Source organism: Talpa occidentalis, unplaced genomic scaffold, assembly GCF_014898055.3.
Source record: "Talpa occidentalis isolate TD23 unplaced genomic scaffold, MPIMG_talOcc4v2.1 talOcc4.6, whole genome shotgun sequence".
NCBI lineage: Eukaryota > Metazoa > Chordata > Mammalia > Eulipotyphla > Talpidae > Talpa > Talpa occidentalis.
The window spans coordinates 54,509,032-55,040,047 of record NW_023604972.1 but is presented as its reverse complement, the minus strand read 5'-3'; the positions used below and the strand labels follow the sequence as shown (position 1 = coordinate 55,040,047).

The 531,016-nt window shown below is 38.6% G+C and overlaps 6 protein-coding genes, 1 non-coding gene and 4 pseudogenes across 18 annotated transcripts; 4 read left to right on the top strand and 7 right to left on the bottom strand.

The window, feature by feature from the left end:
• Window positions 1-26,320: 26,320 nt before the first annotated feature.
• Window positions 26,321-27,217, bottom strand: LOC119260357 (splicing factor 3A subunit 2-like; annotated as a pseudogene).
• Window positions 27,218-79,567: 52,350 nt separating this feature from the next.
• PPM1K (protein phosphatase, Mg2+/Mn2+ dependent 1K) lies at window positions 79,568-105,019 on the top strand. Of its 3 annotated transcripts, XM_054688222.1 has the most exons (11): window positions 79,568-79,766; window positions 80,628-80,941; window positions 84,320-84,836; window positions 86,323-86,423; window positions 86,774-86,810; window positions 87,291-87,335; window positions 90,659-90,687; window positions 93,012-93,177; window positions 93,365-93,509; window positions 99,593-99,727; window positions 101,369-105,019. In XM_054688222.1, exons 3-11 carry the CDS (start codon window positions 84,397-84,399, stop codon window positions 101,498-101,500), a joined length of 1,230 nt encoding a protein of 409 aa, XP_054544197.1. In that variant the 5' UTR covers window positions 79,568-79,766; window positions 80,628-80,941; window positions 84,320-84,396; the 3' UTR covers window positions 101,501-105,019. The 3 variants fall into 3 exon arrangements, with proteins under 3 accessions (XP_054544197.1, XP_054544196.1, XP_037385294.1); XM_054688221.1 differs by lacking the exon at window positions 80,628-80,941; XM_037529397.2 differs by lacking the exons at window positions 80,628-80,941; window positions 86,774-86,810; window positions 87,291-87,335; window positions 90,659-90,687 and having other exon boundaries at window positions 101,369-105,016.
• Window positions 105,020-115,449: 10,430 nt separating this feature from the next.
• On the top strand, window positions 115,450-275,889 carry ABCG2 (ATP binding cassette subfamily G member 2 (Junior blood group)). Of its 10 annotated transcripts, none has more exons than XM_054688214.1 (18): window positions 137,780-137,937; window positions 152,021-152,090; window positions 153,712-153,829; window positions 220,184-220,405; window positions 232,069-232,128; window positions 233,660-233,774; window positions 234,331-234,483; window positions 238,485-238,642; window positions 242,761-242,912; window positions 243,455-243,559; window positions 245,888-246,138; window positions 249,155-249,237; window positions 254,620-254,709; window positions 254,933-255,057; window positions 255,922-256,076; window positions 263,233-263,322; window positions 264,160-264,242; window positions 271,971-272,275. In XM_054688214.1, the coding sequence occupies exons 3-18, from the start codon at window positions 153,819-153,821 to the stop codon at window positions 272,140-272,142; spliced, it is 2,025 nt and encodes a 674-aa protein (XP_054544189.1). In that variant the 5' UTR covers window positions 137,780-137,937; window positions 152,021-152,090; window positions 153,712-153,818; the 3' UTR covers window positions 272,143-272,275. The 10 variants fall into 10 exon arrangements, with proteins under 10 accessions (XP_054544192.1, XP_054544189.1, XP_054544190.1 ...); XM_037529852.2 differs by lacking the exons at window positions 137,780-137,937; window positions 271,971-272,275 and adding exons at window positions 150,967-151,012; window positions 275,605-275,889; XM_054688212.1 differs by lacking the exon at window positions 137,780-137,937 and adding an exon at window positions 150,967-151,012.
• LOC119260356 (hsc70-interacting protein-like) lies at window positions 117,433-119,066 on the bottom strand (annotated as a pseudogene).
• LOC119260355 (glutamate dehydrogenase 1, mitochondrial-like) lies at window positions 167,882-169,799 on the top strand (annotated as a pseudogene).
• Window positions 260,892-262,609, bottom strand: LOC119261251 (MOB kinase activator 1A-like; annotated as a pseudogene).
• A 13,556-nt stretch (window positions 275,890-289,445) lies between the features above and the next one.
• On the bottom strand, window positions 289,446-338,528 carry PKD2 (polycystin 2, transient receptor potential cation channel). The gene is made up of 15 exons (XM_037530616.1): window positions 337,847-338,528; window positions 330,413-330,526; window positions 319,267-319,400; window positions 317,486-317,736; window positions 313,649-313,873; window positions 311,029-311,257; window positions 306,796-306,963; window positions 302,263-302,444; window positions 301,078-301,198; window positions 298,699-298,797; window positions 295,812-295,933; window positions 295,460-295,577; window positions 293,899-294,062; window positions 290,213-290,360; window positions 289,446-289,853 (listed from the first exon to the last, which is right to left on the bottom strand). The coding sequence occupies exons 1-15, from the start codon at window positions 338,445-338,447 to the stop codon at window positions 289,617-289,619; spliced, it is 2,913 nt and encodes a 970-aa protein (XP_037386513.1). The 5' UTR covers window positions 338,448-338,528; the 3' UTR covers window positions 289,446-289,616.
• Window positions 338,529-356,593: 18,065 nt separating this feature from the next.
• Window positions 356,594-363,536, bottom strand: SPP1 (secreted phosphoprotein 1). The gene is made up of 5 exons (XM_037530293.2): window positions 363,428-363,536; window positions 362,277-362,344; window positions 362,134-362,172; window positions 358,119-358,421; window positions 356,594-357,412 (listed from the first exon to the last, which is right to left on the bottom strand). Exons 2-5 carry the CDS (start codon window positions 362,328-362,330, stop codon window positions 357,017-357,019), a joined length of 792 nt encoding a protein of 263 aa, XP_037386190.1. The 5' UTR covers window positions 362,331-362,344; window positions 363,428-363,536; the 3' UTR covers window positions 356,594-357,016.
• Window positions 363,537-464,181: 100,645 nt separating this feature from the next.
• LOC119230235 (U1 spliceosomal RNA) lies at window positions 464,182-464,344 on the top strand. The gene has a single exon (XR_005121697.1). It is a non-coding gene; the product is annotated as a U1 spliceosomal RNA (small nuclear RNA).
• Window positions 464,345-484,688: 20,344 nt separating this feature from the next.
• MEPE (matrix extracellular phosphoglycoprotein) lies at window positions 484,689-497,318 on the bottom strand. The gene is made up of 5 exons (XM_037529324.2): window positions 497,268-497,318; window positions 493,438-493,491; window positions 492,120-492,212; window positions 490,651-490,653; window positions 484,689-486,233 (listed from the first exon to the last, which is right to left on the bottom strand). Exons 1-5 carry the CDS (start codon window positions 497,316-497,318, stop codon window positions 484,779-484,781), a joined length of 1,656 nt encoding a protein of 551 aa, XP_037385221.1. The 3' UTR covers window positions 484,689-484,778.
• Window positions 497,319-511,337: 14,019 nt separating this feature from the next.
• Window positions 511,338-530,417, bottom strand: IBSP (integrin binding sialoprotein). Its single transcript, XM_037530374.1, has 7 exons — window positions 530,401-530,417; window positions 528,161-528,228; window positions 528,015-528,065; window positions 527,848-527,925; window positions 524,372-524,434; window positions 512,433-512,606; window positions 511,338-511,881 (listed from the first exon to the last, which is right to left on the bottom strand). Exons 2-7 carry the CDS (start codon window positions 528,212-528,214, stop codon window positions 511,345-511,347), a joined length of 957 nt encoding a protein of 318 aa, XP_037386271.1. The 5' UTR covers window positions 528,215-528,228; window positions 530,401-530,417; the 3' UTR covers window positions 511,338-511,344.
• Window positions 530,418-531,016: the final 599 nt, after the last annotated feature.

Genomic DNA, 531,016 nt, shown 5'->3' with positions numbered 1-531,016 from the left:
TATTTCGCTGAGCATGATCCCTTCCAGCACCATCCATGTTGCTGCAAATTGCATGAGTTTATCTTTTTTGAATGCTGAGTAATATTCCATGGTATATATGTACCACATCTTCTTGATCCAGTCATCTATTTTTGGGCATTTGGGCTGTTTCCAAAGCTTAGCTATTGTAAATAGTGCTGCTATAAACATAGGGGTGCAGGTGTTCTTTGGAATTGATGTTTCTGTGTCCTTTGGGTAAATACCTAGGAGTGGAATTGCTGGATCATATGGAAGCTCTATGTTTAGTAGGCCCAGAAATCTCCACACAGCTCTCCATAGTGGTTGGACCAGTTGCAAATGCAATATTAAAAGAAAAAGAAAAGACAAATTTTCTTGGTGTTCTACATTCCCCTATAAAGCTGATCAATAAATACTTAGTATAACAGTGCAACATGAAGAAGAATAAAACAGTACAGAAATACAAAACAGTGGGGGTCGAAAGAACTAGTATTTTTTTTTTCGACAAAATATCAGGGAAGACCTCTCTGAGGAAGTGGCAGAGAGTAGAGGGGACGTGGGAAGTGAGGAAATGCATCATGCTCATATCTAGGGGCAGAGAGCAACCAGGAGCAGTTGGAAGGTTCTGAGCAGAGAAGTGTCATGAGCTGACTTTAGTATGCGAAGAGTCATTCTGGTTGCCCCTGAAGAGTCTAAGCCCAAAGGAAGATGTGGAGACTTAAGTGATGAAGAAGAGGGAGGAGAGGACAACTTTGCCAGATTCAAGATGTTTTCAAGTGGAAACCACAGATTTGCATATGGACAGGAAGTGAAGGAAAGAAGAAAAAGGGAATAGGATTACTGCAAGGTTGGCCCAAGCACTGGTATTCACCAGTGATATGCTTCACCTGGATAGTGTTTTATTTTTGCAGGGGAAGCTCAAATTCTTGCTCAGCCACTGAGCAATGTAACTGTCTTTGTCAGTAATTTATGTGGCACAGGTCACTGTAGGATATGCAATGTATTGTAATGAAACAAGCCAATAGCACACAAAATAATCTCTCTTAACAAGTGAGTACAGGAATAACAGGCTCCATACCAATAATAGATCACTGATACAGGCAGCGCGCGCATGTGTGTGTGTGTGTGTGTGTGTAGGAAAAAATGTCCTAATTTAGTGGAGGTGTACTGAAAGATCTCAGAAGAGTCTACCTTAAGACTTGTCACTATGGCATGCAGATTATTTCAAGCTAAAGTCATTTGAGGCCTACAAGCTCAAGAGGAACAATAACCACTCCCTTAACTACCTAGATGGATGAAAATGGGAGGTTTACTCAGATTTAGGGTTAGCTCCAGAAATGACCACTCTACCAGAGAAAGCCCCCTATGGCAGGACCACAATGTAATTACACAGCATCCGGGTCTTTGGTCGTATCAGTTACCCTCTCCTCATCATGTGAGCCCTCTTCTTTCTTGCAGCCCAGGCCCCTGTTTATTCCCTAGCACAGGATATATGCCCTTTCCCCACTGAGAAATGAAATCCTCATAATCTATGTAGATTTCCCATAAGTAAATAATTAAACTGCTTTTTTCTCCTGCTAATCTGTCTGATGTTGCTTGGATTACTCAGCCAGTCCAAGAAGAACCTAGAAGGGAAGAAGGACATTTCCCTTCTCCCCTGGAGTGCCTGTCTGAGTTGGTACTCAGGCGTGTTACTCTGTTAGCCAGGGGCTGATGTCCAGTCACCAGGCCAAAGCACAAGACTTTTGCTGCTAGAGCTTTATGCTGAGAGAGGGGAGGCACTGTGTTTATAGGCGAGATCCTTCAGGGGCTGCTGCATAGTTCCTCCTACCAGCAACAGAGATTATTAGCCTTTGCTGCAACAGACTTTGCTGCAGGAACGGCTATTGCCCCAAGGTCTTTGAAGAAGTAAGTAGATGAGATGTGTAGCCTTGGCCAGGCCACACATTCATAAACTTCCAGTATTTATTTTTTAAGATTTAGTTATTTATATATGCAAGAACTGGGTGTAAGCCAGCGGTCCAGGGGATGAGAGGATTCACCAGAGAGAGTGGGGAGTAGAACAGGCAGATCCGAGCAGCAGGCAAGGCAGGAGAGGTCTGCTGGGCCATGTGGGTTGCTCCCTAGCTGATTGGGGATTGAACTCATGCTGCAGTGGCTGGTGATATCTTGATAGCGCTGTCTTTAACTCCTGTGCAACCAGGAAGCCCCACATTTATGTATTTAAAGTATCGATGTCCATTACAGCATGGACACCATTGTCATTATTATAGCATCAGTGACATATAGTCCTCTCTATGTTCACACTGATAAGTACTTGGTAGCATCATGAGGTTTGTTGACATTATTATGCATATGTTCCTGTCGATAAGCACTCAGGAGCATAACACCATTGCTGATATTACCCTGACATGCTCATACTGATAAGAAAGTCCTTATATCCATCTTTATTTTTTTTAAAGATTTATTTTATTTATGCATATAAGAACTGGGGTACACGCCAAAGGTGTGGGAGGTGGTGAAAGGATTCATCAGAGAAAGTGGGGAGCAGAAATGGCAGACTGACTGAAATACACTGCTGAGGGGAGTAGCTGGTGAGACAGGAGAGGTCTGCTGGGCCATGTGGGTTGCTCCCTGGCTGGCCAGGGATTGAACTTGCGCTGCAGTGGCTGCCAATAGCTTAATAGTGCTGTCTTTAACCCCTGTGCGACCAGGGAAACCCCCTATCCAACTTCAAAACATTTTCATTAGGACCTCCCTGGTGGCATAGGGTTAAGTCTCAGCTCTATCACCAGTACGGCCTGAGTTTGATCCCCAGCCAGAGTGGTAACCCACATAAGACACAGCAAACCTCTCTGACCTGTCCACAGTTACCATTAGCAATGTATTTCAGTAAATCTGCTCTGCTCCCCACTGTGTCTCTGATGAATCCTCTCACTCCCTCACTTCTGGCCTACATCCCAGTTCTACACAAAAATAAAATTATAAAAATGAATAAATAAATAAAACATTTTCATTAAAGCAATTTACTCATAACAAGTTCAAACCATTCAAAAGAAGCTTTTAAAATATGGCTTTGAAATCCTAAGTCAGTACACAATAGATGGGGAAAACTGAGGGAGGTGGTAGTTTGGGGCAATGAGTCAGGAGTCCAATCTGATAATAACAGTAAGATGTTTGTAAACAGTAAGATGTTTGAAAAGAGGGGCCTCCCTGGTGGCACAAGGGGTTAAGATGCAACTTATGAAGCTATTTGTATCCACTGATCCCTGGCCAGGGAGCTACCCACATGGCGCAGCAGACCTCTCCTGCTGCTTCCCTCAGCACTGTATTTCAGTCAATCTGCCTGTTCTGTTCCTCACTCTGTCTCTGGTGAATCCTCTCAAACCCCCCACCCCCGCCTCTGGCCTGTACCCCAGTTCTTGTATGTATAAATAAATAAAAATCTTTAAAAAAAAAAAGGAAAAGAGCATCAGCCATTTTGTAGTGGAAAGAAGTCACAACGGAGTCATAAACTTGGGACTTGATACTTGCTGAATGAGGTGACCCAGGGGGGTGAGTGTGGCTAAAACCTAACAGAGGGAATCCTAAGAGGAAATTTGGGAGGAGTGGTATGTCCAAGCCAGTGAATCACAAGAGACCAATCAACTCTGTCAATGGCTTATGGAGCAAGACAAGGATTGTGTGTTGGTCTTTAGATTTGGCAAAATGGAAGTCACTGATGACCGATAGAGTTAACCATCATCAGCATTGTTTTATTTATGATGCCAGACAGCAAGGGTCTTTAAAACTGGCCAAGGACACTGCCCAAATAGTTTACCAGTCACTGTCTGAGTTCTCACCTGTCTGCAAAATTGCAATACTACTCCAGCTCAGAGAACAACAATAATGGAACTTTTTTTTTTTAACAGGGAAAAGCAAGGAGTTACTGAGGCCAAAAAATGACCGTTTACCTTACCCGAAGCAGTATCCAGTGTTTTAAAGTACTAAACACGAAAGGTCCCAAAATGGCGCCTTCCTGCCACTGAGAAGGCAGAGCTCCTCTCCTGAACCAAAGGCCCAACTCCCAAGATGGCGTCTTCCAGCCACTGCGGACCTGAATCACATGGCAGCCAGAGTGTATGCCAGGTTCCAGCTCACAAAGACAACCAACAACACAATAGGAGATGCTCACCAGGGCTGCCGAGATGCCTCAGCACAACACCAAATAAGCGGCACTCGAAACAGCAGATGCAGTGGCCAAATGACCTGACAAAGGGCCATACTCACCGCTCAGCAGGGCACCCAGCTCTGGGTCTTTGCCTTCCCTGTCAGGCTGTACAGCAGCAAAACTGGGAACAGTTTCAGTCTCTTGGTTACTTGCAAAGCCTCCGGACTTTTCTTCTCTGAGGTTGGCTGCTGGAATCCTCTTAACGTCCTTCAGAGGCCTGCAACAGCATTCTGGAAGATCAGCATGGTGGGGACAATTGCTGACCCTGGAATTGCTGAAGATCTAAAAATCCTGAAATCCTGAATACTTTTTCACAGGAGCTGCCCCCACAATCCTCCACCCTCTCTGATACTTTGTTCACATTTTTCCTGGAGCTATCCCTCCTCACCAGCAGCCCCCTCCACAGGGCACCATCTGTAACAGTCTGTTGTCAGCACTGGTTACACTTAGATATAATTTTTTTCATCCATTTATATACTTTCAGCTTACTTCTCTTTATATTTACAAGTCAATGCTGTTCTGGTCAACCATGGGCTGCATATGCGATGGTGGTCCAATAGGCTACACCATATAGCCTGGGTGTACAGTAGGCTGAACTACCTGGGGATGGGTACTTACACCATATGATGTTTGCATAGTGACTAAATTGCTGAGGGACACATTTCTCAGAAGGTATCTGCTATAAGCAATGTGTGACTGTGCCATTATATTTTAAGTTCTCTAAAGATGAGACTACTTTTTAATTCTCAAAATAATAGTAATGACAAAACAACATTAGTATAGTAATATATAATAATGACAACCCAAAATATGTTTCCTATCTCAGCAGTCCCTGGCACATGGCAGATGTTAGTAAGTATGTATTGGGCAAATGAGTGGATGAATTGTGGAAGTAGCATACATACTGCTAGTTCCATTTCAGCATATGCCATATATAATATTTTTCTTTTTAAAAAGATTTTTAAAATTTATTTATGCATACAAGAACTGGGGTGGAGGCCAGAGGTGCAGGGGATGAGAGGATTCACCAGAGACAGAGTGAGAAGGAAAACAGGTGGAGCTACTGAAATATACACTGCTAATGGGGAGCAGCGAATGAGACAGGAGGGGTCTGCTGTGCCATGTGTGTTAGCTCCATGGCCAGGGAAGGAGCTGATGATGCATTGGCTGGCGATAGCTTGATAGCACTGAGACTTTTTAACTCCTGTACCACTAGGGAGGCCCAATAACATTTTTCTAAATATCAGTTTCCTAAATGTTTATTTTCCTCCTCAGTTATAAACATTCAGAGATTGATTTCTTCAGCATAAGACATTGAGCTCTCATGGTTATTTTGTTTATAAAAAAATCTACTGGTGGCCTCCCTGATGGCACAGAGGCTAAAGTCTCAGTGCTATCAAGCTATCTCCAGCTACTGCAGTAGTCGTTATATCCTGACCAGGGAGCTAATCCTCATGGCGCAGCAGACCTCTCCTGTCTGGCCCACTTCTCCCCTCAGCAGTGGATTTCAGTGGATCCATCTGTTCTGTTCCCCACTCTGGTGAATCCTCTCACCCTCTGCACCTCTGGCCTGAACCCTAGACTTTGTATGCATAAATAAATAAATCTTTAAACAAAAATCTATTGGAAAATTTAAATGAATGTACTCATTTTCTGTCCCTACCACCTAGCACCATGTCTCCCACCTAAAAAGAATTTAGTAAATATTAATGAGATAAGTGGATAACATTTACATTAAAGAAACTGAGTATACTTTTATTGTTTGAGATTTAATTCTCAATTCATCTGTGTTCATGCACTTGGAAATAACAGCACCCACTTATTAACTATTTAACATGTATTGACTATTTTATATAAAATACATAATTTAATTCTTGCACTTTGGTTGCAAGTGATAGGAAATATGACCTAAGCTTTTTTTTTTTTTTGTGGGACCCTCGACGGTGGCCGGGGATCGAACTGGCACTGCAGAGGCTGCAGGCAGCCTCACAACCCAGCGCTCAACTGCTGCACCACCAGGGGAGGCCCGACCTAAGCTTTTTGAGCAAAAAAGAAAATTTACTGGTAAGTTGCATTACTATACTCAAAGCTTTTGTGGTGTTCTTTGCACTTGGACATGGATCTTGAGTCTGTGAATTTGTTCTGTCCAATGATATGCAAAAGGGAAGCAAATGCTAGGTAGATGGTATAAAAGCCAGTGCTTATTTTACTTATTCTTTTTTCCTCTCTTAGAACAACTGGTCATTTTCCAGATGATGGCTCCATCATCCTAGGACTCAGATATAAAGCAACAATCAAAAATATTCCAGAAGAAAGAAACATTGAGTGATCAGAGCCACCTAGCCTTTACTCATGAGTGTCTTGACATGGATTGTTTCTAGACCAGTTTAAGTCATTGGTGATATTAGTTCATATGAAATAATGTTATCTTCACTTATTTATATATTATGAATAAATTAGAAAATAAAAAAATGAATAACTGAAATTAAAAAAAATCTAGTACAGTTTGTAGCTAATCCATATAGTGTGAGAAATAAATCTTTATTTTTATAAGCCCCTGAGTTTTGGCAGGAATTAGTTATTGCATAAATAGCATAACTTAGCCATTCCTGACAGTCACTTAAATGAAAAGTCCACAAGCATGGCTGATTTTAGGCACTGTCAACAAGGACTTAAAGTCCTAATGTCTCCCCTTCTCTGTAACTCTTCACTGTACCTCTTGTTATGAGGACTTCATCTAAAGCCTCCCTATAGTTCTCCACAGTTTCAGAATCTTCTGAGTTGGCAGGAGGAATACAGCAGCTCTAAACTATATCCAACGCTCAGCTTCACAGCCTATGGACAGAGAATCTGCGCACAAATAAAGATCCTGGTGTTTAGCTATCATGCTCTGGTTGACAAGATTGGTTCACAGGCCCAACCCTGAGCTTGTCATTGTAGATGTCAGGAGATAGAATAAATCACGTGGAAGATCTGTCTGTAGTGTGGGACAGAATCTCATCCAAACACATTGAAGTATAGGTCTCCCCAAGATGTTCAGATAGATCTAGCCAAGTTGTGTCACTTTGGCATGTGGATTATTTTTCTGAGCTTAACTGAAGCCCTGTAAGCTCATAAGAAATGCTCACATTCCTTTAACTACAATGATGAATAAAAATTTAGAATTTTTTTAAAGATTTATTTTATTTATGCATACAAGAACTGGGGTACAGGCCAGAAGTGTGGGGGGTGAGAAGATTCACCAGAGAGAGTAGGGAGCAGAACAGGCGGATTAACTGAAATACACTGCTGAGAGGAGCAGTGGGCGAGGCCTGATGTGCCATGTGGGTTGCTCCTTGGCCGGCCGGAGATAGAACTTGTGCTGTAGTGGCTGGCGGTAGCTTGATAACGCTATGTTTAACCTCTGTGCCACCAGGGGTACCCTCAAAATTTAGAATATTACCCAGATTTATGATTTTTACCAGAAATAAACTTTCAACTGGAGAAACCTATCAATATATTGTAATAAGCAAACCTCTAGTTACATAGAACATCTGGAGTTTATCATAAGAATTTCCTTCTTCTAATCATGTGAGCCCCTCCCTTTCTTCTTCATGTCCCAGGCCTGTTCCATTCCCTAGCTCAGGATATACGCCCCCCACTTTGCCCCATTTGCTTTAGAATCTATATCCATGTAGATTCTCCTTACACATATAATTAATTTTGTTCTTTTTTGCTACTAACCTATCTGATGTTAATTGGATTGCTCACCCAAACCGAGAAGAACCCAGAGGGCTGTAGGAGGAAATTTCCTCTGCCCCTACAACATGTACTGAAAGTGAAGAGTAGGTAGATCCCAAATGAAAATTAGATGTATAACTTGTTGCAAGAAGTGGCGAAAGGAAGCTAATGGGAGAAGTAACAAGTGTTCTTTGTTTAATTCATGGAAAATAAGTATTATTTCCATTTTGTGGGTAAGAAATCAAGACTTAGAGGGTTTTGGAACTTGCTTGAAGTTACATGTCATGTAAGTGGCAGGATTTCAATGTTGGTCAATTTGACTAGAAAACCTTTTTTTTAATTTTAAAGATTTATTTATTTATTTGTTTGATTGTTTATTTATTTATTTTTTACATAGAACTGGGGTGAGGCTGGGGTGAGAGGATTCACCAGAGACAGAGTGGGGAACAGAACAGGTAGACTTGCTGAAATGCACAGCTGAGAGGAGCAGTAGGCAAGACAGGAGAGGTCTGCTGCACCATCTGTGTGTTAGTTCCCTGGCTGGGGATCGAACTTAGGCCATAGCAGTGATAGCATGAGAATGCTGAGACTCATGATTTGTCTCAAAATACAGGTAAGTAAATGGTTTCATTCCACTGCACAACCAAGTGTAATGAGCTTCTACTTCTTTTTCTCTTACTCAGAAAACATCCAGGTGAAAAACAGAAAAGCAATTGAAATTGTCATCATTTCTTTAAAGTCAAATTTTGAAGATTATTTATATTTTTTACCTCATACTATTGGCTTATTTTTCTTTTTTACTAGTTTTTCCCTAAACAATTAATTGTGGTATATAAGAGAATGAAAGAAGGGAAAGAAAATCAAATCTCCTAACTATCAGTTTATGTTAATGTCGCTTTTACTGTACAGAAGATCTTTAATTTGATGTAGTCCCAGCTGTTTATCTTTCCCTTCACTTCCTTTGCTTTGGGTGATGTGTCTTTGAAAGATGTTACTGAGGTGTATGTCATGTAGTGTTTCACCTATATTTTCTTCTATATATTTTATGGTTTCAGGTCTTATGTCTAGTTCTTTAATCCATTTTGAATTATGAACCTCAGAAATTTTTAATGACTTGCTCAAGATAAATGGATGGCCCAAAATCAAAACACGGCTCCCTTTTATGCTCTTGAGACACAGGGCAAGCTAGAAATTAGGCAGTTTTAGGGACAGTGCATGAGGGGACCTCTGAAGAATTTAGGGAGGCTTCAGAGATAAGGACAACCAAGGGAAAGTAACCCATTCCACTAGGAAAAACAAACATCCCAGGACCAAGGACAACATTGTTAAAGCTGTCCTGGTTTCCTTCAGGTGGTAAAGGGAGGTGGAGATTGGAGAAATGGAGAGTGGTTTAATTTATGGACAACTTAGAAGGGCAGCTGTTTAACTTCAATGCAGGGATGTCCATCCAGAGGACTGGGCCATAAATTTAAAGATGCAACAAATGGGGAAAGAGAAAGCTGTTAGATAAGGAATGTGAACATCCCCCACTCAGTAGCAAATTGAGTGAGACAGATGAGAACTAACCAATCACAAAAAGACTGGTGGAGTTTTAGAATAATGAGGGAAAAAAGGTATATATTCCCTGAGACACGACTCCACTTTGGCTTCCTTGCCCCTCCCAGGCCTGGTTCCATAGCCTGGGAGTCCCACTTTATTTCTGCTCTTTTTCTCCTCAATAAACTTTTTCTTTCTATAAACAAATCTGCCTCTTCTCACTTGCTTGCCTGAGCATCTGCGAAGTTCCTGCTGTGGCTTCATGAGACACCAACCCATGGGGGTCTAGCGGCTGGGGCTCAGCGCTGCCCTGCAGCCTGGGATCCGTTCCTGGCTGGGAGACTAGGCCTGACAATTCCGGTATCACTCTCTTTCCATCAAAGAGCACTGACTCAAAGTGAGTTAGAAAAGGAGTAATAAGGTTGCACAATATTTGTTAAGTATTTACTGAATTCTAGACTCTGGTTCAGGTGCTAAGAATACAGCAGTGATCACAACAGGAAAATTACACAAGCTGTAGGGAGTTAAATTGTGACTACCAATGCTAAGTCTACTCTGAACCTCAGATTACAAGTTTATTTGGAGTAAGGGTTTTGCAGATGTTATTAATGTAAAGAACTCAATATGAAATTAGGGTGAGCTATAAATCCAGTAATTCATGAGACATAAAAGTAGAAGACACAGAGACACAGAGAGAAGACAATGGTAATGACTAGAGTAATGAAGCTACAAGCCAAAGAATATCAAAGGTTGCCTGCTGCCACCAGAAGCTATAAGGAAGACATGGAATCCATTATTCTTCAGAGCTTCCAGTGGAAACAACCCATGCTAGTACCTTGATATGGGACTTCTGACCTCCAGAACTATGACACAATAAATTCTGTTACTTAACCCTCCCCCCCCCCAAAAAAAAAGAAAAGGAGTAATAAGGGACCTTCCTGATGGTGCAAGGGGTTAAGCACAGCACTATGAAGCTATCTGCAGCCTCTACAGCACGAGTTCGATCCCCGGCCGGCCAGGGAGCTACACACATGGTGTAACAGACCTCTCCTATCTGGCCCACTCCTCCCCTCAGCAGTGTATTTCAGCCATTCTGCCTGTTCTGCTCCCTTCTCTGTCTCTGGTGAATCCTCTCACACATACCTCCCCAACATCTCTGGCCGGTACCCCAGTTCTTGTATGCATAAATAAATAAATCTTAAAAAAAAAAATGAAAAGGAGTAATAAGAGAGAGGTAGAGCCTACAGAAGGTCATCATGGAACACAAGGAACTAAAGAAAGGAAGAATAAACCAATTAGGAGGAGGGAAGAAGGCAGATCTGAGTTCAATTTTTAAGGGTCAGGTAGGACACACAAGAAGAAGCAGGGACATCACAATTGCATTGCCTTCCACCGCCATCTTCATTTAGACTTGCCTCTGTTTTAACCTTCAAACCTCTGAGTTCAAATCTCATCCTCTGTGCTATTTACCCAGAACTGCCCTTAGATTGAACAAATGAAAAACATTTCATAATTTTGCTTAGTTTATAATTGTGCTCCACACAAGCCCCTTGGTGTCCAAGTGGCTCCTGGCACTTGGTTCTTTACAAATGGACAAGAGCAATATAAGTCTGTGGGAGAAAGACAATCTATAATTTCATTAAGCATATGAAATGGTAGTTTTGGATTTTAACTTTAGATGGCAGTATTAGTCAACCAAATCTTTAAATTTATGAAGAAATGACCAGTTTTTCAATCTAGCCTACCAACCTCATTTAAAAATGGTTCTGAGGACCTTCCCCGTGGCGCAGTGGTTGAGCGCTGGGTTGCGAAGCTGCCCGCAGCCTCTGCAGCGCCGGTTCGATCCCCGGCTGCTCCCCGGCCACCGGAGGAGTGTCCCACATGGCGTGCAGACCTCTCCTGCTGCCCGCTGCTCCCCTCAGCAGTGCATTTCATCATTCTGCCTGTTCTGCTCCCTGCTCTGGCTCTGGTGAATTCTCTCCCCCTCCCACGCTTCTGACGGTACCCAGTGCTTTTATAAATAATAAATAAAGAAATCTTTAAAGAAAGAAAGAAAGAAAGAAAAATGGTTCTGAGTATTTATGTTGACAATTCCAAAGGTGATAATTAGTGAGATCTGAATATTAGTTATTTTTATATAGAGGAAATAACACATGCACTTATCAATGATATTAAATGCTTCCCCAAATTCCTTAGCTATTGATTTTTTTCTCTCCTACCCCAAAAAAAAGAAGATATTTTAATAGTTGTCCTTTCCATTTAAGTAGCATAAGAAAAATACATCAGTTTCTTAGGTAAGAGGCCAGTAAACTTTCTGTATACTGAAGGGTCAGATATAAGGCACAGAACAAATATTTTAGGCTTTGCAGATCACACATGATCTGTCACAATTAAATTCTGACATAGCAGCATGAAAATAACTTAGCCAATAAATAAATGTGGTGGCTGTGGTCCATTAAAACATCATTTATACACTGAAATTTGAATTTCACATAATTTTTATGTGTCACTAAAAGTTTTCTTTTTTTAATGTTTTTACAATTAAAAATACAAAATCCATTCTTAACTCACAGGTCATACAAAAACAGAAGAGAGGGCATTAGGCCACATTTGACTTGTGAGTTTTAATTTGCCAGAACTTGACCCAGGTTTAGAAGTCATGCATGATGGTAACTTTAGGGAATTTATTCCACAGAAGTAAAGGCATATTTATAAATAAGAATTGTTGTGGAAGGATATTGATTAAATGAAATTATCTTTTTTTTAAAGATATATTTATTTATACATACAAAAATTGGGGTACAGGCCAGAGTTGTGGGGATTGAGAAGATTCACCAGAGACAGAGTGGGGACCAGAACAGGTGGATTGACTGAAATACACTGCTGAGGCGAGCAGTGGGCAAGTCAGGAAAGGTCTGCTGTGCCATGTGGGTCACCTGGGGATCGAACTCGTGCCGTAGTGGCTGCGGATAGCTTCATAGGTTGCATCTTAACCCTTGTGCCACCAGAGAGGCCCCTAAAGGAAATTATCTTTACTAGAAGAATGTATGAATAAATTGTGACAAATTCATACAATTAATTATTATAGAGTCATTAAAAAGAGTGAATTAGATCTATCCTAGTGGTCATGGAGGAATTTTCATAACGTAATTATACACAAGAAGAACACTTATGAGAAAGGTGTCTTCTTTGTCCCATTATTTATTTATTTATTTATTAAGATGTATTATTTATGCATGTAAGAACCAGGGTACAGGTCAGATGTGCCAGAGGGTGAGAGGATTCATCAGAGATAGCGGGGAACAGAACAGGCAGACTGACTGAAATACACTGCTGAGAGGAGCAGCGGGCAAGACGGGGGGATCTTCCACACTATGTGGGTAGCTCCCTGGCTGGGGATCAAACCCGCGCTGCAGAGGCTGCGGACAGTTTCACTTAACCACCTGCACCACCAGGGAGGCCCCAGTCCCAATTTTTAAAATTGAAAAATCCCGGGACCTCCCTTGTGGTGCAAGGGGTTAAGTATGCATAAATAAATAAAATAAATCTTTTAAATAAAAGCCCATTAAAAAAAATAAGTAATGAATCTCCCATTTGATTCCACAAATAAGGCTTGTTGGAGGGGGAGTTGGGAAGAAAAAAGACATAAGATTACACTTAAGTAAAATTATTTTTTACAAGTATGATTGGATAAAAAAAGGCCATAAAATTATAATAATCAAAATGTTAATTAGTGATGGTTATTATGGGATGGTAGAATTTCAAATTGTGTTTACTTTTTTTCTATAAGTTCATTTATTCTTTGATTTTTATAGTAACTATTACTTACATGCTCTCAGAAAAATAATATAGCTAATTTTACTTTAAAGAAAATTTTTAATTTTAATGTTCATAGAAATGTTTTCTATAATATTTAAAAAGTTGGAAACAACCTAAATACCTAATACTAGGAAAGACCACTACTAAGTATTTTGGTGCATCTGTGCAAGAGAGTACTACTTTGATTTGGTCAAAGACTTCATGGTGGTGATGCTGGACTTTAGCAATGGGTAGGCCCTTTGCAATTCCAGACTTGTTTATCCCAACTGAGGATCATAAGAGAGACCTCATATAACTTTATGGATTTTCCTTATTTGTGAAAATTGGAATACCAGGGCCTCCTTGGTGGTGCAAGGGGTTAAGTATCAGCACTATGAAGCTATCAGTAGCCACTGCAGCATGAATTGGATGCCCAGCCAGGGAGTTAACCCACATGGCACAGCAGACCTCTCCTGTCTTGCCTGCTGCTTCCCTCAGCAGTGTATTTCAGTCAATCAGCCTGTTCTGTTCCCCACTCTGTCTCTGGTGAATCCTCTCACCCCCTCACATACACTTCTGGCCTACACTGCAGTTCTTATATGCATAAATAAATAAAATAAATCTTTTTAAAAATTTGGAGTATCAACTTTGTTATCTCAGTGCTTAACAGAGTATGAGCTCTTTAAACATTATCTACTTTAATTGTTATTTTAGAAGCTTATATGGAATTTTCAAATGTTTATGCAATGAATATATTTTTTCATAATGAAAGAACCATTTCTTTTCTCTACTTCAGAATTAATGAAGTAATATAGAGAGAATGTCTAGCATAGTTCCTGGAAGTAGTGTCTGTACACTAAGGTAATTACTATTATGCATCCTTGTGTAGCTCTATAATGAAGAAGCAATTGAAAATAGAGCAAACTAGAACCAGGCCTGAGAAGGACTGCAATTTGACTGACATCTATTGCTCAAGAGAAAACTTCAATGGTTTAACCTTCTTCAAATATTCTTCAAGGGGGCATTATTGCTTTGCAGGTTTAGACTTACTTTTATCAAGGGGTATGGATTGGGGTATATCCAGGAAATGGATATCTTAGGGATGATTACAGGAATAGCCATCAACAGTCTGGAGGAACTTATTAGGGGTCCACAGTGAGGCAGAGCTTCCTCAAGAAATTCCTACTCTTACTCACTCATACAAAGGCAGCTGTCCAGAGGAGGAGAAAGGCAGTGAGCATGCCCCACTGCCTCAGAAAGCCTCTTGGTATACAATGTGATTTATTTCCATTTATTCAACTTATGTGTATTTAATACCAGTTTGCTTCCAGGCAAGATGCTGCGGGTGGAGGACACAGTATTCAGGGGAGAAAATGATCCTACCCACCCTGTCCTCTTCTTGTCCTTGTAGATTTGGAAAAGAGAGAGAGTCAATAGAAAGATAGAACTGTGATAACTGCTGGTAAGGAAAGGTTGATTGTGCTACAAAATCATGTAATAGAAAGATTTGATTTGGTGAAAGACTTCATGAAGTTTTCCTGGAGGAAATAATGCCAGTTGATGATGGGAAGCATCAGCCCTCCAGACAGAGTGAACACATAGTCTAATGGGCCTACAGTGGGAATAAGAAATCTTGAGGAGATAACAGCAGAGTGACTGAAGAGGACTAAGATGAGCTAATAAGAGCTTGCATATCTACTAAGTAAGTTCTAAATGTGTCATGTGAGTCCTCACAACAAACTTAAGTGAAGATAACTATTATTATTTCCATTTTAACGATGAAGAAATCGAGGCACAGAGAAGTTAAGCAACTTATCTAAGGCCATACAATTAGGAGGTGGAAGAGCTGAAATACAATTAGTTTGGACAAGCAGGACGGGACCAAAACATGCAGTGATTCATAAGGCAGTATCAAAAATTTTGATCTTTATAATGAGAAAAAGGAAGTTGCTGAAGTATTAATGAAAGAGTAGAGCTGTGCACACATGTGGGAATGCAAGACTTATCGGAATACATTTGCATTTCAAAGAAATCACTTGAGCCTTAGTGTGAGAACTACTAGAAAGGAAGGAAAGAATGGATACTGGGGCCTCCCTGGTGGCACAAGGGGTTAAGTCTCAGCACTATGAAGCTATTGGCAGCCACTGCAGCATGAGTTTGATCCCTGGCCAGCGAGCTACCCACATGGTGCAGCAGACCTCTCCTGATTCACCTGTGGCTCCCTTCAGCAGTGTATTTCAGCCAATCTCCTGTTCTGCTCCCCACTCTGTCTCTGGTGAATCCTCCCCCTCCCCTCTGGCCCGTACCCCAGCTCTTGTATGCACAAATAAATAAATCTTAAAAAAAAAAAAGAATGGATACCGAGAAACCAATTAGGAGATGACTATAGCTGTCTGGTATGAGGTGATGGTAATAGGGTTAGCAAGTTGTTCCTGGAAAAGTATAGAGTGGATGTATTTGAAACATATTTTGGAAGGAGGTAGATTAGGAGTGGTAAGGGGCTGAAGAGAATGATGTGTCAGTCATGATCCCTACATGTCTGTAACTGGGTGGATATTCGTGTCACAGGACACTGAAAGAGAAAAAAACCTGGGCATGGAAGGAATGTCATGATTTTGAGGTGTCTTAAGATGCCTCCACTAGTCGATGTCAAGGCAAGAGTTGTTTTTGTGGATATGGAGCTCAGATAGGTCTGTATAAGAGGTTTTAATTTGGGAGTCATCTGTGATAAGTGGTGAACAGATGAGATGGCATAAGGAAAGTGACACATGAGAAGAGAAGATTGCTGAACACAGCGCGGAAGCCCAAGCTTCTCTTGGCCTCAGTTCAGTCCTTCCCAAGATTTTTGCTTACTAATCCACACCCTCTTCCCTGTAAGAGCAAAACAAGTCTAACTAGAAGTTAGGAACAATATATCAAAAAAAATAATAGATGATATTGAGTTTATGCTCGGGATGGCTTCATTTTCTTCCTTTTATTAAATTTGAAGCTTCCCTTCTAAAAGGAAATAATTAATCTAATAATTTTACTGTGTTTCAATCCACTTATATCTCCTTATTCTCAAAAAGCATTTTCCCGTAAAATGAAAACTTAGATTCGGCACACTCAGAAAGTAACTTGCCAATAATGCTCCCAAAGTCCTGGAAGAATTGTTTCAGCTTGTACAGGAACTGGTCTTACAGACATGGAATAATTTGAGCACTTGAATATGTTGGCTCTTTTTCTTAAGTTGTGATTACCAGAGTTAATATTTCATTCACAGCCCATCATTGAACAACAACTGGGGGAAATACACATCATGTTCTTACACTTTAGATCCATGCTATCATTCAAATAGCTTTGGCACAGATAGTTATCAGATATGAAATTAAATTTTCAAACTCTAAAGATAACAAAAGAAAACTCTTTTAGTTTAGAAACAATTGTAAGATGAGCTTTATCAGGCTCCCTGGTGGTGCAAGGGGTTAAGACGCAACCTATGAAGCTGTTGGCAGCCACTGCAGCATGAATTCGATCCCTGGCCAGGGAGCTACTCACATGGTACAGCAGACCTCTCCTGACTCGCCTGCTACTCCCCTCGGCAGTGTATTTTCATCAGTCTGCCTGACAGAGGATTCACCTCTGTCTCTGGTGAATCCTCTCCCCCCGCCACACCTCTGGCCTGTACCCCACTTCTTGTATGCATAAATAAATAAATCTTTGAAAAAAAATCAAGATGAGCTTTATCATCACAGTTCATCAGTGAAGTTTTTTTGTTGTTCTGATGGGGCATTGTAAAGTAACTGAACAATGCAGTGATTTACACTAGAGATGAGAGGATGAGATATGCGAGCGTATCAACAAAGAAATAGTTATAACTCCGGTTTTGTGTTAAACTATTTATCAAAAGTGCATGTACAGTGAGCCAGACACATTGAGTCATAGGGCAAGATAGGATAATCAGGTAACTTCAGGGACATCGTAGGTGGGGACTTCAGGAGAGTTAAGGAAGGCTCCAGAGGTAAGGACAAGAGGGATAAAGGAAAGGGCAGCTGATTCTGATGGGAGATAGTCAAACACCCCAGGGCTAAGGTCAACAGGACATTCCGATGGGGGACAATGAAGAAACAAAGATAAGGGCTGGGACACAGAGACTTAGTTCTGGCACAGAGACATTTAGGCAGTGAGTGAGACCACCGAGAACTAACCAGTCACAAAGAGACTGATGGGGCTTTAGAATAATTAGGGAAAGAAGGTCTATATTCCCTGAGACACAGCTCTACTTCGGCTTCCTCACCCCTCCCTGGCCTGGTTTCATGGCCTGGGAGTCCCACTTTATTTCTGTTCTTTTTCTCTTCAATAAACTTTTTCTTTCTCTAAACAAATTGGTCTCTTCTTATTTGCTTGACTGAGAGTCTGCGAAGTTCCTGCTGCGGCTTCGTGAGACATCAACCCTTGGGGGTCTAGTGGCTGGGGCTCAGCGCTGCCCCTGCAGCCTGAGATCCCTTCCTGGCTGGGAGACTAGGCCGGAAAACCTGCAATTTCGGTATCAATCTGCCAGCAGGAACCACAACACAGATGGCATACCCAATTAGGAGAGTCCAATAGGCTGGTAAACAGGATCATTTATAAAAGTGTGAAGGACAGAGGATTTGACAAGGATAAAGCAGTAATAGTCTGGAACTATTATCTCCAGGCCTAAAGGTGATAGTTAAGAAAAAGTAAAAAGCCTAGATAGAAAACTCAAATAGCGGGGGTGAGCTATGATCACTGGTGGAAGTATTGTCATTTTTGGGGCTGTTGGGTTTGGAAAGCGGGGTCCTTGGGTTCACTCTGGGAAAGTTTCACCAGAACTCCCCTTTGAGCGGCATGCGCTGAGTTTCTTCACAACACAGAGACATTATTTATAGACAAAAAGGCAAGTTTATTATAAAAGGGAGAGAAGACTAAATGACATTTGCATGGAAATAAGCTGGCAGAAAGATCTGACCCAAGAGGGACAGGTTTGCTAAGAGAGAGACCTGCATGGTTGCAGGAAGGCAGCCTTGAGGAGAGCTGCCTCTGCTGAGGGAGGTCAGTGAGAAGTCCCAGCATGACCCCAGCTGCCACCCTGTGGAGGGACAGAGAGTTGGCGGAAAGGAGCACCTGCATAGTCACAGGTGGGCAGAAGTGTTGTAGAGCAACCCCGATAAGGACTGCTGCCCTGTGCCAGCGCAGAGATTGCACTGATATAGTCTTCTCTTTGGGAGGGGCTCACCCCTTCTTGGAGTGGCTTGCTTGTTGTTGACTTTGGATAAACTATGTATAATTTGAAAGGGACCAGATTTCTACAGCGGCCCTCAGTCTCCATATCTTCACCTTCAGGTCTGTGCTCCTGACACCCGCTACAGCAGTCTGATACTAGCTTGGGTCTGGTGGATCTTAATTCCTATAGCTGGGTTAAAGGCTATATTAATCCCTTCTACCCCACTCCTTGTATGAGTCAGGTTCTAGTCTTGTGATGCCTCTTTTTTAAGTTTTCTTTTTTTTTTTTTCTCCATCGGAAGGACACAGCCATCTTTTAGTGAGGCAACCAGGAGAGTAAATAAGCTCACTTCACACTCCCTTCTGCTGGCTGGAGGGGAAGGGAGTAAGTCCAGTACAGATGTAATCAATTCAGGTCAGCCTCTGGGATAGACCAGCAGGGTGGGTGGAGAAGAGTAGGAAGGAACAGGAAAAACAGAAGATTTTGAGTACAAAGAGGACTGGCAAATAAATAACTAAAATCAGTGACTAAAATCTGCTGGAGTGGGTGTGGGTGGTTGCATTGATTTCATATAAGGAAATTTGAAAGGTTGACTTAAAAAGTTTTACCATAGTTTTATGTCTTTAATGAATAATAAGGTTAAAATTAAGACCCCACCCCTTGCCCAGCAGGAAGGTTTGGGAGGCTTGACTATGTAAAGGGACTTGATAAGGTTGCTATGGGAACCCAACCCTAAGACTGATCACTTTGACCATGAGTGTGAAAGCAGGACCTGGACACATTTTGTGTCAAAGGTCAGTGGCCAAGACCTGACATCCCAGCACTAAATGGCCTAAGTCAACTCCCCCAGTCACGAAAAGTCCATTAAAAGGGAACCGCCAATCCTTCCCCAGCAGACTTTCCTGACTCTACTGCTGCTTCTCTTAGCAAGGTATTTCAATAAATCCACCTTCTCTGTTCCTCACTCTGTCTCTGGTGATTTCTTTCACCCCTGTGCCTCTGACCTAACCACAGTATTAGCTGACCACAGTCATCATACTAAAATTGTATGAAAAATGAATTAAAATGAATTATTTTAAAAATGGAGCCTGGTAGCCATTACAGAGGAACTGCATAAACTGTCTTGTTTGAATTGGTCCAAAGGACTGGGTGAAAAGCAGTTGTTTCAAGAAACCAAACAATTGCTTGAGCAGTCATCTGTATCACGAGGTTTGCTGATTATGGACTTTTTACTAGGACAGAATCAGTAACCATTGCGTGTAACCAAAATAGTTTAAGACTTTAGCACTTTAACTCTTCTGTTTAACCACTTGATTCATCTTCCTTTTTTTTCCTTAAAAACAATCCAGATTTTTGCCCCTGTTGAGACACAATTTGGGTTTCTATCCAAGTCTCTGCCTCTGAATGTTCGATCTTTGACCTAAACTAAATGTGCTTTGTCTTTTTAATTGCCTCCTGGGTTCTTAGATTGATATTTGGATGACTTACTCTGGGAAATTTTATAGAAATTAGGCAGAATTGAGTCACTTCCAAAGTCCATTTCAAACTTGTGTACTGTGATCCTAGATTTGTGGACTAGAAAGTTAAGTAAGGATATGTCTTGGCAAAGATACCAGAGGGAAGATTGTGGGTTGTATTTGTTATTAGTAGAACAGACATATGAAAAAATATTTGCCTGACAAAAAAATCCTTATACACTAAAATACTCATCACAGAAAGGAGCAAAATGATGTAATAAACTTTATTTCTAATTTGGGGAATATCTAAGAAAATTATAGTATGTTAATTTAATTTAATATTATGGGGGATCATTTATGCATATATAAGGAATTATAAAATAACATGGAGAGTGAATATACTATATATAAAAAAGTGAATATATTATATATATTATATATATTTTCAAGTTTATATACATTATACTCATAATTTAAAAATACATATAAAGAGCTTTGAATGAAATTATCAGAAATCATAGTAGTTTTATTAAGGGGAAAAAACAATCAATGATTATTTTCTTGTCTATGACCACATTTTATTTAAATTTTAACATGTTTGATACCTACATATTTTTCGTTAATCTAAATTATAATTTAAACATATTGTTTACAGGATAGGAAGAGGGGCACCCCAGAACTCCCAACCTGCCTGCTCTAAATAGGTTCCGCCATCTGCTGCATCAACACAAAACATATAAGACCTTTAATGGAAAGGAACTTTAATACAATTAGTGTGCAACAAAGAGAAGACAAAAAATATAGCTTCCAAATCAAGCACCCAAAGTTACTCATCCCCTCGTCTGTAGATGCCCAGCCAAACAGGATTGGCCCAAAGCAGGGCCACTGAGGCCTGAAAGCCTGCCACAAGTCTAAGGGGTCCTAAGGACCCTCCTGGTGGGGTCCCATAGGAAAGGGGCAGAAGAGGCCCCCAGCACGTCTGGGACAAAAGGAGCAAAATCAAGATAAAAACTGTCGTTGTTAACCTCCCCATGGGTCTCTCACCCACATCTGTTTTAACCAGTCCAAGACCGAGAAGCAAACACAGCTTCTTCACATGTCTCTCTGCTCCACATGCCTCTTCCAGGTCTCCTGGTTCTCCATCCTGCTTCCTTCCTTCTTCAGTCACTCTCCCCTCTCCGCCCTGCTCAGCCATATTCTCTCTTGGGTGAGGCAGGGAACCTGGAACTGTACAAGAATAGGTCAGGCTGACGTGTTAATTAACTGAAGTTAAGTTGAGACAAAGCCTAAAGGTAGACTGAAAGTTCCAGGGAGTAACAGTTAAACGTTTTGAAGGCCAACATGATTGACTTGTGCACCCCAATAACCACTTAGGAATCTCCTGATTGTGTACTCAAGTGCAAATGTACCCCTGCTAAGGCAATAAATACTCTGTTGTTACCTAACTGTTCTGGGCTCAGACTTTGGAGAGAGATCTTCTCTGGGCCTTCCTGCGCAAATAAAGACCTTGCCTCCTCCTCTCTGAGTGCTGTCTAGTTCCCACAGGGAATTCTGCCATAACAGAATCTTTCCTTTTCCTGAACACCACCCTGTTACAATATTTTCTTTTTTTAAGATTTATTTATTTATACAAGAAGTGGGGCACTTGCCAGCTGTGCAGGAGGGTGAGAGGATTCACCAGAGGCAGAGCGGGGAACAGAACAGGCAGACTGATGAAACACACTGCTGAGGGGAGCAGCGGATGAGACAGGAGAGGTCTGCTGCACCATGTGGGTTTCTCCCCACATGGCTGGCTGGGATCAAACCTGCGCTGCAGAGCTATGGACAGTTTCACAGTGCGGCGCTCAACTGCCTGAGTCACCAGGGAGGCCCTCACCCTGTTACAATATTATAATTATTTTTATTTTTTAAATATGCCCATGGTAAGCTCTGAGGAGCTGGCATGAGATGGCTTACGCACATTATTGATTTTATTTTACAGGTTTTTTTTTTGTTGTTGTTTTTTGGGGTTTTTTTTTGCGTAGAAGAATTGGGGTGTAGGCCAGAGGTGTGGGAGTGAGAAGATTCATCAGAGACAGAGTGGGGAGCAGAACAGTCAGATTTGCTGAAGTACACTCCTAAGGGGAGCAGTGGGTGAGACAGAAGAGGTCTGCTTCACCATGTGGGGCATTGAACTCAGGCCATAGCAGTGATAGTGTTGAGACTTAATCCCTAGGCTTCCAGGGAGGCTCTACAATATTATTTTTAAATGTAAAAAAAGGAAAACTGAAAATGTCCTATATATTGATCTGGATGGAAGTTACTTGAATGTATGCATCATAAAAATTCATTGAACTGCATATTTATAATTAATGAAATTAATGCATTTATATATGTGTATATATTATGTCAGGGTACTATTTAATAAGGTTAAACTTCAAGCCTCTTCCCCAGCAGGAAAATTTGGAAGGCTTGAACAGATAAAAGGAATTGATAAGGTTGCTATGGGAACCAGGCCAGAAGACTGATCACTTTGATTCTGAATGCAGAAGCAGGGCCAGGACACATTCTGTGTCAAGGGTCAATGCCCAAGACCAGACCTGACAGTACTGACTGGCCTAAACTGACTCCTCAGTCATGAAAGGCCCTCAAACAGATTATAAAGGGAGCCCCAAACCCTTCTTCCTTCATAGACTTCTCCCACCTCACCTGCTGCTTCTCTTAGCAGTGTATTTAAATAAATCCACCTTTTCTGTTCCCACTCTGTCTATGGTGAATTCTCTCACCCCCGCACCTCCAGCCTAAACCCTGATTCTTCCCCACGACACATTATAATCCAATAAAAGTTTTTTAAGTTGTAAACCACAGCACATTATCTAAAGTGTAATGGATAAATGGACTTGATTATAATTCTTCATATATTTACCTATACATTTTATTAACATCTCACAGCATGGTCTTTCTTAATTTTTTTATTCCAAAGACAAAAATATCTTGTAGTGTTCTTATTTACCAGTGACTGCTTACCAGAAAAACCTCCTGTCCACATTCAGCACCATCCTATCTTGATCAACAACCTGGAAGTCAATAGCAACACACTGCAAATAAGCCTTTAGCCCTAAGAGTTCTAGTAATAGAACTAGAAATAGAGAAAATGTGAATTGAGACTGAGGACAATCTGCTACTTAAAAATACAAGAAAGGTGATCTCTATTCATATCACCACTTGTCAATTTTTTGTGCCTTTTATTTGTAAATCTCTTGTAGTGGGGACCTCTGGAACATAGTCTGAACACAATTGCTGTCATTTGATTCACAGGAATGGAGAAGCAGTGAGTTCAGGAATCAGCAATTCCGGATGGTCTCACTCATAGCAGGAATTTAGAAAACCTAAATAAGGGACCAGGAAAAAGACTAATTATAATAAAGTAAAAATCAAAATCAACAGGCAACTATAAACCAGAGACACAAGGGAATGGGGTGGGAAGGGGAAGAGGGATTAGGGTCAAAATAAGGGGGGTGGGAATTGTATGGGGAATATAACCAAGATGAAAATGCATACGTTGTGAAAAATGAAAAATGATGTAAAAATATATAAAATAAAATAAAATAAAATAAAGGAAAAAAAGAGAAATCAGCAATCACAGTTAGAACTAGAACAAAAGTGTTTTGGAAACACAATTCTGAGATTCACATGTTCTCATTACTCTGTTTCTTTAAAAGGCCAGTTTTCTGGAATATGTTTTCTCCATGCAACTTGTCTTTTTGTTGAAAGTTCCAGGCTTTTGATGTCCATTTTAAATTTTTAGTCATTACTGGACAGACTATATCTGGTATTTCAGGTTATATGCAGCAATCACTTTAAGAGCTACTTGACTGGGGACAGGTCCTGGTATTTCTAATTCAAACAAAATGTAAATCTCAGGGATTGTTTTCATGCAGAGCTGAGTTTACCTTCTGTAAACAGCTCAGTTTACTTTTTGGAGAAGTTTCCATTTGGAGATATGTGTCAGCGTAAAATGAGAGGTATTATATCATTTTTCCACTGTACTACCTTAGCCTTTGTTTTCACTGCAGATGTAAGACATATTACTGTGTGCTTATAAGAGAATAACTTGCTTTCTCATGCTTCTCATTCTTCATGATTATCACACAAGATAATTAAACTATTAATTAATAATTGCTTGAAACTTATACAACTCAACAGCAAAAAACCCGAGATAATCCAATTAAAATTGGGCAGAGAATCTGAAAAGATATTTTTTCAAAAACATACAAATGACTCACAGGCACATAAATAGGTAGTATACATCACTAATCATAAGGAAAATGCAAATCAAAAGCATAATGAGATAGTATCTCATACCTGTTAATATTAAAAATAAAAAAATAGTGCTGGGGTGGATGTGAAGAAAATAAAACCATTGTGTGCTGCAGATGAGATGTAGATTTCTCCAAACATGAGAGCAAAATCACCTATCCTACTCACACCAATGCACCATATGATGCAACAATTCCATTTCTGGCTATTTATGTGAAGAAAACAAAAACATGAACTCAGAAAGACCTCTGTGCCCCATTGTTCATTGAGGTATTCCTTACAATAGCCAAGGCAGAGAATCAAGCCAAGTGTCCATGAATGGATGAATAGATATAGAAAATATAATAAACATATGCACAATGGACTTTTATTTAACCATGAAAAAGAATGAAATCTTACAACTTGTGACAACATGATGGGCCTTGAGGGCATTATACTAAGTAATTCGCAGGAAGAAAGACAAATATCATATGATCTCATTTACATGTGGAATCTAAAATATAAGTTAAATAAAAACCACGCACACACAAAACCTGGAGCTGATAAAAAGAACAGATTGGTGCTTACCAGAGGCAGGGGACTGACTGGTGGGGAAAATGGGTGAGGGGGATCAAAAGTACAAAATTCCAGTTATAAAATAATCAAGACTTGGGGATGTAATATACAGCATGGTGACTATAGTTAATAACACTCTACTATATATTTGAAAGTTGCTAGAGTAACTTAAAAATTCATAAGAAGAAACTTGTAACTGTATGATGATGGATGCCATTTAGGCTTATTGTTCTCATTTTGCAATACCAACAGATATCAAATCATTTGTTGTATACCTGAAACTAATATAAGTCAATTATATCTCAATTAATATAATGTCTCCCCACCCCCCACCCCCGGGAGACTATTTAATGGGCTTTGAGGCATCAATCCTTGTTCAAGAAAAAAGAAACACAGCCTTGCTGGAGGAGGGGGCTGGAGGAGGGAGTGTTTCAGTTGGCAGTGGAAGGGGGAAGATTATTACCAGGGTGTTCGGAGGGCAGTGGGGGCCTCAGCATTGGAAGCATGGGGATTAGGAATGCACCCTAAATTCTTTTTTTTAAAGATTTATTTATGTACACAAGAACTGGGGTACAGGCCAGAGGTGCAGTGGCAGGGGGATGGTGAGAGCTGTCACCAGAGACAAAGTGGGGACAAGAACAGGCAGACTGACTGAAATACACAGCTGAGGGGAGCAGTGGGTGAGTCAGGAGAGGTCTGCGGTGCCATGTGGGTCAGCTCCCTGGTCAGGGATCAAACTCATGCTGCAGTGGCTGCAGATAGCTTCATAGTGTTGTGCTTAATCCCTTGAGCCACGAGAGAGGCCCCTGTACCCCAAATTTTTGCTGAACTCCAGGAGGCTGGAGTAACCCTGACCCTGAAGGATGGACCCAGGAGATAAGGGACTGACCCCTGGAGCAGAGAGGGAGAGGAAGGGGTGGATGGTGGTGGAGTTGGTTGGTGCAACTCTGGAATGGGAGGGTGAACCCCTGGAGCTGGGAGGTGGACCCCTGGGACTGGAGGATGAACCCTGGGAGTGGAGGGTGGGAGGGTGAGGGGACAAGGACATGGAGGCGGGGGGTGGGCTGTTACAGGCCCTGACATGAAAGAGTGGATACTTCACCCACTAGGCAAAGAATTCACTAGAAAGCACTAGCTGTAGTTAAACTAGACAGTTCTGTTAGAGAGACTCATGCATGAAGGGGCCAGTGAATGTGGCCTGGCTTTTGAAAAGGAGTTTGGATGGGATATTTAAAGGTGGGTCCATAAGGGTGGAGAAAGAGAGCAGGTTACAGCTTGTTCTGGTTTGGGCTCCACCAGGGGTTGCTCAGATGGTTACATTCCAACAGCACTTATGGACTAGGTCTTCTCCCTCGGTAACCTGTGAGATAATCATCAGTGAGAATCTAACGCTTTTGTTTAGTATGGTGCCCATGGTCATTGTGGAAGGCTGAATTATTTGAACGGCATTACCTGGCCATGATTCAGTCCACAGTTCAAACAGAACTTGGGAAACTCATCTTAACTGCTAACAATTTCTTTTACCTAGCATGTCTCAGGTGGAACCCCTGAAGTTGGTGGATGGACCAGGTTGCTGGAGGGTGGGGGCAAAACTAGGGAGACCTGGGGTCTTGGATGGGTTAGACTTACTGGGGGAAATGGGTCGGTGGCAGGTCTCCCTGTGGGGGTGGGCACAGAGACTCCCACAGCTGTGGAGTAGAGGGCAGGCCTTTCCTCAGTTGGGGGTGGGGAGTATTGGCTTTTTGCTCCAGGAGGCCGAACAGGCAGGGTTAGGGGGGCAGGGGCTTCTCCATTTGAAGTGGAACTGCAAGAAGTGCTTGGTTTCTGGGTTTCATTCAGTTCAAACTTTGCCTAGACCCTTGCCGATCTTCCTGCTAAGCATCTTGAAGGCAATGGTCCCATAGGGCTGGAGGCCATCAGCAGGTACTGCCACAGGGGCAGGTTGGGAGAGTGGGGGAAACAGGTGCTTCGATCCTTTGCTCAGAGGCAGGCATGAAGGGGCGATGGGGTATGATGTGCACTGTGATCTCAGGGTAGTGGCTCTGGAAGAGGAAACTGCTGGCACAGTATATGTCACTCTGCTTGGTGACTTCGTAGCCCAGGTGGCCAATCTCCATAAACTTCTCCACCTCCACCTGGATCTCACTGGTGTTTGCCTCCTGCCCTGCTTGCTGGGCCAAGTTGTTTTAATGCCTTTTTCCTCTCATTTGTACCAGGTAACTGCCCTTGCTGGCGGCGTCAGGACAGTTCGAATTCACAGGAGCCCACGTGGTTTTTCAGGAAGAATCGTTAAGGTTGATGGTCTCGAGGGCCAGCTGACAGAGCAGCTCCCGGAGGTCCATGTTACTCTCAGAGGGGGATGTCACAACTCACCCCTGACTCCTGGCCTTGCCCCCTAACCCCATCATGCTGGAAGTCCATGGTGAGGATCTTGGGGCTTTAATGGATGATGTGAGAAACTTGTATGGGGGCCAGTCTGCTGTCATTTTGTTTTTTTCTTTTTTTTCAGTTGCTACAAGGACTTCCTCAATAAAATATAAACTAAAATATTGAAAAAAATGAAAAAAAAATATTTTGAAAAAAATCTGAAGACTCTAAATGGGTCAAATGCCAATTTACTCCCCCTCCCCTCAAATTTATTTTTATTTCCATCTTTTTTGGAGACGTTATTGACATAAAACATATATAAATTTGAGATGGACAATGTGAGGATTTGATATAAGTAAAAATTGTAAAATGATTGCCAAAATAAGGTTAGTTAACACCTTCATATCCTCACATACTTACCTTTATTTTGGTGGTCTTGATTTCATTTTACCAGTCTCTGCTCTACCACCTGATTTCTTTTTAAACAAAGGCAGATAAAATTATACTTAAACTATATAATTATAACTTAAAATAGCTTTAGCATTTGTTGAAGTTAAAAATATAATTTGGTATCTGTCATTTTTTTCATTATTTGTTTTGTAGAAGAACTGGGGTGTAGGCCAGAGGAATGAAAGAGAGGGAGAGAGAGAGAGAGAGAGAGAGAGAGAGAGAGAGAGAGAGAGAGAGAGAGAGAGAGAGAGAGAGAGGATTCACCAGAGAGAGTGGGGAGCAGAACTGGTGGATCTACTGAAATATACTGCTAAGGGGAGCAGTGTGCAAGACAGGAGAGGTCTGCTGTTTCATGTGGGTTAGCTCCCTGGCCAGGGATTGAACTCAGGCCACAGTAGTGATAGCATGAAAGCACTGAGACTTAACCCTAGACCACCGAGGAGATGCTGGTCTATTATTTTAAATAAAGGCATTTTTTTAAAATTCAGAGTTAGCAAAGAAAAATATTCAGTTGATTTATTCCTTAAAGAAGCAATCTATTGTTTGACATTTCAGAACAGCCTGCAATTTTCCCCAAAGAGAAAACTTTGGTTTTCAGAAGAGGAAAACTTCTCTTACTGCTATCTTGTTACCTCCTAAAGTCATGAACTTCAAACTTTAGGATCAAAATTAGTATTTGGGGTTTCTTGTGAAATGTAGCAGAATTGCCACCCCAAAATATGAATGGAGGAGTTCAGGACACATTCCCTCAAACTATGCCACTTTGGCGTACTGATTATTTGAAGGTGTAGGCACTTTCAAGGAGAGGCTCTCTCTTACTCCACTTATTTGCCCAAAGACAGACCCTCCAAAGTGAACTCAATTGTCATAGATCCCCTCCCCAGGAATCTTGCTAACCAGGAAAGGTGGACTCATCAGAGGAAAGGGACAAAAATCACATCCTGACAAATGGTCACAAAATGTCCTTTCTCCCAACTGTCCTTCTACGGGCCTGCTCATCTTTCCTAAAAGTAACTTACACTCTGGTAAGAGATGTATATGCCCTCCTTCCCCTAACAAGATGGTTATTAAGCCTAACTGCTAAAGTTACTGATTTTTAATTTTTTTGAGTTACTGATTTTTCCCTGAGTTACTCTCATGTATACCTAAGGCATACATGTTAATAATTTGATATTCTTTGTTAATGTCTTGTTAATGTTCTTCATTACATGGGTCTCAGCCAAGAACTCAGAAGTGTACAGGGAATATTAGTTTTCATCCCCTGTAATTGCTATGATGCAGATTCTGGGACCCAATTTCTGAACAGTCTCATTTAGTAAGTCTGAGTGGGATCCAGGAACATGTATTATTGGAACACCTAGAGAGATTCTGACGCAGGAGCACCTTAGGTTCCAAACACAGCTTTGGTTCTCATATAAAGGATCTGTATCCTTACTTATTCAAGCTCCACCTAAGGATGACAAGCAAAAATTTCCCAAAGACATACACAGATATGGATGCATATTTGAGCAATAGTTATACTGATTAAAACCCTAAGTTTGGGTTTGAGCAAAGTGCAGGGCATATATTAGACAAATCCATGAGTCTGAGCCTTGTTCTGACTGAGTGCAGAACCATGCCTTTGCTTTTACATGGTGGCCTTGTTCATCAGCTAGCACTAGAACAAGTGCAGAGTAGAACTTTCATGCAAATGTTTCATTAAATAAGAGCAGAGGTTCTGTGGAATAAAAAAAAATCTTAAAATATTCTAGGATTCTTAGAATTCTTAAAAAGATTAAAAAATTAGTGTTCTCGAGGTAGTAGGAGACTGCTATAAAAACCAGGTATTTGAACCCCTGATCTAAATCATCTAATGCTCTACAAATTCCCCATCAAGTGGTGTTTGGGCTCTAATGGGGCATCACCAGGAATGGAAAGCTCAAGAAGTCCCAAGGTAGTTTGTTTTACTTTCATCCACCCTAATTTGTACAGTTGTCTGTGGAACTGAACTCAGTCTGAATTTATTAGCCTGATTTTTGCCCTATTTCTCACCCACTTCAAGCGTTTCAGGGAAGTTTTATTCTCCAACACAAACCTTCTTTTCCTAAGCTAAACTTTCCAGTTCCTTAATCCTCATTTATCATGTTTTCAACACTTCATACCTAATTGCCAGCTTTTAAGAATTTTATCAATATCCATCTCTAAGCTTGCTTCATAGAATAGAAGATAAAGTATTAAGATCATTGAGCAGAAGTCTTGAATGCAGTTATGATTTTCTCAAGACTTTTTAGAGAAATAATGGGAAAAAAGGAAAATTTTTCCTTATTTCTGAAAATTATCATTTATTGTTCACTTATTCACCCAATAATTATCAAGTATCTTTTCTGGCAAAACATTGGACCGTGCATGCAGATTAAAAAAAAAAAAAGACAAAGGGAACCCCATTTAGGAAAGTTAGTAAGGAATAATTATAATGTTTGATATAGAGTGAAGAGGGTTAGAATAAAGATAAGCACAGGAGATTATAAGAGATCAGTTTGACTTGGAGTATAAGGAAGTGTAGTAGTCAAGGAACTTTCCCAGGGAAGATGACATCTAGAATTGCATCCAAATTGTTGTGCAATCTTTTTACGCACAGAACTATATAAAGGTTCTGGCTGAAGGATTTAAATGACACTCATGCATAAGCCTCTGTGAAATAGGGCAGTCTGAACAGTCCTGAGCTGTTTAGCACAGGTAGCGTTGGCATAGGGAGATGGGGAAGCCCAAGACTCCAAGTTATTAGCTTACAGTGTCAAGTGGTAGAGGACAACATAAAATATACACGTGAGACACGTGAGAACTCTTGTTACACATAAAGGAAAGACAACTTGATTTAGTTTTTTTTTTTTTTAAAGATTTATTATTGATGCAAACAAGAGCTGAGGTATAAGACAGAGGTGTGGGTGGTGAGAGGATTTACCAGAGATAGTGGGGAACAGAACAGGCAGATCTACTGAAATACACTGCTGAGGGGAGCAGCAGGAGGCAGGAGAGGTCTGGGCCATGTGGGACCCTCACCGGCGGCCGGGGATCCAACGGGCGCTGAAGAGGCTGCGGGCAGCATCTCAGCCCAGTGTGCAACTGCTGCGCCATCAGGGGAGGCCCTTTATTCTATTTTTAAAAAATTATATTGAGGTAACATTTGTTTACAACACCATATGACATTCAGAGTAATAGAATCACACTTTTTCAGATGTGTGTCACCTCACAACACTCACCATCAAGTAACCCATAGTTCTCCACTATCCCTTTGATCTTCACCCTCCCTCCCTTTGATGTCTATCCTGCACATCTCTGATAGATATAATTCTGCAGACAAATTTCTGGAGTTTGTTACTGGTTTTATTTTGACTGACCCTTTGTGTTCTTTCTCTCGATTCTACAGATAAGTGGAACCATCCTATATTTGTCTTTCTCCTTCCAATTTGTTTCACTTAGCATTATCAAAGTTCATCCTTATTGTTGCAAATGGCAAGAGTTAATCCTTTTTTTAAATTGCTGAGTAGTATTTCATTGTGTATATAAAATAATACTCAGCAACTAAAAAAGATGTGAGGAGAGAGAGAGAATCTAGTTGTCTAGTTGTGTGACTTCTTTTTATATCTTGGATGTTAGTTCCTTGTCCGATGTATGATGTGTAAATATTTTCTCCCACTCGGTAGAGTGTCTTTTCATTTTAATGATAGTTTCCTTCACTGTGCATAGCTTTTAAGTTTGATGTAGTTCCACTTGTCTATATTCTCTTTTGCTTCTATTTCTGCTGAAGATGAATCCACAAAGACATCACTGAAACCAGCTGTGGAGTGTTTTGCCTGTTTTCTTCCACGTACTTTGTGGTTTCAGGTCTTAACATCATATCTTGAATCCACCTCCAGTTAATTTTGTGTAAGGTATGAGATGGTGGTCTAGTATCATCTAATATATGTGGCTGTTCAGTTCTCCTAGCACCACTTGATGAAAAGACTTTCCTTTCTTCAATGTGTTCTCTTGGACCCTTTGTCATAGACTAACTTCATATATGTGTGGGTTGATTTCTGGGCTTTCAATTATACTCCATTGTTTTTTTTTAAGATTTATTTATTTATGCATACAAAACTGGGGTACAGGCCAGAGGTGCAGGGGGTGCAAGAGACAAAGTGGGGAGCAAAACAGGCAGACCGACTGAAAGACACTGCTGAGGGGAGCAGCTGGTGAGTCAGGAGATGTCTGCTGCGCCATATGAGTAGCTCCCAAGCTGGCCAGGGATCGAACTCGTGCTGCAGAGGCTGCAGACAGCTTCACAGTGTTGTGCTTAACCCCTTGAGCCACCAGGGAGGCCCTCCGTTGGTTTTTGTGTTTGTTTCTATTATAGCACTGTACTTTTTTTGATTACTGAAGCTTTGTAATATAGTTTGAAGTCTAGGGGTGTGATACCACCATTCTTTCTCTTTTTTTTGTTAAGATTGCTTTGGCTACTCAGGGTCATTTGTAGTTCCATATGAATTTCAGCAATGTTTGTTCCATTTTTTCAAAGACTGGCATTGAAACTGTAATAGGGGTTGCACTGAATCTGTATATTGCTTTGAGTGAAATGGCTACTTTGATAATGACAATTCTTTCAATCCCTGAATAGGGAATATCTTTTCATCTCTTTGTGCCTTTTAAAAAAAGAAAGATTTTATTTTTGTTTAATTTATGCATACAAGATCTGGGGTGTAGGCTAGAGTTGTGGGGGAGCGGGGGCGGGTGTGAAAGAAATACCAGATAAAGTGGGGAGCAGAACAGGCAGATTAACTGAAAAACACTGCTGAGTGGAGCAGCAGGTGAGACAGGAGAGGTCTGCTGTGCCATGTGGGTTAGGTTCCTGGCTGGTGATTAAACTCATGCTGTAGTGGCTCATGCTGCAGTAGCTGCTAATAGCTTCATAGTACTGAGACTTAACCCTTTGCACCACCAGGGAGGCCCTGTGCCTTCTTTTTTAAACAATGTCTTATAATTTTCATTTTCTTTTTTAAAGATTTATTTATTTATTTATACAAGTACTGGGTACAGTCAGAAGCGTGGGAGGATGAGAGAATTCACCAGAGCCAGAGCAGGGAGCAGAACAGGCAGATTGAGGAAATACACTGTTGAGGGAAGCAGCAGGTGCAACAGGAGAGGACTGCTTCGACATGTGGGACCCTCGCCCAGCACCCCGGAATTGAACCGGCACTGCAGAGGCTGCAGGCAGCTTTGCAACCCAGCGTTCAACCACTGCGCCACCGGGGAGGCCCATAATTTTCATTTTTATAGGTCATCTTGCTCCTTTTTTTTTTCAGATTATAAACATTGTTTTATTGACTATTTCATGGACAAATTGAAGAAACAAAAACTAAAATAGGAAATATCACATGTAAATAAAGGTAGTATTTAAAAATTTTTGAAACTTTAAAAGCTGATGTGTTTTTTAATTTAATTTTTAATTGAGATAATACTTGGATATTCCTGTCAGGTTCTACCACCATGTGCACCCACCACCAAATCAGCCATAGGCCACCACCATGGCCCATTGTGCCTCTTTCCCTCTTAATTCTTACTCTTGCCTCACCACGCTCCGCTTGGTGCTCAGTTCTGTTGTCAGATTTCAAGGGTTAGTTTTTGAACATGTCTTCATCTGACTCTTAGTATAGTTACTTTTATTCCAGATATAAGTGACACTGCCTGGTATTTATTATTTCTTCTTCTGACTTATTGATGCCAAGAGGGAGGGCCCTGCCCTCTCTGACTACAGCAGGGAAGCATCACAGATCATCCTGGGTCTAGGCTATACCTCTCCTGATGCCCCAAGTTGGGGCGAAAGGTCCTGAGATCTCTAGCTCTGCTGATGGTCCTCACTGGGGTAGCTTACAGATTCTGTCTATACACACTGTGAGCAAACCTAGAGGCATGCCAGAGGGGAAGGGAGGTTGTCCACTAGAATTCCACAGCTAGTTTAGGAGCCCTTTGCGTAGAAGACAGAGCTGTATGCCTGGGATGCCTGCACTCTGGTTGCATCAGGGAAGGAAGCGCCTGAGATTGTGCTGGGTTTATCTTATTAATTTATTTTTTAAAGATTTAGTTATTTTACACATATAAAAGCTGGGGTATAGGCCAGAGGTGCAGGGGGTGAGAGGATTCACCAGAGACAGAGTGGGGAGCAGAACAGGCAGACTGACTGAAAGACACTGCTGACAGGAGCAGCAGGCAAGGCAGGAGAGGTCTGCTACACCATGTGGGTAGCTCCCTGGCAGACCGGGGATCGAACTCATGCTGCAGAGGCTGAGAGTAGATTCATAGCGCTTCATCTTAACCCCTTGTGCCACCAGGGAGGCCCCTGTGCTGGGTTCAGACTGGTACCTTTTTTTACACCCCAAGGACACAAAAGACCTGGGGGTCCCTTTGTCCTGCAGGCTGTACTCACTGGGGTTATTTGCAGTTTCTAGTACACACACTAGGAGCCCTTCCACAGGGGGAACAGTGGGGAGGAGCAGGTGGCTGGCTCCCCTAGTCTCTGCCGTTGAACCAGGAGCCCCTTGCAAAGACTTCTCTGAGCAACAGGTGAGGGGCCTGAACAATCTGGCTATAACAAGTTATAGAGGGCACCACTCCCAACTCCCCAGATCAGGCAGAGAAGACCCTGGGAGCCCCAAGATTGTGTGTGGAATAGGCAAGTGATTATTCTTCCCACTGCTAAAACCAGTTGTAGGCCACCTGGGTGCTCTTCATGGATCACTTCATGCTTCGACAAGAAAGTTGCACTCTCCTACCCAGGCTGGGGCCTTGGGAAGGCGGGGGCCCTGGTGGGGAAGGGCAGGTTCTCTCCAAGTGTACTGGCAGTTACTGATTTACTTTTTCTCCGTCTCTCCTACCCTTTCCAGTGGTTTCTTCTGCTCCGTCATTCCTCCAGCTCAGTTCCAGAACATGGCTGCTGCCTTCAGACACCAGTCCATTGTGCCACATGGAAGTGAAGACCCAAAACCAACTGTTTTAAGATACCATCAAGCAAACAAGTATTTGAGAAGTGGCCCAGATCACAGATGACTGTGGACTCGTACCTGGAGGACAGAATCAGTCATTCCCCTTTCACCCTTTCTAGAGAATCAACAATTTGTGTACAACTAAGTTACCTTGTTAACACTGGTAAACTGTTTTCTTTAGCCACTTACCCCACCTACCTCTTTCCTCCACAAAACATAACTTTTTCCATCCTAGGGGCACATTCTAGGTTTTCTACCTGAATCTATGCAAACCCAAGTTGCAACTCTTTGATCCCAATTAAGCCCAAGTTGACTTTTTAATTTCCTCCATATTTTATGTTAACAGATCTCTTAGGGAATGCTCAAAATGCAGATTCTGGACCCTCTTCCAGACTTATTAAATGAATTTGTTGTCCTGAGTTTTGAGAATTGTTTAAAGCAGGTGATAGCCACTGAGGCCAATGGTGCAAAAACCTGAGCAATCTTCATTTACCCTACGTGTATCAAATTTTATAGTAATATATCTCCCCTGCTAATGTTTCACTCTTTTTACCTGCCAGTACACACACCTCAGGCTCATTCCCACAACCTATGTTAGAGAGGCAATGCCAATGTAATTAAAAAGATGAAGTAACTTAGTATAATAAAGTACCCTGGAATGGAAAAAAAGATATTAGTGAGAAACTTATAAAATTCAAATAGAGTCTAAAGTTAATAGTATTGTAGCAATGTTAATTTCTTACTTTTGACAAATTTGACGCACCTATAGAAGATATTAACTAAGGGAATGTAGGTGAATTGTAGATAGGGATTCTATTATCTTTGTACTTTTCTGTAAATCTAAAATTATTGTATAATTAAAAGTTCATTTGTGGGCCTCTCTGGTGGCACGGGGGTTAAAGACAGCACTATCAAGCTATCACCTGCCACTGCAGCATGAGTTTGATCCCTGGCTGGCTCGGAGCAACCCACATGGCGCAATAGACCTCTCCTGTCTCGCCCCCTGCTCCCCTCAGCAGTATGTTTCCGTAGATCTGCCTGTTCTACCTCCTACTGGCTCTGGTGAATCCTCTCACCCCCGCACCTCTGGCTTACATCTCATTCTTGAATGCATAAATAAATAAATCTTTAAAAAAAATTTTCATTTGTAGGAAAGTTGCAGAAAAGAGAATCTAAGCCATAATTAACCTCTGTTCAAGTAATGACTGCATTTCAACACCACCACCTTGTAAAATCTTCTTCCAGCTTATTCAAAGCAAGGTGAGTATATTATTTTACCATGTATTTCAGTCAGTCTGCCTGTTCTGTTCCCCACTCTGTCTCTGGTGAATACGCTCACCACCACCCCCTTCCCCACACCTCTGGCCTGTACCCTAGCTCTTATATGGATAAATAAATAAATCTTAAAAAAAAAAAAACACAAAAAACAGCATTGCAGTCTTTTCTGCTTCAGTCCTATGGAGGCTCTTCATTCAAGCTTTGGTTCCATCTATAACCCACCACAGTGGCTTTGCTTTAGAGGAGCCCTAGAGTCAATACTCCTTTACCATAGGTGCTAAAGATCACCCTCTTCCACAATGGCCACCATGTGGAATTTTTGATGCTGTCAAAACCTTAGACAAAGCCCATGCTGTGTGCCCATGTCTGTTACAGGACAGCTCCACAGGGAAAGGGGTGACCTGGGTGTGAGTCATCACCCTGTGCTTAAGAACTCAGGACAAGACTCAAGAGCATGCATGCAGATAAAGGCATGCAGGCCTTTATTTACAAGGCAAATGAGAAGAGGGAGGAGAGGGAGGGATTAATTGGTAAATACATCTTTTTGGTAACCTTGTGTGAACTGAGATCCCAGGTACAAACTGAAAGCAGGAAAAGCCAGAGAAGCAAGTCCACGTGTATTGAGTTTTATAATAAATATGGCTGTTTAACTTCACTCTTTGTTCCCAGGAACCTCCCTTCCAGGAAGTCGAGTCATGGCCAATTCATGGTATGATGGGAGTTGTAATCCTTTGTGCCTGAGAACTCTTTGACATGACATGGGCGTGGAGTCCATAAAACATCAGTGGGTAGAATTCATTCAGGAGACACTGTTCCTCCAGCACATCCAAATGTGCTGAGTTTGTAAATGTCCATTTGCTGGAGGCCCTTTGAACACCAAACCAACTTAATTAAGGTTGATAACAAGAAAATGAGACAGGTAGACTGCTGTAAATTAACACAGAGGGAGAATGTCTGATAAAATCTCCTTTCTCTCCCTGAAATGGGTATTCTCTCCAACCTAATTCTTTGTGGGAAAAAAAGTCATATCTGGTGGGGATCTGACTTCCCCTAGGAGGGGTTTAGGCCAGGAGAGTCAGTCACATTTTCTGAGCTAAGTGAACCATAAACTGCTATAAGAAGAAGGAAATTCTCAGGTAGGGCAGTTTGGCAGCAATAACCCAAAGGATCAGAGCAGAGAGAAACTTGCAGTGAGTGGGAACTTTGGAAAGAGAGAGACATGTTTAAAGAGCATTGGTAGCAAAGTTGGCCTGTAACCTGCTGCATCCTCCAACCCCAGCATAGCAACCCGTCCTTATTCCCAGAGCATCAAAGCATATTAAAACAGACAGCCTGGGGGCCTCGTTGGTGGCGCAGAGGTTAAGTCTCAGCGCTATTAAGCTATCTGCAGCATGAGTTCAATCCCAGGCCAGGGAGCTGACCCACAAGCCTTAGCAGACCTCTTCTGTCTCACCCACTGCTGCCCCTCAGCAGTGTATTTCAGTGGATCTGCCTGTTCTGCTCTCCACTGTATCTTCTCTGGTGAATCCTCTCACTCCCCACATAACATGAGTTTGACCCCTGGCTGGCCAGGAAGCAATCCACTGGTGCAGTAGACCTCTGCTGCTCTGGCCTACACCACATGCATGTTCTTAGATGCATAGATAAAATAAATCTTTGGAAAAAAAAAAACCAAACCCAGACTGCCTGGGTTTGAAACCTGACTCCCTCCACTTACTGCTGTCTGGAGTTGAATGAATCAATATGTTAGCATACAAACAAGAGGAACCCAGGGACCCCCTAACTTGCATGTTCTAATGGGATCTGGCTATTCGTTTGCACAAAGGATACATAGTGTGAAAGAATTCACAAGAATTAATAAAATTTATGTGCATGGAGAGAAGAAAGGATAATATTGATAGTTTCCAAATAAAAGATCCTAAATTACTCATCCTTCATGGGTGAATGTCGAGCCAAAGAGGGTTTGCCTGAATCAGGGCAACTGAGGCCCAAAAGATTGCTGGCACTTTCTGGCTCAGACGCTTAGGAAAGGAGCAAAAGGGGCCAGGCAAATCTGGGACAAAAGGAGCTAAGTCAGAGTACAAATTAAGGTAAGGGCAGCCATTGTCAGCTTCCCCAAGTGCCTCTCACTTATGTGTCTCTTTTGAGTTTCTCTACAAGTCTCCTCTCCATGTGTCTCTTTCAAGTCCCTAAGTTACGGAGAAGTCCAAAGTCAAGAAGCAAATTAGCCCTCCTTTTCCATGTGTCAACCCATCTGTCTTTCATGTTACATAGCTTCACCTGGCTGCTCAATTCTGCCCCTAAGTTCCCTGTAGCTAATCCAAGGCTACTGCACATAAATGGAGGGAGAGAACATGGTACCTGCCTCTTTTATGGCGATGGCTCTGTTACAAAAGTACCTCTCTGTTTATTTATGTCCTCATCTGTAAAATTGGAATGGCTGTGTTGGGATTCAGATGATGGGTTCAGTGTGTGGGTTTCTTGGGTCCCTCTGAGAAAGCATTTAGCAGACATTCCCATTTATCAGCACAAGGCAGGTTTATTAAGGAAAAGAGAAAAAGGAAAGAGAGGCCTGCATAGACACAGGCAGGTGGTCTTAAGATAAGAACTGTATTTTGCCAGAGTAAAGGGTGTTCATTTATAGTGTTCTTTGTTGAAATTATTTTTTTTAGTCATTAAAATTTTTTCTTACATTGTTGTAGACCCAAAGTTCTCCCAGCACCATATCACCCGTGAACCATTACCATATTCCCCTGTATTCTTCCTTCCCCTGTTTAGAACTCCTTCCCTTGCTGTATGCCTCAGATCTATGGTCAGCTTGCTAATTTTGACTTTATCTTGACCTTTTTTTTATTTCTCTATATTCCACATATAAGTGAGACCATCTGATATTTATCTTTTTCCTTTTGGCTTATTTCTGCTAGCATAATCCTTTCCAGCTCCATCCATGTTGCCACAAATAGCATGAGCTTGTCTTTTTTGATCACTGAGTAATATTTCATTATACAAATATACCACAACTTTTTGATTCATTCGTCTATTTTGGGGATTTGGATTGTATCCATATCTTGGCTATTATAAATAGTGCTTCAGTGAATATAGGAGGGCAAGTTTCTTTTTGAATTAGTGTTTTTATGTCCTTTGTTGTTGGGATTATTATGGGAATTGTCATCTGGTGGTTAGGTTGAATTGGTCTTCTAAGATTGATAATTCTCTCTGCCCCTACCACTGGTTGACAACCTCAGATTCCAAGAAACTTCCATAACAAGTTTAGTTTAAGATGCATTAATTATCCCTACCCCCACCTCTGGTATTTGTTCTTATGAGTCCTTCTATCCTAAATTTTTCTATTTGAAGATTCCATCAGTTATACTTTATGGGGGTTGTGAAGTTTAATTGAATTAATTTTGTTCCACAACTGAAACAATGTTTAGACCATTGCAATAGCTATCTAGCTTGTTTTTCAGGATCTTTCAGCTTTGGCGTCCTTCAAAACAGTGCCAGAGATTCTCTAAAATGCAAATCTGTGTGCACTACGCAGATACACCCCCTTCAAGATAGTCAATAGTCACTCTGCTTCCAACTCAGCCTCTTATCCTGCTATTTCCCACTCACCTGCATCATCTTTTCCAATACAAACCCTGTGCTGGCAAGACTTCAGGATTTTCCATGTATTCTCTCCTTCCCTGATTGATCTTCCTATTATCCTTTAACTAATGAGTTGCTATTTTGCCTTCAAGACACTAATAAAAAATTTTTCTCTTTTGTGAAGTCTTTCGCAGCAACTCCTTGCAAAGTTAGTCATTTCTCTCTCTCTGTTTCCAAATGCTATCAATCTTTCATCACATTTTTCTAATTTTGGTTATTTTTATGATGACACATATTGCAGATTAACAACCCATAGAAAATATGTTAAAGGAAATAAAGAACTATCAGGATTGAAAAAAAAGGTTCTTTCTTTCTATAAAGTCTTTCTCAGCAACCACATGCAAATTTCCTGCTCTGATTCCATTTCACTGGGTACTAAGCTCTGCTTTGCACTGTAGGGGGGCAAAAATATGCCACCTCAAAATATGTCTTTTTGGCAAGAGATCTCATAGGAGGGGCCTCCGAAGCCAGGTGAAAGTTGTTTTTCTATATTTATCCACAAACTTCTGTCTGTTAAGAATATAATCTCCTTATTTGCATTCCTGTGTTTTCCCAATAAAGGCCCTAACTGAATTCCCTTCCTCCCCAGCTCCTCTTCTTTTAATTAAGCTATTTATGTTGTCAGCTGCAGCCACCAGGGTGTGTTACTCGGTCACCCTGGGTCTCTCCCAGGTATGCAGGAGGGATACCTGTTATTATTAAAGACAAACCCTTAGAATGGGCAACATGGGTTTTCCCCTTTAACAGTTGGGGTCCCTGGGCTCTCCTGTTTTGTCTGGTATCACTTTTCTCTACTCCCATGTCTCATTAACATTTTTTAGCTTGCTAATGAGACCTTGGTCACTCTACATCAGGTTCTTTCATCATCTGTGCCTGTGGGGTTCTTGGCCATGCCCCACCTCTTCCAGTATATTGAACAACAATCATTTATCAGGATATAGCGCATTTAAGTATGGCATCTGTAGTCACTCTAATGGGATAAGTTGTTTAAACAAGATGTTAGGTAGTGACTTCCCAGCTCAGTCTACCTGCTGAAGCAGTATATTGCACAACTCCATTCCCGTCAGCTTATAATTTAATTCCCATAACTATCTTATGATTATGTGTGAAATGATCTGTCATTCTCAATAGACGACAATGTACTCTTTGCTAGGGATTGGCCTAATTATTTGTCTGCACCGAACCATGCCCACGTGCCTGGAACATGAAAGATGTTTAATGACAGTGCAATAAGTGAACTAATAAATGAATGGTACAATTCATTTTGCACAAGTACAGTACTTGAGGTGACATCTATATTGGTAGGAGAGAAAAAATGCGTAGGCAAATAATCTACAGATACACCAATTAGCTGCATGACTTTGAGCAAATTCCTTGCTTTTTTTGGTATCAGTTTCCTCATTTGTAAAATGGCAACAATTAACTTTATGATTGTAGTGAACATTAAATTGAATTACTAAATGTAAAGTGCTTGGAGTGGCATTTAGTAATACTGTATGTATTAGTTCTTATTGTTCATGAGAGAGAATCACTGTAAACTCTGTGAGAGATGGAGACTTACAATTTAATTCCTAACATCTGCTGCTATTTCACACGGAGTAGTCACTTGATAAAGAATTTTAAAATTAATATAAAAATAACAACAAAGAACAAAAGGGAAGAGAATGAAAAAACCCACAAGGTGCAAAGGGGGTTGTATTTGTTACAAAGTAAAAAGATGCTGTTAAGTCACCTCACGTCTGGCACTGGGGGATGAGTAGCGAACATTTGGAGCTGCTGAAACTTTTATGTCATCCTCAGGGGCATTTTGACTCTGCCCACCTCAGTCAGTGTGTTCTCACTAAGGAGAGTGACGGGGAAAGGAATTCTGGATATGGGAGTGATTTAATGATACGATATTAAGAACCAGGAAATCTCATTTTTCCTTCTGTAGCCAGAGACTCACACCCGCTGAAGACACCATCTCTGGTCCTCACCTTGATCTGTAAAAATTAAACTCCATTTCCTTGTATGCCTATGTGCAAGCAGACAATAGATCATGGCTTCAACAAATGTCATCTGCATTGCAGGGTTAGGGTCAAAATGTGACATGAAAGGATGATGTCTGATGCTACAACAAATTATCATTGACTGGGTGATTTATCAACAACAAAATTTTTTTTCTCACAGTTCTGCTGGCTGCAAGTCAGAAATTAGGTGCCAGCATGGGTGGGTTCTGGTGGTAGCGCTCTCCCAGATTGTAGACTGCTGACTTCTCATTGTATCCTCATGTGGCAGAAACAGAGTCAGCTCTCTGACTCAAAAAGGGCACTAGGATCATCTTGAGAGTTCTACCCTCATCACCTAACTACCTCCTATACCATTACCTAACTACCACCTATACCATCACATTGTGACTAAGATTTCCACACACATTTGAGGGTGGGGTGCAAATGGCAGATATGGCATAAACATTGCAAGTGATCTGCTTCTTTGTACAGAGAAAGCAAAACTTGTGCCTCTCCCCACTCTGTAGCTTTTGCTGGGATTTTTGAACAAGAGATTAATAAAACTGTATTCACGCAATGTACTCATGAGGCAGAAACCTAAAAATGAAGAATAACTCAAAGTGGTGGCTTAGACTCTGTCTTATATAACATCTTGAACAAAACAATGCATTTATAGAGAATTTACAGGACAAAGAAAGTGGTTTTAGGCATTGAAGATGGCAAATTGTGGGAATGAAAACACATGGGAGGAAACTAAAAGCAAAGTTTCTTTGCAGAATTCACACGCCATCTTTGGGCCAATAGCTTGTTTCTGGGGAATTTATACTCTGTCAGTTGGCAGAAAAATTGGAGGAGCGGGGAGGGGGCAGATAGAACAAGTTTTTCCTATGTTTGCTGCTTCTTCATTTCTTTCAACTGAAAATAATTATTTCAAAAGCACATATTTTGGAATGACACATCCTGGTTTACTTCATTTACTACCCAAAAAGTTCTAGAGAAGGAGAAAAATGAACATACAGTGTTATTTTACCTCAGTCTGCTAATTGGAACACCAAACTAGAAAAAGAAAGTAAAGAGTGAAGGGATGTAACCAGATTTTAAGTTCTATAAAGACATTGTTGTCTTTATTGTCAAAATATAATTTTCAAAAAGCTAAAATTACGATTCTTATAAAATATGTAATGAACATATATTAAGAATATTTTCAACTAATTAATGAATAGGAACCCCAGCAACAAGCTAAGTCTGGCTCCAATTTAGTAAGGTACTTTCAGAGTAAGTTGGCTAGGTTAGATATAAAATAGGTTAATGTTCTATAAGGTAATTAATTATAATCTTTAGAGCTATCTTTTTTACTGCACGGAAATTATTTGCATCTTCATGGGAAAAAAACATGTAACGTCACTAAGATTGTTAACTTTGATCAAAAATAAACAGTGATTGGAACAAAGTGTATTCCTCCTAGACTATTAAATAATCTTTGAGAAATAAACAATGTTTTTGACCTTGATATGACACCTGTTTTTTTAAATTAATATTTTATTTTATATAATTCTTACATCATTTTTCATTTTTGCATTTTCATTTTGGTTATATTCCCCATACAATTGCACCCCCCCTTATTTTTTTTTTTTTTTTTTTTTAAATATTAAATTTTATTTTTATATTCCCCCATACAATTGCAAACGCCCCATTCTGACCCCAATCCTTCCCCTCCCCCCCCCCCCCCCCCCCAAAAAGTGTCTCTGGTTCATAGTTTTTTGTTGATTTTGATTTTCACTTTCTTATATTCATTTTCCTGGTCCCTTATTTAAGTTTTCTAGATTCCTGCTATGAGTGAGACCATCCGGTATTTTTCTTTTTCTTTTTGGCTTATTTCGCTGAGCATGATCCCTTCCAGTGCCATCCATGTTGCTGCAAATTGCATGTGTTTATCTTTTTTGAATGCTGAGTAATATTCCATGGTATATATGTACCACATCTTCTTGATCCAGTCATCTATTTTTGGGCATTTGGGTTGTTTCCAAAGCTTAGCTATTGTAAACAGTGCTGCTATAAACATAGGAGTGCAGGTGCTCTTTGGAATTGATGTTTCTGTGTCCTTTGGGTAAATACCTAGGAGTGGAATTGCTGGATCATATGGAAGCTCTATGTTTAGTAGGTCCAGAAATCTCCACACAGCTCTCCATAGTGGTTGGACCAGTTTGCACTCCCACCAACAGTGCACAAGAGTTCCCTTTTCTCCACATCCTCGCCAACATTTGTTGTGCTAGTTTTTTTAATATGTGTCATTCTCACTGGTGTGAGATGGATCTCATGGTAGTTTTGATTTGCATTTCCCTGATTACAAGTGATGTTGAACATTTTTTCATATGTCTGTTGGCCATTTGCATTCCTCTTCAGAGAAGTTTCTTTTTAGCTCTTCTGCCCATTTTTGACTGGATTATTTTCTTTGTTGTTGCTGAGTCTCATCAGCTCTTGCAGATTTTTGTGATCAGTCCTTTATCATTAGTGTTGGGTGCAAAAATGTTCTCAGTTGGTGGGGTTTCTCTTTGTTTTGTTATGTCTCTTTGCTGTGCAGAAGCTCTTTAATTTGATGTAGTCCCAGCTGTTTATCTTTCTCTTCACTATCACTGCTTTGGGTGATGTGTGTCTGTAAAGATGTCTTTGATGTGCAAATCCCGTAGTGTCGCCTATATTTCCTTCTATGTATTTTATGGTTTCAGGTCTTATGTCTAGTTCTTTAATCATTTTGAGTTGATTTTTGTGTATGGTGTGAGGGTAGTGGTCAAGCTTCATTCTTTTGCATGTAGACCCAGTTTTCCCAGCACCATTTATTGAACAAACTTTCTTTGCCCAATGCATAGTCTTTGCTCCTTTGTCAAAGATTAGTTGACCATAAATCTGTGGGTTTATTCTGGATTTCTACGATTCCATTGGTCTGTATGTCTGTTTCTGTTCCAATACCATGCAGTTTTGATGATTATGGCTTTGTAGTATAGTTGAAGTCTGGGAGTGTGATGCCTCCATTTCCTTTCTTTTTTTTTCAGTTGAGAGCTTTGGCTATTCGGGGTTTTTGGTGATTCCATATGAATTTCATCAATAATTGTTCTATTTCTTTGAAGAATGCCATTGAGATTTTGATTGGAAAGCATTGAATCTGTATATGCTTGGTAGGATGGCCATTAATAATGTTTATTCTTCCAATCCATGAGCAGGGGATGTCTTTCCATTTCTTTGTTGTCTTCTTCTATTTCTTAACAGTGTTATAGTTTTCTTTGTATAGGTCCTTTACCTCTTTTGTTAGATTTATTCCCAAATATTTGATTTTTTTTGTTTCGATATAAAAGGGGTGGTTTTTATTTCTTCTCTTCAGATTTATTGTTGTATAGAAGGCTACTGACTTTGGTTGATTTTGTATCCTGCCACTTTACTGAATTGATTGATGAGTTGAATTAGTTTTCTGTGGAGATTTTGGGGTTCTCTATGTATTATCATATCATCTGCAAATAGTGATAGTTTGACTTCTTCTTTCCTATTTGGATTCCTGGATGTCTTTCTCTTGTCTTATTGCTCTGGCTAGGACTTCCAGTATTATATTGAAAAGCAGTGGTGAGAGTGGACATCCTTGTCTTGTTCCAGATCTTAATGGATTGCTTTCAGCTTTTCACCATTGAGAATGTACTGGCTGTTGGCTTGTCATAGATGGCCTTTATGATGTTGAGGTATGTTCCTTGTATCCCAAGAATTTCAAGGGCTTTTATCATGAATGGGTGTTGCACTTTGTCGAAAGCTTTCTCAGCATCTATTGATATTATCATATGGTTTTATATTTCTTTTTGTTGATGTGTTGGATAACGTTGATTGATTTTCGGATGTTAAACCATCCTTGTGCCCCTGGAATGAATCCAACTTGGTCGTGGTGAATTATCTATGGATACATTGTTGGATTCTGATAGCTAAATTTTATTGAGGATTTGCATCAGTGTTCATAGGGAGATTGCCTATAGTTTTCCTTTTTTGTGTGTCCTTATTCGGTTTTGGTATTAGTGTAATATTGGCTTCATAGAACGTTTTGGTATTGTCCCTTCCTTCTCAATTTTTTGGAAGAGTTTGTGAAGGATAGGCACTATTCGTCTCTGAATGTTTGGTAGAATTCATTTGTAAATCCATCAGGTCCTGGCTTTTGTTTTGGGGAGGTTTTTAATTACCATTTCAATTTCGCTGCTTTAATTGGTCTGTTAGGTGTTCTATTTCTTCTTTATCTAGCTTTGGTGATGTAGAGTTGTAGGAATTTGTCCATCTCCTCTAGATTGTTGAACTTGTTTCCATATAACTGTTCATAGTAGTTGCGATGATTATTCTTTTGATTTCTGCTGTGTCCGTTGTGATTTCTCCTCTTCATTATGATTCTGTGTATTTGTGCTTTCTCCCTTTTTTCCTTTGTGAGCCTGGCTAGGGTTTGTCTATTTTATTTATTTTTTTCAAAGAACCAGCTCTTGGTTTCATTGATCTTGGATTGTTTTTTTAGTTTCAATTTCATTTATTTTGCTTTGGTTTTTTATTATTTCTTTTCTTCTACTGGTTCTGGGGTTTTTTTGTTGTTCTTTTTTCTAGATCTTTGGAGCTTCGAGATTAGGTTGTTTCTTTGAGTTCTTTCTTGTTTTTTTGATGTGAGCTTCTATTGCTATATATATTTCCTCTTATTACTGCTTTTGCTGCATCCCATACATTTAGGATATTGGTGTCCCCTTGTCATTCAATCAAAGAATTTTTAATTTCTTCTTTGATCTCCTCGTTAGTCCAGTGGTCTTCCAGTAGTGTGGCTTTTAATCTCCATGAGGTAGGATAGTTCCTTGCCTTCTTTTATGATTTATTTCTAGTTTGATTGCCTTCGTGGTCAGAAAAGATGGTTGGTATGATTTCAATCTTGGTGTATCTGTTGATGTTTGTCTTGTGCCCCAGTATGTGATCGATCCTGGAGAATGATCCGTGTGCGCTTGAGAAAAATGTGTACTCCGTTTTTTTTGGGTTTAGTGTTCTATAGACTGTCTGTTAAGCCCAAATGCTCTAGGTCCTTATTTAGAGCTTATGTTTCTTTACTTATTTTTTGTCTTGTTGATTATCCATTGTTGATAGTGGTTGTTGGAAGTCTCCACTACATATGTGTTTTCTCTGATGTCTGTTTTCAGAGAGGACAACAGTTGTCTGATATTTTGGTGCTTTCGTTTGGTGAGTATATGTTAATGAGTGTTATTTCTTCTTGAAGTATTGTCCCTTTAATCATATGTAAGTGACCATTGGGGTCTCTTTTTATTTTTTTGAGTTTGAAGTCTGTTTTATCTGATATAAGTATAGCTGTTCCTGCTTTCTTTTTTGGCCCATTTGCTTGCAGGATTGTTTTTCATCCTTTGACTTTGAGCTATTTTTATCTTTTGTAGCAAATGTGTTTCTGGAGACAGCAAAAGGTTGGGTTTTTGTTTCTTAATCCAGGCTGCAACTCTGTGTCTTTTTATTGAAGAGTTTAGTCCATTTACATTTAGGGTTAATATTGATATGTTAGCATCTGTATTTGCCATTATGTTTGTCTTTCCTTTGATTTTATTTATTTATTCTTTTAATAACTTTTTTTTTTTTTTTTTGGTCTTCTTTCGTTGTTATTCGTCCCTCTGAGGTTCTGGCTTTAGGATTCCTTGTAGTATTTTTTGGAGTGGGGGTTTAGTCGCAATGAAATTCCGGAGTTTCTCTTTGTCTGGGAAGGTCCATTTCTTTTCATGGAGGAAAGAGCTTTGCGGGATAGAGTATTCTTGGTTGGCATCTGTTTTCTTGGAGTTGTTGACTATGTCCTCCACTCTCTCCTTGCCCGTATGTTTCTTCAGAGAAGTCTGATGTCAGCCTGATTGGTTTTCCTTTGAATGTTATCTGTTTCTTCCTCTTGTCAGCTTCATTATTTTTTTCCTTGTCCTGGATTCTTGGGAGCTTTACTATTATGTGTCTTGCTGTGTTTTTCCTTTCGTCGTGGAAGTTTGGTGTTCTTCTTGCTTCTTTTTATCAATTTCAGCTCCTTCTTCTCATTTGGGAAGTTCTCTTCAATTATATCCATGATATTATTCTCTGTTCCTACATCTCTCTCCTCTCCTTCTGGAATTCCTATAACTCTTATTTTCCTTTCCTCATGGGTCAATAGTTCCCGAAGTCTTTCTTCATTCTTTTCCTTCGTCTCTTCTCTTTCCTTTTCTGTTTTGGTTCTTTTTATTTCTGTGTCTTCAAGATTACTTATTCGTTCTTCCATTTCATCTATTCTGCTTTCATTGCTTTTCCAGAGTTCTTTAGTTCCTCCATTAATTCTTTGATCTCCTGCATTTCTCTTACTTCCCTCTTTAGGGACTCAATTTCCTTCTTCTGATCTATCACTTTTTTAATCATGGCAATTTTAAATTCTCTTTCTGGAAGGCTCAGAAGTTCTTCCAAGTTGCTGTCGTTGCAATCTGGGGAGTGGTTTTCTTTTTGTGTGTGCTTCTTTCCTGAGGAGTTTTTAGGTTGCGTGTGGTTCTTCTACTCCCTACTGTCTGTTTTCTAATTTGTCGTATGCGTTGGGACACTGTGTTGCTCGGACTGACTGACATCTTGGGTGAACTTCTCCGCTCCCCTCTGGCTCTTCCAGGAGCCATCTCTGTCTTCTGGGGGAGCTTTCTGCTGGTTTTAGGCAGTTTTTACTGAAGAAATGTCCCTGTTCTCAAATGGCGAAGCGGGATGCAGTCCCTGCGCCTCCGGTTTCAGGCACACTCTTCTGCGCACCCGGTCTGCCCCGGACGTGGGTGCCTGCTCCCTCTGTGGGCTCAGACTGCTGGTCGGAAGGGGCCTGGCGTGGAATAACTTCCCGGCTGGCCACTGGGTCCTCCAGAAACCTTCTGCCCTTTTCAAGCAGTCTTAAGAAATGTCCTGTTTTATAGGGTGTTAGTGACTTTTTTTTTCCTGGTCGCTAGGTGCGCCAGAGATCTCTCTCTATTGTCCTTGGGGGCTGTTTTTTCGCCTCCCCCACCCGTGGGACAGAGAACAGAGCGGGAATGGTAGGGTACACCTCACAGCTTTGGGGTGCTGTGTCTGCCTTGTGCCCCACCGTCGTGGAGAACCCACGCCCCGAATTTTCGTGCCCCGGGTCTCAGTTCAAAGCCCTCAGTTCCAGGACGCGGGCTGTAGCCCAGTTCAGTGGCGCGGGAATGGCGCCTTTTGCACAGCTCCCGTGCCTGGGCGCCTGGTTCCTGCTCACTCAGGGAGGGACCTTCACCTCAGTGAGGACCTCCGTGCGTCTCCCCGCAAGCCTAGGTCGTCTCCCCGCAAGCCTAGGTCGCAGGCGCGGGGACCTGGGCAGCCGCGATCCCGGTCTGCACTTGCTTTTCAAGCTCCCCGAGCGCACGCGTTTCCGCGCAGCTTACCGGCAGCCCGGGCTGTGTGCGCGTCTCCCGGGGTCTTTGTTCTTCTCTAATGGCGCCCGGAGCCGTTCGCTCACCGCCGCGGCGGATCCTGCAGGGTTCGCCTCAGCTCCCGTTCACGGGGTGTGGTGGCTGCAATAGTTCCTTTCCACTCACAGTCCCGCTTGCTGCTTCGTTTGTTCTTGTGGGCCGTTTTGGTTTGTTGTTTCCTCCTCTCTGCCGGTCGGAGAGTGCCGCCTCTGTGGGCAGGGGAGGGGAGCAGGGTTCTGCGCTTCCCTCCCTTCTGGTCCTCTTTTATGGCCACTTTCTTCTTCGGGCAGTTCGCTGGCGTCACCTGTTTATCTTCCGTGTCCCACTTCTCACTGGGACCTGCCGCTTTTCCTCCCTATTCACTTTTTTTAATGGGAGATCTTACTCGCAGCGTCTCCTCGCCGCCATGTTGCTCCGCCCCCCTCACCCCCCTTATTTTGACCCTAGTCCTTCCTCTTCCCGCCCAACCCCCCCACCCGTGTAGTGTGCCTCTTGTTTATAGTTGCTTGTTGATTTTGATTTTTACTTTGTATTAATTAGTCTTTTTCCTGGTCCCTTATTTAGGTTTTCTAGATTCCTGCTATGAGTGAGACCATAAGTATTTTTCTGTTTCTTTCTGACTTATTTCTCTGAGCATGATCCCTTCTAGCTCCATCCATGTTGCTGCAAATTGTGTATATGTACCACATCTTCTTGATCCAGTCATCTATTTTGGGGCATTTCGGTTGTTTCCATAGCTTAGCTATTGTAAATAGTGCTGCTATAAACATAGGGAAGCAGGTGCCCTTTGGAATTAATGTTTCTGTGTCCTTTGGGTAAATACCTAGGAGTGGAATTGCTGGATCATGTGGAAGCTCTATCTTTAGTAGGTCAAGAAATCTCCACAGAGCTCTCCATAGTGGTTGGACCAGTTTGCACTCCCACCAGCAATGCAGGAGAGTTCCTTTTTCTCCACAACCTTGACAACATTTGTTGCTAGTTTTTTAATATGTGCCATTCCCACTGGTGTGAGATGGTATCTCATTGGAGTTTTGATTTGCATTTCCCTGATTACAAGTGATTTTGAACATTTTTTCATATGCCTGTTGGCCATTTGCATTTCCTCTTTGGAGAATTTTCTTTTTAGCTCTTCTTCCATTTTTTGACTGGATTATTTTCTTTGTTTTTGTTGAGTCTCATCAGCTCTTTGTAGATTTTTGTGATCAGTCCTTTTGTGATCAGTGTTGTGTGCAAAAATGTTCTCCCAGTCGGTGGGGTTTCTCTTTGTTTTGGTTATTGTCTCTTTTGCTGTGCAGAAGCTCTTTAATTTGACGCAGCTGTTAATCTTTGCCTTCACTATCACTGCTTTGGGTGATGTGTCTGTAAAGATGTCTTTGACGTGCATGTCATGTAGTGTTTCATCTATATTTTCTTCTATGTATTTTATGGTTTCAGGTCTTATGTCTAGTTCTTTAATCCATTTTGAGTTGATTTTTGTGTATGGTGTGAGGTAGTGGTCAAGCTTCATTCCTTTGCATGTAGCGACCCAGTTTTCCCAGCACCATTTATTGAACAAACTTTCTTTGCTCCAGTGCATATTCTTTCCTCCTTTGTCAAAGATTAGTTGACCATAAATCTAGGTTTATTTCTGGATTTTCTGTTCGGTTCCATTGGCCCATGTGACACCTATTTTTTTTTACCTTATTTCTAAATTTAAAATAACATTTCTTTTGAAATTTTTATTTCATTAATTATCATGGAGATTGGCCACAAGATATATATTGGTCCTTTGCTTATTTTATTTATCTATTTATTTATTTGTGTACTTCACTGTTCATTTTTGTATGTTTGATTTATCCCCTTATGTGTAATCTCCATAAAATTCCACCATCAAATCACCTGTGTACTGTCACCATAGTCTGATATGCCCTTCCCTTCCCTTTTTTGACTCCTTTCCCTTCCCTGCAGTATATCTCAGTTCTGTAGTTTGATGCTAGCTTTGTCTTTTTTTTTTTTCTGACCCCTTGTTCAGTTTCCTTATATTCTTCCTATAAGTAAAACCATCTGAGGGCCTCTCAGGTGATGCAAGGGATTAAGCACCACACTATGAAGCAACCTGCAGCCTCTGCAGCACGAGTTCAAACTCTGGCCGGCCAGGGAGCTACCCACATGGTGAGGCAGACCTCTCCTGTCTAGCCTGCTGCTCCCCTCAGCAGTGTATTTCAGTCAGTCTGCCTGTTCTGTTCCCCACTCTGTCTCTGGTGAATCCTCTCACCCCCACATCTTTGGCATGTACCCCAGCTCTTGTATGCATAAATAAATAAATCTTTAAAAAAATCCAATTTTTTTTCTTTTTTGTTCTGACTTAATTCACTGAGCATAATCCCTTCCAGCTCTATCCAGTTTCTGCAAATGACATAAGTTTATCTTTTTTGATTGCTAAGTAGTATTCCATTGTGTATATACACCACACCTTCTTGATCCAGTCATCTGTTTTGGGGGAGTTTAGGTTATTTTATATTTGTCCTTTGAGTTATTTTTTCTTTCATATACTTTTTTTTTAAAATATTTATTTTTATTTATTTATACAAGCACTGGGTACAGTCAGAAGTGCAGGAGGGTGAGAGAATTCAGCAGAGCCAGAGTGGGGAGCAGAGCAAGGACCGAAGTACACTGCTGAGGGGAGCAGGAGGCGGCAGGAGAGGTCTGCGCGCCATGTGGGACCCTCCGGGGGCCGGGGAGCAGCCGGGGATCAAACCGGCACTGCAGAGGCTGCAGGCAGCTTCGCAACCCAGCGCTCAACTGCTGCGCCACCAGGGAGGCCCTCTTTCATATGCTTTTTAAAGTTTAAACAAGATTTTTCACTGGAAAGATTTTATTGTTTTCTTCATTGCTGTATTACTAGCACCAAGAATAGTAGGTCCTCATAGTAAGTTAAAACTTGATGAATAGCTCTTGATGAATAGTTGTTGAATGAATGAATGTTTGAAGAAAATCTTTATTAGCTAATTGTTTATAATTAGGATTACATTGTTTTTAAAGGATTTTTATTTTTATTTATGCATACAAGAACTGGGGTACAGGCCAGAGGTCTGGGGGTGAGAGGATTCATCAGAGATGGAGTGGGGAGCAGAACAGGTGGGCCTACTGAGATACACTGCTGAGGGGAGCAGCAGGGAGGCAGGAGAGGTCTGCTGTGCCATGTGTGTTAGCGCCCTGGCCGGGATCTAACTCAGGCCACAGTAGCTGGTGATAGCTTTATAGTGCTGATACCTTAACCCCTGAGCCACCAGGGAAGCCCAGAATGCATTTTCTTTTGAAGTAATATTAGGAATTATGTTAATTATCTGGTTAGTCCATATTTTTTTCCAATTTGCGCTGGCACCAAGGGAGCCTGGCAGTAAACAGGATGAATGCTGAGAATTAGATACATCTATTCAAGGTGGAATTCCAGGGCCACATCATCTCTCCCACCTCTCCATTACATACACTAACTAACCCCCGTCCTAGGACTTCTCCCTCAAGATGCCCATTGCTGGGCTGGGTATCAAGAATCCCCTACAGCAATGTTGACTGCTTTGTGTCTGGACCTGCAACAGGATGTATCTGGAAGAAGAGATGGAGCAGGGAGTAGATAGACTTGGCTTGGAGGATGCGGTGTGGTGGTGCCTGGAAGTCTGTCAGGTGGTCTAACTCCAAGATTCTTCTCAGTCCACGGCTTTACCACTTTTCTTCTCTTTCATTGGTTCAAACGTGGAATTGTCTTCTTCCTTTCTATTAGCAACCACCTCATGTTCTCACTAGAATCTTGCTCCTCTATAAACCTGAAGGACAGAATGAAGTATCATACCTTTGCTTGTCCCAGAAACACAGTTGTGAAGGTCTTATAAAAGGGTGCAGTGTGGCAGTAACCATTCTGTGAATTTGCTGGAATCACAGGGGAAAACCAGATATTTTATAGTTATTTGAAGCAGTCTATCTGAATAACATGGTATTTATTTGCATTAAGTTTACCTGCAACAGAAAACCCAAAATGACAGTTATTTGAACTAGAAGAAAGTTAGTATAGGGTATTAGATAGTGGTCTGGGTTTATTCATTTGCATGTGGTTATTTAGTTTTCCCAGAAACATTTACTGATGAGATGTTTTCTTTCTCATTTGTATGTTCTTGCCTCATAAATATGAGATTTTATTTCTGGGTTCCCAAATCCATTAGATTGATCTGTGTGCCATTTTTATTCTAAAAGCATATTGGTTTTGATTGTTGTAACTTATAGCATGGTTTCAAGTCAAGGAGATTAATACTTCATTTTTAGGCCATTTGATTCTTTTGTGGTTTTATAGAAATTTTAGGATCTTTTTGTTTTATTTCAGTGAAGAATGCCTTTGCAATCTCATAAAGATGACTTTTTGTTTTGCTTTAGGTAAAAAGGCTGTTTTGACAATATTGAATCTTCCAACCCATTAGCACAGAATGTCCTATCATTTCCTTTTCTTCCATTTTTTGAATGGTGTTTTATAGTTTCCAGCGTATATGACCTTCACTTCTTTGGTTAAATTTATTCCCAGGTATTGATTTTTTTTTTTTTGCTGTGATTATAAATAGTACTGTTTTCATCATTTTCCTTTCTGCTAGTTCATTGTTTATGTATAGAAATGCAAAACTTTTTGTATTGGTTGATTTTATAGCCTGAAACTTTTTTGTATTTATTATTTCTCATAGTCTTTTTTAATGGATTCCTTCCTTAGGGTTTTCTATGTATAATATAATGTCATGTACATTTATTGATGACAATCTGGATATCTTTTCTCTTTCTTACCTAATTGCTCTAACCAGAAATTCCAATATTATGTTAAATAATATTGGGGGGAGTAGGCATCCACATCTTGTTCTTGATCTTAGAGGAAAAGCCTTCAGTTTTTTCTCATTGAGTATAATGTTGGCTATGGGCTTGTCATATAATTGCTTTATCATTAGGGTTGTTGTATCTATGCTTATTTTATTGATAGTTTTAAAAATCATAAATAGATGCTAAAAATTAGTCAATTTTTTTATATCTATTGAGATGATCACATAATTGTTCTTTAATTTTGTGATTAAATGAATCACTTGGTGGATTTAAATATATTGACTGATACTTACATCCCTGGAAAGAAATTTCAGTTTTTAATATATTATTGAATTTAATTTGCTAACACTTTGTAGAGGATTTTTCCATCTATGTCCATTAGAGAAAGTGGCCTGTAACTTTAATTTTTGTGTGTGTGTGCTGCCCTTCTCTGATTTTGGTATCAGAGTTATATTATATCATAAAAGGAGTTAGGAAGTGTTTCCTTCTTTTGGATTGTTTGGAAGAGTTTGAGAAGGATGGGTATTATTCAATAACACTCTTTCAATATTTGGTAGAATTGAAGCCATTTGATCTTGGAATTTTGGTTTTTTGTGAGGTTTTTGAATACTGCTTCAATTTTTTGTCATAGTTTTGTTCACATTTTCTGTTTTTTCTTCATTCATTCTCTCGTGTTTGTACAATTCAATGAATTTATCTATTTACTCTAGGTTGTCCAATTTGTTATCATGTAGATGTTCATAGCTATATTTTATGATCTTTTGTATTTCTGTGGTATCCATTGTAATGTCTGTCTTTTGGGTCTGATTTTATTTGAGTCTTATTTTCTTAACAAGTCTTGCCAAAAGTTGACCAATTTTATTGATTTTTTTCAAAAATCCAGCTCATTATTGTATTGATCTTTGGTATTTTTTTAAAATTTTGATTTATTTCAATTTTGATTGTAATTACATTATTTCTTCTACAGACTATGGATTTTTTCTTTTTTCTAGTTTATTTAGGTTTAGATTAAATTGTTCATTTGAGTTTTTTCTTCTTGTGGTTAGCTTATATTTCTACAACTTTCCCTCTTATTACTACTTTTATTAAATCCCAAATGTTTTGGTATGTGATATTTTGATTCATATTCATCTGCAGATGCATTTTGATTTCTCCCTTGATTTCTTCAGTAACCCAACAGTAACTCAGGAACATGTTTAATCTTCATGTATTTGTGGTCTTTCCACAAATGGTCTTTTTAAAAAAAGATTTTATTTGTTTATGCACACAAGAGCTGGGGTGCAGGCCAGAGGTGTGTGGGGTGAGAGGATTCACCAGAGACAGAGTGGGGAACAGAACAGGCAGATTGACGAAGTACATTGCTGAGGGGAGTAGCAGGCGAGTTAGGAGAGGTCTGCTGCACCATGTGGTTAGCTCCCTGGTCAGGGATCAAACTCGTGCTACAGTGGCTGCGAACAGCTCCATAGGTTGTATCTTAACCCCTTGCACAACAAAGGGAGGTGCTGTGGTCTTTCCATTTTTGTTCTTATAATTGATTTCTAATCTCATATTTGTATGGTGGGAAAAGATGCTTTATATTATTTTGATTTCCTCAAATTTCTTGAGATTTTTTTTCTGTCCCAACATATGATCTATCCTTGAGACTGTTCCAGGAGCAGTTGAGAAAAATGTCTACTCTGCTGCTTTTGGATGTTGTGGTCAGAAGAGGCGGAGGATGTGAAAGGGAGAGGGGGGTGATAGACACCCGTGGTGTCACTATGCAGAAATACATCATAATTTCTGTTTGTATGTTTTGCTTTTTTCATTTCTTTAAAAGTGCTTTATATAGTACATTATCTTCTTCCACCATTTGCATTAGTTTTAGTACCTATATTATAGAAGAATCCATGTCATAGAAGAAGTCAAAAGCAGTCTTGAATTATTGGAATCCTTCTGCCAGATTGTCTGATATCAATATTATTTTCTAGCACTGTTTTCTGTACATCTTCTTCCTCACTATCTGGCAGGAGTTAGAAAACACTTATCTCTACAGTTGTCTTCTGGTGCTCACTTCAGCATCACATATAATAAAATTGGGATAATACAGAGATTAGCATGGCCTGTGTGAACAAATTCATTAAGTATTCCATATTTTTAGAAGGAAAATGTATATATACCTGTATACATACACACACACTCACACACACACACACACACTCACACACACACACACACACACTCACACACACACACACAATGAAATGCTACTCAACTATAAAAAAACATGAAATCTTGTCATTTGCAACAACATGAGTGGAACTAGAGGATTTACACTTAGTGAAATAAGTTAGGTATAGAAAGACAAACACTAATATGATTTCTCTCATACTTGGTTTCTTATATGGAGACATAAAATAAATGATTGATTTAAATTAAACAAAGACAAACTCTTAGACTAGTGATCACTAGAAAAAAAGGGCATAGGTTAACTGGACAAAAGGGTCAACTGTATAGCAAAAAATGGAACTGGATTTTTATTTTATTTATCTATTTATCTATCTAGCTATCTACCTATTTATTTATTTATTTATTTATTTATTTATTTATTTATTTATTTATTTTTATGTATACAAGCACTGGGTACAGTCAGAAGTGCAGGAGGGTGAGAGAATTCACCAGAGCCAGAGCAGGGAGCAGAAGAGGCAGAAGGACCAAAGTACACTGCTGAGGGGAGCAGCGGGCACAGCAAGAGAGATCTGTGCGCCATGTGGGACCCTCGCCCGGTGGCCGGGGATCGAACTGGCCCTGCAGAGGCTGCAGGCAGCTTCGCTGCCCAGCGCTCAACCGCTGTGCCACCAGGGGAGGCCCGGAACTGGATTTTTAAAGGTGGACTTAATGTAGTACATCCAGCTATTGATTTTTAATGATGCCTACCTGAAATTTATATGTTATAATATAATGTTGCTGCTATGAAAAATAATATTAAAGAAATCATTTGTTGTTAATTCCTCTGATGTAGTGGCTATTAGCTATAGAATTTCTCCAAGATCCTTATCTTTAAACCCTCAGGCCCCCTTTTTTTAATTTATCTACAATCTCATAATTTCCTTGATAGGATTTATTGTAAGTCCTGTGAAATCATACACAACCCTGGACAGCTTTCTTTAATAGGAATTTTCTGTTTTGCATTTGATGACTTTCATAGATTTTCTACAACAGTTATGGCACTTTTATGGTGTCTGTCTGTTATAGGACAGGGAGAGGGGCAGCCCAAAACCCCGCAAAACTGCCTATTCTAAATGGGTTCTGCCATCTGCCACATCAACACAAAACATAGGAGACTTTAATGGGAAGGAATTTTAATAAAACTAGGAAACAATACAGGTAAGGCAAAGAGTCTAGTTTCTAAATCAAGAACCCAAAGTTACCCATCCCCTTGTGGGTAAAAGTCCATCCATATGGGATTGGCCCAGAACAAGGCCCCAAATCCTGCCACAAGTCTAAAGCATCTTCCAGTGGGGACCCACAGAAAAGGGTCAGAAACAACCAGACAAGCCCGGAAGGAAAAGAGCAAAATCAACATCAAGATAAAAGCTGCCATTTTGTCACCTCCCCATGGGTCTCATCCACATCTGTGTCACCCAGTCCACGACCAAAAGACAAGCGCAGTTTCTTCACGTGTCTCTAGGCTCCATGCGCCTCCTCCAGGTCTCCTGGCTCCATCCTGCTTCCTTCTTTCCTCAGTCTCTTCTGCCGCTTCTCCTCTTCCTGCTCAGCTCCACCCTCCTCCCTTGGGTGGGGCAGGGAACCTCCCCCTTTCCTGGGGACCACCCTGTTACAATCCCCCCTTCTAATTTTTATTCCACCATATCTATGGTGGCACAGATCTCATGGTGTAATCCTAGGAGACAGTCTTTTTTCAGGGATACAATGTGTGTAAGAGAAGCAACAATTAGTCAGCAGTATTGTCCATGAATGTCCAGTATGACAGTATCATTACTTAAAAATAGTCCATTATCCAAGCCAAAAGAAAAAAAAATCTGGAGGTATTAGCCAAAACAAGACAGCAGATATGTCAAAATCACAGGGAAAAAAAAAATCTTAAAATGATTCAACTGATGTAAAACACAAATTTTCTCAACCTTGATCCCAAACTTTTAACAGCATAGCAAAAGTTTGCAAACTAAATCTACTTTTAAACCATTTTTCCTATTTTTGCATAAAATCACAGGGCAGAAAATAACTAACAGCAATTTTTAGCTGGCTTTGTTGAAATACTCCACACAGGATCAGAGCGAACCATTGGCATCCGGTCGATGTATGCTTCAGGTATAAAGTTGGTTTCATCAGACTCCACCTGGGCTTTCCTCTTCTTGAAGGTACCAGGGCATTTTCGTTGGCCGGGGTTGTCCAGTCCTGCCAATGGAGGCAAGCTTCCTCACCTTCTTTGGAGGTCTCTGGAACCCTACAAACAAGGCAAACAGGTTCTCCTCTTCTTGGTTCAGCTCTTTTTCAACTTTGTGGAAGAACTCCACACAAAGCCACACAATCAAACTTATGTCCAATTTTTTTTTTTTTTAAGCAGACAAAATCCCTATGGAAGTTATGCAAAAACAGACTCTGAGATAAGTAGCAAAAATTACTTCCATGATGGGGTTCTTGCTCTATCTCTCTTTTTATTTTTTTTAAAGATTTATTTATTTATGCATACAAGAACTGGGGTGTAGGCCAGAGATGTGGAGGCTGAGAGGATTCACCAGAGAAAGAGTGGGGAGCAGAACAGAGGGATTTACTGAAACACACTGTTGAGGGAAGCAACAGGCAAGATAGGAGTGTCTCTATTTTATTTATTTATGCATAGAACTGGGGTGTAGACCAGAGGTTCAGGGAGTGAGAGGATTCACCAGAGACATAGTGGGGTGTGGAACACATAGAACTTCTGAAATACACTGCTGAGGGGAGCAGCAGGCGAGACAGGGGAGGTCTGCTGCACCATGAATGTAGCTCCCTGGCTGGGGATCGAACTTATACTGCAGTGTCTACTGATAGCTTGATAGTGCTGATACTTTAACACTTGTGCCACCAGGGAGGAACTCCACAAATTTCTTTTCCTTTATTTGCAATGGCCCTTGTGCTGAATCAGCTGTCTTGAAATGGTGGGCAACCACAGATGCAGACTTCAAACAATGTTTTTCAAGCGATTCAACTTCTTTCTATAACATCATGACTTTTCTCTCTTTTTTGAGGGAAGCACTTCAAACATCACTAGTGGTGTTACTGGGCAGGGAGAGGGGCACCCTAGACCCCTCAAACCTGCCTACTCTAAATGGGTTCTGCCATCTACCACATCGACACAAAACATATGAGATTTTAATGGGAAGGAACTTTAATACAATTAGGAAACACTACAGGAAAGGCAAAGAATATAGTTTCTAAATCAAGTACCCAAAGTTACCTATGCCCTCATGGGTAAAAGACCACCCAAGTAGGATTGGCCCAGAACAAGTCCTCAAAGCCTGCCACAAGTCTAAACAATCTTCCAGTGGGGATCCACAGAAAAGGATCAGAAACAACAAGACAAGTCTGGAAGGAAAAGAGCAAAATCAAAATCAAGACAAAAACCGTCATTGTCACCTCCCCACGGGTCTCTCTGTAACAGGGTGGTCCCCAGGAAAGGGGGAGGTTCCCTGCCCCACCCAAGGGAGGGTGGAGCTGAGCAGCAAGAGAAGAAGCTGCAGGAAGAGACTGAGGAAGGAAGCAGGATGGAGCCAGGAGACCTGAAGGAGGCGCATGGAGCCTAGAGACATGTGAAGAAACTGCGCTTGTCTTTTGGTCGTGGACTGGGTGACACAGATGTGGGTGAGACCCATGGGGAGGTGACAATGGCAGCTTTTATTTGGATGTTGATTTTGCTCTTTTCCTTCCGGGCTTGTCCGGTTGTTTGTGACCCTTTTCTGTGGGTCCCCACTGGAAGATGTTTTAGACTTGTGGCAGGCTTTGGGGCCTTGCTCTGGGCCGATCCCATATGGATGGACTTTTACCCACGAGGGGATGGGTAACTTTGGGTACTTCATTTAGAAACTAGACTCTTTGCCTTACCTGTATTGTTTCCTAGTTTAATTAAAGTTCCTTCCCATTAAAGTCTCCTATGTTTTGTGTTGATGCGGCGGATGGCAGAACCCATGTAGAATAGGCAGGTTTGTGGGGGTCTGGGGTGCCCCTCTCCCTGTCCTATAACATATTGTTTCCTAGTTTTATTAAAGTTCCTTCCCATTAAAGTGTCATATGTTTTGTGTTGATGCGGCGGATGGCAGAACCCATTTAGAATAGGCAGGTTTGCGGGGTTTGGGCTGCCCCTCTCCCTGTCCTATAACATCTCACCCACATCTGTTTCACCCAGTCCACAATCAAAAGGCAAGTGTAGTTTCTTCACGTGTCTCTCAGCTCCATGTGCCTCCTCCAGGTCTCCTTCTTGCTCTCCATCCTGCTTCCTTCCTTCCTCAGTCTCCTCTACAGCTTCTCTCTCTGCTCAGCTCCAGACTCCTTTCGGGTGGGGCAGGAAACCTGGAACCTCCCCTTTTCCTGGGGACCACCCTGTTACAGTGGCACTTCATGTAAGTACTATGATATTATTCGTAGCTTATGGTATTGCACTAAGCATGATGGAAAATAAGTGAAAGATCATTTTTTATGTGGAGATGATTAGCACTACTTGTATTTTTAAGTGGATACTTGCAACATGAGCTCACTACAATAGAAACAGGAGGTGGCTATGATGTTATTACACTCTTACAATATGCAGTACAGTTAGAATTTATGCAATTATTGATAGGGAGCTATGGTGGAAGGGAAGGGGACCTCACCTGGCATAGGAATCTGTACATACATATCTAGCATAGGCTGCACATACACACTATATGACTAAAACTTTGCTGAAACCCTGGGGGCTGAACATGACCAATACCAAGAGCATCAAATATGATGGGCTATTCTGAGCATCAAATATGATGGGCTATTTGCTTATGACTAACTTTTGGTTTTGTTTAACTCATTGTTAAAAAGCCAGCTCAAGATGAGTGGTAGAACAGTTTCTTCAGGGTGCTATGCCCACCATTCTCTCAGATCAATGACCAGCAATCTGAAAAATAAAAACACTTGTAGAGTCAATTCCTTTTTTTTCAAAAAGATTTTATTTATTTAGTTTTGCGTAGAAGAACTGAAATGTAAGTCAGAGGTACAGACGGTAAGAAGATTCACCAGAGACAAAGTGGGGAGCAGAAATAAAATTCTAGCCTTTTACCCTGGCAAGGGAAGAATAAGCGGTACTTCAGGAATGGTGAGGTCAGAAGAAGTTTTATTACTCATGCATGAATAATATTACTCAGACCTGGGTAGCCCCATAAGGTCTGAGCACAGGTCTAGAGACAAAGGGTCTCTTTTATACATAACCATCTTACATTGATAACATCACTCAGTGAGCACAAAAGTTCTTGACAAAAGTGTTGGGAAAATGCAGATATCTGAGGATGGCCTAGGAGATCAATCAGCCTGGCCAGTGGGAGATAACAGCCTGGCCGGTGGTCCAAGTGTGTTAGAATATCACCTCCTTTAGATATGCTTATTAAGGAAGTAAACTTGTTATTTACACTTACTTTGCATTATTTACTGCACCAGCCCTGTGGCTCTTTAGCAGGAAACAGGAAAGATTTTATTTGCTTAGCAGTTCCCTTTTAGGGACACACCAACAGCATTGTGGAGTCAATGGCTCAATTTCAGTTTAGAGCAAAAATAATCCTTTTCAATTTCAGAGAACCAAGGTTTAAAATTCTGTTTTGGAGAAAATACCCCTGGTCTTGGGCATCCCTGGTGGCGCAAGGGGTTAGGACGCAACCTATGAAGCTACCCGCAGCCACTGCAGTATGAGTTCCATCCCTGGCCACTGCAGCACAAGTTTGATCCCTGGCCAGGGAGCTGACCCACATGGTGCAGCAGACCTCTCCTGACTCGCCTACGGCTCCCCCCAGCAGTGTATTTCAGTCAGTCTGCCTGTTCTGCTCCCCACCGTCTCTGGTGAATCCTCTCACCCCCCACACCTCTAGCCTGTACCACAGTTCTTGTATGCATAAATAAATAAAATCTTTAAAAAAGAAAAGAAAAGAAAAGAAAATACCCCTGGTCTATTGACCTTCAAATAGTAAAGAAATAGTAAGTTATTTCAGGCTATCACCTGAATCTTGCAACATCTAATACAGTTTTTTTTTTTTTTTTTTTTGCCTTATCTAGCCCTAGGGGATCTGATACAATCCCCTACTCTTAAAGCTTGATTCTGTCAGGTAACCAGGCAGCACTAACAGAGGAAGAGGGAAGTTCTTTATTTTCGCCATTGGGTTTTACACCGGAGGGCTCAAAGGAGATCTCTCTCCAAAGTATGAGCACCCAACAATTAGGCAACAGAATATTTATTGTCTAAAGCAAGGGGTTCAGTCAGTTGGGTTGCATGAATCAGGGCATGTGGCCTTAAAAGCGTTTATCAGTTGTTCCATGAAATTTTCAGTCTACAGGCTATTTCCCAAATTCGGCAAAGCAACAGGTCAGCCTGACATTTTCCACTTCACTATGTGAACCTGAAATCTCTCCTATAGCCATACTAATGGATATTTCTTGGCTTTTTCTAGCTCTGTAAATTTTGACCCTTTATGACTCACAGAAGGAGACTGCAAGCTTTGGACTAATTGCCTCTTATTGAGTGGGCCATCTTTTCATTTGAATGTATTATTGCAAAGTGTATTGTTTTATGTGTGAGCATTCTTAATTTATGGAATGAGTATTGTATCATACTCGTTCTGGGCTTATATTTTTCAACTCATCTCTATGCATTTGGAAGGCATGCATGCAGCTTTGTCTATATCTAACCTTATGTTACTGATGGAGGAAAGAATAGAAAACCTAAAGGAGACATCACAAGAGTAGAACCTAACCCACACAAGGAGGTGGGGGTAGAAGTGATTAACCCAGTTACATAAACCAAGATCCTTAGGCGTCAGCACCAAGATCAGGAGGTGTAACACCCAGAAACTATCAGACTGCTATAGGGCATTTTAGGAGCACAGATCAGAAGGTGACTATGTGGAGACACTCAAACCATTCACCCACAAAAATGAGCCCCTTCCTACCAAAAGAAGATGATAAAACCTAACACTGCCCCACAACGGGGCAGCAATCCTGTAACAGGGTGGTACCCAGGAAAAGAGGAAGTTCCAGGTTCTCCGTCCCACCCAAAAGGAGGGTGAAGCTGAACAGGGAGGAAAAGAAGCTGGAGAGGACACTGAGGAAGGAAGGAAGCAGGATGGAGAACAAGGAGGAGACCTGAAGGAATTCACATGGAGCAGAGAGACAGGTGAAGAAGCTGCACTTGCCTCTTGGTCCTGGACCGATTGGAATAGCCAAGGGTGAGAGAGGGGAGGTTAACAATGGCAGCTTTTATCTTGATTTTGAGTTTGCTCTTTTCCTCCAGACTTGTCTGACTGTTTCTGACCCTTTTCTGTGGGGCCTTGTGGAAAGGTGCTTTAGACTTGTTGCAGCTTTCAGGCTGTGCTCTGGGCCAATCACATTTGGGTGGACTTTTCCCAATGAGGGAATGGGTAATTTTGGATGCTTGATTTAGAAACTGTATTCTTTGTTTTTTCTGTATTATTTATTAACTGTATGGAAGTTTCTTTCCACGAAAGTCTTATATGTTTTGTGTTGATGCGGCGGATGGCAGAACCTATTTAGAGCAGGCAGGTTTAGGTGCTCTGGGGTGCCCCTCTCCCTGCCCTGTAACACTTCTGCCCACCTGTGACTATGCAGGTGCTTCTTTTCACCAGCTCTCTCCCTCTGCAGGGCAGCAGCCTCCTGCCTGCCTGTCACCTGTACCTGCCAGGGCTTCTCTTCACTGACCTCCCTCAGCAGAGGCATCTCTCCTCAAGGCCGCCCACCTGAGACCATGCAGGCCTCTCTCAGAAGACCTGTTCCTTTCAGAGCAGCTTTTCCTGCCCACTTGTGTCTATGCAAGTTTCTTTTATTCTTCCGTCCCTTTCCCTAATAAACCTATTCTTTAAATATAACTGATGTCTGTCTCATGGAGAAACTCATCTGGGAAACTCGCCATGTGTGGCTGAAACGGGAGCTCTGTGAAACCTTCCCAAAGTGAACCCAAGGACCCTGCACTCCAAACCCACAGACTCCAAAAATGACATCGTTACCACCTGGGTGTTAGATCCAGTGTGCACACGTCACATTTTCACCTACCTACCCTCCCGGGGATGAAGTTCAACCCTCCCAGACAGTCCAACTTCCTTCCACCTTCATCTGTGATGCAAAGAACATCTTTGCACATGATCCCATACAAATGAGTATGAAAATTTCTTTTGAATGTATGCCAGGAGCAGAATTGTTGTGTCATACAGGATGTGTTTTCCTCACTAGGTTAAATTATGTCAGATTACTCTCCATAATGGCTGCAGATGATGTAGTTTTGGGAGTTCTTGGGTTTGGAGAGCGGAGTCCTTGGGTTCACTCTGGGAAACGTTTCACCAGAGCTCCCCTCTCAGCAGCATGGGGTGAGTTTCTCCATAACACAGACATATTAGTTAAATCCAAAAGGGCAAGTTTATTATAAAAGGGAGAGAAGAATAAAGGACACTTGCATAGATACAAGCAGGCAGAAAGGGCTGCTGCTAAAATGACATATTTGCTGAGAGACATATTTGCTGCCTGCATGGTTGCAGGTGGGTGGCCTTGAGAAGAGCTGCCTCTGCTGAGGGAGGTCAGTGAAGAGAAGTCCTGGCAGGTACAGGTCACCGGCAGGCAGGAGGCTGCTGCCCTATGGAGGGACAGAGAGTTGGCGAAAAGGAGGCACCTACATAGGCATGGGTGGACAGAAGGATTGCTGCCCCATGCCAGGGCAGAGATTGCTCTGATATAGACCTTTCTTTGGGAGGGGCTTATTCCGGTGGAGTGGTTTGTTTGTCCTTGATATTGAAGAACTATGTAGAATTTGAAAGGGACTGGAGGAGGTTCTACAATGGCCTTTAATCTCCATATCTTCACCTTTAGGTCTATGTTCCTGGAACACTCTACAGCAGTCTGACACCATTTTGGGTCTTGTGCTTTGTGATCTAGACCTCGGAGTCCAAGGATCTTAGTTCCTATAGCTGGGTTAATGGCTATGTTAATCCCTTCTACCCCACCTCCTTGTGTGAGTCAGGTTCTAGTCTTGTGGTGCCTCCTTTTCAACTTTTCTATTCTTTTCCTCCTCAACCCTTTAGATGCCCACCCAACACTAACAAATTCTACAACATTTTGGACACCAAAGAGGGGTCCTGCAAATCACTTCAACTCTGGTGCTAAGTACCTAGAGATAGAGCAGTCCCTAAATTCTGCCTCCACGTCAGTTTGTCACCTGTACTTGTGATCAGTCAACTACAAGTCAAGGTCCCCAGAACCCTTGGTAACTTGCTAGATTGCCTCATAGATTCAGGAAAACATTTAAGTTACTACTAGTGATTAATTAAAAGGATATAAGCCACTTATACCCAGACAGAAGAGATGCATAGATCTAGGGAGGGGAAACGGGTGCAGAGTTTCCGTGTCACCTTGCCAACATCTCCATGCACTCGCCAACCCCCGAATCTGCAGCCCTGTTGTTTAGGAGTTTTAATGGAATCTCTCGCCCTTCCCTCCTTGGAAGTTGGAATTGGGATTGAATATTCCAACACTTTTTTTTTTTTAATTTATTTATTTATACAAGCACTGGGTACAGTCAGAAGGGCGGGAGGGTGAGAGAATTCACCAGAGCCAGAGAGGGGAGCAGAACAGGCAGACAGAGGGAGGACACTGCTGAGGGAAGCAGCGGACGGCAGGAGAGGTCTGCACTCCACATGGGACCCTCGCCGGCAGCCATGTGGGACCCTCGCCTGGTGGCAGCAAGTCCGGGGATGGAACCGGCGCTGCAGAGGCTGCGAGCAATTTTGCAGCCCAGCGCTCAACCGCTGCGCCACCAGGGGAGGCCCAATATTCCAACTCTTTAATCATATCTTGGTCTTCTTGGCAGCCAACTCATCCTAAAGTGTTCTGGAGACTCGCCAAAATTGGCTTTATTAGAACCAAAGCTGCTGCTAAACCTATCATTCAGGAAACACTACCTATTATGCATGTAACTTAGGGCCATAAAGAAATCTCAAGAAAGCATATAATCATAATATAAATTAATGACACGGGGAAATGCTAAAATTGTAAAACTCTGGAATTGTTACAGGGCAAGAGGAGGAGGAGTACCTTTAGACCCCTCCAAACCTGCCTGTGCTAAACGGGTTCTGCCATCCACTGCATAAAAACATTCTCTAGTGTGTAATAACGTCAATGGAAAGGAACTATTATAATGAGTGTGTAATGGAGAGAAGAGAAAGAATACAGTTTCCAATTAAATACCTGACGTTACCCATCCCCTCAGGGTTGGCCCAAATGGTGAGAAGTTCTATGAAAAGTCCCTAACAACAGGGTACCAGGAGATTTGGGGGTTGGTGAACACATGGTACTTTTTTGGGAAGGTGCTTTTGGGAAACTGATGCCTGAGAGCTTGCCACAAGTCTAAGATACCTTCTGGTAGGGACCCATCGAAAAGGGGCAGAAAGGGCCAGGCAAGTCTGGAGGGAAAGGAGCAAAATCAAAACCTTCCTTAGGGTGGGGCGGGGAACCTGGAACTTTCTCTTTCCCTGGGGATTACCCTGTTACAGAATTAAATTTCTGTTTTATAATTTCAGTGTCTCCAAGATCTAGGAAGTATATACCACAGTAGTTAGGTCACAAACATTTGGTCAAAATGACTGAATTGAAATAAGAAAGTAACTAAGAGTTATGGCAGAAAATAGAAAGTTGGGGCCGTCCTGGTGGCCTAGGGTTTAAGTCTCAGCACTATCACCTCTATGGACTGAGTTCGATCCCCAGCCAGGGAGCTAATCCATATATGGCACAGCAGACCTCTTCTGTCTCACCCACTGCTCCCTCAGCAGTGTATTTCAGTAAGTTCACCTGTTCTGCTCCCCACTCTGTCTCTGGTGAATCCTCTCACCCCCGCACTTCTGGTCTAAACCCCAGTTCTTCTATGCAAAAACAAATAAAAATAAATCTTCAAAAAAATAGAAAGTGATATAACACAAAAGCACAGATATCGGCTACAGCTGTGACATCAGCCCTTCATTTTAATTGGATGGAAAACATGAGGGTACATGTGAAAGATATAAAGAGAAGTGAAAAGAAGGATTATAAAAACAGATCAAGAAAAATGGTAGAAGGTGAAGAAAACCTGGAGAGGAAAGCCCAGTAGAGAGTTGACTCAGGTATTTGGAATTTTTAAAAGCACTGATTATTCAGACTGAGCATCAACAATTAAAGGCTTCAGTGGAGTTGAGGTTTCTTATCAGCCCGCTGTTCTGAATTCACAGAGTGTGAAATTCTAACAACAAACATTAAAAAAGGATAAAAGGTCAAAATAACTGAAGAGGGAAGCAACAGAAACTATGCCACAAATTGAGAACAGAAGTATTCAGTTTCATTTCAAGTCCTATTATCTTTTTTGCTTCTGTGTCTCAAAGGTGGGCACGAATAGCCCTTGGAATTTTCTGAGAGCGGCCAGTTTTTTTGATATGACTTTGAAAGGAAACTAGAGATTTTTCATTCATTCATTCTCCCACTAATTTAACATATGTACATGTTAAATCATACGTATGTGTATATATATGTGTGTGTATATATATATATACACATACATACATAAATACATACACATATGTATGTTGGTGACTGGGCCCTGTTCTAGGTACTGGGGATATTGCAATTTATGAGATAAAATTTCACCTCTTGTGGTGCTGACAGTCTAGGGAATGACAGACATAAATAAATAAATGAGTGAACAAACACCTAAGTTCTGATAGGCCTCTGAAGATGGGACTGGGGAAGGAGCTAGCTGTAAGGGAAAGATAATTTAGGTTACTAATGCATAATCTGTCTTCCTTTTCTCCATCGCTTCTACTTATAAATTTCCTTCATTTTGTATAGCTCCTATCTCTCTGTTAGATCGTATGCTACCTGATTCATACAACATTTGATAAAGCCAATAAGATATTTGAAATTTGCTCAGTTAATTTTTTTTAAGTTAAGTTTACTAGGCATCGCAATATAACATGCCCAAAGTAAAACTTTTGATTCTTCCCCAACTTTCTACCTGATCCTCTTGTTGCTACTCTTGCCCCACTGAAGTCTATTTTCTGCACAGCCCCTCAAGTGATACTGTTCAATCACAGACCCATTCATGAAATTCACTGTTCTCCCCCACAGGTCTTCACAGCATTGAAAACAGAACAGATTTTTTTTTTTTATCTTGGCCTATATGCCTCATAAAATCTGATTCTCTCTGACTTCATTTCTCTTTAATTTCACTCATTAGCTGTGTTCCAGTCATTCTGGATTCCTTGAATCAGCCTCAGGGCCTTGCTGCTTGCTCTTTCCTGCTGCCTAGAATCCTCCAAACATACGTAGTCTGTTCCCTCTCTTCATTATGGTTTCTGTCCCCAACTCCAAGAGACTCTCCCTGACTTTCTCACCTGAAATAGCACATATTCCCTGCTCTATCTTATTAACCATTATTTTTCTACAGGCCCACCAAGCTCTTCCCTGGAAATACATTATATAGGCTGGATACATTTTATACACCATTTTAGTATATGCTGGTGTTATTTTAGCTTACATGATAGGTTATTTTTTGGATCTGAATATGTTCAAAAAATGTTTCCATATAAATAAATGGCAATATACTTCTTCTGTTTATACCATTTCAGTGCATGAAAGGTTTTATAGGAATGCTTTGCTTTCAGATAGTGGGGAAACCTAGATATAGCTCATCAATGATAAAGATTTTTCTATTCATCTCTGTTTTGAAAAGTTTAAGTAACTTGAACAAAATTGAATTTCAGCTTTGATGTGTTCCACAAATAAAATACACTGTACAATGAGCATAAATTTCTGATTATCCACACCAGGCAAGAACATAGATTGCATGGGCCTTCCTGGTGGCACAGGGGTTAAAGTCTCACCACTACCAAGCTATCGCCAGCCGCTGAGGCCTGAGTTCTATGCCCCAGCCAGAGAGCTAACCACATGGTGCAGCAAACCTCTCCTGTTTCTCCTGCTGTTCCCCGCAGCAGTGTATTTCAGTAGATCTGCCTGTTCTGCTCCCCACTCTATCTCTAGTGACCTCTCACCCTTAGCACCTCTGGCCTACACCCCAGTTCTTATATGCATAAATAAATAAATATAAATCTTTAAAAACAGAACATAGATTGTAGCTCAAGTAAATGGGAGGAGGGGAGCAGGTAAAGATTAGATAGCAGCATATATTGGGGGCCCATTATGTTTAGAGAAAGTGCAAGGGGACAGTACATCACTCCCTATGAAGCACCGAAGTGGGGTAAAATGAGCAATTATAGTAGAATATAAATTGAAGCTTAGGGCTGAATTTGCCTAAGACTAGCTTGGTGGCAAAGCTTCCATTGGGAAGGTAAACACAGACAAAAATCACCTATTTTGCAAAGTGGCTTGCTACGTTGGACTTATGTGAATTTACTTTTAATTTGCTTTTTTGTGCCAGATACAGAAAGCTTATGTGAAGGCAGAATACACTCTAGGTTTACTGCAGATGAGAATCATATAGAGTAGAGTTTACACCAGGGGACCTTTCACCTCCTCTTCAACTTGTTGACTGATCTTAGAGCTTGGAAGAGGAAAGGTCCAGAAGTCAAGATGATCAAATAATTTCAGATTTGGGAGGAAACTTTGAACTCATTTCCTCTTCTCCCTTACCTCTTCCTTGTGCAGAAAATTAAATGCAAATCCTGAGAAGGAAAGAGATTTGCCCAAGATCACAGTTGTAACTGCCAATAGGATTATAGACTAAATTTCTAGCATCTAGGCAAGCATCGATTTCCCCTTTTTACAACATATCAAGACTGATCTGTAGGTAAGACTGATTCTGACCCATAAGTAGGTAAAGCTTGAATTCAGTGACCTAGGACTTACCTCTTCTGAGACACCCAGCCTCTTTCAATCCTGGCTCTACTAATTTATAAACTGTGAGCTGGGGCCAGTTTCTTATCCTTCCTATGCCTAGTTTCCTCATGGTATGCTTTTGCAGAGTATTAAATAAGCTAATATGTTTAAGGAATTTAGAGTCATTCTTGGCTCTACACAACACAGGATATGTTAGGAATATTCATTATTGCCTGGTCATAAAGCAACCAGTAAATACGACGACCTTCACTTTAATCCTCCCAATTCTAAATTTTTTTTTTAAAGTTTCACTTTTTTTTGCCAGTGGTGATTTTTTTTTTTTTTAGATTTATTTATTTATACAAGCACTGGGTTAGTCAGAAGCATAGGAGGGTGGGAGAATTCACCAGAGCCAGAGCGGGGAACAGAACAAGCAGACTGACAAAATACACTGCTGAGGGGAGCAGCGGGCATGGAAGGTCTGCGTGCCATGTAGGACCCTCGCTGGTGGCCGGGGATAGAACTGGCACTGCAAAGGCTGCGGGCAGCTTTGCAGCCCAGCTCTCAACTGCTGTGCCACCAGGGGAGGCCCCCAATTCTAAAAATTTATGAAAAAAGGATAAAACTTTTGTCTTAAAAAGAGGCAAGCAAGCAAGAGCTAGGAAATGAGTTTAGGTGGAATGAAGGTCAATTTGGAGACATAGGTGGCCATAAGATTGGTGAAAGGGTGACCTCCCTGGTGGCCTAGGGGTTAAGTGTCAGATTACCATCACATGGCCCTCTGTGGCCTGAGTTCAATCCCCGGCCAGGGAGCAAACCCACACAGCACAGCAGATCTCTCTTGTCTTGCCCGCTGCTCCCCTCAGCAGTATATTTCAGTACATCTGCCTGTTCTGCTCCCCACTCTGCCTCTGGTGAATCCTGTCACCTCCCACCCCCACACCTCTCACCTACACCCCTACACCCCAGTTCTTCTATACAAAAATAAATAAAACCTTAAAAAAAAAAAAAAGATTGGTGAAGGGCAGGATCCATTTTTGAAAAGTTTGTATACCAGCTTAGAAGCTGAGGATTAGCCCTCACCCCCTGCATTAGAAGTGGGGAACTACTGTAAGATGAAAAAAAAAGTATCATTGGGTGTAGGATTAGTTAGAAAGGAGAAACCAGGGGAAAAAGAACAAGTAAAACATATTATGTAACTTTGAATTATGCAATTATATCACTAAGCATGCTTCCTTGTTTTCATAAGGTCACATTTCAGACCATATGATGGTCCCTTTTGGGGACAGGTTAATGCCCTTTTCTTCGTCACCTTTCCTTTTTCCCTCTGCTGTAACTCTGCCCTCTCCCATCCCCCTCTTGCTTTTGGTCTATTAGAAGTGGAGTGGGGAAAGGGAACACAATTTTTGTTGTTCCTTGTGACCCGAGGAAATTTTTCGTGGTTTTAGTCTGTGAGAATAGATGGATCCTTATTTTCTCTACCATAACACCTATTTAAGAAAACGGACCTCTCTCTTGCTTCCTTCCCCTCGCATAACCATTATGTGCTATTAGTTTGCTTGAATTTTTAAAAATTTTCTGGCATTTAAAAAAATTCTTTTTCTGGAGTATTTTTATGTATAAACTCTGGATCACCCAAAGCCAAAGAAACTTTTAAAAGGTAAGTCCTAACCTAGATTTTAAATTCTATATTTAACCCTGCTGGAGAAAGAAGCACTCTTGGGAACTTTCCCAGAGTATGCTAATGAGCTCAAAATGAACACTTTCCTTTCTGTCATTGGAGAGAAACTATCCAATAAAAAAGCAGTTCAGCACCTACACCCACTCTGTGTACAAAACAAGGAGGTGTGTTTGTGCATGCCAATAAGTCATGCTTCTGGTTGCTGGACAACCCGTGACAAATGTGCCTTTCATCATCTCTTACAACGTTACCTTATGATTATGAGCTCTACAATAAATGAGACTTAGAAAAGCAGGGTGTTTAGAAAGTTCAATTTTCTGATAGTGTACACATTTCTCACATATTTGGAAGACAAGGCAGTTTTTCTCACCACTATATGCATTTTTCTGTCGTTCATGCACTGCAGTTATAGGTATATTTACTTTATTCCACTGACAAGAAAACATTTGAATAGTCTTTAAGAAAACTACAAAGGAAGTTTTGGCTTGTTTCAAATATATCTTAATAGCAGTACTGTAGGAGATGTTGCTTGGCAATAAACTGAGTTTTAGCTTCTTGAAGGTATAATTTTCACCGTGTCATTCTGTAGCATTTCCCCAGCTACAGGAGTACAAGATTAATTTGTCTTTATGTTGCTTTATGGGCTGACCGAGTGTTTCATTATTTTCTTTAAACTGGCTATTTATAGGCTTCTCCAATGCACCATAAAATCTTCAAAGAATAATACTACTACTTATTTTTATGGGGCACTTATATTCTCTGCCTAATTTAATTCTGTGGCAATTAGGTAAGTTGTCCAGGGCAGGTTATATTTGGTGCTGTTTTACACATGACAAAACAGGGCAAAGCAAAGCTAGCTCTTATCTAAAGCTGTGCATTAGTTAAAACAATTACAGGGTCTCCAATTGGAGATCATAGGGCTTAAAGACAGCGCTATCAAGCTATTGCCACTGCAGCATGAGTTCTATCCCTGGCCAGGGAGCTACCCACATGGAGCAGCAGAACTCTCCTGTCTCGTCCGCTGCTCCCCTCAGCAGTGTATTTCAGTAGATCTGCTGTTCTGCTCCCCACTCTCTCTGGTGAATCCTCTCACTCCCTTGTGCCCCCCCCACCCCTACCGCCATGCCTCTGGCTTACACCCCAGTTATTGTATGCATAAATAAATAAAAAAAACCCAGTTGGAGTACAAGTTCTAGACTACAGTTAGGTACATATTCTATGATTCAAAGACACTTCTCAATAGTTAGAAACTCATTTTCTCTTTCTAGCTAGCTTTGAGTAATATGCAATAACTGAATAATTTCTAACTTATAAGAGAGATAGAGAAAGAAAAGGGATGATGAATTAGACTCTAGTATAATACTTAAAGAACATCATACTTAAATAATTGATGGGGTTTGATGTGGGAAGTTCTTGGATCCCTCTGAGAAAGAATTCAACAGACATTCCCATTTATTAGCATATAGCAAGTTTACTGAGGAAAGGAGAATAAGGAGCGAGAGATACCTGCATAGACATAGGTGAGCAGTCTTAAAGATAAGAACTGCACTTTTCCAGGGCAAGGAGTGTTGTTGTTTTTTTTTAAAGATTTATTTTTATTTATACAAGAGCCGGGGTACAGGCCAGATGCGCGGGAGGGTGAGAGGATTCACAAAAGACAAAGCCGGGAACAGAACAGGCAGACTGACGAAATACACTGCTGAGGGGAGCAGCGGGAAAGACAGAAGAGGTCTGCCACGCCATGTGGGACACTCGCCGGCTGGCTGGGATCGAACTGGCACTGCAGAGGCTGCGAACAGCTTCACAGCACTGTGCTCAACCGCCTGAGCCACCAGGGAGGCCCAAGGGGTGTTCTTGTATAATGTTGTTTGATGGAATTGTTGAGGAAATCATCTCCTTGGCATCTGATTAGCTTAATCTTCTAAAATCAATAATCCTCTCTGCCCCCATCCCAGCTGATAATCTTTTCTGACTTCACCTCAGATTCCTGGAAAATTCCAGAGCTAGGTTTAATCTAAGATTCTTTAATCACCCCTACCCCTGCCTCTGTTGTTTGTCCTTATGAGACCTTCATCCTAAATGTTTCTGCTTTGCATTTCCATCATAATAATAGCAGGCATTATTCTTGAATATGCACCTACAGTCTCCTCTGACCCCTCCCAATTCTTGAGAGTAGAGACTACATTTACATCCATTCATTAAGTGTGGGGTCATAAACTCCACACTTAGCATGTTTGTCTTGGGGGGGAAAGGGGTGTATGCTGGAGGCCCCGTCGGGGTGGTGGGATGAAAAAACTCACCAGAGACAGAGTGGAAAACAGAACAGGTGGATTTATTGAAATATACTGCTAAGGGAAGCAGCAGGTGAAACAGGAGGTCTGCTTCATGAAGATTGAGGTTCCTGCATCTCTCTTTACACTCCAGGCATCACTGATTGGTTAGGGAACTAGTCTTGGGGGTGTCCTGACTGATGGTCTGAATTAGCATAAAGCACCTTCAACTCTTAGGATCATCATCTTAATGTCATGGTACCCATGGCAGTCCCATTCACTCCTTTTATCTAGTCAAGCCTCCCAAACTTGCCTGCTGGGCAAAGAATGGGGGCTTGGTTTTTAAATTTCAGTAATGATACCAAGACAATGCTTAGTACATACACTGTAAGCTTCATGACAATTTATTGAAGGGCCTCCCTGGTGGCGCAAGGGGTTAAGCACAGCACTATGAAGCTATCCGCAGTCTCTGCAGCACAAGTTCAATCCCCAGCCAGCCAGGGAGCTACCTACATGGCATAGCAGACCTCTTCTGTCTCGCCCACTACTCATCTCAGCATTGTATTTCAGTCAATCTGCCTGTTCTGTTCCCCACTCTGTCTCTGGTGAATCTTCTCACCCTTGCCCCCATACCTCTGGCCTGTACCCCAGTTCTTGTAAGCATAAATAAATAAATCCTTAAAAAAGTAAAAAGAAAATTTATTGAAAAAAAAATGAATGAAAATATTTCTTTGATTAACACTGCCCCAAGAAAATCTCAAGTAAATGATTTTAAGTTAGAGCTACTTGACCCTACTGTATTTGTTGGGTCAAAATGCAGTAACAAACCAAATCAGTGACTTAAAACAGCAAAGATTTGTTTCTGATTCATGCTATATAGCTATCATGGATAGGCAACTGGATTCTGTTCTTCATTGCCACAAAGGGACCCAGATTGAAGAAGCAGTGATGATCTGGAGTAGGGTTCGTTGCAGTGACAGAGGGAAGTGAACCTTGGTGGACTTTGCAGAAAAACATTAAATGCTCTCATTAAATCCTGTCACATACACTTACAATTCATTGAGGTGAACTAGTCACAGGCACCTGTCCTTCAAAGAACCATCTATTTCACAGTCAGGAACTGCCAGGGTGGAGAATGAATATCCTGCCCAGGCTTCAGTGGTGCTGATCATCACATTTCATTTCCTTGATTAGGGTTTCTCTCTGACTCAAGCTCAAGATGCATTTTTGTTTATAACATTTCATACAATATATATTTTAAAAGTATAAATGTCCTCAAAGCAATCCTCCACGAAACATTGGGGCATAGTGAAATGAAATAATTAAGGTCAAATAGAAATTTAGAGATAGAAATAGAAAAATAATTCAAATCTCATACCACTGGTAATAAAGTTACTCAAGAATCCCACACACCAAACCCTAACAAAGATGTGGAGTAGTGCTGGATCCATTTGATTCTTTTGGTCATTATGCAATGATCCTTCATGTTGAGTGAATTCTGTGATAAATTCTTTTTATAGAATCTTTAGTTATACTTCAGTGAAGCAAATATATGCATATTCTTCAGGACAGCCTGACTGACCTTATCATATGACTGGATTACAGTCTATTATAGTAAAAGGATGTAGTGAAGTCATAATGTTCTCAAGGGCCAATTTACAAGTGCTTACAAAAGGTCAAAATGTAACAGGGTGGTCCCCAGGAAAGGGGGAGATTCCAGGTTTCCTGCCCCACCCAAAGGAGGGTGGTGCTGAGTAGAGAGAAGAAGCTGCAGAGGAGACTGAGGAAGGAAGGAAGCAGGATGGAGCCAGAAGGAGACCTGGAGGAGGCACATGGAGCTGAGAGACACGTGAAGAAACTGTACTTGCCTTTTGGTCGTGAACTGGGTGACACAGATGTGGGTGAGACCCGTGGGGAGGTGACAATGGCGGTTTTTGTCTTGATGTTGATTTTGCTCTTTCCCCTCCAGACTTGTCTTCTTGTTTCGGATCCTTTTCTGTGGGTCCCCACTGGAAGATGCTTTAGACTTGTGGCAGGTTTTAGGGTCTTGCTCTGGCCAATCCCATTTGGATGGACTTTTACCCATGAGGTAACTTTGGGTGCTTGATTTAGAAACTATATTCTTTGTCTTTTCTGTATTGTTTCCTAATTGTATTAAAGTTCCTTCCCATTAAAGTCTCCTATGTTTTGTGTTGATGCAATGTGGCAGATGGCAGAACCTGTCTAGAGCAGGCAGGTTTGCGGGGTCTGGAGTGCCCCTCTTCCTGCCCTGTAACAAAAACACCAAGCAAGCATAATTAAAAATGTTTTAGCTTTCCAAGCTTAAAATTTTCAGTGTCAAGAGCTCCTTGTTGCCCAATGTTTTCTCACATTTGTGAGAGCATAGTACTTTATTATATGCACCAAATTTTGGTTTGAGATATTGTAATACATGTGGCTGCATTATTGATGAACAAATTCTAAATTCAATATTAACCTGATTATATTTAAAATTTAGTCATCAAAAAGTTCCATTCAAAAAAGCCATCATCACAAGATGTATGCTAGAATGTCATAGCAGCAATATCTGGAATAGCTGCAAAATGAAAACTACCCTGACATCCATCACAAAAATGAATTCATGAATTGTAGTGTATTCATAGGGTGGGATAACATGAATGATCCATATATGCAGCAATATGGAATCTCAGAAATATAAAGTGGAGTAAAGAAGCCAAAAACAAAAGATGCAAACTTTATGATTCTATGCATACCATGTACAAAGAAAGACAAAACTCCTCTGTGTTGCTGAAAGCCAGACTAGGCAGCAATGGCAGGTGGTATGATGGGGGTCAGGGGTAGTAAATAATCTGGTTTTTGATCAGGATGGTAGATAGACATGTGTATTTCGACCGTAAAAATTCATGAAGCTGTATATACTTGAGACATATGGGTGCATACATGTACATGTTGCTTCTAAGTAGTTATAAAAACAAAGAAAATTCCAAGAATCCTATGGGTATTAAATTTCAAGCCAACATGATACTCCTCAATGTCATTCTGTAACTTGATCTCTACAGTGCCTAGAAAAGGTAGGGCAAGGTGGCTTTGTTGGGGCTAAGGTGTCCCTCCTCCACCAGCCCCAGGGAGCCCTGGAGCACATAGGTCCAACAACCTGCCCTGATCTGTGTGCAGGCTGGGCTGGGATTTTCCCTCTTTCATATCTGGTTCTAGGATTCTGAATGGATCTCTCAGTGAGCTAAATAGAACAATGAGATTCAAGCTCAGTTCATTAATTATTTGGTTTGAAAATGGGAAATGAGTTGATTGGTGCTAAATGATTCAATCAGATGCTTAGGATTGAAAATGATCCAATCAGGTTTGTAGGGTAGGGGACCTTGAAAGGTATATAAGATAGAGCAAGAGCCAGCCTGATTCATTCTGTGCCTAGCCTCTGAAGAAAAAATAATATCAAGCAGTCAACCTCCATGGGATTCAGTAGACCTTTGCTGACTTTTGAAAGTTTTCTAAATGCCCTCCAGATCTCCATAGATCTGCACCAAGACTAGGTGACTGCACCTGCCTCAGGCCCTGCCTCTGACATTGCCTGCAAGGAGCACCATCGGGGTTGGCCCAGTGTCTCAGAGCTTACCTCGACCTCTGGTTCTCTAGACCTGCCTCCTGATGCTGTTGTGTCTGTTGCTGTCTGGTCCAGCATCCCGCCCAGCCTCAGACTGCTGTTGTAGGCTGCTCCAGTGTCACCTCATCTACGAAAGGCCTTTTTGGGGCCTATCTGGGGACACTATCTGGGGTGTCTTTAGAAACGCTTTCCTTTTCCCCAATTTCCTGTTTATTAAATAAACCCCGTTACACTCTGAGCCAAGCAGTCATGCAATTGTGATGTTTGGGTAAGAATCCACTAATACATCTGTCCCCAACTTTGGCACTGTCTTTTTACCCTGTTTTGGCACGGTTTGAGCACTATTTTGCACTGTTTCAATTCCTAAAACCTGTGAGCAATTAAGTGAGAATCACTCTCTGAGCAGAATATTTAATGAACTGAATTCATAACAGAACAGTTGAATTCAGTTGAGTTCATAACATCCTTAGGATGAGGATACCTAAAATGTCTAAATAAGGTAATTTACCTTTAAAATCTCCAATCTCTCTGCCAGTTCCTGCCTTTAATGATATCACCATAGTTTAAGCGAGGTCATCTTCCACCTTCAGTCTCATTTGCAGTAGTCTCCTAGTCAGTTTCCCAACAGCCCCTTCTACCATTTCTCTACACATTAACTAAAGTGATTCAAACTGAAGTCTACAGCAGATTCCTTTCCTTGTTTACTTGAAATGCCTCAACTGAGTCTGAATAAATTTAGAATGTAAGACATTTTAAAGAATGTCTGATCCCTGTCTAGCCTACTTGCTGCAGGTCATGTGACTCTCCCCCTCCCTCTAAGCTCTGTTGCATTGGTTTGTTACAGGGCAACCCGGATATTGAAATGGGTTGCCTGTCTGTGGGTCCTCACCTGCGTGCTGAAAAGGGACTTATAATAAGACTCAGCTGCAGGCACACACAAAAAGGTTAATAAAGGGTTTATTTACAAAAGAAGGGGAAATGAAATGAGTAACTCAGGGAGAAAGAGAGGGAGATAAATTGGTGAATGTGTCCTGCCAGTTCTGCTGAGCTGGAGCCCCAATAGCATGCTGAGAGCTGGCAAAAAGCCAATAGAGCCCCCAAGGCGCACCTGTCTGGTTATATATGAAACTTGGCTTTTTAACTCCACCCTCAGTTCCCAGCAATCCTCCCTCTGGTGAGGATGACATTATGGGATTTGTAGTTCTTGGTGTCTTGGACCTCTTTTTGGTCTGGAGTGAGGGTGGAGTCCATAAAACCTGTGTTTGTGGAGTTTGTTCGGGGCATCCTTCCTCCCACAACATTCTCTCTTCTGTTCCAAAATGTTAAGTTGTTCTACTTCAGGATCTTTACTCTGCTGCCTGGAACAGTTATTGATGGCACAGCTGACTGACTTCCTTCTCACTCTTTAGTCTCAGCTTAAATGTGCTCTTACAGAGTTCTCATATAACAACCTTCCCTATCTAACTCCAACCTTCTGTTATTCTCTATAGCCACACCTTGTCTATTTGGCCCCCTTAACAAGATTTATTATTTTATTTGTTTACCTGTTTGTCTTCTCCCACTTCCGCCTCATATTGTATGCTTTATGAGGACAGTTATCATATTTATTGGTATTAGGACTGTATCCCCAGCACTTAGCACAGTGCCTCACAAAGGATCTTCCATAAAAATAGAAATACTCTCGAATGAATGACACATGGGATCACAAGACGCCTGTTCAGTAACAAAGAACGGCAGTGAAACCAGATTCTTTTCAAGTCTTTTGCCGAAAGTGTTGGCATTCCGTTCTTGGTTTCCTAGTTGTCACAACTACCGCCCTCTAGCTCCAAGTGACACCTCCCCGCCCCACCCGCTGGCTCCCCACCAAGTTTCCGAGCCCACTTACGGCCGAGGCACCCCCTCATTGGCCGGCGCCAAAGACCTTCGGCAGGGCGGGGATGTCCCCCGAGCCGCTAGTGGCCCAAGTCAACGTCACTCTGCAGAGAGCTGCGCAAAGTCAGCCAAGTCAATTGCAGTTGCGGGGAGGCTCGTTCCCATAGGAATCTGCGATTGGCTGAGAGGCCGCGAGCCGCACCGCCTTGCCAAGCGCGCATTGGTCGGAACTGCCGTCAGTCCCCGGGAACAGACTTTCTTTTCTCCATCTGGCTCACTGCTGGCCAAAATTCTCGAATATTTTCAGCAGACGAGCCAGCGGCCGTTCTGCCTGCTCCAGAGATCGGAAACATCAGTGAAGACAACCTTATTCACCGACATAGAAGGCCCTTCCCCAGCCCTCCGTTGGCTAATTTAAAACTTTTCCAGGGACATAACCACCAGGAGGTAAGCGCCTAGAAGATGCACTTCATTTATTTTTCTGTAAACTGTTAAGAATGTTATTTATAGGCAGCGTCGCATCCCACCGCCCCCGGGGCCGGCCAGGGAGAATAAGCGCAGGAGGGTACCCCAGGGAGAGAAAGGGAATGCTTGATTTTTCCAGCCTCCTCGGAGCCCCACCGTCAGTATCTGGGTTCCCTGTGCTCGGCTTTCTTCCCTTTCCTAGTCAGTGGCAAGGCCGGGCGGGGCCCACCTCGGCTGCGGAGCTGTCTCCGCGCATTTGCTGCCAAACCTCGGCGCCTGGCCTTGCACTTGCCCGCGCGCACTGGACGGCCGCCGGGCACAGGGAGGCGGGTCGGGGTCGGGAGGGCGAAGGAAGGGGCCTTGGACGCGAGGCTGGGGCTGCCAGTCCGCGTCCAGCCGTAGTCGGCCGCGTGGTTCTCTACCCCGAGCCCTGGACGCGAGGATGCTGTCGGGGTGTGGAGGGGGGGTGCCGCGCGCCACCCCAGCTGCGGCGGGGTGAAGGGAGATGAGGCGACACCCGGGATCTGAGCGCCGAGAGGGCTGTTGGAAGGCGGAGGCCGGCGGCGGAAGGTGCCGGGGGAGCCCAGCCAACTGCAGGGCTGCGCGCGGCGGCCGCGGGAGGGCAAAGCTTCCTGCCTTAGGTCGCTCCGGCCACTCGTCTGTCTCAGCTGCGAGGCGAGCCCAGGGTCCCTGGCTGTGCACGGGTGAGCTTTCTGGGGGATTCGAATAGAAAAGGATGCAGGGCTTTGGTTGGTAGGGATATGAGGACCTGACTTTTGCTTTGCTAGGAGAGTCTGAGATCTTAAGGCCTTGTGGTTGGTGATGTCTCTTTTTTTTTTTTAGCATCCGCTTTCTGTAGATTAGACATTTCACAGGAGGTGACAAAGACAGACTCCGGGTGGAAATAACCAAGAATATGGAATCTCTTAAGGCTCCATTGGCCTTTTTGAGCTTCAGATTGGAATTGTGCAGCAAGGCCTCTTAAATCCTTTGCACCCGCCGCCAATGCGGAGGAGAAAAGGAGGGTGTGTAGCAGTTTCAGAAGGAGCATCCAAACCGACGGATTATAATGGTCTAGAAAACCAGATACGGTGCAGTGGTATCCCAGCTATGCTGCCGCAGCTGGAAGAGAGCAGATAGCTTTTAATTCCTGAGAAGTGAGTCCTCGCTAATGATTTTTTTTAAGTGTCTTAGTCACTTTGTGTTTACCAACGACACAGCTACCTTTTTTGATTAGAATCTTAGAGATGATGAAAGAAGAGGGGAGAGGTGCTGGTGGTGTATTATAGAGGAAAGGAAAATTCTTAAATGAAAATTCTTGAATGAAGTCCACAGGCACAGGTTTGGAATATGGTCTGTGACTTGGATCCATATTAACTAAAATTTAAAAGATATCTATGGAATTAGAATAATAACTACTTTCCACTGCCCCCATTTTCTTTTCTCGATTGACAGGCTTAAACATATGTCCACATCAGACCGAAGGGGAGTCCTTTGGAGTTTTTGTTGTTTTTCCCCCAGATAATCTAGTATACTTTCTCTCCTACCCCCCCATTAGTTTATTGATAAAGAAGATAATAAAGTCCAAATTTCCTGAATTACATTCTACTTTTTAAAAAAGTCAGTGAAGGGCCTCCCCTGGTGGCGCAGCAGTTGAGCGCTGGGCTGCGAAGCTGCCCACAGCCTCTGCAGCGCCAGTTCGATCCCCGGCCACCGGTGAGGTCCCACATGGTGCTCAGACCTCTCCTGCCGCCCGCTGCTCCCCTCAGCAGTGTACTTCCTTAGTCAGTCTGCCTGTTCTGTTCCCCGCTCTGGTTCTGGTGAATTCTGTCACGCTCCCGCGCTTCTGACTGTACCCAGTGCTTGTATAAACAAACAAATAAATAAATATATCTTTAAAAAAATTAAAAAGTCAGTGAATACTTGGTTTAAAAATATTTAGATTGCCTTATGTTTCCATTGTGGAAGTTACTGATAGGAAGACACCTGCGTTCCACTTTCTAATTGGGAGATAAGGACACGTTTCTGAAAATATTTTTGCTGGAGGCATTAGCCCAAGCAGGTTTCAGTGGTACTGATCCTTACAACTACTGAATAATTTTGGCATGGGCTTAGAATGACAATAATAAACTGCCTTTCTGACCTGCTTTCAACAACCAAGAGCAAGTGTACCTTCCTGCCAGAGATAGTCTGTGCCTCCTTTTTCCAAAAATAAAGTTGGATAGCTCTGAGGTATTTAAACCATTGAGGGATTATAAAATGGGGCTAATATGAAAACATAAAATTGGCAGCACAATCTTTTAGTTGTGTATGTGGCTTTTTTTAATCCCTCCCTGCCTTTTATTTTTAAATCAAGTGTGATTTTCAAAAGTTTACTAAAAACCAATGCAGTTGTATTCCTTCCTGATGCTTTTACCTGAAACTTTCTACCCAGGATGTGGGTTTTCATTAGTGCTCTCTTGTAGAATTGCTATGCCAGCGTTGTGGTTTCCTCTTATTTCCAATTAACCCTCTTGCCAGGGGCCAAATTTTATCTCTAGTCAGAGTTTTATGTCAGGACTTTACAGCATTAGATTAATCAGCTTGATCATTGGGGAAGGAGAAAGATTTGTGGTTACACAATGCAAAACTGATGAAAAAGGAAAGTATTTTCAGGTGTTTATTTGATAATATGTAGAATATATGTGTCGATAATAATGTAGAATTGTATGTGTGTGCATGTACACACTTACATGTAAAAAAAAAGGTATGTGATTAAAGTCAATTTGTGTGCCATACAATTTTATTTTGAGTGGGAAATACAACAAATTTGGAAAACAGTCAAAGATTGTGTACTTTTTTCCTTCTGGTAAATATAGTGTAGGTTACTTATATAACTTGCTATGAAGCTTGGGTTCCAATCAAGTTATTTTTCTTGATTTTCTTTTTTTTTTTTTTAAAGATTTATTTATTTATTCATACAAGAGCTGGGGTACAGGCCAGAGATACAGGGGGTGAGAGGATTCACCAGACACAGAGTGGGGAACAGAACAGGCAGACTGACTGAAATACACTGCTGAGGGGAGTAGTGGGCAAGTCAGGAGAGGTCTGCTGCGCCATGTGGGTTGCTCCCTGGCCAGCCGGGGATCAAACTTGTGCTGCAAAGGCTGCGGATTGCTTCATAGTGCGGTGCTTAACCCCTTGTGCTACCAGGGAGGCCCTATATTTATTTTCTTACTTAGCATAGTTTTTGGGATTTAACTTTTACTAGTAGAATATGATGTGTGGCATAATTGTTCTTGTGCTCTGACAATTTTGTGTCTTCAAAGGGCTTTTCAAACAGAATTCTGCCCTTTGATTCTTTTGGATTGCTTTGACTTCCAAAGATTGGATATAATATTAAAATGGCTTGTATAAATAAGTTAGCTTTAATTTCCAGTTGAGAGGTTGACATAAAGGATTCTTGAATCACTTTTAAAGTTTGTAGGTAAACTCATACCAATTTATAATTGTTATATTGACAAATAATAAAAAAAATTCTCAGATGTTTGACAGCTGGTTTCTACTCTTTTTTTTTTTTTTTTTTTTTGAGGTTTGAGATCATGGAAACTCTTTATAGACTCTTGTTTGCTAATCATTTCCATGGGCATTTGGAGAGTTGGTGGACAATGATAGCTGATTCTTGTTTGAAGCATTGGTGGGATCTTTTCTTGATCTTGAGGTTTAGTTCAATGTTGTTATTCGGCTTTGGAAACACAGTTCCTCTTTGAGTTGTTTCCTGTGCCATATGAGGGGTTTAGCATGATGCGGTTATACTGTATGTAGAAAAGAAGAGCTGGAGCTGTTAATGTAAATGTATCAATCAATTGTTCATAAATTTGTTGACCAAGCATATCAATAAATTGCTTGTCTCAAGTCCATTGCCACTGAGTTCCTGAGATCAAACGCATCACAACTGGCTTATCCTTGTGCCTGTGAGGTGCTTGCATGAACCAGTTAGCATTAACCATGTGGAATATGTAAAGTTTAGTAAATTGAGAAATCTTACAACAAAACTCTGATCCCAGATTGTGTCTGTATTAAAATCTGGCCACTCTTTGGGTACAGAACCATCATATTTTTTTAGCTAGTTGTTTTTTTTCTTTTTTCTATCTTTCATGAGAGATTCTGTTATCATTAATACTTGCCCCTCCCTTTTCTTCAGAACAATGAAGTTAGTTGTATTCTATGTTCTTGCTACTCCAACTGTGGACTTGCTGGACCAGCAGTTCGCATCATCGGGAGCTGGTTAAAAATGCAAGCTCTCAGGCCCCACCGCAGATTGAATCAGAATTTCCATTTTAGCAAGATCCCCAGTGATTAATTTGAGACGCCATTGTTCTATATGATCTGTGCACGTTGTCAAATTTTTATAGAATTTAAGCACTGTGAATTGGATAGGTAATTGGATTCTTTTTTTTAATTTACTGTTCTTAAGGCCTTTTTGGTTAATATCTGTTGATGTATATTCATGATATTCAAATTGCTGATAACTCTCTCTCTTTCTCTCTATTCAGTTGCATCACTTTTGTTGAAGACATTCCATTGTTGTTCCATTGACCTTTCCCTCTACTGAGTCCTTTGGATTTGAGTTATGTCAACAGCTGCCTTAATTACTTTGGTTAGAAGTGGTGGGAACCAGGTGAGGAGGAGAGTGTTGCTTAACTCCCGCCTGCTGCAGGACGACAGGCGAGTGATCCCTATATGCTACAGCTCCACTTCAGAGCCCAGATGTTCTCGGTTTGACCCAGATGGTAGTGGGCGTCCAGCTACCTGGGATAAATTTGGGATTTGGGACAACCGCATCGATGAGCCAATTCTACTGCCTCCCAGCATTAAATATGGCAAGCCAATTCCCAAAATCAGCTTGGAAAATGTGGGCTCTGCCTCACAGATTGGCAAACGGAAAGAGAATGAAGACCGGTTTGACTTTTCTCAGCTAACAGATGAGGTCCTGTACTTTGCAGTGTATGATGGACATGGTGGACCTGCAGCTGCTGATTTCTGTCATACCCACATGGAGAAATGCATCATGTATGTACAATGACATTCACTCTGACTCTGCAGCTTGCCTTGTGCTTCATGTTTAAACTTTGGCCTTTTGACTGATATGTTTATTGCTAATGTAGTTATTTAAGTGGTTTCATGCCGTTTCATGAAGGAGTAGTGACTTATTTATTATCGATGATTACCATTTCAGAAACACATGTTTTAACAGCTCCCCTGGCAAGAGTATTGACCAGTGTCTACAGTACTTGATTGTGGTCATTTCAAGGGAATATGAAGGACATGATCTCATCTACTATGAGATTAATGAAAAACTTTATTCCAGGGGGAAGGTGGGGAAATTTCTTCTTATTCCCCTGGGTTTTGCTTGGACTGCTTGAACAATCAAATTAACAACAAACAGGTCAATAGGAGAAAAATCCAAATTTAATTAGTCATGCATCCCTTAACAGGGGAAATATTCTGAGAAAGTGTGTCCTTGTGCAGACCTCGTAGAGTATCATTACGTGATCCAGATGACGTAGTCTACCACTCAGGCTCTGCGATATTGGGACAACCATCCTACATATGGTTCATTTGTTGACTGAAAGTCAGTAAGTGACTACGTGATCTAACATAGACATACACATAGAGATGAGGCAAAAAATGCAATTATATATGAGATAGGAACCTGGGGGTTCAAGGAGAGAACGATGAGGATGATTGCGTGATGAGGAGAGGGTGATAGAGAACAGATGCTCTATAATGAATTACGTGTGCCCAGACACTTAGATTATTTAGACAGAGTGGTTGTTTCTGGTAATAACCTTAATTAATTCTAGGTAAGACCCCCAATTTTCATTCATTTTTTTTTCTTTCTGGTACTTGAAATAATCCCACTGTGACACTGGCAATCTAGGGGGGGGGCTGCCCTCATTCCTCAGTGCATGGCATATAGTGCTCTAACAAATGGTAATTCATTCAAGTGGTGTGTGTAGTTTTGAATACTTGCTGAAAATAGCTTTAGATCATTGACATAAATATGGGAAAAATATTGAGTGTGGGTTTTTAGTGCTCTTTAAAGAAATCTAGTGTTTATTGCAATTATTGATGTGTTTTGAGAATCACAATACTGCTAGTGGTAAAAAAATAGAGGGAGAACAGGAGCAGAGTATGGGACTACTTTTCTTCCTGTGTATAGTTATTCATTCTGGTTATCATTGAGTTATGCATGGTTTTCCCATATTCCACAAAGGAAATCAGTGGCTTGATTTAGTATGAAGGAACTCGACCTCTCACGTTGTGGTAGTGAGGATTCATCTTTAAAGATGGGGTCCCTGGAGTTGTGCTTAAGGGCTTATCTCTGGACCTGATTCCAGTTTGACTCCCTGATCTGTGGATTTTGAGCATCTTGAACATCAGACTAGGGGGGTCCATTGTATGGAAGTGACTGCTAGCTAGAGTGACCTAGAGGAGACTTGAAACTAATAGTAAAATGATTTCGGGGAACTCTTTTTTTTTTTTCCCCACGAAGGGACTTGCTTCCTAAGGAGAAGAACTTGGAAACTGTGTTGACCTTGGCTTTTCTAGAAATAGATAAAGCCTTTTCCAGGCATGCCAACCTCTCTGCTGATGGTAAGTAAAACAATCACAGTCCTTGGAGTCTTGGGAAATGTTGGAGAATGGAAACAATTTAAGCCCTTCAGGGGTGGGAATTGTAATGGAAGTTTATTTGCAAGGATGCTTATGTCGAAATGATTTTATGTAAAGAATCACTTTAAATGCTGTTTTTGGAATTCAAACTAATGTTAGTACCTCACTTTTAAGTGAAATATCAGAACTCAAAGCCACCAAATGGTCCTGATATTGAACTTCAATTTTAAAAAGATTTAAAAACTTTTTTTAAGTTTGTTTGATTGCTCATTTTATGGACAAGATGGCTGTACTATGAGAGGGTTTATTGCTTTTGTTTTTGTTTTTTTTAGATGAGTCTGATGAACAAGTACTGAAATACACTACAGGGTAATTGTATCTAGCCAGGGTGGTAATTGTACAGACTAGAAGAAATTACTAATTGGTCCTAGATAGGAAAGGACAATGGTTAATATTTGATAATTAGAAGGAAGATATTTTTTCCCTACTTCTGAAAAAAAGCTGATCTTGTAATTTTCCTGTAGTAACTAGTAATATTTTTGTTTTTATGTGTTAAATAGAAGCGAATAATAGCTTAATTTACAAATTAAAATTAATGTACTGTGTATCCTTAAATTTTGAAAGCAAAATGTTTCTGATTTTGATTATATTTATCAAAACCATTTTAGGAAAATATAGTGTATATTTTGTAGTTAGCTGGTTCTAAAATCTCTTACTCAAAATTTTGAGTTAATCTTAAAAACTTCTGCTGTGGCCATATAAATGTGCTTATAGACCTAGTAACTGATTTGGAATTGAATCATGCTCTAATATTGATCTGTGCTATAATATTCATCCTTTTGTTTGAAGGAGGTCAGAGTGCATCACAGATAAGGAACTGAAACTCAAAGAGAGGTAAAGGTCGGTTGCAGAATTAGTGTTGGGGTTTTCCTGGCACCCATCTTAGCCTCTCTCCTGGGCATATTTAATAATTAATGATGAGGATTAGAGAAGATGATTCTTAGGATAGCTCCATTTGCCATTTTAAGAGTTTTTTTCTTGCTCTTTTTTGAAAACCTTGCATCATATACCTGAGAAAATCACTAGAGCTCACTCACAGCAGGGATTCATTTTCTCATTTGTAGATCATTTAGGCCCATGTTCTCTTTTCCTTCATTCCTTTGCACTTTTCCCCATCCAGCTGTCTTCCTACTTATGAAAAAAGGTAAATTTTTGTGAGAGGTAAATTTTAAAAATAGTTCTATGACTAATGGGTAAGACAAATGAAGGGCAGAGGACAATAAAAGACACACTTTATTATAGTTGTATCTTTTTAACTCCAACATTGGTATGTTCTTTTTCATCCATAAGGAGGTCACTATTGGTGCTTAATGGTGTAAACAGGTGGGTGTGCCTAGTTCGGTAAACAGAGCTTATTTGGCAAGGTTTTCAGAAAAGAGCATGCAAAGGTATTAAAATGTGGTCAATAATCAATCATTCATCCTGTGTGGGTGCAGTCAGCCCTTTTGTAAAGGATTATAATAACTAACATGCTTAAAACAATGAAAGATTAAGTGTAAAACAGAGAACCCCTTCCATTTATTACAAAATAAGTTTTAATTAAAAAGAATTTTGAACTCAGGGGGAGAATTTATATAACTTGTATACCTTAAAAGATACTCTCTAAAGATGTCTTATGCAAAATCAATCATAAAAATGTAAATCTTTTCTAATGATGAAATTAAGATGTGTTCAATTTCATTCCTCTGTCATGTTCTTTGAGGTAATGATCCCAGAACGTTTGTAAAATAATCTAAGATTTATTTTTCATTAAATGGCCATTTGTTGTGAGTGTAATGTTGCAAGAAAATTATGCTTAGTGTGCTACTAAAAGAAAAAAGTGTCTATCACCTTGTTTTTAAGTTTTACTTTATATGTACTCTTAAATATTTTTGAGGACAATTTAAAAATTTATTCTTAATAAGTTATCAAGACTTACAAAAATGACAAAAATTGTCTCTTGCTATTTGGGGCCTATTTTTATCAAGTCTATTAAAATCACTAAGAATGGAATGTTGTGTGTTTTTAACTTTTAGATTTATAGGTTAAAAAATTCATAACATTTCAGATTTCAAAGTTATTAAATTTTTTTGGGGTAGTTTTTGGTAAGAACTGAAGCAGTATCAGTATTATAAGATTAGATAATATTCTCTTCGGCTTAGGGCTAAGTAGGATGGATCAGTGTTTCTTAATAAATTATGAAAGTAAGTGCAGTTTGCCCTCTCCAGTTTCTTTGAGCTTCACATTTAGCATCAGCCTTTTTTTTTCTTGAATCCTTCCTGTGGGCAGCTTGTGGGCAGGGAACAGGCCTTACTCAGTTTGAATCTCCATTGATCAGCACACTGCATAGACCTGGGAGACATTCAGTTATTTGTGCTGAATTGATCTCCACTGCTTGCTTTTTCTCCTCAAAGTCATTATAATTTATTCTTTGATTATCCTAGAGCAGATTTGACCAATTATTGACATTATGTACATATTTTAATGAATTATCACTTCCGGGTGGATTTGAATTTGAAGTAGGGAATATCAAAAGTGGTTAAAATATAAGGATGAATCGCTAATGATAGAATTTCATGTTCAGATGGGAGGAATGTCTCTCAGTCATACTCGAGTAGCTTTAGAGAAAGTGAAAATAAAACATTCTTATCTTTTCACCAGTTCAGATCATATCTACATAATTACAAAATCATCCCATTAGCATTTAAAATGTTCACTATTTCAGTGTAAACTAATGTTGAGGAGAATAAAATCAAAATATCATCAAGAAATGGCAAGAATCTTGCCTTAAGAAATTGCTGTTTCTTTCTATTGATTTGTTGGTAATGCATTTTGAATTTACCCTTATTTATGAATAATTTCATCATCTTTTGAATTTTTTTTGAAATTCAGTTTATCACTTAAATGAATCCAGCTTGTAAATTCAAATGATTTTTCCATTAGTCTGTTTATTAACAAATTTCCGCTTAAACTAAGAGAGTCAAAAACTTAAATTATATCCTATATAGCTTATAAACACTTCAAAGTGTTTCTAGATTGCTTAAGGTGTGAAAGCAGCAAAGTTTCTCAAGAGAAAAAAAAAGGTCAACAAGAGAAAACTTGCTTTGACATTGTGAGTTGGAAATAGGACAGGATTGTGAGTCTCCAGGAACTCCACATGCTGTGTGATCTCTTTAGGGAAGAATTAAATACTAAATAACCAATGCAACTGAGTATCCTTATGCTACTGGCAGCCTAAAAAAAAAAAAAAAAATAGGGATGCTTTGAAGAGATATTCTTATTGTGCTGTTACTGTTTCAGCTCATTACTTTGATTTTGGTGCTCATGTCCTGAGCACTCATATTTAATGAATATTGCAACTATATTGGCTTACGCATATTGTCTATACCAGTTGAATAAGTGACCAGGGGGTGTTATGTTTTGACAAGTATAGCTTTTACTTTTTATGTTGCCATTCAAAATCTTGATCATTTTTCTTTTGATATGTGGACCTGCAACACTGGGGGAAAGAGAGAGCTGCAGAAACATCATTTTATGAATTATATGCAATTATTAACATGTATTAGAACTCAAGAGCCTAGCTTTTATTTATAGACAATTAAGTAATCATTATATTCCAAAATGCCTTCTAGATACTAAATTCCTGCATTAAGCACTGTTAACAAATATATTACTTTATATATCTGGTGCTATAAGAGGTGCTTTCTATTCCTTATTGGCATATATTTAAATCCCAATAATTGGTGGTATAGTGTAGTTCCCATCTTCTCTCACAACATACTGCTTGTCAGATACAAATTAGTGTTATACCCATGAATTTTCCTTTTTGTTATTGGAATAATTCTGACATTGTTACCAAACAAATTTACAGTGCTTTTTTTTTCAACTCACTAAAAGTGCTGTTTTACTCTTCAAGATGGTTTGAGTGTATGTGAGTGCATATGTGAATGAGTATGTAGATGTTTCTGTAACCATGTGTCTTTTGGTACAGATGCATCTGGGAAGCCACCAAAATAAGAAAGAAGTATTAATTACTCTGTGAAAAAATATTCAACTACAAAATACCATCAACTTGGGTAACTGAGTTTTGGAATCGTTGATTTGGCATCTCCTGAAATATTATGTAATTTGCTAGTGACATTTTCATCAAAATAAAAACCCTTCCCCTTATTTTGCAGCTCTTTCTCTGCCCTCCCCTGTGTTGCAGGTTTGTAATGTTTGAGCACAATTCTTGGGTGAATTTCCTATTTGCCTCTGTGCGTGTTATTTGTGGCAGAGACTGTGCCTGGTCAGCAGCTCTAGACCTGGAGCCCGTGGACACTATATGCTGGGCTTCAGTGGAAAGAGAGATCTGCTTAATTTTGTCTCAGGTGAAGGAGTCCAGCGGTTCCTAGCCTGGACTACTGGAAGGTTCCCACATCCTCTTTGTCCCATTAGTTGAGATGACTTGCAGTAGAAAATGTCCAGTGAGTGTTAAGAACTTATTGAAAGATGTCTTAGTTGTATAGTTTGTTGTTAGGGCAAAAAAAAAAAAAAGAATTTTTATTTCTATGTTAAATGTTAAATGAAAATAAATGCTGAATTAAGATTTACATTCTTAGTTGCTTAACAAAACAGAATGAATAGTTAGTTTTGAGAGCTTTCCCATAAATCCTGGGATTTTGGAACTGTGAAGTTGGATTGGTGGCAGAGCAATGAATAAGAATCCTAATTTTGAAATTTCTCATGCATGACATTTTGACTCTTGATTTAGCCAATTAATAGCCACCTTAAAAAAGCCACGGCTGATCATTTAATCAGAAGAAAAAAAATAGTAAATTCCTTGGATGGGCAGCATCTGAGTAAATGCTTGTATTCTCTTACCTGGCTCTTCAAATCATTTGAAAATATTATAGTGGTTAGGTTGTAAAGACTCTTATGGTGTTTTGAGACACTCGAAAATTAACATTTGCAATATAAACTTTACAGATATGCTAAAAATATATGTCGTACAGTGATGAATATGTGTTATATTTTCACACTACAGAGATATTATTACTTTGGCACAACAGTTCCAAAATCAAGAGATAAGTGGGAAGATAGTGTCAGTATAAATGCTCTTTCTCAAAGTAAATTCAGCATGGATATAAAAGATTAAATAAGGCTTATTCATGTTTTTCCATTTTACTTTTCTGATTAAAGCAGGCATTTTAATGTATAGATTGTAGTAGTATATAGATATAGATTATCTATATCAATAGGTAGATAGATACATCTTTACAAAATGGAATACTGATGAGGTATTATGTAATTTTTAAATTGTCTGTTTTGGAAAAAATTGAACCTCAATCAGTCAAATCAATGGCACTTCATTTTCCCTAAATCTGTCTTTCAAGTCAAATCATCTTTAGAGGACGACTTGAATGTTTTATTTAGATGCTTTAAAAAATTAACCATGCTACTGAAGATAATACCTGCTTTAAATAAGTTCTCCTTTTCAATTTCTTCCGATTTGCTTTACTTTTTATAGCCCATAATTTCACAGTATTTTCTCTTTTGACAAGGCTCAATGCACCTTCAAAGTTTTTAACTTAGGGCAGACAATTCAGTTCGGGTTGGATGAAAGAAATAGTAGTACCCTCAAGCCAAGTAGCTGATTATATTTGTTACCCGTCAGAGAAAATTAATATTCTTGGGGTGCTCTGGGCCTAGGGCATGGTCACAGGAGTGGCACTTAGCAGTGCAGTCCTGCCTTTGGATCCGGACTGATTGTTTGGATCTTTCTAGAGCTGGGGAGTGTTAATGATACCACGCTTGTGGGAAACTATAATGAATTTCATTATCTCTACTGCCCAGTTTTCTGCTAAGGGTGGCTGTAACTTTGTTTCTTGTCTGGGGAGGACAAAGATAAACAGAAAAGAATGTGGACCTCTAACCATTTTAGAATATTTTTGTGTGTGAGCATTCGTAAAAGTAAGACAGTTGTAGAAGCAAAGACTATGAAGTAAGCACTTAACTCTTATTTAGCCTATCATTTAATAATACTTTCACAGCTTAGCAGTAAGAAATGTACAAGAAAATAGTAAGTGCTTACATGATAAAGAGTCAGCATGTCTGAGTAAACATAATAGATCTAATTCATCCTGTTATATTAGCCAATCTAATGAAAATTTAATAATTTTAATCCTGACACCTAAGGTAGTTATAATAAATTTAAGACAGCTCTACCTTATTTTTAAAATTGGGAGCCATTTGGGAACAGCAATGCTTCTTTTTTCTTTCTTTTCTTTTCTTTTTTTTTTTTTTACCAAATTAGGTCAGCAACTTTTTGTTTGCATGGAGCCTTGTTACTGAACTACATACTTCCTTCTCTGCATGCTCTTACTTACAAACTTCATTTGCATTTTATTTGCATAATGCTAGTTAAATTAGAATAATACATGTCAGCATTAATTAGAATAATTACATTTAGTTTAACATGCCTGTGTAATAAAAATTCCATACCCAATCATTTGACAATCACTGACTTATACTCTTTCATAATGTTTGCAGCAACTCTTCTGACCTCTGGGACTACTGCAACAGTAGCCCTGTTGCGAGATAGTATTGAACTGGTTGTTGCCAGTGTTGGGGACAGCCGGGCAATTTTGTGCCGGAAAGGAAAAGCCGTGAAGCTGACCATTGACCATACTCCGGAAAGAAAAGATGAAAAAGAAAGGTACTGCCTCCACTGATGAATGATGCTTATAGAACACTAGAAGTGTTTTATAAAATGCTTTATAAGATGCTTAAAAAACACACAGAAGTGAAGCATTGCATTTTTAAACAGATTTTATACTTAAGTTTAACTATGCTTTGGTCGTTCTGGGTATCACATCATAGTCTTGTAACTTTTTCTTGCCTAGAATAAAGAAATGTGGTGGTTTTGTAGCTTGGAATAGTTTGGGACAGCCTCACGTAAATGGCAGACTTGCAATGACAAGAAGTCTTGGAGATTTGGATCTTAAAGCCAGTGGTGTGATTGCAGAACCTGAAACAAAGAGGATTAAGGTACGAAGGACTTGCAAACACTTGGTACTCACGTGAAGAAAGAATGCAGGATTGTGACTAGCTATAGGCATTTACTAAAAGCCTTGACTTTTGCCAAAATGGCTTTTAAAAGGGAGTAATTTTTAGAAAACTAGATAAATTTCATGTAAAATAAGGACTTCCTAGCTGAATGTATGATGATGTGCTTGGTTTTCATTCTACTCTGCTATGGAATTCTCCTAATAGAATGGCCTTTTCTCACTTGCACCTGATCATCAGTGTCACCACCACTTGAAGCTGACCTTGACTTTCCTTATCCACCAAACTAATCATTCCACCTATTTCTGTGACGTCCTTTGCATGCTGTTAACTAGTGCCTGTTTACCTTACACTTCCCCCGATACACACTGGCATTCCCTTTCTTCAATGCCTGATCTTACTCCAATACCAAGTATGGTATAGGCTCTCAGTAATGGCTGCAGACATTTGTTAATTAATCGATTTCATGTTTTTTAGATGTTCTACTTAAATTCATCTTACTTAGCAAATATATATGGTTCACTGTGTTCCAGGCTCTGTTTAAAGTTTGTACCACTATTCTTATTTTTTTTTGGAAGATTTTTATTTATTTGTTCATGCATACAAGAGCTGGGGTACAGACCAGAGGTGCAGGGGGTGAGAGGATTCGTCAGAGACAGAGTGGGGAGCAGAACAGGTGGATTGACTGAAATACACTGCTGAGGGGAACAGCGGGTGAGACAGGAGAGGTCTGCTGCGCCATGTGGGTTACTCACTGGGCATGGCTTGAACTTGTGCTGCAGTGGCTGCGGATAGCTTCAGAGTGCTGAGACTTAACCCCTTGTGCCACAAGGGAGGCCCCACTATTCTTCTTTTACAGAGAAAACAAACCTAAAGCATGTAGAGATCAGCTGCAAAATACTTGCTCAGCTATAAAATAAAGGCAGAATCCATATCCTGGAAGCCCCTATGGAGACAGCACTCGCAGCTGTGACAGGAGAGGTGCCGATTCCTGCCCTCTGGCTTTTCATTTGTGGTGTTACTTAGTGCATGTTAGGTCTGTCCTCAGTGGTTGATATGAAAACCTATTTTTGTTTTCAATTTTCTATTCTTTTTCTTTTTCTTTTTTTATATTTAAAAGAGCAGGTTCATTAGGGAAAGGGACAGAAGGGCAAAAGACACTTGCATACACTGTACCAAAATGAAAAATGATGTAAAAATATATAGTTAAAAAATTAAAATAATTTCAAAGAGAAAAAAATAATAAACTCAAAAACACAATAAAATTACTCAAATTACAGGGCCTCCCCGGTGGCGCAGCAGTTGAGTGTTGGGCTGCGAAGCTGCCCACAGCCTCTGCAGTGCTGGTTCGATCCCCGGTCACCGCGAGGGTCCCACATGGTGCTCAGACCTCTCCTGCCACCCGCTGCTCCCCTCAGCAGTGTGCTTTCTCATTCTGCCTATTCTGCTCTATGCTCTGGCTCTGGTGAATTCTCTCACCCTCCTGTGCACTTCTGACTGTACCCAGTGCTTGTATAAATAAATAAACAAATAAATCTTTAAAAAAAATACTCAAATTACATTAAAAAAAAAAGACACTTGCTTAGACACAAGCAGGCAGGAAGAGCTGCCCTGAAAGGGACAGGTTTGCTGAGAGCATCTTTTTCTTTTCTGTTTGTTTTTTGTTAGGAAAATGATATAAAATCTTGAAATTGTTTTAATATCCAGGGTACCTGTCAGAGTATACAATTCTGTGTCAGGTATTCCTATCATTGTCTCCTATTGCTATTCTCTTTGCTTAATTTCCCCCCCCCCTTTTTTTCCCCATTACTATTCTTGGATTACCATTACTATTCTTATGTATTTGGAATCCTCTCCCAAATGTTTTTATATCTTAATATATAACTGTATATAAAGCCTAATTTATTTATTTTTAAGACCTATTTTGTTTTTTTGTTTTTTTTTAATAAATTTTATTTTTAAATTCCCCATACAATTGTGACCCCCTTATTTTGACCCCAATCCCTCCCCTCTCCACCCCCCAACCCCCATAGAGTGTCTCTGGTTCATAGTTGCTTGCTGATTTTGATTTTTGCTTTCTTATAGTTATTCTTTTTCCTGGTCACTTATTTAAGTTTTCTAGATTCCTGCTATGAGTGAGACCATCCGGTATTTTTCTTTTTCTTTCTGGCTTATTTCGCTGAGCATGATCCCTTCCAGCGCCATCCATGTTGCTGCAAATTGCATGTGTTTATCTTTTTTTGAATGCTGAGTAATATTCCATGGTGTATATGTACCACATCTTCTTGATCCAGTCATCTATTTTTGGGCATTTGGGTTGTTTCCAAAGCTTAGCTATTGTAAACAGTGCTGCTATAAACATAGGGGTGCAGGTGCTCTTTGGAATTGATGTTTCTGTGTCCTTTGGGTAAATACCTAGGAGTGGAATTGCTGGATCATATGGAAGCTCTATGTTTAGTAGGTCCAGAAATCTCCACACAGCTCTCCACAGTGGTTGGACCAGTTTGCACTCCCACCAACAGTGCAGGAGAGTTCCTTTTTCTCCACACCCTCACCAACATTTGTTGTTGCTAGTTTTTTAAATATGTGCCATTCTCACTGGTGTAAGATGGTATCTCATTGTAGTTCTGATTTGCATTTCCCTGATTATAAGTGATGTTGAACGTTTTTTCATATGCCTGTTGGCCATTTGCATTTCCTCTTCAGAGAAGTTTCTTTTTAGCTATTCTGCCCATTTTTTGACTGGATTATTTTTTCTTTGTTGTTGTTGAGTTTCATCAGCTCTTTGCAGATTTTTGTGATCAGTCCTTTATCATTAGTGTTGGGTGCAAAAATGTTCTCCCAGTTGGTGGGGTTTCTCTTTGTTTTTGTTATTGTCTCTTTTGCTGTGCAGAAGCTCTTTAATTTGATGTAGTCCCAGCTGTTGATCTTTGCCTTCACTATCACTGCTTTGGGTGATGTGTCTGTAAAGATGTCTTTGATGTGCATATCATGGAGTGTTTCACCTATTAAGACCTATTTTGAAAAAAAAAAAAGACCTATTTTGAGAAGAACAGATCCTCCTTAACAAATTTTTTCAAGAATGCCTTCCCCCTCCTCCCCATCTGTCCCCTTGTCTCTTTCCCTCCCCACTCCTACTTGACTCAGAGCCCTCAGGATGTTTGATGCCCAGTAGTTTTTAAAAGTGTTTTAAAAGTGTTGAACTGTTGTGTGAATGTCCAATATTTGTTTTTATTGTTCCAGCTTGTTTTGCTGCACATAATTTCCCAAATTCCCTCCATTTTGTTGAAAAGGTTGTGTGCACCCTTTACTGTGGCTATGTAATATTCCATGATATATAAATGTACCACATTTTGGTCCTTTTTTTTTTTTAAGTGTCTTTTCTAGCTCTTATGCCCTTTTTTTTTTAAGATTTATTTATTCATTCATACAAAAGCTGGGGTACAGGCCAGAGGTGTGGGGGCTGAGAGGATCCACCAGAGATGAAGTGGGGGACAGAATAGGCAGATCCACTGAAATACACTGCTGAAGGGAGCAACGGGCGAGTCAGGAGAGGTCTGCTGTACCATGTGGGTTGCTCCCTGGCTGGCCAGGGGATCGAACTCATGCTGCAGTGGCTGTGGACAGCCCCATAGGTTGGGTCTTAACCCCTTGTGCCACCAGGAAGGCCCGCATCATTTTGGTCTTTTGAAGGAGATTTAGTCTGCTTCCATGTCCTAGTCATTATAAATAATGCTACTGTGAATATTATGGAACAAGTGATTATTTTATTGATGGCTTTGTATTCTGTGGATATATGTCCAGATGGCATACAGTATTTCTACTTTTAATTTTTAAGGTAAATCCAGATTGCTTTCCATAATGGTTCCACCAGTTCACATTTCCATCTGCAGTGTAATAAGGCTGCTTTTCATTGACATCTTCTCCAGCATTTGTTGAGGATTTTTTTCATATGCGCTATTCTCATGTTTATGCGGTGGTATCTTATTTTAGTTTTAATCTGCGTGTCTCTCATTAGAAGTGACAATGAACATTTTTTTCTATTTGTCTTCTGGCTTTCTGAATATCTTCTTATGTGAATTATCTGTTCATATCTGCTGCCTATTTGTTAATTTTTGGTTTTGGTTCAATCGTATGAGTTTTTTAATATATCTTGGATGTTAATCCCTTGTCAGTTATATATTATGTGAATATTTTTTCCCCTTCAGTAGGGTATTTATTTAATCATCTTTATTTACTTTGGCTGTGTAGAAGCTTTTTAACTTGAGGTAATCCCTGTTGTTTATTTTTGTCTTTAATTCTCTTGACATAGGGATTGAGTCACCCAAAATATCTTTATTGTTAATTTTGCCAAATGTATTGCCAATTCTTTCTTCTGTATATTTTATTGTTGTAGGTATTATAGCTGAATTTTTTATTTATTTTTGTGTCTGGTGTTAATAAGTAAGCCAGCCTCATTCTTTTACATGTGGCTTTCCAATTTTCCCAGCCCCATTTATTTTTAATTTTTTAAATTTTTTAAAGATTTATTTATTTATACAAGAATTGGGGTACAGGCCAGATGCATGGGAAGGTGAGAGAATTCACCAGAAACAGAACATGGAACAGAACAGGCAGATATACTGAAATACACTGCTGAGGGGGGAGCAGTGGGCAAGACAGGAGGGGTCTGCTTCGCCCTGTGGGATTCTCCCTGGCAGGCCGGGATCGAAACCGCGATGCAGAAGCTGTGGACAGATTCACAGTGCGGCGCTCAATCACCTGCGCCATCAGGGAGGCCAGCAGCCCCATTTATTAAAGAGGTTGCCTTTTCTCCATTTTATGATTATGGATGTTTTATTATAGATTCAGTGTTGGTATATGTGTGGATTTATTACTGAAATTTTTATTCTGTTCCATTGTTTCATACACCTGTTTTTGTGCCAGTCCCATGATGCTTTTGATACTATTGCTTTGCATTAAAGTTTGAAGTTAGATAAAGTGATACCTCCATTTCTCTGCTTTTGTTTTGGGGTTGCTTTTGCAATTTAAGGCCTCTTGTGGTTCCATTTGAATTTGAATATTTTTTCTTCTGTTTCTTTGAAAATATTGGTGGAATTTTAATGAAGGTTGCGTTAAATTTGTATATAATTTTAGGCAAGAATTTAATTACTTTGATTCTCTCCATGAATAAGCATGGGGTATCCTTCCACCTCCTTATGTTGCTCTCCAGGTCCTTATTTATCTTGTAATTCTCCTTGTATAAGTCTTTTACCTCTTCTTAGGTTGGTTCTGAGATATATATAATCTTTTTCATCAATTATAAATAGTTATTTTCTTAATTTCTCTTAGTTTTTATTCATTATTTGTGTATAAAAAAGCTATGGGTTTTGTTTGTTTTGTAGCCTGCCACTTTGCTGTATTCATTTATGTTTCCAGTGACTTTTTGTTGGAATCTTTAGGCTCTCCTATATATAATATCATATTGCCTGTAAATAGTGATAGTTTCACTTCTTTTTTTTACTATTTGTATTTCCTTTTATTTTCTCTATTTGCCTGATAACTCTGACCAAAACCTCTAATACTAAGTTAAATAGAAGTGGTAAAAGTAGAATTCCTTGTCTTGTGCTAGAGAAAACTGTAGTGGAGAAAGTATTCAATTATTCACCATTGAGTATTTTATTGACTGTTGGTTTGTGATATATGACCTTTATTATGTTGAGGTAGGTTACTTCTATTCCCATCTTTTTACAGTTCTTATCATAAATGGGTGTGAATATTATCAAATGCTTTCTCTGCATCTAATATTTTCATGACTTTCATCTTTTGTTGATGTGGTGTATTACATTGATTGATTCATCTATATTTAGTCATCCTTGTATCCTTGACATGACTCCCACTTGATCATGGCATGTGATCCTTGTGATATACTTTGAATTTGATTTACTGCATTCAATTTTCACTTTGGTTGCTTACAACCTCTGAGATACAGATGATCACTCAACAAACAGATAAAAGCTTTGGATTATGATCTGTTGTAAAGCTTAGTCTGGTTTCTAATCCTACACCCTTGGTTCTGGTTGCAGCTACATCATGCTGATGACAGCTTCCTGGTCCTCACAACAGATGGAATTAACTTCATGGTGAATAGTCAAGAGATTTGTGACTTTGTCAATCAATGTCATGATCCCAATGAAGCAGCTCATGCAGTAACTGAACAGGTGACACAGTAGAGCTTCTGCTAGAAGGGTTGGGAGCGAGGGAGGGGGCTGCGTGAGACAAACTCAGGTGCAGGTTCTGGTGCAAGTGCCACCCCAGGCTTGAGATTTCTTTGAAATCTTGTGTTTTTGCTTCAGTATTACAGTGAATTTTATACTTGACTCCATTATATTTCCAATTAAAAAAAATTTTTTTTACAATTTCCCCAAGGAGATGAGTAAAATTAATAGGCCAAGGAAATATACTGTTATTTTTTTGGCTTTGTGCACATACTAAAATGATAGTAATAGTAAATTATAGTAATAACAAATACTAATATCACTTACTATGTGTCAGATACTCTCCTGTTCACTTATATTAACTCATGTAATCAACACAGCAAACCTCTGGAGTTGGAGCTATTATTATCGTCTCTTTCTCACAGATGAAGAAACTGAGGCACAGAGGTTGAGATGTTAGGTAACTTATTCAAAATCTGTCAGAATTATAAAATAATATATTAAATTTCTGAACTTAGCTTCAAGCCAGTAGTCAAGTATCCAAGTCTAACCACTTCACCATCAAGCAAGGCTACTCCAAGTAAATATCCAGCATAGGACCACTGTAGCATGGCCATCTTCTGGTTTTAAAAATATGGGTGTGTGAAAAAAAGCAAATACAAAAAAGGTGTGTGATGGGTTGTGTCAGTTAGAGGTAAAATTTAGAAGCTGCATAGTATTTTTCAGATAAATTGTAAAATGTCCAATTATTCAATATTCCGTTTGGATAGAAAGCTTTTTTAAGTTTTAGACATCACTGATTACTAGAAACACATTAATTCAACAGATGTTTTGGAATTTTTGTATTTTCAATTGGAGAGTTAAATTTGGTTTAATCTTTTAAGTGCTAATATTTGAAATTAATACATATGATCTTACTTGGAACACATTATTTGCTTGACAGTTGATAGGTAAACATAAATCATTCACTTGGCTGATAAGTGTGCTCATGAGATTAAGGAAATGTGCCCAATTCTATGAATAATTTCCTTATTTCCACTACCTGTCTTGAGATTTGTGTGTTCTAACTCATGAGGACAATGATATTTTTAATGAATGTGTAGTATTCCACTTATTTGCATACCATAATTTATTTAACAGTTCCTCTAAACAGTAAATTTAACTTACGTTCACTTTTCCATTTTATAAGGGGAGCACTATAACATTCTTTTATTCCCTTTAGAATATTTTCTTTGGTTACATTAGAAGTTGTTATGTATAACAACACAGTTTTCTTAAGTTTTTAATAAGTTTGTCAACTTGCCCTCCAGAAAAACTCTTCTAATTTATATACTTTTCACTAAAATGTCTCCCCAAATTCTTATAAGAAAATTCTTATAAGAATTTTTTGTACCAATTTGATTATTTACTGGACATTTGTATTTCTTGACTGTGTAGCTTCTTTCCCTCTTTGCTCCTTAATGTATGACATGTTTGTCTTTTTTAGATTGTTGTAATAACTAAAAAGTACATTAGTACTTTATGTTGTTATTTTTGGGGAAACATTTTATATCAGATTTATCAACCTTTACATCAGAATGATTTCTCTTTGTAGAGACTCTGATTTCCTGTATTTTTTCTCTTCCTTCCTGCAAAACCTCACAGGCAATACAGTATGGTACTGAAGATAACAGTACTGCAGTGGTAGTACCTTTTGGTGCTTGGGGAAAATACAAGAACTCTGAAATCAACTTCTCATTCAGCAGAAGCTTTGCCTCCAGTGGACGATGGGCCTGATCATGTGAGGGGACTTTGAGTTTCTGTGCAAATTTTTCACATCAAGAAGCTGATTATGTCAAACAAGTCATCAATGCCATAGTGACCCTGTGATTTAATAGATTAGTATACAAGTTGGTATAAACTTAGCCATTTACATAGCCATTTCTCATCTGTCATATTTTATGTAACTGTACATAAAAATATATGTATAATTCAGCTATTGTGAGTCTCTTAGATGAGCAAATGAAAAGTAATTTGATACACTCACTTGCTGAGTGTTAAATTTCATTTTTAAAACTCTTAGGCAGCTATGGTTTTTTTTCAGTCATTTTTGCTCTTTATTAAATTGAACAGATTTTTGTCTTCAAGCTCTTCAGAATTAGTCAGTATTTTGACAGCTACACAGTGTGTATCTGCAAGTGTTTATTTTTAATAACTAAACCAAGGACTAAGTATGAAAACGAGTTCTCTATTACCTGATTTTGTATTCTGTATTGCTTATTTGTAAATGTTACAACAGAAAAGAAGTTAATTTGAGTAACAGAACACTACTAAATTGTGAACATATTTACAAACAGTGCACTGTGTATTTTGACTGTGTCACCAGGCTCATCCTCTCTACCCCTTTTATTCCCATTTTCTGTAGCTAAGAGACTCTGTAGATGTGACTATTCCTTCATATTAAAAAAAATGCACAACCTAAGAGTCTTTTAGTCAGTTAAATACTAACATTGTCAGATGTTTTGTATAAAGTTTCTATTTGTTATCTCTAACACTGTTTTGTGTTATGTATATAGTATATTTATGTCACTTTGTATAGAGTAAGCAGATTGGATAATTTGTTAGTCAAATAACACTGTACTGATGTTGCTACAGATAGAGCTATAGACTTAAGTCTCCTTTTTGCTCATTTCTAAGACTCATAAGAAAGACTAAATCTAAAACATCCAAATTTCAGCTTGCTATGTAATTTAGGAGTATAAAACTACTTCATCTTATCTGCATGTACATTGACTGTTAAAATGTGAATCTATGAATGTGTATTTGGAATTATATTTGCAATTTATTTCTGAAGATAATGTAAATTTGTTACATGTTGGATGATGTACATATGTATATTTTGGAGTAATAGAAATTTAAAGGGAACAATAATGCATAGACCCTTCAACAGTTAGCTTAAAATTGTCGATATGTTTATCCCTAAGGATTCTTGCCAAACTGAGAGTTGTTTTCTTAAAGTAGAGAATGAATGGTTATTGGCAGATGAGGAAGTAGATTAAAAATAACTCTTGGAAATGTTTTATGATGGGTAACTTATGTGGAAAACCCAGGAGTAGAACCGGCATGTGAAGCTATGTTGCTATAGGCAATAATGCATACTAAAAATGTAGGATATGAGAAAAACATTGGTTGTCAAGAACATGGAATTTTATCATAGAAACAAAAGGAAAAGAAACCAAAAAGATAAAGTTGGTGTAGCATATGCCTTCAACTCTTACTTTTCAGGGTTGACTTTTGTTTTTACATTTTATTTAAAGGCTTATTAGAAGAGGGACCGGTATAAATATTCACATCTTCTTGCCTTTTGGGGAGTGGAGGAAAAGACACCTTGAGTTTTCCTGCTTGTATTAATCAAGAATTGTCCATTGAAAAAAAAGTAAATTAATATTTCAATCTTTTTCATGGAAGTTTGTTGAAAGAAAGAAAGTAACATTACAAGAAAGAATATAGTCTCCTATTTATTGTCTGAGAAGTGAGAAACCGAAGGTAGGCTAAAGAAGCTGGAAAATTTCCTTGCTGTTTGTGAGTTTAGTCTTGGAACATTAGTATGGAAACTACATTGAGTATATGGAGAATGTTTTAACAAGCAAGTGAAACTCTGAAGTACAAAATGACATTTTAAAGATATAATTTCCTTTTTTGTTTTGAATTGTTCACATTATTATTCCTTTGTCTTCTACTTTAAAAACAAAGGGTGGAAGTGATGTTGAGTTGTGATGTCTGTCATTGATGTACTGAGATGCAGTGCCATGTTTGACAAAGAGGAATTGTGTAGGGCATGGAGAGTGTTGTAAGCCTTGGTCTGGGATGGAGTTTGTTCTTTCTCACCTGTGAACTTTAAAACCCTAAACCACTCAATTTTGATGAAAGCATAAAATATACTGGTGTTTGTTCTTCCAGCCATAGAGGTAAAGTATGATATGTAGATTATTATAATCCAAAAAAGGTCTATTTACTGGGAAATTTTGGAATACACAAATAGTAGTGAAGAAAAGGACTGTTCTAAATAGTTTCTAAATTGCATCTCAATTTGCCAAGTGTCTATTACCATGTGGTATAGGTATGGTATAAAGTATATTAATATAAATAAATTTAAATCAATTGCAATTATGTCACCTTCACTTATATGTGGTATATAAATCACTTTCTAAAATGCATTGCCAAACTTTGCCAACATTGATTCGGTAAGAAGTTCTTCAAATCGTGACTTTTAGTAAGTGTAAGTCCCCAAGTCCCTTATATATTCAAAAGTAAATGCAAGCCTGTTCCCATCAACTCTTCATTTGTTACAGACTTTGTGCTTCACAGTCTCACATAATTATCCAGGGAAGAAAGCTCCGACCCCTCCAGAACTTTTTTCCCTTTATAATGTGAGCTCTTATCAAGTTCCAACATAGAAAAATATTATTTTGAAGAATTAGCATATGATCTAAATAGTGTTTTATCAAAGTGGAATTTGATTTTTTAGAATCTTGGCAGGGAATGGATAGGCCTACGCTAGGCTAACTCTTCAATGATCAGATAGGCCAGAGAAAACATTTAGTTACCTTTCTAAAATGAACAAGGATTTAATTTTGTGGTAATAATCATAGTAAGATGGGGTAGAGTGAGGAATAGTTACAAGTTCAGCATAAAACAGTTAAACATGTATTTTCCTTTAGCACCTCAATTGTTAACATACCCAGATCTGTGAAAATGGATAAAATTTTGGTGGAGTTACATTTTATTGTATCTATTAGATTAACTTATCTGGATGGCTTCAGGAGAAATGAAAGTTTTGTCTTTACAAACCAAATAGTGATGACCTGCCTATTGCTTTGGGCATCAGGATTAAGATTGGCTGGCTCTCTGGAAGCTCCCATTAGTTGCTATATGGTTGAAATGGTCCATTGATGTCATACTGAGTGGTCTGGTTTTGAAATCATGGAGTTCTTTCACCTCCAAGAATGGCTTATTGGCCATTGGATTCCAGTACAGTTTAGTAGCTTGGTGTGTATCAAGTTAATCTCTACCAAAGTGCTCTTGTGTACATGTGTTTTATAATTTGCCAAAGTACTACTTTGGTATATAGTACTTCCTGTAGTAAGCTGGTGTGATTGCTGCTTTGACCATTATTTTAAATATATATATTAGAATAACTGTGAATGGACTATGAGGACCTATCTCAGTGTTCAAAACATCATTTAATAAAATATATGAATTAAACAATTTAAAATCCATCTGTGTTTATCTGGCATTAAGTCTTTCCAACATCATGTGACCCTGTGAACATTGATATAAGATGGGTGGGGGTGAGAGATAGTTAAAAGTTCAGGGTCCAAAAGTTAAACACATATTTCCTTTCAAAGTACTTGGAACATCAGATAAAAGTTATGATGATTTCTATGTCACCTATGGTATATTTCTGTACAGCATCTTTATTAAAAATTAGAAATAGGTGGGCCTCCCCCGGTGGCACAGCAGTTGAGCGCTGGGCTGTGAAGCTGCCTGCAGCATCTGCAGCGCTGGTTCGATCCCCGGCCACCGGCGAGGGTCCCACATGGCAGGACAGACCTCTCTTGCCATACCTGCTGCTCCCCTCAGCGGTATATTTTGTTGTTCTGCCTGTTCTGTTCCCCCCTCTGGCTCTGATGAATTCTCTCACTCTCCCGCACTTCTGACTGTACCCAGTGCTTGTATAAATAAATAAATATTTAAAAATAAAATAAAATAAATTAGAAATAGGTATTTGGTAGTAATACTACAGAACTCAGTGTTAATACATTTAATATAACAATTTTTTTAAGACATAAGCAGTTTTTAATATCCTGCCATTGATTGCATAAGATGTAGTCATAATCCATTGGCACAAAGATCTAATCTGGATTTATCCCCTAAAGTTAACTTTATAAACTTCATGGTGACAGAGTCCCATTTTGTTCAATTCCATACCTCATACTTTTTATTTGTTTCACAATGAGGAGCAGGTGCTGGATCATTAATTTTTAAAGTTTGAACAAATAAGTTAATGCATCAAATTGCTTTAATTAATTTCATGTTAGAGAAGTGAACATTAGATAATATTAAATATTGAGGCAAGCATAGTATTTAATGATGAAGGAATGATAATCTCTTTTAACATTTCTTTAGACAATGATAATCTCTTGGTAAAGTATAGTTAGCATAAATGTGATTCAGAATTTTGTTCTGAACAAAATGTGAAAAAGCAGTGTTTGCTTCTTTAGAAGGTAGAGAGGAGAAAATGAATATTAAGGTTCTTTTTTTTTTTTTTTCATTTATTTATTTATACAAGTACTGGGTACAGTCAGAAGCGCGGGAGGGTGAGAGAATTCACCAGAGCCAGAGCTGGGAGCAGAGCAGGCAGAAGGACCGAAGTACACTGCTGAGGGGAGCAGCGGGCGGCAGGAGAGGTCTATGCGCCATGTGGGACCCTCCTCCGGTGGTGGCCGGGGAGCAGCCAGGGATCGAACCAGCGCTGCAGAGGCCGTGGGCAGCTTCGCAACCCAGCGCTCAACCGCTGCGCCACCAGGGAGGCCCGAATATTAAGGTTCTTATGTACTCTTTCCATATATTATCTTATTCTTCCCAGTAACCATGCAGTGAAATTTTTTTTTGTATATGATCAAATGGATTCTGTGAACAGTGAATAACATCAATATTTAACACAGAGTACTTTGACTTCAAAGTATATGTCCCTTCTAACATTCCTCTTATGTAAAAACAATTTACTAATCAAACATTAATATTCACGTGCAGAAATTTCTCTGGTGGGTGTGAGAAAGAATTACACAGACAGGATCCAGAGACTTAATAAACAGATGAAGATATTATAGGTATGTAAATAAACTAGGATAGAAAAATAAATTATGTCCAGGCCAAATGAGTATAACTTGGGAGCAATTATAGATGAATGAACATAATTCCTGCATTAAACAGTACAGAATTTAGATGATCATAGAGAAACCCAAAAAGTCAGGTTACCAGTGATAAACATTCATTAAGAACCTCAGTAGGGTCATATGTCTCTAAATGACACCAGTATGGATCTACCAGAATCTGGGGGAGGTAGTGATTATCTCCTTAGAAGAAATTTCTCAGGAGACAGAGATGTAAGGAAAGTGAGTTACACCAGAAAGACATCATTGTTCATCTGGAGAGGTGAAACACATTTGGAGGCAAGAGAGATCCATTGGTGAAGTCAAGAGTCTTTGATCACATGCCAAAGGCAGGGCCTTTCAAAGACCACAAGACTTATGTGTTGTCTTAGAAGAGAGGCGGCCCATGCAGGAAGTTACATATTTTCAAAACGAAATGCCAATTCTTTATTAAAAAATTACAAATTTCAAGACAGCAACTGTAGAAGCTTAGTGTGGGATCTTTCTAAGAACTGGGTCCTGTGTAGCTGCACAGGTTGTATTGCCATGAAACTGGCCCTGACAAAGGGAAGATACTCTGAGAACAAATGCTGCAAGTTAATATAGAACACCCAACAAAAGGAAACGGTGTAAACAAGCCAAGAATAGTGGTGTGTAGCGGAGAGGTGTACAGGTGCTAAGAGAGCACAAACCCTCAACTGAAAGTAATAGAAGAAAATTTTCCAACGTAAGAGCCAAGAGGACTAACAACCTTCAATAAATTTACCCTAGGAATTGTCCTAAGCATGATTACATATATTATCTTGTTTATTCCTTTCTTAATTATTGTAAGGTAGGGTAGGTTTTGTTGCAGGTCGAGTTCCTTGTAAAGCAGATTCTGAAACAGATTAAATTGAAAAATTGTTAAGGAATACTTTTGAGAACAACATATGTGAAGGGAAGGGAAATAGGTAGAAATGGGTAGAGGAAAATGTTGAGCTATGATGCAGAGTTCTATGTCCCCCAACTTAACAAAAACATAAGTGAGCTAATTAATAAATGGGAAGCAGATGGGAATAGACAATTTTCCAAAGAAGACATACAGAAGAACCATAGATATATGGGGAGAAAAAGGTCAAAATCATCTCTAAGAGAAATGAAATCAAAACCAGAATGAAATATCATTTCACACCTGTCAAAATAGCATACATCAAAAAAACTTCCAACAGGGCCTCCCCTGGTGGCACAGTGGTTGAGCACTGGGCTGTGAAGCTGCCCACAGTCTCTGCAGCACCGGTTTGATCCCCGGCTGCCAGTGAGGGTCCCACATGGCGCACAGACCTTTCCTGTCTCGCCCTCTGCTCCCTCAGCAGGGTATTTTGTCAGTCTGCCTGTTCTGTTCCCCACTCTGGCTCTGGTGAGTTCTCTTACCTTCCTGCGCTTCTGACTGTACCCAGTGCTTGTATAAATAAATAAATAAAATCTTAAAAAAAAAAAACTTCCAATAACTAGTATTGGAAAGGATGTAGAAAAAGAGGAAATTTAATGCATTATTGGTAGGAATGTAAATTGCTGCAGCCATTTTAGAGAATGGTCTTGTCTTAGTCATATCATCCAGCAATCCCACTTTTGGGTATCCAAAGAATGTTTAATTATAAACTCAAAAAATTGTTGTGTTCCATAATGTTTATTGTAGCATTATTTATAGGGGCTAGGATTTGGAAGCAACCCAGTACCCACTGATAGAGGACTGGATAAAGAAGATATGGTATATACACACAACAGAATATTATTCAGTTTTTAAGGAAGGATGAAATGTTACCATTTATAGCAAAATGGAAGAAACTCAAAGGAATTATCCAAAGTCAATTATACCAGAAAGATAAAGACAAATGTTGTACAATTTTACATATAGGAGGAATTTAAGGAAACAAAGCAGATAAGTACAGCAAAATAATTATAAATTAGTGGACAATGATAATAGAAGTGAGTTTTCTGAGGTTACTCTACAGCCATGCCCACAGATTAATATTTGATGGCCTAGCTAGGCAAGAAATGGACTACCGGAAATTTCTTTTCACTTTCTATTGAGTACTAAACTTAGAGGTTCAGGAAAGTCACCTTACTAATTTTTGTGAAACGCCATTCGGAAGCTCCAAGTGAGTTTTAAAGTAGATAGTGTAGACTAGCATCTACAGAATTTGGTTAGGTTTTTCACTGATTTTAGTTTACTTTTCACTATTAAAGGGAATTACTAGTAGCAGTAAACCAGAGACTGTCAGCTCTGGAAAGGGCCCATATTGGGGTCTTCCTCTGAGCAGATAGGGGGGTATCTGAAAGGTGACTAAATTGACAGATTTCTGTCTACATTTGTATAATCTCTTTAGACTGGAAAGACAATTCAGAAAAAGGATTCCTAGAATGAATACTCTAAGGAGGATAGAGAGAAAGAGTAGGGGGTTACAGTCTTTTGTGTTAGATATCTTTCATATATTAATTTTTCTTTGATGTTTTTGCAAGAGGTCTTTAAATAAGGCTATTTTTGGATCCTGAAGCTTTTATAGGCTTCTATATACCAATTAAAATAGGCATCCTTTGTTTAATCTGCCAACCCTCTTTCAAGTGCACATCTTAGATGAAAGATCTTATCTAACTGGAACCTTCCCCATAATGGCAATTGTAATTATAGATTGTTCTTAGATTTTGGCATTTTGTTAGGTTTAGAACTGTAGTTTTAGATATGAAATGAATAGGTATGCCACAAGGTGGTATGCTTGATTCTTTGGAATTTAAATATTTCATTTATTTTCAGTTGGGATTTATCTACATAAAAACAAACCAGTGCACCTTAAGATACCATCAGTAACTAAGAAGATGTTACTGTAGACTAGTTAAGAGAAGACCCTTAAGCACTAGCTATTTCCCAAAGTGGAACTGTTTATTGGGGAAAGGGTTAAACTAGTTAATCTCAACAGATGGGTACTATGGACTGATTCCAAACAAATGGGGGAATTGCAGACTGAACCAAGGACTAGAGATTCAGTTGCAGGTGGAGTTGCCTGCCAGTTCAAGCCTCTTCAGTAAGTCTTGCACTAGAAAGTCAGTTAGATCATATGCTCAAAACAAAGGGAATGGAGCTCAGAAGTCAGTGGAACTTACATACAGCCCTCAGAAACAGTGAGAAAGACAGTGAACTCAAAGTGTTTCTAGGCCACCAGGCATGTGTTTTTCATTGTTCCTGAATAGCATCAGAAGTTTGCTTTGACTACTGTTACTGCCAAAAGATCTGTAAAATGCCAAAACTCAAATCAGTTAATTTTGAAGATCTCATTGACTTTCTTAAGGGATTCATGAACTGGGCAGCAATCTATTTAGCAAATAGAAAGGTGCTCCAAAAACTACAAAATGAAAGCTTTTTATGGGCAGAAAGAAGACAAGACAAAGTAAGAGGGGAAGTATTTCAGAGGTAGGTAACCTAACTGTGGGGTATGCAATTGGGTCTAGTGGCAAATTATCTCATCTTTAAGAATGGAAAAGATATCTCCTTGATACAGACCAGAAAATTCCATTCTGATGAGTTAAGACTGCATTCCTGGGGAGGGTGAAATTGCAGTTAGTTTAGGTATTAAATCTCTATGGGCTTAGCATAAGTGCCTCCATTTGGGGACAGCTTTTCTGTTTAAAACATCTTTGTGAAGTTTCTGTCAGAACAAAACATTAACTTTCCCATTACTGCCACACATACGCAGCCTTTTGGTTTGGTGGCAAACTTTCTGCGGCCTAACCAGCTTAGAACTTCAGCTACAGGATTTTTCATATTTGTTGCATTTATGAAGGTTTTCTCCGATGTGAATTTTTTGGTGCAGTGCAAGTGGTGCGGTATGGCTCAGGAGCGCCCCGGATTCCCTACACTCATAAGGCTGTTTGTTGTCTAGTTCCAATGCTCTTGTCTATAAGACTGCAACTTTGGTCAAGAATTTCCCACCTTTGCTGCACTTCTAAGACAATTCTCTGGTGCTGAATGAACCTGGGGATGTGAGTGAAGAATTTGCCACCTAGTCGCATTTAGTAGGTCTTTTTTCAGAAGGGCCTTTCTGACGCTGACAGACTTTACACCTTGGAGGGAAGGCTTTCTCACAATCGCTTGCATTGTAAGGCCTTTCTTCAAAGCTCTGATGGTGCTTGGCTCTGGGGGCTGGTTGATACTCTGCTGCTAAGAGGGATCCATGGTTTCTACCTCCTTGCACCAGGTAGACAAGACCTCCCCTGCGGCGTCCCCGCTAGAGGAGCAAACTTGAGAGGTACAGGAAGAAGCTGCGGCGAAGGCAGCGGGAGGGAGGCAGGCGGACGAGAAGGCTTGGGGCGCTCCTCCTCCCGTGGGGGGCGGAGAGGGTAGGGAGGAGAAGGGAGCGCCGACTGCACAGATTCCTGGACCCTCCGTCCCGCATCCCTCCGCTGAGGCTGCTCTCTGAACCCCGCTGCCAGTGACTAGGATCTGAAACTGACAACTTCTCCCTATAGAAAGCCATACTGCTAGTTGCATTTCCACCCACTCCCTGCCCCCTTTCTTTTCTAGGTCCCTTCGTCCTCTGCTTCTTTGCCCCCACACCCTACCCGTCCCCCGCCGCCTGCCCCCTCCGCAGGCCGCAGTTGTGCGAGCGGAACCAGAAGCGCCCCTCAAGCGCCAAAACTCAAGTTGAGAGAGCCAAGCGGTCAGACTCCTCGGCTCTCCCTCCCTCCGCTCCAAGGCCTGGGGACACAGGCTTTTATACTCAACTCCGACCCATCTTAGGATACAGACTGTCTTTGGAAAGAGGAAGTGGATGTCGGCTGGAGGCTCTCTCGCCCAGGCCAAGACCGGGAGAGGGAGCGGTCGTCCCTGGCAGCGTTCCAGCAGCTGTGGGGGGGGGGGGGGGGTCCGTCTTTCCGTCCTGAAGGTAGGTTCGGGCAGCACATCACCGCATGTGCTAAATGTTAACTCCACTTTACAGATGAGATTTAAAAATAGAGAGATTTGTCCGAAGTCCCATAGGCGTTTCTGAGGAGCTCAAACCCTCATTCCTAGGAGATGGGCCCTGTTGGCAGCGCTTGCTTAAATGTTTGGCTTGAGAGCCATGTTCGTACTGCATCAACATAACAAAAATCCAACCAGTTAATTTTAAAAGCTCTGATTGGTTTTATTAACTGATTCATGAATTGGCAGCATCCCATCAGGCAAGTAGAAAAGAGCTCTGAAAAGCTGTGCAAAGTGAAAGGCTTCTATAGGCAGAAAGAACAAATAAGGGAAGAGGGAATTATTTCAGGCATAGGCCATCCACCTGTAGGAAATGGAAAAAGGTCTTGTGCTACATTATCTCATTTTCCTTTGGGGAATGGAAAAGGTAACCTTCCTGATATTTTCCTGACCAGAAAATTCCATACTGACAGTTAAGACTGAATTCCTGGGAGAGGTTGAAACTGCAGTTAGGTTAAGTATTGTCTTGGTAGGTTTAGCACAAGCACATATGTTTTGGGATTGTTATTTTCCAATTGTACCAACTGACACCTTGCTGTTTGGATAATGTGATCCTGGATAGACTCAGTCCTTAACTAGTGAACAGTCAATCAGATTCACTCTTAACAAGAATGCATGGGATCTCTAGCTGCGTAATGGGAGAAGCTAGGACTGAGAAAACATGTCAAACTGGCATGGCTATTTCTAGGTAGCTTGTACACTTTAAAGAATGCAGAGAGAAGGGCCTCTCTGGTGGCTCAAGGGGTTAAGCACCACACTGTGAAGCAATCCACAGCCTCTGTAGCACAAGTTCAATCCCCGGCAGGTCAGAGAGCAACCCACATGGCGCAGCAGACCTCTCCTGTCTCGCCCGCTGCTCCCCTCAGCAGTGTATTTCAGTCAGGCTGCCTGTTCTGTTCCTCACTCTGTCTCTGGTGAATCCTCTTGTCCCCCGCATCTCTAGCCTGTACCCCAGCTTTTGTATGCATAAATAAATAAATCTTTTTAAAAAAAATGCAGAGAGAAGATACTTTCCCAAAGAAGGACAGACATATGGAGAGAAGAGCAGCCTTCATCCCAGCAATCTGAATTTTAAGACTAACTAAATAATAAAGTAAAAATCAACAAGCAGCAAGCAACTATAAACAGAGACACACTGGGGTTGGGGGAGGGATTGTATGGGGACTATAACCAAGATGAAAATGCATACATTGTGCAAAAATGAAAAATAATGTAAAAATATATAAAATTTAAAAAATAATAAAAAAATTAACTAAAACATATATTAAAGGTAACTAACCATGATTCTAATGATCAGTTTACACCAGGTAAATAATGTTGTATAAAAAATGAATTGTAAGACATGGTCTTGTGCTCCAGGAGCTGACATCAAGGTCGGGCTGATAAGACTTATAGATATGACCAAACAGTGCTGGGTGAATATGATATTGGCTCAAGCTATAGGTGTGGGAGAGGAAATAGCCAGCATAGATGAAACAGATCGTGGGTATTGTATTCTCACTTCTTACTGATGCAGATACAATGGCTGACTTGATTAAGGTGACAGAGTAAACTCTTAGCAAACTCAGAGTATCTAGGAGTAAGCTCTCAGAAGTCCCATTTCTTCCAGAACAATAAATGTCAAGTAAGTCCTTACTCAAGAAGAATTGAAGCCTCTTTTCCATTGATTCCCATTTTGGAAAGACATACTACTTTTCTGCCAGAAGATAACAATTTTAACTCATGACTAGTCTGACAGAATTTCTGTATAGATCAAGTGCAGATAACAAAATACAAAGCATAACTACTTGAGGGCAGAGCCTAAGGATTCAAACTGAGCCCTATTTCATCTCAAAGTCAACGACTTTCTACTGCAGAAGTCAGATAAATACTTACACTTTAATAATGAGATGGAGAAAATTCTAGAAGGAATCTGAGAATGTTGCAGCAAAGTCACTGGAAACCATGCAGAATACAATTATTGGGAAAATGTGTCAAGAAAGAAGAGGCCATAGTCAGATCACACCATAACAAAGACAAGGCAAAACTTAACCAAACTCTTTAAAGTACATTGCTAGTGGTATGTAGTACTTAAAACTGCATGCCCTTGTGGTTCCCATTTTCCTCTCTTTCACTCCTTAGTTCACTACATTGTGCCATTTCATTCCACCATACTAAAGAAACATCAAAGGTACACATGAATCTCCTATTGTATAAATATAATGGTTCTTTCTTTTTTTAAGATTTATTTATTTATGCATATAAGAACTGGGGTACAGGTCAGAGGTGTGAGGAGTCACCAGAGACAGAATGGGGAACAGAACAGGCAGACTGACTGAAATACACAGCTAAGGGGAGCAGAAGGCAAGAGAGGAGAGGTCTGTTGCACCATGTGGGTAGCTCCCTGGTGGGCCAGGTTTAGAACCATGCTGCAGAGGCTGTGGATAGCTTCACAGTGTGCTTAACCTCTTGCGCCACTAGGGAGGCCCCTTAAACATGATTCTTTTAGTTTTAATCTTTCTTGACCTCTCTTATCATTCAATGCTTCTGGCTACTTCCCTCTTGTTGAAACTGTCTCCTCTCTGCTTTTCCATCTTTTCTGGTTTCTCTTGTAAACATCCAGTTGTTGCTTCTTAGTCTCCTACCCTTTGATTGCTGGTGTTGTCTGTGAAACCTGGTGTGACAGGGTGGTCTCCAGGAAAAGGGGAGGTTCCAGGTTCCCTGCCTTACCTAAAGGAGGGTGGAGCTGAGCAGGGAGGAAAAAGAAGCTGGAGAGGAGACTGAAGAAGGAAGGAAGCAGGAAGAAGAGCAAGAAGGAGACCTGGAGGAGGCACATGGAGCAGAGAGACATGTGAGGAAGCTGCACTTGCTTCTTGATCCCGGACTGGTTGAAACAGATGTGGGTGAGAGACCCGTGGGGAGGTTACCAAGGGCAGCTTTTATCTTGATTTTGATTTTGCTCTGATCCTCCCAGATTTCTTTGACTATTTTTCTGACCCTTTTCTATGTTCTCTTACTGGAAGGTGCTTTAGACTTGTGGCAGGCTTTCAGGCCTTGCTTTGGGCCAATCCTGTTTGGCTGGACATTTATTTACCCACGAGGGATGGGTAACCTTGGGTGCTTGATTTAGAAATTACGTTCTTTGTCTTTTCTGTATTGCACACTAATTGTATTAGAGTTCCTTTCCATTAAAGGTCTATATGTATTGTTTTGATGTGGCAGACAACAGAACCTATTTAGAGCAGGCAGATTTGGGGGTTCTGGGTGTGCCTCTCCCTGCCCTGTAACACTAGCACTGTTCTTATTTTTGTTTCTTTCACTTCCTTTCCAAATCTGGGTTATCTTCCTGCTCGTACTTTTTTTTTTTTTTTTTTTTTTTTTTTTTTTTTTTTGCTAGAAGGGACCCAGAGCTAGCAAAAGAGAGGAAGTTTACGCAGAGCAAAATATATTTGCTAGAATTGGTTTTGTTCCTTTTTCAAGTTTTTAGCTTCAGAAATGCAGTTATCAGAATTTTGTTGCACAAACAGAAGATAGAAAAATATCTCTGAAGCTCGAAATTTCCTACTTTCCCTATCTTGTTGCCAGAACTCCAGAAAAAGATTACAGGCTAACTGAAGGCATAAGATCATCAGTTTGAATCCCAGTGGTCAAGAAACAAATGTGGGTAATAACTAGCTAATGGTGATAAAAAAGGAAGTCAAGGAGAAGTGAGAACAGTTTATTTTACTGGACATTTTCTCAAGGGTGGTTTATTTGTAAGGCTCATGCTTTTTGGTAGTTGCAGGACCTAGCCTGAGGCTGCTAAGTTTCATTTTCAATTCTTATTCTAGCCCCTGAAAGTTGGCAGGAAGGGAAGCTCCTGGATTTTAAGGACATGAAACATGGTGGGAGACCATAGGAAAACCTGCAGTGCACACTTGTCCGTATTACCATTGCCTCTGAAATAAGCTTTGGGATACTTACCTTCTAACAACATACATCATATTTGAGGTGAGTTGTTTTTGTTTTTTCAAATGTTCACACTAAGTGGAGAGTCTTGATTCGTTTTGGTGTATGCTTTAACAAATGTGTCACTTAAATTACTACTTCTCATATTTTATTATTTTGAATTGTCAGTCGTTTACAGATCTGTATAACTTTGGGGGTACACTTTCACACCTCCGTATGTGCACATTCTTCACTCACCCTCTACCAAAACTCCCACGCCAATGTCCTATTCCTTTGCTTCCCTTATCCTCTCCTCCCTCCCACTCTTTCCTCTGGTAACCAGGATATTTTTCACAGTCTAAGAATTATTATTATTTTTAAAGATTTATTTATTTATGCATACAAGAACCGGGGTACAGGCCAGAGGTGTAGGGGGTGAGAGGATTCACCAGAGACAGAGTGGGGAGCAGAACAGGCAGACTGACTGAAATCCACTGCTGAGGGAAGCAGTGGCAGGTGAGACAGGAGAGGTCTGCTGCGCCATGTGGGCAGCTCCCTGGCCCGTTAGCCAAGCATGGAACTTGTGCTGCAGAGGCTGCGGATAGCTTCACAGTGCTGTGCTTAACCCCTTGCACCACCAGGGAGCCCCCCTAAGAATTATTTTTGTTGTGCTTTGCCAGAATATATTCTCTGCAAATTTGTATTCCATAAATAAGTAAAACCATTCAGTATCTGTCTTTCTCTTTCTGACTTATTTCACTTACTATAATCAGCTTTAGATCCGTCTTTTGTCCCAAAAGGCACTATTTCATCTTTTTTAATAGCTGAGTAGTAGTCCATTGAGTGTATAGTCCATAATTTCTTTAAGAGACAGGAGAGGTCTGCTGTACCATGTGTGGGTTCTCTCTCTGGGGATCGAATTCAGGCCATGGAGGTGATAGCATTGAGATTTAACCCCTAGGCCACCGGGGAGGCCCCTCCATTCTTTTAGATATAAGCCATTCTCACAGGAGTGAGGTGATAACTCATTGTGGTTGTCATTTTCACTTCCCTTATATAGTTGATGTTGAGCATTTTTCGTGTGCCTGTGGACCAGCTGAATGTCTTCTTTGTAAATATGTTTATTTAGATCTGAATCTTTTGCCCATTTTTTTATTGTTTTTTTTTTATTGCTGAATTTTATGAGCACTTTACATATTATGGAAATCAATCCCTTGTCAGATGTGTGATGGGCAAATATCTCCTCCCAGTCTGTGGGTTGCCTGTTTGTTTATTTGATGGCATTTAATTTTTTTTCCTTCTAATTCATTGTTTGAATATAGAAATGCATCTGATTCTTGTGTATTGATATTTATCCTGCCCCTTTATTGTATTCACTTATTATTTCTAGCAGTGTTTTAGTGGTCTTCTATACTTTCTTTTTTCATCTATTCTTTATTTTAAAAAATGAATGAAAAGTAAAAAAAGAAAGAAAAATCAATCTTTATTTCACTCAAATAGAACAATGAATCTTCTCTACTGAATTACGTTCCTTGACCAAGTAATTCAAAGAAAGAATCCCAAAATGATTAGTTAAAAAAAAATGTAGGCATGAACACATCCTTTTAATTGGTTTTAAATATGTTTGAAGTTTAAAAAGTATTTAAAGTTTGTAATTCCTAGTAGGAAAACATTATCTGAATGAATACCCTAATGGCAAACCACTGTAAAATGTTTCAGCTGCATTTGGGGATGAGGGGTAGGAATTACCGTCCAAGCATCCTAGCTTTCTTTATGAGGTCAGAGGTATAATGGTTTGTATTTTTGCAACATCCATGAGGTGATCTAGTTGCTTTTCCCTTCAGCAACAGTTTTGTCAGAAGGCATTAGGCTTGACCTCCATATTTGGGTGATAGCTAACAGATGAAATTCATAACCTTTGTGTTACTCTGATATTTTGACATATTTTCTGGATTCAAGGCCACATCCTGGAAGGCCACCCTAGCTTCTGGACCTGCAGGACGGCAATAACCTCTGGATCACTAAAAATTTCGTTGTGTCCGGGGCATTCCTGCCATTCCAGGCATTTCTTCAGGAAAATTACCAGGCGTGGGCCTCCCAGGCAGCGCAAGGGGTTAAGTCAGCATTATCAATCTATCACCAGCCACTGCAACATGAGTTCTATGCCCCACCAGGGAGGTGACCCACATGGAGCAGCAGACCTCTCCTGTCTCACCCGCTGCTCCCCCAGCAGTGTATTTTAGTAGATCCCCTTGTTCTGCTCCTACCTCTGTCTCTGGAAAATCCTCCCACCCCCCGTACCTCTAGCCTACACCCCAGTTTTTGTATGCATAAATACATAAAAATAAATCTTTAGAAAAAGAAAAAAGAAAATTACCAGGCATCCCCCAGGAAAGCCACATGGAAAGAAGCCATTCTGAGTTCCCATCTTCTGGCTTTTTCCTCCCTCTGGACTCTCATATTCTTCCTGAGCCTTCTAAACCCTTTATATTCTTTTTTCTATGATATCTCCCTCTTCATGCTTATGCTCATACTCAATGTTCTGCAGTTTTTCTGGGCAATGGGTTGAACTTCTTTCAGCATTACACCAGTATCATCATCATAATCCAGTTTACATGCAAGTCAAGATTCATGGACTCCATGTTCCCAATGGCCCAGAAGTCTGTGTACTTCCCCTTGCCACTTGTAAGGGTGAGCTGAATCAAGATTTATTTCAGTAGTTCTGATGCAATCTCTTATACAGCATTTGGTTTCTGTGATTTGATGAAGATGCTGGCTCACTTAGCATACAGAGTGGCCAAGCAAGGATCCAGCTTGATAACGTTTATGAACAAGTCAATGCTCTCTGTAGTTCATCGTCATTAAGGGCATCAATGGTACTCATTTTTTCTCATTTGCCTGATCCATCATGTTCGTTATCTATATTTTCTTCTCCCATTTCTTCTTAGTCTTGTTCTTTTTTTTAAGGATTTATATTTTATTTATTTATGCATACAAGAACTGGGGTGTAAGCCAGAGGTGCAGGGGTGTGAGAGGATTCACCAGAGACAGTGTGGAGCAGAGCAGGAGGATCTACTGGAATCACTGCTGAGTGGAGAAATGGGTGAGACAGGAGAGGTCTGCTGTGCCATGTGGGTAGCTCCCTGGTTGGAGATCGAACTCATGCCCCAGTGGTTCGCTATAGCTTGAAAGAGCTGAGACTTTACCCCTGCGCCGCCAGGAAGGCCCTTTTTCTCCCATTTCTTGAGGGGCAAAAGTATCTGGTTCAATCACACCTTCATTATCAGTTTCTAGATCACTTCCTCATTTGATTATTCCTCTGTCTTATGTTTTCCCCAACTTGTTACTATCTGTTTTTCTTCCCTGACATTTTCTTTTGATTTAGCTTTATGAGCTGCAGTTGGTATTTACCTGCCATGTTCTCCATCTACTCCCTCAGGAAGTACATTTCCTTGGTGTGAAGGAGGCTTGGGTACCGCTCACACATTTATACAAACGCCCGAAGTTTGCTCACGTTGCTGGGGTCCATGTTCTGAAAGCAACAGGTCTGCAGCTAAGAGACTGGTCAGATTCCAGGTCTAGGCACTAATGCTGTGTGACTGCAAATTCAGGTCTTTTATATTTTCATGTCATCTGCAAATAATGATTTCATTTCTTCTTTTCCAATTGAATTATTTATATCTTTTTCCTGCTTAATTGTTCCAGCTAGGATTTCTAATACTATGTTGAACAGTAGTGGTAAATCTGAACATCCCTATCTTGTTCATGATATTCGAGGAAATGCTTTTACTTTTTCACCACCAAGTATAATGTGGCCTCTGGGTTCATCATATATGGCCTTTATTAAGTTCAGGTAAGTTCTTTTTATTCTCATTTTATTCAGAGTTTTTATCATAAATCAGTGTTGAATGTATTTTCAGTGTCTATTTGAAATTTCATATGATTTTTATCTTCCTTTTTGTTGGTCTGGTAAATAACGTTGATTTGCATAGGTTGAACTAACTTTGCATCGCTGGAATGAAACCTCCTTGTCCATGATGGATGACTATCTTAAATTGCTGGATTCATTCTGCTAAGATAGTGCTGAGTATTTTTGCTTCGATGTTCATTAGAAATGTTGATCTATGGTTTTTTTTTTTTGTACTCTCCGTGCTTGGTTTTGAGATCAGGTTAGTGTTGGCGTCATAAAATATATTAGGGAGTTTTCCAGTCACTTCGATTTTTTGGAAGCGTTTGAGTAGGATAGGTATTAGGTCTTCTTTGAAGATTTGGTAGAATTCACTAGAGAATCCATCTGGTCCTGGGTTTTTGTTTTTAGATAGACTTTTAATAACCTTTTAAATTTCTGAACTTGTGATTGGTTTGTTTAAGCTGTCTGTTTCATCCTGGTTCAGTCACTGAAGGTTGTATGAGCTAAAAATTTGTCCATTTTGGGCCTCCCCGGTGGCGCAGCGGTTGAGCGCTGGATTGCGAAGCTGCCCGCAGCCTCTGCAGCACCGGTTCGATCCCCGGCTGCTCCCCGGTCACCACCCGAGGAGGGTCCCACATGGCGCGCGGACCTCTCCTGCTGCCCGCTGCTCCCCTCAGCAGTGTACTTCGGTCCTTCTGCCTGCTCTGCTCCCTGCTCTGGCTCTGGTGAATTCTCTCACCCTCCCGCGCTTCTGACTGTACTCAGTGCTTGTATAAATAAATAAATAAATCCCTAACAAACAAACAAACAAATAAATAAATCTTAAAAAAAAAATTGTCCATTTCTTTCAGATTGTCAAGTTTGTTTGCATAGAGGTGATCATAGTAGGTTCTTATGATCTTTTGTATCTCTGCAACATCTGCTGTAATTTTACCTCTTTCATTATCTGGTTCTCTTTATTTTCCATTTTTTTCTTAAAGTCTAGCTAAGGGTTTGCCAATTTTGTTTGCTCTTTCAAAGAACAAGCTCTTGGTTTTATCTTTTTTAAAAAAAATATTTATTTATTTATGCATACAGGAACTGGGGTACAGGCCAGAAGTGCGGGGGGTGAGAGGATTCACCAGAAACAGAGTGGGGAGCAGAAGAGGAGGACTGACTGAAATACACTGCTGAGGGAAGCAGCGGGTGAGTCAGGAGAGGTCTGCTGTGCCATGTGGGTTTCTCCCTGGCCGGGGATTGAACTCGTACTGCAGTGGCTAGGGTTAGCTTCATAGGTTGTGTCTCTACCCCTTGAGCAACCAGGGAGGCCCTGGTTTTATCTTTTTGTTTTCTTTTTAATTTATTTCATTTGTTCTAAATTTTATTATTTGTTCATCGTATTCATAATGGTTTTACATTTTCTTTTTTTCTAGTTCCATTAGTTGTAAAGCTAAATTATTTATCTGAGATTTTTCTTATTTCTAATGTGAACCATATTGTTGTATATTTGCCTTCTAATACAGTTTTTGAGCATCCCATAGGATCTGGTAACTTGTCTCTTCATTCTTGTTAATCTTCACATAGTTTATAATTTCTTCTTTGATTTTTTTCATTAACCCAGAAATTATTCAAAAGCATATTTTTTAGTCTCCTCATGATTTGGTTTATTCTAGGATTCATTCTGTGCTTAATTTCTAGCTTTATACCATTGTAGTCAGAGAAGATGCTTGATAAAATTTTTGTTTTCATGTAATTTTTGAGATATTATTTGTGTCCTAATATATAGCCTGCTCTTGAAGAAGTTCCATGTGCATTTGAGAAGAATATATATTTAGTTCTTTTAAGATGGAAGGCTCCGTCAATATCTATAAGCCCATCTACTCCAATACTTCATTTAAGGCCTTTCTCTCTTAACTTCTTGTCTGGATTATCTGTCCCTTTGTGTAAGTGGTGTGTTGAAGTCTCCCACTATGAATGTGTTTTTGTCAGTGTGTTGCGTTAGGTGTGTTAATCGTTGTTGGTTTTTAAAAAAAGATTTATTTTACTTATTTATGCATACAAGAGCTGGGGTGTAGGCCAGAAGTTGGAGTGGGGGCAGGGGTGGTGGTAGTGAGAGGATTCACCAGAGACAGAGTGGGAAGCAGAACAGATGGATTGACCGAAATACACTGCTGAGGGGAGCAGCAGGTCATGCAGGAGAGGTGAGCTGCGCCATGTGGGTAGCTCCCTGGCAGGGGTCAAACTCATGCTGCAGCAGCTGCCAATAGCTTCATAGTCCTGAGACTTAACCACTTGTGCCACCAGGGAGGCCCTGTTAATAGTTTTATGTCACGAGGTGCCCCTGTGTTGGAGGGATAATTTTTTTTTTTAAAGATTTATTTATTTATTTTATACAAGAACTGAGGTACAGGTCAGAAGCGCGGGAGGGTGAGATAATTCACCAGAGCCATAACAGGGTGCAGAACAGGCAGATGGAGCAAAGACACTGCTGAGGGGAGCAGCGGGCGAGGCAGGAGAGGTCTGCTGCGCCATGTGGTGTTCTCCCAGGCTGGCGGGGAATTGAATCAGCATTGCAGAGTATGAGGACAGCTTCACAGTGCGGCCATCGACCGCTGTGCGCCGGGTGGGGTGGGGGGGGGCCCTGGAGGGATAATTATTAATTATACTTAATCTTCTTGATGAATTACTCACTTGATCATTATGTAATACCATCTTTGACCCTCATTACCTTTTTGGCAGAAAGTGTAATTTATCCCATGTGAGAGCAGTAGTTCTTGCTTTTCTCTGTGTTATTGAAGTATTTTGTTCCAGTCTTTCACTTTAAGTTTGTGTTTTTCTTTAGTTTTTAAATGCATTTCTTGTAGGCAAAGCATAGATGACTGTTACTTTTTGACATAATTTGTCTATATGTGTCTTCTGATTGGTGATCCAGACCATTCACATTTGGAGTGATCCTGTCATTCTGTCTTTTGGTTTTTATTGTTTTGTCTTTCTGTTGTATCTTTTTCCATTTGTTTCTCTCTGCTTTTTTCACTTGCATGTCTTTTCCTGGTGGTTTTCTCAGTTTCTTCATTTGTGCTTCTATGTGTCTTTATTCTAAACATTTGCTGTGTAGTTACCACGAGAGTTTTATTGACCTTCTGTGTCTATAGAGTCCTTTGTGAGCTGGTCTTACTCATCTTCATGTAACTATACAGGATCTAACCTTTCCTTCTTCCCCGTTAGTGTTTTGTTGTTGTCTCTTATTATTCTTTTATACACTTCTGATTCTGTGTTCTTATTGTAACTTTGCTCAAGATTTTGTGTTTTGTTTTTTCTTTTCTTATGGAAGAACTCCTTTCAACATTTCTTGTAGGTCAGGTCTGGAGGTGATATATTTCATAAGCTTTTGCTTGGGAAAACCTATATTTTCACCATCATCTTTGAATAATTTTACAGGAGTAATCTTGGCTGGCAGGTTTTGTCCTTTAGGATTGTGTGTACTTAATTCCACCTTTTTTTAGCCTGGAGTAGTAACTTCTGAGAATCTGATGAGAGTCTGATTGGGATACCTTTTTATGTTTTGTTTTTTTTCTCTATCAGCCTTTGTTATTTTTCTTCATCTTTGACTTTTTGATCATTTAACAATGAAGTGTCTTAGTGAAGGTCATTCTGCATTTAGAAATTTGGGTGTTCTTTCTGTTTCTAGACATCCATGTTAATTTCTTTCCTCAGATTTGATAAGTTTTTTAGCCATTATTTCTTTGGACAGGGTCTCTGTTCCCTCTCTTTCTCTTCATCTTCTGGAATTCCCATTATCCTAAGTTCCCTCTTCTAATTCTAATTGAATCTGATATTTCTTATAGTTTTTTTTCCCCCCACTTTTCCTAAATCTTTTCTTTCTCTTATTCCATTTGGGTGATTTGTACATTTGTGCTTTCTACTTCTGAAATTCTTTCTTCTACCATCTTAATTCTCTATAAAATGCTTTCCATATTTATCTTCATTTTGCTAAGCATCTCTTTTGTGTTCTTTTAATATCATCACTACCTTTCCTCATTTGCCTTGGTGAAGAACTTTCTTTTTTTGGTTCCTGGATCCTCTTTTTAAGATCCTGAAACTTTAACTGTCCTTTCACTATCTCACTTAGCATTTTTTAAATTACGATTCTAAAATCTTTAAGTTTTTTATTTCTATCTCCTTTATCTATGTCTCTGGACTCTGTTTTCCTTCTGCTTTCCCGTCTTGTATTCAGATATTCCTTGCTGCCCAGCTTGTTTGTTCCTTGGGAAGCAAGGAACGAATTGTTTGCCGTTTGGGTGCTGTGGGTTTAGCTGTATTTGTTTGTTTTTCTGATTTGTTTACTTTGGTGGCAAGAAGTGTGGGGGAAAGAGAAAGCTGGGGCTCAAATACTCTGTCTCAGTTTTGGTAATATGTGAAGGCAGTTCTGTCCTCTCGCTTTCTAAACCAAGTTCAATTCAATGCTTCAGGGTTCATAAATTTCTGCCCTGCCGCTTTGCTACTTCCCTCTGTGGTGTGAGGCATATTCTACCAAGGTTGAGTTTCCATGCCAGGGGTGGCAGGCATGGTAGCAGAGCAGGAGTAACCAGACATAGGCTGTTCTGTGCTTCCAAGCAGGAGGTGCCAGGAGCAATCTGTTTCCCAGATTGCCCAGTGATGCTGCTGCCAGCAAGGGTCCTGGACTGCTCACTGTCTGACTCTCAGTGACTGAGCCTGATGACTGTGCAGCCCCATATCTTGCTGCAGCCACATTTCCCTTTGTGTGTGCTTTTCTGACATGTGGGTAGAGAGCTTTCCTTGCCTGGCTGCCAAACTCCTAGCACTGCACCCACTGTTCCTAGAGTGACACTGTCCACTCCCTCTCCATAAAGTTCCTTTCATAATAGTCACTGTGCTCATTTATAGACCAATCACCTGTCCCAAGTCTACTCCACTACCCTGGCCACCACCTTCTTTCCTCGTTTGTCTTTTCACGTAACGTCCCCACAGCAAGCCACAAACCTCAGCTCAAAACCTCCAGGAAAGTCTCTGTTGATGAACATTTGCATTTTCCTTTGAACTAATTTTAGTCTAGTTTTTTTTTTTCTGTTTAATTTAGATTTGGTGGGGGAAAATAATCCAAACCTCTGTCCCTTCATGTTGCAAGAGCTCTTATACTTTCATGTATGGATCACCTTGAAATCTTGTTAAAAAGGCAGCAGAAGTCAGTGGGGATGGATGGACTGACCTGAGATTTTACATTCCTGACACACTCCCAGGAGACCTCAGTGCTGCTGGTCCATGAACCACACTATAGTAACAACGACTTAACTCATCTAATTTTCTTACTTTTTTGGAAGGGATTGGGGGATAAAAGTAGAAAGAAGGTATTTGAGCCAGCACATAATTTGTGTGGGTTCCTGAGCAGAAAATGAGACACCACCCTTGCCATGATTGTACCTACTTTGAAGGACTATCTCTAAGTTTTGAGGCTTCTGTTTAACGGTTCCTTGAGGAGGTAAGCTAAGTCACCCCCTGTGAGAGAAGAGATTGGGACTGCATGGGCCACACTGAGCAGAACCAGAAGTCTTTTTGTAATTTGGAAATTAAGTGTCTGTATCACGCCTCACACAATGTGGTTAGTGGTCACTTTTGAATGTTTCAGCTTCAATTAAACAATATGCATGCTAGAAAAATAACTGGTGTCTTGTGATTTGTGAATGGAAATTATAAATATGAATCTATTATATTGTTTAAAGTCATTTCTAGTAAGAAATAGAATTAATATAGTTTATGTTTTTGTGACAGATCTGAGTATTCCCTGTCCTAACATACACATATTTATTTGAAAGTTGCTTTTAATTCAAAAGACATACGCCAAGAAGAAAATTAATAGATAAGCAGAAAGTATACCTATTTTGTCCCTCACTGAGGTGACAGAAATGCAGAGGGAGGGAAAAAAGTGAAAGAGAGTAGTGGTCAGGAAGTCAAAGCTTTGCAAAGCAAATAAAAGAAATTTCAGCCTAGAAATAGAGTTCTTTCCTGGATATGCACAGGTGTTCTTCTAGAGGAGTAGTTCGTATATTCCTTGACTGGAGAAATGTGCTTGAGATAGAATAAGGAAATTATAAATCATGTTATTTTAATGAACAGGCTGAAATCATTTGTTATTAAGTTGAGGGCTGTGTGGTGGATTCAAAGGTCAGAGGCATCAACAGCCTCTTGAGACCCAGTGTCCCTTCCAGACAGAGAGGAATTGCTTTTATTTGAAACAAGGTTCAAATACCATTCCTTTCTATTATGAGGCATCATTGGAGATGTTATTTAAAAATTTAACAACCTATATGTCATGAGCCACAGTAAAACCAGAAGCTACTATTACCAATGCATGTAATACAGAAGCTACTATTACCAACTCACTCAGCAAGCCTCTGGTAGGCAGTAAGAGTATGGTGCTGACCATCAGCCTAAGTTATCCAGATTTTTTAAAAAAGATTTATTTATTTATGCATATAAGAATTGGGGTGCAGACCAGAGGTGGGGGCGGGTGAGAGGATTCACCAGAGACAGAGTGGGGAACAGAACAGGCAGATTGACTGAAATACACTGCTGAGGGGAGCTGGGGATCGAACTCATGCTGCAGTGGTTGGCTATAGCTTGATAGCGCTGTCTTTAACCCCTGTGCCACCAGGGAGGCCCAGTTATCCAGACTTTGATGACATTTTTTGGGGGGTGAAATTGTAAAGCTACAGATGAGTTCAGAAACATAACAATGTTCCTACCACCATCTGCCAACATGTGGCTCCATTCTCTCAGGTAAGCCTATTTCCCTCTCTTTTCAAGAGCAGAACAGCCCTTTATTCTAGCCATTTATCTCCTGCAACCTATGCTATGGAGAGCACTCTTTTTTTTTTTTTTTAAAGATTTATTTTTTTTTATAGAGGCATGTTTTTATTTATTTGTTTATTTGTTTGTCTGTTTTGTTTATACATGCACTGGGTACAGTCAGAAGCGCGGGAGGGTGAGAGAATTCACCAGAGCCAGAGCAGGGAGCAGAGCAGGCAGAAGGACCGAAGTACACTGCTGAGGGGAGCAGCGGGCGGCAGGAGAGGTCTGCGCGCCATGTGGGACCCTCCTCCGGTGGCCGGGAGCAGCTGGGGATCGAACCAGCACTGCAGAGGCTGCAGGCAGCTTCGCAACCCAGTGCTCAACCACTGTGCCACCGGGGAGGCCCTATGGAGAGCACTCTTAAGTCACTGTGAGACTCGAATGCTATCCATTTTCTGAGGATATGTGAAAATGTGTAAGTTCTTTTCTAAAGTGTTACAGCAAAAAGTGAAAATCACACTACCCTTCCATACTATACTTTATCACATATATTATGTGCTATACTTTATCACATATGTTATTAGTATTTCACAACCATCATGGGGTCAAGGGAGTTATTATTTTAAACTTTAAAGAGGAAACTGAGACCCTGGTTGAGCAACTTGCTACAAGGCACACAGCTGGGTAGTGGGTGTGCTGGGTTACACTCTGACCTGTTTACTTTAAGTTCAGGTTCATCCTGTACTTCTCTACTCCTCTTCCTCTCAAGCCCTCTGACAATGTTTATTGTTCTGTAGGAGGGTTTGATTTCTTTTTATGTCATAATTTCAAAACTTTTTTGATTAAAAAGAATTGTTTTTACTTTTTGGTCAACATTAACCACTTGTTTGGCTTTAGTTTTGCCTTCATTCAGGCCTTTATTTTCCAGGAATACATTTTTTTTTTAAATAAGCATGTAGGCTTTTTTTTTTTTTTTTTAAAGATTTATCTATCTATACAAGAACTGGGGCACAGTCAGAACTGTGGGAGGGTGAGAAAATTCACCAGAGACAGAGCGGGGAGCAAAACAGGCAGATGGACCAAAGACACTGCTGAAGGGAGTAGCGGGTGAGACAGGAGAAGTCTGCGGCGCCATGTGGGTCTCTCCTTGGCCTGCCAGGAATTGAACCCGTGCCGCAGAGGCTGTGGACAGCTCCACAGTGTGGTGCTCAACCCATTGTGGCATCGGGGAGGCCAGGAATAAATGTTTTAAAGGAGTGTTTCTTAAACTTTATCATGCTTAAAAATCACCTGGAGATCTTGCTATAATTCAGATTCCTGAGCCCCAACTCCAAATATTCAGATTCAGTAGTTTGGGACCGAGCCTGAGAATTTTCTATTTCAGTTAAGCTCTTAAGAGATCTCAAGGCTTCCTTCCAGAGACCACACTTTTGGGCACAGCTTCCGCCAATACTTTTAAAATAGCATGTTTATGATTAGTGAAAGTGCTTAGTCTTCTTAATAACAGATTATGGATCTAGAATTCCTGGGTTTGAATAATGATGCTATCACATATGGACCATGTGATCTTGGGGAAGGTAACACATCTATGCCTCCACTTCTTAATCTGTAAATTAGGGACAACAAAACTATCTTACAAGGTAATTGTGAGAATTAAATAACTTAGTGCCAAGCACAGCTATCTCTGTATTTATTTGCTGTTTTTATTATCAAATTTGCTCAATTCATAATTATACCTTATGATAGAAATAGCAAAGAGAATTCACATAGATATCTGATGTCTTTCTTTGATATGGATGTTATCAGGGTTTATTCATGTGTCAGACATTTTCTTGTGTGTGTGCGTGAGTAGATATCATGGACTGTCAGCCAGCTCTTCCAAGCAGAGAGAAAACAGATGATGCTGAATTGTTTTTACTTTTTGGTCAAAATTAATCACTTGTTTGGCTTAAGTTTTGCCTTCATTCAGGTCTTTATTCTCCAGGAATAAATAAATACAAAAACTGTGCCCCAGTTCTTGTACAGATAGATAAATCTTAAAAAAAAAAAAAAAAAAAAACCTGCATGCTTATTTAAAAAAAAGAAATTATTCCTGGAGAATAAAGGCCTGAAACAAAACAAGTTGTCAAGGGCTTAATTTTGTAGGACCCGTCGTTTCATCCCACAAACTTGGACTTTACTGACAATAATGTAAGCCATCCACACAGTTTAAGCTGAGGAGGGTAATCAGAATTGCATTTTAGAAATGTCTCTTGCAGTAAGGAGACCAGTTGGGAAGAAGGTGAAGCTAGAGGCAGAGACCTATGGGAATAGACATTGCAGTCTTTCTAGAGCTAAATAGTAAAGGCTAGAACCAAAGCACAGAACAGGTGATAAAGTAGGGCTTATACCATGACTCAGAAAGAAAATATGATCCTGAGTAGAAGTGGGCAGAGGTCCCAGGCATGGAGGATGGCCTGGGCCACATGGTGTGTACAAACCCAAGTCTCCCATCGCTTTGATGGGGTGCTGGCTCTGGTGGGCCCCTGGCTCCATGTTGATCATAACAGCTCACAGCAAGGAGTCCCTGCAACAGTTGGAGGCCAACTGGCTGCTGGGTGCTGGACCTGCGCATGGTATGGATGCCTGCCGACCTGGTCACTGAGGTGGGACTGCAGCAGCTGCTCAGTGTCCTGCATGAGTCCCCTGGGTGGGAGGGGCTGCGATGATTGCTGCCCATCAAGAACGCGGGTACTCTTGCAGAAGTGTCTGGAGGATTCATGGACCTGACTGATCCAGATGTAGTGAATAATTACTGGACTCTGAACTTGAACTCTACGTTCTGCCTGACTTCCAGCATCTTGAAGGCCTCCCAATGTTGCAGCAACACCACACTGATGAACAGGAGTCGTAGAGCAGGCTGCACAATGCAGGATGCTGCCAAACAAGCAATACCCTGCCCTCTTTATTGATAGAATAATCATACAGCATCAGTCATGTGGGGTAGGAGGACAAGGAGAAAAAGATGGGTGCAACTAAAGAATGTGTTTTTATCATCTAGGGCTTCAGGGGGACCTGAGTCTGTTGACCAGATAATTCTTATCTGCTTGACAACCAAGTGTTGTAATCAAAACCATATCTCAGACCCCCGGCCATGTTTCTAATCTTATCAATAAGGCTTGCCACTGATCACCTTCTGGGGTCCCTTGTCATACATGGGTCCTCGGGCCCCCGGGCATTCCTGGTCATACCTCATGATGCACACCCTTCCCAGAACAATCAAGCTTTCTGCTTTTGATTGATTTGAAAGGCACCTTGTGAGATTTTGCTATGACTGATTGTCCAGGCAGTTCTGACCTTTGTATAGGAATGCAGAACTGCAGGTAACAAGAATGATGGCTGAACAGGCCACTTAAGTCTAGCAGGCCCACATTAAGTCTAGGACAGCCCTGGCCTCAGCAAGACTGTAATTAACATTTTGTCCCTCTGTGTCCTGCAGTCTTCAAGGGCTGGGCAAGAGCTGTGTGGGGAAGGTTGCCCATGACACGCTCAGCTCCTGGCCATAGAGGAACCTAGAGTGAGGGTTTGAGCCCTGGCTTCCCCACATAGATATGCAGCATACGCCCCGGGAGACCTCCAGGCATTCAGAATTACAGAAGTCTGCAAGAGCTTAAAACAAAGTGCGGAGCTGGTGAATTGCAGGATGTGAGCTCAGAAACTGCTGAGCTCATTTTAACATGATCTCTCCAGATGTGCCTCTCACAGAGAAGCACCCATGGGCCTGCCTTCACCCAGCCAACCACGAGCCCCTGGGTTGCTAGAGTTCCTAGTTGTCAAGAGTTTGTGTTGAGCACCCTGAATTAGGAGGAGTCTTGGGAGAGAGAAGTTGTGGGTATTGATTTCTGTCTCCCCAAGAACAGAATTTTAGAGATGGAAAAAGCAGGACAAGAAGCTGAAACACTGAAGAAAGCGAGATGTTGGTTCACCTGCCTGTGGCCACTCCGGAGGAAGAGGAGGGGTGAAATTGTGTCACCTAGGAGTGCCCATGTAGACTCACAGGGTGACCTGCAGAGGAGAGAGGATGCCTCAAGCTCTGTTTCACAGGCACGGCCCTTGCTCAGGACAGCAGGACTGTCTGTTGAACTTCAGGTCCTCACTCTAGTGCCTTCTTCCTTCACAATTTACCATCTGTTCCCCAGAGGGGTAGGGAAGAGCCTCTGAGCATCCAGGTATTTATCAACAGCGGAAACAAACAAAATTTTCTCTTCCTTAAAGAAAAAGAAAAGAAAATGTGATCCTGTATTGAAACTCCTTAGTTTATGCTTCTCTACATTGAAATTCCACTCCTTGGCAGATGGTAAGTGAGTGAAATGGTAAAGGAGAATAAATTAAATACTCTCATGGCCAACAAAGCTCCTTGTATTGTGGCCTCAGCTTATCTCTTTAACCACAACTCACTCTTTTTATCAAGTTTTCAAATGCTCAACTGTGACCTCTAGTCCAGGGGTTTCAAACTAATGCTTTTGGAGCAAATCTGTCCGGTCACTTATTTTTATAGATAAACTGTTATTCCTACACAGCTACACCATTTGATTATGTATTGTCTTTGACTATTTAGTGCCATAATAATAGGGTAGAGTGATTGCGACAGAGATTGCACTGTCCAAGAATCACCAGATATTTACTATCTGAATCTTCATAAAAACTTGTTGATTCACGTGAACTTGCTATGACCTTTAATTTAAAACTCTCCCTCAACAAGGCTACATTAATCAAAACTGTGTTACTGGAAAACAGACAGCTTTACAGACCAATGGAAGAGAACGGAACCCAGTAATAAACCCTTATACATTTGATCCTTATGGATCAAATGATTTTCAAAAAGGGTGCCAAGACCATTCAGTGGGGAAAAGTCAGTCTTTTAAGCAAACAGTGCCGAGGAAACAGGATATCTACATGCAAAAGAATTAAGTTAAATTCTTACCGTATGTCATATTAAAAAATTAAGACAAAATGGGCCAGAAACCTAAGTTTAAGAGCTGAATGTGTAAAACTTTTTGAGGAAAACACAGGATCTTTTTCTGATTCAAAGTTATATCACAACACAAAATTCTTGGCACATAATAGATGCTCAGAAAATATTTGTGGAATGAACTAACATACTGGGTGGGGGGTAGGATCAAAACAAGGGAGGTGGGAATTATATGGCGACTATAACCAAGATGAAAATGCATACATTGTGCGAAAATGAAAATGATGTAAAAAATATATAAAATTAAAAAAGAAAAGCAACTTGGTGAGAAAAAGGAAAGGGCGCCACCTGGAGGTTGTATTAGCAAATGCACTCTGGGAGTTTTATTTTTTTTATTTTTTTTTTAATTAATAAATTTTATTTTTATATTCCCCATACAATTGCAATCCCCCCATTCTGACCCCAATCCCTCCCCTCCCGCCCCCCACCCCCCAAAAAGTGTCTCTGGTTCATAGTTTTTGTTGATTTTGATTTTCACTTTCTTATAGTTATTCATTTAAATGTACGATATTCCGAAGTGAAAGTTTAACTGAAAATTTAACTTCAAAATTCCACCTGTGAAGGTGGAATGAGAGGTCATGAAAAAGAAATGTGTCAAATATATTTGTGTAAATATTTGTCTCCCCCAGCTTTCCATATAACTCCTTTCTTAACCTCCCCATTCCTATGACCTCAGCTATTCCTCTTTCCTCTCCATGTTTTGTGAATTCATTTACCTGCTACACCTGCTTTTAAGCTCCAATGCCAGAGTGGAGTGGTTGTGACAGAAAAATTTTATGTCCTGCAAGCCTATCTAGTCTTTTACAGAAGGAATTTGCCAACAAATCCTTAAGGTCGATACAGATAATAGACTAGAGAGATTTGTTTCACTCTTCTCCAGGAACTTTCATGAGAATTCATTTAAGCACATCTAGAAATATTGAGTGCTTACACTATGTTTCACACATTGTCTTAGGCACTGGGGATAGAGCAGCGAGTGGACTATAACTCTGCTTTTGTAAAGCTCACCTTATATAGTGGGAGAAGACAGATAATCAACAATAGGCAAAAAAGTAATACAGTATATTATGGAAGGGAGAAGTCCTAGAGAGAAAAGCACAGTGGAAAACTTGTTATTTTATTCGGGCTAACATACACCACATGATGGAGGCTGTAGAAATATAAATGATGTAGTAGACCTACTAAATTTATGGGCTTTAACTGCTACCCTTTTGCAGCCAAATATGTAAGTAAGGTATTTTTGATGCTTCATTGTTATTTTTGTTTACCAGATCCAATTGGCATAGTGATATTGATATACAGGATCAGCATAATGTCCTGTGGGTTATCAAAACAATAAAGGGTCCTCCTAACTGTACTGTGACGGCGGGAGAGAGGACGTAGCCCTGGTACATGAACATAATGGTAGTTTCTTAGCACATTGAAAAATGAGAAGCTCTGGCTTAGATTGGGGTTTTCAAATGGAATGATTTTTTCTCAGATGTTTTCCTGTCAGATAACATAAGATACCCAATTAAATCTGAATTTCAAATAAGCAACAAATAATTTTTTAGTATAAATATGCCCCATGTAGTAATTTGATTCTGAAATTAAAATTTAATCTGCATTTTTTGGGGGGAAGGGGCTAAATCTGGTAACCTATACCCAGAGGATATTTAGCAAGGTTTTGACAGTTTGGCAAATATTTGTTGTAACAAGTAGGGGAAAGAATGTGTTTGCATTCTACTGGCATCTACCCCATATATTTAAACATCCTGCAACATAAAGCTCAGCCCTGCAAAACAAAGAAATACCCAATCCAAAGTGCCAATAATGCCAGAGGTGAGATATACTGATTTGGAGGAAGGTTCATGGTATACACCTATGGCCATGTTGTAAGATTTGTTTTCAAAAATGCCCAGCTATCCCCTAGTGGGGCTCTCATCACTGAACTGACTTAGGTATGGGTTTTGGGACTGCGGCTCAATTTGGCAACTTGAATTAAGTTCTATTTAGCAGACTTCATATTTTTTTTTAAACTTATATCTGTCAGGCAGCCTATTAGTAAGCTATCCAGTTATGATTTTTCAGGACCTCATCATGTACAGCCATTGCTGTAAAGCACAGCAGGTCACAGCCCTGTCACTGTGGTTTGCAGTGGTAATTGCATCACACTGTCTCTAAAAACTCAGCACTGAACTTGGGATGTACTGTGATGGATCCCATTATGCCCATGGAGAAGAGCATTTTTTTTTTTTTGGTAATAACAGCCTATTCTGCAGTTATCTCTGACCTACGTAGCTCTTCCAGGATGCTGGAGCCTGCCTCACTGAAGCATTTCCTCATGTCTTGGTGAAAGGAGTGTCTTAGATGTGCCCAGAGTGGTGCTCAGCAGGTTGCACTTAATGTATCCATTCCTGTTTTCCTGAAACTTGCGGGGTTTTTTGCTGACACTGATAGCGAACGTCTGGCATTTCACCCTCATTAACTCTACTCTATCATTGACCCCAAGCTTTCAACTGATTGTTGAAATGTTTCCCCAGTATGCCCATCTACGTGGCATGTTCTAAAACTAGGGGACCTGTGGGACTTCTTTGACCTTCAAGTCAAAGAATTCAGCTTGATTGCTATATTTTTCTGCCATTGGTTTAATACCCTTAAAAATCTACACTCTCAGTTACTCCCTAGACTTCTGCAGACACAAGCTGTAAAAGGCACAGAATGGTCCATGAATAAGCTCTCTCCTCCTGCAGCAGACCTCCCGCTGCCCTCTGTGGGGTCTTGTTCCCCTTAGCTGTTGCCACATAACAAAACACTCTAAAATCAAGAGGCTTACAACAACAATTTATTATTATGTCTCATGGCTCTGATCGAGTGGATTTGAGAGATTGACTGGAGAAGTGAACTTCGAGGATTCTTTCTAAGTGTTTGCAGTAAAAAGAACAGAGCAGTAGCTCAATACAGTCATGCACCATGTAGCATTCTTCAGCGTGGGATGCACGTATGACGGTGGCGCTAACATCGCCATTGCCTGTGATGCCATCACATGCTAGCCCTTCACTCTGGCAGCAGCTTCTTGTGTTTATCACATCTCTCTCTCTCTCTTTTTAAACATTTTATTTTCTTTTTTAGGTTTATTTTTATTTATGTATGCATAAAGAGGTGCAGAGGGTGAGAAGATCCACCAGAGACAGAGTGGGGAGCAGAACAGGCAAATCCACTGAAACACACTTCTGAGGGGAAGAGCAGGTGAGACAGGAGAGGTCTGCTGAGCCATGTAGGCCAGCTCCCTGGCTGGGGAGTCGAACTCATGCTGCAGCGGCTGGTGACAGCTTGATAGCACTGAGACTTCAACCCTGAGCCACCAGGGAGGCATATCACATCTCTTGAAAACATCATTTCTGTTTATTCTGGTGTTTTGTTCATCGTAACCCCCAAGTGTCTCAATCTGCTAATTTTGCATTTGCACAATGATAAAATCACTGATTAACACATTTCTTAGATTTTTTTTTTCCATTGTGACTGTATGATTGTAGTTAGAAATGTGAGATGAAGAGAAATGTTAACTATGAAAGAATGACAGCATGTTTGTGTGCTGGGAAAATCATATAAGTGTATATTGAATTCACCAAAAAAATTAAGACAGAATTATTGATAGTGACAGTGTGTCAGGAGCTAAAGTTACTGATCAGCGGGCGAAAGGCTCTGGAGTCTGAGAGCAATATTAAAGGCTAGCCAGTGGTAAAGTCTGATAACTTGAAATTCAAAGCTGAGAACTTTGGGAGAAAGTTTGTAGCTCTGCTTTGAGATGTCTATCTATCTATCTATCTATCATCTATCTATACACACACACACACATTGGGGTGGGGGGACGTAGGGAGGGGATGATTCCTTTTCTCTGATAAGCAATATCAGGATGTGAAATGCCCCAATGTTTAACTTCAAGGAAAATTTTGTTTCCATAAAGACTTTTTATTCTTTAATCACAAGAGGGTGCCAAAGTTGAAAAAATGATTACTTTTTGTTTTTCATCTAAAACTAGACTGTGTTAACTTTAGGTACTGAAAGGGCACAAGTAATACTTACTTCGGACAATATTTTTAAATTGGGACTTTCCTACACAAACAGAAACATATGCTCACATCCTGCCCTGTATATGTGAACAATTTATTAATGAGCTAGCTCTATACAAAAAAGCTCATCCCTGGATATCACTAGAAACTTTTGACTTACAGGTTAGAAAGAAAAAGTGGATAACGTTGCTTTCATCTTAATAAGATCAAGAAAGACCCCCCCCCCCCCGTACTACCTCCTTAAATGCACTAATTACCTGACCTGTCTTTCCCTTTAATGCATTCCTAGCTTGATAACATCTTCCAATAGGAGGATTGCTGTATTTTCCAAAGTACCTTATTCATTTGGTAGCAGTAAAAATGTTCTTTAAATTTCATATTTTTTCTATATTATCTTTTATCTTCTATATCTTATGACAATTATTTCTGTACTTGTTTTATTTCTTCTTTTAGACACAGTAATGGGTTGAGGATATTAAAAAAAAATAGATGTTGAAAATGGCTTGTCTTGGGGCCTCCCCGTTGGCGCAGCGGGTTGAGTGCCGTGCTGCAGAAGCTGCCCTCAGCCTCTGCAGCTCGGGTTGGATTCCCGGCCAGTTAGGGAGAAACCCACATGGCGCAGCAGACCTCTCTTGCTTCGCCAGCTGCTCCCCCAAGCAGTGTCTTTGGTCCATCTGCCTGTTCTGCTCCCCGCTCTGTCTCTGGTGAGTTCTCTCACCCTCCCATGCCTCTGACCTATACCCCAGTTCTTGTATAAATAAATAAATAAATAAACCTTAAAAAAAAAAGAAAATGACTTTTCTTAAGCAATCTGTTTATTACATTCTCTCCTTTCTTGCGAAGTCTAACTGTCCTCTCTTAGCAAATAAAACCAACTCTTGATTATGTAATCTTTTTAAAATATTTACCTGTCGTTGTCACATGCACAGGCTTCAGCTTATGCTGCTTATCTACTTTTTTTTTTAATTTTTAGGCTTTATCTTCCATCACCACTGAATGGAGGGTAAAGTAAATAATAATTCAAGAAAATAAATGGGCAGGTGAGATTGCTGGGAAGAACATCCCAAAATCAACTATAAATGGGTTTCTCAATAGCTTTTGTTTCCCTCAAGTAATTCAGAAACATTGGCTTATTTACATTCTTTCACCTAATCAGGTATAATCAGCCTAAAAAATAGATCTTATATATCTTTTTTTTTTTTTAAAGATTTATTTATTTATTTATTTATTTATACAAGCACTGGGTACAGTCAGAAGCTCAGGAGGGTGAGAGAATTCACCAGAGCCAGAGCGGGGAGCAGAGCAGGCAGAAGGACTGAAGTACACTGCTGAGGGGAGCAGCGGGCGGCAGGAGAGGTCTGCGCGCCATGTGGGACCCTCCTCCGGTGGCCGGGGAGCAGCTGGGGATCGAACCGGCGCTGCAGAGGCTGTGGGCAGCTTCGCAACCCAGCACTCAACCGCTGCGCCACCGGGGAGGCCCGATCTTATATATCTTATGTCAGAAATATTGAATTATCAATTTATATGTGAATTAGAACTGTTCTAAAACTGGCTCACCCACAAATTATTACTCCTACACAAGGTGCTCTAATTTAAATAAAAAAGAAAGGCATATTTTCATATTTACATAAAGAGGGATCTACCACAGAGGCACATACATAAAAAACACAAGAAATAGGGGCCTCCTCAGTGGCACAGTGGTTGAGCGCTGGGTTGTGAAGCTGCCCTCAGCCTCCGCAGCGCCGACTCCATCCCTGGCTGGCACGCAGACCTCTCCTGCCGCCCGCTGCTCCCCTCAGCAGTGTACTTCATCAGCCTGCCTGTTCTGCTTCCCGCCCTGGCTCTGGTGAATTCTTTCCCCCTCCCGCACTTCTGACTGTACCCAGTACTTGTATAAATAAATAAATAAATAAATCTTTAAAATATTTATAAATAAATCTTTTAAAAAAAAAAAACCAACACAAGAAATAGCCTATTACAAGTAGGTCAAAAAGTCATTCACACTTGGAGGATATGGTGAACACCAGAAGAGATTTTTTTGTTCACTTACTTCTTTTGGTTTTTTAGGTTAGCTTAGGCCAAGAAAAAAAAGACAGTGTATTGCCATTACCGTATTCTCTTGTATCTAAAATTCATCATTATCTTACCATTTTACATGCCAACAACACAAATATCTCTAAATTAAACAAAAAAAGATTTCCTTTCATTTAGAATTTTCACTTACTACTTATTGAAAATGTACATGAACTCTGAGTCATATATCTATGTTACTTGGTACATACCTAGAAAGGTAAATAAAAGTAATATTAATTGGTTAAGTTATTCCTAAAATTTCTTCACCTTTAGAGGCTGACTCTTCTGAATCTCTTTTAACTCAGTAATGGACTTGAACGTGACTTCTGTGACTTCAACAATATTGCGTTCCAGCTACTTAAATCTATGAACGAGGTAAAAGCCATTCGCTGTCGGGTGCCGCAGGTAATCTGTCGTTGCAGTGACGTGGAACCGACCTACGTAAACACTCACGAGCAGGGCTACCGCTATTGTTTCGCCTTCTTCTAACAACTAATTCATTCCTGAAGGTGAAAAGCGGCTTACTATTGTTTCAACAGTTTCCATCCACGTCACTGACTTCCATTCTGTAAGTTTTGATGCACAGGTAAAATCAAGTGTGTCATAATTGCCACCTGGCCAACAATAATTGTAAGATGCCACTGATGAAAAACTCATCTTGATTTTAGTGATGTTAAGCAGCAAGGCACGCATCTTGGAATTGATGCAACATGATTTTTGTCAAGCCACAGTGGGTGTCTCCTTCTGTCTTTGCCAGAAATCATGAACATTCCTACCTATCAGAAGTAGAAGTCTTGTAATGAGCAAATGAAACCAAGGTAGGCGATGACAGAGTAAGAAAACAGTAAACGGAACTGTCGGTGACTCCCACCTGAATGTCACCTCCACCTTCGTGAAGCTTCCACTACCCTCCTCTTCTCACATGGGAAGAGAGGAGAAGGAGCACCAGGTTATGTTCTACGACTTCCGAGCACAAGTACTAGGGAATTTACTGAGCATCTCTGCACCTCAGTTTCCTTACCTGTAAAATAGAATTAACAGTCTTTGCCTTTCTGAGAGGTTGTGAAGGTTCAACTATTGGTTCCTGAGGCAGATAGCACTCCTGCTATCTTTGTGCACTCTTCATTTTTTCCTTTTTAATTACAAATGCCTTGAGAGAAAGAACTGCCTCAATCCACAATACCTTATGTATTGCTGGTACCCAGAACAGATTTTCTGAATTAATGAATTAAATATATCTCAGTGTGCAAAATAATTTTTATATGTAATTATAGAACATTGTGTATCAAGTTCTATCAAAAATTCAGCCTCAAGGACATGCCCCTCAGCAGGATGCCGGTGGCTTTAACTCACAGGTCTCTTTTGTGTTCTGGTTTGCCCCGTTCAGGCTGTCGATTCTGATACTTATTACTTGTCTCTGCCATCCACTGTCTGTTGGTGTACTCTCAGTTCAGCATTCTGCCCAGCTTAGTAGCCTTCTGTCTGAGTTCTGTTCTCAACTATCTACCTGCATCTTGTCTGAGTCCTGTGCTTTTATTGGACTAAGAAAGGTATTCTCAGTTATCTGGAAAGCAAAAGAAGCAGAAAACTGTTACAGGACAAGCGTCTTGGTGGCGCAACTGAGGCAAAACTGGAATTCAGATCTACTTCATACATTTGATGGGTTGGTGTGGCAGAGAGGAAGAAATAACTGGACTCACTGGGATCTCTTACGTTCGGTCTGAATCCTGGGCAGCAAGTCTACTTTCAAGAGTAATGTGTAAAAAAAAAAAGAAAGAAAAAAAAAGGGGCATGTGAGACTTGGAGTGTGAAGCTTAAGACACACACACACACCCCTACACATAGTGTCTGTCTTCAGTCCTAATACAACTCTGCAACCTAAAACTTGTACTCAGTGGGGACAATTTTGTGGGACCGAGCCTTTAACTGGTGTGAAGTTGGTACCCAGAACAGATTTTCTAAATTAATGAATTAAATATATCTCAGCGTGCAAAATAATTTTTATATATAATTATAGAACATTTTGTGTCAAGGTCTAAATCAAAAATTCAGCCTCAGGGACTCTGGGTAGTTTGTGTTAGAATTGAACTGTGGGACACACAACTGGTGTCTGGAGAGTTGGAGAATTGGTTGGTATGAGAAAAAAAAAAACCCTACATATTTTATTTTTTAATACTTTTTAATTTTTTAAAGATTTATTTTTATTTATTTATGCATTTAAGAACTGGGGTATTGGCCAGAGGCAGGGGGATTGAGAGGATTCATTAGAGACAGAGTGGGGAGCAGAACAGGCAGATCTACTGAAATACACTGCTGAGGGGAGCAGTGGGCAACACAGGAGAGGTCTCCTGTAACATATATGGGTTAGCTCCCTGGCTAGGGATCAAACTCATGATGCAACGGCTGGCCATAGCTTGACAGCACTGAGACTCAGCCACCAGGGAGGCTCAGGAAAAACCTGCATATCTGGTGTCAGTAGTATTGTGCACAAAATGTTCAAATGGGGCAACAAGCAAAGTATGACATGTCTCTCCACCTCTGTTTGGGGTACACAGAGGGTCTGACTCAGCAGACACAGAAGAGAATCAAGCGTTGTGCTGACACCGTTGGAGCTTTCCTAGATTTTAGAGTCCTGGAAGATAAGAAGCCCTGCTGAGGAATGTCAGTGTTCTCATGCCAGTCAGCTGCAGGAATGAAGCACCCCCACCATGTGCTTTATGGGCACCAGACATTAGACATTAAGGACCTTAGAAGATTTTTGTTGGAATGTGATCCCAGAGCCAAAGAGCACAGCCTAGGGCATTTTGACCTGGCTGATTTTCCCCACTGCAGGATTTTCCCCAGGCAGACTTTACTCACTGTTAGGGTGATAGGAAAAGTTTTATAATAATTTGTTTTAACTTATAATTTAAAACACTGTATCTGCTAGTAAATTTACAAGATAAGAGAAATGGCAAAATGAATAAATTATGTATTAAAATGTCTGTATGTTGACTACAATCAATATACACTACAATTACCAGGTCTAGACTATCCAGTTATAGGATGCAAATCAGTTAATTCTTTGAGTATGCCTAAAATAACAAATTTTAAACTTAGAATAATTCATATTAAGAATGCCTTCTTTTAACAAGTAATAGCAAATATATATTGAAGCCACTCAAAGCAGCAATGCTACCTTCTCTAAAAAAAAGACCTAATAAACAATATGAATAGACCTATATCCTAAAGAAATTTAATAAAAATAAATAACTTTCCCAAACAGAAAGCATTACCTCCAAATTAATAACCTTCTAAAACATAAGCATCTGGAGAATTCCATCAAATATTTAAGGAATAAAAATTCACCGATTTTCTTCAGTCTATTTCAGTAGATAAAAGCCAAGAAAATGCTTCCTAACTGATTTTATGAGGCTAGCATTACCCTAATATCAAAACCAATCAAAAACAGTACAGGAAAGAAAACTTAGGCCAACATCTCTCATAATATAGGTGCAAAAATCCTCTGCAAATTTTAGCAAATTGAAACCGAAAATTTATTAAATGATTATAAATAATGTGGGATTATAATAAAAAAATGTATACCAAGTGGAATTTATACTCAGGATGTAAGTCTGGTTTAATATTTCAAATAAGTTAATATAATCCATTATATCACATGATCATATCCATAGATGCAGAAAAAGTGTTTGACAAATCCAACACCTATTCTGATAAAAATTGTAACTGAACTAAGAATTTAGGAGAACTCCCTCTGTTTAAAATAAGAGGATCTATAAAATGCCTGTAACTGACATCATACTTAATGGTGAGAAGCTGGAAGCTTTCCCATAAGATCAAGAACAAAACAGGATGCTTTTCTCACTACTCCTTGTAAATCTCATACTGAGAGTCCTAACAATGCAATAAGACAAGGAAAGAGAATTAATGTTATACCAGGTAGTAAGGAAGAAACAAAACTCTCTTTGCACATATGACATTATTTTCTATGTAGACAATCCAAAAATATCAACAGCAATAAAATCTGGAACCAATAAATGATGATGGTAAGATTGAATGATACACGGTTAATTTACAAAGCTCCACTGATTTTCCTATATAACACAATAAACAAATGAAATTTGAAATTAAAACACAATACCATTCATATTAGCACCCCTCAAAATAAAATACTTATGCATAAATCAAACAAAATGTACACAAGATCTGTTAGAGGAAAACTACAGAACTTTGATAAAAGAAATCTAAGAGTAACTAAAAAAATATAAAGATATTCCATGTCAAGACTTTAGGTTTTCCCAACTTGCTGTCAAATGCTCTACTATTGAGCTATACCACTTCAGCTTTTCCCAACTTGATTTTTAGATTCAATGTGATCACAATCAAAATCCAAGCAAGTTAGTTTGTGGGTATCAACAAGCTAATTCTAAAATTTAAATGCAATGGCAAAGACCCAGAATAACCAGCACAGTATTGAAGGGGAAGAGCAAAGTTGAAGGACTGGTATTACCTGACTCCAAGACTTACTATAAGTCTGCAATAATCAAGACATGTATTGGTGAAGGAATAGACAGATAATTCATAGAACAGAATGGAGAGCCCCAAAATAAACCTACATAAATACTGACAACTGATCTTTGACAAAGGAGGACAGGCTATACAATGTTGCAAAGATAATCTCTTGAACAAATGGTGCTGGAACTACTGGACATTTACATGTAAAAAGTGAATATAGACACAGATTTTACACCTTTCACAAAAGTTAACTCAAAATGCATCATAGACCCAAGTGGAAAACACAAAGATCTAAAATTTGCAGGCTATAATCTAGGAGAAAATCTAGGTGATCTTGGGTATGGTGATAACTTTCTAGATACAATACCAAAGGCATCATCCATGAAAGAAGTCATTGATCAACTGGACTACATTAGTTTTCGAAGTTTTTTGAGAAAGATATTCTTAAGGGAAGGTGGACACAAGCTACAGGCTAGGAGAAAGTATTTGCAAAAGATATATGATAAAAAAAAAAACCCTGTTACCAAAATATGCAAAGAACTCTTAAAATTCAATAGTAAGGAAACAAACAATCTAATTGAAAACTAGGCTGAGAACTTTAACAGACACCTCACCAAAGAAGGTATGCAGATGGTAAATAGGCATATGAAAAGATGTTCCATATCTTATGTCATTTTGGAACTTCAAATTAAAACAAGAAAGAGAAATCAATATACATCTATTAGAAAGGTCAAAATTTAACCTTGATGAAATTCAAATGCTGCTCAAGATACTCAAGATATAAAGCAACAAGATGTCTCTTTAGAAGAGACTTTAGAGGACCTCCCTGGTGGCTCAGGGGTTAAGATGCAACCTATAAAGCTGTCCACATCCTCTGCAGCACGAGTTCGATCCCCAGCCAGGGAGCTACACACATGGTGCAGCAGACCTCTCCTGCCTGGCCCACTGCTCCCTTCAGCTGTGTACTTCAGTCAATCTGCCTATTCTGTTCCCCACTCTGTCTCTGGTGAATCCTCTCACCCTCCATACCTCTGGCCTATACCCCAGTTCTTGTATGCATAAATAAATAAATCTTTTTTTTTAAAAAAGATTTTAGAGTCACTTCAGAAGAAAATCTGACAGTTTTTTTTTTTTTTAATAGAACTGAAATACTTTTACCACAGGATCCAGCAATCACATTTTTCAGTATTTGCCCAAGTAAGTAAAAAACTTAGGTCCTCACAGAAACCTGAATATGGTAGTTTTAGCAGCTTTATTCATAACTGCAAAATTTTGGAAATAGCTAAGATGTCCTTCAGTAGGTGAGTGGATAAACAGACTGTGGTACATTCAGACAAAGAAATATTAGTGCTAAAAAGAAATGATCAAGTCATGAAACACATTAAATGTGTATTATCGGGCCTCCCCGGTGGCGCAGTGGTTGAGCGCTGGGTTGCGAAGCTGCCCACGGCCTCTGCGGCGCCGGTTTGATCCCCGGCTGCACCCCGGCCACCAGAGGAGGGTCCTACATGGCGCGCAGACCTCTCCTGCCGCCCGCTGCTCCCCTCAGCAGTGTACTTCGGTCCTTCTGCCTGCTCTGCTCCCAACTCTGGCTCTGGTGAATTCTCTCACCCTCCCGTGCTTCTGACGGTACCCAGTGCATGTATAAACAAAACAAACAAACAAACAAACAAACAAACAAACAAACAAACAAACAAACATGCCTCTATAAAAAAAATTAAAAAAAAAATGTGTATTATCAAGTGAAAGAAGTCAATTTGGACAGGCTATGTAGTTAATAATTGTAACTATATGACATTTAGAAAAAGGAAACATTATGCAGACAGTTAACTAAATCAGTGGTTGTCTGGAGGCATGGCGAAAGGAGAAAGTGTAAAGCCTAGAGAACATTTAGGGAAGAGACACTATTTTATGTGGTACTATAATGGTGGATACATGTGATAACACATTTTTCAAAAATAATAGAAAATACAACACCAATTACACCCCCTGGCTTCAAACTATACTACAAAGCCATAGTAACTAAAACATCATGGTATTGGAACAAAAAGAGACACACAGACCAATGGAAGTGAATTAAAAATCCAGAAATAATGTCACCTGCATATGGTCAACAAATCTCTGATAAAGAAGCAAAGAATGTGCACTAGAACAAGGATAGTCTCTTCAATAAATGGTGCTGGGAAAACTGGACTGCTACATGCAAAGGAATGAAACTAGATTACTACCTGACACCATAACAAAACTAAATCAAAAATGATAAGACTTGAATGTAAGACCTGGAACCATAAAATGCATAGAAGAAAACCTAGGCAAAACATTCCATGACATATATCTCAGAAACATCTTTAAGGGCTCATCCTCAGAAGTAAAGAAAATGAAGAAAAGATAAACAACTGGGACTACATCAAACTAAAAAAGCTTCTGTATGGCAAAAGAGACAATAACCTAAATGAAGAGACACCATACAGATTGGGAGAAAATATTTGCACTCCACAAAACTGATAAGGACTTAATCAAATATACCCAACTCAACAAAAACAAAGTAAAAAATCCAGTCAAAAAATGGAGACAAGAGCTAAAAAGACACTTCCCTAAAGAGAAAATGCAAATGACCAACAGATATATTAAACAATGCTCATCACTTATAATCAGAGAAATGCAAATTAAAACCACAATGAGATACCACCTCACACTGGTAAGAATGGTCCATATTAAGAAAACTGGCAACCACAAATGCTGGCGAGGATGTGGAGAAAAGTGAACATTCTTACACTGCTGGTGGGAATGCAAACTGGTCCAATTACAATGAAAAGCTCTGTAGAGTTTCCTCAAATTGCTAAAAATGGATCTACCTTATGACCCAGCAATTACACTCCTAGGAATCTACCCAAAGGACACAAAAACATTAATTTGAAAGAAAACCTGTACTCCGATGTTTATTATAGCACTATTTACAATAGCTAAGATATGGAAACAACCCAAATGCCCAAATACAGATGACTGGATCAAGAAGATGTGATATATATACACAATGGATTACTGTTCAATAATCAAAAAAGATAGGGGCCTCCCTGGTGGCGCAGGCAGTTGAGCACAGCACTGTGAAGCTGTCTGAAGCCTCTGCTGCGTGGGTTTGATCCCTGCTGGCCTGTGAGAATCCCACATAGTGCATCAGACCTCTCCTGTCTGGCCCACTACTCCCCTCAGCAGTGTATTTTGTCAGTCTGCCTGTTCTGTTCCTAACTCTGTCTCTGGTAAATCTTCTCACCCTCCCGCACATCTGGCCTGTACCCCAGTTCTTGTATAAATAAATAAAAAAAAATCTTTAAAAAAATCAAAAAAGATAAACTCATGCCATTCTCATATACATGGGTGGAGCTAGAAGGGATATGCTGAATGAAATAAGTCAGAAGAAAAAAGAAAAATATCAGATGGTTTCACTTACAGGAGGAATATAGGGAAGATAAACAAACGGTCAAAAAAAAAAAGACAAAACTTGCAGGCAAACCATAGATCTGAGGCAGACAGCAAGGGAGAGGAAAGGATGAGGGGTCAAAACCGGGGAGGGAAGAACACAAGGGACTATGGTGATTGTTCACAGGAGCTGTGGTGGTGGGAGATTAATGGGGACTATACCTAACGGGGAGAATCAAATATTGTACAAAAATGAACAAAAAAATGTAAGAAAATAAAAAAGTTTAATCAAAAAAAAAAAAAAAAAATCCCATAACCCAAGACAGAAAATAAAGTTACAGTAATAAGGAAACTAAGTGCTAGTTTTTCCAGTCAGTTCACATCTCATGTACTTGTATTATTTTTCAATAAGGTAACTTGTTAAATTAGAAAAAAAGAAAGAAAGAAAGAAAGAAAGAAAGAAACAGAAATACACAGATTAGAAAAAGAAAGGAAAATACAAGACTGAAAGTGAGCCCTAAAGTGAACTACGAACTTTGCGTGATAGTGATGTGTCAGTGTATGCCAACCAGCTATAAAAATGTGCCGCTTTGAAGGGTGTGTGTTGATAGTGGGGAAGGCTGTGTTTGGGGTGAAGGGCAGTAGGTATATATGGGAAATGTCTGTGCCTTCAATTCAGTTTTGATATGAACCTAAAAATGCTATAGAAAATAAAGATAGGGCCTTCCTGGTGGTGCAGCGGTTGAGTGCTGGGTTGCGAAGCTGCCCGCAGCCTCTGCAGCACTGATTCGATCCCTGGCAGCTGGGCAAGGGTCCAATATGGTGCACAGACCTCTCCTGCTGCCCACTGCTCCCCTCAGCAGTGTATTTCGTCACTCTGCCTGTTCTGCTCCCCACTCTGGCTGTGGTGAGTTCTCTCACCCTCCTGTGCTTCTGACTGTACCCAGTGCTTGTATAAATAAATAAATAATTTTAAAAATATTTAAAAAAAAAGAAAAGAAAGAATATATTATATAGAAGCAAAAGATAACTTTGAAAGGCTTTTGTGACCTAACACATGAAACCATAGGAACTTATCCAATATCCAACCTGATATGTTTATATCTAAAAATGTGTGGCCCTAAGAGATAGCAGTTATCTGAAAGAAGGAACTGTAACATTAAAGTTATGGTTGAGCACCATGCTGTGAAGCTGTCCACAGCCTCTGCAGTGCAGGTTCGATTCCCGGCCGGCCAGGGAGATAGCCACATGGCTCGACAGACCTCTCCTGCCCCATCTGCTGCTCCCCTCAGCAGTCTTTGGTCCGTCTGCCTGTTCTGTTCCCTGCTCTGTCTCTGGTGAATTCTCTCAGCCCCTTCGCCTCTGACCTGTACCCCAGTTCTTGTATAAATAAATAAATCTTAAAAAAAAAAAATCAAAGTTAAACAGTTTTAAACTTAGAAAAAATTACAATGACAGTAAGTCTCCCTCTGCTATTAAAAAAAAAGCAGCATCCTATCAATATGTAACCTTGATTAAATTGCGGACTTTGGTCAGTCCTTAAAAGAGTTAGCTAATATGTAAAGATAATTGCAGTGCTGTCACAATAAATTATCTTGGAGTTACATAATCACTGAAATCAGATGAGGTCCTCAGTCTCTGTAGAAATCTCCAAGTTCCAGATGAGGAGCCCTCAGTCACCTACTCATGTGCTGGAGGGGCCATGTAGTTCTTTAATATTAAATCATCTTTCATTCTAGGAAGATTAACCTAGGGAATAATCATCAAACTGTTTAGGATAATCAAAGCCATGTTGATGCTTTATATTAAAGAATTTTTACCTTTTTGCTATTTTGCCTATTTATATTTATTTATTTATGTATTTTTTTAAAGATTTATTTATTTTTATACAAGTATTGGGGTACAGACCAGAGATGCACGGGAGGGGGGGGGTGAGAGGATTCACCAGAGACAGAGTGGGGAATAGAACAGATGGATTGACCGAAATACACTGCTGAGGGGAGCAGCGGGCGAGACAGGAGAGATCTGTCCCACCATGTGGGTTTCTCTCTGGCTGGCCGGGAATCGAACTTGTGCTGCAGTGCTGCGGATTTCTTCATAGGTTGTGTCTTAACCCATGCGCCACCAGGGAGGCCTATTTATGTATTTTTTAAGATTGATTTATTTATGCATACAAGAGCTGGGGTACAGGCCAGAGATGTGGGGGGTGAGAGGATTCACCAGAGACAGAGTGGGGAACAGAACAGGCAGACTGATTGAAATACACTGCTGAGGAGAGCAGTGGACAAGTCAGGAGAGGTCATTGCCCCTTGTGGGTTGCTCCCTGGCCAGCCGGAAATCGAACATGTGCTGCAGAGACTGCAGATTGCTTCATAGTGCGGTGCTTTACCCCTTGCGCCACCAGGAAGACCCTATTTATATTTAATAAAATTTGATCCACTAGAATATGAGATCCATTTTTCAGTCTGCTTTCAATTGTGTAATTAAGTTATTTAGGCTTTTGATTCAAAACTGAAATCTTAGTTTGGAGAAAATAGCAGACATTTAAGAAAACTAAGGTTGATTATATTTGTGACTTGCATTATTTGTATCATATAGGTTATTTTTGAGAACTTGAGGAGTTTTAGTTTGTTAAATTAGAAAATGGGAGTAACTAAGTGTGCAGATAGGATTTAATACAGTAGGTCTGAGACTGCGGTCCTCAGAAAGGCCTGCTGTCAAGATTGGTCTTTGGTTGGCATCTGGAAGTCACTTCACAGAGTATTATTACCAGTTAAAAGTTACTTTATAAAGGCCCACCAGGCAAACAATATGGCTTCTGTTTAATGCTTCTACATACCTTTTAGGAGTGTGGAAATTTGGTGAATGCTAAGTAGGAACCAACCCTGATAAAAACCTTGAAATCTTTGTCTCTAGTGGACTTTTCCTGGATCAAAATATTATATTCATGTTGTTGAAATTTCTTTGCTGGGAGAAGAATGTGATATGTGTCACTCTGTGGGAGGAAGAGCACTGAAGGAACCTTGAAGCTGCCATGCTCTGCCTGTGTCTTCCCCTTGTGTTCCAGCTGTGCAACTATATTGTTATAATAAATTTTAACTATGGCTAGAACTCTATGCTGAGTTTTTTAAACCTTTCCAGTGAATCACTGCATGTGGGGGTAGTATAGGAAATCCCAGACACCCTAAAGAAATTGAATATTTTTCTTCCACATACAGCTTGCAGTATGATCAAACATAATTGAATGATCTTTTAGAAATAAATAATAAAATTTGCTAGACTTAGAAACAGTGCAGTAACATTTACAAACTGAATTTATAGTGTTAAGCAAAACTTTAACCTTGGCTTGGTAACTTTAATCATCAAATATTAATTTCTAAGTCCCAAGCAAATTTTGGTTAGGCTTATTAACCCTCAAAAATATTCCTCAAGTGGATCAAAAGAACTCAAATTTAATATATCTCAGTCTACAGCAGGTTGCTTGCCCTCCTAGACTTAGTGACTGTGGGCATTTGTTCAAATCAAACACAGTTCATTATCACTAAGAGTTCAGTTAACAAGAAGGATCCTAGGATCCAGCTCTGTTTATACTACGTGATAAATAGACCATATCACATCACCTTATAGGGGCTGCTTCTGCTGATTTTAGATTGTGTTCCTGTAAAAGCATCTATAGATAGGGCGTCCATTTAGAGCTGGTAACTCTAAAACGCTAGAGACTTAGGAAAAATTTAATAAAAATTAGCCTTTTAGGAAGTATGATCAAAACAAGGGCGGCAGGAATTTTACAGGGACTGTAACCAAGATGAAGATGCATACATTGTACAAAAATGAAAAATTATGTCAAAAATATATACAATAAAAAAATGGAAAGTAAAAAAAAAATAACCTTTTAATATTCACTAATGCCCTTGACAGATTTCTTTGTTGGATAAGTTAAGAGTATGGCAGAGATCTCTAGTACAGCAGTCACGCCTAAAACCTACCTATGATACATTTTTTCAAAAGATTTGTTTATTTATGCATATAAGAGCTGGGGTGTAGGCCAGAGGTGTGGACGGGTGAAAGGATTCACCAGAGACAGAGTGGGGAGCAGAACAGGCAGATCGACTGAGATACACTGCTGAGGGGAGCAGCGGGCGAGGCAGGAGAGGTCTGCTGTGCCATGTGGGTTATCTCCTTGCCTGGGGATTGAACTTGTGCTGCAGTGGCTGCTAATAGTCTCATAGTGCTGAGACTCAACCCCTTGTACCACCAGGGAATGATGCATTTAAAACAAAAGAAAACATTTCCTTGATTCTGTTTTCAGTGCTTTTCCAAGAGCTCTTTGTCTCCTCCAGCAAAGGACACGAAAACATTGATTCAAAAGAACACCTGTACACCTATGTTTATTGCAGCACTATATGCAATAGGTAAAACCTGGAAACAACCCAAATGCCCAAAAATAGATGACTGGATCAAGAAGATGTGGTACATATACACAGTGGACTATTATTCAGCAATCAAAAAAGATAAACTCTCGTGCCATTCCAGCAACATGGATGAAACTAGAAGGAATTATGCTCAGTGAAATAAACCAGAAGGAAAAAGAAAAATATCGCATGGTTTCACTTATAGCAGGAGTATAGGGAAACCAAATAAGACATCAGAGTAAAAAATAATAACAGTACAAAACACAACAAAGCAAAAACAGACAATTATAAATCAGAGACATCTTGCAGGGGAGGAGGAGGGAGAGGGATCAGAGGGAGGGAGGGAGGAGCACAGGGGACTGAGGTGATGGTGCAGGGGTGCCTTGGTGAAGGAAACTCTATGGGGACTACACCTGAGGGGGTGGGGGGAAGCAAATATTCTTAAAAAAATGAACAATGATGTAAAAAAATAAATAAAATGAAAAACAAAGCAAAACAAAACAAAACATTGCTTTGAGAACTAGCATAGTGCCTAGCACTTAGTAAACCTAATACATATTTGTTGAATGACTGCTGGAACTAATGATTCAGTTGAGAGAATAAGATGTAAATATTTCAAAGTGAAGTGATAATATGAGGTGGTTTGAGAAAAACAGTACATAATAAGTTGCCAAATGAATGAAAGGGAAACTAAGTGTTAAGAGCTCAGGGGAAACCATTGTAGCCTGGATGGTTTAAGAGAAAGTTGTTCTTAAAAAGTCTCGGTCTTAAAAAAAAATATGTTGGAATTGAAAATGTGAGAGTAGGGAAAGGCAAGAGAAGCAAGAGTGTGAGCAAAGGGATGGAAGTGAGAAAATAAGCATGATTTGAAATGCATGTTGACCCTCTAGCATTGCAGCCTGCTGTCTGACAGAAGAACAGGAAAAGGTCTCTTAGGACCAGGTTTTCAGGTTCAAGACCTAACATTTTTAGTAGGAAGATGAATGTGAAAGGTTTTTCAGTAGCAATGAGATGAAGAACTTGTTGGTTCTAAATGAAGATTATACTGGAGACAGGATGTAGGATGGTTTAAGTTAGACTAGAGTAAGTTTCGTTGGCAGAGAATAGTCAAAAGACAGCCCAGATATAAAGTAATAAGGGGCTAAACTAAGCTAAGGTCAAAGGTTATGGACAGAGACAGATAGCTTAAACATTGTGATGGAAGAAGTGATGGGACTGGTGACCACTTATGGAGGAAGGATAAGAGTGGTCATAGCAGTGAAAGAGGAAGGTACATTTTCAGAATGAAGTATGCACCTTGTAAGTTGTTTATATTTTTAATTTTTTTTTAAATTTACTGAATGAGTAGGAATAAGTTTTAACATAGCAAGGTCATGTAAGGAGAAAAGTTTAGATCCCTATGTTTGAAGAGAGAAAAGGACTTTTGCAAATTAAGGCATAATGGGAACATATACCCTAGTAGCAAAGTGGTAAAATGAGGTTTTTATCCCCACTAAAGTAGGAAATAAACCTGTCTTGCAAGGGCCAATTACACAGTCTAGAATAAAAAGAGAAAGGTGCAATCATAATGTTATAATGAAAAGTCACTTCAATTTAAAAAATTAAAGAATGGAAAAAAAAAGAGCAAGGTGGGCCAGGACCCCACTGCCTTCCCTCTACCAGGCAGCTGGAAGGGCAGGGGAAATCCTGTTCTATTGATATTTTGAAAAACCAGTTGTGCTTGTTATTTAGTTCTTTATTATTCAATATTACCAAGCAATAAAGCCAGGACAGCTACAGAATTTCTCTAAATTTGAAAAATTATGAGCTTTTTGAGTTTGTTTTTGCCTTCTGCTAAAGTTATACCACACCTTTTACTGTTTCCATTGTTTTATAATAAAATAGATACAAAACTATATAATATCTATCTGACTTTTTCTTGAAGGAAACCAACTCTAATACTAAGTAAATTGACATTAGTATGTATTGTAAGAAAGGTCTCAAAAAAAAGAAGGTCTCAATTTTGATTGGAGAAACTGCACAGAAAGTTCAGCTGCTAGTACTGCTGCCCTAATGCTGCTTATCTGTGAACTCTAGGCTGGATTTGAGGAGGACATCTGGAGGGTGTCTTAAAAAAATAACTGCTAAACTGACCTGAAGGAGGAAGGTTAGCCAAGGAAAGGATATAGGAGAATGATAACAAAGAGAGGGAATTGATTGTAGAGGGAAATCAAGTGATAATGTTACCCTGGGTTCTGCTGACTGTCACTATGAAAAAGCCAAAAAGCAGAGACAGGAGTTGAATCTAAAAATGCTCTTATTTTTCAGATCACCGTCCATTAATCTGCAAGAATGGAGGGACCATTTGGCTATCTCATCTTGAACTGACTGTTTTATAGTGAGTTTAACAAAAACAGTCACAAGTGAATTGGTTTATGGAACAGCCCATCATAGCTGAATTGGTTTGTCAGGACAACCTGTCATAGCTGATGGTCTTGGTGTTCATCCTGTTCAGCCTTCAGAGTTTATTAGCTTCCCAATTATCTTGACCGTGGTACATCTTGGCTTGCTTGGCTAATTTCTCATGGTGTCAGTGTCCAACACTCATTGAGACATCATTGAGGCAGGAATCTCAGTTCAAAAGAAAACATTTAGGGCCTTCCTTGTGGCACAGGGGTTAAAGTCTCAGCGCTCTCAAGCTATTGCCAACTGCTGCAGCATGAGTTTGATCCCTGGCCAGGGAGCTACCCACATGGCACAGCAGACCTCTCCTATCTCACCCGCTGCTCCCCTCAGCAGTGTATTTCAGTCAGTCTGCCTGTTCTGTTCCCTGCTCTGTCTCTGGTGACTCCTCTCACCTCCGCACCTCTGGCCTGTACTCCAGTTCCTGTATGCATAAATAAATAAAAATAAATAAATATTAAAAAATAACAAGAGTTTTAGATTGAAGAAAACCGATCATTAGTATATATTGTGTACAAGCAGCCTGTGCTCTGTGTGTATGTGCAGATTCCTGTGCTAGGCCTGGTGGTGCCCTTCCGTTCCTCCATAGAAGTATGTCAGTATGTATAACTAAAAATGATTCAAAGAGTTTGAGGCATAGAGCTAAAGGTCAACCCACACAGGTAAGTGGAAACAGCTTCCAAGTGCTAACTCGTTAATAGGACTTGACTTCATGGGAAGAACCATTAAAGTGAAACAACTCATTAACATTCCTGTTGTCAAATGAACTCAGCAAAGAGGCTGCTAACTGAGGTAGTTCCAATGACATGCAGCCTAGATAAGCAAACCCAAATCAGAGACTGTAAATGCCTCACACACAGTCAAGTAGGCTTTATAAAGAGAAAGTGGGAAAACAAAGAAGGAAATTATTTCATTGATTATGGATTGGAATCTTGGCTGTACCCAATATGCTTGGGGAATAAGCAGCCCTTAGTTTGTGAGTATAACACGCATGTGGATGAATTAGTACGTTGCTGGCATCTCTGGAAGTCTCTTCAACTAGAATTGCCCAAGATACAGCTTTGGTAGGTATACTTCAGGAAAAAGGACAGGATGTTAAGTTCTCTGCCAGTTGAAGTCAAAGGAAACAGGACTTTAGGAATTTGGGGGCAACTTCCTAATGTGCCCCTGCTGGTAGACGTGCTGCAAGAAAGGGTGAATAGCTCCTGGCCAAGAAAGCAAAGCCAAAACAAAGAATTGGCAGTACTTTTAAGAAATTGTGTAGCATTGTTCAGAGCAACCCGACCTTCCTTTTTGTGCAATTCACAAACATATTTTGTATTTAACTGATAAAAACTATAATATGACCTGTATTTCAAGCCCATTTCCATGCAGAACGCACGCTCAAACTAGGAAGTCAGTTATTACTATAAATGCCCTACTTCCCATAACTAGAGACTTCAAAACAATCACCTAATCCTTCTCTTATTGAGAGAATAACAGATCCCCTTTCACTGAAAGTAGTCAAAGTCCCCTATTTTTTCAAAGCACTGCCAACTATCTCCCTTTCTTTATAGACGACAGAACAAATACAATAAAGTGGAACTTTCTAGATCTGCCAAGTGAGGCCCACTGATCCAGAACCTAAATTCCAAACCTGAAGGTGTGCAAGACTTTTACACACATGGCAACTAGGTGAGCAACTTTATGCCCATTTGTTAGTTATTGACCATCCACAGCAAAGCCATTCTCTGTGCCCAAATGGTACACTGAGCAAATATAATCAATATTTACTGACTGTTATTCTTGCAACAGGGTATTGTCTTATTCAAGTTCTTTCCAGATGGAGCATGTTAGCTTTTTTAGTTGAAACAGTCTTTTCCTACTTGAAGAGAACTAGAGAGAAAGAATTTTGCCTACTGATTAAAAGTGAATAATTCTATCTAGAGGTTTACCTTCTCTTTCAACCTTTGGTTCAGCTGCTGCTACTTTAAGATTATCTGGTACAGAAAATAATAGAATCTCTGTGTAATCTGTGAAAATTAATCTTGTGCCACTGGGCTCAAAATGGATCACAATTTTATTTTGACATCATTGTTAACATTTAGTTGCTCTTTTCTTTCTCAAGTGTAAAGAAAACCTAGCTTTTAGGTATAGCTTTCAAGTTGTTTTGGAGTGCCAATATTGGAACACTCTAATGAAGTCATTTTGAAGAATTAACCCTACCTACAAGTGCTAACTGTGATTTTCTTAGGAAACCGGTCAGATTGCCCAGTTATCTGCATCATGGATGCCAGTTGCTAGGATCTGATTGTCATTAACAGTTTATAAAACCAAAAAAAGTACAGGCGAGTACTTCCTTTCTCTGGTTTTCCCATCTTTTTACCTCCTCCTCAATTCCATCCCACATTCTGTTCTCACCTCTCCATTTACTGCATAACCTGTAACACAATCTTTTGACTCACCCTCAGTGTTTTTATTGCCTGTGAATGTGATCTTGTTCTATTTGTTCTTTGCTGAACACCAGTTTCATTAAAGTTACATTTAAATGGAAACCGACCTTCGTAGGGTTGGGAATTTGGATGGGAATAGAACAGAGAAGGGGAACTAAGGAGTGTTTTTGGTTACTAAACTATTGAAACACATTCATGTACAAATATAATCTCTTAAATTTGTTGGTAAGTCATGAAGACATTTTCCTGTTAGTACCATCAGGACAGCCCATTGGCAGCTGTTGTTGATAAAACTTTTTGAGCTAAACATGATAGTACTATATCTGTGTTCATGCTATGTTTTTGCTTCTACGATCTGTTTTCAAACTGCTAAATTTTAAAGCGTCTGAGGAGCCTTTATAAGCCCCAAAGTCCACTGTTTCTTAACCTTAATGTGCCTATGAATCACCTGAAGATGTTGATAGAAATGCAGATTTTGACGTGGATCTGGGATAGAACACAAGACTCTGCATATCTACCCTACTCCCAGGTTAAATGTGCTGTGTCTCACTCTTCCTTGAGAAGCAAGGGGGAGATTAGATAAAAGGTGTATTGGTAGATCAAACTCAGGTCCCTATCACAGCCAACTGGGGAACTTGTTGAAAACAAAGACCCAAACCCATTCTTGTGTTAAGGAACGGGCTTCTATGTTTCTTGCTGGCTTCCAGGCGATTCTGGTGTACGTCAAGACGAAAGGGCCACTGGGCTAAACTATGGATCCTCCCCGTCTAATCAGTCTGCCCTGCCCATTGCGGCTTTCTTGTCTCTCTTATTTCCTTTTCTGTATCTTTTGAAATCCTAGAATACACATACAGAAAAGAAGTGAACAAATTAAAAGAATGGAGTCTTAATGTAGTCTAATACTCGGTGTACAGAAAAAAAAAAAATGGAGAAGTCTGAATAGTCTGTATGACAGATATTTCCTACCTTGCAACTCAGCCCAGGGTTTTGGGACTAATATGAGGATGGCTGACATTTCATTCACAAAGATCTCACTTTGTCACATTGTGCAATAATCTTTACGTCCTTCAGTTTTCATAGCCTTGCACCTCCTCAACCTGAACCATGAATATGTTATTTCTGCACATTTTAAGATGATTCCGCTTAAACTATAACAGTGCCACCAACTAGCATTATTTAAATATGTCAAAAGAGATTATCCTATTGTCATAATATCCCATGTTCTACCCTATTTTAGACCCCATACTTGTGAAATATTAAGAAACTCTATTTCCCCTCATTCTCTGGGCATAATGGATTTTATAAACTGTGCTGATTTCTTTTTTTTTTAATAGTAATAGTAATCACTATCATTTATTGTGTACTTACCAAATACTGGACACTTGTCTAAATTCTAACATGGCTTGTTTTGTCCTCCCAGTAATGTAGGTAATATATGTCTCTTTTTTTGCCAAACGAGGAAACCGAGCATTTGGTGACGGTGACCAACTCAGAGGGAGGAGACCTGGGATGTAGAGCAGGGCATGCGTAGCTGCTTGATTACTATGTAAAACAGCTCCTCGTGTTGGTGTCTACGAGTACGTGTCTCTTCAAGAAATGATTATACACTTTCTCTTTTAACAGATTTTTTGGAGCAGTTTTAGGTTCACAGCAACATTGACAGAGAGTTCCCACGTACCCTCTACCCCCACACAGGCAAAGCTTCCTCCATCATCACTGTGCATACATCTTCAGAGGGGTACATTTCTTAGTATTTGATAAACATACTTGGACACATTGCCATCCATAGCACATAGTTTACTTGAAGTGAACTCACTCTTGGTGCTGCACTTTCTATGGATTTTAACAAATGTATAATGATGGAGCCACCATTATGGTATCGTGTAGAACAGTCACACTGCCCTGAATTCCTCTGAGCTTCAACTATTCATCCTCTCCTTGCTTCCTCACATCCTCCTTCCTGGAAACTACTGATTTTTCAACTGTGTGATTTTATTTTCCCGAAAGTCATGTCGGCAGAATCATAGTGTATGTGGCTTGTCCACATTGACTTCTTTCCTTTGGTAATATGAATTAGGTTTCCTTCATTTCGTCTCATGGCTTGATAACTCATTTTTTTTTTTAAACTGACTAGGGTTGCAATGTTTGGAAGTGTCACTGTTTATTCATTCACCTACTAATAAACACCTACTGATGGACAATGTGGCTTTGTAGTTCATTTCTTTTTAGTACTAATATCCCATTGTCTGAATGTCCCACCATCTGCTTATCCATTCACCTACTGAAGGACACCTGGTTATTTCCAAATTTTGGCAATTATGCGTAAAGCTACTGTAAGCATCCATGTTCAGGTTTTTGTGAGGAGTTAAGTTTTTGACTCACTTGGGCAAATACTGAGAAATGCGATTCTGGATTTGGTGGTAAAATATTTCAGTTTTATCAGAAACTGCCATATTGTCTTCTAAAGTGACTATACCAATGTGCATCCCCACCAGCAATGTGTGAGACTTCCTGCTGCTCTGTATCTGGCCCAGCATTTGATGACATCAGCGTTTTGGGTTGGGGCCTAATAGGTATGTAGTGGTTTCTTCTTTTTTGGGAAAACCTGACATGGTGACTATTGAGTCCTCCTGTTCCTAAATATGGAATATCTCTCCATTTATTTGGTTATTCTTAGATCTCTTTCATCAGCATTTAGTCGTTTTCCTCATACAGATCTTGCTCATAGTTTGGTAGATTTATATCTAATTATTTCACTTTTGAGGAATTTTAATGTATATGGTATTGTCTTTTCATTTCAAATTCCACCTAATTATTTCTGTTACAAAGGAAAGCAGATGACTTTTCCAGATTAGCCTTGTGTTAAGACATTTTGATGATAATAATCTCATGTTGGTTCCAGGAATTTTTGTTGTTGGCTCTTTAGGATTTTCTACATAGAAAATCATGTAAACTGCAAACAACGATAGTTTTATTTCTTCCTTTACATTGAGATGACTTTTCTTTCTTTCTTTTTTCCCCCTTGCTTTAGTGTATTGCTAGGATATCCAATATGAAGCTGAAAAGGAGTGGTGAGGAAGGGCATACTTGTCTTGCTCCTGATCTTAGTGGGAAAAGCTTCTAGTTTCCCTCCACAGTACAGTGTTAGCCACAAGCACTTTGTGGGTGCTTTTCATCAAGTTGAATGAGTTCCCCTCTTTCCCTATCTTACTGAGAGTTATTAAAAATATTTTACTTATTTATTTTTTATATCCTTGTGTATTTTTTCACAGTATAGGATTTCTCCCTTTAGGTGTGGTCACCATAGTTTTTCCACCACCAAAGCACCCATAGTCCACTGTGCTCTCCTTCCCTCATGCTTTCTACTTGACTCCTCTTCTTTCTCCCATGTTTACATTTTTTTAAAAATATTTTATGTATTTATTTTTACATAGAAGAACTGGGGTATAGGTTAGAGTTGTGGGGGTGAGAGGATTCACCAGAGACAGAGTGGAGGACAGAACAGGCACATCTATTGAAATACACTGCTGAGGGGAGCAGTAGGTGAGACGGGAAAGGTTTGTTACACACTGTGGGTTAGCTCCTTGGCTGGGGATCGAACTCAGGCCTCAGTGGGCCAGGTGGGTGGTAGCCTGAGACTTAACCTCTAGCTACCAGGGAGGCCCATATGTTTACTTTTTTTTTTTAATTTAAATTTTATTTTTATATTCCCCATACAATTACAACCCCCTTATTTTGACCCCAATCCCTCCTTTCCCTGCCCCCCACCCCCCCATAGAGTGTCTCTGGTTCATAGTTGTTTGTTGATTTTGATATTTTTTTTCTTATAGTTATTCTTTTTCCTGGTCCCTTATTTTTCCTGGTCCCTTATTTCTAGATTCCTGCTATGAGTAAGACCATCCGGTATTTTTCTTCTTCTTTCTGGCTTATTTCGCTGAGCATGATCCCTTCCAGCGCCATCCATGTTGCTGCAAATTGCATGTGTTTATCTTTTTTGAATGCTGAGTAATATTCCATGGTGTATATGTACCACATCTTCTTGATCCAGTCATCTATTTTTGGGCATTTGGGTTGTTTCCAAAGCTTAGCTATTGTAAACAGTGCTGCTATAAACATATGTTTACATTTTTAAGAAAGTACAAATTTGCAAAATGATAGTATGGCTTTATATTCCCATGTGTGATGTTAAAAATTCTAGTTACCCCCAATCTTGCAAACATTTGTTATTACTTTTTAATCTTAGCCTTTCTAGCCATTGTATAATGCCTCTTTTTTTGTTGTTGCTCTAACTTGTATTTACCTGGTGCCTCATAGTGTAAAATATCTTTGTCAAAAATTTTTAAATGTAGTACTTTTTTCCTTATATCGATGTTAATTTTTGAACAATGTATAATTTTTCTCCCCTCAGGTGTGATCACTGTAGTTCTCTGACAACCAAAGCACCCATACTCCATCACCATAGCCTCTGTTCTCCCCACCTCCATTTTCAAGCCTCCCCATCTTCTCCCCTTCAACTCCCCTCCTGGATGCCTCATATCTGTGATCACTTTCAAGGTTTGTTTTTGCCTGATCCTTTGGTTTCTCTACATTCCACATATAAGTGAAACCATCTGATATGTATCTTTTTTTTTCTAACTTATTTTGTTTACCATCAAACCTTCCAGCTCCATCCATGTTGCTGCAAATGGCATGCATTTATCTTTTTTGACTCCTGAATAGTAGTGCATTGTGTAGATTACTAAGAGTTTTTATCATAAGTAGGTATTAGATTTTGTCATTTTTTTTTCTGCATCTATTGATATAATCCTGTGGTGTTAATGTGCTACACCTTGTTGAAAACTGACCCTTTCATCATTATGTAATGTCCCTCTTTATCCCTGACAGTTTTCCTTTTTTGGAAGTCTACTCTATCTCAAATATAGGTACATCTTTCTTTTAATTAATACTGCCATAGTATATCTTCATCCATTTATATTTAATGCATATATCTTGTATTTAACTTTTTTTGTAGACAACATGTAGTTGGGTCTTATTTTTTGATTCACTTTGACTATTTCTTTTATTTGTTATATTTAGACCGATGATGTTTAAAATGTTTATTGACATACTTGTATTAATATTTACCATAATAATAATTTTTTTCTATTCATTGCCATGTTCTTTGTTCCTTGTTTTTGTCTTACACTTTCTTCTGCCACTTGTGGTTTTTATTGAGATTTTTATGTGATTTTTTTGATAGTATATCAAAATAACATCCTCCTTAAAAACCTTTTGCCCTCAAATTTGCAATATACATCAGAATTATATAACTGCTCAAGTTCACTTTCTATTAATACTATACTGGGAGTTGGAAAAAATGAATGACAGGAGAGTGAAGACATGGGACTTGCCTCCTTCACATATTCACAACTAAACCATAGCAAAGCAAAGCAAATGGGCTGTGAAAGAAAAGCCGATAAGCACAGCACATACCAGGAGCAATGATCTGCTGCAAAAGGGTAGGAAAAACAATAACTGAACTGTCTATAATTGAACTGTGTTTATAGTGATACTGGGCCAGTACAACTTTCCAGAGTGAGGGGCAGCTGCTATATGGAGCCCCTATGATTTTTGTCCCAGGAGCACATACCCATATCAAGGAGTTTGGGGACCTGGCACTGTGCTGGATAAGGGCGTGCACAGAATTGTCATTCATGATAGAGGGTATACTATTGGAGAACTAAAGGAGTATGGGTAAAAAGTGATGATTGCTGGTTTGACTGTGAGGCTCCCATATAGAACATCTGGAGCCCAAACAAGTGGGATAGCTGGGTCTCTGTCACCCGTGTCTCCACATCCTCGTTGACAAGGCTGTTATTTACAGCAGAGACTGTGATATTTGAAACACTATCTTATTCCCACCCAGAGCTAAAATGCAGACAATTGAATGCTTTCACTAATCAGAGTTTAAGCACCAGGATATTAACAACAGCAGCAAGCATCCTAGGGTAAAGTTCTGTACTTAAAAAACAAAGAGATCAGCTCTCACCTAAAGCCCTTGAGTTTGAATAAAATAGTTATAGTTTATTTTGCCTTTACCTGCCTAATGTCCTGTGAGCTGCCTGTGCTTTTGTGGTGTTATGGACTGAATGTTTGTGTCCCCCACCCAAATTCATATGTTGAAATCTTCATTCATTTGTGATGGTATTAAGAGTGTGACCTTTTGGGCTCCCTGGTGGTGCAAGGGGTTAAGGCACAACCTATGAAGCTATCCGCAGCCACTGTAGCACGAGTTCCATCCCCGGCCAGGGAGCTACCCACATGGTGCAGCAGACCTCTCCTGACTCTCCCACTGCTCCCCTCAGCAGCGTATTTCAATAAATCTGCCTGTTGTGCTCTCCACTCTGTCTCTGGTGAATCCTCTCACCTCACACCTCTGGCCTGTACCCCAGTTCTTGTACGTTTAAATAAGTAAATCTTTTAAAAAAAAAAAAGAGTGTGTCCTTTTGTAGGTCACCGGGTCATGAGGGTGGAGTGCTCATGAATGAGGTTAGTCCGAGACAGTGGGAGTTTGCAAGCTCTCCCTGTCTCTGCTCTCTGCCCTGTGAGCACACAGCACAAACCAGGATGCAAGTCCCCTCCAGAACCCAATCTGCTGGTCCTTTGATCTTGTACTTCACAGTCTTCAGAATTTTTAAGAAATAAATGACTGTTGGGCCTCCCTAGTGGTGCAAGGGGTTAAGCACAGCACTGTGAAGCTAGCCGCAGTCACTGCAGCATGAGTTCGATCGCTGACCAGGGAGCTGCTCAGATGGCACAGCGGACCTCTCCTGTCTTGCCCGCTGCTCCCCTCAGCAGTATTCTTCGGTTGATTTGCCTGTTCTGCTCCCTGCCCTGTCTCTGGTGAATCCTCTTACCCCCCTGCTCCTCTGGCCTGTACCCCAGTTATTGTATGCACAAATAAATAAATTTTTTTAAAAAAAGAAATGTCTGTTGTTTAAGTCACCCAGTCTACAGTAAGTTGTCATAACGTCCCCAAGTGACTGACATATAGATTGGTGTCTAACCTTAATTTAGGGAAAAGTCTCAGTCATTGTTATTTCAAACATGGTCTTGTATAGCTTATCAATGGAGATAGGTTCTAAGAAACACATCGTTGGGAAGCTTTGTCATGACAGCACCATAGAGTATATTACACAAACCTAGGTGCTGTAGCCTACTAGACACCTAGGTTATGTGGCTTAGCTTATTGGAAACCCTATTGAATATGAGGTCTGTTCTTGACTAAAACATTACCTTGGAACACATGACTATTGCTGTGTTCCTTTATCTTTTTCTTCTCTGTGATGCACATTCTACCTTTTGTGGTGGTACCATGATTCTTGTGTAGTCCATTCCCTTTTCTTTATTCTTTTTTCTCTTGAGTTCAATTTTTCTTGACACAGCCTCAAACCTAGAGATTCTTTCCTCTGTTGTATTCAATCTACCGATAAACCCATGAAAGGCATTCTTCATTATGTCATAGTCTTTCTGTTCTCTAGCATTTCTCTCTGAGTTTTAGAATTTCCATCTCTGCATGCATTACCTATCTGTTCATGCATATTGTTGCAAGAAACTTCATTAATCATAGTTGTGTTAAATTCATGGAATCAAAATTCCAACCTCCCTAGCACATTTGAGTCTGTTTCTGATGTTTATAATTTTTTCCTTTTTGTATGCCTGGTAATTTTGGTTGAAATCCAGGCGTTATGAATCAGGTAAAAGGAACTCTAGTAAGGAGGCCTTCGGTATGTTGGTAATATGTAAAGAAAAGGGAAGCATTCCATAGTCTTATTACTAGGTCTTAATTCTTTAGTGTGCCTCTGCCCATGGGCTGGAATTTCGTGTTTCACGTAATTCCTCCCAGACCCCCATTTTGTGTAAGACAGGACAGCTGTAGGGATTATAGTTGGGTATTTCATGTCCCCCACTCCGGCCTGGTCATTTAGGCTTTGATAAATCCCCAAAAGTTTAGACTCTGTTAAAACAGTTTCTTTTGAAGGCAAATTTTGGTAAGAACTATACTCTGGTGTTTTTTAAAATATGGTTTCTTTTCCTGATGCATGCCCAGGGGGGGTTTTCTCTGATCTTTCCTGTGGAAACCTAGTAGAACTCCAGCAAGTAAAACTCACAAAATTGAGGAGAACTCCTTGAAAATTTTAACTCACAGACCTGTCCACTCTGAGCCTCCAGTAATTAATCAATTATAATTCGGGTTTTCCTGAACACTAGTTTCCCTCAGGTTTTTGTTTATGGATTTCTGCTTCACTAAACTGTGATTCTGTTTGCCTAATTATTGGGAAAAGAGTTTGCCCTGTGTTCTTACTGCTCTGACATATCTAACAAAAACCATTGACTTTTCAGTTTGTTCAGGTGTTATTTGTTATTTCACTGTGATGATTTCTAATGTCCTATGTGCCTGACTGCAAACTGGGAGTCTGCTTGAATGGTTTAAAATGCCAATTTGTGTCCTTAATCACATGGCAAATCCATTCTGTGTTTTTATTTTATTTTATTTTTTAAGATTTATTTATTTAAGCACACAAGAACTGGGGTACAGGCCAGAGGTGCGGTGTGTGAGAGGATTCACCAGAGACAGAGTGGGGAACAGAACAGGCAAATTTGACTAAAATACACTGCTGAGGGGAGCAGTGGGTGAGTCAGGAGAGGTCTGCTGTGCCATGTGGGTAGCTCCCTGGCCAGGGATTGAACTCCAGCTGCAGAGGCTGCAGATAGTTTCATAGGTTGCATCTTAACCTCTTGCACCACCAAGGAGGTCCTCCATTTTGTATTTTTATGTCAGACTTACTTGTTAAATAGTTTCTGCTCAAGGTGCAGAACTAGGTACTGAGGCGAGATAAAACTAGTTAAGAGATGAATCCTCACCTATGAGAGTCCAGAAACTGGATCTTTTCAGTGTAATTGTGCTGATGGGACTCATAGTTGCTAGGTCAAGATAATTAAATTCTGGAGAAACTACAGTATGAATTAGAATGATAATTAATTGATTTTCTTATGGGACATTTCTTCTATTCCTGAAATTCTCAAACCTCCTACAGATATCAGAGTAAAGAAAAGAGGATACAGTTAGGAACTTTTTTCAAAAAAGATTTATTTTATTTATACATACAAGAACTGGGGTACAGATCAGAGGTTCAAGGGGTGAGAGGATTTACCAGAGAAAGTGGGGAGCAGAACAGGGGATCTACTGAAATATACTTCTGAGGGGAGCAGCAAACGAGGGAGGGGAGGTCTGCTGTGCCATGTGGATTGTCCCCCAGTCAGGGATCGAACGCGAACTTGTGCTACTGTGGCTGGTGACAGCTTGATAGTGCTGTCTTTAACCCCTGCACCACCAGGGAGGCCCTAGTTAGAAACTTTTTCATCCATGTAATGGAAAATGCTTGTGTGAGTTGTCTTCACCCATAACAATGAAAAATTTGTTTAGAGACTAGAAATTTCATACTTCCCTGATCCAATGTTACAAGTGTGGTTAAATATCCTCAAACAATAATAATTTTGACTAATAATAAAGATACCATTTATAAGATGACTTTTTTTTTCCATGCAAGGAATTATCCGAAGCATTTAATCCTTACAAAATCTGCAAAGATAAAGTTAATTAAACTTTATTAGGTTAGGAGGGTTAAATAATTTAGTCAAGATCACCCACTCCATAAAACCCAGAGACAGGATTTAAATGCAGAGCTCTGAGCCAACCTATGTGGACTCTTAACAATTCTTGGACTATCTTCCTTTTAAATTTCAATATAGACCAAATCCTTTGTGTTAATACATTTTTTTCCAAAGATTTATTTATTTATGCATACAAGAACTGGGGTACAGGCCAGAGGCACAGGGGGTGAGAGGATCCACCAGAGACAGAGTGGGGAACAGAACAGGCAGACTGAATGAAATACACTGCTGAGGGGAGCAGCGGGCTAGTCAGGAGAGGTCTGTTGCCCCTTGTGGGTTGCTCCCTGGCCAGCCGGGATCGAACTCATGCTGCAGAGGCTGTGGATTGCTTCACAGTGCGTTGTTTAACCCCTTGTGCCACTAGGGAGTCCCTGTTAACACATTCTTTATTCTGATAGGTTATCATGAACTTAGTTATGACTAATTCCATTTTAACTTTGACCAGTTAATAAAGGCCACTATGAATTTTTTTACATGAGATTTTATAACCTAGAAGATTTTAAACATAGTCAAGAAGTGTAAAGAGGGCCCCCCTGGTGGCACAAGGGGTTAAGATGCAAGCTATGAAGTTATCTACAGCCACTGCAGCAGGAGTTCGATCCCCGGCCAGGGAGCTACCTACATGGTGCAGCAGACCTCTCCTGACTTGCCCGCTGCTCCCCTCAGCAGTGTATTTCAGTCAGTCTGCCTGTTCTGTTCCCCACTCTGTCTCAGGTGAATCCTCTTACCCCCCATGCCTCTGGCCTGTACCCCAGTTCTTGTATGCATAAATAAATAAATTTAAAAAAAAGGAGTATAAAGAATATTGAGATAGATACTTAAGATACCTACCATTAGAATTTTAAAACATTAACATCAGTTTATTCTCTACAAAGAGATTTTTTAATTTTTCAATGATTTTTATCAATGCCCTGATGTCAGGCTTCACCGAGTATTTCTGCGGTGAGCACAGTCTTTCCTTCCACTGCTGCTTCTTGGGCTTCAGATTATCTACTAGCTTGTTGAGCTGGTGCATCACATACTTTTTCTTAGGCCACAGATCCAGTGGCATGTAGTTCTTGTCCTTCTAAGGTTGTCTTGTCCTTGTGAGGTTCTTTTTTAGAGTCTGGGTACTTACTGATGGAGACAACAGGAGCTCTGGGAGCTGGGACAGTCCTACTTTCAGATCCTCCGACTACTTCAGCAGCAGCTCTCTCTTCCCACAAAGGCCTGGGCCCTTAATATTGGCCCCTGGCTATACGAGCTGCCTGTGCTGAGGGAAAGAGCAAAATTCTCTTAAAATATGAATCAGTCAATTTTCTTCTCAAAATCCTCCATGACTTCTCACATCTAAATAAAAGCAAAAGTGTGAGTGAACCTCTAAGCCGGATGTTCTGCTTCCCATCATCATTTCCCCTGTCTTCTCCCATTCGCCTTTGCATGACCCCTGCCCTCACTGCATTCAACTTGCTGTGCCTGGAAGGTGCCGAACACTTCCCATCTCAGAGCTTTTTTGTCTATCACTATCTCAGTCCACACCACTCAGATCTCAGTATGCTAATTAGGATTAGGTTTAGTTTAGATATTTAGTATAGATGTTTATTTATCTCTCACCTTCAAGATATACAGAGTTAAGCATTCCGGAGATAGTCAGACAATCCCATGGTTTCCGGAACCTACATTGCTCTATCTTTTCATTCCCAAAGTAGCTAACAAGAACTCATCATGTGGATGCCAGCCAGCAGGAAAGAGGAAGAGGGAAAGGAACAGTTTCTGTGAAATGTTGGCTAATGGGGGAAATGGAATACCTGATTTTTAAAATGTCTTTTGAAGTTAGATTTTTGCTATCCAAAATCTCATCTACCTCCATGAGAGTCTTAGAGGATAATAAGTAGGTGTTCTTTTAAACTGAACTTGTTGCTAGTCACCCAACTTGTGAAAATATAATTAAACTTGATCTTTTTATGCCACCTGTGGCCCCCCAAATTTGAGATTATTTGATTTAGCAGCAGAAGTCATTTTTACAAATTAAAAATAAATGTACAACTCCAATATATAGCATATGTATGTATTTACTATAGTTTATATGTTAAAATTTATAACACTATTTATTAGGAAGTTCACCAATGAAAACAATGTTCTTAATGAGCACAAAAATGTTGTAAAAAAGGTTTATCATTTATTTCTCAGTGGCTTAATTTACAGTACTCAGAAAAAATCTGGAAGTGGTTTCAGGTTTCAGGTTTTTGTACTGTTTTGTTCATCTTACAGTTTTATGATTTTTTTTTCTGATTATTTAGCTGACAAGAGATTTATTCTGAGATACATGTAAAAATAACTTGTTAATCCATACACTTGCAATATATATTAAACCTTGGTATATTCAATATAATACAGGAGAGGACATGATATTCTTTTGTATACTTTCTTATATATACATATATGTATATATTGTTTATTGGCTTTTTTAAAAATGGCTATTGAAATTCAATATAATCCAGTGAATTTTAGTAAATTATTTATAGAGTTGTGTAAACATTATTATCTAATTTTAGAATCTTTCTATGATTTCTACAAATTTCCTGAAAACCTGTTTGTACTAGTGCCAGTTGCACCCCTGTTCTTCCTTCCCCTTCTTTCCTGACCTTCCAGCTGAACTTCCTGACCTCACCTGAAAGCTGATTAGGGTTTGTGTAAAAGCATTCATGGTCTGTGTTTCTGTAAAAAACATCTGAAGCAGCTATATAAAACTTGTGTGGAAAGATAAATATGGAAAGTGATTTTGTGATTAAGATACTTGTAAGGTGATTGATTTATGCACTGTGTAATAACATATAAGGTATTGAAGTGTGTTACGTGTTGAACTGGATTTTCCTGTGGTGTCACAGGACAATTCTAATGTTACAGGTTTTCACCACATAATAATATCTTATTGACTGGCAAGATGTGAATTCATTCTCCATGGCCTCAGATGCCAGCACAATTCCCAACAAAACTAAGAACATATTTGCCCCTTAGGATACTTAAAATCTGCATTAATGGATTCATACACAGAATCCTGTGTGTAGTGAAACAACCGCTCTCTTACACAAACTCTAATATTGTCTGTTTTTGCAAAATCACTGTTGCTTACAAACTGCTGCAAAAGTTGGACTGTTTGTCTCTCAGTACAAGAGGCAAAACTATACAGAATTTTCCCATAGTTGTTTTCAGTAGATTGACTCCATGTGGTCTAAAACTTCCCTTTTCTGCAACTGACAAGATGATCATGGTCTTTTGAAAAAATACTCGTGAGACTCACTGAATCAACTAAGAAGTATGGAAAAGGCCTTGGGGAGAATAACAGATCTCACTGATGAAGGTGTTTGCTTACAAGGGACAGCTCGTTACCATTGTCAGGATATGTTAAAGTCCACTCCTATGGTGATTTGTAAGGAAGCAATAAAAAAAGAATGGATTTGGGCAAAGGCCCAATGAGCTATAGAGCTCCTTCCATGACTGGCAAATGAGGACATCCTGCGAGCTGTGCAGAGTGACCAGGAATAGAGACCACATATGCCTGGGCTGGCCTCTGCCCCACAGCCAGTATCTAATGCTCCCTGCCCCTGATGACATAGTATGGTGGTAGCTAACTACAAGGATGACCCCAACTTCTTCAAGATGGTGGAGGGAGTTTTAATCTGCAGTGCCAGCATCGTGGAAGACAACCTCAAGACTTGGGACATCAAGGAGCAGAAACAGAACTGGTGTGGCTCATCCAGTGGTTTATCAAGACCTGAAACTACATTCTGTGCCTGTCCTTCCCAATCCAGAGTGATGACAGGGAGGTCATTGTGGGCTGTCAGGCCCAGCACAGCCAGCACCACATGCCCTTCAAGGGAGGTATCCATTACAACACTGAAGTGAGAGTAGATGAAGTAAAGTTTTGGCTTCTCTGATGACATGTAAGTGTGCAGTGGTGGTTATGTTGCTTGGGTGTGCCAAAGCAGGTGTTAATATCAACCCCAAGAACTATACTGTCAGTGAATTGAAAAAGATCACAAGGAGGTTCACATGGAGCTGGCAAAGCAGGACTTTATTGGTCCTGGCATTGATAAGTCTTTCCCAGCTATGAGCACTGGAGAGTGGGAGATATTCTGATATGGTGTTGTTAGCTCCATAGAACACTATGATATTAATGCCTGACAAGCCCATCAGCTAGGGTGGAATTCATAGACAGATTTCTTCTACAACCAAGAAGTTTTCCATGGAATTGAAACGTCTTCAATGAAACTTCTTATGTAACATTTTAGGTATACACCAGGGTTTGGAGAAAAAAAGTTTGTGGTTCAGGGATTTGGTAATGTGGCCCTGCCCTCTATGAGGTATGCTGGTACTAGTGTGTTGGTGTGGGTGAATCTAATGGGAACATATGGAATTCAGAAGGTATTGAGGGGAGACTTCAAGTTGCAACATGGACTGATCCTGAGCTCCACCAAGGCAAAGCCCAATGAACGGTGTATCTTGGAGGCTGCCTGTGGTATACTGATTCCTGCTGCTAGCAAGGCAGATGACCAAGTACAGTGCACCCTCAGCCAAAGTCTTTAAATAAAATGGCCTTTAAATAAAATGTCTCGGGGCCTCCTTGGGGGCTCAAGGAGTTAAGTCTCAGCAGCCACTGCAGCATGAAGTTATCAGCAGCCACTGCAGCATGAGATCAATCCCCGGCCGGGGAGCTGACCCACATGGCGCAGCGGACCTCTCCTGTCTCGCCCACTGCTCTCATCAGCAGTGTATTTCGGTGGATCCACCTGTTCTGCTCCCCACTCTGTCTCTGGTGAATTCTCTCACCCACCCACACCTCTGGCCTACACCCCAGCTCTTGTATACATAAATTAATAAATCTTAAAATAAATAAACAAACAAACAAACAAAGAAACAAACAAATAAATAAAATGTCCTTTTCATCTGTCTGTGCTCCATGGCTGTTTCCCAAAATTATTGCTGAAGATTTCAACTAACCAACAACTCCGGAAGCTGATAACATTTTCCTGGAAAGGAAATTTATATTTGTTCTGAATCTGTACTTGAATGCTGGAGGAGTGACAATATCTTACTTTGAATGACTAAAGAACCTAACTCATGTCAGCTGTGGCCAATTAGCCTTCAAATATAGAAGAGATTCTAACTACCACTCGCTTATGTCTGTTCAAGAGAATTTAGAAAGAAAATTTGGAAAGCATTTTGCAACTCTCCCTGTCATACCCACTACAGAGTTCCAAGACAGGGTATCAGGTGCCTGTGAGAAAGACATTGTGCACTCTGGCTTAACTTGCACTATGGAAAATTCTGCCAGGCAAATCATGCACATAGCAATGACGTGTAGCCTGGGATTGTACCTGAGAATGACTGCCTATGTCCACGCCATTGAGAAAGTCCTCGACTTGTACAATGAAGCTGATATTGCCTTCATTCACTTAGACAGATTATGGCTTGACTTTGTCAGTACCCTTTTCACATCTTCATCTACAGACCTGTAATGAATTAACAAGTAACCACAGAAATCTCTTTTTCTCATGATTTATTAGATATTGGAAACCATTCTCAATAACCCAGTGCAAAGCAGCTCCTCAAGGATTAAGAAATTAAGTTTAGTGGATCACATGTAAAGTGATGATTGTGAAAATAGAAATTACCTACTCTAGAGAGCCGCTTGGGTATTTGACCTTTAATTAAAATGTCACTTCCATCTGGCTGTGCTGCCTTGCTCGCTCCCTGGTTGTTTCCCAACATGGTCAAAGCTGTGATCCCAGAATTGTCCCAGAATAGTCAGTTGCTTGTTGCTTTAGCTCTGGGCAAGTCTGAGATGTGCTGCTGTGACTTTGATATATTTAAGAAGCAGGTAGATGGTGTTTTCAGAAGATGGCATATTCCTCAAGTGAGTTATTGGTATTTTACATCAACAAAATAACTCAATTTTATAAATTGCAAACATAAATAAAAGTTGATTCTCTTTATGTGTTTTATTCTCCTGAATAAAATAAGTACATGCTGTGCTGCAGTAGTAAAATCACTTTTAATCACTAAAAAAAGAAATGGCACATGCAATCACTTAAAAAAGAAATAGCACATGTATTTATTATACAGAATGAAACCAAAATATGTAACTTATTTTTAGGGTAAACTTTATGCTATAAATACATCCTCTTTATCAGATATGTATATGATTTGCAAATATTTTCCTCAGTCTGTGGTTTGTCTTTCCATTCTCCTGATGATTAAAATATATTTAAAAACCAATATTGACCTAGCATGTTTGTGAACTTTCTGAAGCATCTCCTTAGTTTCCTGTGATTTTTCAAAGGAGTTTGAAGCTTGCAACTACTGATAATATCAGTGGCACTTATGCTCAAACTGTTTAACTCATCTTCAGCAAAATCATGGACTGGTGGAGTTGGTAGGGAGTTTAACACTAATCAAATGACCTTCTAATTTTGTGCAAATAAACTCGGAAAGATTTGAAAGACTTAATTGCTATTACTTTTTTGCAAAGTGTTGTGGAGCATTGGAGGCACAGTTGGATTTGAAGACAAACAAAAGCAACAGGAGTCATGAGTTCAGTTAGGCAAGATTACCAAGAAAAAGTCAGTATTTCTTGATAAGCTAGTGATATATTTGTTGGCTCAAGATAAAGCAAGTTTTAGGTATCAAAGAGAAGTGAGGAAGAAGTCTGAACTCTGTAGAATCCGGACTGTAATAAGAAATCCATCCCAATGACTTTTTCTTTTTTTAAAGATTTATTTATTTATTTATACAAGCACTGGGTACAGTCAGAAGCAGGGGAGGGTGAGAGAATTCACCAGAGCCAGAGCAGGGAACAGAACAGGCAGACCGACGAAATACACTGCTGAGGGGAGCAGCAGGCGCAGCAGGAGAGGTCTGTCACGCCTTGTGGGACACTCGCCGGTGGCTGGGGATCAAACCAGCGCTGCAGAGGCTGCGGGCAACTTCGCAGCCCAGCGCTCAACCACTGGGCCACCAGGGGAGGTCCATCCCAATGACTTCTAAGTAATAACAAAAACTAAGACTCATGCTGTTGAGAGAACTGCATTGTGTGCAGTATTTAAAGGCCAATTTTGCACATTTACCTGAAGCCATCTCATGCCTCCTTTGCATTTATAATTTTTATTTTTTTCTCTGTCCCTTTAAACTGATTGTTATATTCATTTAACAATGAATTTATTCAGCACCTGCTTCACACTAAAAATTGACCTTAACAATAAGAATTCACACTCTAGTAAAATACATTTGTAAGCAGTTAAAATTATGGACTAAGAGGGCCTCCCTGGTGGCGCAAGGGGTGAGGATGCAGCCTATGAAGCCGTCTATAGCCACTGCACCACGAGTTCGATTCCTGGCCCGGAAGTTACACACATGGCACAGCAGACCTCTTCTGACTTGCCCTCTGCTCCCCTCAGCAGTGTATTTCAGTCAGTCTGCCTGTTCTGTTCCCCACTCTGTCTCTAGTGCATCCTCTCACCCCCACACCTCTGGCCTGTACCCCAGTTCTTGTATGCATAAATAAATCTTAAAAAAATTTAAAAAAATTATGGACTAAGAAATAAAACATTTTATGAGTAGGTATATTAATAAGTAATAAGTAAAATAAAGCCAAAAATTGTTTCTTTGAATACATTTTTAAAATTGGCAAACTTTAGCTGGATTGACTAAGGGAAAATAGAGAAGACCCGAACTACTAAAATGAGAATGAAAGTGGGGACATTATTATTACTGATTTTATAAAATACATTATAAGATAATACTATGAACATGTTTTCATCAATAAATTGGATAATCTAGAAACATATAAAACATATAAACATATAAAACTACCAAAACCAACTCATGCAGAAATAGAAAATAGACCTATAATGAGCAAGGAGATTGAATCAGTAATCAAATCCTTCCCAACAAAGAAAATCCACAAACCAAATGACTTCACAAGTAGATTCTACAAAATATTTTTAAAAACAACTAACACCAACTCTTCTCAAACTCTGAAAAATTAAAGAGGAGAAAATACTTCCTAACTTATACTGTTAAGTCAGCATTCTTCTGATACCAAAGTCACTCAAAGACAATACAAGAAAAGTTTTACGAATAAGTAAAAATTATCAACATAATACTAGCAACATAATACTAGCAACTTTAATTCAGCAAGATAGTTAAAAGATTTTGCACCATAACCAGATAGGATTTAACCATGGCATCTGAGGAACATTCAACATATGAAAACCATTTACTGTAATATACCACATTAATATAGTGAAGGAAAAAATAACTTCATGACCATCTCAGTTGGTGTAGAAAAAACATTTCACAAAGATCAATACTCTTTTATAATAAGAAAAAAACCCCACTCAATAAACTAAGAATAAAAGTAAACTCATCAGTGTGATAAAGACTGTATATGAAAAACCCATATTGAACATTATATTCAGTGGTGAAAGACTCTGATTTTCCCCTAAAATCAGAAATGAGACAAAGATGTCTGATTTTACCACTTCTGCTTAACATGGTTTGGAAGTTTTTTTTTGTTTTTTTTTTTTTAAGATTTATTTATTTATGTATACAAGAGCCAGAGGTGGCCAGAGGTGTGTGTGTGGGGCGGGGGGGGGGGGAGAGGATTCACCAGAGACAGAGTGGGGAAAAGAACAGGCAGAGTGACTGAAATACACTGCTGAGGAGAGCAGCAGGTGAGTCAGGAGCGGTCTGTTGCATCATGTGGGTTGCTCCCTGGCAGGGGATTGAACTCGTGCTGCAGTGGCTGTGGATAGCTTCATAGGTTGCATCTTAGCCCCTTGTGCCACCAGGGAGGCCCTGGTTTGGAAGTTCTAACCAGAACAAATAGGCAAGAAAAAGAAAAGCATTCAGACAGAAATGAAGAAGCAAAGTTATTTCTGTTCACAGATTATGTGATCTTTTGATAGAAGACCCTAAAGATTCCATACACAGACAATCTGTTGTATCTAATTAATGCATTCAGGAAAGCTGTAGGATATGAAATCAAGAGACACAAATTAGTTATTTTTCTATATTCTAGCAATGGATAGTATGAAAGGGATTTTAAAAAATCATTTATAATAGCATCAAAAATAATAAAATATTTACAAATAAATTGAAAGTAAATAACTTGAACACTGAACACTACAAAACATTAATGAAAGAAGTTCAACATAGGGCCTCCCCGGTGGCGCAGTGGTTGAGCACTGGCTTGCAAAGATGCCCACAGCCTCTGCAGGGCTGGTTCTATCCCCGGCCACCGGGCGAGGGTCCCACATGGCGTGCAGACCTCTCCTGCTGCCCGCTGCTCCCCTCAGCTGTGTACTTCGTCAGTCTGCCTGCTCTGCTCTCCCTTCTGGCTCCGGTAAATTCTCTCACCCTCCTGCACTTCTAACTGTACCCAGTGCTTGTATAAATAAATAAATAAATAAATAAAAGTTCAACATAAATAAATGTGAACACATCTTGTGTTCATGAATTGAAGGATAGATACTGTTAAGATGACACTACTAGCCTCAACTGATTTATAGTGAGTGTAATCACTATAAAATCCCAGTGGAATTTTTTTTGTAGAAATAGAAAAATCCCTCATAAAATCCAGATAAAATCCATCATAAAATTCAGATGAACCTCAAGAAATCCCAAATAGCCAAAATGATTTTGAAAGTAAAGAACAAAGTTGAAGAGCTCACATTCCTGATTTAAACTTACTACAAAGCTACCATAATCAAAACAGTGTGGCATAAGGACAGAATATGGACCATTGGAATGGAAGAGTCCAGAAATAAACCCTTGAACATTTGGTGAACTGATTTGACCAATACCATTCAAGGGGAAAGGAAAGTCTTCAAGTACTGGTGCTGGGAAAACTGTATATCCACAATGCAAAAGAATGACTCTGGATCCTTTCCATACACTGTATCTAAAAAATAATTCAAAATAAATCAAAGACTTAAAACTAGAAGCACAACATATAAAAATCTTAGAAGTAAACAGGGGAAACTCATTATGACACTGGATTTGGCAGTGTCTTGGATATGACACTGTTGCTTATTTTACAAGATGCTTTCCATTCGTGGCCAATGATCACTACCTTCCAACAGTAACCCTTAAACATTATGATCACAAAAAGAATAGTGACATTGCAAGATGTCCTGTGTGCAGAGAATGCACTTTCTCCAGTTGAAACTACTGCAAGATTGAAATTTGTGTGTGTAAATAGGATATTTTTTAGAGATGGGGGAAAAATATCTATCAGCTGGGGTACCATTTTTGCCCTCTATCCTTCGCATTGGTAAGTAGTTAATTGATAAGTTATCACTTTAGAAACCAGTTATTTAAATATTCATCTTAAAAAATAAGAGCAATACATCTCATTTTAAACTAATCAACAATGAGAAAAAATTTAAAAGTGGGTGATAAAAACAATTCACATTTTAAGTGTCTCTTGACAAAAAAACCCATTTGATTTCATTTAAGGCCATAATAAATTTTGGAGGTTGTGCATAATAGCTTTTAAATTTTATCAATAGAATCACTACCAGGAAAGATGAGAATGATTCACATTTCTTTCTACCTCCTTTTACCTCCCTCTTATTTTATTATTTGTAATTTTTATGTTTATGATATTTCTATTTTATAAATATTTTCACTCTGGTTATTTTCAATAGAAATATGTTAATGCTACTGTCAGTCTTTCTGCTTTTTCCCAGAGTTCTTCTTCTCTTTCTGTTAATTAGCTGGGTTGTGTTGTTAGCAGTATTTTTCCATATAGTGTTCAATTGGTTTTCAACGAGATACCAATATCATTCAAAGGGAAAAGGACCATCTTCAAGGAGATGGATATCACTGATGAACTTCTTTCATAGTCAAGAATATTTGTTATCACTTGGTATAATTTATAAGTGAGATAGAGAAATATTATGACTAAGGAAATTTTGGATAGGATGGGTATATTTAGTAATTAATGACAGTGTGGCTTTTAAAAAAAAAAGATTTATTTATTTATTTATTTATGCAAGCACTGGGTATAGTCAGAAGCGCGGGAAGGTGAGAGAATTCACCAGAGCCAGAGCGGGGAGCAGAACAGGCAGACTGACGAAGCACACTGCTGAGGGGAGCAGTGGGCTCAGCAGGAGAGGTCTGCGTGCCATGTGGGACCCTCACCTGGTGGCCGGGGATCGAACTGGCGCTGCAGAGGCTGCGGGCAGCTTCGTAGCCCAATGCTCAACCGCTGTGCCATCAGGGGAGGCCCGACAGTGTGGCTTTTAAAATTAAATTTGTTATAGTTATTCTTTTTCCTGGTCTCTTATTTAAGTTTTCTAGATTTCTGCTATGAGTGAGACCATCTGGTATTTTTCTTTTTCTTTCTGGCTTATTTCGCTGAGCATGATCCCTTCCAGCTCCATCCATGTTGCTGCAATTATAACTATAAGAAAGTAAAAATCAAAATCAACAAACAACTATGAAACAGAGACACTCTATGGGGGGTGGGGGGCGGGGAAAGGAGGGATTGGGGTCAAAATAAAGGGGTTGCAATTGTATGGGGAATATAAAAATAAAATTTAAATTTAAAAAAATAAAAAGAATAAAATTAAATTTGCTTTAAAAATTTAGAGTACCTTTAAACTATTATATTTATGGTGTCCTAAGAAAAGAAATTGGTAAATAGCTTACAAAAATTATCTTTTACCAATGACATGAGATAAATTGGAGGAGGAAAGGAGAAACGGATACTGAAAAGTACTTTTTAAAGAATAATTATAAATGACAACAAAAGCACAGGTTAAAAAGAAAAGAAAATGAACCAGTTGGGCTTCATGAAAATTCAAAAATTTTCCACCATGGAAAGTTGTGCGGAGGAGCCTCAAAACACTAAAAATGGATCTACCATATGATCCAGCTATCCCACTCCTAGGAATCTACCCAAAGAACACAAAACACTGATGTGAAAGGAAACCTGTGTTTATTGCAGCACTATTTACTCCATAATCAAGATGTGGAAACAACCTAAATGCCTCGAACAGATAATTGGATCAAGATGTGGTATATATACACAATAGAAAACCACTCAGTATCAAGAAAGGTTTGGTACAAATGCCATTTGTAGCAATATGGATGGAACTGGAAGGAATTATGCTAAGCGAAATAAGTCAGAAGGAAAAATACAAATATTGAATGATTTCACTTACATCTAGAATATAGAAAAAACAAAGTGCCAAAGACAAAACTTGCAAACTAACCCCCATATATCTGAGGCATACAGCGGTGGTGGGGTGGGGAGGGAGTGGGTCAAAACAGGGGAGGGAAGAACACAAGGGACTATGGTAATAGACTGCACTTTTTGGTCATGGGAGAACTATGGTGATCACAACTGAAGGGAGAAATCATACATTGTTCAAAAATTAACGTTGATGTAAGGAAAACATACTAAAATAAAAATACAGTTACGGGTATATATAATGACCTATCAGAAAAAATTTGTAGGATGGTTTAATCACAACTGAGACAACCAGTCAAAATATTTACTACAGGTATATATGCTTTTGCATTTTTTTTTAAATATAAGAAATCATGTACAGCAACTCTAAAATGTCATTTTTTTTCTGGCCACTTTTGATTTTCATTTACATGAGATTTCCCTGAATTTTTTTTTTAAGATTTATTTATTTTTATACAAGAGCTGGGGTACAGGCCAGATGCACAGGAGGGTGAGAGGATTCACCAGAGACAGAGTAGGGAGCAAAACAGGCAGACAACAGAAATACATTGCTGCGGGGAGCAGAGGGCATGACAGGAGAGGTCTGCTGCACCATGTGGATTCTAGTCAGCCAGATGGCAGGGATCAAACCCGCACTGCAGAGGCTGCGGACAGCTTCACAGCGCTGTGCTCAACCCACTGTGCCACCAGGGGAGGCCCATTAAATAAATCTTTAAAAAAAAAAAAAGAGTTACAGATATGAGTGTTGGTAACAGCTGTCGGCAGTGAGAGCACATTTAACACAACTGAGCTGTAAGTTAAATAGGGTTAAAATGGTAAATGTTCTGTGCATTTTTATAACAAAAAAAAAGACAATAGCAATTAAACACAAAAATTAGCTGTGTTTCTTGGTAGCTGTGTAACCAGGACATGAAAGAATTAATGCATTTTCTCATCATATTTAGCATTGATATATCAGGAGAAACAAAATTTGTCTGTTAAAGAACCTCACAGGGAATTTTCACAAGGCACAGTACATGGGAACAGTAGAGCCTCGAGCATCACACAACAGGGGGATAACACAGCTAATGCCTCTAGTATCTCCATAACCATTATCCAGTTACAACACGATGCTGTGTTCGCCTCAGAGACTTAAGAAATAATGTACAAAAATCCAAATTAAGCTTCCTAAGTCCTATTTCCCTCTAAAAGGAGTCAGGATCCCTGAGGCAGGAACCAAAAGATGAGTCAGTAACATTTTATCAAATTCTTAATCAAGGATGAACCTGGAGAATACCAACTTGAAAAGACTCCTGTGGCCCAGGAAGCAATAATATTAAGTGCAATGGGGTAAATATATTACATCTGTTTAAATCCATGAATACGTTAGGACCCATAACTCTTTAGTTGGTGACCACTGGAGAATGATATGGAACTTACTCTTTTTGAAAACTGATAAACGAAAGAAAAAAATCTGGCAGTTATTCTACCTGTTCAGTGCATGAACAAATTGTACCTTAAGGTAACATTTTTAACTAAGGAAGAAATTTTCTAGCTAATTTATAAAAAGGGAATTATAAACTAAGACTATCACAAGTTCGTAACCCACAATGAAATAATTAGCCGACCTACCTATAATCATCCCAAGAAAATAGATAATCAGATATCTGGGACTTCCCGATGCAAGTACACAATACCTATGAAATATTCTTGAAGCTACATAACAAAGACTGAGTGGCTTAAACGACAGAAATTTATTGCTTCAGTCTTAAAGCAGAAAGGTCCTGCATAAGGGTTTGTGCAGGGCTCTTTCACCTTTGCTTGTAATTGCCTTTCTTCACTTAACCTCCCCTTGTGTGTCTGTGCTCTAATCTGTTTTTATAAGGACACTAATTCTTATCAGATCAAGGCCCAGCCCAGCCATAGAACCTTCTTTAACTTTCGTCACCTCTTTTAAGACACTATCTCAAAACACAATCCTTCTCTGAGGTCCTGGGCTGAGGAATTCAACAACATGACATTTGGAGGGGACACAGTTCCGTTCATATTATATCATAGGACCTGAGATAGAATTGAGTTAAACGCAGATTATACAGGCATTTGTAGGCCGATGAAAGTACTCTGACTTTTGTTATCTCCAGATGATTTAGAACATTTTAAAAATAGAGTAGTGCTATGTAGAGAAGACACTGTATAATTGGGCATGTGTGAATTCAAGGAAACTAGTTAAGGGACAGGTTTGGTTTCTCCTTGAGGGCGCTCTCAGCTTCACATGGGATCCTTCTTACCGAGTCCACCACCAACTCAGCAGTCTTTCTGTGTGCATCGCTGGCATGTCTTTGTATGCCCAAATTTCCTGTTGTAAGATACCAGTTAGGTTGGATTAATTCCCACCTAAGGATCTCAGTTGAACTTACTCACCTCTTTAAAGACATTCTCTCCAACTACAACCGTATTCTGATGTACTGGGTGTTAAGGACTTTAACATGAATTCAGAGGGCAGTGGGTTGGATGAAATTCACCTTAAGGGAAAAGAGTATGAGAGAGAATCTATGTATTAATTGATTCTAATAGTTATATCAACCAAATGTAATAGTACGTTGGTTGGAATCTTGCTATGAAAATGATAGAAATCAGGCCTCCCTGGTGGTACAAGGGGTTAAGTCTCAGCACTATGAAGATAACCACAGCCACTGCAGCATGAGTTCGATCCTGGCTAGGGATAGAACACACATGGTGCAGCAGACCTCTCCTGTCTTGCCTGCTGCTCTCCTCAGCAGTGCATTTCAGTCAATCTGCCAGTTCTGTTCCCCACTCTGTCTCTGGTGAATCCTCTCAACCTCCCCCACCTCTGGCCTGTACCCCAGTTCTTGTATGCATAAATGAATAAATCTTTTTTTAAAAAAAGATAAAAATCTTAAAAATTATGAAAAGCCAAGGAAATATGGACATTAATTAGCTACTTGATGATACTAAGAAATTGCCAAAATTTGGGGCCTCCCTGGTGGTGCAAAGGGTTAAATCTCAGCATTATCAAGCTATCAGTAGGCACTGCAGCATGAGTTCCATCTCTGGCCAGGGAGCAATCCCACATGGCACAGCAGACCTCTCCTGTCTCGCCTGCTACTCCCCTTAGCAGTATATTTCATTCACCCCCTTCACCTCTGGCCTGCATACCTGTTCTTGTATGAATAAATAAATAAATAAAAATAAATCTTTTTAAAAAAATAAATTGTCAAAATTTAGTTTCACATCATTGCAATGAAGAAAGTAAAAGTAAAATAAATCAAATCTGTATTATCCAAAAAATATAAGAAGGGATCTGTCAATTGTTTAGATATGATAACAGTATCAGGTGTTTTGCTCAAAAAAGTAGAATGTCATATGCTCAAAGATACCTTTGGACATATGAAAATACTTAGGAATAAAATTATTTGCTCTCTGAAATTTGTTTCGAAATAATCTGAGGGAAAGAAGGAGAAAAGAGAATTATAAGCATAATAAAGATTGGCCTAGCTCATAATCAGTGCATAGGGGTTTATCATATTGTTCTTTCTACTTTTGAAATGGTTGAAAATTTCCATGATCACAAGAAAAAGTGAAAAAAGATGACAGCTCGATCCGAGGACTTATATTTTCACCAAAATTGCACTGTTAGAGATCGAAACTACCCTACCAAATATCTGATAAAATATTAAAATGCACTTTTTAACAAGTCTATTAAGATCAGTGGGGGAGCAGAGACCAGGCAGGTAGGCTACATCTTAGGGGTTCTGAATACCCTGAAGCTCTCCATCGACTTACAACCTAAACTGCAGTGCCCACAGGGGATGGGCAGAGGCCTTAGTTCACCTGAACTGTAATATCAAATATATATGTTTAGTATATCATGCCTGGACCTAGGAGCAGTACAACCTCAGCAAGGGTAAAACCAGAAAGGCAACCCATCCTGAAAAGGAGCCCCACAAGAAAACATTTCTGTCTTGGACTTGGCTATGAATAGAAGTTTAAAATAGGAAGAAAAAAATCTCCCCTGAGAAACTGAAGCCTCTCCCAGATGGTTCATGGTTTGGCACCTGAGTCAACATTCTTTGCATGATTCTAAAACACAAACCCATAATTTAAAGGATGAGTAATATCTCCAGGTATCTGAGAGAAGTAAACAGACTTTCTTAGATGAGCATACTCTCAACCAGCCTAGAAGTTCTATAGATATATAGTTAACAAAAAATTATAATAAGAAATGATAAGAGAAATCATGCAGAACCAGAACCACAACCTTCAGATAGCACTTAATTGAATTAAAATAAATAATAATGGTGCTTGAAATGTTTTAAAATGTGAAAGGGGGCATTGAAAACATGAGCGAGAATGGGAGACTATCAAATAATCAGCTGATTTGAAAAAGAACAAAAGACTTTTAGAAAAACAAACCCATGGTCATTGAAATTAGGGTTTCAAATCAATAGAAGATTTAACAGAAGATGAATACAACTTTACAGAGAATTAGTGACCTGGAAGGAAATTATTTGAGATTCCATCACACAGAGAGATAAAGATGTGAAAAATATGTAAGGAGGATTAAGAGACCTGGAGTATTAGTAAAAAGACCAATCAAGGCCTCCCAAATATCAAGCTATCATCAGTCACTGCCATAAATTCAATCCCTGGCAAGGAAGCAGACTCTCCTGTCTTGCCCGCTGCTCCCCTCAGCATTGTATTTCAGTAGATTTGCCTGCTCTGCTCCCCATTCTGTCTCCGGTGAATCATCTCAATCCCTCCCCCCCCCACACACGAACCCCAGTTCGTGTATACATAAATAAATAATAAGTAAATAAATAAGTAAATAAATAAATAAATAAATAAATGCTGTCACACTGTATATGTAAGTTCCTGCTCCTCTAACTGCAACAATACATAGACTACTTACCTAGTAAGAATTTAGCAGTTTTTTTTTTTTAAACTTTTCAGGATTAACATTTATTTCATTAATAATGTTACAAAGTGCTGAGGCTGGGCAGGCTGAGATAGCAGCTTAGCTCTCACACCCTTTTGTTGAAGAACAGTCTAATTGAAGAAGCCCCTTAGGAGCAGAGAGCACTGTGGATCCCCAGCTTATCCAGCAAGTCAGAGACACTTCTCAGAAGTCATGCTGAGACACCCCCCACTTCCGAAGTCAGAGCCACCTCAGTACCCTCTGCTCCTCCCCATAGAGGCACAGAGGCCTGGAGAGCCACCAAGGAGGCATGATGGGGTAGGGGAAGAACAATAACAGAACTTCTGCCATTTTATTTTGCCCCCATGTCCCCTTCAACACATCTGGAGGTGGAGTTTGACAGCATATTCCCCTGTCACCTTTGCCCTTTTCGGGGCTTTGAGCTGTGAGCTCCACTCCAATTCCCTGCTTCCTGTAGTTATGTTACAGGGCAGCCCTGATATAAAATGGGTTGCCTAATTGTGGGTCCTCACCCGTCCACTTAAAAAGGACTTATTAATACTCTACTGCAGGCACACATAAAAGGTTAATAAAAGGTTTATTTACCAGGGAAGGGGAAATGAGGAAATGTACAACTCAGGGAGAAAAGAGGGAAATAAAGTCTTTAATGTGTCCTACCCTTTCCGCTGCCCTAGAATCCCAATGGCACTCTGAGAGCTGGCCGCCAGCCACGACCCATGAAGCCAAGAGGAGAGAGACCCCCAAGGCCCACGTGTCTGGTTTTATACCAAACCTGGCTGCTTAGCTCCACACTCAGGTCCCAGCCACCTTCCCTTTGGTGATGACGGGATTTGTCTTTCCCAATGTCTTGATGGCTTTGGTCTGGAGTGGGGGTGGAGTCCACAAAGCCCGTATGGAATTAGCTCAGGACATTCTTTCCCCCTAACGATTGGAGTTTCCCTTATTTAGTCAAACTCCTTACCAAAGTTACCTGTTAGACTCAAGGCCTTCAACCCCAAATTTTCATAATTCTTATCACTTGGAGTTCGTCTTCTTTCATAGAGATTTTTGTCTTGGATTTGCAGCTTATGAGGCTTTCTTGTTTTTGTCTCTCATATGGATCCATTGTTGCTGAGGGGGATTTTGAAGCATGAACAAATTCATTCTTACCCCTCTCTCTGAATTTTCTACTTTTAAAGCAGTTTTTACAAGAAATAATGGTGTCATTATTTCTTATACCAGAACTAATATAGAGAGCCAATCTGAACACAATTTGTTGACTCATTGTCCAACCTTGGGCAAATTGCTTTATCTTGCTGCTTCATTTGTAGTGATGTTAATAGAAGCTGCCTTAGGGGATTCTTGTGAAGATTAAATGTGCTTAAAAAAAAAAAAAACAACCAATAAAGAGTAAAGGCACTTTGAAAACTGCCTAGCAAGTAGCTGGTAACATTAGTGGTAACTATTGGTATTAGCTAACCTTATATCTTCCAAATACACATTATCTTATTTTTATCTTTATTCCACCTTGTGATATTGGTATTTATCACCCTAATGTGAGGTTAGGAATCGAGGCATAGAAGGCAAAAAGTTAAACTGTAGGTGAGATGAAACTTGTAGATTGGCTTGTGGCTTTATCACACATGGGATAATTGATACGTTTCTTGGTCTGATATGGGTAATGGCAAAGAAAGCCTAAGTCTGGAAGAGGCAAGAAGCTTTTGGCTTTGTTGATGTCATCTATTAAGCACGGTGACCAAATGTGAAACAGAATTGTGTACAATGAATGTGTACAATTAATGTACAATTAATTATGTGTCATTGAATGTTCATTACACTTTAACTTCAGTTGAACCCACAAATAAACTCTTATCTCTATGGGCAATAAAATGTTTAGCCATCAATAATGTATCAAGTCAGTCTTGCAGGAAATCTTCCATTTTTGCGACATGGAGGATTCAGGTGAGGGTGTCATAAACCCCTGAATAACTGAAGATAAGTGCTTTGTAGCTAGGAGTCTGTTTCTGTGACTCTCAGTACTCACTGCCCTTTATTATTCAGTCAATAGATATTTATCACATGTCTGTTATATTCAAGGCACTGACTGAAGCAGTATTTAGGAAATACTCATAATTTCCATGAACAACACTGAGCAGTTTTTAGTTTCTCAGGTTTTAAATCTTGAAATCAGTTCTAACTTTTTTGTCTCTCACCTTCCATGTCCTGTCACTTACCAAATACTGTAAATTCTTGCTTTACAGTATCTTTCTTATCTCTTGTCCCCTGAATTTTTCCACCATTGCTGTGGTTTAACCTTTCCTCCCATTTACAGGCTTATCTCTTCCTTCCCACACCATCTCATCCATTCTAAGCATGAATAGATTAATCTTTCTAGAACTTGACTTTGACAGTGTCCTCCCTCTATAATAAATGTTAGTTTCTCGGGGCCTCCCTGGTGGCTCAAGAGGGTAAGCACAGCACTATGAAGCTGTCCACAGCCTCTGCAGCACAAGTTCCATCCCTGGCTGGCCAGGGAGCTACCCACATGGCTCAGCATACCTCTCCTGTCTCATCCACTGCTCCCCTCAGTAGTGTATTTCAGTCGATCTGCCTATTCTGATCCCCACTCTGTCTCTGGTGAATCCTCTCACCCCCCGCACCTCTGGCCTGTACCCCAGTTCTTGAATGCATAAATATATCTTTTAAAAAAAATGTTAGTTTCTCACTCTACTGACCTCTGTGACCCTCATCATCAGATAGACAGACTCACACCATCCATACTGTCCCTATTATGGTTTTCATACCATTTTCATTGTGATTTATCCACTTAGTTCTCTTTCTCTCTTATTTTATATGTTACTTGTCTTCCTCATTGTCAATCATGGAACCTAAATGTTGCTTAGAGGAGGAGTACCTGGAATCCACCGGAAGGAGAAAGAGAACCATGGCTTAAGTGTCCACTCTCTTCTGCAACTCTGATCCTTTAATTTTCTTTCCTGTATGCTATTATAAGTATAATTAAAGGGAAAAGATGGCACAAATTTCAGGTTTCCATTCTGTACCATGTTAGTGGATTAATGGAGTTAGCTGATCATTAAAATTCATTCTTAGAATTCCTTCTCAAACCCTTCAGGGTGTATCAAAACTAGAAACAACACAAAAACCCATCAATAGTATAATGAATAAATTGCAGTATATTAATACAATGGAATCCTATGTAGAGATTAAAATGAAAATACTTGGACGTATCTTACAAAAATATTATTGAATTAAAGGATCCAGGCTCACAAAAGTAATTACTTTATATACAGTATAAAGATAGACAAAACTCATGTATAATGATAAAAGTCAGAAGAGTGGTTACTTTGGAAGGGGCCATCACTAGGATGGAACATAAGGGAGGCTCCTGGAGCCCTGATAATAAATCAGGAGTGTTTATTTTGTAAATATGCACCAAACTGTTGACTTAGATTTTCTACCTGTTCTCTATGTATATTATACTTCAATAAAACAGTTTACTTAGACAAGAGACTTTACGTATACCTGAAATGTAGTTTGGTGAAGTCTCAACATTTAACCTTTCAGCCTATTTTTGCAAGGATGAGTGTGATAGCCTCCACCCTACTTTCTGACTTTACAGGTCAAATATCAGATGGTGCCCCTCCTCCAACTACTGCCCCAGGATGGTACTCATGTTTAGGGCTTGACAACCTCTGTGAACTTTATAACCAAATAAATTACTTCTTAATTAGTCTCTTGCCTGCTATCTAATAGTCTGGCTGTATTATATTGCTATATTGCTATATTATAATATAGCAAATTATGATTTGGCTCCACACTCTTCTGGACTGTTAATGCCCCCTCTTACTGCCCCACCCCTGCATCCACACATTATGCTGTCTCTCTGTTTTGGTGCCACCTTCTTCATATCTATAAAGGACTTAGCATTTCTTTTCTCTCCAAGATGCGCACTATCTTAGCAAAGTCTGTGTTTATTTGGAAGATCAACCCAATATCACCCGTTTCTTTCTCTCTTTTTTTTAGAGTTTTTTATTTATATATTTTTATATTGTTGTTCATTTTTGTACAATGTTTGATTTCTCCTCTAAGACCAGTATCACCCAGTTTCTGTGATTTTTGTCCTTCTCAACTTTACCTCCAGGGAAGATAGAATTACAAAGCTCTTCCTGTCTCTCTACATCCAAGACTCCAGTTCACCTACTGATTATTTAAGCAAACATCCATCCATGCACTGCTCTGAGGAAGTTGCAGTTGAATGAAAATATCATGTGGGTTGATCTTAAGATAGTGAGACAGTCAAGGTGGACCTTATTAGTTACACTAACCCTGCAAAAACAGAAGGCGGAAGTCCGAAATTTGAGTTTCAGAAGGTCCTGCTTTAAAGATTGAGGGAATCAAATGAAAAGAAATATTTGAGCTTGGAGGAATGGATTGAAAGTCAGCAAGAAAATAGGGAATTCCATCCTAAAACTGCAAGGAATTGGCTTTTGCCAGAAACCTGACCTTAGAAGCAGATTCTTCAGTTAAGAGGCCCCAGGTAAGAGTCCAGCTGGCTGAACTTTGATTTGACCCCTGATACCCTGATGAAAGTTTAGCTATAGTCCATCTACATTCCTAGAACAGTGAGATAAGGAATGAGTCTTGTTTTAAGATGCCGAATTGCTAATTTGCCATTTAGCAATAAAAGGCAAACACATCCCCCTCTCTTCCATAATCCTGTCCTTGAGTTCAGACATTGGACCTTGGCAAAGCCCAGAATGCCAGTAGGAAATGGCAATATCCTATTCAGTGACCTCATTTTCCACTTTCAGCACTGAGTGACCCTTCCACAGACCCCTTCCCACTCTTCCCGGCTTCACTTTTCTATGATATATCCCTCCATCCACTTAAGGCTCCAGGTTTAATTGCTCAGCAAAACTACATCCTAGAACTTATTCACCCATCTAGCTACCTTTTCTGCTTCTGCATGGGAAAGCCATGCTTTATCTGTGGCATTGATGGTGGTACAGAGAGAGAATCCAATCTCCAGAGTCCTTGGTGTTGCTTGCAATCTCTCTCTAGGCCTCTCAGTATTGGTAGGAAAAACTTTTCCTCTAGTAGTTTTGGTGGGAAGGAATTGGTTGAAAGTTAACTGAGAACAGATAGATTCAAGATAAGGTTTGTGGAGTTTATATACCGAATTAATAGGGGAAGGCATGTGGGGAGAAAGGGCTTCTATAGGAAAAAGAAGGACTTTCAGGAAAGACAAACAGGCTTTTAAGGAAACAAATGGAAGACATGACAATGTATAATGTTTGCTTATGTAATATATTTTCCAGGCATTGGTCTTCTATCTTGCAGGGAAGCTCCCCTGAGAAGGTATTTATGACAGCTTCATTCTCTGGAGGCTCTTTTTTTTTTTTTTTTTAAGATTTATTTATTTGTACATACAAGAACTGGGGTACAGGCCAGAGTTGCAGGGCGGGGGTGAGAGGATTCACCAGAGACAGAGCGGGAAACAGAACAGGAGGAATGACTAAAATACACTGTTGAGGGGAGAGGTCTGCTGCACCATGTGGGTAGCTCCCTGGCCGGGGATCAAACTCTTGCTGCAGTGGCTACGGCAAGCTTCATAGATTACGTCTTAACCCCTTGCGCCACCCGGGAAGCCCCCTGGAGGCTCTGTCTTTAGTTAGAAAAGGGAAGTTCTAAAAAAGACTTCTTCTGCATCAGCTGTCTCTCAAACCTCTTCTCAAAATAATCTTCATGCCAGTTCTGTGGGTCCCAGAGAGTTCACACATTTGCATTCTCTTTGTTTTTGTGGGGTCTTATGGTAGGTGGCAGAATAAGGTCTCTCAGAGATGTCTATGTGTATATGTTTGGTGACCTGGCAAAGGAGAATTAGGCTGCCTATCAGATGATATAAAAAGCAGATTATTCTGAAGTATCTGGTAGGTCTAATGTCATCACTAAGGGCCTTAAAAATAAAAGAGGAAGGTAGAAGACAGTAAGAGTCAGGGGAAAAGTTGTGATGACAGAAGCAAGGTCAGAGAGATGCTTTGCTGTTGATTTGGAAGAGGGAGGAATGGGACCATGTGTTGAGGAATGCAGGTGAACACTAGAACTAGGAAAACATTCCAGAAAAAATCAAGACTCACAGGGGATCTTTGATTGTAGCCCAGTGAGGTCCATGTCAGACTTCTGACCTAAAGAAGTGTAAGATAATACATGTTTGTGTTTTATTTGTTTATTTTTTTAAAGATTTATTTATTTATTTATACAAGAACCGGGGTACAGGCCAGATGTGCGGGAGGGTGAGGGGATTCGCCAGAGACAGAGTGGGGAGCAGAACAGGCAGATTGATTGAAATACACTGCTGAGGGGAGTAGCGGGTGCGGCAGGAGAGGTCTGCCTCTCCATGTGAGACCCTTGCCAGCCTGCCAGGATCAAACCGGCTCTGCAGAGGCTGCGGACAGCTTCACAGCGCAGTGCTCAACCGCCTGCACCACCAGGGAAGGCCCTACATTTTCGTGTTTTAAAACTGCTAAGGTTGTGGTAATTTGTTACAGCAGCTGTAGGAAACTAATGCAGGCTTATTCCAGTATTCATCATTTTCTCAAATCTGTCATCTTTCCATTCATACCCATCCCTTCAGGGAAGCCTCTGAGTTCAGCGAGAAAGTGTAGTTAGGCTAAACATTTCTTTCAATTTTCTCTTTTCCTTAATTAACACATTTATCTATATGAGGATTATCCCAACTCCCTTCCCTTTTGTCACAATTTTAAAAAAATTCCCCTTTTCTGAATTTAACTGCTCTGGATTCCACTTCCCTCTGCTCCTGAAGAAACCTGATTACACCAGTAGCCACCTTTTCTTCATTGTGAGTTAGTTCCTGGCTTACACCCATATTTGACCTCTCTAATTTAACCCAAATAAATATTTTCTCTGAACCACAAAATAGCCTCTCTTTCACCTTCTTTTTACAGTGAAACCCTTTGGGAGGAGTTGTCTGTTCTGTTTCCTTTCTTCCACTTAGTTATCATTTAGACTGAACTTTTCTCATCAATTTCATTAGAGGGAAAGGTGCACCTTATTTGCTTTAACTTGGAGTGATAATGGAAACAAACATTTCCCAACCCATTACCAGTGTCATACATAGAACCCTGTGATGAGCCCAGAACCTTGACTTTTCAGGGGAAAATTGACCTGATGTCCTCCCTAGTGGCACAGGGGTTAAAGTCTCAGTGTTATCAAGATATAGCTAGCCACTGGGGCATGAGTTCAATCCCCAGCAGGCCAGGGAGCTAACACACATGGCGCAGCAGAGCTCTTCTGTCTCACCCACTGCTCTCCACAGCAGTGTATTTTAGTAGATCCGCCTGTTCTGCTCCCCCCTCTGACTCTGGTGAATCCTCTCACCCCCTGCACCTGTGGCCTACACCCCAGTTCTTGTATGCATAAATAAAAATAAATGTTTTTAAAAAATGACCTGAGAAGTTCATCACATGGAATAAGGAATATTCTGCTTCCTTACCAGGTCCTTGCACTTGGTCACTAGCACTAACTTGATTGAGACCTCAGAGCAACTGGGAGACTCCAATAACATATTGAAAGTCTTATGAGAAAGATAAACAGAGCATCTCATATGTCCGTAGAGGCTTTGATTCTAGGGCACCTGATTTGTAGAGTTATAGTTCCAAGCAGTTTGTTCCTTCAATGAGAAAACTTTTTGACTACTTGCCATGCAGTATAATAAGGCACCTCCTTCATCAACATTAAATGAATCTGTGTCTTCTGTGTCTGTGGCTGCCATGCTGTCGTGCACTGATCCCCTTGTGGAAACCATGCAAGCAAGCCCCTCACTGGTGTGATTATGGGAAAGGTGATTACCACTCTTCCACCATCCCCAAATCTCCCAGTTACTTGTGGAGTATTTTTTTTTAAAGATTTATTTATTTTTATACAAGAGCTGGGGTACAGGCTAGATGTGTAGGAGGGTGAGAGGATTCACCAGAGACAGAGCAGGGAACAGAACAGGCAGACTGACACCTCACTGCTGCCAGTGCCCATTCAAGATCTCCAATATTTATGTCAAGGGTGGACCCCAGATGGCCCCAAACATTCACTAAGGCTTGTAAAGAAATCCCAATTTTGATAATTCTGTAGTTTGATTTCAAGTTACAGAAAACATGACTTGAGGAGCTTGGAAGACAGTTCACCTTTCAATGATATCATCAGAGATCCAGGTTCTTTCTGTTTTATCTCTTTTGTCATCTAAAATATTAATAAAAAGTGGGAAAAGTCCTTACATTGACATCAAAATGTTTATTCTTACACAGTGAATCAAAGACATACATATTAAAACACTGACATGCCATGTGTCACTATCAAATTTAAAAAGACTAACATTATTCTATCTCATATTTCTGAGAGTTCAGGGGAATAAGCGACCTTTTAAATTGCTGGGTGACTATGCATTTGGCACAAATATTTTGTGGGAAATGTGGGTTTATGCATTAAACTTAGAATAAGTATAACATCTCCCCCAATAATTCTCCTTCTGAAATTTATCTGCATGTGTGGAATGACATAACTAGGAGGATGGTTGTGAATAGAAAGATTGGTTAAATTAATTATGAAACATGACACAATCGTGGTTACCATTTAGTGAGTCTAACCAGTGACACAGACTCTGTTCAATGCTTTATACATAGTCTCATTTAATCATTGTAACTACTCTGAGAGATTGTTTTCCCCTAATTACCAATAACCACTTAAAGACTAAATAACTAATTCAAGCTGAAGTTTCCAGGACTTGAGAGAACCATGATTCAGAGACAAGCTGTCTGACTGGAGATGATGCCATTTATTCCTGTACTTTGTATATAAACCTCTTTTTGTTTTCTTAAAAAAATAAAAAATAATGAAAGATGAGGTTACGTTGCTGATGGGTTACAGGTGATTTTTATTTTTGGCAAGTAACGAGAAAAGAATATTTAGTTAAATGGGAAAGAAAAAGCACTAGATAGAGAATACATCCACAGGGAGTCCCATTAGCAGGCTTTGTAAATATTTGGCAGTTACTCTCTTTCCAGATAAAGTGACAAAGAGGTCTTGAGGTGGAGGGCAGGGGGCAGCAGTCTAAGATGTGTGAGCCATGCACTTATCCTCGTAACTTTTGACCTCGTACAAATGTGTCTCCTTTAGACCAGGTGACTTATCTGTAAAATTAGGAAGGTAATCTACATATTTTTTGCTAATATTATGTGATCTAAAATATCCAAACACTAAATGGGAAAACAGTGCATGTCAAAATATTTAGCCCCAAAACTAAATGTCAACTTATGTCACGATAATTCATTTCTTTACAATGCAATTATGAAATACATTGGAAATGCATTTATAAAATGCTGGCTTTAATATGAATTTGTGAAACAGAACTTAATGGCTCGAGGAAGTATTGGGTTAGGACCTATAAATTTGACTAGCAAATATACTCATATCAATATGAAAAATCACAAATGAAAATAGTTTTAAAACAAGACAAACTTTTATTGTTTGTTTTAGTGGTTGTTAACTCTATTTGGGGGGAGGATGTGACTTTCCATTGTGAAAATTAATCTACAGAAACCCTATTTGAATGAAGTCAGGAGGTTAGAAGAGTTTGAGCTCATGTGCAATCACAAACGACAGCATCCAATAGGCCTTACATCTCCCAACTGAAAGTGAGATTGTTTCTCCATCCCAGGGAAGGAGAAAGGAGGTCCTCTTTCTCCAACAGTATCACTCCAAAAGTTCTACAAAAGGATGGTGGTTTTGGTTCCAGATCAGTGTCTTTGTGTCTGACCTCTAAACTACTTTTCAAATTGCCTTTTTGTTATTGTTGCTGAATAAACCTATTTTGGCAGTGAAATAACTACTTGCTCTTGGAAGTCAACAAATTAATGTCCAGGGTCTCCCTGGTGGTTCAAGGGGTTAAGTCTTAGCACTATGAGCTATCAGTGGTCACTGCAGCACAAGTTCAGTCCCAGGTCAGGGAGCTAATCCACATGGCACAGCAGACCTCTCCTGTCTTGCCTGCTGCTTCCCTCAGCAGTGTATTTCAGTGGCTCCTCCTGTTCTGTGCCTCACTCTATTTCTGGTGAATCCTCTCACATCCTTATCCCCCCTATCCCTCCATCTCTGGCCTATACCCCAGCTCATGCATGCATAAATAAACAAGTCTTTTAAAAAAAAAATAATTTTCAGGGTCTTTATATTTTAGTGATTAAAAACAAACACTCAGGGCCTCCCCTGGTGGTGCAGCGGTTGAGCGCTGGGCTGCGGGGCTGCCCGTGGTCTCTGCAGCACCAGTTAGATCCCCGGCCCCCCTGCCACCGGCGAGGGTCTCACATGGCGAAGCAGACCTCTCCTGCTGCCCGCTGCTCCCCTCAGCAGTGTGTTTCGTCAGTCTGCCTGTTCTGTTCCCCGCTCTGGCACTGGTGAACCCTCTCACCTTCCTGCACTTCTGACTATGCCCAGCGATTGTATAAATAAATAAATAGATAAATCTTAAAAAAAAAAACAAACACTGATATTTTATTAAATCACTACTTTTAAATAAAATTCATTTTTCAATATGAAATTTATATCTCTATTATTCAAATATAGGAGATCATACTAAAATAGAAGGGGGAAAAAGATCCATAATGTTAATACTCAGAAAATGAACATTATTTTTGTATTGCCAACTATTTCTATATTTCTATATTTTTATTTTAGATCATTGTAAACTATAACATACAACTTAGTATCCTGTTTTATTTTTAAAATTTTTAAATCAAATTCGTGTATTTCTCCATTTTATAAGCCCTACCTTCAAATTTGCTGGAAATCTTTTCATCTTTATTGGTATCAATAATCTTATTCTTTAGAGAATGTTTTTCAAAATACACACAGTTATTAAGAGTCAACTCTGAAGAATTTTAAGCTTTGGTTTAAAATTAAGTATGGGAAATGTATTTGTATATGAGTCTTTAAGGGCCTTTAAGCGGACACAGAAATTAATACAAAAGAAAACCCCTAAATATTTGTGTATATCATGGACAGCTATTTTTAAGTTCTTTAATAGTATACAGTAGATATTTTTACTATTCTAAAAAGTATGTGCAATTAATTTCTTTTTAAAAATTTTTTCTGCAATGAATTTCTTATCCAGTCTTCTCTCCTGAAACTTTCTGCATTGTGTAAAGAATTAACAGCAATCCCTAGTGTAGCTTTGAAAAATTTGATATTATGATTTTTGTTTGTAAATATAAACCAAAAAATATCTAAATACAAGTACTCTTTTTAGAGGGTAGATGCAGCAGGTAAATTTTAGGATAGTCATACACTCATAAAGCTTGATAAACAAATCTTTTCCTTAATCTGCACACTTTCTAGCTCAGTGTTTTGCAGAATATTCATTACCTTGTAAAGAATACATTTTGATTGTTTACAGTAAAATTTTCCTTCAAAACATCTTATAGCCCCCTCTTCTTCCCCTTCCTGATTTTATTGACCCAGGGGGGCAGGCATCTAATTTCTCAGAAACTCCTTCAGTGGAGATCACCTCCTTGCTCTCAGGATGGGCAAAATGTGACAGGAAAAAAAAAAAAAAATTAGCAACCGCAAGTAAAACAACCGTGTCAGCGTCCTTAGAGGCAAGGGTCACTAGCCGTGACCAAATTGATCCGAGCCAGGCGAGACGTCGATCAGCTGGGATAGTGTACAGTAAATGGCAGGGTTAATCAGCACTCCAAGAGTCGAAGGGCTCTTGGGAATTTTTGGTTTGTCCTAGTGTGTCCCGCACCCCGCGCGAGAGTGGGGGCGTTCAGGATCCTGGCTGGAGTCCCACACAGTAGTTGCGTGGTTTCCCCACCCCTCCGCCTCCCGGCGCCGGTCGCTTATCGCCGCGAGGCAGGCAGCCACGCCTTGCCCGGGTCCCGGGGCAGCCACCCGGAGGGAGCCGGGCTGCGAGGGAGGGGCCGGAGCCCCGCGCTCTCCCTCGCCTGCAGCTGGAGGCGTGCGCTGGGGAGCTGGCGCGCATCTACGCTGTCCGCTCTCGCCCGCTCCTGGCGCGGGGGCGCCGCGGCTTGAAGCGCTGCCCCTGACCGTGACCTTGACCCGGGGCCGCTGCCTTCCCGGGCCCGCCTAGGCGCGTGTGAGTGTCAGGCCCTCCCGGGCGCGCGCGGGCGCGGTGGGTGAGCTGAGGGCTGGGCTGCGGGCGTCGGTCGGAAAGTCAGTCCCGGCCGCGGTTGGCTGCGCGAGCGGGGTGTGTCCTGTGCCTTCAGGAGTTGGGGACAGAGGCCCGAGCGCGCGGGAGGAAACGCGAGCCCCTGACCTTCCGATTGAGATTGGGGAGACGCTGCAGGGAGGCTGCCTGGAAAGAAGTCAGGGATATTTTGGAAAAGCTCTTCACGATTTAGAAAGCACAGTTTGGATGCTTGAAGTCATTAAGTAGAAGCTGCTTCCTCAGGGTATGTTCGGAAGGGCGGGCTGACTCATCTCAGCGTTTACATAAATGATTGTGTTGTTAGGGCTGGGCCTCAGAGCGCACGCATCCTGAGACCCGAGCCCTCCGTCCGTCGGAATCGCTGTTAAACGAGTGAGTAAATGGTGAAAGCCATTTGACATAGGCGTGATTTGGAAGGTCTGTGGGTATTGTGAGTACGTTTGGTAGAAAATAGCCGTTCCACTGAGATGACAAGGTTTGTTTGAGCCCTTCGTAGTTTCTTCTGAAAGTAACTTTGAAATAATACAAAGAGAAAATTTTGATTGGCTTTTTAGAAAATGATGCGTTTGCGCTACGGATTCGGTTTGCTAATGTGTCTTGCCTTTTTCCAAAAGTGTGAGTTGATACTGGATGGAGAAAAACTTACTAAGCATGACATTTCTCCAAGGTGTGGGAGAAATTTGTTAACATTAGTGCTTTTAATGGGATTTACTAATGTAGTTTTGTCCAAACTTTGGATGATTTGCTAAAGTGTTAACTGAGCATCCTGTCTCTGGATAGTTGACCTTTAATGATTAACGTTAAAACACTTATCACCCTATTATAATACTTATTAAAAAATACTGAGGGCCTCCCCTGTGGCGCAGCTGGTTGAGCGCCGCACTGTGAAGCTTTCCGCAGTCTTTGCTGCGTGGATTCGATCCTGGCCGGCCGGCGAGAATCCCACATGGAGAAGCAGACCTCTCCTGGCTTGCCTGCTGCTCTCCTCAGCAGTGTATTTCGTCAGTCTGCCTGTTCTGTTCCCAGCTCTGTCTCTGGTGAATCCTCTTACCCTCCCACACATCTGGCCTATACCCCGGTTCTTGTATAAAAATAAATAAATATTTTTAAAAATACTGAATAAGTTAGAACTATGTGGAAAATTAAGACCCCCCCCAAAGATTAGATTGTTAATCTAGCGAACAGTTAAAAAAGTATTTGTAATGTTACTTAGTTTTATTTTCCTGCCTAATAGTAGAATTGTAAAGCTCATTCTGCTTCCAGAAAACAAATTGATTCTTCATTGTAACTAATGTTTTTTGGTCATCTTTGTTCCAGATGCTGGGCAGGAATTCATTAGGTAAAATATTCTTTTTGTATCAAGATGACATTAAAACTCATATACAACTAAATTTTATTTCTGCATTTATAAGCATTCACAAAGTATTTGAGGTGAGGATGGTATTTTATTTTTTAAAAAGATTTATTTTATTTATTTATGCATACAAGAACTGGGGTAAGCGAAAGGTGGGTGGAGAGTCGAGGTTATATGTGTGAGAGGATTCATCAGAGACAGAATGGGGAGCAGAATAGGCATATCTACTGAAATACACTACTAAAGGGACCAATACACTGCTGAGGGGAGCAGCAGGCAAGACAGAAGAGGTCTGCTGTGCCATGTGGGTAGCTCCCTGGCTATAGTGGCTGCTGATAACTTCATAGTGCTGAGACTTAACCCCTTGTGCCATCAGGGAGGCCCTGATGATAAGTATTATAAATGGAAAATAAAATAGAACTAAGTAGAATACCCATGGGTGTTCTATGTTAGAATGGACAGGGACCCACTAGGACCCTATGCAAATTAAGTTACATTCTAGAGACCATAATAAACAGCAAATCATAAGTCAAACATAAAAGAGGAAACACATTAACTCTTCAGAGAAGACTTTCTTGACCTTTACTTTTGAGGAAATTATCTTGTGTCACAGGAGAATTCAGAGAAAATTGATGAATAGCAGTGCGAGCACATCCCCAAGTATACACAGGAGTGTGCTTGCTGCACTTGTAATTTTCCGTACCCTGAAGTCTTAGGAGAAACATTTGTTGTATGCTAAGACACATGCTTTTTGATGTTTGGAGCTTCTTATGGCACAGATTGAGATTTATGGAAGGATAGGCACACTTGGTGTTTTCCAAATAAGGATCTATGTGAAGAGTTTTTGATGAAAGTTTGGCAGCAGTTGTTTATATCAAGTGGGGAGGTTTATTCTGCATTCCTTTGTTCTGTTACAGTTTTGGATTGAGCTCTTTTAGTAAAAATTTAAACACCCATTGTGTGTATGTATACCACATCTTCTTGATCCAGTCATCTATTTTTGGGCATTTGGGTTGTTTCCATAGCTTAGCTATTGTAAACAGTGCTGCTATAAACATAGGGTTGTAGGTGCCCTTTTGAATTAATGTTTCTGTGTCCTTTGGGGTAAATACCTAGGAGTGGAGTTGCTGGATCATATGGAAGCTCTATCTTTGGTAGGTCAAGAAATCTCTGCACAGCTTTCCATAGTGGTTGGACCATTTTGCATGTGGTGTATATACACAATGGAATATTACTTAGCAATCAAAAAAGATAAACTCATGCAATTTGCAGCAACATGAATGGAGTTGGAAGGGATCATACTCAACGAAATAAGCCAGAAAGAAAAAGAAAAATACTGAATGGTCTCACTCATAGCAGGAATTTAGAAAACCTAAATAAGGGACCAGGAAAAAAGACTAATTGCAATAAAGTAAAAATCAAAATCAACAAGCAACTGTAGACCAGAGACATACTACAGTGGGGGGCAGGGGGAGCAGAAGAGGATTAGGGCCAAAAAAGGGGGGTGGGAATTATATGGGGAATATAACCAAAATGAAAATGCATACATTATGCAAAAATGAAAAAAGATGTAAGAATTATGTAAAATAAAATAATTCATAAAAAAATAATAAATAAAAAAAAGAAAATAATGACAGGAGCCCCAGGAGGCTTCCTGGTTTCCACTTAAAACAATCCTTTCCAATTCAATAAAAGAAACTTTTCATCTAAAAAAAAACAAAACACCCAAATGATCATCCTCTATGGGTTATAAGGTCTATAGGTCTAGAGGAAGTTAATGTTTGTCCTTTAAAAAGTGAGTTCCTGGGCCTCCCTGGTGGTGCAGCGGGTTAAACACCGTGCTGTGAAGTGGGTTCCATCCACCCCCGCCCCCCCCCTAGCGAGAATCCCATATGGTGTGGCAGACCAGCCACTCCTGTTGCACCTGCTGCTCCCCTCAGCAGTGTATTTCTGTTGTCTGCCTGTTCTGCTCCCTGCTCTGTCTCTGGTGAATCCTGTCACCCTCCTGTGCCTCTGGCCTGTACCCCAGCTCTTGTATAAAAATAAAATAAATCTTTAAAAAAAAAAAAAAGAGCCAATAGGCTCCTTAAAACACAACTTAAAAGGGTGGAAAAGTAGAGGAACAGCAGATACTGAGAAAGGAAGAAGGGTAAAACATGTATTTTACCTCTATTCTTCAAATAGCACATATTGATTTGGAATACCTTAAGACAATATCAGTAGACCCTCAGAATAATAAGTTAGTCACAGTGAAGAGAGGGGTGTTGAATGCTTACCTGTGCAGGAATTTTCTTTATGACTTCTCATTTTATGCTCATAATAAGCCTCCAAGGAGATCTTTTAATCCCATTTTCATAACAGAGGAAGCTGAGTGTGACAAAAAACCCATATTGAACTTTATTTTTTCACTGATTTTTTTAATGTTTTAAATTTTTTTTTTTGCAGAGAGGAACTGGGGTATAGGCCAGAGATGCAGGGGTGAGAGGCTTCACCAGAGACAGAATGGAGAGTGGAACAGGCGGATTGACTGAAATACACTCCTGAGGGGAGCAGTGGGAGAGACAGGAGAAGTCTGCTGCTCTATAAGTGGATTAGCTCCCTGGTTGGGGATCAAACTCAGGCTTAGTGATAATAGTGCTGATACCTAAGCCCTAAGCCACCAGGGAGGCCCATATTGAACTTTATTGAAGTGCACCATCACCATGATTTACTCTTTTTTTATTTAACCTGGTATGGGTTTTATGTTTTTCTTACATACTCATATAGCAGCTCATTGTAAAATTGTGCAGAGACAGGGAAAGAGTGTATGACTTGCTAGAGATAGTGAATTCCCATCCTACCTTTGGTCTAACAAACTACATCATTCCTTCATTTTCTGCCTTTGATGAAGTCATTTCATCTCTCTGGATTATCATGGTATCATTGCTAAGATTAAAAACCCAAGCTCCCATTCCTTGTCAAGCAAGCAAGTTTGGGGGGTTTGAATCGATAAAGGGAGTAGATGAAACTGCCATAGGAACCTGGTCATTGAGCTGATGATCCTTTGATCATTTTTATGCTAATTCAGATCATCACTCAGGACACACCCAAGACTAGTTACCCTAACTAGTCACTGATGTCTGGAATAGAAATAGAACCTCGGGACCCTCACTCTCTGTGCAGCAAACCCCTCCTGTCCCACCTGATGTTTCTCTTAGCAGTGTATTTCAATAAATCCACCTGTTCTGTTCTCCTTGGTGTCTGGTGAAGTCTTTTACCCCACCCCTCCCACACCCTTGTGCCTTGGCCTATATTCAGTTCTCCCCCACAACGTGGATCACAATTTCTTCATAGATCAGACAACATTTGAGTTTGAATGGAGAAATCTGTATTTTATTAAGGCCTCAGAAATGAAGCATGGATCCGAGTGCTGGGATAGTAATACAGCGCTTTAGGTGTGCTGAGAACACTGAGTGTTCTCTGACCCAACACTGGGGGGGGTAAGGGGGGTTAGCTAAAGGGTAACTATTATTAATAAGAATAAATACTGTTTAAGCTACTTCATTACATGAGTGTTCTGTCAATGCATCATCACCCTTGATTGTAAAGATATTGAACCTGGTATGTCAATAACAAGCTCATAACCTCTTCAGTAAAATGGGAAAAATTCTGCCCAAGTTGTACAGATTCAGTGAGACCATAACTTAAAATTGTATGGACACTGTAAAACATTTACAAATATCTATCTATAAACAATATATTGAGGATATTATAATATCAGTGTTGTGATAATTATGAAATTTTTTTTTAGGGTGAACCCCTACCTCATTATGAAATTAAAATATAATAATGAGATTTTATATTTTTTTACACTGTCTTTAAAATATATTGTGTATACTATATGTGTGGAATATCTCAATTTAGATTATCCACAATGCAGGTGCTCAGTAGCCGCTGTATTGGGTAGCATAGGTCTAGGGTCGCTTATTGATAAACTGATAGAAGTTGGTTTGAAAGAGACCTTTTTTGACCAGAAGTAATGTGTTTGTAGATAGGCCTTTTGTTTTTAACAACGAATAACTGGTTTATAATACCTACATGTCCTTAATAATCACAGCAGGAAAAACATGGCTGGAAATATGGAAATCCAGGAAATAGTATTTGTCCAGTATTTTAAAACATATATAGACCTGAGTCTTGGTTCTTCCTGCTGGCTTTGATTTATAATTTTTCTCTTCCATTCCATGGGAAACCATCTTTCCTGAATGTCTCATGTGACAGTTACCTGTACCCTAGAAACCATAAAATAGTACATAAATTTTAGTTAAAAATCTAATGGTATCATTTCAGTCATACCTTAATTTAATAGTGCTATTGTTATCATGCTAGGATCACTCCCCCACTGCTCTCTAAGCTAGAGCTGAATTCGTTTGCATGTGCAATGTTGATTTATGCCCAGATATAACCGGCAACCTGGACGAGTTAACCCATTCCAGTTGTTGGGTGTAGATCTATCCTTACTACTTACCTGTTATCTGGGCCTAAAAACCATTCATTGTGTTCTGATTTATCATGCTAGGGTGTGTGTGTGTGTGTGTGTATCTCAACCCCCATCCACACACCCTTAGGGAGTGTAGAGGGATATATGTTCCATGTTGGCTAAACCAGAGGTAAATGTATTTATTTTTTACATAGTTATTTATTTTTGTATAGTGTTTGATTTCTCCCCTTACTTGTAGTCCCCATAAAATTCCAGCCACCAAATCACCCATGAACCATCACCATAGTTTCTTGTGCTCTCTTGTCTCTTGTCCTCCCTTGTTTTGATTCCTCTCTTTCCCCCTCCCCTGCTGTATGTCTCTAATTTATAGTTTGCCTGCTGGTTTTGTCCTTTTTTTTCTTTTTAAAGATTAATTTATTTATGCATACAAGAGGTGGGGTACAGGCCAGAGTTGTGGGGCATGAGAGGATTCACCAGAGACAGAGTGGGGAACAGAACAGGCAGATTGACTGAAATACACTGCTGAGGGGAGCAGGGGGCAAGTCAGGAGAGGTCTCTTGAGCCATGTGAGTAGCTCTCTGGCTGGGAATCAAACTGGTGCTGCAGTGGGTGTAGATAGCTTCACAGGTTGCATCTTAACCCATTGCACCACCACGGTGGCCCCATCCTTTTTTTTCCTGACCCCTTGTTTAATTTCCCTATATTCCTCCTATAAGGGAAACCATCTGAGAGTTTTCATTTTCCTTCTGGATTATTTCACTGAGCGTAATCCCTTTGAGCTCCCTCCATGTTGCTGAGAATGGCATGAGTTTATCTTTTTTGATTGCTGAATAATATTCCATTGTGTATATATACCATATCTTCTTGACCAGTAGTCTGTTTTGGGGCTTAAAAAAAAAAACCTGGTTTTTTGGGTATCCCTGGTGGCGCAAGGGTTAAGACTCAACCTATGAAGCAATCCACAGCCACTGCAGCATGAGTTCGATTCCCTGCTGGCCAGGGAGCAACCCACATGGCACAGCAGACCTCTCCTGACTCGCCTGCTGCTCCCCTCAGCAGTGTATTTCAGTCAATCTGCCTGTTCTGTTCCCCACTCTGTCTCTGGTGAATCCTCTCAACCCCCACACCTCTGACCTGTACCCAAGCTCTTGTATGCATAAATAAATAAATCTTTAATATATATATGAAAATTTAAAAAAAAAAACTGTTTTAGTAGATATTTTCCATACCTAAGCTATTGTAAATAGTGCTGCTATAAACATAGGAGTGCTGGTTTTCTTTCAAATTAATGTTTCTCTGTCCTTTGGGTAGATTCCTAAGAGTGGAATTGCTAGGTCATATGGTAGCCCCATTTAGTTTGAGGGTCTTCCACTCAGCTTCCCATTTGTAGTTGAACAGTATAAGAAAGTTCCTTTTTCTCCACACCCTCGCCAGTATTTGTTGCTGCCAGTTTTGTTTTGTTTTTTTAAAAAATACAGGCCATAGTCACTGTTGTGAAGTGGTATCTCATTGTGGTTTTGACTTGCATTTCCATGACTATAAGTGATATTGAACATTTTTTCATATACCTCCTGGCCATTTGCATTTCCTCTTTGGAGGAGTGTCTCTTTAGCTCCCCTGCCCACTTTTGACTGGGTTGTTTGCTTTGCTTTTGTTGGGTCCTGTGAGCTCTCTATAGTAGATCTTTGAACTCAGTCCCTTATCAATTGTGTGGACCAAATATTTTCTTTCAATCAGTAGAGTGTCTCTGTTGTGGTTATTGTCTCTTTTTCTATACAAAATCTTTGTAGTTTAATGTAGTCCCAGTCATTTATCTTTTCTTTCATTTTCTTTGCTTCTGGGAATGAGTTCTCAAAGATGTTTCTGAGATGTATGTCATGTAGTGTTTTTGTTGTAGAGCAACCCCGATACAAAACGGGGTGCCTGACTGTGGGTCCTCACTCGCGCGCTTAAAAGGACTTATCAATGCTCTACTGCAGGCACACGGGAAAGGTTAATAAAAGGTTTATTTACAAGGGAAGGGGAAATGAGGAAATGTACAGCTCTGGGAGAAAAGTGGGAGACAAAGTTTTAAATGAGTCCTACCCGATCCGCCGATTAGGAATCCCAAAATGGCGCTCTGAGAGCTGGCCGCCAGCCAGGAGCGGTGAAGCCAGGAGGCGAGCGATCGCGAGCCAGAGAGCCCAAGGCCCACGTGTTTGGTTTTTTATATCCAACCTGGCTGCCCAACTCCACCCTCAGGTCCCAGCCACCCTCCCTTGGTGGTGATGGGATTTGTCTTTCCCAGAGTCTTGATGGCTTTAGTCTGGAGTGGGGGTGGAGTCCACAAAGCCTGTATGGGATTAACTCAGGACATCACTTCCCCCTAACAATTCCCCCCTTTCACTTTTTGCCACCATTTCCATGGTGATGAAGATCAAACATATGGATGCTGGGATACAGTCTAGGGGTAAATTTAATTGGTTTGAATTTTTCAACAGAATGGAAATTTCTGTTTTCTTCCTCCATAATTTTCACCTGAGAAGAGGTGAGATCACTTCTAAAGAACAGTTTACACAGTGAAATTACTTCTGGGAAACACTTTCATCTCAGTGTGACAGAGAACCTCTAGGCTTAGTTTGGTGGAGATCTTGCAACTCTCAGATCATTTGCATTGCAGATAAACAAGGAAGACTTGAAATGACTTATGGACAACAGTTTACAAAATGGAAACTTCCTGCCCTATTTCCCAATCACTGAGCTAGAGATAGCTCCTACAGCCTGGTTTTTTGGAGGATCTCATAATTCTCTTGCCATTTGAATTTCAGCTATTTTAAATATGTAAGAGGAACAAGGAAAAGATGTCCTTGATGTGTTAGCCTATAAAGCAATACCTTTCAGAGTACATGCAACTGTGACTGAGTTGTATAGCTGTTGATGAGGAAGTTAAGTCTAACATTAAGCTTCTGGCATAAACATTGAAAAATATTGGGGCTCTGTTATTGTTATTGATTCATTTTAATTTTTTATTTTGAAAAAAATTTATATAGTTACTGAAAAGTTGCCTCAAAAATGGTATAGAGGATTTCCTAACTGTAATTGTCAAAAGTAATAGGTTAACGAATATTGGTACAATACTATAGTGCTACCAATTAAACTATATATTTATCTTTTCACTCTCTTTTTTTCTGCTTAGGATTCAGTCTAACATTTGATTCAAATTGTTAGGGGAAAATAATGTCCTGAGTTAATCCCATACAGGCTTTGTGGACCCCACCCCCACTCCAGACTAAAGCCATCAAGACATTGGGAAAGACAAATCCCATCACCACCAAAGGGAGGGTGGCTGGGACCTGAGGGTGGAGTTGGGCAGCCAGGTTGGATATAAAAACCAAACACGTGGGCCTTGGGGTCTCGCTGGCTCACTATCGCTCGCCTCCTGGCTTCACCGCTCCTGGCTGGCGGCCAACTCTGAGAGCGCCATTTTAAAATTCCTAATTGGCGAATCGGGTAGGACTCATTTAAAACTTTGTCTCCCACTTTTCTCCCAGAGCTGTACATTTCCTCATTTCCCCTTCCCTTGTAAATAAACCTTTTATTAACCTTTCCCGTGTGCCTGCAGTAGAGCATTAATAAGTCCTTTTAAGTGCGGGTGAGGACCCACAGTCAGGCACCCCGTTTTGTATCGGGGTTGCTCTACAACAAGATCTCACATTTGATTGTTAGATATATCATGTTTCCTTCAATCTGTGATAATTTCTCAACCTTCTGGGTTTTTTGGTTTTTGTGGTTTTTTTGCTACCTTGATGCTTGTAAACAATACCAGTCAGTTATTTGTAGGATGTCCCTCAATTTATACTTGATGTTTTCTCACCATTAGATTGATGCTATGCATTTTGGGAATAAATGCCAGAAGTAATCCCCATGCAACATATGGGGGCATGTGGCCTCTTATTATTGATATTAACCTCGGCTACAGAGCTATCTGCCAGGTTCCCAATGGAAAGTGCTTATTTCCCCCTTTGTGTTTAATAGACATTTAGAAGAGAGACTGGAAGTATCCAGTTTCCCTTTAAACTTTCATTCACTTACTTTGTCATCAGTGGAGTTTGCTGTATATTGTGCTATTACAGAGTTTGCTGCCCTCTAAATAAATTCTGCCATCTGCCACATCAAGGCAAAACATACTCTAGTGAGCAAAACCATCAATGGAAAGGAACTTTATAATACAATTAGTGTGCAACAAAGAAAGGGGGAAAAAAAGTTTCCAAATCAAGCACCCAAAGTTATCCATCCCCTTGTGGGTAAATGTAAATGTCCAGCCAAAAAGGGGTGGCCCAAAGCAGGGCCACTGAGGCCCAAAAGTCTGCCACAAGTCTAAGGCACCTTCTGTTGTGTACCCATAGAGAAGGGTCAGAAACAGCCAGAAAAGTCTGGAAGGAGAAGAGCAAAATCAAGATAAAGGCTGCCGTTGTTAACCTCCCCCACAGGAATCTTACCCACATCTGTATAAACCAGTCCAAGGCCTGGAAGCAAGTACAATTTCTTTCCAGGTTTCTCTGCTCCATATGCCTCCTCCATTTCTCTTCATTACTTCTTCAGTCTCCTCTCCAGCTTCCTCTTCTCCCTGCTAAGCTCCATCCTCCTTGGGTGGGGCAGGGAACCTGGAATCTCCCCTTTTCCTGGGGACCACCCTATTACAGTGCTATGTTCTAATGATTAGAAAGAAATTTATGTTTATTAATTGGAATTCTGTAATAAAGAGCTCTCTCTTCTTCCTGTTCGTTTATTCAACTATTTCTATCAGTCCTGACTCCTGGATATTTGTTTTACTGTATTTACTGTAACCCAATATTGTCATTGAAGAGATCAGGCATATTCAAGGTGGTATGGCTGTCCACCCAAGGCTATTGTTGAATTTGGGAGGTTTTCCAGGTTAATCCATGTGCCCTTTGACATACTTCCTTTCCCTTTATTAAAGTAGCTTCTTACTTTCTGCTATCAGAAATTGCTCCATGTTCATTTTATGTTAGTCATGCCCTAACCTGGAATTAAGCATTTCTTCTCTCTTCCTAACTCTGGGCACTTGGAGTTACTTTGACCTCTGTTTAGTTGATTTGTGATCTAGCAAATGTGCCTTTGCTTGTAAGAAGGAGTAATGCCTTAACATTCAAATAGCATAGAGGACCCCATTGTAGTTGCCAGTTTGGGTTCAGTCATTAACTAGGATAAAATCTCAATGAGAGTTAGACAGATTTTATTAGATAATCAAAGTGAGGATTTGAACCCCAGTCAGACACATTTATTTTACTCTGTGAGAACTGTTCCGATTTTACTCTGTGAGAACTGTTCCGATTTTACTCTGTGAAAACTGTTCTGACAGTCAACAAATTTTGGTTTATAGAGATAGGACTGGTGAGTCATTGAAGTCCAAAAATGTAATTATTCTTGAGGAGGAGGAGGAACTTTAGGTTCCTAAGTTGCTTTGACCTAAAGATATGTTGATGTTATCTGAGAGAAAGGCAACTGCTGAGAGTTAATCACGTCCCTGATTTCTTAAGGTGGAGCTACAGAAGCTGGGTATTTGTTCAATCTTCTTTATTCAATTTTTTGATCTTTAGTGATCTTTAGTGAAAAGACTGGTTTACTGGCATGGAGTCAGTAGATATTTTTGTAGCTACCTCAGAAACTTCAAGTCTATGTAGATGACTGCACTCCTATCTGCTAGATCCCTAAGTGCTAACAGGTAGAATGCACACATCAAGTTTTATAAAGGCACTGAAATAATAGCAGGATTTTTTTCTTAGCTTAATAGCTTAGTTGCTTAGGGGCCTCCCTGGTGGAGCAAGGGGTAAAGTCTCAGAATTATGGAGCTGTCAACAGCCACTGCAGCCTGAGTTGGATCCCTGGTCAGAGAGCTACCCACATGGCATGGAAGACCTCTCTTGTCTCACCCCATACACCCCTCAGCAGTGTATTTCAGTCAATCCACCTGTTTTGCTCCACACTCTGTCTCTGGTGAATCTTCTCACCCCCAACACCTCTGGCCTACACCCCAGCTCTTGTATGCATAAATAAATCTTACAAAAAATAGCTTAGTTGCTTAAACTATATTCTGAGTAATGGCTGAATGCGTGAAGGGGAAGATATGCATAGGACATATCTTTGAGATGTGTGAAATGTCTTTGAACAAATTATGAAAGTCTTGGTCTCCCCAGCCCCTACACCTTGGAGCAAGTCTTTGAGTCTACACCTACATCAACTCATACCTTTTTGTAAACATAGAGAACCTCTCAGCACACAGATAATTTGGGCTACTCCCCCTTTATTTTAGTTATAACTGCAGTATTTTTTGAATTCACAATGATAAAAATACCCAGCTATATTTCAGTTTCAAATTTATGCCATACTAACAATGGCATATAGTGCTACATGTATAATGAGACATTATTTTTCTGTGATTGTCAGTGATGTCTGAGGGGTACCCAGAGACTCCCAAACTTACATGCTCTCAAGGGTTTCTGCCCACCCTACTCACAAAGAAAAAGGAGATTCTTTGTGAGAAAATGCCCAGAAAAACTGTGAGTTGAGCATTATGTAGGAAGAAATGCTATACCTACATGTGTACCTTATATATCTCGGGGGATAATCTATACCTTTTTTTTACATAAGTCCTTGATTTCCTATAGAGTCCTCACTGGCCTCCCCAGTGCTGTCCTTGGTGCTGGAAACAAGGGTATGTGCTGGGTGAGTGAGAGAGTGATGAGAAGGGACCTCAGAACCCCCAGGGTTACACCTGAGCTCCACACCTCACTAGGCATATGGCCTTTGCCTACCTTCCACAAAGCTAAAAGCTCTAGCAAAATGAATGACATGCATTTCCCCAAAGTTTCTTTCAGTTGAAGGATTTTATGTTCCTTTACCAAAGCACCTTTCCTTCTTTCTTTCACCTACCTGCTTCGTCTCCTCTAGGAAGCCACTTCTGACCATTCCCTTTCTTCTAAGTCTTGTGCTCCCCGTGCAATGAAACTGTCTTAATCTCTGAATTTTCAAATGAATGTGAGGTTAAAGGCAAAGTGGTTAAAGGACACTCCTGACTGCAAAAATATCTTGTTTTGTAATGAGGTAATTATAATTTAGGTGAACTTCAGCTGTGCTAATATACTGAGTTTGTATGTGATAATGCCTAACATTTGTCCCTACCTTTCAAAGAATTCCAAGCTAAATAATTTGTGTGATTATGGTCTTTTGAAATTTTATATGAAGCTTAGTAATCCTACTGGAATCTAACTTCTCTTAACTTCTGCAAATATCTGCTAAACATGGTGGTTAGTGATTTCCTCTTGTGAGTGCTTATAATATCTTTTATTAAATTATTTTGCAACTGGGTTATGGCACATTGTCATTCAGTCTTTTATCCAATAGTAAGAATTGGGAAGAGTTTATTTTAGGAATTTTGAAAGATCAAAAAATAATGGGTATTAGGTTCCTCCTTTTACAATAAAGAGTGAAGGCAAATTTTCAGTTTCATGTGCTAATGTGGCATTTAGAAATAGCTAATTTGCAGTAAAGAAGAGGTTTTTAAAAATACCATTTTCTTTTACTTATGACATGAAGCAAGTGGGGGCAAAGAACCAAAAAGCTCCTGCACTAGGAGATGGGCTGGAAAAACTTTAATGATAGTTTCTTTGGGGAATTGTAATCTGAATACCAACTGTATATTGTTGAGATCTGTGACATTTATGGGTGTCTGAAAGGGTTATATTTATTTAAATTGATTATTTTTTTTTCTTTACCTATTACTGGTATTTGAAATTCTGGATCAAGTAGTATGAAATTCACTCTGAATATGTTATGAAATTTGTGTTATGGCCAAGTATGTTTTGGTAAACTATGAATTACATTTGTAGATCAGATTAATTCTGTAAGAATACACTTCATTAGCTTTACTTGGGCAAAGTGAATTCAACTTAGCGGTTGTTCAGAAGATAGGTCTTAAAAAACCCCAAAGCACTGTCGTTATCAATCATTGCCACATTTGTTCATTTTATAGATTTATTATTCTCAACCTGAATTACTTAGCTGTCTTATTTTTGAAATACTATAATGCTATATTTTTGTTATTTTGAAACTCTGGAATGGATTCATTTAACACAGGATATAACAAGTATATGTTTCTTTTATAGGGTTATAAAACTGATTTTTTTATAAACTAACTCAGGAATGAGGAAAGCATACTTAAAAAATAAAAAGTTTAGATCCACATTATCCGTTGTGGGGAAGAAGTGGGGTATATGCTGGAAGTGTGGGGTGAAAGAATTCACCAGACAGAATAGAGAACAAGAAAAGGTGTAGAAGCAGCAGGTAAGACAGGAGGTTAGAGAAGCAGCAGGTAAGACAGGAGAGGTCTGCTACAAAAGGTCACAAGGTTCTATTTATACACCAGGCATCACTGATTGGTTAGGGTGACTAGTCTTGGGTGTGGCCTGATGGGTGATCTGAATCAGCATAACAGATCACCAGCTTAACTGCCCAGTCCCTTGGCAGTCACATCCATTCCCTTTATCCATTCAAACCTCCCAAACTTCCTTACTGGGCAAGGAGTGGGGACCCAGTTTTTAAATTTAATAATGATACTAGACATTGTCCAGTATGGTAATCATTAACTATCTGTGGCTTTTAAAATTAAATGAATTGAGGGCCTTCCTGGTGGCACAAGGTGTTAAAGTCTCAGTGCTATCAAGGTATTGCCAGCCACTGCAGCATGACTTGGATCCCCGGCCAGGGACCTACATGGCACAGCAGATCTCTCCTGACTCACCCACTGTTCCCCTCAGCAGTGTATTTCAGTAGATTCCCCCATTCTGCTCCCTACTCTGTCTCTGGTGAATCCTCTCAACACCTCTGCCCCCCGCACCTGTGGCCTACACCCCAGTTCTTGTATGCATAAATAAATAAAAAATAAAGTGAATTAAAGTGAAATAGCATTAAAAATGCACTATTTTTCACATTAAGTGCCAAATAGCAGTCGCGTGTGCCCCCCGAAACACCATTTTATATCCACACACACCCCCGCCACACTGCATGTTGCCAAAAATGTGGAGATGTTAATGGTTAGACTGAGGAGTACCCAATGATAAGTAATTTCTTGTTTTCAGGCCTAGTCTCCCAGCCAGGAATGGATCCCAGGCTGCAGTGACAGCACTGAGTCCCAGCCACTAGACCACCACAGGTTGGTGTCTCACCAAGTCGCAGCAGAAACTTCACTCACACTCAGGCAAGCAATCGAGAAGAGGCAGATTTGTTCAGAGAAAGAAAAAAATTATTAAGGAGAAAGGGAACAGAAATAAAGTGGGAGTCCCAGGGCCATAGAACCAGGCCAGGGAGGGACAAGAAAGCCAAGTGGAGCTGTGCCTCAGGGAATATATACATATACAAGGAATATATACACATATAATATACATATATATAAGAAATATATAATTCCTTCCCTAATTATTCTAAAGCCCCATCAGTCTCTTTGTGATTGGTTAGTTCTTGGTGGTCTCACTCACTGCCTAAATGTCTCTGTGCCCAGAACTAAGTCTCTGTGTCCCTGCCCTTATCTTAGCATACTTTTCTTTATAATCCTTGTTCTGGAATGTCCTGTTGCCCCAGTCCTGGGGTGTTTGATTCCCTTTGGAATTTGTTGCCCTTATCTCTGGAACCTTCCTTAACTCTCCTGAAGTCCCTGCCTGCACTGCCCCTGAAGCTGCCTAATTATCCCTAGGACTCACCAGGACCCCCAAACTTACATTCTCCAAATAGGTTCTGCCATCCACTGCATAGAGACAAAGCATACTCTGAAGTGTGACAGATCTTTAAAAGGATTAGTGTGCATAGAAAAAGAAAAGAAGGATGATCATTTTCCAGTAAAACAAACTAAAGTTACCATTCCCTCATGGTAAATGCACTCGGCCCAAAGTGGGGCCACTGAGACCCAAAAACTTGCCACAAGTTTATGGCACCTCCTGGCAAGGAATCATAGGAAAGAGGCAGATGGCTCCAGGCAAGTCTGGCATGAAAGGAGCAAATCCAAAGGACAAATTAAGGTAAAACCTGCCATGTCAGCCTCCTCACGTACCTCTCACCAGAGGACTCTTCCAAGTGCCTCTACATGTCTCGACTCCATGCGTCTTTGTGTAAGTCCCCAAGTCCCTGGTGCAAATGCAAAGCTGAGAAGCTAGCAGGATGTCTTCGCATGTCTCTCTGCTTCATGTGTCTTCTCCTATCTTCCTCCAAGTCTCCTAGCTTCTCCCTGCTCAGCTCCACCTTTCATTAGGTGGGGCAGGGACATGGAACCCTCCATTTTATGGAGCTTTCACTCTAATGCAAAGAAGCAAAGGTAATTTTCAGTCTGACTCCAGTTATGTTAAACTGTGAGACATAAGAGAATCACTTTCTTGGACCTTTTAATAAACTTTGTACACACCAGGAACCAGATTGTAATTGTCAGCATGAGGGAAATCACTCGTATCTACTCCTTTGGGATCTTCTAGACAGACAAATGGTCAAACAAACATCAGACAGATTGGTAAAAGAAAAAGTCAAAAGAAGCTTAGTAATAACACGCATTCACCCTGTATAAATGGACCACACCAGCATGACTGAATAACTCTCTCACAAGGCTCCAGACACCATTTTACAAAGAGCTTCCCTAAGACAAGGGAGATCTGGGGAAAAGAAGAATGTCCCCTGGGAAGTTCACCATTTAGTGGATAGACAAGGATAGGCAGATTTAAGTTCCACCTTCTTCATTGAAAAGAGATAAGAAGGGCCTCCCTAGTGGCACAAGGGGTTAAGACACAGCACTATGAAGCTATTCGCAGCCACTCTAGCACGAGTTTGATTCCCAGCCAGGGAGGTGGCCCACATGGCACAGCAGACCTCACCTGTCCTGCCCGCTGCTCAGCAGTGTATTTCAGTCAGTCCACCTGTTCTGTTCCCCACTCTGTCTCTGGTGAATCCTCTTACCCCTTGCACCTCTGACCTGTACCTTGTATGCATAAATAAATAAATCTTAAAAAAATAAATTAATGAATTAATTTAAAAAAAGAGATAAGGAGATTGTCTTCCCACACATGACCTTACAGAAGTTCATATATAAATACTTTTCTAAAAAGCAGCATTCACCTAGCCTTCAGAGGTCCACCTATGAGACCAACCTTTTGTCAAAAGACATTTTGGCATGGCAGATATTTCCTCCTTTATATTATAAAGCGAATGGTGTGTAATTTTGGGGAATGAAGAAAGTTAACATTTTTTAAAGATTTATTTATTTATTCATTCATTCATTCACTCATTCATGCATAGAAGAACTATGGTATAGACCAGAGGTGCAGGAGGTGAGAGGATTCACCAGAGACAGAGTGGGGAACAGAACAGGCAGACTGACTGAAATACACTGCTGAGGGAACAACAAGCAAAACAGGAGAGATCTGCTGCACCATATGTGGGTAGCTCCCTGACCAGAGTCGAACTCAGGCTGTTGTGGTGATAGCACTAAGAGTTAACTCCTGCCCCTTTGCCACAAGGGAGGTGCCAGAAAGTCCTTAATTTTTAACTTTGGCAAGTTACATATCTCCAATTGATGAGTCCTAATCTTCGCAAGCTTAATCATAGCCTCAGGGCTTACTCCTTGAATTTCTTCTAACTATGATGTAAGAGAGACAACTTTTCCTCTAAGGTTCCATTTTTGGAGGCCTGCAAATGAAAGCCACAAGAGATTGGCAAGAGAAAAAAACATTAATCATATGAGAAGGGAGATCAGAGAAAAATGTGCATGAAAGGGACCCTTAGAAGCAGGGTTTAAGTGTCTCTTTAGTAGGACATGGGAAGGGGAGAAGGTAAAAGAATTACAATTTTTTAAAAAATTAATTTATTTATGCATACAAGAGCTTGGGTGTAGGCCAGAGGTGCAGGAGGGTGAGAGGATTCACAGAGACAGAGTGGGGAACAGAACAGGCAGATTGACACACTGCTGAGGGGAGCAGTGGGTGAGACAGGAGAGGTCTGCTACACCATGTGGGTAGCTCTCTGGCCAGGGATCGAACTTGTGCTGAAGTGGCTGCAGATTGCTTCATAGTGCTGAGACTTAACCCCCTGCACCACTAGGGAGGCCCAGAAGTAACAAAATTTTATAACCATTAGGGAAGATTAAAACAGTATAGTGGAGAAAATGGAAGGCGTGGTGAAAATTACTGGAGATATGTTCTTATGTAGGCAAGAGGGAATGTGAGACAGTATGTAAATCGAGGGTCAACCTTAGCTAGAAACAGAGGCAGTTTGCTTCTGATAAATAATGAGTGTGAAGCCCTCTCTGGTGGAGTAGGTGTTAAGTCTCAGCGCTATCACCACTGCTGCCTGAGTTTGATCCCCTCGCCAGGGAGCTAACCCACATATGGCACAGCAGACCTCTCCTTTCTCACCCCCTGCTTCCTTCAGCAGTGTATTTCAGTAGATCTACCTATTCTGCATCCCACTCTGAATCTTCCCCCCCCCCACACACACACCTCTGGCCTACACCCCAGTTCTTCTATGCATAAATAAATAAAAATAAATCTTTAAAAAATGATGAGTGTGGGCCTCCCCTGGTTGCGCAGCGGTTGAGCACCACACTTTGAAGCTGTCCGCAGCCTATGCAGCGTGGGTTCGATCCTGGCCAGCCAGCGAGGGTCCCACATGGTGAAGCAGTCCTCTCCTGTTGTGCCTGCTCTTCCCCTCAGCATTGTGTTTCATCAGTCTGCCTGTTCTGTTCCCTGCTTTGTCTCTGGTGAATCCTCTCACCCTCCTGCGATTCTGGCCTATACTCCAGTTCTTGTATAAATAAATAAATAAATAAATAAATAAATAAATCTTTAAAAAAATGATGAGTGTGAGCTAGAGAGATAGGAGATATATAAAATTGGAAAGATAGTTGGGGGAGAAGATAAGGTCTTTATTCACTATGCCAACAAAGGAGCATACATGGCTGAGGTAATGGGGAGAACAACGTCAATAAAGGAGCCAGGTCAAGTGGCTGGGGAAGCCAAGGACAAAGAACTATGTAGATTTTGAAATTCACTGTAGCTGCCATGGTCCTAAATTTCAGTGTTGTGTATGATCCTATGTATTCTTCAGTGTGTCTTGGAAAACAGTGTATGCTGGGATGCTCACTTGAAGGCAGGTCTGTGGCTTTTTTTTAATGGTAGAAGAACATTCATGGCATAATGAAGACCCCAAGAATGTGGGGTGTTTGGTCATCTTCAGTGTTGGTGAAATACGTTCAGGACATCCTTTCTGCCCAACAATGCACCCCGAGATCTGTACCACCATAGATATGGTGGAATAAAAATTAAGAGGGGGAGATTGTAATAGGGTCATCTCCAGGACAAAGGGAGGTGCCAGTCTCCCTGCCCCATCAAGGAGGAAAGGAGCCTGCAGCTGAGCAGGGAGCAGGAGAAGCTGGAGAGGAGACTGGGGAAAAGGAAGGAAAAAGGATGGAGAGCAAGAAGGAGACCTGGAGGAGGCACATGGAGTAGAGAGACACGTGAAGAAGCTGCACTAGCTTCTTAGTCCTGGACTGGTTGAAACAAGTGTGGGTGAGAGACCCGTGGGGAGGTTAATAATGGCAGCTTTTATTTTGATTTTTATTTTGCTCTTTTCCTCCCAGACTTGTCTAGTTGTTTCTGATCCTTTTCTGTGGGTCCCCAGCAGAAAGTGCCTTAGACTTGTGGCAGTCTCTCAGGCCTCAGAGGTCTTGCTTTGGGCCAACCCTGTTTAGGTGGACTTCTACTCATGAGGGGTTGGGTAATTTTTGGGTGCTTGTCTTGGAAACTTCTTTTCTGTATTGCACACTAATTGTATTAAAGTTCCTTTCCTAATGGCCTTATATGTTTTGTCTTGATGCAGTGGATTGCAAAACCTATTTGGAGCAGGCAGATTTGGGGGTTTTGTGGTGCCCCTCTCCCTGTCCTGTAACATTAGGAATCAAATTTATGATTCTCAGTTTTTAACACATTATCCCTCCCTCTCTGGTGTCTCACAAGCATCTGAAAGTTCCCATGTTGGAATTGAGCCCTTGAACTTTTGGCATGCCCTCTGTGATTCTAGCCCTTCCCCTCGTTCAAGCTGTCTTACCTAATTTTCTGCAGTAGACTCCTTACAGACCCTTGGCTTTCATACTTGCTATACAAGAGTCAGTGTTATTTATTTATTAGATTTATTTATTCATGCATAGAAGAACTGGGGTGTAGACCAGAGGCTTGGGGAGTGAGAGGATTCACCAGAGACAGAGTGAGGAGCAGAACAGGCAGACTGACTGAAATACACTGCTGAGGGGAGCAGTGGGTGAGACAGGAGAGGTCTGCTGTACCATGTGGGTTGCTCCCTGGCTGGTGGGGATTGAAGTTGTGCTGCAGTGGCTGGTGAGTGCCTCACAGTGCTGCAGAGTGTCTTTTAAAAACATAACTAGGGTCATGACCATTTCTTGTTTAAAAGGCCTCAGTGGCTCCTCACTGACTACAGACTTCCGCAGTGTGGGCTCTTCCTTTCTGTCTGGCTGACCTTCTCTTTTGTGCCACATTGCTCAGCTCAGCCTGCTGCAATGCTTTGAGTTTGATAGGTGGATTCGTTCAGGATGCTCCTTTGCCTGGAACACTTCAGTGGTCTGACCTGAATATAGTGTCGACCCTGGATGCCTCCATGTGGATCTGTCAAATGAGATACTTTGATTGATAGAGGACATTAAAAAGCAAGGGATAATGTATGAAATTTAAAATTCAGATGTTCTTTTTTACAGTATTCAATACTATCCTGTTTTTATTTCTGCCCATTCACAAATCACCCAACAGAGATCTGAGAATTTCTCGCTCCATGTCAGGATTGTATTTTCTTGGCATTAAATAGCTGAAGTGGGTTTATGCTTACATAGATGCCCTTATGACTCTGAAGCAGAGTGCAAATCTCATTAGTATTATTCCTGGGAAGAGAGCCCAGAACTCTTGAGCTGAGGTTTCTCTGGCTTCTAGTAGCATGTGTGATGGCTGTAATTGAGGGCAGGTATCTGGTTGAGGACTTTAGAATTAGCCTGTGGACTTTCCTTGCATCTGTGTGGTCTCCATTGTTATGTGCTTAGTATACAGTGGACTATCAGATTAAGAGTATCTTAAAAATGGTATCTTTTTAAGAATTTTTTTTTTTTTTTTTTTTTGGTGGGACCCTCGCTGGCAGCCAGGTTACAAACTGGAGCTGCAGAGGCTGCGGGCAGCCTCGCAGCCCAGCACTCTACCGCAGCGCCAACAGGGGAGGCCCAAGATTTGTTTTTATTTATTTATGCATTCAAGAATTGGGGTGTAGGACAGAGGTGTGGGGGGTTGGTGAGAGGATTCACCCGAGACAAAATGGAGAGCAGGCAGATCTTCTGAAAAATAGTATTTTTAATGTAGGTTATCATTCTTTTAATAGATAAACCAGCATCTGTGGAAGAAAAAAATGTTCTGACTCTTCAAAACAGAACATGGTCTCACTAGTCAGAAAGGAAAAAGAATTGGAAAGTGATTTAGGTAGATGCCTGAAAAGGGACAGCTGGAAAGACAAAAAATCTATGCAAATTCCTTGATCTTCTTTGAAAGTACTTTTCTGCTAGACTGAGAGATATAATCAGCCCACATTACATGAGTTAGCTGGGTTCAGATGAGCTATGAAAACATTTAGATGCTTCTCTTATCAAAGGACTTCATGGTCTACATGATGTGCATCTAGGTCCCAAAAGTGATAAAACCCCAATTAAGACTAGCAGGGACTCTGGAAGCAAGAAAGATTTTTGTCATAGGGAAACCTAGATATGACTTGGAGGTTTTTTGCTTGGCTTAGATAACAAATTCTTTTTTCTTAATTGAGGTATAGTTGACATGCATTATTTTAGTTTCAGGTGTTCAACATAATGATGCAACATTTGTGTATATTGTGAATGATCATCACAATAAGTCTTTCTTAGCAGCTTTCAAATTTCATAGTTTTGATTATAGTCCCTGTGCTGTTGTACATTTATATCACTTTGAGTTTTCTTGTATAAGGTTTCTTTTTAATATACAAAGACTATATGCTAAGCCCCTCAGCCCGACACATATGCCCAGAAAACTTCCGTCTATTGGGAAAGAGTAACATTTTCCTGAAGGCAATTATTGTAGTGAATCATCTAAACCCATTATAGTGCATTAGTAAAAAAATTGAGTTCTTTGCTATTATTGAGGAGTTGCCTTTATTTTGTTGCTACTATTATGTATTTTTCTGTTTCATCTTAGAGGAATGCTTTACTCATATTTTTTATACATGGTCAGAAATGTTTACAAAGTTGTGTTTGTTGAAGGGGTATAATGTGCTTCAGCTGATGGGGGTGCTTCTTCTGTACCCATGTACTCACTTGACTTGTGGCTCATGAATTATTAAGAACCTGCTCTCTCTTGAGGAGGCTATTAGAATCCTAGTGAAGAACCAAGCAACTCCTAGGCAGTAAGGGTTACAGTGTCTGTCACAGCGAAAGCAAACTCATTGCATGTACACGTTTCTAATGTTATTAAGATATTTGAACATTTTAGATATGTATCTTGTATGGGTATGGATGATCTTTATTGACTACTTTAGTTCCAGTTGGTGTTTTGTACTGGCAAGAAATATCACAAAAAAAACATAGATTTTCATCTTGAGCCAATGACCCACTTCTCTTAATGAGTCTTGAGAGAGTTAGAATGTGTCCTTTTGTCATATAACACCAAATGGGGATGGCAGCTGGGGAAGTGATTGAGTTCGCTGGAGTATTTTGGTTTCTAATACATGGAGAGACAGCTGAAGAAGTTAGAAAGTCCAGATGTAAGGTTCAGAGGTTACATATGCCTTGTCTTTCAGTAGTTTGAGGGCTTGGGTTCATTATTACCATTCATTGTCTTCATAGATTAAAATTTAATCTATTTACCTTTAGTTTCCTGGCTGCTAATCTTTAAATGGTTTCTACTCTTTCAGTTTCCAAAAGTGGAAATAGTTGCCAGACCTTTTTCTTCGTATCACATATGTTTCGTAATCTCTTGTATGTGGTTTCCATGCTTTTCAGTGTGGAGTGTTTTGTTTTGTTTTGTTTTGTTTTAAATCTATTTCCAATGTGATAATTTTCTCTTTTTTAAAAAAAAAAAGATTTATTTATTTATGCATACAAGATCTGGGGTACAGGCCAGAGGTGTGGGGGTGGTGAGAGGATTCACCAGAGTCAGAGTGGGGAGCAGAACAGGCAGATTGACCAAAATACACTGCTAAGGGAGCAGCGGGTGAGTCAGGAGAGGTCTGCTGCACCATGTGGGTATCTCCCTGGCCAGGGATCAAACTTGTGCTGCAGTGGCTGAGGATAGCTTCATATGTTGTGTCTTAACCCCTTGCTCCACTAGGGAGGTCCTCAATGTGATAATTTTCATCAACATCTCAGGCTGGAGGTTTTTTTACATACCAATTGTCCAATTTACTATTTCTTTTTTGTAATCTGCATTTAAACAACTGTTCAACTCATCTATTGATTTAAAAAAAAAAAAAAAACAGACTTTGCAACTTTGGTAATAGTCTACCTTTTTATTTATTTTCTTAAACATTGCCAGCTATTTGAAAGTCAGTGTTTGATGATTTCTGTCTATTTTATTGAAAATTTGGATGGTGATAACTTCTTTGAAAATAGGTTGGCCTCCCCTGGGGGTGCAGGTGGTTGAGCGCAGCACTGTGGAGCTGTCTGCAGCCTCTGCAGTGCTGGTTTGATCCACACCGCCTCGGAGCTACCCAATGGCAAGCAGACCTCTCCTATCTCACCGGCTGCTCCCCTCAGCAGTGCATTTCAGTCAGTCTGCCTGTTCTGTTCCCTGCTCTGGTGAATCCTTTCACCCTCCCTCACATCTGGCCTGTACCCTGGTTCTTGTATGCATGAATAAATAAAATCTTTGGGGAAAAAAAAAAAGAAAATAGGTTTTACTTTAGTAGGCAAAGGATGAGCAGATCAGTTTGATGGCATAATGGTTGGTCTATTTCTGTTTTTTCCTTATTCCCAGAGCATAGCCCATCTGGGATCTCAACAGCTTGGTTCTCTAGGGTACCTTCTCTTTGGAAGGCTTGCAGCTCCAAATTTTGTCTCCTTAGCACTGACAGACTGCTGAAATATTTGCTTAGTTTTTTAGCTTCTAGCAACTTCTTTCTGCTTATTTTGTCTGAGTTTTGACCCACAAGATTGCAATTTGCGTTCAGGGAAGGACACAGCATGCTGGGTTGCCTTCACATTCTTTCCTTTCTAGGATTTTGGCTCCTCAAGTCTTGATTGCTTTGGATCCCCTATTAGAGAGCAACTTAAGAGGGTGGTTGCTTTAGAGAAGTTATTTCATCATAGCCAGTTCTTCACGGATTACTTTGATTTTTAAAAGTTAAAACTAGGTTTATTGAAGTTTCACATTTCAGACTTGTTCACAAGCTGTTAAGTTACCTTAAAGTCTTACACTAATTAAATATTTTAAAGCATTTTTTAAAACTTGCTTAGTGAAACACTTTAAACTTCATTTATAAACTTAATACTCTTTGTTCTAATTTTTTTAACTGCTTAACTATTGACTTGACTTTACTAATCATTTTTATATATAATTCTAAATCTTGCTAAATGTGTTCACTCTTTAAGGAAATCATGTCATCCTAAACAATTTTGTAATTTATCTTCTAAGGTGATTGAAGGAACATAACAACCAGGGATGTAAAATTGGGAGCTATAAGTTCAGAGAAATTTTGCTTACCCCGACTCCTTTTCTAAGCCCCTTTTTGTAATAACAATGTCAAACTACAAAATTAAAGAACCAAGAAGCAACAGGTGATGGTGATGATGTAGTCTGACCTGGATCTTGAATTGTATCTTAATATGCTTTTCAAGGCAGGCTACTCAAATAAAGGTGCCAGGGTTGTTCTTATTGAGTCATAGGGCAAGTTAGGGTAATCAGGTAGTTTTAAGGACATTGCAGGTGGGGACCTCTGGAGAGTTAAGGAAGTCTCCAGAGATAAGGACATCAAGAGGAATGTAACTAATTCCAGTGGGAATAACAAACTTCCCAGGACTAAGGTCAACAAGACATTCACTAAGGAGTACCATGAAAGATAAGGAATGTGAAGATCCCCTCTCAGTAGCAGATTAAGTGAGACCACCTGAGAACTAACCAATCAGGGTGAGACCACTGGAATTTTAAGATAATGAGGGAAAGAAAGTGTATATTCCTGAAGCAAGACCCCATACGGGCTCATCTTGGCCCCTCCCAGGTACCTTATACCTGGGAGTCTTTGTTCTTTGTCCTTTATATATATATAATTATATATAAAATAATAATAAAAATTATATATATAAAATTTTATGTAATTATATATATTTATATTATATAATAATTATATATAAAAAATAATTATACATATAAAATGATAATAATTATATATATAAAAATGATTAGTATAGTCAAGTCAATAGTTAAGCAGTTAAAAAATTTAGAACAGAGAGTATTAAGTTTATTAATGAAGTTAAAAGTGTTTCACTAAGCAAGTTTTAAAAAACGCTTTAAAATATTTAATTAGTGTAAGACTTTAAGGTAACTTAACAGCTTGTGAACAAGTCTGAAATGTGAAAATAAACTTTTCTTTCTAAGACAAGATTTGCTTCTCTCTGCTTACTTATTTGAAAAGTCTGTGAATTCTTTTTTACGGCTTCATGAGACAAGAACTCTGGTAAAGCGGCAGCAACAGCTGTATAGTAACTACACACACACTGGCATCATTATTACTGTGACGCAGCCTATTTATTGAAAGCAGAGCTATTTATTGAAATTTAAATTAAATGAAATTAATTTTTTAAATTTATTTTATTGAACCCAATATATTAAAAATATTTTTGCTTAAATAAGAATCAAATAACTAATGGGATATTTTACATTAAAAAATTTGGATTCTATTTTTATTTCATTGAGTTGTAATTGACATATAGCATTATTACTTTCAGTTCTGCACTACAGTGATTGATTATTTGCATATAATATAAAGTGATTACTACAATAATTCTATTAACCACATATAATAAGAAAATTTTTTTTCTTCGGAAGAGTACTTTTTTCTACTCAACAATTTAAAAATACATCATAAAGTCTTATTAACTGCAGTCACCGTGCCGTATATTACATATCTGGGACATACTTATTTTATTTTTTAAAAGATTTATTTCTATTTGTTTACGCATACAAGAACTGGGGTGTCAGCCAGAGGTGTGGGGGGAGAGGATTCACCAGAGACAGAGTAGGGAGCAGAACAGGCGGATCTACCAAATACACTACTGAAGGAGCAGAGGGCGAGACAGAAGAGGTCTGCTGCCCCATGTGGGTCAGCTCCTTGGTCGGAAATTTTATTCATGCTGCAGTGGCTGGCGCTGGCTGTAGCTTGATAACACTGAAATTTTAACTCCTGCGCCACTAGGGAGGCCCTGGGACATACTTATTTTATAACTCAAGGTTGTACCAAAATGAACTTAAGTGCACTGTTATCTAGTGTTTACAATCTCATTTATTTGAATTATGAACTCACTGTTGCTTCTCCCACTGCAGAAAAGCAGAAGAAACTTTCCAGATGTCTTCCAGTAAAGACCCGGTTTTAATTACAATGTCACAAAGAAACACCAATGGCCTCCCTGGGACCACCTCCAACGACATGAAGGCCTGCAGTGAAGGAGCGGTGTTAAGTTTTCATAACATCTGCTATCGAGTAAAAGTGAAGAGTGGCTTTCTTGGTCGAAAAACATTTGAGAAAGAAATACTGAAGAATGTTAAGTATGTGCATGAACTTTTATTTAAATTGCTTTCTTGACAGACAATAACTTCACAGGTTTTGCCTGTTGCAAATGCAGTGGTTACAGACCATTGTGTGCAAGTCTGTATAAATATACAAACACATGCTTTCATTTCTTTGGGCTAAACTAGAAGTGAAATCATCATTGCTAGAGTTCATGTTTTTTATATGTTTACATTTTAAAGGAATTCCCAGACTGTTTTTAAAATGGTTGTGTGTATGTGTCAATTCTTGTTGGAGAAACCAAGTAATTAATGTGTCATTTAGGGGTTTTTTTTGGGTTAGTGTGCGGCTTAGTGGAAAGAGACTTGACTGTCTGATTTACAACTCCTTGGCCTTGGAGGTATGATCACAATCTCTGACTTCCAATTTTGTTAATCCTTTTTTAAAGATTTATTTATTTATTTATGCATACAAGAATTGGGGCACAGGCAAGAGGTATGGGGGGGGGCGGGCTGAGAGGACTCACCAGAGATAGAGTGGGGAACAGAACAGGCAGACTGACTGAAATACACTGCTGAGGGGAGCAGTGAGCGGGACAGGAGAGGTCTGCTGCACCATGTGGATTGCTCCCTGGCTGGCTGGGAATCGAACTTGTGCTGCAGTGGCTGTGGACAGCTTCATAGTGCTGTGCTTAACCCCTTGCACCACCAGGGAGGCCCAGTTTTTTTAATCTTGAAAGGGAGATCTTCTGTTGTACGAGTCAGATAATTTTAGATACTTACATACTTTATGTTCTGAAAGCAAGATTTTGTTCCAGAGAGGTTGAAGTGATCATACGCTATGAAAGTGCTTTGGATTTTAAATAAACTTGTTTTAAATGAGTGGCCTGTTTAGGTAGTAGTAGTTTATAACAAGTTACTTAATATTTTCTTCCATTATATAAACTATTTAAATGTAAGACAAATGTAACTTAGCTTAAGATATGCAGTTGACTCCTAAGTGACAAGAGAACTTGTAAGTCTGCTCAGTGCATTTTGTCTATCTTAATAGCCACATCAACAAAAATGGTATGGTTTTTATTCTGTTCAACTAGCAATGAATTCATGTGGTAGTGGAATGGTCTGTAGAGTGGGAGGGAAATGAGCAATTATAGAGAATCTACTTGGTTTCAGGTGTCTGAATTCTTTAGTATCAAATATTCTTTAGTAGAATATTTGAATATAGGCAGGATGACTAGATTTAAAATGCAAAGGACACTAGGTTACATTTATCTTTTGTTTTAAAACTAGTAGAAAAAAATAAAACTAGTAGACTAGTAATTTGATACACAAATGTCACCTGCTCAACATTTTTAACAGTTCAATGTTATGCATTTCAGCAATAAATTAGTTCTACCTTAGGTTTATTCCTATGTTCATAAAAATTCAGTGCAACCTTGCAATTCTTTCTTTACAGCTTAAAGAACACCAGAACACCAGGGATTGTTTTGCTTGCTAACTCACATTTCTGGTTTAGGCATCCTTGAAAAAGGTCATCCTTTTGTTGGTGTGGTGTTTCCAGTCTTTCTCCTATGGGCTGGCTTCCACTCAGTAAAGTTTCTGAGTGGAAGGTTGTTTTTTTTTTTTTAACTTAGTTTTGGTTTGTGATTGGTAATAAAACCACCATTTAAAGTAGTAATTATATTTTCCAAAAATTGATTTTTATTTTTCTTTGGACATTAAGTATATAAGACAAAATCTGAGTATGAGAATTCCAAATGGTGAGATTTCTCTACCTTATGAAAAATGCCCTTTTTCTCTTATTATTTAGGTAAGCTTCTGGTGTGCATCATTATAAATCAACATATGTTTCCACTACATTAAGTTCACTCTTTTTTTATGGAGGATGGTACTGATAAAGCAAAATCTGGGTGTCAGGACTGTTGATTGCTGCTGGGATGCCATAGTTTTTAGGCTACACTCAAGAAAGACTTAGGAAGTGATGTATGGATATATGTACACAGATGTAAAAACACATCAAAAAATTTCTGTATCTTTATGTTTGTCAGTTAAAACCCATGACTTCTCATGAATACCTCCAATTCCAATCTATACCTCAGGGTTCTTTTTATGTCCCTATGTGTGTGAAATATCTTCTCAGAAAGTGAAAAACTTGGTTCATGTTCTTCTTGGTTTGCTCAATCAATTTCCTTATTCCTTAATAGCAGCAATCTTAATTTCCTGCTGTGTCCCCTCTATCTCCCTCCGCTTTTACAGCCTGGGTTCTCAGGTGCTGCACCTTCACCCTCATTTCCATCACCTTGGCCTAAGAAGACAAGGGAATGTCTAATAGAAATGATTGATGTATTATGTGAACATGAAATGAGTAGGGAATGTAACCATTTTTTTTTCCTACTTCTAAATATTGATTTTATTGAAAACACACTTTTTGTTTTTCTATAGTTGTCATTTATAAAAATATAGAGGTTTATTTATTCAACAAAGTTTGAATACCTACTAGATATCTAATATTGTGCAAGATAGTAGTGACACAGGTAAGTTCTCTGTTATCAGAAACCTTACAGTCTAATGTGGGATTCAGATGATTCTTGCACCTCAGTCTTTTGTTCTGTTGTGACAGGGATTAGAAGACATTATGGAACCCCCATGCCTAAAATGGGTGGCCAAGGGTCTGGGAAGATAAAAAGTGAGAGTGTATTTCTCTGTGTGTGTGTGTATGTAGTGGGAAGGAATGCTTCAAGCAGTGGGAATGGCTTTGACCTCTTATCCATAAAATTATTAGTCCAAAGGATTGATCACTTTCCACTAACATGTACTAGATGAGACACAAGTTCTTTAACTAATTTAATTTCATGCTGTGGGCATTGATGGTAAAAAAAATATGACACAATTCTTGTTAGCAAGGTTTTACAGTAAATGAGGGAGACCTTCTTGCATGTGAATGTTGTAAAAGCAATAAATAAGGGTGAGGAATGTGTTTTGGGGGGATGATAGAAGGGTGGAGGATCGGGATAGGAAGACAAGTGACTTGTATACCGAAGCCTGGAACAGGGCCTAATAGTAAGTATTTCTAGTTTCATGGCTCCTACATCTGTATTATAGCTACTTTACTCTCTTTGTAGCAGGAAAGGAGCCACAGCCAATACCTAAAGGGATGAGTGAGAAGCATGGCTCTGTATGAATAATAACTGGTTTCTGAAAACAGAAAACATAGGCAACCAGCTGTGGTTTGCCAATTCCTGAACTAGAATGAAAAATAAACTGCAGGAGGGCTGGGTCTTTATTTTATTCTTAGCCCTGCCCCATGTCCTAGAAGAATGTCTTGCACATACCTCACAGACAGTGAATGAATGGAGGCAGAATTAGTCTCTGTTCAGATCGAAACTCTTGCTTTTGTGATTGTGCATTATTGTTGCTTTATGTGAAACTAATTTAGTGCCAGAGTAAACCCAAATTGGGGACCTGCAAAAATTATTTTTCTTAGAACATTCATGTTTATTATTTAGAATTGCTTGATCTTTAAGTTGATATTTAAAAAACTTACTTTTCCAAAATGGTAGCAGTGATGGGTGTGGATACTCCAGTGGCAGTAGCTCTGGCAAGAAGAGCTTTGAAGTGAAAAAGTCAAATGCAGTGGCTCTTGGGCCTGGGACATTGTGGTTGACCCCTGTGCCATATGAATCTTTACATATAAGTGTCTGCTGCTTATGAAGAGTGTGCCATTGCATAGGGTGTCTATAACTATGCTTTTCTTTTTTTTTAAATTTATTTTAAGCTTATTTATTTATACAAGAGCTGGGGTACAGGCCAGATGTGCGGGAGGGTGAGAGGATTCACCAGAGACAGAGCAGGGAACAGAACAAGCAGACTGACGAAACACACTACTAAGGGGAGCAGCGGGTAAAACAGGAGAGGTCTGCCACTCCATGTGGGCATCTCCCTAGCTGGCCGGGAATTGAACAGGCACTGCAGAGGCTGTGGACAGCTTCACAGTGCTGCACTCAACCTGCTGTGCCACTGGGGAGGCCCACTACACTTTTCATCTGTACTCATCTGTCTGGCTCAAAACTAGGCAGGTGTGTCACTGGGCAGCAGAGAATGACAGTTCTACAGCATGGGCACTAGAAAAAGAATTCTGAAATTAAGCTTAGCTGTTTTTTTCTTTAGTTGTAATTTTAATTATTTTTAAAGATTTATTTATTTATGCATACAAGACCCGGAGTGTAGGCCAGAGGTGGGGGGAGGGGGGTGACAGATTACCAGAGACAGAAAGGGGAGAAAAACAGGCAGATCTACTGAAATTCACCAGAGCAGTGGGCAAGACAGGAGAGGTCTGCTACACCATGTGGGTTGGCTCCCTGGCTGGGAAACAAACTCATGCTGAAGAGGCTGGGGATAGCTTGATAGCACTTAAACTTTAACCCCTGTGCCACCAAGGGGGCCCCAAACTTAGCTCCTTTGTTATTCATTTAATGATCATCCTCTTACTTATAAATTTAATTTATAATGTTTTTTATAAATTTATCTAATTTGTAAATGTTTTTATCTAAAACATTTTGAAAATGAAGCCTTAGCGAATAATAAACTTATTTTCATCATGATCGAAGCTGTTCCTAGGTAAACTATTAATAAAAAAAGAGGCATCAAGAATTACAGATAAGTGCATCTTGGAAATTTATCCATTCATTAACATGTAGTTTTTTGGGTTTTATTTTTAGGGAAAGATCAGAGGTTTTTCAGCTTGTTCCTGGTTTTCCTAACTCATTGTGTTTGTCCAGTATTTCAGTGAGGGGCACTTTAGTTAATAAGAAAAGTGAAAGGTAAATTTCACCTTAGCATCCACCAGCCACTTCATATTGTGACAATTCAAGGGCTATAGGTAGAAATGCTGATGTGCTCCTGGATGTAAGCAATGTGGTATAGTTGCATTGTGAGGTTTATTGCTCATGTCAGTTGGATTATCAGAGAACCAGGAAACTGTGAAAATAATTATTTGGGAATGAAATATCCTGCAGCTTTGGACCTTCCACTTGGAGTAGCTACTATTTTCTCTGTGGGATAAATTTTGACTTACGTACCTATTCCAAAGAGAGATGGGGCTCAGACACTAGAGTTTTGGAAGTGCTAAGTCAAGCCTCTGTTTCATCCTTCCCATATAACCATGGTAGGCCTACCCTTAATTCTACTTTCTGTTAGTCCACTTTCCTTACCACTTTACCCATTACATTCAATAAAATTCAAACTATGTGTCTCTTCTGTGGGTCTTAGCACAGTTACCATTGCCTTAATTTTTTCTAACTTATTACACTCAATTTGAATATCAATATCATAAAAACATCTACTTTGTTTGGAAAATGCTATGTTTTACACTGTGTCTATATCTGTAAAGATAATCCTTTGTAAAAAGTGGTTTCTGTACTTTGTAAACAGAATTTCCAGTTCACTTAGCAGACACTTTGCAAGGAAGAAAATCATACCTCTGAAATAGCATACATTTTAATTTTCTAAATGGATTAAGAATTTTGAGGGCCTCCCTGGTGGTGCAAGGGGTTAAGCACCGCACTATGAAGCAATCCGAAGCCTCTGCAGCACGAATTCAATCCCCTACCAGCCAGGGAGCAACCCACATGGCACAGCAGACCTCTCTTGTCTTGCCTGCTGCTCCCCTCAGCAGTGTATTTCAGTCAATCTGCCTGTTCTTCTCCCCACTCTGTCTCTGGTGAATCCTCTCACCCCCCCCCCCGCATCTCTGGCCTGTACCCCAGTTCTTGTATGCATAAATAAATAATTAAAAAAAAAGAATTAAGAGGCATTAAGAAATGGTTATGTATTTGTTTATTTTAAGCCCTGAAAGGGGTTCTTTATTTCAGTCTTTGAATTTCTTCTTCAGATATGGTAATTCTAGAATTCCATTGATTTATTAATTGTGTAGAACTTGATTAGGTAGTAAATGAGGTAACCTAAAGATAATTATCAAATGTTACCCAAAACCTTTTATGCATTTTACATCACATTGAGAGGAATGGGCATTAGAGACATCAGTGTTTCTATATGCAAACAATGAGGTAGAAGAGAAGGAAATCAAGAAAACAATTCCACTCACAATCACATTTAAAAAATTAAGTAACTAGGAGTAAATTTAAGAAAGAAGAAGGACCTGTATGATGAAAACCATAAGGCATTGTTGAAAGAATAGAAGATGCCCACAAAAAGAAAAGATATTCCCTGCTCATGCATTGGAAGAATTACAATGGTTAAAATGGCCATCTTACCCAAAACAATATACAAATTTGATGGAATCCCTATCAAATGGCATTCTTCAAAGAAATAGAACAAACATTACTGAAATGGACCACAAAAGACCCTGAAATAGCCAAAACAGCCCTGACAAAAAAGAGGAATAATGGTGGTATTACTCTCCCAGACATCAAACTATACCACAAAGCTATAGTCACAAAATAGTATGATTCTGGAACAAAAACACATAAATCAGTGGATTAGAATTGAGAGCCAGAAACAAACCCATGCATGAATGGACAGTTAGTATATGACAAAGAAACCAAGAGTATACAATGTCGTCCAGAATTAAATTTGATCACCATCTCACACCTTCCACAAACCATAACATATGTTGATGAAAAACAGCCAAACCACCCAACAACATTGACTTCAGTGATCTCTTTGTGATTCATCTCTACTGGCAAGAGAAAACAAAAGTGAATTTAAATGAATGGATCTTCATCAAATTTAAAAAGCTTCTTCCCAGTGACAGAAACTCTCAGTAAAACAAAAAGACACTCTACCAAATAGAAGAAAATATTTGTACATCATACATCTGATAATGAATTGATATTCAGAACTCATGCACTCACAAAAAGAAAACAAACAACTTAATCAAAAAATGGGCAGAAGAGGTAAATAAGCACTTTCCCAAAGAAGACATACAGATGGGCAACAGCCACATGAAAAAAAATTCTCATCATCACTTATTAGGGGATTGTAAATCAAAACCACTATAAGGTACCATCTCACATCAGTGAGAATGGCCCATATCAAGAAGACCCGAAATAAGACTCTACCCACAACATGGCAGAATAAAAAGGGCAGGATTTTTATTCTCTCCTTTGAAAACAACTATAAAAAATGACTGAGCTTGCTCCTAGGAAAATTCAGATGCTTTGGAACAGCTATACAGTCTCAGGACTTTCCGCGAGAGTTCAAGAACTAAGGTTGGTGGCTGCTGAGGGGAAACAATAGGAGGAACTGAGGGTGTGTGCCTGGGCTGGGGATGGACTTCCCAGCCCAGGCTGAGGGAACCCAGGACTTTGCAAAATTCCTTGGAGGTATTTTCCTGATACAAGAGTGGGCTTGGAAATTCTCTGGACTGAAAACTGGGAGATCCAGGAACAAAGAGTTTTTCACTAAAGTGATTGCATATATAACACATACAAAATATTCTGAATGAAATGCAGATAAATTTAATGCTTTAAATAGACAAAATGGAAGAAAGAATTTCAGCTGTGAAGACTCAAATAAATAAACTGCACATTCAGAAGAAAAGATAACACCAAGACAAAGGAAAAATGAGGAAACTCTATGTCAGACTTAATTAGAAGAGGGAACCTATGAATGATTGGACTCCCATAGGGGGAAGAAAATAGAAGAAGCAAATAAATTGATAGTACTACTAAGGAAAGCCATTCAGAAAGAATAGAGAGAAACAAGGGGAAAAAGAAAAAAATGCAAAATAAAACAATCAAAAACAAAATGACTGAAAATAAATAGTTCATATCAATAATCACCCTAAATGTGAATTGTCTGTATTACCAATAAAGGACATAGGCTAACAATGTACTTGAAAAAATTATACCCGTCAATACTTTGTTTACAAGAGAGCCATTTAAAAACAAAAGACAGGGGGCCTCCCCTGGTGGCGCAGTGGTTGAGCACTGGGCTGCCAAGCTGCCGAAGCCTGGTCCCACATGGCGCGCAGACCTCTCCTGCCACACCCTCTGCTCCCCTCAGCAGTGTATTTCGTCTGTCTGCCTGTTCTGTTCCCCACTCTGACTCTGGTGAATTCTCTCACCCTCCTGTGCTTCTGACTGTGCCCAGTGTTTGTATAAATAAATGAATAAATAAATCTTTAAAAAAAATAAAAACAAAAGACAAAAACAAACTAAAAATAATAGCTTTGAATAAGGCCATACTTGCTAATATTTTGGATAGTAAATCAGGAACTGCAGTTCTCATATCCAGTAAGCTAGACTTTCAACTAAAAAAGATAAATCAGGGACAATGATGGACATATATAATGGTCAAAGGAACAATTCACCAAGAAGATAGAACTCTTACTAATGTTTATGCTCTAAATATAGGAGCATGTAGTTATAGAAAGCAACGACTAATAGACCCCAAAAAATATGTCAACAAAATCATAATTATGTGAGGCACTTCAAGACACCATTGACACAAAGGGATCCAATCATCCAATCAGAAAATTAACAAATAAAGGTCTTAAATGAAGTATTAAATCAGATGGATTTATTGGATATGTGCAGAGTTTCCCATCCTAAAAACAATAAATCTTTCTAATCCAGGATACATGGAACATTTTCAAGAATATGTCATGTAGTTGGATATAAAATAAGCCTCAGAAAATATCCAAAAGCAGAAATTATATCAGCTATCTTCACAAACCACAATTCAATAAAGCTAAAAATTAACCATAAAAAGGAATCCTGGAACAACCCAAAATATGTGGAATCTAAACAAAATCTTTTGACCAACTGTTGGTCCAATGAAGAAATCAAATGTCAAAACCTATCTAGAGACTAATGAAAATAGACAAACTACCAAACCATATGGGATGCTTTAAAAGCAGTGATAAGTTAGAAGTTCAATACAGGCCCACATTAAAAAAAAAACAAAAGCAAAACCAAAGGCTTCCTTGGTGGTGCAGGCAGTTGAGTGCCCTGCTGTGAAGCTGTCAGCAGTGAGGGTTGGATCCTGACCTGCCTCGGGGCAACTCACATGGCAAGCAGACCTCTCCTGTCTCGCCCGCTGCTCCCTTCAGTAGTGTATTTCATCAGTCTGCCTATTCTGTTTCCTGCTCTGTCTCTGGTGAATCCTCTCACCCTCCCACACATCTTGTCTGTACCCCGGTTCTTGTATGCATGAATAAATAGATCTCTAAAAAAAAATTAAAAAATAAAAAAGAACAATCTCGATTTAACAATGTAAGATTGCAGTTGAAGAAACTAGGAAAAGAAAAACAAAAGTACCTGAAAACCAGTAGAAGGTAAGATATAATAAAAATTAAAGCAGAAATAAATAAAATAGAAAAAAAAAGATAGTCCAAAAGATCAGTGAAACCAAGAGTTTTTTCTTTGTTCTAGGTGAAGCAATTAGGCAAGAAAAAGACATAAAAGGGATCCAAATTAGAGACGTGAAACTGTCACTGTTTGCAGATGACATGCTAACATGCTTAGAATAATCAAAAAGTTCTACCAACAAAGCTTCTAGAAAAAAATAAATGAATACAGTAAGGTGGCAGGATACAAAATTAATACACAAAAATCAGTGGCATTTCTATGTCCAACCAGTGTATAAGAAGGAAGGGAAATAAGGAATACAGTCTCATTTACAATCATGCCAAACAGAGTGAAATGCCTGGGCATAAACTTAACAAAGGACCTGTACAATGAAAACTATAAATTTTATTACAGGAAGTAGAAAAAGTCACAAAGAAATGGAACAGTATCCCATGTTCAAGGGTCAGAAAAATCAACATCTTTGAAGTGGTTCTATTACCCAAAACAATTTACAGATTTAGTGAAATACTTATCAAAATACCAATGACATTTTTTAAGGAAATAGGATAATTATCAAATTTATATGGAACCACAAAATGCCAGAAATAGCTAAAACAATCAAAATAAAGAAGAAAAATGGAGGCATCATGCTTCTTGGCTTCAAACGATATTACACAGCAAAGTAATGAAAACATTATGGCACTGGATCAAACTCAGGCCAATGGAACAGAATTAAAAGCCCAGAGATAAATCCATGTAAAGTATGGACAGATAATTTTCAACAAGGAATTACAGACACACAGTGGAGAAACGACAACCTGGTTAATTAAGGGTGGTGGGAATCATGGATAGCCACATGCAAAAAAAATAAAGCAATGCCCATATTTTAAACAACACTCATAAAAATTCACTCAGAATGGGTTAAAGATGTGGATATAAGAACTTAACCCATAAAGTACTTGAAAGAAAATATAGGGGACACACTACATGACATCTACCATAAAGATGTATTGGGGATACAACCTCAATGACAAGGGAATCAAAAGCAAAAATAAAAAAGTTGGACTATATCAACCTTAAAAACTTTTGTACCTCAAAAGAAACCATCACAAAACAGCAGTCTACAGAATATAATAAAAATATCTGCATACCATATATCTGACAAGGGGTAAATCTCCAAAACTTAAAAAGTGCTTACACAACCCAACAACAAAGAAACAAATGACCCAATTAAAAAAATGGGCAAGGGACCTCAATAGACACTTTAAAGAAGGCATTCAGGTAGGGCCTCCCTGGTGGCTCAAGGCGTTAAGCACAGCACTGTGAAGCGATCTCACAGCCTTTGCAGCATGAATAAATAAAACTTAAAAAAAAATACTATTTAAAAAAATGACATTTAGATAGACATGAAGAGATGTTCTATATCGCTGAGGTATCACATCATGACCCTGTGAGAATGGCCCACATAAAAAGGAATGGTATTAACAAAGAAAAGAGTCAGACAAAAACCAAACCAAAACAAACCCTAGAAATCTGACTGTGGAATTGAGGGAGTGGGAGGGGGGAAGACAGAGAGGGGGTAAAGGACTGTATATTCCTCGGTGGTGGTGGTGGTGGTGGTGGCGGTGGTGGGTGTGGTGTGGTGACATGCATCTGAAGAAGTGTGATCCTGTGACTTAGAATGATCTACAGTATTGCAAACCAGTTATCTAATTTTTTTTTTTAAAATCTAAATTTCAAAAGAAAGCAAAACATTAAAAAAAAAAAAGGAGTAGGTGCAACAGATGCTTCACCAGAATCTGTTTTTTTTTTTTAAAGATTTATTTATTTATGCATACAATCACTGGGTTACAGGCCAGAGGTGTCAGGGGTGAGAGGATTCACCAGAGACAGAGTGGAGAGCAGAACAGGCAGACTGACTGAAATATACTGCTGAGGGGAGAAGCAGGCAAGTCAGGAGAGGTCTGCTGTGCCATGTGGGTAGCTGCCTGGCCAGCGGGGGATGGAACTTGTGCTGCAGTGGCTGTGAATTGCTTCAAAGTGCAGTGCTTAACCCCTTGCACCACCAGGGAGGCCCACCAGAATCTGTTACTTCAGAAAAAGATGAAAGTTTATGTTTCATTTTACAAAAATTATAAATGGTTTAGAGATTAAGTGAAAGGAATTTATAGAGCACTCAGCCGTTTTTCTTACAAGTTCTGACTAGTGATTTATATCCTTTATATGACTTCTATTAATCAGAAATTCTGTTTCTTTTTCCTCTAAGAGTTGGTTTGCACTGTGTTCTTTATAATTTCACCAGTTATTATTGTGTATAATAAATGCAGACCCAAAATTAATAGAACCGGTTTTAAAGTACACCAGTAAATTCATATACTTCTGCATTTACAGTGGGATCATGAGACCCGGCCTCAACGCTATTCTGGGACCCACAGGTGGAGGCAAATCTTCGTGAGTATGATAGAGTATAATAAGCATTTTTTTTGTTGTTGCTATTGTTGCAGTTTTAATATACTTTTGAAGATTCTTGTACATAAGTAGGTATTTGTTGAGCATTTGCTGTGTGTTCAATCTGGTACTAGGTGCTGTGGATAACATGTAGTTGAGCTTGCTTGTGGTTGTCCCTAGTCCAGGAAGTCTTATTAGGTCAGCTTTGCACACCAGGCATTAAAAGGTTATTGGTATAGAAATCTCCACACAGCTCTCCATAGTGGTTGGACCAGTTTGCACTCCCACCAGCAGTTCAGGAGAAATTCTTTTTTTCCATAACCTCGCCAACATTTGTTGTTGCTAGTTTTTTTAATATGTGCCATTCTCACTGGTGTAAGATGGTATCTCATTGTAGTTTTGATTTGAATTTCCCTGATTACAAGTGGTGTTGAACATTTTTTCATATGCCTGTTGGACATTTGCATTTCCTCTTCAGAGAAGTTTCTTTTTAGCTCTTCTGCCCATTTTTTGACTGGATTATTTTCTTTGTTTTTGTTGAGTCTCATCAGCTCTTAAACATAGAACTTCCATATGATCCAGCAATTCTACTCCTAGGTATTTACCCAAATAACACAGAAACATTAATTCAAAGGGCACCTGCTTCCCTATGTTTATAGCAGCACTGTTTACAATAGCTAAACTATGGAAACAACCCAAATGCCCAAAAATAGATGACTGGATCAAGAAGATGTGGTACATATACACCATGGAATATTACTCAGCAATCAAAAAAGGTAAACACATGCAATTCGCAGCAACATGGATGGAGCTAGAAGGGATCATGCTCAGCGAAATAAGTCAGAAATAAAAGAAAAATACTGGATAGTCTCACTCATAGCAGGGATTTAGAATACCTAAATAAGAGACCAGGAAAAAAGACTAATCAATACAAAGTAATAATCAAAATCAACAAGCAACTATAAACCAGAGACACACTAAGGGGGGAGGGGGAGGAGGGAGGGGCAGGGAGAGGAAGAACTAGAGTCAAAATAAGGGGGAGGGTGCAATTGTGTGGGGAATATAACCAAAATGAAAATGTATACATTGTGCAAAGATGAAAAATGATGTAAGAATTATATAAAATAAAATATTAAAAAAAGTTATTGGTATACAGGTGTAGCCTATGATTTGAACTAAGGGAAAAAAAAAGGAAGGGGATAATATGTAAAGTGGGGAGATGCAGTGGAAGTTATAAGGAAGGTTTGTGTCTTAGGTAAAGGAGCACCTGCTGGTCTTGGGACCCCCAAAGTCAGAGCAAGCAGGGCTGATTTGAAAGGTCTATGCTGATCAGCCAACAGCCCCATACTTTAATATTTTATTGTAGTATATAGTTTAAAAAAAAAGGAGAGGAATTTCAAAAACATAAAATTTAAATTAACTCATGGAATTTCTTGATCAGTTAATTTTCTAAGTTGAGAAGAATTTGGATTCATAGTAGCTGAGAGATAAGTCTGAGTAGGAGAAATAAAATAACATATATGTCCTTTTATAGGTTGTTAGATGTTCTAGCTGCAAGGAAAGATCCACAGGGATTATCTGGAGATGTTTTGATTAATGGAGGCCCTCGACCTGCCAATTTCAAATGTAATTCAGGTTATGTGGTACAAGTAAGTATTCTTGGAATTGCACTTTAAATTTCTTTTTCTATATGAGCAAGTCTCCTGGCTGATAATGCAGTGTGCTTCCAATTTATTATATGACATACCTGTAGAACCGATTTCTTTACACCAGCTTTTCATAATTTCTTGTAATGAAAAGCAAGAAGAATCTGGAATATAACCCTTTTAAGAGCAGGGATATCAATTCTATTCCATTATTCCAAAAGGTAGAACTGTTGTACTTTTTTTGCCTTGATGTCATCTCTCTTCCTTTAGCTTAGTAAGATACCTTGGCAATCCTTGTATAATGCAATCTAGAAATACCTGCTAGTAGTAACCATATTTCCTGGGCTCTCTTTAGTTATACAGATAATGAGAAAATTATTCCCTCAGATTTTATAACTGTCTGTATGTGTAGTTATTGTAATTTGTATAATTGCAAATTCATCATTAACTAGAACTCTACCTTGGGGATGTTATTTCTGTAGATTAAGCACATGTACCAAAGAGTGATGACACTAGAAAAGACCTGATAAGTTTTATGAAAACATTGTTTTGTCTTCAGGATGATGTTGTGATGGGAACTCTGACAGTGAGAGAAAATTTGCATTTCTCAGCAGCTCTTCGGCTTCCAACCACTATGAAGAATTATGAAAAAAATGAACGGATTAACAAGGTTATTCAAGAGTTAGGTCTGGATAAAGTGGCAGATTCCAAGGTAACATGGGAAAAAAATGATTGTATGATAGCCAGCAAATAAGACCTCACCTATGCTGTAACTGCTATTCAGATGAATTTTCTAAAATGTGCATTGAAGAAGTGACTAGATATGTAATATGGAAGTAGAAATTAACCAGGAAAATAACCTAAAAATGACTGAATCTTAGAAATAAAGCAGCCAGTGTTGTCTAGTAGATAAGTGTTCTTTGCAAAGGACGTGTTGCCTTGTCCTCGTGATTATAGCTCATCCTTCCCTCTCTTATTTGCATTCACCATCTTTACACTAATTTTTCCTTCTTCCTGTTTTCTTTCCTCTTTTAGCTCTTCTTCCTCCAGGGGACTTTGTTCTACTGCTTTTAAGGTATATTTCTGGAATTGATAAATGAAGAAATTCAAGTGTTCTCGTTCTCTGTCTTACTCTGCAGTCATTTGACTTCCAAAATGACATTCAGTCAAATTAGGGCTTATTTTTAATTCATGTAGCATCCAAGTTGTTTTACTGTAATCTTTGTTTTAGCACTTTGTCTCCCCCCCCCATACTCCTCCTCTGTCTTCCTCACCCCCTCTCTTCAGCTAGTATTTACTCAAGACTGTTACGTGCTGAGCTCCCAGAAGTTTGTATTTTTTTAATTTTTAAAAATTTCTTTCTTTTTTTTTGGGCCTCCCTGGTGGCGCAAGGTGTTAAGCACCACACTGTGAAACAATCCACAGCCTCTGCAGCATGAATTTGATCCCCAGTCGGCCAGGGAGCAACCCAATTGGAGCAGCAGATCTCTTCTGACTTGCCAGTTTCTCCCCTCAGCAGTGTACTTCGGTCAATCTGCCTGTTCTGTTCCCCACTTTGTTTCTGGTGAATCCTCTCACCCCCGCATCTCTGGCCTGCACCCCAGCTCTTGTATGCATAAATAAATCTTTAAAAAAATTATTTATTTTTACATCATTGTTCATTTTTAAACAATATTTGCTTCCCCACTCCCCCCCCCCCGCCGCCCTAGGTGTAGTCCCCATAGAATTTCCTTTACCAAGGCACCCGTGCACCATCACCTCAGTCCCCTGTGCTCCTCCCTCCCTCCTTCTGATCCCTCTCCCTCCTCCCCTGCAGGATGTCTCTGATTTATAATTGTCTGTTTTTATTTTGTTGTGTTTTGTACTGTTACTGTTTTTTTTTTACACTGATGTCTTCTTTGGTTTCCCTGTATTCCTCCTGTAAGTGAAACCGTCCGATAATTTTCTTTTTCCTTCTGACTTATTTCACTGAGCATAATTCCTTCTAGCTCCACATTGCTATGAATGGCATGAGTTTACTTTTTTTGATTGCTGAGTAATATTCCATTGTGTATATACACCACACCTTCTTGATCCAGTCATCTATTAACAATCCAGTCAAGAAATAGGCAGAACTTAGACGTTTCTCCAAAAAGGAAATGCAAATGGCCAACAAGCATAGGAAAATATGTTCAACATCCCTTATAATCAGGGAAATGCAAATCAAAACCACACTGATACCACCTTACACCAGTGAGAATGGCACATACCAAAAAAACAAGCAACAACAAATGTTGGCGAGGATGCGGTGAAAAAGGAACTCTCCCACATTGCTGGTGGGAGTGCAAACTGGTCCAACCACTTTGGAAAGTTGTCTGGAGGTTCCTCAGTCTACTGAAAATGGAGCTACCATATGACCCAGTAATTCCACTCCTAGAGATCTACCCAAAGGACACAAAAACAATGATTCAAAATATAGAAGTTTTAGAGTTAAAGGAGTAGGCAAGAGAGACAAAAGGAACTTCTCCTTCTGTGGGTTGTGCAGGAGCAGGAAGAAGAAATGAGATAAGTGAGTGAACTTTATAGGTGACAAAGAGGTATAAAAAATTTACGGGGGAGACATTTGAAGTTTTGGGTGAGGATGAGCTTTTTCAGTTTGAATGCCTCCTGTGATATTTTAATTCCCCTGTGATAATCATTTATTTAGAGGTAATGAGGGATGGTTTTTTGTTGGTTCCTGCTTCTTTTGATACTTTCTGACTTTCTTTTGAGTATTTTGCTGATTTTGTTTGGAAGAGTAACTCCAAGATGCTGCTATTTACTACTTATTTCCAGTTTAAGAGTGATTCAATTTCCTTTGCTTTTGGCTCTGTATTTGATTTTATCTTTACAGTAAGATATTTTCATTTTTTACTTTTAGTTAAAAAATCTTCATATTGGACAGTTACTATCCTACCTTCCTCCCTTGAATATCCAGGGAAAATGAGCTGAAGGCATAGTTGTTGACATCTCCAAATTTCTTTATCTGATTGAAAGCTTTTGTATAAATTTGCCCTAACAGAGATGTAGAAAGAATAGTCTGATTGCTATAGAAATGATAGGATTATAATCTGATAAATATATTCGTATGATTACTAATTATATTCACCTACATTTCCTAGTTGTTAGCATTTTATCCTATAATTGATTCACTTTTTTCTTTCTGAAGTATTATATTTTGTTTTTAAAGATTTATTTATGCATACAAGAACTGGGGTACAGGCCAGAGGTGTGTGGTGGGGGTGGTGAGAGGATTCACCAGAGACAGAGTGGGGAACAGAACAGGCAGACTGTCTGAAATATACGCTGAGGGGAGCAGCAGAAGAGACAGAAAATGTCTGCTGTGCCAGGTGGATAGCTCCCTGGATGGGAATCGAACTCGTGCTGCAGTGTCTGTGGATAGCTTCATAGGTTATGTCTTAACCCCTTGTGCCACCAGGGAGGCCCCTTTCTTCTTTCTAAAGTTTTTTTTTAAGATTTATTTATTTACGCATACAAGAACCAGGGTACAGGCCAGAGGTGTGTGTGGGGGTGGTGAGAGGATTCACCAGAGACAGAGTGGGGAACAGAACAGGCAGACTGACTGAAACACTCTACTGAGGGGACCAGTGGGCAAGACAGGAGAGGTCTGCTGCGCCAAGTGGGTTTCTTCCTGGCTGCCCGGGGATGGACCTCATGCTGCAGAGGCTGTGGATTGCTTCATAGTGCAGTGCTTAATCCCTTGTGGCACCAGGGAGGCCCTCGTTCTGAAGTATTTTAAAGAAAGTTATAAAAAAAATATTTTACCACTGAATATACATCCTTAGGAAAAAATACATTTGACTACCTTATGGCAATACAACCATCAGCTCAAAGTTAACAGTATCTTAATGTCAACTAAGTCAATCCCATAGTTTCACTTTTCCTTTTTGTGGTCCAACTGACCTCCAACTGTCTGGTCAATTGTTACAGGAGCCAAACAAGGACACAAGTACCACTTGATTAGCATCTCTTTGAAGGCTCTTGTATATGAATTGTTTCCCACCTCCTGAGTCCCAAAAAGCCTTCTTGTTTCCTCAACCCCACACACTGACCTTGAGCTGGTTGAAAAAACTGAGCTGCCTGCCTTGTAGAATATTCTACTTTCTGAACTTGTCTGTAAGAATCAGCCAGGACTTCTGCAGTGAATTAGTGTATAGATAGGGCCAATTTGGAAAACTTCATGTGGATTTACAAACTGTTAATGTGGTATGTCAGAAAGTGAACTTTTCTAGCTGCCAAGCCCAATCTGATGATTTTGTGGGGGTGGAAGAGAGAAAGGGGTGTCAGAAAACTAATGAATTATAGAATCTTTCACCTTTCCGCCTCCTGTCTTTATCTCCTTTTTGTATTTTGATTTCACTATGTGAAAGCCTTATCTTTTTATATTCTGACTTAACTATCTTAAAACCAAATATCTCTATGATAAAGACCATCCAAAATTTTCAACAGTAGGTTTCATATCAAGCTAAACCACTTACCAGCTTTGACCTGAGACTTCGTTTACTCATCTAATAAAGGGAAACCTGTCTGTCCCAGGTATTGATCCTTTGCTATTTAGAATAAATGAGGATAATGAAGTTAAACACCTCTTTGGGGATTGGCACAGGTTAAGAGCTCAACAAATAATAGCAGCTGTGGTTGTTGTTACTAATAATGATAATATTGATGTTTTAGGTTGGTACTCAGTTTATTCGTGGGGTGTCTGGAGGAGAAAGAAAAAGGACCAGTATTGGCATGGAACTTATTACTGACCCTTCCATCTTGTTCCTGGATGAGCCCACAACTGGTTTAGACTCAAGCACAGCAAGTGCTGTTCTTTTGCTACTGAAGAGGTAAATGCTTTGGGAACATTATTCTTTCATTCATCCAATAAATATTTGGTCAACTGCTATGTACCAGGCATTATTCCTGGGGCAGCGTACTCAGCAGTGAGAATAAGGACAGAAATGTCTTCCTTCTTTGTTGGAGGGAGAGAGTCAATTAACAAATAGAGGTGTTTCAAGGAAAATAGGGCAGGGAAGGACAGACATGATGGGAGTGTTATGTTATAGAGCAAAATGGTCAGGGAAGACCTCAATTACAATGCAACATTTGACCTGGAGGCAGGTGGATAGGGGAGGAGAGTTCTAGTTGGAGGGAATAGCCAGTGGCCCAAAGCAGAGCACACCTGATGTGTTTGGAATATCAAAGGGGCCACAGGGACTGGCACCCAAGGCTGGGCTTGCTTACTGGTTGGTTTGCTCAGGCTGCCATCACAGAATACCACAGACTGAGTGATGTTAACAATAGCAATTTATTGTTTCAGTCTTAAATGCTGTAAGTCAGTCCTATCTCCTGAGGCCTCTCTCTTTGGCTTATACGTGCCTGTCTTCACGTCATTTTCCCCCTTTGTGTCTGTGCTCTAATCATCTTTGTATAAGGACACTACTATAGATATATAATTTATATATATAATATATAAGTATATATTATTTATAAATATAATATATATACAATTATATATACAATATATATAATCCACTATGTAATGGATTAAGGCCCAGCCCAGTCATAGAAACTTCCTTAACCATAATCACCTCTTTCAAGACCCGATCTCTCTAAGTACAGTCTCACTCTGAGGTCCTGGGCTGAGGAATTCAGCAACATGACTTTTGGAGGGGACACAGTTCCATTCATAACAGTTAAAAGAAGACATGAGATAGAATTAAGTGGATGCGGATTATGCAGGCTTTGCAGGCCCTGACTTGTACCCCCCTCGGTGAGGTGGGGAGATTTTATAGAATATTAGAAAAGAGGAGTAGACAAAAGATTGTGTATCTGGGCTAGTGCAAGTGCAAGGAAAGCTGTTCACTATAGCTCAGTTGATGCTGGCTTTGATGAGGGTGTAATGAGAATGATGGGAAGTGTGTAGATTCTGATTTGATTTTGAAGGTAGAATCAACGAGATTGGTTCATGAGGTGGATGTGGGGTATAATTATTGAGAGAATGCCTTCTAAGATTTGGGGCTTAAAAAAATGGGAGAATGGAGTGAAAGGAAGGGTATTTCCTTTTATCAAAGGACGGCTTAGAAGAACACGTTTATTGGAGAAATTTCAATGATTACATTTTGGTCTGGCCAGGTTGGCTTTTGCTCACCCTTTTTGGACATCATTTTTTTGTCAATTATTTTTTTAAAGTCATAGTTATATGTTTTTAAGTTATAAGACTAGTGCAAAGAAATCCCCATGTCCCCTTGCCTAGATTTTCCCACTGTTAACTTCAGCTGCATTTGCTCTTGCTCCATCTTACCACCCCTAACATGGGCTTTTCCGACATCATTCCTATCATTTTAAATAGTCTGGTGGGTAACTACCAAAAGCAAGGATGCTCCTATATCACCACCTGACACACTCCCAGCCTGGAGGTCACCACCTGCAATCAATAGGCTCCTGCAACCTCCTTCAATTCATAGGCTGCAGTCAGACTCACCAGCTGTCCTGCCATGTCTTATTTTCTTTGTGTCTCAGGGTCTTCTCCAGAAATACTTCTTTTCAATCTTTAGTGGTCCGAGCAGATCTTCTGTCTGTTCCTGCCTTCTGTGTCCTTACCCATCCGTGAGAGTACATCTCAGAGGGTGGCCTGAAATCTGGGTCCATGCAGCTTCCTTATGACCAGATTTGGTCATAAGGAATTCCTGGTGGGGGCACTACAGAAATGATGCTGTGTTCTTGGTGCAGAACATCAGAACTGTGTAATTTTGACTCCCCCCACCAGAGGTGATGTTTGCCTTCATCCCTGGTCATGTTGGTGGCTGCTGGGTGTCTCTGCTATGACATAGTATATTTTTACCCTTTTTAAAAAAAGATTTATTTATTTATGTATACAAGAACTGGGATATAAGCCAGAGGTGTGTGTGTGGGGGGGGGGGTTTGGTAAGAGGATTCACCAGAGACAGAGTGGGGAGCAAAACAGGCAGATCTATTGAAATACACTGCTGAGGGCAGCAGTGGACAAGTCAGGAGTGGTCTGCTGTGCCATGTGGGTCATCTCCCTGGCTGGGGATTGAACTCGTGCTGCAGTGGCTGGCCATAGCTTGATAGCGCTGAGACTTAAACCCCTGCACCACCAGGGAGGCCCCATCATAATTTTTAAGGTATATATTATACAATAGTACTTAATTGTTGAATGTAACTAGTCTCCCAATCATGCTCACTATTCTCTCTGCTCACCACTTCTAGGGTCTCCCCACTTCTCCCTCCTCAACCTTTGTAAAAAAGCTGCCCAAAAAACTGCCTTCTTGTTATCGTGACCTTGCTTCCTCTGATGCTCAGACCCTCATAAATAAGTCTCTATAGTAAGATGAGAAGAAACATGAAAATGGGAAGATACCTAAGATTTTAGACATCTTAACTTTGAGATGGCCACAGGACATATGGTGAAGATGCCAGGTAATAGGTTCAGCTTCTGTTAGGAATACATCCATGATACTTCTATTATCTATATCTGTTAACAGTGTTCATGAGAGAAAGATGACTTGATGCATTATGCTGTAAGTGTTTTCATTATGTTTCAGACTTGGCACACAAGCATCTCTCCTCATGCCAGAGCTTTAACCCAGTCTTCTCAAAGTCTACTCTTCCCACTGATCACTTGGGTGCTTGTTAAAATGCAGAATCCACTTCTAGAGATCTGAGATGAAGCCAGGAGTCTCCATTTTTAATAGGAGATACTGAACACTGGTGCCCTTCACTTCAGACAGAATAGCAGTGAAGTTCTCACATAAATCCCCTTTTTTTTCCTACCAGTCTTACTGGCTCCCTAGTGCTTATTGACTAAAAAATTCCTATTTCTGATTGAAGAGCTTGTTTGTGAAGAGCTTGTTTTGTGATGCAGTGTCATTCCTTAGATGCTCCCTCACCCCCCACCCCCACCTCCCTGCCGTGACACTGAACTACTTGTAGTTTCCCGTATAGAGTTTGTTGTCACACATCTTAGTCTGCCATGTTCTCCACCTTGACTACGCTTTCTCTTTCTTGGCTTGCTCCTGTTGGCACCTTTGATATTCTACTTCCATCATCTTCAGATGGATGAGGGTCTTTTTTATACTGAAAAGGAACCCTTTGTTACTTCTGTTCCACGTTGTGGTGAAATGCTCCATCTAGTTGCCTGATCCTCTGAGGCAGAACAATCTTGAATACTCTGGTAGCATATGGTAGGTGCTTACATTGAAGGGACTGTGTCAGAAATCACAGTTTTTGTTAGTCATTCTGGCCTTTGTTTCTTATATCCATAAGTAGTAACTCCTGTGTAAACACAGTTTAGCACTGTTTTGGCTTCAGGCCATCAAATCCTAGCCCTGCCCTTCCTAAGACCCTTGACCACAGTGGCTTAATCCTCTAAGCTTAATCTGAAAAAGGAAGATAATAATACCGGTGCTGCCTTGTAGCAATATTGTGAAAATTTAGAGAAGGGTGTCTATAAAATATTTAACAGAGACATAGTTAATACTGAATAAAGTTAATAGTTATTAAAACAAAAATGAATATTAATTCCTAAAAGAACCAGAAGACTCAAATGATCAATAAGCGTGGGGCAAATGTCTGTTGCTCTAATATTTAGCCTACAATAAGCTCCCCAGCTTAAGTGTACTTAGAGGTTACTTGGGTGTTTGTTAAAAATATGTATTTCCCAGACCCAACAGGTCTGGGGACACTGTCCAGGAATCTGCATTTTTAATCAGTGTTCAGTTGATTTTAGACTGTCCATGAGACACATTTTAGGAAACCTTAATTTTTAATAAGGGCATTAAATTAGGTACCTCATCAGGTAAATAAATATGAGATGAGGCGTTAGTAAAAAAAAATCCAGGTGAACTAAGAACATATGATCTAAATATAAGAATAAAGTTTTTTGCCAAGAAGTATAAGTTTTAGACTTGTAATGACTTGTTATTTTTCACATTTAACTTAGGATGTCTAAACAGGGACGGACAATCATCTTCTCCATTCATCAGCCACGCTATTCCATCTTCAAGTTGTTTGATAGCCTCACCTTATTGGCTTCAGGAAAACTGATGTTCCACGGGCCTGCTCAGGAAGCCTTGGGGTACTTTGCATCAGCTGGTATGGTTGACTTTTTCATGCAGTAAGGTTATCATTAGTAGACTCCCAAGAGAACAAAGGGGATTCGGTAGGAGTGCTGTTTGGTCTTTGAGCTAACAGACCAAAACATCTTGGGTCAGTTTGGTGCTGGAATTTTTCTTCCTTTTCTAGCACTAGCATTTGTTCTAGATTTTTTTTTTCAACTTATATATATTTTTTGACCAATTTTAGATTTTTGTAGAGGTTCTGATAAGCAACAGAGAACATTGGTAGTTGTTTCAGTTTTCATGAATTATGATGGGTAAGCACCAAGCACTAAAATAAGTATTTCTGAGTGTTTAAGGTTGGTTTGGGATATGGTGTTTTACTTACAGATAGAATTGTTGCAATATTGTATGGTTGGACATATGAAAAGAAAGTATGAATTAGTAAGGGGAAAGAGAAAGATGAGAGAGAAGGCTGTCTCCCTCAGCCTCCTCCCCCAACCCCACACCAGTAAAAGTGAGTCCTTATTATCTTTCAGGACTATCAGGTTTGTGTATTTCAGTTGTTCTCTTTTGTAGGATACCACTGTGAGTCCTATAATAACCCTGCAGACTTCTTCCTGGATGTCATTAATGGAGACTCCTCTGCTGTGGTGTTAAACAGAGAGGATGAAGACGGTGAAGGTATGTGAATTTGCCAAGAGTCACAGATTAACCAATTGAATTAAATGAATTTTAGCAATATGGCAGCTCATTAAAATGTTCTTTGTGAATTTATACTAATACCGTCCTCTTTCTTGGATGTACGAATGCATAGATTGCCAAGTTTCTTATTTCAAAACACTAGATAAATGATGAGAAATTTTTATTTATTTATTTATTTATTTTTTAAAGATTTATTTATGCATACAAGAACTGGGGTACAGGCCAGAGGTGTGGGGGTGTGTGTGAGAAGATTCAGCAGAGACAAAGGGGAGAGCAGAACAGGCAGATCTACTGAAATACACTGCTGAGGGGAGCAGCAAATGAGACAGGAGAGGTCTGCTGTGTCATGTGGGTTAGCTCCCTGGCCGGGGATCGAACTTGGCTGCAGTGGCTGTCAATAGCTTCAGGTGCTGAAACTTAACCTCTTGCACCACCAGAAAGGCCCCAGAGTGTCAATTCTAAGATTAATTTCCATTTAAAAAAATGCTCATTAAAGAGACATTAACCAAAACAAAGAGACACCCTATTGAATGGGAAAAAATTTTTTGCACACAATACAACTGATAAGGGACTGATCACAAAGATCTAAAAAGAGCTCACACAACCCAACAAAAACAAAGTAAGCAATCCAGTCAAGAAGAGCTGAAAAGAAACATCTCCAAAGAGGAAATGCAAATGACCAACAGGTATATGAGAGAATGTTCAACATCACTTGTAATCAGGGAAATGCAAATCAAAACCACAATGAAATACCACCTTCACCAGTGAGATTGGCACATATTAAAAAAACAGGTTGGCTCATATAACAACAAATGTTAGCGAGGATGTGGAGAAAAAGAAACTCTCCTAACTACTGGTGGAAATGCAAACTGGTCCAACCACTATGGAAATGTGTGTGGAGGTTCCACAAACTACTAAAAATGGAACTTCCATATGAATCAGCAATTCCACTCCTAGGAATCTACCCAAACCAGCAATTCCACTCCTAGAAATCTACAAAAAACGTTAACTCAAAAGGATACCTGCACCTCTATATTCATTGCAGCACAATTTCCAATAGGTAAATTATGGAAACTACCCAAATGCCCAAAAATGGATGATTGGATCAAGAAGATGTGGTATATATACACAATGGAATATTATTCAGCAATCAAAAAAGATAAATTCATGCTCCAACATGAATTTAATCTAGCTCCAACATGGATGGAGCTAGAAGGGATTATGCTCAATGAATTAAGCAAGAAGGAGAAAGAAAAATATCAGATGGTTTCACTTATAGGAGGAATCTAGGGGAACCAAATAAGGAGCCAGGAAAAAAAATTATAATAAATCAAAAAAAAAAATTAACAGGCAGCTATTAATCAGAGACACTCTGCAGGGCAGGGAGAGGGAGAGGAATCACAGGGGAGGGATTGTGGTCTTACACAACGGACTGTGGTGATGGTGCATGGATGAATTAATGATGGGAATTTTGCAGAGACTACACCTGAACAGAAAAAGCATGCAGTGTACAAAAAGGAAGAATGATGTAAAATATAGATAAAATAAAAATAAATAAAGATCTACATTTACAAAAAAAAAAAAAAAAAAAAAACAACTGCATCAGAGAGAGAGAGAGTGAAAAAAAATTAAAAAAACTGCCCATTGTTTACTTAGCATTGGAAATAAGAAACTTGACAATCTGTGTGTTTTTATATAGAAAAAAGCCAGGAATAAGTTCTTACAGTAGGAATTTTAATTCTCTGTGGTAAGAAGTATATTATATCTCACATCATTGTTCATTTTTGTACAATGTTTTCTTTCTCCTTTCAGGTGTAGAACCTGTAAAATTCCCACCACCAATTCACCCATGAACCACCACTATAGTCCCTTGTTTTGATTCCTTCCCCTTCCCTCTACCCCTCCCCTGCAGAATGTCTCTGATTTATACTTGCCTGCTAATTTTATCTATTTATTTATTTATTTATTTATTTATTTGTTTGTTTGTTCTTGACCCCTTATTTACTTCCCCTATTTTTCTCCTATAAGTGAAACCATGCGATATTTTTCTTTTTCCAAGAAGTTTATTTTAAAAAGAATTAGAGTCCAACTATTATAATTAGAAAAAGAACAGTGAGTTTCTGTATCCATAAGTTTCTAGATGTAGGCCAAATTAACTGTATTTTTCTAATGTGTGAAGCAATGATAGAATTGATATTTTGATAATCAATCTTTATTAATATGTTATTGATAAGGAGTTTCAGAAAAATGTTTGAATCAATTGTTATCTTGTTAATAATGTTTCTTTTCTTTATTTTTATCCCAAAGCTAAGGACATTGAAGAAGCTTCCAAGGGAGAGACTCCTCTCATAGAAAGATTAGCTGAGTTTTATACCAACTCCACCTTCTTTAGAGAAACACAGGTTGAGTTAGATCAACTTTCAGGAGTTGAAAAAAAGAAGAAGAACATAGGCTTCAAGGAAATCACCTATTCCACCTCCTTCTTTCATCAACTCAAATGGATTTCCAAACGTTCATTCAAAAACTTACTGGGTAACCCCCAGGCTTCTATAGCTCAGGTAACCTGAGAGTGTCTTCTAATTGTGCTGTGGGGGTACTTTCCTTCTGCTATGATCTCTTGATACTTTAGGATAATGTTTCTCTTCTGCCCACCCTCCCATTTCTGTAACTCTGCTCACCAGGGAAAACACATTAAGTTATTTATGGAAAACATTTTTTAAAGACTTATTTATTTATATATACAAGAATTGGGGTACAGGCCAGAGGTGTGGGGGGTTAGAGGATTCACCAGAGACAGAGTGGGAACAGAAAGGGTAGATTGTCTGAAATACACTGCTGAGGGGAGCAGCAGGTGAGTCAGGAGAGGTCTGCAGCGCCATGTGGGTAGCTTCCTGGCGGGGGATTGAACTTGGGGATCAAACTCATGCTGTGTTGGGCATATAAGCATGACTGTGTTCCAATAAAAGTTTATGCACAGATACTGAAATTTGAATTTCATGTGGCAAAAAATATTATTCCCTTTTTTTCCAACCATAAAGGAAATATTAAAAAAAGTATTCTCATGATCTGAGGACATCACTTGTTGATCTCTGGCTTAGGATTTTTAATCTTGCATATGTTCACTTCTTTAAGTACATGCATTGGACCTATTGAGATGTTTAATTACTTCCTATTGACAAATCTCCTATCTGTAATCATAGAGTCATAATTAGATTTGAACTTTTTGTTTATATGATTCAGACTTTGCTTATGATATGCATTTAACTAAAGCTTTTATTTGGAAGATCTTGGAATGAATGGATCATCTGTATAACATTTAGTGTGCCGAGGGCTTCCTGATCAAATCAATTTGGAAGGCACTATCCTATCTTTTGGAGATTTAACGTTGCTATTGGCATATTTAACATTTGAATGTAGATTAATTTTTTTAGTGGCTGCCATAAGCATCCCTCTTACCTGGAGAAATGTTGGTAAACACATTTGATTTGATCAAAGGTAGAATAACATTTAGGGACTTTGTCCCCCTCCCCCACTCCTGTTCAAAACAGAGGCCAGATACCCAGAACTCATAATGTCTCTGCTTTGTTGTGCAATGTTTATCTTCCTGTTTATTTTCTTTTCTTTGATTCAACAAAGAATAACATAGACACACCTTGTAAAAAAGCAAGACAAAATAACAGGATCAATCATTTTTTGTAAGCTTGAATGCTGACTTTGAAAGTCCTTTTGGAATTTTGAAACCAAGAAACATCCTAATGATAATATTGACAGTTTGTTAGTATATCAGATTAGTAGACAAAAATGCGTAGTGTTGCAAAATCTGAATGTTCTTAAAGTTATATTGTGTGGAAATATAAATTCTGGTGTATATATATACATGTGTGCATGTTGGTGTGATCATTATGATTTATTTTGGATATTATATCTTTTGACATAAAATACAGTATATTCTGGGGACAATTAAAATATGCCAGGATACGAGTTGGTTCAAATTTTGATCTTTTTTTAATAAGCAAGGGAACTTTTAAGGACCTCAAATCATATTCTTTCCAGACTATGGTTTCACAAACTAGTCTTCACAGGTCAAGGTTCTGTGTTCTACTTTGGCTTGTTTTATGCCCAAATTGTCCTTGACAATTTACTTCCAGTCTTGTTACCTTTGGATTGTTATAATAGTAAGATACTTTAGGTTTTAACTGTGAGAATTCCATGATATATAGTGATATATATAATTTTTGAAGTCATCTCTTATATTTTTATATTTAATACAACATAAAAGTACAATAAAAATTTTCTCAACTAATCAAAAAAGATAAACTCTTGCCATTTGTGGCAACACAGATGGAGCTAGAAGGGATTATGCTAAATGAAATAAGTCAGAAGGAAAAAGATAAATATGTGGAATTTAGAGAAACCAAAAAAGACAAAACTTACAAGCTGACCATAGATCTGAGGCATGCAACAAGGGAGGGGAATTAGATGGGTCAAACCATGGGAGGGAGGAGCACAAGAGACTATAGTGAGGGGTTACAGGTGATGTGGTGGGAGAACTACGGGGACTACATCTGAGGTGAGAAAATCAAATACAGCACAAAAATGAACAATGATGTAGGGAAATAAATAAATTTAATTTAAAATGTAAATTTTTAAATATAAAAAAAAAAATTCCTCAACTGATATAGTGTAGACCTGTCCTTAATGGATTTGGTCAATCTTTGAAACAAAAATGATATTTATCAGTCTTCTCAGAAGCCATCAAATGCACCGAGAAGATAAAGGTAGATCAGCATGCCCCACACTTGGCAACTTGTTCTCACTGTTGGCTGTGGGCCTCCTGGCTGCGTTGCTAAATACTTGGGCAGGAGGATGAGGAGTGGAAGCACTTGGTGCCCTCAGGAAAGCTGGCTGAATGCTTTGGTGACAGTGACAGTGCACTTTTCCAGGGCAAGCCTGGACTCCTCCCAGGTCATGTAGGTGGGCCCCAGCTCACCCCTACTTCCTCACTGTGCAAAATTTCATTGTTAGAATTTTTCTTTGTGTTCTTTTAAAATTGTATTTATTTTTATTGTTAAGAGTAAAAGATATCCTGTTTTTACTTTTGCCTCTTGAAATATAAAACCACACGTATTCGTTCAGGTTGAGTTCAGGTCAAAGGGTGAGTTTAGGGCAAAACTTTTAACAACTTGGACTTTATTTTATTGTCCAAACTATTTTGCTGGGAATTACTTGCTCTGTCTCTCATTATGAATTCCCAGGCCTTGATCCCTGAACTGGGTCCTGAACCAGCAGTGCCTGTTAAAGTCCTGGGGAGAATCTTAGCTTTTCCAGCTATGTTCTTTGGTCTGTCAGTCACCCCTACATGCAGATGAACATTTTTTTTTTAATTTTAATTTATAAAGCAGTCTAATGACACATCTGTTTTATATTCTTCCATGGACTTTGGTCAATCCCTTTCTCCTATCTCAATGGAGAAATGTGATTATGTAGCTACATATGTTATGAAAATATTAGACGGTGTGTAAATTTCTACCCCTAATTCAAGCTCTTTTTTATTTTTGTTTTTGTTTTGAAAAGATAATTGTAACAATCATCTTGGGCCTTGTTGTTGGTGCCATTTTCTATGATCTAAAAAATGATCCTACAGGAATCCAGAATAGGTAAGTAAATTTGGATCTTAATTTTTGAGAAAGTGCTTTTGCTTTATTTAAGCTTATGGAAATCCATTAAGAATTTAAATTTCAGACAAGAACAGGGTAAACTGAGGAGTAGCTGAATGTAAGAGTTAATCTCTCTCTATATATATTTATACACACATACATATATGCATATATCAATACACATATGCATATAGTGGTAAAATACACAGAACATAGTACTTACCCTCTTAACATTTATATTTACATTGTTGTGCAATCATCACTATCATCCAACTGTAGAACTTTTTTCATCTTGCCAAACTGAATCTCCGTACCCATTTAATGATAATTCCTCATCCTCCCTTTTCCCAGTCCCTGAAAACCACAATTACACTTTCTCTGGATTTTACTACATTAGGTACCTCATATGGGTGAAATCAGACAGTATTTGTCCTTTGGTGACCAGCTTATTTCCCTTAGCATATTATCTTCAGTGTTTATCCATGTGATAGCCTATGTCAGAATTTCCTTCCTTTTGGGCCTCCCCTGTGGCTCAGCGGTTGAGCGCTGGGTTGCGAAGCTGCCTGCGGCCTCTGCAGCACCGGTTCGATCCCCGGCTGCTCCCCGGCCACCGGAGGAGGGTCCCACATGGTGCGCAGACCTCTCCTGCCGCCCGCTGCTCCCCTCAGCAGTGTGCTTCGGTCCTTCTGCCTGCTCTGCTCCCCGCTCTGTCTCTGGTGAATTCTCTCACCCTCCCGCGCTTCTGACTGTACCCAGTGCTTGTATAAATAAATAAATAAATAAAACAAAACAAAACAAAAAAAAAAACAAATCTTTAAAAAAAAAAAAAAGAATTTCCTTCCTTTTGAAGGCTGAATAAGTTTTCATTGTATGGATACCACATTACATTGTATGGATATACCATTTATTTGTCCATGGACACTTAGGTTATTTCTACTTTTTAGCTATATTGAATAATGCTGCTATAAACACAAATATACTGATTTGGATCTCTGCTTAAATTCTTTTTGGTATCTATCCAGAATTCTATTTTATTTTGAGGAATTTCCATCCTGCCTTTTAGAGTAGCTACACCATTTTGCATTCCTACTAGCAGTATACAATTTCTCTACAACCTTGTCAACACTTGTTATTTCCTGTTCCAGCCCCCCTTATTTTTTTTATTTAAATTTTATTTTTTATATTCCCCACACAATTACAACCCCCTTGTTTTGACCTCAAGCCCTCCTTTCCCCCTCCCCCCCCCCATAGAGTGTCTCTGGTTCATAGTTGTTTGTTGATTTTGATATTTTCTTTCTTATAGTTATTCTTTTTCCTGGTCCCTTATTTAAGTTTTCTAGATTCCTGCTATGAGTGAGACCATCCGGTATTTTTCTTTTTCTTTCTGGCTTATTTCGTCCAGCCCCCCTTATACTAGTTATATTAGTGACCACTGATGTTAAGCATCTTTTCATGTGCTTATTGACCATTTGTTTATCTTCTGTGCAGAAATGTCTAGTCAAGCCTTTTGCCCATTTTTTTTTAAGTCACATTTTGTTTTGGGGTTATTATTTCTCACTCAGGAGTTTATTTTATTTTTTTAAAGATTTATTTATTTATACACACAAGAACTTGGGTACAGGCCAGAGATGTGGGGAGTGAGAGGATTCACCAGAGACAGAGTGGGGAACAGAACAGGCAGTCCGACTGAAATAGCTGTTGAGGGGAGCAGCGGGAGAGGCAGGAGAGGTCTGCTGTATCATGTAGGTAGCTCCCTGGCTGGCTGGGGATCAAACTCATGCTGCAGAGGCTGTGGATAGCTTCACAGTGCTGTGCTTAACCCCTTGCGCCATCAGGGAGGGCCCATTTGCCCATTTTAAAATTGTATCTTTTGTTGTTGAACTGTGAAGTTTGCTATGTGTTTCTGGTATTAACCTCATATATGATTTGCAAATATTTTCTGCCACTCTGTGGGTTGTCTTTTCACTTGGCTGATAGTTTCCTTTGATGCACAAAAGTTTTAAATTTTGACATAGTCCAGAAGATCTATGTCTTTTATTGCCTATCAGTTAATTTCCTTACTATTTTTTAATTTATTTAATATGAAGAGGTGGGTGGAACTCAGTTTTTTCTGTTATATAGTGGGTGCTTAGTTTACCCTTCCCAGTTATGTACCCATAAAAATATTCTTTTATCAAATGAATGAGCTAAATAGAACAAAATAAATTTTAGACTCTAAGACCAAATTAGTGGTTACTAGAAGGGGCAGAGGAAGAGGGATTGTTTAATCAGGTATAAGAGGTCAATTGTATGGTGTATAGAAATGAACTTTTTTTTTTTTTTTTTTTTTTTAAGATTTATTTATTTATTTATACAAGCACTGGGTACAGTCAGAAGCGCGGGAGGGTGAGAGAATTCACCAGAGCCAGAGCGGGGAGCAGAGCAGGCAGAAGGACCGAAGGACACTGCTGAGGGGAGCAGCGGGCGGCAGGAGAGGTCTGCGCGCCATGTGGGATCCTCCGCCGGTGGCCGGGGAGCAGCCGGGGATCGAACCGGCGCTGCAGAGGCTGCGGGCAGCTTCGCAACCCAGCGCTCAACCACTGCGCCACCGGGGAGGCCCTAGAAATGAACTTTTAGTGGCGAACTTTATGTACTATATACATCGATTTAAAGTGATGCACACCTAAAACGAATATGATGTTATAATACAATTTACTTTAATAAAAAAATTTTCAAAATAATGTTTAATGATGAGACTCAGTTTGGTGCCTAGCAAGCTCTCATCATAGGAGCTTAGCAGTAGTGAAGACTACAGAGTCTCCTTGAACTTTGTGTGCTGAGAACAGCTCTGAGCCACACATCAGGCCCATTACACCCACAATCTCAGGTCAGTTCCCAGAGCAGAGGGGTGGATGGTATTGTTATCCCTATGTTACTATCAAAGTAAGTTGCAGTATCTTAACTCAACTTTATTTTGATGTCTGGAAAAGACTGATGAAAGAATAAGCATAAGTTCAGCTCTTCATTAAGATAAAGTATCTCCTGTATGGAATCATGTAGTGTTAACTATATGATGAAACAATGGTTGCTGCTCTTTTCCAGAACTATGCCATTTTTCTTTTCACATTTCCTGAGGGGTATATTCTTCTAGATTATTTCCAAATGAGCTAGTAATTGTGATACATACTGCTTGTAGAGGTCTTATTTTCATCCAGCACAGATCATTTACACAGAGATCTAGAGGCTTTGGGCCTTTTGAGTTTTATAAAGGAAATATTTGGAAAAAATCTGTTGGGAAACCTGACCTCAACTGGAATTTTTAAAGTGCAACTGAAAATATACCATTAAAGCTCTTGGTAGAATCCAGAAAAATATAGAAGAGCTTTAGTTTTTTCTAAAATGTTTTCTGGAGAAAGTGGATTGGATTTGGGCCTACCTGGTGGCATAGGGGTTAAGTCTCAGTGCTATCAATGCTTTGGCCTGAGTTCAATCCCCTGCCAATGAGCTAATTCACATGGCACAGCAGACTCTCCTACCTCGCCCGCTGCTCCCTTCAGCAGAGTATGGTTGTATATCTACCTGTTCTGCTCCCCTCTGTCTCTGGTGAATCCTCTCCCCCTCCCTGAGCCTCTGTCCTATACCCCAGTTCTTCTATGCAAAAATAAAAAAATAAATAAATAATCAAAGGAAGTGCATTGGATTTATTTTGATCTGAATTTTTGACTTAATGCTTGCTTCCACTTATTTGTCCTTTGAAGTTGCTGGGGAAGCCGATGGTTTGTTTGTCTACTTTGGGACTGATTTATGCCAGAGTGGTACCTCTGCTTTTCTCTAACCATGTAACTGACAAGCTGGATTTTATGAGCTTCTTTGACATAAAGTTAGCTCTATTTAACTTAATAGTTTTTGTATAGGGTTGTGGTGATAGCTAAACAAATTAGCATATATTGGAAGAAAAGATATTTAAAAAAATATAAGGGGTTTGCAATTGTATGGGGAATATAAAAATAAAATTTATTAATAAAAAAATTCAATTATAAAAAAATATTTAGATCACTAAGTAGATACTACAGACATGGATAACTACCTTGAAAAGTCTTCACAATAAAAACTGCTTTTACTATAAAATAAATTATCTTACGATTTAGAAGGAATTTCACTATCTTCTAGCTTAAACTCATTATGAACATCATTGTGCCGTTAGATGTAAGACTTAACAAATTGAGCTGAATTGTTGCCATGTTCCGTGTTTCTGAAGTTGGCTTTTCCTTTGATTTTAAATTTGTATGCAGAAACTTGCATAACTGTTTTTGTACTGGGTCTGGCTATTTCCCATTAATTATCGTATAAACATTTACTTTTATGATAACCAGCTCCCTAATGTTTGTGTGTATGTTTTTGTTTATTTGTGAAAAATTTACTATGTATCTATGGACATTTTCTTTTTTGGGGTCTATGCACTTGTGTTTAATTTTTTATGTTTTCTTTTTGTGTGTATCATATTATGTGCCACTTCATCTCTTTTTCAGTTTCAACTCACACCCTCAGTTTCCATTAAATTGTTTGGTTATGAAGGACAGCCCAGCACTGTTGTAAGGATTGGGCTTTCACAAAATCTATCTTTGTATCAAGGTATAGATTAACTGAGTATTTCCCTTTTTAAGCCTAAATTATTTTACCGAGAACCATTCATAGTCTACCTTTATTTTTTACAGGTGCATATATTAATTTGCCCTTTATAAACATCATTTCATTTTCTATTTTGAGCACTATGGAAGCTGTATTGGCAATGGGTTGTCAAGGATACTATCAAAACCCTGCTGATGGTTGTGTGGTAGAAGAATACCATAAGCTGCCAAAAGAGATTTCCATCTACTGTCTTTCAATTTGCCTCTGGAAATCAGGGTGCCAGTGTGATTGGGGTTTGATGAGGGATCATTTGATGGCTTGCAATGGCCACCTTGTCTTGGCAGGGGCAGAGAGAGTTCTGCTGTCTCTTCCTTTTCCTCTAAGAGCACTAATTCCATCATGACAACCCTATCTTGATAACCTCACACAAACCTAATTACCTCCTAAAGACACCAAAATCCAAGGACTCCAAAAATCATCACATTGAGAGTTAGGGTTTCATCAGAGGAATTTGGGGGGTGTAGGGGAAGAAGCACAATTCAGACCATATAGCAACCCTAGACTGTGAATTTCAAACAGTGCTTCATGGGCCCTTAGGGTACCTTAGAATCAGGAATAATGGGTAGAACCCTGATAGGGTCCATACTTCCTCTCTATTTTAACCAGAATGTTGTGTGTTTAATGTTATATCATTTGAGGAAAGAGTTTTTCAGATGGAAAATTGATCTAGGAATATTTAATCGACTGTGGTGCTTTTGTTCCCTTTTATCACAGAGCTGGAGTGCTCTTCTACCTGACGACCAATCAGTGTTTCACCAGTGTGTCAGCTGTGGAGCTCTTCGTAGTGGAGAAGAAGCTCTTTATGTAAGTGTGTTTGTCCTAGCAGGCGGCTGTCCGGCATCTAGGGCTATTGGTCAAACTGGTTGCCCCAGAATTAGACCATAGATGGGATCTTGGGGGTGACTGATATTAATTGAGAAAAGACAACCAGAGGCTGGAAAGAAAATAATGAGTATGGTAGACCTGATGCCCCTTAAAACTAATGTAGGATGTATGGTATGTGTTTTTTTTTTTTTTTTTTTTTCAGACATGAATATATCAGTGGATACTACAGAGTGTCATCTTACTTCTTTGGGAAACTGTTATCAGATTTATTACCCATGAGGATGTTACCAAGTATTATATTTACTTGTATAACATACTTCTTGTTAGGTAAGCAAACAAAGAGACAAAAGTGTGTGTTTTTAATCTTGGGTACAAAGGGAAGCCAGTTCCTCTTTTGCAAGCATGTTTTCATTTCTCCAAACTAAGCCAAGCTGTGACACCAAGCCATTGTGCCCTTTCTCAAATAACTGTTCACTGAGGATACTTTTGTTAGTACTTTTTCCAACCTAATTTTTATGTAAAACATTATTTTAACTTAGAAGTGCTATGCGTCACATATACGCATGGAAAGAATTCACAAAACTAAGACCTGATACAGGAGAGGAATTTATTACCTTCTTATACTACCATGTGTAGCTTAACGAAGGGGATACATTCTGATAAATGTGTCATTAAGTGATCCTTTGTGCAAACATCAGCAACTGTAATTACACAAGCCTCGCTGTTATAGCCTGCCATAAACCTGGGTCATGTCGTGTAGCCTATAGGGACCCTATCTATATGTGGTCTGTCAAGCCACACATGACTCTGTGTGTATGTGTGTATGTGCGTGTGTGTATGGAGATAGAGAAAGATAGTGACATTTGGAAGCTTATTGGTTTAATAAAAACACATGTTAGGTAGGCAGTAGAAGTCTGGCCAGTTGTTTGCCGGCAGGCTTCTGTCTCAGGAACTCAGAAAATCATTAACAATTACACATAAAGGAGCACAGGAATTATATGGAAAAGTACTTATGTAGTAAATATAGAAAACTGTATAAAAGATCACTATTACATCATGGAGTGGTAATGACACTGATGACCCAGGGTGGTTGGGTAGTAGGTAAATTTTTAAATTATTGTTATTGGTTTCTCAACATACAGATCGTGGTGACCTGAGGTAGTTGGATTAACCTCTTCTTTTCTTCCTAAGGACTGAAACCAGAAGTAGAGGCCTTCTTCATTATGATGTTCAGCCTTATGATGGTGGCATATTCATCCAGCTCTATGTCACTGGCCATAGCGGCAGGTCAAAGTGTGGTCTCCATAGCAACTCTGCTTATGACTATCTCTTTTGTGGTCATGATGGTGAGTAGGAATCATGCTTCTCTGAGAGGTGGTTGTTTCCCCCTCCTTGCTTGCTAAAAATTCTCCTTTCATGTAATACCTGCTTTGAGAATTCTGTAAATGGGGCTCTGCTTTAAGGAGCCCTTATAGTCAAGTATAACTTCTATTAGAGAATGTCAGATTTTTCTTGAACTTATCCAGTCTTTTTTTCTTGCTACTATTGTAATATAGTTTCTATAACATTTAGTTAACAGAATGTTACAAATGAACTTTTAAAAGAGGCTTCTTGAGTGGTATCCACCTATTCCCTTAAATAATATACAGTATTGTTAGCTAATATTACCTCAATTAAAATAAAGAGTTAAAAAAAGAAAAGGTTTCATCTAGTGAAACCTTGGTAGATTTATTTATTTATTTATTTTTAAATATCCAGTTTTGTTACTCAGAGTTTCATTTTGGAGTGTTTTTTTTTTGTGTGTGTGTGTGTGGGTGGGATCCTCGCCGGTGGCCGGGGATTGAACTGGCGCTGCAGAGGCTGCGGGCAGCCTCGCAACCCAGCGCTCAACCAGCTGTGCCACCAGGGGAGGCCCGGAGCTTTTTTTTAAAAATAAAGATTTATTTATTTATGCATACAAGAATTGGGGTACAGGCCAGAGTTGTGGAGGGTGAGAGGATTCACCAGAGACAGAGTGGGGCACAGAACAGGCAGATTGACTAAAATACTCTGCTGAGGGGAGCAGCCGGTGAGACAGGAGAGGTCTGCTGTGCCAAGTGGGTAGCTCCCTGGCTGGGGATCAAACTCATGCTGCAGTGGCTGGGGATAGCTTCATAGGTTGTGTCTTAACCCCTTGCACTACCAAGAAGGCCCCAATCTTGGTATATTGATATTATACTTGGTATATATACTTGGTAACCTCAAAAACCAACCTTTTTAAAAATTTTTTTAATATAATTCTTACATCATTTTTCATTTTTGCACAATGTATGCATTTTCATTTTGGTTCTATTCCCCATACAATTGCACCCCCCCCCCTTATTTTGACCCTAATACTTCCTCTCACCGCCCCTTCTCCCCCACCTGTAGTGTATCTCTGGTTTATAGTATCTTGTTGATTTTGATTTTTACTTTGTATTAATTAGTATTTTTCCTGGTCCCTTATTTAGGTTTTCTAAATTCCTGCTATGAGTGAGGCCATCCAGTATTTTCCTTTTTCTTTCTGACTTATTTCACTGAGCATGATCCCTTCTAGCTCCATCCATGTTGTTGCAAACTGCATGTGTTTACCTTTTTTGATTGCTGAGTAATATTCCTTTGTGTATATGTACCACATCTTCTTGATCCAGTCATCTATTTTTGGGCATTTGGGTTGTTTCCATAGCTTAGCTATTGTAAATAGTGCTGCTATAAACATAGGGAAGCAGGTGCCCTTTGGAATTAATGTTTCTGTCTCATTTGGGTAAATACCTAGGAGTGGAATTGCTGGATCATATGGAAGCTCTCTCTTTAGTAGGTTGAGGAATCTCCACAGAGCTCTCCATAGTGTTTGGACCATTTTGCACTCCCATAGTGCAGGAGAGTTTTGCACTCCCGCAGTGCAAGAGAGTTCCTTTTTCTCCACAACCTCGCCAACATTTGTTGTTGCTAGTTTTTTTAATATGTGCCATTCTCACTGGTGTAAGATGGTATCTCACTGTAGTTTTGATTTGCGTTTCCCTGATTACAAGTGATGTTGAACATTTTTTCATATGCCTTTTGGACATTTGCATTTCCTCTTCAGAGAAGTTTCTTTTTAGCTCTTCTGCCCATTTTTTGACTGGATTATTTTCTTTGTTTTTGTTGAGTCTCATCAGCTCTTTGTAAATTTTTGTGATCAGTCCTTTATCATTGGTGTTGTGTGCAAAAATTTTCTCCCAGTCAGTGGCATTTCTCTTTGTTTTGGTTATTGTCTCTTTTGCAGTGCAGAAGCTCTTTAATTTGATGTAGTCCCAGCTGTTTATCTTTGCCTTCACTATCACTGCTTTGGGTGATGTGTCTGTAAAGATGTCTTTGAGGTGCATGTCATGTAGTGTTTCACCTATATTTCCTTCTATATATTTTATGAAAAACCAACCATTTTGAATGGACGGTTCCCTCATAAAAATGACAGGTTAGTTGCCCGACTTCTGCACTGACCTTAAAAACTGCCAGCTGCTTACCCAGTGGCTGAAGTGGTTAGGGTGGCAGCTACTCTTCAAAGGGAAGAGCTAAGCTCTATGAGAAATAGAACAATTAGCATGTGGCCTAGGTAGTCGACCTAAGGTTCCTCCTGCATTTTTTTTTTTGCTTTTATTTTCCTTTTTTAATTTAAATTTTATTTTTTATATTCCCCATACAATTACAACCCCCTTATTTTTGACCCCAAGCCCTCCTTTCCCCGCCCCCCACCCCCCATATAGTGTCTCTGGTTCATAGTTGTTTGTTGATTTTGATATTTTCTTTCTTATAGTTATTCTTTTTCCTGGTCCCTTATTTAAGTTTTCTAGATTCCTGCTATGAGTGAGACCATCTGGTATTTTTCTTTTTCTTTCTGGCTTATTTCGCTGAGCATGATCCCTTCCAGCTCCATCCATGTTGCTGCAAATTGCATGTGTTTATCTTTTTTGAATGCTGAGTAATATTCCATGGTGTATATGTACCACATCTTCTTGATCCAGTCATCTATTTTTGGGCATTTACCCAAAGGACACAGAAACATCAATTCCAAAGAGCACCTGCACCCCTATGTTTATAGCAGCACTATTTACAATAGCTAAGCTTTGGAAACAACCCAAATGCCCAATCCTCCTGTATTTTGAAGAGGAGTTTTATTTTTTTTTTTTTTTTTTTTTTTTTGGATTTAAATTTTTTATTTAAAAAAAAAATGCACCCAACTAGGTCCAGCTATTTTTGAATATGATGTTGTTAATCTGAGTGAGACATCCCACAAACTGCTCCAAAAAGCTGCTGCATCCCTCAGGTGCTTCAACTCAGGCCCCCTGCCCCCACAATCACCACCCTACCCCTTTTCCCCACGCCCTCCTTGGGCATGGATATTCTGCAGTCTCAGCTTTGGGTGGGGTTTGGAACACGTGGCTTTGAGCTGTGAAACTGAGCCACAAACAACTGGGATTTGCTACTGAGCAACACAATGTTGATTTATTTCTTTTTTTTTTTTTTTTTTAAATATTAAATTTTATTTTTATATTCCCCCATACAATTGCAAACGCCCCATTCTGACCCCAATCCTTCCCCTCCCGCCCCCCACCCCCCAAAAAGTGTCTCTGGTTCATAGTTTTTTGTTGATTTTGATTTTCACTTTCTTATATTCATTTTCCTGGTCCCTTATTTAAGTTTTCTAGATTCCTGCTATGAGTGAGACCATCCGGTATTTTTCTTTTTCTTTTTGGCTTATTTCGCTGAGCATGATCCCTTCCAGTGCCATCCATGTTGCTGCAAATTGCATGTGTTTATCTTTTTTGAATGCTGAGTAATATTCCATGGTATATATGTACCACATCTTCTTGATCCAGTCATCTATTTTTGGGCATTTGGGTTGTTTCCAAAGCTTAGCTATTGTAAACAGTGCTGCTATAAACATAGGAGTGCAGGTGCTCTTTGGAATTGATGTTTCTGTGTCCTTTGGGTAAATACCTAGGAGTGGAATTGCTGGATCATATGGAAGCTCTATGTTTAGTAGGTCCAGAAATCTCCACACAGCTCTCCATAGTGGTTGGACCAATTTGCACTCCCACCAACAGTGCACAAGAGTTCCTTTTTCTCCACATCCTCGCCAACATTTGTTGTTGCTAGTTTTTTTAATATGTGCCATTCTCACTGGTGTGAGATGGTATCTCATGGTAGTTTTAATTTGCATTTCCCTGATGACAAGTGATGTTGAACATTTTTTCATATGTCTGTTGGCCATTTGCATTTCCTTGAAGAGGAGTTTTAAAATGTCAGAATCATTCCAAAGTCCACACAGTACTAGGTCCCTCCTTGCTGGGTTCCTGAACTTCCCTTATGTCAGTAAATATCCGCATAGTTTTTTTTTTTTTTTAAATTCAGGAAAGTTTATGTGAATAAAATCCCAAGTTAAGATTTAAAAAATAAAGTCATTAGAAATAACTCGTTAATTCCATACCACAGCAGCTCTCCTGCCTGTGACTACACAGGCATCTCTTTTAACAAACCTGCCCTTTCAGAGACAGATTTTCCTTGTGTCTGTGCAAGTGTCTCTTCCTTTTCTTTCCTTTATAAATAACAAACCTGCCCTCTTGGCTTAAAAGAAAAAATACCATACCACATAAGAGGGAATTGTATGGAGACTATAACCAAGATGAAAATGCATACATTGTGCAAAAATGAAAAATGATGTAAAAAATATATAAAATTAAAACATTTTAAAAAATGAACAATGATGTAAAAAATAGATTAAAAATTAATTGATTTTAAAAAAATGCAATCATGGATTTTAGAAAAGAAAATATATGTATATCTTCTTAACTATAAAAGTACTAACAGACTTCAAATTAAAGGTTATCCAAAGTGGTACAAATGTTCAAAATCCTAAGGAAACTTTAAGAATCATTTTTATTCATAAAATAAAAGTAGAATGAAACTGATTTGATAGTATTATTAAGAAATTTGTATGGAAGCTTGTTAATAAATTTTGGTGGGAATTCTTAATATTTTGTTGCTGTCACCTGAAAAGACTTATTTTCTTCAGTAAAAGGATAATGTGTAAACTAATAAACTACAATTTAGTTATCACATTACAACCAAATGTGACTGAAGATACAGGAGTAGTTGACAGTGCCTCAGGTTTGACTGTGTCCTGAACTCCTCACTCTGAAGAGATTAGGCCAAACTGTTTTTCGGACAACTTGATCAGTAGACACAGACAATAGTTGTGTTTTCATTTCTCTTTTTGTAAAACTTGCTATTACCATAACAGATAGCAATGACTGTTCTAGTAATAGAGGAAGCAAAAGATAACTATTTTTGAAGAAATATTTATCTTTCTACCCAAGCTTCTCAATTAGTCCTTGAAGACTTGCCAGCTCATACCTGTCAATGATATCAAACACCTGAACAAAAAAATAAAGTGCTTCAGGGAGACATTGAGATGGGCCTCTGGCTGCATCACAGAATCAAAGTGCTGGTGATCAATATGGGCATCAACCCTGAGCAGATGCTTTAGATGGTCTTTGCCACATCATAGTTTTGGGGGAGTGGAACATCAGTCTTAGAAAGAAAAAGAGTTTCATCACCAAGTGGATTCTGAACCCAAGTCATCAAATAGTTAATGTACTTTGGTGCAGAACATTTGACTAACTTTTTAGTAATGGCACTGTTTGCCCAATTATACTTGTATGATGGCCTTGCAGACATGAATAGACAGCTTGCTTTAGTGCAGAATTCTGTAATAGTTACATACCATGTGCTTTGCAAAGAAATCTACAGAATAAATTCAGATTAACAGTAATCCATTAAGATCCTCTCCCTCTGATAACTGGTCTCAGATTTCTACTTCCTAGAGTTGCATCTGTATGATTTCAAAGATTATGCTAGTGAAACCCTTCAGGGATAGTCTTCTTTGATTTGATTGCTTTAAAACAAGAACAGCTGCTGAATTGGAAGCTAATCTTCTACACTCAGAAAAAAGGGGAACTGAGTCAATGACCCCCACCCCAGGTCAGAATTGGAACCCTATTGGAAACTGAGAGGGAATGGGTAATTCTCAGCCCCCACCCCATCCAGAGCAGAAGCCCAGGCCACTCCTCTCAGTTGGGGTTAAGCTCTGATGTAAATTACCCACCTCCTCCACTATGCCAACCCTAAACCCTATTTTTTAAAGAATTACTTAATTCTGATCTTATATGCCCCTAAACTTTGCAAGCACATATTTAAATCAACAGGTGAATGGGAACCAGTTACCATATCCCTTTACTGATCAAGAGAAATGGGAAGCATGTCCTTTCTGCTAGACTAGGATTAGGAGTAGATCTGTTTAAGAGTATCATTAATTAGTACACACTCTTGCTAAAATTTGATTCTCCCATTTCTAAGCTTGAAAACTACCAATCTAAATATTATTGTAAGAGTTTAAACCTTGCTTATGTAGTCTATGTCATCCAATAAATAAAATGTCCCCAACATATAAAACTGTTTTGTTTGATATATTTGTTTTGACTTATTTTACTTAAAATTTTTTTACATAGAACTTTTATTTTTTTAATTATTTTTATTATTTTTTTTATTTTTTACATCATTGTTCATTTTTAAATAATATTTGCTTTCCCCCACCCCCTCAGGTGTAGTTCCCATAGAATTTCCTTCACCAATGCACCTGTGCTCCATCACCTCAGTCCCCTGTGCTCCTCCCTCCCTCCCTCTGATCCCTTTCCCTCTTTTAAAGTGAGTGATAAAACCAGCTTTTTCTCAGTTGCTGTGTTACCAGTTGCTATATGTTATATACGAAGCACTTGGTTAGGTCAAGTTTAAAAATAAGTAGTCATACCAGCAATGTAGGCATGCCTATTCCTGAATAGCTGGTACCAGGTAGGAGGAGATTTATACAACCTCCTTCCATATGGTATCTCTGGCTGAAGTGTTCCTTCCGGGGATTTCCACTGCAATACTGCTTTTAGGTAGCTTTAAGTAAATGTAGTGGCCATGTTTTATGTTGTGCTTCCCCATATTGCACTATGTACCAATACCAGGCTTTGGGTTATTTTAAGCATGCATTATGAACGCTGAATTATTCCTGAAGTCATATGGTGACAGAATGCAAACCCCTGTAATAAAAAATACTTCTGTTTTATGGAAGCATGGAAGAGAGGAGATACTCAGAAGGTATTCTGGTGTTCTTATTGCCTGTATCATTAGAACAGTATCATTGACCTTCCAGTTTGTGCAGTTAGAGAAGGAAAAGTCATGAGAGTTAAGGATTTCCAGTTAAATGAAATATACATTATAGATACATGGTCTTTCTTTAAAACCACAAATAACCGTAGCTATAGCGCTATATACATATGAAGAGGGTATGACAAGTCTTTGGGGATAGTGGAAGGAATTTCAAGAAAGAGTTGGCCTTAACATGTGCTTCCGACGTTTTAGGGGACTTTAAGTTCTCATTCCTGGTATTTGCTCTTTTAGATATTTTCAGGGCTGTTGGTAAATCTCAGAACTGTGGTGCCTTGGCTTTCATGGATTCAATACATCAGCATTCCTCGTTATGGCTATTCGGTAAGTTTTCTGTCACTGTGACTGTTTTATTGTTTCCAAGCTAGGAAACAACTAAAATAAAGCCTAACCTAACCATCTCACAGCTATGACAGTCTCACAGGAATTTCCTTTTAGAAGGAATAAATGAGAATTTTCCTATTAAGGCTTGGGGTTAATAATTACCTGGGGTTTCCCCAGGCCCCTGTTATGTGAGGAAGGTGAAGGGTGTGGAGATAACTCATAGCGAAGGACTATCGATGGGATTGACTAATGGATGCTAAAAAAATAATAACTGTGCTTCAGTTCAATCAGGAGGTAAATGAGATGATGGGAGTCTAGAATACATATTTTATGTAGGAGGAATTTATAATTAAAATAAAGACCATATAATAGAGCCACTATTGGCTTTAGAAAGCTAATCATCTCCAAAGTAACTTGTTTTATTATACTGTAATTGAATTTCTAACTCCCAGAAATTATAACTAGTTTTGATGACAACAAACAGCAAGAATTGTCATTGTATGCCACTGTAGCTTTTTAATTATAGTGTTTATGAAGCTCTAAAATTGCAGAAAGAAGAAGAAGCCGCTGTGGGGTAATATAGCCGGAGTTCTCACCTCTTGGCCAGAATACTTATTTCCTCTGTGTTAAAAACTAAAACCCCAACCACAGTCTTTTTGATTGCCAGGGAAAACACTTTTAGTTGAGCTTTGGGGTGACAAGACTGTGAATATGAAGCGTGGTTTGTTTTTAGAGACAACAATGAAGATTAAACTAGGAAGCTGTGATTGTGATAATTCTCTTAAAAGTTTTTGAAATTTTAAGCATTTTCCATCCCCCACCCCCTTTGTGTTACAGGCTTTGCTGTATAATGAATTTTTGGGACAAAACTTCTGCCCAGGCCTTAATGGAACAACAAACAGTACCTGTGAATTTGCAATGTAAGTTTGCATTCAGTGCCTGTGTTTTTTTGTATGATTGCTTGTGAGTAATGGGTTCTTTGAAGAGCTTTGATCATTTTAGTAAGGGTCATGAGATGTTCTCTGTTAAAGTTAACGTTTGCCACATTGGGAGTGAGTGAAAAATTGCTTGGTAAATGTTTCTGGCTTTGAAGAGAACAGCTTCATAGATTTGGAAACAAGTACTCTGGGAATGTTAGAAGCTACCAAGTGTGAATCTGTGAACTTGGCCAACATACTTAAATCTTTCAAGGAGCCCATCTTTTAAGTGTGTATCATATCTACCCCATTGGGTGATTGTAGGGATTAACTGAACTATTATATGTGAGTATCCATTGTATCCAGTGGAGTTGTAAGGATTCACTATTAGTTATTATAAATGAAAGGATAATTAATTAAGACTTGATAGTCTATAGATTTCTTTAAGGAGCATGGAAGATTCTGAATAAAATATGTCAGATGCTGAGAATGATTATATTATTTTTTTCTTAAATTTCAGATGTACTGGCAATGAATATTTGATAAGCCAGGGCATCGATCTCTCACCTTGGGGCCTGTGGATGAATCACGTAGCCTTGGCATGCATGATCGTTATCTTCCTCACAATTGCCTATCTAAAACTACTGTTTCTTAAGAAATATTCTTGAGTTCCTCTTTAATGTACATGATAGAGCCACCCATTAAAAAGGGAGCACCCTGATTTATTTTAAATATTCAATGAAGTTTTTTGTCTTCTTCTCCTTTGCTGTTTTACTGTTGTTTGGAAAGATTTTCAGCACAAACAATCAGAAATCACAATGAACTGAATCGTACATGAAGGCTCCTAAGTCATAAACTAATGACGTAGGCAGACAATAGCCATAAAGGGCAATGCCAGTTTATTGGCCTAAAAAGGGAAAGTTGAATTCTAAAAATTTCTGACAAGTTACTAATTCTTTGGTATCAGTTTCCTCATCTTCAAAATCAGTAAATAAAAATGTACTAATGCTGTAAGTAACAAATGTATTAATGCTATGAAATCTCAAATAGATTAGAAAAATCAGTATTATTTATAGGATAAAAAAGCATTATGGTAGGAAAAGTTTTAATGTTTTTAAAGTTAAGAGAACTTACAGACATTTCTCTATAATGGAATTATCCCATCTCAGGTCTTGGCTGAGCCTTTGGACTTAGAACAAATGATGGGGAGTCTGGTGACAAGGTTGTTAGGACATTCTGGTTCAAGAAAATCACTTTTCCTTACCCTTTGGCCACCTTCCCTTAGTATTAAATTTTATATAATCAGGTACATTCATCAAAACTAAGAAGGTATTGTAACATTGGTACATTACTGCTAAATTATACATTATTTAGGTTTCACTACTTTTCCACTAATATTTATTTCTTGTTCTAAGATCCAACTCAGTGGTTCATTTGTATGCAATATATATATCCACACACACATATTTAAATTTATTTTTATGAGGAAACCAGAGAAAATTTAAGAGAGGCTAAAGTTTCGTGGATACAATCTTTAAAAGATCATTCCTTCTCTACCATTTTCCATCTCCTTTTGCTTCTCTGATATTGATAACAAAAGGTTGTCAAGATAACATACTACAAACAACTTTGGTCTTAGGAAACCCAATTTAAATGAACAAGTTACCTTAAGTTTCATATTTTCTTTTATAAATTGAAGTACACTATGTGATTTAGAGGTATAGGCTCACATCTCTTTAGATAAATGTTACCGAACCTTACCCACCACCAAGACACCCACAGTCCTTTCACCATAATCCATTGGGACTATTCCCACTTTGATCTCCACCCTCCTTTTGCTCCTGGGGTAGCCTTAATCTTACAGTCAGAAATCTGGGCTATTTTTGGTTTGGTTTTGTCTGACACTTTGTTTTACCTTTCTATATTCCACATTGAGTGAAAAAATCTGGTATTTGTCTTTCTTCTAGCTTATTTTGTGTAACGTAATCCATCCAGTTCCACACATGTTGTTGCAATTAGCAAAAATTCATCTATTTTATAGCTGCATAATATTCCATTGTGCATATATTACCACATGTTCGTAATCCACACATCTGATGTTGGGCACTTAGGTTGGTTTCATAACTTGACTATTTAAATAGTGCTGCACTGAACATAGGAATGCATATAGCTATCTGAATTAGTGCTATTGCATTTGTTCAGTATGATACCTAGGAGTGGGATTACTATGTTGTCCCTCTAAATCTCCCCCAAAATATCTATTTTTGATATTTTGAGAATCAATACTGTTTTTTAGTCTACATTCCTTAGCTCCTTTGTCATAGATAAACTGTACATGTAAATGTACAACAGTGTGAGAGGATTCCTTTTTCTCCGCATCCTTGCCAACACAGATTGCTTCTGATCTGTATGATAATAGGCCATTCTCATTATAGCTTTGATTTCCATTTCCCGTATAATAAGTGATGTCGAGCATTTTTTTCATGTGCCTGTTGCCCATCTCTATATCTTCTTTAGAGAAAGATCCATTTAGCTCTTCTACCTATTTGTTTCTTGTTGAGTTGTATGGCTTTTTGGATTTTAGTCCTTGTCAGATATATGATCCACACATATTTTCTCCCATTCAGTAAAGTTTCTTTTTGTTTTAATGATAGCTCTTCATTGTGCAGAGGCTTTTTAATTTGATATAGTCCCATTTGTTTAATTTTGCCTTTGTTTCCCTTGTTTTTGCAGTAGAGTCCCTGAAGACAGAGTCGTGACGTGTTTGCCTATGTTTTCTTCTATTTGTTTTGTGGTCTAAAGTCTTAGATCCAAATTTAAATTCATTGCACATTACTTTTATATATAGTAAGGCAGTGGTCAACTTTCATTCTTTTGTATGTGATTGTCCAGTTTTCCCAACACTATTTTTCGAAGAAATTTTCCTTTCTCTATTGGATACACTTAGCTCCTTTGTCATAGATTAACTGTACATATAAATGTGAGTTATTTCTGAGTTCTGAATTATATTCCATTGTTTGGTATATATTTTTATTACAATGCCATACAGTTTTGGTTACCTTAGTGTTGTAGCATAACATGAAGTGTGAAAGTATGATGCTGCCATTTTTTTCTTTGTTGTTAGGATTGCTTTGGGTATTCAATGATCTTTTGTGGTTCCAGATGCATTTCAGCTGTTTGTTCTATTTCTTTAAAGTATGCCATTGAAACTGTGACAGGGATTGCAACAAATCTGTATATTGTTTTGGACAAGGTGTCTATTTTAACAATGTTAATTCTTCTAACCCATGAGCAGGGGTTACCTATCCATTTCTTTGTGTCCTCCATTTCTTTTTCTTTTATTTCTTTTTCTTTGTAGCTTTTGTATAGGTGTTCCACCTAATTTCTTAGGTCTATTCCTAGGCATTTACTTATTTTTGATATGATAGTAACTGGGATTGTTACTCTTTCTTGTAATTTTTGTTTGCATATAGGTGTGCAATTGGTTTTTGTAAATTGATTGTGTAGTATGACACTTTACTGTCTTATTATTTCTAATAGCTTTTTTTTTAGTGGAATCTTTAATTATATAATCATGTCATATGCAAATAGTGATAGTTTTACTTCTTTTCCAATTTGGATTCTTTTTCTTTCCCTTGCTCTAGCTAGGACTTCCAACATTATGTTGAATAGTAGTGGTGAAAGTGAACATCTTTATTGTACTTGATTTTATTTTTTTTAAAGATTTATTTTTTTATACATACAAGAACTGGGGTACAGGCCAGAGGTGCAAGGGCTGAGAGGATTCACCAGAGACAGAGTGAGGAACTGAACAGGCAGATTGACTGAAATACACTGCTGAGGGGAGCAGTAGGTGAGACAGGAGAGGTCTGCTGAGCCTTGTGGGTTAGCTCCTTGACCAGGGATTGAACTCATGCTGCAGTGGCTGTGGATAGCTTTATAGTGCTGCAACTTAATTCCTTGTGCCACCAGGGAGGCCCTGTACCTAATTTTACAGGAACAGATTTTATTTCTCACCATTTAGTATGATGTTAGGTTTGTCATAGATGGTTTTTATTATGTTTAGATATGTTACTATTATTCCTATTTTGGGAGGTTTTACTCATAAATTGATACTGAATTTTATGCTTTGTCTGCATCAGTTGATTGATCATATGAATTGTATCTTTCTTTTGTTGATGTGAGTTGCATTGACTGATTTTCTGACTTGAACAATCCTTGTATCCAACTTGGCCATGATGTATGATTCATTTATATTGTTGAATTTGGTTTTATAAGATTTTATTGAGAATTTTTCATAAATATTGATCTTGGAGATTGGTCTGTAGTTTTCTTTTTTTGTGATGTCCTCATCTGTTTTTGGTAAAAGACTAATTTTGGTCTCACAAAGTATATTGAAAGCATCCTTTTTCCTTAATTTTTAGGAAGAATTTTAGAAAGGTAAGTATTAGTTCATCTTTGAAGCTTTGGTAGAACTTACTATTAAAACTGTCTGGTTCCTTTTTTATTTAGAAGAATTTTGATTACGGTTTCATTTCCTTGCTTGAGTCAGTCACGGAAGTTTGTATACTAAGAACATTCATTTTTTTCTTGGTCATTTGATTTATTGGCATGTAGATGCTCATAGTAGTCTCCTATGATTCTTGGTATTTCTGAGGTGTCTCTTTCATTTCTGATTCTATTTATTAGAGTTTTCTCCCATTTTTACATAGTGAATTTAGCTGGAGATATGTCTATCTTGTTAATTTTTTCAAAGAACAAGGTTTTGTGGTCATTGATTTTCTGGATTGTCTTTCTATTTCTGTATCACTTATATCTGTTTTAATTTGCTATATTTTCTCCCTTCTATGGAATTTGGTTTTATTGTTTTCTTATTTTCTTAAAGTGTAAAGTTAGATCATTTATGTAATTTATTTCTTTATTTCTTGATGTGGGCTTGTTTGCTATATACGTCCCTCTTAGTACTGCTTTTCCTACATTCCTCCATAGGTTTTAGTAGCTCACGTCTTATTTTTCACTTATCTCCAATTTAATTTGTTTTTTATTTCCTATTAACATAATAGTCATTCACTAGAATATTAGAGATGTTTCCTGCTTTCATTTTATGCTTCCTTTCTAGTATGATAATTTTCTTATCAGAGAAGATAATGATATGATTTCAATTTTCATGAGTTTATTGACACTTGGTTTGTGACCCAATGTGTGGTATTCTGTAGAATGTTCCATATGCACTTGAGAAGATTGTGAACTCAGCTTTTTTTTTTTTATTTTTTTATTTTTTGGTGGGAGAGAGCATTGTCCTATAAATGTTTATTAAGTCCATGTTGTCTATTTCCCTATTGACTGTTGTTTCCTTGTTGATTTTCTATTTAGTCCTTCTGGCCACTTGTGAAAGTGGGGTGTTGTAGTCCCCAACCATTGTAATGTTGTCACTGTTTTAAGATTTGACATAATTGCCTCATATATTTTGATGCTCCTTTCTCTGGTATATATTTTGGGTTGTCAGAAAAGTCATGACACATATTTGCATAGATATCAGAAAAAAATACATTATGACTTTTCCGACAATCCAATATATTGATGAGTTTCACATCTTCCTGATGTATTGATCTTTTAACTATTATATAATGTCCAGCCCTGTCTCTCATTATCTTTTTCTAAAGATTTATTTATTTATGCATACAAGAACTGGGGTACAGGCCAGAGGTGTGGAGGGTGAGAGGATTCAACAGGAGCAGAACCTCCGGTTGACTGAAATACACTGCTGAGGGGCGCAGTGGGTGAGTCAGGAGAGGTCTGCTGAGCCATGTGGGTATTACCTTGGCCAGGGATAGAATTCATGCTGCTGTGGCTGTGAAAAGCTTCATAGGTTACGTCTTAACCCCTTGCACCACCAGGGAGGCCCCTCTCATTATCTTTTTTTAATCTGGAACTGTATTTTATCTGATATAACTATCCCTGCCTTTTGGGGGTCCTATCTGCTTGTAAGATTGTTCTTCAACCATTTGCTTTATGCCTCTGTTTATCTTCAGAGCACAGGTTGGTCTCCTGGATATAGTGGTAAGTTGGGTTTTGTTTTGTGTTTCTCCAGTCACCATGTGTCTTCTTATTGGTGCTTTTAGCCCATTTAAATTATTGATACCTCAAGGTGATGCTTGATACATAAAGCTTTGCTGCTGTCATTTTGTTTTTAGTTTTCTGGTTCTATCTATTGTTCAATTTTTTTTTGTGGATATCTTTTCGCTTTTGTAAGTAGGAATGCTCCTTTCAACATTTCCTATAGGGAAGTTTAGTGTTTGCAAATTCCTTCAGCTTCTGTATATCCCAGAAGGCATTTATCTCCCTAATATCTGAAGGGAAATATCTGAAATCTTACTGTCAATTTTTATCACTAAGGTAGTTTAAATATGCTATTTCATTTTCTCCTTGTGTGTAGGGTTTCCTCAGAGAATTCTGATGAAAGTCTGAATACCTTTATAGGTTATCTGCTATTTCCCCCTAATCATCTTCAAATTCTTTCTTTGTCTTGAACTCTTGGAAGTTTTATAACTATTTGTCTTGTTCTAGGTCTCATTACAGTTAGATAACCTGGTATTCTTTTAACTTCTTTGTCCTGTATATTTACTTTCTTTGCTCAGTTTGGGAAGTTTTCTTCTATTTTTTCTTTGGATAAGTTCTCTTTCCCTCTCTTTCTTCTTCTTTGGAATACCAGTTATTTTTATCTTGTCTTTTCTATTGAAGTTGGATAGTTCCCAAAGTGTTTCTTCATTTTTCTTTTCATTGTGTTTCTGTTCTTCTATCAGGGTTTTTTGTGCATTATTATCTTAAAGGACATGGTGATCCTCCATTTGCTTCTACTTTGCTTCCATATCATCTCCACAATATTTTATCTCCTCTATTGACCTTTTCACTTCTGCATCTGTTATTTTCTCATTTAAATCTTCAATTTCTATTTCCTATTCAATAATTTTGTTTCTCAGGTCATTCATTAGGTTTTTGTTGGGTTTTTTTTTTTTTTCAGTTTTCTCATATTTTTGATCACCTGTGTTTTCTTTTATTTCTTTGAATTTCTTGATCATTATAAATCTCTGTCTGCTAGGAAGATAAAATCTTCCATGTATTTATAGTTGGACTCTGGATTGTTATTCTCTCCTTTTGTAACTTATTGTTTTGAGATTTCAAGATTCCATGTGTTATATCTTTCTTTGTATGCATATTTTGCTGCCTTATATTTCACTGTTTTTTTTTTTTTTTTTTTTTTAAAGTACCATAATCTGTAACAGTCACCTGGAGATTTGCATTACTTGCACTTTTCAGCAGTTTGCAGTGTGGTTTTATGTGATTTTCTGGAGGGTTTTTTTTTTTTTTCCCTTTTGTGGATTATTTAGGTTTCTGGATGCATGTTCTTGCAGTCACTGTGTCAGTGTGTGTAATACAAGTGTGTAGGAATCCAGCTATTGGTGTGAATGCTTTATGGGGAATGTATTTGTGGCACCAGTGATCCAATCTCTCTGGGGTTTCAGACCCCAGCCTCTATAATCTGTGTGCCATCAGTGTGCTTCATGAGGTCAATTCCATATCTTTGGTGTGGGGGTAGGTGGTGTGCAGTGTAGAAGAGTGTCCTTGTTCTTTTCATTGGTACCTGACCTGTGGGGAGCACACCAGCTCCTTACACATTTTCCCCCTCAGCCAATGGTGTATGCATCCACATAATTCAATTTTCTCCTCCAGGGTGTTGGCACAGTGGCAGGACTGCAATATGTATGGCAGCCTTCCCACCCCAGACCATAAAGCTTTCAGGTATTTCCCTCCAACCACCTGTTATTTAATGAAGCATAAATCCCTGAGAGTCTTTTCTGGTGTAGACCATTCTGACCCTAAAGCAAAATATTTTGATCTTTGAACTTTATGGAACATTTTAATGATTTTTGCTTAATGCAGCAGCATTACCATCCTATTTTTACTGGTTGATATATGACTGTCAGGGCTAATCATTACTTTTTTTTATTTCAGTACATTTCCTTTTTTTCACATAACTCAGGTTTACTTTTCCTATATTGTTCTGTATACTCTTTTCCTTCATTATACAAATAAATATAGACCTAGTCATGTTACATAAAACATACTTAACATAAGAAACAAAACAGCCAAAAATATTAATAGCTTTAAAAGATTACTAAGAATCAAAATATATCCTATTACATTTGTTCTCCCGTTTTATTACAATCATTGAGAGCTCTTTTTTATTACTGTGATAAGAAACACGTTAAATTTGTCATCTTAAATATTTTCAAGTGAAAGAACATTTTTTAAAGTATAAGTCTTAAGGCATAAAATAAAATATAGAGATTTTCTTCAGAATGTGAATTTTTTTTTGAATTTGGTTATTTTGGATGTCAGAAGAATGCATATGTCAGAGAGAATAAATTAGTTACTATTTTTGAAATCAAAGAATTCTTAGGAATAAGTGAATTTTAATTATAATTTATGTCCTTCAGTTCCTGAACTTTGAAAGAAAAGTGCAAGAAAACTGTTATAGATTGTTCCTTGACTTGTTGGGTGAAGCAGTAAGAGAGAAAAAGATAATGGGTTAAAAAAAAAGACAGAATCAATATGGAGGCATTTGCGGTAACATCACTGAGACCTATTACCTAATCTGACTGCAGTTTCAACCTCCCCCAAGAATATAGTCTTAACTGGTCATTATGGAAATTCTGGTCACCACCAAAGAAGTAACCTTTCCATTCACCAAGGGAAATTGACATCACAAGACATTTTTCCATTTCTTATAGGTAGTTACCTAAGTCTGAAATAATTCCCTCTTTCTTACCTCACCCGTTTTCTACCTAAAAAAAATTCATTTCCTACAACTTTTTGCAGCGCTTTTTTACATTACATGATATGCTGCCTGATAAATGAATTATTTGATAAAGTCAATTAGAATGTTAAAATTAACTTGTTGGATTTTGTCATGTAACAGTAGGTTGAAGAGAGAGTTTTTGAATAGGGAGTGTACATATTTATCTGTTTGTTTTTGATGTGTTCTCCCTCCTTTATGGTTGTTAAATAGGAATTTTATTAACCTCAATACTATCTACATGTTTGAAAAGTCGAATTACTCATATTTTTAAGTACATAGTTTGGACACCCCAGGGCTTGCTCAGTGGGTCCCAGAACAGATTAGATTGCAGATATGGAGACTACATGCATTTAAAAGCATGGGCTCCTACCAACACTGATGTACTGACAGTCACTACTGATGTCTGCACTTTCAGCAGTAGGGGTTGGTTGAACTCTGTGCATGTTGTACTGTCCTTTGAGAAGAACAACCTGTCACATGTTGGTAAGTCGATGACATGCAAGGTCTTTATGATGCCTGAAGTCTGTGAGGATTGCTGTTGGGCTATGGGTCTTACTGGAGATACTACCTTTATAGAAAGTCTATGCTTTTTGTTTTATTTTGTTATTTTGTTTTACATTCTTTTGTGACAGAACTATATGTGTTTTATGATACCTCTTGTACCGTGTCTAAATAATTTTTCTTTTGGATGTAGCAGAAGGTTGTGAATATCGTTGGTTTCAGAGCATCTCTTAGTCATTGCGTTATTAAATATTTTGGCTGGTATTCATGGTAAAAAATACATTTCAAAATAAATCCCATTATTTTTGTACACATAAACATATAATCCAAACAAGTTTCATGTGGTGTATTATGAAAGTTATTTTGAAAATAGAGTTTGAGTAAAATTTTTATTGGTCCACCAATGTAATAAAGTGCATATACAATTAAAAATATTTTCAAAAAGTTACATAGTTTAACATGCCCTTCAATTATTTTTAATGTCCTGGTTTAAAAAATTAAATGGTTGCTTTACCTACCTCACATGGAAATCATAAAGATTAAATAAAGTTCTTTGTACTTACATTGCATTTCATGTTCTTTGTTTTATATACCCTTACAGTCTTTGAATTCTCTTTGTATGTGGGAATGGGAATTTCTTTTAGCTTTAAAATTTTATGAATCATGATTGTTTGTATTTCACTGTCCATTTTTCAACTACCTTCAAGAAGAGCCAAGTTCACTTTTAACATCCTTGGTATGATTCTATAACTTCTTTAACTTGTATTAGTATAAAAATACTTTGAATCGTCTAATATGCAGATTTGAACTCAAAGCTGCTAAGATCAAGGAAAATGTATTTTGAAAGAAGGAAGGTCAGCCTTTGACTTGTCTACCTGGTTGGTTTTGTCTATTTTACATTTTGTTTTGGTTCGTGAGAGTGGGACAGAGAGGATTTCTTTATTCCATAGACCAGAAGGTGACAGACAATCTCTGTGAAGGCTTCTTTAATAAATACTTTGCAGTCTTTGCGTCCTTTAAAAATTTTTTTTATCATTCTATTTTTTATTTTATTTTATTTTTTAAATATTTTATTTTATATAATTCTCACATCATTTTTCATCTTTGTACAATGTATGCATTTTCATTTTGGTTATATTCCTCATACAATTTTTAATGATTTTCAAGAATGTAAAGGAATTTAAAATCGTTCTTGAAAATCGTTAAAACTGGTTCTTAGCTCAATGGCTATGTGACACAGGCAGGGGAACCAGATCTGTCCTGCAGGCCAGAGTTTGTAGAGAGATCTCTGCCAAACAGTTATTCTGCTTCCTGTGAAATCATAATTAAAATGATAAACCGGATTTCTAAGAAATTGCTGCTAATTTTATTAAAATATTTGATCTTCAAGATAGTATATTGAAACTCTCTCAGCCTAATAGAATAAATATATTGCTTCTTTATTTATTTATTTATTTTTTATAGAGGCATGGTTTTTATTTATTTATTTGTTTGTTTGTTTGTTTTGTTTATACATGCACTGGGTACAGTCAGAAGCCGGGAGGGTGAGAGAATTCACCAGAGCCAGAGCGGGGAGCAGAGCAGGCAGAAGGACCTAAGTACACTGCTGAGGGGAGCAGCAGGCGGCAGGAGAGGTCTGCGCGCCATGTGGGCCCCTCCTCCGGTGGTCGGGGAGCAGCTGGGGATCGAACCGGCGCCGCAGAGGCTGTGGGCAGCTTCGCAACCCAGCGCTCAACCGCTGCGCCACGGGGGAGGCCCAATATATTGCTTCTTAATACGTGACTCATCCCTTTAACTACTACTCCCTACTCTCCTTCTCCTATTCCAATCTTTTGTCAGAAGATACAAAAGTAAGCAGGTTTCTATATCTGGAATTAATTTTGAAGTTGCTCTGTCTGCACAGTCTCTGTGATAACATTAAGTATCGCTGAGAGGGGTTAGAGTGCAAGCTACCAGTTGCGATCAGGCCATGTTCAGGAGTTGGATTTCACTTTTATTTTTCAGGGCTTCTAAGGGGATTGCTATGATCTGAGGAATGAATTCATACTAGCCATCCTCGAAAGAGATCCATCAGCCAAAGCACCAGTTTACTAATTTAAATAGTAAAATGTTATGAAGACATTCACATGTGACATTCTTCTCTCAAGTATGAAACAGATCAGAGGATTCCCTGGTAAAGACAGAATTAGGATTTAAGGATAATTCAAAGTATTAAGTTCCATAGGAATTTGTGTGTCAAGCTATCCTGAATAGTTGTAACAATTCATTTTACCAAGACAGTGCAGGTGATTATCAGCATCCTCACTTCATTCTCAGAACTTAGTGTTTATCCTCAGTGGGAAAAAGATTCTAAAGAAAAAAATCAGGAAGTTTACCAAACATAGCTTCCATCTTGACCTTCTGCCTCTAAACTAAACAATAACTAAACTAAAAAGTGATTGCCTCATGCTGACTGATTGCCTTTTCATCTCCACATATCAACATATTACAGATTAAGATATATTCTAAATTGAAATAACTTTTATTTTCTATCCCATACACTTGTACTTACCTTTGCTGTTACCTAAGGTGGGGTTTCCCAAGCTAGTCATTAAGCATCCCTTAATCTGGGATGCTTATGTAAGAAAGCAAGGAGTGAAGGAAAGACTATGGTTCCCCGCCCCCACCCCTGCTGAGTTAAAATCTTCAAGGGGTGATCTGGTAATTCCATTTGAGTTGGGTTGTAATAAGCAATTAAAGCTAATTAACTTAGGGCCTCTCCTGGTGGCACAGGCGGTTGAGTGCAGCACTGTGAAGGTGTTCACAGCCTCTGCAGCGCAGGTTCAATCCCGGCCGGCCTGCGAGGGTCCCACGTGGCGCGGCAGACCTCTCCTGTCGCACCTGCTGCTCCCCTCAACAGTGTATTTCGTCAGTCTGCCTATTCTGTTCCCCACTCTGTCTCTGGTGAATCCTCTCACCCTCCCGCATCTCTGGCCTGTACCCCGGTTCTTATAAAAATAAATAAATCTTCAAAAAAAATTTTTTTAAAAGCTAATTAACCTATATTCAATATAATTTGATCTCTTTGAATCAATCACCAGGTAACAATTGTGTTCAAAGCCATATATTTTGTATAGTGTAGTGGCAGGAATGACCACTGAGCAGGTTTTCTGATATCCAGCAGACCAGGTAAAGGAGGAGTCAGGGTTCTCAGTGGTTTTTGCAGGTCTTTTATTGGGATTACCAGGCACACGGCAGGCAGGGGTGCTGGGGGTTCGGGAGGCTGGCAGTCCTCCCAGCCCCCAGCAAGTCTTCACTCTATCTGGGCTCTCCGGCCTTCTCTGCTTCTCTCTTGGCTTCTGTTCGTTCTCGACTTCTTGGCTTCTGCTGGCATCCCCGTGACGCTGACCTTAAAAGCCCTGTTTTAGCCCAGGTGAATCCCATCTACCTATGCCCACACCCTACTCCAGGTGCCCGCCATCAGGCATGCATTCAGGACCGCAAGGATCTGTCATCTATCCTGATGGCGAGAGGGCAGAAAAGCCTGACATTTTTCCTTACCCTACAATAGACATAAATGACAGGAATTACATTTAGAACCAAATGAGCTCATTAACACCACTTACTATTCAAACCTTTTTTTTGTTTATTCATAGTTTTATTTCTGTTCTCTTGTAGGGACATTTCACCATGTTACATATGTATTTATTATTTTCCAAAGTAGTGATTTCTTTTATGATTTATAATGTTGTCTTGATGGTTGGAAAGATATGAGGTCAACTGACTTCTTTGCAGTATTTTTTTTTTTTTAATTTTTTTTTTTATAGAGGCATGTTATTTATTTATTTATTTGTTTGTTTGTTTGTTTTGTTTATACATGCACTGGGTACAGTCAGAAGCGCGGGAGGGTGAGAGAATTCACCAGAGCCAGAGCAGGGAGCAGAACAGGCAGAAGGACCGAAGTACACTGCTGAGGGGAGCAGCGGGCGGCAGGAGAGGTCTGCGCGCCATGTGGGACCCTCCTCCGGTGGCCGGGGAGCAGCCGGGGATCGAACCGGCGCCGCAGAGGCTGTGGGCAGCTTTGCTACCCAGCGCTCAACCGCTGCGCCACCGGGGAGGCCCTTTGCAGTATTTTTTAAGGTTAATATGAATTGCAGTCTAAAGTCACATTTAAATTACTGTTATTGGAATTGAAGGAAAAATAAGACATTTGGGGATTATAAATCAAATTAGAGATGATAGGAATGTGAAGCAAATATTTAGATTATCATTTCATACATTTTCAGTCATTGCTTTTATTAAATTCAATTTTATTTTATTTTTTATATTTTTTTATTTTTTTACATCATTTTTTCATGTTTAAACAATATTTGCATCCCCCCACCCCCTCAGGTGTAGTCCCCATAGAGTTTCCTTCACTAATGTACCCGTGCACCATCACCTCAGTCCCCTGTTGTAAGGTCAGGAACGGACACAGTGCAGGTTTTCTATGATCCAGCAGACCGGGTAAAGGAGGAGTCAGAGTCCTCAGTGGCTTTTGCAGGTTTTTTATTGGGGTTCACCAGGCATATGGCAGGCAGGGGTGCTGGGGGACAGGGAGGCTGGCAGTCCTCCCAGCCCCCAGCAAATCCCTGGGCTCTCTGGGCTCTCTGCTTCTGCTTCTTTGCTTCTCTCTCGGCTTCTCCTTCAGCTTCTGCTGCTTCTTGGCTTCTTCTACTGCCATCCCCGTGAAGCTGCCCTTAAAAAGCACAGTCTTAGCGCAGGTGTACCCACTTCAGGTGCCCGCCATCAGGCATTCAGGGTCACAGGTTTCCCTCATCTATCCTGATGGCGGGAGGGCAGAAAAGCCTGATACCTTTTACCTTACCCTACACCTGTGCTCCTCCCTCCATCCCTCTGATCACTCTCCCTCCTCCTCCCCTGCAGTATGATTCTGATTTATAATTGTCCATTTTTGCTGTGTTGTGTTTTGTACTGTTACTATTTTTTTACACTGATGTCTTATTTGGTTCCACTATATTCCTGCTATAAGTGAATCAAACCTTTTTAACCAGCAGCATCATTTTATTACCCATAACTGCACAGAAGAGCATATATGTCTTTGATCAATGACAGCTGAAATTGTTGCTGCTTTGATGCAAGTGATGGCTAGCCCCTCAGTTTGACCTCTTTTCTTTGCCAACCAGCATGGACTTGACAGTACACTGTTTCAAGAATCCCAAATTACTCCATATTTTTCATTTTACAGAGGCGTAAACCTCAGTTTGAGAGACCTAGTCAAACAGTCACATAGCTTACTTCCTACCTAAGATTTGACTCTAATCCTGCAGTATTACCTGGGTGACTGACAAATAACCTTGGTGGGTCACTTTTGCAAAAGCCAGCATGTGGACAGTGGGCTTCAAATAGAAGTTATGATACCAGGTAAAACTGAGGGGTGTCCAGGGACTCCAGACTGTTAATAGAAAAGTTCCTTGTTACTCTTTCTAAGGGTTCATGCCCACCTGTAGGGTAAGGTAAAAAATCAGGCTTTTCTGCCCTCCCGCCATCAGGATAGATGAGGGAACCCTGTGGTCCTGAATGCATGCCTGATGGCGGGCACCTGAAGTGGGTACACCTGTGCCAAGACTGTGCTTTTGGGGGCAGCGTCATGGGGACGCCAGTAGAAGCCGAAAGAGAAGCCGAGAAAGAAATAGCAGAAGCCGAGAGAGAAGCAGAGAACGCCGGAGAGCCCAGATATAGTGAAGACTTGCTGGGGGCTGGGAGGCCTGTCAGCCTCCCGGCCCCCCAGCACCCCTGCCTGCCATATGTCTGGTGAACCCCAATAAAGGACCTGCAAAAAACCGCTGAGGACTCTGACTCCTCCTTTACCTGGTCTGCATGGGATCAGAAAACCTGCCCCGTGGCCATTCTTGTCCTTACACCACCCTATACATAAAAGTCAAACTTTAGTGTGCACAAAGATTTTTAATCAGTGAGAGGTTCAAAAGGAATAGAAGAGAAGAAAAGTTCAAGATACAGTCACCTGATCAAATTTGGAAATCAACCATCCCCTTATGGGCAAATGTTCAGCCAAACAGGCAGAGTCTAAAGCTGAGCTCCAAGGCCCCCCCAAAAAGAGGCACCTGACAAATCCAAGGCACCCTACCTGCAGAAATCAAAAGCAGGGGCTTGTTCAGGGACCAAAGGGCTGGGAGAGGAGGAAAGAATTAGGATTACCCACGCTGACTCCACCACCAGGTCAAAATGGTAGCTGCCGTAGGCTGTCAAGGGAGTGGAATTATATTGCTTGCCACAGCACTAAAGTGGGAAAAGCTCCAAGGCTGCGCTGCATCCCTTGGTTCCAGTGATCCCTTGGTTCCAGCCATGCTTTTTCATATTTGCAATGTCAAAAATTCACATGGTGAGCTCTTTGACAGCTAGAGAGATGTACTTAAAAGAAGTGTTTCGGAGGCTGTGAGGATAACACAGGGCTTCTAATCTCTGTGGTTACCCAGGCAAGTTTCCCTCTCCTCTTGTCATCTTCCACTCACCAGATGTGGCCTTGATTGGCTTCACTTACTCTGTATTTCTCATCCATGGAATAGGGATTCTAATATATCTACCTCCATAGGAGCATGAAAATTAATTACGGTAATGCATGTAAAGTGCCTAGAGATACTTGGCTCATAGGATGAGCTCAATACATTTTAGCCACTATGGTTACATCTCAGAGGGCACCACACTGGTTATTAGCTTCATGCTAGTGCTAGTTCCTGGCTGACACTGTTTGCAAGGCTGGAGCACCATCTCCAGATGTGTTCTATGCTTTAAACCAGAGGAGGACAAATTATAATTTGCATCTACTCCTTGTTTTTATAAATAAAACTTTATTGAAATACAGTCATGCTCATTCACATTTGCAATGTCTGTGGGGCTAGTTTTGCACTACTGATGGCAAAGCAGATGTGACATAGAACATTTTGGCCCATAAAGCCCAAAATTTATTAGTTGATCTTCTATGGGAAGTTTGTAGACCTTTGCCATTACCCAAGAGTGCCTGCTCCCAACAGAATTCATATGCTTGTATACCAAGTGATAATGGCTTCTCTATAAAATTCCCATTAGCCTACTCCTAGAATCTATGCTTCCTGTCTCTGCAGCTTTAAGTTCTGCTGCATTGGAGCTCCCAAATCCTCAAGAATGGGGGTGGGGCATTTTCCACTGGAAATACAGGCTGTGTTCCACTGAATCTGCAATGATGTTTGCTACATAGTCACTGAGATTCTCACAAAATGGTAGAACAGCAGGAAAAGAAAGGAATGATCACATTCGTTGTCCCTGTTACAAGAGACTGGGCTTAGATGCTACATAACAGGGCAGAAAATTCACAGAGGTAAGTCAGTGGTTGCAGTGAACAGGCAATCCACAAACAACTCACGGTCTGATAGAGGATAAGGGAACTGAGGGCTTTGAAACCTCAGCAGTGAAGTTGTTGATGATTGCACCTGGAAAGGAGGCTAAGAGAGCGAGGAAAAGATGCTTCTGGTACTCTGTCATGTCTTCTCTGTGCACCTGCTATGTGCACAGCCGTGGGGACATTTTCCTCATATTGACAGCCTCCCTGCTCAAGCCCGAACCATAAATCTTTTCACTTGTCTGCCGCAAGACTTCTCCAAAGCTGAAAGAAACTGCTCAGTCCAAAGTACAAGTGTAACCTTTAAAGTGCAGGGGTATTAATGACCGCAGCACACCCCTTTCACCAATAGAAATCATGGTCAGTGGACAAATAACCTAGCATGTGCTCCCCAGCCTGGGGATTATGGGAGGTATTCTGCGGTGTTCTCAGAGGTGGAGCTGAGCTCTGGCCCCTTACAGAGACAACTTCAATGACACACATAGCCTCGACATTTCCTCCTTTCCTAGCTCACTCTCTGTTTCTACTCCAGTTTCCTAAAATGACCTTCCAAATAAATTATCTGAACCAAAATCCTTGTCTTGGTTTTTCTTTGAGAGGAATACAAACTAAAACTCATTCCCTTTAAGACCAGAAATAAGACAAGTATGCCTACTATCACTGCTACTCTCCAACATCATACTACGCTCATTTACAAATGAGATTGTTTTCTACATTGAAAACCCAACGATTAACCAACACAATCTATTGGCATTGGTAAAGGAGTGTGATGATCCAAGTTTCATTTATAAAAGATTAATAATTTTTCACTATATCAACAATAGGAAATGTAATGGAAAGCACAATTCTGTGTGTAATAGTAATAAAAACAAATTAAGGAAGTTCTAAATCAATGTAGAGTTATGTTCTGACATTATAAAGATGCCTGTTCTCCCTAAGCTCATTAATTCAATACAATTACAACTGAGTTTCAACAGGAAAATAAACATAAGCACAGAAATAGCCTAGTCAATTAAAAAGGCAAAAGAGTAGATCCCATATGAAGAACTTACTGCATATGAAGACATAGTGTACAAAGTCATAGTAATAAAAACCATTGTGCAGAAATACTTACAGATTGGTGTAAAAGGCTAAAGAATTAAAAAAAAAAGACACACATACACTAAACCTGAACTATATTAACACATCAGGGGTTATTATGAAAAATGGCTTTTTAGAAAGTGTTGAAAAAACTGGTTCATTATATGGGAAAAATTGCATATAGACTTTTATGCAAAGTTGATCTTAAGATGTATTAAATGTGAAAGGTGAAACTACAAGTTTAATAAATAAAAGGTTTATGTGTCATGAAAGTCTTTTTAAAACCCTCCAAACACAAATAATAAAGCAAAAAGAAAAAGAAAAAAAGAAAAGATGGATTTTACTACATGAAACTAGATAGACATAGACAAAGTTATCAGTTGGATAGGAGATTATTAACAAGGTCCCAAACTGATAAGGATTGATACTTAAACCATACTAGTAACTTTTGCAAAACAACAACAAAAAGACCTTGACACTGTGGTAAAATCAACAATGAACAAAAACATACTGGTTTCCCATTAGCTCAAACTGTAATACAGGTTTATGGGTTTGAATGGGAAATTTATGAAAAGAGAAACCCAAACGATAACCAACGATATGATGGATGTTCAACCTTATTAGGAACAGAGAAAGGAAAAATAAAATGCCACCTACCTTTAAAGCCATTCATTAACAAAGAGTAGAAAGCTGGATGGCACAGAACCTGCAAAGACATGGATACTTGCGTGCCGAGTGGAATTATAGGGGGGCAGTCTCACTGAAGGCCAAGTCAGCAGTTCTGAGTAAAGTTAAATATTTATGTATTTGAGACTCAGCACTCTGGTTCCTGTTACATACTTGTGCAGGAGCTCATGAAGAATCAATAAAGGAATTATTCACGAAGATTTTGAAACAGCATCGAAGCCTTCACTAGAGGGATGGATAAACAAAATACGACTGACTGCGCCCTAGGAAAATATTACATAATCATCATAACTGCAGAAGAAATACATCTTAATAACACAGTGTAGTAAGAAAAAAAGAACAAGATCTAGAATTTAGATGCACATAAACAACATACAGAATTTATTTTTCTAAATGAACTTCTCATAAAGGATCTCTATGGAGGAAATGGCAGAAATGGGTACAGTGTGGAGCTGAAGGAGAAAATGTAATAGGGATGAAGGATTTTGAAATGCTTCCGTTTATTGGATTGATGTAAGAAGCATATGGCACAACATATATAAAATCAACTTCAAAAATTATGCATATAGAGGGCTCTCTGGTGGCACAAGTTGTTAAGGCGCAACCTATGAAAGTATCCGCAGTCACTGCAGTACGAGTTCAATCCCCAACCAGGGAGCATCCCACATTCCCACATGGTGCAGCAGACCTCTCCTGACTCGCCTGTTGCTCCCCTCAGCAGTGTATTTCAGTCAGTCTGCCTGTTCTGTTCCCCACTCTGTCTCTGGTGAATCCTCTCACCCCCCACACCTCTGGCCTGTACCCCAGTTCTTGTATGCATAAATCATTTAATCTTTAAAAGATTATGCATATAGAAGGCATTGTATATTAGAAATCTTTTTTTGGGGGGGGTTAAAGATTTATTTATTTATTTACACAAGAGCTGGGGTACAGGCCATATGCACAGGAGGATGAGAGAATTCACCAGAGACAGAGTGGGGAACAGAACAGGCAGACTGGTGAAATACACTGCTGAGGGAAGCAGTGGGTGAGACAGGAGAGGTCTGCTGCACCGTGTGGGACCCTCGCAGGCGGCCAGGATAGAACCAGTGCTGCAGAGGCTGCCGACAGTGTCACAGCTCTGTGCTCAATCACCTGCACCACCAGTGGAGGACCTGACTCTCAATTTTTCCACACAGATATATTAGAAATCTTAATGGTGGAAAAAATTGACCGAAAAACCATTCTGCTTTATATGGAGACTTTGGAAAGATTTCTGCTTGGATTTATTCAAAAGAGGAGATTTCAGGGTAAAATAGAGAATGCATAATCATCTCTACAAAAATATTTTTATTTTAAACTCATAACATGGAGGACTTCTTTTCAAACCTTTAAAATATGCTTTGCTCCAATGTAAAAACAAGTATGTTTTGTTGACTTAAACAACAGACTTGAATAAAATAAGGCATTGGAAAATTTCATCTCATATGTGTTTCTGGTTTGCATGTTTTAAGTTCAAATTCTGGACCCAGGGTCTCCCCAGTGGCGCAGACGGTTGAACACAGTGCTGTGAAGCTCTCCACGGGCTCCTCAGCGCTGGTTCTATTCCAGGCTGGCCAGGGAAAATCCCGCATGGCAAGGCAGACCTCTCCTGCCTCGCCCACTGCTCCCCACAGCAGTGCTTTCGGTGTCTGCCTGTTCTGCTCCCCACTCTGTCTCTGGTGAATCCTCTCACCCTTCCACGACTCTGGTCTGTACCCCAGCTCTTGTATGAATAAATAAAATAAAATAAATAAAAATAAATCTTTTAAAAAAAAAAGCTGGACCCAGAGAAATAGATAAAAATTGCTAACACCTTTTTCTACATTTGCAAACTGTGCATTCCGTTCAGTGGCATGCCGATTTGTATGATATATTAAGAGTTTGATCGGTATAAAAATTACATTTGTGCTAACAGCATTCTAGTAACATTCAATATAACTCTTAGGGGTGAGTTTCATAGCATTTAGATTTTCTGGTAGTACTTGGAGCCTCCAAAGATTACTGAGTATTGCACTTATCAAAGATACTTTGTTTTCAAAACTTCTGAGTTTTTTTTTTTAAGATTTATTTATTTATTTATACAAGAACTGGGGTACAGGCAAGAGGCGCGAGAGGGTGAGAGGATTCACCAGAGACATAGCGGGGATCAGAACAGGTAGACTGATGAAATACACTGCTGAGGGGAGCAGCGGGCGAGACAGGAGAGGTCTGCTTCGCCATGTGGGACCCTCGCAGGCCGGCCGGGATCGAACCGGTGCTGCAGAGGTTGCGGACAGCTTCACAGCCCTGTGCTCAACTGCCTGTGCCACCAGGGGAGGCGCAAAAATTCTGAGAGTTTTTAACTTAGGTCATAATTGACATTTTCAAGATAGATCTTAATATGATCCTTCTATTTTGTAGATGACCAAACATTTCTGAATGTGTTTACTCCATGTGGTAGGTGCAAGTTAAAGATGCTCTATGTATACAATTTTTTCATTCCTCTGGGTGCAGTAAAGTCAGCTACCACCACCACCTCAATTGGATGCCCTAGTCGCCTTACTATTTATGTTGGGTGTTAAAGGATAATCTATCATTTTTACTACATCTTTGGGCCAACCCTATCTACAAGGGCATAAAATATTTCCTTCACTCAGTAGAAGAATCAGAAACACGTGAGAAAACACAGGTGAGTCATATGAACAAATGAAAACTGTAAGGAATTTTAAAATTGATTGCACTTTTTACTTATTGAATTGGCAAAAATTAATCTTTTCCAGTTTTATTCTGTGATCTTTGTTTTATACCCTTGAAACTGAAAACTACACCCATTAATATATCCCTTTTTTTCCTTTATTGTGGTAACATTGGTTTACAACATTGTATGTGATTTAGGGGAATAGGTTCTCATGTCCTCATACCCATCATCAAGCACACATAGTACTTTATCATCTGCCACTGGGCCCCGCCCTCCCTGTTCCCACCTCCCACCTCCAGTAGCCTCCATTCTGCAGTCAAAAATATCCCCATTTTTGGGCCTCCCCTGGTGGCGCAGGCGGTTGAGCGCAGTGCTGTGAAGCTGTCTGCAGTCTCTGCAGCGCCAGTTCGATCCTGGCCAGCTGGCAAGGATCCCACATGGCGCAGCAGACCTCTCCTGTCATGCCCGCTGCTCCCCTCAGCAGTGTGTTTCAGTCAGTCTGCCTGTTCTGATCCCCGCTCTGTCTCTGGTGAATCCTCTCACCCTCCCGCAAATCTGGCCTGTACCCTGGTTCTTGTGTAAATAAATAAATAAAAATCTTAAAAAAAAAACAAAAAACATTTTCTAAGGCTTTGAATGTATTTCTTTTTAAGCACTAGAAAAAATCACTAAAAAATCCTGTCTTTGGGGGAGACATTTGCAGTTCAGTATTTGTTCATTTTTGTGCTTTTCTTCTTTTTAAATTCAATTAAAACAATTTTGCTTAAAAAAAGAATTTCTTACGTGGACAGTTCAGCAAATCGACATTCATAATTTTGGCTCTTGTATAAATTGGTGCCAATTTTCTAAGGAATTGTTTGACAATTACATTTCTGGGAAGTTTTTTTATAAAGAATTCTGTAAGAAAATAATCTGAAATGTGAAAAATATTTATGCCTAAGTATGTGAGTCATAGTATTATCAGTTTTAATGAAAACCTGAAGCAATCAAATGTCCAATATCAGGGGAGGGGTGAATAAGTTTGGTTAATTCATAGAATGCACCACTCTGTAGTTATTAAAAAAATCAGGACACATGTCATGTTTGTGATAGAATATGAAAGAGCAGTACACAAAACTACACATAATATAGCTCCCATCACAACATACACACATACACTAGTTTATAGAAAAGACTTTTAGGTGATTTCAAATGAACATTTGGCAACATCAATCTCCTTTACTTACCTTTCAAAATTGACATCAGCAGGAATTCCTTTCCTTTTCGTTGATTCAACAGATCAGTTTTGTTGAGCAAGTTTCTGAACTAGCTATTTATATTACATTTTTCTATTTGTAATGGAAATTTTAGTTTTACCTTACTTTCACACAGATCTTATTTTTCAAAAAAATACTGCGAGGGAGACACAATATTAATTCCAAATTCCAAATGAGGAACTGAAGTTTTCAGCAAAACCAGATGTCTTGTCATGGTGACATGCCCCATAAGTAGAGAGAGAGGAAAAAAAAATCTTAGCTCATTGGTATTTTCCCTCTACTTTAAACCTCTCCCTGTTTGATGGGTGAGTCACTGAGTAGAACAACTCCGTCGGATGCCATTTGTATGGAATGCTCAGGGACTGGAAATCATAGTTGGTTCATGCATGATAACATGAAGTGGGCACTGTGTGTGCCTTGCCCATGACCTTTGTGTGTCTACTGACTTCTAACTACCAGTGCGTAGTTCTCTCTCTGGGGTTGCTCAGAAGCCAGGAAGGGTTGTTCTGTCTACTGGAAATGCTAGGGAATTACTACCATTCTCCCAAAGATGCCTTCCAACTCAAGTCTTACTTCCTGAGTTGTGTGTTCTATACTGTTAATCACAGTTTCACTACAGGAATTAAACTTTGACATTCTCCACTGTTAGCAAATCCGATGATATATCCTTTATTAACTGTCTACCCTTCCCTGCTTTCCCCATTCCACTATCCATGTTGTCTATGCTACCCAAGTAAACCACCTGCCAGAAAATCCTTGTTTCAGGATCTATTTCTGAAAGAGACTAAACCACCTTGCATGATAGCTCTGTGTTTAAAGGTTAATTAGTAACCTGAAATGTGCATGTAATGTAGTAAACACAGAAGAATAATATGTCGGTCATGATACTTTTGGACATATAGAGAGTAGATGACTTTTCCAAAGTCTAAAGTTTCACTAGTAGTCTCACTAGGCAAATGACCCAACTGCTTCTACTTAGACAACGCTTAGAGAACAAACAATTCTTACACCTGCTATGATATCAAGTCTTTATTAATAAGTAAAGTGCTCAATATTACATATTAATGAATCTCAATTGTTGAGAAAGATTGCATATGTAACATCTTTTTAATAATATCATTATAGAGGGGAGATGAAAGGGAAGGGATGAGTAGGGAATTCTATATGACTACAGAGGAAAGAAATATGTAATTTATAGGTAAAAAGAAAGAATTTAGCAAAATTTTATAGGGGACATGAAAAAACAGTATAAGTATTATAAAAAGACTTTATAGTGGCCAATATTAATATATGGCACACAGTCAATATACATGGATACCACATAAAGGCTGCACTTCAAATTGAAGTTTGTTTACATGTAACACAATGGTACACATACATAAATACATACACTCAATATCCCTGGAATGCAAACTTTAGTACCTAGTAATAAAGAACTTTGTGTAGCATATTCACAAAAAGTAAAAATGGAGATGAAGCTGTGGGAAATATTAAAGAGATTCAATGTGTAGCACTTCCATAGAAGTGGGTTTGTCTGCTCATGTTTCCACTGAACATTTGACTGACATACTCTACCAATTAAATGAATACTATGTGAGTATGAAACATAACATTTAAAAACAGGCCTCACTTCTATCTTTTCCAAGTAAGAGTCCAGCATCTGGCTTATCCCATTAGCTCTTAGAAAGTCATCTTACTCAAACTTCTGAAAAATATGATTTTTGCTTTTTATTGAGAAATAGATTTCTTCCCATAAATTTTGTAAGACCCTCTATAGTGGGGGAAAAAAGCTGCAAATTCAAACTGGCAGATAACTTTATATAATGGGTGGCCTTTCAATATCAAAACCTCCTTTTCATGAAATTGAACTCCACTTAGATTACAAATTCTAGTTTTGAAGCACCGGTCAAGAGTTTTTGAGTTACATATTTTTTAAAAAAAGTATAAAATTCAAACTTAAGTTTTACAATATTTTTATATGAATTTCAAAATTGAAATTTTATTTAAAATGATCATATTCACTGAGTTAAAATTTTCTGTATATACTAAAAAATTTGAGTAAATTGCTCTTCCTAGATTAAAACTTTAAATCAGTTTCAAATAAATTCAATCAAATGATGCATTTTCATTCTAAACCAATTTTTAGAGAAAGTCAAATGTGGTGATTGAACTTCTTTTAATTCTCGTAAGATATGGTTAGAAATGAGATTTTTGCCCATAATGGATCTTTGGTGGTTTCATGCAGCATATGAGAATGAAAATAAGTGTAAAAATTATGGTCAGTCCCAAAGACATTAGTTATGGTAAAATAACAAAAAAGCATAATATTCAATATCTTAATCAGTCATACAAATTCTAGCATAATGACTACATACACATTCTATGATTGGAGTTCTTTTCCAGCTCATATTTTAGAAAAGTTTACCCCAGGAAGGTAGTTGAAATAAGTTTCCTTTCTTAAAAGAAAGCTGTGTATTACACCCATGAGCTAAGCCTGAGTGAAAAGGAAGGCCCCTACTTTCCTTTCACATGGTGGGCCAAAATGACAATACTGATTTATGTAATTGGAAATAAAACTCAGAAGCCTTTTGATAGTTCTCTTCTAGCTTAAAAAGGCTACTTCATTGTCAACTGAGAGGGCTCAGGCATGGTAGCAAGTGGGCATACCACTTAATATAATTATACAATGATATTTTTCCTCAATATTTACACCTACATTTCCTATATGAGAATAAGAAAAAAAATCTCCTTTGATCCATGGACAAAATTTCCCTAAAATAAATTAAAGTGCAGAAGAATTAATAACTGGTCACAAAGACCAGCATCGTATGGTAGTCAGGGCACAAAAATAGTGTACTTGTTATGGCAACTCAGGACAGCCGTCTTCTTGCTATTAGGAACTCATATACAAATACACATCCTAAACATGGATATTGGAACTACCATTTCCACTTCCACCTTCTAGTCCCTCTGTAGACTGAGAGGAAGAAGGGCGGGAGCTTCTGGGGCGAGGTTGACCAGTTGGTCCCACTGGTGTGCCTAAACCATGATTTATTTGGGAAGCTGCATCATCGGATTCCCAGCGTTCCAACTCTTCCCGCACTAAGCGCTCCATTTGCTCCCTGTGGATTTCACTGTCACGACCTAGTCTTTCGTCCTAATAAAGAAAAAAGAAACCAGGATGTTGGGGGCAGGGTGATGCATACTCTTGTACTTCAAAACTGCCTTAGGAAATCTGGGAGCCAAAGAATCTGTTATTAGGGAAAGTTGGAGATTTGCAGCATATAATAGCAATTCTCAGTCACTGAGTAAATTTTTTGCCTAATTGTATAGTCCAATGAAGCCAGGACCACGGGTGTGTGGAATACTAAGAAAGTGGAACCTCCAGATTATCATCGGGATCTGCAATGATTTGCAGTTATGGAGAAATAGAAATTTCTCTGATTATGGGTTACAAATATGACTTCCCCAGTGTTTTATAGAATCAGAGCATTTCTGTTTCCCATGACCACTTACCTCGGCCACTCCATCCAACAACCTTCCCAGCACCTCTCGCCTCTTCAGTTTGGCTCGCTCCATAATCTCCAGCTTCACGATCACCGCATCGATCTTGGACACAATGCTGCCGATGGAGTGCTCCATCCGGTCCACTCTTCTCACCAGACTGTGGAAACCACAATTAAGAGGGGCAAAGTCATCTTGTGTTCTCCTTTCAGCTCATCTGGCTTTTCACAGGACTATGTAATTTTTCTTCAACAATGTGATGATCTGACAAAAAAGTGGTGGGTATCAGGGGGAAAGAATACGGTGAGTGGGAGAGGGAGGATGAACAGGTGGAAGGGATCAGTTGGATAGTGATGACAGGTATTAGAACTTTGGTAGCGGTTGTGGTGATACATACATTTATGGAGGTGTGTAGCTGGACTCCTGAGACTCTGTATTATTATAAAACAATGGCATATTAAAAAAAAGTCTCAATATTACAATTGAAATTGACTTTTAGCATAGCGTTCTTTCAGTAAATGGAAGATGGGGGAAGACGGGGGAGAAAACCCTTTCTAAATAGCCTCAGACTTTACAGGCAAACTCTGATACGCTGCTGTGGGAGTGCTCAGTGGTACAACTTTTTTTGCAAGTCAACATCATATCAGAAAGACATCTTAAAAACATATGCCTATCTGGGCCTCCCAGGTGGCGCAGCGGTTGAGCGCTGGGTTGCGAAGCTGCCCGCGGCCTCTGCGGCACCGGTTCGATCCCCGGCTGCTCCCCGGCCACCGGAGGAGGGTCCCACATGGCGCGCAGACCTCTCCTGCCGCCCGCTGCTCCCCTCAGCAGTGTACTTCGGTCCTTCTGCCTGCTCTGCTCCCCGCTCTGGCTCTGGTGAATTCTCTCGCCCTCCCGGCTTCTGACTGTACCCAGTGCATGTATAAACCAAACAAACAAACAAATAGATAAATAAGACATGCCTCTAGAAAATTAAAAAAAAAAAAACAAAACATATGCCTATCCTTTTATTTAAATATTTCATTTTATTGGAAAATTTTCTAAAGGAAACAAGTATATGTGTAATTTCTGGCTACAAAGGTATTAATTAGAGCTCTGCATACTATTAGGGGGTCACTGAAAAATGTTTACAATAAAATTAGTGAGATTATTTAAATATTTTTTATTTATTTATACAATGGAATTCTAAGGAGATGCCAATATTACTTTGCAACAAAATAGTGAAATAAAACTATGCTCATAAATATTGACAAAGCAATCAGATAATAGTATACTAATGGTTATGTTTTTATTATTTTGAATAAACAGAATGCTATGCAAACATTTAAAAAACTATAAATTGGAGACAACCTCTAGAATGATGGCTCAAGGAAGGTCTCTGTAGGTATTATTCCCAGTGAAACAACTATAACAATTGAAAATTATTTAAAAATATTATTTTTAAAAGTTTTCTTAAGGGCATTAAGTACATACATGTATTTATTTAAAATAAGTGACTGAATTTCAGTCAGAGTAGTAAGAATCTATGACATTTGAGGCCTAATTGGTTCCCCCTTGCCTGTATTCCAGCTTGATGTGATGTAAATGACACTGTGGAGAGAGAGTGTGTGTGTGTATGTGTGTAGCAAAGAACACAGGGCTTCCTCTGCCCTCAGCTCCCTGTCAAGGAAAGGCAGGGTGCCAGCATTTCCCTTTCCTATGCCTCCACTCTCAACCACATTGTAGAGGTTCAAATCCAGGCAACAATGGCTAAGAGGTATGAGGCTCACTTTCTCTATTCCAATTGTAGGGTGGAGCTGTCATTTCAGCAGAGCTGAAAGAGCAGGCTGCCAGCCCAAGCTTGCTCAAGAATCAGGAGTGTGTCATTTTGAGAGGCCAGAGCCATTTGTCCCTGCCCCTAGATCTAGAGCAATGGAACAGAGATTTTGCCTCCAGGAAGAAGCAGGTGGGTGGACAGAGAGTGCCAAAGCTTTCATCTGGCTTTATTTGGAACAAAGTGTGGGGAAATGCAAGCACAAGAGTGCTCTTGAAAACTATGGAGATTGTGATTTTGTGATGACGAGCACTTAAGAGGAGGCTAGTTGTTGCAGGAGATCAACTACTCGTTGGTTTATTGGAATATAGGGGGACCACATAAGACATCAGTGTGAAAAAATACTAACAGTACAAAACACAACAAAGCAAAAATGGACAATTATAAATCAGAGACATCCTGCAGGGGAGGAGGAGGGAGAGGGATCAGAGGGAGGGAGGGAGAAGCACAGGGGACTGAGGTGATGGTGCACGGGTGCACTGGTGAAGGAAACTCTATGGGGACTACTCCTGAGGGGGTGGGGGGAAGCAAATATTGTTTAAACATGAACAGTTATGTAAAAAAATAATATTATAAAAAAATAAAAATAAACAAAGTAGTCATTATAAATATATTCAGAAAACTATAAGAACTCATGCTTCAAAAAAATAATGGTATGATGACATTTATCAAATAGGTAATATCAATAAGGAGAGTGAGACTGCTAAAAGGAAGCAAAAACAGATTTGGAGATAAAAATTACAATAAATGAAATGAAAAATTCATTGCACCATTGAACTGGCAGAAGAAAAGCACAAAAGCACACACAGTCTATACAATTTGAATGGAGAAAAAAAAGAATAAAGAAAAATGAACAGAAAATTAGAGAATGTCAGGTACTATTCTATGAAGGATCCCAACATATGCATAATGGAAGTCCCAGGAGAGAAGAGACGGGAGATAAAAAATTCTTCTAATAGAAATAATGGCGGAAACTTCCCAGACTTGATGAAAACAGTGCACATTCAAGATACTTAATGAAACCAGGCAGGAAAAATTCAAAGAGGTCTATACTGAGACACATTAGAGTGAAAATATTGAAAGGTAATGAAAAAGACAAATCTTGGAAGTAGCAAGGTAAAAATGACTCATCACATACCTCAGCAAGGTTAAGCTGTCCTTTTACCAGGAAGCATGGAGATGAGAAAGAAATGAAGGTGAAATAGAGTCCCAGATAAATAGAAACTGAGAAAAATCATCGCAAGCAGACCTGCTTAGATGAAATACTAAGGAAGTTCTCCAGGGTGAAAGCAAGAGATCCCAGACAGAAAAGAAAGGATACATTGATAATTTAATTAAAATAGTGGGGACTTGAATACCCCACTTTTCAAACAGTAGATAGAACTAGGCAGGAAAATAAACAGGAGAATTGAATAGCACAATAAACCAACCAGACATAACAAACATCTACAGACCACTCAACAGCAAAACATACTCTCTTTCCAAGTGCATGTAAAACATTCTTCAGGATATACCATGTAAGTACTAGGCCACAAAAACAAAGAAAAAATAAACACATGCAAATGGAGACAGAAACACCAAAATGTTCATTGGCATTTTTGGTTGGTGTGAATATGAGATTTTCATGTTTCCTTTTACTTGTCTTTATTTGCCATTTTTTTCTATAATGAACACATTATTTTATAAAGAGAAAAGAGCAAGAAAAGTTATTTTACACTTGATCTTAGCCAAAAGGCCGAGAAGCGATAAAAGTTATTTTAAAAAAACTATATTTTGCTACTAATGAACTGAAAGGATTGAGTTGGAAGAGCTAGGAGAAATTGCTTGGTCTCCTAAGGACTCTTGTCAACCCAGATCCTGATCCTGCCAGCTCATTTATACTCACACTTGAAACTCTTCGTAAGAAACCCCGCTGGAGATGCTGCCCCTCCTTCTGGAGCTATGACCACTGTCTTCATCGTCATCCTCCTCAGAGTCATCCAGACTTCGCGGGAAACTTCGGCTGCTCATGGGACGTGGTAAAGAGCTGTGATCGAAGTCCAGGTCATCCTGAAGAACATAGGGTCAATAAGTGGGAGACAGGAACACCCAGATCCCACAGGCTTGAGCAAAAAAGGAAAAAGATGTGTGCTCTTTACTAGGACATTTTTGTGGTTAATATCAAACTGTGATTCCCATGCTTTTCCATATCACAGCTTAGCAAATTTTCAATACAGATTTTAATGAGTTGTTAACTTTTTGTTTCCATGAAAAAGAATATTAAAAACACAACAAAGCAAAAAAAAAAAAGTAAATGAAGAAATATATATTATCACATTTTCATAGGATCACACATTTAATAGTTCCAAAGTAGGAAGGATTTAATAGTAAAGAATTTTAACTAACCATAATCTGATAATAATTTTGCTCATTGTCTTCTTTTTGCATTTTACTATCACCAGTGAAGTGTTTCATTTACTGCCATGTTCTGTGGGGAGAGCTTAGGAGCAACTGGGGTTCTCTCATTTTCCAGTAGGGAAATGATTATTGTGTGTAATACTTACCAGTATTTTCTGTATCTCAATGATAATGAATTTGTTTGTTTAACCATTTATGTTTTAAATTTATATTAAAGCTTTTAATTATTTCTGATTATAAAAACCCATAAAAGTGTACCTTTTTTTTGTTAAGGATTTATTTATTTATGCATACAAGAACTGGGGTACAGGCTAGAGGTGTGTGTATTGAGACAGAGTGGGGAACAGAACAGATAGATTGAAATACACTGCTCAGGGGAGCAGTGGGAGAGACAGAAGAGGTTGGCTACACTACTGCACCACGTGGGTAGCTCCCTGGCCAGAGGGGGATGGAACTTAGTGGCTGCTGATGGCTTGATAGTGCTGAGACTTAACCCTTGTGCGCCACCACGGAGGCCCTGAAAGTTTACTCTTAATCGCTTCATAAGTTTTCAAATGGAAGGCAATTCTTAATTTTATTGTATAATAAATGTTGAAGATCAATTAACTTTTAATCTTCTGAGAAATTTTTTCCCATTCTTATGGACACTGTATATTATGCAACTACTCAGATTTCTCTTACATCGATTACCAGAAAGCTTAAAGCCAAATCTGTAGCCCAGTCTTAATAAGCACATATCGCTTTACGGAATACATATTTTAGTTTCATTCATAGTTTAAGTTTTGTTTCACTTTGTTCTTCATTTTGATATTTTTACATTTAAGGTAAATTATAGTACATCTTTATACATCGCTGTGCAATATATATCCTTTCAGAAAAATACACAAATAAACACACACACACACACACACAGAGAACGAAAGAGTGTGAGCTAGTGCAAACATCAATAACCCACTAGTTAGTATGGTGTCTGAAACACTGTAGGTGTTTTCACCTACAGTGCTAAATGCTAAATCAAATTTAATCATGTTCTTCAAAACTGCACCCACCCTCTCTTTTTCCAAGTCGTCTCTCATCTGCTGATGTTCATGTTCAGTCAGTTCTTGGTCTCCATCCTGATCATACTTTGTGAATATTGCCTCGATCTCTGCATCAGTGTGGCCCTTCCTGAAATTATTGAGAGGTTATAGATGAACTCATTCATGCCCAAACACAAAGTCATCAAAATGCTGAGAGGAGGAACTATTGCACCAGGACCAGTGCTCTTGTTACAATACGGCCCCCAAAGAGTCCACCTCTGAAAAAAATGTGTCCCTGAGTACTTGGACCAGAAATACCCTGTCACCATGAATTTATCTTTACATGAGGACTTTTCCAGGGCTCAGGAAGTACAATTCTTACCCTTTGAGATCTTGTCGAAGTTCGTCAAAATTTAATTTGCCTCCCCCTTGCCGCAGACTCTCTGAAATATCATCCACCGTATTTTTTTTCAGTTTTAGTTTGACCAAGGCTTTATGGTAGGCCTGTCAAAAAGAAAAGACTAGGTTTAATGAATTCTCCTTTCACATCTGCTTTATGTTCCATTTATCGAAACAACTAATGTAAACCCTGTGACCAGAACAGTGTCTGACATAAGTTGATCACTCAAATATGATTTGAGTGAATGAATAATATATCCTCTTGGATATATTATATATATGGAAAGTGTCAGCCCTTTAATAAATCAAGGACTAAGGGCCCTTTGCTCATATACGTGTTTAAGTTCAGGTTATAAAAATGGTATTATTACATTCCATAGCTCTCTGCCACCTGAATGTGGAACAGTTCTTCTGAATATTGAGAAACCTGCATTATGGATTAATTTTTATTAATGTTATAAATTTATTCATTAATTTTTATTTTCTGTATTAGCTCATGCTCGGTAATTTCCTTTTTTTTTTTTTAAGATTTATTTATTTATTTATTTATTTACACAAGCACTGGGTACAGTCAGAAGCGCGAGAGGGTGAGAGAATTCACCAGAGCCAGAGCGGGGAGCAGAGCAGGCAGAAGGACTGAAGTACACTGCTGAGGGGAGCAGCGGGCAGCAGGAGAGGTCTGTGCACCATGTGGGACCCTCCTCCGGTGGCCGGGGAGCAGCTGGGGATCGAACTGGCACTGCAGAGGCTGCGGGCAGCTTCGCAACCCAGCGCTCAACCCAGCGCTCAACTGCTGCGCCACCGGGGAGGCCCTCAGTAATTTCCTTACACATGCTAAGTATGTTAAAAATTCCAATGAAATGCAGATGAAGATTTTTTTGCTAATAAACTATAGGCAGTTGTTTTACATGGGCTGTAAATATGGTGATGCAAGTTCACACTGTGCAAAGTGATGCTATTGATCAGTGGGGAAAATTATGATTGCTAGCGAACTTCAAAACTTTCTGTCAAATCACTGAAAGCTTCCTTAATATTCAATACAACTATATAGGGAAATAAAAAATATTCCAGCATATATTTAGTACTTCAAACTTCAAAACTTTCTGTCAAATCACTGAAAGCTTCCTTAATATTCAATACAACTATATAGGGAAATAAAAAATATTCCAGCATATATTTAGTACACTGATATTTAACACATTAGAAACATTGCAAATTAAGGTGTTCTATTTCTCTGTCAAAAACTTTATCCATAGAAGCTTGATGCCTTCTTGTTGAGTAAGATATGACAGACAATGAGCAATTTTTCTATCTCTTTATGAATTATCATAGTTCTTTCCTAATATGGATTAGCTTTCAATATTTTATTCTTTGCACGTTCAATATTATGAAATATCTACAAGATTTCCTTTAGTGGGAAGTTTTTGGTTGGCATCAGATTCTCTGAGATTGGCATCCTTTTCATCACAATCACTTGCTCATTTATGTTGATAAATTTGCCTTCACTACGTTCTAGCTGCATCTCCAGAGCTATAGCGGCAGCAGGATCAACAGCCTTGAACTTGCTGTTTCTTCTATAACGCCATTCCACCGCTTTCAATATCACTTCCAGCATGACATTCTTTATTTCTTTGATGTATTTTCATCTTTGACCTATTCATCTTTGGGCTATTCTTTCAATTGTGCATTTTTGTAAAATGTTACATGGGTTTATCACTGGGAAACAACAAGGCAATGCTAAAGCTTTGTGCATGAACTGAATAGAAGATGCTCAGTAACCAATCACATTAGATTTTGACAGTATTAGTTACTGGTTATAATGTACATCCACTATTTATATAGTGCTTTATAGACTTCAGGCCAGTAGTTAAGTTTGCCCTGTACGTTCACAATTAATACTCAGTTAACATACACATGTTAACAGAAATTTGAACTGTGTTGAGAAGCTGATGTTAACTCCAATTTGTGGAAGAGGACTGCTTGTCTATGCACAAGAGATTTCCTAATACATAGTCAACTGTATAAAATTCAGGATAGCACAAATCTTAGGTCTTCATCCAAGAGACTTTGTTCTCTGTTACAATATGATTCACAGACAACATAGTACAGACAAGGAGTCACTGACGCTTAGCTAAGTGATGTTACGGAACAAACAAATTGTGCCCTTTAGATGTAATTATTTGTTGCTTCAAACCAAATAAAGAAGTCACATTGAGAACAAAGCTGCCCAACTTTCCTGTCCTGCCCTTCCATTGAACAATGAAACATTTCCTGAGAAGGTACAAAGTGAAAGTTCTCAGGCCCTTAGACTGGTCTTAATCCAGGTACCTTTTCCTCTGGCTATTTTAAAACTTCCATGGAAGGTCAAGGGTCAGTAAAGTATGAACTACAAAATATTTGCCTCTACAGTTTTTGCTCTTTTAAAATTATTGTTTTATTATTGAAGTAATGTTTATATTGTTTATAACACAGTCTTTTCTTTTTCAAAATAGTAATTAAGATAGAAGTAGAAATGAACTCACAATATTCCCTTTTAATTTATTCTGAAGTCTGGAGTAGGAAGTGAAAGCCAAGCAGAGGAGATGTCAAAATGAAAAAAAGGAAGCAGACCAGCAGCTCAAATATTAAGAGTTTAGAGATTATTGAGAATTCTGGTGTATTAAAGTAGTCCCAGTATTTAAATTCAAGAGAGCAGTATATTTATCTTTAGCTCCAAGATAGAGAACATTCAAATTATTCCTGAAATATAGCAACCTACTATTTATTTTAATCATTGTCAAGGTATCAATGTTGATTTGGGAATATGGCTAAAAAAAGGTTAATTTTATGTAAAAAAATGAAATAAATCTGAGAACTAGAACTTGTCATACCTTTCTGATAAGATCTGAGAGTTCCATTTCAGCTTTCTGCTGGGCCAGATCAGATTTAACTTCAGAGTAAGTGTCATTGATGATGGCCAAAAACATATTCTGTTATAAATCAAAGAAAGACAGAGGTTGAGGAAGAAATCTAAATATAATTTATAAACATCAATCAATATTTAACACATGACTTTTAGCTTAATTTTTTTTGTTTGCAATCTGCGTGTTTAAGAAGTCTAACATAACATATTCTTTGGGAAAATTATTTTTTCCATTAAGTCACAGCAAAGGAAAATGCAATACATAGATTTGCTAATAAAATCATACATTGTCATATATTTGCAAAAAGAGATAAGAATGAAATACAACAAATCTGTGACTAGTGGGATTATTTTATTATTTTTACTTACCTATATTCTCTACTTTTTTTTCATTTGACATAAATCACTTACGGGTATAGAACACTAAACACCTCTTCAAATTTCAATACTCAATTGGTCAAATTTCATACTTTCATTAAATTTATTTCTATGAATCAGCACCTGGCAGTCATCAAAGCCAGAGTGGCCAACCCTGTACCTTGCTGTCATTTTGTAAAAAGAAGGTTGGTATTGCCAGTAGTCTCCCCTTTTTTTCTTAGGGATGTGGGAAGAATAATTCTTTTTTTGTACAGTAATACAAAAATTACTTCATTGTAAAGATAAAAATGAAGATCTCATTATGATCTAGTGAGTGAGTCGATGACTGAATAACTTAGTAGGTGCTGCCAGCTACAGAACACCAGGGCAAGGCCACACCAGGGCATTTTGGATTGATACAGTTACACCCCTATTTGACAGACTGACATGCTAAGAAAATTTAGGTGGTCCGAAGTCCACTGAGGGGCCCACTACAGAACTCTCAAGTCCTGGTTTTTGTATTTTGAATAGGGATACAGCTGCTTCAGAATCCAAAACACTGCTCATGTCAGAGAGGAACAAGGCTTACTCTTCTCTCTGTTGTTTATTTTTTCCCCTTTAATACATGACAGGATGAATAAACTTCAGAGATTTAAGTTTAAAATTAATCATAACATATTCGTTCAGCAAGATACAAACATATTTCATGGTACGCCTGACTCTTTCAATGCTATTAAAGTACATCGGGTACTCAATGCCATAGGCTTAACCACCACATACCTGGACCAACTTGAGAGATAATTACACTGATTTACTAAACCTTAGCAAAGGATCTTTATGAAACTTATTGAAAATGGAAACCATTTTGTCGCTTTCTTAAGATGATGGCTGATATAAGGAATGTCTTTAATGCTAGTCAAAAGGGTGTTTAAAGTTAAGATCTTAAGTATAGATGTAAAATACCCTCTGCATTGGGCCTCCCTAGTGGCGCTGGAGATTAAGTTGCAGAACTATGAAGCTATTCCCAGCCACTTAAGCATGAGTTCAATCCAGGGCCAGGGAGCTACCTACATGGCACAGACCTCAGACCTCTCCTGCCTTGCCCACTGCTCCCCTCAGCAGTGTATTTCAGTAGGTCTGCCTGTTCTGCTCCCCACTCTGTCTCTGATGAATCCTCTCACCCTCCTCCCCCACACCACTGGCCTGTACCCCAGTTCTTGTATACATAAATAAATAAATTAAAAAAAAAAACACTGCCTAGGTTAAACTAATTTAACAGCTTCTCAGTGGAAAATAAGTGTATTAATGTTAAGGTGAAGAACAAAATGCCTTAAAAGATTCTTAATTGCATGCCAAATGTTAAAAATGATAATTTGTACCAAATCAAGAGAATTTAAAAAAATATTTTTGAAAATAATTTCCAAAGAAATTTCCATTCATTGTTAGATTTAATTTTATGATAAAACTTTGAGTGTTCTTTGTAGGTAGTTTCTAGGTATGTTAAATATGAATAAGTTAAAATATAGTTTCTAAATCCTAAGAAGCCATAATTAACTCAAATATTACTCTTGTTATCCTGGACCTGGTTTGCTTTGTCACTTCCTATATTTTAAAAGGAAGAGAGAAATGTAAAGTCATGCTAGCAAGTGATCACAAGAGTGCTGACATTTTTCTTAAAAAAATGTGTAAGCATATTTTATTCTTTAGGTAGAGTACTCTTTTAGCTGACTTTATACATTTACACTTGATCTATGTTTTTATATAAACAGACACATAAATATGGATAAATGGTACACAATGGAAAAGATAATGGTAAAAGCTTAACACTGTGAATAGATGAAAAGTAAAAGAAAATATGTTTTCTAATGTCTACATTTTCCCTACTTCCTTGGTCCTTAAAAAAATGATAGGGAGTACAGTGGGAGAGAAAAGAACAGATGGTGATCACTGACATTCAAGTCACCTTCACTATAAACAAAAGTGTACATACCAAAAGGATGAAGAACATAAAGAACACAAATGTAGTGAAATAAATTGGTCCCAAAACTCGATTAGCTTCCTCAATCTCTGCGAAGTTGATATCACCCAAAATGATACGGAATTGAGTGAAGCTATAAAAACAAAACAAAACAAAACACAACACCACAATACAAAACCAAAAAATGTCTGTCATTGATAAAACATTTCCTAAACAAGATTTCACACTTTCAAACCTTTTCATCAATATCGAGAGGTGCCAAATAATTGGAAATTGTCAGTCCCTATGGAAAACTCTTGCTACTTCTATAAGTGGTTGGAGCTTTCTGAATAAAAAATAATATGCTTTCATGCTAAATGTTATTTTCATTTGATTAAAATATAAAATTTGATTTATACTATATAAAATGCAATAATTATTATTAGATGACATAATGAAATCAGCTATAAGAATGTAATAGATAATCTGATTAAAAGATGGTAAATCTAAACCTTCACAATGATCACCCTGGATGTGAATTTAAAAATCTGGTAAAAATAATTTCTGCAGGACAGCCAAATTTTGATTGTCAAAGACCCAGTATCCTCCAAGTGGTGCATGTATGTTGTCAAAGGTGAAGCTTAATCAGAAAAATCATTTCCATTCCTGACTTTTATCACTCAGCAACATTAATTAGGGATCACCATTATCCTGATCTTCTTTCCCACCAAACTAATTTCTAAATGGCTTGGAAATCTAACACCATTTACTTACTGTTTGTTTTTAATATCATGTTTGAGAACTTTGGAAAAAGACTGAATATTTCTGTCCTGGTTTGAGTTTTTGGTGCTATTTTAGAGAGTTTTTTTTCCTCTTAGAAAATAACTTGAAGTTTATAATACATGACAATGATATTTAATCAGATTAAAAAAAAAACAGTCCAATGGTCACTTAAAATCTAACATCTGCATTTGGAGCCAAGACCTCGGTTTTTGAAACAGTGTTGGTTTACTACAGTTCTCCTACTTTAGAGCTGGCTTAAGCAGCATATTTCCATCTTTTCATTGGTGGATCAATGCTTTTGGGAAAGTGAGTGAATTTTCATTTTAAATAACTATTTTTAAACACTTGGTCATTAAAAATAAACCATTTCTTTATTCTTGAGAAGGCAGTGACCTCCCTGATAAAATTTTCCTTCTTAATTTCATCTATACTTACATACACTCTTGGAAGGTACTGAAGTCATCAATCTGAGTCCCAAAGACAAGGTATGCCAGCTGAGCATATGCTAGGAAAATAATGAAGAACATAATAGCAAAGCCAAAGAGGTCTTTGGCACACCGAGACATGGTTGTGGAGAGCTGACTCATGGTCCTGTTAAAGTTGATGAACTTGAAAAGCTATAGAGAGAGGGGAGAAATCAACAGATATCTGAGTAAACAAAATATGGCTTAGACATACTGTGAAATATGGGATATGATATAGCCTTGGAAAGAATGATATTTTGATACATTCTACTATACAGAAGATCCTTGAAAACATGCTAAGACAAAAAAAAAAAGATAACTATTGTGTAATTCTGCCTCTTGAGGATCCTAGAATAGGGAAATTCATATAAACAGAAAGAAAGACAGAGGTAATCAAGGACTAAGGTGACAGAGAAATTGGGAGTTAGTGGTTACTGGATACAGTTTCAGTTGAGATGATGGAAAAGTTCTGGAAATGCATAGAGATGATGGTTGCACAACCTGTAAATGTACTTAATGTCACTAAATTGTACTTAGAGATAATGCTAAGTGGAACAAGTCAGAAGGAGAAAGATGGATACTGATGTCACTAATATGTGGAATATAAAGTATCTAAACTAAGAGATAAAGACAAGCTCAAAAACTAGCCCTTGAAGATGAACTACAGAACTGAAGCACCAACGGGGGAGTTGGAGGAGGGGTAAGAACAAGAGGGAAGGAAGCACAATGGACTATGTTGGTGGAATATAGGTGATTAGGTGGTGGATGCTCTAAGGTGGTAATAACCTAATGGGGGTATCCAAATAGTAACGCCAATAAAAATAAATTTAAAAATTTAATTAAAAAATAAAGGGAAATATTTTAAAATATCAAATGGTAAATTTTATTTTATATATATATTTTAATTTTTTTTAAAGATTTATTTTATTTATACAAGAGCTGGGGTACAGGCCAGATGTGCGGGAGGGTGAGAGGATTCACCAGAGCCAGAGCGGGGAACAGAACATTCAGACTGACAAAATACACTGCTGAGGGGAGCAGTGGGCGAGACAGGAGAGGTTGCTTGCCATGTGGGTTGCTCTGAAGCCGGCGGGGATCGAACTGGCACTGCAGATGCTGCAGACAGCTTCACAGCACTGCACTCAACTGCCCGAGCCACCAGAGAGGCCCTTATGTTATATATATTTTATAACAATTTAAATAAGAGGAGAAAATGATTTGTTTAAGATTTTCCCCAAATCAGCAACTTCTAATTCTTAATTCAAAAAGTACTTGCTGAGTGCCTAGCCTTTGCCAATTCCTGTGCCTACCCTGTGCTAATTCTAGGGCTCTCCATTACACTTACACAACAGTGTTCAGGAAAGTCACCCACACAAATGGCAAGTGTTGAGCATGGCGATAAAACAGGGAAGACAATACATTGCTTGCACTTCCTTAGAAACAGGAATCCAATGAGTGCCTACCTGCACGCACACAAAGAAATAACAGTACTAAGGGGAGAAATCATGGAGAGGGTGTAACTGGGGGCTGAAGCCAAAGGTTGCTACGGGTGGCGCCCCCTGGAGGGGGGTGCAGGTAAGGATAATGCCAGGTGAAATACTGGCAGAATCAGTGGGGATGGAGGCTCTGATAAGAAATATAAGAGACTGCAGAAGCAGCCCCTAGGACTCAGTGTTCTCGAGGATCCAGCAATTGCAGTCAGCCATTCTTGCCCCTATCTCACTGAATTTCCAGAAGGCTATTGTGGGCCTCTGAAGGACATGGACAGGCTTACAGCAGCCAACCTCAGAGGAGAAAAGAGAGGCTTTGCAGACAGCTGAGTGACTGAAACTGTTCCCAGCTTTGGTATTGTTACAGCCTGGAAGGAAAGGTGAAGACCCAGAACTGGGCACCTCGCTGAGCTGCGTGAGTGTGGGCTCGTTGACCACTCGGCTATTGCAGCTGCTACAGCTGCTGTTTTCAGTGTCACTGTCTGGTGGTGCTGTGCTGGGGCATCTCGGCAGCTCTAGTGAGCATCTCCTGTTGCGTCTACTGCTGTCTTCATGTGTGGGATCCCCATCTATTTTCTGGCTGCCATGTGTTCCAGGCCCTCAGTGGCTGGAGGATGCCATCTTAGATGCCTTTTGTTTAGGACTTCAAAATACTTCAAAATACTCACTGCTTTGGGTGAGGTAACAGGCTACTTATGGCCTCAGTGACTCTTTGTTTCCCCTTGTTTGTTAAATAAACCCCATTATTATTGTTCTCTGAACCTGAGTGGCCTTGCAATTGTGTGCACGGGTGAAGAACTCAGACAGTGACTGGTATAACCATCTGAGCACTATCCTTGGCCAGTTTCAGTGCCTCTTATTGCCTGTATCACTGGTACTAAGCATGAACAGAACAAAGCTCCTGCCTTCATGCTGCGTTCACTTCACATGATGGTTAAAATATAATGAAAACAGGTTTAATAATAATTAAAATGACTAGTAGTATAAGAAAGATTAACATAAAATGAGAAAAACCCCACAAATGGACACTAATTTAAAAAAAAAACCTCCAGGAAATACTAATTACATCAATAATCATTAATTATCAAGCATGTGAGGAGGGTTCAGTTAAATGGCCTTGAAACTTCAAAATGACCAAAATAGTGGAGTTCTACTCAGGGGCCAGGCAGGGCTTGGAGTCAGCATTTGAACCCAGCTCTGTCTGACTACAAAGCCATATTGAACATATTTGTAGATGAGACACAGAGGACAACTGCCCTGGTTGTGCAGTTCGCAGCCCAGAAGGCATGCCATTTCAGTAGCTTAATTAGAAGCCTTGGTGGAAGAACATTAGGGCAATGCATTAGATAGAAATTGAGTCTCAATCCCTAGTTTTGCAACAGGTCCCCTTTTCCTGGGGACCACTCTGTTACATTTTGAGGAACTTAATGGTTCTTAAAGTTTTGGGGGCAAGATGTTTACAAGCAAAGCATTAAATCAAACACCCAGCCTGAGGTATACATGAAAAAGGAAATTTCTAGATTTTCACTTAAAGACGGCTTACAATTTGTTTCTGGCCACAACAAAAGTATTTTTTCAGTTGTTATCACATTACTTAAAATAATTCTTATTATTCCTATGAGAACTTATTATAATTATTGTTTTGTGACAAAGGTTTGGTTGTTTTAGTGATGGTTTCTTCTAAGTAAGCATGCAATTGAAAAAAACAGTATGAGAGAGATAGCATAAGCTCTGATAACTCTCACGCTTTCCAGGTGTGAATACCAATCCAGGAAGATAAAACAATTATTGGTCTGTATTTTCTAGAACAGTGATGTTCAATAAGACTTTCTGTGATGATGGATATGTTTGGTATTTCCAGTGTCCAGTACAGTAGCTGCTAACTACATAGAGACAATAAACACTTAAAACTGGCTAGAATGACAGAGGAACTGTTAATTGTAATTTTAATTAGCTTAAATTTAAATTTCAAGGCCACTTAGGCCTAGCTACTGTGTGGATAGCACAAAGGAAGAACCAGAGGTCCTGACAGGTATGCAGCTGTCTCACAATGACTGAAATTTCCTGCTCTCCAGAACTGAGGTTCATTGACTATGAAACGCCCTAATGTTTCACACACAGAAATGCAAATTATGCCTTGGGAAAAGAAGGAAATGAATGATTAAGGAAGTACTTGGAAGAGTCATCTGTCCCCAGCCCAATCATTTCTAGGTAAAACCTCCCTATGGTCTCTACCTGGTAAAGAGGAAATCCTTCTAGAGAACATTTCCCAAAGCATCTCCTCTCCTACTCCTCCCTGCCAACCTTCCCACTAATTTTCATAGTTCCTTTTCCTTTACCAGGTCACCCCATAGCAGTGGAAACTTTGATGTGTCCTGGTGTCAGAATAATCAGGCCCGGGTTCAGCTAAATATTGAAAAGCCCTCTTACTGGATTTATAAAATAAAACTTATAGGGACAGGTCTTTTTATCTAATTAATTAATTTTTAATTGAGGTAACACTGGGGTACCCCATCAAGTATTGCCACTATAGGGCACCACCACCAAATCACTCATAGTCCATCATCACAGTCCATTGTGCTTCCTTCCCTGTTTGTTCTTACCCTCCTCTCCCCCAACCCCCCCACTCCTTTCAACTTAGTACTTTATTTCAGGAGTCAGTTCTCAGGGGTTTGTTTTTAAATTTGTCTTTATCTGACTCTTAGTTTAATGTTTCTGTATTCCACATATTAGTGACACCATCTGGCTTTTATCTTTCTCTTTCTGACTTGTTTCACTTAGCATCATCCCTTCTAGCTAACAGGGGTGGTCTTACAAGAGCACAGGTAGCAAGAGAAGCAGCAGGGTCACAGGGTCCTGCTGGTTTACTTGGCTTGTAAAAGGTGGCGCAGCTTTGACTGGTTATTTGAATCTGGCTTCAAAACCAAATTCAAGTTGTCTTACATTTTGTGTCTCATGTTAATATTAAGAAGGAAATAGTTGTAAAATTTTAAAATATGAAATTTATAAATTACCTTAATCCACACAAAAAATACTATGACAGCAGCTATATTGTTGAACTGTATTTGCCAGTATGCCAGATGCTCAAAGTTGGGGAAAGTATTTTGATCTTCCAGAAACTGTAGTAATACCTCCACATTTGATGTTCTGTATATGTTGATTCCTATAGCTATCACTGATAGCTGGAGAACAAATAATTGAAATGTTATTACAGAGTTTTGGAAATATACAATACCTTAAAATGACTATTTTATTTTTTTTACCACTGTTTTAATGTTGGGGCCCACCATTACACTTATTCAAAGTCATTCATAGAAGACACTCATATAAATGGGGAGTGTGACCACTGTCACATAGCAAGCACAACCATATATTGCTTGCACTTCCTTAGTTACGGATAGAAATTCAATGAGCTCTGTGTGCAGATACACACAAACACAAGCCAGAGGCCACTATGTAACACAATCAAAAACAACAGGGAAAATGTCTGTTTTTTCCTGCCAATTTCATTTAAACTACTGTCCACCCTTCTGCTTTCTTGGCCTCATCTTGCTCTCTGATTTTTGTGGGATTTTTTTAAATCAGTTTCTAGCTATACAAGTCTTTCCTCTATCCAACATATGCATAGTGGATGTTTATGTACATAGTGGTGTACTAGGGGCCAAAAAGAACAAATGGAAATAAAATACATAAACTCTATCTTCAAGAAACTTACGGCTGGTTCAGACCAGATAAACACACATGGATAAATAAGACAAAGACTACTACAGAGTTGGCATCGCACAACATAAGGGGAAAGGTAAAATAAGACACACTATAAAGGAGCGTCCAGGAGAAAATGAGATGGTGGGGATGAGAAGGACTACAGCGTGAAAACATGAGTCAAATGTTTCCCACTTGCTTATTTCTGAACTTTAACGACAAAAAACTTTCACATCTGCTTTGTTGCTGGCCTATAAAAACAGATCTGAGGGGATATGGGGGCTGCTCACAGCCATTACCATGGACTGAGGTATATGAGTGAAAAATGTCAGTGGTTAACCATAACCACCTTGCCCTCTCCCAGGGGCTGAATCCAAGCAGGTGGGTGTGGCAGTGGCTGTGATCTTTGCTGCCCACTCTCTCTTCTCATGGACGGCCAGTCACTGCATTATCCCTTCCTGAGATGACCATCCAGACCGCGGCTTGAGAGCTTTATCATAGTAGACTTGCTTGGCTGCCTATTAGAGTGGAAAAAGCAACTTCACCAGCTTCCTTCCTTCTTTGAGGAAAATTTCCAGAGCTAATCATGCATTTGTGCTGGTGGTAGAAATATTTTTCTTTGAGCTCTCTGGAATACATTGAAAATGTTTCTCTACATTTTAGTTGAGAGGGAAGGGCTGACTAACTGAATCCAACAATAATGCTTTACCCAACTCTCAGTAGGCACAGTCATTTTTTGCCCTGCCCAGGACAAATATTTATAAAAATATATGGTTATTTATACAACATCAATATCGTATTAATAACTAAATTTCTTTGAGACTTTTTTAGGAAAAAAAAAAACAGGGAATAAGAGAAAAAAGATGAGGAAAGAGATTTTGTGAGAATCTGGGTGGTTATGTCAGTCCTCAGTTTTTTTCAGGATTCTCATTTTTAACTATGAAAGAATTACCTCCTTAACATAAGATTCTTGAGGGCAGGGATTTTGGTTGTTTCGTTCATTCCTATAACCCCCAAAGCCTAGAACAGTGCCAGGCACATAGCAAATGGTCAGAAACACTGCTGAATAAACAAATGAGTCATTTATAGCTGTGACACCTACTAATCAACATTATTTGCATTTAGAATTCTTAAAAGCCTTCTCTTTTCATTAATTGTAAGATTTTTGAAGATTATTGCTTAGGACAAATAGGTGACTGAAGTAAGTCTGTAGACTTCAGAGTCAATGAGAAAATAAAGTCAAAGTGATTCCAAGATTTCAAGATATAAATATTGGTATTTAGGATAACATTTCTTTTTAAGTTTTAGGTGGACTTCAGCAAATTTGGACCCAATAATACAAAAAAACCTCAACTCTTTCATAGGGCAGAAGGCCCAATGGGGTATGCTGAGTCAGTGAAGGTTTCGAAGGAGAAGTTTGATCCTTATACCCCTTCCTTGTTCCTTATAAAGACACAGTGTCTGAATTGTTGTCTTGGCAGTACTAAGAGTTAAAAAAAAACAAGACTAGCACAGTAAAGCAAGTTTTCAAGGAAACACTTGCAAAATTCTGTGGGTGCTGAGCCAAAGAAACTATTTTCAATTTCCGTGATATCATCAGCTATTTCTTCCAATGGTCTCCAAAGTGGCAGCACAGCAATTCATTAGGGTGCAGGGAGAAAATATTACAATGTCTAGGTTGGTGATAAGAAAGCACCAAAATTCTATTTGCATTTATATTTATCTCACTATTTCAAATTCTTTGCTATGTGTGTTTTTACAAATGTACCTATTATACTAGTATTCCCACACAATTTATAAAAAAATACATTAAGGTGCATTGTCAGTTTTCACTAATAGGTGTACATAATCAAAAAAGCTTGAATGCTACTCACTAGCTTTTGTGGACATTGAAGATATTTGGTTAAAAAAAAGAAGGCTGTTATTAATTAACATAATATCACCCTCACACTTTTACCATTATTCTCAATGACCTAAATATAAATAAATCCATATAAGCCAAAAAGGCTGTTTGCTCAATTGAGTTTCAAACAATGATTGCTTTCTTGGAATAATTTTCAAAGTATATGGACTGCCCTCTGCCATTATGCAGTACAAAAGTATTTTGAAAATTTATTTCTAGTATCATCATCCTTCCTGCCTCCTTAAACACTTAAGTTCTTTTGTAATTGTATGCATTAGTGATACACTGAGAATTAGGGGACCAAGAGTTTCCCAAGAGGAATTGTGTTCATGATGTTGCATGGTCATCGTAAAAGAAGAATGCATCTGTTACTGCATCAGGGTTGGATGAGTTCCACACTCTATTCTAAAGGAATTTTTACTTTAAGTAAACGTGTTTTCTGAAGTATGTGGCCTGCAAGGAGGTGACAGAGTGGTTCCGAAGCTTATTATGAACATTAAAGAAAGTTCTGCATATGAAAAGCGCTTGGAACAGTGCCTAGAACAGAGATTTCTGGAGTGGTAGTGATTATCATTTTCATTATTGCTCCCACTATTATTGTAATTGCCATACAGCATATATGGGTAGAGTTCTTTTTATGTCTCAAATATTCTTTTACTCACATACAAACAACATTTTCTATATTTAATAACGTATTACTGTTAACATAGTAATAAAATATTTAATAGCATTTTCTACATTTCCCAAACTATTTGAGTGATGATTTGGCAGTGACTTGATGTAAATGCTTCACATATCTCAAATGAATTTTTTTGAAAGAAGAAAAATCCTAAGTAGGATAATAGAAGAGAGAACACTAATAGGATAAAGCATTATGAGTACCCTTATGAGTATCACCATCTTAGGCTGCGGAATGGATGGATTTTTAGCATGTAATAGCTAAGTATGTCGTTGTAGGCTGAAATGTGCAACAGGAATTAGCAAAAGATTAGGTGTTATCGTTGGAGGGAGAAAAAGCTTGTAAAATGACATTTCTACATGGAAGCTTCTGGAAGGAAGTGATTAAGATGATGCTGCAGGGACAGCATCTTGAACAAGCATTAGAAGTTATGACAGAGTCAGGGCCCTCAGGGGATCTATGAGGTGTCATGATCTTGTCTCTATCATAACTCTGCCTTATTATTTCTTGGCACCTCAAACAGAAAGTCTTTATGGCCATAACTTGTATCTTCTATTCTGTGCACTATTTGTAGGGAATGATAAACTGCAGGGAGGTTTTCTCTGCCACTGCAAATATTTTCAGTATGTTTCTTCTTGCCCTAAGCTTACATATGTGCAGAAAAATATAAATTAATTTTTACTAGCAGTTGAAGAAACTATCATTATCTCCCCCCCCATATCACATGGCTTCACTAAGTTATTCTTGTTATTAATGTAGTTGAGGTTTTACTATATGTGTCTCTCCATTTCGAAAGAGTCAATCATGCAAAATGTTTGTAATTAGTAACATTGAGATTGGTAGAAAAAAGGGAGAACTTCTAAATGCTCCTTCAGGCGTATCAAGATCTGCAAAGCTATAATCAAAGACGCTAGTTAACATGCTTTTATGAGAAGAAGAATTTGGTGTCAATCTCAAACCTACCACAATGATCACAACATCCAGACAATTCCAGAAACTCCTGAAATAATGTAGCTTGTGAATGCGGATTTCCAGTATCTCTTCCACCACATAGTAAAGGATAAAGAGACAAAAGATAATCTCACAGGCTGCCAGGAAGAAATCAAAAGTTGTGACATATCGGATCAGCTTTACAGGCTGAAATTGCCAAGATGGAATCACACCGCCTGTTGCTGGGAATTCAACCAATAACCTGCATTGCAATGAGAACAATTAAAACAATAACAACAACACATCGATGCAGCCAGGGAAGGACGTCCATCTGCTCTGTCCCTGCATTGCAAGGTAGTAAAACTGCTACTACCCATCACCCATTCTAGTGGCAAAGCCTTTCTACCATAGCTAGTAACTCACTGCTTGCAGAATTTTGTGCTACAAAAGGAATAGGACTTCCTGAGGCCTCCTGGATTAAAGAGTTTACTTCCTCCTCAGTTTTTCCCCTTTATTTTTCTGCTATCTATTCTGCTCAAAAATGCTGTAACTATTTTTAATGCAGAAGCTATTCAACAAACTAGCTTATATTAAATTTCCATTAAATGACAAGTCACTAGGCAATGGAGAATATAAGAAATATATCAGGCATTTAAAACATGCATGATCTGGTTGAGAAGCAGACTATATATTTTGTACATGTATAAAGATAGGGACTGAGTTCCTCATTCATTCGTTTGCTAACAAGCAAGAAATAGTTTGCCTTGGGGGTACTTCTGACTACCTATGAAACCAGTTATATATAGTTTTATAGGTGTTCAATTATAGTTAATAGGTATCCTATAGATGTCTGATTGTCTCAAACAGTAATGTATTTTTTTTTATTTTATACTGATGACATTTATCTTTAGTGCTTTAGCATAATTTCTCACAAAATTGATTTTCTCAGTGTTGCTCTAAAAAAATTGGATGATTCATTTCATGGTAGTCTCCCTACTATGCAGAATCTCTAACACCCTTACTTTTAAGACTTTTAAAAGACTTTAATCAGCCACTAAGCATAACCATCGCTCACATTACAGGATGGGGAGCCACACCTAGAATCTGAGAATCTAGGACTGATGCATGAGCAACAATCAAGTATGGGCAGGAACTGTGGCAAATTGGCCAAAGAAGCGAGGAAATTTCTCTTTCCTTTTCACTGTAAATTCTCCTGATATTTTTTTCCCTAACTTGTGCTGGAGAGCAGGGGTGAGAACCAAAAACTCAGGAAAGCAACGCTGAAACTGTATCTTGTGACTAAGAGTCTTGCTGAAAGCTCACAAGGAAAGGAAGTGGCCTCTGTGTGCAAAGTCACTGCTCTCTGGCCTGTTTTGAGCATGCATTTGTCACCCATTGCAGAAACTTAGACAACGCTGCAGAGAAATGAAGTAATTGCCTTAATAACATTTACTCCTAAAGTATGGGGAGGAAGTAAAAGACACAACCTACATCGTCTATGAATTGATGCTTCCTAAACAGTTAATTTGAGTTGCCTGCTTGTTTTTTTCTGTTCCTTTCATCACTGGAATCATTGGAAAGGTTCTATAATAATTGCAACATATTTTCATTCATTTCTAGTTATAAATTACTGGTCTTAATGTGATGTTCTTTTCTGTGAAAGTTGCTAAATAAAAGGACTGAGAAAACACAACTGGCCTCATAAAAGAGAGTTGAACTTAGACTCAAAAATGATCACAAAATAAGGATATTATGAAAATTAATCCTTTTTAATTGGTGAATAATTATGTGTGTAAGTAATCCCAGCTGGCTATATTTGGGTGTTGCTGACGTGTACCAGGAGGATTAAAGTGGCTGAACTCCAGATTTCTCTTGCCTTGCTCCACTTCTTTTTTTATAGCATTGATTACCTGCTAACATACTATTTGATTAATTTCTTTTTTATTGCTTTATTGCTATTATCTATTTCCTCCATAATTCATCAAAAGCAGGAATTTTTATTCCTCCCACTGATGTGTCCCAAGAGCTTAGAGCAGTGCTTGACATCTATTAAGTAGCCAATAAAATTTTGCTGAGGCCCCTGAGAAGCCATGGAACCTCTGTCAGTTTCCTCACTGTCACTTAAGTGGTTATGACAGCATCATCACACGACCTGTAGAAGGAACTTTAGGTGACTTTGGAGGGTCTTGAACATGGACAAGCACCTGGTATCCTACTGAACCCAAATGTAGCCACTGACTGCTGTGTTATTTTCTCAAGCATGGGTATTACGTCACCCCAAAGCGGGAAACTCAGGGAACTGAGTCAACATTTGATGGCCACAGGCCTCAGTCATGGAACATGTAGGTCTGATCATCCTCATCTTAGATAAGGACAAAGATTAGAAAACAATGAGCTTTTTCCGAGAAGGTTCAGATGAACTTGGATCATACTTTAGGTTCTTCCCAATACGGAATATTCTAGAATCGTAGTTCTCTTCTCCCAGATATCCTTAACTTGATAAGCCTTCAAATTTCATCCCTCCTTTGCTCTCAAGCTCTAATTCTGGATGCTCACAAATAGTGAGCTCACAAATAGTGTCTATCTCCAGACAGCTGTAAGATGTACATACAAATATACAGGGAGGGTAGGGATAAGCACCCTCAGTACACACCTGATCACGCAGAACAGGTTAACATTGGCGTTGTACACGGAGAAGTCAATAAAAGTTGCCCTGGTTCCTCGGTCCAGCCAGACATTTTTCTTGAGGTTAGCAACTTGAGCAGCTGCTTCCTCTCTTGTTCTTGACAAGTCCAAGTAATAGCCAGCTCCACTGTAGGTTGCAATCATTCCCCAGTGGCTACTCCCATTCAAGTCTTTTTCACTTGTGTAGATCCAACTAATTCAAAAAGCAATGAAAAGGAAACAAGCAGGTAAAGTCAGTGGCACATAGAGGTGGCGATGATGAGACTGTTGGTCTTGGTAAGAGAGAATGTGCAGTCAATAAGTTTAAGTCTTATCAAGCAGGGTAATGGGCTTGACATGGTGCTTCACAAGTGTTTTATTTCATTCTTAGGCAATTATCATCCCCATTTTAGGAATGAAGGCCCTGAAGCTTTGTAAAGTCAATTATATCTCAAAGCTTTTAAAGATATAGATCCTACACCAGCATTGTTTGCCTAGGATGTTAGCACGCAGTTTAAATGGCTGCCTTTCCTAATTATGGTACTCAGGGACTAGATGAATATAGGCTCCAAAGAAAGCTGCAACCAAAAGAGGAACAAGTTCAATAAGTGCCCCTGTTGGTAATGGAATTGATGACTACTCCATGGAGCATATGGGCATTTAATGCACAAATATTTACAGAGGCTCTCTTAGGAACCAGATGCTTTTTTGGGGGTATAAAGAGGACCCAAGATCCTTATCTACACATTCATAACAAGTAGGGAAAGAACAGCTGTAATTAATTAAAAGAGGAGGTAGATGGTTATGAGTACCCAAAGAGAAATATCGCTTAGGCAGAGAAAGTGATCCTTATTTGATAGTCCAGCGATGGGAAAGGTGGATCATAGGTGGCTTTGGGACAAAGCCTTGTTGGACCCGGGCATGGACTATAAAATGGATTCAGCTTTGCACAGGTAGATGGGGAGGCAAGGCTACAGAGGTACAAGTAACCCAGCTAGAAGTTTAGTTTGGTTCCCATATGATGAAGAAAAGAAGGTTGAAATTCTGTGGCCAGACCACAGGGCAAGCATGGCGGGTGATGAAAAGCAGAGAACAGGGCTGATCTGGTGGCAGGGGAACAGCCAGAGTGAACAGAAAAGATTTAATTTTGAGACACCTTATCTTAGTAAGGCCTGCTGTAAGCTTGACTGACACCTGGAACGTGGCTGACCAACAGCTCTCTGAACTGATATAAATCTTGTTGAATGATAACAGTGGTTCACTGTGCCTGAGCTGTCTAGAAGGAAAAGGTGGTTTATGCTGAAGGTGGTTTACAGCTTTCCTGCCAGAGTCTGGGATTTTGGTTTGTGCCCAGCAGAGGGTGCCCATGTGACCGGCACTCAGGAGCACTTAGTGATGAAATTTCAAATAGATGTCCCTGGCAGACAACATTTCACAATGGAGGAATTCAGCAATTCCTGTGCAACACCACAAGTGGAGGACTTTGGTATCGTTATGCTTCTTTTTACCAGACTGTGTCCCACTTGCCTGTTTCTATCATTGCTTTTGCTTTACAACCTTTCACTGCAATCAACTCAGACAGTGAATATGACTATTACCTGAGTCCTACGGAGCCTTCCAGTGAATCACTGAACCCAAGTGTGGCCTTGAGAAGCCTGGCACAGTCAGGCAGCATTCCTTACAATAGCCAAGGACAGGAGGCCTGAACCAGAGCGATGATAGTGGGAAGGAAAGAGAAGGATGGAGAGATGACACTACAGTGGCTGTCATCAGAATTTTGCAACTGATTTGGAAGCTGAAGCAAGGAAGAAGGGAGTCCTTTGGGGTCACTTTGTGAGTAAAGCGAAGATGGTAGTACCATCAACAGCAGAAGCAAATCCAATAAGAAAGTGATAGATTCAGTTTGAGGCACGTTGAATTATAAGAGCTAGTGGGACGAATAGGTAGAACTGAGCTCTCTGTAGACAGAAGTTTGTTTCTGCTTTGTTTTCTGCTGTTTTGTTACCTCAGTCAGAGCCAAGGGCACTGCCAGGAAAGGGACCCCTCCTGGGGAACATGCCTGCATGTTGACACTCAGTGCATTTGCTGAAGAAATGAATCATCAAATAGAGATGGGAGTGGAAAGGTTCTGCATGTCAAGGGAAAGGACAGAAAGGCAGAGATCTAAAAATGCAGCCTAGCAGTGAGAGTAGGGGAGACAGGTGAAGGGGGTACAGGATTCAGAGAAACCAAAGTTTACTGTCATTCACAGAAGTCAAATGAACTAGCAGTCAACACTGCTGCTTTCTGCCTAGACGTTGAACAGGATGAAGACTGAGAATCTGTCGGTGGATCTCCTAACTAGTGGTCACCAGTGACTGATGACCAGTCCAAGCGATGTCAGAGGCAAGAGTTTAAGTTTTAGGGGTGAACCAATGGTGAGGAAGTACAGGTGGCAAGTGAAGTCTAGTTTTTCAAAAAGTCTGCAGTTGGAGAAGGAGAAATGGAAGTAACTTGAGAATATAGCTGGATCCAGGGAGCTGAGATATCATACATACAGGGTACATTTCCTCCAGTCATCCACTCTGTAGTGGGAATCACATGATCATCTACGCATCATACAGGTACTGAGGGTGTGAGTATCTTCACACAGCAGCCACCGCTTAATGTGCTGAGCATACAGCAGTGACTAGAGCCCCTTCCCTCAGGAAGTACGGATGTTGATGGCGAGCTGAGGGCAACAACAAGGCACTCTAACAACCTAATGAAATGGAAGAAGTAACAGGATGCAGTACAAGAAACATGGGTTTTGGAGTCAGTGTAAATTACTGCTTTGCTCCATTTAGTAGCTGGGGGTTAGGAGAGCCTCCATTTTTTCATCTATAAAATTGGGATGATACCCATTTCAGTACTGTTTTGTGAAGAGTAGATGAAATAATGCATGAAACCACTTCTTAGATAGTGCATGGCATGGACCAGTGACTATATAAATTTATGTCAGATAAACAGACTATTAGCAAATTAAAACCACCATTTTAGGTAAACTTACACTTTGCAGGAAAGAGAAAAAGGAACATTAGAAAGCAAAATTACTATGCTAACCTGGAAAAGATGTCCTTTGATATTACTTAATCCTTTTACTCTAATTTTTACTCTTCAGTTTTTACTAAATCTGTTTTTTATGCACCCTGGCACCACATAGGGTTTGCAGAGTTGGACCATGGACAAGATGTTTGCCTCCCATTTTACATCAACAAATCTGGATTCTGGATTCTCAGTTCCCAGGAAAAGAACCTAGATGAACTGACAGAAATAGTTTCATAAGACAATTCTAATCAAAGTGACTTCCCCAAGGATAGTGTCCCCTAGCGGCACAACTTGAGAGTGTTGAGAGCACTTCTTGTTACTTTAGAATGCTATTGCCATTCTAAAAACAACTGTCCTCCCTAACACAAAAGATTTTTAAGTATGGTTACGAAAGGGGACAAAAATCCTCAAATACACAGATTACAAATACACACTTAAATAACAAACACACAGTTGAGAAGACAGGCTTAAATCTGACAGAAAAGTTGTTTCACAAACACTTACTGCTACGAGCTAATAAAAAAAATTCTGTACCAGAAGATTTTTTAGTTAACAACGTAGTAAATGAAGTCACTGGATCTGTAAGAACAGAATCCAATCATCTTAAATGAAACCTCTGTGAAAGGGGTAAAAACCAGAGAAAAACTATAGAAACCGAATTTCCTTTTAATCATGGGCTTTGGTATAAACACTGAAAACTCACAGAAGGAGCCAGAGAACAAATGAATGAGGCCAGGGTATGGCCGTGAGCCATACTTACGCGGTTCCATTTCGAGGACCGAACGGAGCCCTGTCTTCACTGCTGACAGAGTAGACGTCGTAGCACTCTTTAATCTCCTCTCTCAAGTCCTGGGGGATAGAACAGGATCCATTCCTGACTTTGAGTTGCCGTATGCGTGGTACCCCCAGCAGGAGGTTTTCATAGTAGATGAAGCTTCGGTTGTCGGCTTCCGTTCCATTGCTGGGCTGCGTCTTCCAGTACAGCCCATCCAACAAGGCACCCCCTGTGAACTGACAGGAAAGGGCACATTTTGAACAGCTGCCAGTCGGCGTCTGCCTTGCTCATTCCTGCAATGTGTGCCTGACCCACCGTCTGGCAGCTTTGTGAGCGCAGTAGAGGGACAAGGGTGAGTTTGCAGCCAGAGATTCAGGGGAGATCTTGCTCCATCCCTTGCTAGCTGTGAGGTCATGGGTAGGATTCCCCTTTGAGCCAGGGTCCCCACATCTATAAAAGTCCATCTTTTGCACAGCTGTTACACTGGGCGCAGAGTGTGTGCTCAATAAATCGTAACCCTGATTTTAGCTCTAGGCTAATGGGCGGTGGGGGAGAGAGGGCAATGCACAAATCCCCAGCCAGTCAGCTTCATTACTGCTTGCGAAAACAGCATCCCGTATGACCACCATTCTAAACGTGTTTGGAGAGGAAGAGATTATAGTTTGAAGTACCCGTCTGCCACCTGGTGGATCTTTTAGTTGTCTGTACCCTTATGCCATGTGGTAAATTTTCCAACCCCACAGCTGTGGCTTCTATGGTTTGGCATTTCTTATCATGGAATTGTGGATATGTGACAAGTCTCTTGTTAGTTTGCCAATAGGGAAGACAGAGCTAGCCATTTCTCAGTGTCTTATGAGATGATCAGTTGAGATATACTGGTCAGCCCAGCTGAGGTGGGGAAAAATGTACATTATACAGGCATGGTTTCAGGTGCCAAGTGTTTTACGCATTAGTATTAATAGATTCCTGTGATCCAGTTGTCTATCTTTAACATCAACAGCTTTGAGTCCAAGGTTTAGTAAGAACCCAAAAAGAAACAATCATTTCCTTTCCAGTTTTCCTCCCAAGTTTCTTAGATTCCAAGAACCCTATCTTCCCCATCAGTTTAATATACTGTCTCTCCTATGGTGTCACTCACTGCTTCTCCTCTGTCATTGCTTCTCCTCTGTTAGAATTTGAGACAATCTCTGAAGGGGCTGGGTGGGAATTCACACCAGAGATCTTTGACACAACATGCTTGCCTTGTACATGCCAGCAGGGACAGAAACAAAAGACAAACAGAGCAAGACAAAAGAGCCAGCTTCTGCCCCGAGGGGACTTATGTCCTACTGCTCAACAGATATTTGACTTGTGAATGACTAAACGAAGCATAAAGTAGCATAAGACGTGTCTAAGCTGGAAAAATGTGTGAGGCTAGAAAAAATTCCATGCTTCTTACTCCCTAGTTGTCCGTAAGCAACTTTAAATCTTAATTTCTCCATTTACAGCTTAGAGCATAAGATTAGCATTTAGCTTAGTACTTAGATTAATACTGTGGAGATGGACCGAGAAAGGTATGAAAAGCAGAGCCAGGTACATGCACAGTTCCTGGTAAATGTTAGCTTACCCCTCTTTGACGGTAGGAACCCTAACTCTGAACAACTCACCAGAAGTTACAATTTCTCCCATAGCATTAAATGCAAAGCAGACACCACTGAATTGAATCTAGGAAGCCAAATGCATCATTTCCAGTGAAAAGAGTTACTTTCAAAGTTATTTGCAAATACCTTCCAGAAGTCCTCCATTGAAGAAAGAGTTTTAAAGTTAGTTTTCTCCGTTTTGGACACTGGGGTGTCTAGAAAGAGCTGTGACATTACCCGGGTGTAGTAGTAGACGCTGGAGCTCATCATCCCGTAGGTCACTGGAACATAGAGAGAGCCAAATTGGAAGGGATCGTGAACATGTGCACGCACACACATTCCTGGGGGATGAGCAGACACCCACAAAGTTCTGTCCTTCCTTTCCCCAACCATTCTTCTGTGATATCTCTCTAGATCTCTGGCTTAGAAAATAATTAAATTAACTATAGCTTATGTGCAACAATATTGGCTTATGATTGAATGTCAAATTAAGATCAGCTGCCTTTCCCTGACACTTGGGGCTTCCAACTGCCTATCACTTTCATGTCCTACCACTTCCCGGATCAGACCCCCCAGGACATTGAGGCTGATGGGCACAGGCCCCTCAGGGGGACCAAGCTCCTCAGCTAGGGTTGCACACATGTTGCCTGCTCTCCCTATAACAAAGTGGCCACCACTCTCACTCTGTGCCCACAGCGATTCTCCAAGGTTTCTGCCCAGCTCTGTGCCCCAAGGCTCACATCTACAGACACACCACATGGGCTCCTTGTCCTTTGGCTTCTAATGCATTTGGCCAACAGGAGATCAAACAGGAGACGTAGGGCCATAGGAGACAAAGCTGGGACCATTCACTTCACTCCTGCTCTCCATTCCCTCGCCTCCTGGATTCAATATGGCTGGGGATCCTCTAAGCCCAGCCACAGCTGTTGGGGGAATCTCCTTTCCCAAACTATACTGGATTTATGCCATGCCATTCTCCCCCCTTGCCCACAGGCCTGGAGATGGTGACCTTTCCTGAGCATTTCATCTCCCTTTGCTGGTCTGTGACCCTGCTCTCCTGCTGTAAATATACTCTTCCTTTAACTTTAATTGCCACTTTGGGTTTTCTATTTCTTTCCTCCCAGAATGCTGACAGGTACAGATGCACCTGTTTCCCACCTACCTATTCAATCTTTTTTTGAACCTCTAAACTCAAACCCCTGTTGTGAAGACCACTGCACCAGTCCATCCTGAATGGTCCTGGAGGGAGGTGGCAAGATAACTTATAGGTTCAATAAGTTATAGGAGACAAGGGTTGAATCTTGGCCATGCTTCCCACTTGGTATATGACCTGTACATTGCTTAAAATTTCAGTTTCCTCTTCTGGAAGATGGGGATACTTAGCGATTTCATAGGATTTGGGGTTGCGTAAATAAAAGTAACTAAAAGTTATCCAATACAGTGACTGACATTTAAATGTCAATAACAGTGGCTCTTCCTCAGTAATCAGATTGCATTATGTATTAGTTACAAATTTCAGCACTTTCACACATACTGTCTCATGCTATGAATTCTATAGTTAGTTGACAAAGGCTTCAAGAGAAAGGAAACATGTTTACACTTCTTTTGGAATACAGTTCTCAACACCCAGCAGGTGATTAGTACTTAATACTTAGCTGACTCTTTAATGCTCTTCAAACATCTTAAAATACCTTCTAAAACCTAGTAGTGATTTTAAGACAAACTGTTATCTAGTAAAATCTCTACCCCCACATCACAGAAAATTAAAATTACTAAAAGGGAGGAGTAAATAATACTGACTCAAATACAAGTGTGTTCGAGAGGCCATCTCAAGCAAGCAATGCAGCAATAAAGATACATCATCCATGTGGCTTGTGTGCCATGTCTAGAGGAAAAGGGATGTTTTCCGGTCCCTTAATTATGGTCCCTAACCTGTCACTTCTCAAAACTGTGCTGAACCAGAATTAAAGGCATAGATTTAATCCATTCATATTTATGGGACAGGGGCTAGTCGTGAACATAGACCAGATGCAATCTCTGCCCCTAAGAGAAGGAGCTCATAGTGTCCCCTGGGAGAGTGCTGCCCACCCTCTGAATGGCCAAGGCACAAGCAGATATGATACTAAAGGATAGTAGTGAACAATCTGCAAGGCCGACAAAATGATTATTAAGTTGAGTTTTGCAATTAACTTGAATTTAGAATTTGGTTTGGATTGACTGATTCATATACATCATTCTGGATTTTTTTACCTGTGGGATTTTTGATGTTAAAAACAAATTTTGACAAATTATTGAAATTTTTAATACATAAATGTATATGTAAATATAAGTGTGTTAGCCACTGATTTAAGAGTATCTCCTTTATTTTTCTACATTTTCAATATTGATTTTTCCTTTTGAAAGTCAGGACCTGTATGGATTTTGATGACTTCACGCAAAGTGATGTGACACTTCCCCTTGACTATGTAGCGCCACCTTCTGGACATCCAGAGAAATACTGCCATCTCCTTTGAAGCCATGATTATTCTAACATAATCAATCAGCAGACATTAACTCAGTCTCTCCCATGTGCCAAGTCTAGGCTGGTCCAAGGGATGTCTGTGAGTGGTAAGTCCACATGCTCCTGGCGGCAGCTAGGCTGTGAGTCCATTTGGCTATAACTAAGCGATTTGCAGTCAGAATAATTTGTTTCACTTTGCTTCATCATCAGTGTCTGTCCGTGTTCATATCTGTGGATCTCAGTGTCTTGGGAACTTGGACAAGTACCAAAGTTTTCTGAAACTGAATTTCATTATCTAAAAAATTGGAATAATAACATATAGGGTTTTTGTGCAGCGAAACTAGATAACTGTACGTAAACTGTATGTAAAAACATTTTCTGTGCTATTAATAAATCCAACATCAAAATAACACTTTATGTCATTTCTACTTTTAGTCCCTGGTGTAGGAAGACCACTTGGAAGTTCCAGTGTAACAAAGTAAAAAAGGAAAATAATAAGAAAGCAAATAAATAAATAAATAAATGAGAGGAAAAGATGATAAATATTTGGCAAAATTTATGTCTTAAAGATTAGTTAAAAATAAAAATCCATCTCTAGAATTTTTATGAGAATCACTCAAAATAGAGTTAAAGATAAAGAACTGAGAATATATTAAATATATTACAGATAAAATATTTTTAAAGATGTTAACTACTATTATAATCAAAGGAAATTATAAATTGAATAATGAGTTAAATAAAAATGCTGTCTTGAGCCTCCCTGGTGGCACAAGGGATTAAGCACTGCACTATGAAGCAATCCACAGCCTCTGCAGCACAAGTTTGATCCCCGGCTGGCCAGGGAGAAACCCACATGGCGCAGCAGACCTCTCCTGACTTGCCCACTGCTCCCCTCAGCAGTGTAATTCAGTCAATCTGCCTATTCTGTTCCCTGCTCTGTCTCTGGTGGATCCTCTCACCCTCCGCATCTCTGGCCTGTACCCCAGCTCTTGAATGCATAAATAAATACATAAATAAATAAATCTTTTAAAAAAATGCTGTCTTATATTGATACATGATATATCATATACATTGATTTAACTATGAGCTCTTATTTATTGAATAACAGGACTTCAAGAAGATATAAAGCAATACCTTCTAGTAACATAAGGAGAACTAACAAAACCACCATTGTGTATAGAAACTTAAATGTACATCTCTTAATCTGGACAGAGAAAGCTGACCAAAATTATCTAGTGATATTAGGATTTTTAGTTGTATATATGACTTGATGCATATACATTGAACTTTATAATCATACCAAAAGACATCACTCATGTTCTTTTTCAAATACACATGGAATATTTACAAAAAATATTAATATGGTAGGCCATAAGGGAACATTAGTAAATCCCTAAAATTAAGACTGAGCCAGGGAACAGTCCTTATAAGGAGATGGCCTTATGAAGAACATGAGACACAGGGAAAATGGAGGATCAAGTCAAGGATGCCAAAGATTAACAGAAACCAGGACGGGGGCAAGGAATGATCCCCCTTAGACTTCAGATGCAGCATGGCCCTGCTGACACATTCATTTCAGACTTTCAGCCTCCAAACTGGGAGACTAAGAATTTCTGTTGTTTTAAGCCAACAAACAAAACAAAAAGATCCCAATACAAACAACTCCCCTCCCCCAAACCTAAAACACCAATCAGGAAACATTTATTCCAGAAATCTAAATTTAAAAGAAAAATAGGCACAGATGAAAAATTCAGTCAGCTTCCAGAATGTTCTCAGCTCTTTTCTGCCAATTAAAAATTAAATTTTTTTCTTTCTTGAATAACCCCTGACCAAAGAGGAAATCAAAACCTCCACACAATTAAAAATGTACCAGGCTTAAAGACAGCAGACCAAGAGGCCTTTGCCCCAGAGTCCCAGTTCACCCGGCACAAAGTGAAGCCAGTACCCACAAGGAGACCTGACTTCTTCACCAGCCCTGCATTACCGTGCACGTCCTCATAGGGACGTAGTGGTGGTCAAGGAACAGGTGTTTGAAGCATCTCTATAAACTAAAAGTGTGATAGATAAATGCAAAATACCATACAGATATCAAAGAATGATTAGGCTGGAGCTGCTTTAATTGTCATGTTAGTAAAACTTTGTGTATTAATGAAGTACTAGTGACTAGAGAGCAAGAAAGCAGGCCAAGTTATTAACATATAGTGAGCCCTGCTATGTCCAGTCCCTGAGATGCCCTGTTGCACCCCCTACTCCCTCTCTGTGCTGATGAAGACAGACACACAAACTAGCTGGCAATCTGGGTGACAAGTGACATAACATTCCTTGCATTGTCCTGTCACTTCAGCTTGGGGAAGAGGATGGTTAATAACAGGTTCTCTGGAGATCTGGTTCTTGAGCTGATCTTTGATGGACAAAGAGAAATTACATGGATGGGGAGGGAGCAGCATAGACAACATCTTTTAAGACTCACAAGTGATTTGAAGAACCAGGTGTTGAAGTCCAAGGTGACCACAAGGCGTGGAAGTTAGGAAGAAGTAAACAAGAGCATATAGTGAAATGCTAGTCTATTAGGTAAATATTTAAACTTTATCTTCAAGGTAGGGTAAATATAATTGGTTAAATGGAAGAGTGATCAGGTTTAGTCTGGCATCAGAGACAGCACTCTGGAGTCAGTGCTTGGGAGTCCAGACATTGGATTCTATCCAGTCTGTGGTCCGGTGGCATTCAAATTCATCTTTGTAAAATTTAAAATGTCTTGTCACTCCCCAAATTAAAACCCTGGCTTCCCACTGTAAACCTACCAGACCGGCAGGGTCTGGCCCCTGACTCTTTCCATCTTCATCTTATCACAATTTCTCTAGTAACTGTCTTCACTCAGCTTCCAGAATGTTCTGAGCTCTTTTCTGCTTTAGAGCCTTTACTCTGTATTTAGCTGACTGACCCCAACTCTTGCTATAGATCCTAGAGAGGTCTTTCTTTTAGGGGACTTCTCCCCAGTTGTCTTCTTTTGTACTGAATGCATTTAAGAGCAGGGGCTAAATATGATTTTAATTAATTACTGAAGAGTCAAATGAATGAGTAAATGAGTAATCCAGGAATGAGACAATGAAGGTTAAACTAGGAAAACATTAAAATATGAAAGAAGAGAGACTTGCGAGGCACCAGAAAGGAAGTCTTTGGTGGAGTAGGAGGGTGCGGAAAAGCACGAGAATGGCCCCAGGCTGGACGAGGCAGTCGTATGGGTGATGAAGGACGTGAGTGAGGCAAACTCGGAGGGGTTTAGGATTGTTAAGGATGAAGTGCCTAAGCGACGCATCACTGGAGATGTGGCAGAAATTGTCTGAAGCTTTGTTCTTAATGGCAGAGATCTGGAGGAGCTTGGAAGTCCCCAGTAGACAAGGAGTAGCTGAAGTGTGTCTGTGGAAAGGAGCTAAAGAATAAGCCAAAGATCCGATCATGTTTTCCGGAACAATTTTCGGAAAGAAGAAAACTAAGAAGTGTATAGAGCATAAGGAACATGGAAAGAGAGAGAGACACAGAAGCCAAAGAAGGTAGTTTCTAGAATGCTAAATGCCAGGAAATTCAAAAGAAAGGCTGCAAAAAAGAGCCCACAGAAGCTGACAAGTAAGAGGGAAGGAGGTACTGGAGGAAGGTAGGCAAAAGGCACAAATTTACAATTATAAGATAAATAAATACTAGGGATGTAATGTATGATGTGCTGACTATGGATAACACAATTATATGGCATATAGGGATATTGTTAAGAAAGTACATGCAAAGAGATGGGGAATTTATTTTCCTTTTTTCTTTTCTTTTTATTGTATCCATGCGAGAAGCTGATGTTAGTTGTACCTGTCATGGTAAGCATTTTGCAAGACATGTAAAGCAAGCCACCATGCTGTGTGCCCTAACTTACACACTGGAGTGTGGATTATTTCTCAATGAAACAGAAAAAAAAATGAATTTAGCAATTAAGAGATTCCTAGTGCTCTGGGTAGGGGCCCTTCAGGAGGCAGAAGTGAGACCATGGAATAAATAAGAGAGATGAACTAAAGTTGTCTACAAAAACCCAATTATTTTAATTCAGTTTTGGTTAAGATTCAAAAAAAAATTGTAAGGAACAAGCTGGATGAAAATTTTTAAGGAACAATGGTTGTCAATCCAAGTCTTTTTTGCAAATGCCTATATTGATCCAACATTTCTTTTGGTGTTAAAAGGAAAGGATGATCAGTAATAATGAATAATAATTAGATGTTACCATGAAGACATAAAGAAAACTATGTACATGGAGTAAAGAGCCTGTTCAAAATTGTATTTATACATGAGTATGCATTCCTTGTCCTTATAGTTTCTGTCCACTTCATCAGAGGACAAAGCTCTTTTCAGCCATAGTCAATCTTTCCTTACTTGCATGGGTCACAACCTGTTGTTGTAGGAAGCTACAGAGCTGTCAGATGCTTGCCCCTGGGAACTGAATGAACTCTCCCCAGTGTTAGGAATGACCTACTATTTCTGACTTCCCTGACTATTAACAACTGGATCTGTATAGACTCCCTTGCAAATAATGAAAACTGCTTTTGGGCTATCACTTGTGCGGGCTTTTTATAAATAAACCAAAGTATTCATGTCTGTTTTACAAAATTGAGATATAATTGACATATAACATTATGTAAGCTTATGGTGTATAACGTGATTTGTACTATTTTTTCCTTACTTTAGAATATAAGGCAGTCTCCTTCTTCCAGAGGCAAAGATATGTCCTGTCCTAGGACATATAATACTGTATTATACTCATTCTATCCCCCTCTTCATTTCTTCCTGGGATGTAGTGAGCTTACAGTTAAAGACTATACCACATCAATCAATTATATTTTCTACTTCATGAAATATGTATTCTATTCTGTAAGACATTTACTGAGATTTTAGTGTTTTTCTCAGTGATCTGTGGGTTCAAATATGTTTATATACTTATCTTTTATGATATTTCTCCTAAGTATTCTTATAATTGTGTTCTGCCTTTCAATTTCAGCTATTTTTTTGATATATAGAAAATTTCTATGATGTTGACTCAATTAACTTTTCTTTGTGGTTTCTATTACCATGTTTAAACAGGGGGAAAAAGAGGCAAGTGCATTTTTTCATAGATTCACCAAAGACCTTTCTTAATCTTCTTCAAAGTTCTTCTATAATGCTATGCATTCCTTTCTTTAAATTCAAAGCATGAACAAACACAACAGAAATACCATTACTATCTGTAATAGAAATACCATTACTATCAGTAATAGTAATAGTAATCTGTAATATTACTATCTTAATAGTGGTGGTGCATTCACAGCAACCTTAGGTTTGAAAGTAAGAATAAATCCTAATTTACAGAGAAGTGGGATTACGCAACCCACATTATTTTTGTTCTCTTGGTTCAACAGACTTACATATACTATGTTTAGAAACATAGGGGGGCAGAGCGAATCATGGTTAGATGAAAAATAAACTTCTTGATGTGTACTTAGCGGCTCCATATAAATATCAGTTAGGACCTGCAGTCCTTAGAATACACTGATGAAATAATTTAGCCACAGTCAACAATATTTTACCCTTATAATATATGACAGACAGCATCTTAGAAGCTTTTCCTAAGAATGCATTATTAAGTGCATCCTTACAAAGTCCTTCAAAGTAAGTATTCGCAGATGAGGAAACCAAGTCTCAGAAGGTTAAAGGTTAAATAATTTGCTCAAGCTTACCTAGGGTGTAAGTGGTGGAGCTGGGATTTGAACCCAGGTGTCTGTGATGTAAAATATCTATACTTTTCCTAATTTTGTCACAATGCCTTTCAGAATCTTACCTACTTCCTAGCAGAAGTTTCCAATATGCAAGACAGAGGGCTGAAGACATTATCTCACCCACAAAGTAATAATTTGATACTATTGTTTATTTGATATTAATATTTCCAGCAAACTTTTAAAACTAATAATTAAAAAGATAATTTTTGAGTAACATGGAAAGGATTAATCTCTGGGAGCCGATAGGTTTTACTAGGAGGAAATCATGGCTGCTTATGCTCACTGCCTTGTTAATGTGTTCAACAGCTGATGGAGCAGAAGAATGGTGGAGTTATTCAGATAGGCATTTGAAAACGTCTTTCTTATTATCCTATTTTATGAACAGTCCAAGTTAGAGGATACTATAATTCAGTGAACTCCACCCAAAGAGCTTTGCTTAATGGACTGATTTCCTAGACCAATCCTTTTTGATTTATTAATTTACCAGGAATAAGGACATGGATGAAACCATTTCTGATGCTATTGTGAAGTTGATATGAATAGCTAATATATGAGATGAATGAATCTAGATCCGAGATAATAATATAATCAGCAGACCCTAATGATATGAAATTTAAGGACTTTACTATGCTCTAGAACAAAGTGCTCAAATATTAGCTGGGGGACACAGTCCTTTACAGTTAGGGTGTTTTTCTTTTCATTATCAAAAAAAGCTACATGACTCTTTATTGACCACCAGCACCAGCACCAAGAGCTTTAGTTTTTGATAAAGAGACCAAGTAAATCACTTAAATTGGAACTCCTGCTCTGTCAAAGGCAGACTTTGATAATCTGAGAGGCTGCTGCAAGGGAAATTTTAGCATGTGTTGGAGGTTTGACCTTATGACTGCTAAGATCCCTTCTTATCCAGAGATTCTGAAAATAACACTACTATATAAAATATGTAGCTACTGATATAAGAAAAAAAATCACTGTGAAAAAGAGCAAAAACATAAAAATTCCAAAATAAACAAGAAAACACTAATTTGTCATATGATCTAAGAGCAGGTCTGCTAAAACTCCCATATTCAGTTTACTGCTTGTCCTGGTTATCAAATTTCTCAGTGCATCTGAATATTCAGTTTCCTGGGTCACATCTTGGAGTCTCTTGATTTGGTAAATCCGGGTAAACTATAATTAAAAAAAACATTCTTGGGCCTGCCTGGTGGTGCAAGGGGTTAAATCTCAGCACTATCAAGCTACTGGCAGCCAAAGCAATTCCCTGCCCCCACTCCCAGGGAGCTAACACATAGCACTGGCAGACCTCTCCTGACTGGCCTGCTGCTCCCGTCCATAGTGTATTTCAGTAGGTCTGCCTGTTCTGCTCCCCACTCCATCTCTGGTGAATCCTCTCACCTCCCGCACCTTTGGCCTGTGCCCCAGCTCTTGTATGCATAAATAAATAAAAAAAAATCTTTGAAACAAACACAACAACAACAAAAAGTTCTTGGTGATTCTGTCGTCAGGCAGTGTTGGGGTCCACCAAAATTCTAGGCTTGCTTATGGGGTACCTACATGTTGCATAAGAAACCTGTATGAATGCAATGGATTACTAGTAAGCAATCAAAAAAGATAAACTGTGCCATTTTGTCAACATGGATGGAGCTGAAAGGGATTATGCTAAGTGAAATAAGTCAGAAGGAAAAAGATAAAGATCAGATGGCTTCATTTATATGCAGAATATAGGGAAAGCAAACACTAGCAAGCTGACCATAGCTCTGAGGCATACAACAGGGGAAGGACAAGAGGGGTCAAAATAGGGGAGGGAAGAGCACAGGGACATGGTGATGGGTCACAGGTGCAGTGGTAGTGGGAGAACTACCTGAACTACACCTGAGGGGAGAAATCAAATACTGTATAAAAATTAACAATGATGTAAGAAAATAAATAAATAAATTTAATAATGCGAAGTGCTTGAAACAACAAAAATAATGATGATTCCAATCATTCTGCTAATGTATAAGGACACTGTAGTTTAATGTCTAAGCACTATTTCTATGCAGGGGACAAACTATACTTGGGTATTCTAAGCTCTAACAGTTTAGGAAATAAGAGATAAAAATATCATATCTCTTTTGCTTTGTGACTTTTCACAAAGTGAGGAGATCATTTTTAGCTTTTCAGCATTTCTGTCTAATTAACATATTTAAAAAAGCATAAGATATTCCTTCCGAAACAAGTAACAGAAAATTGTGGAAAATCAGTAAGGAAAAAAAAAATCAAGAAAATAAATGTGGCTCATACACACAGAATTTTTAGCTTAAACAACTTTTTTTTTTTCTTATTTCCACTTGGTTTTGCTTTCCAGCATCCAAAACCCTTGGATTCATCCAAGGAATAAATCTATTGCCTGTGACTTCCAGGACTCTGCGACCACGTTCCTACGACTTGTTTCTAGTTAAAACCTCCCTTCCCTCCCAGAGGATGCAGGGAAGAAGAGATAAATTTCCTGTAGAGTAAAAGTCAGCTATTATTTAAGATTTGGAAGACATTATGACTTAGAATAAAGGCATATACTCAACATACTCCAATCCAAAAAAAGGGGAAATATACACCCATAAAACCAACAGTAGGTAACATTATTTGCATTTCCTGAAAGTTAAACTTGGAAATAATTTTTGCTGAAAATAATTCTTATGTAATCTTTACATTAGTTGATATAATAGTGACACTATATTTGTAAGAAATCTAATGCAAAAATCCTACATGCTTTCCTGGTATCTGGCAGGTTGCCACATGCATCTCAGTGGAAATGATTGTAAATGGTAGTGAACTTACTAATTAGATAATGCTGAGTTTTAATTAACATTTACCAGAGAAGAGAGTTTCACTGAATTCTAAGCTGGAATTGAAGAGTAAAGAGAACTGGATTAATCCTCCTGGTACATATACAATTCCTTTCAATTATGACTTTGACAGGTCCAATATTTTTCAAAACTTCACTGTTAGTAGAAGGAAATGGTCTACTTACAGATGCACAATACTATGAGAAAAAGGAGGTATGTGACCAGTTCCCGCAAAACACTTTGAAGGTATTTCTCCCGGTTAGTGCTGCTTTCCTGCATGAGCCTTGTTCCCCATAGACCTTTAAAATAAAATTGAAAAAGGAAGTCATTTTATTTAAAAAATCTTACAAATGGCAGAGACAACACATAATAATACAACCTTTGAGGGAGACTGCCCCATTGTTTTAAAGCACACTCTGAATGCAATTAAGAAATTGTTTTAGCAGGAATTCCTCTTATTAAAGAATACAGTGGGCTCTGATGGACCCCCAGATGTGCAAAACACAGGGTGATTATTGACCATTGTCTAAATCCCCAATCTCATTAGAAACATCTACCAAGTGAAAACTGAGAGACAACAGGAAATGAGAACAGCCTAAAGGAGATTAAGCGATCCTGTAGACATATCACCTCCTCCCACATGGAGGACACAACTATAATTAGCCTATTCCTAAGCCCAAAGTACATGACATGACTGCATCATAAAGGATACCTTTAAAGCCACCCCTGATAAAAAGTACTGGTCTGAGCATCTTTTCAATATGGAAACATCTACCAACCTTCTAAGACATTGGCATAAACGTCTCTGCTCTATACATTCTTGTCTGTTGAGAAAAAGAATGTGACTGACTACGTGAACAAACTTAGCTTACCAAGTTTTTAAAATGTCAATTAGCGTATAATCTTTAAAACAACAATCAACTAACTTCTTCCTGAGAAAGAGTAAAATCAGCAACTATGTTCCTGTTCTGTATTTTAGCAGATGGAAAAAGTGCTGGGCCAGTGAAGATGACATAACCCTCTGTAAGCTTTCGGAAGAGCTCCTGCCCTTTTGGAGTTGCCAGTAGACAGACATGGTGGCGGTCCAAACCCCCATTATGAACAATGAGGTAAGATTACATTGTTACCTGGAAGAACCTTAACACATGCCAGGAGACCAATTTCTCGATCCTTCTGGGGGGTAGGTCAGGTCCTGTATCGGTGGCAGCCAGCCTGCCCCATGAGCTGCCTAACTTTTATGCCACAGATTTAACTCTTTTCATCACTGGAACTCAAACAGCCACTAAGCCATAATCAAGTCACGCAGAGAAAAAGGAAAAAATGGTATATGTATTTTCAAAGCCTGATGATAACACATTAGTTGTATGCCTGAATTGGGGACTTCATTTCCTTTTCTTTTTCTCCCAAATTTCTTTTAGGAAAATCAGCATCTGAATTCAAAGACACTGTGTTACGCATCATGGGCTTCACCACACTGAAAGTGGAGCATAACTTATGACTAGGTTTGCTTCTGCCAAGATCTGGTAGTTGTCAGGGAATTACTCACGCAGAAGAAATGCAGCAGGCAGAATGTTTGTTCGCTGAAACTCTATCATATTAAAGAATTATTACAAATTTAGATGACATGGAAAATTACAACTCGGAATAACACAGAGGCAGCCAAATATTAGGCTCAGTAGCTTTGGACACAACCGCACCATTTCTTTGCACATATTACTTTTGGAGGCCAGGCCTAAAATATACACATAAGTAGAGATTGCTAGTCTTTACCATCTGGAAAGATTGCTGCCTTGCCTCATGTGGTCAGTGATTTCTCTCTTTGCCATGGTTTATAAACAATTACGCTCTCAGGAATAGTCACGGTTCCCAATATTTACAAAGGACAGTACTTGACCTATATGTAGAAAAAACAAACTCCTATCAGATTTTATGCAGGCCCAGCTTGCCATGGACTACGGCAATTTAATTCTAGCCCCTGAATGAAACAGTTCAAATGGAAAGAAACAAGTTCTTATTTATATGTTTGCATACTATGCCTTTATTCAATTGTTTTCTAAATTATTCTATCTCTTCAAATATTTATCCCTTTAAAAATTTCATCGAATTTTCCCACTGGCTATATAGATAAGGTTTTAGGATACTGGGACTTCTTTACATTCTGACTGTAAGAAATAGCTTCCTCCATAAATAGAACATTCTCCCCATGTTCAGCAGAGCTGACAGTGCAAGAATAGTTCAGGACTGAGCTCACAAGAATGTCCCAGAGTGGCAGCATTCTTTAAAATCAACTTTTGTCTTTGCCACAGTTGTCCCCATCGTGCAAGGAGCACCTTTCTAGAAATCTGTGCATGTTCAATACTAAGGTCTCTCTCGCTGTTTGGGAGAATTTTGGGAGAATGTGGTCTGAGGGGAACACCCAACAATTATCCAACTTCCTTTGTGTTTAAGAGGGTGCTTAGTCAATGCCATAGACAAAATCAAATGCATCGTCAGAGTATTTGTCTGCACAGTGTTACTTATTAATGTGATACAGGAGACCCTGAGATGGCGAACACAACAGCAAAACACAAACAAAAATAACTGACTTTGAAGAAACCCAACTATTTTATGACAAATGATTCAAAATGTTTTTATAATAGGTTTATAATAAAATAAGCTATTCTGCCACCATGCTTTTACTTTGGAAAATATTTTAAAAATCACAGAGAATGGTATAATGGTTTCCTATGTACCTATCACTCGGCTTCTATAATTATCAACTCTCTGTCAGCCTCAGTTCATCTAAACCTATACCCCCCTTCCTTCCCAATTATTTTGAAACAAATCTCAGCTGTGAAATATTATATCATTTCACCTATAAAAATTTTAGTTCCATGGTAAAAAGGTTAGGTGGATCTTGGGCCTCACCCTAACCCTGTCCTATCAGATACACCCCATTCCTGTGACTTACTGATGGTGACATGGTGCCATGTGGTGTTTGGAACAAAAGATCTATCTTGGTAGGTATACAGGCTCTGACGTCTCACCTAATGTCACAAGGCTCTATTCCCTCACCTGAAAATGGGATACCAGTACTTCTTTGTGGGGCAGCTCTGAGTATTAGCAATGTTACATTAAAGCACTTCAGAGTGGCTGGAAGGTCCTATCTACAGCTTCAGAAACAAGTTCAAGTCTGTAAAATGTTCCACATCTGAAAGTCCATATGGATTTTGGTCTTTATACCTAGTTGGTCCAGGTTTCAGAATGAAGTAAAGACCCAAATCCACGTGGACTTTCAGTTGGCTGGGAACAGCCTGACCCATTTCTCTGTGCATTTCTGTCATGAAAGAACCTGGTTTTTTGCTCAGACATAGGTGGGCCTTTTAAGAAGATGAATACAATCTTTCCTAATATTTATTTGAATTGTAGGGACACCTTTAGAAAGGGAAGTGACTTTTTACAACTACTGGTTCACCTTCTGCAGAATATGGTCACCACCTGATATGGTATTGACTCCTGAATCTCGAATGCACAGTCAGCCCTCTCCTGAGGTGTAGACAAGCAAATGCCAGCTAACAGCCAGCCCACTTGCACACTCCACATGCAGTTCACATCCACATGCCCCCAGGTCAGATTTTTTCTTTTTCTTTCTTTCTCTAAAACCCATTCCCCTCTTTGGGTTGATGGTATCAAGCCATTGGGGTTTCATCCCAGAACAGCATGTCCACATGTTTGCCACTTTATCTCCCTGCTACTGCAGCTCTCAGGCCTTGCTGGCAGCCCTGTCACTGCTCCCTCTTCGGTTAGCCCTCTCCTGACTCAGTCTCCCAGAAACCAGATTAACCCTCTTCACCCATTCTCTAAATTCCTCCTCAGATTGATCTGTGATCATATCAGCCCCCCCACTGCGGACCCCACAGGCTTTGTCTACAGTACGAAGTACCAATAGGTTACAGGTTTGCTTACTCCTCTGCTGTTTTCCTTCCTCAAATTCCCTCCTCCTCCATCAAAATTTTACTCAGGTTTCACTGCCACTGGCCTCTCCAGGTAGGACTTTTACCTTCCTTTGTTCCATTCTTCCCATACTTTGGACCTAGCATTGAATTATTTACTAACACTTCCGTTTACCCTACTAAACTGAGTTCCTTGAGAGCCAGAACGCTGTATTATCTATCTCTGCGTCCCTAGGACTGACCACAAAGAAGACTCTGAATAAACGTTTGTTGACTGCACAATATCTGTTATTAGCATGTTCTTATCACAAACCAGAACACCAATCACTTATCAAAAAAATACCCACAACAGTGAAAATACAAAATCTCACTGGTTCAAATTATAGTGTAATTTGATGTAATTGAGTGAGGGAAAGTTACAATAGTCAAAGGTGGAAACAAGCCAAGTGTTCATGAGCAGATGAGCTGATGAATAATACATACAATGGAATGTCACTTAGTTATTGAAAGAAATGAGGGTCAGATGCATGCCACCACATGGATAAACCTTGAAAACATTATACTAAGTGAAATAAGCCAGACATGAAAGGACAAATACACATGATTCCACTAATAAAAAGTCCCCAGAAATTCAGAAAGTAGAATGCAGGTGACCAGGGAAGGGGGAAGGAACAATGGGAGTTACTGTTTAGTAGAAGGAGTTTCTATTTGGTATGATGAAAATGTTCTAGAAACACACAGTGATGGTACTACAGAGTGAATGGGAAGGAAGGAGTTTAATTTTTTATAGCAGTTTTGTTCAACCTCATCAATATATTCAGTATTTTATGATTTTTACAGGGGAAAAAAAAGCGCACCTGTCTAAAATAACAAACACAAAATGACTTCAAGCTGATATATCCATAAACACATTTAACTTTTGAAAATTTAGAAAATATGATGACTCATTTAAAGGGTCAGATTTTATCTTTGCATTACAAAGATTTGCTATAAAAAAAAAAAGTAAATAGGAGTGTTGCTGTAACCTCTAAGTTTGGGGCAGTCTTTACATCTTTTAGCCTCCTTTGCTTCCTTTGGTCCAGGCCTTCATTACCTCTTCACTGTCTGCCTCCTCCCTGGTCCTCCTGCCTCCTTGTCTCCCCTGCAAGCTCTCCTGTGTGCTGACATTGCCTGCCTCATCATTTCTTTCAGCATCTTCTGCTGTTGCTCAAATACTTTCAACTGTTTACTCATAGTTAGGGATAAATTCTTTTTGGGGGAGCAAGAGGGCAAATTCTTAACTCCATGATTATACACAGTGCTTTCCACAACCAGATCTCCAATATTTCTTTTTTATGTCTTTCTTTTTTTTTTTTAAGATTTATTTATTTATTTGTTTGTTTATTTATTTATTTTTATTTATACATGCACTGGGTACAGTCAGAAGTGCGGGAGGGTGAGAGAATTCACCAGAGCCAGAGCGGGGAGCAGAGCAGGCAGAAGGAAGGAAGTACACTGCTGAGGGGAGCAGCGGGCGGCCCTTTATGTCTTACTTCTGCTAAGAAGAGAGACCTACCTACTGGCCAAGGAGCAAAAAAAAAAATGATCATTTGTTATTCATCTTGCATTCATGTCATTAAACAACAGCATAGAGCCATGGAAGCTTTGGGGATTAGGTTCAACTCTTCCATTTCATAAAGGAACGGAGGAAATTTGAGTGACTATAAAGTGACCAAAGTGGGACACCTCCAGGGAAGTTCTTGACTACTCCAAACTTCATTCACCTTGCCTGTCTTTAGAAATTGCAAGTTTCTTTCTGTCCTAATCCCAGGTCTCCACAAATATAATACATATAAAATTTTTGTCATTGTTATCCCAGGAGAGAAAAGTAATCAAAACTCATGTATAGCTTTTATTTTGTTTTTCTGGAGTTCTGTCCATAGGAGAATGATGTGTTATTTATTTCCTTTTGTAGTACCTAGCAGAGTGCTACATTAATAGTTGGTGCTAAGTATTTAATAAGTGTCACATATCAATTATATTTCTTCATAAAAATATAACTGAAATTAATTGAAATTTATTCTGAAATTTTCCATAATAAAGATTTTCCTGAGTCTGCTCTCCTGTTAAAATTATTCCCTGCAAATTTTCTTTCAAAGACATAAACTTGCATATACTCACATATTAAAATGAATAGTTCATTATAATTCAGAGTTTATTCAAAGGTTAAGTGCTATAAAAAGCTTATACTGAGTTGAAAGGGTCACGTGACTTACCATTATTAACTTATAAGCAACTTCTCTCTCACTTCAGTGAATATTTTTAAAAACACATTTGAAACAATGTAAAATAATGAATAATCTGCTTTAATTAATTTCTGAGTGTGCAAAGTATTACTGTTTTACTAATCTACTTACATAGGTCATTCTTTGTACCTTACCATGCCCTGAATTAAATTAACTATAGAAACTCCTTACCTAAGAATACCAAAATGGATACTTTTTAAATAATCGACTTAATTTATATTTATGAAGCCCTCACATCAAGCAGACTTGTTGTACATCTTACATATCTTATTTAATTTTCCCCAGTCAAGGACTAGTTATCATTATTACCTCTTTTAAAATATAAGTGCAAAAATTGGGAATCAAAGAGATTAAATTGCTGAAGGTCATATGGCCAATGTGTGATAGGACTGGGATTTGAGTATAGGCCTAAGTCTTATGCAAAGACTAAACACACCTGGGTTTTGTGTGCAAGATTTTCAAACCTGTCAGAAAAGAGAAAGGAAGGGAAACTTTCAGAACTGAGAATGGAAACTGTTAAATGTGAGATTAAACTAATTAGGATGCTAAGAGCAATGCAACACTTTTCAAAGGATGCTGTTGACCAAACTTTACAAAAATAGGAACCCATCTGCTCTTGGGAAATTCGTATCCTCTTAAGAAACAGTGGCAAATTGGAAAATTCCTTTCCTGCCATTTGGAGAGTTAGGTGCACTGAACTCTGACACATTCGGTGACTTCACTGTGTTGTTGAAATTTCAAAAAACATTCATTTAGTTACTTAAAAACATACTTCTAATTTTTAAAAACAATGTTCTTTTTCCTTACAAGTATTTCAGAAAAATGCCTCTAATTAGAAACGGCCAAGTAACTATTTCCAAAGATATGATTTTATTCTACTCGTGCATTCTCAACATCTGCCTTCCCCAAACAACCACACACACCAAAACATCAATGACAACCCAATGATACTCCTCCCCAAACTGGGATGCCCCGTACTGTTCCCTTTGACAAGGGAACTAGAACTGAATTCCCGTTTTGATTCAGTGAAATTATCAAATAGGCAGTTACAACCAACATTAGCTATATGAAAACATTCTCCCACCCCCCCCTTACAGGGAAAAAAAAAAAATCCAGATGTTCCCCTTTTGCGCTAACACGGCTTTCAGTTATTTCCAGAAGTAAAAGCACTGGGGGCCGTACCTTCTTTCAGAAGGTCTAAAACTAATTTGCACCCACCAGGGCGTAGTGAGTACCGGAACTAGAGCCGAATTAGCAGAGCGGGGAACACTCCTGCAGGGGAGGCGGGACGCGCAGGCAGATGCGAGGCGGACCCCGGAAAGCAGCCCGCTGGGGGCGAGGGCTCCGGGGGGTGCCCGCCCGTCTGCGTTTGAGCCGCAGCCGGGGCGACGCGCGCTCTTACCTCGCAGCCCGCGAACCAGCCTCTCCGCCCAGGCCACCCGGGGCGGCTGCCCGTCCAGGGAGAGGTGGCGATGCAGCGGGTCCCCGCCGCCCGCCGGGCTGGGGCTCGCGTGGCCCTGGTCCTCGCGCCGGCGCCGCCTCCCGCTCGGGTGGCCCGTGCCGGGGTAGCCCCCCAGACCCCGGCTCCGGGCGCCCGCGGAGCTCACGGCCGAGGAGGCGGCCGACCTCCGGCTGCCAGGGCGCCACTCCACGTCCATCTCCACCACCATCCCCCCTTCTTCGCCCTCCACCTCCTCTTCATCCTCCTCCTCCTCGGCCTCGAAGCCGGGGTTGTCCCGGCTCCACGCCTGCCGCGAGCACGACGAGAGCGGGGGCGAGGGGGAGGCCGAGGCTCCGGCCGGAGGGTCCCGCGCGGCCGCCTGCCGGATTCGCTCCATCTCGATCTCCAGGCCCCTCGGCTCGCGGAGGCCGCCCGGGGCGGCGACGCCGGCGCCCAGCGCCGCGCCGCCCGCCATCAGCCGGCCGGGGCCCGCCGCTCGGGGCGCCGGCAGCCGCGTCGCGTCCCCGGGCTGCTGCGGCTGCACCCGGCTCGAGTGGACCATCGCGGTCACTGGCGCCCGGCGCGCCCTCGCCCCGCGCCGCGCTCGGCGCTGCCCGCCGCAGGAGCCATGTTCTTTTCTTCCCGGGGCCCGCCGCCTCCTGCTCCCCGCCCCCGACCTCCCCGCAGCCCCGCGTCCCTCGCCCGCCCCCTCAGCCCGCCTCCCCCTCGCCGCGCCGCGCCCAGCGCTCGGGGCGCGCAGCCGGGGGAGGCGCGAGGAAGTCGCCCCGCGGCCGGCGCGCTCGTACGCGGCGCCCGGGCCGGCGTTCCAAGCCGAGCCGGAGCCCGGGCGCGGGCGCCCACATTCCATTCGGGTGGAAGGGCCGGGACAGGCGGGGAGTCGCTGACCCGCCCGTCGGCCCGCGGAGAAAGGGCTCCCGGAGGAGTCCCCGCGTGCGACCCTGCGGTAACCGCGCGGCTGGGGGCTGTGTGGAGCGCCGCTGCTTCTGCCTCGGTTTATCCAAGTGCCGGAGAGGGAGAAAGATCGACACAGTCAGCTAGAAACTCTTTTGTGGGATGATGTGAAGTAGCGAAATCCAGCCCGAGCTGGCCGCTAGCAGGAGCAAAGAAATCTTTCTTATATTTGAAAAACCACTAACAAACTACTAACGCAGCTTGGCCTTTGACAACACTCCTTTCCCTGATTCTGCTCTTTTGGGATGGTGTCCTCAGTGTTTGGTTGGCTCTTCTTCTCAAACATTGTGGCGACCCCAAAGATTTGGCCCGGGAACTCTTAGACCGCGGGCACTCCCTGCATGAGCACGTGCCCTCCTCTCCATGTCCCTGCCAGGGCCAGCTCTGGCTTCAAGAGTAGTAGAGTTCTACGTCAGTCTCCACATCTCTCACCTTTATTCCCACTCCTTGGAAGACATCTAACTGCAATGGTCTCAAAGGAAACCTATCCAAATTAAATTCTTTATCTTTCCCCCATGCCTTTTAAGTCCCTGCACCTCCTGTAGACCAACCCCCCATCAAGATTTGCAGCTTCCCTGTCCTCCTAACTCCACAAGCTGCACTTCTTTACCATACTCTTCTCTACCTCGCCTTCTCAAACCTTTTTACTTCTTCTCCGCAGATGTCTCTGATAGGACTTCTGTCTCTCATTCGAGTTGCCAATGATTTAGTCCCTCCTTTTGTAAGGACACCAGTCCTATGGGATTACTGCTTGCACTGATGGCATCTTTTTAACCGAATTACACCCGGAAAGCCCCTATTTCTAAATACAGTCACAGTCTGAGGTACTGCGGGTTAGGACTAAACTCCGAGGGGAACACAATCCAGCCATAAAAACTCCTAATCTAGTTTTCTAGCCTGGTCTCCCATCCTGCACATCCACCTGAGCAGCACCCTTTGTTAGTTCACTTTGCTCTCGGCATTGTTGCTTGTATTTAGATGAGTGGCTACCAGTGACCTAATCCTTCAGTGTCTTAGGGATCCCTGTCCTTCACTTTACTGTGGGTTTCTCAAAGGAAGAAGGGCTGGTGGGTCTGAAGCACAGGCCCTGGCTCATGCTAAATATCAATTCATTCAGAAGATTCACTAAATTAAGAGCTGGATATGTGGAGCAAAGGATGACACACAGCCCATGCCCTCAAGATAGACAGACAAATAAATTAGGAATAACTGTTTTGGGTCAAGTTTGTGATACCAGTTGCCAGAGGAACTTCTAAAGATGCCCATGTCCTCTGTAGCAGTAGCAGCCTGCATCCTCAAAAAATTCTTAATAGACACACACCAGTGGAGAGCCAGACCTGAAAAGAAAGCACAGAACCTGAACCAAAGACTCTGCTGGAGAACTCTAGTGTCGTGTTTTAAAAACATCAAACAACTAGTGGTATCACTTGTACTTAAAATACAGACCCAAGGTCCTCACTCCAATCTCATCCATTCAGAAACTCCTGGGATTTAGCCCCAATATTATGAATTCTGAGGTTGCTGTGCACTTTCTAAGTTTCAGAAGATCAGTATGTTGCATATGGAAGGGATTTTGTGAAAGCTTTGCCTCATATTTTGATTGCCTCATTATCACTGGTGATGCCATTATCTGGAATCCCAAATAATGAGTTAGAAGAAACACCAGTGGCCCTTGAATCAGACTTACTCTTTGACGTTTTCAGTAGTTTGCTAATTCTGAACCCTAAGTTTTACTCTTCCCAGCTGTGTGACCTTGGGCAAGTCTCTTTACTACATTGTGTCTATAAAAATCGGACTAATTACTGTTCATCTCATAGCATGGTTCTGAGAATTAGGTGAATTAATGCATGCAGGACCTTTGGAACATTCTCTGCATGTGGTAATACTCCATGCTAGCATAGAGGATTCCATGACCAACACTTGAGTGCTTACCATGTTCTGGGGACAACACTAGGAGAGGGAATAATCATGCATGGATGAAAAGCCTGCCTATTATAGAGCTTGCATGTCCCTAGCATATATTAAGGGAATGAACAAATCTAGTAGGTTGTCATCATTTTAATCAGTTAGACCTTGACTGAGACTGGTCTTTCTTAACTATTTTAACTTTTACATGCCACTATTTCTCCTCTGGCGTACATCCACATGAAACCATAATACTTACTGTTCAAAATGCTGTTTTCAGTTTGTGATATCTATTACCCAAAGATGTTTTGGTGTTTCATAGCTCAAGGTTTAAAAGACAAATTACTCTTTAGGTTTTTTTTTTTTTTTTTTCATTTCTTGTTGTTGTTTTTCTTTCTTTGTTAATATGTCTCCAGCCCAGAGACTTAAGGAAGATTCTATTGAATGAAAAAGCAATAATAAGATCAAGGAATAACAGAATAAACACATTTATTTAGTTGCTGTTTGTAGAGTTTAAATTTTGTGTTTTTACTATTTATAGTAACATTGCCATTTTTAGTTATAATATACAAAACAAAACACTATTTTTTTCTTTTTTTTAAAAGATTTGTTTATGTATGCATACAAGAACTGGGGTACAGGCCAGAGGTGCGGGAGGTGAGAGGATTCACCAGAGACAGAGTGGGGAACAGACCAGGCAGATTGACTGAAATAAACTGCTGAGGGGAGCAGCGGGCAAGTCAGGAGAGTTCTGCTGTACCATGTGGGTTGCTCCCTGGCCAGAGATCCAACTTGCGCTGCAGTAGCTGCGTATTTCTTCATAGGTTGCATCTCAACCCCTTGCCCCACCAGGAAGGCCCACAAAACACTATTTAGATGATCCTTCAGGGGGTTATAATTTGTTGAAGAGATACATACTCTGATTCTAAATAACAGTAGAAAGGAGAATGCAATTTAATATCGATCGAGTCAGTAAGGAAGACTCTCAGTGCAAGAGAGGATACAGAAGAGATGTTACTCTGGCTAGTGTGGGAGGAAAGAAGGCAGAGTCAGACCTTGGAAGGCCTCAAATGCATGCTAAGCTTTATAGACTTTAGAACATAGACTTGAGGGTGGGCAAGGTGGTAGCAGAATGAAACAACTAAGCTCACCTCTACTTCTTTCACATACTCATAGCTAGATTTCAATAGAACAAATCCCATAACTCCTGAAGGGAAAACAGACAATTATAACACATGCTAGGAGTAACCTCTGAAAGAGGGGGACCCCAGTGAGTAGTGGAATGGACCAAGCAGGTAGTCTGCCCAGGAGGGTAAGGGGATCCCCACTGGTCTGGTGGGAAGGCCCTAGCACAGTAACTCTCAGCAGACCTCAGAGAACCCTGAGCCCTGGGACAGGACCTGCAAGTAGACCTGCCACATTATGTTCCTGCAGACCTTGCTGCAAATTTCTGGGTCGGGTCCTGGAAGCTGACTGACCATAGCAGACCTCTGCAGACATTGGTGCATCCTCATAGACCCCAGTGAGCTCAGGTGAGTGTCCTGGAAGCAACCCAGATCTGATAGGTTCTGACAAGCAGCAGAGCAGACCCTGAAGGTCCCAGAAGAGGCAACTACATGGTCTGGTGCCCATGGGCTGTAGCTCTGGAGCCATGAGCCAGAGGGATATTGTTTGTACAGATAGTCTCTCAGATAGGAATGGGATTGATTATCCCTTGGTCAGTAGAGATCAGGGTAGACTTCAATAGGACTGATACCCAGGAGATTCATGCTACACTGAACAGAAGGTGGGTAGAGAGAGGAACCTTGGAGGGTGTGGTATGGAATAGAGCAGTCTGGTGGTGTGGCAATCAGATTAGCCAGAGGCCTTAGAAAGGAGAGCAAAGATTGTGTGAAGGCATATTCCCTTGAAAGTGGGGAAAACTTTGTGGAGGAGCTGAGGTATATCCCAGCTGAATCCCTGTAAACATAATAGAGAGTGGGGATTCTGATCTGCACTCCTCCTTCCTACCTCTTGGTACTGCTGAATATCTCATCCCAAAACCCAGAAAGGGAGGTTATTGGGAAGCCATAAATTAAAGCAAGCCTTACCTCAACCCATCAATGCCAACATCTGATTTCCTCTGAGTCCCTCCACAAACTTCACAATCAGCCACTACAAACAGATCTAAATATATACAGAAGCCAGTAAAGGCATAAGTAAGTAAATAATCAAGTAAGTAAATAAATAAAATGCTTTAGCATTTTATTGAAGAAAATCATTATTGAAGAAAATCATAAAATATGGAGACCTCTAGTAGCAAAATGGACTGAGAGAAAAATATACCACATAGAAATTCATGACCTCAAGAAAGTATGACACCACAAGGTAAAAACAACTCTCTAGACTACAAACATAAAATGATAGAAGATTGTATTTTCCTATTAGACATAGACAGAGTTTGCAAATATTATAATAAAGATACTCAAAGAAAAAGTAGAAAACTCAGAAAAGCAAGTCAAAGAAAACACTGGAGAACTTAGGAAAGCTAATCAAGTTGCCACAACAAAATTCAGAACAAAATCAAGTTAAAAAAATTGGAAATGAGGGCCTCCCAGGTGGTGCAGTGGTTGAGCACTGGCTTGTGAAGCTGCCCGCAGCCTCTGCAGTGCCAGTTCGATCCCCGGCTGCTCCCCAGCCACAGGAGGAGGGTCCCACATGGCGCGCAGACCTCTCCTGCCGCCCGCTGCTCCCCTCAGCAGTGTACTTCCGTCTTTCTGCCTGCTCTGCTCCCCGCTCTGGCTCTGGTGAATTCTCTCACCCTCCCATGCTTCTGACTGTACCCAGTGCTTGTGTAAATAAATAAATAAATAAATAAATAAATAAATAAACAAACAACAACAAAAGAAATTGGAAATGAAATCTAGAAGATAGAAATAGAAGTTTTAGATTAGAAAATCACAGAAATACAGGAAGTAAAGTACTCAATAAGTGAGATTAAGGATGCCAGGGAAAGCTATGCAAGTGGAATAGATCAATCAGACAGAATCAGTGACTTCAAAGATAGTAATGTACTAAGGGCCCATGTGGAAGGAGGGAGAGAAGCGAGGGGAGAAACAAGATGTACAAAAAATGAAGAGGCATTCAAGAAATATTTGACACCATTAAGAAAGTCAAGAGAAGAATAATGGTATCCCAGAATGGGAAGGGAGAATAGAAAGGTGGGGGATGTTGAATCTATTTAAGGAAATAACAGAGGAAAACTTCACACAACTTGGGAAAGATTACATTTACCACTCCATGAAGCTAATAGTAACTGGGTTACCTAAATGAAATAAGACCTACACCAAGACACATGGAATCGAAACTTTCTAGAGTTCAAGACAATGTAATTTACCATATCACAAAAAGAAAGGCAAAAAATCATGTGATCCTATGAACAGATGCAAAGTAGTTCTTTGAAAAGACCTTGATAACATGGGGCTAGAAAGAACTCATCTCAGCACAATAAAGGCTATATATACCAAATCAACAGTTAGCATCATGCTTAATGATAAGAAACTGAAAGCTTTTCTTCTAAGATTAGGTACATGACAAGGATATCCACTCTGCCACTGCTGTTCAACATGGTACTAGAAGTCCTAACTAAGGCATTAAGCAGAGTAAGATATAAAAAAGAATCCAAATTTCAAAAGAAAAAGTGAAAGTATAATAATTTTCAGATGATGACAATATACATAAAAAATTCTTAAGTTTCCACTAAAAAACTATTAGAAATAATGAAGAATATAGTAAAGTGGCAGGATACAAAGTCAACATACAAAAGTCTGTTGTATTCCTATGTGCAAATAATGAACCAGAGAGATAGAAATCAAGAAAACAATCCATTTACACTAGCATCAAACAGTATTAAATAGATAGCAATAAACTTAACAAAGAAGGTAAGAGGGCTATTCAGTGAAAACTATTGGATATTGTTAAAAGAAATAGAAGACACAAGGTAATGGAAAGATAATCCAAGTTTATGGATTGGAAGAATTTACCTTATTAAAATGTCTATCTTACCCAAAGTAATGTATACAATCAATAAAATCCTTATCAAAGTTTCAATGGACTTCCTCAAAGAAATAGAGCAAATATTATTGAAATTTTTATGGAATCATAAAAAACCCCAAACAACTGAAACAATCTTGGTAAAACAGACAAGAAATGCAGGTATCACACTATTAGACATCAAACTTTATTGCAAGGATATGATAATAAAAACACTATTGTATTGGAAGAAAAATAGACACAGAATAATGGAATAGAGTTGAGAGCCTAGAAATCAAACCACACTGATGTGGACAGTTAATCCAGGGCAAAGGAGTCAAGAGTCTACAATGAAGAAAGAAAAGTCTCTTCAATATATGGCACTGGGAAACTAGACAATCACATGCACACATCATACAAAAAATTAACTCAAAAGAATCAAAGACATGAATGTAAGACCTGAAACCACAAAACAAGAAAATGTAGGCAAAACACTCCACAAAAAGAACTCTAGGGATATCTTTGGGAAACTTGACTCCAACAGGCGGGAAGACAAAGGAAAAAATAAATAATGGAACTGCATCAAACTAGAAAGCATCTGTACAGCAAAAGAAACTGTCATGAAAACAAAAAGATGACCTACTGAATGGGCAAAAAAATTTTCACATCATGCCTTTCACAAGGGACTGATGTACAAGATCTACAAAGAACTCATACAACTCAACAAAAAGAAAACAAAGAATCCAATAAAAATGGGCAGAATAGCTAAATGGACATCTTTCCAAAGAAGACATACCAATGACCAATAAACATAAAAATATTTCATCACTTATCATCAGGGAATTGTGAAACAAAACCATAGTAAGTTACCACGTCATTCCAGTGAGTATGGAAAATATTGAAAAACCTAGAAACAACAAATGTTTATGAGGATGTGGAGAAAAAGGAACCCTGGTACACTGATGGTGGGGATGTAGACTGGTTCAGCCCTCATGGGAAACAGTATGGAGGGTCCACAAAATATTCAAAATAGATCTACCATATGATTTAGCAATCCAATTCCTAGGTATCTACCTGAAAACTACAAAATCACTAATTTGAAGGGATGGATGCACTCCTTTGTTCATTGCATTATTCTTTTTTTATTTTTTTAATTTTTAATTTTTTTAAAGATTTATTTATTTATGTATTTATGTATTTATGTATTTATTTATTTATTTATACAAGCACCTGGTATATTTAGAAGTGCGGGAGGGTGAGAGAATTCACCAGAGCCAGAGCGGAGAACAGAACAGGCAGACTAACGAAGTACACTGCTGAGGGGAGCAGCGGGAGGCAGGAGAGGTCTGCGCACCATGTGGGACCCTCACCAGCAGCAGAGGGGTGGGGGGGTCGCTGGGGGCCTGGGATCGAACTGTCATCGCTGCAGAGGCTGCGGGCAACTTTGCAACGCAGCGCTCAACCGCTGCGCCACTGGGAGGCCTCATTGCATTATTCTTTACATTAGCAAAGTAATTGAAACAAACTAAATAACCCATAAACAGAGCAGTGGATTAAGAAGATGTGGCATACACACACTGTGGAATAGTACTCAGCTATAAAAAATATAAATTCTTGCCATTTGCAATGACATGGGTGGAACTGGAGGGAATTGTGCTAAGTGAAATAAGTTAGAAGGAGAAAGATAAATACTGGATGATTCCACTCATATGTAGAATATAGAGAAAAATAAAACAAAGGAACAAAATAAAGGAGAAAATGAAACCAAAACAAACCCCTAGCAATCTGATTGAATAATTAAGGCTGGTATAGTGAAAATAATAGTGGGAGTGGGGACAAAGAGGGAGGAACCCAACCACTTGGGGTAAAGGACTACGTGTGCTTTGATGGTGGGCATAGTTTGGAGATACACATCTGAGGCAATGTGAACCTATTCCCTTAAATCAAGTGCAGTGTTGTAAACCAATGTGACCTCTATAAAGAAAAAATATCCTTCCTTTAAGTCCCTCTATCTTAAAACCCTATTTTCATGCAGTTTTCCCTTGTAAGTAAGTGAGATACACACACTATTACTTATTTCATCTGCTTGCCACATTTCCCTTGCCATACTACAAAACTCAGTAATCTAAACTGAAATGCTGTGCGGGCATAGATCACCCTGCCTGCATGCTATTGGTTTTATTTAAGCTGTTTGATAGGTTCTTTGTGGGGCATGCTATGCAGATCCATCTCTTAGTCCATTGCCACCGTGGACTCAAAGAAGCCTTAAACGGCTTCTTAAAAAAGGCAACTCTAAAAATAGTGCAGTCTTACTTAATATTTAGTTTTGTCTGCATCTCTGACTTCTGTGTTATTAAAATCATTTCTGTTTTACTTTTATTTTCCAGTGGGAACCAATGAAACACGCACAAGCTTAAGTACCCGTTGATCCTGCAGATTCCACCTTCAAAAGGAAATCCAAAAGAAGTCTCTGGCTTGTGTGATGTTGCTTAGCAACTTGCCCAAACAAACATGTTTCTCTGTCAAGTTTTTCCCAGTTCTTATTTATTCAAGAACATTGTAACATAAATTTTTAGCACTTGACATCTGAAATCATTAGAAGAAGAGTTGGTGTTTTGGCTAAAAATTTTACTTTATTTATTTCTCACTTTACTGTTCTAATAATGTGAGGCTAAGGTTTTGTGTTATTCTTTTCCATGCCTGGAGTTTGTTTGGATATGTCTCTGCTTTTGTGGAGATTCCTTGGCTTGTTTTTTGGCCTGCACTATAATTTTGATTACAATTTTTATCTCTATCTCAGTTTTTTTCTCTGAATCCTGAAGTCAAATATTGGCTGGACAAATTCCCATACAACTAAAGATACAATAAGGAATATTAATTAATTCATCAAATACTTGTAGAGTGTCCCACCAGATGCCAGGAACATGTTGGAATCCTGGGAGGCAAAGATAACATATAATTCCTATCTTCATCTCTTTCTAGAAACTTCCTTAGTGATAATCTTGGTACCCAGCTGAATTTATTTGTCCCTTTACTCTGTAAACATTTATCACAAAATTTACCACCTCATTTAAAAAATATCTGTCATATAGTTGTCTTTCTGAATAGAATATAAGCTTATAGAGAGCAGAGACTGGCTTATTTTTGTTGTTGATGTTTAGCAATTCAGCAACCATTTCCCTTCTTAAAAGTAATCAGATTTTCTTGGAGAACCATGTTCCCCTGGCTGAGTCCCTATATGTCTCAGATGTGGCTGATACCACCTCTAGCTCTCAAGTAGTAAGCATGGAAACCAGGTATGGCCAACAAGAGCCTCATAGACCCTGAGCCCCAGTGAATGTTATTTAACAACAGGCATGGGACCTATTTCTGTTCAATGGAAATCAACACAGAACTTTTTATTTTTTAGTTATTGAAAAAGGAAGGTTGTTCTTCCCACTAGACTTGGAGATTATGGATGTAGGCCTACACAATGCTATTTGGGGTATAATGGATATATATATATATATATATATATATATATATATATATTAGAAGAATACCAAAATTGAACTAGTGGTAATGTTTTGGTGGCCATACTAGTCAAGAACTTGGTGAAATACATTTTTATCACTTAGTATTTCTTAGTTTAGTCAGATGCAGCTATAATATTTAACCACTTTTTGATGCCAACATGAATGAAACTTACAGTTTTCCCAGATCTTCCAGACTTTACAGAATACCTGCTTTTATATCCATGTAGCACTATCCTACATATGATCAGGGTGTAAAATAAAATGTCTTTGCCAGCAAGAAATGTGTAATTAGCTTGCAAACTATGTACGCATAAAATTATTGCCCAATAAGCATTGTAAGGCATTCACGTGGAAAGGGTTTTGTTGCCTTTGGTATGATTTTGGAGTCTAACTCATAGAGATTCTGGTTCATTGTGTCAGAGATACCACCTATCATCTGTGAGAATGGCCCATATAAAAAAGACCAGAAATAACAAGTGCTGCCGAGATTGTAGAGAAGAAGCAACAATTTTGTACTGTTGGTGGGAATGTAAACTGGTCCAATCCCTATGGAAAGCAGTATGAAGATTTCTCAAAAGATCAATAATATATCTGCCATATGAACTAGAAATTCCACTTATAGCGATTTACCTAATAATACAAACAAATTTGAAGTGATATGTGCACGCCTATATTCATTGCAGCATTATTTACAACATCCAAACTATGGAAATCACTTATGTGCCCCCAAACAAATGAGTGGATCAAGAGGATGTGGTATTTAGTACTCATTGTTAGTATTTTAAAAATATGAAATCGCTTTCCCTGAGTTCTTTCTCTTGATTCAATTCTTTTGGGATAGATTTGTTATAAAGTAGTTCTTTAAAGGATTTATTAATGCTTCATTATTCTCCAAATCTGTACAAAATTGAGAATGCGTTTTTGTTGCCATAAATATAAAACAAATGGACTGGGCATAATATTCTTGGCTTGGTCTTTTCCCCCTCTCTTTAAGGTTCTGGAAACATTCCTCCACCTTCCTGTCATTAAATGTTGCTATGGAGAAGTAGGAGATCTGATTAAACCCACACTTTTCTTTCTGCCTTAGCAGATGACTTGATTTTTCTACTCCAAATTTACCTGCTTGGTGATTTTTTTTTTTTTTTTTGGTTATTTTCCTGCTTCAGGATAATGTTTGTGTTGATTATTTTGTGCAATTATTTTTCTGAAGAAGGTTGAATGGGTTTAATTAGCAAATTCAATTTTCCATTTCTTTTAGTAAGAAAATTTTCTTCTTTCATAATTTTGAAATATTGTTTCATTTCTTTTGTTTCTTAATTCAGAAATATCAATTGTGCATATTTTGGAGCCATGGTTTGGTTTCTGTATTATTTTCTTTCTTATGCTTTCTCTTTTTGTCAACTTATAATTTTATTTTTATAGGATGTTTATTAATCCCACCCTCCATGTTAAAAATTTTTTAATTAATTTTATTTATTTGTATTTTATTGGAATTTTGTGTATTTTTAGTTTAAAAATATTTGAAGTACGTTGGTAGTTAAAATTAGCAGTGTGGGGGCCTCCCTGGTGGCACAGGACTAAAGACAGCACTATCAAGCTATCACCGGCCACTGCGGCACAAATTTGATCCCTGCCAGCCAGGGAACAACCCTCATGGCGCAGCAGATCTCTCCTGTCTCGCCCACTGCTCCCCTCGGCAGTGTATTTCAGTAGCTCTGCCTGTTCTGCTTCCCACTCTGCCTCTGGTGAATCCTCTCACACACACACACCTCCCCCCAACCCGCAACTCTGTCTTACACCCCAGTTCTTGTATGCATAAATAAATATATCTTTAAAAAAAACTTTAAAAAATTATCAGTGTGTATTAATCAAGTGACAACACATAAGTAAGGAATGGCAATAATCAAGGAATGGATTGCTCATAGATCATGCCCATCACAATCAAAGAACAGTAATTTTTAAAAATTAGATCTTGGTTATTTGTCATTTTTCTATTGCATTATTATTCTTTTTTTAATTGAAGTATCATTGGTTTATAACATTGTATATGTTGCAGAGGTAGAGGTGCCCACCTCCTCTGATGTGTATTATCACACCACGTCTACCGCCAAGACACTCTTTGTCCTCCACATAGACCACTGGCCTCCTATGCCCTTTGTTTCCTATGCCGATCCTCGCCTGCAGATAGCCTCAATTCCACAGTCAAGATTTTAGTATTTGTTTTGGTTTAGTTTTATCTGTTTCTTTGTTTTGTTTCTTTTTATTCCACATCAGTATTTGTTTTTCTCCTTCTAACTTATTTTATTTATTTATTTATTTATTTATTTTTTTGCAAGAGCCGAGGTACAGGCCAGATGAGGGAGGGTGAGAGAATTCACCAGAGACAGAACGGGGGAAGAGAACAGGCAGACTGACGAAATACAATGCTGAGGGGAGCAGCAGGTGAGACAGGAGAGGTCTGCTCGTCATGTGGGCTGCTCTGAGGCCGGCGGGGATCGAACCGACACTGCAGAGGCTGTGGACAGCTTCACAGCGCTTTGCTCAACCGCCTGCGCCACCACGGAGGCCCGGCTTCTAATTTACTTTGCTTTGCATAATCCCCTCTAGATCCATCTGTGTTGTTGCATATGACAAGATTTCACCCCCTTCTATAGAGGAGTGTTACTCCATTGTGACTATCTACATCTTTTTAATCCACTCATCTGTTTTGGTGGATGTAGGTTATTCCCATACATTGGTTATTGTAAATCATGTTGCAATGAACATAGCAGTGCATACATATGTCACTTTGAATTAGTGTTTTTGCATTCTTTGGGTAGATACCTAGGAGTAGAATTGCGAGATTGTGGGTAGATTTATTCTTAATATTTTGGGAAGCCACGGTGTTTTCTAATCTATCTCCCCAACAACTGTATGAAATCATTGCCTAGCCCTGTTTTGTGATACTGGAATTGACCCAGTGAACGAACTTGCTTTGCCAGTTGGCACAATGCAAGCTTTGTCAGTAGAGGGCGCTGCTGGGACACAGGAAACAGTCTCCTTGCTGCTATGGAGCGATTGCTAGAGATGTGCATACACAACACCCAGTGGCATTCACTCTCCAGTTGTTTTGCTGGCACCTTGGCGGGTAGTTTCCTGCCCTGCAGTCGTGGTCCATGGTTTCTTTCTTGCTAGCTTTGGTATCCTGGCCCTTCACTAGAAAGTGTTCTGTTTGCCGATTTCAGCCTACCATATAGTGGACCAGCTCTGGCCCAGGATAACACACACACAAAAAAACTTTTCTGGCATTCCTTGGATTACAGTTACATTCTCTCTAATAATGTCTGACTCTCAGATTGGGGGAGAGGACACTTCTTTCCAAATTGGTCCTGTTTGGGACAGCCCTTCTCTTGTTAATTTCCTATTTCTAGTTAATAATTCTTTATTGTAAGTACTCCCTGTTCAAATAATTGGTGTGTTTCAAAATTTCTAACTGAATACTGACTGATAAATTGTAGGATGTGATTTCAGGATTAACTTTTTCATGCCCCTGAAATTGATGGCAGTGCTGAGCAACTTGCCAGTGGGATATGTGATGTTCTTCTTCTGTGGAATGCGGGGGCACTGGTGATAAGGCCATCCCTTGTGATTGGTTGTGATGAAGTGCAACGAGCAAGGATATTGAGAATCCAAGAATCTGTTACATTTGACCAATGATGACTGGAAGGATGGTGGTGTTTCAGTCTGTTCAGACTATAGTACCTTATAAACAATAGACATTTGCTTCTCATCATTCTCAAAGAAGTAGTATATTTGTTGTCTTGTAAGGAGAGCCTACTAGAAGGTCATCTTCTAGAAAGACATTTCCTCTTGTACAGGAAGGGGCCATGAACTGGTTACATTAATGAGGATTCTACCCATATAACCTAAGCCCCTCTGAGAGGCTTTGCCTTCAGATGCCCTTACTTTGGGAACTTGGTTTCAACATGTGAATTTTGAGAGGGGACAAACATTTAGTCTATAGCAGGTGATACAGCATTGTCTCCTCATCGTTAGGAAAATCTTTTCCACACCCAGATTACAAAGTAATTACCTAAAGTATTTGTCCAATATTTTTATAGTTCCATTTAAATTTATGCTTCTGGTACATTTGGACTTGACTATTACATTTGTCTCTTTTGTTGGGTGGGGAGAGAAATAGATACATCTTTATCTTTTTTCAAATGGAATTCAGTCACTCATCATTTATTTGAAAGTCCATATTTTCCCAAGTGATCTCAGATGTTCTACAGTTATTCCCAGATGTACATGGGTCTGTTTCTGGATTTATCATTCTCTTTTACTCTGTCCATTTGTCAGTCCCACAGTGTTGTTATTAGACTTTATAGATTGTTTTAATATTTCATCTGACTAGTCCTGTCTAATTGCTTTTATTTTTCAGGATTTTCCTTCAAATTGTACATTTATTTTTTCATATAAATATTAGAATTAGCTTTCATAACTCTAGGGGAAAAGAACTTTTGATTTAATTAGAATCACATTATACTTACATAATAATTAGGCAAATTGACATCCTTATTGTATTGAATTGTCCTACTTGAGAACAAATTATATTTTTCCATTTATTCAAGCCATTTTTAAAAATTTAAAGCAGTATTTCATAGTTTTCTTAATATAGTTTTGGTACAGTTCCTGTTAAATATTTAATTTTTTTTTTGTTTCTGTATTAAATGACATTATGTCACTTAAATACAAAATACTGTTTGTATTTTTTGTATATATGTTTACCTTACAGAACTTGCTAGTTATGGTTTTGTGCTGATTATCTGTCTCCTAGGTGTGGTATGATAGAATAAATACAAAAATGTATAATTGGGGCCTCCCTGGTGGCACAGTGGTTGATCGCTGGGCTGCGAAGCTGCCCGCAGTCTCTGCAGCACCAGTTGGATCCCCTGCCACTGGTGAGGATCCCACATGGCGCGACAGACCTCTCCTGCTGTGCCTGCTGCTCCCCTCAGCAGTGTATTTTGTCAGTCTGCCTGTTCTGTTCCCCGCTCTGGCTCTGGTGAATTCTCTCACCCACCCGTGCTTCAGACTGTACCCACTGCTTGTATAAATAAATAAATTAAAAAAAAGTGTAATTGATTTTCAGTGCTTATATATACAGATCTTACTAGTCTATATCTCCAAATGCTATGCTAACTAGTAATGTCTTTGTCCTAATGTATTTGTTTCTATTGCTTCTTCTTTATATATGATACTGCTTTTTGGATTGAGGTATAAAATATTTCATCATTTAAGGATATAGTCATAATTTTAATGAAATTAGGAATGAGTGTAAAATTTGCCAAAGTTTGTGTTACATTTTATTATGTAAAATTATGTAAAATCATAATACGTAAATTTTATTATGTAAAAGCATTTTATTACATGCTCTCACGACTTTTTTTTTATTAAAGATTTATTTATTTATTTATTTATACAAGCTCTGGGTACAGTCGGAAGTATGGGTGGGTGAGAGAATTTACCAGAGCCAGAGCAGGGAACAGAACAGGCAGACAGACGAAATACACTGCTGTGGGGAGCAGCGGGCACAGCAGGAGAGGTCTGCTGCGCCAAGTGGGACCCTCGCTGGCAGCCAGGGATCGAACCGGCGCAGCAGAGGCTGTGGGCGGCTTCGAAGGCCAGTGCTCGACTGCTGCACCACCAGGGGAAGCCCTCAAGTCTTTCTTAATTCCACTTTTGCTATCATGATTCAGTGTGAGTAGAATGTACTTCATCCACACGTTGATATTGGGTTTGGCAATTTGATTTTCTTTGAACAATGGAATTTGATCAAAAGGGTAATGTGTCGGTCCTGAGCCCAGAGTATCATGTGCTTCTGCTCATCCCGCTTATATTTTTGCCTCTGGCATCAGAAAGACATGCCTAGGTTTTTTGTGATCCCAGATTGAGGAACATACAGAACAGATTTGAATCTGTCTATCCTGCACATTTGCAAACCCACAAACTAGAGAGAGAGAAGAGAAATATTTGATATTGTAAACTATTGAGATATTGGGGGTGTTATTCATTTTTGTAGCAATAGCTGACTAATACAAAGTACTTTTTAACATTTATAGATCTAATCATATGACATCTGTCTGCTTAGACCTAGATATATGGTGAATTATTGGAATGGATCCACAAATATGAAGCATTGCCTTATAATAAATCTTCCTAGATTATGATACATACTTTAAATTTGATTTGAGTTTCATGTGTTGGCATTTTACTTAGGATTTTCCCATTGTAAGTCATGAGTGAGGTTAATAGTTTGATGTGTGTGCATATGTGTGTGTGTGTGTTATCTTCATCAAGTTTGAGCATCAAAGTTATACTTGTTTCATAAAAATCACTGGAGGGGGCCTCCCCAGTGGCGCAGCGGTTGAGCGCTGGCTTGCGAAGCTGCCCGTGGCCTCTGCAGCGCTGGTTTGATCCCCAGCTGCTCCCTGGCCACCGGAGGAGGGTCCCACATGGCGCGCAGACCTCTCCTGCCGCCCGCTGCTCCCCTCAGCAGTGTACTTCGCTCCTTCTGCCTGCTCTGCTCCCCGCTCTGGTTCTGGTGAATTCTCTCACCCTCCTGTGCTTCTGACTGTACACAGTGCTTGTATAAATAAATAAAAAATAAATCTTAAAAAAAAAAAAATCATTGGAGGGCCTCCCTGGTGGTGCAGGCAGTTGAGTGCCGCACTGTGAAGCTGTCTGCAGCCTCTGCAGCGCAGGTTCGATCCCAGCTGGATGGCGAGAATCCCACATGGCGAAGCAGACGGCTCCTGTTTTGTTCGCTGCTCCCCTCAGCAGTGTATTTCAGTCAGTCTGCCTGTTCTGTTCCCTGCTCTGTCTCTGGTGGTGAATCCTCTCACCCTCCCATGCATCTGGCCTGTACCCCGGTTCTTATATAAATTAATAAATCTTTAAAAAGAATCATTGGAGAATTTTTCTTCTCTGTTCCAATTTAAACAGTATTGGGATTATACGGTATTTGAAGATTTGATAGGATTTACCTATGAAATCATTTGGGTCCAGATTTTATACTTAGTTCTTTAATAACGTTTTTCTTTTTCCTCCCGAGAAGTTTGTCTATTTATGCTTTCTATGTACAGCAAGGTGAATTTTGTTAAACTGTATTTTCCTAGAAATTAATCCAATTCATCTAGGTCTTCTGCTTTGATTGTATTTAGTTGTGCAAAGTAGTTACATATCATTCTTTAAATTTTCTGTTTCACTGGTTGTTTACTTGTTTTTATTTTTTATTTGTGCTTTCTACCTTCTTTTATTGATAGCTAAAGAAGTCTATTATGCTACATTTTTACAGAGAATCAGAATTTTAAATATTTCTTCCAATTTTCTGCTTGCTACCTCATTTCTTTTGCTTTATCTTTTCCTTCTTCATGCTTTATTTTTTCTTAATGTGTTACTTTTCTTCTAATTTTAAAAATGGGAACCTAAGTTGTTTATTTTCATTCTTTATTTTTTGTTGTAAGAATTTAAGGCTGGGTTTTCTGTGATCACAGATTTAACTATCCCCTATTGTTTTTGTGTTCTTATTAAATTTCCTTTCTTAGGAAATCTTCTTTTTAAAAAATTACATCTTTTGTTCCAAGAGTTGTTCAACAGAGAATCTTTAAGTCTCCAAATGGAATTTCTATGTTAAAAAGAACAGAGCAAGACATGGAAATAAATATACTTGCTCTATTTCAGGCTTCCAGAAATTATAGCTTTTAGTAAAATTGAAAATTTTAATTATTATCTAAAACTGCATTTTAAAACTTTCAATACATCAACAAAGAATAAAAATAAAAGCATTCAACGCCAAACATATTTGTTCTCCATCCATCCATCCATCCATCCATCCATCCATCCATCCATCCATTCATCTAATAGCTATGACATCTATCTACATTTTCATCCCAGGGCAAGAAAGCATTGTTTACTAAGGAAATTAATAGAAAGTGATCAGAAATGAAAAAGTTGATTTGTAATTTGCATCCAGGCATACATTAGCTTTTATATAAACTTTGCTGAAATTAGTTTCTCTGATTGGAAGTGGTCTATAGAACACTGCATGGTGGAAAACTTCTGGCTGAAAATCACTGCCCATATGACCCTGTTTCCTTGACAAGGAAATTCAGCTCAGCCAGAAACTGTATAGCTGATATAGTGGGCTTAGCTTGCTTTCTATTATGTCCCATATATATTCATTAACATGATTGTATTTTATAAATTGTTGGTTAACTGTGGGAAATCAAACAAGAAAAGCAACTAATACCACCAAACTCTCAGTAGATTTAAGATGTTAGATTTATTTGCAGAAACAAAGTATGATCACAACAAAATATACACTAATTTAAAAAAGTGACATAAACTTTTAAGTGACATAAAATCTTATAAGTTTGTAAAACTATTTGTGTCTACATGAATTTCTATTCATAGAAGAACAGCAAACAAAATGCAGTGATAGTTTGCATTTGTTATCTAGAAAGAACACAGACCAAACCTGGAGATTTTGGTTGACTAGGGTGTTACTTTTGGTTTACAAAGCCATACAAGTGAACTCATCATCAAAAATATCATCTACTTTTAGATCCACATACATAGACATTTACTGCTAATCTGAGAAATAAGTACTTCATAGTCTCTCCCACCCCACTATAATGCATTTTTAATTTTAACTAAAAGCATAGTAAGGAATTGTATTTTTATTTTTTTAATTGACCTCAGAAGATGTACTATCTAATTCATGAGAAATGCGAAATTTTAGGTGTTGATCTTCTTCTACACTCTTAGGGTCTAGGTCTAGCTTTTCTTCATGGCCCTGGAATTCTTGACTGTGGGAACTATGACTGTCTTCTGGAATTTTCTGACTGTTGATCACATTGGAATGATCACTGCTCTCATCATCTGCTTTCAGCTTATGTTCCTTGGAATGCTCAAAGCCATTGTTTTCCAGACTACTATCTCTTTTTTCAAAGCTGTCTCCCCCACGGCTATCCAAATCAGAAGTTGACTGCAGGTTTAGGGCAACCAGGGTCGCCTTGGGAGCATCACCCATCTCTCTGCTTTCCATTTGTGAAGCGAGGTCCTCCTTTGTGGCATCAGGATACTGAGTAACAGCACAAGTGGAAAAAGAATTAAATGAGCAGTCAGGGATGGAAATGGTTTTAATTCTTTTCTGCTCTCTAACTTTTAGGCCAGTTTGCATTTAAAATCATCTAAATTTTGCTGAAGTAAAAAATAACACTTGTATGCTACTTTCTATTTCACCAAGCCCTTTTATATAGGTCATCTTCTTTAGTTCAATAGGTACATCAGTGACGCATGTGATGAAACCTATGAAGTGTGTCTATCATCTCTTTTTACATAAAGAGAAAGTGAATTGAATGATGAAAAGTAAAGTGAATAGTAAATGGCAAGGTTATGTGTTAAATTTAGATCCTTTGAGTATTGATTCAGTGGCATTTGCAGCTCTACAACTGCTTTTAGATATTTAATTTCAAAATGCGATCTTTATATTATGAAAATAATCACTTTTCTGAAGTTATTTGAATCTACAAAAAGTGAATAGATCAAATGTTTTATAGGCAGGATTTAGAAAAACAGCATTGTGATTGAGAGAGAAAAATAGGGAGAGGTTACATCGACTTAAATATAAAACCACCATGCAGAAGAAGGTCTTAAATTGACTGGTCATAAGGTAATAATGCTTGCTGAGTGAATGAATGAATGAATGAATGAATGATACCTAGACTCTGGTTTCCTAAAACTGGGTTCTAATCATAACCACCTGCTGTATCTATTAGAGGACTTACCTGGTCTTCAGCACTGTAGAACTTTATAGATTTTGATTTCAGCCCATAAGCCACGCTGTCACCTCGGCCATCATATATGCCTCTGGTGAGGACAACTGGAGTGTAATCTATGGTTGCTGGAAGGTCAGTGGGAGAATCAGTGACCATTTCATCAGATTCATCAGAATGCTGGGACTCATCGGAGTCATGACTTTGATCGTCGTCATCCGAGTCGGTGGAGTCCCGGCTCTCCGCATGGTCTCCGTCATCGACATCGTCCACATCGTCCACGTCATTGCTTTCATTGGACACACTTGGAAGACTCTAAAACCAGCATGATTGGAAATATTAGTTTAAGAGTTTTTTGATTTCTTTGAACCTTTACAGTATAGACAGCTTTTACCATCTTTTACCTATTTCTTTTCAAATCTCCGCATTCACAACAATGTACTCGTTGACTTTTGGGACCTTAAAGTGAACATTTTCTAATTTCTCTTTTAACACAAGAGATTCATAATCTAAGGGTTTTCCTTGTTTTACTACAAAAATATTTTCAAGCCAAATATGTGAAATATAATATTCATATTGATAGTTTTTCTTTGTTTATATTAGGCATTATTTAACTAACTTCAATGATGCAATACATGCAGATGCGTAACTGTGAGATTTTTTTTTTTTTTACTTGAAATGAAAATTCTCGGGAGACCAAAGCTCCATATGTTGATGCGCGCACCAATACCTAAAACCACTCTCCTATCATGGATAATATAAAGGCGACTCTATTATATTTGTGTATAAACTGCAACTCAAATCCTTCCATTGGCCAGTTAATGTTTATTCATTAAACTTCTAATTAACAAATACACTGAGTCTATTATATAACTCTACTTATTAGAGATTCTTGGCATATTCAGACAGAATCTTAAGGAATGCAAATTTTATTAATCTCCTGCTTAGCAAAAAATAATAACAGTCCTAGCAAAAAGACTAGTTATCAAATAAACCATTATGTTCTTAGAAACAAAGTTTTGATTTTGGTATTCATTAATTAGATACTTAGCAGATACTTGGTAAGGCATCTATAAGATACTTTGAATAATTGCAAGAGGCTTAATATTTCAAATAACAGACATTGGTAAATATTTTCTGCCACCTTAAACTTCTCTGCAGAATCCTGGTATTTCTGACATTTTGTGAATAAATGTTTTCTTTCTGAGCAATATTTCAATGGGAAATTTACTGGAAAACTTTCTCATGGATTTTTGTCAGTATTGAACCCCTGCAATGTCATTAGGAGAAAGAATGACTTTTTCCATTTCTCTAAGTCATGGTGAGTCTCTGATTCAAAATAAAACTTCTTGTTTGAAGTTGTCGTTTTTTTTTTTTTTTTAGTGAACACAGTATTATGAAGAAAGGACACATAAGTGTACATTATACATGTTCGATTTTTTAGTGAAAGTTAACCTTTTCCATTCAAATCAGCTCTGACTTTTTAGCTTATTGATTGATGATTGGTGGAAAGAAGCCAACATGGCAGACAATTTGTATCCTAAACTCTCATTTACCAAAAGTCAGGGAGTATATATGTAACCAGACTGAATGGCTTACTTGGTGGTTATTTATTGTTATTGCTCTTTAACTGAGAGAAATTTATTTTTTAATTAATTAAAACTGATGTCCTAGGAGAACTTGCTTTGAAGTAGGTCAGTCTTTGGTCATTGCGACCACAGCATCTGGGTATTTGTTGTTAAGTATCTTTGTTAGCATTAAAAAAAAAAAAGATATACGGGACCTCTGAGATCAACTAAAAAAACCTATATTTGAGTAATATTTATGGATAAGCATAATATACATGTGTATAGTCAATTAGAGTCAAAGATACCCCTTTTATAACATTTTTCTTGCATATTCATTTGATAAACTCTTACATAACACTTACTGTGGGCCAAGCACACTTTCAAAGTGGTTTACAATATTAACACTTTCAATCTTATCCACCTTGATGAAATAACTAATATTATTATTCCCATTTTACACATCAGCTGAAACTAAATTGCAATGAATTTGTTAGTAAATGGTAGGGCCAGGGTTCAAATCCAGGTAACTGATCTTAACACTGTACTTTTCTGTTCTGTGTTTGCTAGCTGAAATAAAAAGGCACAACTCTCAGAAAAAGCAAATTCAAAGCAGAGGTGCCTTTAATCAGTGTTGTTAATTTTTTCCTTTCTCTGTGGAACAAGGTGAAACTCTCTATGTGCTGTGATATCCTCTAGCCACAAAACACGTGGCCATTTAAATTTCAGTTAATTAAAATAAAATAAAATAAAATAAAATAAATCAGCTCCTCATTTGCACTAGCTCTAGCAGTATAGTGTTCGATAACCGCTGTGTTTAGTGGTTAGCATAGTGGACAGTGCAGAAATGTAATATTAAAATGATGGCACTTTAAGTTCTATGGCTAAGGCGCCAAAGATATGAGTGAAATGGCCTTTCCTTTAGGCAAGTGACTTCTCTGGAAAATGATTTTAATATGCAAATGTGTGGAAATTACTCTGAATCAGTGTCATCTGATGGACTGTAGGGTCAGATCTGACGAGTTCATATCCCTGTCATTGAGAACTAGAGTTTTCTCCACAGGAAAGGGAAGGGGCTAGTCAATAGCACTTTGGGTTTCCCCAGGGCTGGCTCTAAGCACATAGTAGGTATAGTAGGCTTCTTTGAAAGTTCTTGATGAAAGATAAGATTCCTTGCCTAAAAAAGATGTGAAAACTGTTGGTCCAGATCAGTCTAATGTTTCCCTCTTTATTTTCTTTACAAATATGAATATATTTGATATAAAATATATTAATATATTTGATAATAAATATATTCAATATGATATAAAATATATATTAAATAAAATATATAACATCTGCAGAAATATTATATGTAAGTTGGTATTATATATATTTCCTACTTATAGATATAAAACACACTCAGGGAGAATATATTTCTAAGTAAATTTATAATTAAAAATGTAACTTAAAATATAAACAAAATAAACAAACTAAAACATACTCAGTAATCATAACACTCACAGACAGCCAGTGTCCTTTTTCAAGGGTGTCTAGACTTTCCCCTATTTCCTACTAGCTCTAAATACTAGAATGTTGAGCTTCTCATCTATCTCCTAAATATAATTGAATTACTTACCCTGCCTTGATTTCATGTGCCATATCTATTCTACTAAAAAGGCACTAATTTTTGCCACACATAGTGTGACGTCTATCTCTCTATAAATGCTACTTTTTCTAGCTCGTTATTGTGATTTGCATTACATAAATCACCCCCACATGCACACCCAAATGCAGGCAGCAATAATTCTCTTAATGCCTTCATTAAACAAGCTAAATGAATTGAACTCTGTATGCCTTTTTGTCCAAGCTCCTCAGGACAATGCTCATTTGTTATACAACTGGCACAATTTCACCTATTGTGGAGGGCAGGTGTTTATGGTGTGGGTCAAATAATATAAAGAGTTTGATTTGGTCTTATGTTTGGCTGAAAAAATGTGATCTAAAGTCAGCTGACAAGCACGATAGATCTAAATAGCATAAATTGCTTTCTTTTTACAATGAGTTTCTTTGCAAACATCTTAGGGGATATTGTGAATATTACAGTCATAGGAACTATCCAATATGTGAGTTGAATTTTAAACTCAACTTTCCAGTAAGCAAAGCAAAGAATGGAATTTTCTACTTCAAGAGAAGACTGTATTGACTCCTGGAAACAGAAAGTCACTTAACTTCATAGAACTCACTTAACATGACAATGGACAAGAGCATTATCTTGTTACATAAAAATATCTCATTTAAAGAGCATATATTTAAAAAAACAATATTGTGCTTCGTACTGGCTAGATTCATAACAAGCAGCCAACTTATAAAATAACAGTCAACTATGAAAATGAGCACAGATTGCACAAATATGTTTGTAGTGCACCTTATAGCAGTTATATAAGTAATCGAACTGCATGAAAAACCTCAAAAATGCTTACCTGTTCTTTCTCAGAACTTCCAGAATCACTCTGCTTAACCTTTGAAACAGAAAGTTTGAGAAAAGGTTACAAGGTGAAGTGTTTCTAGCACATAGGAGCACTGAATTCATTTATTTTGATGAATTTCATTCAGCTATACTCACTGGAAGGGCAGAGATGATGCCTAAGAGGCAAAAGCAAATCACTGCAATTCTCATGGTAGTGATTTTTCCTGCAAAATATTTTGTAAGGAATATTGCAGGTTAAAACAATGATATCTTTTTATGCTACTACATTACAAAATAATCAGTCAAAATATATTTTCTGTAGATTATTCCACTTCTTAAAGAAACCTTTCTTTTTAATATTATGATCTTTTGAGTTATTATTTGTAATAACACCTCTATTCTCCACCTCTCACTTAAGCAAAGGAGAGAAGAATTTTACAAGTCTATATTTGTTCAACTTTAAAATTTGGAGTTCCACAGATGACACCATTACTACCTGATATCTGATACCCCCAGCTAGCTAAACCTAAAAACAAATAAATTTAACTGAAATAACAAGCAATGTGGGAGTACTGATTTTTCAGAGAAGGAAAACACAAGAGAAAGAGAAAATAAGACTTAAAGAAAATTTGCTTTCTCCTTTTCCAGCATGCATTTCAGATGTGGCTTTTAACATAAATTATTAAGGAGGTGATATTTAGATAAAAGGAAGCAATCTATAAAGTTAATTATTTAAGAAAGGTGTTCTAGAAATTTGAAACTGAAAACAGTCAATAGCTTTTCAATTTGTAATAAATCTATAAAGTGACATACAAATATTTTTAGTGAAATTTTTAATAGCTAAATATAGAAGTAAACTATTCATAAAGTATTTCCCCTTGAATATGAAATAAATCAAATCATTAAAAATAGAATTATCATTGACTTACATTAGCACTAGAGAAACTTCCTTTTAAATGTCTCCACAATCATCTATCCATTTAAAATGACATAAATATAATTATTCAAAAGGGGCATGAAACTTGACTTTTTTTTTCTAATTAGAAGAAGTAATTTCAATTCTTTGGAGGATTCAGAAAGTATTTGTAAGTCTTATATTAGACTGTCATTCCAAAAGCCTGGCATGGTCGTATTTCTTCCATAAGCCTGCAAGATATCTGGCATGCTTATTCAGAAAACTAGAACAACTTAAATCTGATTAACAGCATTATGGTTAAATCTTTTTTTTTTCTTTTTCTTACAGCTTAACCTCTCTGTGAAATGAAACTGAAATCACAGGACAACAATGGAGCAAACAGCAGACTTACCTTGGTCTGCAGCTGGCAGAGAAGAACCCAGTCTCAGATGATGCTGTACTCCTGGTCTCCTCTTCTTGCTGCTGACAAGCAGGACCTCCCAGAATTTAAATACTGCTCCAGACTTCTCCACCAACACAAGGAGGCGGAGGGATGTGTCATGAGGTTTCTTGCCACTGCCCAACCCACTTGCTCCCACAGTTCCCCCTCTGGTTTTGTGGTTAAAAAACAAACAAACACACTACTCTACAGTTAAAATATGACTTATGTACAATATCATTAACTAGCTTTTTATTTATGGATTAACATTCAGCATCATGGAAGGGCACCTAAAAGTTCCACACTAAAGAGGAAATGACTAGTTTTAAACAGTATATGATTTTTGAATAAGAAGAAAACGTTAATAGAAATCAGTTCCAACTAAAACGAAATAGAATGGACTTTTTGTTTTAGTTTAACAAAGAAGAAAACATAATACAAATCAGTTCTAACTAAAATTAAATAGAATGGACTTTTTGTTTTAGTTTAACAAACTAGGGTAAAAGATGCAACTACATTTGATTCACAATGACATTTATTTATTTATTTATTTATTTATTTATTTATTTATTTATTTATTATATCATTGTTCATTTTTAAACAATATTTGCTTCCCCTCCCCAGGTGCAGTCCCCCATAGAATTTCCTTCACCAATGCACCCGTGCACCATCACTACAATGACATCGCACACAATGACATTTATTTAAGAGCTAAGGGGCGATTGTCTAGCCAGACAGAGTTCAGAGATCCTCCCTGCTTCCTTTACTACTCAAAATCGCTTTTTTGATTTCAAGTAAGTAGCAGTTTGCCATTTAGACAAATGGTACCAGCAACAGTGGTGACTGTTCATGCCCGCTACATTGGATAAGTGACCTTACAAGGACACAGATTGTTGATGTGCTGTGTGAACTGTTCATCAGAGATGGAACTGATCATTTGCAACATAAAGTAGAATTGTAATCTCTGCTAGATGCTGCTGAAGTAAAGCCTTTCCTCACTGACAGCTGGTTACAGCCTGAGGGTGCTGCTGCTGAGGGAGCCAGCTTGTAGCTCAGTCTTTGGCACTTAGTAGCTGTGTGACCTTGGACAAATCACTCATCTAGCAGATGCACATACTTTCACCTAGTATGCAGAGTTTTTGAGAACTCCACGGTCTAAATTAGTTTGTGCAAAACTAGCAATGTTTGGCACAATTTTATGCATATTTTAAAAACTGCTTATGTGCATTAACTTATTAAAATTCTTAGGAGGAATGGGCAATAATGATTCACAATGTCTTTAAATGGAAAAGATAATTAGAATGAGACTAGATGTAAGATCTTTAAGCGGGGTACCTCAATAGGGCAATTTGCATATCTCTAAAGAAATGGATTAGAGTTCTGAATCACCTTTTATCCTAGATTTTCTCCCATAATATAACTTAGTTAATTAATAAAAACATTATAAAATTTGATATTAAAAATACCTTACTGGGAATTTAAAATGTGTTTGAATGAAAGAAAACTACAAATGAAGTTTGACTGTTAGAATAGAAATTACTGGGAGCAGATTTCTGAGTCCATTTCAAATATTTAACATTGTCTTGAGTAAGATTAAAGATAAATGACCCTATTTATTATTAGTTTTAAGATAACAACTCCTTTTTATCAAATGTTGATTCTAATACAAATATGGGTTAAATAATTTCTTACAGTTTTAGTAAGTAGTATGATCAATCTGTAGGTTTTAGGACATTTGGTAGAGGAATACATAAGTTTTAAATTGGATACATTCCAAATGTATTGATATTGATTTCTGGATTCTATGCACACATTTTAATAATTCATACGACAGCCATCTCTATAAAATAGAGAGCAGACAGGTCATATTGAAAAATGGACTTATTTCTGCTTTTCAAAACTGATTTTTCCTGTTTTAAACACATTACCCACATAACTTTGTCATCTTGTCAATTTAGTGGAGGGAAGTTCACAATTTCTAAAAACAACATGATTTCCACAGGATTCACTAGTTTACTCTGTGCCCACGCAAATGATTTAATATGAGTTTAGAGAGTTATAGGAATAGATTTTGCTGGAGCTCAGCCATTTTGGAATGAACCATACTACCCACAAAAGAAGTCTCCAGAATGGCTCCAAAGTGCCACACGATGGCAGCGTTTCTGAAAAAGATTTCAGCCCCACTCTGGTCCTATCAGTTTCTTACTGCAGGACAGAACATTCATGTATTTAATGACAGAAATATAAAACATACTTGTGACCCTCCGATGGAATGCCAGATGAGGAAATATTCCCAGCAATGACCCACTACATAACAACAAAGAACACAGAAGCCAATGGCACCAGAACATTCTTGTTTGGCTGTGTAGTTGCCTGCAGCAATCCCAGGTGAACCCCATTGTCTCCTTCCCGACTTCCCACACTCACTCAAAAGGTGACTGATCTGAGGTCTCAGTGTACAGGCTTGTGAATTCATAGTCGAAGAATGTGTCTGGGATGCATCAGAGATGAGAAAATAAGGGGCTTGTAATGGAGGCAGTTTTATAAGATATGAAATGGGCAGTGTTTTCTAATGTTTGAAGAAGCTGTTACTTTTTCTTTTTAATAATCAAACATGCTGCTGTGAATTGAGGCTGATAACGGGGGAATAAAGGTTTGGGTGGGAAAGTGGAGAGGAGGCTGTATGGTGTGAATAAAGGACTCTGGGTGCTTCAGTGGTGAGTGTGTGTGGTGATGTGTTCTGAGGAGGTGTGAATCCTATCCTCTTGTCGTATGCAGCCTTCTTAACCAATGTCACAGAAATTAAAACAAAAACCAAAATTAAACTGCTGCAACTTGTTTTTCCTAAGATGTCCCAAAATTAAATATTATATGATTTAAGTCAGAGAGACTAATTGATCTGTAGCATTTCCACACTGTTTCCATTCTTGACTAGGCTAATACTTGGTTGTTAATATCAAAAGGTTCAAGTGATCAAAGTCCTTGGAGGGGGTGGGAGGGAGGGATGAGGAGATAGAGGGGATTATGTGATTGTGTTGTGTAGGGGAGCTTTGGTGAGGTGGGAGTGAAGTAAGTGCATTGTGGAGGTGTCTACCTGTGCACCTGAAATGATATAGTTGTGTAAATAAAAGTTCAATTAATAAAATTTGATTTAAAAAGTAAATCTTGTATTTGGAAAGGAAACATTTTAGTCATTAAACTGTAAAATAAAAAGTGTCTTGAGATAGTAAAATATATACGCTCTTGGGCCTCCTTAGTGGCGCAGGAGGTTCAGTGCAGTGCTGTGAAGCTGTCCTCAGCCTCTGCAGCGTGGGTTCGATTCCCGACCGGCCAGGGAGAAACCCACATGGAGCAGCAGACCTCTCCTGTCTCGCCCCCTGCTCCCCTCAGCAGTGTTTTCGGTCTGTCTGCCTGTTCTGCTCCCTGTTCTGTCTCTGGTGAATTCTCTCACCCTCCCATGCCTCTGGTCTGTACCCCAGTTCTTGTATAAATAAATAAATCTTAAATAAAATGAAATATATACACTCTTAAAAGGTAACATATAAAGAACACATTATTCTTGAATGACATAAAAATTCTCAAATAATATGAAAATTTAACTGTCCAGATATTATAGCTTTAGTGGAATTTACAACTTCTAGCTTATTTGAAAATTTCTAATTGTGTTCTAGTTCTCATTCTATTCTATATATATCTTTTTTTCCCTGAGTGAAAGTTAAAGTAGATATCTGGGATCTTAGCATCATCATCAACCCATCATATAGGAGTTGGGAATTATTGCTAATCAGAAGCCTACCATAATATTCATCATTTGTAGTTTAGGGAAAAGAGACATTGTTTACCAGAGGGAAGGATATAACAGTGGCGGATAATATTATTTTTAAGTTAGGACATGAAATTTGATTAATTTAGAAATACAAAAAAAACCACAAACCCACAATTAAGCCTTTCATTCCATCGCTCAATAACTTAGATAAAATTCAGTTCCTGAAAAAGTGGTCTTGCTATTGATAAACATTAATTTTACTTAAAAGAAAAAAATTTAGTTTGGGCCTATAGATCTATTATAGAGAGAATAAGTAGTCAATAAGTTGTTAGTGATTAACCACTCAATTCTTCATCTGTGACAATTATTGCTGAGAATATGGTTTGTGCTATGAATACAATGTATGACACTAAGCCTGATTATATATGGATACATAATATCTGCAGTTCTCAAGAATAACAGTATTTCTTTATTAAAGTATAATCACTAACTCTGAGTCTGCTGTCTGAGGGGTCATGGCCTGGTCCTTGAGGGTCATCTCCTCCTTGTAAGATCTTGTCCCAGAGCTCCCTGACCTTGTCCCCCTGCTGTGCTCCTGCAGTGTCTTTAGCTCATCTCGTAGCTCCTGGACATTGGTCACCTCTTGTGCTGCCAAGGCACCTCCAGCACTGTCCTGGACTCTATTTGCAGAGCTGTGAGGGGACACTCAGCCCCCAGCCCTGCCTTCAAGCAGGCGCCATGTCCTTCCCCACCATGTGCGGAGTCCTTTCTACCTGTACCAGGGTCTTGGGAGTCACCCACAGAGGACACTGGCCACGGAGAACTCTCAGCCTGCCATCTCTCAGCCCCTCCCAAGTTCTTTGGAGGGCTCCATACCCACCTGTGTTGAATCATCCTGCTGACTACGCCATTGTATTGCCAGCAAGGCACAGAGCAGGTTTTCTATGATCTGGGCAGACAGGTAAAGGAGAGTCCTGGAGCCCTTGGTGGCTTTTCAGGCTTTTAATGATCTTTTTACACCATTTGTAGTTAGGCAACCAGGTACAGGGCAGCCAGGGAGATGAGAGGGGGTGGACAGGATGCTTGCTGGCCTCCTAGCCCCTGAGGAATCTTCATTGTTTCTGGGCCCTCTGGTGTTCTTTCATGGTCTCTTTGCTGGTCTCTACTGCACTCTGCCTGCCCCATCCTCTGTTGCTGCCCTTATATGCTCAGTTTCTGGGTAAGGTGTGCCCACTCATGCATGCCCATATCACACTCCAGGTGCCGCCATCAGGCACGCGTGTAAGACCACGGGTGTTGATCATCAGTTCTAATGGTGGGAGAGCAGGAAAATCCTGATCACTTCCATTTACTCTACAATGTACCATGCAATATTTATGCTTGCATGAAAAAGTTTAACTCTGTTATAAAATGCATGTAATTATATAAGTTGAATCATCCTGATGACTACCTTTGTTACTTTTGTAAAGCCCTAAATAAATCATCTACTACAGATCCAATTGGAAGTTGCTGTTTGGCACAATGGATTGCACCTGAGAACTTTTAGTCACCATTTAAAGAACATAAGGTCCTCTGAGGTCTGGCATCCTCTCATACCAACCTTATCTTTCGTTAACTACTCTCCTTGAATTACATGAAACAAGTGCACAGAGCCACTTGGAGTGCCCCAATATGGGATACTATTTCAAATCTGCATAGTTTTTCACTCTCATTGTATCCCCCCCACCCCCAATTCTAGAGTATCCTGCCAGTCCTTATTTTAACATTCCCAACTTAGTTTACATCAAGCATCAAGGCATTCCCTACAGGATCTTTTTTGACCCAAATAGAAATAATAGCCCCCACCTTTGTGCCCTGATTGCACTCTGCACAAGATCTAGGATAGTATCTGTGATACTTAAGTGCTTTCATGTGCTTATTTTATTTTATTTTTTTATTTTAATATTTATCAATTTTTTTTACATTTTTAGACAATATTTGCTTCCCCCACCCCCTCAGATTGAGTCCCCATAGAATTTCCTTCCCCAAGGCACCCATGCATCATCACCTCAGTCCCCTGTGCTCCTCGCTCCCTCCCTCTGATCCCTCTCCCTCCTCCTCCTCTGCAGTATGTCTCTGGCTTACCATTGTCTGTTTATGCTTTGTTGTGGTTTGTACTGTAATTATTATTTTTTACACTGATGTCCTATTTGGTTCCTATATTCCTGTTATAAGTGAAACTATCTGATATTATTCTTTTTCCTTCTGGCTTATTTCACTGAGCATAATTCCTTCTAGTTCCATCCACATTGCTGGGAATGGCATGAGTTTATCTTTTTTGATTGCTGAATAATATTCCATTGTGTATATATACCACATCTTCTTGATACAGCCAAAGAGACATTAACCAAAATAGAGAGACACCCCACTGATTGGGAAAAAATCTTTGCACTCAATTCAACTGATAAGGGACAGATCACAAAGATATACAAAGAACTCACAGGGCTCAACAAAAACAAAATAAACAATCTAGTCAAGAAATGGGGAGAAGTAGTCAAAAGACATTTCTCCAAAGAGGAAATGCAAATACCCAACAGACATATGAAAAAATGTTCAACACCCCTTATCATCAGGGAAATGCAAATCAAAACCACACTGAGATACCACCTTACACCAGTAAGAATGGCACATATTAAAAAAAAAAAAAAACAAGCAACAACAAATATTGGTGAGGATGTGGTGAAAAAGGAACTCTCCTACATTGCTGTTGGGAGTGCAAACTGGTCCAGCCACTGTGGAAAGCTGTCTGGAGGTTCCTCAGTCTACTAAAAATGGAGCTACCATATGATCTGGCAATGCCACTACTAGGGATCTACCCAAAGGACACAAAAACAGTGATTCAAAAGAGCACCTGTACACCTATATTTATTTCAACACTATTTAAAATACGTAAAACCTGGAAACAACCCAAATGCCCAAAAATATATGACTGGATCATGTGCTTATTTTAAACTAACAGGAAGCTTCCCTGAGGCAGGGATTGAGTCTTAGTCATGTTTGCATCCAGTTTCTTAATAGGCACTAAATAAGGAATGAAGGGGCTGCTTTGGTAGTGCTGACACTGATGGGTGTAATACTTGTATTTAGTCACAGCTCCTGGGAGCTGGGGCAACTGATGGGTAATTTATTTTATTTATTTGTAACTATGATTGGAGAATTTGAAGAGCTGGGCTCTTCTTCCCTTCTCTTCTTCATTTATTTTTGGGGGTTCTGGCAAGCCCGCTAACTTATATGAGTTAATCTGGAATCTTACATTATTTTTGTTGTTGCTGAAGTAACACTGCAATATAATATTATATAAGTTTCAGATGTGCACAACTGAAAATCAACGTTATTACTCCATTCAGCTCTCCACTAAAAGTCTAAATCTATCCTTAGCATACATTTGACCCTTTTAGTTGACTCACCTATCTCCCCTTAACCCTCCCTTTTTGATAACCATTAAGTGGACTTATAATATATAAGTTTATTTTTCTATTTACTTCATCTGTAAATTTGTATTTAGTTCTATTTAGTTTATAGTTAAGGTCAGTTTCAGCTATGAAATTCTGTGAACTTATTTTATTCTTTAATTCATGAAGAATAAAATGTTGACATAACAATAGGAAGAGCAAAAAATTGTAGAAATAGAGATGCTATTGAGAAGTTCAGATTGAAAACCAGAAAGGGCAGATTGTGATTTGAAGATTCTCTATGGATTGGCAGACAGGTGAAAGTTGAAGAGTCAGTAGTTTTACAGTAAAATACATATATTTTGAAAAATTTTAAAAACAGGTAAAGTTAGTGGAAATTATAATAATATTAGTAAAAATAAAACTTTTCTTTAAAGGAGAGAAACTGCTCCTAACATGACTCTAGTCTGTCTTCAATGGTCTGATAATATCTTTGTCTTTGCTCAGCAGACCATGGGTTTTTTAGAGGTGGCTTCTCAGTATAGGTCACATGAATTTCTTTCAGCTTCTGTTACACCAAGGGTGTGAGGCTGAGAAGTTGGTTCATTTCTTTTCTGGAAAATGCTGTGGGTCTGTGGTTTAAGGGGGCAATTTTGTTGCCTCTCCATAATCAGGGGATTTTTTTTATATTTGTCTTTCCCATACTCACATGCTCTTCATTTCCAAGCATCTGTGGATCTTACTGGTCTAGACAATCTATAAATTTCACTTAACATGTTACGAAATTGTTCAAGTAATATCTAGAATCAAGATTTACAGCCAAATTCTGGCTTCTTTTCGCCCATTTAATGTTTAGCAGATTTCTGCTGCTATTTTTTTCCTTAATAAATGCTTCCTTGTAATTATTATGCCATCAACATTTACCTTTTTTGTGGTAACAAAGAGTAAGCATGGAAATTTGCTTTGCTGTTAAAAGAGATTCTAATTAACAATAATAATAATAACAATATGATAGCTGTCTTACATAATTTACTGGATTAAAAAATATGTGCTAGATTTAAGAATGTACATATGTAAGTCTATAGTCTACTAGATTTAAAAAATATTCATATGTCTAATATTCCTGATAACTATATGAAAATGATCTCAATTTTTCAGATAATTATAATAGAAGTTATGTACTGTGCAGTCAATTCTAAACAGATGACTTTATTCACTCCTGTAGGATAAATGGAATGAATCAGGTTTTTTACACCCTTAGTCTATGTTGCTATCACCTGTGGCCATGATCGTGTTGATGTGGAAGGCCCTTGGGAGTGTGGGCGTGAGATGCAAGTACCTGATGGTGGACACCTGAAGCATGGTGGCGTGCATGTGTAAGTGAGCACACCTGAGTCTGAAGGTAAGGGATAGAAGGGAGGAGTCACTCAAAGACGAGGGGATGGCTATGGGAGGAGGAGCAGCATGACTACAAAAGAGGCGAGACCACGAGAGAATGCCAGAGAGGGACCAGAGAGAGTAAAGATTTGTGGGTGAGTGGGAGTCTCAATTGCCTGCCTGCCTCACGGCACCACCCCCACTCCCGAAACCCATGCGTGCCTTCTTGCATATTAGCCTCCCTGCCTGGTGCCTGTGTGCCTGGTTCCATGAGTGAGCATTAAAGCCTATAAGATCCACTGAGGACTTTGTGACTCCTTCATCCATCTACCCTCTGATGCTTGCACACCCCATACAGAAACATTCAAGTTCATATTTACAGGGTCAGTAGAGGCACAGAGGAGTGCTTAATTCTATCTTTCTGGGTATGAAAAACTTCATTAGAGGATGGTGAGATACAATCCAGTGGAGGAACTGGTATTTAAATATTAACTTGTAAGGTGTGAACAAAATTATAAGCATTCAGACTTGGTTGAAATTTTTAAAAAAGCATGCAATAAAAGCTATTGCATGGATTAAAATGATATTGATGGAGTATTCTCATAAAGAGAGTAAATAATCTTATCTTGAACAATATAATCAAAATGTAAAGGTTCATTTTTCAATATATGACAACTAGCTAATATCATGTTATGGACTTGAGTCATCCAGCGTGAGAGAACGTTAATACCTCTCTGCTAATTTCGCATTCACATTTCACCAACTCAAAATACATAATTACTGGTTGTAAGTTAATATCATTACCTTCATATTTAATACACACAATGATGCTAAATATTGTCTTGATTTACTAAAATTTGAGTAAATTCCTTAACATTATTTAGCAGGTTCCACATATCTAAATAAAGGCGCATTTCATAGTTAGCCTTTACTACATTTGAATTCTTTACAAGACAAACTATAATAACCATGCAGGTACTTCTGTATATACCAAAGTTTCATCTTCAGAATAGTTGCTGGAAAGTTGAAACTATACTTCCAAGATATCCTTGATCTGGGTGTGACCATGTCACCAGATTTTGCCAATGGAATGTATATTAAAGTGCTGTGTTTTACTTTTAAGCTGAAGTGCCTAAAATATACTGTACTTCTATTTTCTTCTTCCTCATTCTTTGGATAATGGAGAGGATTCTGAGGCATTTTTGGAAGCAGAGACCTGAGGAAGAAGTAGTTTTGAGTTGGCTGTTCACTAGGAATCCTGATATTGGATATGGGCTCTATTACTTTAAGTCCCTGATATCTGTTATAATAGGGCTATCTTAATTAATACAACCCCTACACATAATATTCAACCCATAGTTTTTGAGTGTTAGCATCTGTGTTTCATATCATTAGACTCATGAGACTAGATTTAAAATATGATGCCATAGCTTTATATATAAAATTTCCACGTTGTCACATCTATTTATTTTACTATTCTTTTGGCTTCTCCATTCCTACAATCCTTAATTAGTCCGGTGAAATTACTAATATGTTAAAATTGAAGTTGATTATTTTCTATAATCATGTGACTCATCTAATACCAAAAGGAATGGTGTATTTTCTCATTTAAGTTTCCAAAAGGAGTATGAGTAAATATTTTAAGTGATTAGCAGGTTTTGCTTCATTGTATATTTTCGTTTTTCCCACTTTTTTAAAAAAAAGATTTATGTATTTATACATACAAGGACTGGGGTACAGGCCAGATATATGGGGGGGGTGAGAAGATTCACAATAGACAGAGTGGGGAGCAGGCAGATCTACTAAAATACACTGCTGAGGGGAGTAGCAGGCAAGACAGGAGAGATCTGCAGCGCCATGTGGGTAGCTCCCTGGCTGGCCAGGGGAGGGGTGGGGGGGGGAATTGAACTTGTGCTGCAGTGGCTGTGGACAGCTTTGTAGGTTGCTTCTTAACCTCTTGCACCCCCATGGAGGCCCTGTTTTTCCCACTTTTTAATAGAAGAGAGTCTGCTGTAGCATAGATATTAGTGAATTGTGTCCAATATAAGAAACCACAGCTATCTTTCAATAAATAATAAACTCATCTTGCAACTTCTTATTGTTTACATGCATTATTTGCTTTTACTTCTTAATTAGAACACTTGGTCTGTGGTACTTTTTGCCTTTTGGTCTGTTCATTAAGGAACAGACAGGACCAGGTAGATATGAAGTTAAACTCAACCTACCTAGTTGTTTTGAGAACTGAAAGTCATGTTCTCTGAAGGGTTTAAATAACTTCTATTCCCTGGTAATAATATATTTACAGATGATTGTTAGTTTTAGTTGCCTTTTAGCAGATCAAATATTGTGTGGGTGGTAAGTTCTAGGAAATGTGAAGAATTTTAAAATACTTGACCATGGTTAGTAATATGGAAATGCCCATAATTAGAGGAAACAGTAGATTATGGCAGAAACTGTTTATGACTGGGAGCAGGGGTTTTGACCCTTTCCTGTATGTTTCACCCCAACTGGTGATAGTCTTTTGGTCTGTGGGTTGGCCAGGGGCTTGGCCAGGGCCTGAGCCAGAGTTCTTAGCGAAGCAGGAAAAAAGGTCATGTGTGGCATATCAGCAAAGCTGGGACACCCACTTGTCTGGATTGGAGAGGATGTGGAGGCTGGGGTCAGAAAAGTGGCTTTTCCTTGTGTTTAGACAGTGCAGAAGCATCTCAGACTGGGGTTTTACTTTATTTTTTTATATGCAGTTGATTCAGACACAAGTAAAATTGTGGTGTCATAACCTCTAGTAAGATTTCAAGGATGTCTCATTTCATCAAGCTTAGTCTCTTAAGAATCAAGTTTTTATTTTAGATATGGCATTTTGTGCTTTGAAGGATAAAAAGATAATATAAGTTCATTTAAATCTTGTGTCTTTGGGATGTATATTTATTAAAAATAAGTATATGCCTTCTTTTTAAGATGGATAAGAATCCTACATAAACAAGATCTATTTTTCTAAAATATTTTACTTTCATGGTATTTATTTTTTGTAGTTGGCCAACTAATTTACTTCTTGTGGTCCTGTCTTCTATCTTGAGCATTACCCATGTGGGTAAGGACACTAGAACCAAGGGGGAAAAAATCAGTTAAACCTTTATCCCACTGTATCAAGTGTGTGTGAACACATGGTTATATGTGTGTAGATCTTTTTCTCTTTCATAGGGGTATTTTTTCCCCATGAAACATAAAAACATATAATAAATAGTTGAGGGATCTGGGGAACAAATGCTAAGAAATCAGTTTTATGAGTGTTGGGACAAATTTAGCACAAAATTATAAAATATCTAGGTCTATACTTTGGCTTGTAAATATTAATTTTAGTTACTTGAAAAAACAGCTTAGTGTCAAATGATTAAAAACATTAATTCTAGTAAATATAATTTTGAAATATGGTCTTTATGTATCTGGCAAATCAAAAAACATCTGGGAAAAAATGTAGTAGGAAAGAGGAGGCCTCCATTAAAGATTGCATTTCTCAATCTAGTATGTTCATCCTAGCACCTTGAAAACAGCTAGAAAAATCAGTAAAAAAGCAGGAAATTGAGAAAATAAAGGGACTTTTTTTTAATAGTTATTTTTTTAATTGAAGTGCGATTGGTTTACATCATTGTTAGAGTTTTGAAAGTATAGGACCTCGCCCTTCAGATGTAGTCATTGTAGCACACCCACCACCAAGACACCCCTACTCTTCCGCACAGACCACTGTGCTCGCTCCCCAGTCTGTTCCCTCCCCCTCTCCCTCTGGATGCTTCAGTTCTGTGATCAGCTTTTAAGGGTTGCTTTTAAAGCTTGTCTTTGCCTAAGCTAAAGGGTAATTCTTGACTCGTGGCTCTGTTTTAACTCTAAGACAACTCAGGTTCCAGATGGACAGAACATTATTAAGGATGGAGATCAGAACAAAAGTTTTGGTTTCCAAAAAAAAGAAAGATGTTTTATTTATTTATTTATTTTTTCTATATAGTATCACCTTTATTTTCAAGTATTTGCGTTGCTAGTTCCATGCTCAATTGATTATTTAAAACAACAAACAGGGCCTCCCCGGTGGCGCAGTGGTTGAGCGCTGGGTTGCGAAGCTGCCGGCGACCTCTGCGGCGCCGGTTCGATCCCCGGCTGCTCCCCGGCCACCTGAGGAGGGTCCCACATGGCGGGCAGACCTCTCCTGCCACCCGCTGCTCCCCTCAGCAGTGTACTTCGGTCCTTCTGCCTGCTCTGCTCCCCGCTCTGGCTCTGGTGAATTCTCTCACCCTCCCGCGCTTCTGACTGTACCCAGTGCATGTATAAACAAAACAAACAAACAAACAAATAAATAAATAAAAACATGCCTCTATTAAAAAAAAAAATAAAACAACAAACATTCATGCGCGCGCATGTGCACACAACCACATAAATGAAAATCACTGACAAACAATAAGGAGATCCAGAGAGATATTATAGAGTTACTATTTGAACTGTTTTCATAATGATTAGTTATACATTGTTTTTGTCAATAATATTACAGTCACAGAATCACAGAATATTGTGGTGTCCTTTTATGACAGAAAAGCAATTTATTCTATGACCAATATCTAAAAGTCCGAATAAACTATTCACGCCTAAGGGAATCTGTATGGTCTTCTTTCCCCTTTTCCCTGCTGTTATAATACAAAGGAATATTGTTTACCTGTATATTGAACTTAAATTAAGCAGGCACGGAGCAGAATTAGGAAAAAGCTTAGGAAGGAGAAAGGATCTAGTGTGCTTTCTTTTTCTTATTTAACCATTAAAACTCAAATGTATTATTTCTACCTTGATTCATCTAAAATACTGAGATGCTCTACTGACCTCTAGGGTATGACTAAAATGTGTTGCCTTTATTTGACATTTAAGGCAGCAATACAGGTTAGTATTATTTCATAGCCCTAAGGAACAAAGAAGTTATCCTAGGTTTAAAGAATTTCCATGGAAAAAAGAAAGATGTTTTAAATGGCAGTCAAGTCAGTGTATTCAGAAAGAAGCAGCTGAAATTGATATTATGAGCTTGGGAATTTCTTCTTGACATTGAAGTCTTAATTCCAGCACCAAACTGAAAGACTTAAACTGCATCCAGGCTTTGTTTTACTTTTCCAGATCAGGAGTCAGGAAACTCTTGAACCAAATTCACCCACAGTTTCTTTTTATGAATAAAGTTTTATTGGAATATGGCCATGTTCATTTATTTATGTATTTTGTATGGTACAGTCATGATACAATATTAGAGTTGAGTGGTTGGAACAGAGACCATAAGACATGCAGAACTTAAAATATTTACAAATTGGTCCTTTAAAGAAAAGGATTTATGCTGTTCCAGGTGATAGATATTTTTAATTTTTGTTTATTCTTTTATTCCAACATATCAGTCAGCCCCTCACCCTCATGGTTATCTTGACATTGCCAGCTCTATCAAAATATTTTTGAGGTGTAATCAAAGTTTTCATGTGCAGTATCAGATGTATAGACTAGCTTTGAACCATGCAATGCCATGCTTTCCATTTTGTTTTCATTCACTCTGATAGGGTCCTGTCTTATAGTCAACATAGAACACTGAATCAATGATATTATGGGTGTGTTTTATGATCCTTGGATTTCTTTCTGGTCATAAGCAATAACTCACTAGACACACTTTTCAAAATGCATTTGAAATTTCTGCTAGGTGTAAATAATCCTGCCTTTTCTGTATGGACATTTTTAGATAATTCTGTAATTATCCCTTTTGTTTAATATAAATAATAATATCAATACTTTATTTTTAAATGATTTATTTATTTATGCATATAAGAACCAGGGTATAGGCCAGATGTGCAGGAGGGTGAGAGGATTCACCAGAGACAGAGCGGGGGATAGAACAGGCAGACTGATGAAATGCACTGCTGAGGGGAGCAGCGGGCACGGCAGGAGAGGTCTGCTGCACCATGTGGATATCTCCCTGGCCAGCAAGGAATCGAACTCATGGTGTAGTGGCTGCGGACAGATTCACAGAGCAGCACTCAACCACCTGTGCCACCAGGGAGGCCCCAATACCTTTAATTCTTACATTAAAAAAATATTTTCAGATTGACAATATGAATTGATGTTTGCAACAGTTTGATGGTTGCCTCTTGGAAAAGGATCTAATTGGCTAGAGGTAAGGAGGAGAGGAAAACTTAAATTTTTAAAAGAAATGCCTTTCAGTATCTCCCCGGTAGTGCAGCAGGTTGAGCATAGCGCTGTGAAGCTGTCCACAGCCTCTACAGCACAGGTTCAATTCCCGGCCAGGCAGGGAGCTACCCACATGGCACAGCAGATCTCTCTTGATTCACCCGCTGCTCCCCTCAGCAGTGTAGTTCAGTCTATCTGCCTGTTCTGCTCCCCACTCTCTCTCTGGTGAATCCTCTCACCCTCCCGCACCTCTGGCCTGTACCCCAGCTCTTGTATAAATAAAAAATAAATCTTAAAAAAAAAAGAAATACCTTTCATAGCTTTGAAACTTTGCATCATAAGTGCATTAATTTTCTATCACTACTTAACAAACTACCACAACCTTAGTAGCTCAAAACAACATACATTTGTTATCTGAGAGTTTCTGTGAGTTAGGAACTCAGGAATGGCTTAGCTGGATTCTCTGCATTACAGTATTAAAGCTGTGACTAAAGAGTTGGCCAAGGTTGGAGTCTCATCTGAAGACTTGATTGTGGAAGAATCTGCTGCCAATCCTTTTATGGTGGTTGACAGGATTCAGTTCCCTGAGAACTATTTGACTGAGGGTCTCAGTTTCATGTTGATTTCAGTGAGCTAGAGCTCTACCTGGTTTTTCTTCAACAGCTCTTTTCATTAAAGCATGAAAATTGAGATGGTAACAGATGTCTGCTAGCAAATGGAAGTCAAATTTTATGCCCAAACATGGAAGAGGAGATACCCATCATTTTTACCATAGTCTATTAGAAAAAGGCATTAGGCCATGCCTCACTCAAAGGGAAGGAATTACAGAGAGGCATGGATATCAGGATTTGGGGATCATTTTATATTCTACTTACACAACATGTGTGAAATATCTATTTTGCAAAATAAAAGTGTCTTCAGAGATACAAGACCTTCAAATGAAAATGAAAGTCTCAGCATAAGGTATGAAATGTGATTCTATTTTTGTGAACAAAAAATAACATGTGCCTATATACATATGAATATATACAAGTACATACAAAATGACAGGGACGCCCTCCCTGGTGACACAGGGGTTAAAGACAGCGCTATCAAGCTATTATCAGTCACTGCCAGCCAGGGAGCTGACCCACATGGCAGCAGACCTCTCCTGTCTTTCCTGCTGCTCCCCTCAGCAGTGTATTTCAGAAGATCTGTTTGTTCTACTCCCCAACTTTGTCTCTGGTGAATTCTCTCACCCCCCTCACCCCACACCTCTGCCTGTACTCTAGTTTCTTGTATGCATAAATAAATAAATCTTTAAAAAAATGATGGGGATGATACAGGTCTAATTTTTAGTGTGTTTATCTGTTCAGGTTGCTATAAGAGAATGCCATAGACTGGATGGCTTATAAACAACAAATATTTAATTCTCACAATTCTGGAGTCTGAAGAGACCAACACTAAAGTATTAGCAAACTTAGTGTCTAGGGAGAGCCCACTTTTCCTGTTTCACAGATGGCATTCTACTTATTGTGAACTCACATGGCAGACAGGGCAAAGGGAGTCATTGTGGTGGCTTTTACATGGGTATAAATCCCATTCATGATGATTCCAACCTCATGAAAAAAGCACATCCCAGTATATCCACCTCCAAGTTCTATCACCTTGGAATTAAATTTCAACATATGAATATTGAGGGGACACAAATATTCAGACTATAGCAGTTCATGATGATTACTTCTATTGATGAGAGTGATAGAAATGGATAGAAAGAAACTTGCATAGTTTAATTTAGCTTTTTGTTTTCTTCTCTAAACTAAGAGAAAGAAATTATGATCATTTTTAATGTTATAGAGGGTAAAGAGTTTCTAATGTATATGGTCACTTAATAACAGGATCAGGTCTCAAATCACAATTGTGAACATGAAGTATTTTTCTTTTCTATTTATTTATTGGGTTATTTTTCTAAACTAAATAGTTTTATTTAAATAACTTGTTTAAAAATTAAAAATCTGTGTATAAGAATGATTAATATTAAGTCTTCCAATGATGACTGGCTAACTTCATTAAGTGACTATCTCCAACAAATATGTCTGGTTATTAAGCCATGATAAAATGGAAGGTTGTATTTAATCCTATGGAAGTGTTGCCCTACTTAGCAAATGAAAATATTAGATGTCCAGTTTATTTTGAATTTCAGATACATGATGCATAATGTTTTGGTATAATTATGTGTCAATACTGTGCAACTGTTTTTGCAGATACAATGTTTGGAATATCTATATACTACAAAATTATTGCCTATCAGAAACTTACAGGTAATTGAATGTCCTATATTCTATTTGGTAACTCTATCTGATGGACAATAAAAAATGCAGTGTAAGTTCTTCAGCAGAAGGATTAATAATAAAATGGAGTTAACAAAGGATCAGCCTCTATTTCAATAGTATTGATGATACCCCTCGATCCTCTTTATTCTCTTTCCAATGCAGGCAATGATCCATTCAATAAACATTTATGAATGCCTTCTTGGGGTAAGGCACTGAGTTTCTTTGCCCTCAAGAAACTCAATGTCTTCTTTGCTGGTTTTTTTTTTTATCCAGTTGTGGGGAAGATGGCAGAAAGTAAGAACTGCCAAATTAGATAACATACACACAAACTCAGACTTCAGTGACTTTTATTTATTTTTTTTAAAGATTATTTTTTTATACAAGCACTGGGTATAGTCAGAAGCGCGGGAGGGTGAGAGGATTCACCAGAGCCAGAGTAGGGAACAGAACAGGCAGACTGACGAAGTACACTCCTGAGGGGAGCAGCGGGCGGCAGGAGAGGTCTGTCGCACCATGTGGGACCCTCGCCGGTGGCAGGGGGATTGAACCGGCACTGCAGAGGCTGCGGGCAGCTTCACAGCCCAGTGCTCAACCACTGCACCACCAGGGGAGTCCCTTCAGTGACTTTTAAATACACTTCAAGGTTTTAAGAAATAATAACGTCATGGATATTTAAGAAAATAATTGTTGAAAATTGTGAAATTTAAAAAAAATTCAATTTGAACATTGCATTATTTTCTTTGATTGTCATCATCTTTCCTATTCTTCTGAAACATCTCTATGTAAGTATCAAAAAGTAATATAATTTGCAGAATGCAATTTCCAGAGTAGGTTTGCCAAATTTGACTTTATGACTCTATTCCAGGAAAAGAGAAAAGCAAAACTCAATAAGGAAATGGTCTGCAACTAAATTTCAATAAATGTCCTAGAGCATGGAGCAAGAGACTTTGTACATTGTTTTAGTAGATTTTCTTTTGCAGTTTTAAGAACATTATTCCTTGCAACTTATCCTGATGATGTGACATCAATGGATGAATGATCATTTACTGCATGAGTTCTAAGGTTCCATATTTTCAGATTGAGTAATAACTGTCTGATGAGGAAAAAATGACTTTGTAGACACAGAAAAGTGGAAGAGAGATGAGTGTGCTGCTCAGGACCTGATTGCTGTCAGAGCCAGTCATCCCCTCCTCCCTGCTCAGCTCTGGATCAGAGGAACTGGCCTTGTAGTTTGCATGGCCCAAGCACCCATGCCATCTCACTTTTGGCTAGTTTTATCAATGGCAGATAAACTGGCAGGAAGAAAGGAGTGGTCTTTCTTTTTCTGCCTCTGGCAGCAGCTCTGATACTGCTCGTTGTGTCCTCATGGTCTTAGCACCCTGGGCTCTAGCTCTGTCCCTTTCATTCCTCAGATTAGGAGGGGCAGTGACTACCTGATATTGTTGCCTCACGGAGTCTATTTGGCATTTTCAGATCTTCCATCTTTCATAGCATCAACTTCCTAAGTGAAATTCTTTCCTTAGAATGTGCTTGAAGTGGTTTCTAATTTACTGCATAGACTTTGTTCAATACAGGAAACATGAGAATTTGGGGGAGATGATGAGGAAAGCAAAGATCCATATTCCTTCTCTTTGACATTGTCTTCAGGGAGATTGAAAAAAAAATTAACAACTTTTCCTTTAGCACTAATGCTTTATCTGTTTCAAAGTTCAGAGTCTACTCACAGACTTTCAGAACAACGGAATTCGATGGATGTTTGACTCATTTTTAGTCAAATTAAAATGAAATTTTCTTTAAGTTCTCAGTGAACAGTCCTTTTCTTAGTGGAGGGAAGGTGTTGTCATTTCTAGATGAATAATTTTATTTATTTATTTATTTATTAAAGATTTATTTATTTTTATACAAGAGCTGGGGTATAGGCCAGAGGCATAGGAGGGTAAGAGGATTCACCAGAGACAGCTGGGAGCAGAACAGGCAGATGACTGAAATACACTGCTGAGGGGAGCAGTGGGTGCAACAGGAGAGGTCTGCTGCGCCATGTGGGAATCTCCCTGGCCCATTGGGAATCGAACCCGCGCTGCAGAGGCTGCAGATAGCTTCACAGAGCTGCGCTCAACCCGCTCGCCACTGGGGAGGCCCCTAGATGAATAATTTTAAATTGACTATATGAGGGAGAAGAGAACAAAGAATTTCGTAATGGAATGGAAAAAAAGGACTTTTGAGATAAGGGTAAGAAAAAAGGACAATGAGAATCAAATGACTGTTCTTTATGAGAAGAGCAATAACTTTGAATAAAAAGGAAGTAAAAAATCTATTTTCACAAATATGTTACTTGTAAGTCTAAAGTTTAACACCTTTCAGATAAAAAACATAGTAAATATAGGAAATGATATTTAGTATATGTGTTTCAAATATTAATAACCACAATTGTTCACTAGCAAAGGAAAGCATTTCAAATTAAAACAGCAAGTTTCACAAATGGGCAGCAATAGTGTAAACCTGATGGAGGAAAGGAGGCAAATCACATGAACTTGGTTTATGTCACTGTAAAATGCCTTATTTCAGAATGTTTACTTATTACCTTGTGAGCTAAGGGCCTTGTTAATTGACATGTTAGGCAAGGTCAAACCTTGAATTAGAAGTTATCTAAGTCACATATCTGTTCACAGCTTTCTGGAATCAAATAAAAAGAGGACAGAGCCTTTCTTAAATGTCCTAAGGCGTTATTGCAATACACATTACATTACCCTTGAGAGCAAGGACTCTGCTGTTAAACCACCTCAGTCCAAATGCTACTTAGGTCACTTCCCATGGAGCAGCATGAGTGGGTTAGTTAACTTCTCTGAGCCTCCTTGCAAAATAGGACAGAAATAGCATCTCTGTCAGACTGTTGTGAGAATTAAATGTGTTCCTAATGTACGCCTTAGACCAGTAACTGGAACTTACTAAGCATTCAACTATCATTTACATGAAATAGTGGTATTTGGGACAAAATGGATGTTCCTCAAGGTGATTATATAAGGGAAATAAGTGAAAGACAGATATCAGATGGTTTCATTCATCTGTGGAATATAATAACCAAAACATGCACAGGCAAATTATAGTAGGAATAAATCTTGAACTCAGTGAAGAATATAATGGTTAGCAGAGGGCACAGGGGGGTAGGGGGCAGTTGGGGTAAAGAAACAGAGAGTGAATGGAACTTGTGCACATATGGAAGAACAAAAATGTAACTGCAAAAAAATGAAACTTAAAATTTAAAAAAGATATTAAAAATTCTATCATTTAGAAATGATGCCTACGATTTTAAAATTTGCATTAAATTCAAAGCATGAGAAGGAAATATACTTCAGATAGATATATAAAATCCTATACCATATTAAATGTAAGAAATCAAGTTTCTTACGTGATGGCTTATAACTTGCCCTATCTTACAAGCAAAGGAAAAGAAAAAAAAAAAACAAAAACCAAAAACCAAAAACACCTGTAGTGAAAACTTAGAGATTTGACAAAATGGCAGCAATAGAAAAACATTTAAAAATAAAATCCCTTTCTTTGAGGACTTTCTGCTCTACACGATAAAGAGAAATGTGAACGTTTGCTACAGCAGTAAAGAAAGAAAAATAACAGGGATTTTGAATCTGCAGCACAATTAAGTCACAGCATTTAGATGGACAATATATTGAAATTTGTTCTGTGATTTATATTTAGCTTATGTCTCTGCTATTTCCTGAGAGTTTTTAGCTTACTGTAGTCAAATTATGATTTTTGCAGATGGAAAATTGTGAGCCGTTTCCGGAAATAAGTGAATGCCCTAATTGGGTAACATCACCTTTTCCATGAGAAGTATAAATGAAACTTAAAAAAATAGTTGTATAGAAACTCTGTTTTTCTCCCTCCTCCAGCTACTTTTTCACAATGGATGGTAGTCTCAGTCTTCATATTAACCCAAGCTCTAATTCTGAGGACAGCTCTAATTTTGAGGACAACCATTCTGTCATGTCATGGTTGGGACACCAATTTAGTAGCAGGTTCTGACTAAGACCTGTTATAATTACTTAGACAGTTGATAACAGCCATGCAGGATCTCCTATATGAGAATTCTGGAAACAAAAGAAAATTGAAAATAGCTACCTGGCACTATTTACAAATGCAATTCAGCATTAGGAAAGTGTAAATAATCATGCACATACTTTCAGGGAATTTACAATCATACTTTCCCCCCTCCAGGACAAAGTTAAACTTGTTGACTCAGTCAGTTCTTTCCATGCCTGACTCATCTGGCTGGAAAGTTTACATGCCTGTGTGGGCATGGTGCATGATTCTTCTAGGAAAAGCAAGGAAGCATATCAGTGTGATTATGAGCTCATAAACATTGAGCTCACATTGGCACATTTTCCTTTTACTGTTTCTTCATAGTAAATCAGTTGATGTACCTGTGGCACTTTTGGACAAACACAAGTCACATTTTCACACCAATCCCCCATCTTGAGAATTTGGAAACAACTCCTGCTTTAGGCTAGGTTAATGCTTCCACCTCCTCTGTGCAGGGAGAGCACAGAAATGTATTAGAGATGATTATAGAATAACATTTACGGAGCTAGAAATAAGAGCACACAGTTGTACGAGGAATGAGAGTGAGCAGTCATTACATGCCTGGGTCTGAAGGGAGATGGGTGGGGGGTCCAAAGCCCAGTCTGGTGTCTTTCTCCTGGTTTTATTTGTATAGTTTGCAGAATTGCTATCACGTTGCTGCTCCTGGACTCCCTGCTACTAAGAGACTCTGTGCCATTTTGCAAAAACTAAGACTGATGAAGGGTTCAGAGTACCCAACATAAATGTGATTAAGCATAACTTCTTTTTAATCACTAGTTCATAAGTGGAAGAGAGGGAAGTGCACACAGTGAGATTTGGTAATGGGCAGCAATGGGCAAAACTGTTAAAGGAGAGGAAGCTGGACTAACAAAGGATAACTATTCCCCTTTTTCTGTGCAGGTAAACCAATGTGACTCCATCTTGTATGAATGATGTCTTAGACCCATGATAAGTAATGGTCTACCCTGGGAAGCTAGCCTATTTTCCCATTGTTTCTTTCATTTGTATTAACTTGTACTCGTGGTCCACATGGGAGTTTAATAATTAATCTTTTAAAATATTTTTACATCATTTTTCATTTTTGCACAATGTATGCATTTTCATCTTGGTTATAGTCCCCATACAATTCCCACCCCCATTATTTTGACCCTAATCCCTCCTCCCCCCCCCCATATAGTGTTTCTGGTTTATAGTTGCTTGTTGATTTTGATTTTTACTTTATTATAATTAGTCTTTTTCCTGGTCCCTTATTTAGGTTTCATAAATTCCTGCTATGAGTGAGATCATCCAGTATTTTTCTTTTTCTTTCTGACTTATTTCACTGAGCATGATCCCGTCTAGCTCCATCCATGTTGCTGCAAATTGCATGAGTTTATCTTTTTTGATTGCAGAGTAATATTCCATTGTGTATATGAACCACATCTTCTTGATCCAGTCATCTATTTTTGGGCATTTGGGTTGTTTCCATAGCTTAGCTATTGTGAATAGTGCTGTTATAAACATAAGGGTGCAGGTGCCCTTTTGAATTAATATTTCTGTGTCCATTGGGTATATATCTAGGAGTGGAATTGCTGGATCATATGGAAGCTCCATCTTTAGGAGGTTGAGCATTCTCCACATGACTTTCCATAGTGGTTGGACCAGTTTGCACTCCCACCAGAAGTGCAGGAGAGTTCCTTTTTCTCCACATCCTCGCCAACATTTGTTGTTGCTGGCTTTTTTAATATGTGCCATTCTCGCTGGTGTAAGATGGTATCTCATTGTAGCTTTGATTTGCATTTCTCTGATTGCAAGCGATGATGAACATTTTTTCACATGCCTGTTGGCCATTTGAATTTCCTTTTTGGGGAAGTTCCTTTTTTAGCTCTTCTGCCTATTTTTAATAATCAATCTTAATAAAACAGATAAGACATGTTCCCCTGTTTACTTGGCATCATTATTTTATACAAGAATGATCTCACGGTCTAAACAGGGTGGAAGAAGACCATTCAGGGGGTAGGGAGGTATGGACCTGCCTTGACCCCAGATTCTATCCACTGACTTCAGTGTTGAGGACCCTTGTATGTAAGCTGCCCTTAATAAACTTTAAATGTGATTAATGGACAAGTCTATATCATTCTTTGAACTCAAATACCTTCAATTTAAGGAAACTTATTTTCACAGCTGCATATTCTGTTCACACAGATTGCATGAAAGAAGGTTTTCTCTTTCACTGTAGTAGAAGAAATTGCATCTTACCTATAAAATCTTCTTGGGCCATCCAAAAAGAAGTATTATCTCTGTCCTCTCAATTGTCATAGAAATTTTAATATGCTCTTTTTCATGGCAATTAGAATTAGTTCTCCTTCTGATTTGGATGAGAGTGGGAGGAAAAGAAAAAAAGGACAAAACAAAAATGAATCTAGGAAAACAGACTTGATATTTACAAATAAAATTATTTTGATAGTCTGACCAAGGAAGGCCTCTCTGAGGACATGCTATATAAGCTAAAAGATAAAGAATGTGTAAGAACTACTATAAAAGCAGGGCAGAGAATGTTCCAGAGAACAGCTGCGCAAAGGTCCTAAAAAAGATTAAGGACTTGGATGTTATTGGAGAAACAGGATGTAAGCTAGTTTGACTGGAACTCAGTGAACATTCCACAACAGAAGATTGACTACTACATCGAATTTCTTTAGTCAAATGGTTAAAAAAATAAATCATTTTATCCTAGAATATATTTCTTAACACAGTAGATATCCATATCATTAGTGTACTTTGTTTAATACAGAAAATAAAGAACCCATTTCTTAATTGCTAAAAAATTTGAATCAAAAAATGTAATTTTCAATTAAAGATATCTACTTAAACTTCAGTTTTGTTTATTATATATGAAATTTTATAAAAACATTTCCTTTAAAAACATACGTTAAAATCCAATACAACATAATCATTCTTGGAAAATGCATCTTGAGGGAATTATGACTTACCAAATATCTTTACTACTACTCCTACTTTTAACCTTTGTATTTATAAATCCTGTAAGTCAAACTAGAGAGAAAAGCAGTATGTAAGTAAGGTATTTCTCAAAGTAGTCACAAAAATATTTTTGATTAATTCTGTTAAAGTTTATAAAGTTGAGGATATATTTTAGTTTGTATCTTGATAGTACGATGCAGCTGAGCAAGAGGTGGCCACAAGGCCAGGGCAGGCACTGGGAGGAAGGCTGGAGGCTAAAGCACTAATGCTTTTTTTTTCATGTTTTTTTTTTAAAAAACCTTTGTATCTTCAGAAATTTTATTTTTTTCAAGCTGAGATGAGTACTCCACACTAACTCCCTTTCTTCACTCTTCTGGGGTCCATTAGTCCCCAAGTCCCTCCCACCCCTTCCACCGACAGTCCTAGGAAGGTGCTAGGTCACAAGGGCCTGGGTTGAGGGGCCTCACCCCGCAATGATATCCACAGTTCAGAGTGGGAGTTGTCTCCCTCAATTCCCCAGGGGACACAGAGTGGAAACTTCCAGCTCTGGGAAGGAGGAATTATAGTCTTTCTCTGTTCTTTGGAGTTTTTTTTTTTTTTACGTGAATAAAAGTGGATTTCAGGGGGAAAATAATTATTTTTCTAGACCAAAACAAATGTACTGGTCACTATTAGGAATTCATTTATCCAGTTGACAAAACTACGATGAACCAAATGCCTTGTCTTCAAAGGAATTTAAATTCTAATTGCAAGGCCTACTATGAAACAGTTGACAAAAAATTATATAACATCATGTAGTTACAAATGTATTAAAATACTGGATTGTCTGCTCATAGTTTTAGTGATCAGTGTACTTATATTCAAATTCAGCTGTAGTGAAAACTTTAAATTTTGTCTTTTTAGTAAAAATTGGAAAACATGCTCCTTTGTAAAATACTGCCAACATAGTGTGCTTCCTGTATTAAGGATAATTTGAAAAGCAACTTGGAGCAAAAGAGGAGATTATCTGGCAGTTATTTCTGGTTCTAGTTTGTGCAGTTTTTTTCAAGTATATGAATACAGATTTGTGAAGAAAGATCTTGTCTTTAACTTCCTGTTTAAGTAGTAAAACAGAAGTCTAGAAAGGTCTACTATGACCAAGCGATAATGACAGCTTATTCACTGGAAAACTCTGCTTCCTCTGCCCCTATGCATAGCCTCAGGAAGATGAAACACTCACCACAGCACATGTTTGCATTTTGCTGAATAGACCAAATGTGCATAATCCAAATCCCAATCTTAGAATTTGGGAGTGACACCAGAAAACCTAACTAAAATAAATAAAGACTACAAGTATAAAAATCAGTGTTTGAACTCCCCAAAGTCAATTATTTGGAGTAGTAACTCCTAGAAGCAAAATTCAATAACATTTTAAAAATTTACTCTTCAAAAACAATTGCTAAAATGAAAATTCTATTCTTATGATGTAGAAATCCTTCTTTAGTTAGCTGGGAAAATAAAATATTCAGATAAGTAGCCTTGCTCACAGTAATTTGTTTTGCCCGTAGACAAAACAGTTATGGGTGCTTTAGAGGCAGTGAAGAATTTAGAAAATCCAAGAAAAGAACCTTTTCAGTTCATTTTCAGTCCATATAGTATCTTTCATGTTAATGTACGGGGTCTTTATCATTGACTGAAAGGCAACCTAGCGAAACAAGATTGGTATTGAGACACTAGTCTAATCAGATTTACTTGCTGTTAAATTTATGAGCACAGATGCAGCACTTTACTTAAGCTCCTGTTTTCTGTTAATATTATGTTAGCACAATAGCAACTATCTACTTTAATGAAACTTCTCAGAAACAATTCGGGTTCAGTCTTAGTGGGTCAGTGTAATTTTCTTGCATTGATGTAAGAGTCAGTGAAATGTAATATGTCAAATGATAACTATTCATTAAACATTTTACCTTCTTCATATCTAGTTAATATTCACTTTCCAGGTACTCCAAAGGCTCTCTGGGCCATTATGGGCAGAAAGAACCTTTTAAATGGACATTTTTTTTTTTCAGTGTTGTTTGGTTACACCAGTGATCCTAGAAGCAGTGGCTTCGATATTCTCAAGTCTCCAGAACTTCCTGTTGCTCTGATATCTATATGTATCTGTTGAAGTTTTGGTTTTTTGTCTTCCTTTGATTCTTGTAACGACAATCCTTTTTCTAAATCACTGCACTTCATCATTCACGTTGCTCTAATTTCTTCATTGATCATATCAAAAACATAGGACATTTGTATTTAGTAGATTATACTGAAGTTTCAGAATTGTGAGCAGAGCTACAGTAGTAGTCACTACAAGCCAAGAATTAAATTGAATAGGAGTCATCACGGCCCTCTTATGGCCTCTGTTAGCCCCCTCACCCTTTCTTACTGCTGTCTCTCCTTACACTCACCACCTGCACTTCCAGTCCCTGCCTTGCTTCCGCTTCTGCCCTTTCCCTGTAATCTCTTGCATTCGTTTTAGTGATTTGCTCAGACTTTAAAGCAAAATACCACAGACAGCAGAACTTAACAGAAATTTATTGTCACCCAATCTGGAGGCTGGAAGTCCCTGATCAAGGTGCCACCAGGTTCAGTTCTTCTGAGGTTTCTGTCCTTGGCTTGCAGTTGGCCGTCTTTTCCCCGTGTCCCACTTGGTTTTCCTCTGTGCAGAGCATCCCTGGTGTCATTCCTGTCACTTAATCTCTTCTTATAGGGATACCAGTGAGAATGGGTTAGAGTGTACTCTAACAGTCTCATTTTAATTACCTTTAAAAATGCCCTATCAGGCCTCCCTGGTGGCACAAGGGTTAAGATGCAGCACTACGAAGCTATTTGCAGCCACTGCAGCACAAGTTCAATCCCTGGCTGGCCAGGGAACCACCCCACATGGTGCAGCAGAGCTTTCCTGTCTTGCCTGCAGCTTCCCTCAGTGGTGTATTTCAGTCAATCTCTGCCTGTTCTGTTCCCCACTTTTTCTCTGGTGAATCCTCTCACCCCCATGCCTCTGGCCTGTAGCCCAGTTCTTGTATGCATAAATAAATAAATCTTAAAAAAAATAAAAATGCCCCACCTTGAAATAGTCACATTCTGGGGTATTGGAACTTCAGATTCCAATATAAATTTGAGAGAGTGGGGGGAAAAAATTCTAGCCATGTCTCCCAAACCCTTTTCTACTTATATTTGTCAGCCTCCAATCCCCAAATTTCAGTTCCATTTTTAAAACAGAGAAACTGTTTTCCATTAAACACTTCTGTCTGTGTTCAAAACAAAATGATTTAAAATGCTGAACTTTTGGGCCTCCCCTGGTGGCGCAGCCATTGAGCGCTGGGCTGCAAAGCTGCCCACAGCCTCTGCAGCGCTGGTTTGATCCCCAGCCACCGGCGAGGGTCCCACATGGCTCGACAGTCCCCTCCTGCCACACCCGCTGCTCCCCTCAGCAGTGTACTTCAGTCCTTCTGCCTGTTCTGCTCCCTGCTCTGGCTCTGGTGAATCCTCTCACCCTCCCGCCCTTCTGACTGTACCCAGTGCTTGTATAAATAAATAAATAAATAAATAAATAAATAAATCTTTTTAAAAAAATGCTGAACTTTTTAGCAATACATAACTCAGGTGAATGTTTTGAAATTTTAGTCTGTCCTATAACTAAATCATTTTGATGATATTTGTGCACAGAAGGTGCAAATGTCACAGCTTATTCTCCTTGCCCTGATGCTCCCTCAGGGCCACTGGCTGGGTTGGATTTGAACAAGAAGCTTGGTTTTTCCTTCTGTAAACTCATATATTGTCTCTTGTGTTTACTCACCTGAGTAACAATAAAATCTTGCGGAGGTAATAATTCAGAAAGAAAAGGAAATTCTCACAAAAGTTTAGAATTCTCAACATTCTTTTCTTGTTTTAAAATATTTGGATACTATGAAGTGCATGTTTATGTTCCTTTTCCTCTTTATAAAAATTAAAGACTATTTGTGTTGGGGCAGGGGCTTATCCCCAACCTCACAACCCCCAGAAGTGACTCTTATTAACTTTGCATTTTGCCATCTCATCTTGGTTGACATTGGTTTACATTTGGCAATCTCCTTGACCACCCTTCACCCACCCCAGACCTCCCCCACCTCCCCCGCCAGTTAAGTAGAGAAAGAGAGTCATGTCAGTTGGGGTCATGCACAGCAGGAGGAGCTTTACAGAGCTGGGAGGTACTGAAGGGAAGGAGTTTTGAGTCAATGACAAAGGAGAACAAATAACTGAGACACTGTTCCAGGAAGCAGCAAGCCAGTGAAAATTTTGGAAAAGAAATGTGACATTCATGAATCAAGAAATAGTTCAAAAGGTGAATCAAGATGAAACGTCCAGCCAGAGAGGCAAAGAATAAAACAAGAGGGCCAAGGGCCAAAGGAAATAAACATAGGTTGAAGGTGGGTTCAGGAACAAACCTTTGATTGTGATGATACTTCCTTTATGCATTTTTTAATATGTATCATTAAGACCCAGTTAAATTGTCAAGAGGACTGGAATTTTTGGATTTACCTCTATATAACAAAAAAATTATTGTAGGTAATAATAGGTATCTAAGTTTACTTAGATAAACTTATAGGTATCTAAGTTTACTGCGTGATTATTTTGTTCTTCTGAGTTATTTTTTCCCTAAGTCATTATGTTAGGAAAAGAGACAAAATAAAATCAGTAGTCAATTTTTATTGCAAGATTTTTTTGAGTGTACAATGCCCATTGTACAGATGAGAGAATGGAAGCAGGGAAATTTTAACTAATTTTATGTTGCACAAGTAAGTGGTATAGCAAAAATTAGAAATGATTACTCTGTAGTATGCCAAGGCATAAAATGATACTATATAAACAAATGATCCCATGAATTTTGCTTGCATGGGGATCAAGGAGAGTGCCTTTAATGAGATTATTTATCTCCCGTGGATCACTCCACAAATTAGTGCTTTTGTAAGTATTACCTCTGATTGTGCTCCCACATGAATATTACCCTTGACACTGCTCTCAACATAAAGAATGATATCTTGATAAATTTCAACCAAATAACCTTGAGTCTTTAAGGGCCTTCACATTCCACATGTCTGGCGTGTTCTATTCCAGTTAATGTTTGTTTCAGAAATTCTGTGTCATGTGCTATGATGATTCAAACATAACTTGCACTTTAATTTTATGGAATTAATAGTTTTGGATGACATATTAAAATACACATAGTAATTTTACACATCAGGCTATTTGGATAAGATATTAAATGTTTTTTCTGTGAATAGTTCTTCCTGTATGTTTTAACCTATGGATAAAAGTAGAGTGGGTTAGAAAGATTAAATTCCTTTCATTGGCATGATTCTTTAACCGGACTCCCCAGAAGAAAAGTACAACAGAATGGAAATGTGATTAACTTTCTTCCCCAAACATTTAGCAATTAGAGTGAAAGGTCTGGTTTCTTTATATTTTCCATTTATTTTTTTTGTTATATGGTCATATAAGTAAAAAAAAAAAGTCTTTAAGTATGTCTACTACAAGTAAAGGTAAGGGAAAACCATGGCTAATGCCAGTACTCAGGGGATGGGGAATTCTGGGTAATGGAGTTTTTTGAAAAGTGTTTTGTCATTCTGAATATTTATTTTCATTACACCTGCCTGTGGATGTAAAAAGTGAGGCCATTGGAGGTATCAGTTATCAATATATTTGATCACTTCTGCACAGGAATTTATTAAATCAAAACAGAATAAAAATATAAAGTTATTTTACATAAAAATGTATGTTTCTATTTACCTAAGGAGAAAACTTCCTTTTTCAATTGTATATTTTTTAGTATTTTGGTTTATTAAAATTTTATTATATTTCAATATTACTGTTAGTGGTGGTAGAAGCTTGCCACAAGTTATTTTAATTTCTGTGAAGTTTGGTTTCTTCCTCTGTAAAGAGGAGAAGTAAGTAGTCTCTACTTCAAAGAACTGTTGTGAAGGTTAAATAAGATGAGCTACGCAAAGCACTTAACAAGTGGGGGAGACAAGGTAAAGGCTCAGTAGATGTGGTCATTCCTGCACAGGATACAAATGACATCAATCTCATGTCTGTGTCGCATAGCCATGTGGTCCTTCTGTGTGACAGATCATATTGGGGGCAGAGATGGTGCCAACAATATCTTGTACCCCGCTGCTTTTCTTTCAGCGTCACCCAAACTGCCTGGGAAGCAGTGGAGCTGCCAGACCCCAGCGATCATAGAGAGTGAACTGGCCTCCTCCTTGACACTGGTAAGCATTAATGAGAGCAGGAGTCACATGTCCAGTCATTCCTTAGGGACCTCACCGCTGTCCCTCTAGTTAAGGAAGCCTATGATCTCTAGTCCTAGCATGCCCTGCAGGCTGTGGGCAGCCCAGTCCTCAGAGCCAATGGGAGCTCCAGCTGCAGCAGCTGCATCACATGGAACCATAAGCTAAGCTTGTGGGCCCTGTAGGCCCTGTGTGTGTGTGTGTGTGTGTGTGTGAGAGAGAGAGAGAGAGCACACCAAGGCAGCCCTGCAGCTCATGTTTGCCAGAGAAGCCCAATGAATCCCCGGCAAATGACCATGGTGGCTGTCTATGGGAGGCAGTCCTAAGGATACCTGCTTTCACCTCTCCTTAAAATACCTGATAATGGGAAGAACAAAACAAACAAAAACATATTGCCATTCTTGGGAGAAAATTGAAATCAGATGTCCCTGATTAACATTCCCCTAAAAATGAAATCAGCTACCACCATCACCACTAAGGAACTGTCCAAAAGACTGTGCAGGCTAACAAGAGAAGATACACACAGAAGAGAAAGAAGTATTCTGTTTTCATTTACTAGAAATTACTTTCTGTATTGTTAATATCAAAGCAAACTTCCTGGGTTTCATTTCTTGGTCAGCGTGCCAGGGGAGATGGGTCTAATAAATCTTAATTTGAGATTTATTTAAGGGGAAGGGGGCTGGTAAATCAGGTATAATTATATGAAGGACAGAATTGGATTTTTTTAGTTGTGAACTTAAAATAGTATGTACATGTTGATTTTTATTCATATGTGTGATGCATACCTATAACCTACAATGTTATAATAAAATGTTACTTAAAATATTAAAAAAAAGAATTCATCTAAGAGAATATCTCATTAAAGAAACCCGTATACAGCCTCCTTTCTCTTTTATCGGTAGTAGATTGAAAGCTCCTCTGCTAGTGTTTTCTATTGTGCTATTTTTAGTGGTACTTTTCCATCTGCAGCATTTAAGGTCATATAAAGTCCTTCAACTTTTTTGGCTGAAGGAAAGAAACAAAACCTTTAGGCAGTGACAACGGATGCTGGGAGGAATCATCTTCTGCAGACCTGCTTGTGTGCAGCTCAAATGCTGTGGTGTCTTGCAGGACAAAACTAGACTATTGAGTCCTTGCAAAGGCAGTCAGTGTATTAGGAAACAAACTCTGAGAGGTATCCAGGGCTCTGCCTCTAGCTTTTCTGGAGAAAACCCTATGTACACTCTTTCCAGGGGCCTTGAAGATTCATGATCTATGGAAGTTCCCAGAGGATAGTATTCTTTGTATTTTCTAATTTGAAGATTTTTATTTTAAATCATAGACTTAGAAAGTGGTGAGTGCCTGCCATGTGATGGATGAACTCAAGTGGATGGAAAAACCTTCATCCCTCGTTTTGGTGAATGATGTATCCAAATCCTGTTACATCATTATTAGGCCACAACTGGAAAAATGAAAACAAATGGGAGTAAATTATAGAAACCGTATTTACTGAGACTTTTTGGACATTTCCAGTCTCTCCTCTTTTTCCTTTAAGCCTCTGAATATCACAGCATGTGCCATGTAATGACTTAGATGCCAGGTTTTGCCCTTTTTTGGTGGGAGATCATACTCTTGAGTAGATTGTGGCTATGGCATTAACGTTCTTGGATTTCTATGACTATCTTGAACAATTAAAAATACTTTTTAATAGGTTTTTGGGAAAAGTTTGCATTTTTTATATGTTTGTGCTAAGGAGTCATTGGTTTGGAATAAGAAAATATTTGTAGGAATTTGTATTATTTCAAGCCCTAAGAAGAGAATGTGAACAGTTGATGGATTTCAAGAGTAATGCTGTTGAGTTAAATAAGTTGCCATTTGTTTTGCTAACTAAAGGGGAACCATTGACTTTATCAAAGGATGTCATGTTTGGGTGGTGTTTTAAAAATTCAATAAAGCATAGCTTCCAACTCAGGCTGAAGAAAATCCTCATGATAGTTTTTTAGTCATTATGCAACTGAGAAGAGCAAGCAGAAAATGCTTTCTTTGTGCAGGGCTAGAATAAAGTAAAAAGCCGCAGACCTTGGGCAAATTACTTCTTTAAGTGTGTTGAGAAGTCTGCATTTAATTAAGAGCTGATGGAATGAACAGCACTATTTTTATAGCAAGGGTGATTTAAAAAAATATTCCTGTGAAAACATTATGCAAAATTTTAGTTTTAGTTCTTGTTAAAATAAGATTTTTATTAACTTTCTATCAGAGGGATATGAGGAGCAAGGGCAGCCACTTCTCCTTTGAATAAATGGCCTTCCAGTAGTTATGCCTTTTAAATACGTCAGCGATCTGCCGTCCTGACTGTTGAAAGACTGAGAGGAAGCCGGTAAGGGGACTTACAATGGGGGAAAGAAACGGTGGTCCCTTTGTTACAAGTTCCTCTATGTATTATCTTTACAGGTTTGTGCTTGTTAAATATGGTTAGGCTTCTGCTCTCTGTGCATTTTTATGAAAATATTTTAAAGTGCTTTATAAATACATTAGGAAAAAAATTACCTTGAAGAATCTAATTGAATAAAGGTAACGTGTTTCAGTCGAAGCCTGTCCTGTTAGTGGGACATTCAAATCCAATAATTTTTCACAGACCTTTCTTCTCCCTTGGGATTGTGCAAGAATTGGTGTCTGCTTGGGGTTCATCCTGGTCACCACTGAAATGCTGACTGGTGCAAGCTCTTATGAACACTTTTAGATGATAACGTGGTAACCCCACTGACTCCTCTGTGGGAGAGCTTGGCCATCAGGACCTTTCCTGGCTGAGGTGAAGGTGCTTAGTGCTTTTATTCCAGATCCACACTGCCACTCCATTTAAAGTTCTGGTAATTTCCAAGTTGACTGTCCGGGATAGAACCCAGGACTCTGTTTTTTGTGGAAACTGCTACCCAACTATCCTTTTGAGACCAGACTTCCTTTTCATTCCAAGGTCCCCCAGCAACCACAAATAAGTAATTTTACTTTATTTCTATTCTAGCCCTGAACTCCACAAACTATTAACACCTTTCTGGGCAAGAGAACTCCACAGTCAGAAAAGAGAGCCTAGGTATTATTTTTATTTGAGAAAAGTGTTCTTTTTTTCTTTATCCTCCAATGAGGATATGACTACTAAATGGATTCCTTTGGTCTCTTTCTTTCATTTCTTTCTAATTCCATATATGAGTCAAATCCTCTGATACTGGTCTTTCTTCTTCTGACTCAGTTCACTTAGTATAATCCCTTCCAATTTCATCCATGTTCTTGCAAATGGAAAGACTTCATTTTTTTAAATAGCTATGTAATATCCCATCGTGTATGTATACCTCATTATTATCCACTTGTCAACTGTTGGGCATTTAGATCATTTCCATCGCATGACTGTTGTAAATAGTGCTGCAATGAACACAGGAGTACATATATCCCTTTGAATTAGTTTTTTTAATATTTTTTGATAGATACTGAGAAGTGGAAATGCTGGATCATATGAAAGATCTATCTTTTAATATTTTGAGAAACCTATCTATTTGTTTTCCATAGGGGCTGGCCCAGGCTACTTTCCCACCAACAATATAACAGGGTTCTTCTCTCTCCACATAGTTGCCAAGACTTGTTGATGCTGGTCTTTTTCATATGTTATAAGCTCCACAGGTGGATGAACAAGCTCATGATCTAGATCTCAGCATCAGGAGAAAAAAATTCACAAAAAAATTGAGCAAGGAAATAAATGGGCAGAAAACTAAAGACAAAATTGCATTTTCACATGCATACAATTCCATTAAAATATGAAAATGGTATATATGAAACAAAATTTTCTCAGTGAAGAAAATTTTGGTCAATCATCTGGTTGGATCCCTATTGCGGAAGGAGAAGTAACTTGTGGCATGGATTTACATAAACTAGATAGACCAGCAGTTAAGACTTTAGACAGAAAATAAAAAGGATGATTGGTGATAAGATCTGGGTGGGGTAAAGGAGTACAGGTGGGTCTCTCAGAAAGGACACAGGACAGTAGGTTCATTTATTTTCTGTGTAAGTGTGTATTAGAGGGTGTTCCAATAGTGAACAAATGCTTTTAATAAATAAATGGTAAGTTTATCTCTCCTGGGTATGTTATCAACATGTTCTCAGGTCATTTATATGATAAATTAATGAAGGCACAAAAAGTAGGCTGGAGGCAACAATGGAGGCTACGTGTGAGCTCATTAACATGATCTCACTAAGGCCCAGCTTCTGCATCCTCATGTCCAATCCATCTATAGCAGAGGCCATTGCTTAATTCTCAATATGACACCATATTTGATGTCCAAGTCACTGGAATTGTAGAATGCTATTTACAGTTCATTTTGTTAATAGGCTAGACTTCAATTTTGGAAGTTCAGTATCTTATGGTTGGATTGTTAGCAAACAACATCATAGTCTATGAAGACATCTTTCATGGAAAAAATAGTCAATTGATGTGGGAAATTTTATTGTCATCTTATTTTAAGAAATTGCCACAACAAATTTTACCTTTAACAACCACCAACCTGATGGGCTAGCAGCTATGAATATTGAGGCAAACAGATTACAACTTGCTGAGAGTTTAGATGATGGTTAGCATTTTTTTTTTTTAGCAATAAAGTATTTGTAAGTTAAGGTATGTACATTGCATACTTAGACTACAGTATGGTCTAAACATAACTTATATACGCACTGAACTGGGATAAGGACAAAAAACTAAAAAAATTGTGAGACTCTCTTTATTGTGGTTTTCTTTTATTGTGGGGGCCAGGAATGGAACTCACAGTATGTTCCTCAAACTATCTTTGTCTCTCTCTATCTTTATCTCCTGCCTCCTAGAATGCATATTTCATGAGAAATTGTTTTCAATGTTTGTTGATAATAAGTAAAAAATCAGGGATTAATAGTTGAAAAACACGTGGGATGCCTAAATACAAGACTTAAACCCCTGAAAGTCTTAGAAGAAAATGTAGCAGAAAATTTTCATGACTTTGATCTTCAAATGATTCATTGGCCTTGACGTGTAAAACATGGGCAATAAAAGCAAAAAATAAACTTGGACTATACCAAATTTAAAAGCTTGTGCACATCAAAAAAATAATGAATTGGTTGAAAGGCAAACTGTGGAATGGGATATAATGTTTAAAAACCATATATTTTATAAGGAGTTAATATGCAGAATGTATAAGGAATTCCCGCAATGCAATGACAAAAACAACATAAAATGATTTAAAAATGTACACACCTTGACCAAATGCCCAAAAATAGATGACTGGATCAAGAAGATGTGGTACATATATACCATGGAATATTACTCAGCATTCAAAAAAGATAAACACATGCAATTTGCAGCAACATGGATGACGCTGGAAGGGATCATGCTCAGTGAAATAAGCCAAAAAGAAAAAGAAAAATACCGGATGGTCTCACTCATAGCAGGGATCTAGAAAACTTAAATAAGGGACCAGGAAAATGAATAACTATAAGAAAGTGAAAATCAAAATCAACAAAAACTATGAACCAGAGACACTTTTTGGGGGGTGGGGGGCGGGAGGGGAGGGATTGGGGTCAGAATGGGGGGATTGCAATTGTATGGGGAATATAAAAATAAAATTTATTAATTAAAAAAAAAAAGTAAAAAAAAAAAATGTACACACCTTGAGCACAAATTTCCCTAATGAAGCTATACCTGTGGCCAACAAGCAGATGAACAGATGCTTTATATCCCTGATTATCAGAGGAATGCAAATAAAAAGCACAAAGAAATATTATCTCATACTTGTTCGGATGGACACTATAAAAAAAAATAAATTAACAAGTTCTGGTGAGGATAAGGAGAAAGTGAATCCCATATACACAGTTAGTGAGAATGTAAAATGATAAAACTGTTAAGGAAAAGAATATGGAGGTCTTAAAAAATTAAAAATAGAATTACCATGTGAACCAACAATCCCACTTCCAGGTATATTTCCAAAAGAACTAAAAAATAGAATTTTGAAAAGATTTTTTCAATCCCATATAATTGCAGCACTATTCATAATAATAAGAGGTAGAAGCAATGTAAATGGTCATCAACAGAGAAATGGATAAATAAAATAAAATTTATACATAGGGCCTCCCCTGGTGGCGCAGCGGTTGAGCGCTGGGTTGCGAAGCTGCTCGGAGCCTCTGCAGCGCCGGTTCGATCCCCGGCTGCTCCCCGGCCACCGGAGGAGGGTCCCTCTTGGCGTGCAGACCTCTCCTGCTGCCCGCTGCTCCCCTCAGCAGTGTACTTCGGTCCTTCTGCCTGCTCTGCTCCCCGCTCTGGCTCTGGTGAATCCTCTCACCCTCCCAGGCTTCTGACTGTACCCAGTGCTTGTATAAATAAATAGATAAATAAATAAATAAATAAATAAATAAATAAATTAAATAAAATTTATACATATAACGACATATTATTCAGTCTTAAAATAGTAAATCATGTCATACTTTATAACATGGATGGACCTTGAGGAAATTATGTGACATAAACCATGCACAAAAACACAAATAGTCCATGATTCCACTTACAGAGATATCTACAGCAGTCATACTAGGAGAAGCTGAGAATGTGGTTACCTTGGTAATTACATGGCAATTTATACATATATCAAATCATTATGTTGTATACCTTAAACTTATATCATGTTATATCCAGTGAAACTTGGAAAACGTGAAATAAAACTTATACTCAGAAGATGAAAATGTGACTATTAGAGACAAAGGGGGAAAACCAACATTGTTCCGTGTTTTCAGTTTTATAAGATGAAAAAGTTTTAAGTATCTGTAGCACAATAACGTGTTTATAGTTAAAATTACTATTCTATACAGTTAAAGATGTTTAAGACAGTTTTATTTTTTGTGCTTTTTATTTCAGTAACCTAACTAATATTATTCAATGAAGATGGGGCACCCTACAGTCTAGCCAAGACCAGTTATTTCCTTAGTGTCACTCCACATAAAATAAGCTTTCAAGCTTATAACACACAATATCCCTGGTGACAACTATCTATGGTGCTGCTTTCTTTTTCTGTTGCATCTATTCAGATAAAGGTGCAAAAATGCACCTTTGTCAATGTTCTTCAACTATGACTCAAATCAATGCTTTATGTTCACCACAACTACCTTTCTAGTATTGTCTTTCAAGGCAACATCTTTGTTAGGTGCTTTTAACCACAATTAAAAAAAAAAAAGTGAGATGCAGCTATAGCAATGTTTAAAGAGAAATTTATAGCTTTAAGTGCTTAAGTTAAAACTGAACACTGAAATTTAATAAACTAAGGATCCACTTCAAGAAATTTGAAAAAGGGGCCTCCCCTGGTGGCACAGTGGTTGAGTGCTGGACTGCGAGGCTGCCTGTAGCCTCTGCAGCACCGATTTGATCCCCGGCCTCTGGCAAGGGTCCCACATGGCGCGCAGACCTCTTCTGTTGCACCCATTGCTCCCCTCAGCAGCGTATTTCATCAGTCTGCCTGCTCTGTTCCCAGCTCTGGCCTCTGGTGAATTCTCTCACATTCCCGCACTTCTGATTGTACCCAGTGTTTGTATATATAAATAAATAAATAAATAAATAAATTTTTTAAAAGAAATTTGAAAAAGAACAGTCAAAACGAAACTATGAACAAAAATAAAATCTCCCCCAAAAATAAAATAAAGGAAATAATGATAAGAGGAGAAATTAATGAAATTGAAAAAAAAAATAGCCCAAACACCAAGCCAACATAGAGGACATTACAAGGCAAGCACTTTGGATAATATTAATAAAATTATAAACTCCAAGGGCCTCCCCATTGGACTAGGGGTTAAATTCAGCTCTCTCATCAGGATCTCTAAGATCCTGATTGGATCTTCAGCCAGGGAGCTAACTCACATGTTGTAGCAGACCTCTCCTATCTCACCTGCTGCTCCCCTCAGCAGTGTATTTCAGTCAGTTCCCCTGTTCTGCTCCTCACTCTGTCTCTGGTAAATCCTCTCACCCCCTGCACCTCTGGCCCACACCCCAGTCCTTCTATGCAAAAACAAATTTTTTTAAAAAAATCATAAAATAAAATTGATAAACTGCTAGAAAGACTGGCTAAGACAGAAGAGATAATAAAATAAACTCAACAAGGACTAAAAAAGGGAAAAGTACTATAGATCCTGCATATTCTTAAGAGGGTGTTATGAACAATTTTACACAAATAGATTGGAAAATATAGATAAAACAAATTATTTCAAAAACGCCCTTGTAAAAACAAATGCAAGAGATAGAAAATCTGAATTACCATGTAACTATTCAAGTACTGAATTCACTAACAGAAATTGTTGAAAGGCAATTCTCCATGCAGTTCCTACAGCAAGGTTGTCTTTTCACGGATGGCTGCATGGCCAACAGCTTCAGAATCTAGGGATAGTGTCTCTTGGTCAGAGGACAGATTTATTTCTTGACTAGGAAAATAAAAGAAAATATTTCCCTGCAGAGTTATTCAGGCTTGCTAGGAGTCCATCGAAAAGATAGTTTCCCAAGCTCAATATTCTTCAAATATAACTTAAATCATTGTGTGCACATGGCCCTTTGGGCCAAGCTTTTTATCACCATCTTGCAATATGCAGCAAGGCGCTCAGGCTACCTGCTGTGTTGTGATGACTCACTTTCTGAATCCACATAGGTTCTTTGTTTGCTCATCAAACAACAATGGATTTATAGAAGTGTAGCAAATAGACCTGTTGCTTAGGGATTGTTTGACTTGATAGCAACCTTCTCCCAAACCAAACACAGGTTAGTTGCTTTCACTGAATGGATTTTCCCATGCATTTAAGAAAAATTAACACCAGTATTAATCAAAATCGTCCAAAGAATACTCATGGAGGAAACAATTCCCATCTTTTTAATGAGGATATAGTAACCTTGATACAAAAAGCCTGAAAGAATCTGACAGCACAGGAAAATTATAGACCAATCACACTCATGACAATGGATCCAAAAAATGAAATGTTACAAACTAAATTTAGTAATATATAGTAATAATTTCATATATCACAACCTATTTGAATTTGAGAAATGAATATTGCTTAGCATTTGAAGGTCAATGAACATAATTCACCATAATAAGACCAAAAGAAAAAATCACAGTAGCATTTTCTTACCTAGAAAATGAATACTTTTTCCTTATATCACCAAATATTCTGTCCACATTCAAATTTCTTAAGTGTTTCATGAATTGTTTTTCTTACAAGAACTAAAATAGGTCTGTTAATTTCAGTAATTTCTTATTGCTTAAAGTCTACAAAGGGTGTAAATATCACCGTATTTGCAAGCTAACAAAGTAGCTGATGACAGTTTCATAGACTCTGGTAGTAGACAAAGGTAGAGATAAAGGATCTTTTTTATTCATGACACAGTAAGCAATATGCATTTCATTTAGTGTTGGTTTATCTTGTTGCCGAGTCCCACAGGGCAAAGTGGAGAGGCCAGGCGGACACTGTACATACTGGGTTTGTATAGGAAATGAAGAACCCCAAGCTTAGGAAATTCTAACTTTTTGTAATGGGTTACAAGCAAACCTATCAACCTTTGCCATGGAGGGAAATGTCTTTATTATAATAGATAGAGAGCAAGCCTATAATATCTCTAGTTCCAAATCTGTTCACTGGAAAAACATCCTTGGAAAAAATAGTCTTGAATCAAAAGATGGCATCTTTCTTGTTCATGCTATGCAAGATGTAATTTCTTGCATCATTCAAGTGCTTCTCCTTCACCTTTCTTCCTTGCTTTATGTGCCTTCTCTTCCAGAGTCCTACAAATAAAAATTTGTCTTTTTATTATACATAAGATCTCTTGTCTCTCCACTTACCTGCTACCAAACTTGGGTATGTAAACTCATCAAATCAAGGTATTCAGGAGTCAAGAGTCCTCTACTTAACTAGTTATACCTTCTTGGATGCTGGTTTTGGTACGACATAAATAAAACACAATCTTCCCTGTCATATGAAAACAACATCTTTCAGTTTCAGTACTACTTTTGATTACAATTGTGTATGACAAAGTGAACCCTGAAAAAAATTGACATATTGTAATCTATTATCTGATGAAACTCTTATCACTAAAGGATTTACTTGAGTACACTTTGCTGATATTTTTCTAGTTTAGCGTAGATCATCAATCAAAATCAAGAAGAGAAACACAAGCAGCATTGTCAAAACATCCACAAAAAATTTCCAGGCACCAGGCTGACTTTTGTTTGACTAGTTAATTTGTCTACTTGCTGAGTAGAATGACTTTTCAGTAATTTATTGAGCCACTTTCTTAGTTGTGAACATGTAGTTGTATCTATTGGACAAAGCCGTCACCTCTGAATAGCAATTTTAATAAACTTGTAAGTGCAAAATAAAATGGAGAGCAATCAATCAAACTGGTACTTCATCTCTTCAGGAGTAAACTTCCATTCCTTTAAAAGCTGACTGAAAGCAAATCTATATCCCCCCTGTTAGCATTGAGGACAGATGCCACATTTATATGAGTTACAAACTGTTTGTATTTCTTGGCAACAAACTAATTACTGGTTTTAATGCAGATGTGGATGCAAAAGACAACTCTGTTCTCCCTCTGGTAAATGTAGCTTGACATATATTCTTAGTTTTCTTAGAGGAGAATAGCAATTGGAAGAATATTTGAAGTTTGGCTCTCAGGATTGTATACTTAATAAAAATCATCTGGGGCATGAATTAATTGGAATTTTTTAAGAAGGGCACGATGAATATCCATTTTAAAACCACTCCAGGGTGATTCCTTTGTAGAATTTTGATGAGCTCTGGAGGATTAGATGGACTGGAAAAATTCATTTTTTTGGTTATTTGCAATCCCAGCATGTCCTTAATTGTCAGTAATAAATAAGTTTATCTAACTTAGTAAATAAATGTGTATTTATTTATTTTAATGAATAATTAAATTCTTGCCACAAAATTGTTTAAAAGGTTTTGAGAATCAGTTATTGGACATACTCATTTTGGATTTCTGGTCCTAGATACCTTGGCTTATGCTAACTCACAGCATTAACTCTGGATATTTAAAAAAGTTTTCTGAAGATTTTTCATATCATCTTTACTTCTTTGCTAAAATACATGTTCTAGGGAAGCAAGAATATTTTTCTTCTTTTTTTTTCATTTTCAACAGTTGTGTTCTATCTAGAACAGTTGCTACTCTTGGTTGTGGTATTTATGAAATATTTGTTGAATGAATGAACAAATGAATATTTATAGATTGAAAGTTAGTTTCTTTTTGTAAAAAAAAAAAAGATTTATTTATTTATGCATACAGGAGCTGGGATACAGGCCAGTGGTGTAGGGGGTGAGAGGATTCACCAGAGACAGAATGGGGAACAGAACAGCCAGACTGACTGAAGTACATTGCTGAGGGGAGCAGCGGGCAAGTTAGGAAAGGTCTGCTGTACCATATGGGTAGCTCCCTGGCTGGCCGGGGATCGAACTCATGCTGCAGGGGCTGTGGATAGCTTCACAGGTTGCGTCTTAACCTCTTGTGCCACCAAGGAGGCTCCCAAAAGTTAGTTTCTTATTATGTTGAAGTCATTGTGTAGAAAAAAAATTTAAATGACTCCTAGGGTTTGAGCAAAAGCAATAATAGCTTTTTGATTCAAGATGTTAAAGAACATACGGATGTTTCAACTTAAATGCTCTTGTACAGAGTAACTATGGCGTAAACATGAAAAGTGAACCAACTAGGTCTAGAAAACTAGTCCAGGGGAAGAAGAGGAGGTGGGTGATGGAATGACTAGTGACAAGAACAGAGAAAAAGCCTCAGGGAATTTAGGATGGACATATTTAAGGACTTGGCTTAAGGAAGTTTTCATGTGGCTAACTGTAGCTAACACAGTTTCAAATCTCTTATCTGCTCTTCTGACATTTAGCAAGAATGAAAAGAAACATGTTAACTTGGTAGCAGACTCTGACCGGAATTACTGAGAAAGTCTTTGTGGCTTTTTTCTGATGTGATAAGAATATTTATTTGTTTACTGCAGAAATGTTAGTAGGATTCATTATAGGCATTGCTTCAGATCCTCCTGGGGTGGTATATAATATAAACACAAAAAATGTCCTTAATTTTATAAAGTCAAAAAAATTTAAATTTTCAAACACCTTTGGCCCTAACAATTTCAGATAAGGGATTGTGGACCTTTATAACTAATATCTCACAAAGAGAAGTAAACAGGAAATACATTTGCCCAGATTTAAAAAGTATTGAATGGGTGTTATGAGCTGAATAGTATCTCCCTAACTTGACCAACCTTTAGTACCTCAGAATGTGACCTCATTTGGAGATAGTTTTTGTAGAGGTAATTAAATTAAAATGAGGTTGAATTTATAAGTATTAATTTTAAGTGAATAGATTGTTAAATTTATAAGAAGGGAAAATTTGGATGCAGACAGACATAGAAGGGAGAAGTCACAGAAGGGAGATCGCTATCTACAAGCCAAGGAGAGAGGCCTAAAATGGCTCTTTTCCTCACAGATCTCAGAACCAGCTCTTGATTTTGGACTTCTAGCTTCCAGAATTTTGAGATAATACGTTTCTGTTGCTTAAGACACCTACTCTAGGGAATTTTGTTATGGAGAGCTTAGGAAATTAATATAGTAGGTATATGATTATTTATAGGATATTCAATAGGGGATTACTGTACTTTCAGTGGCAAGTATGGAGTATAAGGCTAAAGGTGGATTAAAAATTACAGCTAGAGAGAAGTAATTCTAGGGTTATTTCAATGTCTTGATAATGTCATCAAGGACCCAACTTCTTTGTGCTTGTATTTACCATAGTCAGTGTGACAGCAATGTCTCTTTTTACAGCTATAAAATAGTGGCAATTGTTCATACCGTTATATCACCACACAACTAAGGGCAACATCAGGAAAGGAAGGCATGGGATCTTCTTGAGACTATATCAGCAATGTGCTTCATTGGTCAGAATCCAGTCATGCGGTGATTCTCAGCTGTGAGCAATGTCACAGCAGCATCTCCATTTACATGCAGCCCCTTGAACTAGCTCCTGGGAACTAGAGGCAGAGCAGAGGGCCAAGCAAAGCTGTGCAACATGGAAGGGAGGTGGGTTCAGGTGAAGACAGATGGAGACAGGAGAGACATGTGGGAAAGTAGGGCTTGCTGACTTCTCAGCTTTGAACTTGCACCAGGGACTTGGGGGACTTGGAGGAGATGTGTGGAGTAGAGATTGTAGGGACACCCAAGAGTTACATAGTGAGACGTATGTGGGGAGGCTCACACTGGCAGCTCTTACTTTTGTTTGTACTTTAATTTTGTTCCTTTCATCCTGACTCACCTGGCCCCTTTTACCCACTTTCTATGGTTCCCTGTCAGAAGGTGCCTTAGACTTGTGGCAAGGTTTTGGGCCTCAGCGCCTCTGCTTCGGGCTAACCTTGTTTGACTGGGAATGACCCACCAAGGGATGGGTAACTTTGGATATTTTAGTGGGAAATTATTATCCTTTCTTTTCTTCTCCCTGTGCACACTCATTCTATTAAAATTCTTTAACACTAAGAATATGCTTAGTATTTGTGTTCGCAGCTTGCCAGACCCCTTTAGAGTGTGCAAATTTGGCGGTCATGGGGTACCCCTTGGTCACATGCTGACAGAAGACTGAGAGAGTGAGTACAGTTGTCCTGTTACAACACCCACTTCCAGGGAATGGATTAGCACATACACATTGGTAGGTAAATATGGCAATGATTTATTGTACTGTGGATGCTGTGTTGGTATAGCACAAGAGGAGTATATAGCCACATAACAGGAGAGAATTAATAGCTTCAGCAAAAAAGGTAAAAAACCTTTAACTCTACAGGAAGGATCCTTTTTAACATTTAAAAAGGAAAAGGAAAAATGAATTCCCGTACCCAGGATTGCTAGCCCAGAGAGGCCCTCACCAACCTTCTCCCTACCATCCCTGCCCGGTACACAGCTGCAGGTTTGTGGCAGATTTCACCATTATATGTGTTTTATCAACAACCTCACTGCCTCAGAACCCCACAATATTTTCCATATTACTTTTTTTTCTTTCTTAAAGTAACCTTTTCTTGAAATATAACATATAGAAAAGTGCAAGTGCATGAACCATAAATGAATTGTCCATGTTGCTTTTATGCATTTTTATTATATTCTGAGTAGTCTCAGCTATGCTGAGTTGCATGCCTAAGTCTGTTCAAATCATATTATGAAACGTCTATTATTATTATCTTTGCTAGTACCATTTCTTAAAGTTGCCTAGTGTTTCAATCCACTATCTTTAAACCTATCAATCTAAATCCATAAGACTTTTTTTTAAGACTTAATCTTGCAATATCCAGTAATGATATTGTAGTAGAAACACTAAATCTGACATTTTCAGCCTCTGCCACAGGCACAGGGCTCTGCCCATCGGAAGAAGGAGGAGGCAGTGATTTGAGGTAGGGATCGGCGATGTCTATCCCATAGTGCATAAGAACATAATTTACTTTGCTGCCGCAGCCTCAAATGTTTAACATGATGAGAATGTTTTAGAAAAAAAGCAGGTATTGCTACAACCAAATGTAGAGACTGATCATGAAAGTTAATTGTTAGCAATAAATTGTCTATCAGTTGCAATTTGTATAGTGACTAACAGATTTGTGTAAGAGGCTTGTGGAGGCATTGTGGTAAGTCCCTGGCATCGCGTGGGTGTGAGAGAGGGAAATGAGTGACTGGTCAACCAGGTTAGCAAAACATTTTTGTCTATAGATAGCAGATCTCTGAGCAGCCTCAGATTACACAAGCTTAAATGTCTGGACATGGGTATCCACTGACTAGTGGTTAGGCATTCAGGGCAATTTTTTTTTTTTTAAGATTTTATTTATTTATTTATACAAGCACTGGGTACAGTCAGAAGTGCGGGAGGGTGAGAGAATTCACCAGCGACAGAGGAGAGAGCAGACCAGACAGACAAAGTACACTGCTGAGGGGAGCAGCGGGTGGCAGGAGAGGTCTGCGCGCCATGTGGGACCCTCGTCCCGGTGGGCGAGGGATCGTCGAACCCGCGCTGCAGAGGCTGCGGTCAGCTTCGCAATCCAGTGCTCCACTGCTACGCCACTGGGGAGGCCTCAGGGCAATTTTTGAAGTGAGGGATAAGTGCTAACATGCAGGAAGACCTCAGATTTCCAGAACTAGCTTTCCTCGAAAGAAACCTGGGGCTTATTGGCAAACTGGGGCAACTCAGGAAGCATAAGTCACACAATGCTCTCTGTCTGACTTGACCCACGCACCAGAACTCCTACTGCTGGGTAACAGAGGAATAATTGTAGTCCTTTATGGAATATGTCTCCCCATGCAGTCAACTCGGAGGAGGAGAGAAAGGTGTTCAATTATCTTTTAAATAACAGAATACCTTTCATACCTCCCTTTTAGCTATTACCTAGATTCTTTTTAAAGATCAACAAGGGCAGGTAACTCACTCTCTATAAATCTACATTATGTAGTTAAGAGATTGGATTCTGGATCCAAAATGCTTGGGTTCAAATTCCAGTGATTCTACAAGAAGATGTGGTACATATACACCATGGAATATTACTCAGAATTCAAAAAAGATAAACACATGCAATTTGCAGCAACATGAATGGCGCTGGAAGGGATCATGCTCAGCGAAATAAGCCAGAAAGAAAAAGAAAAATACCGGATGGTCTCACTCATAGCAGGAATCTAGAAAACTTAAATTAGGGACCAGGAAAAATAGTAACTATAAGAAAGAAAATATCAAAATCAACAAACAATTATGAGCAAGAGACACTCTATGGAGGGTGGGGGATGGGAAGGGAGGGATTGGGGTCAAAATAAGGGAATTGCAATTGTATGGGGAATATAAAAATAAAATTTATTTAAAAAAAAAAACATTAAGTCCTGCAAAAAAAAAAAAAAAAAAAAAAAAAAACAAATTCCAGTGATTCTATTCAGCCAACTGTTGAATTTGATAAAATTATTAACATTCTGTATCTCAGCCCTTTCATTTATAAAATGGATGTAATAGTAATACATAACCTATGGTCATTGAGGAATACGCAGCTATATGGTAACTTAGATCAAGCCTAGGTAATAACCTAGTACAGCCTAGTACCATACAAGTATTAGGCTAATATTATTGTTACTATTACTGTAATTATTATTATTAGAATGACCAAAGATCATCCAAATCAGTACACATGATTTGACCAGGCAATTTTGTTTCATTGTCGATGTGCTAAGAAATTAAGTTGGGTATCAAAACGTTTGTAAGACACATATGTTGCTCCTGCTTCCTTTTGCCTTCCACCCATTCACTCTTCCAGAAATCATGTAGCAACTTCTCTCTGGAGAACCATATCTTCTCTGCTCTTAGGACAAGAACATCAAATTCTTTAAGTAGTCGTGACTTCATTTCCAGCTTTAGGAGAGGTTGTGTGATTCACTGTTGGCCAATCAAAGCAGTATATTCTCCAGACCATGTAATTGATTCAGACAGGGCAGGACACATTAATAGAGCCCGAGAGAGAAAGTGTTTTTCCAGATCTGTTGAAGAAAGCACAGACATTTTCTTTGTAAGATAGAAATCTGGAGAGGTGTAATTCTGGAGTGGCTGGTAGTTTGGCAGCATAGTAGGCCTAAGAAATAAAAGCCATGCATGTATTTGTTATTCTTTTTGGCTATTCGGATCTTTGAACAACTTTTCTGTGTTGAAGATTTCTCCAACTTATGAGACCACTTTCCTCTGCAAAAGCTAGATTCTCATCATGCTAGTTTTTCTTGCTCTGGGATATGTGTATTATAGGCACTGCCAGTTGGACCCACTGCTGCCAAACTTTCAATGAGAACTCCATGAGTTAAGAAGGACTACATTCTGAGAAGGCAGTGGCAGCTTTATCCCATTTCTAGAAACACCAGCAGCAGTGATTCTGGCAGGAAAATCCAGTGCCTGGGATTACAAGTGTTGGATTCAGTTATGCTGGCATTGGTGTCTCTGGTGGATCTTAATGTGATTTGGAGTTGTGTTTCTGGCTACATGTATCCAAATTTGACTCAAGTCTTTCTGAAGATGCCATGAGTTAGTTAAATTTCTTTAATAAATTATTTTTCTGCTTAAACTAGCTATAATTGATTTCTATTGTTTGTAGCTGAGAATTTTGAATAACAATTAAAAATAGAAAAGAGTGGATTCAGATGATGGAGAAGGACCTGAATTTGGTGGCATCATGTGGATTCCTGGATTCAGCTATAACTGAAGCCAGCACTCCCCTTGACATTTTTTTAAAGATTTATTTATTTATGCATACCAGAACTGGGGTACAGGCCAGAGGTGTTGGGTGGGGGGTGGGGTGAGAGGATTCACCAGAGACAGAGTGGGGAACAGAACAGGCAGATTGACTGAAATACACTGCTAAGGGGAGCAGCGGGCAAGTGAGGAGAGGTCTGCTGCACCATGAGGCTAGTTCCCTGGCCGGGGATCTAACGCGTGCTACAGCAGCTGCAGAGAGTTTCACCCCTTGTGCCACCAGGAAGCGGCCCCATCTTGACTTTTGAATCATCCAAACCAATGAATTGCCAAGTTTTGGCTATTCACAACATATTTTCCCTTTTTATAATTTTATATATTTTGCACATATTTTCATTTTAAAACTAATTCTTGGGATGGGATATAAAATATATGATTTTCGTATCTAATTTCTAAGTTCTATTAACTCAAAAATAAGCTTGATATTTATTTATATTAAAACATTAAAAACTCATTGAATATACTTTTATAACAATCTCTTATGTTGCATTGTGAAAACAGAAAGTACACATCCACTTAAGTGGATGGTCTTCTCTAATTAGAATTGTTTCTGAAGTGCAGAGTGTTACTTGCTGAAATGTCTGACATCATATTCCTTTTGTGTCGTTATGATTTCTGGCACATACATTTTAGAAAATGTTGATCAAGGGATGTTGCTTTCCATCCTCCCCAAAGTTAAAGTTCCTCAATGTTTATATCTGTTTGTTTCTTTAATTTCAGAATAGGATTATGTGTGACAATGAATGTACTCAACGGCATGTAATTTGGATTTTTATCAAACCAGTCAACTGAGAAAAGCCAAAATGAAAATGTCAATTTATTTGAATGGATAGAGCTGTGTTATTTAGAAAGAAATTTAAGAGCATGCTGGCATAATATATTAACACAAATACAATATTGGACTTATTTTTATTCTTTGGTTTAAAAATATAGTTGATTCTTATGATTATAAAAAGTTTATAAAAATCTCAAATATATATGAAAATATGATTATCAATGTATGAACATTTTAAAAAAAGACAAATTATAGGAAATACATGGAAAAAGGTACCCATAATGTTACCACCAGATATTAGTAATATTATTTTGCAATAGTGTCAGTAAATCTTTTAACTAAGCATTTATATTTTTTTCTTTTTTGTGATAATTATGCCATGTGATTTTACATAATGGTTCCTAATTAACTTCATTATAAAATAATTTTAAAGCATTGATTTTGCATCACCTGAAATTTTGATAAAATTAGTTCATTACTGAGTAATCTTTCTTGAAAGAAATTCAATGGAAGGCCTCCCTGGTGGTGCACGGGTTAAGACACAACCTATGAAGATTTCCATAGCCACTGCAGCACAAGTTCGATCCCTGGCCAAGGAGCTACCCACATGGTGCAGAGACCTCTCCTCACTCGCCCACTGCTCCCTTCAGCAGTCTATTTCAGTTAATCTGCCTTTTCTGTTCCCCACTCTGTCTTTGGTGAATCCTCCCACTCCATGCCCCTCTGGCCTGTACCCCAGTTCTTGTATGCATAAATAAATAAATCTTAAAATAGAAAAAAAAGAAATTCATTGGGGTTGTAATATACAGCATGACAACTACAGTTAATAATACTGTGTTGTAAAAGTTGTGGAGAGAACAGATCATAACAGTTCTCATTACAAGAAATAAAATTTTGTGACTATATATATATATGGTGACACATATTTAGATTTATTGCAGTGATCATTTTGCAAAATATAAAATATTGAATATCTGAAGCTAATATAATGTTATATGCTAACTATATCTCAATAAAATAAAAAACGTATTTTCAGACACTAAAGAAAAAATTAGTTCATTACTGGATATCAATACCTTTTAAACATAGAAAGGTACAAAATTATGGCACTATAATTCTAATTTATAATTATTACAGATCTACAATAAATCCTTAATTTTTCAGTCTTATATATTTGGAATTATGAGGTTTAAAAATAATAAATAAATCCTACTCCCTCCTCCCCTCTGCCTCCTCACCCCAGTGTGTCTCTGGTTTATAGTTGCTTGTTGATTTTGATTTTTACTTTATTGTAATTAGTCTTTTTCCTGGTCCCTTATTTAGGTTTTCTAAATTCCTGCTATGAGTGAGACCATCAGGTATTTTTCTTTTTCTTTCTGGCTTATTTGGCTGAGCATGATCCCTTCCTGCTCCATCCATGTTGCTGCAAATTGCATGAGTTTATCTTTTTTGATTGTTGAGTAATATTCCATTGTGTATATGTACCACGTCTTCTTGATACAGTCATCTATTTTTTTTAAAGATTTATTTATTTATACAAGAAGGGGGTACAAGTCAGAGGCATGGGAGGGTGAGAGAATTCACTAGAGAGAGCAGGCAGCAGAGCAGGCAGACGGACCTAAGACACTGAGAGGAGCAGTGGGCGAGGCAGGGGAGGTCTGCCACAGTATGTGGGTTTCTCATTGGCCGGCCAGAAATTGAATCCGCACTGCAGAGGCTGCAGACAGCTTCACAGCACAGCGCTCAACCCGCTGTGCCACTAGGGATGCCCCCCAGTCATCTATTTTTGGGCATTTGGGTTGGGGTGGGAATTTTATGGGGACTATAACCAAGATGAAAATGCGTACATACATTGTGCAAAAATGAAAAGTGATGTAAAAATATATAAAATTTTAAAAATAATAATAAAAATTAAAAAAAAAAACAGAAATAACCCAGGAAATATGGACATGGAAAAAAAGTAAAAAATAAATAAAATTAAAAAATAAATAAAAACCTGAGTATTATATAACATATATATATATAAAATCATTTAATCCCCTAAATTATTGTGAATGGTATATTAAAAAAGGAGCATTCACAGGGACCTCCCTGGTGGTGCAAGGGGTTAAGTCTCAGCACTAAGAAGCTATTAGCAGCCACTGCAGCACAAGTTCGATTTTCCACCAAGGAGCTAACCCACATGGCACAGCAGACCTCTCCTGACTCGCCCCCTGCTTCCTTCAGCAGCATATTTCAATCTATCTACCTGTTCTGCTCCCCACTCTGTCTCTTGTGAATCCTCTCACCCACCATACCTCTGGCCTGCACCCCAGCTCTTTAATGCATAAATAAATAAATAAATAAATAAATAAATAAATAAATAAATAATGAAAAGTGACATTCACTTTATTTGGAGTGAGTAACATGGAGAAATAGGATTGCATATATTCTAGGAAGTCAGGAGACCTGGCCACCTAAAACTAATCAGCTCTGTGACTGTGATAATTATTTTCTAAATTATAAAACTTAAAATTATAAAGCTCTAAGATGAGATATTAGCAACTCAGATACATAATCTAGCCACCTAGTTAGAGTCAGAAAGCGAAAGAATAAAAAGAACAAAAATTCTCAAAACAGAAAAAAATTAGTTGTGGATTTTAGCCACTTTGGATCATTAATGTCGCCCTGTGTTCTGTAAGCACAACAGAAGCCAGTGACTGTGCACTTAAAATACGACGTTCCCGTATTATGTGCCAACATTTCAGCCCTATTTCCTGGTAGAAGTTAACATTTAACATGACCTTGGTCAAGCTTTGCAATTTCTTTCATGGTTAGATGCTATCTTTCATGGTTAGATCTAACCCAGCTTCACAAATCTCAAATTTTTATTTTAATCCAATGGGGAGAGTAACCAGAAAGCCAGGCCCTGCGGAAGGGAAGTGGGCACTTTTCTTTTTCCTTTGCAGTAGCTCAATGGCCAGATAGATGCACAGCACAAAAGGAGGACAACTGGTTATCTCTCTATAACAAGTTTTAAAATTCAGCTTTGCTGCTCAACAGGTAGTAAAAAAAAGCAATCAAACTCTTCAGTGAGTGAAGACATAAAGTAATAGCTAGTGTGACTTACAGGGAAATAATGGGTAAACATAAAACCAGGATTCAAATCAGGGTTTTGGTTGCTGCGTTTGGATGGATCATTCACTCACTGTCACAACCCTTTATGGATCATTCACATCCAGGGAGAATTTAAGTTAATTTGTTTTAGCTGTAATAGTCAACATTTTATATATTTATATATTTATTATTTTTAGATATAATATTCTTAAGGAGTGTCATTAAAGGCTTTCACTCTTTATCATACACTACAAAAATATTTATAAACCTTAAGCAGGGTTTAAAATACTTTTTTTTTTTTTTTTGTGGGACCCTTGCTGGCTGCTGGGGAATGAATTGGCGCTGCAGAGGCTGCGGGCAGCTTCACAGCCCAGCGCTCAACCGCTGCACCACCAGGGGAGGCCCAGGGTTTAAAATACTTTTACAAACTAAAACATACCTATATTTTTACTGTAGCATTATATTTCCCTGTAATTTTGTTTGTGTTGGATTGTTAACTTTGGTTGATCTGATTTAATTCTATAGAAAGTGCCTAGATTATCATTACAGATCTAAAGATATAGCAATAATATATAATTGATCTTCATTTAGAAGTTTCTTGTTTTATTTTCTCATTCATCAGTAAAACCTAATCTTTTTACAGTTTTTGTTTTGCATATATCCAAAATAGTTTCTGATTTTCCACTTCCTGTCTTTTAAAAATATGAACAAGGCAAGATGTACATTTAATTCTTTCTTGTCCTCATTCCCTTACCCTGTCCAGTGTTTCCATTCAAGCTGTTGTTCACAAGCAATTAGGCATACTTGGCACTGGGGCAAGGACGTATTCATTACTCAGCAGTAAAAAAGATTTTTTTTTCCTCTCAGCCAGGACTCATCTAGCGGCTCTGACTAAATGATGTCATCTACAACAATCATTAATATTAACCTCAGTTGCATTTCCATTAACTCTGGCTAAGTTGCAGGGCAAAGTTGACTGGAGAGTAACTAAGAGCGAGTCACACATCTAGTGCTCCAGTTAATGGAGCTTTTTTGTTTTAATTCTCAGAATGTGTCAACTTTATCGGCATTTAAGAGATAAAAGAAATGTTATAAAACTCTTAGAATGCAGTCATTTATAATCTGCCTTGCTTATGGCAAAGGGTATTTAAGACATAAGCGATACAAAAAAATATTGAGGCAATCAGCTGTAAGAGTAGAGCCAATGTTTGAAGACAGAGTGGTCTGTAAAGAAACATGAATCTTTGGATTCTTACAAATAAATGCATCTAGCTTAAATTTGCAAATGTAGATAAGAAAAGGAAAGAAAATATCCCAAAGAACACAGCACATCATCCTTTTATTTAGTGTTCTGTTTGGTCTGGTTCCAGTCAAGGGATGGAAAATTTGCATTTTGCCTGTGCTGTCTGCTGTTGCAGGGGTCCTCTGCGATGATCAATTAGGGGTCCTCCCCTATCATCAATTCACTTATGGAGCATCTGTCAAGTGCGAGGAAGGGAGACTTGAGTATCAGAAATATAAAAGAAGCACATAACCTACCAAGGGAGAAAAACAACAAACCAGGAATTGTAAATTATTTTCGAGTATGATGGGGCTGCAGAGAAGGTGTGTGGGGGGATGGAAGTATATAGGGTAACTGATTCATCGTGATTTGCCTGGAAATTTCCTACTTTGAGCACCAAAAGTCCTGTGTCTTGAGAGCCCCTCAGTTTCAGCCTAACACAAACAAACAAACAACTGATAACCTGTGTGATAACTCAGTTGGGAGTAGCTGGGGGTAGTAATGAGGGATGACAGTATATAAGAATACTTCCAGAAGAGGGGAAATGTGTACACTATTCCTGGAAAGGCAAGGGTAAAATGGCGAAAGCGTGACAGTCTGAAAAATGAACCCAGTGACATCCAGGTTCTCACTTGATCTTGTGCATGTTACTTTATGTGGTTAAAGGATTTTGTAGATGGTATTACATTAAAGACCTTGAGATGGAGAGACTATTCCTAATTATCTGGGTAGGTCCTAAATGTAATTATTATTGTCTCCAAAAAAGGGATGCAGGAGGGAGACCACAGAAGAGGATTGTAAAAGTCCAGAGCTGAAAGGCAACCATTTCTGTTGTTCTAAAACATCTAGTTTGCAGTACCTTGTTAAGGCAGTTCCAGGAAACCACTGCAGAAACTTATATAACGTACAAGTTTATATAAGTTCCTTTATAAATGCATTCTAACAAAACTTTTTTGAGCTGAAATATTTCAGAATAAATGTATATGTTAACTATAAAATTTAAAGAAAGAAACACTTAAATGTTTCTCATTTGGAGAGAAGAGGATTCCTTTGACCCTTAAGATAATAAAGATTAAAAACTTGTACTAATCAAAACTAGCAGTCATGCTAGTAATGCCTATCACTATTGGATTAGCTCTATGAGGAACTTTCTAGATGTGATTAGCAGTATTAGATGCCATCTATGACAGGAGATGGGATATTTTTATGGGTGGTGCTGAGACTAGCAATGGTGACTTAAACTAAGGTTACTTACGGTTATTTTTGTATAAAATAGATTTCTCTGTACTTATACTTAATTATATGTTTCAGACTTAAAATTAGCTGTTTAATATGTCTTCCCTACAATAGCAAACATGCAAGAGATCAAAGGCCATCACTGGCTTGTTCCTGCTGATTTGTTTCTGGCTAATTCCCAGTGCCAATGAATATACTGAGCATGCAGTGATTGTGGGAGGAAGGAACAGAGGTGAAGAAGAGGCTGGGAAAGAGAAAAATTAAAATGACAATTTCCTTGTTATTCTACCACAATATATAGGTAACATTTTAATTTTAATTCTGGTCTAAAATAATATAAGTCATATTCAGAATTTTTCTTACTTTTTGGTAATTTTATTTTCTCAAGATGGTATTGTGAGCCTGTGATTTTATCCCAATTAGAATATTTACTATGCATGCTAAAAAAGAGACATAATGAATTAGGTAAATAATGGATGATTAAAAACAGGAACAAAATAAATACAGAAAATATGAGACTGCTGCAAATAGAATGAATGGATTCTGAAAATCTATCATGGAATTAAAAAAAAAGGTAGTAATAGAGACACTCAGTGAACTTGAATGACAGTAGTAGAGAGTATACAAACAGAACAAAGAAAAAAGAATTTAAAAAAATGAAAACAGGGTAGGAGCGCTTTGTGATATCTGAAAGAGAAACAATATCCCTATCATGGGGTTCCTAGTAGGTAATGAGAAAGAGAAAGGCATTGAAAACTTATTTTAAGAAATAATTGCTGAGTGCTACCTCAGTACAGGAAATGAACCAGACATCCTGATCCAAGAGGCCCAAAGAGTTCCAAACAAAATAATACCAGATTGACACTCCAAGACACATTTTAACTGAAGTGTTGAAAGCCAATGACAAGGAAAGAAAATAAAAACATAAAGAAAAAGTAGAGTAACCTACAAGGGAACACCCATGAAACTGTCCATGGAATTTCAATAGAAATCTTATAGGAAAGAAGGGAATGGCAGGTGATATTTAAAGAAGCCAAAGTAATTGTGCCCTAAACATAAGCACATGGGTCCATGGAACAGATTGAAAAGCCCAGAGTGTGTGTGTGTGCATGTGTTTGTGTGCACATGTCAAATATTCATATCAATATTTAATTCTTGATAAGGGAGCCTCAAACATGCAGTTGGAAAAGGAGAGATTCTAGCTAATGGAGTCTCTCACTGGATGGCCCCATGAAAACAAACCAAATTAAAATATTCTCTGACTCCATGCACAAAAAAAATTCAAAGTAGATTAAATTTAGATATGACTTGCAACAATAAAGTATATGAAAAAACATTTCATTACATCTGTGACAGGGATATTAGAGGAAATTAGTCCTCTAGCAAAGGAAATAAAAGGAAAAATAAACATTTGGAATTACCTCAAATTAAAAAACTTTACACAATGAAATAAAATATATGTAGATTAAAAAAACCCACCAAATGGTATAAAATATTTACATATTACACAATTGACAAGAAATTAATATCATATATATATCCAAGATACATACTTCCAAGACATATATATATATATATTATATATACACACACATACATATATAAGTATTCAATTTAACAATACAAAACAACAGTGAACAAAAGAGCAACAGTGACAGACTTTTCATGAAGAGGATATCCAGAACCAAAGACACATGTCTTTGCCTTTAATAAGGAAGATGTAAGTCAAAACCACAAGATACCATCTCATACCCGTGAGAATGGCACATATTAAAAAGACCCTCAATAACAGTTGCTGGAGAGGATACAGAGAACGAAGAACTTTATCATACTGTTGTTGATGGGAATGTAAATTAGTGCAACCATTTTTTGGTGTGAGTTTGTGCTGATTTAATGATATTTTTAATCACCCTGGTAGTATAATATAATAAAACCCTTTGCTTGCATTTTAAAAATCATCAACATGTAGTCAGTTTGACCTTAAAAACATTTTGGATCATTCTCTATTAAAACATGTAGATTTCAAAATTAGAAAAAGTTACCATCTAATACATGACAGCAATGACCTTACAGGAAATATCGGATTTTAAAATCAGTTTTTCACTAAAGTAGCATTTGTAATTCAAATTTTAATTACATATTTAGCATAATAACACCTCATGTACCTTTGTTTGTTTGTTTGTTTATTTAGTTATTTGGTTATCTATTTATACAAGAACCGGGGTACAGGCTAGATGCGCAGAAGGGTGAGAGAGACAAAGCAGGTAACAGAACAGGCAGAATGATGAAATACACTGCTGAGGGAGCAGCAGGCGAGATAGGAGAGGTCTGCCACGCCATGTGGGACTCTTCACCGGCCAGCTGTGCTGCAGAAGCTTCATAGCGCTGTGCTCAACTGTCTGCACCACCAGGGGAGGGGAGGCCCTCTTTGTGTATTTAAATCACTGAAAACAAATTGTTATCTTCTAGCAACCATTTCCAGTGAAATGCTTCATAGATGCCACTGATTTGTCCTCACACTTTCATTTCAGGTTTGGGGTCATCGCAGCTCTCTCACCACCAAAGCACCCTTCCCCACAGTCCATTGTGCTCCCCCTTCTCATCCCTCTCTGTCTACATTCCTCTCCTGCTCCCCTCTTGGGTGCCTCAGATCTATGGTCCATTTTTAATGGTTGGCTTTAAAGTTTGTCTTTGCATAACCCTTTGTTTGGTTTGCCTATATTCCACATATAAGTGACACCATCCAGTATTTAATTTTCTCCTTCTAGCTTATTTCATTTAGTGCAATCCCTTTCAGCTCCATCCATGTTGCAACAGATGGCATCAGCTCATTTATTTTGATTGCTTAGTATTATTCCATTGTGTGTATGGACCTCATCTTCTTGATCTGTTTGTCTGGTTTGGGACATGTAGGTTGTTTCCATATCTTGGCTGTTGTAAATAGTGCTACAATGAATACAGGAATGCAGGTTTTCTTTCAAATTAGTGCTTTTGTGTTCTTTGGGTAGATTCCCAGGAGTGGGATTGCTGGATGGTGTGGCAAATCCATTTTTAATCTTTTCAGGAATCTCCACTTTGTTTTTTTGTAGGGGTTAGAGCAGCCTACATTCCCACCAGCAGTGTAAGAGGGTTCCTTTTTGCCACAATCTTGGCACAGCCATTTTAGAGAGCAATCTGAACTTACCTTAAAAAGTAAAAATTGAAAAATGCCAATTGACCCAGCAATCCCACTCTTGGGTATCTATCTGGAAAACACAAAACCATTAAATCAAAAAATTATATATTGTGTAATGTCTGCTCAACATTATTTATATTAACTAGGGGATGGGAACAACCTGTGTTTGTTGATAGAGGATTAGATTAAAAGATGTGGTATATACACACAGTGAAATGTTATTCAGTCATAATGAAAGATGAAATGTTGCTATTCACAGTAACAACAAAAGAGCTCAAGGGAATTACATGTGGTGAAGAAAGACAGAACGAAGATAAATATTGGATGTTTACAAACTGCATGATTTGACAATGCAAAATACATGTACCATGTAGTGGACACTAATAAATTAACTGAGGTTTCTGAGGTTAAGAGGAAAGGGGAAGGAGAAGGACTTAAGGTGGGGGGAGATACTAGTGCATCTGTAAAAAATGATAATGGAAATCTTCAAATCTTTTTAAAACAAAATTAAAAAAGAAATAACAGCCCCCAAATGGGATCACTTGTATTACACCCATGTCGACAAACTGAGACTTAATACCTAATTTAACTACAATTTATACCTCCCCCCAGAGGGGAGTCTTAAACCAGTTAATCTGGAATTACCTGGCCAGCTCTAGAGAGGTAATACTCCTGATAGACTCCTGCCTACTCCCAAAGGAAGGTGACCTTGCCTGAAATCAGCTTACTTTTTGCTAGCTACTTCCTTGGCTTGCTCCCTTCTGCCTATAAAAAGCTTTCATTTTGTACAACTCCCAAGAGTAGCTTTCTATTTGCTAGACTGGATGCTGCCAGATTCATGAATGCTAATTAACATCACTAAGAGATTTAAAATTACTCAGTTTAATTAAAAAGACATTTATGCTGCTAGACTTTTTATTCTAAAATGTCTCCTAAACTTTGTATTCCCAGACCTATCATCACCAATGACCAGCCCTCTTGTAAGTGTCACCACAGGGAGACGTGGTAGAAAAATAGTTGTAAACAAAAATAATTCTAAACAAATCCCATGTGGGGCAGTAGGGTTTTGTCATGTTTAGGGAACATGTTATGAAACTATATTTCAGTTTGGGAATCAAGAAACTTATTTGCAATCTACCACTAATCATCTTTGTCACTGAATAAAGCACTTCAGCACAGATTTTTCTTTGGAATCAAGACTGTTCAATATCACTCTTGCACTGATTAATTCATAACTATCCTTAAATGTAGGACATCTAGTGAGACATGAGTCTCACTGCAAAATGTCCTTGCATTTCTGTATCCAGGCGTATTCAGGAGGTTAATGCTGTCATTAAAAGAATAAAACAGGTGTCAACATTTTACTTGAGACTGTGACTTTAGGATAACATCAGTTCATTTATTTCACAATTACATTGATATGACATGTCTAGATAGGGCAAATTCATAGGGACAGGAAGCAGTTTAATGGTTGTCTGGGGCTGGGGAAGGAGAAATGCAGAATGAAGCTAATGGGTTCAGGGTTTCTTTTGGGGGTAATGAAAATATTCTAAAATTAGGTACTATGATGGCTCTACAAATCTGAATATACTAAAAATAACAATTTTATGTTTTCAGGGAATTCTGTGGTATATGAGTTAATATTTCAATGAAAATGTATTTAGAAAATTCTCCCTCCCCTAAATACAGACTTAAAATTAGTAGTTTCCTCTTTAGAATCAGTCTTCAAGAGAGAGGATCCATTCATTTAAATTAGGTTAACAGTGCTTAAAGAGGATTCGACTCTCCCTTTTCAATTACATTTAGAGTTGTTTCTCATTCTTGAATGTACACTGTTGGCAAGATTTCATACTCTGGGGATAAATTTGATATTGAAAAGAGCCAAAAGTCCTTGCAACCAGAGATAATTAATGAGGTGTATCTATAAAATGACATTTTCTTGTGTGTTCTTAAAATAGCTCTAGATGTTATTTCCTAAAGTTATTAAAGAAACAGTTGTAACAAGGTCAGTGTTTTTGGATTCAATATAAAATCACCTGTGGTGACCTTCTGGAAATAAAACATTTATTTTCACTTACATTTGATATATTAGTGGAAAGACACTCTTATTACTTTATAGTTCTACCTCTTGTTCATGGAAGATGAGGTGACAACACAGAGACATGGACAAGACCACACAGTGAAAACTTTAGAGGTCCCCTCTATTGCTAGGTCTGCTGGGTACAACAAATAAATTCCCTTCATTTCTCCTGGGAGCAGGAGAGGTGATGTGTGAGCATGTATTTTTTTTCCTGTTGAGGTTGTGAACTCACCAGAGGTGAGAAGAAAGTGACCTGGTGTCAAAGATGCTAGTCTTGTTGTAGGTCCTGGCCTGCGGCCTCCTATACTTCAAAGCCCCCCAGGCCCCTGAGAGCTGTCTGGGCTTACTTGTGGTCAGCAGTCTTCTCTCATAGACTCTAGTGGACCAAGTACCCATTTCCATGGAAGTCCAGCAACAGCCCACTGGCATGCCCATGCTGTGAGGGCGCACATGTGGAGGGAAGCCTATAAGCCAAACGCAATGTAGCAGTTGTATTTGCTTATGTAACTTTATGGAAATTGTCATGTGTAGTCCAGTCCCAGGGTGGTGTTCTGTCAAAGGAGACTCACACATATGTTTGGGAGACCCAAAAATATCTTTTCACTCAAACATATTCAAAAAGGTATTCAATTTATAGTTGAAAATTATGAAAGCATTAGTGTGATTACATACAACATATAGTCAGTCCTCTTGGAATATTTCTTGGTTACCTGTTCTTGCATATTTCATGCTATTTGACACTGCAGATTCTTATTTGCCAACTCCAATTTCCCCTCTTTTACTAGATCTTTCCCTTCCTCTTACCCTTTGGGTTCTATAGTTTTCTGTCTGTCTCCAATTCTGCTGAATTTCAAAAGACTAGAAACGAGTTTGGCAGATATAGATTGACTTCAGAGGCAGTGGCTAGAAAATGGTTTGGAAATTTGGGGTCTGTTGGTATTTTTGGGGAGAAAAGATAATCTAAATACTCCCATATTTTATTTATTGTGTTTAGTTTACAATTATAATATTTTCTACTATAGGTACTAGTATGGGTATACTTTCCCTTCATTGCTTGTTATGTTCTAGCAATTTTCCATAGTATTCTAGCTACCCATCCATCATCATAGTATCTTTTGGTTGTGATTGTTATTTAGGCGACAGCCTTTTTAGTATTTCCATGTCTATTTCACAACATTGTCTTATTCTTGCAACATAATTTAGTGTATCTTCTCAAAATTAAGTAATGTATCCTCTGTCTCTATTCTGCATTTCCTGAATGCTGGAGCAGGAACTAATCAAGAGGACAGAGAAGGCAAGAGATAGGGGAAAAAATAAGAACACTTGCACTAGTTTAGGCAAGTAAAGGTCAGCATGAAAATCAGACTAGATGTGGGTAAGAGAGTATGAGGAAGGGGTGGAGGGTTTGCCTCTGGGGAGGAAGATCACTTAAAGATGGTTGCAGGCTCCTAGAAGTATTCAAAGAGATGGGTTCCAAAAATTGAAGAATGGAGACATCATGGGAATAGTCATACAACTTTTCAAGGGGACTGTCTTGCAGGAACAAAACCATTTGAAAATTTACATTATGCTGTATAAGCAAAGAATCACTTTTGTAACTTCACACCCCCGTCTCCTACCTTACGTGTTATTGTCTTCATTTCTGCAAGAAAGGTTGATGGTCATCCTTGATGTTGCAGCCGGGCATAGTTTCAAATCATAGTCTTATCTAAATGGTTAGACAATCTAAGAGGCTAAAATACTAACGCATTTTCAATGCACGTTGGCTAGTAGCTAGGAAACCTAAACGCTCTTCATTTTTTTACTTCTGCAGACTGAGAGTTGCTTCCTGTCATACTGATTAAAACACACACACACACACACACACACACACATATGCGTCTTTCAGTGAGAGTCAGGAGTTTAAAGTAGGCAACAAAAGAGATTCCAGAGAAAAGATTCTCAGGAACCTAAAAACAAAGACTGCAACTCTTCAGTTCTGTTTCTCACTGTTTCTCCAATACAACATACCAATGTATCCTCTTTGCTTTGGAAGCAAATGACGTCCCAACTTCAAACTCTCCCAATTCTGTCACATTAATATTTATGTTCTCTGGATTCCTATTGAAAATATTGGTTTTTGCATCCGCTAAAACTTAGTCATTGCAAATGTGGGAAGACATAATGGGACAGAAATGAAGAATGAAAGGAATGAGAAAGGCTTTGTATATTTGCAAGGTCAACCTCCCATAACTTGGCCTAATTTTTCTTACTTTAAGTGGCAACTGTTCCTCTCTTTTAGACAGTGACTCTTTTTTAAACAGAGGCTGTGACATTACATTTAATGTGATGATCACAGAAATGATCAAATAGAAACATTGCCAGTTCACTGGGTGCTGTGTGAATTAAATACAAAATTGGTTATGATCTAGAATATAACAACAGGCAACAACACTTAGGTTAACTCCAGAATTAAGTAACGATATAAAGACCACATAGTTTTTGTAAATAATATTTTGACAATGTTGTCTGAATCATTGGTTAAAAACACACTCATGTGGCAGAACAAGCAGATAGGTTTGTTCCTCTTTCTCTTTCTTTAAATGTTAAAGTCCAGGACAGAAAAGGGAGCCTCAGAAGCACCATGTTCATTTTTGTTTAGGTAGGTGGAGTCCACTAACCAAAATGACAACAAACATTTGGAAATGGGGACTTACCCTATGGCATCAGTTCAAACCTCTTAAAACCAGGGATGTTTTCCTGTCTGATGTATAAGCCACCCAAGTACAAATTAAAAGCAGATGCTCCATGGTTCTCTGAGGATATTTATAGCACAGAGTCTATGCTTCCTGGATGTCTCAGCAGAACATTCTGAAGAGGTACTGAACATTTTGTAATAATGAATGCCTCATTCTAGCTGATCTCAACTTCTCTGTTTTGAAATTAGACTACACATTTTCTTTCTTCAGAAGAAAAAATATCTTTGCAGAAGGAACTTGAAGTTTTTCTATGCTACATATGTCTTAATCACATACTCACAATATTTGATCTGTAATTCAAACAAGGAAGGTTGACTTTAGATTTATGTGTTGAACTTCTTCCTTCAGTATATTCATGCATTTCAGTGTAGTCTGAATAGTAGGTTGAAATATGAAGCTCGGAAACAATCATAAAAATAAAATGGAAAAAATTAAAATTTCCATCGAAGGGTTCAAATATACCATTTGGATGTATAAATCTTTTCTGCCAATATTTATCATGTGCAGTAGAGCAGGTTTTATGGAGCTTCAACAGAGAAGCATAGTTTTGCTCATTGGCTTCATTGAACCTGACATTGTTGGGAAGAGAGTGCTTTTGCTCATGAAATTAGAGGTTGACAGTAGAAAATAATACAACAGGAGGTGTTGCTTGTGTGTGTATATAAAAAAGTAACTCAGGAGAGAGATTTTAATTTAGCCTGTAAAGGCATTTTTTAATATTAAACAAAAAAGGGGCAGTCTCATTCAGAAATGAATTATGGAATAATGGATACTGGAAATGGATTAATTTACTTGGAAAATGCCAATAACATAAAAGAGATAAAGTCCTGTATTAGGAGCAGTGAATGCAGGAGAAAGGAGATACCACAGAGAAGTGATGTTATCACATAATATGTGACTAACTCCTTTGTTTTCTGAAGCAATCCTAGACCTCCCTATCTACAAAACAATAATTACCCTCTATTTTCTTGACACTTTTGTTCTAAATGGTAGTTTATTCCTTGAATAGGTTTATTCTAACATCTTTTTTGTTCCCTAAGTCCCCTCCAGGAAGCACCTTCTACCAATCAGAGGAGAGGTGGCAATGACCTTGTGAAATAAGCATCATCCTGCTTCACTCATCATCACACAAAACACTTTTACCACTTTTCTTGGGCACATGCAATTTGGAGAGTGTTTAGTTTGTGTGGTTGTCTTTTCCCTTTTTTCTGTCTGTATTAATGTTACTGTCCAAGACAATCATGAGCTCTAAACAATATTTAACACATAATCCATTAAACAGATGAATGCTTCAGGTGACAATTGAGGTTATGAATAAATATAGTGCCTTACACCTTTCAAACGGAAGTTTTATTTTAATATTTGGAAATTGTAGCAGAGCTTGTTGAGAAAGTTTCCAACACTAAAGTAGAATACAGATGTCATCATTTAAAAAAAAAAATGAGACATTTCAAATATTTTCTCTTAACCAAGTCAAATAACTCAGAATTTTTGAGTGAGTTAAAAATGAGTCAGTAGAAGCAAAATTTGGTGAACTGGGGAACAGAAAGGCAGGAGCAATGGAGCGTATGAGGATACTGAGGGCACAGATGTAACAGTAGCTCACTAAATTTACATATGAATTATTTAGGGATTTCAGTAACTCCCAAGGTCTCCCTTCATCAACATTGAGATATTTGTTCTGTTTCTTCTCATTAGAAAATTAAGTTTCCATGAAAGGCAGAGCAAAAGTTTTTCCTAAATCCCTTCCTCCCCTCTCCATTTCTTGTTGACCAGCAAGTTATACCCCAAGAGGTGCATGGAAAGAATAATCCCTGAGATTGCTGCCCCCCTTTTATTTTACTGACTCTAAAACTGAGGAATTTCTTATCTAAATTTATTTTTCTGGGTTTCCCTGGTAGCACAGGGGTTTGATCCCTGGCCGACCAGGAAGCTGACCCACATGGAGTAGCAGACTCTCCAGCCTTGCCCGTTGCTCCCCTTGTCAGTGTATTTCAGTAGATCTCTCTGTTCTGCTCCTCACTCTCTCTGGTGAATCCTCTCACCTCCCTTACCTCATACCTCTGGCCTACACCCCAGTTCTTGTATACATAAATAAATCTTTAAAAAAATAAATTAATTAATTTTTCCACTGGTTCAATTGGCTGGAATTTGTTAGTAAGAAATCCTCAGCAACCAAAAAATTAAACAGTTTGCTTTTTGTGTTGGAATTCCTCAGGCTCTGGATTCAAGTTGATGGCTTTATATCCTGACTCTGCTTCTCCTGAGCTATTTAGTGATAGGCAATTTACTTAACTTGCTCTTGCTTCAGTTTACTTTTCTGTGAAATGGGAATAAAATAGTAAAAATATGGAATCATTATAATCATGAAAGACACTGAGCTCTAGCCTCTGACGCTTATTAACTTGCGTCTTATCTTTAGAAAGCATGGGTTACTCTGGAATAGCTTATAAGTTAGTATTACGGAACACTGTTTTCCTGAGGTAATGAACTGATAATGAATTTTCAGACAAACAGGAGGCATCACTATGAATGACTGGCACCTCTTTCTTCTTGTCATCCAATGGAAAGTACTACAAGTAAGTGAGAAAAATGAACTCTTAAAGATGCCCAATTTGAATCGGCTTAGACACTGGCTGGCTCTGGTAGGGACCTTTGATACTTCGGGTATGTGTCTTTGGCCATACTCTGGCCAAAGTGTTGGTGATAAGTAGCTGAGCTGGGAATTGAAGCCAGTGGTCTGAGTCCCAAGCTCTTACTCTTAACTGCTAGGATGCACGGTTTCTTTACTAATAATGATAAATAATATCTTTTGCTTCCTTTGTGCCCATCACCAGTTTTAAGTAGTTTATGTGCAACATTTCATTTAGTCTTTACAGCAATACTGTAAGGATGGGTTTTGCTTCTATTTTACAGATGAGTAAGTCTTGGAAAATTTAAGCCTCTTACCCAAGGTCACAGAACTAGGAAATGCTAGAACCAGTCCTCCCCAAAGACTCCAACTTTAATTTGTGTGCAAAATGATCCCAATGGACTGGAAAATTCCATTTAAGTTGTTACTTTTGATCAGTTCTCCAAAACATCATATCAGGAAGATGTCTTCAAAATAAATCCGAGGCAAACAATTTTTTTTAAATCAAGTATTCATTCTTTTTTAAAAAAAACACAAATATTCATTCTTAATTTATAACTGTTGAGAAAATATTTTCTGGATATGGAGAGATTGGTATGTTCATAAATAAAATTTTGGGGAGCTTGTGGAGAACAGCGAGCTATGTTTATGGAGACTGAAGGAGGGTATTAAATCTTGAAATAGACAGGAAGTAAGCCTGGAGAGGTAGGATGTGGATGTGGCCAAATAATGCAGAACTTTGAAAGCCTCGTTTGGGGTTGTAATAACTACAGACAGTGAGGGCTCCTCAAAGAACTTTGTGAGAAGCCAGGACATCTGGTGACATAGGCAGAATGAGTTACCTGAAATAGTGACAACTGAAGTAGAGGCAGAGAAGTCAGAAAGTAGCTGAAAGCTTATTGTGTAGTTTTTGTATATTCATCAAAAAAAGTACAAGAAAGTTTATATATATTTATGTTCATTTATAATAGCAGTTATAGTCATAAATATTCATATATGCATGAATAAAAATAACAATAAAATAAGGAAAGTGCTGTGATACACAATATGAATGAGTCTTGCAGACATAAGACCAAGTGAAAGGACCAGATGCAGAAGAGCATGTACTAGATGCCAATGGCATGAAGCTGATGATGTACAGGGCAAACAGATCTGTGGTGGAGAAGTCAGAATAATTACCTTTGTGGGAGCAGATGATGTTTATTGACTGGGAAATGGTAAAAATCTTCTGAAATGTTGGAAATACTTTCTTTTCTGATCTGGGTGAGAATGCATGGTATTTACACACCTGCATACTTACATCTACATGTAAAGTTGCACTTATGATTTGTGGACTTTATAGTCGATTGTTATACTTCAATGAGATTTTTAAAAATAAGACTATCATATAATTCAACCAACTATTAGTAATTTTATAAACTTTTAAATAGAGTTCCCTTTTATATTTCTCTAATTGAAAAAGAAGACATGTTTATTTTCTCTTAATTTAGTTCAGATTTTCTTCCTGTTTCGTTGGGTGATCTCTGTGATTCACTGAATTGATGGCTAGGGTAGAGCTATGAAGAAAGGAAAGAATTCTTTCAAGATGACAGAGAAGAAGAGAAGAAGTAAATGAACCTCTCTGGGCAGGATGCAATGCAGGTTGCACCATTCAGAGGTGATGACTCCCCTTTCTCTTATAATGATTTCAATATAGATAGCTTCCTTGTATTTATTTCTCTGCACCAATTGAAAATTCTTTCAAATACAACAAATATTTGCTGAGAAGGTTCTGTATATAAGTCAAGGCATAGTTGTGAGGGAAAGGAGAAAAATGAGGCATAGTTTTTATTCACAAAGGGGATATAGTTTAGCAGGAAATATAAGACTGATAACACATAAGTGGCTGGCAAAAAAGTACACTCTAGCAATATGAAGGAAACAAATAGTTCTTCAGAGCTCAGAGGCAGAGGATATTTTATTCAATAGAATAAAATAAACAAGGATCTTTGGGGAAAAAGGGTAATGATGCTATCACTAGCTATGACTTCTATTCTACACTATATAAGATGCAGTTATATACTTTATTTTTTTAAAGATTTATTTATTTATACAAGAGCTGAGGTACAGGCCAGAGGCGTGGGAGAGTGAGAGGAATTACCAGAGACAGAGTGGGGAGCAGAATAGGCAGACGGACTGAAGGCACTGTTGAGGGGGGCAGCAGGAGAGACAGGAGAGGTCTGCCGTGCCATGTGGGTATCTCCCTGGCTGGCTGGGAATCGAACCCATGATGCAGAGGCTGCAGACAGCTTCACAGTGCTGTGCTCAACCTGCTCCACCACCGGGGAAGCCCGCTGTTATATACTTTATTATTGAGTCCTGAAAAAAATTGGGTCTAAGTAGTTACTGTTCAGTTCATATTGCTTTATTCATGATGAGTAAATTGAAGCATCCTACCCAAAGTAATATACAGATTCAACAAAATTCCAATAAAAATATCCATAGTGTTTTCAAAGAACTAGAGCAAATACTACTGAAGTTCATAAGTAATCACAAAAGACCTTGACAAAAAAGTAAGAATGGGAGTATCACACTTCCAACCTCAAGTCATATTATAAAGCCATAATAATTAAAACAATCTGGTACTGGAACAAAAACAGACTTATAGACCAATGGAATAAAATTGAGAGCCCATAAATAAACACAAAATATCTGGACAATTAATCTATGACAAAGGAGACAAAAATAGACACTGGAATAAAGATAGCCCTTTCAATAAGTGATGTTGCAAAAACTGGAAAGCTGCATGCAAAAGAATGGATGTAGATCACAATCTCACACCATACACCAAAAAAAAAAAAAAAAGACATACAAATAACTCATAAAACTCTACATCAACAAAACAAATAACCCCCTTAAAAATGGGGAAAAGAGTTAAACAGACTCATCTCCAAAGAAGAGATTCAAACCATCAGACACATGAAAAAATGTTCAGAATTACTTATTATTAGAGAAATGCAAATCAAGACCACAATGAGATAACGATACATACCTGTGAGAATGGCCCATTATCGAGAAAACCAGAAACAAGTGCTGGTGAGGATGTGGAGAAAAGGGAACACTTTTACTTTGCTGGTAGAAATTCAAAATGGCCCAGCCCTATGGAAAACAGGATGGAGGGGGTCTCAAAACATTAATAATGGATCTGCCATTCAACCCAATAATTCCACTCTCAGGCATCTACCCCCAAAATTCAAAACACTAATTCAAAAGGAAACTTGTGCTCCCATGTTTATCACAGCACTATTTACTATGTAAATAATAGAAACAACCAAAATGTCACAGAACAGATGAGTGAATCAAGCTTTGGTATGTATACACAACGGAATATTACTCAGTTTGTCAAAAAACTTAAATTCATGCAATTTGCAGCAACATGGATGGAACTTGAAGAAATAATGCTAAGTGAAATAAGTCAGAAGGAGAAAGGTAAATACCAGATGGTGTCACTAAGCTTGTGGAATACAAAGTAACTAAGCTAATAGTCACATAAAGACAACCTTGAAAACTAACCCTTGATAGTTGACTATAGAAGGGCAACACCAAGGAGGGGAGGAAGTCAGAGAGGGACAAGAACAAAGAGGAAAGGAAGTGTAATGGTCCATGGTGGTGGCCTATGGGTGAGTGGGTGGTAGACACAGTACAGTGGCAATACCTGATGGATGTGTCCCAGTATTGCCTTAATTAAAAAAAATTAAACTAAAAAAAGAAACTGAAATTCAACATCTTATTAAATCTTTGTAAAACTTTATGGTAGGTACTCCGTTGTTATTGTTGTTTTTCTAAGTAGTTATACACTTGATTTTTATTTTACTGTAGCCCAGAGAAATTTTCACAAGTCTAAGCTAAAGGAATTAACAAGCGGTCTAACTGAAATTCAAATTTAGCTTTGTCTGAGGGCAGAAACCAGACATTTTTTAAAAACCTCATATCAGAAAATGGTAGGTATACTAGTAATCTACCTGAATTCTGTGTTTTTCTTTATAGAGAATTTTTTAATTTGCACTCTAATGGAAGAATAAGACATTGACTTGGTACGGGAGTACACTTTTTGTATTTTAAAATGAATAAACATGAAAATGTGGGATAGTTGGAAGAATGTGTATGTGAAAAGGACTACATGGGAAGAGGACTACATGATAGCTGTGGGTCTTGCGTGTGCTCTCCCTCTTGGGGTGGTATTAGTGTAGCGCCATGAGTGTATGGGCATGCCCCAGAGGAAAGGGCCTGGGGGATGGTCAACAGGAGTTAAAATGTGGCAGTTTTGAGAAAATATAAAGAAATCATCTATTTTATTTATTTATTTTCTTAAAGATTTATTTATTTATATAAGAACTGGGGTACAGCCAGAGGTACAGGAGGGTAAGAAAATTCACCAGAGACAGAGCGGAGAGCAGAACAGGCAGAACAACCGAAGACTGCTGAGGGGAGCAGCAGGCGAGGTGGGAGAGGTCTGCCATGCCATGTGGGTAGCTCCCTGGTCAGCCAGGAATCGAACCGGCACTGCAGAGGCTGAGGACAGCTTCACAGCGTGGTGCTCGACCCGCTGTGCCACCAGGATGGTCCACAAATCGTCTTTTTTAAATTCCACATCTAGGAGCTCTCCAAGCATGTGCATGTAACACAATTGTATATCATCAACATTTAATTTACTTTTATTGGGTTTCCCTGTGTATAAACCGTCTACTTTGGGGGAAGACTTTGACCACCTGCTTGGGGTGAGGAAGGAAAGAGGTTTCTGAGTGCACAATGAGAAACTAACAGATATTTGCTCAATTACTACTGGGTTCATTTTAGGATTTTTAAAATTAGGTTTGCAAGTTCAGGGACAGAGCTGAACTGCTAGAGAGATCTGAAGATAGTTTGGGGGCAAGGATTGGGGTGGTAGAAACATCTGAACTTGGCATCTGACAAGGTATTTGCAGGAAAAAAGAAATAATTGGCAGCGATTTTTATTATACTTTTTTGCTGTGTGGTGTCTAATATCAATTTCTTTCTCTCTTCCATGAAGTCTTCAGTAAAATATGCATTTTGAGGTCTGTGTATTGGTAGTTCATTTTCTTTCATTTGGCAGAAGCATAAGGATCTGGGTCCTACTTCATTTCAAGTCGAGGAGAACATATTTGCAAACACTACATATCCTATAAAAATGATGACCTTGAACTTCAGTTTATTCATAGTCTTTTCAGCTATACTTTTTTTCTTAAAGAATTATTTCTGTTTACATACATCTTTATATCTCTAAGAATATGACATATATTCCCTAGATTAGTTAGAGCAGGTTAAGCAAAATGTTGGGGCAGAATAGCAAGTGACTGACACAACAAAATGTGGCATTAAAATGACCTTCAGTGGACCCTATTGGGCATGGTTTGTATAACCTCTTGGAGTGATTTCTGCCTTTCTTTGGTACAAAGACTGAGAGTTATGTGTGTAGGGGTTGTGGGGGGGTGGGATGGGGGAAGTTATACCACACATATCCTTTATCTGAGAATCTCTGTCCTGGGAACAAGGAGCAAGCAAGATTCCTTCTTCTTTTAGAAGATCCATTCATTGTTATGGAGTTAAACAAACCAAGCCTATATATGTATATTCCTTAGATAGGGAAGAGCAAAGTCCCTTTTGGGTATTGCTCCCACATATATCCATTACATTGCTCCACAGCACTGACTTGTGTAGTTAAAGCAAGGGGAAAATTCCTTCCTGCCACATTCCTGTACTTTCTGTTGGAACATCGGAGTGGGTATGAATAGCCTGTTGTTCTCTGCTGAAAAAAAAAGAAAAAACAAAAAATGGCAGCAGGTGAATTTGTGACCTATTCTTTCTTCTGGGTTACACTTCAGTGATCTTCCTTTGCTAACTTGACCTTTCCTTGGCTCTTGCTGACATGGCAGCTTCCTCTCCCATGTCATTTGCAGAGTCCTCAATCCAGGCTGACTGGCTATCTATCTGATCTATCTATCTATCTATCTATCTATCTATCTATCTATCTATCTATCTATCATCTATCTATCTATCTATCTATCTATCTATCTATCTATCCTCTATCCATCCATCATCATCTATCATCTCTGGACTCATTGACCATGGTTGTCCTGGGCAAGATTTCTAGCCATCTGATCAAACTATCTCTTCTGTCTATACTCTGGGTCACACTGAAGTTTCTGGATTTCTCTTTTACTCTCGAAAGCCAGGGCAGTAGCACAAGTGCTAGCTGGGCAGTCTCTCTGCCACCTCACCTGTCACATCCAAGCGGCACTTTTTGGGATGCGATGCTGTATTTCATGTGAGTGTTCATCTTCTGGGCTGTTCCCTGGAATGCTAGACAATTATTTCTGCTCTAGGAACCCTTTACTCCATCATGAAACTTTTCTGGGGTTTCTGTCTGATCGTCTCCTGGGCTGAAGTTCAGGAAAGTCTAGGAAATTCACCATAAAAATGTTCAGGAAAGTCACCATAACTATGTGACCATCTTTGTCCTTGTTTTTCTCACCAGTGTTCCTCCTTGTCTCCTACCAACTGCACATGACTCATTTCATCTTTCTTACTCCAGCCTTATTCTTAGCTTTAAAAGTACAAGGTGTATATGGGAGACAAGGGGAAACGTAGCTTACTGCAAAAGGAACATATATTTTTAAAACAGGTAAAAAATATAGCTTTTTCAGGGGCCTCCTCTGGTGGCGCAGCGGTTGAGCGCTGGGCTGCAAAGCTGCCCGCAGCCTCTGCAGAGCCAGTTCGGTACCCCCTGGATGAGGTCCCACATGGCGCGCAGACCTCTCCTGCCACCCGCTGCTCCCCTCAGCAGTGTGCTTAGGTCCATCTGCCTGTTCTGCTCCCCACTCTGGCTCTGGTGAATTCTCTCACCCTCCCGCGCTTCTGACTGTACCCAGTGCTTGTATAAATAAATAAATAAATAAACAAACAAACAAACAAACAAATAAATAAATCTTTTAAAAAAAAAAGGAAGAAGAAAAATATAGCTATTTCATGTTTAAAATACATGAGGGAACAAATGGAAAAGAAAAGACAGTTTCTTCATTTTCGTAGACTCTACTAAAGTCTAATAGGGAAGATACTCCCAGCTAACACTCAATAAGGTGAAAGAGGGTGAGTGATATTAGAGTAGTTTGGAATAATTGGAGAGGGGGGTGTCCACTGATATTGAAACAGGATGGGAAAGGGGAATTTCTGGAGGAGGAAGGAGAGGATGCCGAGAGCATTTGGGATGAGGAAAACGGCCAAGGCAGAAAGAAAGATGTGACAGCAAGGCAAGGGGAGTGTCAAGGTCTGCGGTGTGTAATAGTGTGCATAGGAGACAAGACTCATCCGATCCCAGGCTGTCTGCGCTGGGTATTGCATTCTCACTGGAGGAGGAAAATAGGCAATATAGCATACTTTCTCGGCAAATCTTTTATCTCTTTCAAATAAACTCTTTGTTTCTCTAATTAATAATTTCTACCCCAAACCTGCGTAGTTGCACAATTAGAACTTTTCTTTTCTCTTCTGACTCATGAAGGAGTGAAATCATAATTTAGTTGACTGTTATGGAGCTATTTGTGGGACTGTCTGGTTTGAGTAGGAGAATGGCTCTTTTCTTTCTTTGTTTCTCACCACCCAGTGTGGTTTGTGATTTAATACCCAGGCAGTGCACTGAACCTAATACTGGTAATATTTGGGGCTTGAATGAGGAAGAGGGAGGAAGGAATTTTAAATTGTTAGTTTGTGTGTGGAAGGGGTGAGGGCGGGAAACCTTCTGGTTCTTTGGAAAGAGTTTAGGTAAACATGGTCCCACCATCAGTTTATAATAATGAGTATAAAAGAGGAAGTAATGCTGCTCTTCTTCTCCTGAGTTATTTTCCCTTTTAGTGCAATTAATTCCTAGATGAGAAGATAGTTTTGCCACTCTAAATTCTTTAATATATATCCAAAAGGAGATGACCTGTGGAGAAAATTAACTTAAAAGAAAACCTATGATTTATTTTATTTTTATTTTTTTTCTGAGTGATTTAAAGTTGCTTTTTCAAAATTATATCTACATCAAAGGGAGATTAATGTTTCTTTTTTGTGTGTAGGTGGTGTTGGGGAACTTCAGTCAAGCATGAGTGTGAAAAATAACACCTAGATAAGATAGCTAAGCAGGTGTGCTTCACCTAAGTAAAATTCAGGCCTCCTTATTTTGTTATTCTTTAATACTAACAGAAGCTAATTCCCCCCCCCCCTAAAAGACAACTGTCCTTTTGCTTGCATTAGGAGAGCCAGGACAAATGGAAGATTTGACCATTCCTTATTAATGGAGGCCCATTGATTATTTCCTAGCATCTGCTTGGAAATATTCATATGCTGTGGAATATACAGCTTTGGAAAAATGTATTTCTATGCCAGAATGTCATGTTAGAGAAAACGGAGGTCTCCCACTACTGTTTTTGGTGATTATTATGCATACCATGTTAATGGGCTTGTCCAAGAACTCTGAATGATTGGACAGACTCCCTCAGTCTCCTTTCAAAAACACCTTTTTTTTTTTTGGTGAATTGTTTTTTTTTTTTTTCATTTCCAATTTAAAAAACTATTCATTGTAACTTAAGATATATGATTTGATTTCACCGCAACAGCCACATAAACCTTGGTAGGATTAGTCACAGTATGCTGTTTATAAAATTGAGGGTCAGAGAAGCTAAATAAAGGACAGAGCTGATATTGCAACCCAGAGGTCTCTAAACTTTCACAAGCTCTTACTAATGTTTTCTATTCTGTTTTCCCCATAGCAATTATATGCGTATAATAGAGCCATTAGTCACCATTTGTTCATGATAAAAAGAATCTTTTAATGTAGAAAAGAACAAAAGCAAAGCTATCCAAGGTCCTTCAGGAATCTCCTGTCTAATACTCAAATGTTCCATGCTCCCAGCAAGAGTGATCCTGGTACAGTCATTTTATCAGTGTCTATTTTTCATAGCACAGTAGTTCTCCTCAAATAATGTTTTGCTTAATGTCCTTTCATTATAACAATGATGACAATCCCAACCTATGTTGACCAAAATGACATTATTTGAGTACCTGCTTTTGCTAGATGTCATTTTGTTTCAAGTCCCCATGATATTTAATGAGGTCTTAAAGTATCTCTGTTTTGACCATTGTGGGTCTCTTTGGCCATTTTCTATAGGTCACCACTTACTACCTGATAATTCATTTTCCAGTCTTTTCTTCTCCCTTTATAGATTTCCCCAAGTGTGGTTGTGATCCACTTCCTTATTTCCTCAAAGCGTCATTACCATCTATAGTAGCATTTAGAAAAGCTTTTCAAAAGGTTCATGAATTCAGAGGGAAATTAACATGCAGGAAAGAAAGATAACCTGAAGCTCTATATTCAATGTCAATAGATGCAAGCCCAGGATATTTGTAACATGTGCTAGCTTGATGCCTTTGCAGAGTTCGCCTATCTCTTTGTCAGTGGCAGACTAGGTACCATCCCAGATGGGTGTGCCTCTAGGTGTCCAAGGTTTTCCATTCCCTAGGGAAACTGACTGTTCCTGCCCACCCTCACGATAATGACTTTAACCTCATCATGGTCACAGCCCAATTGCAGAGCCCACACCAAAGACTGCTTTCTACCTGAAGACTTAGAGTTGTTCAACTCCCATTACCTCATCTCTCCCTCCAGCAGAAGGACTGGCATTTACTTTGGCATAAGTTTTTCCCCAAAGAGAAAGTCTTCTCTCCTCATAGACCAGTAAAAAAACTACTGCTACATTTAAACATTTTTTCCTGCTTTCTTTAAAGGTAGAGGAATATTGAAGTCCAGGCTCTGAGAATTAGTCATGACCTACCTAGTAGGTTAGAATTATGACACTCTTTTTTTTTTTAATCATTATATTTGTTAGATTGAAATGTTCCTTTTTTTTAAGATTTATTTATTTATACATACAAGAGCTGGGGTACAGGCCAGAGATGCGGGAGAGTGAGAGGATCTATCAGAGAGAGTGGGGAGCAGAACAGGCAGACTGACTGAAATACACTGCTGAGGGGAGCAGTGGGTGAGAGGAAAAGGTTTGCCTCGCCATGTGGGATTCTCCCTGGCCGGCTGGGGATCGAACTTGTGCGGCAGAGGCTATGGATTGCTTCATAGTGCAGTGCTTAACCCCTTGCACCACCTGGAAGGCCCTGTTTGTTAGGTTGAAAATGTGGTTTTGAGTAGTTTGTATAGTTTAAACATTACAAAAAATTACATAATTATAAAATTGTATGTAGATGCAAAGAGAAATGTCTGAGAGGACACTCAATGAAAATATTAAAAGTGATTATTTTTTGACAGTGCGTTTAAGCTGATTTTTACTTTCTTCTTTGCTCTTTTCTCTATCATTGAAATCTTTCATAATGAGCATGCATTATTTCTATTATATAACTCCCCATTAGAGATCATGATTTTACTACCTGTAAAATAGCAAGGTCGGACTACATTGAGTTTTCACACTGAACTGTGTGTGGCCCTCTGAGATGAGCTAAACAGCCAGAACTTTCTGGTCCCTTCCCTGTGCCTAATGCTGATTTCATATTAACAAAGATTTCCATGAGCAAGTAATGACTAGAGGTGTCTTAAAGTTTTCAGCTTTGAAATTCTTTTTTTTTTAAAGATTTATTTATTTATTTATACAAGCACTGGGTACAGTCAGAAGCACGGGAGGGTGAGAAAATTCACCAGAGCCAGAGCGGGGAGCAGAGCAGGCAGAAGGACCGAAGTACACTGCTGAGGGGAGCAGCAGGCGGCAGGAGAGGTCTGCGCGCCATGTGGGACCCTCCTCCAGTGGCCGGGGAGCAGCTGTGGATCGAACCAGCACTGCAGAGGCCGCGGGCAGCTTTGCAACCCAGCGCTCAACCGCTGCACCACCAGGGAGGCCCAGCTTTGAAATTCTAATTCTTTTGTTTTTCCCTCTAAGGAGTAGGGGTAGGGAGATACCCTGGTGGCCTAGGGGTTAAGTCTCAGTGCTATCACCACTAAGGCTTGAGTCAATCTCCCTGCCAGGGAGCTAACCCACATACGGTGCAGGTGCAGGAAACCTCTCCTGTTTCACTTGTTGCTCCCCTCAGCAGTGTATTTCAGTATATCCACCTGTTCAGCTCCCCACTCTGTCTCTGGTGAATCCTCTCACTCCTCCCTGAACCCCCACATCTATGGCCTACACCCCAGTTCTTCTACAAAAATAATAAAATGAAATATTTTTTTTAAAGAGTAGGGCTGCTTTTCAAGTTATTTTTTATTAATTTTTTCTAGCAGATGAAAGCATACCTATATTTTAACCATTGTTTCTTCTGGGTTTGGAACTAGCTAACTATTTTCTTTTTCCTAACTTTTTGTTGTTGTTGAAATAACAGTGGTTTACAACATTTTATATGATTCAGGGGAATAGGTTAACATCTTGGATATATGTTGCCACGGAGTGTAACCAGTGGCTGAAGCCAAAGACTTACAAGTGGTGCCCCCTGGAGGGGGTTGCTGATGAGGATAGATAGTCCCAGGGAAAATGCTAAAAAGTATCGCATTTATGGGTGGAGACTCTGATAAGAAATATAAGGGACTGCACTGGCAGCCCCCAGGATTTCATATTCGGGATTCAGTGTTTGAGCATTCAGTGTTTGGGATTCAGTGTTTTCCCATCTTCAGCGATTCTGGGGTCATCGATTTCTACTCCAACCAAGCTGATTCTCCAGAAGGCTGGTGGGGCCTCTAAAGGAAATGCAGAGGCCTCCAGCAGCCAACATCAGAGAGGAAAAGTTCGGAGACTTTGCAAGTAGCCAAGCAACTAAAACTGTTCCCCGTTTTGCTGCTGTTACAGCCTGGCAGGGAAGGAGATGGCCAGAGCCGGGCACCTCACTGAGCTACGTGAGTGTGGCTGTTTGTTGGGCGGTTCAGCCACTGTAGCTGCTGTCTTGGATGTCGCTTCTCTGGTTTTGTGCTGGGACATCTCGGCAGCTCTGGGGATATCTCTGTTGTGTCTCCTGTTGTCTTCATGAGCTGGATCCCAGCCTATAGTCTGGCTGCTGCATGCTCCAGGCCTTAGTGGTGGGAGGACATCATTTTGGGCATGTGGCCTATTGTTGGGGAGAGGAGTTCTGTGTCCTCAGTGGCGGGAAGACACTTTTCCCTTTAGAACTGGAAAACACTGGATGCTGTTTTGGGTGAGGCAAACAGCCATTTTTGGCTTCAGTAACTCTTTGTTTTTCCCTGGTTTGTTAAATAAATCCCATTGTTGTTCTCTAAGCCTGTGTAAGGTCAGGATTGGACCACAGTGCAGGTTTTCTGATCCCATGCAGACCGGGTAAAGGAGCAGTCAGAGTCCTCAGTAGTTTTGCAGGTTTCTTATTTGGGGTTCACCAGGCATATGGCAGGCAGGGGTGCTGGCTGGGGGGCCGGAAGCCTGGCAGGCCTCCCAGCCCCCAGCAAGTCTTCACTCTATCTGGGCTCTCTAGCGTTCGTTCTGCTGCTTCTCGGCTTCTCTTTCGGCTTCTGCTTCGGCTTCTACTGCTGCTACTGGCGTCCCCGTGACGCCGCCCTTAAAAGCACAGTTTTAGCTCAGCAGAATCCCATCTACCTATGCCCACACCCTGTTCCAGGTGCCCGCCATCAGGCATGCATTCAGGACAAGGATCCATCATCTATCCTGATGGCGGAAGGGCAGAAAAGCCTGATATTTTCTTTACCCTACAGCCTGAGTAGTCTGACAACTGTGCTCACAGGTGGAAAACTCAGACAGTGACCAGTAAACTATTTGGGCAGTGTTGTTGGCCAGTTTTAGTGCCCCCTTGCTGCCCTGTATCAAAAACAGCCGTAGTCCTTTACTACAGGCCATTGAGACCGACCTCTCTTTCCTTTGTTCTTATCCCCACAGTCCTCCCCGCTTAATTCTGCAATCATATTTCCAGGATTTGTTTTAGTTTAGTTTTGTCGGTTCTTTCATTTTGTTTCTTTGTATTCCACATGTGAGTGAAATTATCCAGGATTTGTCTTTCTCCTTCTGACTTATTTCACTTAGCACAATCCCTTCCAGTTCCATTCATGTTGTCACAGATGGCACTTAGGTTGTTTCTATAACTTATTTGCACATTTTACATTCAATAAGAAGCTAAGATCCAAGTTCTACAAAGAGCTCATTGACACAACTCAACAAAATCCAAACAAACAAAACAATCAAAAAATGGGCAGAATAGGGCCTCCCTGGTGGCGCAAGGGGTTAAGCACCGCACTATGAAGCAATCCACAGCCTCTGCAGCACAAGCTCCATCCCCAGCTGGCTAGGGAGGAACCCACATGGCGAAGCAGACCTCTCCTATCTCTCCCGCAGCTCCCCTCAGCAGTGTATTTCTGTTGGTCTGCCTGTTCTGTTCCCCACTCTGTCTCTGGTGAATCCTCTCACCCCCCGCATCTCTGGCCTGTGCCCCAGCTCTTGTATGCATAAATAAATAAATCTTTTTTAAAAAATGGGCAGAATAAATTAAAAAAAACTCTTCTCCAAGGAAGACATATAAATGGCCAGCAGGCACATGGAAAAACATTCAACATCACTTATCATCAGAAAAATGCCAGCTCACTCCAGTGGGTCTGGCCCATACCAACAAAACAAAAAATCAACATGAATCCGAGAGCAAGTTAGGGAGAATTAGGCAGCCTCAAGGTCAGTGCAGGTGGGGACCTCGGGAGAATTAAGGAAGGCTTCAGAGATAAGGGCAGCAAGAGGAATGTGTTAACGCTGGCCTTGGTTTCCTTCAGGTGATAAAGGATGGTGGAGTTTGGAAAATGGAGAGTGGTTTAATTAGGGCAGCAGATTCATTTATGCAAGGAGGAGATGAGAAGGGGTCAGCACTGAGACCGGTGGGCGGCAGCCTGATTTTTCCTTCAATAGCTGATGTTTGACTTTCTCTTCCCTAAAATGCAGGTGTGCTTATTTGGGAGACTGGGTCATAAAGATAAAGCTATCAAACAAGGGGGAAGATGCAACAAATGGGGAAAGACAAACCTGTTAGATAAGGAATGTAAAGATGCCCTGCTCAGTAGCAAATTAAGTGAGACAGCAGAGAACTAACCAATCACAAAAAAACTGGTGGAGCTTTAGAATAATAAGGGAAAGAAGGTATAAATTCCCTGAGACACGACTCCACTTGGCTTCCTTGCCCCTCCCCTGGCCTGGTTCCCTGGCCTGGGAGTCCCGCTTTATTTCTGTTCCTTTTCTCCTCAATAAACTTTTTCTTTCTCTAAACAAACCTGCCTCTTCTCGCTTGCTTGCCTGAGAATCTGCGAAGTTCCTGCTGCGGCTTCGTGAGACAACAACCCATGGGGGTCTAGTGGCTGGGGCTCAGCGCTGCCCCTGCAGCCTGGGATCTGTTCCTGGCTGGGAGGCCAGGCCTGACAATTCCGGTATCAAACAGAAACAATTAAGATTGGTTAGGGTGTGGAGAAAAAGAAACCCTGTACACTGTTGGTGAAACTGTAGATAGGTTCAACCCCTATAGAAAACAATTTGGGAGTTCCTCAAAATATTTAAGAAAAGCTATACCACATGTTCCAACAATTTCATTCCTTGGAAATTATCCGAAGAACGTAAAAACACTATTTTGAAGGGATATAGGCATTCTTATGTTCATTATAGTACAATATTTCTAAGACATGTTTGAATGATTCTTGAATGGGTAAGCTTGGTTCTGTTAACTAGCCACAGATATTCCTTTTAAAATTCTTTATTATTATTTGGTAGTACTATAATTATACATTCTAGATTCAAACAATTACTTACAGTGTGACTTTGAATAAGTTTCTTAATTTTTCTGTATCTCAATTTGTTTACTAATTTACTGTAATAATAATACCTGCTTCATAAAATTCTTTCAAGGATTAAATGGAATAATAAGTTTAAGGCCTTAATCCACTGCATGGCACACAACTGCTCAGTGTTAACTATGATTATTAGAATAAGTAATGCTAGTAGTAGTTTCTCTTTCTCAATAAGAATACAACCGCTGTGTGATCAAATAGTGTCACACCCAGCATAGTCAGTATTTTGAACATCTGGAGTCAGAACACCTGGCCTCAAATCTTGGTTCTGCCACTTGTAAACTGGGTGACTTTAGGCAAATTCCTCAGCCTCATTAAGTTTCCATTTCCTCATCTGCAAAATAGGAATTACAATGGCATCTATCTCACTGGGTGTTATGAGGATTAAATGAGGTATTGTATGTAAGAACCTGGTACAGGGCCTGGAAAAAAGTAAATCTTCAAACACTAGCTCCTTCTTTCTCCATTTTCTTGGTTTTATCTTTCTTCTGTTGTTATTGTCATCTGACCTTTAACTACTGTGACCAGTGTCAATATCCTGAGGGGATTGCCTTTCTCTAGGGTACATAGAAACATCTAAAATTATGCAGGACTGAAAAACACTTGTAGGTCAAGAAGTTAAGAAAAGTGTATCTAAGTCAAAATTCTCAGAAAAGTACTTTGCTTCAACCCAAAATGGTAAGTGTAGGTCAAAGAAAAATTCTTGTGGAAGGTATTGGGGGAACTCTTCTAAAAGTTAACATAAATAGTCAAGGATGTGGCTTATTGCCTCACCCTCAAGGGTGGGTTTCCCTGCCTCCAGAGCTTCAGTCAGTTCTGAGTCACTGCTGTGTCATCCCCTCTTCCCTGCTCAGTGTCACTTCCTGAAGCTGGTAAGGTCTTTCTTCCAACTCCTAGGAATGTAATGACTTTGTTATTTCATAGAAAGACAGGAGGGAGTGTGATGTTGTGAAACATAGCTCCAGCCCAGGAAATTGAGCATTTGGCTTCCAGCCCTGACTTCAGCCCTGATTTGTCAGATGACCTTGGGTATGAGGTAGAATATTTCGTATTCCTTTTCCAGAAAAATATACATGTATATATACACACTCATACACATAAATAATTATGCACATATGTGTATATTTGTAATATGTGTGCATATGTATATATTATATATATGAATATATGAACTGTTAAAAGATAAACTAAGGCAAATAAATTTTAAGATTTTATTCGAGCAAAGATCAGTTCAAATTGGGCAGCATCCAATCTAATAAATAGAATGAAGCTGTGCAAAATGGGCAGAGGGGGCAGAAAAAAGTAGTTACACTAGGCATAGAAGCGGGTTGGTTATTGCAGGGTTACGTTCCTTTGAGGGATGGCAGGACTCTGTCTGGCACATTATTAACAAGTGCTGATCACAGGATTCCTGATGGACTGATTTAAGTTTCCATTTCTGGGGGAGAGCTGACCTATAATTAAGTCTTTGTTTGGTATCAAATAACTACGGTTTGAGTCTGTTGTTTGTTTTTTAACAATATGAATTGTTGATAAAACAACTTTATAATTCTTAGAATTTCTTGAGTAAACACACACACACACACACATACACGCTTATTAATATGTAAATATATTACTGAAATATATACATAATAATTACTTATTAATATGTAAATATATTGCTAAAATATATGTGCATGTGTGATATGTTTTATGTATTTTTATATCTGTATCTATCTATGCATCACTCTATCAAACTCTATACATTTTGCCAGGACTCATAAAATAGTTAATACATATGTTTATATATTTCTAGCAAATATTTCATTTAATATTCATGGGTTGCCCCTAGATCCTAACGCATACAAACCAACCTTTCAGTATGTGCTGAAATAATTAACTAGCATTCTATAATGACCTAGTTTACTTATATTGAATTGCAAATATGGTATGTATAATTCTCCATTTTAAATTCCTACTCCAAATTGTCCTTTTGTACCTTATCAGTTTCCTGTATTTACTTTAATAGCCTACTAATATAAATATTAACTTTCATACTCTTAACTATATTTTTAGTGATAGTTTTATCAGTGGAGTATATTTAATTTATTACATTTATATTCTAACTTTGTATTTTTATATAAAGTATATTTATATTTATATTTTAACTTTCTTCTAAAGAACATGGAACATTGATTTTATGAAATTTCTATATTTTGTGTTTAATTTGATAGAGATGTGTATTTCTTTAATTAAAATCATGTATTTTTCCTTAGTTAATGTTAACATAGAATGAATTTATATTTGTGGTTACTAAGTGTCAAAATTATCTTTAAGTGATGATTTATTTTTTTTTTAAAAATTAAGCTTTTTATTTTGAGATAATTATGGGCTTACATATAATTAATTTTATTTATAAGAAATAATATACACAGAGACCCTTCATATTTTTTATTCAGTTTCCCCTAATGTCAACTTTGGAAGAGTGTAGTACAATGTCATAACCAGATTCTTGACATTGATATTTATAAAATATACAACATTCCTATTCCAGAGATCCCTCATGTTAACCTTTTATAGCCACACATTCTTACCTGCCTAACTACACCTGATCCTTAATCCCTAGCAATCAGTAATCTGTTCTCCATTTCTATAATCTTGTCATTTCAAGAATGACATAATATGTAAATTTGGGGGGATTGATTTTTTAAACTCAGCATAATTCTGGGATGTGTTGCACATGTTAGTGGTTTGTTCAATTTATTATGGAATGATAATCCATGGTATTTGATGTATTATAATTTGATTAGCCATTCACCCATTAGAAGACAGTTGAATTGATTCCAGTTTGCAATGAATAACCATTCAGGGTTTTTTTTTTTTTTGTTTGTTTGTTTTCTTGAAGCACACATCGATGCAAATGCCTCAAGTGCAATTACTAAGATGTATGTAGTAGTTGCTTATTTAAAGACTTGCTGGAATTTTGATAGGCAGCAGTTCCTCCAAGAGTCTTGAGTTCCTGCTTCTCACACTGACCCAGCAACTTTTGGAAACTAAAGGCATGTTCTTTCATCATCACCATCTTCCTGGCTGGTACAGCTGCTACAGCTTCCTGAGAACCAGACTCCAGGATGTCATTCAAGGTGATGATGTGTTGGTACAGGGGATCTTAATAGCTCAGGGAATGTTAAGACCTGGCTCCCTAATTGGCTTCTGTGACATCACCTTGGTGGAGGGTTTGGTGTGCCTTTTTAAATGTCTCTAGGGGGTAGAAGTCTAGGTTTCCCACTCCATTTTTGATGGTGTGAGTCGGAATGGGGAAAGTTTTTTTGTGGCATTTGGTTGAAATAGAGCTATTATTTTTGAAAAGATTTCTATTTTGCTAGACATTTCCTTTCTTCACTGTTTGGTTAAAAAGGGCTTTTGTTGTGACTTGGTCTGTTCCTATTGGTATTTCTCAGTTGCTGAATTTTTTCAGCATCAAGACTGGTATATAAAAGATAGAAAATGCAAGGAACTTACCACCATACTGTTTCTCAAGTTCCAAGGCCCCTAATCAGTATGCTTACTTCTCTCCAACTTTCAGTCTTCTTATGTTTGTTTTCTATATAATGCTTGTAGTTTTACTTGTCTTAGTGGAGAGATTAGAGGAAAGTAAAATTATTCTGTTTTCCCTGAAATGAACATCCATGAATTCTTTTCTAAAGTAAAAGTTCGATGAAAATAGTCAATGATATAACTTACCCGTTCATATTATCATTTTTATTTAGTTTGCACTTAATCCAAAATATCCCTAAAGTGATTGAGATGGAAACTCCCAAGTCCAATATGTGTTCTTAGATATTAATGAATCTCACCAATGAAAGGGAAGAAAAGCTTAGGAAATACTGTGCTAAATAGTTCACTTTATTGCTTATTTTCTGAGGGTTTTTAATGTCAGTGTATATTCCAACTTTTCCAGGTAATAGGATTCTTGAGCAGGGGTATAAATTTATGAATTTGTTATTTCAGAGAGTATGCAGATAGAAGTATATAAATATAAATAGCCAAATAAATATAAATAGGTATAGTAATATAAATAGCCAAATAAAATTTAATTTTGGGGTTATTAATATTGTTTTTACCTCACTCAACAATAGACAGAAGTATGTATTAAAATGCATGAAAGATAGTAGAAATTTTACAGCCCTTTGTGGGAAGATTCTTTCATTTGTCCAGCAGGTACCACTTCTGCTTACATCCTGACCCCATCTCTATCTTTAGAATATCTTGTGCTTTTACAGATTTGTAACTTTTTGGGCTTTAACTCCCAGATTTCTAAATAAACGTGACATATACTTGATGAAATGGAGAAGTTGTAGGAGTAATATGATGACTGAATGGAAATTACAAGCACCTTTAAAGGTCTCTCTATGTTGGATTTCAATTGAACAAATAAATAAAAAGGAAACAGTAAAATGCTCTAGTGTTAAACCAATGGAGTGGCCCTATTTTTGGCCTTGCGACGGTCATTCAGTCTGGGCCTTGTCTATAATATTCCGTGATTAAGAAAGAAGATTGGGGCCTCCCTGGTGGTGCAAGGGGTTAAGTACAGGACTGTGAAGCTATCCGCAGCCTCTGCAGCAAGAGTTCATCCCAGCCAGCCAGGGAGCAACCCACATTGTGTAGCAGACCTCTCCTGTCTCTCCCGCTGCTCCCCTCAGCAGTGTATTTCAGTCAATCCGCCTGTTCTGTTACCCACTCTGTCTCTGGTGAGTCTTCTCAGCCTGCGCCCCCCACACCTCTGGCCTGTACCCCAGTTCTTGTATGTATAAATAAATAAATCTGTAAAAAAAAAAAAAAGAAAGAAGATTGAACAAAAGTAATTCAATAGATTATAATTAAAAAGTCATCTTTTGAGTGATATGTTTAAATAGCTGAGGAAGGAGAGCAATGTTTCCTTTCCTTTGGTACAAGTTGGTGGGGGGAGGAGAATTCACAGACAGAGCCAAAAAGTACCCCCTAAGGAAGGATGTGGTGAGATGGTGTAACCAAAGAAATTCCTTGAGGAGATGACAAATTCTACATTGTCAATATTCACAAGAGCATCCATTTGCATGGACCAAAGATTACACGTTTGTGTTAGAGTGTTATGTATGCTCCTTTCTGAGTTCAAAACCATTTTGAAAGTTAAAGAAGTCAGTTGGTTTCTTCCCCTAAATTATAGCTTCCATTTGGTATATGAACCCACTTGTATGTTTTCCATACCATCTGGCTTCTGTTTTTGCTCCTGCCTGAAATCATAGTCAGAGGACTTGGAAGCAAATCTCTTAACATTTAGTGTACATGTCGCCATGATGTAGGAGCATTCAGATTTCCTAAAGTCATCCTCTATAGGATGTTAGGGAGAAATATTCCAAAATATTTTAATATAAATCTTTTCAATTTAAAAAGAAAATGTAGAAAATTTCAAACACTTAGAAAATCCGAGCTGTAATAGTTATGAACAGCTTTTGGTCTTTTTTTTTTTTTTTTTATTCTATATCTCAGTCTGCTCCCATCAAGGGTATTTTAAAATGTATCCAAGTCATCTTATAATTTCATTTATAAATATTTCACTATGTATTTCTAAATGATAAGGACTTTAAAAACTATAATTACCACTCCTGAAAATAACAATGATTTAAAAATTTCATTAATAGTTTGTCAGTGTCTTTACATTATTTTCAGTTTTAAAAAACAGGCAATTATAAGGAGGAAGGAGAGGAATCAGAGGGAGGGTGGGAGGAGCACAGGGGACTGAGGTGATGGTGCACGGGTGCATTGGTGAAGGAAATCCTATGGGGACTACACCTGGGGTGGGGAGGCAAATATTGTTTAAAAATGAAAAATGATGTAAAAATAAATAAAAAATTAAAAAATATATTATTTTTAGTTTATTTGAGTGAGGATCCGTATACTCTCCTTACATCTCTATTAGTGTCTTTTAATCTATAAGCTCTTTCTTTCTCTCTTATCTTCCTCTATGCAGTTTAGTTAAAAGAAAAAGTAGTCATTTGTCTAATTTTACTGATTGCATCTTTGTGGTATCGTTAAGTATATTTCAGTGCTTGTGAATTGTACTAAGATCTAGACTCTAAATCTTGATCAGACATAGATTTGAGCAAAACTATTTCATAGGTGGTCTATTTACTTTAAGAACTGCATGAAATCTGACAGTCTGTCTTTTGTGAGGTTAATGGGGATGCCCATCAACATACATTTTTTAATTCATTAGGGCTGCAGATGGTCATATGATGTTTATTTTATTGACTTCAAATACCCATTTTGCAATAAAAAGACTTCTGTCCAGTTCTGTCTTCTCCTAACTAGAATTGAGTCCTTATTCCTATTTCTTTAGTCCCTAAGGAATTCTCAAATCACAAGTCTTCAATTACAGCTTCAAATTAATGTTCATAGATTTTTTTTTTTTTTTTTTTTTTTGGTGGGCCCCTCTCTGGCGGCCGGGGAACGAACCTGCGCTGCAGAGGGTGCGGACAGCCTCGCAGCCCAGCGCTCAACTGCTGCACCACCAGGGGAGGCCCTGTTCATAGATTTTTTACCAACAAGTTTCTTCATACTTCTATATGGGTTTAGAATTAATTTCATGTGTCCCTGAAATATATAAATCAAAGTAGTATATTTCTTCTTAATAATGAAATGCATTACAGTTTTTAAGTCATGAGAAAAGTTCATAAATTAATCAGTTTAACTAGTAAGCATCAAAACAACTTATATGATATTGGTTGGAGAGAATTAGTTGGCATTTAAAAAATTTTTAATGTATTCATTTTTTTCCTTACTGAAGTAATGTTGACTTACACCTTTGATTGAGTGTTAAAGGTATAGGATCTCCCCCTTCATGTGTTGCTATCACAACATACCCACCAACAAAATATCTAGTCCTCCGCACAGTCCACTGATCCCCATCACACTTTGTTCTAGGCCCTGCCCCTTTGTTAGGTTCAGTCCCTCAGTCATATTTCTAGGGTTTTTTGTTGTCGTCGTTCGGTTTTATCTGAACCTTTTGCTTCTCTGTAGTCCACATATGAGTGAAACTATTTGATATTTGTCTTTTTTCCTTCTAGTTAATTTTGCTTTGCATAATCCCTTCCAGCTCCATCCACATTGTTACACATGTCAAGAGTTTCTCTTTTTTAAATAGCTGAGTAGAATTACATTGTGTGCACATACCACATCTTCCTAATCCACTTATCTGTTTTTGAACACTGAGGTTGTTTCCATAGATTGACTATTGTACTCAGGGCTGCAGTGGACATTGTAATGCATATTTTCATTCAAATAAGTACTTTGGTATTATTTGCATAGATAACTTAGAGAGGAATTTCATATGGTAGATCCATTTTTAATATTTTGAAAAAGTTTCCAGGGGTTGGACCAGTCTATATTCCCAACCAACAGTGTAGCGTTATTCCTTTTACTCCAGATCCTCATCAGCATTTGTTCATAGTTTTTTTTCATATGGGCCATTTTCACAGGTGTGAGGTGGTACTTCATTTTTTTTTTATTTGCATTTCCCGGATGACAAATGATGATAAGCATTTTTCATAGGCCTGTTGACCATTTGTATGTTTTATTTTTGAAGAAGTGTTTATTTAGTCCTTCTACCCATTTTTTTGATTGTTTATTTTCTTTTTGTTGAGTTGAGTTTTTTGTAGATCTTGGATATCAGCCCTTTTTCAGATGGATGGTGTGAAACTATTTTCTCCCATACAGTACTCTGTCTTTTTGTGCTAGTGACAGTTTCTCTTGCTGTACAAAAGCTTTTAGTTTGATGTGATCCCAGTTGTTTGTATTCATTTTTATTTTCCCTAGTATTGGAGTTGAATCCACAGATACATCCCTGAAGGCAATGTCATGGAGAGTTTTTCCTATGTTTTAAGTATTTTATAGTTTCAGGTCTTATATATTAGTCTTTTATTCATTGGAGTTAATTTTTGTATATGGTATGAAGTAGTAGTCTGGTTTCCTTCTTATGATTGTGGCTCTCCATTCTTCAGAACATCATTTACTGGTGAGGCTTTCCTTTCTCCAATATGTATCCTTGACTCCTTTGTTATAGATTAACTGTTTATATAGATATGGGTTTATTGCCTGGATCTCAATTCCCTTTCATTGGTTTCTGTGTTTGCTTTTCTTACAGTATCATAACGTTTTGATTATTATAATTTTGTAGAATAATTTGAAGATTGGGAGTGTGACACCACCATACATCCTATTCATCCTCTTTTTGGTCACGATTGCTTTGACAGTTCAGGATCTTTTTTGGTTCCATATGAATTTTACTAAAGTTTGTTCTATTCTTTGAAAAATGCCACTGAAACTTTGTTAGGGATTGCTTTGAATCTATATTGCTTTACATAAGATGGCCATTTTGAAAAATGCTAATTTTTCCAATTCATGAGCAGGAAATATCTTTCCATTTCTTTGTGTCTTCTTCAATTTCTTTCAACAGTCTCATATAGATTTCATTGTAAAGGGTCTTAACTGTTTTTTTAAAGTTTACTCCTAGGTATTTAATTCTTTGTCATACAATTTTAAATGGGATTGTTTGCTTGATAAAGGAAAAGGAAGGCAACTGGATTTTTGTGTATCAGTTTTGTGACTTTCCACTTTACTGACCTGATTTGTTGCGTATTATCATGTCTTCTGCAAAAAATGATAGCTTTATTTTTTGTTTCCAATTTGGATTCCCTTTATATTCTACGCTTGGCTATTTGCTCTAGCTAGGATTTCTAATACTCTTGAACAGTTGTGGAAAAAGTTAGATGTCCTTGTCTTGTACCAGATCTTAGTGGAAAAGTTTTCTGCTTTTCACTAGTAACAAATGTTAACTTGGGTTTATCATACATGACCTTACCTATGTTAAGGTATGTTCCATCAGTTTTTTAAGGGTTTTTTTTTTTTTTATAATGAATGGTTGTTGAATCTTATCCAAAGTTTTCTTGACCTCTATCAATACCATCATAGGATTTTTACTTTTCCTTTTGTGATGTGAATTACCTGTGTTTTGCAACATTTGGTCATGGTGTATGATCCTTTTGTATTTTTTTTTAAATTTTTTTTTTTAGATTTATTTATTTATACAAGCACTGGGTACAGTCAGAAGCACGGAGGGTGAGAGAATTCACCAGAGCCAGAGCGGGGAGCAGAGCAGGCAGAAGGACCGAAGCACACTGCTGCGCCATGTGGGACTCTCCTCGGGTGGCCGGGGAGCAACTGGGGATCGAGTAGGCGCTGCAGAGGCTGCGCAGCTCTAGCTCAACCACCGTGCCACCGGGGAGGCCCTGATATTTTGTATTTTTAAATATGGTTTGTTCAGATTTTATTGAGGATTTTTGCATCTATGTTCCTTTGTGAAATTGGCATTTAGTTGTTGTTTTTTTTTTTTTTTTTTTTCCCTAGTGTCTTTGGTCTGTTGGTCTCATAAAATCTGTTTGGAAATATTTCCTTTCTCAATTTTTTTGAGGAGATGAGTAGGATAGGTATTAACTCATCTTTGAAGGTTTCATAGAACTCATTAGCATAAACATTTGGTCCAGGACTTTTGTTTTTTGGGAGAGTGTTTGAACTTCCTTGCTTATAATTGATCTAAATTAGGTTTCTATTTCTTCCTAATTTAGCCTCAGATGGTTGTTTATTTCTAACATTTTGCCCATCTCTTCTAGGTTATTCAACCTATAAATATACAAATATTCATAGTAATCAGAATCAAAGTAATGATCCTGTGAATTTATGAGATGTCTGTTGTAACTTCTCTTTGGTTTCTCATTCTATTTGAGTATTCGACCTTTTATTTTTTGTGAGCCTAGTTAAAGAGTTGTCTGTTTTGTTTATTTTTTTTCTATAGAACCAACTTTTAGTTTCATTAATCTTTTGGACTCTCTTTTTTATTTGTATGTTATTTATTGCCACTCCAATTTTTATTATTTCCTTCCTTCTGGCTTTTAGTTTCCTTGCTCATATTTTTCGAGTTCCTTAAGGTGAGAGATGTGATTATTTATTTGATCTCATTCTTGTTCTTTGATGTGGGCCTGTATTGCTATTTACTTCCCTCTTGATACTGCATTTGCTATGTATCATATGTTTGCAAAGTTTGTTTCCTTGTTGTCATTTGTTTTGAGGTATATGTTTATTTTTTTTTTCACTAACCCAATATTCATTCAATAGTGTGTTGTTCAGTCTCCATATGTTAGACTTTTTTTTTTCTGCTTTCGTTTTTGGTTTATTTTTAATATGCATGTCAGAGAAGGTGCTCGGTATAATTTCAATATTCATGAATTTTTTAAATTCTTGTTTTGTGACCCAATATGTGGTAAAACCTGGGGAATATCCCAGGTTCACGTAAGAAGAATTCAGCTTTCAGGGGCAGAATGTCCCACACATTTATTAAGTCCATGGCTTGACTTTTTGCTTAAAGATATTGTTTCCTTATTTATTTCTGTCTGGTTATCTGTCCACTGGTGAAGGATGGCATTGAAATCCCCAGCCATAAATGTGTTTTTCCAATATGTATTTTCAGCTATGATAAGTAATTTCCTTAAATATTTTGATGCTCCTACTTTTGGTGAATATAATTGGGGAGTAGCATTTCTTCTTGATGTATTACTTGCTCAAGCATTATATAAAGTCCATTCCTCTCTCTTGTTTATTTTTTTTCTTGACTGGAAATCTATTTTATCAGATGAAAACATGACTTTGCCTGCCTTCCTTTGTGTCCTATTTGCTGATAGGATTGTTTTCCAAACATTTACTTGAAACCGTGTTTATATTTAGAACTCAGGTGTGTTTCCTGGAGAGAGTAGAAAGTTGGATTCTGTTTTCAGATCCAACCAAGCTCTGTGCCTTTTACTTGGTGAGTTCAGTCTGTTTGCATTTACAGTGACTATTGACATATGAAAAGTCATATGATTTTATCTATTGCCTAGTTCAGTTTTTTTTTTTTTTGTAGATTTTCTTCTCAATTTATTTCTTTCTTTCTTTTTTTTTAATCTATAAAATTTTTTTTTGATACTTTTTTTTTAAAGATTTATTTTTATTTATTTATACAAGCACTGGGTACAGTCAGAAGCACAGGAGATTGAGAGAATTCACCAGAGCCAGAGCAGGGAGCAGAACAGGCAGACTGATGAAACACACTGCTGAGGGGAGCAGCAGGCGGCAGGAGAGGTCTGCAAGCCATGTGGGACCCTCACCCGGTGGCCGGGGATCGAACCGGCGCTGCAGAGGCTGCGGGCAGCTTCACAACCCAGCGCTCAACCGCTGCGCCACCAGAGCAGGCCCCCTTCTCAATTTAAATCAAAAAGCTCTTTTCAACATTTCTTGGGGAGGTAAGTTAGTGTTTGGAAGCCCATTCAGTATCTGTTTATATGAGAAGGGCTTTATTGTCTTAGTGTAGTTTCCAATCTACCCCACACCTCCCAACCCTCCTTTTATGGTAGCCTCAATTCTACACTCAAATTTTTAGAGTTTGTTTTGATTTAGTTGTTTTCTTCCTTTGTTTTGTTTTATATTACACATATGAGTCAAATCATCCAGTATCTGTCTTTCTCCTTCTGAATTATTCATAATTTCATACTTAGCTTAATGCCCTTTAGTTCTACTCATGTTGCCAAAAATGACAAGATTTTATCTTTTTATTTTTAAGGCTACTCTTTCCTTAACACCCAGGCATACATTTGCTAATTTAAACACCACTACTCCACAATTGGCTGGCAAAATCCATCAGGCAGAGAGCAGGAAGTTGCCAAAGACAAAGCAACAAACCACTGAAGAACCATTATTGCCTTTAGAAATGCTAATGAGACAGCAGAGATTACAAAAAGAAAGAAAAAAAAAAGTTCCAAAGTCCTAGCAACAAGAACCTCTGAATTTTACAAGAGCCAGCCAAGTGGTCTCAGACGCCATCTTTGATCTGGCCACATGGTCCAATGTACTGCCTAATCTTTTGAGTAAAACTGTTGAACAGAACAATTTCCACAAAATCAAATGTCTTAGCAAGTCACTACAAACAAATTACATACAGACACACAGATCTTCACAAAGCCCAAGCCAGTTTTTCAACAGCAAATCGACATATGAAACAAACACACCGGAGAAACCAAAAATCACATTTGCGCTTATGGTAGCCAGTGCCATAGGGAAGCCCAATTTCCCCATGGGGCTGACTAACCACGGATGGCTCTCTCCTAAATCACGTTGGGCGCCAAATCTGTTATAGGACAGGGAGAGGGGCAGCCCAAACCCCCGCAAACCTGCCTATTCTACATGGGTTCTGCCATCCGCCGCATCAACACAAAACATAGGAGACTTTAATGGGAAGGAACTTTAATAAAACTAGGAAACAATACAGGTAAGGCAAAGAGTCTAGTTTCTAAATGAAGCATCCAGAGTTACCCGTCCCCTCGTGGGTAAAAGTCCATCCATATGGGATTGGCCCAGAACAAGGCCCCAAAGCCTGCCACAAGTCTAAAGCATCTTCCAGTGGGGACCCACAGAAAAGGGTCACAAACAACCGGACAAGCCCGGAAGGAAAAGAGCAAAATCAACATCAAGATAAAAGCTGCCATTGTCACCTCCCCACGGGTCTCACCCACATCTGTGTCACCCAGTCCACGACCAAAAGACAAGCACAGTTTCTTCACGTGTCTCTAGGCTCCATGTGCCTCCTCCAGGTCTCCTGGCTCCATCCTGCTTCCTTCCTCAGTCTCTTCTGCAGCTTCTCCTCTTCCTGCTCAGCTCCACCCTCCCTTGGGTGGGGCAGGGAACCTCCCCCTTTCCTGGGGACCACCCTGTTGCACTATTATCTCTCCCTCTGTGTGTGTGTGTGTCAGTGTGTGTATGTGTGTAATTTTCTTTATCTACTCATCTGTCTTTGGGCACATAGGTTCTTACCATAACTTTACTATTGTAAATAGTGCTAGAATGAACATAGGAGGACATGTATCCCTTCAGATTAGTATTTTTGTGTTCTTCAGATAGCTATCTAGTAGAATTTCTGGAATCATGGGATGTTTGGTGTAGTATCCCTTTGGTCACCTCTTTTATGTTCCTTTCAGAAGTGAAGCAAAGAATCTCTTCTGTTGCCATCTTGTTGCTGTTTCCAGTTGGTATCTTTTAAAAAGTATGATTTGGAAAGATGTCTCAAAATTAAAAAGGCAGAAAATCCTATGAGCTAGAAAATATACTTTTTAGAAATTTATTACACAATTTTCATGCATTTCCAAGGATATGTGAACCAGTTATTCATTAAAATATTCTATATAATAAAAATTGGGGAACTCCATATCCTTTAACAGATGATATTAAATAGTTATATGTGCATATGGTGAATTACTATGCATTTTTTACAAAGTATAAGCACATTTCTATGTACTGATGTAGAATAATTAAGTTTTAGTCTATGAAGTAAGCTATCTAGCCAGATAGGAAATGATATTCTATTATAATGAATTATATATAATTCTATGATTAAAAAATGAGAATGTTTAAAAATATATGACAAGATACTCTATAGCTTTAAATAAAGTGAGGAAAAATAATCTTATGTCATTTCAATATTTGTCAGGACATTTAATTCATATGAATGAGCTTATGATTGGCAATTGTTAAGTCATGAAGGAGAATTTTACTTCTGTTCCTGAATGAAATTAACCAATGACAATGGGTAGCAAATAGGAACTTTAAAATTTGGGGATCATGATCTATTGCAACTGGAAGAAAACTGATTTAGAATAACATATTATGTGAGTGATAGAAGGACTGGTGAATTCTAGCTGGAAATGATCAGAGAAGAGTTGTGGTGAGTTGAGCTGGACTGGATTTGAGCTAGAAAGATGGGACAGGTAAAATTAGCATTACAGATAAAGGTGACAAAGGGCTAAATTTGTGTTTGGGCAAATGTGTGCAAAATATTTTGATTGGTGTGAAGGGATCATGTAGGGAAAAAAAGTGAAGATATACCTGGACCTTGAAACCTAGTTTGGAGATATGGAATTGATTCTGTAGGAACAGAACTTACAGTGTTGAGCTGTGGAGTAGAAATTCACTGTACTACATAGAATCAAGGAAGAGGGGTCACTATGTTTTATAAAGTTACTTGATACCATGTTTGAACAAAAGAAGGGATGATTCTCATTTGAGAGTTGAAAGCTCTCAACTGGATCTTTCAAGAACTGCCTATCACGGAAACAGTGAGAAGGTGGCTGTGACCTTTATGCCTTTTGCTTGTTTCACTAATTGGGTATTTTATTGAAACTGATTCTCTCTCTCAGCACCTCTAGTTGTAAATTTTTCCACTGGAACAAGGAGTGATATCAGCTGACCATGCTATTCATCAGAGTGACTGTGTTAGCTTTCCACCTTCTTAATGAAATTCTCCAATTGGATGTGAAAATAGCAGGAAGCAAGCTATATTTAGCAAAGGAAAGCAACAAGTCTAAGCAGTGTACAGAGAGGGGAAAAAATAGAAGAATCTAAGTCTTATGATTAGTGCAACTAACAGTATTGCTTACAATTTTCCACCATATTTTGTAACCAGAAAAAGGCAGAGTATTTTGTTATGTTTTTAAAACCAAAGTAAAGCCTACAGGTTCTTTCACTATTATGTCTAAATAAAATATCTTATTCATTCAAGGAGCAGGGTGTTTTTAGATAACCAAAGTTGACAAAATGTACCTTTCGAAATGTACCAGTTAGTAAATATAATCAGGGTCATATTTTTCAATTTCTTTTTATTGAAAATATTTCATATCTAGAAGCTGGAATAATAAGTATTTCCAGTTAATTTCCTATAAGACTTCTACTCTTGGGCCTCCCCTGGTGGCACAGGCGGTTGAGCGCAGTGCTGTGAGCCTGTCCGCAGCCTCTGCAGTGCTGGTTCAATCCTGGCCGGCCAGCAAGGGTCCCATATGGCACAGCAGACCTTTCCTGTCTCGCCCGCTGCTCCCCTCAGCAGTTTATTTCATCAATATGCCTGTTCTGTTCCCCACTGTCTCTGGTGAGTCCTCTCACCATACCATGCACCTGGCCTGTACCCCAGTTATATAAAAATAAATAAATAAATCTTTTTTAAAAAAAAGACTTCTACTCTTCTATAATCCTATATGAAATGTTCTCCATTTCTGAGTTCAGCAACTTCTGAGCTAAAATCTTTTAGATTGTGTCACAATTTTAATGAGACTTGGAATATAAATCTTTTTCATGCTTAGAGTTTCAGATCCTTAACACCTGTAATGTAACTTTTCACCAACACTCTTACTTTCTGAGAGGCAGGCATTCTTTGCTTAAACTTATAAAGGGGGGGGAGAATTTACTAATTTATGAAATCAACTACTGTATTTGAAATGTTCTTCATTCTATTAATTTGTGAAATCTTTCTGCTAATTACCACTTATAAAAACAGCCCTCTATATGAAAATTGACAATGTCTGTTCTTAACACATGTCACTACCAATGTTCCCATGGTCAATCTCTTTTACAAAGAAAGCAATTTCATTGCTTTCATACTCATAGCTTCTCACATCTTTGTGCTCATGACTTGCCAGTGAAAATCTGACCAGAATATGTATTTAATGGGCCAAGATAACTCATAGCCCTTTAACACATTATGTTCCTATTGAGTTTGTGGTCTAGGTTTTGAATTTAAGAGCACAGTTGTGGCATATCTGTGTGTTCAGTCAGAGGAAACCATTCTAATATCTTTTTAGGGGATCTGCTTTGTGAGCACCATGTGAATTTGTTTCAGTATGGACTCAACATTAGGAAAAAAGTGTTTGCTTAAATCTTCAAAGGGTTGACGTTTCTTCCTCATCTGTGATTTCGCTCTGAGGCTCCAAAGTAAATAACAAAATAAAAAAGAAAATTGAAAAGTCCTATGTTTACACCGAAGCCAAGAAAGTGTTAGTTAATTAATTTCTCCAGTCATTAAAATGTTAAGTATGTTTTACAGTAATTTTAGAACCCTGGTACTATATTTAATTACCAATTATCCACCTTACTACTAGGCTTATTATTTTTCTAAGTCATCTACTCTTTAGTGGCTGCTATCATTAAAAAAAAATAAAGTAAAAAATCAATAAAGTTTTATCACTAGGGTCATTGTCCTTATTTCTGTTTGCAAGCCTCTAGATATCACCAGAGGATAATTATTAACAGAAAACAATCATCTTGGATAATGTAAAACACAAACCTTTCTTTAAAACATTTGTTTTTAAAAATTCTACCACAAAGGGAGAGCAAAATTGGTAGATGACTGCAATAAATCTTGAACTTTTCTTAGAATAGATTTAAATTATATTTGCATACTATTTGTAACTGTAGTGCTCATTTTAATATGTAAACCACTCACTTCCTTTGTAACTTTTTTTCAGTGTTTACAAAATTATAACTGGGTGTTTTGAGTTGTCCATCCGGAAAGACTCGTGTCATATTTTAACATTTGTCTAACCCCAAATCCTAAATACACAGCCTCTATATTTAAAATGGGAGGGAATTTTGTGTTTCCTAAATAGATGCCAGAGTGGCATCCACAGAGTATAATGTATGCATTTTTTTCCCAATGATGAACAACAGAAGTCATCAGAATTTTATATAATTCATTGCTCTATTATATCCTAGTCTTGCCAAGGTTTTAATTCATGGTGAACTCAATATACTCAGTAACCTTTAACTAACTCTGCCAGGCTGGGGTTTATCCCGGCACAATGGACTGTGCTAGTCCTTTTGCACTAGACGACTAAGGAGAACAGTTGCTATCAAGTCTTAAACTACACTCAGGAAAACTCTCCTTTGTTGTCTTCCCCTTCAGCAACCTCTACCTCCTCTTGAACAAGCAGTAACACATTGTTGAATTAGCCATATTTTTCTATATGTTATCGCTCATGTTGTCTCAGTATATTATTAACTCATTTTGCTAATACTTAAACATGGTGGCCCAAAAAGTTACTACCTTCTTGAGCTCCTTACCTCTTTTACTCTTCCATAGTTTTTAGTTTAGGTGTTTAATGAATAATTACAGATTTTCTTCTTTTAGACATTATTTAACCAATCTTATTTTTATAATCTGTTTTATTATTATTATTTGTGTAAAATGCTTTCATAAAAATATATCTTTGGTTTATCACAGTATCTTATTCTTCCCTGAGGGAGTAATCTTGTTAGACCTCTGAGTATAACAATGGAGATTTCTGATCATAAGAAACTGTTTTTTCTACATCAGTTTGGAATGCCACTTCCTGATTTATGAGGGCGAAGCAAGTAAAGAGTACTAATTTTCATAAAACATTTTCATCCTAAGTGGCACTTCTCAAAAATGTTACCATTCTGTGATTTTGGGTTCATGTTTATTTTAAGTTACTACTTGAAAAAATTCCGTATTACAATAATGAAAGCTAAGTCTTTCTTAAAGATAAATTTTGGCCATTGTTGGAGGTATTAACACAGTGGCAAATAAGTCCCCTCTTTCCCTTCACCCCAATCTATTTTACATTATTCTTTTCCTTTACATGTAAAAAAAAATAAGTAACAAAAAGGCAGTCAGATGAGAACTCTAGTGGTATTTGAACCCTATAGACTAGCTGCTACATGTGGTAGAAGAAAAACTCATGCGCATTCCCAGCACAGAGGACTGAAAAGGTAAGACTTAATAAGACTTTATAGAAGGTAAGACTTTATAGAAGTTTTTGAATGAAAATAAGGCCTAAAATCATAGAACATAACTAAACTCACAATGAGTAGAATACAAACAGTATATTTTATGTTCACAAAGCTTTTTTCCTCCAAATTTCTCAAATGGATTCGAAGAATGGATGAGAATTAACAATTAGTAGTAGTACCTACTATGTGCCATATAATATTCAAAGATCTTTAGATTTATTATTTAATCTTTTACAAGCTTTCTGGGTATGTACTATGGTTATTTCTGCCTTAAAGGAGAGGACACTAAAGCTTGTAGAGACTATATCACTCATTCAAGATTGCACCTCTTTCAAAGTAAAGTGTTCATGTTTGGACCCATCTGTGACTCTGAGTAATTTTATATCATTTTTCATTTTTAAACAATATTTGTGGGCCTCCCCGGTGGCGCAGTGGTTGAGCGCTGGGTTGCGAAGCTGCCCGTAGCCACTGCAGCGCCGGATCAATCCCCAGCCGCCTGAGAGGGTCCCACATGGTGCGACAGACCTCTCCTGCCGCCTGCTGCTCCCCTCAGCAATGTACTTCGTCAGTCTGCCTGTTCTGCTCTCCGCTCTGGCTCTGGTGAATTCTCTCACCCTCCCGTGCTTCTGACTGTACCCAGTGCTTGTATAAATAAACAAATCTTTGGGGGAAAATAAAAAAAAACAATATTTGCTTCCCCCCCACAGGTGTTTCCTTCACCAGTGCACCCGTGCACCATCACCACAGTCCCCTGTGCTCCTCCCTCCCACCCCCTAATCCCTCTCTCTTCCCCACCCCCCCCCCCCCGCAGTATGTCTCTGGTTTATAATTGTCTGTTTTTGCTTTGTTGTGTTTTGTACTGTTACTACTTTTTTATACTGATGTCTTATTTGGTTCCCCTATATTCCTGTTATAAGTAAAACCATCCGATATTTTTCTTTTTCCTTCTGACTTATTTCACTGAGCATAATTCCTTCTATCTCCATCCATGTTGCTGCAAATGGCATGAGTTTATCTTTTTTGATTGCTGAATAGTATTCCATTGTCTATATATACCACATCTTCTTGATTCAGTCATTTATTTGGGGCATTTGGGTTGTTTTAAGATTTTACCTATTATAAATGGTGCTGCAATAAACACAGAGGTACAGGTATTCTTTTGAATCAATGTTTTTGTGTCCTTTGGGTAGCTCCCTAGGAGTTGAATTGCTGGGTCATATGGGGCTCCATTTTTAGTAGACTAAGGAACGTCCAGACAGCTTTCAATGGTGCTGGGAAAACTGGGCCACCACATGCAAAAGAATGAAACTAAACCATTTTTCAACTCCTACCCTTTGTTCTTGAAAGTTCAGGTCAGGTCACACCCACACTGTCATGGGACCAATCTAGTGGCTCACAGCTCTAAACTTGCTTTATTTTTAAGCAAAATTTTATTGACTTTCCATTATTTTACACTACCATATAAAATTTGGGAGTAGTCCTTCATACTTTGGTAACCATTATATGCCTCATTGCATGCACCACCAAAGTTCTGGTGCCATTCACAATGTCAAATTGACACCCTCTATCTTTCCCCCTTCTTATACTCTGGTAACTACTATATTTTCACACTGTCTATGAGGTTTTTGCACAACTCATTTTTTTTTTTTGTGGGACCCTCGCTGGTGGCTGGGGATCGAACTGGCACTACAGAGGCTGTGGGCAGCCTCGCAACCCAGCGCTCAACTGCTGCGCCACCAGGGGAGGCCCCACAACTCATATTTTTAAAGAAATTAAATAAAATAAGAATTAGCAGGGTATTTTCTACATAATACTGTTTTGTGACAGTTCTGATGTGAAATGTAATACTCACTATGTATTGGGAACAGAATCATTTGAAACACACAGCTGTACTCTGCTGCCTCTCACAGAAATCTTAAGTAGACACGTGGAGAAGATAGAAATAGAGATTTTTATTTTCATTGATGGATGAAGAGATTGAGGGCTAGAAAAATAAGATAGGACTGCCTAAACATTGAGAAATATATGGAAATGGGAATTTCAGTTTGGTTTCATTGAGTGCAGCAATATGTAATGTGCTATAAATACTATAGTGAATATAGAGGTATTCAAGACACCTCCACCCCACCCCCAAATTCCCAGTCTAGAAGAATAGATAATGTTAGTAGTGAGAGAAGTATCCTAAGTATTAAAAGATAAAGTAGATATTACCTGAGTTACTTATCTTTTTTTCACTTTTGGTTCATTTAGAGAATGCTTTTGTCTTAGCTCACCTCCCTATCTGCTGTTTTTGTTGCCTAACTATTAGCAAAACTTAATTCCTGTGGGGGAGATATTTTCCTTTTTGAGATAGGTCTTCTTTTAAAGCAAAAATGCAAATGATTATTAGGTAATAATACATTGTAGGGTCAGGAATGGACACGGAGCAGGTTTTCTGATCCAGCAGACCGGGTAAAGGAGGAAAGAGTTCTCAGTGGCCTTTGCAGTTCTTTTATTTAGATTTACCAGGCATATAGCAGGCTGGGGTGCTGGGGGGTTGGGAGGCTGGCAGTCCTCCCAGCCCCCAGCAAATCCTCACTCTATCTGGGCTCTCTGGCGTTCTCTCTGCTTCTCTTCTCTCGGCTTCTGCTGGCGTCCCCGTGACGCCGCCCTCATAAACTCAGTCTCTCAGTCCAGGTGTACCCACTTCAGGTGCCCGCCATCAGGCATGCATTCAGGACCACAGGTTTCCCTCATTTATCCTGATGGCAGGAGGGAGCCTGATATTTTTACCTTACCCTACATATATCAACTTTGTCGGGTTAATTGTTAACATACAGAAATGATCCCAGATAAATGAGTTTTATTTAACTGCCAGGGAGTAAGATATCAAATGCTTAGTAGTTTATTGAATGGTTTTTGAATGAAGGGTACTAATTATTCAGGAAATATGAGCGGAGGAGAAAGAATTTAAGAAGGAGGCCAGATTATATATTTTTACTTAGGATTGACACTGGCAAGAAAGGTTGACCCAAGATTTAAAAAATATCTAGACAGAAAGGGAGTAGAATTCGAACTGTCCACAGGGTAATCTGCAATTGACTGGCCGTGCTTGAGCCCTCACATCCTCCTCCCCTCTGCTCATCTCTCCTGTGTCTCAGCTGGGATGATATTAACCCAAGGAGGGGAGGGAATTGGCTCTTAGTGAAGAAATCATACTCTTTATGTACAAAGCACAGATATACAAATACTATGTTAGCAAGTATTTGGTAAATAGATGGCATTAAAATTTCATGGGGGGAAGATTACCAAAAAAAGATGTTTAAAAACTCATCTTATGAGAGGCAATGATTAAAAGGTAGAAAACGCTGATGTAGATTAGAGTAGCTGAGAAAATAAAACCCTGAGGAGAAGGTATGGGTGGGAAGTTGTGATTTAAAAGGTCAGATATACACTTACCTGGCAGGGGAGATACCATGATCACGAAGTTGGTTTTCCCAGAGCGAGGCTTATCAATTGCACTCCAGATGTGCTGACCTGTGCGATTCCCCAAATGTGGGAAACTCAACTGCATAATTTGTGGTAGTGGGGGATTGCGTTCGCACTCTCCCCTGTAAAAAAAAAAAAGTCAGTGGGCTTCAGAAACAGCATTCAAGGAAGTGTGACAAGCAATTGTGGAAAGGGAATGAGAAACATTAATGTGGACTGGGATTAAAATTACCTTTTACCCTCTACTAAGCCCAAAGAAACAAGCAAGTATTAGAATTCTACTTACTTAGTTTGACTTTTGAACTTTGGTGGTGACATCAAGGAATTAAATTCTTTGAGATAAACAATCCATTGCATTATGTAATATGTTACAAAAATACAATTATCATAGGTCCCCTAACACCCCTCCAGTAATTTAACTCCCTAAAACTATATTATTTAGAAGCCACCACACTTGATGGTGCTTCTTGAAAACCTCACCTGAACAGACTCCCTCATGAAAATCTGAGTTACATTTAAGTGCAACTTGATAACATCATGAAATTGGGACTATAGCATTTATTTAATTATTCCAGAAGTCCTAAAGCCAATTAGGCTGAAGTCTCCAGAGACGGTGTTTCAGTTCTGTAGTGCAGCCTCAAAGCATTGAACACCCATCTACATGAATGTTAAAGAAGCAAAATCCGGCTAGAATTTTTAAATGCAATTGAGTTCTTCTTTACCAACTTTGTCGTAGAACTGAGATTTACCCTGTAACTTTTCCATATACTTACTCAAACACTCATGAAAACATTAGTGACTGTTCCCTGTGGTCATAACAAAGAAATTAAACACAAAACTTCACAACAAAGACAAGAGCCAATTATAATGAGGGCCTTGGAAAAGGTCCCAAGGTTTCATAATTTAAAACTGAGCTACTTGCTTCAATTATGCAGCATTTTGTAACAAGCTTATTTTCTCTGAGGCAACTATATAAAGAAGCCTTAATTGCATAGGACTCCTGAACTTGGAGACTCGTCATTCTTATGCATGGCAGGGCCAGGAAAGAATGAGATTTACCCTCTTAACTTTTAAGTAAACAGTACAGTATTGATGACTCTAGATTAGCACAATGTTTTAAAGCAGAATTTCCTTATCTGACACAGCTGAAACTTTATACCCATTGAAGAACAACTCCCTATTTCCCAGTTTCCCTGACCCTGACACCCACTTCTTTCCTCTTCCATGAGTTTGTCTATGTTAGATACCTCACTTGAATTCTTCCTTACCCTTAAGTTAGCATAGGAGTGTTGGGAAGGAGAGATCTAAGAGATAAAGAGGCACTGTGATGGTCAAGGGCAGGCAGGCACTTCCCAGACAGTTTGGAAACAGACCAAGTTGTAGTTAAAAATAAATAATGCTTTTCTGTAAATTTCTTTTCCCAGTTGTGAGCTGTCTGAGGTAATCATGACCTTGTCAGTAAATTCTATTTTCATTGTGACTGGAAAATCTTTTACCTCATACTCATTTGGGGGAAATTTGGGTACTTACTGTTCTAAGTTCTTCCTTCACTAGTTTGCCTTCTTCTCTGATAAGCTTTATGGAAACTGTGATTCATTTGTTTGAGTTTCTTCCTTAAGCCATTCTAAAATTTCATTGTATCATCTAAGTTTCATTTAGTAACTGCTATTTTCTTCACAATAAATATCATTCCCTATTCCTTATTCCTAATAGCTGGGGTAAAATAGCAATCAGATGGCGCATGACGGGAATAATGATGGGAGAATTTCTTTGGAAAGGGAAAGAATACCCATGTAGGGTAAGGTAAAACGTATCAGGCTTTTTTGCCCTCCCTCCATCAGGATCGATGAGGGGACCCTGTGATCCTGAATGCATGCCTGATGACAGGCACCTGAAGTGGGTACACCTGCTCTAAGACTGTGTTTTTAAGGGCGGCGTCACAGGGATGCCAAAAAAAAAAAAAAGCCGAGAAAGCAGCAGAAGCCGAAGAGAAGCCGAGATCACCAGAGAGCCCAGATAGAGTGAGGATTTGAGGCCTGCCAGCCTCCCAGCCCCCCAGCCAGCACCCCTGTCTGCCATATGCCTGGTGAACCCCAATAAAAGACCTGCAAAAAACCACTGAGGACTCTGACTGCTCCTTTACCCGGTCTGCATGGGATCAGAAAACCTGCACTGTGGTCATTCCTGCCTTTACAACCCAATATTTTAAAATGGATCATATCATATCATCACTTCTCCCAATGTTATCAAGTAGTTTAGTAATAATTAAAATGATTTTGTTTGTTTGTTTTAAAATTCTTTCAAGAATTTCAGAGAATACCTCAAAATGACTTAAGAAAATTTGTGCCATAGGATAAACAGATCTGCAAATTAATGAATTAGAAATGAAGGAAACTTTAATACTCTAATCACTGACATGTACCAGATTTGAGTAACACTGTATATTATATACTGGAGTAGTTAGGACAATGCCTCAAGGTAAATATTCACATATAATTGGCTCCCTCTTTTGGGGGGGGATGGAAAGAAAGGGAAATTTATATAGTGCCTAGTATTTTTCTGTTGATATATAGTTAGTCTCTATTGAGTATGTAATTAGTCAGTGCATATAATAAGGAATACAGGAGATTCAAGAGAACTAAATGGTTTTCTGCCAGGCAGAAAATAGTCATTAAAAAGGTAAAATAGAACTCACATGAAACTCCTTCAGAGAATTAAAGAAACTTAGTTTCCGCACTAGTATCCTTCTTTAAATCACTCTTGTGTGTTTTAGCACAAACCTAGACTTGCTGAGAATGTAAATTAACCTCAGGTTGTTTAACAGTCAATATTTTTGTGACTGTCTGTTGACTTAGACATGGCAGAGTGGGTGGGTGAGGCGGGTTCTCTCCCACTGTTTCCATGCAGTTTCCTATAAAGCAGTCTTTAGGATGTTTGCTGAAACTCACCGACAGGGGAAAGGTTTTGTTTGATTTTGAGGTAAAAGAAGCTGCCATATCCTGGACTTAATGACCTGCCGCTGTAAGCCAGCCAGCAGGGGTCTAGCTCCAGGCACCTCCCTGCCTCCCCCAACTTTGTAGAGGTCTTGCTTTTGTTGCTCTAACTAGAAACCTCTTCCTGGCATCCTGGATCGTCTTCTTCTTCTTCTTTATTTTTTTACTTATAAGGAAACAAAATGGGAGAGATTTTTTTTTTAAGATTTATTTATTTATGCATACAAGAGATGGGGTACAGGCCAGAAATATGGGGGTGGGGGGGGTGAGAGGATTCACCAGAGACAGAGCAGGGAACAGAACAGTCAGATTGACTGAAATACACTGCTGAAGGGAGCAGCGGGCAAGACAGGAGAGGTCTGCTGCACCATGTGGGTAGCTCCCTGGCCAGCCAGGGATTGAACTCATGTTGCAGAGGCTGCAGATTGCTTCATAGTGCTGTGCTTAACCCCTTGTGACACCAGGGAGGCCCCCAAATGGAAGAAATTTTTATAGCAAAAGGATGAGGTAAAATCAAACTCTGTGATTGTTACAGGTCTGAGTAGGAACTGGTGGTAGTATCTAAGCAGCAGTGCTCTCTGCAGAGCTGGCTTCCTAGGCAGGTGCTAGTGCTGCCATGCAGACTCCGCACTCAGAAGGGACCCATATTTGGAGTAGGACTCTGTCATTGCTATCTTGAAATTCTTAGTTATCTTTGAACATGTGTTTTGGAAGTGAAGTCTGATGAGACAATTGAGCAGAGATGTGCAGAAGATAGGAAGGAGCTTTAGAATTTAGTGCCTTTAATAGCACCCCCCCTTGCTTTTTGAACAAAAGGTTCTCCATTTTCATTTGTATTGGGCTTTGTACAAATTGTGTAGTTGGTCTTGTCTCTTTGTGAATCTCTATAACTTCTTACCTACTACTAGTAGTTCGCCTTTGGAGAGCTTGCTTCTGTAAATGGCCGCATTTATCTACTAAACACAACATCATGGTTTTTTACAAACATTCTTGTGATTATTTTGTAGGAGTCAGTTTATGACATAGTCTTACATGTTCCAGAAACTATAACAAAAGTACCATATGCTGGACAATGTAAACATAACATTTATTTCTCAGTTCTGGAAGATGGGAAGTCCAATTTCAAGGCATCTGTAGATTCAGTGTCTAGTGAGGGTCCTCTTTCTGGCTCAGTGAAGATTCTCTTCCTGTTACTTAACATGCAGAAGAGGCAAGATAGTACTCTATTGTCTTGTCCATGAGATCACTAGTTCCAATCAAGAGGGCCCTGACATTGTAAGTTAATTGCCTTCCAACAGCACCACATCCAAATACCATGACCCTGACAATTAGGTTTCAACACATGATTTTTAAAGGGTACATATTTAGTTTATGTCAGTCATGTTATATAATAACATTATTAGTATTTGTATCAGTAATTCTAAAGATTTATTTATTTATACAAGAACCGGGGTAAAGGCCAGGTTCGCGGGAGGGTAAGAGGATTCACCAGAGACAGAGGGGGGGATAGCAGAACAGGCACACTGACAAAATACACTGCTGAAGAGAGCAGCGGGTACAACAGGAGAGGTCTGCTGCGCCATGTGGGACCCTCACTGGCAGGCCGGGATTGAACGGGCGCTGCAGAGGCTGCGGACAGCTTTACAGTGCTGCGCTCAACTGCCTGCGCGACCAGAGGAGGCCCTATATCAGTAATTCTAAAATTAAGAATACTTAAAAGAAAGTAGATGTGACACTCAGCTTCATGGGTACTGAAGATATTTCTAAAAGATTTTCAGAAATGTCAAGATGACTATTTCAAAAATCTTACACTTGGATGCATAAGTACTGGTAATATAGAAAATTGATATCATTAGTATAATTATTAGTCATAATTGTAAAAAAAAATCTAGAGTATAAAGGATAACTTGAAACCTTGCTATTTAATATGATCTCTAAAAGAGTCAAGTTTTCTATGACTCTTAGGTTAATGATTTACCCTTAATTTGAGTGAAAAAAAAATCAGTTAATTTAAAAATCTTACATAGAACAAGTGTTGGTGAGTGCATGGAAAGTGGCATGCTTATACATTGTTAGTGGGAATGTAAATTGGTACCACCATTTTGGAAAGTGGCCTGAACTTTTCTTAAAACTCTAAAAATAGAATCCAGCAATCCACCAATTGCACTTCTGGGTATTGATTCAAAAACTATGAAGCCATTAACTCAAAGAATTACATCACAATGTCTATTATGGCACTATTTACAATAGCTAACATACGGAAGCCATCTAAGTACTACTGGCAGGTGATTGTATAAGGAAGACTATACCACACACTGAAATAGTATTTAGAGATGAGATTTTCCCATTTACAGCTAAATGGAAGGAATTTGTGATTGTGCAAAGTGAAGTTAGCCATAAAGATAAAGACAAATGTTGAATAATTTTCCGTGTATGAGTAACATAAGGAAACAAGGCAAATGAAGTAGCAGAGCAAATAAACTAGTGGACATTGATGACAGAACTGAAGTTACTAGAGGTGAAGAAGGTGGAGAGTGAGAGGTGAAGAGGGTATAAGAGATGGTGTTTGGTAGGTTTTTTTTAATGTTTATACATTTTTTGTTTTGTATTTGTCAAAAAAATGTCCATATGTATCATCTCTCATTAAAAGCACAAAGTTTGTTTAGATAGCAAGCTGAGCATTGTAGTCGGGCATTTTTTTTCAGTTATGAACTTACCAAAAAAGAATAAAATGCTTATCTGTACCATTCTAGCTACCACCAATGCCTCCCCTGCCCCCATACCCACCAACACCCAAAAGAGGAGTTAGGGGTTTCCAAGGGCTAGTGTTGTTCAGATTTTATTATGCTTATGGAATTTCTGAAAAGCCTTCAAAAATACATATTTTTCATGTGATCCAACAGAAATTCTAGTTATTTCAATCTGTAGTGGGACTTAAGAAACAATGTTTTTAATTACCGGGAAATATTTACTTTATTTGCCTGAGTTTTTTCTGATTTCCCTTGACTGATCCTTTTTGGCATTTTTTGCTGGTTCCTCCTCAGTTCTCTGAACTTTAAACTTTAATGTGACCAAGGGTTGCAACCCATTCTTAGTCTACTTTTGTGTTTTTCTATCTTTATTCTTTCCTTTCTACTTGCTTCCACGCTATGACTTCCAAAGTGTCCTTATGCTGATGATCCCCAAAATTATATCCCTTATTTGACTTTTCCATAAATCTCAGAGATTTGAGTGTTCCTCCACTCCCTCGAGATTGCCCTTTGGGTGTCTAATAGGTATTGGTTTAGTTTTAGTTGTATTAGAAACAGACTCTGGGAAAGGCTTCAACTACTAGAGGGTTTTTATGCTTGCTGTTATGTTTATTTACTCTGGAGCTGGGGAGGTGACGGTAAGGAAGCAGATAAGTGAAATAATGAAATGAAGAAATCCAATAAAGAATTCGTTTACAAGCCGCTACCCCATGGGCAAATGGGGTATGACCCTTCTGGGGGAATTCTGGCAACCAGCATTAAACTCAAGTCTCAAGATTACACTAGCCAAGGGTGATTGAACAGGGGTATTTAATAATAAATCCTGTCTGTTACTGGTTAATAGCTGTTTGTAGAGGGCATCGATTTCCTGATACTTCTAGCCAATTTTGGTAATAACACAGACTTTTGTAGAGTTTCAGGCAAAGATGTAAAGTTCTTACTTTGGAAATTGGACAGGGATGCACTAAAGTGAACATGAAGATAAGTAGGCATCAACCATTTCTGCCTCAGGCATTTCAAACTCAACATGTCTTTGATATTACCATTGCCAAACCTGATCCTCCCACAGAATTCCCCATGTCAGAGGTTAGTTACTTAGGTAGTTGTGTGTCTCAGTGCTTGACTTTGTGATTTGTTTTTTCCAATGGGTCATTATCAACCATGGGGCATGCAAGGATTTGGAAAGGGCTGACCCAGAAGACTACAAGGGAAAGGAGCCAGGTTACTCTACTGGAGGATGAGGGGCCATGAGAAGAAAACTGAGGCAGCAGCCTGCTGAACATGTCATGTGACTGAGGCTATATGAGGTTAATTACCTTCAACAAACCAGTCAGTTGACCATGGCTTCATGAGTCCAGGAGTGAGCAGTTGGGTCTGGAAAAACCAATGAGCTATGCTACAGGCCTATGAAGTAAATGAAATGGCTGTAGGTTTTTTGTATTTTTTTAAATAAATTTCTGGGTTTTTTTTAAGATTTTGTTTTTATTTATTTATACAGCACTGGGTGCCGTCAGAAGTGCAGGAGGGTGAGAGAATTCACCAGAGCCAGAGAGGGGAACAGAACAGGCAGACCGATGAAATACACTGCTAGGGGAGCAGCGGGCGTGGCAGGAGAGGTCTGTTGCGCCATGTGGGACCCTCGCGGGCGGCCGGGGATCAAACTGGCGCTGCAGAGGCTGCGGGCAGCATCACAACCCAGCACTCAACCGCTGCACCACCAGGGGAGGCCCAAGGGTGTTTTTTGTTTTTTTGTTTTAAGATTCATTTATTCATGCATACAAGAACTGGGGTACAGGCCAGATGTGCAGGAGGGTGAGAGGATTCACCAGAGACAGAGCAGGGAACAGAACAGGCAGACTGACTGAAATATACTGCTGAGGGGAGCAGTGGGTGAGACAGGAGAGGTCTGCACGCCATGTAGGTATCTCCCCACCCCCACCCACCCCTGGCAGGGGATCGAACCCAAGCTGCAGAGGCTGCGGACAGCTTCACAGTGCTGTGCTCAACTGCCTGCGCCACTAGGTAGGCCCGACATGGCTGTGGTTTTAAGCCCCTAAGTTTTTTTTTTTTTAAAGATTTATTTATTTATGCACACAAGAACTGGGGTACAAGCTAGAGATGTGGGGAGTGAGAGGATTCACCAGAGACAGAATGGGGAGCAGAACAAGCAGCTTGATTGAAATACACTGCTGAGGAAAGCAGCGGGCAAGATAGGAGAGGTCTGCTGTGCCATGTGTAAGCCCCTATGTTTTAAGGTGACTTGATGGTATTTACTTGATGACTCAAATCCACATTGATTACCACATTTGAAAATTTTTTAAATTTCCTATTATTTATTGTATTTATTTCAAGTCTTCATAGGAGCCTCTGTTCAAAGACACATGCCAACTACCCCAATCCCTATGAGAGAGTTAAAAATTAAGTCTTATTCTTAGTATTTGATATAAACAGCCTATCCCTCTCTGTCTAAACCACATAATCTAACCTTTCTTATTTAAGGATTTTCTGATAGTGATATATATATGCACACACACACATATATATATATATTCATTATTTAATGATTATATGTGCATTTATTTAAGATTGGCTTAATATATTCCAAGTATATGACCTATGAAAATATAGCCTAATGGTGCTGGTTGCTTGCAAAAATAACAATGCTTGTTGTAATATTGTGAATGACATAAATTAATCCAGTTATTCACAGTAATCACATTCTTCTAACTGTTAGCTTCCTATAATTAAGAATGGCTTGAAGCTATACAACTCCTTCCTCACATCCTTGCCACGGTGATAGTATATTATAGTGAAAACAAGTCTCAAACAGGACTATGCCACATGTTTAAGCACCTGCTAGTAAACAAACACCAAGGCACAGTGAAGACCCACGTTGGCTGTCCTTATTGGCTCTCCAGTGATCACCTGGTGTGACAGATTTCCTTTTAGGCAAAGGCAATCAAATTCTGCTGACAGATTCAGCTAACCTAACCTTCTATGGGTTAGGAAATAGAATATTCCATTCATTGGGAGGTCTAGATGATCTTTTTCTAGAAAATCAGGCTACTGGGTTCATCAGACTCTTTTTACTTTGCTATTTCAGAAAAGAGGTGCTTATTTTCCTAGCTTGCTATGGCTTTCTGTTAAGTTTCTCCTATCTAGGATTCAGTCAACTTTTTCAGTTTGTAGGTTTTGTCTTTTGTCGGATTTGGAAATTATCCCATTACCACCCCCCTCCCCATTATTTCTCCAAGTGCTTTTCCAGTCCTGTCCTCTTTTTGCTCTCCTTCTCGTCATAATCCCATTGGTTCTTGAGGATCTGTTCACTGTTTTCCCTCCTCTAGTTTATTATTTCTCTATGCTACAATGGCATGATTTCTGTTGTGTTATCTTCCAGTTCTCTGATTTTTCCTCTGTATCCTCCATTCGTCTATTGATCCACTGATGTTTTATTTTTTCAATTATAGCTATTATATTTTCCAGTTCTAAACCTTTCATTTGGTTATTCATGTTTTTCTGTTATGAAACTTTCTATTTTTCATTTGTTTGAAGTTATTCGTAAATTCTTCGTGAAGGATTTTACTCCAATTTCCCAAAGTAAAAGTCATCTATTATTGTTTTTAAACAAAATAAGAGCAGTTTTAGATTCACAACATAATTGAGAGGAAGCTGTGAGGATTTCCTATATATCCCTTTATCATTATATAATGTCCATCTTTGTTTCTTATAATCAAAGAGGTATTTCTAGTTAAGATAAATTCTAACCATTATAATAGGAAACAGGAAATTAAGGGTTTATAAGAGAGTTGTGTGCAATAGTACAGAGATGACTATTCATACAAAAATGCCCTTGTTTTTATTATAGAGTTCAAAAGTAATGGGATATGGGCAATACAAAAGAGAGGAAACTACTCATGTATTTAAATAATAATAACTTCCTGTAGGACGATATCTCCAAGTATAATCATGAATGAGAAGGAAAAAAAAAACTTTCTCTTATGCTCAGCTTAATTTTATTTCAGTCCTTTAAAAAGTGAGTGAGGTTGCCACCTAGTGACTGTTTTCTAGTTTTCAACTTTAGAGGCTCTTGAACAAGGTCCCCTGGCAGTGCTACTCAAACCTGACTTTGCATTAGTTTTATCTGGAGATTTTCCTAAACTATCAACTCTTGGAATCAGAATTTTTGGAGATGGGCTACAGAAGTTCTTTTTAATTTTAAGGATCTCTAGATTATTCCACAGTGCCTAGTTTGCCACTGTTTGAAATTAACTGCCTTCGTGGTATATTGAGTATTGAATAAAGTATCACCATGCCATGAAAACTGATATGAAGTGCAGTACCTCTTTGCCCTAAGAACCTGGTTTCAGACATATGCAGCTTGGTGTTACATCTTTGTGTCTCTGGTATTTAAAATAGGCTTCATGATGTTAGGAATATACTGCTATACGGAGACATACATGTTTAAAGATTTTTATTGCAATGCTAGTTTTAATAATGATCCACTAAAAACAACTTAAATACCCATCAATAAGAGTTAGCTAAAAAATGACAGTCAATCCAAATGGTGAAATTATATGCAGTTATTAAAAAGAATGGAATTATTCTGTAATGGTGATACCTCAGATATATTATGTGAAGAAAGCTATATTTTAAGCAAAGAGATGATTCTAATGTTGATATTCTGGAATCCATCTCAGAAATACTGCATTAGTGCTTTCAAACTTTGTATTGTATTAAAATTACTTTGAGAATCTGTTAAAAATGAAAAGTTCTAGTTCCCTTCCATGGCCTTAGATCACAAATATTACTCTACCTACTCATTTTAAATGAATTCGTAAGACATACTTCCAATGTGAACGTTAACAGGCTCTTGTGAAACAGACTTGTTTCCCTGTGGAGGTGTGACATCCCTGACTCGCCACCATGTGAAAAATAAAATCTGGTGGCTGTAGAGCAGAGGCGAGCCATTAGGTTGTATGTAGATTGGTCATCATAACAGGATATGGACGCAACTGTTCAAAGTTATGTCTCTGGAATAGAACAGAAACTGTGACAAGGAAACAAAAAAGGAGCATAGGGAGCAAAAGTTAAAAGTGTAAAAGGAATAAACAGTCATAATGGGCTAACTTGATATGAGTTTGTTACCTTCTGTTTCCCAAAGATTTTGTTTCTGAGAGGTTGTGGCTCGTGTTCATAGAATGTTCAGTCAGTAGAGTGATGCTGTGAGCAAAAATCATGAGCTCCTTTCAGGAAAGGATCTTAGGTTGGCCCAACATGCTTTATAACAAGGGGGGAAAGATGATGGGTGGGACCAGTGAAGACAATCCCCCTGAGGCCCCACACACCTCCCGTCACAAGGAAATGAATCTCTACTCTGACCCGCTAATGGCACATGGTCTTTCAGAGGTTGAGAAAAATGAAGAAACTTCATTAATTCAGTTTACTCTTGCTAGTTCATCCATCACTTGCTAGCAGTATGTGAGAGTGATCCTTGAATCAGTTTACATGTATACATTTACAAAATGATATTAAAAAAAGTGTAAAGGAAAAAAATCCCTTTAAAAATGCATCATACTTTTCCTTCCAGTCCTTTTTTTAAGCAAGTACTTTTATACATTTTAAGAAAACTGCTATCATACTTTATGTTCTGTTTGGCATCCTGTTTTGTAACTTAATGTGTTATTTCATGGCTCTGCTAAATATTTTGAAAACACTTAAAAATTTCACTATATAATTTTACCACAATTTGTTCTTTTACTACTGAAGGATATTTAATGTTTTCTTAGACTTTTTCTACTAGAAACTGTTATTTAAAAAACTAAATCTGAATACCACTGGTAGGTCATCATTATCCACAAGATTAACTGTTTTTAAGATATTTATTCTTTATCATAGTTGGGAGTATGCCACTTCCTGATGTTCCTTGTTTACTAATAATTTGAAAATCAGAAATGAGTGCTGATATTTGAGAATTACACTTGCATCCTTCTAGTTTCTCAGTCCAAAATTTAAAGTTATTTGTTGACAATGACAAATATCTCACATTTACATAGTGATTGCTTTGACAAAGTAAGATACTTACAAAAACTAGCAGTACTGATAAATGAAATGAGGTTTCCTATGGTAAGAGAGGAAAAAGGTCAAAGGAGATATAAGGGCTGTTGATGGAAAAATACCATTGAAGAAAATCCCAACAGACATGTAAAAGTAGAACCAGAAATGCCCCCTAAATTTAAAATCATTTGTATCCCTTTTCTTCCATTTAAATACTCATAACCAACATCAGTAAAATGACACAGGATCTGACTACTTCTCTGCAAACACCTCACCTAGATTATTACACCAGTCCCCAGACCTGACCCTGTTTTACCAGCCTACATCACAATGTCCAGTTTTAAGGTGAGTTGGGTCATCCACCTTTTTGCTTACAATCTTCAACTGAGTTTCTATCTCACTGCAGAGTCTACAAGGTCCTGTCTGCAAGACCTCCATTGCTATGATATAATCCTCTTCCACAGCCTCCTTTCTCACTTCACTCAAACCCTTCAATTTACCCAAGTTTTCCCGGCACTTTTCAATACACCAGGGAGGATGCTGACTCAGCCACTTTACACTAGCTGTTAATTTTGCCTGGATGCTTTTCTCTTCCATATCACCACATAGCTTGTGCCCTCACCTTCCTCGGGGTTCTGCTCTAGTCACTTCAGTGCAGCCTTCTGTGATTATCTTGTTTGAAATTGCAATTTTTATCACCTTTATTTTTCAACTACGTGTATCACCAATACACTCGATCTTTTCTTTGTATTTGATTACTGCTTGTATTTCTCCCAACCTACTGATGTGATGTCTTATAAGACATTGCTATTATTAAACCATGTTCATACTTCTGGAATAAAATCTTTTTGTCACATGAATGACTTTATGACTTTTTATGTATTTATTTACAATTTAAAAATTAGTTTATTAATTTTCCCCACCACTTTTACTTCTATCCCCTTATTGTTTTCCCTCCATACTCCCTGTTAACATCAGAACCTTCAGAATGTTAAATTCCACTGGTTTTTGAAAGTGTTTTATGTTATCCAATTGTACTGCTATAAAAATGTTCAATATTTCTTTTCATTGTTTTGAATTTCTTAGCTGCTCATAATTCTCTCAAATCCCTTCCATTTTGTTGAAAATGACTATATTTCATTCTTTCTTGTGGCTGTATAATATTGATGGTCATGTGTTGATGGATATTTATGTTGCTTCCATGTCCTAGTTATTATAAATAATGCTGCTATGAGCATGTGGTGTTATGTGTTGATGGTTCCATATTCTGTGCATTTATTGCAAAAGGGACACTTCCGGGTTGCATGGTATTTTCATTTTTAGTTTTTCAGGGTAAATGCAGAGTGCTTTCCATAATGGTTGCAGCAGTTTACATCCCCACCAATAGTGTAATAAAGGGTCCCGCATGGCGCGCAGACCTCTCCTGCCGCCCGCTGCTCCCCTCAGCAGTGTCCTTCGGTCCTTCTGCCTGCTCTCCTCCCGCTCTGGCTCTGGTGAATTCTCTCACCCTCCCGCGCTTCTGACTGTACCCAGTGCTTGTATAAATAAATAAATAAATCTTTAAAAAAAAAAAAAAAAAAAAGTGCCTTTTTCTTTGCATCATCTCAAACTCTTGTTGGAGTTTGTCATCCTTGTGGGTGTGTGCCGGAGACCAGCTACAGTGAAAAGGCTGAGGAGAGGAATCTGAAAGAACCAAGGAATAAGAAAACGACAGACACAAAATAGAGATTCAGAGAAGTGGGACCCAGGGAACACAGGCTTATTAGTCCGAGCTCAAGCATCCCAAGTGTCTGGTGTAACTTCTTTTTATTGATACAAACTGCCCCCCTCCCCTCCTTGTTAGTTACTAGACAATGAATCATTCTCTAGCATTTAGCCTTGTCCAGGCACACATTCACGGCCAAGGTTCTGCGTTATCAGGTTGTTTTTTTCCTACACCTGTTTCTCCTTTAAACTTAGCTTTGCTGATACAAGGAAGGACATCATGGTCTGGACACAGGCCAGTCTTCCAGCCCATGTTGACCAGTCTGCCAGTTATGACCTTGAAACTTTCCTTGCTTCAGCACTTTATACCTTAGGGGTTTCCAACAGTGTGGGTTGGTATTGCATTGTGATTTTAACCTGCATCTCTCTTATTAGAACATTTTTTCAAATGTTTTTGACCTTCTGAATATCCCTTTGGTTAATTGTCTGTTCATCTTTATTACTCATTTATAATTTGGGTTATTTATTTATTTATTGAAACAGCTTTTTTTTTGTTTTAAAGACTTATTTTTATTTATTTATGCATACAAGAGCTGGGGTGTAGACCAGTGTTGCAGGGGGGTGAGAGGATTCACCAGAGACAGAATGGGGAGTAGAACAGGCAGATCTACTGAAATACACTGCTGAAGGGAGCAGTGGTCAAGACAGGAGAGGTCTGCTGCACCATATGGGTCATCTCCCTGGCCAGGGATAGAACTCGTGCTGCAATGACTGCCAATAGCTTCATAGTGCTGAGACTCAACCCCTTGTGCCACCAGGGATGGCTGGGTTATTTATATTTACTGTTGAGATGTATGAGAGTTTTATATATCTTGGATATTAACCCCTTGTTAGTTATATATTCTATAAATAACATTTCTAATTCAAGAATGTGTTATTTTAATTGTCTTATATTTTCTTTAACTGTTGAGAAGCTTTTGAACTTGAAATAGTCCCAGTTATTCATTTTTCAAAATTCCTTTGCCATTGGAGTCAAAGCAACAAAAATATCTTTATGTTGGTATTATGGAAGGTATTGCCAATATTTTCTTCTATGTATTTTATTGTTATAGATCTTATATGTAAAATTTTAACACAACTGAAATTTAGTTTTGTTTATAGGATTAGAAAGTGATCCAATTTCATTATCTCACGTGTGGCTTTCCAGTTTTTCTCATCTGATCTTTTGGCCTTGAGATTGCATTAATGTTTTGTTCTCCTTTCTTTCCAGATTTCCTAAGTCTGTTTTTTCTAATCTTTTATTTCCACTGAAACTTCTGCTTCTGCTTCTGTCCCTGCCCCCAAACCCCCTTCAATGGTGTTCATTCAGATTCATCTATTTATCTGCATTTTCCTTTGGAAATTTAACCCTATATTTTAACATCTAGCTATTAGATATTTTTTTTGCAATATGGACTTTTGTTAAAGTATTAAGGTGTTTGAAACTAATGCCATCTCTCTAAAGAATTGCATTTAGTGACTTTTTAAAAATTGAGATAACATTGATTTGCAATACTGTAAATAATTCAGTGGTATAGGATCACACGTCTTCCGGTATATGTTACCACACCACAGACCCACCACCAATGTACTCATAGTCCTCCACCATAGTCCACTGCGTCCCATTCTCCACTCACTCTCTCTCCCGCCCTCTGTCCCCCCTCCACCCTCACCTTGGCCTCAACTCTACAGTCAGGCTTCTAGGTTTTGTTACTGGTTTGGCTTTGCTGACCTTTTGTTTTGTTTCTCTATATTCCCCATATAAGTGAAACCATTCTGTATTTGTCCTTTTCCTTCTGGTTTACGATATGATTCAGAGGTATAAGATCAGTCTCTTGAGATGTATGTTACCACACTGCATCCACCATCAAGGCACCCAGAAACTAATGCCATCCTAAGTGCCTTCTTAGTTCAAAGCAGTCCTAAAGACTGAGTGAGGAGACACTATCATGTTATTTTTTTATATTATAGCCATATCACTTTGAACATCCTTACTGCTAGTCATCTGCCTTCCAGCTGTCCCTGCCCCATCTCACCTTCCATCACTTTTCCTGTCCAGTGATTAGAGTGATCTTTTTTAAGCTCTAAAATATAATATTATTTAAGGTCATCAACTGTCAACTCTCATTTGTCTGTTGGGAATTACTTTTAGCAGCACCTCTGAGTGTGTATTCAAAATGGATTTTCCCTTCAGCTAAAGTTCATCTCCTTCCTCAGAATTTGTTTCACATTGTTTCTCTTTCTACTAGTGAACATAGCATATCTGACCGGTATATTTTGTATGCTCTTCTCATTGAATAAATTATGTTCTTGATAAGGATCAGGAGCATTTCTTTTCTTCTTTTGATCTCCGTGCACTTTTGTAAAATGTGGTCATGTAGTAAGTGTTTTTTAACTGAATCTAATGTTATTCCCGTGGAATCAGACATCCTGCCCTGATTGACTGGAGTTGCCAAGAACATACTCATTAGAATTGCAAAATCAAGGCAGCTATTTAGAAGGAAAAAAGTCTGGCAAGCAAGGTTGGAAAGAGTAGCAGGCATGGAAATAAATGCTGGAAAGAGCAATCATGTCTTTTTGGGCACAAGGTGGCAGGCTATAACCATTCCAGTCATCACACATAAAGGAGCTTTGTGAGGCTGAAATTTTCTGTCCAACTTTGGAAATCTGCTTAATTTTTTTTTTAAAGTGAAGCTAGTACAGCTTGATGGCTGAGACCTGGGTTTAGAAAAAGCACAGACCCACTCCCATTGACTGATGCTAGGCCATGCTGCTGGGACTCTGCTTCCTTTATTTTGAACTAACCCTCCCGGTCTGCATCCCAGAACAGTTGTTAAATCATTTCTAGAGTCCCTTAAATGGATGAAGAAAATGTGAAGATTGTGTTTTGAAATATCCACAAGCTCTCAAGCTTGGAGAGGAAAGAGTCTAACCAGAGAATTGAGATGCACAGCTTCTCCACTAGGTGGCAGACTAGAACAGAAAAGCTTTGGAAGCCCCTGCCTGTCATATCAAAGAAAATACTCATTTTCTATATCAGCTCATCATTTTCTTTATAAGGCCAAGTGTCGGTCATGTGATCAGACAATTCATATGTACTAGTCCAATATAATCTGGGATATAAGGAGCAGGATGGTTTCCATTCATTTTTCTGCAATTCAAGTTCTGATATAGTTTTCATTTCATTCATTGTCTCGTGTGTGTGTGTGTGTGTGTGTGTGTGTGTGTGTGTGTGCGTGCGCGCACAAAAATTTTCTTTCATTAAAAAAATTGAAGTGCTTGGGCCTCTCCGGTGGCGCAGCGGTTGAGCGCTGCGTTGCGAAGCTGCCCGCAGCCTCTGCAGCGCGGGTTCGATCCCCGGCTGCTCCCCGGCCACTGGAGGAGGGTCCCACATGGTGCGCAGACCTCTCCTGCCGCCCACTGCTCCCCTCAGCAGTGTACTTTGGTCCTTCTGCCTGCTCTGCTCCCCGCTCTGGCTCTGGTGAATTCTCTCACCCTCCGGCGCTTCTGACTGTATCCAGTGCTTGTATAAATAAATAAATAAATAATATTTTTTAAAAAAATTGAAGTGCTAAGATTAGTTTATTCTGGAATTGTGATGGCAACTAATTATTAGGTGATATGTTAAGTCTTTCTGTTGACACTGATTTCTGTTAACCTTAAAAGATGGAGAACAAATGAGGAAAAAAGATATTCCTTGTTTTATAGAGCTTCCATATGATCCAGCAATTCCACTCCTAGGTCTTTACCCAAAGGACACAGAAACATCCATTCCAAAGAGCACCTGCACCCCTATGTCTATAGCAGCACTATTTACAATAGCTAAGCTTTGGAAACAGCCCGAATGCCCCAAAATAGATGACTGGATCAAGAAGATGTGGTACATATATACCATGGAATATTACTCAGCATTCAAAAAAGATAAACACATGCAATTTGCAGCAACATGGATGGCGCTGGAAGGGATCATGCTCAGCGAAATAAGCCAAAAAGAAAAAGAAAAATACCGGATGGTCTCACTCATAGCAGGAATCTAGAAAACTTAAATAAGGGACCAGGAAAATGAATAACTATAAGAAAGTGAAAATCAAAATCAACAAAAAACTATGAACCAGAGACACTTTTTGGGGGGTGAGGGGCGGGAAGGGAGGGATTGGGGTCAAAATAAGGGGGTTGCAATTGTATGGGGAATATAAAAATAAAATTTATTATTTAAAAAAAAAAGATATTCCTTGTTTTCAGGTTCTACCTGGCATTCCTTTCAACTTCTTTCTTGTTATACACATCCTTATAATATTCATATGTGCATGAATAGATATACATACTCTTCACATACATATTTTTGAGTATATTCATACATTCATATTTATATAATGTATTTATGCATATCTGTGTGATATGTGACAGTAAAATGAATGTTTCAGAGCAAAGATTCTGGAGCTTGACTGCCTGGATTCAAGTCTTAGCTTACTAACTGGAACACTTGCTTGCAATTCTTTACCTCCATTTCCTCACCTATAAATTAGGGATAATGATAATTTGTTCCATGACTTATATTGCAATTTTTATTTAGTAAAATAAGCACCTTCTCTACTTAATCTGAGAGGTTAGAATTTTGGAAGGTGTCATAATGTTGTGTTGTTATCTGTTTATATTTGTGTTTTTTTATATATAGGTTGTTACTCTACCTTTCTTCTCTTGATCTGTCTCATTTAGAAAACTATCAGGAATGAAATGTTGTATCAATTAGTAATTCAATTCACCGATCAATAACAAAAACAGCTTCAAACAGTTGCCTGCAAATGGAGAATTGTTTTACTCACAAAATATCCTGGAGGAAAGAGAATATGGAGCTGGTCTAGTGGCATCTCTGTGATTATTTTGTCTTTTTATATTAGAAAACCCACACTTCTCCTGTGTGTCTTTTTTTACTCGCACATCATAATCACACACTTCTCACACCAAGTTGTGGTTTTTTTTTTTTTCACACCAAGTACTTCTGTGACACCCACTGCAGTGTCCTCCAATTTGTCTCAATTCTGACACTCTGTGCTTGGAAAGAATATCAGATTCCAGAGGTTAAGAATTGATTCCCACCAGGCTGCATTACAACCCCACTTCAGACACCAGTTTCCATAATCCCCTCCTTGATTTAGTTTAGTTTTCTAGAACAGCTCACAGAACTCAGGAAAACAATTTATTCCCTATTTACCTTTATTTTAAATAGGAATTATAAAGGATGCAGATGAACATCCAGATAGAAGGGATGCATAAAGCAATGTATGTAGTGGGGTACAGACTTTCCCTGGCCTTGCGGGCCTGCCCTTCCCCCTAGCACAATGTTCACCAATCTGACAGGTCTCCAAACCTTTTATTTTGGGGTTTTGGGACGCTTCACCACATAGGCATGATCAATTTCTAACTCCATTTCCAGGCTTTCTCCCCTATCTAGAGAATGGGTGGGAGGACTAAAAATTACAAATTAATCATGACTAGGTCTTTCCAGTGATCAGCCCCAATCAAGATCCACTCAGAGTCACCCCACTGGAACAGACATTACTATCACCCAGGACACCACCAGGAATCTAGGAGTTCTGTGGCAGGAACCAGGATGGTGACCAACATATATGTCGAAATATAAGTATGATTTTACATTTTCCTTTGCTACCGTTGCACCTCCAGGCATGTGTTAAGTTGCGCAAAGAGTAGGGTAAGAAAAGAGGAAGGGTAGTGCCACCAGCTATGTAAGTTTTTAGTAGTAGGAAGAACAATAGCCTCCAGAACTCTGCTCCCTCCCTTACCGAGAGAATCGGGTCTGATTCTCAGAATGGTGGTATCACAGGTCCTTAGCTGGAAAAGCATTGCACAAAAGGTCAGGAGGAAGAAATTGACTGGAGATGACTTGGGTTCAGCCAATGAATAATATCTGCCACAGCAAGTTTTGGTCTTGGTTCTACATTTGTGTGTTTCTCTTCACATCCTCCCTGCTGTCCTCCCTCCACCCCACTCCCGTCTTTGTCTGGAAGGAGATAGAACTGAGAAAAGTGTTAACACGGAGATTCATTTCAGGAAATGAAAGGCGTCTTATGAAAAGTTATGCAAATTTTGCAACAGAGAAAAGAGCATAGGAGGCTATAAAGTAGGTGTATTTGTGAGAGCACAGTTCGTTCAGAGGAAATCCTGGCTTCAACCAAGTAGCATGAGGAACACTTCCAGGGTTTATTCAGTGGATTAATTCCGAACATTACCTTTGCCAGAGGCACAACCAATCTTGTTACCTCTAAAATGAAGCACCACAGAATACCAGAATTTCATAGATCATTTAATTACAGATGATCATGTGATAGATATTTTTATTGGCATGTCTACAGTTCAAACAACTGATAAGAAGGCTTTTGTGACATAAACTATTGATATTTTTAAATGATGCTTATTCAAATGTTATATAGCCCATAAATTCTTAATGAGTTTATTCCTTAAAGCAAAATAAGCCAGAAAGAAAAGAAAAATGCCGGATGGTCTCACTCATAGCAGGAATTTAGAAAACCTAAATAAGGGGCCAGGAAAAAGACTCATTATAATAAAGTAAAAATCAAAATCAACAAACAACTATAAACCAGAGACACACTACGGGAGAGGGAGGGAGGAGGGATTTAGGGTCCAGATAAGGGGGTTGGGAATTGTATGGGGACTATAACCAAGAAGAAAATGCATACATGCAAAATGCAAAATGCATACATGCAAAGTGCAAAAATGAAAATGATGTAAAAATATATAAAATAAAATAAAAAAAGAAATAAAGGCCCTATTAACATAAAAAAATGATTATGACTGAATAGAACTTTATACTGTGACCCTTACAATAGTGATGATTCTCCCCAAGAGGCAGGCTTCTTGGCTTATTCAATTCTCTGCTATGTCCTCTTTCATATGCTCTGCTATCAGGTGGCTCCTATCAACCAACAACTCATAGATGATTAAGGACTCGAAACTTCATTTTGCTGGGAGTTTCCAGTGTGCTAGTCACCCTCACTCTCACTTGAACTGTCACTTTCAGATGATTCACTACTGTCCTGCTTTCTAGAGAAGCTGAGCCTATTGGAGTGGGGCTTTCTGTGGCCCCAGGAGCCTTTCCTCTGTGGTACACCTGTGTTCCCTGTAGAAGTATTTTGTCTGTGGGGTACATAATGACCTTGTCTCTTGTGTGGTGCTGTATTGGGGTCATTATGGGAACTTATTTCATTTTTAATTTCATTATCAAGACCATGGGAAGAAATGAGCTCCTGACTTTTGCCCTTACTAGGAAATCTTTGGTTTTTACTTGAGGTCTCTTGATTCCTACTAGAATTTTCTATACCTTTTCTACTACTATCCTGGCCCTTTTTTTGAATCTCATTATCATGAGTACTTTTCATTACATCACCACCATCTTCTTTTCTTTTCTCTTTTGAGGGGGCCTGAGGGTAATGAAACTCTACTTGCCCCTGGTGAGCATTTTGGCTGTTGCCATCTACTCTGTTCCCTTCTTTTCCAGGGAGTTCTTTAAAATTGGTGATACCTGTGATATCATTTCTGCCTTCCACCAAGCTTATTTCAGCAGCATTTCCTTCTTTCTCTGTTTTATCTTTGATTCTGATGCTATTCCTGCCATTTTCTTCTTTCTCTGGGAGCTCATTATAACCTAGTCCTCTCATGTCCAAATTATTAGTCTCAGGTTCACTTGGGCCAGAATACCCTGTTTGAGTATCTGTACCTCCTAGATCAGGATGAAGAGTTTCTCCTTTACCAAAAATATCTTTAAAAGGTTGGCCATCTCCACTGAAAGGAGAGATATCGTTGTCTCCTCTGCTGTGAAGATCTGGGTAACTACTGCCTTCGAAATCACTGGTGATCTTTTTGATCTTTGGGAGTTGCTTTAGATAGTCAGCGTTGGGTTGGATATGATGAGTACTTTTGCTTTTTACTGGATTATTCTGGGTTTGGGGATCTCTTTGATGATTCTTCTTATCTTTTGAGGGGGGTTTAGCATAGTTTGCATCTGCCAGAATTTTGCTTAGAACATTCTTGGACTTTTTCTCTTTGTTTTCTTCCCTCAAAAGTTCAATCACAGTAACTGGCTCTATTCTATGTTGAATATTATGTCTGATGAAAGCTGTGCCATATTCTTCTTGCTCATGCAGTGTGTTGGTAGCATTGTCTCCATCCTCAACCCCAGCATCCTCAGTAGACTCAGGCAGAGTGGCCATATTTAGGTCATCATAGGGATTTTCTTTGTTGCTAATGTGGTAGCCCTCATTCATTGTCTGTCTGTTTTCAAAAAGATGGGGGTATTTACTACTTTGGTTATTTTCATTAACTCCAAATAAGGACACATCTTTCTCTCTTTTCTGAACAATGGATTCTTTAGGTGTTGGTCCTTGAAGTCTTCTCTTGTCAAACTGGTGAAGAGCAAGATTGTCTTTGTTTCTTTCTTCCTGATAAAGTGTAATTTTCAACACAAAGTAATTATTTTATGTTAAAAACTTAAACATCTAACAATTCTTAAGCAATATAAAAAAACCAACCACTAGTACTCAATAGAGGTTTGCTAGTAGAGATAATAGTGGAATAGACAGAGCAGGTTTTATGGCAAAAGAAGGATGAACAAGGTTTGAAGGATAAGTAACATTCAAATACATGGAAGGGAAATGATGGAATTATTTTAAGATTAAGTGGCATAGTCAAATGTTTGGAAACAGGAAGGATTTGAAAGATAATATGGTACTTTATGCTTGGATTCAGGAAATCCTAAAGAAGTGAATAAGACAAAATCTGGAAATACTGATTAGGGTCTGAATTGGAAAGAGGACCTGAATTTAAGGAGCACAGAGTTTGGTCCTCCTCTTGTGACTAGTGAGTCATTGTAAGCAAAATGGAGTCATACTTATAAAAGTATTATTCTCTCTCTCTCATTTTTATTCTGGTCTTCAGAGTAAAACCTACACAGAAGATTTTCTTTTCTTCTTTTTTTTTTATAGAAAATAATTCAAATATAAGAATCTGGTAATACTTAGTTTTTGATATTCAATCAAAAGATTTTGCAACAAGTGTTGCTGTCCCAACTGTTGACTGTCAAAGTATTTATTGATTTTCTTTTCTTCCCTTGTTGTCATACAATAAATCAAATTGAATAATCGAGATCAATAGTTCTCAAATTTAGCACTTATCAGGACTATTTGGAAGGCATGCTAAAGCAAAGTCTGTTGAAAACAACGCCAGACTTTCTGATTTAGTAGGCTTGGTTGGGGCTCTAGAATTTGCATTTAGAAAAAGTTGTCAGCTGTGGTGGGCACTGCTGATGTGTAGACCACATAAGTGTAAATAAAGACAATCCAGACCAGAAATATACTCAGGAGAATAATGGGATGAAAAAGAGAAAGTGGAGGAGAGTAAGTTTTTATGCATGTATCTCAATATACCCTTTTTTGGGGGGTGGGGAAATGAGGTCTATGAAGGTGCTGCCTCAGAGGGTGTGCCTTACCAACTAGGGGTACAGCCAAACTGAATAATCTTGACAGAATAATGTTGTCAGTAAGAAAGGGGCTAAGCTTGACTTTGCTCATGCCACTCACTGTTTCTCAGTGGAATGGATATATATGGAAATGTTTGAGGGTCTGTTCCAGAGCTTTCCACAGGGTGTCACAGTGGAGAGAGCAAGGGGCTCCAAATGTAAAGGAAACATACACACTTGGGACAAATACAAGTCAGATTCAAATATAGACGGGTCTAAATTGTCCGTGAGAGCCAAGAGAACCCCAAATCATCCCTGGGCCTCAAACAAGACTGTGCTATTTTGATTGTAAGATGTGGTAGCCAGTAACTTCATCTCGGGATAGCCTCAAGGCAAACAGCTCACAATTGTTACCATGAGGACTCCATGTCTTCCTCTCCACTATGGTGGGGACCGTGTTTATACACGTAGCATGTGGTATGCCATAGGTGATATAAGCTGGACCCTGCTCCCTCATATACCTGCTGTCACCTTAGAGACAGAAGGAGGGAAGGCAAGGATCTGGGCAGTTTTATCCAAAAGAGACTAAAGAATATACTTAGAACTATTTCCATTATTAGACAAACTCAAGTTTAAATAAGTTGATTTAAATTAATTCTTGCATGTTATCTTGCCCTTCCATTAACCTTTGGGGAGGAGTTTTTGAACATCAGAACAATTATAGACAAAATAAATGCCATGTTTTCTCTCTACCTCCAAATTGTAGGTTGTACTAAAATTTCCAACACCTCTACAAAGCCTTGGATATTTGTGTAATACAAAGTCTAATTAAGAGATATTTATTAAGGGACCAGGCCATGTAAGAAATTAGTCAGGGGACTGCATGTTCTACGTAGAGGTAACCTGGTGACATGTTGAATGACAGAGGTAATAATCCTGTGGGATAATGAGACTGAAGGTGGGGCAGCGGGGCAGAGAACTCATGTACCGTTGGGGTTTGCACAGACTGCAGAGTGCTGGGATGTCAGGTTTTGTCTTGAGAAATGAAGAGTTAGTGAAGATTTATAGGCAAGAGTTAACAAAATAAAATAAAAGGCTTAGGAGGAATCGTGGTAACAAAGAGCAGTTATGGAAGTTGCTGCAGAGTCCAAGAATGAAATGCAATCACTTGGATTAGGATTATGACAAAGAAAATCATGACAAAGAAAAATAACCCTCTACTGATGTCTAAATAAAAGGGTTAGTGACAAACATGGACTGGAAGACTGACATACAAAAAATGAAAACAAAATGAAAGAAAAGATAATGACTGCTATTAAACATATTGTTGTTGGGAGGGTATAGAGCCTGAGTTTAAAAAGAAATAGCTACTTAGGGATTTGGGTCTCACAGCCTCTCAAGGGTCACTGAATGCCAGTCTTTCCCAGTTTACATGACCTCTTTGAACACTTTATTGGTAAATTGCTCATTACTTTTCATGTCAGATCCCTTTACCACTGGCTAGTTCTAATTTTGGGAATTTTTTTTTTTTTTTTTTAAATCTGCAGCTGAAGCATTGTCAAATACTAAGAGAAGTTTAACCTTCCTTTGTTCACATTTATGTGGGTAAAATGTTATTAATATGATACTCCAGAAATTGTATTAAGTTCCTAGAAATGTCACTTCCCTAGTTGTCCATACCTTGGTGCTATTTTGCCTTATATTAGATAGCATCAGTATAATGTTATGTCATAATTCCAGTTTTTATTTTAAAATCCTGTGTCTCATGGAAACAACCAAATGTACTTGTCAATTGCATTACTTTTGTAATAAACTTTCATTATATCTTTAAAACAAAATCTGCAGCTGTAAGCGGTATCCACTTTTTCCTGATGTGACAATTATTAAACTTATTCCCTCTTTTACATGCAATCAGTCACTCAACTCTGCCATTCATGAACTGTGTGATCCTGGAAGCCTTGGTTTCCTTCTCTGGGCCTCAGCTAAGAAAATAGCTGTTAAGGGGCCTCCCCTAGTGGCACAGTGGTTGAGCACTGGGCTGCGAAGCTGCCCGCAGCCTCTGCAGTGCCAGTTCGATCCCTGGCTGCCGGAGAGGGTCCCACATGGCACACAGAGCTCTCCTGCCATGCCCACTGCTCCCCTCAGCAGTTTACTTCGGTTCTTCTGCCTGTTCTGCTCCCCACTCTGGCTCTGGTGAATTCTCTTACCCTCCCGCACTTCTGACTGTACCCAGTGCTTGTATAAATAATAAATAAATCTTTAAAAAAAATCGCTGTTAAATAAGAAAAATGACACCTACCTTTCAGGCTTGTTTGGAGAATTAAATGAATTGAATGATTTTATTAAATGCAGGTTAAAGCATTTAGTGCAATCTCTATTTTAAAATAAAGTTATATAAATGATGGTAATGGTTATTTCATACAGCACTGCTTATGGCCCCTTACCAAGTGGTAGTTTGCTGTCCTACATAATGCTGACAATAGTCATTTGACTAGCAGATACAAAGCTGTTCTCCCATCTCTGTGTTTGTCTAACAAGTAGTGGCAGATGGAGATGGACTGATTTCAGAAGCCTCTGTCCATGTAATACATGAGCAATGCCACCCTCTTTTTATGACATCTATAAGCTTGTGGTCCCTGATTCTACGTTATCTAAAATGAATTTTGATGGGATGCTTTCTCTCTCTCTCTCTCTCTCTCTCTCCTCCCATCCCCCCAATCTGATATCCAAACAGTAGGATTTCTTGTCTAGGAGAAGATTGCCAGACTGCCTGCTTTTATACATACACTATTAGTGTTGGAAGCAGTGGGGGAATTGTTGAGTCACATGCTACACTTGAATCTGAAGGTATAATTGACAGAAGCATTCACTATTTTCATGCTGCCTAATAGGTAGCATGCAAATGTTCTAACTTGTACTTTAAGAAATAATTTGACATGATTTATTTGCGGAAGTTCCAGCATTACTCACTAAGATTTTATATTGGCAAATATATTCTGAAAATTGCTAAGATTTTTGCTATGAGCAGAAAATATAATAGGAAAAGACTTTAGATTAAGATGTTTCTGAGTGAAAAGGATTTTAAATGTTTGATTTATGGAAAGTTTTATGACCTTTATATTTTCTTTGCAATCAAGTTCACCTATTCTTTGCTAATATTTATTTTTGAGTTAAACAGGTGCTTTAGAAATAGGTTATAATAATCTCTTTTTCTTTTTTTCCATGCCTACTCTGAAATTGGATGCTTTGTTTTATATTTTGTACTTTCACTCTTTTTTGAACAGTAGCATGTATTTGAATGAATTGTATGCATTTCATTAAATACTGAATAGAAGTCTTTTATACTAAAAACATGAAACAGCTTTTAAATTGTGGTGTGTAATGGTCAATTGTTTTTGCACTTGCTTATGTAAAATAATTCCTGATAGGATCTTTGATTCCGTGATGGTTCTTGTATCAGCTGGTTCTTATGTTCCTGTGCTCTGTTTTTGTTTTTGCTTTTTTTTTTATCTCCTTGCCTTGGCTCTTATTATTCTTTTCATAGTGAATAGTCTCTTCTGCCCCCTTGTTTACACAAAACCTACTCATTCTCCAAGTCCCAGCTCATTTATTTCCATGATGGGTTTTCCCTAAACACCAAATAGAAACTTTTTTTTCTATTTCAAACCCTAAAGCATGATTTTCTGAGCAAAACTCACCCAGCATTTACCCATTCTATCTTACAAGGGTTCTAAGGATTTTTTTAAAGGACTTTTTTTTAAAATAAATTTTATTTTTATATTCCCCATACAATTTAAAGGACTTTTTAAAAAAGATTTATTTATGCATACAAGAACCGGAGTACAGGCCAGATGTGCGGGAGGGTGAGAGGAGTCACACCTGAGAAACGTAGTGAGAAACAGAACAGGTAGACCTACTGAAATACACTGCTGAGGGGAGCAGTGGGCAAGACAAGAGAGGTCTGCCTTGCCATGTGCGTATCTCCCTGGCTGGCCGGAATCAAACCCACGCTGCAGAGGCTGCGGACAATTTCACAGCGCTGCACTCAACCACCTGTGCCACTATGGAGGCCCTTTAAGGATTTTTATAAGGATGTTTGTTTCTTTCCTAACTCTGAAATCCTGGAGAAAAGTAAGATCTTGCACAATAGGAAGAACTCATATTTGTGTGAGTAACAAGTACGAACTTGCAAATAAGTTTAACAGGCAATTAGTCCTAGAGAGGCAGCTAAAGAATACTGGGCAGAACAAAATAACATTCTGAAAGGAAACTACCAGTTTCACTAGAAATGAAGCCAGATTAGGGGAAAAGTAAATAGTCCTTTTGCTGATGGCATTTCAAGCTGTTTCCAGTTCTTTGGCCAATGAATCTGCAAGGAGGGATTGAGTGAAAAGAATTATTGTTCTACTGATGCTACAAAGCCCTTATTCTTTCTCTTCTGAGCATACTGACACGATGGAGTCATCTGTGCTATGAATTTTAGGGACACTAAAATATATTACCCTTTAGGCCAAAATGACTTCTCATATTAACCTTCTAATCCCCACCATTGGTGTGTGATAGAATATGTCCAGACAGCCCCCTTACAAAAGTCCAGTGCTAGTTAGAAGCACTAACATGAAAAATACCTGGCCACACAAGGTTCACCAGCCCCACACCTGCAGCACTGGGGCAGGATGGGGGCCCTTCTGTGTCAGGAAGATTGGGCAAAGAGCACCCTATAAAGACATTCGTGGAGCCAAGAAGTGGAGTAAAAGCCAAAGGCACCAGCCACAGCTAGAAACTCCAGGCAAAATTAAACATGTCTCTTTCACAGATTTCCCTGGAGTTTGGCTCATGACAAGGATCCCCACTCAGAGACTCAGTTTACCTTTATGTCAGTTTGATTTTTCTTCCCAGATGATGTTAAACATACTAAAAAATATAAAAAACCATGTTTCTTATGGTGGCCCTTGTGCATTACCTACAAAGTTACGATATTATGTTAAAGTGGGTTTATCTCACTGAGATGTTTTCTCGCTCCCTCTTCTATAGTACAAAATATTTGTTCCCTTTGGTAAAGTCTAATTCTGCCTCTGACAAATGGTAGTACTTCTTATAACCACGGGAGGGTGTGTGTGAGCCAGCTCCTGAAGGTAGCAACTTGTTCCTTTATTTTCGTATGCCTGAATCTGTCTTCCCTAAGGATGACTAATCCACCGCTCACTCTCCTGGTATGTATTAATTTTGTTACCAAATTTCAATGGAGCAACTTGAAAATATGTTCAGATGGAACCATGTGGGGGCATTTGGAGAAAGGCAGATTTTACAGAGTTTGCCTCTGATGGCAAGTTGGCCAAACAGACAGCCTGAATGTTCAGACTTTTACGTTGTAATTTTTGCCTTTGTAATTTTCATCTGAGATTTAAAAAAAAAAAAAAAAAAAAACCAGAAGATTGTTATTTCTTAGAACAGATTTTTCTCTGAGACTGCCAGGAGCAACTGGGATAGGCAGAAATAAGCTGCAATTTGGTGACATGAAAAGCTGAGGGTATTTGTTTCACTTTCTGGTTCATATGGATAGCTTCATGCCAACACAACCCCACATTAAGATTTCTTCACTCCCTTCCCTTTGTTTTCTGCCTCCTGTATTGCTTTGTTCTCATGTATACTTAAGAGAAAACATTGCTTGTTAATAACAATATCCCAGCATTGGGCCTTCCTGGTGGCGCAAGGGGTTAAGTCTCAGCACTATGAAGCTATTGCCAGCCACTGCAATACTAGTTCAATCCCGGGCCAAGGAGCTACCCACATGGCTCAGCAGACCTCTTCTGTCTTGCCCACTGCTTCCCTCAGCAATGTATTTCAGTCAGCCAGCCTGTTCTGTTCCCCACTCTATTTCTGATGAATCCTCTCACCCACCGCACCTCTGGCCTGTACTCCAGTTCTTGTATGCATAAATAAATAAATCTTAAAAAAACCCAATTCCCAGCATTACTAACTTATGTCTCTTGAGAAAGAAATTATATTAAAGAGAAACAAATCACTCAACATACTTTTCTTTCTTATCACACATTATGTAAATTGTCGAAATCATGTATAATTTTGCATTTCAAGTCCATAAGAATTTTTTTTTTACTTTTAAAATTTTCCTCTTAGTGACTTTCTTACAGAACTGAAATAGACTTGAGAAGAATAATTCTGTTTACCCTTTGTTCTTCCACATAGTCTTGTTTAGTTTTCTCAGTCTGTGCTTGAAATGTCTGAAAGGAAGAAAACAAGAACTAAAACTCCACCAAACATTTACTATTTCATTCATTTCTTCAAATAATAACCATTTCATTTATCTTTCTCTCACTGGGTTGTATTATTCAACGTGGAAGATCAACTGAACAAAAGAAGGTGGACATAGCACATACATGTTTGTTTCAGTATTCTAGAATTGGGTGCCAGTGTTCCTCATCCAGAGGACAGGAGGCGATCTCAATCATAGGACCACATTCGAACACAGGAGATCCACCGAGTTGGAAGGGACATCATCAGGAAGAAGCCCAGCTGTCATTGGTTTCCACTGAAAAGCAAGTCCTCACTGGCACATTAGATTGTTTATCAGTGAACCAAAATCAAAGTTCAAGGATGTAGATAGTATGAGTGCATGGACTGCAAGTTCAGTAATTGCTACTTCAGATGTGATGTTACCAATGTTCCAGCAAGCATAAAGTCATATCATTGCATAGCCAAAGATGGGACTCTATCATTGCTGCCAGCCATCTGAGTAGATATTTCTTTCAGGGAAAGGAAAATGGGGGTGTCCTGAAGATAAGGACAAATGCTGCCTTTTGATCTGACACATACATATCAGAATGTATCAAGGATACCTACCCATGAGCTGTAGATTGGAGGAAAGTCAGAAAGAGAAAATGAATAGACTCGGGCAGCTTCTTCCAGGCTTTTAGGCTAAAATTTAGCCTAAAAGAGGAACCTGATAATCCTAGAGCAAGTCTGCCATGGAAAGAACAGGCATAAAAGTTCTTTTATTCTCCCTATTTTTTGTTTATTTTCCTATTTGTTTTTGAAATTCCTCCCTTATTTCAGATGTGGCTAAGGAATCAGCAGATAGGACCAATATGAGTCCGAATACGTGTGCTGAAGTGGAAGCAGGATCATGGTGTTACTATCAATCTTTTAAGAAAAACCCTCCAGGGAAAGATTATACAAAAAGGTCTTATCCACCTAAAGAACAGTCTTCCTGAGTAAACTTCAAACTTCTGTATTTCCTTGCAACAAGATTCTGGAAATCATCCTGTTTACTTTCAGGCACTGTATTTCTCCTGCTTGCTCTACAAACTACATTCCATGAACAACTCTGTCATGTGACTTCAGTTTGAGTTCAACTGATAGGAGAGTTGGCCTGAGACCGGAGGGTAGAAGGAGAGAGAAGCCCAGTCATGTCCTCCCTGTTCTCTTTATTTGGGGCTGTACAATATTGTGATTAATAAGTGCTAGACCAGATGTGTTTCTTATGCATATTTGATCTTGATCTACTGTTCCATTCTCACATCTCCCCAAAGTCTTGGTATTTCCCAAGTGTTAAGAGTGTTTTTTTATGTGAAATAGTCACCGTGATATTAGGGAAGCACCTAGAGAGGGGACTGAGGCACCATGGACCAATCAAGTGATTACAGAGGTTTGGACCTTCCAATCCCACCTCCCATCCTCAAGGGAGGAAGAGTGGCTGGAGGCTGATTTCAATCGTCAATGACCAGTTATTTAATCAATCATGCCTATGTAATGAAAGGCCAAAAAGAGGAGCTTTGGAGAACTCTGGGTTGGTGGACATGTGGAGATATGGGGAGAATGGCATGCCTGGAGAGGGCATGAAAACTCCGCATCTTTCCCCCCATACCCTACTCTATGCAGCTCTTCCATCTGGCTGTTTTAATATCATTTGTATAAACTGGCAATCTAGTGAGAAAATGGGTTTTCTGAGTGTCATGAGCTGCTCCAGAAAATTAATTGAACCTGAGAAGGGGTTTAGGAACCTCTGGTTTATAAGTGGCCTGTAAGCACAAGCACAGGTGAGAAACTGGATTGTGGCCAGCACCTGAAGTGGAGGGCAGTCTTGGGAGATTGAGTCCTTTACCTGTGGACACTGAAGCTATCTCCAGGTAGAGGCTGATGTCAGAGAATTGCTTGTTAATGAAGGGAAGCCTCCACCCCACCCCCACTCCAAAAATTGGAGTGTCTTAAGACACCTACACAGGCAGCACATTTAAAATATAATCGGATGCATCTTGCTTGTGGTCATAGTTCTTGTTGCTCTTCTCCCACCTACCCCTCCACCCCTACTAACCTCAGTCCGGGGTAGTGGGAGCATCACCTCTTTGTTTCTCTAGTCCAAGGGGCATTATTACCTTCAGTCTTTCGGTTGGTTCACCACCCTTAGTTTGCCCTTTCTGTTTGTGGTATACTGTGTAACTATTCTCCAAATAAAATCTCTCTACTAAACTCTCTTACTGTGAGTTATTTTTTCTTGACTAGACTGTATAGATTCTTTTGGAAATAAACTTAAAATTTGTTCATACAAGTACCCTGTTGCCTGAACTCCAAGGCAGATCCACTTTGCATTCCATTCCATTCTAGAAACAAAAATATAACACCTTGTATTTATATAGCACTTTAAAATTTTTAAACTGCCCATGTATGTGTAATTTCATTTGATTCCTATAATAACTCCTGGGAGATAGACAGTAGAAGAGACAAAATTGGCTACATGTTTACAGCTGGTAGTAGAAATAGAAGAAAGGTGGTATTTTAACCTAAATCCTCTGTCTCAAAGTCCCAAGGGTAAAATAATTAAATTTAAATGGCCTGATATGAAAAAACATATTTAGTATTAAGAGGAAATGTTTCTGAAGTTTATATGAAGTACCTTCTAGGCATATTTCAAATTTTATCCTTTATTGCATTTCTTTCTGGTGTTGGTTGCACATATAAATTTAGAACATTGCATCAGTCTCCCAAAATATCAAAACAGTGAAAATCGTGCTGGAAATAGTGCTAGAGAAGAAAGAAAAGAGAAAAATAAGAAGGGTAGATATTAAGTAAAAGAAAGAAATGAAAGTTAAGGGTAAGGTGTATTTGGAGAACATTCCCAAACACACGCACATACTCATTTATTAAAAACATATAAAGGGGTATAGAGTACTTCTTGATAGAGTTCATGAAAAAATTGTGAACATATGACAAAGCAACTTATAACAAAACCTTTATAGCCTAATTGCATGTAAATATTAATTGAATTACAAGGCCAAATAATCATTTTTTATTTTCTTCCATTTAAAAAATTTTTGAAGGAAACCATGTCATCACAAAATGTCTCTTTGACGTAAAATATTATTTTGAACTGAAGGCAATTAAGTAGAAAATGCAGAAAAACTCCCTTCTTTTTTGCATTATGGCAGAAGAAAAATGTCTCATTTTACTAGAGTTAGACTCATAGCAGGACTGGCAGGGAATCAGAAGAATCTGCAAACCTTGCTAAACAAACCTTTCTTGCTGGAAGATAGCCTAGTAAGACGACCTAGCCCAATTAGATGGCCTTTAGCTCTTTGTCTTGTCAATTCTTCACCAAAATTTGTTGTTTCTTTGTTTAAGAGATATATCATCTTTCTGTTCAGGTCACTTCTTCATTCTCTTGTGAAGGTACCCCATACATATAAAATTTAAATAAAATTTATACTCTTTTCTCCTACTAATCTGTCTTCACGAGTTTAATTTTCAGACCTAGCCAGGAACCCAAAGAGGTTCAAGGAGAACTTTTTCCTCCCTTAAAATTCAATTTGGATTACAATTCCAAATTGACTGACTGACTCAGCATATACTTATTTCTGATCCCACCAGTCAATTTACTTCAGATAATTGTTCACATGGGATCTATGTATCTGGGAAAAAGGTTCACGTTCACTCATTTATCATTCTGAATTTTGTCTCTGTCCTGAATGAGCCTCTTTCATTTGAAATACGTAGCCCTTCCCACCACTTGGCTGTTCTCCCGGGCTTGAATGTGGCCCTGAAATGGAGAAGGCATTGTTTTCCTCTGGGGAAGAACGCTGGCACTACTTGTGACCAGTGGTCACCGGGTTGATGTTTTCATAGCACATTTACTGGAAAATGGAGAGTGCCACTCCAGCTGTTCCTTGGAATATGTTGCTCAAAATAGACTCATCCTCAGCTGGTGGGATTGAGCTGGGTCAGCAAGAGCAACTCTATCCCCATCATGCATGACACATGCCTCTGGGGTCCCAGTTGAGCCAGGTGAGGGGCTTGGACACAGCAGATGTCTATTTTGAGCAGAATATCCCCCACAGGACTGACTGGCAGACATTGTGCACAGAGAGAACCTGCTCTCCTCAACTTCTGTCCTCACCGGATGGCATGGCTCAGGCTGGTCAGTGGGTTACCCAACTGGTCACCCACACTCTCAGAACCTATATTTAAGAACTTCTGGCAACAGAGTGACTACTTGTTTCCATGATTCTCCAACAAAAGAGGTTACTCTGAAAAGTTAGGATGCTTTTCAGACATTATCTAATTAGCAATGTGTCTGTATTGCAGAAAATATCTGTAACACTCAGCATTTTCACAAGATAATTTAGTCACATCCTGACTACTCATCTGGGTGAGTCAGAGTAGAAAAGACACAAAAGGAAATAAGAGCTTGATTTGGTTAAGCTTAGAGGTACGTCTTCCCATCTCTGGGTAGAGGAAGTCATTAGCAGAATCCCAAAGTGTTGGGATGTTACAAGAATTACCAAAAAAGTTCTCACTCCTTTGTGGCGCTCTCTATTTAGAATATCGAGTTAGTTAGCCTTATAATATTCAAATTATATTCTCTGGTTTTTAGTAAAATACTGAAAAAATCTTTTGAAACGTTATAATTTGTGCATTATTCATCAACATCAGCAGATTTGAAATACTGTGGCTGGCTATAGGTTTTTTCAAATAAACTCTGTTGGTGTTTTTTTAATGACGATGTGGTGACAGCTATAACTCGTCACTGGTTTATCGAAGGCCCCCTGGTGACAGGCATTTGTGCCAAGGGTCGATATTTTCTCTTTGTTTCTTATTTTAATGTAACTGACTTAGATAAGGATTGCTTAAGAGGTTGCTTAAGAGGAAAATAGATAAAGAGATTGAATTTGTTATATAATTGAATTTGTAAATGCTTACTGGTGCTGCCCAGGTCAGACCAAAAAGGAGCAGTCCAAAACAGATAAAATGCATCTTTAAGAATCTCTGTAAGAAAGCAAGAACATTTTAACTAAAGCATTGCCAACTATGAATTGCAGTAAAAAAATAAATAAAACACACAGGAATATATAAACAGGCTATTTCCCTTAATAGTCCATTTCTTTTTGTTAAAAAAAAATGTGTATATATAATTTTTTATACCCTGGTGTGACTATTTTAATATAAGAACTTTCATAGGTCTACTTATTCCAATGTGAAAATGAAAAATTTTCAATATTATTAAAACAATTAAATCAGTTAATTAAAAAATGGATTTTGTAGACATATTTATTTGTTCTATCATCAATGCAAATTTTTCCCTTTCATCTTTAAAAGGATATGATTTAGTTAAATTATATACTTTATAATGATGTTGTTAGTACAACAGATCATAACAATTTCCTTAAATGAGTTTGCTGGGGAATCAGGGTTCACTGTGGGAAATGAAATCATATCCCTGCCAGGTTAGTGCTCCAAAATATGTCATTATATTCATGAGCAATGTATTTGAGTTTGTAGCCATTCATAGGTTAAAGAGTGAAAAATAACTTATATAATTATTGATAACATTTATTGAATACAAAAATGAGCCAAACACTGATGTAAAAATTTTACACATATTCATCTATTTGATCCTCACAACAACCCTGTGAGTCAATGTTATTACTACTCTTATTTTATAGATTAGGAAATAGATGGAGAATGCAAATAAATCGAGTATTGCAGGAAGAACTAAGATTAGTATTCTAGCAATATAGCTATAGAGCTTTTTGTTCTTAATCAAGATTCAACCAAGATTGAATAAGCTCCTGTTCTTTTATATTATTAAATAATATATAATCTGTATTACTGTATTTTTATAATATGTATATATAATCTGTATTGCTGTATTTTATATAATCTGTATTACTAAATCTGGGAGTTTTAATGAACTATAAGTGCATTACAGACAGTGACCAATATGCAAATAAAAAATTTACACCACTCTTTGAGATGACTTAGGGAGAAGGGAGTTTTAATGGGAGAGATAACCTAAATGCTGCTGTAATCTTTAAACATTTCAAAATAAGGCTTTATCTGCAGAAATAAATGTAATTATTAATATATCTTAAAATCTTAGATAATTCTCTTCTAAATTAATATAATTTCAAGGACCTTCATTCTTACTATAGTCTTATAACAGAGTTTTTTTATAGATTAGGATAATATCATTAGCCAAATGACTTAAAGCTGATCAGTAGAAACATCAGCATAGATGACCCTTGGAAGTATGCATATGATCAGCTTATCCTTATTTTGGCTTGTATGTGAAAGCTTAAAGTAAAATTTGGATTTCTGAGTTATTGTGGCACTTGGTCATGCTGATAGTCAAATCAAAAAGAAATCTACTAAGTTGTCAATTTTAGTTGGTAAATTCTGGAGTTTGACAATGGTAACACACTTTCTATTTCTTAAAACAAAACATTAAATATTGAACAGTTGTGGTCAGTAGAGAATGCTTCTAATTTGCATTATTTCCAAAAGCTCTCTCCCTACCTAACTGGCATGCATTCGAAAATGTAAATAATTGCTTTAGAAGGCAATTTCTATCAAGAACACCAAGAAAGTGAAATTACCTGGTATCCGTGACCTTCAGAATACCTGACTTCTTCTTCAGGATTAGCAGTTCCTGAGTATTTTGCCGAAATTTAAAGTTTGTTAGATTTTCCAATGGCCAATCAGCAATGACTCACCTAGCACTAGCACAATTTGTTACCAGTGACCACAGATAACCATAGGGGGCAAAGTAATTTTAATCTAAAAATGTTTCTGTGGTAGAAAGCTGCTATCAAATGTTCCATAAAGTGGGGCAAACAGAAAATATAAATACCTCGGTTTGGTATATCATGTTGTCAGATAATCAAAATTGACTTCAGAACTATTAAATGGGACTGACTGAATAACACAACACATTTATAAATGGATAACTTTCCAACTGTCCTTTTGTATATAAAATTTATAATTTCAATTTTGTCTGAATGAAATTCAGCACATTTAACAAAAATGTATTGAGTATCTATGATGTGTCAGGCATCGGGGAAGTAGGGAACAAAGCAGATGTACCAAAAATATCCCAGTTGTCATGGAGTTTATAATCTGGTGGGGAGACAGACAATAAATAAGTAAATAAATATTAATTATGTTAGATAGTGACACAGACTAAGTCTAAGATGAAAAAGTTTGCAAGGAGGGGGATAACCAGATTGAGAGTGGAGACACTGGGGTGAACTATAAAGGGAGCATTGGAAACATGTTGAGAAAGTAATTTTTTTTTAAATAATAGATTTTATTTTTATATTCCCCATACAATTGCAACCCCCCCATTCTGACCCCAATCCCTCCCCTCCCGCCCCCCACCCCCCAAAAAGTGTCTCTGGTTCATAGTTTTTGTTGATTTTGATTTTCACTTTCTTATAGTTATTCATTTTCCTGGTCCCTTATTTAAGTTTTCTAGATTCCTGCTATGAGTGAGACCATCCGGTATTTTTCTTTTTCTTTCTGGCTTATTTCGCTGAGCATGATCCCTTCCAGCGCCATCCATGTTGCTGCAAATTGCATGTGTTTATCTTTTTTGAATGCTGAGTAATATTCCATGGTGTATATGTACCACATCTTCTTGATCCAGTCATCTATTTTTGGGCATTTGGGCTGTTTGCAAAGCTTAGCTATTGTAAACAGTGCTGCTATAAACATAGGGGTGCAGGTGCTCTTTGGAATGGATGTTTCTGTGTCCTTTGGGTAAATACCTAGGAGTGGAATTGCTGGATCATATGGAAGCTCTATGTTTAGTAGGTCCAGAAATCTCCACACAGCTCTCCATAGTGGTTGGACCAGTTTGCACTCCCACCAGCAGTGCAGAAGAGTTCCTTTTTCTCCACACCCTCGCCAACATTTGTTGTTGCTAGTTTTTTTAATATGTGCCATTCTCACTGGTGTAAGATTGTATCTCATGGTAGTTTTGATTTGCATTTCCCTGATGACAAGTGATGTTGAACATTTTTTCATATGCCTGTTGACCATTTGCATTTCCTTTTCAGAGAAGTTTCTTTTTAGCTCTTCTGCCCATTTTTTGACTGGATTATTTTCTTTGTTGTTGTTGAGTCTCATCAGCTCTTTGCAGATTTTTGTGATCAGTCCTTTATCATTAGTGTTGTGTGCAAAAATGTTCTCCCAGTTGGTGGGGTTTCTCTTTGTTTTTGTTATTGTCTCTTTTGCTGTGCAGAAGCTCTTTAATTTGATGTAGTCCCAGCTGTTTATGTTTGCCTTCACTATCACTGCTTTGGGTGATGTGTCTGTAAAGATGTCTTTGATGTGAATATCACGTAGTGTTTCAAGGACCTTCATCCTATATTTCTTTCTATGTATTTTATGGTTTCAGGTCTTATGTCTAGTTCTTTAATCCATTTTGAGTTGATTTTTGTGTATGGTGTGAGGTAGTGGTCAAGCTTCATTCTTTTGCATGTAGTGACCCAGTTTTCCCAGCACCATTTATTGAACAAACTGAGAAAGTAATTTTTAATAAGATTCTGTAGACTTTATTTAGAAGAGAGTTCTAGGCTTAAGGAAAAGAAAGAGAAAATCTCCATGGTCAAGAGACTGCTGGCTTGTTCCAGGAATAGAGAGAGAGATCAGTTTGACTTAAGAGACTGAAGGAAAGAAATAGCAGGAAATGAGGTTAGAAGGTATCAGATGGCAGGTGATATAGGGCCTGTGTGTTATCTCAAGGCTTGTGCCTTTATACTAAGTGGGAAGGCAGCCTTAGGGATTGGGGCAGAGTAGTAACTGAGGAGTGACTGGAACAGAAACAGAGAGAGACTGAAGTTTTGGAAGTAATCTAGCAATAGATGACAAGGACTTGAACCAGAGTTGTAGCAGAAAAGATGGAGGAAGTGGTCAATTTCTGAATATATTTTTAAAGTAGAAATGATTCACTGATGTGCTAGTTGAGGGCTATGAAGGAAAATTGGGAATCAGTATAACATCAAGTTTTTGCTTTGAACAATTGGAAGAATAAAGTTGCCTTTTTAAATACATACATGTGTACACATATATGTGTATGTATATATGTGTGTGTACATAGCACTAGCACAATTATACACACACACACGTATGGCAATCTACAGAAGTTGGTTAGAGGGAACTCACGAGAGTCTTGTTTTGGACATAAATGTTATGAAATGGTCACTATAGGACATTGACTATCTTGATGAAAAGGGTAGCACGCCAGTATCAGACTAGGCCTTTCTGTGCCCATTGTTACTCTCCTGGTTTGGCCAGTTTGGCTCCCAGGCATGATTATAATAACTCAAGAGGCTCCATTCAGCCCAAATAATATTGTAATATCTAGAGGGGTAATTTACATTAGAATTACATATGAAACATCAGCAAAGTAATTATTTAATCCACATTAAGTAAAAAGAACTACCCACAGTTAAGCACAATTTTTAACAGACTATAAATGATGTAATTTATGATGTAATTCATAAAAATGAAATTTAGGGAGTTTACACAAAATAAAACAAACAAAACAGGACTCGGTGTTTTATCTGAGAGAGTGGTGACTTTTATAGCTCAAACTGAATCCCTACTTGTTTTATCCAAATTTTGCAGGTCATCTTCTGAGCATCTAGAGCTGGTTTTTAAAACACATGCCAGGATTAGGATATGGGCTATTAAACTGGGACCACTGTTGATTCACAACCACTTAACCACAAATTTTAGAATATTTGAACATTGTCACTGACAACAGTGATATCTGATTCTTGTAGGTTTGGAGTCAAAGAGATCTGAGTTCAAATACTGACTTTACCACTTGTTCACTCTGGTCAGGGAATTTAAAAACTACACTGAACTTCTGTGAGTTTTAATCTCTCTGTCTGAAAATGGGAAGCAAAGTAATAACTTCCATGAGTGATTACTTTTAGTAAAGCACAAGCATTAGTGTGGTGTATTAATTCAATTAATCTTTACACAATCCTTTGATAACAAATGTCTTATAAAGTCAACATAAACATTAAATTAGCAAATGTCTACAAGGTGTTTAGCCCAGCACTTATTTCTAAATTAAATAATAGATAAATAATAAATAGATCTTTATCTCACCCATTCTTCCCAACATTAAATAATAATCTGCTATTCAGATGACATCCTTTCCATCTTCTTTCTGTTTATTTTACTACTGTGTTTTCCTCTGTGACTTATCCAATAATTGGGCAAAGAGCAACAAAATAGTGAAATGGATGTTTAAAATCATATGGTGGTCTATTTCTCTAGAGATCATAAACATTAATTACCAGAATTTCAGAAAAGTACAAAAGATTGGGTAATATAGAGAGAGGTTAACAAGGAAGTGGAAATAAACAAAAGGAGATAATTAACAGGAGTGTTCAGTCAATTATAGGACTGAACAGAAATATGAAGCTATATAAACAGTAGGTAGATGTGAATACCATCAATTTCTCATTTTAATGTTCTACTAAAGCAATGAGTAATTCAGGAATTTCTTTAGCAATAAGCAAGCCATTTGGTATTTTAAGGTTGTTCACATTTTGTTTACAAAATTAACTTTATACTTTTAATGATTCCAGTAAAAGTAGACATCTGTGGGTGCCTTGCATATGGCACAACCTTTCAAAATGTTGACTTTTTCATTGATAATTACTTTATGGTTTCAGACATTTCTCATATATTATTTTCCTTTGTTTTTTTTTTTCCTTTCAAAATAATTTTAGAGTATAAGAGATTTCCCCTTTGTTAAGTGATTGGGAAATGTCTTAAGTCTATCTAGACATAGCTATGTTCTTGGAGAGAGAATTTGAAGAAAAAAATTGATTTAGTTACTAATCCTACCAAAGACTAAACTGGCAGTAATTAAATATATATGATCCCAAAGCTAAGATGAATTCAAAACTAAAAAAAAATTAACTTGAGCCTTAAATTTAGAACCTACAATTCACAAATGTGAAAAAAAAAAAACCCAGCAAAACAAAAGAAAGATAGAAAGACTATTCTGACTGGATGGTCTCAGGGAAGAAACTTCTCAGAAAAATCCAAGAACAGTCATCTGCTAAAGTTCTATGAAGTAGAACTGTTACTTCTAGCCTCTTGAAACTTAAAATCAGTGTTGAACTTAAACTTAAAAAAAAAACTCACTTTAAGTTTCCTAAACTTTTTGTGTGAAATAGTTTGGCCTTAAAATTTCTGAAGAACAAATAACAAAGGGGGAGGTGCAGCAAAGATCAGAGTAATGTAAAATAAAAGATTACCCTCATGCCATCTTTATTTAAGGAGAAAATAAAACTAGTGGCCAACAGATAAGGACAAGAAATGGACACATGAACTTTCTCTTCTGACTCTTCGTTCACACTGTGGTTTCAGAATGGACACCACCATGAACAATGAGCTTATCCTGGCTTTCCTGGTCAGACTGGTGATTTCTAGAGCTTGGTAATGGTAACACACTTTCTATTTCATAAAACAAAGCTCCAAACAACTAGAATTGTTCCTTAAAGAATGTTTTAGATAAGGGTAGCCTGTGACACAAGTTTTATCATCTGGTAGCCTTTTCATTCTTATCTTTTACTTTAGTGCGAAAATCATGGAATATTAGCTAACTAGGAACATACACTATCTGCTCTGGCTGTTGAACCCTTATCCAGGAGTAAGGTTTTGGGTGTTTTGTTTTGTTTCTCTTCTTTTTCTGGAATCTTCCACCCACCTTCTCTGTACTTGTGCTCTAGAACCAATTCCTTTGATATACATTTAAGATCTTGGTTCCCAACTTATTCTTAACACTACTAAGTAATACCTTTCTATGTATTATCTTAGGCAAATAGAGGTAAACATATACCATATCTATTCCCATATGCTCTGATTAACTGAAATAATTCTCTATTTTCTAATTTACATACATAACAAATATACAGCATTTACTTCCCAAGTCAGTAGGGGAATCCTTACAGTTTTATTAATGAAATAGAGGCACCCAGTTAACCAGTCTCTCTTTACCATATAAGCTTTTCAAGATTTGTCAAGATTTTACATTTTTGAAAAAAGTATTTATGTCCCATTGATCTTTTGAATAGATTCCAGAAGGGCTGTGCTACGAGTTTGACCCCTGTTTTTAGCAGAAGAAAGTGTTTCTATTTTAAATATGTGTTCATTCATAAATATCAATATTCACATTAAATTTTAAAAGTAGCTTTTTATAAAATGTTACTTAAAACCAACTTCCTCATCTACTGCAAAACTATTTTTAGTTTTGGTTTTTATTATTTTTTTCTCTCAGTGTTTGGGAACTTCCCAAGAAGTACATAAAAATTTTAACCAGACAAGGAGCCACGGAATGTTATAAAATAGCCTGAAACTAGTTGTGTTCATTTCTCTAAGGTATTTGTTTTCTCATTCAACTATTACTAGCAAGATGATATGTCAATATAATTTTCTTTTATTTTTATTTTAGAAAGATGTTTTCCTACACCTTAAAATGTAACTCAGAGGATGTAGTTAAAATGTGATTATGATACCAGCCCTTTCTTTCAGGACCTGGTGATATTGCTGGAAGTAGCTATTAAACTTTGTTGTGTGACTGCCAGGGGAAAATCTCTCTTGCTCTCTAAAATTTTCAGAAGTTGCTGTTGGCTCTTCAGGACCAAGAATCTTTTCAGGAGACAGAAACAACAACATTTATTAACTAGTTATTCATTGTATTGGATACATAGTATTTTCTCACCAATTGGAGTATACATAGTATTCTTGCATTTTAGTTTCTGACTTTGTGTTTATCTGCATTGTGTTGTCATTTTGCTTTGCTCTTATTTCTTGACTTTCTTAATTTACATGCACCCAGATTTTTTCAATGGATATTAATTCCCATTCTAGTAATCCAATTGCTATGTGACAGACTACCTTAAAACTTTGTGGTGTAAAACACCAATTGATTATTTTCTCCCAAGGCTTTTTGAAATCACTTGACTAAGTTCATCTCCTCACCTGGGATCTCTTATTTGGGATTTTCAGAGAAGGCCAGATGCAGGAATGACCTGAAAACTTAATCGGGCTGCACATCCAAGATGGTACATAACCTCTCTCTCTGTCACAATAGGCTAGACTCCTTACATGGTGCTAAGACCTTAAAATACTCAGTATATTAAAAATGTATTAAAACTCACTGAATTTGTTCATCTAAGAATGAAAGTTTCCATACAAAATATATTCTGTTCTATTTCAAGCTGCCACCCCCATTGTTTTTCATTAGTTCCAGGGTCTCAAGAGCAGAGAAGAAAGTTTTGTGAGCTAAGTCTGCAGCTATTATGAAGTTATTGTCATTATATTGTTCAAATCCGTCACATTCAAAGAAGTATGGAAATAGTTTCCACACCTGATGGAAAAGTGGCAATGTCACATTGCAGAAGAGCTTGTAGAATGGGCAATGGTGTTGGACTCATCTTCAGAGGATACACTGTGCCTGAAACAGCCCCTGATAGCAATGCATGAATTGAACATTGGCTGGAAATGACTAGATGACGCCTACTCACACTGGAGAGGACAGTGTACTGAGTGCACTGATGGAAATGCTAATCTTATCTGGAAACACCCTCACAGACCCCCAGGAATAATGTCTAATCAGGATACCCTTTATCCAGGCAGGTTGACACATAACATTAACCACCACAGCACTGAATTTGATGATAACCCATCCTACACAGCGTAAGAAATGGTTTCTATTGTGCTGTTGATTTTAGGTAACTATTTTACAGCTAGAATCAAGGTAAAGGTTTCCCAAAACTGGCTAAAGAGTAAAACGTACCTAATAATCTTGGTATAAAAAAAATTAAAGTTAATTTGGGTAGTGAAAAAAAAACTATCCTTAAATATTATTTACCAAATATAATATTTCCTGATGTATTTTGATCTAAGAACTATCAGAAGCATATATTAAGTTGCTGCAGAAAGGAGGCAACTCACATCAAATATGAGAAATTTTACTGTATTTTTGAAATACAGTTTGAAACAAATAACCAAGCTTCAAATTGTGAAAAAGGGGGAAGAAAGAAAAAAAGGTGGTGAGTTTATTGATAGTTTGTTTACATTCTAAGTTATTAGCAATAGCTACATTTTAAGTTAATCTGTTCTCCATGGCTATGACTTTCTACCTATGACTTTATACAATCCATGACTTTAAACAATCCATGACTTTATACAATCACCTAAAATTATGTAATCTAAAGTAGGACTCAACAAGCTATGGCCCGGGGGCCAAATTTGACACATCACCTATTTTTCAGAAATAAAGTTTTATTGGAACATATCTTGTCCATTTATTTGCATATCAGCTATGACTGCTTTTGCCACAAAGGCAGATTTGAGTAGTTGTGACAGAAACTACAGAGCCTACAAAGCCAATAATATTTACTACCTGATTGTTAACAGGAAAAGTTTGCTGACTTCTGCCTTACAGTTTTCTGACCCCTGACTAAAATAATCAAGCTTGAAATTGCATTTTAAAAAGATATAAGACAAATTCTGTAGACACGGATGGAGATCTTATCTTCTTATACCCTGGGCATGAAATGCAAGTAGGAAAGTCTCCTGAGAAAGAACAGAATGCAATTTGCATGGAAATTTTTTTCTTAGAGGAACAAATCAAGTTAATGAATTTCAAATCCACTGGGTATCTTAATGCTCTAAGGGTAGAAAATATTCACTGTAAGGCATTTGGATAAGAAAAAAAAAGGTCTAAAGGATTCCCTCATGGTTTCTATTTAATTAATGTTGATTTTTTTTTAAAGTGTGACTCATATTTCTTGACATTAGATTATCCTGATGATAAATGATGATGAGCATTTTCTCATGTGCTTATTGGTCATCTGTATATCTTTCTTGGAGAAGTGTCTATTTAACTCTTCCTAGACTTTTATGTTCAGTTCTTTCTCCAGATTTGAGAAGATTTTCTATATTATTTTTGTGAATAAGCCCTCTATTTCCCTTTGGGATATCCATAATCCTTATGTTGTCTTTCTTAATACAGTCAGATAATTCTCAGTTTTTCTTCTTTTTTTTTTAAGATTTATTTATTTATACAAGAACTGGAGTACAGGCCAGATGTGTGGGAGGGTGAGAGGATTCACCAGAGACAGAATGGGGAACAGAACAGGCACATTGACTGAAATACACTGCCAAGGGGAGCAGTGGATGAGACAGGAGAGGTCTGCCATGCCATGTGGGTATCTCCCTGGCTGGCCGGGATCAAACCTGCACTAAAGAGGCTGCTGACAGCTTCACAGTGCTGTGCTCAACTGCCTGCACCACCAGGGAGTCCCAGTTTTTCTTAATTTTTAAAACTCATTTCTTTCTCTTCTTCCAGATGCATCTTTTTGTATATTATGATCTTTGAGTTCACTGATTTGATCCTCCATTTAGTCTGTTCTGATTCCATAGTTCCTCTAGAACTTTTGATCTTACCTATTGAGCTTTTTAACATCCAGAATATCTATTATTTGCATATTAAATTTCCCACTTCTACATTGTGTTCATTAATTTTATTTCTGAGCTTTATCTTTGCCTCTGAATTTTGTTGTAGCACTTTTGTTAGCTTTTCTGAATTATCTGGTATTGTTATGGCTTGGCTTTCTGTGTTTTCTTTTCTCTCTTTAATTTTGCTTATTATAGCAATTTTGAGCTCTATCTGATAGGGAGATATAATCTTTCATGACTTTGTCATTAGATTCTGGAGAGCTGTTCTCTCCTTATGATGACATATTCCCTTGTGGTCTCCAGGTGCCACGTGTTACATGTTTTATCTTCCCATATTGCTGTTTTAACGTGAACTATTTTTAAAAATAAAATCTCTAGCAGTAACTTAAAACTACTTTTAATTTTTTTCAGGGATCTCTCCTGTTTTTTGAGTTGCTCTGATTTTATAATTTTGGCCTTTGCTGGCTTTTGTAGATACTGAGACCTTTTGTTTTGTTTTGTTTCTGCAGTTGATGAATCAGCAGGATGGTAGAAGGGCCCGAACAGTGGTGTGAATGTGCTAGAGATGAGGAGGGCTGGTTCATGTTTGTGGCACCAGTTATATCTCCTCTCTCTGGGCTTTTAGATCTGAAATTTTGTAGCCTGTGTGCTGTCAGTGTGCTTCATGAAGTCAGTATCAGTTCCAAGGGGTCACTGTAGTGAGGCACAGTCCAGAGCACTGTCTCCCCTCCTTACTGGTGACCTGGTGTGAGTAGAGCACCCCAGCTCCCCCACTCTTACATGGGTGTGATTCTTCACCTTGTTTCACTTCTCCTCCCAGGGCCTCTGGCAGGCCTGAGACCCCTACTGTTCCCTTGTCTTGGATCGCAACCTCCAGGCATTTCTCTCTTCCCAGCTCCTGTTCAACTAAGCGTGAATCTCCTTGGCATCTACTTTCTCCTTGCCCATATGAGTGTCTAAAGTCTCAGGGGTGCTCCAATTTTGAGTCAAGTCACAGAAATCTCTGGGTGTACTGTTCCGATAGTTAATTGTTATATGTTCCTCTCAGAATGAAGGAAAGCCACTTGTTGCCATTTTGGTAAAGTTTCTCCTATTTTCTTACTCATTCCCACTATTAATTTTCCTTTACACTTCCCATTTGAAATTTTATTTTATGTTTATATTAAAGTGGAATTGCAGTTAAGATTTTGCACATCAACCTTCTTGTGTGAGTGTGTGTATGTGTATGTGTGTGTGTGTATGTGGAGGGAGGGTTTGGCCCATCCCACTTCCTAGCCCACCCAAAAATCAAATCAGATAGGAATGAGGTTATCAGCTATAACATAGGTTATTTGATTAAACTTGAATTTCAGAGAAATAATAGATCATTTAGTATAAGTATGTCCCAAATATTTCATTAGGGCAAATAGGCCATGGAATATACTTACACACACACACAAAAAAAAATTCATTATTTATCTAAAATTAAAATTTCATTGGACATCCTATATTTTTCTTTGTAAAATAAATACATTCTAATGTATTTGTAATTTGTAAAAACACATTCTAATGTAGAATTCCCATTCTAATAAAACTCTTTTATTTTCCTAATGTATATGGTTTGTCCTTCCCAAGCATGTCAAACTTTAGGTGTGCTGATTCATGCATAAGAAACTACCTGTAATTCCAGAGTTTTAGAAATAAGCTTTTGTCCTTTAGCTGAATTGTTCACTTACTGATCTAACCTTTCCCATTCTGAAACTCTTATTTTCTTTCTTAATAGTAACACATTTGTAGAATTGCATTTTTATTTGTGATAAAACCCATAGAGAGAATATACATACATATCACATAAAAACACATGAGGATGATGATTAGGCCTACTATACAGTGTTGACTAGGTAGTAAAGAACTACACATATATTGTATAGTGTCATTAATATCAACGAACCTCACCTTAGAAGCACTTCTTGCACAAAGAGCATGCTATAACAGTCAGCAAAGTGCAAAGTTAAAAATACTAGTTATAGAATGACAGCCTCAAAACATTCAATCAAACTCGATCTTGTGGATTGCTTTACCAATTTTTAAATGGCCCTAGTTCACAATGACTTTTCAAAAATATATTCAAAAATATACCATGGAAAAGCAACAAGAAGCTCATTACTTGCAGAAGCAATTAAAGAAAATCACTTGGGAACAGTAGCACCATTCCACATGGTAATACGCACATTTGTTATATTGCGCCTTCCTGAGTTGAACTTTGAAAATGGTAGCCACACAAAATGCCAGAATGGATGAGTTCCTCCCAGGCTAGGCCTTCACTGGTGTTAGTAATAATCCTGACCATCATAGCCACCATATCCTTGCCCTTTATAGTAGCTATACTCATCCTCATAGGCTCTGTAATTATCCCCACGAGGTTCTCCATTCTCATTTTCATAGACTTCATATCCATATTCACTGGTGCCTGTTTGTTCATACTCCTCATACTCGGGGGTGGTGGTTTCCCCTAATGTGGGGGTGGTAGTCCCGTAGACCTCCTGGGGTGGGGTTGTAGTTTCAAACCCACCATTTGGAGCAGTTGTTGTTGTAGAGATGCTTTTGTCCTGTTTTCCAGGTACCGTGGTTACTTCTGTATTCGCTTCTGTGGCACTTTCTTTTTCACCATCTTCTTCACCATTGTCTCTACCACTGCTGCCATTTCCATTGTCTACATCTGTGCTGTTGGTGCTGGTACCATTTATGCCTTGCTGGTTTTCATCCACTTCTGCTTCATTTTCTTCATTTTCATTTTCTTCCTCTTCCTCTTCATCTTCTTCATCACTTTCTTCCTTTTTTGTAGACTTGTTTCCAGTAGGCTCAGCCTATAAAGAAAAAGTTGAAAGAATCCAAATCTAGCATGAAAAATGAGAAACCTAAGATCTTTATTTCACCCAACACACCTGTACTGACAACTTTTTTCTAGAAGTAATTTTGAAATGAAGTCAATTTAACTTATGAAAGAATTGATGGGAGTCTTCAAATTTCAGAATTAATACCTTCATCATTGAAATTTGATGGAAAATATACCTAAAAAGTAAGCATCCTCTGTGGCAGATGCTTCCTATAAATCTGCGACTCACTTTTCTTTGTTTTAGAACTTTCTTTCCTGAAACACAATGGTATCTTTCAAAAGCTTTTACCAAATGGTAAGATGCTTGCCCTTAATCTTTTGTTATAATTTAGAAAGTCGGTGTGATAACATAGGAAGATACTTTGCCTGGGGAAAAAAGTGTATTCTACTTGTGAAGAGGGAAGTTGCATCTGCTCTGGCTTATCCATGAGTTAATGTAGATAACATAAAATATTTGTGGTTATAGTAGAGGATAACATCAGACTTCATTACTGAAATGTAATATTTTGCAGGAACTACTACCTTTTTGGGAAGCTGTATTGCAGCAAGACCTAGCGTCACTAATGCAGGTGTGCTGTCCTCGCCATAGTCAGGCGTTGTAGCAGAAAGGGTGGTGTTCTCGGCCTCAGAGTCTTCGTCTTCATTTCCATCAGAGTTTTCATTTTCTTCATTATTTTCTTCTTCATTTGAATTTTCCTGATGAAATATATCCAGAGCAAGAAAAATTATTTTAGCGGAAAGATAACTCTTATTAATATTTACAATACAATGGTAGTAAATGGATTCACATATTTCTTACAAATATGCTGAGAACTTTATACCTTTTTAAAATACTTCATAGCAGCCCTGTAAGTTAAGATTATTGTTCACACTCTTCATTTTTTAGTTTTTTTAAAGATTTATTTATGCATACAAGAACTGGGGTACAGGTCAGAGGTGTAGAGGGTGAGAGGATTCATCAGAGACAGAGTGGGGAACAGAACAGGCAGACTGACTGAAATACACTGCTGAGGGGAGCAGTGGGCAAGTCAGGAGAGGTCTGCTGCTCCATGTGGCTAGCTCCCTGGCCAGGGATCGAACTCATGCTGCGGTGGCTATGGATAGCTTCATAGGTTGAGTCTTAACCCCTTGTACCACCAGCTCGAAAAAGACTAAATAATGTGCTTATCGTTTTATAATAAGTGATGAAGTTGTATCTTTCTAAATGAAAAAGCTGATTTCTTTTTAATGTGCTGTGATGTTTTTGATGATGATTAGGCTTTATGTGAATTGTCCACACTAAGAATAGTTTTTCCAGAAAGGGTTTTTTTAATAGAAACCCCTCTTTTCAAAAAAAAAATTGAATGACTTATCACTACCAAAAAATGAATATATTTCATTTCTTTTCAACTTTATTTAAAGAAAAAAAGACATTCAATTTAAAATCTATTTACATAAAAGGAATCTAAATTGGGAAAGAAGAATTAAACTGTCATTACTTGCAGAGCACATGATAATATTTGTAAAAACTCCACTAGAAAAACTACTTGAAATAACAGCTCAGTACAATAGAGTGGCAGGTTACAAAATAGATTTATAAAACTCAGTTGATTTTGCATAGGCAAACAAGCTAGAAAAGAGATAAATCAAGAAAACAACTCCATTTGTAATCACATCAAAATAATTAAATACTTATAAATAACATGTTCAAGAGGAGGGGGCGGAGCAACATGGCGGCAAGGAGACGCTGCGAGTAAGATCTCCCATTAAAAAAAGTTAATAGGGAGGAAAAGCGGCAGGTCCCAGTGAGAACTGGGACACGGAAGATAAACGGGTGACTCCAGCAAACTACCCGAAGAAGAAAGTGGCCATAAAAGAGGACCAGAAGGGAGGGAAGCGCAGAACCCTGCTCCCCTCCCCCGCCCACAGAGGCTGCACTCTCCGACCCGCAGAGAGGAGGGAAACAACAAACCAAAATGGCCAACAAGAACAAACTACGCAGCAAGCGGGACCGTGAGTGGAAAGGAACTATTGCAGCCACCACACCCCGTGAACGGGAGCTGAGGCGAACCCTGCAGGATTCACCGCGGCGAGCGAACGGCTCCGGGCGCCATTAGAGAAGAACAAAGACCCCAGGAGACGCGCACACAGCCCGGGCTGCCGGTAAGCCTGCGCGGAAACGAAACGCAGCGCGCTCGGGGAGCTTGAAAAGCAAGTGCAGACCAGAATCGCGGCTGCCCAGGTACCCGCGCCTGCGACCTAGGCTTGCGGGGAGACGACCTAGGCTTGCGGGGAGACGCGCGGAGGTCCTCACTGAGGTGAAGGTACCTCCCTGAGTGAGCAGGAACCAGGCACCCGGGCACGGGAGCAGTGCAAAAGGCGCCATTCCTGCGCCACTGAACTGGGCTACAGCCCACGTCCTGGAACTGAGGGCTTTGAACTGAGACCCGGGGCACGAAAATTCGGGGCGTGGGTTCTCCACGACGGTGGGGCACAAGGCAGACACAGCACCCCAAAGCTGTTGAGGTGTACCCTACCATTCCCACTCTGTTCCCTGTCCCACGGGGTGGGGGGGATGAAAAACAGCCCCCCAAGGACAATAGGAGAGATCTCTGGCGCCACCTAGTGACCAGGAAAAAAAAAGTCACTAACACCCCATAGAACAGGAAATTTCTTAAGACTGCTTGAAAAGGGCAGAAGGCTTCTGCAGTGGCCAGCCGGGAAGTTATTCCACGCCAGGCCCCTTCCGACCAGCAGTCTGAGCCCACAGAGGGAGCAGGCACCCACGTCCGGGGCAGACCGGGTGCGCAGAAGAGTGTGCCTGAAACCGGAGGCGCAGGGACTGCATCCCGCTTCGCCATTTGAGAACAGGGACATTTCTTCAGTAAAAACTGCCTAAAACCAGCAGAAAGCTCCCCCAGAAGGCAGAGATGGCTCCTGGAAGAGCCAGAGGGGAGCGGAGAAGTTCACCCAAGATGCCAGTCAGTCCGAGCATCACAGTGTCCCAATGCATACGACAAATTAGAAAACAGACAGTAGGGAGTAGAAGAACCACACGCAACCTAACAACTCCTCAGGAAAGAAGCACACCACAAAAAGAAAACCACTCCCCAGATTGCAACGACAGCAACTTGGAAGAACTTCTGAGCCTTCCAGAAAGAGAATTTAAAATTGCCATGATTAAAAAAGTGATAGATCAGAAGAAGGAAATTGAGTCCCTAAAGAGGGAAAACAATGGTCAGAAGAATGAAATTGAGTCCCTAAAGAGGGAAGTAAAAGAAATGCAGGAGATCAAAGAATTAATGGAGGAACTAAAGAACTCCGGGAAAAGCAAGGAAAGCAGAATAGATGAAATGGAAGAACGAATAAGTTCTCTTGAAGACACAGAAATAAAAAGAACCAAAACAGAAAAGGAAAGAGAAGTACGAAGGAAAAAGAATGAAGAAAGACTTCGAGAACTATCTGACTCCATGAGGAAAGGAAATATAAGAGTTATAGGAATTCCAGAAGGAGAGGAGAGAGATGTAGGAACAGAGAAAATATTCCAGGAGATAATTGAAGAGAACTTCCCAAATGCGAAGAAGGAGCTGAAAATTGATATACAAGAAGCAAGAAGAACACCAAACTTCCACGACGAAAGGAAAAACACAGCAAGACACATAATAGTAAAGCTCCCAAGAATCCAGGACAAGGAAAAAATAATGAAGCTGACAAGAGGGAAGAAACAGATAACATTCAAAGGAAAACCAATCAGGCTGACATCAGACTTCTCTGAAGAAACACTACGGGCAAGGAGAGAGTGGAGGGACATAGTCAACAGACTCCAAGAAAACAGATGCCAACCAAGAATACTCTATCCCGCAAAGCTCTCTTTCCTCCATGAAGAAAGAATATGGACCTTCCCAGACAAAGAGAAACTCCGGAATTTCATTACGAATAAACCCCCACTCCAAAAAATACTACAAGGAATCCTAAAGTCAGAACCTCAGAGGGACGAATAACAATGAAAGAAGACCAAAAAAAAAAAAAAGTTATTAAAAGAATAAATAAAATCAAAGGAAAGACAAACATAATGGCAAATACAGATGCTAACATATCAATATTAACTCTAAATGTAAATGGACTAAACTCTTCAATAAAAAGACACAGAGTTGCAGCCTGGATTAAGAAACAAAACCCAACCTTTTGCTGTCTCCAGGAAACACATTTAGCTACAAAAGATAAAAATAGGCTCAAAGTCAAAGGATGGAAAACAATCCTACAAGCAAATGGGCCAAAAAAGAAAGCAGGAACAGCTATACTTATATCAGATAAAACAGACTTCAAACTCAAAAAAATAAAAAGAGACCCCAATGGTCACTACATTATGATCAAGGGGACAATACTTCAAGAAGAAATAACACTCATTAACATATACTCACCAAACGAAAGAGCACCAAAATATATCAGACAACTGTTGTCCTCTCTGAAAACAGACATCAGAGAAAACACATACGTAGTGGGAGACTTCAACATACCACTATCAACAATGGATAGATCAACAAGACAAAAAATAAGTAAAGAAACTAAAGCTCTAAATAAGGACCTAGAGCATTTGGGCTTAACAGACATCTATAGAACACTAAACCCAAAAAAAACGGAGTACACATTTTTCTCAAGCGCACACGGATCATTCTCCAGGATCGATCACATACTGGGGCACAAGACAAACATCAACAGATACACCAAGATTGAAATCATACCAACCATCTTTTCTGACCATGAAGGCATCAAACTAGAAATAAATCATAAAAAGAAGGCAAGGAACTATCCTACCTCATGGAGATTAAAAGCCACACTACTGGAAGACCACTGGACTAACGAGGAGATCAAAGAAGAAATTAAAAAATTCTTTGAATTGAATGACAAGGAGGACACCAATATCCTAAATGTATGGGATGCAGCAAAAGCAGTAATAAGAGGAAAATATATAGCAATAGAAGCTCACATCAAAAAAACAAGAAAGAACTCAAAGAAACAACCTAATCTCGAAGCTCAAAGATCTAGAAAAAGAACAACAAAAAAACCCCAAAACCAGTAGAAGAAAAGAAATAATAAAAACCAAAGCAGAAATAAATGAAATTGAAACTAAAAAAACAATCCAAAAGATCAATGAAACCAAGAGCTGGTTCTTTGAAAAAATAAATAAAATAGACAAACCCCTAGCCAGGCTCACAAAGGAAAAAAGGGAGAAAGCACAAATACACAGGATCATAAATGAAAGAGGAGAAATCACAACGGACACAGCAGAAATCAAAAGAATAATCAGTAACTACTATGAACAGTTATATGGAAACAAGTTCAACAATCTAGAGGAGATGGACAAATTCCTACAACTCTACAATCACCCAAAGCTAGATAAAGAAGAAATAGAACACCTAAACAGACCAATTACAAGCAGCGAAATTGAAATGGTAATTAAAAACCTCCCCAAAAACAAAAGCCCAGGACCTGATGGATTTACAAATGAATTCTACCAAACATTCAGAGACGAATTAGTGCCTATCCTTCACAAACTCTTCCAAAAAATTGAGAAGGAAGGGACAATACCAAACACGTTCTATGAAGCCAATATTACACTAATACCAAAACCGAATAAGGACAACACAAAAAAGGAAAACTATAGGCCAATCTCCCTAATGAACACTGATGCAAAAATCCTCAATAAAATTTTAGCTATCAGAATCCAACAATGTATCCATAAGATAATTCACCACGACCAAGTTGGATTCATTCCAGGGGCACAAGGATGGTTTAACATCCGAAAATCAATCAACGTTATCCAACACATCAACAAAAAGAAATATAAAAACCATATGATAATATCAATAGATGCTGAGAAAGCTTTCGACAAAGTGCAACACCCATTCATGATAAAAGCCCTTGAAATTCTTGGGATACAAGGAACATACCTCAACATCATAAAGGCCATCTATGACAAGCCAACAGCCAGTATCATTCTCAATGGTGAAAAGCTGAAAGCAATTCCATTAAGATCTGGAACAAGACAAGGATGTCCACTCTCACCACTGCTTTTCAATATAATACTGGAAGTCCTAGCCAGAGCAATAAGACAAGAGAAAGACATCCAAGGAATCCAAATAGGAAAAGAAGAAGTCAAACTATCACTATTTGCAGATGATATGATAATATACATAGAGAACCCTAAAATCTCCACAGAAAAACTAATTCAACTCATCAATCAGTTCAGTAAAGTGGCAGGATACAAAATCAACACGCAAAAGTCAGTAGCCTTCCTATACACAAACAATAAATCTGAAGAAGAAGAAATCAAAAAAACCACCCCTTTTATTATCGAAACAAAAAAAATCAAATATTTGGGAATAAATCTAACAAAAGAGGTAAAGGACCTATACAAAGAAAACTATAAAACACTGTTAAAAGAAATAGAAGAAGACACAAAGAAATGGAAAGACATCCCCTGCTCATGGATTGGAAGAATAAACATTATTAAAATGGCCATCCTACCAAAAGCAATATACAGATTCAATGCTATTCCAATCAAAATCTCAATGGCATTCTTCAAAGAAATAGAACAATTATTGATGAAATTCATATGGAATCACCAAAAACCCCGAATAGCCAAAGCTCTACTGAAAAAAAAAGAAGGAAATGGAGGCATCACACTCCCAGACTTTATACTACAAAGCCATAATCATCAAAACTGCATGGTATTGGAACAAGAACAGACATACAGACCAATGGAATCGAATAGAAAATCCAGAAATAAACCCACAGATTTATGGTCAACTAATCTTTGACAAAGGAGCAAAGACTATGCATTGGAGCAAAGAAAGTTTGTTCAATAAATGGTGCTGGGAAAACTGGGTCGCTACATGCAAAAGAATGAATCTTGACCACTACCTCACACCATACACAAAAATCAACTCAAAATGGATTAAAGAACTAGACATAAGACCTGAAACCATAAAATACATAGAAGGAAATATAGGCGAAACACTACGGGATTTGCACATCAAAGACATCTTTACAGACACATCACCCAAAGCAGTGATAGTGAAGGCAAAGATAAACAGCTGGGACTACATCAAATTAAAGAGCTTCTGCACAGCAAAAGAGACAATAACAAAAACAAAGAGAAACCCCACCAACTGGGAGAACATTTTTGCACCCAACACTAATGATAAAGGACTGATCACAAAAATCTGCAAAGAGCTGATGAGACTCAGCAACAACAAAGAAAATAATCCAGTCAAAAAATGGGCAGAAGAGCTAAAAAGAAACTTCTCTGAAGAGGAAATGCAAATGGCCAACAGACATATGAAAAAATGTTCAACATCACTTGCAATCAGGGAAATGCAAATCAAAACTACCATGAGATACCATCTCACACCAGTGAGAATGGCACATATTAAAAAAACTAGCAACAACAAATGTTGGCGAGGATGTGGAGAAAAAGGAACTCTTGTGCACTGTTGGTGGGAGTGCAAACTGGTCCAACCACTATGGAGAGCTGTGTGGAGATTTCTGGACCTACTAAACATAGAGCTTCCATATGATCCAGCAATTCCACTCCTAGGTATTTACCCAAAGGACACAGAAACATCAATTCCAAAGAGCACCTGCACCCCTATGTTTATAGCAGCACTGTTTACAATAGCTAAGCTTTGGAAACAACCCAAATGCCCAAAAGTAGATGACTGGATCAAGAAGATGTGGTACATATATACCATGGAATATTACTCAGCATTCAAAATAGATAAACACATGCAATTTGCAGCAACATGGATGGCGCTGGAAGGGATCATGCTCAGCGAAATAAGCCAAAAAGAAAAAGAAAAATACCGGATGGTCTCACTCATAGCAGGAATCTAGAAAACTTAAATAAGGGACCAGGAAAATGAATAACTGTAAGAAAGTGAAAATCAAAATCAACAAAAATCTATGAACCAGAGACACTTTTTGGGGGGTGGGGGGCGGGAGGGGAAGGATTGGGGTCAGAATGGGGCGTTTGCAATTGTATGGGGGAATATAAAAATAAAATTTAAGATTAAAAAAAAAAAAAAGAATAAAAACAGGAAAAATAAGTGTAGAGCAAACATAAAAAATTACAACCCTTGTACACTGTTGGTGGGAATGTAAAAACTGTAAAAAACAGTGTGGGGGTTCCTAAAAAATTAAAAATATATTTACCATTTGATCCAACAATTTCACTTCTGGGTATTACTCCAAAAAATTAAAAGGAAGATTTTGAAGAAAAAAAAAAATAACATGTTCATCATCACTATTATCAGGAAAAGCAAATTAAAATCATGATGAGATATCATCCCACTCGTATGAGAATGGCCAGCATCAAAAAAACCAGGAACAAGAAGTGCTGCTGAGGATGTGAAGGAAAAAATGATATTTTGTATGCTTTTGGTGGGAATGAAGACTGGTTCAGCCCTTATGGGAATAGTATGGAGGTTTCTCAACATATTAAAAATAGATCTTCCATATCATCCAGCAATTCCAGTCCTAGGCATCTACCCAAGAATGCTAAACCCTAATTCAAAGGTATATATGCATTACTGTGGTCATGGCAATGTTATTTACAATAGACAAATTGTGGAATCTACCTAAATGTTCAAAGACAACTGAGTGGACTAAGAAGATGTGGTACATAGAGATAAAATGTAATACTACTAAACCCCCTCAAAAAAGATGAACTGTTGCTATTGGAGACAACACAGATGGAACTGCAAGGGATAAAGCTAAGCAAGATAAGTCAAAAGAAGAAAAGGAAAATACTAGATGGTTTCAATTATATGCGGGACATAGAGAAACAACCAAATCAAAAAAAAAAATCAGACAGAAACAAACCCTGTAAATCTGACCATAGATTTGAAGCTACCAGCAAGGGAAGGGGAGAGCAAAGAGCACAGTGTGAATGGATTCAATAAACTATGGTGGAGGAATATGGGTGTCTTGGGAGGGGAGTGCCTTTGTGGTGGGTGTGATGTGGTGACAGAGAGCTGAAGAGCTGGGATTCTATACTTCTGACTCATACAAAGTGTTCTCTGACAATTTTATCTCAATTAAAAAAACTGCTAATATGTAAGTTAGTTCTGTGCTATATATAGTATTTAAATAATTTGAGGCAATTTTTCATGCAATGAAGAAAGTAAGTACTCCAAGGAATCTGTATCGTTATGTTATTGCATGGAGATGGTTTTACAAGTTAACATGCCTCAAATGAATAATTACTATAATCTTTAACATTTCGTTCTTTTGTTTTAATCCATGATATTAGGCAATTCGATTGTTTGTTAATTGAGCTAGTCTCCTAATGTAATTCATAGCTAATATTAAAGGTCATGTATTTATAAACATAGAATTTATTGACTTTAAATGAGTACTGGAAAACTGAATGTACTTCAATATATTTCTAAAGAGAGTATGTGTTAGTATAATTTTAATTAAGCATCTTATATTTTATGACTTACAAACAAATAAAACCCAGATTTATCCTCTTATTACTAAAACAAAATGACTAAAGAATATATTTGTTTCATCATTTATGTAAATTCCCTTCATTTCATTGAACTCTTGGGACTAATAGAATCCATCCAAAACAATATTCAGCTATTTGTGCCAAATATCCCATCAATACTATGCTGTCTATATTATTTCCTGTGTTTATTCTTTATTCCAACAGACTAAAACTTTCAAGAGTAGAAGGAAAAATCTTTAGAGTAGGGGAATATAAAAATTGCATCCTATGTTCTCACTTCACAGGTATAAATCTGAGGTGCCAGGGAATTAATGTCTTTTTTTTTTAAAAAGATTTATTTATTTATTTATAAGAACTGGGGTCCAGGCCAGATGTGTGGGAGGGTGAGAGGATTCACCAGAGACAGTGGGAAACAGAACAGGTAGACTGACGAAATACACTGCTGAGGGGAGCATCGGACAAGATAGGAGAGGTCTGCCGAGTCATGTGGGACCCTTGTTGGCCAGCTGGATTGACCCGGCGCTGCAGAAGCTGCAGACAGCTTCACAGTGCTGCACTCAACCTCCTGTGCCACCAGGAGAGGTCCAGGAATTAATGTCTTATATGAAGTTAAACAGATAGTAGCTTAATAGTGTCAGGATCTTAACTAAAGAACCAAACTCTCTGCTCATAGATTTCTGTTTCCTCCAATAACATCCTTTCTTTTCTTAGATACTTTATTTAAGGATGTCCTGCTGCACTGAGTTTAAAAGGAAAATGATCATCTGTTGATGGATACTAGGTTGCAAATGGAATAGAAGAGTAAGAAATTATTTGTACTTCAAGAAATATTATTAATCCACTAGACTGCTTAACTGATTGGAAGATATTAAGTGTTGGTGTGAATGAAGAGCAACTGGAACCCTCATATATTGGTGGTGGGAGTTTATATTAGTGCACTTGCACTGGGAAGCTGTTTGGGTGTATCAATTAGCTTGGACATATACATATCTTTTAACTTAGAAATTTAACTTCTATCAATAGTAAAATGGCCTCCTGAAATGAAAGTATGCATTCATGGGAAGGGTTATTAGAATGTTTATAGCAGCACTCTATTATAATGCAAACTTAGAAAATACCCAAGTGCCCATCAGCAGAAGAATAATACATTGGTAGTAAATTCACATAATGAAATATTTGCTATGGGTGTTAGTTACACTTATTATTCAACTTCTGAAACTTTAATGATCTGTGTACTTATGATAATTGTGCTTTATGTATTATATTTCAATAAAAGTTTTTTCTCAATAAAAGTTTTTTTCTAATGAGGCTAAATAATTTAAGAGTGGAAAAAAAGTATAATCACAAGTAGATAATATGCATAAGCACCTTCTCATGTGAATACAATTCCTGGGGATTCTGTATTTAACCTGAATTGCCAATAAAAATTTAGGGAAGAAATGAAGAAAAACAAGGCTCTAACACTCCTGCAGAATAGAAGACTTTTTGTTTTATTCATCTACTTTTAAAGATCACTTTTATTGAGTGGTCTTTGGAGTATATACTCCTCTGAAGTTTCAAAACGTAACCACCAAACATTTGCTGGGCACAATATATGCTTAAGAAACTGAGAGAGGCAGGATGACGAGATACAGAAGCATGCTCAGGACATTTCCTCCTCAACATAGGAAGTGTAACCTGCAGTCTCTAAGTGCCTGGGTCTTAGTGTTTTGCAGATAACTTCTAGGAGCACCATAAATATTGAGATGCCATTGGCAAAATTTTGAGTGTGTGTTTTCTTCAGCATGTAAAAGGAGTCCTACTCTTCCTCCACCCCCAAGCATTTTTACAACAAACGAGGAGCTGATGCCATCTAACTGGGAAATCGAAGTGGCAAGTCAATTTTATAATCATTGGACAGCAAACAGCTGTAGTTTAATGGATTATTCTTCATTCTTGTGAAGAATACCATGTAGAACTCCAGGCAACATTTTGTGGGATTTAGTAGGTGGCATTTTTCTTGGTACTGGTTTGATATTCTTGTAAGTCCTTCTTTAAAGGATTATGGGGGTAAATTATGGTACCAGAAATGTTACTATTACAGTCTAAAAAAATTCAAGTTAATGATTTGTCACTTTTAAAACCCCCACATGGTTTTGTTTTCAAGATAGCAGACCTTTATCCCTAATTTATTTTTGACTGTCATAGTCCATTCATAAATAGTACCAAAGAATACCTGAATTTAGAAGGTTACCAAACCAGTGGATAGCTATAATTGACTATACAGGAAAATGTGCCTAATTAGTATGTTTCCTTGGACAAGAATGTTAGTTATAAACATGTTAGTGTAATTTCCAAGATATATAGGTGGATTTTAAGCCATGAGTTACATTAGTTTGTAGTATTGTACAGGAAGGTATTTGTACATCTTGAGTATTTACATTTCTGGAAAAATATGAATTTCATTATCAAACAAATAAAGACAGGAAATGTCCATTAAAAAGAGCAGTGCTCCTTGATGGGTCAAGAAAGGCAGATGAATCACAATAATACTGTAAATGATATAAGCTTGGCTTTCATAAACTATCCACTTAGTACATTGACATTTTTTAAGTTCAAACCTTAAAGCAAATATCACATTAAATTTTGGATTATTTTGAATTTGTCTTTTATGATCATGATCCACCCACCTGAATATAAACAATAATTTCTTTTTATCAGAATTCACACTTCCATTTAAAATGGTTTTATTTTGGTTTTGTGTGTCATTTGTAGGTAACCTTAGCCCACACTACAGCAGTATGTTGAACAGGTCATTTTAGTCAATTCTAATTTAAATAATATTCCACTAGTCCAAAATAGAAGAATGTGAGGGACTTTAAATTAGAAATGGCTACTTACTAGTAAACACTACAGTAAATTAATTTCCTGTTAGTTTGTGGTGCTGCCTGGTTTATTATGAAAAAAAAAAATAGCATAAATTCCTTACCTCTTCTTCTTCCTCATCAGAGCTGTCACCATCTCCATTTTCTTCAGATGAGTCACTACTGCTCTAAAAAATAAACATGAATTCATACAAATATAAGCCTATATTAATAGCAAAGGAAATCACCTTTGAGATAAGATAAAATACACACAAACTCATTTCCTTCTTTTTCTGTAACCAACCCTAATGGCTCTAGATATCTAAATGGATGCTCCACTGAAGATTCTGTCACTTTCTGCCCTGTGAATTCTGTGATTCTGATGACCCATTTAAGAAACCTGGATCTTAGAGAACAAACCTTCACATTCACAAGATTAGATTTGAGGAAAGATTCAGGCCCCAGCCCGGGTCTTGCCCAGGGCAGTCCCTATTGGGCTCTTCTTCAGGGGGTCACTTCATTTACCCAAGAAAGGGAATGCTTTGTCCCCTCAGGTGCAAAAGAGAACAATTAGACCTGTTCTTCATTACTATGCCCTCAATGGTTGTACCTTCCCTAGCCCAGAGGGAGAATAAGTATAATAGTATATACTTAGATATTTCTATAAATATATATTTATATTATGTTTATATGTTTATATGTGATATATAAAATGTAAATATTTCATAAATATATATATAATATACTCTTTTTATTTGTTGGCTCAACTATCTATAGAGGACAGCATATTTTTACATTTTTGTCTGTAAGAGGTTTTAGTTATTTTACAAGTGTCCTGCCTTCTTACTGTCTCAACAACATCATTCTTCAATTCATATCATCAATTAGTATAAAACTGCATGAAATAGCTTGAAATTTTAGTATTGTCTCTTTTAGTATTTTCCTTTTTCATTTATGCCTTATTACTGATTTGTCACTAAATTTTACTGATTCTTCTGAAAGTCTCTCATATATACACATATATGTGAGTGTGTGTATATATATATATATATATATATAAACTATTACTTTTTCCAACTTATCTCATTCAATTAATTCAACCACAAAATCTCTATTTCATTCAGGCATTGTATTGAGAATGTATGTTGTAACAAGAAGTGGATTTGGAAATATGGGCAGTTTCTGGGTGTTAAGCACTGTGATGACAGAGATAAAGCTGGCTTATTTCAATATAAACAAAATAAACTTTATAAAATTTTTACTTTCTAAGAGTTCACACACCAAATATTGTTTGAATCATAAAAAGCAATGTATTCAATTTAAAATGCCTCATATGTTAAACTTACTTATACTTGCATTTCTATAACCAAGCAGACAGATAAGCTAAAATAGACTGATAAAATTGCAGTCAATGAAACATCTTTCATGAATGTTGATATTTCAAAATGATTATGGGCACAGAAGACCTCTTCTGTCTTGCCCTCTGTTCCCCTCAACAGTGTATTTCAGTAGATCTACCTGTTCTGCACCCCACTTTGTCTCCCCACCCCACACCTCTTGCCTGTACCCCTGTTCTTGTATGCATAACTAAATAAATAAAAATGACTATTTTTATTTAAAAAAATAAAAATGATTATATATAAACACAGATTTGTTTGAATAATGCATGAATTTCTAAGCCAATACAACTTAATGTATGTTTGGATGATAATCGAGGCATTAAGTAATTGATAGGCTTAAGTCCAAATAGAGGCACTAAGACTTAATAGACTTGTATATCTACTTATGTGTTTGCCAAAGTTCTTTATTATTTTTAAATAAAAAATAATAGTATGGAAAACATATAAATATTATATAGATATTATATATCTAAATTTTGTAATCCAAATTTTGTAAAGTGGGAGAATAAATCATACATCAAACTCTTAGATCAAGAGACACATTTTATTGGATTCTATTTTAAAACAACTATCTTACTTACAAATACTACAGTCACACATTCTGCAGAATTGTAGAAATTAAAGATCTATTTAACAATCTATGAATTTTGAGTCTTCCAATAATGAAATATATAACCACACCTTGTGTTTTCACTTTGGGCATTTAAATCAGATTATACACACACACACACACATAGATTTCTGGATGGGAAGATGTCTAAGTACATGATATTTCAGGAAAGCTGGGGAGCTAATTAGAAATGCAAATTTATTATCATTTCCATTTAGTTTAAGAAAGCAGAGTTTTAAATGAACACTATTTATGGGTCTGAGGTGAACCAAAGAGTAGAAGACAATTCTGAAAAACCACAACTCCTGTATCATTTGTGCTTATATTTCTGTGGCCACACACATTCCCTGTAATTATTATGGTGCTAAAAATACTTTAAGATTATCATTTCCTATCACTGTATGAGTTAGAGATGGGTCAGCCCAACATTTGGCAGGCTGCTGGCCAAGCCACTGCACTAAGGCATCATTTCAGCATTATGACTGCCTCAAGTGTCTCGGGAGTTCTAGGTCAAATGATACATAATTGGTGCCCTGAACCTAAACTGTATAGTAATAAAAATAGAGCAATTCTGGTTTGCTGTATTTTAAAATTAATACCATAACCTCAAGTTTTCAAAGACCCTCTTCACAAGTAACCCAGAAAACCAGAAACTTGTATTTTCAGTATTTATTTTCCTTGTTGTTTACAAATTTTAAGGATGTTTTGTTTTTCTGACTAGTTTCTTAGCTTATGAATTCCTCTTTTTGTTCTGCAGTTCTTGCATCACATTTCCTTCAGAATTATATTCCAATGTATGACATATTGTGTTAGCAAACTGTACAGGTCAAACATGCAGAAAATCTTTGTCTTTCACCATTAATTATCAATATATTTTTTTAATGGTCTCTGTTATGCCTCCCTGGTGACGCAAGTGTTAAGTCTCAGCACTTTCAAGCTATCGCTAGCCACTGAGGCATGAGTTCAATCCTGGCCAGGGAGCTGACCCACATGGCACAGCAGAACTCTCCTACCTTGCCTGCTGCTCACCTCAGCAGGGTATCTCAGTAGCTCCACCTGTTCTGTTCCCCACTCTGTCTCTTGTGAATCCTCTCACCCCCCACACCTCTGGCCTACACCCCATTTCTTGTATGCATAAGTAAATAAAATAAATATTAAAAAAATAAAATGGTCTGTGTTCGTTTTGAAATCAATTTTTCTCCTATCATTTAAAGGACTAAATTACTGAATGTAGAACAGTTGTATCAGAGTTTGATTAATCATAACAAGATGATTAATGGTCTCATCTTATTTTATGTCTCACTTTTTGTCAGTGATTTAGCCAATAAAACTGAATTCAATATGGCACGGTATTTCATTTTCTTATGTCATTCTAGACTGGACCCAAATGATTTGACTCTGTGTGTTTGTATATCTGTTTTAAAAGAGAACCTAAGTGAACATTAAATCTTATTATATTAAATACAAACTTTTTATAATAAGTAGTCTTTCCATGAATTTTGGTGAGATTTGAATTGGGTGATTAATTGAAATTAAATTTAATCCCTTTTAAATTGTAATGGATGAGAAGAAAAATTAATTTTATACTTACCTGCACTGGAAATCGTTTTAGCGGAGGATAAAAATAGGCATGCTTGTAAAGAGAATATCGTGGCCAGTATTTAAAAACCTACGTAAACAAAATAAATGACAATGTTTAATACGCACTAAGTCTAGAGTAAGTGTAGTCGGGCCAAAGAAGTATCTAAAATTAATTACCCCATTTTCTTCAGAATCTTGTAGTTTGGCTCTTCTATACAAATTTTTCATCTGTTTAAAAGAGCATTTAATTATTATATATTCTCTCTTTTACATAAAAAAGACAAAATCAGAAATAAAAACACATTTTTAATAAAGAAACTTACTGAGAAAGCACAGGCCACTCCCAAAATACTGAGCAAAATTAAAGCAGTCTTCATTTTGGTGATTGCTTCTGGAATAAATGAAATAGTATGGTAGTTAAAGAATATTAACACTAAGAGAGTAACATTGTTGCTCATAGTAAACAACAAAGTATTTAATCTGTTTTCATTTCTTTCCAAATACTTTTGATTAAGAAGACCAAATTTCTGCTGTTGCTTTAAATTTTTCTATTTTAAGTGGTAGAATCCTCACTTTACCCCTATTTAAATGATCTGTCATTGGAAGACCATTTCATCACTGCAAGGGACTTGAACACGTAGTGCACTTCACATTGGATTGAGGAAGTCCCCTATAATCAACTTAGAAATACCAGCTAAATCAATGAAATTGTTAGTGTAGTTATATGATCTGTTCATTCTAATTCTAATTTCTCCAATTAGGTCGTTCTACAGTTCTATTTAAACTTTCCATTATCATTGTGGGAGATTATCATTGGATGGACCAAGGGTTCTAGGTAATAGGTATGATGGACACTTAAATTCTGTGGATGAACTGAAGATACGATTCTCAGAGTGAGAATATTATATAAATACCTGGTGTTTGCAACCAGTCAAAAACCACAGTTCCACATAGATAATTCATAAGGTAAAGGAAAGAGACAGTGAAAGCTTATCCTATTTTATTTTAGCCCATTTGATCAAATCCTATTTTATAGGCTAAAATAAACTTAGCTGAAAGCCTACTCACACCCACCCACTTAACACTGACACACAATTGATGAGAGTGCTTTATCACAGAGTGACAGCTTTGGCAACATTTTAGAAGTGATATGTAATAGTGATGACAATTTCTCCATAAACACATTTGAAAAGTAATATTTGAAATGTATGAAACTGATGTCATATATTGTACCTTAAAGGTTGGTTTTTTGTTTTGTCATTACTAACCAAAATTTATTGTGTCCTTATTGAGCATCAGACACTAAAATAAACATTGCACAGAGCAAGTCTTAAGGCCCAGACAAGCTGTTCTGGGTTCTAGTCACATTCTGTTTGTGGCAGACTGGTTGATTTTGATGCCTTTACTTGCTCACCATCCTCTCTACTTCAATAAAAGTTCTTGATGGCTATTTGAGAAAAGAAATGCCTTGTTGGTGGGTTTGGTATGGTAATATACACCTAAATAGGTATGATTCCATACCTCTGAATCATATACAGTGTTGTAAAACAATAAAATAATAAATTTTAAAATAAAAAATAAATAAAATTTTAAAATAAATTTAAAAAAAGAGTACTGCCCCTGAGGAAGTCCCTATGTTTAAGAAAGTTTTGTTGCTATTGGGGGAATCTCTGAATAATATTTTGAATTTTGCCACCCATGGTCGAGCCCTCCAGCAAACAGAATTATTGTTTTGCAGCTTAATGAAAAGTTGGAATATTTATATCTTAAAGAGGAAAAACTTAAATTATAGAACAGTAGAAAGAGTTTTGATTACACAAATTTTTCATAACAAACCACAAAAACAACAAAATGAAAACATGGCAGAGTAATATAAAAAGAACCAAATGATTCACGGAGGCAGCAATTGACTCATTTTAAATCTCATTTTATTTACTTTGTGATTCATCAAAAGTAAAAACCTCTACGGTGACCACTATTAACCCAGAGTACAATTCAAACATTCTTACAGGATAGTTTTGAGAATCTAATTATGTTTTCATTGGGGAGCGTATGATAAACTACCAACATTATTTAATTCTCTAGTACTATGTATTTTTCCATACTAATTTTAGAGCTATTAATGCTTTGAAACCAAATGTATAACATATTGAAAATAGATTTAGTAGGACAGATTAAGCATAATTTATGGAGAAATCTACATATATAGAGGCAGATTATAAAAATAGTTTTACATAGAGACAGATTATATTGAATGCATAAAAATAAGGAAATAAACAGAAATCTAAAAGGTGTAGAGATGGAAAGTGGGAATCATAATCTTCTAGTGCATTGCATAATATTAAAAATTTGCATGCATAGGTTAGTTAACAAGCTTTAGCCTTTTAGAAAGAATCTAAAATATCAGGTACTAATTTAATGATACACAAGTGTTAAATTATGTAGCTTTTATCCACACTGCAATAACATCAATATTTAAGTAAAAATTTCAAAACAAAGTCCACAGATATAAAATATGGAGTGTTTGCTTTTAAGGTAATAAAGTTTTCATATTAAATCTTACCCTTTTGCAGTCCTAGCGTGAGAAGGAAGGCTGACAGGAGTGAGTGACACAGATTGAATATTTCCTCTGCTCTCACTCACTCATTCACTTGCTCTTGCTGGCTATAAACTCTTCTTTGCCTTCTAACAGCCAATCATTGTAACTGCCAAGGTGATGTCAGAATGTGGATTTGCACCAGAAAACCCCCAAACTGCAACATTTTTCAAGACACAAGCTTGCTTGAATAAACATGAAACGTGGTTCTAGTGCCAAGAGTTGTGCATTGTGGAATTTAATTGAAGGGTGAGATGAAGATGAATAGTTTTGAGTTCTGAATATATGTAATAATATACTGAATTTGAATGAAAGCAAATAGCAAAAGATTGAGCCATTTAAAATTTCATGATTACATAAATTTTCACTATGATGAAAGGAAAAAAAATGTAGTTCTTAGACACAAAGCTATATTTTTAGTTTAATAAATACTGAAGTTAAGAAACTAAATAATAAAGGAAGCTGAAGAATAATTAATTTTAATATCAATTGTCCAATATTTTTCTGAAATATGTATAATTATATTTTTTTCAGTGACTCATTAAAATTGATATAATGAAATCAGTCAGGATGTATTAGATAT

Coding starts and splice junctions, on each gene's coding strand:
- PKD2 (XM_037530616.1), bottom strand. CDS start 338,447: ATGGTCCACTCGAGCCGGGTGCAGCCGCAGCAGCCCGGGGACGCGACG. Junction 301,199..302,262: donor AGTACCTTCCAAGAGTGTAT/GTAAGTATAGAT, acceptor TTGTTTTTATAG/CTTCACTCAATTCCGTATCA. Junction 290,361..293,898: donor TCTTACGAAGAGTTTCAAGT/GTGAGTATAAAT, acceptor TGGTTTCCACAG/TCTGGTGAGAAGAGTGGACC.
- IBSP (XM_037530374.1), bottom strand. CDS start 528,214: ATGAAGACTGCTTTAATTTTGCTCAGTATTTTGGGAGTGGCCTGTGCT. Junction 527,926..528,014: donor AAGATTCTGAAGAAAATGGG/GTAATTAATTTT, acceptor TTGTTTACGTAG/GTTTTTAAATACTGGCCACG. Junction 524,435..527,847: donor TAAAACGATTTCCAGTGCAG/GTAAGTATAAAA, acceptor TTTATTTTTTAG/AGCAGTAGTGACTCATCTGA.
- SPP1 (XM_037530293.2), bottom strand. CDS start 362,330: ATGAGAATTGCAGTGATTTGCTTTTGCCTCTTAGGCATCATCTCTGCC. Junction 362,173..362,276: donor GCATCATCTCTGCCCTTCCA/GTGAGTATAGCT, acceptor TCTGTTTCAAAG/GTTAAGCAGAGTGATTCTGG. Junction 358,422..362,133: donor GAAGTTCTGAGAAAGAACAG/GTAAGCATTTTT, acceptor TGCTGGTTTTAG/AGTCTTCCAAGTGTGTCCAA.
- MEPE (XM_037529324.2), bottom strand. CDS start 497,318: ATGCCTTCTCCATTTCAGGGCCACATTCAAGCCCGGGAGAACAGCCAA. Junction 493,492..497,267: donor CCCGGGAGAACAGCCAAGTG/GTGGGAAGGGCT, acceptor TCTTCCTTTCAG/ACATTTCAAGCACAGACTGA. Junction 492,213..493,437: donor ACTATGTGGAAGAACAAAGG/GTAAACAGAATT, acceptor GTAACTTTGTAG/GTAATGCACAAGGGCCACCA.
- PPM1K (XM_054688221.1), top strand. CDS start 84,397: ATGTCAACAGCTGCCTTAATTACTTTGGTTAGAAGTGGTGGGAACCAG. Junction 87,336..90,658: donor GAACTGAAACTCAAAGAGAG/GTAAAGGTCGGT, acceptor CTTATTTTGCAG/CTCTTTCTCTGCCCTCCCCT. Junction 99,728..101,368: donor CTCATGCAGTAACTGAACAG/GTGACACAGTAG, acceptor AAAACCTCACAG/GCAATACAGTATGGTACTGA.
- ABCG2 (XM_054688215.1), top strand. Junction 242,913..243,454: donor GGGGTACTTTGCATCAGCTG/GTATGGTTGACT, acceptor TCTCTTTTGTAG/GATACCACTGTGAGTCCTAT. Junction 254,710..254,932: donor GTGGAGAAGAAGCTCTTTAT/GTAAGTGTGTTT, acceptor TTTTTTTTTCAG/ACATGAATATATCAGTGGAT.